This window comes from Chlorocebus sabaeus, chromosome 25, assembly GCF_047675955.1.
Source record: "Chlorocebus sabaeus isolate Y175 chromosome 25, mChlSab1.0.hap1, whole genome shotgun sequence".
Classification (NCBI taxonomy): domain Eukaryota; kingdom Metazoa; phylum Chordata; class Mammalia; order Primates; family Cercopithecidae; genus Chlorocebus; species Chlorocebus sabaeus.
Window position 1 is genome coordinate 70,835,105 of NC_132928.1, and position 576,716 is coordinate 71,411,820.

The following is a 576,716-nucleotide window of genomic DNA, read 5'->3' on the forward strand; positions in this document are numbered from 1 at the left end:
AATTTAACATTCTGTACAGCATTCAGTGATGAAGGACACACTATGATTGTTTTGAAGCATTGCCAAAATTCTTTTTAAACAAATCTTAGCTTTTAAAATTGAAGCTCAGAATTTTGCTCAGCCCGTTTTGTTTCCTAGGTCCCAGATATTGGGCATCTACACACTCAAAATTGAGAAAGTTAGGCATACAGAGACAGCATATTTCTAGTTTATAAATAAAAGCAAGTTTTGTTCAACCCAATGAGAGCACTCCTAAAAAAATTAGTAAAGGAAATAAATAAAAATGTAAAATAAATTATTCAATAAAACCAAATCTAATGCACCCAAAGAGTTCACCGTCTAAATTCCTGGAGGGAAGAGTTGGGTAGCTGGGCTATAAATCTCAAATAATTTCATTTCTTCCAATCCCTGTATTCATCTGTGCTTTGCCAAATTTTCCTTTCGTGCTTCTTAATGAACTTTCAGCCCCCCTTTATAAATGGTCTGGCTGAACATTTTGATCTTATCACCAACTTACTGCTCCAACCCAGAATGGAAGCCAATCTCTCCCTTTTTCTGACACCAGTAGTCTCTGTAGGTAACTTTTCTAGAATAGAGGTCAGAAAATGTTTTTTGTAAAGGAACGGTTAGTAAACATTTTCAGCTTTGTGAGCCATATGGTCTCTGTTTTGACTATTCAACTTTGAAGTTGGGGTGAGAAAGCAGCCACAGACAACATGAAAATGAATGGGCATGGCTGTGTTCCAATAAAACTTTATTTACAAAAATAGATGGTGGGCTGGATTTGACCCACAGGCTGATGTGAAAGTTGTCAGAATCAAAATAGAGTCACTTGTGACAACTGGAACTGGGAAAGGCTGTAATGGGAGGGTTCTCATGCTTGTATGCCTGATAACAAGAACTATCACAAACAAACTGCAAAAAAGCACAACCTTGCACAAAGGCCACAAAACCTTACACAGAAAATACTTTTGCAAGGACATCTGTCCAGCAACTGCTTGTCCAACCTTAGACTGACACCACCCTTGTTATTGATCATAAAGCCAAGGATAATTGATTCAAAACAACTTATGTAATTCTCTTCATTTTGCCTTCAAAAACTGTCCCTTGCCTCAACCTTCCTGATGATCTGCATAGTTTACTCTGGCACATGTATTTCAATTGCAAACCCATTCCCAAGTACGTATCGTTTTCTTTTAGAGTCTCCTTCTCAGTCTGTTGTGAAGGTTTGACACTGCATGTCCTACTGCATGTCCTACAGCATGTCCCCATTTGGTTTGACATAGGAGCCGGAGAAGAGAGAGGTGAGGAGAGAGAGAAAGCCCAGCTGTCTTCGCAAAGCCATGGATGCTTCTCCTCTCTCTCCCATTATCCTCCTCCTCATCCCACTCTGAGTTTTTTGCTCATGTTGATTGTGGAGGAGCACGGTAGAATGGAGGTTCAGTGAGGGGAGCAGAATTGATTGAAATATCTCTTGGAGAGCCCTCCTGTAGATGACACCATCCCTACTGTTTGCAATTCTTTGGGAATGCAGGGAATTGGAGGCTCCTTTCTGTCAGTTTTAGACCCAAGTCTTGAGCAGAAAAAGAGCCCTGCTCTACCTTCTGTGACACTCTTTACCACCATGTTTTATTCTGTGGGTCAGTGATTGTAAGGATAGATATAGTTCAGGAATATAGAAACACACTAGTAGTTCATCAGTGACAGCTGTTCTTTGACATTGTCCCAATCTCGGTCTGTCACGTTCTTGACGAAATTCCAGGACTTTCCACACATTCTAGTGTTGCCTAAAATACGAAGTGTTTAAAAATGTAGTTCATTTCTTTTGCTTCACTGAGATAGAGGATTTTTGGTTATTGTTGTTCTTTTGTTTGTTTTTTTAATTTTTATATGTTTTCAGTTAACTTTAGCTTTCTAGGCTGGAGTGCAGTGGCACAATCATAGCTCACTGCAGCTTTGACCTCCCAGGCTCAAATGATCCTCCTGTCTTAGCCTCCCTAGTAGCTGCGACTATGCTACCATGCCTGGCTAAGTTTTTTGAGATGAGGTCTCACTGTGTTGCCCAGGCTGGTCTCACACTCCTGGGCTCAAGCAATCCTCCCATCTCTGAAAGCTCTGAGATTAAAGTGTGAGCCACTGCACCCAGCTGGCTTGACATTTTTGAGTCTCCTCTATCCCTTCTGACCCTTAATGAGCATTCTTCTCTTCCTTAATCCTGTTTTATTTCGAATAGTTTCTTTTTATGGCCTCCATAATAACACCTATTAGACTACTTTTGTGATTGTACTTTCTCTAAAGGCGTATTTTCCTATCGGCCTAAGAATAACTTCCTTTAGAAATGATTCTTTCCCTTCTCCTGTCTCACTTGGATGTACTCCGTGGCCTCACCTGCTGACCCTGGCTGCCCTGCTCTCCTCCTTGACTTAAATGAATTTTCAGCTCCTGCTATAAGCCACACTGTTCCAAATCCTGGAGCTACAGAGATGTAGCTCCTGCCTTCAAGGAGCTCTCAGTGCAGAAAAGTGAGAAGACAAACATAAAAACAAGGCCAATGACACCAGGGGCAATTCACTCTCTTTGGTGGACTGTAGACACCTATGTCGGTAAACAGGGCACACTCTTAGTCATATGGGAAAAGTTCAGGCTGTGGTACATTATTGCACTCCAAGACAAGGACAGAGTGGCATCTCTTAAACATGGAGGCTGAGCCAAGGTACTGTTAACTTGTGGCTCATGGTTCAAACCATTCATACCATGGTCATGAAATGTACTTACCCTCCCACCCCACCAAAAGGACAAAACTCTCTTGCTATGGGGCTATGCTGCCCCTGTTGGGCCCACTGCAATGGAAAATTTAAATGGAAAATGATCAGGGTCATGTTGTTCTAACAGATTCCAGATTCTTCTGATTACCCTATACTAGATCTTATGGGGGAAAAACCCAAAGACCCTGCCTTCAAATTGCATATGGTCTGTTTAGTAGAAGGGATAGTCAGGAGACACAGAGAAGAAACAACCAAATGATTTTTATAGAACAACATATTAGCCAGCACAAATTAGTCTAGCAGAGTGCCCACTGAGAGAGCACAGAGGATGAGAGAATAAACAAAGATGGTCATGGTTGCCTTCCAAAGGAGGAGAGTTTTGAGAATTTAATTTGTTTCCAATCTTTGTTAATATAAGGTATATATTATGAAGAACCTGTTGATTCATAAATCTCTTACTATATTTTGGATAATTTCTCAGGACAAATGCCCCCAAATAGAATTACTAAGTTAAACGGATATCAAGGAAATACACATTTTTAAGAGATTTTGATATATTGCCAGATAGATTACAATTGTTGTCTAGAAAGATTATATAAATGTATGCTTCTTACACCCAGCAGTGTATAAGGGTATCCATCTCACAAAAACTTGGAAGCATCAATAATTATGATTTTTTAAAATCTCTAATATAACAAGTGAAAATATCTAATTTTTTTCTTCGCATTTCCTTTGTGCTAGTGGTGTTGAACATTTTTTCATATGTTTGTGACTCATTGTTATATCCTCTTTTGCCAGCTAACTATCTTCTTTGTCTTTTGCTCCATGGGTCCTCTGTAGATGAGTTATATAATAGCAGTAGAACAGCGTCCAATCAATATACTAGGTTATTTTGTAACTTTAGACTGATAAGGCATTCAGAGTTGAAAGGTGTGGTTCTTAATACAGCTCAAGGAAGTTATGTCCAGATAAACACTCTCAGGTCAGGAAATAATTCTGTAAGGAGTAGAGTTCTACTAGAAACACAGCGAGGGTTACAAGTATCAGCTACTGCCTGAGGTATGTCTACATGTTATCCCCAAATTTGATCAAAACATTTGACGAATAAAGGGGAACAACAATGAGATGCCATCTCACATCAGTTGGAATGGCTAATATGAAAAAGTCAAAAATAACAGGTGTGCGAGGTTGCAGAGAAAAGGGATTGCTTACACACTGTTGGTGGGAATGAAAATTAGTTCAGTGCCCTGTGGAAAACAGCTTGGAGATTTCTCAAAGAACTAAACACAGAATCACCATTCCACCCAGCAATTCATCATTACTAGGTATAGCCCCAAAGGAAAATAAATTGTTCTACCCAAAAGATAACTGCACTTGTTGGCCAGGCACGGTGGCTCACGCCTGTAATCCCAGCACTTTGGGAGGCCGAGACAGGCGGATCATGACGTCAGGAGCTTGAGACCAGCCCGGCCAAGATGGTTAAACCCTGTTTCTATTAAAAATACAAAAATTAGCTGGGCGTGGTGGCATGCACCTGTATGTAGTCCCAGCTACTTGGGAGGCTGAGGCAGAAGAATCGCTTGAACCCGGGAGGCGGAGGTTGCAGTGAGCCAAGAAAGCGCCACTGCACTCCAGCCTGGGCAACAGAGTGAGACTCTGTCCCGCACGCAAAAAAAAATACCTACACTTGTATGTTCACTACAGCACTATTCACAATAGCAAAGAAATGGACTCAACCTAGATGCCCATCAGTGGTGTACTGGATAAAGAAAATGTGGTACATATGCAATATGGAATACTATGCAGCCATAAAAAAGAATGAAATCATATTATTTACAGCAACATGGATGCAGCTGGAGGCCATAATCCTAGGTGAATTATAGCAAAAACAGAAAACCAAATACTCCAACATGTTCTCACTTATAAGTGGGAGCTGAACATTGGGTACACACAGACACAAAGATGGGAACAATAAACACTGGGGATTCCAAAAGAGTGGGAGGAGGTGGGGGCAAGGGTCGAAAACTATCTATTGGGTACTGTGTTCACTTGGACATTAGAAGCCCAAACCTCAGCATCACATAATATACCCAAGTAACAAGCCTGCACATGTACTCCCTGAATCTAAAATTAAAGAAGTAAAAACAAACAAACAAACAAAAAACTAGTAGAATCATCAAAGTGCATTCTAGTATAAAGTGATACAGGTCTGTATGCAATTGTGGTTGCACTCATCTTGCAATCTCAATTTGGAGAAAAAAAAGGAAGAATTTGGAATTGATTTCTTAGCCTCATAACATGTTAAAACTGGGTACATTTTTACAAACCTAGCTTCCTGCCAAATCTTGAAATACGCCTACATTAATAATTTAGTTAGTTTTCTAGATATTTAGATTTTCCCTTTGGAGATATACAGATGTGCTAAATATTTATTTTTTATTTTGTAGAACAAAAGAAGAAAAATGTATTTGGATTACCAGATCCCTGACTCTCTGTGTTTGCTTTTGTTGATTATTAAGGCATTTTCATATAGGCTTAGATTCTTTAAATATCACAGCTATATGCATAAGTATCAGTCATAGTTCTGCTTTTTCCTTACTAATAATTTTTAGTAAAAAGAAATACAGAATTTAGCATGAAAAAACAAAACGATGTAGAGTCTAGGCAGAAAATATCTCTAAGGGTCATGACATGCGACATGGTAGGAGCAAATCTAGCACACACAAAGACGAGTATGTGGAAATGAGTTTTAGAATATAGCATATGATTCAGGTTCTTCTTCTGACTTTGTCTGATGGGGTGACATCAAAAGGTGATCGTTTTAATATTTCGTCATCTCTGCGTTTATTTTGTTTTGTATATTTTAACAAGTGCTTTCAGGCTGCAGGTATCTCTTGGAAACATTTAACTCTCTTCCAGCTAAATGAATAAATAATGATGCTATGCCCTTTGCATTCAAATGCAAAGGTTATAAACCACTCTGAGTAAGGTCTGGCTTTGAGTCATTTGGCCAAGGAAAATGACAGGTTCTAATGTGGAACACTTCATACTGTCTTTGAAAAACCCACGAATGCCAAGAAAGTGGCTCAGTATTTGCTGTGGGGGAGGACTGGGTGTGGTGCAGGAAAGGTCATGAGAAAGGACGAAGAGATTAGGGCTCGTGGTCATCTGTATTGGCTCCATTTCCGATGTGTTCTAATATTGGAATCCTGTGCAAAGTTTGTTTGAAAATAGAGATATGATTTTGCAAAAAAAAAAAAAAAAAAATTTGGGCCAGGCGCTGTGGCTCACGCCTGTAATCCCAGCACTTTGGGAGGCCAAGGCAAGCAGATCACCAGAGATCGGGTGCTCGGAACAGGCCCCAAAATCTGGCCATAAACAGGCCCCAAAACTGGCCATAAACAAAATCTCTGCAGCACTGTGACATGCTTGTGATGGCTATAATGCCTATGCTGAAGGTTGTTGGTTTACCTGAATGAGGGCAAGAAACACCTGGCCCACCCTGGGCGGAAAACCGCTTAAGGCAGTCCGGAACCACACACAATAGCATGAGCGATTTGTGCCTTAAGGACATGTTCCTGCTGCAGATAACTAGCCAGAGCCCATCCCTTTGTTTCCCATTTTAGTTAACCTGTAATCTATAGAAACAATGCTTATCACTGGTTTGCTGTTAATAAATATGTGCGTAAAACTCTATTCATGGCTCTCAGCTCTGAAGGCTGTCAGCTCCCTGAATCCCACTTCGCACTCTATATTTCTGTGTGTGTGTCTTTAATTCCTCCAGCACTGCTGGATTAGGGTCTCCACGACTGAGCTGGTCTCCGCAATCAGGAGTTCCAGGACAACCTATCCAACGTGGTGAAACCCCACATCTAGTAAAAATACAAAAGAAAAACAAAAAAATTAGCTGGGCATGGTGGTGTGCGCCTGTAATCCCAGCTATTTGGGAGTCTGAGGCAAGAGAATTGCTTCAACCCAGGAGGTGGAGGTTGCAGTGAGCCAAGATCCTGCCACTGCACTCCATCCTGGGTGACAGAGCAAGACTTCATCTCAAAAACAAATTTTTTTTTTTTTTTTTTTGCAAACTACACTTCTTATTCCATAAGCTGCATTCCACTGTATAGACATACCATCGTTTATCCAGTCTCCTGTTTATGTACATTTGGGCTGCTTCCAGCTTTTCAGTATTATAAATATATCTTCTTTGAACTTTCTTGTTTAAGTCATGTTGTGGACTTACATTTTCATTTCTGTTAAGTCAGACCTGATGGGTCAAAAAGGGAGTCTATGTTTAAGTTTATAAGACATTATCAAAATATTTTCCAAATTGGTTGTACCATTTTAGAGTCTCATTTGCAATGCATTAGAGTTCCAGTTGCTCCACAATCTTACAGTATTCGATGTTTTGTGGTAGCTCATCGGCAGGTTTTGATTTGCATTTCCCTGAGGCTTAATGATGTTAATTATATTTTCATGAGTTTATCACCTATGTGTTTATCTTCTTTTGTGAAGTATGAAGTCTGCTCAAGTCCTATGCCCCTATTTTTATGGGCTGTATTTTTACTTACTGTGTTGTAGGAATTCTATATGTATTCTACATATGGGTCCTTTGGCAGATAAACGTGTTAATAATTTCCCCACTCTGGCTAGTCTTTCGTTTTCTCAGTGGCATCTTTTACCATTAAAATTCTTATTTCTAGCTCGTTCTCTGTAAGAAGTTTAAAAAGTTTTGATAAGGTTGTATTTATCAAATGTTTGTCTTCTTTTATGAATAGTGCTTTTGTGGTTTAGTTCAGAAATATTGGAATAATAGTGATGAGAGAGGACATCATTGCCTTGTCCTTGATTATGTCTTGTTCCTAGTCATTAACAGCAGACATTTGCTGTTAGAGAGGAAATTAGTTGTAGGTTTTTCATAGATGTTCTTTGTTAAGTTTAGGAAGTTTCCTTCTATACATTTACTGTATCTACTGAGATAATCCTATGTTTTCTTCTTACTCTGGGATTCTGTTATTATTTACCATAATATTGTATTAATTGATTTTATAATTACATTGAGTAACTTTATAACATTAAAAACCTTGCATTTCTGGGATAAAACTCAAGGTTGTAGAATGTATTACCATTTTTATTTTGTATTAGTCCATTCTCACATTGCTATAAGAAAATAACTGAGACTGGGTAATTTATAAAGAAAAGAGGTCTAATTGGCTCAAGGTTCTGCAGGCTGTACAGGAAACATGATGCTGGCATCTGCTCAGCTTCTGGGGAAGCCTCAGGAAACTTACATTTCTGGCAAAAGGTGAAGCAGGAGTAGGCATTGCTTACATGGCAGGAGCAGGAGCAAAGGGGCGGGGGGAGTGCTACACACTTTTAAACAACCAGATCTTTTGATAACTCACACTCACTATCACAAGAACAGCACCAAGGGGATGGTGCTAAACCACTCGTGAAGAACAACCCCCATGATACAATCACCTCCCACCAGGCCCCACCTCCAACCTTGGGGGTTACAATCCGACATGAGACTTGGACATGCCCCACTGTTAAAAACTCCCACTGATGTGCAGTTTGTTTCAGGATGAGTGTAAACTCTTTAGCATGTATTAAATCCTTCACAGATATTCAAGGTCATTTCTGATCATTCCTAGTTACGTATCATAGGTTCCAGCCTCCCTGTCTTTTCACTATTCTCTGGACACCCATCATCCTTCAAGCCTCTCTACATTTGCACATGTTGCCACTTGTTTAAAATAGTCTTCCTTCTCTTTCTATCTGAGAAATTTCTGCTCATCTCTGTTAGAACCAAAGCTGAAGTTTCCCATCATAGCAAGCCATTTCTTTTACTCCATTTAAAGTCATATGATCCTGTGCTATAATTATCTGCTGACAATTTTATTTCTCCACTGACAGTGAGCAGCTTGAAGGTCTTACCCTCCTTTTTTTTTTTAAAACAACAACAACAAAAAAAGCCAGGGCTTTGTTGCCCTGGCTGGAGAGCAGTGGTATGATCACAGTTCACTCTAATCTTGAATTCCTGGGCTCAAGCTATCCTCCCACTTCAGCCTCACAAGTAGCTAGGATTTCAGGGATACATCACCATGCCCAGCGAATTTTTATTTTTTACTTTTGTAGAAGCAGGGTCTTGCTATGATACCCAGGCTGGTCTGGAACTCTGGACCTCAAGGAATCCTCCTGCGGTGTCTCCCAAAGTGTTTGGATTACAGGCATGAGCCACCTTGCCTGGTCCTGATCTTGCCTTTGATCCTCAGCACCTAATAAAGGGCCTGGGGTGAGTAGAAACTGAATAAATGTGACCAAATTAACAAAGGAAACAGATGGAGGATGGCATACAAAAGAAAACATGCCATACCTGCACATCTTTAAATGTTTTCCCTAAATGTTTTTATTTCCTTTCATGATAAAGTCAGAAGGAAATAAAATAGGGCCGGGTCACCAAAGATTATACAGCTTATTTTCATTCCTGGGTTTTTCCAGCGAGAGCAAGATTATGGTTCTCCTATTGGGCTGCAGCTGCGTTTAGTTTGAGTTGTCCTGTTTTCAGCAATACATATGATGATTAACTGCTAGAATTCAATAATGGGCAGTAAGATTAAGTGATGATTGAAGATTAATTTAAATACAGTCTGAGGTTAAGTGAGGAAAAGCAAGTATTTTATTTTTGTCAAAATTTGAAGTATTATTAATGCTGGGATCAGTGGTATAACTAGAAATAATAGATTAAAATTAAGAAAGGAAAATTTTTAGAGAAAGATAAAAAGTCTCTAGACAGTGAGACCTACTAGACTGTGAAATAGGTTTTCAAGTAAAGTGATGGAACACAATCCCTGGAGACATTCTAAATAAAGGGACAATGGACTAGAAAGTGTTTTGCAGAGAAGAATTCTGCATTGATGACTGGAGTGAGAAGGGGGCAGGGAAATGGGAGGATGGCCAGATGTGGCCCATGGCAAGGCTGTGCACTGTGAAGGGAGGAGGAGGGTCTGAGATCCGGGAGCCCTGCAGAGAGTTTGCTGAAGAGTGAAGAAAGGATGGTGTTAGGGGAGTCCGAATGAACAAAGCACACAGAGAGACATTCAGGCTGGTAGAAAAGGCTGGCTAGATCCAGCCACTGACAAAGAAAAAGAAGATTGGATGGAGAGAGTAGATCTCGCTCAAAGAGGATCTTGATAGATTAGAAGCATTCAATCTTGGCATAATGGGTAGCAGGAATAAAGTGCAGACTCTTGAACTTGGAATATGCCCTGTGCAGTCACTTATAGTCTCTCTCCTTATGGAAGGCAGGTGTAAGGTGGGGATGGGGCAAGGTGCTATTTGTTTCTGCAAACCCTGCATCTGACAGAGAATGGATATTTGCTGAATATTTGTTGAATGAAGGAAAGAATGACTGGATAAAAATTACATAATCAAAGTAGAATTGTAAAAAACATTAGTTTTACAGTCAGGTGCAGGGCAGATTAGAAGAGAGAGAAGCTAGAGATAGCACAACCATAGAGAAGCCTCTTGGAGCATGATATAGAGTACTGGCTTTCAAACTTCCTGTCCAAGTAAGAAATATATGACGGGGCATCATATCTTTCTCACATCTGTAATCCCAGCACTTTGAGAGGCTGAAGTGGGAGTATCACTTGAGGCCAGGAGTTTGAGACCAGCCCTGGCAACCTAGTAAGACCCTGTCTTTACAAAAAAATAAAATTTAAAAAAGCCAGGAATGGTGGCTTGTGCCTGTGGTCCTAGCTACTCATGAGGCTGAGGTGGGAGGACTGCTTGAGCCCAGGAGGTCAAGGCTGCAGTGAGCTTTGATTGCACCACTGCACTCTAGCCTGGGTAACAGAGACCTTGTCTCAAAAAAATTTTTTTAATTAAAAAAAGTTATATTGTGACTTAGTGTACACATACACACACCCACATACATAAGTATATCACAAAACAATACATTCACTATCAAGTAAGGAATGATATGAATTTTTTTGTATTCTATTTTATTTTTTAATGCTGGCTGGGACATACTAAATTGACTTTATAACTGGCTAATGTAAATGCAATTTGAAAAGCCCTGCTCTGAAAATAAATAACCAATTACTATAATCAAATGAGACACAATAAAAAAAAACACAAAAAATAAATTGAAGACATACTGAAGTCCAACTTTTCTTTTCTGTTTGTTTGGGTTTTTGTTTTGTTCTGAGATGGAGTCTGTCTCACTGCAAGGCCCAGACTGGAGTGCAATGGCATAATCTTTGCTCACTGCAGCCTCTGCTTCCCGGGTTCAGACTATTCTCCTGTCTCAGCCTCCCGAGTAGCTGGGATTACAAGCATGCACCACCATGCCTGGCTAATTTTTGTATTTTTAGTAGAGACTGGGTTTCACCGTATAGGCTAGGCTGGTCTTGAACTCCTGACCTCAAGTGATCCACCTACTTTGGCCTCCCAAAGTGCTGGGATTACTTAACGTGGGAAATTCTCAGCAGCTGACCAGTCTTTCAGACCAGGGAGATGTGGTTAGTCAGACAGAGGAAAGGTGCAGTGACCTCAGATACACTGTGAAAATTCTCCTTTCGAACTTGCCAGAGCCTTTGTTATGCTCATATATCCCTCAACACACAGAACTCAGAGCACTTTTAGGAAACTTACTGGGGATTCTAGGTGTGGGAATCAATTAAATACCCAATGAGTTGTTTTGATAATTCAGATTAATGCCAGCATATGACAGAAAGCTCAAAAGAAAGTTATTATTATTATTATTATTATTTTGGTAGAAAATATGTAATGGACCTTCTAATCTAGGACAGAATTGAATTGAATTTTAAGGTTAAATATTAATCCCACCAAGCTTTTCATCTTCCCAGTTTTTTTTCTCAATGACACAGATTCGCCTTACTTTTACAATTCCTTCCAGTCCAAATCTCTTGGATAAAGATGTTTGTAAGTTGTTCTAATTTCTGTTGCTCTTCCCACTGGCAGACAGAAAACTGTTTTTCTGCCTGAGCTTCCCAATAGGCCTGTTGATCTAATTCTCCCTTCATTTCTTAATAGGTTTTGAATGATCCTCTCTGGTATTCATTTCTCTCCTGACACGCCAGTAAAAGGCCATCTTACTTCCCTTGACTCTGGCTGACAGTAATATATTCTTTTCTTTTCTTGGCCTTAATTGACATTGTTTATACTCACAGGGATCTCTTATCCCTTTTCCTTCCTGGTGGTTTTAAAAACCCACCTATATTCAGGCCTCGTTTGTCTGAGAGCATTCCCTCGAGAAGCTTTGTTGGCAGTTACTTGGTCCTTTGGAAGTTCTTTTTAAATCTTGGCCTCCCCTCTGGGTCTTAATTATGTGTTTCTGAAAATTCTTCAGCTTTCTCAAAGACTTGTGGAGAGCAATGCAATGGGGTTTCACTTATTAGATCCTCTAGGAAAGAAGACCTTTATAATCCACTGTGTTTGTATTTTTAAAAAGGCAAGACAAAATAATCCTTATAAACTGGTACGCGGTGTTAGTTTGCTATCTAGGCTCAAGGGAGATAGATTGCCCTTTGCCACTGTTCTTGAAAAAGTGGAGAGAGAAGATGGATCCTTGTGAGGTGGGGCTAAAGACACCTGAGTTTGGAGGTGGACACATCTAGGTTTTAGTACTGGGTCTGCCACTAATTTGCTTTGTGACTTTGGGCTGGGTATTTAGTCCCTCTGAACCTTAGTTTCTCCATCAGTAAAATAAGTGTAAGACTATTTACTTCAGTAAAATAACGGATTAGATAGGAGGATGTATATTAAGTGCCTAGCACAGTGGTTCTCAACTTTGATGTGTATCATAATCACATACAAATTAATAAGGAATACAGAGGCCCACTTGCACTGAGGTCAGCTAAGCTTCTTTGTATTTGTACCAAGATCCCCATGTGATTCTGCTATCCACTGAAGTTGGAAAACCTAGTCTAGCATCCTATAGACATTCAATATATATTAGCCCATTGCCCCATTTTAACACTCAAAGCAGTCAAAAAGCAACTTCAACAATTTAAAGGAAATTAATTTTGACCTAACCTTGAGTTTCAAAGGCCAGAGAACTGGAGAGAAAAGGAGTTGTGTTGAAGATAAATCTATTTTATGTCTCCCAATCTGTAGCCCTAGAGGCCAGAACTTTCAGCCCAATATTGCAGCTTCCAGCTGGTAATTGTCATCTTTTGCATATTGATAGGAAAGCATACTCTAGAAATATGTAGGTTTATACACTTTTAAATCAAAAAGTAAAATTCATCTTATTTTTTAAAAGTTTTTTTCATAGTTTGTAATTTTTACTACCTTGCAGTTCCTATTTAATATTTTTAGAGAAAGGCCTCCATTTTGTTACTTTTTAACCAAGATTATCCTATATTATTTGTATCTTTGATAGCAGTGTTGTTCTATTTTGTTTATCTCTTTATTTATTTTGTATCATGTTTTATTCCAAAAGCATTTGAGGAAGCTTACAGAAACGTGTCATGAACCTCTGCTTTCTGGTGAGGGTGTAAAAACCTGGAAAGAGAGCCTCTCTTTTTCTAAGAACAAGAAAGAGTTAGATAACCTCCCAAATCATAATTTTCTTGAATTTATCAGAGATCTGAGGTCACAGGGCAACCAAATACCTGAAATCTAAGGAAAAACAAGCACTTCTAGGGAGTCATCATAACCCTGGCTTACTTGTGAGAGAGGAAGGAGACACTATCCCTGACACAGTTTAGAAGGCTTTAGCCAAAAGTTTTAATAAATTGCTAAAGGTTAAGTATAAGCTCACATGAGAGTATAGAATCCTTGGGAGTCTCAGATACAAGGGGAGCTGGCACTCACTCACAGATTCTTCTCCATGAACCTCACCATGTGCTCACAAGAAAGATTCAGGGCAGACCCAGAAACCCAAGAAGGTTTCCCTCAGTTGTGCACACTTGGAAGACGGGGGGTGGCCACCATTGTTGGAAGGCATCAAGTGCCGCTGTCCCCAGACTCGTTTTCTCCATCTCTCCTTAAGCTATTGGGGGAAAGATGACAAACAATCTTGTTCCCAGGACAGAGAGGAAGACACATCTCAGCTGGGGCAAACCAAGGGACAAAAGCCCTTGACAATTGAGGGAGAGGGAACAACAATCTGTTGTAGCTTCAGATCATTAGAAATCTCCTACCGTGGAGGATGGTGCAGGAAACTCACATAAAATATGTCAAAAATACAAGATAGAGTTTGGCTGCTGTAGGAAATAGGCCAGCATCATTTGATCGTTCCACCACTGGGACCCAATGACACAGGGCTTGCCTAAGACTGTGGATGAATCAAAACAACAGAAAACTTCCCCCCACTCCATGGCTAGCAAATGTCAAGTAACAACTAGCAGCAAATCTACCAAAACCCTCTCTGGAACAAAACCCTCTCTGAGGTTCAGTTACACAGGTAAAGCCTAAAGATGACAGTGAAATGAGAATGTAGAGAATAATTCTTAAACATGAAATACTACTAGAAAATAATACCTGTGATTCATTGGCAGTAATCATAGCAATAAAACTCACATCCAGCTCAACAATTGACTAGATCGTCTCAACCTTCACTCTAAAGACGTAGCAGAAACAGGTATGTGGCCAGGTCCAGTAGCTCATGCCTGTAATCCCAGCACTTTGGGAGGCTGAGGTGGTGGACAGATTGCTTGAGACCAGGAATTCAAGATCAGCCTGGCCAACAATTTACCAACAAGAGGCAAATTGATTAACAGAAACAGACTTAGAAATGAACATGATATTGAAACTATCAGACGGAATTGAAAATAACAATGATCAATATAGTAATTAATAACATAGGACATCATGCACAAAGACATGGGGAATTTTAGTAGAGCAACGGAAATTATAAGAAAGCAGAAAATGAAAATTTTAGAAATAAAAATAGAGTAACAGAGATGAAGAATGTCTTTAATGGGCAATTCATAAACTTGACACAGACAAGGAAATAATTTGTATATTTAAAGATAGGCCATTAGAAATAATGTGAACTAAGAAAAAAAGAATAAAACAATGACACATCCAAGAGCTATAGGATAATATTGAATAGTCTAATATTCATGTAATTGGAATCCCAGGGGGGAAAAACAGAGAAGAAGATAGAAGATGTATTTGAAGAGTAATGAAGAGATAATGGCTGATAATTTTCCAAATCATTGAAAGATATTAAATCCCAAATCTAAGAAACATACAGAAAATCAAGCAATATAAATACGACACATACACACACACATACACACACACACTCTTAGATGTGTTGTATTCAAATTGCTGACAATAAAAAATAAAGAGGAAAAATGTGAAGATAGCCAAGGAAAATAAATACATATTATGTACATACAGAGGAAATATTTTTCCTCATTTTGAGGGTGGCTCTTCACTTTCTTGCTATACTTTGAAACACAAAAGTTTTTCATATTGATAAGTATGACGTATCCAGCTTTTTCATAACTTCTACATTTGGTGTCATATCTAGGAAAATGTTACCCAGTCCAGTTTCTCAAAGATTTGGTTCTGTTTTCTTCTAAGGGTTTTATAGGCTTAGCTCTTACATTTAGGGTTAGGATTCATTTTGAGTTATTTTTTGTGTATGCTGTAAGAAAGGAGTCCAGCTTCATACTTTTTGCATGTGGCTATCCAGTTGTCCCAGCACTATTTGTTGAAAAGTCTATTCTTTCCCCCATTGAACTTCCTTGGCATCATTGTCTAAAATCAACTGAACATAAATGTAAGTTTTTCTCTACAACCTCTCAATTCAATTTCATTTAACTATTTATCTATCTTTATGTCATTAACACACTATCTTGTTATCATAACTTTGTAGTAAGTTTGAAATCAGAAAATGTAAGTCTTCCTGCTTTGTTCTTTTTCAATAGTGCTTTAGTTATTATTGGTTCCTTCTGTTTTCACATAAAATTTAGGATCGTCTTGTCAATTTCTGCAAAGAATGCAGCTGGGATTTTTTAGGAATTGCTTTGAATTTATAGTTGGATTCGAAGAGCATTGCCATCTTAACCATGTCAAATCTTCCAATGCATGAACATAAAAATGTCTTTCCATTTATTTAGATCTTTAATTTATTTCAAAGATGTTTTGAAGTTTTCAGTGTACAAGTTTTGCATCTCATTTAAAAGATTTATCCCAAAACATTGTAGTCTCCTTGAGGGTATTATAAAATAAAATGGTTTATTTAATTTCATTTTTGGATTGTTCATTGCTGATATATAGAAATACAATAGATTTTTATGTATTGATTCTATATCTGCCTCCTTACTGAACTTATTTATTAGTTCAAATAGTTTGGGTTTTTAAAAGTTCCTTAGAATTTGGTGTGTGTGTGTGTGTGTGTGTATATATATATGTGTATATATATAAAATTAGTTGTATATATGTGTGTGTATACATGTGTGTATATATGTGTGTATGTATACATGAAATATTTTATTATTAAGTAAAGATAATGAATCATGATGTATTTTATTGCCAATTGTCCTGGATAGAACCTCCAGTATAATGTTTGAATAGAAGTGGCAAGAGCAGGCATCCTTGCCTTCTTGATAATCACGGGAGGAAAGCATTCAGTGTTTTACCACTTAGTATGATGTTAGCTATGTTTTTCATAGATGCCTTCTGTCAGGTTGGGGAAGTTCTCTTTTATGCCTAGTTTTTGGATATTTTTATTATTACAAGCCACTGTATTTTGTCAAAAAATATTTCTGTTTCTATGGAGATGATTATGTAGTTATTATCTTATTATATTAATGTGGTGCATTATATTAACTGATCTTTGTATATCAAACGAGCCTTGCCTGCCTTGGATAAATTGTATTTAGTTAGGGTGTGTAATTATTTGTATAATCTTCATATGTTGTTAGCTTTGGTTTACTTACATTTTGTGGCTAAGTTTTGCCTCTGTATTCATAAAAGGTATTGGTTTGTAGTTTTCTTGTGATGGCTTTATTAGCTTTGTTATCAGGATACTTCTTGCTTCAGAGAATGACTCAGAAAGCACTCCTTGCTTTTGCAAATTTTGGAAGAGTTTATGAAGGATTGTTGTTATGTTTATTCTAAACATTTTTAAAATTTACCAGTGAAGCCATCTGAAATTGGGCTTTTCTTTTTTTATGAAGTCTTTTTTGCTGATAACTCACTATCTTTACTTGTTCTAGATCTATTTAGATTTCCTATTTCTTCTTGAGATAGAAGCCCATCGTTCCCTCTCCAGCGGCCACTGGTCTTCTGGTTTTCATGAATATCTTGATTGACCATTTGTTGGTTTTTGTGGATAGAGGGCTGGGAAGAGGGTTCTGAGAAATGAGCAAGTTACACCACCCCAAAGGTTGTTGTTTTTACTAAGATGTAACTGTTTTTCTTGAATAAATGCTCCTCAGATTGTTGCAAGCCTTTGATTAATTTCCAAAGTTCTGAAAAAAATTATTTGATTATTTTCCTACAGTCCTTATTTCTTTGATAGAGGAACAGATTTTCAGATGTTCTTATATGGCCATTCCTACTTGCATCACTCCCAAAGATTTATTTATATGTGTCATAACTAGCAGCAACCTTACAATTTAAACCAGGTCAAGTCTCTAATTTCATAGGTAAATAGCAGAAGAACAGACCATGTAATCTTTCTTTTCTGAACTTAGGAGGTTGTAGGAGTGTCTAAACTTTGAAACTCTTAAAAGCAGGGATTTTTTCTTTCTCACTGTTTATCCATAAGAGCCTAGTACTGTTCGGCACGTGCCAAGTGTACAAAAAAAAAAAAAGTTGCTCTCTTTGTTTGTCTGTATATTTGAATAGTATCCCCACGCCATCACATGCCCTGCAGTTTATAAATCAACTGGAAGAGTTAAGATCCCTAGGGCCAAGAGTGGGGTGTGCTGCCTGGGGTTAAATTCGGTATCTCTCTCATATAGCAATACCAGACAAACTGTCAATTATATGCAGAAGTCTTATAGACTCTGTAGTCTGGAAGTTTAATGTTAATGCCTCAGCCTATACCTGGATTAGTATTGATTTAGCTCAATTTTCTAAATCTCTGATTTGTACATTTACAATAATAATCATTTTAATAGTGGGATAGAAATGCCTGAAAACCTTGAAGAACATTCCAAAAGATGTAAGAACACTAATGAAAGAAAACGATTTCTTTCAAGATACCTTTATTGTGTTACAAGTTTTTGACAACAGCTAAATTATTCACTCATTTCTTATGCTAAGCGCTGGGGTTATAATGGTGACTAAGACAAGCATGGTTTCATTCCCTCTTAGAAAGTAAATGGTAACTCCAATCCAAGCAGAAAATGAGAATGGAATCACCAGAGTGCCTCATTCACAGCCATTCTGGATAAACAGATATATACTGAAATAACACCGCTAGAACATCTGGCATACTGCAAGCTCATGAGGGGTCGAAACCATTTTCAACTAATTTCCCTGTATTCTTTTCCTTTTCCTTCGTCACATGGTATCTTACTTCTCCAAGAGTTCTGGTGTGGACTTTCCACACCTTCTGTGGTCTCTTCAATTCCCCCATCTTTTCCATTTATTTTCTTCTTCATCCCCTCAAAGAAAAGCCTGATGGCATGTTTCCTTATTTAAATAGTTTGTTCTTTAAATATAGAATGCAGGGTAAGATGTAGGAATATGTAAAGGAAGTCACCAAGGGGATGGTAGAATTTCAGAGACTTCAGGACTTCTCTTCTCCATCATTGCTTGGTACTGCGTAATTAGAATCTTGTTTCATTTCAGAAAGCTGTGGGATCTGCCTAAAATGCAAATACCCCTGGGGAAATTGTTGTTTTGAGTCTTATAAGTCATTTCTATATTGAAGTGAATGAGTTTATTTAAACCTTTTCTGAGAACAGATTTTGAGTGGGAAAGATAGAAAAATTGTGAGCAGTAGGTAACTGAAATTATTGAGGGAGGAGGTGGAAAAGGGAGGTTGAGGATACCACCATTATGAAGGAGAAGCAAGTCAGCTTTTCACAATAGACTGAATTTCCTGTACTTTCAAACTATACTGCTAAGTTCCTTTAAAATGCTCTCCGAAATTACTTTAACAATTAAAATTATCTTAATGATAAGTACTCAAGTTGCACTGAATATGACACTTGGGATGGAATGACCCTGGGTTATATGAAAGGATTTGGAATTCTTCCCTATGTGTTCAGTGCCTCTGATGTATTTCTTTAACGCAAACCCCTTCCCACCCCAATTTTAAGGGTGATAATTCTTGGCTTTCTGAGTACAAAGTACTGAATACTAAGTCAGTGGATTCAAAATTCAGATTAAAGAAGAACATAAATGAGATTTTTAGAATGATCAAAGAAGCACTGAAATTTAGAGACAGAACAGAAACTAAGTGCTTATTTTATAGATGAGGATACAGGCTGAGGTTTGGTTAGATCATTTGTTAAAATATGGCATATTCCTTATCTTCTGCCATGCTTATATGTCAATTTCTGCCTTATATACACAAATCTAGATGTTTCTGTACAAATATTTTCACTCTCTTCGGGAATGCAGTTCAGATCGTAATCATTAATTATTCTTTTAGTTTCAGGAGGACTGTTTTAATCATTTTTTCAATTTTAACTAATTAATTTTAATGATATATTTTATAGTAATATTAAACAATAAGGTTTTTAATATGAAAGAAATGTCTTAAATGAACCCAGCATTTAAATGAATAGCAGTTGTGTGAAATTGTGTGTGATACCATCCAATATAAAATATGTGGACATAACAATTACAGACCATCTGTTAAACTGGCATCTTGTTGTACAGGAATGAAATTTCAATTAAATTTTATTATCAGGAAGTGTAAATGACAGATCCCATATGAAAGTCCACAGCCAGTAAACTGTCTAAATAAAGAGTGGGATGTCATACAGTTAATGAGTTGGATTGGGTTTCCTGATTACATACTTTGTAAATAATGTGCTTGTTCACCAGCTTTTGGAAACAAGTACTGCTTGGAAGGATGGTGGTTGTTTTTAAAACGATGCCCATATGGAAGGTAAATTGGAATGGTCGTGCGACACAGTCCAGTCATCTGGTTAATGTATGATTCACCACTTTAGCTGGAGAGACTGAAATTAAACCATGCATGAGATAAAAGAATGACTTGAAAGTGAAGAAACAAAAATCAGATCTCAACCATCTCTAATGAATTTTGATTTACTGGAAGCCATGTATCCATGGCTCATAGACCAGTTCACAACTGCAAGGAACTGACGTCATCATCCAACAGTGGGTTCAGCTGTGGGTTTGAATCACCAGGGAGGGAGAAAGTCTAATAGTATCAGCAAGTTTCAGGACAAGGGTCTACATTATTAATGGGACAACACATGAGCTTATAGTTTTTAGCAGTGAAATGTGTCTCATAACTCATTGAGCAAGTTCCTCATTTTCTGCTGTCACTGTTATTAATATCTATCATTTGTTGGGGTAGTCAAGAAAAAAAGAAATCATACCCAAAATCTAATTGCTTCAGTGGCAACATGGAGTGTTGTCAGAAAGAAGCTTAATTCTCATTCCATAAAACAAGATAAGAAGAATCTCAAGCCATTTCTCTTTACTATACTTCTGAAAAACATAATTAAGTAACGCTCTAATGGATCATAAAATGCATAATCCACAGCTATGGACCTTTGAAAAGTTATTCAAACTCTTCCAGGACTTATGCTGAGTAATATCTGTGTGATTTAGCAGGCAGGATACAACACAGGACAGGATTCGCTGGAGGCATCTTCAGCCGGGTAACCCGTCCACTCTGGGCCCTGATACTTCCACATTTCAAGGTTACTGAAAGGATACCATATCCCAGAAAGGGAATTCCTCAGTGGACTTTTACTGTTATGTTAGCTCTTCTAGCTTTTAATGGAGAGTGAATATTTTTTTTCTTCTTTATATTGGCTTTTACTTGGATTAAGGCTACGTAAGTCTACATTTTTTGGAGGTAGGGTAGAAAAAGTAATATGCTATGGAGTACCTGGCACTAAGGCCAAGGCTAGCGTTGGGGTGACACCAGAATAGCAGGCAAGTGTCAAGATTGCAGATCAGATATTACTTAATTTTTAAGAATTTTGTTATAGGATATAATTTACAAACAGTGAAAGGCACAGATCTTAAGTCTATCATTCAATCATTTTTGACAAATGATATACCCATGTAATTCACATCCCTTTCGATATATAGAATACTTCCATGACACCAGAAAGTCTTCTTGTGCCTCTTCCCAGTCAATTCCCCTACTCCTGACTCTCAGGCAACCACTGATCTGATTTTTATCACCACAGATTCATTTTGCCTATTGTAGAATATCATGTAAGTGAAATCAAACAGTATGTATGCTTTTGTGTAGGGCTTCTTTCACTTGGCATGATGTCTTAGAGATTAATCCATGTTGCATGTTGCATGTATCGGTAATTTGTTTTTATTGATAAGGAGTATATTCTCTCATATAAATACAGCAACAGAGAGCTTGTCTGTTTTTCAGTCAATGAACTCTTGTACTGTTTCTAGTTTGGAGCTATTATAAATAAAGCTGCAATGAACATTCTTGGATAATATTTTTGGGAACATTTTATTTTTCTTGAATAAATATCTAGGAGTGGAATTTCTGGGTTATAGGGTAGGTATATATTTAACTTCCTAAGAAGATTTCTGTGTTGAGAGTCATCGTACCATTTTATGCACCCATTGGTTAATCCACATCCTCACCAACATTTGATGTTGTTGTTATTTTCTTATTTCAGTCTATCTCGTAGGAAGGTAAAGGCTGAGTTACTTTTAAGGCATTAAAATACAATAACTGGCCAGGCACGGTGGCTCATGCCTGTAATCCCAGCACTCTGGAAGGTCGAGGCCGGCAGATCACAAGGTCAGGAGTTTGAGACCAGCCTGGCCAACATGGTGAAACCCGTCTCTACTAAAAATACAAAAATTAGCCAGGTGTGGTGGCATGTACCTGTAATCCCAGCTACTCGGGAGGTTGAGGCAGGAGAATCGTTTGAACCTGGAGGTGGAGGTTGCGGTGAGCTGAGATTGCACCACCACATCCAGCCTGGGTGACAGAGTGAGACTCTGTCTCAAAACAAAAAACAAAAACAAACCACCCCAGACCTCTAAGGTCTAGAGGCTGGAAATAGAGGACCTAGATTTGAAGCTGGTTCCAACTGTTTGGGGGTGAGGGCCTGGAAGGCCATGGCTGGGGTGCAGGATGATTTGATTCATGAGAATTCTGAAGTCTTTATCCATATCTAAGGCAGATCTCTCACACTTCCTTTTCCTCACTGTCACTCCCTGCATCTATCTGGGCACCAAATCCCATCCACACTCCCTCCCCACTGCTCCTTTTGCAGTTTCTGCTCATCACTTCCCAGCTTTTGAGCTTCGTTGTGGTCCTTCATTATTTTTCCTCTGCACCACTGCAAGTTTCCTAATCGCTTGACCTGCCCCAGAGAGGGATCATTCTAAAATGTGGATCTCCTCATAACACCATCTGGTTTAAACTCCTTCAGTGGCTCCTCATTTCCTGTAAGATTTAAACAAATAACGGCCGACGTGTATTAAGGGTTCAGGCTGTGCCAGGCACTGTATTAAGCACTTGATTCTGCTACTGGATATCTCTTTGAAATAACTATTCGTATTAGCACCATTTATATAGGATGAACCAAGGCTTAGAGAGTAAAAATGACTCCCCAGAGTCACACATCTACTCAGTGGCCAAGTTTAGAATCAAACCCAGATGCATTAGATCCCAAACCTGTGACCTTCACAGATACAGGATAAGCCCTTAATCAAGCTTCTTAGGAAACGTCTCAACAGGAAGATGTACTTCCCAGATGACAGCGTTAAGGAGCAACTTGGGCCCACTCCCCAGTGAAAAAAAAGCAAAATTATTGAAACGAAAAAAAAAACAAACAACTATGTAAAATCTCTGAAAATTTTCCTAATGGTATAAACAACAAATGATGAATAATTATCCCAGAAAGTCTACTAAAACTCAGGAAGAACAGTGTGTTTGTGGTATCTGAGCCACAACCACCTGCTCCCTCCCTCTCCCTTCACCTCCTCTCAGTTTGGTGGGTTTGACAGAAGCTGCACTCCAGGCAGGATGGGATCAAGAAGGCAGGGCCTCCTATACTCTCAGCTCCAGTCAAGCATCACTATATCTCACTGGAAGGGGCAGGCTGCCATCATTTCTCATTCTCTCCAACCTCAAGTTGAAGAGGCTACATTTAATCCTCATTCCCCTGAGAGGTCAGGGTCTACCTTCCTCTATCTAGTCAATTCTCAGGAAATGGAGGCTCTCCCCAAATCAGGGAAGGCTGAAAATACTGGGGTCCTTTTATCCTCATCTCAACTTGATCATAAAGCAGAGATTCAACATCAGGAGAGGAAAGCTGAGAAGACCAGAGGCTATCTCCCAGCCAGCACACAGAGTAGTGGCTGAGACATTTTGCTAGGAGGAGAGACAGTCAATAAGAAGAGTGCTCCAGAGCATTCCAAAGGAACTATTTGAAACAGTGTATGGAAGTTCAAATCTAAGGGAGCTGTCAAAAACAATAGCTCCTCTTTAATTAAGAGCAACAGGACCAGGCGCAGTGGCAATGCCTGTAATCCTAGCACTCTGGGAGGCCAAGGTGGGTGGATCACTTGAGGTCAGGAGTTCAAGAGCAGCCTGGCCAATATGGTGAAACCCCATCTCTACTAAAAATACAAAAATTAGCCAGGTATGGTGGCATGTGCCTATAATTCCAGCTACTTGGGAGGCTGAGGCAGGAGAATCGCTTGAACCCAGCAGGCGGAGGTTGCAGTGAACCAAGATCGCACCACTGCACTCTAGCCTGGGCAACAGAGCAAGACTGTCTCAAAATAAATAAATAAATAAATAATTAAGAACAACAGGTTAGATGATGGACCAGCTAGCTCACCAGAGCTAGCATAAAATAAACTTTGCTTCAAGATCTTGGGATGGGATGCAGGGGTGGGAGTGGGCAGAATAACTGGATGACTTTACCCCTTTCCAATTCTAAACTCTCAGGAAAATACATCATCTCTTGCACTTGGGTGGAAAAGAGCAGAAGTCCTTGGTTAACAGGATTACATGCAATGGCGCAGAAAGCATTCTCTAAAGAAAAATCAGAGAGGAAGAAACACTGCGTGGAGAATCCAACAAACACTCTAAGAATTTAAGTTAAAATGTCAGAGGTAAGAAAGTGACAATCCTTGGAGGAATGTTTTTGAGCATTAAGCAGGTGAATTAGAAGAAACAGCAGTGACAAGATACAATTAGTCTTTCTTCTTTTCTTCAGAAACTCTGAGTATCTATTATGTGTCATATATTGACCTGTAAATGAGGGTGTATAATGAAAGTCATTTCTGGTTTGAATTCACACTTGTATGGCAAAGACTGTGTGAGGTGTGTAAGCATTTTAACTTTGCTGAATTTATCTGAAGACCCATTACTTTACCTAGTGAGATGAACGAAGGTTTTTAACCTTTCAACTATGGGACATAGATAGTTCTATTTATCTCAATGAAAATACTTTTCTGGAGAATGCTGAAATTCTAGGACAATCGAAATGTAAGAAATCATTAAAAACTGAATTTTATTTTACTGCATATTACTTATTTTCAGGTTTTGCTAAGTGAGCTTTTCTTTCCTTCTTTTCTTCTTTCTTTCTCCCTCCCTTCCTTTCTCCATCCCTTCCTTCCTCTCCCTTTCTTTCTTTCTCTCTCTCTTTTCTTTCTCTTTTCTCTTTCTTTCTTTCTTTCTTTCTTTCTGTCTTTCTTTCTGTCTTTCTTTCTTTCTTGTCTTTCTCTCTCTCTTTCTTTCTGTCTTTCTTTCTTTCTTGTCTTTCTCTCTCTCTTTCTTTCTTTTTTTCTTTCTTTCTCCTTCCTTCCTTCCTTCCTTCCTTCCTTCCTTCCTTCCTTCCTTCCTTCCTTCCTGCCCGCCTGCCTGCCTCCCTTCCTCTACAACTATCTACCCAATATTTGCTATAGAAGAGCAAGATTATACAGAAGCCAACTACCCAGGAATCCTTCAGCCTCAGAGACAGAAGGGGTGGTGATATGTACAGTGAAGAAGACTGGACCCTTTTCAACTGGAAAAAAAAAAAAAAAAAAAGCAGATAGGGAGAAAGAGAATGATTTTAAATCATAGTTAGCAAATAGACACAAGAGAACAGTTGGGGTAGGAGCAGGTTATCACTCCAGAAACTTTCTTTCAAACCATTTTGAAGGGAAATGTTTGAAAATGGCAGAAAGAGAGCATCAAAGTGAGGGAGGGAGGGCAAAATAGAAGATAAGTACAATCGGGGACTGTGAATGGAGCTATGAAGATTTTATCTTCACATGTAATTGAATATAGTTGAGAATAAAATGATTACTATACAATTATGTATTTCATTTCGTGTTCTGTACTGAATATGCAAGCTCAGTTTTAATTGGGGATGGAGATATGGATTGTTTAGCTCATACAAAAAATTCGAACAATTGTACCCAAATTACAATGAGATTTACAGAAAAAAATCCCAAAGGACTGTAATTTTATAATTTTCTGCTTTTGTTCTGTTGGGAAGGATTTGAGTACATTTGACAGTATTGTAGGAAATCACTTGCAATGGCACTGGGGAAGGATAATAATGTTCTGGGGTGAATGTGGCCCCTGAATACACCAAGTCAGCCTGCTGCCCCCACACCTGGACTGCAGCTGCACCAGGGAGTCCTCAGTCCTGAAGGAAAGTCCTAAAGCAGGGGCCAGATTCCACTGAATGGTAATAGAATCACCTGGTGAACCTTTGCAGCTATCAATGCCTGCGGCTACTCTACACCAATTAAATAGCATCTTTGGGGATACGGACCAGGCACAGCTATTTTCTCAAACCTCCCCAGGTAATTGCAATTTCCAAAAGAGTTGAGAATTAGAAAGACTTGGGAGAAGTAGAATCACAAATACAATTGCCTGTGGGACCGACTAGGGCGAAACAGAGATGAGGCTGTGGAAAAGGGGCCAGAGAAGATTAAACACAAGAGAAAAGGGCAAGGGAGGTTTCAGCCTGAGTGACTGAGGAATGGTCACATTCTGGCCAAAGTGAGAAAGAGAGCTAAGCACTGCTTTTCCCAACACACTGAAGCCCAGACAGGCAGCACAGGAGATGATACTGTTAGAATTCCTTGAGCAGAGGGAATCCTTAAGAAATTTGGAAATACAGTGGACAGTGGTTCCTCCAGACAAAGAACTTCAGTCTTACCAACTTCAAAGAACTCCACATACCCAATAGCAAGAAAAGCTTTGAAGAGCAAGATTTCTCCACAGCATAGAGGTGGCTGCTGGCCAGAGTCAACTGTGTTCTTCCTGGAGGAGGCGTGAGCAACGTGGTGGAGTGAATGGCCCCAAGCATTAAGCTTTTAGTAATAAAACAGACCCCAGAGGCTGCAATCTTCAAAAGGCATCTGTGAACTGAACATGGCATTTCAAATAGAGCTGCCGAGTCAATCACAGGACACCTGGGTAAATTTGTATTTCACATAAACAATGAAGAGCTTTTTATAATTGTATGGGATATACTTATACTAAAACCTTATTCATTGTTTATCTGAAATTCAAATTTAACTGGGCATCCTGTACTTTTATTTACTAAACCTGGCAACTCTTACTCCCAGTGAGTTCCTAGTAATTTCTAAAATATTTCTGGAAAGGGGAAATGGCCAAGACCCACCTGAGCACCCAGATGAGAGGGTGCTGTGAAACGGTGGTACGATGAGAAAGCAAAGTGTCCAGTCAATACAGACATCCATGCTCAGTGTGAGCCAAAGGTTCAAAATGGCAACAGAAAGACATATAAATGTCTTCCAATAAGAAGTTCTCACAAAGAGCGGGTGCTCCAGAGTGTGCAGTACACAGTCTTTTTGAATGATAGTCAGTATAGCAGACATCTGTCCATAGGCTGCAGGGCTCTTGTCCCAGAAAGGGGACAGAGATGATATAAGTAGAAACCCAGAATCAGCAGTGTGCTGGGATCCTAGACCGGAACCTACAAGCGAGGCCCAGGAGTGAAGCTTCGTTAGAGAAATGGGGTTCCCACATCAGGTCAAAGTAGCAGCAACAGCAACAACATACGTATGTGTGTGTATGGGTGTGTCATGTATGTGTGTGTGTGTACATATATGTGTGTATATGTGTATATCCTTTGAATATCACCTTAGGAACTGGCCTAATGCCTCCTGCCTCAAACCAAAATTGATTCCAGGGACAGAGCACATTGCTGAGCCTGCAGTGAGAATTACCTGGTTCCAGCCAGTGGGGAGAGAACAATCTGAAGGCAGGTTGGAGACCAGCGGCCCAAGCTGGCTGGCAGAATCTCTATAGGGTTTGTGGGCATCTTCACAAACAGGCTGGGTACAATGTCATGATTCTTATTTGGCAGTTTATACAGTGGCAAATTGATGTTTTGCTCCTCTTGGCTATCCACTGAAAATGCCCAGGGATGCTCAAGGATAACAGAAAAATGTGTGAAATCTCCAACTCCTAAGCCTTGCTCTAATGGTGATTGGTGACCGCTGGGCAGAGTTGGTGTCGGTGCAGAATGGCGCAAGGTCGATTTTACTTAAACAAGCCAGGGAATATACCTAGATGGCCAATCAAGGAATTTTCTATGTAAGAATGTTATTCTTCCAAAAAGGCCGAATCTCTGCTTAATTTATAATTGTTTAATGTTTAAGATTTCCAGTAGCACAAGAATTCTGTTCTCTCCACGTTGAATGCAGATCCTTTTCATTGACCACACCTGCCGAAGTGTCAGAGGTTCAACTCTCAGAAATAGGGAGAGTTGGATTTTAACAACACTGCATGGTCTTTTAAACTTTCGCTTGCAAATATTTAAGCAACAATCTCCTTCTTGGCGCTCTGTGAAGCTGGAATAGAGCTGAGAGTTCCTGCTTTGCTAAGTTGTATATAAAATGTAGTAAGGTCACAATTGTTTAGGAAGCCACCCTGGGGCCTCCAAAAACTACTAGGCCATGTGTAGTGGCTCACCCCTGTAATTCCAGCACTCCGGGAGGCTGAGATGGGCGGATTGCATGAGTCCAGGAGTTTGAGACCACCTGGGCAACATAGATAAACCCCCACTCTACTAAAAATAAAAAAAATTAACCAAGCGTGGTAGTGTACGCCTGTAATCACAGCTACTCAAGGGGTTGGGGTGGGATAATCACCTGAGCCCAGGCGGTTGAGGCTACAGTGGGCCAAGATTGTGCCACTGCACTCCAGCCTGGGCAACAGAACAAGGCTCTGTCTCCAAAAAAAAAAAAAAGAAAAAAAATTTGTTTTAAAATTACCTAGGCATAGTGACGCAAGCCTGTAGTCCCAGCTACTCAGGAGGCTGAGGTGGGAGGATTGGTCATGCCCAGGAGGTCGAGGCTGTGGTGTGCTGTGATTGTGCCACTGCACTCAGCCTGGGTGACAGAGTGAAACCCTGTCTCAAAAACAAAACAAAATGAAACCAACCAACCAACACCACCACCACCAACACAACTCTACTATTTGTGAAGGCTTTTAAGCTGTGTTTGCATCACCCTCCTAAACAGCTCATTCCAATATAAATGATCACTTGGAAGGATCAGTCAAGTTAAATTAACAGCTTGATTTAAATGTAGAACAATCAATGAACTGATTTGAAGTTGTCTGCTCAGTGAAACATCTTGAACAGGGCTTTGACTTCCATCAAAGTTTGGCTTTGTAATGGAATAGAATGGTATTGAACATGTTAGATCTTATTAGCAACTTTTGATATCTTTGACAAACTATATAGTTAGGTAGTTAAACATTAGAAATCTGTCTGAATTAAGTTCTAAACATGGATAAATTTTGTTCTAAAGCAGTTTCTGTCTTTAAGAAGATACAGAATGACATGGGTCTGTTCTTATAATTAATAAGAATTAAATGATCGACTGGTTTCCGAAGTTGGATTCTGGATATATCACAATCTCCTTGAGTATGAGCTAGCAGAACGGCTAGGTAGCAAAGGGCCGATAAAAGGGGTGCTGGTAATCCAGGCAAGGGTGGCCTAAGAATTAAGAAAATCTTTGAGTTCCCTTATCTTTTCTCTCACCTTTATAGTATATACCCAAAGACAAATGTACAGATTATTTTTACTCCTTTTATAATTGAAATACAAAAAAGAGAAAATTCTGGCAACTTCAGAAACCACCTTGTTAGTTTATTGTGGGTATCCATCATTGTACAAACCAATTTAATAGGGTGCTATGGTTGCCAAAGAGTCTGATCTCCAGATTTTCTCAGCACTTCCCATCTGCTCACACAATAGCCAGAGACGTTTGCTTTCCTGGAGATAGCATAATGCTTTAAAACTGCCTGAAGAAATCTACTCACCCAAGCTGTTTTAATAAGGTTAAGTATATAAAATATTCATCCCACAGGATATATGCCCATATGCCGTCTTATCATTAGTCACAAAAAACGGACACTTAATTATTCTGATCTCTAAGGTCCATCTTTGTGGTTAGGCTCCGAGGGACTCTATGAACCAGGCGGTCTTATTTATCAATGACAGTGTCTCTATCCAGACTTACTCCATGTTGTCATGGTATTTTATTTGTCTATCCGTCTTGTAAATGCTTATTCCTTGCTGTCAACCATCTCAACATGCTTGGAGGCAGATGGGCCCCTGGCACTCTCCATGGTATTCTTCACATCTCTTGGGCTGTCATATGCACTCAAACACGCGTAGGGAACACTGAAATTTTGCTCTTTCTTCTAGAGAGTCTAGAGAGCCAGGAAGGAAGTTGTTGCTTACAGACCTGCAAGAAGAAGGCCATAAACTGTGCCGGGCGTGGTGGTTCACGCCTGTAATCCCAGCACTTTGGGAGGCCAAGGCAGGCAGATCACGAGGTCAGGAGTTCAAGACCAGCCTGGCCAACATGGTGAAACCCCACCTCTACTAAAAATACACAAATTAGCCAGGTGTGGTGGCTGGCACCTGTAATCCCTCCTACTTGGGAGGTGGAGGCAGGAGAATGGTTTGAACCTGGGAGGTGGAGATTGTGGTGAGCTGAGATCACGCTGTTGCACTCCAACCTGGGTGACAGGCTGAAACTCCGTCTCAAAAAAAAAAAAAAAAAAAAGAAGAAGACCACAAACTGTTGCTTGAAATCCTACTTCCTCGGGCCTCTGAAAGACCATAGGGTGATATTTCCCTTATGTCCTTATTCACAGTCATCACCCACATTAGGCACTGAATGGAGACAGAATAGGTGCATGTATCATTAAGATTACATTTTCCCAGAGGCAAAGTTGTCTGCACTTTCTTTTTGCAGTAATTTTAAATCAGCACGCATTCCAAATAGCACAAGTATATTACTACAGCAGACATCTTTATATACCTAGTTAGGTATAATATAGCTATTAGATACCTATTTATATCTTAAATAAAATATATTTATCATTATGTATCTATTTAAAATACCTATCAGATACTTTAATATACTATTTATCTATTTTGATCTACTGAAGACATTATTATATACCTATTTAAATACCTAGATACCTATTTAAGTGTCTACATTTCTATCTATATATATAGATCTCAAATGATGTCTACCTAAACATTAAAAGCAGTTCTCTCTAGGTGATATAATTATAGACGGATTTCATTTCCTCCTATCAGCTTTTTGGTAGTTTAAAATTTTTCAACCAAAAATATGCTTTACTTGTGTAACGATGGAAAAAAAAATGTAAAACAACCCTTTCTAAACTAAAAACAGGATCTTTATGTGAGTGTAAATGATGTATGACTACCCCAATTATAAAAGCCATGGAAATCCAAAGATAGCCTCACGTCTGTCTCTCCCACAGAATGTACATCAGCAATGCACGCATGTGTTCTTTCTGCACCGCATCACTGCTTCCCTGAAGAAGCCTGGCTCTCTCAAGGACAACAAGAAGCACGCAGGAAAGAGTAGATTGGGGTCAGACAGAGCAATTGCAATCTTTCACTTTGATTTCCTGAGAAAATAGTGGTGGGCAGAAACGCACTATCAAAAAAGAGAGTAGGAAGAAACTAATGTTAGTAAGTGCCTATTTATGGCCTAGGAATTGAATGTGTTTGTTGTATCCTTTTTCCTTTGTAATCTAGCATCACTCCTGTTTTGCAGATAAGGAAACTGAGGCTTGGAGAGGTAGACAACTTACTCATTGTATCTCACTAACCTATTGCAGAGCCAGCACTTGAACTGATCCTAAAAATTGCCACTCTTCCCACTCTACCTCATTGTGTTATGTTTTCCAGCTTCTAGAGAAGATAAGGCAGATCCATGTGACACAGACACATGTCAGCCACCCGTAACCACACTGTTTCTCTAGTGCTTTCCTATTGTGGGAGATAAACACCCCCCAGACTCTTTCTAAGGCTATGTTTTCATGAGCCTTTTGGTGGCAAACTCCCCCAATTAACAAAATTCTTTTGGACTTTTGATAATAAAACCCATGCATGTAAGATTGAGGTTTTGCCATCCACCATCGTACAGTATGTGCTAACTAGGTCACCATCAGTAAAAATTGCCATTCAAAGTGTCACAAAATCTTGCCATGAAATCACTGATGAATCCTTCTAATTCTCCTTTCTTGACCCTGATTGACTACAAGCGGAATGAGTAAGTATGGGAGGAATCTTTGATCCATTTTCCAATTGGCCAACTAATTTTGACTTGTACCCTGAATGTGACACTTGACTTGGAAGGAGCCCTAGAAGCAGGCTAGACCGACCTCCCAGGCTACAGCCCGGAGGAAGACTGTTAGGGTAACTGAGGCACATGGTAGGACCTCTCCATGGGTTTGGGAATCCTCTCTTTTTTCCACCTGCAACCTACTTTCCAGCAGCCACTGCTCAATATTGACAGAGGACAGACTCTAATACTGTCTCTTCTCATGTTTGAAGCTCAAATTATCACCACTTCTCCAAGCAAAACTTGTAGTTACTTGAAGCCTATATAAGATTGAGTGTTTATTATGTGTTTTCTTTGTATTCTTTCTCTCCATTCTCACACATCTTATGGAGAAGGCACCATGGCTTTCAGGCCCCTCTCTATCCTAGTCAGCCTTGTTTAACCATGTTATAATTTGACAAAAGTATCTTAATACATGGGGCCTATCATCTAAAGTTAACCAAGTCAAAGGTTATTAATCTCACCTGTTTCCCCTTCAATTTCATCCTTTCCCAATGGAATGTGTACAAATCTCCCTCTGTTCCTTTCCCTCCCTCCCTCTCTCTCTCTTTTTCTGCCTCTTTTGCCCAAAGCATAATGTATTCCACATGCACAATATGGAAGTGTTCTTTTTTCATTAAATATATATCATGGATATTCCTCTTGGTTAATGTATGCAGATCTATTTTCAGAAGCTGCACAACAGCCATTATTTGGATGTAACATAATCAACTCAACCATTTTCTTCTTGAGGAATATTCCAGTTGTTTCTTTTTCTTTTTCTTTCCTTGTGTGTGTGTATGTACATTTTACCTTCCCTCCTTTTTCTTATTCCTTCTGTCAACTAAAAAATCACACAATTTATATATTTAGAAAGGGGATTTTATTTCTTATAAAGGCTTAGAGCCTGTAGGGTGGCCATCCTGACAGGCTGGGAAGTGTAGCCTCCGGCAGAGGCCATGAGCAAGCCCTGTGAAGGAGGAAAGGTGAGACAGGAAGGTATGCCACAGAGAGTTCATTCTGTAAGTCCTATGATCTCTATTTTAACATTAATGCTGGTCAGTTGTGGCTAAACTGCTAAAAGAAAGGTACTTAATGAGGTGTGTCTGACCTCCCACCCCATCATGTTTTTAAGGTTTTTCTAGGGTCCCCTTGGCCAATAGAGGGTCTGTCCTGTTGGTTGGGGGGCTTAAGATTGTATCTGTAGTTCTCACTTTCTTCCCTGTCTCCCTACTCCCTCTTTCTTTCCTGAAACTCAATATATAAAGTTGCAATAAGCATCTAGCTATTTTCCTTTTGTCTTTTGGCACTCTTATTTCTGTAACATACACAAATACTGCCAAGGAGCCAAAGTTTGTACCTCCTTCACTAATGTAAGCAGGTACTAATTTTTCCACAGCCTTAACAGTGACAGACATTATTACAAATTTTAAATTTTACCTAGTAGTTTTTTAAAGTTTGCCCATTTTTTATTGCATTATTTGTCCTTTTTGCATCAATATTTAGAAGGCTTTGACTATGAAGAATATTAACTCTTTGGTTGCCATATGTGTGTTCAATAATGTTTCCTACTATTTGATTTTTGACTTTATGATATCTTTCATTATACAGATATTTTAAATTCATATAGTTATATATGTCCTATATTTTCTTTATAAATCTCGAATTTCCTGTCATGTGTAAGAATGTTTTATTCATCCCAGGGTTATACAAATATTTGCCTACATTTTCTGATTCTTTCATTGGTTGATTGCTGCATTTAGATCTTTCATTTATCTTAGGTTTGTTTTTGCACACGCAGTGAAATTGAAATCTACTATATTTTATTCCTGACAGATAAACAATTAAACACCTTTTTTCTCACTGAAAATAATGTCACATTGATTATATATTCTTGGTATTCTTCCTTGTCTTTCTGTTCTAGTTTATTGATCTAATCATCCATTTCTTTGTCAACCCCTTACTATTTTGATTAGGGTTATTATAGTTTTATCTGGTAAAGTATGTTCCCCACCCCTCCAATCTAGTTCCAGAAAACACCAAATGCATTGGCATTCTAATTGAGATTACGTTGAAAATACAAATTCACTAAGGGAGATTGTTTTTTAATGATAAGTTCTCCCATTGGGCACAAGGTAAATCTCCCTGTTCATTTTGGCTCTGGTTTTGTGTTTTTCAATGAGATTTTATAGCTTGCTTCCATGGGTCCTGCCCCCCTTGCTAAATTTTAAAACTATATATAAAATTAAAACAGCTTTTCCAGATTCTGTTCAAGATTCTAAATCTCTTCCTTACACTAGTGCCTCTTAAAACCACCTTCATTGGAATCACATTGTAAAATACTCACAAAAATGTATATTCTGGCTGGACGCAGAGGCTCACGCCTGTAATCCCAGCACTTTGGGAGGCCAAGGCAGGTGGATCCTGAGGTCAAGAGATCGAGACCATCCTGGACAACATGGAGAAACCCCCTCTCTACTAAAAATGCAAAAAATAGCTGGCGCACGCCTGTAGTCCCAGCTACTTGGGAGACCGAGGAGGGAGAATCACTTGAACCCGGGAGGTGGAGGTTGGCAATAGAGTGAGACTCCGCCTCAAAAAAAAGAAGTATATTCCTATGTCCCCCAAAACTTAAGTCAAAATCTCTGGGTGTGCCCCAGAAACCTGCATTTAAATGAATTCCTACAGGTGGCACCAGTGTACACTGAAGGCCGAGGGCATTGCTTTTGCGTACTTTACCCAAATAGGGCCAAACATGCACCTTCTCCACACCTCCCTGTTTAACTGAGTTGGAACAGATCAGTTTCCAACACCTTCTCCCACTGGAACTCTTTAACAAGCCCATCCCACTGCTTTGGGGCCATGAGAATTGATGTGTGCTTCTCAGGAGGAGCATACCAGCATCTCTCAGGATACATTTTTTAAATGAGCTGATAATGCCTAAGACCGTCATTGTTGATTCTGGCAAGGCTGAAAATAGCAGCAACCAGCAAATATTTCGCCCTTCCTGTAGCTTTTGGCAGTGTTGCAGCTGTTGCCTCATCTAGTGAATGTGCCAGGCCTAAGGACAAACAGACACTTAATTAGGTTAGAGTGAGCTGCAAAAACTCGAGAGTAGGCAGAGCAGTAATGCCCACCACACTTTCTCACTAAGAATACTCAATGCATGCAAAGAAATAATAATCCCAAGAAGCCATGGTTTCTTTCCCCTACCCCTCACTTTCTTTGGCTGTTTTATTTGAGATCCATGACCTGATAGAGTTACTCATTCAAAGAATGCAGTGGTGTTCAATCATGCAATAGGAGCCATGCACTATGAAATACCTGAAAGTCAGTGTTGGTCTTTAGATGTGAGTTTCAGCATGAGCTGAGTTTCAACAACCCTTGGTATCAACAGCAGAGCCCTATTAATAGAAGAAAAACAGTCCAACCCTGGCCTGACAGAAAAATCAAGGTGAACATGGTCTTTTTCTTTTCTTTTTTTTTTTTTGAGATGGAGTCTCACTCTGTTGCCCAAGCTGGAGTGCAGTGGCGTGATCTCGGCTCACTGTAAGCTGCACCTCCTGGGTTCACGCCATTCTCCTGCCTCAGCCTCCCGAGTAGCTGGGAATACAGGTGCCTGCCACCACACCTGGCTAATTTTTTTGTATTTTTTTTTAGTAGAGACGGGGTGTTTTTTTTATTTTTATTTTTTATTTTTGAGACAGAGTCTCTGTTGCCCAGGCTGGAGTGCTGTGGCGCGATCTCAGCTTACTGCAATCTCTGCCTCCCGGGTTCAACTAATTCTCTGCCTCAGCCTCCCGAGTAGCTGGGATTACAGGCGCCTGCCACCACATCAGGCTAATTTTTGTATCTTTAGTAGAGACGGGGTTTCACTATCTTGGCCAGGCGGGTCTTGAACTCCTGACCTCATGATCCACCTGCCTCGGCCTCCCAAAGTGCTGGGATTATGGGCGTGAGCCACTGCCCTTGGCCCAAAGTGAACATGCTCTAATCAAAAAGAGACTCAGTTTTCTTGAAAATTCATGCTTGGTTGGTCAGACCATGCCCAGTGGGGCCACTGGGGACATTTTCAATATAGTTGATTATATATTTTATTGATTGTTGTTGTACAAAATGACAACCATCTGCTACCTATAAGCAAGGATCTCATATGGTCAAGCTGGAATTCAGGGGGCATCTTTTGTCTTTTGAGACTGGCCAGAACAGCAGTACTTCTTTCTGTCCTTCTTCTCAGTCATAGACTGAGGGGACCACTGGTCCATCAAGGGCCAGAGGAAACTAGATCACAAATGCACATGTGTGCACATACATATTCATCTATTCTAGGCTCCATTTATTTGGTTGTCCCATTGCTTGTGCTATTTCTTGTTTCATTGTATGTGGGGGGTGTGTGTGTGTGTTGGGGTGTGTGTGTGTGTGTGTGTGTGTGTTATGCTGTTATGATGGCTTTGTGGTTTGTCAATTCAGCTAAGCTAATTCCCCAGAATTCCCCAGTATGTGGGAGGGGTGGGCTATACCAGATACTCTCTCATAAAAGTTGGAAGGGAAGCCGCAGGTATTCTGCAGCATGCGCACACTTTCTCCTAGGTGTTTCTGTGAAGGGACTTTGCAGATATAAATAAAGTCCTTAATCAGTTGACTTTAAGTTAGGGAGATTATCTTGGGTGGGCTTTAACCAATTGAAATGCCTTAAAAGAGGACATATGCCTTTCCTGGAAAGACAGCAAGCAGTTCCTCCCTGTGGACAGCAGTTTTAGTCCATGCATGTGGTGTGTGTGCTTGTTTTTGTTTGTGTGTATGGTGGGTGTGTTGCGTTTGTATGTGATGTATGTGTTGTATGGTATGAGTATGCTGTTTGTGTATATGTGTCATGTCTGGGGGTGTGTGTGTGGTGTATATACACATGCACACTTGAGCCTGCATACTAGACCAGAAATAAAGCCAAGTTCATTTTCAAGACCTATTCCAGATTAAAGCAGAGCCCAAGGCCTTCCTGGTTCATTCTCGAACTGGGTTGTCATGAGGGAAACCAACATAAAATTGGGGTTGCTTGACCCAATACATTGTTTTTCATCTGATGTCCAATTTATCAGTTGCTCAATTTTCCAGTCATTGTGGCATAAAATGCAAAACTATTCATGCAGAAACATTCACTGAATTCAATAGATCTTGGAATATTTGATCCCCTCAGGCCATCACCTGTCACAGATATGACAGATACATTAGGCTGTTTGCAAGTGAGAGAATTATATAGCATTTAAAAAATACCAAGAGAGGATCAAGTTTGTCAGGAATGAATTTTGTGTAATAACTTCTATGGAGAGAAGCTGATATGTTCAATGGGATTGACGAAGGAAGCCTAAATTGAAGGGGACACCTGACAAAATGATGGGCAGTCACCCAGTCTACTCTCGGGAATAAGCAGGCCACACTGCTCCTAGAATGGCAGCCTGCAGGACTGAGTGGACTGTGAACCTCCAAGAAGATACCTGGGCTGCTCTTTGTGCCTGCCAGAGCTTGCCACTGGAATGAGTCTCTGTGCTTTGTCTCTCTAGATACGTAAGGGAAGGGCTCTGTCTTCCAAGACAGCTGACCACACAACAGGGTCATCTTTTCCAGACCACTAAGATAATGTTGGCAGAAGGTTTTAGCCTCTTAAGAACAAAAGTGATGTGCAGATATAGGAATGGATTAACAACCACAGGGAGCGGATCCCTGCTTCTCACATCTAACTCATTAAATATCATGATGTAACTATTGGCTCCCACTAATAAAACACAGATCCCAGTCAACACAGCCTAATAAGATAATCCTTTCTATTATGATAATATCTTTGAAATGAGTTTTTAATTATTATTTTTACAAAGCATCTGCAGGTGTTTAGCCTATCACGTTGGCCCATTAGTTGAGCAATCCCAAACTGAGATTTTATTATTATTATTACTACTATTTTTGCTAGAGGACATAGTGCCTTCTTCATTAACTGTAGATCATTTCAACAAGGAATTCTTTTGACTGTATTTAAGTGCAGAGTTTTCTTTTCACCCCCTTCATCTTTTCCTAGCTTAAGCCAAAATTTTTAAATATGCAAATAAGACTGCCTCCCCACCCTACATTAATAGCTGTGTCCTCAAATAGTGTCTCTGCTCATGCCTGTTGAGGCAGCTCTCTGGGCCATTACCCCAGAAGCATGCTGCCACCTGTTCAGTAAGAGAAGGATGGGCCGGGCGCGGTGGCTCAAGCCTGTAATCCCAGCACTTTGGGAGGCCGAGATGGGTGGATCACGAGGTCAGGAGATCGAGACCATCCTGGCTAACACGGTGAAACCCCATCTCTACTAAAAATACAAAAAAAATTAGCCGGGCGTGGTGGCGGGCGCCTGTAGTCCCAGCTACTCGGGAGGCTGAGGCAGGAGAATGGCGTGAACCCAGGAGGCGGAGCTTGCAGTGAGCCGAGATAGTGCCACTGCACTCCAGCCTGGGCGACAGAGCAAGACTCTGCCTCAAAAAAAAAAAAAAAAAAAAAAAAAAGAGAAGGATGGTTCTCATCTCAAGTAGGCTGGGCCCCACTCCGTGGCATGGCTCTTGAGAATCATTAGGAGACGGTGAGATGGGATGGTTAGTGACAGCATCTCCCGCCTGACAAGGTGGTTGGCTCATTGCTCATTCTTTTGTTCCTTTGACAGCTGTTGAAGGACTGGAGGGATGAAAGGGGAGGCTTGCTCCAGGGATATAGGGATGAGCCGGACCATGCCTGGCAGAAGCAGCAATGTGGGGAGAGCCCGAGGTAGCATGAGGGCTACAGCTTTGCCTCCTCAGGATTGCCGTGGGGACCCTTTCTGAAAACCAGCAGGTGTCTGTAGACAGGACTTAAAATGTCAAGATGTCAGTATCACAATTTAGGGATTGGGGAGAGAGGAAAATTTTAATAATTGCTGTGGAGTTTAATCCACATGATACAAACGGGCAGCCTGTGACCTAAGTATGACCCATGGACATTTTTTGGTTTTCCCCCACAGAGTTGAGCCACATTGTATATTTTTAAATATATATATATATATTCAATTGTGCGTTACCACATAAAGCAGATTTCACATAACATTTTCAAATTCCACCTGACCTCAAAGAATCAGCAAATCTGGTCACCCTGGGTGCGTGCTCCTACATGCAACAATGGCTGGCACTGGGCTGCAGGAACTCCTTTCCACAGAATGGAATTCTCTGCTGGGGTAGTTCCTACTCATCTCTGCCATCTCCCCAACGCGGAGCTCATGCGTCCACTCTGTGTCCCTGCATGTGCACTGTTTATTGCACTGAAGATGAGGAAGACATCACCTTGTAGGAAGTGACAAGCAGTCATACAAGCTTAAAATGCAAACAGAGAATGTCGAAAGAACACAATGTAAGGTGCTTTTATGAAATAACTTTGACCACTCTACCCATTTATATTATTATGACTTCCTCAGCCTTGTTGGTATTAGGGTTTTTGAACCATATTTTTATTGGATTTGGGGGCATCTTTTTTAAATGGCATAGAAGACAGGTGTGTTTTGATAGAGGTGGGCTTTGTAGAAATGTCCAGGGCAAAAGCCCTGCCAGGCAGGGGCCCCAAGACCCCTGGGGAGGGTTTCTGAGCTCACAGAAGGAGGCTTCTGGAATTCAGGAGGAGGTAGGGTGGCCAACTGTCCTGGTTTTTCTGGATCTGAGGGGTTCCTGGAATGCAGAACTTTCAGTGCTAAAAACACGAAAGTCCCTGCTATATAGGGGTGGTTGGTCAGGCTAGGAGGAGCAAAGTGGTCAAGAGATCACTAGAATGAGCCCTGCCTTCTTCACAACTTTGTCCAGAGACAAACTCAGTGGTTGCTCCTCTCACTCTCTTGGACCTAGACGTGGCTGGTTCCCCAGGACCCTGGAGTCTCACTTGTCACTAAGGACTGTACATACATAATGCTGGTGTGCCTAATTCCCTTAGTGTTCTGTGGCCTGGGTTTAGGCTTGGAGTTCCTTTGAGAAACTCAAATGGCTAGTCAATTTGGTTTGCTTCTAGCTCATAAGATCCCTAGAGTCTCTCACTGAGCTGGAGAAAGAGGCGCTGGAAGCCATTGATAGGCATGTTGGGTGCTAAAGAGGACAAGCATGACGCTAAAATAAAGTTGCTTGGCCTGAAATGTTGTTATTCATCTGGTTTCTAGTTTACCAATCACTCTACCTGAAGATTCCCTGAAGAGTCATTTTTAAGGGAAAACGATTAGTTACCCTTGGCAGAGGAGGATTTGTAGCATCACCTCTTTTCAGGGTCATTTTCTCCATGTCAAATGGCTTTTCCCCAAGCCTCCCCCTGCCAATCCCCATCCTTCCCTATTTGGACACAGCTCAGCATTTGCCTCCCCAGTGATTCCTTCCTAGCCCAGCTCCACCTGGCTCAGTCACCGCCATCAACCTCCTGGGCCCCTGGGCTCCCCTGCATCCTGATGACTGAGCACCACGTTCGTATGTAATTCAGATTTCACTACATTGGAATACCTGATAAGTCAATCTGGGCTCAGCTGAGTTTTATTGTGGCTTATATTTTATGAAAAAAGGCTTTCACAAAACAAATCAATACTGACAACAAAATTACATGCACGTTTGGTTTAATAAAGAGGACAATCTGCCAAAACGCTCTTCATGCTTTGGGGCCTACTTCAAATCCCTTGACATCTGTAATAAGTGTCTGGCACACAATGCAGGCTGGACACCTTCTCTTTCCTCTCCTGGAAACCTTCCCTCATCATTATCCAGGCCTAATTGACCTCTCCCTCCTCTGATCTTCATGGCAGTTTGGGGCCTGGAACTTCTTTGAGTGTGAACTTGCTCTTTCTGTAGTCAATTCTTTCCCAGTGTGTACCACACACCTTTCCCATGTCACTTCGGATGCCTTGGTTTCACCTACCTCTGGTGTCTTGTACCTGCAGAACTGTGAGTCAAACAAACCTCTTTTCTTTATAAGTTACCCAGCCTTAGATATTCCTTCATAGCCATGCAAAGGTACTAAGACCGCTTCTGCCTAAGATTTCACTGGGGAAAAGTAACTTGGTTGCTAAATTGTGTCTTTGGCTTCTTTCTGGACAGTCACCATGTGGTGACCAGCTCTGCACAGGCTGTGACCAACTCCAGTCAGCACAGTCCCACGGTGGCTCACTCGTGCCTGGAGCCTATGCCCTGTGTCTCCTTCCCAGTTGATGCTGAGACATGAGATGTTGCATGACCCACAAGGCGACCGCACATGCTCAACCTAAAGTGTAGGGGATGCTCTGCAGAACAATTTATGACCAACAGGAAACAAGAGCCAAAGGATGAATTGTTCCCCCCTTTCCGTCTTCTGGACCCATTGCTCTGAGACATATTTAGTCTTATAGCCTCTGAAAAATGGCCCTGCGTGACCAAGCAGTCAGTAGCGGTTGGTTGGTAGGGCATCCTGCTAGTGGCTCCCCATCTGTCCCTTTGCTCTTTCCTGCATCCTGGTAGGAGGATGCCTAATAAGACAGTTGCATGTTAAGCGTGCTCTCAGGTAGTGTTTTTCCGGCAACTCAAGCATATATTTTTCATACACCCCCCACTTCAGTCACTTTCTTCCTACCTATTTTGAAAGTGTCTTGAAGCCAAGTTAAGATGACAATATGGAGGTTAATCCCAGGGATCAGTAAATGGGCAACTTGTTAAGTCTGGGTATGGCTCGGTTCAGGAGGAGGAGGCACAAAGGCAGGATACAGAGAACAAACGGATGAACTGTGGTGTTCACAGGTCTCTTCACACACGGTACTTAGAGTTTTCTCTGTTTCTGTTTTCAACCAGGCTATTCTGGAAGCCTTAGAGGAGGCTGGTCTTCTTCAGCAAAAAGATGATTGCCTGGGATGTTGGTTTCAGTTTTGAAAATGTCACCAGAAGGAAAACCTCAAGAAATACTGTGGCTGTTTCTCCGGCGTATTTTTCACCAGCTCTTAATTATAGAATTTTGCCTTATTCTATGATGGGAAAATATACATGCCATAGAATTGACCACATTCATTATTTTCTTCGTGTACAGTTCAGTGGCATTAAGTACATTCACATTGTGGTGCGACCATCAGCACCATCCATCTCCAGAACTCATCCATCATCCCAAACAGAAACTCACACCCATTTAACACCAACTCCCCATGCCCCTCCCACAGACCACCATTTTACTTTCTGTCTCTATGAACCTGACTACTCTAGACCTCATACTAGTATTATCATACAGGATTTGCCTTTTTATGACTGGCTTATTTCACTTCACATAATGTCCTCAAGGTTCATCCATGGTATGACATGTGTCAGAATTTCCTTTCTGTTTAAGGATGAATAAATCATAGGATTTTATTTTATTTTTTATTTATTTTTATTTATTTATTATTATTATTATACTTTAAGTTCTAGGGTACATGTGCATAACGTGCAGGTTTGTTACATATGTATACTTGTGCCATGTTGGTGTGCTGCACCCATCAACTCGTCAGCACCCATCAACTCGTCATTTACATCAGGTATAACTCCCAATGCAATCCCTCCCCCCTCCCCCCCTCCGCATGATAGGCCCCGGTGTGTGATGTTCCCCTTCCTGAGTCCAAGTGATCTCGTTGTTCAGTTCCCACCTATGAGTGAGAACATGTGGTGTTTGGTTTTCTGTTCTTGCGATAGTTTGCTAAGAATGATGGTTTCCAGCTGCTTCCATGTCCCTACAAAGGACACAAACTCATCCTTTTTTCTGGCTGCATAGTATTCCATGGTGTATATGTGCCACATTTTCTTAATCCAGTCTGTCACTGATGGACATTTGGGTTGATTCCAAGTCTTTGCTATTGTGAATAGTGCCGCAATAAACATACGTGTGCATGTGTCTTTATAGCAGCATGATTTATAATCCTTTGGGTATATGCCCAGTAATGGTATGGCTGGGTCATATGGTACATCTAGTTCTAGATCTTTGAGGAATCGCCATACTGTTTTCCATAATGGTTGAACTAGTTTACAATCCCACCAACAGTGTAAAAGTGTTCCTATTTCTCCACATCCTCTCCAGCACCTGTTGTTTCCTGACTTTTTAATGATTGCCATTCTAACTGGTGTGAGATGGTATCTCATGCTTAGTGAAATAAAAGAGGACACAAACAAATGGAAGAACATACCATGCTCATGGATAGGAAGAATCAATATCGTGAAAATGGCCATACTGCCCAAGGTTATTTATAGATTCAATGCCATCCCCATCAAGCTACCAATGAGTTTCTTCACAGAATTGGAAAAAACTGCTTTAAAGTTCATATGGAACCAAAAAAGAGCCCGCCTCTCCAAGATAATCCTAAGTCAAAAGAACAAAGCTGGGGGCATCACGCTACCTGACTTCAAACTATACTACAAGGCTACAGTAACCAAAACAGCATGGTACTGGTACCAAAACAGAGATATAGACCAATGGAACAGAACAGAGTCCTCAGAAATAATACCACACATCTACAGCCATCTGATCTTTGACAAACCTGAGAGAAACAAGAAATGGGGAAAGGATTCCCTATGTAATAAATGGTGCTGGGAAAATTGGCTAGCCATAAGTAGAAAGCTGAAACTGGATCCTTTCCTTACTCCTTATACAAAAATTAACTCAAGATGGATTAAAAACTTAAATGAAAAACCTAAAACCATAAAAACCCTAGAAGAAAACCTAGGTAATACCATTCAGGACATAGGCATGGGCAAAGACTTCATGTCTAAAACACCAAAAGCAACGGCAGCAAAAGCCAAAATTGACAAATGGGCTCTAATTAAACTAAAGAGCTTCTGCACAGCAAAAGAAACTACCATCAGAGTGAACAGGCAACCTACAGAATGGGAGAAAATTTTTGCAATCTACTCATCTGACAAAGGGCTAATATCTAGAACCTACAAAGAACTCAAACAAATTTACAAGAAAAAAACAAACAACCCCATCAAAAAGTGGGCAAAGGATATGAACAGACATTTCTCAAAAGAAGACATTCATACAGCCAACAGACACATGAAAAAATGCTCATCATCACTGGCCATCAGAGAAATTATAGGATTTTAAAGCTTAAAATTCTAAAAGTTTTCCTCTGTTCACTAAGGGGAAAATTAGTGGGGTATTGACAATGCTATGGGTGGACTGAGACCCTTCTGAGGCTGCTGCCTGAGTGACAGTAGGGGTTTACTGGGCTAGGGGAGGAGGCAGAGCTACTGTCTTCATCCACCCAGTACTGGGTTCCTAATATAGTCTGGATGCTTGTCTCCTCCAAGGATCATGTTGAAATTTGATCCCCCATGTTGGAAGTGGGGCCTGGTGGGAAATGTTTGGGTCCACAGGGGCAGATCTCTCCTGAATGACTTGGTACCATCCCCAAGGTCATGAGTGAGTTCTCGCTCTATTAGTTCCCATGAGAGCTGCTTGTTAAAAAGAGCCTGGCACCCTCCCCCTACTTCTCTCTCACTTCCTCTCTCTGTCATCATGTGATCTCTGCACGTGCCACCTCCCCTTTGCTTTCCACCATGAGTGGAAGCAGCCTGAAGCCCTCCCCGGAAGTGGATGCTGGCACCATGCTACCTGTACAGCATGCAGAACCACAAGCCAAACAAACCTCTTTTCTTTATAAATTACCCAGCCTCAGGTATTCCTTCATAGCAATGCAGATGTACTAAGAGAGCTTCTGCCTAAGATTTCACTGGAGAAAAAGAGTTCTGCTGCTAAAAATAGCCTGAAAACCTTTAGAGTCACCTACTTCTTCTCCATTTGCCTTTCCTTACATTTCTACATTCTCTGCCATTTCTCTCCCTGTCTAATGATAGTTCCTGAGTATATGTCATCCTGGCTCTGAAAAAAAGCCAAGAACCTACTGCCATTCAGACCTCACCATGGATAAAAAGAGGGATCCCACTCTGCCCTGGTTCAGAATGGGTGTGGATATGGCACCAAAGGTGATTTAGGTCAGTTCCAAGCACACCGCACTACTGAAAAAACCTCACTGTTGTGAGATCTGTTCAGTGGACCTGAAAATTAACTTCACAGCTGAAACTGAAGCAACTCAACACTTTTTCTCCCAGTGCCTACCTGGACTCCTCTCACACCAGGAAGAAAATCAGAGAGTGTAATAATTACAAATAGATATGCCACATGGTCCAAGGTGTTGGAATCAAATCCAGACTTACATCCTCCTTCATAGACCTAGTGGGCTACATAACTATACTCCCTGCCTTTCTTCCAAACACACCCTAAACTTTCCCACTTTTTTTTTTTTTTTTTTTTTTCTGGACAAACATGTTTTCTCCATCTGGGAAGGGCTCCGTCTGCAGCATCCAACTATCACAGCCTGGACTGAGGACCTGAAATGATGTTTTCACCTGGAGGTGCAGCTCCATGTGTCCTAAAGCCTGAGAGTCAAAGCCTGGTCGGTCATTAGAAGCCCTTCCTGACCAGCCATGTGGGAGCCCCTGGAAATAGTCATCCTCCCTTGTCCCCAGAGTCCAGGGAGCTCCAGGGAAGGATCTGGCACCTTGGGTTCCCAAATGGCAATGCAGTTTGTCAGTTCTACACAATCTGGGGGCAGCTTGTCTCCAAACTGGCATTTTGGTGCAGAATCCCAGCAATTAGAATCTCTCTCCAGCCTTAATAGGGATGTATGTTATGCCTGATCAGGAACTGAAGACTAGGGGAATGTAGAAGGGTTTGGCCCTAATGCCTAGTTTCTGCTAGTAACTTTCCTTTATACTCTACTTCTGACAGAACTCACTGTTACATCCTGGGATGTAACTGCCATAAACTTTAATGAATGCTCTGCCTATTACAAGATCATTGTGCAAACTTAATTCCAAAGAGTGCCTTAACAAAGATGGCTCATTTTGTCTGTGATTGTTGAATGAATGAATGAGTAGGAGGGGACTCAGCCACAGTTAGTTTAACAGCGCTCTCCATCAGAGAATTCTCGTGTCTCCTGGACTTCCAACTGACATCACCCAGTACTTTTGTGTCCAGTGTCTGACTGCCCAAAATGAATGGACTAAGTGAACATTCAGTAGCAAGGTGTTGTACCACCTACCTGAGTGATAATTTGATTTCAGCTTCTGTCAACCCACATTTCACTTCAAACTCTCTTGTCTCCAGTGATTATCTTTGGCTCTGTTTGGTTCTTCCCCTGGTCACCTGGTAATTGCAGCTGATACTTGTATGCTTGAGCTCCAGGATGCTTGGGCAGATTTGCAGGGTATCTTGTTAGGTGCTTTAAATAGGCAAATGGCAGGCTCCAGAGGACTTTCCTATTCCCTCCCTAAGAAACCAACTGCACCTTTCCCTTAATGTCCTATGTCCCTGTTAACCTCATTTCCTGCCCAAAGTCCAAGCCTCCAGGGTCTTCCACCAATACTTAGACTTTTGTCTCCATATGGCTTCTTTGCACATCCCTTAATCTGACCCAAGTTCCCAGCCCTCTTCAATCCTCTAAACCTCTGCGCTGAGCTCTATAAAAGCATTGGTTTGTTATCAGTTTAAATCCTCTCTATCCTTTTATTTATTTATTTATTTATTTTGAGATGGAGTCTCTCTCTGTTGCCCAGGCTGGAGTGCAGTGGTGAAATCTTGGCTCACTGCAAGCTCCACCTCCCGAATTCACGCCATTCTCCCCAGTAGCTGGGACTACATATGCCTACCACCAGGCCCAGCCAAACTTTTTTTCCTATATTTTTAGTAGAGACAGGGTTTCACTGTGTTAGCCAGGATGGTCTCGATCTCCTGACCTCATGATCTGCCCGCCTCAGCCTCCCAAAGTGCTGGGAATACAAGCGTGAGCCACTGCGCCTGGCCTAAATCCTCTATATTCTTAACTGCTTCAATAAAAGCTCTCTCCCGTTGCTTTCTCCTATTTTAGGCTTTATGTTGTTTTTAATTGGCACATAATAATTATACTATGGGGTATAGTGCCATTTTCCATACATGTATAAATTGTGTAATGATCACATCAGAGTATTCAGCATATTCATCACCTTAAACATGTATCATTTTCTTATGATGAGAACATTAAAAGGAAGGATGGGGAGGGATTTGTTAATGGGTACAAAGTTCCAGTTAGATAAGAGGAACAAGTTCTGGTGTTCTGTTGCCCCAGCGGGGCATCTATAGTTAACAATACTGCATCGCATCTCTCTCCTGTTTCTTGCTGCAACTGAAACACAGCGCCCCCAGAGGACTCTGCTTTCCCTGCAGCCCTCTTTTTTTTTTTTTTTTTTTTTTTTTTGTTGAGACGGAGTCTCGCTCTGTCGCCCAGGCTGGATGGAGTGCAGTGGCGCGATCTGCACTCACTGCAAGCTCTGCCTCCCGGGTTCACGCCATTCTCCTGCCTCAGCCTCCCGTGTAGCTGGGACTACAGGCACCCGCCACCGCGCCCGGCTAATTTTTGTATTTTTTTTCACCGTGTTTCACCGTGTTAGCCAGGATGGTCTCGATCTCCTGACCTCGTGATCCACCCGTCTTGGCCTCCCAAAGTGTTGGGATTACAGGCGTGAGCCACCGCGCCCGGCCCCCCCTGCAGCCCTCTTAAGCTGTGGCTTGCTTTGTTTCTCCTATACTCCATGCACTTGGACCTGGAGTGGCGCAAGTGCCTTCTTTGCTCCTCATTGTTCCTTGCAGACCACTTCTTCTCTCCACCAGAAAACAAAAGCAAACAAAACAAAACAGGAAACAGCCCAGATCCTGGAAGAAAATGCCATCTGATTATGCTGTCTGCCACTACTCCTCCTCTTTTCAGTCTTTCAACTTGCAGTCATGCACCCTAATGCGTTAATGATCTTATACCTATCCCACTGCCTTCTCTCTCCCTCAATTCCTGCCTGCTTCTTGGCAACATCAACGTTCACATCGACAAGCATGCCGAACCCCGAGCCCCTCAGATCCTTCCCCTCCTTAATTCTGCCCCCATCCCAGCCTCCCATCTCATGGTCATAGTCTGTCTTGTCATTATTCAAACCAGATCAGCTCCAAAACCTTGATGTCCAACATTTCATTCTCTAACCAGAGCCTCTCTTACTTTTGGGCTCACCTGCCCTAGGTTCTCACTCCAAAAATTCTTTGCTCTGCTGGGACCTCTGATCCTTTGGTCCTTCAGACCACTGTCTGTCCAGACCTCTCCTAATATCCTCACTTCCCTCCCATCTAGTTTAGATTTCATGGCCCATTATTATAATTTCTCTTCCCCTGTCACCCTCACTAGTCAAAACCCCAAATGTAGTTAATTCTGCCTCTCCACTTCCCCAACCCCTGCATCTGAGCAGCTGACTATAGTTGCAAAAAAACACAAAGATGTGCTGATGGATCTTGCTTTAACATTAGGAAAACAGAGCCCCAGGAGGTCCTCATCATGCTTCGAGATCCTACTACACTCTCCTTTCCTTGCCACCCCTCCTCTCCGTGGTGATCTCGCTTTAACATTAGGAAAGTAAAAGCTCACGGGAGAAAATGTTCTCATCCACTCATCACCAAATCCACGTGTATCCTGTGGTTCCATAGGATACGTGTCTTCCCTTCATTGTATTGTTACAATGGATGACAATAAGAAGAAAAAGAGCTAACATTTATTGATTGCTTCCTAGTCCACATACAGTTGTAAGTGTTTTATATGCATGAATACACTTAATCCTCATCACAATCGTGTGTAATAGATACAATGATCATTTCTACTTCTCAGGTAAGGAAACTGAGGCACGAGGAGGTTAAGTTGCTTGAGTGAATGGTGTTAAATGCTTTTATCTAAAAAGACAACTCCTCCATTTGTTCCCTAAGTTTCTCTTCTTGTTTCTTGGTCATTGCTTCTTCTCTGATAGATTATTCCTATTATGCAAATTTCCTGAAATATCTTCCCTCTTAAGTAAAATTGTGTCCATACTCCAGCTATTGGCTCATTTCTCTGCTCTCTCTGATAGTTAAAGTTCACTTTTCCCCTGAACCCACTCAAGCCAGACTTCCACACCCATCACTTCAATGAAACCCTTGTATCAAAATTGCCAATGACCTCCACGTTTCCCAATCCTGTTTTTCTCTGAGTCTGAACACAGCAACCACCCACTTCTCTCAACTTTAGTCCGGGGAGGCTGCTTGATCTTGGTTCTCCTCCCACCTCACTGGTAGCTACTTCTCAGACCCTTTGCAGATTCCTTCTCATCTTCCTGACCTGGGAATATCACAGTCTTAGGTCTGTTTCTCTTTTCTTTCTACACTCTAAATCGTTTTTCTTCATCATAGCTGTAAATACCATCTATTCACGCAGGAATGTCAAAGTTATTTCTCTGGCAAAGACCTTTCTAGAGTTCCAGAATCTTACATCTAAGCATGTAGCTGGGACTACAGGTGCCCGCCATCACACCCGGCTAATTTTTTGTATTTTTAGTAGAGACAGGGTTTCACCGTGTTAGCCAGGATGGTCTCAATCTCCTGACCTCATGATCCGCCCGCCTCGGCCTCCCAAAGTGCTGGGATTACAGGCGTGAGCTACTGCGCCCGGTCCTACATGTCATCTTCTTGCCCACTCCACACCGTCCACTCTGGCCTCTTTGCTATGCTTCAAGGACACCCAAAGTCATGCTGTCCTGAGGGCCTTTGCATTACTGTTTCTTACTTCCTCACCCCTCAGATTTGTAGGGCTGACTCTCTCTCTGCTCAAATGTCAGCACTCTGGAAAAGCCTTTTGTCCAACCTCAAATACTTCCTTGTTACCCTCTACCTGTTTACCCTCCTCCATTTGTCTCTACAGCACATTTACTATCTGACATTACATTAGATGCTTGATTGAAAGTTTATTATCTGCCTTTCCCACAGAATGTAAGGTCTATGGGAGGAAGAGAATGCATCTTCTTTTTGCCACTGTATGCTCAGAGCCTAGAACAGTCCCCAGCATATAGTGGGCTTCCAATAATACATGCTGATTGATTGAAATGAATGAATGGGGACCACACCCAGCTCTTCTTATATCATGGGTTTCCCTATAGATCCTTAAGCAGTATAATTAATGCCTGTTTGAAAGATGGACAATTTAGCATCTTTCTGCCTTGAGTTCCCTCAATGTTGAGGGGTCACTCCACACTTTTCTACTTCTCCCTAAGCTGCACCCACTGGCACCTGGAACATTGCCCAGTGGCAGCTGCACCAGCACAGCAATGGTCAAAAGGAAGCGGCAACTTGAGTCCGAGCAGCTTTACGCTCCACAGATGTCCTGGTCAATGCTGAGCTCACATTGCCTCACTAGGGGTGTGCATCTTGACTGACTCTCCTGTCAGCCTCATCAAGTTTCCTTAAAACTATCCCTAAATTCTGGTGTTAACACCCTGCCTTGGGCTTTGCTCCCACTTTAAAACTGCTACTTCTGGTTTGATGTCCAGGAAATGGCCCATTTGTAGCTGCAGATCTTGATCTTTGAGGCTTGTGCTGGTCATTTTATCTGCCCCTTTAGATGGGCCAGGGACTTAGGTAATACTCCATCTGAGCCCTCCATCTTTCCCTATTTTTGTCTGTTCTCCGTTGCCTGGCACCTCTGCTGGGAGTTGGCATGCAGTTTCTAGAGTCATGCTTTGCACAAAGTAAACACTCAAAAAATAGTAACTGAATTGAATTAATTCAATTCAATTGAATTAGAAGAGTGCTTCAGTAATCTATAGTTTCAGAAAAACAACAAAAAAAAGACCCACCCTAAAACAACCACTTACATTTCTCATGACTGTACGAGTTGACCAGACAGTTCTGTCCCATGTGATATCCACTAGGGTACTAGGAGAGAGACGCACGGCCCCGGCACAGTATGAGCCAGCAGCCCCCGACTGGGAGCTGAGGTGGGGCCATGGCCAAAGGCTTGGGTGTTTCTCCACGCAGGCTTCTTGACATGACGATCCAGGCTTCCTTACAGCAGAATAGGTGAACTCAAGGCTTGGCTTTTCATACGCTTCCTGACGCCCATCGGCCAAAGCTAGTGACCGTCTGAGTGGGAGGAAGCTCTGTAGAGACAAGGTTATTGGAATGTGGGCTCACTGGAATCCCTGAAGTAGCAGTCTACCACAATGACACCCTCTAACCCCTGAGGAGGCTTCCTCTCTTCATCCAACGTACACTGCATTCCAGGTCTCTCTGCAAAATGGTTATGAAATCAGATCTGATTCATCTATGAGCACACACATTGGCCCAGCCACTGCCCTACTGCTGTGTCACTAATAACATTACATGAGTGGAGTGCATGCTCTTCACGCCTGTTTTAGCTTAATAACCATAATTCGTTACATTTACATTGCCTTCTAAGGATCCCCTAAATCTCCATCTACTCACCCTCATGAGTTCTGATGTTGTGAAAGATGGAAAGGAGGCAGTTCTCTGCTCTATTTTACAAATGGAACCTAAGACCTCTTACCTGGGGTGATCGCTATAATACCGTTGGGCAAAGAATAATTTTAATTTTTTCTGGGCAATCTTAGTATACAGACTGTAGACTAGCAACAGACTGTTGTTAATCACAGCAGCAGAAGAAGCTAGATTAAAAAAATTAAAAACTCATCAACTGGGAAGAATATTATGGAATTAAAAACATATCATCTCTTATGAGCCCAGAGCCACTCAGCCAGGATGGCAAATAGATAGAAAATCATTTCAGCTAATGCACTCTCTCGGAGTGGAAGCCAGTTCTGGGAATGAGTCAAGTGCTTCTTAGCCCAATAATGCTGGGGTCTTTGTTTCACAAGGGGCAAGGTCCCATCTACAAGAATTACAGAAGCAGTCTTTCCCCACTGTGAAATTAGATTGTGCTGTCTTCCAGAGAGAATTAATGCAGGCCTTGGCGGCATGTGCTTGCTTCTTAGACTGGTAAGAAAATCAGCCTCCAGACTTGCTGGTCAGGAGGCAGATGTAGAATTGGTACCTTTGCTCCAACTCCTGAGACTAGAGCCCTTCTTCCTCCCCTTCTCCCTCTCCTAGTACAGAGTGCCTGAAATGGGAGAGAATTATGTGCATCAAGCCTGGGGTTCGGGGACTTTGGAGTGAGCTTCAGAATCCCCCCCGCCCCGCTCTTTTAGGAAAGAGTGGAATTTGCTGAGGGAGGAGCTGAAGCCACCAGCCTCAGGGACTTGAAGGAAAGGGTTGTAGAAAAAAGGATGTAGTTGCCTGGGCTCGGTGGTTCATGCCTGTAATCTTAGGGCTTTAGGAGGTTGAGATGGAAGGACTGCTTCAGACCAGAAGTTTGAGACCAGTCTGGGCAACATAGCGAGACCTCTGTCTCTACCAAAAATTAAAAAATTAGCCAGGCATGGTGGTGCGCTGTAATCCAAGCTACTCAGGAGGCTGATACAGGAGGATCGCTTGAGCCCAGGAGTTCAAGGCTGCGATGAGCCTTGATTGTGCCATTGCACTCCAGCCTGGGTGACACAGTGAGACTGTCTATAAAAAAGAAAAGAAAAGAAAAAGAATCTAACATGGAAAAGCGAAAGAGAGGCAGATTTAAGGAGTGCCCTCCATTCTGAACTCAGTCTGTGGTGGGTTCCTGCTGTCATGTGGCATAAGGGAACAACTACATTTGTCCAAGTTACAACCTCTGCTTGGAGGTTGACCACTTTGAATTACCTCCATTGTAGTCACCTGGGTATTTGTGATCCTGAGGGTGTAATGGGAGGTCAGAGCCATGCCAGGGAGACTGATAAAGGCAGAAGCACCCAGGAAGAGGATAAGCACTCACAGTCATCTTTACTCTAGAGAACCTTGACTGGGGTTAGGGGCAAAAAACATATTCCTCTCCCAAAAAAGCATTATGCAGTGGTCAAGGCTGCCCTTATTCCAGGGCCTCCACTAACTCACATAATGCCATTGTGCAAACTGAGGAAATGATGCCCCTCTGGGAAGATGACAAACTCTGGGAGAGAGGTGGGTTGGCTGGATTTCAGCCCCATTTTCACTCAATGAATCAATGTGTAACTTGCACAACCCTCTACCTCTGATAGTTTCCCATAGACTACTAAATTACATGCATGGAGATGGAAAACGAAGGGCTCTGTCTTAGCTGGGTTATGTAACAGTCATAATCATAATCCCCTTTGTTCAGAGTTTCCTAGAAGCCAGGGACTAAGCTAAGGGCTTTACTTTCATGACCTCACTCAATCTTCCCAATAAGCAGGTTGTCAGCCTCATCAGCTTGTTGGCAAGTGAGGAATCTGAGGCTTTGCAAGTTAAGCAACTTGTCCCAGGACAAACAGCTTGAAACCACAGAGCGTCTGCTTACCAGCTTCTCTCTCTCTCTCTCTGTATGCTCTTTCTCCTCGAAATCATTCTTATGTTTGGAAGCCTGGCTCCTCTGACCAAAGGATGCCAACAGCCTGCAGATTCTATCAGGTGCTACGAAATAGTAGATCCAAAAGGTAGACATGGGCTGGCCTCCCAAGCCTGGGATCACTCTACAGGTGTCACTCTCTTCCCTCTAGCACGTTGGTTTGTCTTGTACCAGCCTAACTTTGGTGACTATAGCAAAGGCTACCTATCCTGTGTGACTGAGGGGGCAAAGCGCAGTGAAGCCATGCCGTCCCCACTCCCCTGGCTGTGGTCTAGCCTGGTTCCCCCCTGTGGAGGTTGTGCTGCTCTTTCTTCTGCACAGCCTCCTTCTCTGCCTCCTAACACTTCTCTTGTTAGTAGTTCACTCGGGGGGATTGACTCCACGGGCATCTCAGATGGGCTCCATCTACTTTTCTGATTCTCTCCAGGCTGACTCGGGACTTGCTATGATAGAGCTCAAGGATAACTGCTTTTCCTGCATCACCATTTGCAAAGACATCATCACTAAACCATTTCGTTTAACGTTCTCTAATTTTTATTGTCAAGAATTCCCTACATGTCTGTGACTGTAACTCTGTGGACATCATCCACACCCGAGTGTCCCTCTGTGGGGTGCTGTGTGGCCTCCCCAAGTTGTTATCATCTCTTTGTCTATTGAAAGATCCATCTCCAAAGCAAGTCATACAGATGTATATATGTCTGTGGGTATGCAGGTGTGCATGTGCGTGTAGTTCTTGATTCATAAATATTACCATATTATTGACTGTTTCAATCTTGTTACTTTTAATGAGTAGGTTATGTAGACATTAAGTTGGCAAAAAGCAATGAAATGTCTCAATAATTCCTTCCCTCTAAGACAGCAAAGTGATGAGCCTGGTTGTCTTGCGGACTCTGGCCCAGCCCTCCAGACGGGAGTTAAGAGCATGGGGGCCTCTGAGTATGATACTCTCTCCTCTCATTTTGAGGTTGTGCAACTACGGGTGCTTTGGGCTGTGTGGAAACCATCCTCAGAGGCTGCTGCAAGGTAGAGCAGAGAGCTGCTAGGCACCTCCAAGTGGAAAGACACCAGAAAAGAGATGCTCTATATTTCTTTACAGGCCCAAATACCTTTATTTGTGTGTTCCAATTCAGATTATGGGGGCAGAAAAAAAAAGCATGGCATTAAAAAGAAGTCCAGCCATGATGATTTATGTGTATCATTATGCAATTTAATGAGATGCAACTTCTGTACAAATGCTAATTTTAAAAGGCAGGAAATTCTGCAGGAAAAGCAGGGTGGTAGAAAGGAGAGGTTCTTTCCGCAGACTGGAAGAAACTTTGCCAGGGTTGCAGAGCCTCAAGGATGTGGGGAGTCCCTTCAGAATCTGAGGGATGGTTGCTGATCACCCAACAATTCCAGATGAGAATCTCAAGGGCGATCCTGACTGCAGCTGCATGAAGTGCAAAACCATGAAAGCAGAGCTGCCAGACAGCAAGTCAAAATACAGGATGCCCAGTGCAGTTTGACTTTCCAATAAACAGCAGAGGCTGGGCACAGTGGCTCACGCCTGTAATCCCAGCACTTTGGGAGGCCATGGCGGGTGGATCACCTGAGGCCAGGAGTTCAATACCAGCCTGACCAACATGGTGAAACCCTGTCTCTACTAAGAGTACAAAAAATTAGCAGGGAATGGTCACATGTGCCTGTAATCCCAGCTACTTGGGAGGCTGAGGCAGGAGAATCGTTTGAACCCAGGAGGCAGAGTGAGCCAAGATCACGCCACTGCACTTCAGCCTGGTGACATAGCAAGACTCTGTCTCAAAAAAAAAAAAAAAAAAAAAAAAAAAACCCAGCAGATACTTTTTTAGTATAAATATGCCCCATGTAATAATTGGGGCCAACTTATATTGAAAAAGTATTTGTTTTTGATCACAAATTCAAATTGAACTCAGTGTCTTATATTTTATCTGGCAACTTTACTTGCATGGCCTTCTGGCCATACCCCAACACATAATAATCAAGAGCACAGGATAAGAAGGGAGGTGAGTAAGGAAGGCATGCAGGGAAAATCAGTGCTTTCTTTTTGGATAGCTGCAGGTAAGTAGTGAACAAGGCTTTGGTACTAAAGCTACTTAAAATGACTTTAAACAGTGATTAGAAATGGTTAAATTTAGGGAGGTAATTCCCATTTCCTTAGTTCTTCCCTCCTTCCCTCTATTCCTTTCTCCCTCCCTTTATCCTTCCCTCCCTTTTCCTTCCTTCTTCTTTATTTTCTTTGTTTTCTCTTGCTCTCCTTTCTAATTTTCTTTCATTGAATAAACATTTACTGGTGATCGACTTTGCGCAAAGGAAATCTTCAAAATGTGATTTCACTCTTATCCAAGTGTATCTTTCTTTAAGAGTTCTTAAACAATTATAATCATATAGATAATCTAAAATTTCAGTAGAAACATATCCTCAAAAAAGATGATTACTTCATTGTAAAATATATCTCGTTGGACCTGAGAAAGAAGAAGCTAGGAATAAAAAGGCCAATTTGGTTGATTCATGACAACCTTGGGCAAGCTATAAGCTCCTAGAACAATCTAATGGCATTGTTAACTCAAAAAGAAAAGATGCAATTATTTTCAATGGAAACTCTAAAATATGCTAAGCTGCTTCTAAACCTCCTTTTGGAAACACTTCAGTAAAAATGAAAAAGGATAACTTGGGTCATAGAAGAGGCAAATGTCCAGAATCAAGAAAATATAGGTTGTTTCTATACTTAATTCTTAGGCTAATATTCCCTTCAGAAATAGTTTCTAATCAACTCTCCATCCTTGGTTGCCATAAGAGATATAGAATGAGCTGGGCGCGGTGGCTCACGCCTGTAATCCCAGCACTTTGGGAGGCCGAGGCAGGTGAATCACGAGGTCAGGAGATCAAGACCATCCTGCTTACACAGTGAAATCCCGTCTCTACTAAAAATACAAAAAAATTTAGCTGGGCGTTGTGGTGGGCGCCTGTAGTCTCAGCTATTCGGGAGGCTGAGGCAGGAGAATGGCGTGAACCCAGGAGGCGGGTTCTATATATATACAGAATGAAATGTAGAAGGAAAATTATACAAGCTGCTTTGTTTCCCTATTTTCCACTTGACCTTAGGCAAAAGTCCGAGAAGCAATGTTTCCCTATTTTCCAAATTTTTTGTCCAGATATTTCTTTCCTTTCTTCTTCTTCTTCTTTTTTTTTTTTTTTTGAGATGGAGTCTTGGTCTGTCACCCAGGCTGGAGTGGAGTGGTGCCATCTCGGCTCACTGCAACTTCTGCCCCCTGGTTCAAGTGATTCTTGTGTTGTGCCTCAGCCTCCTGAGTAGCTGGGATTACAGGCCCCCGCCACCATGCCCAGTTAGTAGACACTGGGTTTCACCATGTTGGCCAGGCTGATCTTGAACTCCTGACCTCAAGTGATCTGCTCACCTCGGCCTCCCAAAATGGTGGGATTACAGGCTTAAGCCACCATGCCCAGCTGGGCAGGTAATTTCTGATTCCAGGGCCTCCTGATGGTACACTAAGAGACAACACAACTGGCTTGACTCAATAAACAGGGACTATTTGCCAGCTAACGTTTATTGTGCATCTCTCTCAACTAAGCGCCCTGCATTCTCGAACTGTTGAAATCCCACATGTGTGACAACCTCTTCTGTATTTGTGTATATCAGGCATGGACTCTTATTTTCCATGGAGTTTGAGTTTGCTGACTCTCCCATTAGTACTTACACAAAGAAATGTCAGTCACCCTCTTCCTGGCCCTTCTCATCCTCTCAGGGAGCTGTCACCATAGGCAGCCTCAAATTCACAGCCTGTCTCTCGTAGCTGTTTCTGGGATTGATCCTCCTAAGCTTTGTACTTGAGTCCATCACTCTGCATAAGAGGATGTTCTTGACTACATTGCCACCTTTTGTTCCTTTCGTCAAATGGAAATTAGCTTTGTTATGAAATCGTTGGTTGACATATAATTTACTCTTGCTGTGATCTGGTAGAAAACTGTACATTGAAAGAAAGTCTCAAATACAACAGCACCCAAGTTGAAAATGTCCTATTATTTCCCAAAGAGAAGGACAAAAAGCAAAAGGTATCAGAAAATATTGTGAACAAATGGAAGATTTTCATTAGTGTTGGATGACTAACTCAGCACTGATGGCATTCCAGTGGCTATAATTTAGCTCCACACTCAGTTGATAGTATTAAATGCTTCCCTTTGGTGCACTTTTGTGGCTGAAGCAATGGCCTCCTATGAGTTCTGTGTGCAATTTCTCTTCAAATCAGCTGCCTACCATTTTGTTCCAGTTCACAGTGCCTTTTGGCCCCAGGATACAGTGCAAGTTCAAAGGAGGCACTAAAAGTGATGTGGTTGAATGACAGCAAAGTCATTTGCAAGGTCCTCAGCTCCAGCTATGAGGTCAGCACTAGACGGGTCAACTTTTCATTCTTGGCCTATGACTTTGAGGTTTCCCACATAGCTAGCATTTTCAATTTGTTAAATTCCTATTTATTTCATGGGTTAGTCATACATACCAACAGTGAGGGTTCTTCTTAGCACAACAGAAAGTCTTTGCTGGAGGAAACATTGTGGCTCATCTAATCTAGTTGTTATTTTTTAGATTAGGACATTAAAGCCCAGGAAAAAAAAAAGAAAGAAAGAAAGAAAAAAAAAAACTGCTCAAGATCATATGCCTCCTTTTTTATTTTTCTTTAATTGAGAATTCTTGTCACAATGTCCCAACTGCCTCACATGGCAGGTATGTTTTGCACTGTTTGTATTCCTCACAGACGCCAGCTTGTAAGATGGTCCTACTCTGTTGGGTGCACATAGATACTTGCAGGATAAATAATCATGACTGTTTATTAAACATGAACTATTAGAAGTGTTTTTAAAACAGTGTCTATAGTCCTCAGAACAACCCTACAATGTATGTACAAAACACATGTTACAGATGAAGAAACTGAGGTTGAAAAGGCTTAAATAACTGGAAAAAGATTGCACAAATAATGAATCATAGAGATAGGATTTCAACTCAGATCTGTTAGCCCCAAAAGTGCATGCTTCTTTCACAATAACAGCCTCACTTGCAAACACTATAGATTTTAAGATACAGTTAATACCTATCATGAAATTAAGAAAAAAAAACATTAAAACAAAGTTTTTTTAAAAAAAAAATGCAGTTAGACTTCTTAGGATTTCAATAGAAGCAACATGATTAAATTTGTGTCTTTCTATGGACAGTTATGTGATCTGAATCCCAATACTAACTCAAGAGGGCTGAAGACTCACAGCTTGTACATAGCTTGCAACAGTCTCAACAAACAAAAATAAGCTTTACAAGTCCCAGGGCTGAAGGGTTATGAATGTTGGAGGAAGATATGAGTTCATCTATACTTACTTGTATGGGTTGTAATTCTCTTTCATTTACCTTAGAATATGAAAGTCAGAATTACAGAGCTAAATAATTCAGGGGTCTTGAAGGCTCAGTCGTATCTCCCTCAGAGTACTTTTGACAAAAAGGAATAGCTCTCCAACATTACAATTCCAGGCTTCAGTGCACATGAGGAAGAAGCGGTTCTTAGAACAAGGACATGGTTTATTCAGAGTGATAGGCAGAATACTGGTCCGCAAAGATGTCCCCATCCTGGAATCAGTGAATCTGTTAGGTGATATGGCAAAGGAGAATGAAGGCTGCAGGTGGAGCTAAAATTATGAATCTGATGATGCTGAAAAGGGGGGATTATTCTGTACTATGTGAGTGGGTCTAATGTAGTCACAAGAGTCTGTATAAATGGAAGAAGGAGGCAAAAGAGGAGGGTCAGAGAGACCTGTGATGATGGGAGTAAGGTTGGAGTGATGTGATGAGAGTACCCAACCTGGCGTTGTTGGCTTTACCAATGGGAGAAGGGGCCATGAGCCAAGGAATGTGTGCAGTCTCTGCACGCTGGAAAAGGCAAGGGAACAGATTCTTCCCCTAAAGTCCCAGGAGAAACGTAGCTCTGTCAATGCTTTGATTTTAGGACTTCTGCCCTCCAGAGTTGAAAGATAATGAATGTGAGTTGTTTTAAGCCACTAAGGTAGGGTAAATTGTTACAGCAGCAATAGGAAGCTAATGCATCTAGCTTCCCTACTTACTCAAAAAACTGACATTAGTTATAAGAGCAGTACTATGTTAGGATATTGGTTTGACTGATAAAGATGAAAGTAACAGTGGCTTAAATAAGATAAGAGATTTACTTCTTTCATGTAAAAGTCCAAACTGACAGGTGGTGCAAAGCTCCACTTTGTTCTGTGAGGTTCCACAGGGACCCAAGCTCCTCTTATCTTCTTCTTCTACCATTTTTCAAGGTAATAGCCCTCATCAGCATGGGTGAAGGTAGTTCACTATTAGACCCTGGACTAGAATAAGTGAAGGGGGCAGAAAGGAATTTGTCCTTTTTCATAAGGGCATGAAGGGGATAGAGATTAAGTAGGGAAATAGTAACCAGCCCCATTTCTGGAAGTTGGGGATCAGAGGTCAAATCCTGGCATTCTTAAAATTCTCCCTGCTCGGTGGGGCGCGGTGGCTCACGCCTGTAATCCCAGCACATTGGGAGGCCAAGGCGGGCAAATCACGAGGTCAGGAGATCAAGACCATCCTGGCTAACATGGAGAAACCCCATCTGCACTAAAAATACAAAAAATTAGCCGGGTGTGGTGGCATGTGCCTGTAATTCCAGCTACTTAGAAGGCTGAGACAGGAGAATTGCTTGAACCCAGAGGCGGAAGTTGCAGTCAGCTGAGATCGCACTCCAGTCTGGGCGACAGAGCGAGACTCTGTCTCAATAAATAAATAAATAAATAAATTAATTAATTAATAAATAACTGGGTGACAGAGCGAGACTCTGTCTCAATAAATAAATAAATAAATAAATAATCCCTGCTCAATATCTCTGGATCAGGCTGACACAGTCACCAATTAAGTGGAAGATTCTAAATTGCTGCCACTACCCTGAAAAATGTAGCCATCCACAGGAACCTAAATTGTCCCCATTAAAATGTAAGATATAGAGCTATCAGATGGCATCACATAATGCTAAATTGCGGCCAGGACTGGAAGGAATTTACATTGTACAGCCCTGTCACTCGGAATCTCAGCCAGCTCTCTGCACATGCTCACCCCTGTCATTTCATTAACTTTGCAAAAACGTGGGCCTGTATTTCACATCACTGAATTTTTTATTCAGTGATGTGAAATAGCTAGCTTTTTCTGTTTTATCTCCTTTAATCATCACAACAATGCTACAAGGGAGATACATTATTATTCCTATTTAACAAATGAGGAAAGGCAGACACAGAGACATGAATAACTTGCCCAAGTTTACATAGGTAATAAGTAATGAAATGAGATTTGAATCACCAGACAGTCTGGCTGCAGTCTTTGCAAGGGAAGAACGGATACTGGAGGAAAATTAGCAGTCTCCGCCATAAGTTCTTGTACTAATGTGAGCTAAAGAAGACTGTAGTCATATGTAATTTTGCACCAAAGAAAATGTAAACACAGCCCAAAAGACCATATACGCTTGTTCAGAACTGAAAGCCAATATGAAAACTCTTCTAAGTCATTGTGCTATCAGATAAGCCCCTGAATGACAAGGGCTTATCTGGCTATCCTTTAGCATGGGGTTAAGAAATTCATGCCGGAATTTTCCTCTCCATGCACGAGGCCAGATATCTTAAATCAGTTAATTTTTTCTACATAACGAACTATGCCAAAACTTAGTAGTTTAAACAATAGCCATCTATTAGCTCATAACGTTGTGGATTACCAGTTTGGGTTGGGCTCAGCTGGCTGGTTGTTCGCTGACCTTAGCTGGGCTCACTTCACATGTCTGTGGTCTGCTACCATTCAGCTTGTAGGCTGTGTTTCTGCAAATAGGTTGCCACAGGCCAGCAACAGGAATGAAGGGACTACATTCATGACATCACTCATCCAGTAGGCCAGTTTGGGCTGAGTCACGTGGTGCAGGAAGGTTCCAAGTACAACAATAGGACAAGTTCCAGTGGACATGTGCTTCCCCAGTTTCTGCTTACATCCCATTTTCTACTGTTCCATTGGCCAAAGAAGGTCACACAGACAACCCAGACATAGGGATGGAGGAAGACTTCACCTATGGATGGGAGGAGCTACAAAGCTATGTGCAAGGGTGTGGATAACAGGGAGGAGAATACTTGATGACCATTTGCACAATCCACCGTAATATTAAAAGTAAAAATAACTTTGGCCCAAGAAAAAGGAGTGTTTCTCAGCAATATTTCATCTTGAAGGTGAGTTTTATCAATCTGAAATACATATTGCCTCTTAAAATACAATTAAAAGCATTTGTCCCTAAATAACCACCACATGGAAGAAAAAAAGCAGAGAGAATGCCTGCAATATCATTATAGTGAGAAGAACTGGGTTCCCATTAACAATGGAAAGTTGAGATACTCTTGAAATAATGAATAATGATAACTGGATCAAGATCTCTATTCTTTGTTTTTCCCCATTTAACATATAGATCCACTATTAAAATCTCAGGGTCACAACCATACATTCTGAAAATGCACTTCAATGGCAGGGCTACCTGGCAAGGGTGGTGATGCTGCTGGCCTCTTCCAGGTTCAGACTGCAGCAATCCTGTCTGGTACAACTTGCCAGCTCCATTCTAATGGCCTCGCCCCAGTGGCTGGAGTCACCTGGTGTCAGAAAGGCACCCCACTGATAAAAGAAAAAACACTTACCTGGGAACCCTGATTGCCAAACTCTGAATGTTTCAGTTAGATTGAATGAGAAAAATAATTGCCCGTCAAAACAGTTAATTACATTTGAGAAACCTTGTGTCCATCCTTCTTTTTGCCAGGAGGCCTCATATGTCTTCTTCTAGGAGGACTCTCAGCTGATGTTGGTTTTTTTTAGTCTGCATAAGCGATGGACAAGCTGTCACTACCCTTTAGATTTTGGGTGGTCCGGGGAGACCATCCCAAGTTCGAGGAAAGTTGGCAATGGAAAAAGAAGCATCTGATAGGAGCAGTCAGTGAAGTTCTTGTGTGAGTGAAGTTTTATTTATTTACGTACCATTCTCCTCCCCATGAAAAGGAGATTTCAGGTGGCCTCCAAAAATATACATATAACAAAATTTTACAAATAAATTAGAATCAATGGAAAATAGGGCAGAAAGAATTGCTAAAGCAAAATACTAATTGGGTACCAGGTTTTTTTTTTGTTTTTTTGTTTTGTTTTGGTTTTTTTTTTTTTTTTTTAAGGCAGGTCACATCAGGAATACATAATGTCAGGGAAGAAAGATTTCTTTTCCTCTTCCATTGTTAGGTTCATGGCTATAACAAAAGACAGATTAACAATAGAAAAGCATACAAATGTATTGAAGTTTTTCATGACATTGAAACCTTCAGAAATGAAGATCCAAAGAAACAGGTGAACTTGTCTATTTTTATATTTATTTTGAAAAAGAATGAACAGTTGTGAAGGAGTATAATTGGACAAAGGAGATGACCTAATGATGATAACTGGGGACAACTTAGCAAGGCCTCTTTGTTCCGACTCATCTCTGGCCCTGTGTCTTCACAAATAATGATGTTCCTTTTCTCTGGGTATAGGAAGGCACTTCTCAAATGAGGGTTTTCTGACCTGCTTCAGAAGAGAAGGGCAGAAGAAAGTCGAAGAGTGACCTTCCTGGGTTTTATGACATCCATCAGGGAAGAAGGGCTGAGGGACAGTGAGAGAGATTTTCCTGCTTCCGCTATTTCCTTAAATGCCAAGGTGCCATATTCTGGGGTAGCATGTCCACCCCATCAATAACCTACTTCATGAGTCCCAGTGTTCATGAGATAAAATTTAGCCGATTTCTCTGGAGAAGAGCATTTCCTCTTACTACTAGGCTTTGAGATATTCTCCAGGTAGTCCACATAGTGAAGATACCTGTAATACTGTGAACTGGAGTCTCACCAACCTCCTGTTGTAAAAACTGGGTGACCAGCTTCATAGGTTAGGAAGCCCCAAGGGTTGGGTTTCCTCAGCCCAGTCACCTAGTGAGGTCCAGAAAGACAAGGCCCTGTGGGTCTGGATATGCCAGCCCATTTCTTTCATTGCCAGCATAGAAAGATCATCAGTAAGGGTTCAGCTGCCCTCTGGATTCCTGAAGGGTTTTTAGAAACATGCTAAGAATTCTTTTAAGGGAACCTAAAACTGGATTCTCCTTTAGAAAAGAGACATTTACATGAAGGCCATACCCAAGCGTATGCCACAGGGCTGGTAAAGACACCTGGGAGGCGGCCCCATCTAGGCCTAGCTGGGACTGGGGCATGTGCCTTCCCAGGCTCACACAGACAGGGAGGTATGCCCAGCCAACCCTGATGAAATCTGGACCAGATTTCTGAAAGCTGAACTCACAGGACTACTTGGGAAACAGAGAGAGAATAGGTGAAGTGACTGCAGAAGCGTTCTGAGCCCCTGATACCTCCAGATTTCTAGTTCTTACGGAGGCAGAGAGCATGCTGTTCAGGCGCAGATGCTGGAGTTGGACACACCCAGATGTCAGTGTGAAAGGAAAATAAAATTCCAGCACCCCAAACTCAATACACCAAAGGAAAAAGGAAAGTTTGGAAGCTGAGTCACACAAAAAAACTGTCTTTTGTTCCTAAATAGACAGCTACAAGATAAAACAACACATGTCTGTCCAGGTGGCCTCCCTCACCTTGACAGTGTGAATTAACAGCTTATCTCCACGGGCATGGGACAAGAGGAGACTGGAAATCATCTCCCACACCACCCCCTCCAAGACAAATTCGTATTTAACTTCTGCTTCTGCTCTGTTTACTTTATCCTATGTAAAGTACAGATTTACTGAGCACGAGACAAATGCATAATTGACTATTTCTCTACCCTCTCCTTTTCACATGCAACACGCAGATTCAGTGAGCACTAATAGAAATCTCACAAGAATGTGACCATCCTCTCCCTCTTTTTCGTCTTTCCTCCTTTCATCTCCTGCCAGCTTTTTACCCCTTAAATATGAAAGCCCTGAAACTCCTCTTTGGAAAAAATGCAAGGTGTGTGTGGCCTGTGTCTGCATTTCCTGGGCGCATTCTCAACCTTGGCAAAATGAACCTCTAAATTGATTGAGACTCACCTAAGTCATTTTCCTCAGGGTACTCCAGCATTACCACTGGTGGGCTGAGTGGCACCGAACAAGTGACATAACCTATCTGACATAACCTATGTTGCCCTAGACTCCTTATGATGGCAGGGGTGGCCCATCTGGGGTGGCTGCTGTGAAGACGCTGGTTGCAATCGGGGAGGCACGGCTAGAGCTGTGTACTCCGTGGAGCCGTCCAGAGCCAGCAACAGGCAGGAGCCACGCCCTCTTCTGAATTGAAGGGGTGGGAGCCCCACCCTCCTGGGCATAGCTGCAGTCTTCCATGCTGCGGCTGTGGCCCTGGGCATCCTTGTGCTCTGGGGGGCCCAGGAAGGCCCCCTGCTCCCACAGGCTTGGAAGTGCCTGCTCTTACAGCCTGACCTCTCCCTGCTCCTGGCACCCACTCCAATTTTGGAGCAAAGTTGTGGCTGAGCCTGGGTGCTGTCACCACTGACCAGGTGTGTGTGCACTTGAGGTAGTGCTGACACACCAGCCCCCGGCTGCCTCGGCTCCCTCTGGACTTGGGCACTGAGGAGCACAGAAGGGAGGCCGAGGGGGTGCTGAGGGTGGTTTGGTGTGGGCCTGCAGACACTCCTCAGCATGAACAGCCTGGGCACCATGGGTGGTATGTAGATGGTGGCAGGAGGCAGACAGGTTTCTGGGCAGAAAAGGGCGGGTCTGTGGCGAAGCCCACCTTCAACCAGGGAGGGTCTGAAGCCTGGAGGCTGGGTTGCCAGTTCCACGTGGAGTCCACAGCCAGGAATGAAACCTCTGGTGCTTTTTCTGGGCCACCTGTAGACCAATCAGCATGACTTTCTCCCTTCTGAACCCATAAAAACCATTGGACTCAGCTGGACTCAGTCAGACTCAGGGAGATGTCAGGACAACCTGCTGCAGATAGGAGCTACCCACTGTGGGTCTCCTCTCTGCTGATCTGCTGAGGGCTGCACACTCATCAGGACGACTTGCCTAAGCACAGGAGCTACCTACGCCAGCTCTCCTCTGCTGAGGGCTGCATACTTGTTGGGATGAGCTGCCTGTCGATAGAAGTTACCCACTTTGGGTCACCTGAGAGCTGTACTGTCACTTAATAAAGCATCTCTTCACCTTGCTCATACTACAGTTGTCTGCACACCTCATTCTTCCTGGATGTCAAACAAGAACTCATGACCCACTGAATGGCGGGACTGAGAGAGCTGTAACGCAACAACACAACAGGGCTGAAACACATCCCCTGCTCATCTTGTTGTGGGCAGAAAGGAGAGAAGGAGAGAAGAGCTGTAGCCCTTTGGGGAACCCAGACCTAGGAGCTCCCCGAGCCAGGGCTGTAATACCCTCTTTGAGGCTCAGCAGTTCCCGGCATCTCCAAGCTTGTGGGCACCACTTTGTTTCCCAGTGCCTGCAGTGGAGATTGCTTGTGGTACACCTGGTCCAGCTGCAGCCTCTCAGGAAGTTGGTCCCCATGCGGGCACCTGCACCTGGAGCTGCCTTCCCTGCCACAGCCAGCGTGCCTGGCTGTGCACAGTGGCCAGACCCTGTGATCACTCACTCACGCACCCCTCACAGCAACGCACCGCCTGGCTCACCCTTGGCAGGCATGGGATCTGGGCTGGTAGCATGAGCCAGGTGCGGCCTGCCAGACTAAGTGGGCAGAACAAGTCCAGTGGGCCCTAGCAAAACTTGGGGAAAGGCATCACCAGCCACAGAGGTTTCTGGTTGGAAAGGCAACACCCAAAGGATCCTATGGCACTTACATGATAAAGAGCTATGCAATTGCTAAGTATATGGTTACAAGTTACAGAGCATTCAACTAACCCAAGCTTAACTAAAAAGGAAGATATTCATCTCACACAACTAGGCCTCTGGGGGTCTAAAGCCCAGGGCAGGTAGAATGGCTCAGCAGAAGGCTCAAGGACTCAGGTTCTTTCTAAATTCCTTTTCTAAAGAACTTTCATTCTCATGCTGCTCCTCTGGGCTTTGTGTCTGAGTTCCAGGCAGGAAGAAGGCAAACGAGACCAAGCCTTCTGAATAAGGCTTTGTTGTTTTCTCCAGAGGAGAAGAAACTTCAGCTTCTATCTCATTGGTCAGAGTCTGTCACATGGTCATCCACAGTTGCAAGGAAGGATGGGAAGGCTGCTTTCCTTGCTCCTCCATTATGGTAGAGGAAGGCAAGGGAATGGGCCATGGCATGTGAGTAGCCATTCCGCACGGCATATTCCAAGCCAGGAACAGCATTTCTGTCAAAGCCCTTTTGAGGAGTGTCTTTGAAGCATTTAACTCAGTACCTGGAACATAGAAAGTACAAAAATGTTGCTGTTATTCATGCCACAGGGTAGACCACCCAAAAACACGGTTTTGGCTAGCTGGACCTAGGGATTTGTCTACTAAATGTACCAGATTTTCAAGGTCAGTCACAATTTAAGTCATTCATTGTCTGAATATGCATTAGATAATGAGCCGTGATTTAGGGTTCAGAAAATCTGATCAACATACCAAGAAATAGTTCTGGTGGCAAGAGTTGAAGTAAAAGTTGTTTGATATGGTTTTCAGGGAATCAACATATAAGCCTGGGAAATGGAAGAAATAGATCCATGAGGTATTTCTATACAGAAATGTAGCAACATAATAACTGTGCTCTGAAAAATAAAACAGAATTTAAATCTCTTGGGGAAACCTAGGCTTTATGGAATGACTAGGGTGTTTTTTTTTTTGTTTTTGTTTTTGTTTTTTTTTTTTTCCCCAGTAAAAATTATAGAGAGGAAAAAGGATTTTCTTACAGAACTTAATATTAATTTACAGGAGCTAGGATTCGGAGCTCTGCCCTTCCCCACCCCCTCCAGACTGTAGGAGACTGAATCTATTACCCAGGGCACACATAGTAGGAGCCACTTACAATGCAGCCCCTGAGGGATTAGGGTGCTGACCACAGTTATTTCTGGAAACCCAGCCAGGGGTGAAATTCCTGGAGCTGCCTCCCTGAGATCTAGCCCACCCCATTTAGTGGTTGGAAAGCAAGAAGGAAGCAGGGCTAGGTAATGTTTCTATCACCCATCTACAAATAGTGTGAGCTGCCAGCCTTACTGTGCATAGTACATGAACTTCAAAGGAGAGGACACAAGCCACAGAAACTGGCACCGAGGCTTGGCGTTCTGGGAATCTCTGTGTGAAGGCGAAGTCGCTGCTAAACTTAGAAATTTGATCTATTTCCTTATTTGTGACAGTGTCCTTTTTAGTTCCCTGTGGAATTCCAGGTCTGCCCTGCTAATTCTAGAAAGCTAAGGGAGGGCTAGGAGGAGGTCATATAATTGATACATAATGCACAGGTACTAATTAAAGATCAAACTCACAGGATGGTAAGGGATATCTCATTGTATGGGTCAGCCAAGTGTCACAGTCCAAGGCTTCAGCAAAGTGGGAGAGCCCTTTTCAAGTGCTCTGACCTAGAATCTGCTCTCTTTCTGTCAAATGCCAGAGCAGGCCATGTCATTTTCTCAACTGTTAAAACTATGCAAAGAGAAAGAATGCACAGAAAGAAAGCAGGAAGCCAAGTCCTGGTAATAAGCACCTGCAGCTTTCACTTTAGGGAGATGCGCCGAGAAAGGCAAATCCTCTTAAATGCCAAGATTGCACTGACTTTACACTGCTAATTTAGGAATAGAAGTCACCAGCATCTGCCCTTCCTAGGGTCCTTCAAGCCTGCTTAGCCCATTCAGGCATTATAATCTGCAGGCCTCTAACGGTGAAGTAGGGGCTGCAACATGTCACTTAAAAACACCACAGCCCCCACACCCCTCTCTGGAAAATATAGGAAAATATCATTTCAGTGCCTACTTGCACAGACAGGTTTATCCCAGAGAACACAGAGGAGATTCGCTGGGACACACACCTGGGATGAGGAGAAACAGAATCTTGAAAGGACTGGACTGGACTTTCTCACATCTTGCTTGAGGTCTCGGTGATTCCTTAGTAAGAGGGGAAGGCTGAACTTGCTAGCTGTCCTTGTCTATTTTAGCCTGGCCTATATGGCTACCCATGTAACTGCCCAATAGGGCCTGCTGCCTAGACAGAGTCAATTTAATAAGACAGAGTAACTGCAATAGAGACAGAGTAATTCACACAGAACTGGCTGTATGGGAGATGGGAGTTTTATTATTACTCAAATCAGTCTCCCTGAGCATTCGGGGATTGGCGGTTTTGAGAATAACTTGGTGAGTAGGGAGCAGCCAGTGAGTAAGGAGTGCTGATTGGTCAGGTCAGAGATGAAATCATAGGTAGTCGAAGCTGTCTTACACTGAATCAGTTCCTGGGAGGGGCCCACAAAATCAGATGAACCCGTTTATTGACCTGGGTGGTGCCAGCTGAGCCACCAAGTGCAGGGTCTGCAAAGTATCTCAAGCACTGATCTGAGGCGTTACAATAGTGATGTTATCCCCAGGAACAATTTGAGAAGGATCAGAATCTTGTAGCCTCCAGCTGCATAAGTCCTAAACCATAATCTTTTGGCTAATTTGTCAGTCCTACAAAGGCAGTTGAGTCCCCAGCCAAGAAGGGAGTTTGTTTTGGGAAAAGGCTGTTATCTTCTTTGTTTTACACTATAAACTATAAACTAAGTTCCTCCCGAAGTTAGTTGAGTCTACACCCAGGAATGAATAAGGACAGCTTGGAAGTTAGAAGCAAGATGGAGTTGGTTAGGTCAGATCTCTTTCACTGTCTCAGATGTAATTTTGCAATGGTGGTTTCACCCAGAGTAAAGACTTCATTTTCTCCTGTCCCATACAGTGTAGTGTGGTTATGTGATTGGATTTTAGCCAATGGGCTATAACAAGAGTAGTGGGAAACTTCTGGAAAGGGTCCTTAAAATGCTGGGGTACCAGTGTAAAGAGTCCAGCTTTGTAAAATACTTGAAGAGATTTATTCTGAGCCACATGTGAGGACCATGACCCATGACACAGCCCCAGGAGGTCGTGAGAACATGCACCCAAGGTGGTTGGTTTACAGCTTGATTGTACCATTTAAGGGAACAGAAGTTACAGGCAAACATCAATCGATACATGTAAGGTGTACATTGGCTCGAAATGGGAAGGGGGTTGATGGGGTGGGGGAAACTTCCTGGTCATAGATGGATTTAAAGATTTTCTGATTGGCAATTGGTTGGAAGAGTTAAGTTATTATCTAAAGATCTGGAAGCAATAGAAAGGAGTGTCTGGATTAAGATAAGAGGGTGTGGAGATCAAGGTTCTTTTTTTTTTTCTTTTTCTTTTTTTTTTTTTTGGAGACAGAGTCTTGCTCTGTCACCCCGGCTGGAGTGCAGTGGCACAATCTCGGCTCACTGCAACCTCTGCCTCCCAGGTTCACGCCATTCTCCCGCCTCAGTCTCCTGAGTAGCTGGGACTACAGGCACCCACTACCATGCCCAGCTAATTTTTTATGTTTTTAGTAGAGACAGGGTTTCACCGTGTTAGCCAGGATGGTCTCGATCTCCTGACCTTGTGATCCACCTCAGCATCCCTGAGTGCTGAGGTTATAGGCGTGAGCCACCGTGCCCGACCGATCAAGGTTCTTATGATGCAGCCTCCAGGTAGCAGGCTTCAGTGCTCTTATCAGATCTAAAAGGTGCCAGACTCTTGGTTAATTCTCTCCTGGATCGGGGAAGAGGCCTGGAAAGGGAAGGAGATTCTCTACAGAATGTACATTTTCTTCACAAGAGACAGCTTTGCAGGGCGATTGCAAAATATGTCAAAGAAATACATTTGGGGGTAAAATACTCTGATTTCTTGCAGGGCCTGTTCTATCTGTCATATGATGTTATACTAGAGTTAGGTTGGAATTTGCTATCTTATTGCCACAAAGAGTCTGTTTTGTCAGTCTTATATCTTTTAATGATAATGCTGGTCAGTTCTGCCTTAATTCCAAAGGGAGGAGAGTACAATGATGCATGTCTGACTCCCACTGCCCATCATGGCCTGAACTACTTTTTCAGGTTTACTTTGGAATGCCCTTAGCTGAGAGGGGGATCCATCAGTTGGTTGGTGGGCTTAGAATGTTACTTTTGGTTTACAGGGGCATTACCTTATTCTCCTTTCCTTGCTCTTGCTGTCTGAAATGAGCTGGTCATGTGATGACTGGAGCTGGAGCAGCCACATTGGACCATGCAGTGGCTTTGGGATCAAGGCCCAGAGTTGATAAAGTGGCAAAATAGAACAAGTCTGGGCCCCTGAGGATTTTAGGAAGTAGAGGAAATATGCCAGATCTGGACTGTCTATTTTCAGGTTTAAGTGAGAGAGAGGAAAAAAAAATTTCTGACTTATTTAAGTTATTTTTATTTGGAGTTTTGCTGTACTTGTCCTTACTACTATAGAAGGAGGCAGGCTTTATTTTAAAATCATGTTGTGATTTATTGTGTGTGCCCAGACATCTACATAGAAGTATTTAAGTAATAGCTTGAGAGCTTCGGTAATTAAACCTCTAAAACCATAATAAAATGAATGACTGAACTCCCTATACATAGTCCTAAACACATATATATGCATGCTGATATTAATATATTATACTAGAGTAAGCTACATATATTTTAGTCCATGATGAGATATCCTACATTCCTGGCCATTTTGCTTTTTTTTAATAGAATATCAAGGTATCAAGCTCCTTCAGAAGTTGATAAGAAGTAGGGTGTGACCTGGACGTAGCCACTGTGGAAAGGATCCCACTGCCCCGCCTTGGGGACAGTGGCAGGACTGTACTCTGTCTCTCTGGGCACTGCCCCGCTGGGAGACCATGCTTCCTCAGCTACATGGGAGATCACTTGGATGTCAGTGTGCCCCAGGTGCTTGATGGCACTTATGACTAGCTGCACCAGCTTTGAATGTCCTCCTACATTTATGGGGTAAGTAAAATTAGGACTATCTATCTGTATTCAAAGTTCTGGTGTCAGACTTTTTGATACTTGCTTGACTGATAACCCATTATTGACTGATAAATCTCTTCTAGTAGAATCCCATTTTATTGAGGCTAATGACTTCTCACTGGGCATAAGTTTCCCTGAAAACCCAGGCCCATTAGTGCCTCTGTTTCAGCCCCAGCACCTGTACAGTATCTGCACAGACCAGCTCTTGTATGTTGTGTGCTGAGTGAGTTCATATTGCAGTTAGCAGTGGCAGTGAGGAGAGCTGAGTCATTCCACCACATCATTCTGTTAGCATACAAAGCCCATGAGTGAGCATGGACCCAGGCAGCAGACTTGAGCCCTTCTCATGCAATCCAGCAGGCTAGCTTCAAAACACATTCTAAAACTTCCTTCTTCTTCTTTTTCTCCTTTCTCCCTAGTCTCAAGACGAAACCTTGAAGCAAATTACAGAAAGCTTTTTTCCCTTAGTTTTAAAACATAGCCTTGACATTTACTTTGGAATTCCCCTCTCTTCCCTTTCCCACCATACACTCTATTACCCCATGCACATTTATCTAACTGTATGCTTGTTAAACTCATACCATGCACATTTATCTAACTATATGCTTGTTAAGAAATTCCAGGGGCAAATTTGAAACAAATCAGGTATAAAAGCCCCATTGTGGAATTCTCCCCCACTTGAAGATTAGACACGCTAAAGGCTGTCCATTGTTGAGATGGTGCCAGCCTATGCTCCAGGTGGACCGTAACTCAAGATAGACATTGAAACAAGACATACATCCCCTACACGCCCACACAACTCCTGCATGCCTCCCATACCAAAGTTCCCTTTTTAAACCCCTGCACTCAATCCAGGCTTTTGAAGTGGTTCCTTTAGAGCATGAGCCTTGGCCATTTCCCTACTCCCAGTGCTAGCTTTGGAACTAAAGTCACCTTCCTTTCACTGCACTTCATCCTTGTTACTGGCTTTGGAAACAGCGAGCAGCCAAGCCTGTGCTCAGTTACACTCAGACCTGCTGAGTCAGCATCTTCTGTCATGAGTCTTCCATTGAATCAGAGGAAGCTGAATTTGGCAACCACTGATCTCAATGACAGAATGGATATTCCTATTTCCAAGTCAAATGGTCTTAATTTGCCTGTTAGAAGATACTACTGGTTGCAAACAGAACACAAATTTTCTCTTCCTTCCTTGCAGTCAGAGCCTCAATTGTGCTCAGGTATCTACCCATTCCCTGCTCAGCCTCCTGCCTCAGGAGGTGCGGATTCCACCACTAGCTCCAAAGAAGAGCCAGTTGGGTGTGAGGACAATGATGTCGTTTCCTGTTGCCAGGGTTGATTCAGGAGTGGACATGTGACCCAGCCTCAACAATAAGAAATGAGATAAAGATATCCAGGGGTTTCTGCCTCCTAAGAAAGCACTTCCAGCGGAGCCCGTAGCTCTTTTTCACCAGCTCTTGGGTCTAGATATGATGTCTGGAATAGCTGCAGCCATATAGCTACTGGCTCAAGGGCCACAGAGAGGAGACAGGGATATACTTTTGATATAATTGGGCTGCTAAATCAAGTAATCTGTGAAGTAAAAATAAAATTTGAAGCCCCCCAAATGACCAAATGGACTATCTCCTAGCCAAGAGATCTCCAGAGTAACCTTGAAAACTGAGTTCTCTGCCATGGTGGATGGAGGCTCAGACACACCTTGTTATACCCACTCCCTTACTAACCACAGTTAGGCTTTCTTCTCCAAGGGCTGGACAGAAACAAGCCCTTTCCAAAGACTCCACCACTGATACTGACAAACTGCCAGATGCTACCTCTCCTTTTTTGACTGATAAGAGACCACTGGCCAGGGAATGGCTCTGGCTAGTCTATGAAGAATGCACCACAGTACATGTTTTTGTGCTCTCTGCTTCACTTTTTGACATCAGAGGGCCACCTCCTCCCTCGGGTCATGTTAGTGCTGCTGTCTTTTGTATCTGGGACCCATGAAGGGGCACGAAGCTCAACTGCTCACGCGCATGTTTCTCCTTTCATAGATATTCATGACACTTCCTAGAGCTTATGAAATACATATATTTGGGCACCCCACTCAGCATCAATTTCTGTTCCCTTTGTCCCTTCCTCACAGTGTCAGGCTGGACTGCGCTGGCCTGGCCGGAGGCTCCGCTTCCCAGCCTGTCAGGGTGGCCACCTGCAGGCTGCAGCTATTTATGAGAAATACTTTTCCTAATTTATGAACATCATCATTTTTCAGTTGACAGGTCCTTAAGCACCCTTCCCGCACATACACACCTGCTCAGGATTAGAAAATACAGTTATCACAGAAGGGCTACTTTTCCGTCTTGAGCACCTGTGCTTGTCAAAGACCCTCTAACTTCTCAAAGCTCTTTTCACATTGTGCCTCCTCCACCAGTGGAGCCCATCACAATCTCTCTCTCCCTCATAGAGCTCTCTTTTCCCTTAAAATGTGTGTCCCTGCTTATGGTCATTTGCACACACATGGATCTTCCCTTCTTCACTGTGAAATGCTGGGAATTAGGGACTTGTCAATCACCTACACATTTCCGCCCAACATCTGTCCCAGGCGTGGCAGATTCTTGCAGATTCTTGCAGAGGCGATGAAAACTCAGTGCAGAATGGCACAAGGTGTGTGTGAGGGAACTGCATACCGCCTGTGCTTGTTGACAGGGTTTTGCTTTGCCGTGTTAAAGTCCCAAGTTAACATCCAACCAATTCTCACTAAAGCAGCCACGGAGAGGTATGATGGAGTTGTTCTATTCAGTGTTATTACACCTCCCATACCCCGCACTCCTGAGTAAAGACAATTTCACTAGGGAATTTCAGGGCCAGGGTCTCTTCTTCTTTGTTAATGTCACATTATTTGCATTTCAGGATTCTGCGTTTGAATGGATAAAATCCACAATTTAATTTGGAACAAACCTGGATGGAAGAAACATACTAAGGAAAAAAAATGAACAAGAAGTAAGGGGTGAGAAAAGAATCATCCTGTGGAAAATTTAGTCACAAATTGGATTTTCTTTTCTCTGGTACTTTAATTTGCTCCTTCCATGCTTTCGTTATTTGACTTAAAAAAAAGCAAAAACCTTTAACTGGTAATAATAGTGCCTACAAGTTAAGTATTTCCTTTTAACAGTATCAATCATAATGGCAGCTACACTGTAGCTATTTTTTTGGCAAATTAAGTAATTTCCAATCAATCAAAATGAATTTCTTTTCCAACAGCTATTTTATTATCTTCGTATGTTTTCTTTGCAGAGCTTCTAAAAAGTTTTTGCCCCTAATCAAAGAGATTAACGTGTATTTTCTCCTTTCTCTTCCTTTCTCTCCCTCCCACTTGCTCTATTACTGAAAAGAAACATTCTCAAGCGCCTTAACCTTTGGGTCTCAATAATGAATAAAAGGATATATTATATATTATCAAGAATAGCCTTTTCTAAAAATGTAATTTGGACACTGTTTCATGTTTTCTGGATGGTAGCCAGCAGTGGTAAGTAGGTTCCGACATGGATCACATCTCTATAGTCTATTTTTTTAAATGGTGCTTTTTAAGTCTCTGACTAAATTTGTCACAGAGGTTTTAATGTAGGAAGCAGTTAAAGTTTTATTTTTCTTTAAAATATAAAGGGAAGCCTTCTACCCTGCAAAATAACCAACCAGGAGCAAAATGGGGAGAAGTCATCCAACTTTATTTTTCTTTCCCTCCTTTTTTTTTTTTTTTGGCATCAAAGGCACTGGCCCTCCAAGCACAATGACGGGCTACCTTGACTGTTCCTGACACCCAGGTGACCTCGGCATGCGTTGGTTGAGCGGTAAAGTGCAGGAGAGAATATCAGTGATAGTTGCTTCTCCCAGGGACATTTACTTGTGCTGCATAAAAAATGTGATGGTGCTGGGTGGGGCCACCTGCTGTTAGCTAAGACTCTGGGCTAGAAGTATGGGGCCCATGGCACTACGTGAAAACTTGCCAACTTGGGTTATTGAGTTGAATGAAGTCTTCCTCTAAAGATATGCCTTGACAGCACGGGACAGAAGGAAAGAAATCTGCCACATCAAGCAGAAATCCTGTTAATTCATAAAGTAAACAGCAGCAATTTGCAAATGGCATTAGCAAGAAGGGAACTTTCTGGAAATTACCAAGTGGTAAAGACTCAACTCACACAGACTTGACTTTCAGGAAAGGGAGAAGCAAAGAAACAGTCCTGAAGGAGGGGGGGCTGAGGCAATTTTAGGCTTCCCAGGGCTGGCAGAGTAGGGTAGGCCTCGTGGGACACACAGAGAGACCCTTCCCTTCCTCACTCTTAGCTCTTGTCCTTATTCTGTATTTCCCTGAGAAAAAAAGAAGCATCAGAAGAAGTCCCGCAAATCCCACTATGAAATCCCCCACTTCGCCTGCCTCTCTGTTTCCAGGACAACATCCTTCAATCTTTCCTGTCATTGGCTTCTCCCTCCCTAGAGAATAAATGGGTGGCAAGAGCTCTCTTCCTAACAGCTATGACAGTACAACGATAATAGCAAAACCCTCCCGATCCTGCCACCTCTTCCCACTGCTGTGTCTTTTCTTTGCTTCCCTCACCTACATTTCTGAGGTGGTAGTTATGACTGACAGCTGCCCATTCCACTGCATCTCTTCCCATCATTCCATAAACCCGCCCTGACTAGGCCTTCATTCTCCCTGTCTTCTCAGTCTGCTCTTGTCCAGATACCCAGATCCGTGCATTGCTAAATCTAGGGGTCAGTGTCCCAGTCTTAATGACTGCTACCTCATCAAAAGACTTTCTTCTCTGGGCCTCTAGGACACCTGCTGTTTTGGTCTCTGTGCCATTGTGAAGTGTATATTTGGTCTTTGGCCTACTTCTTGGCATATGAATCCTAAAATCCCTGGAGTCTCCAAAGCGATATCTTTTTGTATGCTCATGAGTTGACTAATGGCTGGCGGCCCCTCGGTAGCTTCAGGTTGGGTGCTGGTCACCTGAAAGACCACAGCAGGATTAGATGGGTGACTCAGCCACACCCCAACCTGGGCTTTCCATAGGCATTGGAAATGGGGGGCAGGCTTGTGGACAGATCCCTCAACCCGTGGGATCTGATGCTACCTCCAGGTATACATCGTCAGAATGGAGTTGGATTGGAGGACAATGTGCAGATAACTGCTGTGAATTGATTGCTCGCTTGCTGGTAGGAAGAAATCCTCACATATTGGGTCACAGAAGTCTTCTGTGTTGATTATTTTTGAGTAAGAGAATAGACAAAACACTTCAAGTGTGTTTTCTCACGCTCGGCATCTCTATAATACTTGATGGGCTACTCCTTCTCAGTCTCAGTCTCATTTGCAGGTTTCTCTTCCTCTTTCTAGTTTCCAAACAGTAGCGTCTTAGGAGGTCTTTGTTCTTTCCATGTTCACCCCCATCCCACGGCTTTAAAGACATCTACAGGAGGAAGACTTCCATACTAATGTCTAGACCTGCCTTCTGAAATGCATGCTCACACACTTAACGTCTCCTCTGACATTCTATAGACTCTCAAATTTTGCATGTCCAGAGCCGAACTCTCCATTTTTACCACAGACATGTTCTCTGTCTGCACAGTTCTTCACATCTCAGTTCTCGTATCAACTTCATTCTTTCTAGTTGCTCATGTAAAAAATGAAAATATTCTAGAGTCCATATTCCACATCCCAACCATCAACAAATCCTTTCCACTCTGCTTCAAAATCTACCCAGAATCCGGTCACTGCCACTCCCTCTGGCCTGCATTGCTTCAGTGGACTTTCAACCAGTCTCCCTGAGTCCATCCTTGTCCCTACCCCCTCCACTCCCGAGAGTGGTTCTTGTTCTCAGCCAATGCTCTAGAGGGACTGTCCCTCCAGGTTAACTAATTCCTAAAGATGGCAAACAACTCGCCTGTGAGCACACCCTTCCTATGTACATCAACCAATACAAAGCCCACACTCGGGCCACTATCCATCCACCGCCCATTACCCCAGGGCAAGACATCAGACACTGAGGACATTTCCTATGCCCTAGAGCCTGCTGAAATTTTTCAAGCTAGTAAAGCCTAAGCCTTTTTGTTCTGCCTCACCCATTCCTTCCTGCAGAAATAATAATAAAAGCTCTGACCCACAGTTCCCCCGTCTCCCTCGTCCTCCTGATCCACCTTGGTGCTTCCCCATGGTGTGTGGTGTGTCCCTCCTCCCGGGAACTGTGAATAACGAACTGTCTTTTCAATGGCAAAATCTTACCCTAATCTGTTGGCATCACTATACTTCGAACTTTGTCTCAATACACTATATTTTAAAGCAAACACATCCACACAAAATATATTTAAAAACTGAAAAGTAAAATATAAGCAATATAGAGAATCCTAGAAGATAAGAGAGTAGATGTTAGAAATAATAATTGGAAGAAAGTTTAGACAGTAGTGTCAGTTTGAGCACCAGAGAAAAATTGTTTAAGAGGTCAATATTTAATCGTAGCTGGGAGAAGAATTTGAATTTCAAGAATAAACTCAAAATTATGTAGATGTTCAGACAGGAATGCCTACAGAAATATAGAGAATAAAAACGTTACCTACCAAAGAATGAACAGACTTCTCTTCAGCACCCTGTTCCAAAACAGTGAACCGACAATGGAATACCGTATCCAGCCAAAGTGTCACTTATGTGTGATGTTAACTGAAAGACATTCTCAAACTATGCAAGGTCCCAGAAAGTACATCACCTTCAAGTTCTCCTTAAAACAGTCATCTCTTTCTATACATTGGCCAATTGATGAGTAAATTTAAATGACCTAAAAAGAGAGAGAGAACTATGTTAAACATAACATGGGTTGGGGGCATCCCTTACCCTAGATGCTAGTCTTTTGGACTTTGGATTTTTTTTTCAGATTTTGGAATGTTTGCATTATGCTTACTGGTTGAGCATCTTTAATCTGAAAATCTGAAATCTGAAATGCTACAATAGCTTTTCCTTTGGGCATCATGTTGGTACTCAAAAAGTTTCAGATTTGGGAGCATTTTGGATTTCGGACTTTCAGATTAAGGAGATTAAACCTATGCTACTGAAAGTGAATTATTAAACCCAATAAATTCCATTTATTGTGTTATAATTGATGCAAGCATCAAATAATCATTGAAAGAGATGTTGCTAAGCAGCCTAAAATTTTATATAATTTTGATTGATTGTATTATATTCGTCAGATTAAATTCAGATAAATAGAGTGAAACACAGGGCAGGGAATGCGGCTAAACCCAGAAAAAGACTATCCATATCCAAGTAGCTCTGCCCAGAAAGCAAGGTCATGTAGTAAACGGCTGCAGTGGCCCCGTTCCTGGGTGCATGGTAGCAGGGGTGGGAGGACAGTAGTTACCAGTTTAGGGAAGAGAGATATCTCAAAAATAACAACTGCATGAACCGAGATCGCACCACTGCACTCCAGCCTGGACAACAGAGCAAGACCCCATCTCACACACACATACACACACACACACACACACACACAACAAAAACAAAAAAAACTGCAGAAGAGATAGAAAATGTTTCATTGCAGATGTTGAAAAGAGGAAAAAGCTAGTTTCTGATATACTTCTTGAGTGTCACCACTAGTAGAATAAGAGTAGAATGAATAGTTTCTAAATTTCTAGGCATAAAAATGCTGAGTTGTTTCTCAGGAACCTTTTGTTGACTTCAGAATTACCGAATTTAGGAACCTTTCCGAGTATTGTTAAATGACCGCCTGACCCATGAGGCCACTTTGGGACTGTCGTGATTCCAGTATCCAGAATGGACAAAACCAGGTAAGCAGCACCCCTTGCAAAGTATTGTTTTAACAAGATTTATTCCTATCGGGGTCTGCTACAGATGATTGGGCCCAGGACTAATACAAGTACATGGGCTTTTTCTGATCCTGTGTGGCAGACATTTCCCAGCTTTCTGGAAATTACAACATCCTGTTGTTTATTTGATTCCCTAACTTCCTCTCCAGTTCCCTCCACCCAAATTAAATATGGTTTATTTATTTAGTTTGTAATGGATGGGAATTTAAATTGTTATTGTTCTGGAAATTTTTAGAGACTTTTACAATATCCTCTTACATAATGTGAGCTATTACTGGGTGCTGAGAATCATAGCTTTAAGGCAATGTTCAAAAGAAAGAATGGATGCAGAGCCAGGAGGGGAAAAAAAATAAATCAACAGTGAAGGAGTGTGACATGGAATCAGGAAGGGTAGAAATCAACAGATAACTTAATTAGTAAAAGACAATGGAACTCCCAAATGTCCCCCAACAGAACCTAGGTGGGGGTGGATTTTTATATTCACATAATTGCCAGGGGGATTGACTTTGCTCAGTTCCTTAATTCAAAATAGAAATACTTTTGAACACACACTTGCAATGGTGTAGGCAATTTGGTAGGTATCAAAGAAAAAATAAAGATCAATAAAATAATGTTGATTCCCTTGAGGAACTTTCTTATAGATTGTATGAGGGAAAATGAATGGGAAATTGAATCAGAGAATAATGAACAACTATGTTCATGAAGACAGGACCAGAACCCAGGCCCCAGTCATGCCTATAGACTCTTTTGACCACATTAGGCTCCTTCTCCATCGATGTTATTGGGTGTCAGAAGAACAGCTGCCCTGTTAATTACCCTTGTTTTGCCAAACAGCTTGGGAATCTCATGAAAAAGAATCTCTCAAGGGATGAGCACAGAATGCCCAAGGGAGGCCCTGTTGATGTATCCACATTTATTTAGAAAAGAACTTGATTAAAAAGTGTTGATGTTTATAAATTGATATGATAGTTATATATTAAATTACATTATATATTAATTTTTTATTTATTAATTTATATTTTAAATGTATATATTAAATTATTTTATTTTATTTTAAATTTAAAATTATATTTTATATTTCTATATAAATATAAAATATTATATGGTTATGTTAGAAATGCTTGTTACTCGGTGCCATAAAGAAGTAGCAGTTGAACATAAATTTAATTTCCTCAGCAAGGCCATTTTTACTTTCCGCAGAAAAAGTACACTCGCCAGCAGTTTTGCCACTTTGTTCGAGAGGACACGGAACAAAGGAGACAGGGTCATTTATAACTTGATGCATTCCCCTTACTGCTGTGTCCGGTTTTCATTGACCGGAACGGGACCTCACACTCTGTATTTGTCCCGACTGGCTGGCAACTTAGAACTTTTTAAAGGAGGCAAAGGCAGAGGAGAACAAGAGAAGGAGGAAGTAACTTGTGGAATGCTGAGAAAGGTAGAAACACCTTCAAATTAGGAAGAGGAACAGGCTATGACCTAATGCTTGCTTGGACCAGTAAAAGCCTCCAGGGCAAATATTTAGGCTAAACTGTGGGAGCTAAGAACATAAAGTACGTTGATTTCTTTATCATGGTAGCAGATATCTAAGAATGTTAGCACAAGTCTTTGAATAGATTTTGCTTCTAAGAGAAGGTGCTGTTTATTCCTAATTAGATGGGGAGGAAAGTCTTTGAAGAAGAACATCTGCTTTACTTTTTTACAGTTATATATTATATATTACATAGTTATAATATTGACAGTTTATGAATGTCTTGTTTGTGAAAGTGACTATAACCTGAACTTTTTTTTTTTTTAAAGAGGATGTGAAAGTTGTATGGATTTTTTTGTTATCTTCACTTTATTGCATAGGAAACAATCTTCCTCATCATTTAAAATGACATGGGTGTCGGTGTTGTAGACCTTTGGGTTTTTTCTTCAGGTTTAATTTCAGTTAACAAAATTTAAAACATGACATTCCCTTGCAGACATTGTTGTACACCAATATGTATGGTTTCTTCTCTTTTTAAAATGTTTTTGACCATCACGTCGCCGTCATCAGCGAGTTTATAATACTGACAATGTGCTGCATATCTTTGCTCAATAAGTTTTAAGCAACATTTAAAAATATTAAAGCATGTTACTTGACCTAATTTTTTAACTTTTGAGTTGTTCCATTAAATGAAGCATCTCATACATTTTAAGTATTTTATACTTACAGTTGTTAAGAGTTAAAAGGTAGTTGGATTTGTCGCAGACAATGAGTTAAGGCATCCTTTCACGTTTTTCCCAACTTTAAAATTAAGGATTCTCAGGGTCCCATGTAGAGCAATGAAAATAAGACCTCATGTGTGTATCTGTGTGTGTGTATGTGTGTGTGTGTGTGTGTGAGCACGTGTTTATGTGTGCCTGGAGGAGAATGGATGTTCCACTTGGGTGAGAGGATTGGCTGTGAGCTTCAGACCAGGAAATGTGTCATCTTGCCAAGCACCTGGCTGAGTGTCCTGGAGTGAAGATCTTGAACAGAAACTTCTTTTTATATTCACTACAAAGCTAAAATGGCCAAATACATACTGTGAAAATTGGTTTCTTTTAACAAAAGATCAGATCCCTCCTTCAGCTGTACACATTTTTAAATAAAATCATATTGAACTAAACAAAAATGTGTTGATATTGAGCATACAGCTATGGCAGGTAAAGGAAAAGTAAATATTTAGGAAGGTGAAAGTAAAGGGAAGTATGAATTCTCACCATCTCATAGCTCATAGCCTTACATCCTATAAGAAGATGACACTGGCAGGGTGGGAAGGGGAGGGAAGTTTAGAGCTGGGTTTCAAGGCTGCTCTTACATTTCCTTTAGCAGGGGCACAGCACTCAGCACGATGCCTGCTCAATATCCGAGGCTCAAAAATGTTGCATGACTGGATGGCGGCCTGGATGGACGGGCATGATGGCCTTCTGCTAGTTATTTCAGATGTAGGTTAGTAAGTAGATAGCCACCTTCCCAGGAAGAATTCTGTAGCCTGAGTTCTCCAGTCAGCCATTTGCCAAATAAAATAAAAGGCTCCCTTAAGGAAAAGACCGTATCGCAGGCTCTCTTATGTAGATTCTTACCTGAGTCTTAGGCTACTTCAAGTTCACTTTCTATGCCAATGATTCCTTCTGGTAGAAAGGATCACTTTTGTGATCAAGGGCTCAAGCTTCTTGATCAATGGACAGAGCCCTTCCAGACTTCCTCCCAACTTGCTGTATCTCTGCCTGCATTTGCCACTCTTTCTTGCTATAGCTACTGCCTAAGACTACAACGAAGTAAACTTTCCCAGTAATCTCTCCAATCTAGCACAACCAAGATCACTTTTGTGTATCTCTTCCATAGGCATATGCCTTAAATAATTATACTAGTAGTGCTTGTACCTGCTTGTACCTAGCATTTATATTTTTCAAAGTTATAACTGCTCCTAGTTTAAAATATCAAATGATTCTAGAAAGAAAAATAGCAGTCTCCTGCCATGCTCCTCCCCCTCACAATTCTCACTTCTGACTGGCAACATTCTTAACTTTAGCTGTTCCTTACACTGCTGTTTCTTGATAGTTTTAATAGTTTAGAAATCATTGCCATTTACTATTTTAAAAATGGTTTCACACTCTTACTTCCCATATCTCTCAACATGTTTTTCTTTCCACACTCATATTCCCTTCTACCAAATTAGATTGTACAGTAATCTTTACATTTAATGTTTATATTATGACCCTATAAATATTTGTGGCTGAGCTATTTATTGAACCCCGATTATATTTTCTTTCTTGGACAAACTGCATTTTTCTGGATGTAATATGTGTCTCTGCTGGAGGCATACCTCTCTCTCAATACTTTAGCAGAGAAAACCTACCAGCTTCTTTCTTATCCACGGAGACCTCCCTCCTGCACCCTTCTGCCACCTTGTCCTGTATGGAGAGGTTGCCCTCTGGGCCTGTTGTACAACAACCATCTTCTGAGCTCTCTTACATCATCCTGGAGATGGCTTCACTCTCTCTCTTGTTGGAGCCCCTCGTATATAAGTTAATGCCTTTCTAGTTTTGCTCCTATGTTTTCAAAGAGTACAAACAATAGCTTCTTGAGAAAGCATGTGTGGGAGAGTTTTTCTTTTTGTTTTTCAGTATCATGAATATCTAAAAAACTCTTTACTGCAGAGGCCAGACCATGAGGCCACTTCCATCAAGCCCGCCCTGGGCCAGCAGGAAGATGAGCAAGACTGAGAGGAGCTTTGATTCAAGCTGGAAGAGACCTGGGAGGTGCAGGACTTGAGGAAGAAACTAGACATGTGAGAGCTGTGGCCCTGCAGATGGGAGAGGGGGTACAAGTGGAGTAATTTTCTAGTGGGTAATTTTCTTCAGATTAAGACAGGTAGTATGTATGTGGGTCAGGAGGAGAAGGGCATGGATGGGATCAGTAAAGAGGAAGACCTCCAGCCAAGGATGTCATTTTCTGAAGAAATCAACCCAAGGTAGGAGGGTATGAGCATGATGAAGTACATGTAGACAAAGACAAAGCAGAGGAAAGGGCTCCTGGACCACAGGAACAGAAAAGCAAATGGAAGAGTGCAGAGGACTGTCTCTATGAACTTTCAGAAAACACACGTTTGCTCTTCAAAGAAGGCCAAGGAGATGCTTCCTGCCTGATGCTGGGTGCATCCCAAGGTGGATATCTGCCCTGGTGCTAAAATAGAATGCATTGCCACCGAGGAAGCTAAAGCCTGGTTGCTAGCAGGGTATCAGAATAAGAAGAAAGACACTGAGACATCCTTTGTGCACCAACATGGTTGTGATTATATGTGATACCACCTATTTGATCCCAAGGGCTCGATGCCCTCATAGGGAGAAACAAAGAAGAGTCCAAGGCCTGGCCCTAGAGTAGATGACACCAAGAAGCCTAAGCAGCCCTTTCCAAATCACCAGTGTCCTGCTAAAGAGAAGGCCACCGATGCTCATCACCATGAAGAGTTCAAGAAAAAGGAACAGCCCTGAGAGCTGCTGAAGGGAAGATATGCAGGATAGGATGTAAATAGCACCCCGCCCCTAATAAAAGACTTCCTAGATTAAGGCCTAAGGCCTACTGATTGGGAGTAGCAGACAGTCCCCCAAATCCGCTCCATTAGTCCTGCTGCTCACCTGCCTGATTTCTCAAGCACTGGATATGTAACCTTCTGAAACAAAACGAAATTAAGTTTTCCTACTTGGAAGCAACTTCATTCTTAGGAGCATTAACGTATATTTTGTATATGTATTACATACTGTGTTCTTATAATGAAGCAAGCCAGAGGAAAGAAAGTGTTATTAAGAAAATCACAAGGAAAAGAAGATATATTTACTATTGATTAAGTGGAAATGGATCATTACAAAGTTCTTCATCCTTGTTGTCTTCACATTGAATAGGCTGAGGAGGAGGAAGAAGATAAAGAGTTGGTCTTGCTGTCTTAGGAGTAGCAGAGGAGGAAGAGGTGAGGGAGGTGGAAAGGGAGGCAGGAGAGGCAGGCATACTCATAACTTTTATTTTTAAAAATCCACATTTAAGGGCCAGGCGTGGTGGCTCATGTCTGTAATCCTAGCACTTTGGGAGGCCAAGGTGGGCAGATCATGAGGTCAGGAGTTCAAGACCAGCCTGGCCAACATAGTGAAACCGTATCTCTACTAAAAATACAAAAATTAGCTGGGTGTGGTGGTGCATGCCTGTAATCCTAGCTACTTGGGAGGCTGAGGCAGGAGAGTCGCTAGAACCCAGCAGGCAGAGGTTGCAGTGAGCCAAGATCATGCCACTGCACTCCAGCCTGGGCAACAGAGTGAGACTCCATCTCAAAAAAAAAAAAAAAAAAATCCACATTTAAATAGGCTTGTGCAGTTCATACCCATGTTGTTCAAGGGTCAACTGTATGTGTATGTTTGTGTGTGTGTACACACATGGTACCACTCTCTTTTAACTTACTGTAGTCTATAATAATTTATGATAACCAGCAGTGAAAATCATCCCACTTTGTTCTTCTCTAAGATTTCCTTGACTATTATTTGCCATTTGCAGTTTCATACAAATTTTACAATCACCTTGCAAAACTTCACAAAATTCTACTGGAATGTTGACCAGAATTGCACTGAATCTAGAGATTAATTTGAAAAGAAAGTTCACATATTTACAAAACTGGGTCTTCTACTTCTTGAACTTGGCTTATTTCTGCAATTATTTATATTATAATTAACTTCTCTTAATGTGTATGCTATGATTTGAATATAGTTTATTTGGCCTCACCAAGTCTCATGTTGAAATTTGATCCCCAGTGTTGGAGGTGGGGCCTAGGTGACAGGTGTTTGGGTCATTGGGGTGGATCCTTCATGAATGACTTGGTGCCACTATAGCAGGAGTGAGTGAGTTCTCACTCAGTTGCTGTGACAACTGATTATTAAAAAGAACCTGGCATCTCTTTTCTCCTTCTCTTCTTCCCTGTCTCTCCAAGTAATGGGTGGCTCCCCTTCACATTGCTCCAAGAGTGGCAGCTCCCTGAGGCCCTCATCAGAAGCAGATGCTGACATCATGCTTCTTGTACAGACTGCAGAACAGTGAGCCAAATAAACCTCTTTTATTTGTAAATTACTCAGTCTCAAGTATTCCTTTGTAGCAACACAAATGAACTAAGACAATATTTTTTTCCTTGATAAAAGTTATGTAAATCTATCATTAAATTTATTCCTTTGTATGCGATGCTTTGATACTGTTATAAATGATATCTTTTTAAGGTTTTTCTTTTCAGTTTAATTGTTTACTTCAGTTATATAGAACTACAATTGATTTGTGTGTGTGTGTGTGTGTGTGTGTGTGTGTTATTTGTTTTCGATGAAAGTTATTTAAGGTCTTTCAGGTGCATCTCCATTACTCTGGGTATGTGCAATTGATTTTATATCCAGTGGCCTTGCTAAATTCTCTTTCAATTCTAATATTTTAGTGAAAATTATCTTTGGATTTCCTACATGCATTATCATGTTCCTTGTGAGCAATGACATATTTGTTTCTTCCCAATCTCTAAACCTTTATTTACTTTATCCTTATTCTTTTGCACTGCCTAGGACATCCAGTGCCCTGCTGGCACCTTTTTCCACCCCATCACAGTCCTGTCGATCAACTAAAGGCAAACATTAGGAAGAGCATTTCCAGGAAAGGAGTGGGAAAGGGTTTCTTTCTAAGACTGAGAGCAGAGCTGGCCTAACCTACACAGTTCAGGCTTTCTGTGGATAATATCTCTAAAGAAAAGATCTAGGGAAAGATTTGAGTTTTCAGATAGCACTTACCTCTGGAAAATCAAAACCATAAGGAAATTATTTCCAACAAAGAGTCTGAAGAGACAACAGAGAGCTCCCCTTTGCCCCAGCTAGACCATGTGTGGAGCTTTAACTCTTTTCCTTGTTCTATCTCCTTACTTATTGAATGTACCTTAGGGACAATGGTACAACGCAATTTTTACGGACTGAATGGTGTCTCCTTTTAAAATTTATATGTTGGAGTCCTAACCCTCAGGGCCTTAAAATGTGAGCTTATCAGAAAATGGGGTTGTTGTAGACATCATTAGTTCAGAGGAGGTCATTAGGGTGGGCCCTAATCCAGTATAACTGGTGTCCCTATAAAAAGGTGGAAATTTGGACACAGAGATACACACACAGGTACAAAGAGAAGACCATGTGAAGATGAGGACAGAGATCAGAGTGATGCATCTACAAGCCAAAAGATGACAAAAATTGCCAGAAAACCAGCAGAAGCCAGGAGAGAAACATGGAACAAATTCTTCCCCACAGCCCTCAGAAGGGCTGCCAACACATTGATTTTGGACTTCCAGCCTCCTACATGCCCAAGGCAGCTGCCACAAATGGGTCTCTTTCCCTCTGCACCTTATGGGAGTGGTCCAAGCAGCCACAATAATTTCATCAGAGAGTGGGTTTGAGTTGAAATCTCCTTGTCATCTCTTCCTTAATGAGTATATAAAACTTTTTTTAGCAGAGGATTTGAATAAATTTCATAGCTCATCTTTAAAAAGAATCATTAAAGCCCTGTGAACTAAGATGTGCTTTTCACTAATAGATTAAGATTGAGGCTCCAAAAAATGGGTAGCTGTTTTTGTTTGTACAAAAGCCTTGCAGCCTCTAGCAGTTTTCCCAGCAGATAGTAGGTATCAAAATTATTGAAAGAATAAATGAGCAGAATTAGTCTTACCAAATAGAGCTAATGATGACAATAATCAATGATAGGTCCAGCCTTACTCATGGATAGCGTAGATGGTCATGGGCATGATGTATGTGTGAGTTCTCCAGAGTTCCAATGAAACAACATTTCTTGTATATTGGGAAGAAAAAAATATGTCATTACTCCAAAGGGACATGATAATACATGTAGCAAATCCAAAGATAATGTGTGTGTGTGTATATATATATATCGTATATATATCTCTATATATCATATATGTACATAAATATATATACCCAGAGAGAGAGAGAGAGAGAGAGAGAGAGAGAGATTTATTTTAAGGAATTGCTGCACTGACAGATGTGCCTGTTTTTGCCATCTTGGGATTTCTTTCTGTTATTTTAAGAAAAACTCAATGAGCTTGATTTTGAAAGCTGCTGCCTTGGCCATGTTAGTGTTTGAGGCTCAAAGTGTTGAAACTTCCTATAAATAGTATCCTCAGCAATGGGTCATCGCCATGAGTATTGCTCCAACATTATCTTGGCATACATTTGAGTGAAAGATTGATATTGTTGACTACAGTTGCTTGTATGATTTGTGTTTGTAGTTGGCCTCCTTTTATATTTTTTTGTGAATGGTTGGGACCACAAGAAATGTTGTTTCATTGGAAGAGAAAAAGAAAGGAGAAAATACTCATTACCAGACTCAATATAATGACTCATGTTCGCATTCCCTAATGGGCTGCCTAACATGAGAAAGGGGAAAAGGAGATATGTTTCTTGTCACAAGGTTTCTATTTCATGATTGAAGCTATTTATCTTTTGAGGGAAAAAAGAAAGATTTACAATGTTTCCAATAAAGTTGCCTGTATTAATCTATTTGAGCTTCCGTAATAAAATGTCATAGATTGAGTGCCTTAAACAGCAGACATTTATTTTGCATAGTTCTGGAGGCTGAAAATCTATGATCAAAATCCAGCATTGTTTGGTTTCTGGTGAGGGCTCTCTTCCTGGCTTCTAGATTGCCACCTTCTCATGGTGTCCTTAGATGGTCTTTCCTTTGAGTGTACTTGGAGAGAGAGATCTTTCTCTTCCTCTTATAAGGCCACCGATCTTGTGTGATTAGAGACCTACCCTTGTGACCTCATTTAACCTTAATTACCTCCTAAAGGCCCTATCTCAAACTACAATCACATTAGGGTGAAGGTTTCAATATTTTGGGGGGATATAATTCAGTCCATGGCAGTGTCAATTACATTATAAAATAATACTGTTTTTCAAAGGCATAAGAAACTAGCAAGGGAGAATTATTACGTATTCACAGAGTTGAAGGAAAAGAGGGGTGATGTGGTAAAAATCGACAATTACTTGCCATTTACCTCTCTCTCTCTCTCTTGTTTTTTAGAGACAGGGTCTTACCCTGTCACCCAGGATAGAGGGAAGTGGCACCAACATATTTCACTCGAGCCTCAACCTCCTGCTTCAGCCTCCCAAGTAGCTGGGAGTACATATGTGTGCACCACCATGACTTACTAATTTTTTTTTAAGAAATTTTTGTAGAGACAGGGTCTCACTATGTTGCCTAAGCTAGTCACAAACTTCTAGACTCAAGCAATCCTCCTGGCTTAGTCAGCCTCCCAAAGTGCTGCAATTACAGTCATGAGCCACTGCATCTGGCCTACTTTTCCTGCAATAAAATCCAGGCACAGTTTTAGGGGTTTTTTCTGGGTATAAAATATTGTGATAAAATCTTTAGATTAATGACTTAATTTTTCAGGAAGTAAGAAGCATTTTAAGACAATGTACCACACATTTCACACTATGCTACGTGAGTGTTAAAAATGCAGCAAAAAATATGGACCCTTACTTTAAGAATTTAGAATTTTACTGGCAATATTGAGGTATGAGTTTGCTAATTCTCAAAGGAATCTTATATGTGTCTATTCAGGAACAATAATTTGATTATTTTGAATAAATATGCCTGATGACAGTGCATTAGTCAATTTTCATGCTGCTGATAAAGACATACCAAGACTGGGAAGAAAAAGAGGTTTAATTGGACTTATAGTTCCACATGGTTGGGGAGGCCTCAGAATCATGGTGGGAGGTGAAAGGCACTTCTTACATGGTGGTGGCAAGAGAAAATGAGGAAGAAGCAAAAGCAGAAAGCCCTGATAAACCCATCAGATCTTGTGAAACTTATTCACTATCATGAGAATAGCATGGGAAAGACCGGCCCCCATAATTCAGTTTTCTCCCTCTGGGTACCACCCAACAACACATGGGAATTCTGGGAGATACAATTCCAGTTGAGATTTGGGTGTGGACACAGCAAAACTATATCACTTAGTAAAGTAAACAGTTTGATTTTCAAAAATTTCTTGTTTTGATTGGTTACAGGCTCCACTGACCAAATGAATTCATCTTTTGGCACAATGATGGCAAAATCTGTCAGTCCAGTGATTGGCCACACATTCTATTTGCACTGTATGCAAGCATATTAGCTATTGTTTCTTGAAAAATCAGTGTCTTCCTTGGCAATAAGAGGATGATGGGGGAACTTTTATTTCGAATAATGCCATGTTTAAGCACTCGACAAATCTTGGGTCAGATTCATTCTCCCCGCCTGGAAGGCTGAACGAGGAAGTAGAGCCCAGCAATGTTGAATACTCATTAACTCTTCCAGATCACTCTTCTGGTCCCATTCAGTTACTTGCTACTTCAGATCCTTGGCTTCTGGAGAGATCCTGACTCACTGTCACTCAGCTTTAATCATCCTCTGAAAGTGGACTGTGGGTCGGGAGCAAGGGTGAGTAAGGACATGTCAGTGCTCCTCTCAACCCAAGTGATACTAGGTGCAGCTGAGTTGGTAGCTCACATCCCTGCTGTGGCTGTAAAGGGAGGGAAGATGGCATTTTATTGTGAACTTGCAGTAGAGGTGAAGGACTGCTCTTCCAAAAGAGGGGCAGCTGCTAATGACGAGATCAGATTCTGTGACACTGTTGTCACTTTGCTAAGTCAGGAACAGATATAGTTTTATGCATCGATGTGGTTAGTGTTTGCCAGAAACCAACCCAAGGGTGTGCTATCTTGCTTTCTTTTTCTTTGTCTTTTGGGCTAAGTTACATCTACTGTTTCAGTCTCTGGAAGCTGGCGGTCTTAAGCAAAGCCGTGTTTACTTCCTAAACTGTTCAACAAATCAAAACCCTGTTCAGAAAGGCAGGAGGAGCCAGGTGCTGTGTGGCGAACTCTTCCTTCACTGCCTGGCCAGACTCAGAAGCCCTACAGTGCTCTGCAGCAAAGAAGACTTTGATCTCAAAGTCATTTTCATCTTGATCTCATCTATAGGCCCTGAAGACTCTTCCTGGGTGTCTGTCAATGCAAGGCGTGGGCCTTGGCATTTGTTGTAACGAACTGAAAACTGACCACAGATCACCATCTTCCATGTTGATGGGGACTATTTGTTTAATGGCATTGCTTAGGCCATTAAAAGACCCCTCTGGAATCAGGAAGGGGTGAAGATTTGAAACATTTTCATCCTTGGTTCAAGACAATAGATGGAGATGCCTTTACCCCAGTGATGTGGATATCAAGAGTATCCAGGGTGAGAGGTCACAGAGTTATCTGCCTGACTGAGTCTGCACGAGCAAGAATAGAGAGGATGAGACTGAAAATTCTTCTGCTTCATTCATTTCTGTATTTCTGGGCCATGCCCTGCAACAATTGCAAAGATGAACTGCAGTGAATTGGAACGACCTAACATTTCTGTGACATCTGATTATGTTGTACCTGAACGTCCCAGAGACCACACCACTCAAGGGAAATGTATATTTGGAAAATATCTTGGGAAGGTCTTTAAGCCAGAAAATAAAAATGGACTTTTCGGAGCTAGCAAAGATCCACTTTCGAGCCTGATGAAGCCTCTCTGGTGATTTATAATGCATTGACAGTATTCCCCAGATAATTATTAGAGCCCTCCATTACCACCCAATGAATAGAGGCCATCTCACGGGGATGTCAGGGAGGGTGAAATTTGCTAAGAATTTACTAGCCCAGAGAAATGCATGAGAGAGAAGTGCCAGATGAGACATCTGGAAGAGACCACTGCTGATTCTACAGATGCAAAATCACATGCAGTCAGGGTAGCGACTTACCTGGGACCACACAGCTAACCGTGGCAATGCAGGACTAGCATTCATGTCTCTGAACACCCAGCTTTGTGTTTAAAGACTGCACTGACCACTAGGAAAAACAGGTCTGGTTAATGCACCATTGGCCATTCTGACAATGCTTTACTAACTACCTGAGATAGACCAAGACTTCCTTCAGCAGTCAGGAAGTCAGAAGAGCAAGGAAGCAATTTGGCTCTACAGGGTGGAGACAAAATGCCTTATTTTCAATAGGTTGCTACATTCTCCATTTAACAAGAGCCAAAGAAAAAGTTCATAACAAAAGCACCTTATAAACAAACTTCATCCTTTATACAGACATCTGCACTTCTTCAGTGGGGGCTGCGGGCCATTAGGGCCATGTGCTTGTCACTACGCTTGCAGCAGATGTTTGTTGCTACTTTAAGATCTCCCTGTGATGTGGTTATTGTTTAATTATCCTGTAAGGAGAGTTTTGCTCAAATTAAACAGGAAGGCTTAAATGTGAACCAGGGTGCAATGTCCTCCTGTGCATTTGTTACAGTGGCACATCAAAGCTCTAAGAAAGGGGCTTGGGGTTTCTTCAAGCTCACCAGAGGCCCCCAAAGCACTATGCCATGGTGCGTGAGAGAAGCTGTGTCTCATTTTCGTATGCATTTATGTTCAACTACATTGCAGGGTTGTTCTGTTAGCCCTATTGTGCCTTTTGTTCAAAAGCCAGACTGCTTTGAAGTGAGCTGGCGGGGCATGATGACCAAGGGCCACTCGGGCAGGGCCCGTGGCCAGAGCCTGGAAAGGCAGTAGGAAAAGCTGTATTCTTCATGCCTGACCAGGTCTCCGCACTTCACATGAGCAAATGGACTCACTTTAAGAAAGGATTATTAGAAAGTCAAATGTGAGATGAAAAGCGACTGTCCTATTGTGACACGTGTGCTGAGACTGAGAGAGGAATCAATGGTGAGATCAACAAATATTTTATTAAGCACCTCCTTTGGTCAAGAAGCAAAAGACTGGGCAATGTTTGCTCTCCTGGGGGGATTATAATTATAAATCCACTCTCTTATCACCTAGGAGCTAGACAGAACATAAACATATTAGGAATTAAAGCATGAAGGTTGAAAAAATATTTCAAGAAGAGAACAGAAGAGGGAGAGTGATTCACTAAATGAACAGTCTGTATTTGCCATGGGTCCAGGGAGAAAGAGTCTGGTCTGGCTGGGTAAAGCTTTGCTGAAGAGGAGAAGCTTCTCTAGTGGGAAGCAGTTGGTTTGGACTTTACTGGATGGTATTAGTTTCTGTGTCACATCCTTGTCTGTGAAAAAGTAAGGCCTTATTACTCTTCTTAAGGAGTTAAGAGCCACCTGACTGCCACAGACATTAATTCCTTTGTGATGGGATCCAGTGCAAATGAAAACAACATGATTAATGATGGGATGGTCTTATTCTTAGGTGGCAGCAAGGCTCACAATTTTTCACATTCACATACGTGACTGCATGGATTTTCTAACTAATAACCTGCTGCCCACAGCAACACCTAGACAATGGATCTCCACTCACTCTTCCTTGTCACTCAGAAAAAAATCCACATGATTTTCAGGTTTAAATCTCATCAAGGTTATGATTCAGGTTCTCTTGGCTCCAGGCCTGATCCTCCTCTTCCTCTTCCAAATAATTTTCCAGGTTCACAAAAATGGACATTTATGGAGCTTTTGCCTTTTTCTCTCTTGGGAGAACCAGCAAGAACCTACCCTTTCCCAAACTTACATTCACTCATTTATTTATTTCTTTATTGAACACTAACTATGTGTCAAGCACTGTCCTAGGTGCAGGAGATTCAGTGATAAAAACATTGGAATGCATAGTGAAGTGAAGGGATAGAGGAAAGCAAAGAGGTTATGATGATACTGTCTGTGATGTGCAGTGATAAAAGGAAGGACACAGGAGGGGGCTCTGGTTCCTGAGTTGGGGTGTAAAGAAGGTATCTGTATTAGTCTGTTTTCATGCTGCTGATAAAGACATACCGGAGACGGGGCAATTTACAAAAGAAAGCAGTTTAATTGGACTTACAATTCCACGTGGCTGGGGAAGCCTCACAATTGTGGTGGAAGGCAAGGAGGAGCAAGTCACGTCTTGGATGGCAGCAGGCAAAGAGAGAGAGCATGTGCAGGGGAACTCCTCTTTTTAAAACCATGAGATCTCATGAGACTTATTCACTCTCACGAGAACAGCAGGGGAAAGACTTGCCCTCATGATTCAATTACTTCCCACTAGGTCCCTCCCACAACACATGGGAATTCAAGATGAGATTTGGGTGGGGGCACAGTCAAACCATATCAGTATCCCAGGAGGTGATATCAAAGCTGAACCTGAGTGAGCAGAGCAGGAGGTGGTCAGGCAAGGGTGGACAGAGCAGAGGGCGTTCTGACCACACGGGCTTGCATAGGAAACACCTAGAGGCTTGGCGGTCCTGTTGTAAAAGTCCAAATGCTGTTTCAGAGGATGGAGCCAAAAATGACACCATGGAGAAGAGCAGAGGTCAGTTGCTGAAGGCCGTATGAGAACATCAAGAGTTCTGGCTCTCACGAGGGGACTGGGGCGCTAACAGAGAGTTATAAGTGCCTCGTTGCAACAAGCTCAGAGTGACTTGCCATTTAACACTCACTGGGCACATTCGTCTCTCTCAGCATTTTAAAGAAATGACTGCATCCCGGTAAAGCCTTTGCAGACTCACAGAGGAGCAAAGGTTTTCTCATTTTACAGGTGAGGAAACTCGAGATACATGGAGGTGACAAGGCTCAAGGAGTTCATACAGGAACCAAGAGTAAAAGGTGAACAATCAGCAAAGTTTGTGACAGGAGAGGGGAAATGTGATAAGGGCACAATTAATGTACCGTCCAAACTGAACTAAGCTAATGTGCAGCATAAATTCTTTAAATGATTTTTTTAAACCAAACTCTTTGCTTGAAACTTAATCGGGAATTTACTGTGGGACATTGAAGGTCAAGGTTTTAGAGTGCCACTACAAATAGCTCTTATCCTGAGTCCTAGTGATACAGCCAGACTAGGCAGTGTGTCAAAACCAAGAGCTCCCTTTGCTATGTAGAAATGCAGGAGGGAGAGCCCAGGATCAATGACTTGAAACCGGTAGCAGATAGACAGTGGTCTCTCCCCTTGAGTGTACAGAGAGGTAATAACAGGACCCACCGCCTCACATGAGGACATGTGAGTTAATACATGTTGTAGTGTATTGAGCAGAACCTGGCATATGATAAGTGCTTGATTTGTTAGCTGTCCTTTCCTGTGTGTTCCCTTAAAGATATAGGTATCCAGTTTGAGAAACATGGTGGTACAAGAGTCTTCTAACAGCACACAGCTTTTCTGTCATCTAGCAGTGCTATAATTGTGCCATTAGGCAAATGGAATCAAGCTTGACAAGGAAGACGCTGTACCAAGTGTCCCTGCAATACCCAGCACTTCTTCATCCCAGCAGCGGTCACCATGCACCTTCCAAACATTCACTGGTGTTAATGTGGAAGCGCAGAGAACTGGCTTCTGGTGTGGATCCTCAGAAACAGGCTGCCAAATAAAAATGGACAGAATCTATCCCATGTGAAGACGGAGTAAGCTGAAAGTGTGGTGTCTGGTAATTATTGTAATTTTTATTGCATTTGTAATTTCATCTTATATGTGATTTAATTAAATATACAACATTTAATAAAAGTCCCTGGGAATCCAGATATCTGAGTTACACATAAAAAGGAAGAAGAAAATGTATTTTTTTACTTAAAAAGTCACCCTTTTCAGTCACCCTTTTCAGACAAGCCATTCTACTTTTACCTTTTACCTCAGATGATTATTATTATTATTATTACTGAGACAGAATCTCGCTCTGTCGCCCAGGCTGGAGTGCAGTGGTGCAATCTCGGTTCACTGTAACTTCCGCCTCCCAGGTCCAAGTGATTCTTGTGCCTCAGCCTCTTGAGTAGCTGGGATTATAGGCGCATGTACATGCCTGGCTAATTTTTATATTTTTAGTAGAGACAGGGTTTCACCATGTTGGCCAGGCTGGTCTCGAACCCCTGACCTCAAGTGATCCACCCACCTCAGCCTCCCAAAGTGCTGCGATTACAGGTGTGAGCCTCTGTGCCTGACGAACTTATGTCAGTTTAACAGATCCATGCTGTCTGCTCTGCATTTTCTGACTGATCCTTTGTAGCAATCTCTGAACCATCAATTCAACGAGGAATTAAGAGATAGGAGACTTCACCATTCTGTAGAAGCCTTTGGCATTTAGATGGGCTCTCCAGGCTGTAACTCACACAAAAACAACACAGATTAATAAGAAAGATGTTATAATGGAAACAAACAAACATACACACAAGTGTATACCACATGACATTCCCGAATAGGCAAAATGAAACTATTTTGATAAAAATCAGAACAGGGGCTGTTCGGGGTGTGTGTGACGAGGGATTGTCTAAGAAGGGATACAAGGAAACATTCCTGGGTGATAAAAATGCTGTATCAATATGCATTTGTCAAAACTAATGGAAGGGTAGGTATCTTTCTTTTAAAAAGTGGCCATCTCAGTAGCATTGCTATGTGGATCAACTGAGATAATGCCTGTAACGCATTAAGCATACAGCCCAATGCATAATAAACGCATTTTCCCAAGCAATGTTAGAAGCATCTGGTTCCAAAACAGAAACCATAATAAGCTAAAGAGAAACAGGTATTGTAAAAGTTGCCTATCTGTTTAAAACTTCTCCCCAAATCCCAAAGACTAGAGTTATTATGAAAGCAACTGGGCAGAGAAAAAAGAGCTTCAAAGGAAATGAATTAAGGGGAGCAGGAAGAAGGAAAATAGCCTCTCTCAAAGAGATAGGAAGAAAAGAAAGATTAATTTGCTTTCTAACTTAAAATTGTGTCTTTGTTTGTATAATTAAACTACCGCTTATTTGTAAAACCTAGTAGATAGGCAAAATGTGCCTGTTCTGAGTTTGCAATTTAACAAAACATGTTTTAAATAAAGCAAGAAAAGCATTAATTATAAGTCATTGTTTTTTAATTACAGGAGAAGACTGTGAGGTAATTTAGTAAAGTGTTTCAGTTTCCTAGAAAGGGCTCAAGGCTTAAAGTTCATCGGTAGCTTAAAAGTAATTTATAGCCATATAAACCTACACAGATGCCTAGATACTCTTGAACCCAGAGACCACTGGAACGATTCAAACCTTCTGACACAGAGGAGAACTAAGTTACCCTTTATAATGTGGAAAGGAAACTTGAGAATGTTTACCTCACCCAAAAAGAACTGAGATTAGGGCAAAAGGGAAAATTTCTGCCATATTCCTTGGTGTAAAAGTGGTTTTGAAAAGTAATTTGAAATAAACTCATGGAGCTCTTTATTTCTAAACCCCGTACAGCATCTGCCTATGTCCCTTCTTCCTACTTTTGTTTTCTTTCATTTTTGTAGGGAGGTTTACACAAATGGGCTCCCCAAGGTGTACCCAAGACTAGTCCTGGCTCTGAACCAACAATGGGTTGGTATTAATTTATTGTCTTACCAACTAGTCCTGAGACAAAGGGTGTCATCACAGGCACATAAGGTGTTCCCTAACCCAGCCAGGCATGGATTGCATGTATAGGCAGAGCCTCTGCAAAGCAGAGTGACAGTAGCAGGCAGCAGGCAGAACAATCACACACAGCGCCATCAATTGTAAATGAGACGGTGCTCTTTGTGTCAAATATTTGTAGGGTACACAGCTGAGCTGTAAACTTGACTTGTTCTACAAGTGGGAACTCTGTGACAAAGACAAGCCATTCTACTTACACAAAATATAATGGTTTGTAGACCCTGTGTCTGTCTTTCCTGGCCTGTCCTGGTAGTGGACTTGCTAAAATGACTATTTCTTGACCCTTGATGGTTAGACACAGAGGAGGTGGTGGTGAAATGTTCTTTAGGCCAGAATGACAGTGGGAACTGTTGTGATAGAACTGGATTCCCTGAATTCACTGAGGATGATGGGATCCTGGTGGACCGGGGAGTCAAACTGAAGCTCTGAATCTCAGACGAGGATGTGTGGTAATGGGGAGCAGGGCCCAAGCAGTCACCAGAGTAGTCTGACCTGCAGTGTCTTTGGTGTTGGTTGTGGTGTCCTTGAAACTGAAGTAGTTGAGCAGCTTACGGAAGTCTTCATCTGTATAGGCAAGAAAGCTTTACATCTGGGGAATAGAAGTCTAAATTGGGTCACCACAATAGACTGTTGCAGCTTCTCGTCTAACTGTCAGACTCCAGTCAATTTCGGGCCTGGACTAGAGTGAGGCAAGAAGGCACCTGGGGTGCAAAACTTCAGAAGGCACCCACTCCCAGGGTCATGTAGGTGCCCACAGGCAGGGTCATGCACTTGCATGACCCAACAGTATCATCTCCTTAAGTTGGGTGCAAGAGTCCCTCTCTTACCTTACCCTAGTCCCAGGCCAAACACAACCCCTTGAATGAAAGAGAGGCCTCTGGAGGAAGTTCTGCTTTATGGCAGAAGTTTATACTAAATCTCCCTCCTAGCCTCCTCTGAAAGAACCTAGGGCCATTTACAAGAGTGACTATGTGTTGAGGAAGGGTAAATAATCAAACCTTTCAGGCATTACTGAACACGGGCTCTAAATGGAAATTAATTTCTAGAGCAAAAACACCACTCGTAGGAAGAGGGGCTTGTGAAGGTCAGGTGGTCAATTACAATTTTATGTAAGTCCATTTCATCATAGACTTGATCAGACCCATCCTTTGGTGATTTCCCCAGTTCGGACTGCAAAATTGGGATATGCATACTCTGCAACTGGCAAAACCCCGACATGGGTTTCCTGACCTGTGAAGTGGAGATGCTATGGTAGGAAAGACCAAGAGACGGCCACTAAAGTTGCCTCTACATAGCAAGTAGTCAACTGACAGCAGCTACATTCCTGGAGGAATTTTAACGATTCGTGCCACCTAATCAAGGACTTGAAAGGAAAGGTGGAAGATAGTGATTCCGACCATGTTCCATTCCACTCACCTATTTGGCCTGTACAGAAAACAGATGAATCTGTGAGAACGACAGTGATTATTGCAAATCTCATTATACCATGACTTCAACTGCAGGTATTATTCCAAGTGTATTTTTCTTGCCATATCAAATCAAGACTTCCCTGGCAAGTGTATACAGCCATTGATCTGACAAATCTGTTATCAAGGACCATACAAAGCCATTTTCTTTCAACTAGCAAGGTCAGAAACATGGCTTCACTATCCTGTCTCAGAGCTATGTCCACTCTCCAGTCCTGTCATATTTTAGTCCTCGGGGAACTTTATCAACTTTCCATTGCACAGGACATCACGCTGGCCCATTACATTGGTAATATCAGGCTGGTTTTTCCCTGGTGAACAGAAAGCAACAACTGTTGGGAAATAACTTGGTTTTTTTTTTTCATATTTCTACAGGCCTTGCAAGTAGAGGAACTGACTGCCTTTGTTCTGAACTATCTTTTCAAGGAAGTTTGTATAGTGACTAGGCTTGGAGGAAAGACACAGTGTCTCCCTCCAGAGCAACAGTTAGGCATGCGTACTGCACAGTATAATAACAATGATGCCTGCTTCTGGAGCAAGGGGCAGAAATGCTTACTGCCCGTTATAAAAGACTCAGGTTCCCAAAGCTCAGGGTTCTGTTCCTGTAATGGAATCCAATGTGTGTACATGTGTCACATGATCCTCTTTGTGCTGCCCTGTAGGAAGTGGGGTCACTGTTTCTCTCTCTCTCTCCCCCAGTCCTATCAGTTCTGCTTCTCAGGAGAACTTTGACTAATGCACTCATGGTAAGCTCCCGAGTAGCTGGGATTACAGGCGTGTGCCACCACACCCAGACACCCAGCTAATTTTTGTGTTTTTAGTAGAGATGGATAAAAGGACTTTTTATCTTTCTGGAGGAGGAGGGTTAGCAAGTTTGTTTCCTTTGTACAAGGAACTGTTGCATCATTCTGGGCAGAAGAATGATGTCACTATCATCGTTACTTGGAGATTCAGTTTCGTTAAGTGCAGTGTATGCGGAAGCCACCTAGACGCTGGGCAGGCTATGATGACTTTGGACTGTCTCAACCTAATGAAGGTGGAGTTACATTTTCCAGAATTCCTTCCGTTGTACTTCTGGGTTAGCTTTGGCCACAGGAAGCATCTTGTGTAAGACTTAAAGGCAGCAGTAGAAGAGCAGCTGTGTGTTTTGCCCTTGGAGAGCCAGTTCAATCCAGGGGCCTGGGGCAGCTCTGCATGTCTTTGCTGATCAACCAACCAGCTCTCTTGTTGCTGTGGGGACACCTGGACTCTTGGCTCCTCCTTCAGCTCCTCCAGGCCCCGGACCTATGTGTGCAGCTTTGAGGCAAAGGTGCCAGCATCTCCCAAAGGCCACCCCCATCACTGAGGAGATGGTGTGAAACAGGCTCCAGTCTGTCCTTGTCCCCATTGTCTCTAACAGTTTCGCTTCCTAGCTGCAGTTTGACAGACCTTTTAGGGACAGCAGGCTCCACACTGGACACAAGAAGCAAGCTGGCCCCACCAGCTCCCATAACTGTGTAAGGGTGAACCTTATGATAAAAGCCTGACTCTCTCACCCAGAGAGGCTCAGTTTCTCTGATCGAACTATATCCCGCACAGAAGGCAAGACTATTAATGGAGTCGTCTTTAAATAGAGAGAATTTCTTAAGAGAGGAAATGGACTTGAAGGAACCTGTGTGGCAGTGAGAGGTTTTTCAAGGCCACAGAGGCAGAGCACTGGCTAAGCTCCTTCACCTGGGCAGGCCCCTCAGCGAGAGTGAGTGAGAGTGTCTGTCCATGGACGTGTGAGTGAGTGAAGGGCCCTTTACACAAGAAAGCAGAAAGGCCATCTGGTTCTGACCTCAAATGCTCTCCCGACACACAATCACAGCAATCACACAATGACAGGAACTGAAGATGAAGACAGATATCATACAACTTAAACTCAGAACAAGCTACTTGAAATCGGTACCAGATCACATCACGCATGGTGATAGTTAATTGTATGTGTCAACTTGGCTGGGCCAAGGTGCTCAGATATTTAGCCAAACGTTTTCCTAAATGCTTTGGTGTGGGTGTTTTTGGATGAGATTGACATTTAAATTGGTGGACTTTGAGTAAAACAGACTGCCCTTCATAACGTGGGTGGGCCTCATTCAATCAATTGAAAGCCTGAATAGAATGAAGACTTATCTCCTCGTTCAAGAATAAATTATCTAGTCTAATGGTCTACTCTGCAGATTTTGTGCGAGCCAATTTCTTAAAGCAAATCTCTCTCTTTCTCTCTCCCCATCCTATCAGTTCTGCTTCTCAGGAGAACCCTGACTAATGCACCCAAGTAAGCTATAAATTAAATTTTGAATAATTGTTGCAATCATTTTGTGAAAAGCATAGTTATATGGGATTGCATTTCTGTTTTAAATTTTAATTTGGGGTTGTGCGCGGTGGCTCATGCCTGTAATTCCAACACTTTGGGAGGTGAGGTGGGTGGATCACTTGAGGTCAGGAGTTCGAGAGAGGCCTGGCCAACATGGTGAAACCCCACCACTATTAAAAATACAAAAATCAATCAGGCATGGAGGCAGGCACCTATAATCCCAGCTACTCAGGAGGCCGAGGCCAGAGAATTGCTTGAACCTGGGAGGCAGAGGTTGCAGTGAACTGAGACGGCGCCATGGCACTCCAGCCTGGGCAACAGAGCAAGAATCCATCTATAAATAAATAAATAAATAAATAAATAAATAAATAAATAAAATTTTAATCTGCTAAAGGTAATTTTTCTAAAAGTACAGAATATTTTATAATCCTCTTCTACTACCCTCCCTTTAGCTCACTCTGATCCAACTATACTAGCCTCCTTCCCATTCCTTAAATATACCTCAAAGACCTTGCATTTGCTATTCCTTCTACTGGGAATACTGTTCCCTCAGATTACTGCATGACTTGCTCCCCTGCTTTCTTCAGAACTTTAGTCAACTGTATTTGCAGTGAAGCTTTCCTTCCCTCGACTTATCTTAAGCAGAGCTGTGAGTGTGGTGCAGTCTGCGCATGCATATCTGTGCATGACAGAAGGCCTCCTCTCAGCTCACCCAGCATCTCCTGTGCCACATGCAGACTTTCAGCTGCTTTCCCAATTCAGTGCACAGAGCCCATGTAAAGGGTTATGGCTATGCCTTTTCTTTAGTGACAGCCATTTTCAGGGCAATTACTGAGCCACAGTGGTAATGGATCTAAAGATGCCTCAATACATTTGAATTTCAGCAAAGCACTCGGTAGTCACATAGGGAAATGAAATCAAATCAAGTTATGCATTAGAACAGGCCAGAAGATGTCCTTCCTTTACCCGATACAATGCACGTGTAGGGCATGAGTGTCCTTATTCCTGGCCATGCCTGAATCCCACAACATCATGTCTTTTTGTGTATGTGTGCGTGGGAGTGGGGGTGTATATATGCATATTTTCAAAAGCGTTATTTATAATTTGGAAGACGCTACATACAGAAAAGTACTATGATGAAATTTAACTCATTTTCCCACAGTTCACCCACATGACCATTACTCTTTCTAATAACTTTCTTCTGATTATATGCAACTGTTTTAAATTTATTTTTATACACTTGTAATTACATTGCACATGTAATATCCTATGCTGTTTCGTGTACTCCACATTACTTCATAAGCATCTTTCCATCCTATCAGTTAGACTTTTTTTCTGATTGCCAAGGACTCTAACAATACCAAGACTTTATAATTTCATACGCCCTGAGGCAGGGCTGGCTTTGGGTGAGAGTAATTCGTGGCTCAAACAATTACAAGGAATTTGGCTCCCTTTGTCGCTCTGCTCTGGCTGGAAATGTGCTATCTGGCACAGAAAGAAGCAAACTCTGCCTCCTATTCATAAGGTGGGCAATTCCCCAAACATAGGAAAGGGTTTAGACGCTTGGCAGCCAAAATGAATGTTAAATTTGTACTATGATATTTCGTAAGACTATTGTGAAATGTCGAATGAGATAATACGTGTACATGCTCAGCACAGTGTGTGGCATGTAGGATAGTGAGCCTGATAAACTTTCAGTTTTTTTGATAAAGATGATAAGAGAAGGAGAAGCTGCTACTTGAGGATGATTAAACTCTACAAGCCTCGCTTGTATCTCAACACATCAGGGAGAGTCAACCAGCGCTCTTAGGCTCAGAAGCAGGTCACTGGATCAGTTTAGAAGAAATACAGAAACAGAGGGACAAACTAAACAATGCCATGGTGATATGAACACCAAAAACTATGTGTTTGTATCTGCTGTGAAAACTGTACAAGACAAACCACTGATTTCTTTAACAAAGAAATTGTAAGGGAAAAAAATGAGATGAAGGAGGTGTTTTACATTAAAGGGATGCAAAATGTATCAACCACTTGCAATGTATGAACCTTAAGCAGATCTAACTCAGTGCACAAGGGTCCTAATTGCTCCAAATCCTCATCAACACTTGTTATTCTCTGGGTTTTGTTTGTTTGTTTTGATAGTAACCATCCTAGTGGGTGTGAGGTATCCATAGTATTGATTTTTATATAGGTTTTACTTGTATCATTAACTAATTGTGTTATGTGCATTGACAAGTTTTTGAAATTAGATTATAAATATTTTTAGGACAAAGATGTCATATACATCTTTTATTACCTAAAAATGCCCAATAAGCACTCTGTACTTAGTAGAGGTGATCAGTATGATTGCTGACACTGCAATTATATCTGTTCAAAATTCTAGTATGTGCAGTAGACTGCTACTCTACATTTGTAATTTTTCCCCCAAAGACCTTTAACACAAAGGAGGAGTTTAAAAAATGTTCCACTGAAAAATAAACTACTGAGTTTAGAAATTCATCTAATTAGCAAGCATTAATTGAACACCTAGATGCTAGGAATTGAGTGGTGAATAAACCTGATTTAGTTCCTCTCTCGTGAAGCTTTTTCATTTTAGCAGAAGTGGAAGTCATTAAATACATTTGAACAACCCATCATTCAATTACAATCATGATAAGGTAAATGAACTAGAAGTTCAGGAGGCTACAGGAAGCTTGGTGTGGAGGCAGGAGCAGCTCCATCTTGGATGTTCATCCGTCTGCCATGCCAGCTTCTGATTAACACTCGTTCCAGAAATACCTCTAAGATTTCTACTTCCACCTACTTACTGTGAATGATACTCTCAGGTCAAGACAACTTTGATGTTACTGTAAACACATATTTACCATAAATCCTGTCCTTAGGCCAATTCCTTATGCTAGGCTGGGGGTAACACGCAGGGATCCACCATCACATCTTGCAGCCACCTGAGACATGGTTTCTGTTCCTAAGTCCCTATTAAATGCTTCTTGATGGGAAACTGGATTTGTCAGCCTCTTTCTTTGGCTTTTCAGCTTCCTTGGCCTTTAGGGGTAGGTTTGCACAGACCTGTTCACTAGGAAACACTTGGTGTGTTCTGGGGGGTCAGGAATGATAAATATATGTTAGCTAGGGGAAGATGATATGGGAGAGAGCCTTTGAAGTGGCAGAAACAGCACGTGCAAAGGTCCTGTGACAGAGAGGAGTGTGGTCCCCTTGGGCATATGAGAATAGTCTGCATCTCCCCCATATGGAGCAGGAGCTCTAGGAAAGTCAAAGATTGGCCTCGTGCTCCCATACAACAATCACCTCTACTCTCCTGCACTAACGTTGTATGGAGACATTCTTAGCACCCTGCTAGGCTGCTTCCAAGCACGGCACCCAGGAGCCAACTACCCTTAGATCTTCAAATGTAAGGGTTCGTGGGGCAGTGAACAGCGTGAGGCACCAGTTCTCTTCTCTTCCCAGCAACGCTTTATGCTGCTCTTGCCTCAGCTTGGACTCTGCTTATGAAGTAAGGTGAGGGGTTAGGAGGTTGGGATCTCACAATGGGACAAGTTATTATATAAGCGACAGACACTTGATTTCTCTCTATCTGTCCACACTGGGTGATAGAAATGAAAAATCTAGAATCCCTGTTTCACTAGCAGTGCGAGGTTGTTCATGGGGGAGAACAACAGAACCTGCCCTAAAATACCACAAGTTATTTATTAGTTAGATGCAAATTAACGCTTCACATATCCACACCACAGGTTTTGAGCCCACACATGGTGTTAAGAGAGGATGAAGAAATTCGACCCAGGAGAAGAGTCAGTGCACATTGCCCTCTCTGGGAAGACTGATGATATACAATAAAAGGAAAAAGAAAGGATTCCTAAAGTTCTCCCTTAATTTTCAGTCACAAAACATTTACCCACTTGTTGGACAGATGGAGCTGAAACCATTCTCTTAGCCAGGAATACACGAGAGGGCAAGTGAGGCCGTGTGGGGTGCCAATGTTGCTGTGGGGATACACACAGCTCATTTAAACCACAGCCCACTTTGCCCGCAATGCACTGTGCAAACAATGCTGGGGATGATGCGGTCTGACCAAGTTAAAAAGCAATTAGTTTCCCCTGCAGAGGATTTATAGGCCAAGACAACACACCTTGAATAAATAGCATTGAGTTTACACCTACATCTGAAGACAGACACTTCATGATGTAGCCGATTCAGCTTCAGCTCAAGGACAATAACAGGGTCCCTCCAAAGACCTGCAGCCTCACACCCAAAGTGACTTGCGGGTGAGATGGTGAGCCTGCTTGGCCCACTCGATCACAGATTGACCCAGGATTCTCCAAGTTGGCTTTCGTATGAGGACATATGTGATAGTAATTATTATTCTGGAAAGTCCTGGGGAGAATGAGATTAAATCAGGCAGAGAGGGTCCTCCATTATTTCTGTTCTCATAGCTATTATAAGAACTATTTTAGAACTCTTATCACACCATGATATCATTCTTGTTTTCCTAGAAGAAGGAAGAGCAACCAGTGGACCATGTCTGCAGTCTTCGTGTGACCCTTCTTGTTTTGTGATATTGCACTCAATCAGTTTTCTGGACAAAAGTTAAAAAGCTGCAACCTTGAACAGAAGTACAGTGCAGAGGATGAGAGAAAAGATTCTGGTGCCCAAATGCCTGGGTTTGAAGCAAATATCAAACACACACACACACACACACACACACACACACACCCACACACACGTACTGCATAATGACATTTTGGCCAATGACAGACTATATATACGAGGTGATTGGGCGTGGTGGCTCATGCCTGTAACCCCAGCACTTTGGGAGGCTGAGATGGGAGGATCGCTTGAGCCCAGGAGTTCAAGACCAGCCTAGGCAACATGGTGAGACCCTGTCTCTTTTTTTTTTTTTTTTTTTTTTTAAAGATCACCATACTGTGGTTTTAGCATATCTTTTTGTATTTAAATATGTTTAGATATACAAATACTTAACATTGTGCTATAATTGCCTATAGTATTCAGTACAGTAACGTGCTGTGCACGTTTGTAGCCCAGGAGCAATAGGCTATCACACCTAGGTTTGTATAAATAGACTCTACCATGTTTGCACAGCAACAAAATCACCAAAGGACACATTTTTCAGAATGCATCCCTGTTGTGAAGCAATGCTTCGTGATGGTGTATGTAAATGCTTGTGCATGGATGGATGGGTGAGTGAATGGATACAGCCTGGATGGCTGTGAATGGATACATGGACAAGTCCTTTTATTTCCCTGTACCCTGGTCTCTCCACATAGAAAATGAAGTGTTGTGATGATTAAATAAGTCAATAGAAGTTATAATGCTTTTAGAACAGAGCCTGGCAGTTAGTAATCTCAATGTAAATGTTAGTTATTATCATTTGTTAAATACTTAAAAGTATTAAAAGGTGGGTGGTTAAAATGCAACACCAACTCTCTTGCTAATTCTAAAAGGGTGGGAAAACAACTCTTTCCCATGGAGCTCAACTAAAGGTATTCTCTTTTTGAATAATAAAAAAAAATGGCAGCTCTTGGACATTTACATTTTATTTCAAAAATGGACCTCAGGTATAAAAGGCAGTGTTGTTTTGTTTGTTTGTTTTTACTGTCTTAGCCTTCTCATTACAGAAGCTTTGATCTCTACTATTTACCACAGTATCCAGAGCAAAATAGGAGAAGGAAAGAAGGAAGGGAAGGAGGAAGGGAGGAAGGGAGGAAGGAAGGAAAGAAGAAAAGAAGAAAGGAAGGGAGGGAGGGAAGGAGAAAGGAAGGAATAAAAGGATGGAAAGAAAGGAGAGAGGGAAGGAGGCAGGAACAAAAGGAGAGAGGGAGGAAAGGAGATAGGTATATTCAATATCCAGCTCTCTTTAGATCAACTATTGAATATTCATTAGATGCAGTGATTTTTTTTGTATCTCTACTCATCAGAGGCAGATTCAAACCAGAACAAGTGCCATGTTATTTTGCAAACAATAGAGTCTCCACTGATGGGATCCAAGTGGAACAAATGAATATGAACCTGAACAAAATGTAGCTGCAGTGTCAGGATTCCTCATGACTATAAAGCCAGACAGAAGCTCTGCCAACAGGCCTCCTTTTCTCCTGTACCTCTCGGCTTGTCCTTCACAGCTCACCCTTATCTTTGTTTCCTGCCATTATTTGTTATGAGGTTAATGAGACTGTCCTTCATTTTGGCTGGTTCACCAGACACTTGCAGTGACGTGGATCGACTGGCATCTGCATAGGTTTTCTGCATCTGCTCTGATAATGGGCCTGCTTTTTAAAAAGTACACACAACACAGCCAGAGAAGTGAGCTCAGAGTGTGGTCCAGGGCAAGGGACACTGACCATAGTCAGAAAGGTGCCTTTTGTTTTCACTTATCTTCCAGGTCTTTACTATGAGCCAAAGCTTCCACAAAACTCCATTTTCCCCATCCCTGTACCACAATACAGTGTGTGTGAGTGTGGAGCAACTGGTCAAATAAAGTGGGATGTATAAAAATATTTCCCAAACTTGTAAACCTCCATGCGTGTGCTTGCATGCGCACACACACATCCACACAATTACTACTCCTGTTACCTTGGAAGGCACCACATCTAATAGTAGATGCTAAGCGCGAGTTAGCATCTACTATTAGATGCTAAGGGTGAATTCAGGTCTCACCCTTAACAGCTAATAGTTCTCTGGCATTTTTGGGCAGGATACTCAGTTTCTCCAAGGCTTCACTTTATTTATTTATTATTTGTTTGTTTATTTATTTACTTATTTATTTATTTAATTTATAGAGAGGAGTTTAGGGGGCATTTCCCCTGCAAGGTTTATAAGAATTCAGCAGGTTGAAATACATACAGTGCTTCCTTCATGGGAGGTCTATTTCAAGGTGTAGTAGTTTTAAAACATGTTCATAAATTCTTTGATAGTCATCAAGTGCCAGAGCCTGGGGCTGTGCTTGGCTTGGAAAGGTCTCCAGTGGGGGCACAGCTGTGCAGGTGGGATATTCGGTTCTTATTGTTGCATCACCAACGTGAAATAAAGCTGTAAATAAGACCCGAAGCTCTCCAGATGACGCGGGCTTCCTGTGGCTGATAGAGACACCCACATTTACAAAACAGAACCAAATGGCCATAACAGGGTGAGAGAAGACAGGTCACACACTCCTGTGTTCTTGGAAAGGCAGCTCTTGAAAAACATCCCACTTTCCACCCCTGAGGCAGAACAGTCCCTGTAACCAAAGCAAGATAATCTGTGGCCCAAATGTCCCCTCCCCCAAGTCACCCAACCCTAATGTTTAGAAGAAACATCTGTCAGAGACTTCTGGTTTCAGGCTTGAAAACCACCCAATCAGGCCTCAACTATTTCCAGTAATTGGAACTGAGCACATCTGAATCCTTCATTTGCATAAACAGACTTGATTGAGAACTGAGGCAGGAAGTTTTTCTGATGAAGTTGGACCCTTCCTTTGTTCTTGGAAGGGCACACTTTCACTTGAATTAAAGGCTGTGTCTCCCCCAACCTGCACATTTTTTTAATTATTATTTTTATGGAAAATGAAGCTCTCCCTTTTTCCTCTGAAGATCTCATGATCTTTTGTTAACACAAGTTACTACTAACGTAACAACTTAAAACTCCATCCCTTTATCAGGTCATAGTTCTCTGAAGGTCAGAAGCACAGGTATGTGTGGCTGGGTTTTCTGCTCAGAATGGATGAGTGTTCTCATCTGGGGGATCTAGGGGAAAATTCAGTTTCAAGCTCACCCTCATTCTCTGCTGAATTCAGGTGTCTGTGGTTGACGGACTGATGTCCTCATTTCCTTGCTGACATCAGCTGGCTCTCAGCCCAAAGGTCCATCTGCACCCTTGCCACATAGCTCTCTCTCCTTTAAGTTCGCAAAAACGTGTTGAATCTTCAGGCTTCAAATCTCTGATTTCCTCTGCTGGCACCAGCCAGAGAAAATGCCCAGATTTTATGGTAAGGTCAGGCCCACCTGGATTATCTATCTTAAAGTCAACTTAAGGTCACATAACATAACCTAATCGCAAAAGTAGAAATCTTCCATTACATTCACAGCCTTGGGAATTATGCATGGCACGTACAGATCGAAAGGCAGGAAATGTAGAATGCCATTCTAGAAGTTTGCCCAAAACAGGTAGGGCTGCTGCTTCTCCCATCAGCACCCCTGGGGATGCCTTAGAGCAATTCTTTCAGCTGGTCCTCTCTCCCCTAGTCTAGCTCTCTAACTTTAGGTGACCTTTGTAAAGAGAGGTTGATGGGACAGTGTCTGTGTGCTTGATGTGGCACCACAGAATTGTGACCAGAGACTTCCCAGTGGGGCTCAGCTGCTCCAATACTTAGTATGTTGCACCAACTAATACACAGTTGTTCCTTTTTTTTTTTTTTTTCCAAGATGGAGTCTCACGCTAACCCCAGGCTGGAGTACAGTGGCATGATCTTGGCTCACTGCAACCTCTGCCTCCTGGGTTAAAGTGATTCTCCTGCCTCAGCCTCCTGAGTAGCCAGGATTACAGGTGTGTGCCACCACGTCAGCTAATTTTTGTGTTTTTAGTAGAGACTTGGTTTCACCATGTTGGCCAGGATGGTCTCAATCTCTTGACCTTGTGATCCACCTGCCTTGGCCTCCCAGAGCACTGGGATTACAGGTGTGAGCCACCGTGCCTGGCCCAGTTATTCTTATTAGAAGGGGAACACCTGGTAGATGAGTGACCTGCCCAACTTGCTTGGTCAAGCAGTCTTATGCCTATCCCATGGGGACATCACCCGAGGATGACTATCGGATGGTTACCTCAATGTACCACCTATCCTTTAAAGATGGGAAAGCCTGTAGGACTTTCCTGCTGCTCTGCCCCTGCTCTTTGTCTTCCCTGACAGTCTGATGCTGTCTATGGGGATACCATTCATTTACTCATTCATGTGCAAAAGAAAATATCAGTTGAGCACCTACGATAAGCATGTGTCAGCAAATGCACAAACATTATTTCTGTAGCAGCTGGATTATTACAGTAGCATTCAGACTGGTCTTCCTGCTTCTACCCTTGCCTTTCTGTAGTCTATTTCCTGCACATGTGCCTGATGATCCTTTTAAAAAATTTACATAATGCCATTCTTCTGGTCAAAACCCTCTAATGGCTTTCTAGCTCTGTTACAGTAAAAGCTAGAGTCCTCACCATGGTCTATAAGGCTGAACTATCTGGCCCCCTGCAGCTCCTCTGACCTCATCTCCTATGCGTCTCTCTCTCCTACTCTGCTCCAGCCACACTGGATTGCTTGGTTCCTCCTCAGGCCATGTATTCCTATGTCATGACCTCTGCATATGCCAATCTAGACCGCAATCCCCATGACACTGGCAGGACTTGCTTCTTCAGCTCTCTGCTCAGTTGCTGTATTCTCAGTAATATCTTCCCCGACCACCTTCTATGGAGTAGCACATCCACTTCCCTTTTCATTTCCCATCCTTCTATTTTTCCTGCATGGCCTTACCACTCTGTGACATTTTATTTATGTACTTGTCTATCTGTTTGTGTCTCCCACCAGAATATAAGCTATACCAGCACAGAGACTGTCTCTTCTTTGCTGCTGTATCTCCAGAATGTACAACATTTCCTGGCAGAGTGATGGATGAATGAGCTATAAGTACCATGCTATATTCTGGGTATAGATGAATAGCACAAAATTCTTTAGATTTTTTTTTTTTTTTTTTTTGAGGTGGAGTCTCCACTCTGTTCCCCAGGCTGGAGTGCAATGGTGCGATTTTGGCTCACTGCAACTTCCGCCTCCTGGGTTCAAATGATTCTTCTGCCTCAGCCTCTCAAGTAGCTGGGATTACAGGTGGCCACCACCACACCTGGCTAATTTTTGTATTTTTAGTAGAGAAGGGGTTTCACCTTGTTGGCCAGGCCAGTCTGGAACTCCCGACCTCAAGCGATCTGCCCGCCTTGGCCTCCCAAAGTGCTGGGATTATAGGTGTAAGCTACTGCACCCAGCCTAGATTCTTGCTTTTGGAGGAATTCATAACTGGGTGGCAGAAGAGGTAGATGCCAGCAATCAGGGGGGTGCTGTAAGGGAAGGCCAAGGAAGCAGGGGCTGGGCCTGGAGAATCACAAAAGCCTTGGGAAGCAGTAACAGTTGAGCCCATCCTGGAGCATGAGTAAGGGGTGACTGGGGAGAGAGGGAGGGGAGGCCTCTTACACTCCCTCTCACTTCCCCTTGTCCCTCTGCTTCAGTCATGGTGGCTGGTGGCTGTCTTTGATCCCCACTGGCTAGGGGTGGATGTGTTGCCCGGATCATGTGCTTCTTCAGAGTCAATTACTGTGGCTGGGAAGACAGAATGATCTCATTGACCAGGCTTGGGTCATGTATTCCCCTTGGAGAATGAGAAGAGGAGGGAGGTTCACTCCTATCAATCACAGAGCCTGGGAGAAAAGGGGTTACTAAAAGGATAATTTAGCTGCTATTTCCATCCAGTGAAATGAACAGTGGGCTGGCCAAACAACACAATAGTCTCTCTTCCCACTTCGTTATTTTCACATCCATACTTTTTATTTGTTCTGTTTTCAGTTTTCCTATACTTAGGAAACTGTATCCTAAATATGCCAGAACTCTGTGTCCAGCCAGGAAGATGCCACCGGATGCCAGTAGCCGTTGGGCGTGGGGGACATCCAGGCATGCGGTGCAGGAAGGGGTGGGGTGAGGGTGTAGAGTCAACTCTGCTTCTGTCCTACTGGGTTACTGGCAGGATAGAACATTGTTCTGCACAGGGATTAGAACTCAGGGTATGAATGGCTCAGACTTTAGGTACAGACTGCATTAAACACTCATTCTATAACCACAGCTGACAAGACAACCAGCTTACAATAAAGTATTATTAGCCTTTGACTTGTCTGTAAGAAGGAAATACCTTGTTTAACCACATGAAACCTTTTGCATTACTTCCCAAGTGTTACTTTAACAGTTTGATGACCATTCATCCTGGTTTGCTTGGGATTAAGGGGCTTTCTAAGACACAGAATTTGCAGTTTAAAAATTAGGACAGTTCTGAAAAAAGGGTAGATATGAAAACAAAATAAACAGTGTTTTTTGGACTTTAGGGTATTTTATAACCATAGAGACTGTAATAAAGAACTGTACTGCATCCTGTCAAAAGTGAGGCTGCACCCAGGTGTTGCAGGAAGAAATCACTGGAATCACCTGTTTCTTAGGTAATTCTACCTTGTGTGTTAGCTCAGGCTACTATAACAGAGTACCACAGATGGGTGGCTTAAACAAACAAACAAAAACAAAAACAAAAAAACATTTACTTCTTGCAACTCTGGAGGCTGAAGTTTAAGATCAGGGTGCCAACATGATTGGGTTCTTAGGGAAGGCCCTCATCTTGGTTGACAGAGAGCAGTCTTCTCGTATCTTCACATGGCAGAGAGCAGAGAGAAAGCAAGTTTCTCCTTTTTGTAAGGGCACTAATCACATTCATGAGGGCTCCACCCTCACGACCTGATTACCTAATTGCTTCCCTAAGGCCCCACACTTTAATACCTTCACCTTGTGGGTTAGGATTTCAACAAAAAGAATTTGGGGGAGACACAAACATCTGTCCATTGGATGCTGATAAGAAGCAAAAGTTGGATTCAGTATGGTACAGTACGTTAAGATCCCATTTATTTTAAAATTTGTTTCCATTTATGTCCTCTTCTTTTGTTGTTAATCTCTAAGGGATATAAGCTATTTAATTTGTTGTTACTGTTGCCCAATAATGCATACAGGAAACTGTAGAAATTAAGCATCAAATCGATGAATTTTCTAACATGAAGATATCCATGTAACCAACATCCAAATAATTCATTTTCCATGGATAAAGAACACTCATCTATGAAGTCTTTTTTTTTTTTTTTTTTTTTTTTCTGAGGCAGAGTCTCGCTCTGTCGCCCAGGCTGGAGTGCAGTGGCCGGATCTCAGCTCACTGCAAGCTCCGCCTCCCGGGTTTATGCCATTCTCCTGCCTCAGCCTCCCGAGTAGCTAGGACTACAGGCGCCCGCCACCTCGCCCGGCTAGTTTTTTGTATTTTTTAGTAGAGACGGGGTTTCACCGAGTTAGCCAGGATGGTCTTGATCTCCTGATCTCGTGATCCGCCCGTCTCGGCCTCCCAAAGTGCTGGGATTACAGGCTTGAGCCACCGCGCCCGCCCAGAAGTCTTTTTTTCTGTTTTGTGAGACATCAATTCACTACGTCTGGATTCCATGTATCTTTGAGCTATTTAAACTGATGCCAGAATTCCAGGCACAGCATCAAAACAAAATAACCCAACTTAAGGTGAGCCTTGCAAATCCAAAATGCTTTTCAGTGATGGAAAATGCCACATGATTAACACTTAAAATTAATATTTTTGATACAAGAGATAAATACTTTTTTCCTTTTTTTTTTTTGGAAGCTCCTCCTATGGATTTACCTTACTATATCAGCTTTTCATTGTATTCAATATGCATGGAGTGAAAAATAAATCAAGGTGGAAAACCCTACATTACCAGCTGGGATAATAAATAGTACACTGTTACAATAATATAGCATTACAAGTGTTGCAGAAATGGTGATGACAGCTGTATTTTACAAATCCGACTTTTTTTTTTTAGATAATCATTGGACTGGTATAAGTCTCAGGCTAAAGGGAAACCAGGAGGTCCACGTGTGGGCAGAAATCAATTAAGTTGAACACTCACTGAATTGCTTTCCCAGCCAGGATGGGGAATGACTGACCACAAATTAAGCTGTACACATGTTAGACTGAAAGAGTTTACAGGTAAATGTGGCCCAAGGCCACTGCCACGTCATTCGTTGGCTGGAACACTTGCAGTGGTAAAGACAGAGGAGCTATTTAATTCTTTGTAAGAGACCTTTATACACTTTGGTGTGAAGGTAAAGAGGGAAAACTAGGCTTCCTATGCATGGCTGAGGACGAGAAGTCTGCCTACACCAGTGGTTCTCAACCCTAGCGCACTTCAGGAACTTTCTGGAGTTTAGAAAGAAGAAAAAGAATACAGATGCTCAGGACTCGCCCAAGACCAATTACTCATGTTAAACAAGATATATGGGAGGTCATTGTTTTGGACTAACCTCCTATACTAGGCCCTAGCAGACTAGACCAAACCAGAATCGAGTCACTTGTGCCAAGTGCCATGTAACCAAACTGAACTTTGAAACAGGCCAGTTTTCCCAAAAACCAGGAGATTCTAATCAACCTGAGTCAGTACAATAACGAAGTCCAATCTGTTTTAACCCTATAAGGAAAGTAACTTTGAAATACCCACTCGTTGTTTTTTATTTCAGCCTCTTTTTGCCCATAAAGCCTGCCTCCTCTGCGCAGCTTACTGGAACACTCTATTTGCTTTAATGGAATGATCTATTTCCGATTCTAGATCCTAAATATAAGCCAATCAGATCTTTAAACTAAACTTGTTGTAATTTTGTCAGAAGACATTCCTTGTTACTGCAGGTGAAACCCAGGCATCAGACAAGTTTAAAACTCCCCAGCTGATTCTACTCTGTAGGAATGGCTGAGAACAAAGTTGGAGTCATTAACATGGCATCCCCCTTTGAGGAATGCTTCCAGGTCACAAACCTTCTACAAAAGGGCTGTCCCCGCAGCCTTGGGCAATTTCAGCTCCTAGGTCCGGAGTCAAGGGGCAGAACCTGGGTGATGGCGCTCACTTGAAGCAGCAACAGTTTAATAACTGACGTTCTCAAGCACTTATCTCTGCAAATACCCCACAAAAGCCCGGAACCCAGGATGAAACTTAGAGACCGCACAACCCGCTCTGCTTTTAGGCACTGCCGCCGCAGAGGCAGAAATGCTGAGGGTTGAGTACGCAGGCGCGGATCGAGGACGCGGGAGAAGGCGCATGCGTGGTCTTGAGGGCGGTGCTTCCGGTCGAAGCACCGCTTGGGGGCGTGGCCTGCGACACGCGGTGGGCGGGTCATGACTCGCGACCCTAGTCCGGACCTGAGCTGAATAGCGACCCCAACCCGGACTGCTACCCTGACCGCAACCCCTACCCCCGCCCACCCGCATGGCCCGGCACGTGTTCCTAACGGGGCCCCCAGGTAACCCTGCGGGGATCCCCACCTCCGAGAGGCCGAGGGGGTGGGGGCGCGCGGGCTGGCGGCGACCCTGTGCTGTCGGGGAGGGTCCCCGGCTCCAGGGCTCCGGCCTCTGAAGTTCCCAATTTAAATGGCGGGCTTGGTAGTCTGAAGAGTTTGTACTCCTTCCTGGAAAACGTGATTTAAAAGACGTAGGGCCTAAAGGATTAGAACACACTTGTGAGGGGTCCTAGGCCGGCTTCTTGATGAAGGGCTGAAACCACAGGGGCCAGCGGCAGCGGTAACTCCTTACTTCAGTGTTGACGTTGTGGTCTGCACAAATGGTATTTCAAGAGATCTGCAGCAACCGCGATGTAAAGTGGAGATGTCTGATTTCTATTGGTAGTCACAGGTACTTCCTTACTGTGGGTCTTCGCTACATTCATCGTGCAAAAACATGGTAAATTTTAGTTGGAGGAGAGCAAAGCTGAAGTTGTAACCTTTCTTTCCCATCTAAGTTCATCCCCCCACCCCCATCCCCATCTCCATCCCCACGAATTCCCACCACAGCTGAGGCCGCAGGTGGAGAAGCTTTGGTACCTACAGGAGCCCTTCTTAGACACTCTTGCTTGTTCCTGTCGCTGTCCCCTCCTGATGTCTGTCAGATCCCTCAACCCTGTGGCCTGTGGAGTTCTCATCTGAGAAGTGGGATAGCGTTGAGGTCAGATGAGAGGTGTAGGAGGAGATGCTTTTAAATCAAGGCGCTACCCATTTATCAAGCATTACTAAAAAGGACAGGTAGGATGGTGGTGGTCGCATCAGATAGGCTAAAAAAAAGAAAGACGTGTTAAGAGTGGAGAGAGTGATTTCAGCGGCTTTTTAAGGCAAATCTAATTTTGAAGTTTATTGTGGGTTCAGGTATCAAAGGCCGTAACCCTGGATCTAGAATTCTCTTTCACTTTATTTTAATGATTATGTTTAGCCGTAAGTAGCAAAGACTACAGCTAATATTGCAGACTTTGGAATTTTATCAGGCATTGGATGGGGGAGATGGGCAGCAGAGGGTGAGGAGGAGGAGGAAGGTGGTTTGAGAAATGCCTGCTATCTGAAGTCACTACTTAGTACTGCAAAGAAATGTTTTCTGAAAGTTGGTTTGTCGGTCCTTTATTTGAAACTTGGAATGCAGTTTGATACTCAGCAGGTTGACCTCAAGGCATCTGTGTGTTTTATAATGAAGGTGGCCTCTTACCGTGATTGTATTGGTGGTGGTTCTTGTTTCTGCTTTCTTTATCAAAGACTTATCTACACGTAGTTGAAAGACTCAGATTCTACAGTGTAGCGCTCTTAAACCTGTCCTCAAATTCACACACCTTTGTCTTTTCTCCTCCTCTTCTTAATGTAGTTACAACGTAACTTATATTAGTCAATGTTTATAGTATTATGGCCATGTAAAGATAATCACAACAGAGCCACATAATAATCTCTTGTTTATTTTCCATTTATTTATTTATTTTAGAGACAGGATCTTGCTCTATCACTCAGGCTGGAGTGCAGTGAAATAATTATAGCTCACTGCATTCTCAAACTCCCTAGGCTTAAGTGATTGATCCTCGCGCTTCAACCTCCTGAATAGCTGGGACTAGAAGCGCATGTCACCACACCCAGGTAATTTTTGGTTTTTTGTAGAGACCTGTCTCTTGTTATGTTGCCCAGGCTGATCTCCAACTCCTAGCCTCAAATGATCCTCCCACCTGGGACTCCCAAAATACTGGGATTATAAGTGTGAGCCACCTTACCCATCCTTGTTTTCCTTCTTCTTATTGAGACAGGGTCTCTCTCTGTTGCCCAGGTTGGAGTGCAGTGACACAATCTTGGCTCCCTGCAGCCTCCACCTCCCAGACTCAAACCATCTTCCCGCCTCAGCCTCCCTAGTAGCTAGTACTACAGGCATGCACCACCATGCCCTCTAATTTTTCTTTTTTTTTTTTCCTTTTACACACAACATTTTTTTCCCATTAGGAGTTATTGTCTGGTATTTTTATTTGCCTAGTTTCTTTCTGCCTTCTCAACATGTTCAGGTAAAGTCTCCTCGCAAAGAGGTCACTTTTTGTTGCATATCCTCTTAGTGTCCCTGGCACTTAGCATTTTTTCCGATTTCCAACTGTCTGTACCTGTGACTCATCCTGGAGGGCTTTCTCTGGTCCCTGGAACCCACTTGGCCTGCACACAGAGCAGGCCAGAAGAGCCAGGGAATTCCTGTGCCCTGGGATTAGCCTTCAACCGGTGATTGGTGAAAGTTAGTTGATAAATTCCCTACTTCCTCACTCCTCAGACAGGATAACTGAGCCGCTTGCCCTGACTTGTCCCTTAGGATTCCCCAGTGGGATGAAGCTCCAGCTGCCCCCAGTGGAACTTGCTTGATAGTGCACCTCATGCTGGTGTCCTTCCCTTCCCTTTCTGAATTTCTTCCCTACCAATTCATCATATTGTCACTGCCCAGGTTAAACTACCTGCACTTGAATCTTTATCTGAGGATTTGCTTAGGGGAGAACCAGAACCAAAATAATTCCAGAGCTCTCAGATCTGTTTGTGCCTGGTATACAGCTACCATCTCGAGGTCTCCTGAAGCAGAGATCATTTCTTATCCAGACAACACTGGGGTAGCAGCTTAACTAATGAAGAAAAAATTAACTGAAAGAAGATTCCTAGAGCTGAAGAAGCCGAAAGAGACTTTGCCCTAATGCTTCCTATTTATTGGTGTACTATGTTCTACACAACATACAGTCCCCAGAGTATACCCTTTGTGAACAGGAATAGTTACCATTGCTCCATTTTACCTTTTTCAAAATATAAACAGCGTTTTTTGTTAGGGTAAGAGTAAGAACCATTCAGTATAAGAATTTAAAAAAAAAACAAAGTTTTAAGGAAGAAAGTGACAATCACAGGGAATTTCAACATACAGAAATGAACATTGTAAATCTTTGTTCTGTATTCTTGACTTTTTTTTTTCTGTAGACACATATGTACTTGACCATTTTTTAAAAAAACATAATGGAATGGTTTCTGCTATCAACCTGCTTTTTTCGTATATTATTTTCATACACTGTGGTCTATTTTCCATGCTAATAAATACACATAAGCAGTATATTTTTTAATGGCTGCATGGTATTCCTGTGTATTTATGTGCTATTGTATGCATGGTGCCATGAGTTAACATTCTCTTACTAATCAACATTTAGGTTGTTTTCAGTGTTATGCTATTACAAAGAACGTTGCAGTGAATGTCCTGTTTCACACATTTTGTACTGTTGATGTTGTTTCCTGAGGATGAATTCCTGGTCATGAACTGCAGGGTGCTGTGGTAGGCACATTGAAATTGCCCTTCAGAAAAGGAGTACCAGCTTACACATTCAGCAGTGCCATTACTTGCGTGAAACAGATTCTTCAGTGACTCTCCTAAAGCAGTTGCTACTGAAGGCCAGGGCTGGATTAGAATTTCATCATTTTATGTTCTACACATTTCTACCAGCCTCACGCTCACTGTGGCTCACTGTAGCCAGAATCCTCTTGGGTTGCTGTTCACGTTCCAGAAAGCCAGGTGCCATTATTTTAATGTGAAGTGTAAATATAGATAAATAAGAATAATGGATCATATTTTATGTCAAGGAGGTTTAAAAGAGTGGGTAGTCTTAGAAATAGCATGATTTGCAACTCTGTAGTATCTCAAAATAGCTCACTTGCAGACATGCTAGGAGTTTTCTCTCTCTTTCCGTTGTAGGGTAGTCATGATGCCATTTACTTAAATCCATATTGGGAGCAAGACTCATATTTTAAAAAGTCATGGTGACAGGTGAAGGCCCATGTTGAAAGGTATGGTCCTTATGAGGGGTATAGCCTTGGGTAAAATACCTAACCACTGTGTGCCTCAGTTTCTTCATCTGTAAAGTATGCATAAACATGGTAATTGCCTCCGAGGATGGTTGCGAGGACTTAACCAAGAAAATGCTTCAGAAGTGTGCTAGAACAGTGTCTGGCTCCATAATGTCAGTGATTAGTATTACTGTATTCAGTAGCACCTGTTGGTGCTTATAAACCCATGAGTTCATCAGAGTAGTCAGCTGGCCAGGGTGGATGGAAAGGAAGGATCAAAGTGGGGAGGATAAGGGGGCGGACGTGCATAGGTTCAAATTGGGGAAGGTGTGGGGGATAAAGGTGAAGAAATGCTTACAGACCCTGGAGAAGATGATGTTGGAAGGAGTTGCCAACCTGATAGGCTTGCTGTTATGAAAAAGTTTGAAAGTGACCATTAACAGGGATGCTAATGGTATTTAAGAGACACATTTTCAGGAGTTACAGTAATGTAAGTCCAAGGAGGAACAAATTGATTTTTCCACTGTTAAGTGTAGGTCCATTTGTAATCTCTTGAAAGCTGAAATCTTAAATTCCCAGCCCCTGACTCAAGTGTGACCAGTGTTACTTCCTGGGCAGAAAAATGGAAACTGTAAACCATTTCACAGGATGCAAATGGCATGTGAGAATATCATCAGGAACCACTCAGTTGATTCTGGGATTGTGTATGTGACAAAATTAACAGTGTTTCACAATTTAAAAATAAACCTCAAGATATCATCCTTGTTTTTATTATGCTTGTTTCTACTTGAAATTAAGCATTTTTAACACCTGGAGCAATCAAAATTAAATTGAAGTTCATATTCATAAATCCACTTACAGCCCGTTTCTCTACCCACCGTAATTGCTGTCTCAGAGTCCGCAAGGGCTGTGTGTGCTCTAGTAAGGGAATGTTTCCTAATGGGCTTTTCTTCTTCTTTTTTTTTTTATTTTAGGGGTTGGAAAAACAACATTGATCCAGAAAGCCAGTGAGGTTTTAAAATCATCTGGTGTGCCTGTCGATGGATTTTATACAGAAGAAGTCAGACAGGGAGGGAGAAGAATAGGATTCGATGTCGTCACGCTGTCCGGCACCCGGGGGCCTTTATCGAGAGTTGGGTACTGATTTTTCATTTCTGTGGTGTTTTATTATCTAACCTCCCCTTTCCATCTGTGCTTTGGGAGCTTTTCAACAAGAGCTAAATTCACCGAAAGCAGATACTCTGTTGGGTCCTTGGATGCCTATCTGCTTTCCCTTTAGACTGAGAGTTTCTCCCTGGGCACAGGGTTGAGCCCAATGATATCATCTATCCTCAAGAATCTTGGGCCTTTAGGGATTTCTCAGAGACAGAAAACAGAATGAAACCATCACATGAAAAAAGTATAAGAAAGTGATATTTTACTTAAAACTTATTCACCAAGTCATAAACTCCTTTCACTTTATAATTCTTAGTCCTGTTTCTGGTGCCACTTTTCAAAGACTGTTGATGTAGTAGCTGCTTGGACCTTAAGAGATAGCCCTGCTGTAACTGCAAGGCCCATTGTTGGAGGTGTGGACACTTAGGGTAGCTCTGTTCAAAGCAGAGAAAACCTGATCAGCTTTGCAGACTGTTGGGAACAGGCCCCCCCAAATCTGGCCATAAACTGGCCCCAAAACTGGCCATAAACCAAATCTCTGCAGCACTGTGACATGTTCATGATGGCCATGACGCCCACGCTGGAAGGTTGTGGGTTTACCAGAATGAGGGCAAGGAACACCTGGTCCATCCAGAGCGGAAAACCCCTTAAAGGCATTCTTAAACCCCAAACAATAGCAAGAGCGATCTGTGTCTTAAGGACATGCACCTGCTGCAGATAACTAGCCAGAGCCCATCCCTTTATTTCGGCCCATCCCTTTATTTCCCATAGGGAATACTTTTAGTTAATCTATAATCTATAGAAACAATGCTTATCACTGACTTGCTGTTAATAAATATGTGGGTAAATCTCTGTTCGAGGCTCTCAGCTCTGAAGGCTGTGAGACCCCTGATTTCCCACTCCCCACCTCTATATTTCTGTGTGTGTTTAATTCCTCTAGCACCACTGGGTTAGGGTCTCCCTGACCGAGCTGGTCTCGGCAGCAGACCACCGCATTTTGTATTTTTCATTTTTAAGGATGATTTAGCGTATGTGGAATGCCAGAGGCTCAGTGGAGCAGCTAAAAACCAGAAATCAATACAGGAGTTTTTCAACAAAGAACACAATGTCTTTTCCTTCAGGTTAGAGCCTCCACCTGGAAAACGTGAATGCCGAGTTGGGCAGTATGTGGTTGACATGACATCTTTTGAGCAGTTGGCACTCCCCGTCTTGAGGAATGTGAGTACGTGGTTTCTGCTTTTTGAACCCATCTGCTCCTAGTGCATTGTGGGAGTTGCTGGCCATGGAAACAGAATGCCCTTTGCTCTTAAAGGTCCCGGTTTTGCATTTTACAGTTGCAAAGTCATCAGGTGATTGAGTCTTAATAAGGTTAAACAACATAATTTGCTATCACTCTGAGCTACAAGTAAATTCCTATAAGTGCAGTACATATAAATATTTTATTTTGGAAAAGCTCTTAATGCCCAGGTACCAATTCCCAAAGATAGGTCTTTCCTCTGTCTTCTCACAGGCATATCTTAACCTGGTTTCATAGCACAACAAACATTTAGGAAGAGAAAATGCCATTATATGAACATAATAGCCAGTTGTTATTGAATGCCTGCCAAGTACTGTAAGCAGTTAACACATTATATTATTATATTACCTTTTTCAAAAAAGAAAAACACTATTGACATCTTATGGCTTCTTTCTTCCTACTTGGAATGCCTTTTATTTCATTCGCTTGCCTAATTACCCTGGCTAGAACCTCCAGTCCAACACTGAATAAAAGTGGTGAGAGTAGACATCCTTGTCCTACTCCTAATCTTAGAAAGTATTTAGTCTTTCACCATTATGTATGATGTTAACTATGTCTTATTTGTATAGAGTTTACTCAGGCATATATTGTTGAGGATTTCTGCATCTTTATTCACAAAAGTTGTGGTCTGTAGCTTTCTTTTCTTGGGATATTGTTGGTTAGTTTTGGTATCAGGTTTATACTGGTCTCATAGTGTTTCCTTCTCTTCTAATTTTTGGAAGAGTTTGTGGATGATTCGTATTGATTTTTCTTTGAATGATTGATAGAATTCACTAGAGAAGCCATGTGGGCTAGGTTTTTCTTGGTGAGAAGCTTTTAAATTACTAATTCAATCTCTTCTTATAGGTCTGTTGATTTTGTATTTTTTGTTGAATCAGTTGTGGTAATTTTTACCTTTTAGTAATTTGTCCATTTCATCTGAAGTATCTAAGTTGTTGACATACAGTTGTTCATAGATTCACCCATGCTTTTTATTTTGTAAGATTGGTGTTATTGTCACTTCTTTCATTCTTTATTTTAGTTATTTAAATCTTCTATTTTTTTTCTTGGTCAGTCTATAAGTTTGTCAATTTAGATGATCTTTTCAAATAACCAACTTTTGTTTTATTATGTATTGTTTTATGTATCTATTTATCAGACATTTATCAAGTACTCCATATACAGTCATGAATAAAACAGACATGTTTTCTACTCTCTCAAAACTGTTAGTCTAGTGGGAAAGGCACTCAGTAAATTTATACTTGTCATTGTCATTAATGCTGTGAAAGAAAGAACAGGGTGCTTTGGGAGGGACAGGAAGAACTGACTTTAGACCAAGGAACCAGAAAAGAGTTCTGAGAAGATGACATTTAAACAGAAAGGAACAGGTGAGAGGGCACTGGAGAGAGTTAGTGTCGGGGTATTCGTATGTGTCAGGGTGGGGCGGTCTAGGGAGAATATTCTGAATGGCAGGAACAGATACATTAAGACCTCAGAGCCCTGGAGCAGGAGCAGGTGAAGAAGGTAAGTTTGGTGAGGTGGGGGCCATGAGATGCAGGGCTCTGTGGTCCATGTTAAGGAATGTAAGTGTCATTTAATCTATTATAGACTTAATACTTTGATTTGTGAAAATTAGCTGATACAGACCTGTCTCAAAAACCAATTATAAACCATCCAGAGGTTTCCATGGCAGCAAGAATAAAGTCCAAGGTCCTTCCAATGGCCTAGAAGGCCCTGTAGCCCTGTGATATCTGGCCTTACTAACCTCTGACCTCATCTTGCCATTCTTCAGCCACACGGGTTCACTCAGACTTCCCACACATGCCAGCTGAGGCCCTTGGCACTTGCCATTTTTTTTGATGAGCACACTATCTTCCCAGTTCTTTGCCTCTCTGCTCCTTGACATTCAGAGCTCAGCTGAAGTATGTAGCGGTGGTTGCCCAAAGGCTGCTGAAGATTTTAGCTATAGCCTCTGAGGATATCCTCTAATCTCAGAGGGCTGGTGGTATCTTATGGTCTGTTTCAGCAGGGGGTTGTGTTTCTTGGAATCCACCAAGTTCTCCTTTTCTTCCTATACCCTGTTTCCTCCTCCCACTTCCTTCTTCCCTAATTCCTTCCTCTTGGAACTTTCCCTCAGTTCCTGTGCTGGTGACTCTTGTGGCTGCTGTGTTGTGTGGGAGCAGAGAACATGATACTTTTCTTTTTAGTTGTTTTCCCGTCACATACATTCCTCTTTACTTAAATGTTCATAAGGCAAGTGAAATACTTCAAATGAAATTCCAAGTGAAGAGTCTGCTTTTAGGAGCTGACTGGGTCAGTACAAAGAATTTTTTACTTACCCTGCTCAGACAGAGTAGACCAAATCCTGGGAGAAGAGTTTGCACAGGTGTTTAGTGTCTATCTGCAAGATTATATAAGAGATCATATGCTGACCAGATCAGAGGATGGATCTGTTTTTTAATTAAAAAATAAAGAAATGCAGACTTCTCCTAACTTTTTATATTCTGATTGCCAAATGCAGATGTGTACATTCCATGTACAAAAAGTTCCTGGCAGGGGATTTGATATGGTCTGGCTCTGAGTCCCCACCCAGATCTCATCTTGAATTGTAATCTCCATATGTGGAGGGAGGGACCTGGTGGGAGGTGATTGGATCATGGGGGTGATTTCCCCCGTGCTGTTCTCCTGATAGTGAGGGAGTTCTCATGAGATCCAATGGTTTTAAAAGTGGCAGTTTCCCCTGCACTCACTCTCCTGCCGCCATGTGAAGAATATCCTTGCTTCCCTTCCACCTTCCACCATGATTGTAAGTTTCCTGAGGCCTCCCCAACCATGCGGAACTGTGAGTCAATTACACCTCTTTTGTTTATAAATTATCCAGTCTCAGGTAGTTATGTGAAAATGGACTAATACAGGATTCTTACCCAGTCAGGGTCATGGATTTCTTTTCTGGAGCAGAAATTTTTCTCCCATCATACATATTTTATGGGAATGAAGAAAGGAGAAGGAATTAGTGTTTTGTCTTTATACTAAAGAAAAAAATGAAAAGAATATCAGTTAAAATAATTAGGCAACAAAACTGGGGAGTATAAACAGACCATTTTTGATACTGGCAATGAAAGCAACCAAGTAAACTGGAAGTGTTAGAAACCCTTTATAAAGGGACACAGTGTTAGTTCATAGTGCTGGGATCTATGAAAATGCAAATTCCAATAATAAGAAATATCCATTGTGTGTAAGAAATTTCACTATGTATGAGTGAAAGATAGTTTGAGGGGTGTGTGTGTGTGTGTGTGTGTGTGTGTGTGTTTTAATACTACAAAAAAATAAGAAAAAAGTACTTCTCTAATTAGGTCAAGCAGGGCTATGCCTATTTGCAGATGGGGAAGTAAGGATGTGGCTAGGACTGGTTGCAGCGGCTCATGCCTGTAATCCCAGCTCTTTGGGAGTCTGAGGCAAGCAGATCACTTCAGGCTGGGAGTTTGAGACCAGCCTGGCCAATATGGTAAAACCCAGTATCTACTAAAAACAAAAACAAAAACAGAAATCAGCTGGGTATGGTGGTACACGCCTGTAGTCCCAGCTACTCAGGAGGTTGAGGCAGGAGAATCGCTTGAACCCCGGAGGCAGAGGTTGCAGTGAGCTAAGATGGTGCCATTGCATTCCAGCCTGGGTGACAGAATAAGACTCTACCTCAAAAAACAAAAAACAAAACAAAAAAAAACCCAAATGTGGCCAGGAGCTGAAGAGCAACTCCAGGCGAGGGATAGGCTCGGGAGGCCCAGGTACAACCCAAGTCCACCTTGCAAAGCTGCTCTGTTGTGTTTCTTTTTCCTTTTTCTTTCTTTCTTTTTTTTTTTTTTTTTGAGACAGTCTTGCTCTGTTGCTCAGGCTAGAGTGCAGTGGTGCCATCTCAGCTCACTGCAACCTCCACCTCCCGGGTTCAAGCAATTCTTGTGCCTCAGCTTCCTGAGTAGCTGGGATTACAGGCACCTGCCACTGCACCCGGCTCAATTTTGTATTTTTAGTAGAGACAGGGTTTCACCATCTTGGCCAGGCTGGTCTTGAACTCCTGCCCTTGTGATTCACCCACCTTGACCTCCCAAAGTGCTGAGATTACAGGTGTGAGCCACTGCGCCCAGCCTGGTTATGTTTCTTTAGACAGGAATGGAGCCCGAGCATCATGGTCACTCGTGAGAAATAAAGAAAAATAGAGTGTGTGTGGTAAGCGTTCTGGACTCAGGAAGGTTTTAGAAAGCCTTTAGTAGGGTTGACTGTTAATTTTTTTCATTCCATGAGTTAATTCTTTCCTTATTTGTCAACATTTGTTATTTTCCTGAGTTTTCAAGTTCTAGATATTCATGGTTAAAAAAATTATAAAAAATGTAAAATAAAAATAAAAATACAATGTGAATAACTCATAATCTTATCACTAAGTTAGCCAATATTAGCTTATTTTGTTTCTGCCCCTTTTGTACACCTGGTTTACTTATTCAGTCATTCAAGATCAGGGAAAATGTTATATATAGTTTCATAGGCTTGGTGTGTTTCCCTTAATATGATTGAGGGACATGGGAATGGTCTCACGACACGCTAATCTTTAAAGCTGGGAGATTTTAGTGGTTTCATCCTATTTCATGATATGAGTTTTCATCTTTGATTTAACAATTACTCCCTCAGTGTTAGGCATTCAGGCTCTGGATCACCATTGTAAGTAACCTTGCAACAAAGCACCCTTTATACATGAGTCCTTTTCTCTAGCCATGATTGTTTCCCTGGGGAGGGTCTAAAAGTGAAGTCTGAGCTGGTGGGGTGTGAACCTTCAAGGTCTTGCTGGTGCTGCGTTGACTTTGTGTCCCACTGTCAGGGTGTGAGTGTGCTTGTCTTGCTGCACTTTGCCAGTCCTGAGCACTCTGCTTATTTTCAACACACCTCTTTGTTTTGATTTGCATTTTTCAGTTACTAATGGGGTTAAATGTTTTTCAGTTGTTCATTAAGTTTTCCTTAATTTAAATTGTTCATCCATTGCTCTTCCCATTTATTTTCTTTGGGCTTAAATAGATCTTTTATGAAGCAGATAGCCTTTTTATATTATTGATTCTATTTTTCTCAGGTTAGCACTTCACTTTGGTGATTGTTTTCCCTTCAACGTAGAGAAAAGTCTGTCCCTATTCCAAATTTATATAAAATTTTACCTATATATTTCTTTTTCTGCATGCTTTTTTTAAACATTTATGTTTTCAATCCATTTGGATTTATCTTGAGTGTAATATGCTATGAGGTTCTCAACTGATTTTCTTCCAGATATTTAGCCAGTTTACTAAAACTGTTAAATAACCCGTTTCTAATTAGTTTTTATGCTTAATTATATTAAAACTATTTATGTGTGCATGTTTATGTGTAGTGTTTCAGAGTTATCTGTTCTCTTCCAAATTGATCTGTTTGATCCTTGCATGAGTACCATAGTATTTTAATTACCATGGTAATCGTTTTTATTTTTCTTCTTCAAAAAATGGCCTTATTCAGGAACTGTAATAATGGTGGCACTAGTAGTAGTAAACTATTATTGAGTGCAAACTACATGCCAGGCGTGAACTCATTTAATCCTCAGAACACTATCATTATATTCCTATTTTACAGATGAGGAAACTGAGGCATAGAATGGAAAGTTACTTGCCCAGGGACACACTGATTGCATAAGTGGTAGAGCTGGAGCAAACTATAGAATCAAGACTTTGTTATCCATCAAAAAAAAAAGTGTCATATGGAGTGATTGGAACTATAGCTATTTTGACATAAAGGGTATCTTAATTTTTCAGATAATCTTAATTCTCCACAGCCAAAACTATGTTTCTCTTTCTCCATTTATTTCTTTAAAATTTTTATTGATGAGGTTATTCATAGGGCCTTCCTATTTTTTAGTGCTACTGGAATTAGGATTGTTTTTTTCTGTTTTCTAATGATAAAGGCTGATAAGATAATACTGGCCTTTTTCATAATGGCCTTTTTGACAGCTACCCTGAATGCTTTATTAAAATTTGATGCAATGTAAGATGTACCATTTTATTGATTTTCAACATATCTCCTACTCACACAAAATGGAGACAATAGATTATAATGTTTTAAAGAACAAAGGACATCTACTCAAAGCCCTGTTTTCCAGGCGAACAGTGTCATCTTTTACAAAGATCTGTGAAAGGAAGAGTAAGCTAAAATCAGAACATCCAGGGAAAACCAACATAGTTTGAGCCTTGTATTTTCCTGTTTTGATTAAAATAAGGCTTTAAGGTATATTGTTTTTGAGAGCAGGATCTACTTTTGATTCTGAAATAGACTTTGCTTTGGAAAATCTTAGAAACTTCCTTTGAAGGTGAGAGGACTCCAGTCTAGGGAAAAGTATTTTGTGTTTGTTTTTGTTTTTTTAGACTCTTGACCTGGAAGTGTTCCATAGTGTTTCAGGCCACTTGGCTTTAGAAAGAATGCAGAAAAACCAAGTTCTAGTCAGGATCTATTCTTGAAAGATTGACAAGCGCCTCAGCATTGCTAGAATTTCCGTCATTGCTGTTAGCAAATGTGGCATTTGATTCTTTGTTCTCCCTCAGCTTCTGTTTCTCTACCTCATGTATTACAAGTCCATAATGCAGGATCAGCCAGGGAAATTAAAAGCTATCTGATGCAAACAGAAAATCAGTTTTTAAATTGTCAGTAAGGACATTCCTACAGTGAATCAGCTTAGGAAAATGAAGTGAAAATTCAGTATGAGGTTGACTCTGCAGTTCATTTTGCAAGATTCGTCATGGCAGATCTTCATAATTTCTATTGAGCAGAGACTGAGACTTTATTATTTCTGATTGTTGGTGAGATTCTGTGGATTTAGACGCTAAGCAGGCTTTTGCCCTGGGTTATGACACCTTCATGTCTTTCTTCTTGCAGCCTACTCTCAAGAAATACAGAAAAGTTGCATGCTCCTTAAGTCGCATGTCCCTTAAGCTGGACTGGGGTTGAGTTTGTGTCAACTGTTGCCGTTTTCCCTTTTCCTCACTCACTTTGTCCCATTTCCAGCACTTCCTTCTCTCTCGCCTCCCATGCATATCAGTCTAAAACCACACTCCATTAGGAGGAAGTTCATACGGGGTGAGTTGGTTGTTTTCTTGAATCTGGTACTGAGAAAGTACATATGTGTGTGTTTTCTTTTTTTGTACTGATAATTTTTTTAAGTTCATTTGGATAAAATTTTACTCTTAGAGAAAGTTGTAAGAGTAAGAATAGTGCAAGAACACCTGTCTACTCTCATTATCCAGAGTCACCTATGTTTATCATTTGCCTTGTTTGCTTATTCTCTCTCTCTCTCTCTGTGTGTGTGTGTGTGTGTGTGTGAGTGTGTGTGTGTGTGTGTGTGTTTAAATACATAAGCTGGAAGGGGGCGACTGTTTGAGAATATGTTGCAATCATCAAGGTACTTTACTCCTAAATGTTCAGTATATTTTTCCTAAAAATAAGGATATGCTTTTACATAATCAATACAGTTATCAACCTCTGTAAATCTTACATTGAAAAAATACTTTAATCTATCATAAGTGTTTTATTTTCGTCAGTTGACTTAATATTCTTTGTAACATTTCTTTTCCTCCAGTTCAATGTCCAGTCTAGTGTCAGATGTTACACTTAGTTGTCACATCTCCATAACCTCTGTTAATCTGGAACCTTTCCACAGTCATTCTTTGTCTTCTAGGACACTGACATTTGTAAAGAATGTAGTTCCAATTTAATAGAACATTTCTCTTTTGGAGTTTTTCTGATGTTCCCTCGTGACCAGATTCAGCTGGAATACTCCATAAGTGGTGACGCGTCCTTCTCGAGTAGCTCATCTGGAGGCATGTGATGTTTAGTGATATTAATTTTGATTACCTGATCAAGGAATTGTCCTATTTCTCCACTGTATAGTTACTATTTTTTTCTTTGACACTAATGAGCAGTGAGTGGGGAGATAGTGTGAGACCATGCACATCCTCCTCATCAGATTGCCCCTAGCCAATTCTAATTTTATCTAAACTTTATTAGATCATCTTAAGATAAAAATAATTTTTCTCTTGAGGCCTTAATTGGCAAGCAAATTTAACTACTCTCTTTTGAAATACTTTCTCCAGCAAGGTGAGCAGTAATTAACAAACATAAAATTACTATACATTGAAGCTGAACTAAAAAAAAGCCATAATGGCTGAGCATTTTTCCACTCTAAGCTGTACTTCTCTCTATTTGTATCTGGTTACCTCCCCATTAGAAAAGCCATCACCATTTTATTATAACAAAAACAATCAGTTCTTTCTCTTCTAGGCAGTTTCTAATGAAAAGGATATCAGGTATCAGAGATACCAAACATTTACCAAAAGCTTACATATTGATGAAAATTTTTACTAAGCAAGTGAATTTTTTTTTTTTAATTTGGTTTTTGTAAACACTGTCAGGTGATAAAGAAATGGCAGGAAGGTGGACATATCAGGATACCTGGTCATAGCTCTTCCACCGTCTGCACGGGGATGTGCTCCTGGTAGAGGAGAGAAATCCTTTTACTTTCTATCATATCTGCCTACTGCAGTGGGCCATTCGCTATCCATACTTGATGAAATGATTTTGGTGATATTATTCTCAAGCCCAAAATATGAGTTCTTTTTGAGTAATTTTGAGCAATATGACTACTCCATAAATTGAGGTTTTGTGCGTGTGCCTCTGTAGATCCCTGAACACCAGAGTGCTATTCCTTCTTATTGGAGAGGAAAGCAGTTTCTTCATGGTTAGGTCAATTTCCTAGATGCTATTCTTTATTTCAGAATGAAAGTGTGGCAGCGTATTGCACACAGGGTGTGGAAGAGAGCTTTGAATTCAGGTGATCTCTGGTTTGACTCCAGCTCTGTCACTGTGCTCTCAGTGATTTTTGAGTAAATCCCTTAATGCCTAATTTCATTTCCTCATCTGTGAAACAGATGCTATTACCTGCTATGTGAAGTTGCTGAGAGGATGAATGTAATACTTGTAAAGTGCCTTGGCCCCTGGCTTCTAGGAGGTGCTCAACAGAGCAATAGCTGTGATTGTCTTCTTGAGGAGTTAATTGAGGTGATGGATGGCAGTACCTTGAGAGGAGCCTCCCATCACAATTGGGTTTGTGTTTGCCAGGGAGCTGGAGGCCAGAGTGGTGTCATAATCTGTCATGGAGTCCCAGGAGCCCAAATGTCTGGGCCAGCCCCAAGTGCTCAGAGCATGAGGAGGACAAGGAGTACTGGGCTCTCCATCTCACTGGACTGACTGTCAGCCAGTAGGTGTCATTTCAGTCCCAAATAGCTTGGAAAACCCCACGGGCACTATTCAAGCACTCTTTGGTCAGGTGACCATGTGGGTGAGCCCGTTTGAGTCCCGAGAGGCCATTTAGGACATCCAGGAAGAGCCTCAGAGCTAGTCTGTCTGTGCGCCGAGGTGAGGATCTCTGGCATGTCTGGGGGAGCAGCTTCTGCCCAGAGTATGCCTGACTGGGGAAGGGCCAGGCTACCAGGCACCATTGGGCAGTCTAGACAGCTTGTCCTGGCTGTGCCCTGGAGACTCACAGTCCATATGCCACCAGACAGCAAAGGGATTATGAAACTTGAAGGCTTGGAATAAACACACATAAAATATGATCAGAGCCCTGCACTTTTTGCTAATGACTTCAGTGGGTGAGGAATTGTGGGCTGACTGAGAGATGGCTGCAGTTACCACCATTTGCCTTTCTGCTTCCCCACAACTTGCTGCTGTTTGGGGGAAGGGCTGCAGTTTTGCTGCCTAACTTCTGACAGACACTTCTTATTCACTTTCATGACTTTCAGTACTTGCCGTCCCAGATGGGTGAGCTCAGGAGCTAGTCTGTGTGTCTGATATTAAAATAAAACAATTCAAACAGTCCTCCTAAAATTAACATTACTACTACTAGAAATATCTATTATGCAAATAATTCAGAATAAGGCAAAGACCACTTTGATTAGCTTGCTCTCAGTTTGGCATTTTGGTTAAATGAAATTATTTTATATTTATATGTTCTTTGTATTTTTAAAAGTATATATAAAAATAAACAAAGGACTCAAAAAAATCACACTCTTTTCAGGTCTCTGATATAACTGGTACGAAGATACTTGTTGCTCTAATCTTTCTGGAAAGCAAACTAGCTGAGTGTAACCAAAGTTATAAAATTATTCGTAGCTTCTCTGATCCCTGGCTGGTCAATTTTAGGACTCTGGAAATAGCTTCTCTCCCGGAACAGGAGAATTAAAAGTGCGCTTCGTGACTGAACATTTATAATCAGCTGAAGTGGAAGCCTGTGAGGGGTGCAGCCAGGAAGGCTAGTGTGTTACATAGGACTGAGGTGTGGTCCTAGGAAGCAATGCTGCCTGGGTTGCCCTCTGAGGAGAGGCTGTGAGGGGAGGAAAGGGTGCTCCCCAGATGGTGTGTACACCCCAGATGGTGTGTACATCGTGATGATGACCACGTGGCTGAGAGCCACCCACAGTTTTTACACACTCCTTACTCCAGCAGCTGCAGGTGGAGTTTCTCTGGGAGCTCATTAGGACTCTCCCCACACCGGGGGTTGGGGAGGGGTTCCTGACCATCTTCGAACCTGGGCCCCTATTGTTCTAAGTCTGCGGCTCTATCAATTTAGAACAATGGAAAGGGGGTGAATGTTTACTTACTTATTTCTTTGTTTCCCTTTAAAGTTGCTTGAATTTATATAGAAATAAAACCATGTTAAACACTATGGTGGTTCTTTTTTTAAGACCTTGAGTGTGTGATCTTGTACTATTTAGAAAAGCAAGCTGAGTGTCTACGTGCTTCAGAGTAGCCCAGCATCTGACATCTTTCTCTCAATTGAATATAAATAGCTTGCATTTTTAATTGAAAATCACAGATTTATTTTTGAGATTCCTGAAGTTCCTGGATTATAAAACTCCCTAATTCTGGAGAGATTGAGGATTTTATGTAGGCTAAGGTTTTCAAATGACAATGTCCAGTTGGTAGAAAGTCATGTATGCATGTGAGTCCAAATACTTTTGTGCTGAAACTTAAATAAATGTCAGTGAGCTTTCACTAGTGAATGTTCTAGAGAATTGCAGGAAGGCTGGTTGTTGAAAAGCCACGCGCTTTCTACCTGTACGTGTGTATTTACACATGGCCACATGCATTTTACTACCCTCATGTATATAGTCAAATAAATACATGTGCATGTATACACACATTCTTTCATATCACTTCTTGTCTGATTTGGCACCTTCCAAAACTCATTTTGAGGTGCCAGAATAAGTTTTATTTTGGCTTTTAGATGATAGCCTCCAGAGGAATGACGTCCACAATTACTCATCATCTCTGGGGGCAACAAAACGTCCACAGTACTTGGGAACAGTCAGGTCAGTTGGAGTCGCATGCGTCCAGGAAGACAGAAACCTTCCTGTACAGTTGTCTGTTTTTATTATCATAGACGGGTGGTTGATCGCTGTTTTATTTCTCACAAATATGGCTTTCGTTTTTGGAGGAAAAACTTGGAATAAGTAGTGACTTACTTCATAGATGTTCTGCCCTTCTCCCCGACCCCGCCAGTGGAGGCTGACATTGCCCCTTCCGCTCCCCACTTCTCAGCTCTGGGACATCGGTGAGTTCCCCAGGAAGGATGCAGATGAGGACAACCATGTACCTGCCCTAAGTGGGGAGACCAGGCATGTGTACAGATAAACTTAATAGAGAGGCAGAAATGAAGCGTGTCAGAAACACGGAAGTGTGGAGATTGTTCAGACCTGTCTTGGGTGATTACAGTGGACTCCTTCTTGATCTTTTAGCTAATAAAATGAGTGGAAAAATATTTCATAAGCGTACAATATGCAGTAGGAAAATAGAGTACTGCTTACTTAAAAGTCTGAAAAACACCGCTGTACTGCTTGTGTGCAATCACAACTGGGGTTTAGACACCCACTATCTTATACTGTGTATTCCAAAAGGAGTCTAACATGTGTTTCTGACTCCACAGCCAGCAGTCTTTCTAGCACAACTTGTGATCCTCCCTGGCTTAGACTCTTTCGGCTGTGGGAGAAGATTCCCACCTCTGTGTGTGCCATCGAAGGCTTTTAGGATCTGGGCCCGCAGCCCCGTCTGTCACTGGCTGTCCCTGGTTGCCACTGATCCCTACCACCAGCCACACTGTACCATACGCTCCTTAGGCTTTTGGAATTTGAACAAAATCTAGCTTAACTCAGACATGCCCTCTGGGACTGTATTGCTGTCGTAGTTTAAGGAATCAGAACTGTAGTGAAGAGTACTTTGTAAATCAGCTTTACATACAGTTTTCAAAATAATCATGCATACAAACATATATAAGGTGTATTTGTCATTCACCATTCATTGAAGTGTTTATTATGTTTATTATGTCCTGTTGTGTCCCTCCCAGGGAAGAATCAACCAAAGTCCTATCAGCTTTCTCTAGGAAGGCTTTCTATAGAGGACATGTGTATTAGTTATATGTTGCTATAGAACAAGTTATCTCAAAATTTAGCAGCTTAAAACAACAAGCACATTATTGTACACAGTATCTGAGGATCAGGAATCCGTGTACAGCTTAGCTGGGGTTCTGAGGTTGCAGGCAAGCTGTTGGCTGGGGCTGTGGTCATCTGAGGCTTGACTAGGAGGGCCCTGCCTCTAAACTTGCTCATGTGGTTGCTGGCAGGTTCATTTCCTCTTGGCTGTTGGTCTGAGGCCTCAGTGCCTCACCACATGGACCTCACCGTCAGCTGCCTGAGTGTCCTCACAGCATAACACGTCTCTTCCCCCAGAGTGAGTGATTCGGGAGAAGGGATCCAAGACAGAGACCAAACTTTATGTACAACCAGAAAATAAGTGGCACCCAAATACCTCGATTTAAAAGAAATGAGACAGCAAGCATGGGAGCCTTTCTTGATAATAATGGCCTCTTTTTTCCATTGTGAGCCATATGAGATTCCCTACATGCTGGGGGGTTGATAACTGCTCTAGGCAGATGCTTGTGTATTTCATGATCTGGTCCATAAGCATTGTTGGAAAAAAGTGAAAATTAAAAGGAAATGAGTCTTGGCTAAAGGGGAAAAAAAGGTAAGTACAATTGCATCCTTTAGATCTCAGATTCGCTTTCTCATGACTTTATTCCAATTTATGTCCATTACTTCCTTGAACATCCCACTGGTAGCAGGCGTGGCTGCCAGCTGCCAAGAGTCCTAATGATTCCCAGCTCCTGGGACTCCCCCTTGTGCAGTCTCCTCCTGCACAGTACCAGGGTGGTCTGTGGGATGCTATGTCACTTTTTGAAATCCAGTAAAAAGGTTTCTGTCTTTTTTACCTCGTTGGTGAGTGACTGGAGAGTGGGACCCTTGGGCCCTTTGGTTAATGTGGCTCTGGTGTCCCAGTGAAAGTCTTTTGTCATTCTCAGGCCGACTGCAGCAGTGGTCCAGGGCAAAGAGTGTGTGTCATCGATGAGATTGGGAAGATGGAGCTCTTCAGTCAGCCTTTCATTCAAGCTGTGCGTCAGACGCTGTCTACCCCAGGGACTATAATCCTTGGCACAATCCCAGTTCCTAAAGGAAAGCCACTGGCTCTTGTAGAAGAAATCCGAAACAGAAAGGATGTGAAGGTGTTTAATGTGAGTACAGCCAGTCCTCCATAACCTGTGGAAATGGAGCAGATGATCTAAAATAGCAGATGGCTCTAAAATATATCTTTGGTTTTGAGTTACATTTTTACCCTTCCATGCAGAAATATAGGTGAGTCTAATTTTCTAGAAATGTATAGAACTTAAATTATACCTCTACTTGATAAAAAACCGGACTCGCTTATGGGAGAGCCTCCTGATGGTCGCAGTTATTCTGGTTGCTTTTTTCTTCCATCTCCCCCACCAGACACGAGGACCTCTCTGGCATCAGAACTGCCTGAGCTAAGGTACTTGTTCTAAGCGTATTTCTTCTCAGATTAAAAGGCCAGGTTGGGATACAGAGGCAAATTTTTTTGTTTTGTTTTAAAGTTTTCCCTTTTAAAGCTGACCCACTTCTGCTTGTGGGGAGAAGAGGCTGTGGATGCGTTTGGAGGCACAGCTTCCAGGTGCTGAAGAGCAGCACCGTCCAGTTGAACTTCCGTAGTGAGGGAAATGTACTCTCTACATTGCTCAGAACAGTAGCGACTAGCCACATCTGGCTATTTAAATTTAATCACATTTAAATTGAATTATTTAATCATTTAATAATCAAATTTAAATTGAATTAAACATTCGGTTTCTCAGTCACTCTGACCACATGTAAGGTGCTCTGTGGCCTCATGTGGCTGCTGCATTCACCAGTGCAGCTGTAGGGTCTGCTAGTCAATGTGAGGCTTGCAGAATGGCAGCACAGGCATCACCAGGGAGTGGGCCTTACCCTGGTCCAAGGAGTCACACTCCGGGGGATGGCCCCATGATCTCTCTTGGCAAGTTCTCCTGTGGTTTTTAGGTCTCCTGCACTTTGAGAAGCACTGCTATAGACCACATGTGAGAGATGAGGGGCTAGGGCTTGTTAACCAGTGGTAGTGTCTGGGCCAGTTGTAAGGGACTCATGGCATTGCTGGCACTTTATGTAAATTCTTGCCTTTGCTTCCCTGTTTTCTCTCTGTTTTCCTCTCAGTCAGATACTGCCTCTCCCCAACCCCTGCCCTTAGTTTATTTGAGTCAGTGATAGCTGTGCTCTTGGCTGAGCTCTGCTCACACGCCTCACTCCCCACCCCTAGTTGAAAAGCTCCCTGGCCCTGCAAGTGCCAAGTGAACAAGTCAGGCAAGCAGGGCCACTCCTATCAGGGGGAGTGGAGAGTGAGTACCTGGGAGCACCTTCCATCATGATCATTTTCATCACTGAGTAAAGCGTCACCTTGGCCCACTGGCCCAAGTGGCGGTATCCACATGTTGCCACCAAAGAATCCTGGAGTGTGGCGGTAAACAGCCATTAAGGTTAGACCAGCCAGACTTGGAAAAATATGTGTACTTCTTCATTGATTTATTTATTCATTCATTTGGTCAATAGCGATAGAGCACCTACTGTGTGCTAGGTGTCATTCTAAGTCTTGGGATACTGTGGTGAACGAGACTGACCAGGTTCCTCCTCTCATGGAGCTTACATTCGAGTGGAGGAGCTGGATACCAAAAATGTGAACAGACAAGTTAAGCAATTTCAGATACTATTGATAAAGGCAAAAATAAAGAAACCAGGCAATGTGGTAGTTGGGGGCAGGAGTAGCAAGGGCAATCAGGGAAGTTCTCTTCAAGGAGGTGGCATTTGAGAGCCCTGAAAAGTCTGTGGGGTTCTTCAGAGTTTCATGTCGTCTTCTCTTACTTTACATTTTTGGTTGTGATTATAGAGTTTCCGTGGAAATCGAGGCAATGAATAGTGAAAGATCATGAAAGAAAATTAGTTTTCAGGTCAGATAGCTTCTAGGCTGGAAGACCGGGAAATTGCTAGTGTTAGACTCCAGGGACTGGCTAGCTCTACAAACTAATTTCATCTAACAGTCCTAAGGAGGGATTGAAGGGAGCTGAATGTGATGCCCAGAAATAAACTTTGTGTCTTAGGATCATACCACATTTCTTCCTCTCTCTGAGACTCAAAATTATTCTCCAGGCAAGATAATCATTGCCTCTAATGATCTGTAAATAAAACAATTAGCTTTGAGTTAATTAAGTAAGAGATAGGGGCTGACATACCCTGTTATTTTTTTGTTGCTTTGGGGTTTGTGTGGTCCTTCTGTTCCAGTTTTATTTATTTATTTTTATTTAGCTTATTTTTTTAAGGGAGAGGGACAGAGTCTTGCTCTGTTGTCCAGAGTAATCTGTGCTGGGATTACATACTGTGCCTGGCCTTTTCCAGTTTTATAAATCAAGAACCTCATTTTCTTTTTTTCTGAGACATGGTTAGTCTCTGTCACCCGTGCTGGAGTGCAGTGGCATGCTCTTGGCTCACTGCATCCTCTGCCTCCTAGGCTGAAGCCATCCTCCACCTCATCCTCCCAAAAAGCTGGGACTACAGGCATGTGCCACCACACCTGGCTCATTTTTGCATTTTTTGTAGAGATGGGGTTTCACCATGTGGCCCAGGGTGATCTCAAATTCATGAGCTGAAACAATCCGTCTGCCTCAGCCTCCAAAGTGTTGGGATTACAGGCATGAGCCACTGTGCCTGGCCAAGAACCTCATTTTCTTTATCTGCAAACTTAGGCGTTGGATTAGATATATTTTTGGGTTCTTTCCATTGCTCACATATGTGCTATAAAGTATCCGAATCCATTTTTGAGAGTGGCCTTCACATTCAGTACTTAGTCCATGGTTTAGGCACATGTAAGGCATGATCTCTGCCCTCAAGAAAAACAGACCATGGGGCAATCAAAATCCAGGGACAGGGAAAGGAGAGATCTGTGTGAGCATTGGTGGTGGGGAGAGGTGTCCAAAGGAAGGGGTTCTTGAGTGGGCTCTTGAAGGAGGAAATGGGAAAAAGAAGGGAGAACATTCCAGGTAAGAAAATGAGCTATGAAAAGGGGTCAGAGGCAGCCTCTCCTTGCCACCAGCTGAACATGCATAGTGTGAAGATAAGACTGAGCTCAGGGGGAAATATACCATACAAATTAGTAATATTATCTAGACTTATTCTTCATAACGTTGGGTGAACAGAGTACTTTCCAAAAACACCTGAAAACTCTTCCAGTGTTAGACAAGATGGAGTAGACACACTTGTGTTTATTTTTCCTGCTAATTGCAGCCAGAACCCTTGGGATGTTATTTATAATACAAGCATAAGAAGACCTGAAAGGTGACGAGAAAAAGTCTGACTGACTAGCAACCTAAGGACCTAAGAAACAACACAACAGACACACCTGAAAATCATTTGTCATGCCAAGAATCAGGAATACCTAAACCTGAGTGAGAAAAGGGCATCAGCAGATCTCAACAGCAAGGTGACTCAGATAGTGGCATTATAGGGCAAGGATTTGAAAACAGCCATCATAAAAATGCTTCATAAAATTACAGATACATACAGATACACATGAAACAAATGAAAAATAGTCTCAGCAAAGAACTGGAAAGTTTCAGCAAAAACCTAGAAGATAGAAGAATTAAGTGAAAATTTTAGAACTATAAAATACAATGGCCAAATAAAAAAGTCACTGATTGGGCTCATCAGCAGAATAGAGATGGCAGAAGAAAGAATCAGTGAACTTGAAGGTAGAACAATAGAAATTACCTGACAAAGAGCAGACTTAAAAGAAAAAGAAATGAACAAAATTAACAGTTTCTGGGACCTGTAAGACTATAACAAAAGGCGTGACATTCACGTCATTGTAGCACCAGGAGAGGAGTGTAGGGCTGAAAAAGTGTTTGAAGAAGTAATGGCTGCATTTTTGTCATATTTGGCAAAAGACATAAACCTACATTTTCAGTGAACCCCAAGAGGATAAACTCAAATTCATGCCAAGACATACCATAGTCAAACTTCTGAAAATTAAAGTCTTGAAAGCAGTGAAAAGAAAGCAGTACCTTACCTATAGGGTAAAAACAATATGAGTGACAGCAGATTTCTCAGGAGAAACCACGAAGGCCAGAAGGAGGTGGTACAATATTTTCCAAGTGTTGAAGCAACTGTCGACTCGTAATTCTGTAAGACATTCACAGATGAAGGAAAACTAAGGGAATTTGTTGTAATAGAACCGCTCTAAAAGAATGGCCAAAGGAAATTATCTTATCAGAAAGGAAATGGTAAAAGGAGACCTGGAACATCAGGAAGGAAGAAAGAACAATGGGAAGAGTAAAACTGTGAGTGAGTGTAGTGGGCTTTTCTTCCTCTGTTGAGTTTTCAAGAATTATGTTTGACAATTGAGGCAAAATGATGACATTCTCTCATGTGTTAAAAAAAAAAAAATAGCTGAAAAAAAAGAAAAGAAAGAACAGTACCTAAGAAGGAAAATAAAATCTCACTGATACAATCTTTGGCACCTCCTATTACCTAGTAAAGCATCAGTAGAAGAAATTGGTGATGGAGTATTTTTATTCATCTATTCGGTAAATATTGAGCACCCACTGTATGTCAGGTACTGTTCTATCCACTGGAGTTTTAGCAGTGAACAAAAGAGAGGGAGAACCAGACAGCGTTTTATCAGTAACCCAGTCCTGCCATAACTCCCTCCCTCCCACTGTAATGGCATTAATCCATTCATGAGGGATTGCCTCATTCCTGAGGGAATGCCCCCAGGACCTAATCACCCTTTAAAGGCCCCACCTCTATTTGCATGGGGGTTAAGTTTCCAACACATGAAATTTGGGGGACACAGTCAAATCATAGCAGGTGACTTACGGGTGCTTCAATAATTTGTTTTTCAGAACTCTAAGAGGTTATTACCATTGTATCCCATTGAGTTTTATCCCATTGTATCCCAATGAGTGTGTCGTTGATTGATTTTGCTGCCTTCTAGTTAATGTCATAACATTGACAATGTTATCAACAACTTTAGATCTTTTTCAAGCTGGCAGCTTCATAGTATGACTAAGCCTTTTGTTTAGACCATGGGGTGCACATGTTCTTGGCAGCAGTGAGTGGATATTATCTGGTCTTCCAGGCTGCTTGCGTGCTACCTCACTGCCTTCTAACTTGTATGATATGATCAGTGTCTGTATGCCCTGCTCAGTCTCCCCTTCCCGCTTCTTGGTTGTTGAAGAAGTTGAGGTGGTGATATCACAAGTTTGGCTTCCCATCTGGTTGGCCTAGGTACTGCTAGAGATAGTACTTGACTAATCTGCTGGGCACAGATGCAATACCAGGCACTGGGTCCTGCTTGTGTTCTGACTTTAACAACCCCAAACCTGAAAACATGGATGAAACAGGCCGGGGAAGAAATACCTCTTAGTATATAACTACGTGCAAGAAAGCAAAACAAAACCACAGGCATTTCCTTGAAACTGTGGGAAGGGCCCCCAACATTCCTAATAAGCAAGGGATTGGATCTGGAGGTCACAGGATGAATGAGATGTGGCCTCTGACGCCATGGAGCTCACAGTCTTATCTTGACTGTGCCCAGTATAAATTCTTGCCAAGGGCCCTCCTACAGCCACTGGGCAGGTGCAGGGGTTCAGGTTCATTCAGCTTCCTTTCTTTCTCTTAAGGCTCCAGTGCAGAAAAAAAGAATGGTTGGGATTACCTTTTTCTTTCTGCAGTGTTCTTTATTTCCTTTTCCTATTCCCAGCTCCCAGTTCCCTCTTCTAATTAGCCTCTCAGGAAAGACTTTCTACAACCAAAATTCTGGCTGTTGAATAAAAAGTAGACTCGAATTTCAGATAAGGCAAAGACTCCTGAGGTTGGCAGATGCTGTGATCCTTGTTCTTGCGTTTGGGAGTGTGCCTTCCTCGTACAGGGAATATCATAACTTAATACTGTGGAGAGTTTCACATCAACATCTTACTGCATAATTTTCAGAAGTAATCTTAGGGAAATCAAAGGGAGTATCAAAATATTAATATTGGAGTGTTTGTATTCTGCTCATTAATTTTCAAATTAATTTTTAATTTGTAATTGATATAATTGTACATATTTATGGGGTACAGTGTGATGTTTCAATGCATACATACACTGTATAATGATCAAATCAGGGTAATTTCCATATCTGTCACTTTAAATTACCATTTTTTATGGTGATGACATTCAAAATCTTTTCTTGTATCTATCTTGAAATATACACGACCTTGTTATTTGCTCTGTAGTCACCGTACTGTGTAATGGAAGACCAGAGCAAATTCTCCAACTGTGTATCACTGTCCACTCTCACAGAGCCTGGCTGGTCAGAAGCTACTGCAATCACTGCCGAACTCAGAGTGAACGAAAAGGGCCCCCGTGGTGCCCACCTCTGTGTTGCCTCCTTTCTACCTCAGGTGGATTCCTTGGTTGCAAACAACAGGAATGAACTTTGGCTAATGTAAGTGAAAACAGCATCAAAAAGCCTTACAGGCTTTGGAGTTGTCCCGTGAAGCCGAAGGAAAAGCTGACTGTCCTCATTTCAAGTGGAGCCAGAGCTGCCCGGGATTGGCGCAGCCAGGACCAGTAGAAATGGGATCGGCTTCCGGCTGCGTGAGCTCACTCTTGGGGTGCAGATCTCAGAGAAGTCGCCAGGGCCTGGCTTGCCCTCTCGTTGGCTGGGGGCAAGTTTCCTAGACCAGGCAGTCTCCAAAAGACAATCAGAGCACTCTTCCAAGAAGGGTGAGCAGACACCAGGAAGCAGAATTGACGAGGTCCGCTCTGCATCTCCTCCTCGGACATGAATTGGCACCTACTGTATGCCAGGCCCCCTCTTCAGATACAACCACCCTGAACCTCAGAAGGCTTCCAGATGCACTCCCCACTCTTACCAGGAACCTTGGCTCAGCTCCTTCTCCGTGGCTCACCTGTTGAAATTACGTTCAGGCATACGCACCCCTGGAAGACTTTCCTGCCCCTGACCCCCACACACGCCCCCATTCCTGCCTGCCCCCCTCAGACTCCTTCATTGTCCTCATTCATGCCTGTCCTGTCCTGGTCTGCGAGCTCCATGAGGTCAGGGTCCTTACCTGTGGTACTTCTCTATTCGCATCTCTGTGCCTGGCTCCTGCTTGCCCTTCCACCCAATTAGCGTGTGTGGAGTGGATGGATATTATATGGGCCAAGCAGGAAGGCACCACAATGGGAGCAGAGATGGCCCTTCCTTCACCCTGGGGCACTCGGGATGGTGTGGTAGTGAAAGAAAAATAAACAGATCACCGGGTAAAGCTCCGGCGAACTCTTTGTTGCTTTTGTTTGTTTTTGTAATGGTGTAAGTGATGGAGAACACACTGTAGTCAGGAGGCCTGAGTCACAGTCTCTACAGAGGCACCCTCACTTCTCTGGCTCTCCCACTTCTCCATCTTTCAAATGAGCACTTGAAGTTTGTGGAGAGGCGAGTAGATGGCTGGGCATCCCAGAATTCTGGGTGCTTCGCTGCTGCTCTGCTGGCTGCTCTCCCGGGCCCCGCTGGCTCCCAGGCTCTCCTCCTCGCTTCACTCTGACAGTTCAGTCCCTTCCATTCAGGACAGGCCATGCTCAGGCGTCCTGCCCGGTCCTGCGTGCCCGTCATCCATCCCGGTATGCCTCGTAGGGCTTACTTCACAGCTCTCCCCATGGTTGACTGAAATCGGTCTGGGATCCAAACCCACTTTGTTTTCGAGCTGTCACTTGGCAGAAGCTGATGCTGGGACTCAGTGATACCTGTCCTGTTTCTGAGTGCTCCTGGGGAGCTGGGCCTCCTCCCTGGGTGACAAAACATACCTCACCCTCTCCCAGCCTTCCAGGCTTTTCTTTAAGATTGAAGAAGAGGAAAGGAGCTCTGAAGCCTGCCCTCTCACTTCTTCCCACAGGTCACCAAGGAAAACAGAAACCACCTTCTGCCAGATATCGTGACGTGTGTGCAGAGCAGCAGGAAGTGAAGACACGTGCGTTCCTGCCTCCCTTGAAAGAGTGCCCAGTTCAAGAGGAGCCCAATGGAGCCCTCCTGTCGAGGCTGTATGCCTATGGGGTTATGGAACCTTGTGGGCTTTTCTAGAGAAAACTCAACAGCTGTTTTCCATAAAGTGTTTAAAAGATTAAATTAGCCTTAATGCTGGATTGTCTGTACAAGATGAACAATCCATTGTGGCTTATTTATGCTTAAAGATTTCTTGTTTATTTCCTCTTGCAGTCATGCACATGATTTGGGTAAATTATGAGATGAGAAATGGTTTTCAGAGTATTAGATGGAATTCGCCCCTGTTGAAGTTTATAAATGTGTTCAGGGGAAGGGGGAGGAAAGAGTTCACTGCCTAATCAGTTTTGCATGTCATGAAAATTAAATTCCTCTCCAGGTGTAGCTTCAGTCTCATGCAACTTAAAGTGATAACAGTTAATTTGATTTTTAAAAAAATATTATTCCAAAAGAAAACCATTTTAGGTCATCTCTGCCAGCTCTTACTATTCGTTTCCTTACTGCTTAATAAATATAAAAATAAATCTGATGGTTACAGACAGGAAGCATTGTGTGGGAGGAATACACAACCTTTAGAAGTGTTGATAGCATCTGATATTCAGCCGACCAAATGACAAGAGCTCAGGCCCACGGGTTTGCACAAGAGCACTGCTTTGCCTTAGTTTACTCGGGAGCAATTTTGAATCTTTCTATGCCTAGTTTCCCTTCCAGAAAAGCAGGGAGTGACTGTCATCTCAGGAGAGTGATGTCACAGCCACGGAAGGAAACTGTCAACCACTCCACACAACTCGGAGAGTGCCTAGTGCCAGGGGCTGGGCTTTTCAGGAGTAATGGTGTAGAAATGTGGAGCTCAGCCCACAACAGGGGTACTATAAAAATAAAGTAGACAAGTAGAAAAGACCACTGAAACCCCAGAATTGATAGAAGATAAAAACTTCCCTCCACGTGGTGGATGGTACTGGAGTGATAAACAGTTCAGTATTTTTAGGTCATTTTTGGTGAAGATCTATGAATTTCCAGGATTTTTTAAAACAAATTAGCATTGGCTACAAACCCACTGGCATAAGCGGCAGTGTGCTTTCTCTCTAACTGTGGACAAGTCGGGCATGTGGGGGGTGAGGTGTCCTGGGCTGGGCACTGGGGCACAGTGAATGGGGCAGAGGCACTCGCATGGAAACCAAAATGGCGCGCAGCCCAGGACTGGCTCCTCCATCAGTGTCTCTTTCCTCAGCGCTTTTCTTCCAAGGTAGCTTTGTGAAGCTTGACCTGGACTTGCCTAGCCTTGGAGGGACCACAACAGGAAGGCCTAATAGATTATGAACTAATCCCTCAAAAAGGGCTACTTGCCCAGGAGGAGAAAATGGGCATCTCTTTCCACAGTCCCTGCCTGGTGGGGCTGTTCAGGGAGAATGAGTTCTGAGCTCAGGAAGTCTGGCAGGCTGGCTGTGACTTCTAGCCACCATCACCAGGACAGGAGGGTTACTGAACTCTGGTGTGGGCTGCATGCCTCAGTGGGCCAGGAGGGGCAAGGTCTCTGAGATGGGTAGAGGCTTCCCACAGAGGCCTGGGAACCTGATCCTGGCCATAAATCTGAAAGCACCACAGCCCTCAGGAGAACCGAGAGAGAGAGAGGCAGGCTGGGGAAGTGTCATCAGTGTGCACCCAGGCCTGGTAGAGCTGGTCTGCCCCAGCTGGAGTGAGACTCCATCAAGACGGAGCCTTTCCTGGCACGCTCGGGAGGCCGTTCTGCATTTCCACCCTTCATGCCTCTGAAATACCAGGGGCCATGTTCCTTCTAGTGCTTGTCGTTTTGAGCTCGGGGCCATGTTCCTGGTGCTTGTCCTTTTGAGCTCGGTGTTTCAGTCATGTCTGTTTTGTAGACTTTGATTTTGTCTTAAATGAGAAAGCAAGCTGGTGAAGGTTATTTCCAAGTTAAATAGCTAGTCTGAGGGGCTTATCACTGCAGCCAGTTGTGCTTATGTGGGGGTAGGAGTGTCACTGCCTACTTGAAAGTATCCACTTGTGTGGAACAGATTCAGGGTGGCCCCTAGCACTTGGGGCTGCGGGATCTTCTGCACACTTAACCTTTAATGGTAAAGACACAAGCTTGGAGTGTTCAAGTGGTTTGTTCAAGAGCATGGTGATAGTGGTGACAAAGGGGATTCGAACCCACGTCTACGTGGCTCCAGAGTTCACTCTTTCATTGCTCCCAGCTGCATCCTTCTTGAGGCTTTAGCGTTTTTAGTGCATTTTGTGCCCCCAGACTCAGAGTTGACATTTAGCAGATAAATTGCTGTGAATCCAAGGAACGTTTAGTGTCTCTTGTGGCGAGGTCCTGAAATGATTATTATATTAGTCAAACAGAATGATCATGGAGCATGGATGGAGATGTCAGATGCAATCCCTGTATCGTAAGGCAATGAAATTTAATGAAGGATAAGATGAATTCACAAATAACTACAACTCAGGGCCAAACGCGCACAGCCTGTAGCAACAGTGTCATGCTAAGATTTAAAGGAAGAAGAGGTGCCGTGGCAGAACTCCACGTGTGACCGTCCCCTCCCTGCACATAGCCAGGATGAGAGGAGCAGAGCTGAGCGCCACCTCCCTGTCAGTGCCACGGCTGAGGTGAGGAGCTCTTGCTGGATGGTGGGGTGGGGGCGTCAGGGCAGACTGAAGTCAGGGATTCTATTATACCTGGGTTTGGAATGCCTCCTATTCAAACAAAGAAAAATATCTAACAGATGGTTGGATGTGAGTCTCAAGGAAGAATTCACTCTGAAAAGCACAGAATTCACGTGTATTGCTTGTGTGAAGAATCTCAGCTAGAATAACGAGGTCGGATGGGGGTACTCAGGACTGATTGGAAGAGTGGTTTACTAAATCATTCTTTCCTTTTCCTCCTTAGCAGATCATACCACCAGCTGCTTAACACACAATAGTTTAAAAAATTGTTTCTTCTTACCTCTGAGTGAAGGTAAGCACATTCAGGGAGATGGGCGAGTCTTTTCAGTGGATAGAGTGTCATCTCTGATGATCAGCCCCTACAGGGAGTGATCCTAGTAAAGCTGCTAGTTCAGGCACCCAGTTCCCAGCCCTCCAGTTATCACGGGGGTGGGAAGGCTGGTGGGCTGGAAAACGTGGAACAAACTTGCTCCTCTTCTTTTCCTGCCAGTTTCCGTATTTGTAGAAAGTTGTGTCTGTGTATCGCACCTGTGTGTGTGCTGATGGCGGATGCTCGTGTAGCATAGTGACTTGGAACAAAACAGCATGGCTGATGAGGCTGAAGGCGGGTGGGCTAAGTAAACAGGCATTGCACTGCACATTTTGTGGGCAAAGAAGTTGAAGCGTCGCATGATTTTAACAAATTACTTGCCAGATGATTTCAACACATAGTGCAGAATTTAGAATCAATAATGCCAAATTGGCCACGTGATTTATATAAAACCAAGTGCTATGGTTTTTATATTATCTTTAGAGGAGAAACCATTTTGATCTGTGTCCAAATAACTTATTTTTTATTTTTTGAGACGGAGTCTCACTCTGTCGCTTGAGCTGGAGTGCAGTGGTGCGATCTCGGCTCACTGCAACCTCTGCCTCCTGGGTTCAAGTGATTCTCCTGCCTCAACCTCCAGAGTAGCTCGGATTACAGGCACCCGCCACTACGCCAGCTAATTTTTTTGTATTTTTAGTAGAGACAGGATTTCACCATGTTGGCTAAGCTGGTCTCGAGCTCCTGACCTCATGATTTGCCCGCCACGGCCTCCAAAAGTGCTGGGATTATAGGCGTGAGCTACCGCGCCCGGCCCCCAAGTAACTCTTGAGATAGAAAATAACTCATTAGCTATATACTGGCAGAACATTTGAACAACTCTAGCAAGAACTGTCAGTTTAGGGATGCCGCCTCTAAATGGGGGCTTACAATATAACATTTTGCAGGAAGTCCTTTCTGATTGATACACAGCTGCCCAGATGAAGGACCAGTTAACAATTTCATGAGTTGTAAATATAAAAGTTGTGTACCACAATAAAAAAGAAAAAGAAGTATGGCTGCATTGTTGATGGCCGGCAAACAGCCCCCAAGAATCCTAGGGTGACTCCAACACTGCCACCTTTCCTCTGTGGGTGCAGTCGCCTGCGGATGCGAGTGTCTGTGCATCTGCGCCTTGGTATGCATACTGGAGATGCCCGCTCTCATAGACCGTGCAGAGCGTCACTGCAATCCTACCTGATTCATGTGGCCTTAGTGTTGTAGATACACTCTGTCACTTTCATCCTCCCTCCTCCCCAAAAAAGATGCCACAGAGAACCGTGAACTGGGATAAGCAATGAACAGATAACAGTTGAAGAAGCACCTCACGAACCTCCCCAGAGAAACGGGATGGAGGAGCGCCCAGGGTACTCTTGCCCTCTTGCCCTCTTGCCTGCGCTGCCATTTCCTTCCAGCCCGGGTTTCTAGCTCTTTTTGTGGAATGCTTTCTGTGTTTCCTATTTCTGGATGCCTAAGGAGTGGCCAGTCATACTCCTGGCTGACCACTGCCAGGCACTCTGGTTTTCCTCACTGAACTCAAGGAGTCCCCCTCCGTGGGGAGGCCACACTCAGCTCCAGGCCTGCCGTTTAGCCTTTGGGGCTTGGCTGTAAAGTTGCCCAAGAGGATTACAGGAGCTGCCAGCCAAGTTTAATTTGGCCACCTTAGAGAACTGCAGCAAGGCCCTACCAGCTTCCCATTAGACAAACAACTGCATTTAAATTAAATACAGTTTGCACCTCTAGGGAGTACTGGCCTGAAAATAATAGCATTCTGTCTCTGATTATAGAGTACACTTACTTTTATTAATTGCTGATTCTTAGTTTACCAAAAAAAAAAATTATAAAAGCATTACCATTTACTTTCCAAGGGGTAAGAGATTCTCTACAATACCCTCCCCCAACCCTCTCCTCAAATTTCCAAATCCTAAATACTTTGAAGAAATTTGTGTGACTGTTTAAAATTGAGTATTTCCTTCTAACTATTGTCTTTTGAAAACGGATGGTTCACCAGGCCAGTGATACTCTGTGGACTGCATTTTGGGACCTCTACCCCAGCAAGCATACAGGCTCCTGGGGGTCTTCAAGATGGGAAAAGTTGTCTGAGAATTTACCCAAATGTCGTTCTCACCATAAAAGATATACTTGTAGAAATGAGAAGCTTCAATATAACTCAAAACACTGGACACAGCAATAACTATAAACATTTTAATTTCAAAAACAAAGGTGTGTGCGAGTGTTGTGTGACACAGTAAGGGTTGCGGGGCTTGGAGAACAAGCACGCGTCCCTGGGAAGCCCGCAGGGTGCTGGCAGCCCGCAAATCGCTTGGACTACAGTGAGGGGCATTGTGTGACTCCGAGGGGGCTTTCCATGCACCGAATGGACTCAGTTTCTAAACTCACATCCTAATGTATCCTGGCTCTTCACAGAATACTGGAGACATGACTGCATGCACAATCACGGTTCTTGTTGTGAAGCTGCCACCATGTTACGCTTAACAGCTGCATAAATATTATAAAGAAATAGGGTTTTCCTGACACTTAGATTTAACCTTAATGCATCTAACCAGCTGATGGTATCAGACGTGCTGCTGCTCATTTATTTTTCATGGTAACAGTAACGTATAAAGTGCCAATGATGTAACATGCAGTTGTCTTATTTTCATCAGGGCATTTGTTTCATGGCTCTGTTTAGTTGTTTTAAAATAGTAAATGGCTTTTGTTTGCGATTTCAGGTTCTGGAACATGTGTGGTGCTGTCTGTGGTGCGCCGTTCTGGGCGGCGCCGTGCCTGGCGGGGAAGGTGTGCTGTGGCTTCTTTGTTGTTTTTTTGTTTCCCCATCATGTGAGGTTTCTTTTTTTTGTTGTTGTTGTTTGTTTGTTTGTTTCAAAAACCTGAGATAAGTTCTGTGTTCTGGAACAGCTCTCCTTTTCCACAGGAGGAGCCCCACATGGATCGCAGTATTGGTTGGTTGTGATTTGGGGAGCACGAAGGAGAGCAATGCAGGTGGGAGCGGTGGGGACCCGGCCTCCCCGCCTGGCCGCACGCCCGTCACTGCTCGTCGGACACACTTTGCTGCGAGGCCGTGTCGTCCAGGCCCATGTCCTCCTGGCTTGCTCTCCTGCAGACAACCCCGAGAGTCTCCGCCACAGCCTCAGCCGGACGTCGGTCACGAAGCTGCCCCTGCTCGGTGGCATCGGTGGGCTCACATGGCTCGGAGAGGTGCTTCCAAAGAGAAGAGAGAAGCAGTGAACAGCTCAGCAAATATGCACTACCCACTTGTAACTGGCCTCACCCCACCCGTGCTGTGGGAGCTAAAGGCTAGTGCTGCCATATCCTTGAGGTCAGGTTCTAAAGTCAGGTCAAATGATGGAGGGCCAGCACGGTGGCCTCTGAGGACAGGACGGGCAACATCTGAGACACAGGGGTTCTGCGCGTGGGCCTCTGGATGACTGCACTGGAAAGAGCGGCCTTGGGGGGAAAGGGCATTTGTGCGCCTGGCTTTCCAGCTGTGGTTCGTGTCACTTCGTGCACACTTAGCCTGTCATGAATGCTGAGTTCTAGCAGGCTTGACCCCAGGAGAACACGGAGGCCATTCTATTCTGGGGGCATGTGGTCTCAAGACAATTGTCTGTTTTGGAGAGCCGGAAGGAGAATTTGACGGAATCGCAGAACTACACCCACAGACTGTGACTTTAACACAGATTGGGGCAGGGAGAAGGGTGATACTCTGTGCATTTTTATTGAGGAAATAAAGAAAAGGGAGGGGAAATGTATTCTTTTAGTTATCTAACTAAGGTCAAACTCCTGAAGTAACCAGCTCTTTCCTCTTCGCCAGGACAGCCTGGGGGTTCCAGGAGAGCCCATAAATCTCCCCCTCCGTGAAAAATGGCACCCACGGCTGCAATCCTGTGGCTCCTTGTGGGGCGGCTGGCCCAGCCTCGGCTTCCCCTGGCAGGAAGGTACTTGCCTGGAGAGCTGTTTCCCATGAAGGAGAGGGAGGGTGACACTAGGAATGTTCAGGTGCGGCCCCCTCTCTCCACCTGCAAATAACCTCACCCAGAACCAGAGCAAGGCGCGGTGTGGCCCCTTCTCTCCACCTGCAAATAACCTCACCCAGAACCAGAGGCCAAGCCGCGGTGCGGCCCCTTCTCTCCACCTGCAAATAACCTCACCCAGAACCAGAGGCCAAGCTGTGGTGTGACCGCTTCTCTCCACCTTTAAATAACCTCACCCAGAACCAGAGGCCAAGCTGCTGCAACTCTGGTGCTTGATGGAAAGTATGAGCCATGGTCAGGAAAACCTGAACACTCAAAAGGAGTGGGGCAACTCTCCAAATCTGACCCATTTTTGCCTTGACACCATCGATTTTTCTGTCTACCAGGTTACGAAGGAGAAATGCCGGGTATTTATTTACTTTTTTCTCACTGATGAAGCTCAAGTATTCATTTCATCTCAGCTGGCTCAGGATTCTGGACAAGCAAGAGCTTATTTGGGTGAAGTCCTTAAAACACCCCTTGTCTAGTATTTAAATACCTAAAAGCAGTGGGCCGTCTCAGCAGCTTTAAAGCTAAATCTATTGGCTGAGAAGCAATGATACTCTAACTTCATTGGATAAGAAGCAATGATGCTCTAACTCCAGCACTGACAGGTGCCCTTTCCTCTCCCTCAGGCCAGCACCATGTGAGAAGAGTCCCACTGTGTGAATGGGTGGAGGGCATTCTCCCTCATGCCCCAGTGTAGGGTAGATGGCCCCAGTTCTGCAGAACCCCTGTGTCCGGTGACTCCTTTTGGTGTCTGCCTGGGCATTATCATTTACAGGACATGTGCTCTGTATCTTGTCTGCTTCCAAGAGCAGCTAAGCCACTTCGTGTCGAATCACTGTCCTTTGTCACTCTGGGAACCCCGTAGAGGAGGGGAGGGGGTTCTGCAGGCAGAAAGGTGGGAATGCAAGGCAGGTACCATGCTCAGGCCAGGAGCCCACGCCACCACCCCAGCCCGTCCCGGTGAGCCCTGCCCAGCCCCGTACCCGAGTGGCCTGGCTGGCAGCCCTGGCCGAGGGGCCCATCACGATGTTGACGCTGCTGGATGACTGGGTGTCACTGGTATTGCCCCCCTCCGCAGCAGAGAGTCCGGAAATGACGAGCGCGCTGGAAAAGCTCCTCTTGCCGAAGAGGAAGCTCAGGGTGGAGCTGGTGGAAGAGCCCAGGCTGGACCTGATGAGTGCCTCGGCCCGCTCGCGGACGCTCAGGTGGCCCGTGGTGGTGACAGGCGGGGGCTGAGAGTGCAGGGACGTGGCCGAGGTGTGCAAGGAGAGCCGGCTTTCCGAGAGCCTCTGGGCCAGCTCGTGCACTGAGGTGGACGTCTGCAGGAATGTTTGGCGGCTCTCTAAGATGGGGCCAGATGAGCTCAGCATGGGCGGCCTTTGGCTTAGTGCCGAGTGTGCCTGCACGGACTGGCTCCTGCCTTTCCTCCTGCCTTTAAAAGAAAGCAGAACACAGAGTTGCAGCGGGTGGTCATGAACATCGATACCTGTGTGGTGAAGCAGGTGGCCTGCTCTGCCTGGGCCCAATGACCCCGCCTCAGTGCACCACCTGCAAGGCTGGGACAAGAGCTGGAAGCCTGACCACTGCCTCACCCACTCCCTCCCGCCAAGTCCAGGTCCTGAGAACTGAAGGGCCAACCGAAGGGCACCCAAGGGTGGGGGCTGGGGTTGGGGTTGGGGGTACAGTGTGAGAAGCTGCAGCCAGGGTGACAGATCTGCCCAGTTTGCCAGGACATTCCTGGTTCTAGCACTGAAAAGTCCCACATTCCTGGAAGCTGCTCGGTTCAGGCAAACCAGGACGACACCAGGAGCGGAACTTGGGCTCATAAAGTAAACCCAAATGTGATCCTGGCTCAGGATCTTGGTTCCTATGCTCATCTGATCGGCAGCGATAAAGGAAAACATGCAGGGTTCTGTCATTTTTATTTGCCATGGAGAAGAAGAAAGGGGAGGAGAGCTGAAAGCCCACGCCGTGGCCTCCTTTCCAGAACAGCTTTCCTTACAGGCTCGCACACTACTGGCCAGGCCCGGGCCTTGGTCCCATGCTCTTATCACCCACCCCTTTGCCCACCGCCTCGCCCCTCAGGGGCCCTGCCACTCCAGCCTTTGCTGAGACTTGTCTAGACAAGGCCATTTTTGACAAAAGGGACTGGACTGCCCCCAAAGACGTAGTTGTGTCCAAGCTTCTGGAAGCAGGATAACGTCATGGGATCTTCTGTGCATGATGGACCTGTGTAGTCTGTGGTTCTGCTTTGCAGTCTAAGCAGTCTGAGGAAATGGGTGCTGGCTAGAACACCGGGGTGCTTAACTTGAGCATCCATGATCACCAGGGGTTAACTGCAAAATATCATTTTGATGGGAGCAGCCAGTGACGTGACAGTTCTATGAACGGCCTCATGGGCATGTCTCCTGCAGCGGCTACAGTTAGGCATTAAATCAAAACAAACAGAGGCGGCGGAGGCATGACTATCAGAAAGGCCGTCCTATGCATTGCCTTGTGTTCTACCTCACCCCAAATGCCCATTATTCATTGTGCATCTGGTGATTCTGAAGCGGGTGTGGCTGCCCCTAGGAGAACCCAAGAACTGACACGTCACGTGAGAGGCAATTCCTTGGGGATACACGTTACGAAGGGGATTCCAGGGATCCTTCCAGCCCCGCCCCACCCCACCGTGGCCTAGGCTGAAGGAGCCTTTCTGCCTCATGTTGACCACAGTGCCAGTTTGGATGCTATGATGGTCGAGTGCCCATTTGCAGGGGGCACTGGTGCTCCCATCTCACTTTCTCCTGCCCGTGTGGTGACGGCATGGAGTGCTCACCCCACAGTGCTGTGGGCTTCCGCATGACGGGGCTGCCCTCCCCGGGATGAGTGTGCTCAGGCCCTAGCATGGGGCCCACCCGCCTCTGCCGCAGGAGGGATGCATCCGGGCCAGCCTGAAAGGTCCCAGCTGAGTAGTTGAATATGTTCCTCTTACAGAGAAAAAGGAGAGGAGGAAAGGGACCCTGATGAATCAGAATGAAAAACAAGGGGGGCAATTTGTTAGTTTATTCAGCGTCTGGCAAGGCCGGACGTCTGTTTGTGATTTCTACTGTAAAGCTGATCACTATCCAAAAATACTCCACATTCATCCACAAGTCAGTGATCGTGATGCTCAAAAGACGACCACCCACACTTGGTGGGGAACTTCCCAGAGAATTCCAGGAACAAGGGGACAAATAACCCACTGTGTGTCAAAGGGCAGTGGCCTGCTGTAGTCTGTGCAACACAAGGACTCCCCCACCACCTGATTTCATTGCTTCAGATTTTCTCATTGCTCCTTTTTTTTTTTCAAAATTAATTTTGCAAATGGAGCAGCACTAAGGAAGCAAACTATGCTAAATACATTTGTGCTACTCAGGATCATTATTTTACAATTTAACTTATTTTGCAAATTACTGTATTACCAAGTTATGAATGTTTCTAGGGGAAACCTTTTTACAACCTGAATGGAAATACCTCATATGTAAATCACCCTCCTTGGTTTATTACCGTGGCACTTAATTCCTTTGTCTTTGATGTTATCTGAAAAGTGGTTGGTGTTGCTCCTTAGTGATATGAGAACACAGCCTCCCTCTCCAATCTGGGATTTGGATTAGTTACGAATTCCTAACTGCTCACCAGTAAGTAGGTCACCAGCCTCCACTGCTAGGCCAACTCCCCTTCCAGCTGTGACATATACTTTTTACCCCAGCAAGCCGATTGCAGGTTGTCAGGCCCTAGATGAGGCTGGCATAGTGAGTGCCTGGCAGCTGGGTGCAAAGTGCTGTGTGCACCAGCAGCAGCCGATGCACAGCGTGGCTGGCCTGGGGAGAGGAGTTCTGCTCGTGGGGTCTCAGGCAGGAGGGACCCCAGTCCGCTCAGCTTCTAGCAAGGGCTTGGGATTGGGATACCTGGCCAGAACTGAGGCAGGGACCAAGAAGGCTGGGGGCAGTTGGGTCCCCAGTTATGCGAGTTGAGTCTTGGCGACTTGGTGAGTAAAATAAGACCCTTGTTAGAATTTGGTTCAAATTCGCCCTTCAAAACTGCTCCCTCTTTGCTACTTGGCTAAGTGTCTCTGTCATGCCCTTCCCAGAGAGGCAGGTCCTCCCGTCTGAGAGGCCCCCGACCACCTCTCGAATGGCACTCGGCACACTGTGTTGTCACTGTCTGATGCACAGTCCTCTCCACTATATGCCCTTTCTGCAGCAAAGGAGCCCTGTATCACCGCTCTGAGCTCAGCACCCAGCACACTAACATGTAAGTAAAGGATACATGGGACAAACCTGCAAAACAGATCAGATGCCAAAACCCTGATTAGAAATCCAGTGGGTCTCAGAAAGTTCGGGGTGGGTACAGTGTTTCTTAAACTTGGCCATTAGAAGCATTTCAAAAAATTAATCAGTATCTTGACTAGAGGCTGAGACCCAAGGAGCTGCCACTGCAGACTGGAGGGCAAGCTAAAGGTTAGGAAAATAGGAAGGTGATTCCTCCATTGTTCCAGGGTCAAGTACAAAGATCCGGGATCAGGAATGTCCTCCCCATAGCTGGAGACTGGCCTCTAACCCCCCTGCACTGGCCAAGCAGGTCTCCGGCTTCCTTTCTGGGAGCTGTGTGTCTCAACTCGGACGGGCATGGTTGTTTTACTTAACTGGGAGGAGGGTGAGAAGGAGGCCAGAGAGTGAAATCAAATCCAGTTATGTTCACATCCCTGAAGGGAATGATGGCTTGCTGGGAATGGCGGGCAGGTGGCTTCTGCGAAGTGTCCCGGGCAGGGCCAGGCAGAGCCACCCCTCCCACTGTGGTAGCCTCCTTCTTGGGCTTGCTCTTCTTGGAACCCCAGGGGCTACCTGCACATTGGGTCTCAGGTGCAGTGTCTTGAGATGAATGAAAGCTTTGCGCTCCCGGTCCCAGTCAGGGCTACAGACCCACATGCGCACACCATCTGCATCCATGAAGGAGGAGGTCAGAATCAGGGGCATGGCCAGGTGCAGGAGGTAAGAGCCTGTGGGTGCAACTTCTCTCTTACTGACACCACGGGCATCTTCTAACATCTGCTGTGAATCGAGTGCCGAGGGTGCCATGCTGTGGGTTTGGGAGCCCTCAGGAAGTTCACACCTACTCGTACTCTCCTTTTCCAAGGCCAAGGGCTCCAACATGAGGCCCAGGAGTGTATGTGTTGGGGGAGCTGCTAACTGCTGAGATAAGACAATGGCTCTTGACCTTCTACCACCCATGGGGAGGGAGCAAGTGTAGTGAACCACAGTGGAAGGTGGCCCATGCCCCACTGTGGCTGTAACCACAGTGGGACTAGAAAGAAGGTGACGTTTAATTTTTCCAGGGGACAAGAAGGAGAGATGTCCATGTCTTGAGTGTGGGGTCGGCAAGTTATCCCTTTCCTGTGCCTATTTTGGGCCGCTCTGGATTTCTTCCAGGAGACCTGCTGTGCCCGTGGTGTCTCCAGAATTCCCTGCTGCCTGGAGGCTTCCTGGGGGCCCCGGATGCTGGTTTGAAGCAAACATGCATATACATTCCAGCCTCTTGAATTTGAGTTTGGCCTCCAGCCCTGTTCTTACTGGCATCCCCAGAGTGGGCATTTTGCTGATGTCGCTGGCCAGCCTCGGGGCCCAGTCATGAGCTTTAAAGGAGTTGCCCCAGGAGGCCCCACTGAAGGCAGCTGCCATAGCGGAGGCTGAGTGCAGAGATGCCCGGGCAGCTGAGGCAGGGCTGCAGCATGGCAGGGTGGATGGCAGGGCTGTCCCCGATACCCTCCCCACTGGGCCTCATGCCCCGCACCTTCCTGTAGCTCACTGGGCCCCCTCCGGGACTCCAGTCCAAATGGTCTGGGTAGGTGGCTGCCCTCAGTGCTTGAGTTCCTCATAGGGACCGCTTGAGGATCTCAGCTGCATCTGGAGGCAGCCTGGCTGCTCTCGGGCTGGGGAAGTACCCTGAAGGGGACCATGGGTGCAGTCCTCCCCTCAGCCTATCAGCTGTCTTTAGGGCCCCTCTTTTCAGAGCCCTTTCACTAAGTATCACCAGGAGCCTTCAGTCTTGGGTCTCCTGGAGAGCCTTCTGGACAGCTGAGTCACATCCTGGAGGGATTCTGGCAGGGGGATTGGGGCACCAAGGACGTGATGGTACATTTCAGGACAGCCAACAAGATTGGCAGCTCTTGGCTCCACTGCTCTTGGCTGTGATAGAACCTGGCTACAGCTGCAAGTCTGAGACCCGAGGGCCTTACACCCTCGCCCTCTAGGGAAGCTGTAGTGTAAGTGGCTGAGGCCAGGAGGGGCAACCATCCACTCATTCATTCAACCTTTGTCTGCTGAGCCCAGACCATGCTTACTACCCAGCTCAGCACCTCAGAGGTTTCCCTTGGTGGCCCCTGCAGCCATCTCTGTCCCCACAGGGCCAGGAAGCTGTGGAGCGGGAGCATGTCAACCAGCTCCCACCCACTCCTGCTTGGCCATGTGCTGGGTTCCCAGGACTCCAGAATTCGCTGCCCCAAACTGGGGCCTGCACAGGCCTCTTCCCCAGGGTCCCCTCCCAGGGCGGACCTTGGGCCTACTTGCAGGCGTGTGCACCCCCAGACGGGCATGTGAATGGGATGGCTCCAGTGTATGCAGGCAGCCCCTCACCTGGCAGGATGTGGGGAGAGCAGGGAGGAGGGTGGCGTGGTCTTCACGTGTGCTCCTGTCACAGGCTCTGCAGAAGTTACGGATGCCCAACTGAGCATCCAGTGTGGGCTGCACTGTCCTAGGTGCCGGGCAGTGAGCAGCTCATGGGGAATTCCAACCACGGACGAGGGACATGCATTAGGCAGGGATTGGAGGGGAAGAGACAGTGGGGCAGGGGGATGGCAGTGCTGTATGGAAGGCTGGCCGGGGTCTCTTGGATAAGCTGGGATTTGATGGGAGGCTGCGTGAGTGAATGAAGGAGCTGCAAGCCTGGGAGAGGCACGTTCGACACAGAGGAGGCAGCAGCTGAGGGGGTCCTGAGGAGGAGAATGCTTGACACTGATGAGGGACAGCAAGAGGCCGTGTGCTGGGGATATGGGCTTGTAGGAGAGGGCTGAGAGAAGGCATCAGAGACAGCAGGTCAGATGGGGGTCTGCAGGGGAGGGGTGCGCATGGGAAGTGCGTGGGTGTTCCGGGCTGAATCGTGTTCCCTCCCCAGATTCCTCTGTTGAAGCCCTAACCCCCAGGACCTCAGGGTGGGGCCTTACTTTGATACAGGGTCGTTGCAAATGTAGTTCATTAAGATCATACTGGAGTAGGATGGGCCCTGAGTCCAAGATGACCAGTGTCCTTATAAAAAGGGGACGTGTGGACACAGACAAGCGCACAGGGAGAACACGATGTGAAGACGAAGCCAGAGCTCAGTGGTGCTTCTCGAGGCCCAGAGATGCCAAAGATGCCAAAGAACCACCGCAAGCTAGGGAAGGCCCTGGACCCCACTCCCCTCCAGCCCTCAGGGGCAACCAAGCCTGCCCCACACCTGGATCTCAGACTTGCAGCCTCCAGAACTGGCAGAAAGTAGGTTCATGCTGTTTAAGCCACCCGAGCCGTAGTACTTTGTTATGGCAGCCCAAGCAGACTCACAAATTCTGAGCTGAAGCCATCATTCAACAGAAGAACAATATGAACTGATTTAAGTTTAAATAAAATCACTCTGACTTGCTTTGTGGGGATTTACGATTTTGTGAGTTTCTGAGCTGCATGAAAGACCAGAGACAAAAAGCAGGAGAGACGATAGCAGGAGAGGTTTTTCTTTCTTTTCAGTAGGAAAGGGGTGGCCCCTTGTTCAATCTCCCCTATCCCCTTCTAGTTCTCTGACCCTCTGCTGGGGATAAAAGCCTTGGCATAGCTTCCTAGGCTGCAGTGCCTTCTTTCCTCAGCATGTCAGCTCCTTGAGCTAGAAAGACCCTTGAGACAGTCCCTTGCTCTGCTCCTGTCCCTCCCTGACCACAGTGAGAAAGTAAAGGAGCCCCTGCTGGCTGCTTCAGAAAGAACTGGGTGTCAGCTTTGCCTGCTCGTGAGGCCAGAAGGAAGATCACTTATAAGTGGAACCCTTGCCAGCCAGGGGACAGGACAAAGTCATGCTGGGCAGGGACATGCCAGCTGCACAGATGGAGGGCAGGAAGCAAGGGCGGCACACTCAGTGTTCAGTAATGCTTGCTTCCATCAGCTCATTCCCAGGGCTGGGGACAAGGACACTTGAAGCAGCATCCCTGGGGCCAGGACAATGGGATGGTGCAAGGTGGTTGGGATCACAAGTTCTGCAGCCAGCTCGCCTAGGCATGACTCTCAGACTGGCCACTGCCTGGCTGGGTGACACTGGGCAGTGACTTAAGTTTTCTAGGCCTCTGGTCTCCACCCAAATTTCATCTTGAATTGTAATCCCCATGTTTTGAGGGACAGACCTGCTGGGAAGTGAATGGATCATGGGGGTGGTTTCCCCAGGCCGTTCTCGTGATAGTGGGTGAGTTCTCATGACAGCTGATAGTTTTAAAGTGTGGCACTACCTTGGTCTCACTCTCTTCTGCTGCCATGTAAGACACACCTTGCTTCCCCTTCACCTTCTGCCATGATTGTAAGTTTCCTGAGGCCTCCCCAGCCATGTGGACCTGTGAGTCATTTACACCTTTTTTTAAATAAATTACCCAGTTGCAGGTTGTATCTTTATAGCAGTGTGAAAATGGACTTATATGGAGAATTGGTACCAGCACAGTGGGGTATTGCTATAAAGATACCTGAAAATGTGGAAGCAACTTTGGAACTGGGTGATAGGCAGAGATTGGAATAGTTTGGGGGGGCTAGAAGAAGACAGGCAGATGAGTGAAAGTTTGGAACTTCCTAGAGACTTGCTCAGTGGTTATGACCAAAATGTTGATAGTGATATGGACAATGAAGTCCAGGCTGAGGTGGTCTCAGATGGAGATGAGAAACTTTTTGGGAACTAGAACAAAGATCACTCTTGCTGTGCTTTAGCAAAGAGACTGGTGGCATTTTACCCCTGTGCTAGAGATCTGTGGAACTTTGAACTTGAGAGAGATGATTTAGGGTATCTGGTGGAAGAAATGTCTAAGCAGCAAAGGATTCATGAGGTGATCTGGCTTATTCTGAAAGCTTTCAGTCATATTTGTTCATGAAGAGATGGTTTGGAAGTAGAACTTACATTTAAAAAGGAAGCAGAATATAAAGGTTTGGAAAATTTGCAGCCTGGTGATGGAGTAGAAAAGAAAAGCCCATTTTCTGGGGAGGAATTCAAGCCCACTGCAGAAATTTGCATAAGTTACAAGGAGCAGAATGTTAATAGCCAAGACAATGGGGAAAATGTCTCCAGGGCATTTCAGAGATCTTCACAGAAGCCCCTCCCATCACAAGCCTGGAGGCCTAGGAGGGAAAAATGGTTTCATGGGTTGGGCCATAGACACCACTATTCTGTGCAGCCTCTGGATTTGGTGCCCTGCATCCCAACCACTCCAACTCCAATGTGGCTAAAAGGGGCCAAGGTACAGCTTGGGTCATTGCTTCAGAGGGTGCAAACTCCAAGCCTTTGCTGCTTTCATGTGGTGTTGGGCCTGAGGGTGTGCAGAAGACAAGAGTGGAACTTTGGGAACCTCTGCTTAGATTTCAAAGGAGGTATAGAAATGCCTGGTATCCAGGCAAAAGTCTGCTGCAGGGGTGGAGCTCTCATGGAGAACCTCTGCTAGGGCAGTGTGGAAGGGAAATATGTGGTTGGAGCCCCCAGAGTCCCACTGGGTTACTGCCTAGTGGAGCTGTGAGAAGAGGGCCACCATCCTCCAGATCCCAGAAAGGTAGATACACCAACAGCTTGCACCGTGCACCTGGAAAAGCTGCAAACACTCAACCCCAGCCCATGAAAGCAGCTGCAGGGCCTGTACCCATGCAGAGCTGCCCAAGGCATTGGAAGCCCACCTCTTGGGCCAGTGTGACCTGGATGTGAGACATGGCATTGAAGGAGATTTTGGAGCTTTAAGAAACTGCCCAGCTGGGTTTTGGACTTGCATGGGACCTGTGGCCCCTTTGTTTTGGCCAATTCCTTCCATTTGGAAGGGGAACATTTACCCAATGCTTGTTCCCCCATTGTATCTTTGAAGTAACTAACTTGTTTTTGATTTTACAGGCTCATAGGTAGAAGGGACTTGTCTTGTCTCATGAGATTTTGGATTTGGACTTTTGAGTTAATGTTGGAATGAGTTAAGACTTTGGGGGATGGCTGGGAAGGCATGATTGGTTTTGAAATGTGAAAGGGCACGAGATTTAGGAGGGACTAGAGACAGAATAATATGGTTTAGCTTTGTATCCCCACCCAAAAAAAAATCCCCATGTGTCGAGGGAGGGACCTGGTGGGAGGTGATTGAATCATGGGGGTGGTTTCCCCCAGGCTGTTTTTGTCATAGTGAGTGAGTTCTCGTGAGAGCTGGTGGTTTTAAAGTGTGACACTTCCTCACTCTTGCTCTCTCCTGCCACCATGTAAGATGTGCCTTGCTTCCCCTTCGCCTTCCACCATAATTGTAAGTTTCTTGAGGTCTCCTCAGCCATGCAGAACTGAGAGTCAATTAAACCTCCTTCCTTTGTAAATTACCCAGTCTCAGGTAGTATCTTTATAGCAGTGTGAAAATGGACTAATACACTCAGTTTCTTTATCTGTAAGATGAGGAGGGTGAAACCGCCTGCATCTCTAAGAGCCATGGTGAGGATCTAGTGAATTTGCACATGAAAGTACTCAGGATGGTGTTGGTAGAGTAGCACCTGAGAACTGTTACTGTTACCAAATTTTATCTCCTGCAGCAAGGATGCCGTGAAGAGCCATGGGAGCAAAGAAAGAGCAGAGTGGCAGCAAGGTGGGTGAGTTCAAAGCAGCTGATGCTTGGTCCAGGGCTTCATAAATCTCCCCAACCCTCCATCCCCTTAGCAGGACAACAACGGGTCTCAGAGCCTGGGACAAAATCAGGCTGCAGGTGTGGCCAAGGCATGTGGGGTGTGGGATATTTTGCCAGGCATGCACCTTTACTTGTAAAATGTAGAAAGTCAGCGGTGGCCTTGGCAGGAGCAGTTTTAAGAAGCATTCATGAGAAATTTAATAGCTGGTCTGGGCTTTAGTAGATCCTGCTCCAGAGTAAGCGTGTCATTTAAATATGTGGAGGTAGATGCCCAAAAAATACAAAGCAGCTGCAAGAGTTGGAAGCAGCTAACCTCTGGGAATTAGGAATGTTCCTGGGGGGTTAAGCGGGGAAACCCATGACTTTTGTTTTAATCCAGGCAGTTCTGTTTGAGTTTTAAACTATGCTGATTGTATAGTTTGATTATTAAATTTTAAGTTAAAAATCCAACTAAAAAAAAAAAAGATCCTGCTCTGACATCTTCCACAAACGGGAAGCTGTGATTGCTCCTGTAAATGTGAGGAATGCTCACTGCCTATGGTGTCTGGACTCCAGGGAGTGGAAGGAACACCAGCTCTTCCAGGCAAGGCCAGTTGCAGGCACTGTTTTACTAGGAAGAAAGAGAAGAAGGTGTTTCCAATTTTTTTTTTCCCTGCCCAGGCTGGAGCGCTGTGGCGTGATCTTGGCTCACTGCAACCTCTGCCTCCTGGGTTCAAGGGATTCTCCTGCCTCAGCCTCCCAAGTAGCTGGGATTACAAGCACCCACCACCACACCTGGCTAAATGTTTTTTGTATTTTTAGTAGAGACGGGGTTTCACCATGTTGGCCAGGCTGGTCTGGAACTCCTGACCTCAAGTGATCTTCCCACCTCAGCCTCCCAAAGTGCTGGGATTATAGGCGTGCACCACAGCACCCAGCCTCCAATTTCTTTTCTGCCAAGCCTCAAGAAACCAGGTCTGAAGCGCTTCTGGAACCCCCACCTCTGACTCCTGTCTCAGACCCTGCCCACCCCGTAGCCAGACCCCCCTGACTCCAGACTTTCTCTGGTCCACACAAGTCACCTGGACGTACTGGCAAATGACAGATGCTTAGGCATTTCACCATTTGGAAGCTACTCTGCATTTCCCCATCTGGAAAGTCACTCCCGTGATCCTGAAACACATTTTTCATGTGATAAGAAATGTTAACTAAACAATGAGATATTGGAGGTCTGGGAGCTGCACAGGAGGCCTCCAGCAGGCTCCTGCAGAGCCTCAGAGTAAACAGCATGGGGTGGGTGGGGCAGGGGGAGATCTTTTTTCCTTTCTTTTGAGCAGCTGATACTACCTATTTTGTCTATTTACCTATCTACCTACCTACCTACCTTTCTTTCTGTCCTCTATCAATCAGTCCTTATCTACCTATCTAGCATCTGTGAAAGGACAATAAAATCTCCCCAAACTCATATGCCAAAGCAAAAAGTCAAGCCTGGGGACTGAGACATGCAAAACTGCCTCCCTTCTAATTTGCTTGCAGAGAAATTCCTTGTGGGCCCCAAGATCTTTACTCTAAAACAGTTCTGTTAAATTTCACCCTGACAATGTAAATGAACAGCTTATCTTTACAAATGCGGGACAAAGACAGGACTAGGAGTCCTCCATCTGCTCACCTGAGACAAAGGCACTCATGACTCCTTCTTCAACTCTATGTTTACTGTATGTAAAAATGCAGGTCTGCAGAGCTGGAGATGAATGTACAATTGACTATTTCTCTACCCACTCTTTTTACATGTAAAATGTGGATTCAGCGAAGGTTGATCAAAAGCCTCAAAGGCTGGTTGCAGTGGTTGCAAAATGCCCCTTTCCCCTGCCTTTTTCCCCTATTGCCCATTCTTTCCCCTTTAAATAATGAAGTCCCCAAACCCTCTTTGGAAAAAGTAGCCACAGTTGGGTCTGTCACTCGTGTCCCTTTTTCCTGAGCACATCTTTAACTTTGGCAAAATAAACCTCTAAATTAATTGAAAGCTGTCTCAGATACTTTTTGGTTTACACATCTATCCTCTCTCTCTCTCTCTCTCTCTCTCTCTCTCTCTCTCTCTCTCTCTCTCTCTTCTCTCTCATGTCTTGCCCATGTTTGCGTACATCCTACTGTCTCTGTTCCATCCTCTGCCTTGCTCTGGGCACTCCCAGGAGGCAGGGACTATAACTCCTGGCTCGTTTGGTGCAGAGCTGGCAGGAGAAGCATGCACAGAGGCACTTATTAAACGCTTCTGGATGGTGAGGAAGAACTGAGGCCAAAAGGTAAAACCACTAACATGCTTCAGAGGGTAAAGCCAAGGGGGCCAGCAGGAACCAGGGCAGAGCATCCATCTCTCTCATGTTCCCAGGACACTCATCCTCTGCCAACTCTCAGGACCTCCTTTTCTAGTCCAGCCACCTCCTCCCCAGCACAGACCACCAGTGGAGTTTTGGAACTTCATCCATCTGGTGGAGCATAACTATTTGGGTGTTAGTTTAAACATGATTTTAAACTTTAGATTCAGCCAGGCTTGGCTGCAGCTACCTCCTAGGTTCCTATCTGTGGGCACCCTTCCTCTCCTCTTTTCTTCTGCTCTGAAATGTCAAGTCTAAGTGGAGGAAGGTGAGAATCAGTGAGAAGCAGGAGAGGGAAGGCAGGAGGCCTGTTTGTGTACCCCACAAACACTTGCAGAAGAGGAAGACTTCTGGGTCAGTAGCTACAACACGGCCAGATGCAGAAGGCACACCATCACACGGTCATGGAGTGAGAGATGGAATGGAATGGAGCGACCCCTGGACAGGTGGACAGACAGATGAATGGCTGGCCAAGGTCATGGACAGATAGATAAATGGTAAAAGCTGAATCTAACAGATGGAGAGTTGGTTTTCTGAGCAGAAATTACAAGAGTTTGCAAATTTCCGGCATCTATTGTCCCAATGCAAGAAAGTGCTCTCAGAGGTCAAAACAACATCATAACTCAGGGCATTGCTCACTGGGACCAAATAGGACTTCATCAGTAGTTCGGAGGCCCCCACTGCACCCACCTGTTCTCTGTGTCCCTTCACAAGATGACACCCCGTGCTGAGCACCACCTTTTCTGGGCTGTTCTGTGCTGCTCTCCTGGCTGCCACCACTCGGGGCATTGTTGCCACCTGTCGCCGGGGTCCCTCCTCCGTCCATGTCTTCAATGTTGCCGCCACTCTGCTGGCGGGCATTGCAGTCCTTCCTCATCCTGTGGGAGGGAGAAATCCTTTGAGGACTCTCACCAACACATTTCTAATCCCCCTAAACGCTCCACCATGGCCTTGCCTAAATCGGGATCGAAGACCATGCTCTCCAGGTGAGCAGCCACCTGGCATGCTGGTGGGAAGAGGGGCTGTTGTCGCAAACCTCGGCATCTAATCAATGAACAGACTGCACCAGGATGAATAGGCTTCAGTCTCAACCTTCCATAGGAACCCTTAGTGCCGAGGCTCGATGGGGAGCTCTGCATCCTCGGGCAAAACTTCTTAGAATTCATCCCAACTGATTACTATGTCCAGGTAAGAAGACTTATTGGATGAGAACTGTGTGCTGGGATGTTCTTCCAGTTCTTGCTAACAGATGTGGAACAGTTACTGCTAAAGACTCATGACCTTGGCCGGGCGCGGTGGCTCAAGCCTGTAATCCCAGCACTTTGGGAGGCCGAGGTGGGTGGATCACGAGGTCAGGAGATCGAGACCATCCTGGCTAACACGGTGAAACCCCATCTCTACTAAAAATACAAAAAAAAAAAAAAAAAAAAAAAATTAGCCGGGCATGGTGGCAGGCGCCTGTAGTCCCAGCTACTCGGGAGGCTGAGGCAGGAGAATGGCGTGAACCCAGGAGGTGGAGCTTGCAGTGAGCTGAGATAGTGCCACTGCACTCCAGCCTGGGCGACAGAGCAAGACTCCGCCTCAAAAAAAAAAAAAAAAAAAAAGACTCATGACCTTGGCAGCTCTGCAAGAACTCAAGCCGATTCTCAGCCTGTGCAAATGTGGGGGAAAGAGATTCTCATCTGTATGAGATTTCCCATGGATTCATAATCTGAGACTGCTCACTGAAACAAATGATCTGTTCAATGCCACTTGGGGGTAGCAGTTTTAATCATATGAGAAAATGGTGGCTGACACTGAAATCTGAACCAGGAGTACACAGCTCCCTGCATCCCCCATGCCTTCCCCCAACATCTGGATAGAGGCATTTGTTGTAAAAACTTACCTTACCCACTTGGTCCAGAACCAGGTCCTAATTCTGTCCAAAGTGATGGGTCCACCCCAGACGTTCTTCAGCTGCTTGTGGGTCCCTAGGTAGGATGTGGTTAGTGGGGAGACATACATGGGGTACCCCAGGGGCTGATCGCAGGAGGAGTTAATCAAGTTCCGCAGGACCTGCTTATTGTTCTGGATGCTGCCACGCTCTGGATTGCGGTTGCGAAGAAATATGAGCTCCTGCTGCTGTCCAGCCCAAAGTCCTCGGACGCATTCTTTGTTAACCTGCAGGTCAGAGAGGGAATGGGAAGAAAGGCAGATGGCCTGCATTTTCCAGTCTTTTGGTTTCTTTTCTTTTCTTTTCTTTTCTTTTCTTTTCTTTTTTTTCAGATGGAGTTTCACTCTTGTTGCCCAGGCTGGAGTGCAATGGCGCAATCCTGGCTCACCGCAACCTCCACCTCCTGGATTCAAGCAATTCTCCTGCCTCAGCCTCCGGAGTAGATGGGCTTACAGGCATGCACCAACACACTTGGCTAATTTTGTATTTTTTAGTAGAGACAGGGTTTCTCCATGTTGGTCAGGCTGGTCTCGAACTCCTGACCTCAGGTGATCCGCCCGCCTTGGCCGATCTAGTGGTTTTTAACTACAATGAGAGAGCAGGACTCTGGGACTGAATATTTGTGACTACAAAACTTTGGTGTAAAGCTCTTTTCACAGTCAAGCCAGAAGAGCCATCCTGCAAGACGGATATGATGCCATCTTCATGGGGAAACTGAGAGAGAATGCAAAGAAAATAGTTTTCGTTTTCACTTAGTGATTTGAAGCTATATGAAAAGAGCCATTGGGAATAAGGCCTATTGGATTCAGGAACGGGTTATGAGAGACAGGTGTGGGTTCTAGAGAATTAAAAAGTCTCTACAAATAAGCTATATCCTGACTCTCACCTACATGTGTGTCTACTGGGTCTTCTTGGCAAAGTCTGTGCCTGTGTGCTGGCTCTGTGAGGTGGAGGGTGATCCTACCAGGGGAACGCAGCACCCAGCCCGATGCCATGCCCTGCCCCACTTGCCGACCAGCGCTCCTTCCAGAACATTCCTCTGAACAGAGGATGCTGGCACAGGGACTCCTGTGTCAGTGGCCCCCTGCCCACCACCATTCTATTTCTTCTCAGATAGAGAGATGTGAGCCAACAGGGAACCCAGAAAGCGTGGCTGCCATACCTTGATCACCTTGAAGCTCAGGAAGCTTCTGTGGAGCATGATGACCTTGTACTCGTCGGCGCCCTCGTCCACCACGTGCCGCAGGGTGAGCAGCTCTTCCTTATTGGACAGCACTGCGCCCCGCCAGGCCGGGTCACCCTCGTGGCAGATGACCACCTTCTTCTCAAAGGACTGGATGGCCTCGTAGAGGACTGCTGGGTCTTCATACTCGTCAGGGCAAGTGAACTGGTCCTGGTGGAAAGAAGTGTGGATGGGGGCTGGGCAAGGATCAGAGGAACTCACCCCCGGGAAGCACGTAGGTGGCAACTGTCCAGTGACCTCCAAAGCTAAGCCCTTTCCTTATCTTCCTCTCTCCTGTTCTTTTTCCAAATCCTGAGCTCGGCACAGAAGATACCTCTTAACTCATTGCACTAACCAATGGAATATGCCTAGAAAAGAGCTTCATGGCTTAGGTTCCTCTGACTTTTGGATATAGTTTTAGATATAGGTTGGGCACTTTTGCTAAGTCATTGTCTCTGCACAATACCCGTCTTTCTCCCAGTGGAGTATCACCACGTCCTAGCTGCTCTTAAGGGCAAATCACCATTGGCTAAAGTCAAGAATATCTGGACGGCTTCAATGCTTAGTTACCTAAGTAATAAACTCACTTACAGTGCTGTGCAGAGAAAAGAGACCATATTTTTCAAAGGCCATTTTTTCCCCTAAAGTTTCAGGCTGATCCTTTTTTTTTTTTTTCCCCAAGAGACAGGGTCTTGCTCTGTCACCCAGGCTGGAGTGCAGTGGTGCAGTCATAGCTTACTGCAGCCTGAAACTCCTGGGCTCAAGCAATCCTTCCATCTTAACCTCCTGAGTAGCTGAGTGATACTTTAAAAAAAAAAATAGGTTTGGCCAGGCACAGTGGCTTACGCCTATAATCCCAGCACTTTGGGAGGCCAAGGCGGGCAGATCACCTAAGGTCAGGAGTTCGAGATCAGCCTGACCAACATGGAGAAACCCCACCTCTATTAAAAACACAAAATTAGCTGGGCATGGTGGCACATGCCTGTAATCCCAGCTACTTGGGAGGCTGAGGTAGGACAATCGCTTGAACCTGGGAGGTGGAGGTTGTGGTGAGCCGAGATCATGCCATTGCACCCCAGCCTGGGCAACAAGAGCAAAACTCCATCTCAAAAATTAAATAAATACATACATACATACATACATACATACATACATAAATAGGTTTTTACCTGATGAAGTTTCAGGGACATCCTGATAGCTGGAGCTACAACTTTATGCAGTAGGTCCATGTCAGCAAATACCCACTCGTCACGTGCTGTTATTCTGAAGTCACCTTTGAAGAGGGCATGGAGGCCATATAGGAAAGAATCCAGGCTGCAAAACAAAGTCCTAACTACTGTTAATTCGCATGGAATGAATGTGCAGAATCCTGTCATTGTGAGCAAGGTTTGAGACTCCCATTTGTCCAGAATTATCTTAACATTTAGGCTGATACAGAAAGAAAAGGAAGGTAACAGGACTCACCCCAATGCACCAAGTGCCTACCCCTATAGCCCATGTTTGGGCCCTCATAAGTGCTAGTGTCATGGTGTGGGCATTGTCTTCAGTCATTCTAGGAGCCACCAAAGTACTTGATTGCTGAATGTGACACTAGGATTTCAGGTCAGAACTGGCCTCACATGTCCACTCAAAGTTAGAGTGCTAAAACACAGGTTCTTCTACCCCAATAATCCTCTAGAGACTACCAGCTCCCCAGAGAAAATGATGCTAACTGCAGAATAATGCAGGAGCCTTTATTCTTCTTCTTTGCATTTCTGTATATCATTTTGGGGTTATGTTATTGGATTCAACCACAATATGGAGAGAGGAAATAAAACTAAACAAAACGTCAAATGGATCCTTTAGGTTCTCAGAGAACATGCATTTCCCAATCCCACCATTTTTTTATGATGAGAGGAAGAGGCAAAAGAGTGAAGCTTAAAACAAAAGATTAAGCAACTTCAGCAAAGTCTCAGGATACAAAATCAACATGCAAAAATCACAAGCATTCATATACACCAATAATAGACAAACAGAGAGCCAAATAATGAGTGAACTTCCATTCACAGTTGCTACAAAGAGAATAAAATACCTAGGAATACAACTTACAAGAGATGTGAAGGACCTCATCAAGGAGAACTACAAACCACTGCTTAAGGAAATAAGAGAGGACACAAATGGAAAAACATTCCATGCTCATGGATAGGAGAATCAATATCATGAAAATGGCCATACTGCCCAAAGTAATTTATAGATTCAATGCTATCCCCATGAAGCTTCCAATGACTTTCTTCATTGAATTAGAAAAAAAATATTTTAATTTCATATGGAACCAGAAAAGAGCCTGTATAGCCAATACAATCCTAAGCAAAAAGAACAAAGCTGGAGGCATCACGCTACCTGACTTCAAACTATACTACAAGGCCACAGTAACCAAAACAGCATGGTACTGGTACAAAAACAGATACATAGACCAATGGAACAGAACAGAGGCCTCAGAAATAATGCCACACATTTACAACCATCTGATCTTTGACAAACCCGACAAAAACAAGCAATGGGGAAAGGACTCCCTATTTAATAAATGGTATTGGGAAAACTGGCTAGCCATATGCAGAAAACTGAAACTGGACTCCTTCCTTACACCTTATACAAAATTAACTCAAGATGGACTAAAGACTTAAATGTTAGACCTAAAACCATAAAAACCTTAGAAGAAAACCTAGGCAATACCATTCAGGACATAGGCATGGGCAAAGACTTCATGACTAAAGCACAAAAAGCAATGGCAACAAAAGCCAAAATTGACAAATGGGATCTAATTAAACTAAAGAGCTTCTGCTCAGCAAAAGAAACTATCAGAGTGAACAGGCAACCTACAGAATGGGAGAAAATTTTTGCAATCTATCCATCTGACAAAGGGCTACAATCCAGAATCTACAATGAACTTAAACAAATTTACAAGAAAATACCCCATCGAAAAGTGGGCAAAGGATATGAACAGACACTTCTCAAAAGAAGACATTTATGCGGCCAACAAACATATGAAAAACAGCTCATCATCACTGGTCATCAGAGAAATGCAAATCAAAACCACAATTAGATACCATCTCATGCCAGTTAGAATGGCAATCATTAAAAAGTCAGGAAACAGCAGATGCTGGAGAGGATATGGAGAAATAAGGATGCTTTTACACTGTTGGTGGGAGTGTAAATTAGTTCAACCATTGTGGAAGACAGTATGGCGATTCCTCGAGGATCTAGAACCAGAAATACCATTGACCCAGTGATCCCATTACTGGGTATATACCCAAAGGATGATAAATCATTCTACTATAAAGACACATGCACACATATGTTTACTGCAGCACTATTCACAATAGCAAAGACTTGGAACCAACCCAAATGCCCATCAATGATAGACTGGATAAAGAAAATGTGGCACATATATACCATGGAATACTATGCAGCCATAAAAAAGAATGAGTTCATGTCCTTTGCAGGGACCTAGATAAAGCTGGAAACCATCATTCTCAACAAACTAACACAGGAACAGAAAACCAAACACTGCATGTTCTCACTCGTAAGTGGGAGTAGAACAATGAGAACACAGGGACCCAGGGAGGGGAACATCACACACCGGGGCCTGTTGGAGGGTAGGGTGCTAGGGGAGGGATAGCATTAGGAGAAATACCTAATGTAGATGACAGGTTGATGGGTGCAGCAAACCACCACAGCATGTGTATCCTATGTAACAGACCTGCACGTTCTGCACATGTATGCCAGAACTTAAAGTATAATAATAATAAAAAAAGAATCCAATTCAATTGTCTTTCGTATTTGGCCAACACTCAATTATATAAAAATTATAGCTCCACACACTTACATATTTTTTTAAAAAGAGGGATCTTTCAAGATTATTCGGGTGTTCCGGTTCCTAGGATTTTCCTGCCTCGCTTCCACTTCCCACACATGACTCAGAGTTGCCAGGATGAAGAACAGGGATATCACCCAAGGGAAATCTCTCAGAGCCTGGGGCCTTTAAATTTTGGATGAACCTGGGGAGTAGGTTTGGGAAAGCAACTCATCCTACATTCCTAGGAGAGGAAGAAGAGTTTCTCCTTTTTTTCCTGTGTTTTCTTTCTATAAGTATTTTCTACGGCAGCGGCCTCTTACAACCCTGGCCTCTCACATCCCCAAGAGGTAGTTACGAGGCAAGTACAAGAAACAGCGTCCCTGACAGGGCCGGCCTGGGACAGGATGAGCAGGGCATGTGTGTGAAGGCAGTCTCTGAGGACGGCTCCTCCTAAGGATTTAATGAGTTTGCTCACTGAGCAAGGCTTCTGATTCAACACAGCGCATTAGACCTGCACATCAGGGAAATAGTTCCACTGATTGCTATTTTAGCATTTCAATGTGATGTACCACTATCATTAATATCTAGGACTCCCTTGAGAAAGAGGCTGCCAAGGCTTCACGGCTTCAGAGCAGACTGTGGGAAACGGGAACAGCCAGGGGCTGGTCAGGTGGGGTTCGGGGTGCTGTGGCCTAGAGGAGCCTGGAATCTTCCAGAAAAAGATCCAAGAAGCTATCAAAAGCTTCCTGGGGTCGTGAGCTTTAGCAACTGCCTAAGAGGCACCAAGAAGACTGTTTTACAACAGCAGAGTCAGGCTGCAGGTAGGCTGATGCCGAGAATGGAGGCTTCTAAACATGAATAATGACCACTACCTGCTCTCAACAGAAAACATTTGGAAATGCTCCCAGCCTCAGATAGGAGCTGCGTGCTAAAATGAGAGAGCTAACTCCTGAAAAATGGGTGGGATTTTTTCAGGAAAGGATTCGGAGGGGCATGATACTTGCGCAGAATGGCCTTGCATACGCATAAGAGAAAAAGCTTTCTCCAGATGTAGAGATGGGGATAGTGGAAAAGGAAGATGAACACCCAGACACCCAGAGCAACATCCACAGACAAAAGAGAAGAGCCAGGAATTGCAGGCATCAGCCTAGTGTTTGCCCAGCTGCATGTGCCCAGCAGCCATCAACTGCTCACTCACCAGCCTTTCTAAGAGGCTTGAGTTCCATCGAAGGCCACCAACAATGGATATTTTCCTTGTCATTTCCATTTTCAGAGAAAATGAGACATTGGGGTGCTTCCTGCTGTTCCATTACTGAAATGATTCTCAATGTAGAAAACAAAGTCTGAGTTAGAATTCCACTAGATTGGGGATATTATCCCCAGCACCTGAGAGATCAAGGCATCCTAAAAGGAAGGTGTTTCATTACCTGGGTTTTTTCCCCCGAGAGAATGAAGAGGGGGAAGGTGGTGAGCTGTGACAAGCCAAGCGGGGGTGGGCAGCAGCAGAGGTCTGCGGGACACCTGCAGCACATTTCTGTTGGAGCTTCACAGGGCTATGTCTTTTCAAAGCTCTATTGAGAAATGACAGGCTCCCACCCTCAGGCCAACAGCTGGAGCTGGGCTTTTATTACTGGGAAATAGTGTTGCATCTGAGTCATTCAAGGTTGGCCTTCCTGGGGACTAAAACAGCCCCCACTCCCAGCCCTGTGGAGGATGTCAGTGAAGCAGGTCATCTTATCATAGTCGGTCAGCTGGGAAGTCAGTGGTGTGGGATTACACAGGGGCAGAGAGGGCAGGCAGGGCCCTGAAAAAACCTGGCACATGTGTAATCGTGTGTTAGGGGAGCATGTTCACACATAGAAGACCAAAGACTATGGCACTGAGATAAGCTGGCACTAGCTTCCATGGCACCATGGAAGTGCTAAATACTGTCATAAATAAAAACAGCACTAGAAAAATGTCATGCTTTCAGATGATGATGAGGAGCTAACACTTGAGTACATTTCCTTTTCAACTGGAAAAAGCTGGACTATATTGCGTAGGCTGTAACACTGCGCTACTCATTGCAGAATGAATCCATCACTTGCTGTTCTTCTGCTTCCTCACCCACTTTCGGTGACATAGCTGGTGGTTATGTGTGTAGAGGGGAGGCTGGAGCCTCCGTGCAAAGCACAGTTGTTTACAACTTTCCTGGAAATGGTTGTTCTCTGGCTGGAGGCTGGCGCCATTTCCACGATGCCCAGGACAGCCCCCACTGCAAATAACCCTATAGCTCAAAATGTCCGTAGTGCTGCTGCTGAGAAACCCTGCTTCTTCAGAAAGACAGAGCAGCAGTGGAGGAGAAGTCTCCAAGTATTGGACAATGGGGTCCTTATCTTAAGTCTTAATGAACTTTGGGATGAGGAAAGAAACAGCTCTAATGTGGGGATAGTTTCTGCAGGACTCACAGGGGGATCTCCAGCACAATGACTGATTTGTTCATTTTAGTTAATTGCCAAACAGGCCTGTACATACTATGTTATTTACAGATTAGCATTGTGAAGCGCCTTCTGCTGCCGCGCACTGCCATAAACGGAACGCTTGTAGAACATATGTAAACAATTAAGTGTGATTTACTGGCTGGGTGTCCCAAGTTTACGGATTAGTAACAGAAATACTCTGAGAGTGTGTGTGCCCGTCTACCTAAGTCACTGTCCCAGGCTCAGATAGCATCTCTACCTTGGGGACTGCAGCAAGGTCTCTTCATGTGTGCCTTCTTCCTCTCTGTGGAATCCAGCAACCACACACCGGTTTCACAGTCAATCCCATGCTCCTGACCACACTCTCCTGCTGTAGTTCCCCAAACAAAAACAACGATCCAAAGGCGTGTACAGTGGCACATGCCTGTAGTTTCAGCGACGTGGAAGGCTGATGTGGGGAGTTCAAAGATGTAGTGCATTCTGATGGCACCTGTTAGTAGCCATTGTACTCCAGCTTGGGCAACATAGAGATGTCCTGTCTCTTAAAACACACACACACACAAAACAGCACAGTGTTCTAGATGACTAGCACCATCTCTGAGTAACTAAAAGTGAAACAGAAGGAAACACTCTCCATTTGTATGGTGACTTGTGGGTTACTAAGTGCTTTCCAGTCCATAGGCTCCTCTCATTCTCACAGATGCATGATGTAATTATTACAGCCCTGCCATATGAGAAGAAACAGGCCAGAAAAAGTTGAGAAAGAGAGTAAGATGGGTTGGAACAAATACTCAGTATTTTATGCCACACTGAAGAAGCACAGAAGAAAACCCACAGCTGCTTCCAGGCTACCTACCTCTCTAGCAAACATGGAGTTGCTTTTATAATGTGTAACCAGAGTCATCTTCTTTATAATTTATTTTTTTGAGATGGAGTCTCTCTCTGTTGCCCAGGCTGGAGTGCCGTGGCGTGATCTCAGCTCACTGCAACCTCCACCTCCTAGGTTCAAGTGATTCTCGCACCTCAGCCTCCCAAGTAGCTGGGATTACAGGCACCTGCCACCATGCCTGGCTATATTTTTTTGTATTTTTAGTAGAGATGGGGTTTCACCATGTTGGCCAGGCTAGTCTCGAACTCCTGACCTCAAGAGATCCACTCGCTTCAGCCTCCCAAAGTGCTGAGATTACAGGTGTGAGCCACCACGTCTGGCCCTGAGTCATCTTCTTAAAGGCCTGCTCAGAGCTGTGTGAGAATGAACTAATCCCTTTAAAGGCTTCAGTTGAGCCACAACACTGAAAGCGCTGTGAGTATAGTTCTTGAACTCATCCCCATCTCACCCTCCTAATTGGTGTGTATACTCTGCACAGACCCTGAATTGAGAGTGTATTAATACTGCTTTCATAAACTCTTTATCCAGGAAGTTACTCCATTGGCTCTAAAATCAGGACCACCCCTGGCTGGGATCCCAGCTCTCTCCTACCTGGTAAAGAACATTCAGAAAGAACACTCAGTAAAGAACACGTGATGTCCCCCAAATAGCTCCAAGGTGCTTCACTTCCTCTAGAGTTCAGGTGCTGCACCGAGAGGCAGCATATGGGCCTACAGGGTTGGAGGGACGGGAGCCAGGAGCTCCAAACTGAAGCTTAAATCTTGGCTCTGATACTTGTCTCTTGCCCTCATTATCATCAATTTCTTTCTGTGTTCACTCATATGATCAATTACTGCCAGGCATATTTAGAGACTTGGTGAGGGTCTTGCTAGGAATTTCTTTCCATGGGTGACCCAGTGCACAAGTGGGGTCTGCGGACAATGGGTGCCTGTTGGTGAGGGGGTGGGACAATTCCAAATACACCCCAGTGTCCAGCATTCACCTTGTCCTATGGGATCAAAGCCTGTGTCCTCAATGACTCAGTAGATGTGTCCAAGTGAGCTGGGTATCAAGGGTGCACAGTGGCAGCACCTCCTATGGGAAAGGCACTGGCCTGGCAGGAAAGGGCAAGATGCCATCCCAGAGGGGAAGCATCCCTGAGCTCGGGCCACACTGAGCATCAGAGCCATGACTCCTGCAGCAGGCGCCGTCAGCAGCTCTCAGCATCACAACCCAGCACAGGACAGGCCCACAAGGAAGTGTGCATAGGTGAGAAGGTGGATGCCCTGGAGCAGCTGGGCCACCCCAGGGAAGTGTCCATGCAGAGCTGGGGGGAGTGTGGTGCGTTCCTGCAGAGCAGATGGAGATTAACTGCTGGGAGATGTTGTGGACAGCGGGACAGCGTGGCCAGTAGGAGCGAGGACACTGGAGTCTGGGCATGACTCTGTGGTGAGACCCGCACAAATCACTTCTCTGTGCTTCAGATATCCCAGCTGTGAAATCGAGCCATTAATACCTGTCTCATCCTCTCTCATGCTTTCAGAGAAGACGAAATGCATTAACTCTCCTCACTCGCATTAGCACTCTGTCCAGTACCTAGTGGGCACCGCTATAAGTGTTCACTGATACTGTTATTGTTATTTTCACACCTGAACTCGTATATTTCAGCAGTCAATATCCAGGCCACCGTGGCTTCAAACTAAGCACGTTTGAGTTGCAGAATCTCATATAATCACTGGAAATAAATTATGTTGGCTAAAGGATTTCAGTGATATTGGTGATATTGCTTCAAATAAATCATAAGTGTGAAATAATACTTAACAAAAGAGAGATAACAGAAATGCAAATTTTAATTAAAAATATATTTTTAAAGTATGTTTCACCTCATGATGTTTTAGCAGCAATAGTTCTCTGCTCGGAGGCTCCACGTCAAGCAGATCAACTACTATTGTCTGGTGCAAAATCCTTCATAAGCCCGGCCTGAGGACCAGGGCTGGGTGGGCTATAGAAGAATCAATCACTCGGCAACTTGTTCAAAATCACAGATTTCCAAATCCAAGATCTAGAGAGTCCATGTCACTGGTTTGCGATGGAGTTTGGGGTCTGTATTCTGATCAAGCTCCCTCGGTGATTCTGAGGTTTGGAGTTACGGGACCAGAGAACCTGCGGTCTCCTAAAGATGCCAAGACATTTCAGAGAAGCAGGGAGCTGGAACCTGGAGGAAAGCCCACACGCCAGGCTGGGGTGGGAGGGGCCTTGCCACACTGCATTAGAATTTAAGGTTCCAGAAACTTCTGCTCCTTTATAGGCTATCATTTTTTCCCCCTATGCTTTAAACTTAGATATTTTTCTCATGTTCCAAGATTGTGATTTTAGCTGATAACATGATTTTAATCTCCTAGGTCAGATCTTGCATCCTGTTTACTTTATCAGATTCTGATTTCTGAGTTTCCTTAGTCTAGCAAATGGACCTTAATTTCCTTTACAAGATGATCCACTGTGACATGACAGCTGGCCCCAGTGTGAGGCCTCATCTCCAGTGGAAGTTCAGGAGGAGAAGTTGAGATGATGTCCTAGATTTCTGAAGAGAATATTTCCTCAACACGCTGTGGGTGGGAGGAGTGTGTAGATGGTAGATGGAGTGACCTCAGACCACAACAGTGACCTCCTGCCACAAGGCAGCATGCCAGGGCTTGGCAGAGCACACTTCGGTTTGGCTTGTTTCCCTATCACTTTTCAAGATCAAATGTGCCTTAAATTTTCTATCCTCTTAGAAGCTTACTCTACTCTGAGTCAGTAAATTTTCTTTTACAAACAAACCTGTTGCTTCTGTAAAATGCAGCCATCTTCTCCTAACCTCTATAGATGGAGCATCAGCTAGAATCCGCCTCATCGCCTTTCATGTATTTGAAGACAATAATCCAACCAGCTCATAGCCTCTGTAGTCACTGAAACTATTTTGACTTCCTACTAAAACATCTCATTATATCTGGATGGCTTTCTTCAGTGGGAGACACAGTTTTCCAAGAAGGTATGTCTCAAACCTTAAATCTAAAAAAATAAGTGTTTTCTTGTCACATCCATATGAACCCATTCCATCTCCATAACATATCAACATTTTATTTAAAGACAATTTAGACAAAGGTAGTTTGTTGCTCACTTGTATTTGGCATCTCGTTTAAGATGATTTTGAATTTACTCATCTTCCCTAATTTTGCATGCATATATTTTTCTTTCTTCAGGACTACCCATCAAATCTATGTCACTTTTGTAAAGTCAAGACATTTCCCCCAACAAAGCGGTCAAGTGAAGCGTATCTTTAAGACCTACCTGGGAAGCCAGCATTCACCATCACCTGATGTCCTTTAGCACTAACTATGTAAGAATGACTTGTTGCGTCTCCTACAGTACACCTAAGGACATACTCCCCATATAAAAATTATACAACCATAGAGCACTATGCAAACATACACAATTATGAGCCATTCTTACTTTGCACTTGAATATAATCATACTAAGTAAAAGATTAGCACATTGAGGCTGGGTGCGGTGGCTCACACCTGTAATCCCAGCACTTTTGGAGGCCGAGACAGGCGGATCACCAGGTCAGGAGTTCGAGACCATCCTGGCTAACACGGTGAAACCCTGTCTCTGCTAAAAATACAAAAATTAGTTGGGCGCGGTGGTGGGCGCCTGTATTCCCAGCTACATAGGAGGCTGAGGCAGGAGAATGGCGTGAACCCGGCGGAGCTTGCAGTGAGTGGAGATCGCGCCACTGCACTCCAACCTGGGCAACAGAGAGAGACTCCGTCTCAAAAAAAAAAAAAAAAAAAAAAAAAGATTAGCACATTGAATCCATCATTATATAAAAACAGTAATATGACCAAGTAGAGTTTATCTGGGAATTGTAAGGGTATTTCAACATGAGGAAATCTACTAATGTAACACAACATTAATAGATTAAAGGAGAAGAATAATATCATCTGAATTATGGCCCCCAGTTCTATACAAATTCAACATTCTTTTTTTTTTTTTTTTTTTTTTTTTGAGACAGAGTCTCACTCTGTCACCCAGGCTGGGGTGCAGTGGTGCGATCTTGGCTCACTGCAACCTCCACCTCCCAGGTTCAAGCAATTTTCCTGCCTCAGCCTCCCATGTAGCTGGGACTACAGGCGCCGGCCACCAGGCACAGCTATTGTTTGTATTTTTAGTAGAGACAGGGTTTCACCATGTTGGTCAGGCTGGTCTTGAACTCCCGACCTCAGGTGATCCGCCCGCCTCAGTCTCCCAAAGTGCTGGGATTACAGGCATGAGCCACCGCGCTCAGCTTCAACATCCTTTCTTGATAAAGCTTTAGCAAGCTAGGAAAAGAAACTCCCTGCTTTCATAACAGTGGTTTCATAGAAACCTAAACCAAACCCCATTTTAAAAATTAATTTTAATTTTAAGTTCCATTGTATATGTGCAGGATGTGCAGGTTTGTTACACAGGTAAATGTGTGCAATGGTGCCTAACCCCATTTTCAATTCTCAAATATTAGGCTCATTCCCATTAATGTCTGGATTAGGCCAAGGATGCTATGATAGGCAGAATAATGGCCCCCAAGGATGCCCATGTCCTAATCCCTGAAACCTGTGAGTAGGTTACCTTACAAGGCAAAAGAAATTCTGTAGATGTGATTAAATTGAGGATCTTAAAATGAGGAGAGTATCTGGGTGGGTCCAATGTAATCATAAAGATGTGAACAAGGAAGGCAGGACCCTGTGTTCAAGTCAGAGAGATTTCAGGATGCAACACTGCTGGCTTTGAAGATGAAAGAGGCCACAGGGATGCAAGCAGCCTCTAGAAAGGGAACGGATTTTCCCCTCAGAGCCTCCTTCTGGAGGGGATGCAAGCTCCACAGTCTTGAAGACACCATGACTGTAGTCTGCTGAAATCTATTTACGACCCCTGACCTCTGAGACTGAAATATACTGAATGCATACTGCTTTAAGTCACCAAGTGTGTTGTAACTTGTTATAGCAGCAGTGCAGCATCAGATGCCGAACTGCAAAGTGGTGCTGGGGGCCTCAGCCAGTCCACTAAGAAAAAGAATGGAGTTATAAACCTTGAAAAGAAAAAGAGTCAAACTGTCACCATTTTTAGATATGTTTTTCTTTCCACCAGAAAATCAGATAATTAATTGAAATATTATTATGTTAACAACAGAGTTCAGTAGACGTGCTCAGAATGGGATAAATCTTTAAAAATAACTTCCTGGACACTAGAAGTAACCAATTGGAAAATGTGAGAGAAGAAATGGTTCTGTTCACAATCACAACAAAACTGTAAAATACTTAGAAATAACCTCATTAAGAAATTACAAATCTCCAAAAATGATAAAATTTTACCAAAGGAGTTTTAAAACTGAGCAATCAGAAAGATACACCACATTATTAAATAATGCTCATTTTGTTTTCTCAAATTAATCTGTATATTAAATATAATCTCCATCAAAATTCCAATGGAAATTCTAAAACTTTACCTTGAAGAGAAAATGAGCAAGACTAGCATGCCAACAGAAAACTATAAAAGACAAGAAGAAAGTAAAGACAGGAGGACTTGGCTTATCAGATGTCAAAACAACGTATCACTCCAGTAAACAAAACAGTATGGCATCGTAAGAACAGACAAATTGAGCACTTTAACAGAAGCAAACCCAGAGGTACTCCATTTATGTACGGGGATGTAGTATCTAGCAAAAGTGGTACTTCAAGTCAGTGATAATTTTTACTAATTAATTAATGATGAGATACCAAATATAAATGACCAATAAACATGAGGAAAGATTCTTATTCCTTACTGTTAATAGAAATGTAAGTTCAAATAAGAACAAGATATCATTTCTTATCCCTACTCACAGGTTTCAGGGATTAGGACATGGGCATCCTTGGAGGCCATTATTCTGCCTATCGCAGCACAATCTGGACATGAATGGGAATGAGTCTAATATTTTAGCATTGAAAATGGGGTTTGGCACCATTGCACACATTTACCTAGAGACGAGAAAAATCCAAAGCAATGGAATGCCCAGCATTAGTGAGCACATGGCAAAACACTATTGTTAAAAGTGCACGTTGGAACAGCTTTTTTGGAAAGCAAAGCAATTTGAGTGTATCTATGATATTATGATTTTACATATATATAATGATTTTATTTTAATATTAAATATATTAAATTTTTATTATTTGATTATTATTTATGATATTATGATTTGATAGATAGATAGATAGGTTTTCATCCACAGTTCCAGGCTTATAACTCCCACAACTCTTGTTATAGTCCTTTGTTATAATGCGGGGGCACTTCCAGCCTTAGAAGCAGGCCTCATGAAACAGAATCTCTCTCTGTGATCTCTTGTTCTCCTTTTACCTGGCCAAGGCAAGACTCGAATCTGACAGTGGGTCATAAGACCCTCATTCCAGAAAGGGCCCTGTCCCATATTCTGGAGAAAAGAATGATGCACAGAGAGGCCAAGAAGAATCTGAGCAGACCGGCCTTACTGGGTTTAGGTAAAGCCCTTTGTGCCCAATCATATTTCTGCACAGCTGTCCAAGTTTCAGTCATGGACAACCAATGACGCTCCATAACAGGCCCAAAGAACACACAGTTCCAGGAGCTTCTAGAGAGTGAACATGTGCAGGTAGACAGGAAGGTGAAGAAGAATTCATCCACCTGCCTGGAGAGTGGCACACCCCAACTTCACAGGGATGGAAGCTCCTGTGCTCAAGACCCTCCAGACCTGGCCCTATGCATCTCTTCATCTGGCTGTTTATTTGTATCCTTTAAAATATCCTTCATAATAAACCAGTAAATGTGTTTCCCTGGATTCTGTGAACTGCTCTAGCAAACTAATTGACCCCAAAGAGGGAATTGTGGGACCCCTCATGTAGAAGCCAGTCGGTCAGAAGTTCGGGCGGCCCAGACTTGTGGGCCTCAACCTTCAACCTGTGGGATCTGACACCAGCTGTGGTCAGTGTCAGAAGTGAACTGGAGGACAGCCAGCTAGTGTGCAGAGCTGCTTGCTTGCAGGGAGAAATCCCATATATTTTGGGGCCACAGAAGTCTTCTGTGTTGATGAGTGTTGTTGTTTTTGTGTGAGAAGAGAGGAAAAACATGGTTTGAGAGTTTTTCCCTAAACAGTATCTATAAAAATTACGCGTAAAATTTGTTTGAGCTCTGGAGACTATTTTTTTCAAGTCAAACTATTTATGGCACCCTAGCAGATTAAATAGAAATCCCAGCTGTCGGTTGAAGAGCGGTGGGGCCCTGCCAGGCTCCAACCTCCCCTCCCACTGCATCCTCCACCCCGATCCCCAGGCACATCCAACCAGGTCAGAACTTCATGACTGCAGACCATGGGCTTAGGGTGGGATGTAAAAGAAGTTGTCTTTTGTAAGCAAAAAAAAATGGAAAGGAAAGTGTCTTGGAGGATCTTTCTATGTGAAAGTGAACCAGTGAAGTGAACCAGACCCAAATAACCAAGTGTTTCCCTAGAATACTGAGAGGATTCTCCCCAGAGTTACCTCATCACCATGTCTGCAGCAAGTAGAGTTGATATCGAGTATGAGAAACTATCTGAAACAAAGGAAGTCCCATCAAAACAAAGTTTAAAAAAGCAGCTGGTAAGCATGGCGTTTAATTAAAGAAAAAGAAATAAAGCGGACCAAACAAGAAACACCTGGATCAGGAATATCTGAACAAATTACACAAAGAACAAGACTAAAAAAGCCTTTGAAAATGTCTTAGATATGAAATAATATTTGCAACTTGAAGTTTATAAGACATTTCAAATTGATCCAACAAAAGAGCTTTTTAAAATCATCTTCCCAGGTGCTACGAATATCTCAAGAGTCATTTTGTGATTTTAAGTGCAAGATCCTATGAAGCCCTTCTCAAACACTGTTCTCTGCTTACAATTTAATAAGGAGCCTGATCTTGGGGGCTACATCATCATGTTTTATGAAGCCCACAGAGGAGTCGTCTGCTAGACCCGCAGCAATCATCAAGCTTAGTCCCAGATGGCCACAAAGAGAATGCCCTGAGTCCAGTGTGGGACTGAGTCAGGTAAGAGGACAGGGAGAGACTGGAGGCCAGCCAGCTCCTCCCCAGGAGATTGGCCTAAAATAGGCATTAACATGCGACTTTAAGGGTCAGACTTTTGGCATTTCTCACCTGTAAAAAGGATCATGAAATTCTGAGACGTGGGAGATGAAAGAGTAGTTGATATCGGAAATTCTAACTACGCCCTTACCTGTCTCTCTTGGTGACTCCAGGCTACTGCCTCCAGAGGGAAATGGAAAGCACTGCCAGCCACAACACTTTACCCTTTATCAACTCACAATTCTTACTTGATGATACCTCCCAACACCTTGCCACCAGTGTAGATTCATAGCTGCCCCTTTCAAGAAGGCCATTCGGAAACACCGTCAACAAGTCTCCCTGGGCTTGGTTACCTGACAACCCAGAACTGTGAAGGTTGCTAAACAAATAGACAGGTGGGTTTTGCCCTTAACAAGCTTATAATCCCACCTAACGACACAAAACTCACTCAAGTCAATATCAAAAGAACCCCTTTTGCAGAGCACCATCAACAATATAATATAGACACAATGAAGCAAGTCCAAGTAGAAAACATCCCGGGGATGGGGCAGAAGCTACGTAGAGGCACCCTTTCTTCTCTAAGCTCCCTAGGTTTGTGTTCTCAAGCTTGGCTGCCCATTGACATCACCTGGGAGCTTTTGAAACTTGGAATTTGTGGTCCCACCCACAGTCGTGTTGATAGAATTGACTAAATATCCTGGGAATCAGGATATTTAAAAGCCTGACAGGAAATTTTAATATGCACGTGGGGTTGAGAACCACTCATCAAGGTGATTCCACCTTGTGGGCAGGCAGAGTTCAGCACCACGGCCCATAGTGCTAAAATAGGGGACATCTGTGCAGTGGCCGCTGATTTGGGTGATTTGAAGCTGATGGATGAAATTTTAAGAGCAGTTTGGCATGAGTACTGTTTCTTTAGTGGACAACACCACCTGAGTGACACAGGGTGCCAGAGAGCCAGCAGAGTTTGATTTTGTTTTTGTTCTTTAAAAAGACAGACATGAGCTATTTGCCCACTGAGGGGAGAGACCCAACAGAGAAAGGGTTTGAAAAACAGAAGGAGCATCCAATTCAACAGCGCCCCAAGGAGACGGGGTGAAGCAGGGTCTGGACTAGAGCGCACATGTGAGGATTTTCTTTTATGAAGACAATTAGGGGAAGGGAACTAACACTGATTGAGCACCAACTCTGTTAGGTACCGGGCTAGGCACTTCATAGGCATGATTTCATTGAATCTTCCCATCAAATCTACAAGGACCTCTGTAACAAAGAAGGTCCTATACCCAGAATCCCTGGGTCTTGACTCTTCCATGTGAATGATATTTCCAAATCAAATACTCCAAAAGAGCAGTGATCAAAAAAATGTTCTTGCAGGCCCAACATAATTTATTATGAAAAGAACTATCTGAAAATAGTATAATAAGTCCAGCTTCAAAATAAAGAAAATGATTGACAAAATCTGTCAAACATGTAAAAGTTGGTGCCTGTACCTAAGAGATTCCAACTTCTTCCCACAGGTACCTGATGGCCATATTGTGAGCGGCCGTTCCCAGAGCTCTCCTCCCCAGGGTGCACAGGGCGAAGGACAGGGTCACCAAGGGAGAGTCCTCGTCACTGTCCAGGGTCTTTGAAGGCTGAAAGAGCAAGAAGTTAACTCAGCTTTCACACAGGTTCCAATATGTACCAACACAGACTCATAAATGTAGAGTGACAGTGGCTTTGTAAGTCAGCCACGTGGTCATCCAGTCCCCTCTAAGATGACCTCACAGACAGGGAACGCTCAGCTTCCTGAAGCAGTTTCTGCTGTGGTTGGACATGAAATAAATAAATAAATAAATAAAAGTGGAAAAGTTATTTTAGGAGAGAAAAGGGCCTACAACATGGGCTGATGACCTGCTTTTCTGGGATTTGAAATATGGCACTTCAGGTCATAAAGATGGGCAGTGATTACAGTCAAATGGGTGCCCACCTTAACACTCTCCAATGCAAAGGAGAGGCATGGTCAAGCAGGGAGAGAAGAAGAACTTGGATCCAGTGTGAAGGAGAGTCCTCTGTTCTCTAACAAGGAGCCCTGTGGGTTGACTGCTTGACTGTAGGTCCACAATCAACAACCAAATTAAAGGCATCTTTCAGCTTGGGCATGGTGGCTCATACCTGCAATCCCAGCAATTTGGGAAGCCAAGGTGGGAGGATCACTTGAGCCCAGGAGTTCAAGACCATCTTGGGCAACATAGCAACACCCCATCTCCATAAAACATTTTTTAAACATTAGCCAGGCGGCCAGGTGCAGTGGCTCATGCCTGTAATCCCAGCACTTTGGGAGGCCAAGGTGGGCAGATCACCTGAGGTCAGGAGTTCGAGACCAGCCTGGCCAACATAACCAAACCCTGCCTCTACTACAAATACAAAAATTAGCCAGGCATGGTGGTGTGCACCTGTAATCCCAGCTACCCAGGAGGCTGAGGCAGGAGAGTTGCTGGAACACGGTGGGGCAGAGGCTGCAGTGAGCCGAGATTGCGCCACTGCACTCTAGCCTGAGCAACAGAGCAAGACTCCGTCTTGAAAAATAAATACATAAAAATAATAAATTAGCCAGGCATGGTGGCATGTGTTTCTAGTCCCAGCTACTAGGGAGGTTAACACAAGAGGATCACTTGATCCCAGGAGTCTGAGGCTGCAATAAGGTATGATCGTTCTGCCGCATTCCAGCCTAGGGAGAGTGAGACTGTCTTTTAAAAAAAATTGTCCAAAGTCAGCTTAAAAAAGAAAAAAAGGGAGAGTGGGGAGATGCAGGGGAAATTTAAAGTCAAAATATCTTTTGCAAGGAAAATAAAATAATTTCACGAACCATCTGAGGAATGGACAGAGCCATCATGGAGCTATAGCCGATAACATCAATCAATTCTTTGAATATCTCAACTGCTTAAAGAGGCCTGGCATGAGTTAAGATTATTATCACACCTTCTTCGTGGTTCTGCCACCTGCTTCTTCTCCCACCTGTTTTTAATCACCCATAAGAAATTCACAGAACTTGGCTAATGTCGTAGTTTGGTTTACTCTCTCTAGCACATGCCACATACTGCATCAGCTGCTGAGGAAGTTGTTTCTAACTTGTATCCCCATTTTCCAACAACAACCCGTGGACTCAGCTTTTCAAATCCTAAGAAGCAAAGTAAACCTGCTCCCTGCATTTGCTCCCTCCCCCTTCTCCTCCTCCCCTGTCCCCTTCTCCTCTTTTTGTAAACTGTCATAATTCTTGATTAGATTTCTAAAAGGCAGGATTCACTTCCAGAAGTGTTCTCAGCACATAAGCAATAACAGCACAGACACACAAAATAATGATGACAGAAGTTAAGTTGGACCATCTGATTGCTAAATAGAATTTTCATGTCCATGATTCAATATGTTCAGTAAATCCCCCTGATTTCAGCACAGATAGACTTGGTAGGGAAATCCCAAAATGTAATTTTAAACAAAGAAGCTTCAAATGTTTAAAAGTTATAATAGAGGCTTAAAACTTCGCTGGCCCTGCGCACTGCATAAAGGGATCTATACCTTCAAGTGTTCTTCATTGGAGACATGGTATATTGATTCTCCTATTTAATTTTGCTTACCTTCAATAAACATCTATCCAAATAGTGCTTTTTTTCTATCCTCTATGTTAAAAGTCTACCATAGAATACAACAAAGAATGGACATTACACTGTTCTTTATTTATTAAACTTACAGTCCATGCCTCAGTCCCCACCTCCCTGACCTACCTCTTGTGTTTTCCGTGCGCAGTGTTGAATCCATTCTAGATAAACATTGCAGAAGCTAGCTCGTGTGATCCCCTGGAGACACGGGACGTAGTCATCATCAATGTTAATGTTGAACATTGCAAGGTCACGCTCAATGTAATGCCACTTGGCAAAGGGTTGCAGGGACTTCAGAAGTGACTCATTTTTGATCCAGGAGAGGAGTTTGGGAGACGTTACCATATAGTAAATTATACTCTGCAGAGAAAAAGCAAGGTTTTGAGCCCTTCGAGCTATTCTAAAGCCAAGAAGATTTTATTTGTTAATTTAATCTTAGAAAGTAAATCAACCTCAGGAAAGTAAGAGACATGAAATCCCTACATGTGGTATCATTTGTATTTTCCGCTGGGTGTAATGCACAGAACTCATCTGAGACATTTCTAAAATGTCCTCTCTTAAGGGTTATCTTAGGGAAGAGGAAAGTGAGAAGAATGTAATGCTAACAGAACGTAACGGAACAGAATTTCTGTGATGAGGAAGAATGACAGTCAGCCCCATCCCTTCTGAGAGAAGCACACAGAAGCATCCTTTGCTGGGGTTGCTGTAGGCTTCGGTGGGTCCTAGACTAGGCTGATGCAGCTTAAAGAGATTGGGGTAGACCTTCCTCCAGAGCCCTAACCAAAGAGTATTTAATGAACTAAAACAACAGGGTTTTCAGTTTGTTTGTGTGTTTTTTGAGATAGCAGTGTCTCTCTCTGATGTCCAGGCTGAAGTGCAGTGGCACAGTCATGGCTCATTGAAGCCTTGAACTCCTGGGCTCAAGCGATCCTCCTGCCTCAGCCTCTAGAGTAACTAGGGCTACAGGTGCAAGCCACCATGTCCGGCTAATATTTTAGTTTTTATTTTTGTAGAGACAGGGTCTTGTTGCCCAGTCTGGTCTTGAACCCCTGCCTCAGCCTCCCAAAGTGCGAGGATTACAGGTGTGATCCACTGTGCCCAGTCAAAACACAGTTCTTATGGAAAGTATTGACGATGTAAAATTGTTGTCACCTTCACACACTTAATCCTGAGCACCCAGACAGTGGACATCTGTGATATGTTCACAAGTAACCCATGTTTCCTTCTTAATCAGACACTGTACTTATGAGTCCCACTTGGGGAAAATGCCTCCCTTGGGCTTGATTATTCTGAGTAACAGGTTTGTGGAAAGTCATTTTGTAGTTTTTGAATAAATTCCTCCATCAAAAAGGCTAGCACCTGGCCTCAAGAAATAGAAATGGGACAGAGGAAATGAAAATCCAAGCCTGATAGCTTGGATCAGGGTGTGCTGCTGCGGAGTCCCTGCCAGCACTCACTGTCGTTCCATTATAACAGAAAAATGCACGTGGTGCTTGGGGCTATTGAGGCTGAGAGGCACCCCTGGAACGAGGCTGCACATCTCATCGTGAAATCATGAGGGGCTGGAGGGCTCACGGTGTTTGATGCAAGGAGGCAGGGATGTGTGCTCCTGTTAGAAACAAACGCTTAATTGATGCTCTTCTCTGTTTATAAAAATATATTCTTTTTAAATGAGAAAGCAGAAAACGAATATTGGGTGGATGGAAACAAAGTCTTTAGTGACTGGCGCCTGTAAGTGGAGTGGGCCGAGAAAACCTTTTCTAGGGGAGCCCCCACCCTCCCTCTCTGGCTCTTCCCTCCGTCTGGCTGGGAAATAAAACCCAGAGCTCAAGGCTTCAGGTTACTTGGGTATCTGGTTTCAAGGTTTTTTTTAGGACTTCAGCAGGTGAAGAGACAGTCTTTGATTTCCACTAAACAACTGCAAACGCATGACTGAGGCTCTCTGCTGTGAGGACTAAGGACAGCCCGGACTTTGGGGAGGTTCATCTGTGGTTCATGGCTTATGCTCTTCCTTCTTTTGGGCACATGTTCTATTACACTCCACAGTCTACCTGTTCCAAAAATGAGGAAGTGGAAAAATGAAATCTGCAGACAATAACTAGAATTCAGTGGCGTGCCTGTTCTCCCATCCTCTGTAACACCCCGCGATAACCATCCCGGCCTCAGGGAGGCCTTCGACATAAGGAGGAAGGAAGAGAGGGAGTGATGGAGGAAGAGGTCAAGGAAGCTGAAGGCAGAGGTGGGAAAGAAAGACATGCTAATGATGCCCACGTTGCATGGCTGTTCTGAGGTTCAGAATGAGATAATGTATATGAGGAACTTAGCACATGGCCTGGCCCGTTGATATGTGTATAGGTGGAAAAACAGTCATGTCTTTGACATCTGTGACTTACCTACCCAGCAAGCAGGATGAGCGTGGGACTCAGAGGGGAGGCAGGCAGTGGCAGCAGTAGCAGTAGCCCAGGAGAGGTTGAGGCAGAGGGGCGAGGGAACGGGGATGGCATTAGGGGACAGGAGACCCGTTGTGTCTGTGGTGGTCACCAGAGTGCACATCTGATATTCACAAATAGAAACTTTGAATCTGGAGGGTTTTCTCTTGTCTCCTTGCTGGCTGGATCATTTAAAGACAGTTTAAGTCGTCGGCCCAAAGTTGCAAGCAAAAGAGAGTAACGATGCCCATGTCCACGAGCACCGCTTCTCAGCTGAGCGTTACAAAGGGAAGAAAGAAATTTGGTTTCTCTAAATATCTAGCTCTAGTGAACATCTGGTCTAGTTTTTCCCCAATATGGCCTAATCACATACCAGATAGGAATAACAAACAAAGACTGAAAGACAAAAGTGTATGTTTTCATTCATTGCTAGGGAGGAATTAACCCCACAACCGATGAAGTCAGAATAGTTAATGAGGACTTTGAATTCCGGAGGTTAACACTTCCTCCTCTCTGTCTGGCAAAATCCTGCAGTCCTGACTTCAGAACAGAACCCAGCTTGATGCTCAGCTTTCTAAATCACTGCATTGACACTTCTCACCGGGAGAAAACAGAACCACCCCAAATGCTTGCAAGTCATACCCTATCTCCATTTAATTTAGGCAGAACTTCTGTCATGGAGACATAGTCAATGAACACTGTAAAATCTTTCAGAATCTGTCAGGAGGAAGTGAATACAACACTAAGTAAAACTGATAACTTGGGGCAGTGACAATGAATTGATGCGGTAAACCTAGACTGTGCTGAAAGCAGGGCCCCTCCTGAATAAATTCACGGTATCTGGCTCCTCCAGCAGGGATTCTCCTGGTTCCTCATTTTAATTGTAGATCGGCATATTCTTTCAGACAACTCATTCTAGAAAGGGGGGCCTGGCAGGCAAACCAACCTGTCAGGCTGTTCGCGCCTCATTCTGCAAGGCCAGTGATAAGCAGGTCTCCTTTCTAAAAGAGCTGCCTGGAAACAATGGCAGCAGGAGAGCCAGGCCCACACAGAAAGCGGCAGATTCCTTGACTGCTAAGAGGGTTTTAAACACTAATAAACTGAAGAGAGATGGAGGAGGCACGAGGGAAAACCTCAAGTCGCCAGGAAGGAAATGATTTCAAATATATTCATAGAGGGTGGGGGAACTGACCCAGTTTATTAGGATATTTTTAAAAAATCCTTTTGTAGTAAAGGAATTATTTCAAATTTTTCTTCCTTTAATTTGCCTTTCCAGTAAGAAAATAATAAAGGAATGAAATCAAACTCTTGAAACTTTAAGTAATTCAGAGCTACAAAGGCAACTTTGTTCACCTAGCAACCATACCAAAGAAGAAAATAATTTTTTTTAACCCCAAAATGCTGTTTCTTCTGTTCTAATACACAGTTAGCCCTCCTGAAATTTCCCTTAACTAGCTACAGCGGGGAATGAGTGCAGGTTCCGAGCCACCCCTTGCTGAATGGCAGGAAAGCACTGAGTCCTGTATTTAGAGGCAACCTCGCAGGATAGGCCCGGCAGTACCAAAGTGAATTAAACATGAGGGCACCGTGAGGCCCCATCTGCCCAAAAATCTCAGCCCCATCCTGAGTACTGATTTGGGAGTTAAGAAAATTCTTGTTTCTGTGGGGCACAATGATGTCTGTAGTAGCTCCAAAGCCTAGTTGTATATCAAATCACTTAGGAAACTTATTAAACAATATAAGTCCTTGTGTCCCAGGAAGTGGAGGTTGCAGTGAGCCAAGATCACGCCATTGCACTCCAGTCTGGGCAATAGAGTGAGGCTCCGTTTCAAAAAAAAAAAAAGGTCCTTGGGTCCCAGCCCAGGCCCATGACATTTGAATGTGTGGGTAGGACAGGGGGATGTGTAATTATCTAGCTCACGAGGGAGGAGGGGAGTCTGTTCCAGGTTTGCCCTGGCTCTGGCTTGTGAGAGGCGCCATGATAGGTAGCACACCTGTGCACTGCCTGTCTCTCCTAGCCTACCTGCAACTCCCATTTTGCCTTCACTCTCCTTTCTTAAAAAACAGAGTGGAAGGCATTGTTTCCCCACAAGCCAGCTATTACCCAGCAGGTTCTGGGGGACCCTCCTGAGTCCCCTTCCATTTGCACATGATCCTGGATTTGTCCAATGGCAAATTGTCATCTTAGAAATCATCTAGGGGACTAGGAGGCACATTTCCAGCAGTTAGGAAAAAGAAAGGTGAGTATCAACTAGCCGTCCAAGGAAAGAAGGCATCAAAAAGCTGGTCCAGTCATGGAACCCCCAAGGCTTCTGTAAAAACCAACAGGGTTAGTCCAGGGAGGATGGACCCAGACAGGGCATCTCACTCTCACTACTCCTCCCTTCTCTCCCACTCACGGTGATCTGCTGCCCCATGGTGATGGGTTGGGCCTGTCCACATATCTGGCTCATGGAAAGGCAGGGATGTGGCTCAATATTGAACCCCGTTCCCACCACCTGTGCCTGTAGCAAGCCACCAGACTCTTGCCTGAATTAGGATCTCTTCTGTCCAGACTGTATGGCCCAGACTCCAAATCTATGTTCCCTGGAAACTTTGTTCATTTAGTACAAAAAAACAAATTGGGCCATGCAATATACAGGTCATCAAGCAGAGCTCTGAGGACCCAAAGAGGACTCAGGTGTGGCTTCTCTGTTTAGGGAATTACCATAAAGTGAAGCAGGAAAGGTTTGCAGAGGAAGGGGAGGTGAATGTTGGCCATGGCCCTAAAGGGCAGGAAAGCACTGGGCAGCCAGCTGGTGAGGAAGAGCTGTTGGAACTGAGGTTGGAGGAGAAGATGCGGGCATGTGGGAGGGAGAGGAGGGTCCCTACAGGAGGAGTGAGCAGTGTGCAAGCGTGTGGGGCAGGGAGCACAGGTAGTGTGCGCACAGTGTGTACACAAAACAGTGAGAGATGGGGGAAGAGGGGTGGGAAACACAGCCAGTAGCAACAGTGGAGTGCTCAGGGTAGCAGATGAAAGAGTCTAGTCTAATTCTTGAGGCAACAGGAAGATGTCAACTCTAGGGCTTATCTCCATGGCCTGTCCAGACCTACACTGTTAGTCCTTGCTGCTCCCTTCCAGCCACTTGCTTCACTGGCCTGTGAGTCCTCTTGTTTAGTCAGTCCCTGCATCTAGCTGTTCATGCAACCACCCCATCCTGCCTCCTGAAAACGAAAGGAAATACTCAAGCGACACTTTCCTTGTTGAGGGAGAAAACAGAGATGGCTAGTTACCATTTATCATCTGCTTTCTCCTTCTTCCATGAAGGCACAATTTCATTCTGGGCTCATGGTCGCCCAAAGTACACTTTCCAGACCCTCTTCCGGGCGGCATGTGACAATGTTCTGGCCGACGGGATAGAGTGGGGAGGATGCTGTGGCCGCTTCCTAGAACCTCTTTACCAGACAGCTGGTGCGTGCCCTTGGTCTTCATTTTCTGTGTCCTTTCCTCTATCCCTTTAAGCCTGTAACTTAAATTGTGGAACTCAAATTTTGGAAGATGGTTGATGGTCAACCATCATCAAAGTCCAAGAGAAATAAGCTTCTAACATGCATGCCACTCTTATTTCATGGCTCACTGCCCAACCTAACACAACTGGTATATTGAGTTTGCCTAGAGTTTAGAAATAGAAGATAGGCCATAACTCCCTGGTATGCTTCCCAAATCTTCCCCCATTTACACTAGGTTGGACAAAACAAGTGTAGTTTTGTATGAAATTTGAATATAATGATTTGCATCTCTAGCACACACAAAGATGGCAAGCACAAACGGCTAAATCTGTTGTAAATATGCTGCCACAGAAAAGGGTTTTGCAAACATTTTGTGTAGCAATCACCTAGGGGGATGAGATCTAAGAGTTATTTACCCCCTGACTATCTTCTGTTTCCACGTAGCTTCAGCAGCTATTGTGGATTTCGAGAATCCTCATTACCCAGGCTGGAGTGCAGGGGTGCAAGCACGGCCCACTGCAGCCTCAAACTCCTAGACTCAGGCAATTCTCCTGCCTCGGCCTCCTGAGAAGCTGGGACTACAGGTGTGCACCCCATATCTAGCTAATTTTTCTTTTTTTTTTTTTTTGTAGAGATGGGGTCTTGTTATGTTGCCTAGGCTGGTCTTGGACTCCTGGGCTCAAACAATCCTGCTGCTGCCTTGGCCTCCCAAAGCTCTGGGATTACAGGCGTGAGCTACCATGCCTGAATTTATTCCAAATTTCTCAATGCCCTTTGTTTGTTAGCTGGTTAAAACTTTAGGTGCCATGTTATCTTTTCATTCTGTGTTTCCTCATTTCTGCTGGACCACCTGTCTCAGCACGCTGGCAGGGGCCTCTGTGGTCTCCAATGGATGAGCTTCCTCTTTTTGAATAGCATTAAGATGTGACGCATACCTGTGGGTCATCCAGGACTTCCACCACACCAAGTCCCCCCAAACCTCCAGCACAGGACCCACAGCGAAGATCTCCTCCGCCACATGGCCCTCACCTGCCCCTTCCCCTTCAGAAAACACCTCAGCCCCGATGAACACTACACATCCTCAGGCAGGTCCCACACTTGTTTTCCAGGAGACTTACTCCAAACTGCCATGATTTCTGAGGTTGAATACAGATTGGGCAGAGGTAGGCACTGAGCAACTGAAAAAACATGTTATTATTCTCCATGTGAGTTAGGAGGAAAGGCTGTCACAGCCAATTCTGACTGGATGGTTTAGCTACTTTTTGAGTTCTCCTTACGAACTTAAAATATAATTCTGGTTCTAAAGTGGACACTGTGCAGAGCATCTAATCTGACCCTTATAACTCAAACATGGAGGCTTAGTAATAGTTCTAGGATATTAAATTTGTCCTCATCATCAGGACAAGCAAACCATGCTGTGGTAGAAGAGACAAAGAAAACCTAGATAAGAAAACGAACTGCCTATTGGTGCCTAAGCTTAGGATACGACCAGGGCACAAATCTCAGGTTAAGGCAAAGCCCTCTAGGACTTTTCCAAAAGTGACAGTTCCCCAGATGGCTGGACTTCCGATTCGGAAGCTGAGGATGAGAGGCTCAAAATTTAGTTTTCGACAGAGCTCTTTTGGAGCTTCCTGTGCCATCTTAGCATTTCTGCCTTAGACAGGTGTTTGGGAAACAGAGCAATACCTTGATGTAGTAGCGGATGAGGATCCTTCGGAGGTCAAACACCTGCAGCATGGTGGCTGCGTTGTTGTCCAGGATGCTGTAGCCCTCCAGGATGTACTGGGTCCGCGTGATTTCCCAGGTGAGCCAGCGGAGGTGAAAGGCAGCATTGCAGGACAGCAGGTGTGGCAAGTGGCCTGGTTTGCAGCAGCAGCAGCCTCTGTCCTCCTCATCGCCCTCCATGATGGCTTCCACCTCCCTCTGCTGGCAGTAGGTTCCTGGCCAAGCACAAACATGAAGGAAGTTTGATGAGAAGGCATGCTAGAATGTTCGCTTCAATGGATTTCCCCATGGCTTCATCAGAGGGGAAGAGGCTGAAGGGAGTCGAGGAATCAGGAAATTTGTTTATTCTCAAATAAGTCCCCCAAAGAAGTCATAATTCTCATAATCATGAACTCTCTTATTTACGCACATTCATTCTGAGTCTTTGTAGAAAATATATTTAAACCATTTAAAAATGTTTATGGAGCTATGAGCTAAATGTCAACACAGAAGAACATCATTTCAGTGGGAGGCAGTAGTCGACAAACAGGTTTTGAAAACGGCAGTACATACTAGCTACTTGACTTTAGTCCATTTATTTAACTGGTGCAAGCTTGTTTCCTCATCTGTAAAATAGGCTATTGTAAAGATGAAATCAAATGGCATATGCAAAGTGATTAGTCACCACAAAAAAATGGTAGTTGTTCCTATTATTTTTACTAGTGTGAGCTCCCTAAGGGCAATGCCTGGCAGGTAGAAATTCAGTAAACACACAAACAAATAAATTGATGAGCTAGTGAATAATTTATTCACCAAATATTGAGTGTACCCAATGCACTGTGAATACAGCAATGAAAACAATATATAAAATCCCTGTCCTTGTATAGCTTATCAGTTTAAGTTAAAGAAGACAGGCAAAAAAATAATAAAGCAAAAAAAGGACTGGAATGACAGGGTGGGAATAACTATTTTAAATAGGGGGTCAGAGAAGGCCTCCCTGGGATGTCTGAGTAGAGAGCTGAAGGAGGTCAGGGGGAACTCAGCGCAGATAACTGAGAGAAGGGTTTCACAGGCAGACAGAAGATCATATCCAAGGCCTTGGGGTGGGAACACACTTATTATATGTTCCAGAGTAGCAAGAAAGTCTATAGTAGAGGGCACAAGTGGGAAAGCAGTAAATGAAGCAGAGAGATAGCTAGGGGCAGATCCTACTTAGAATGAGTTAGAGGAATAGTTGGATGGCTTTAGCTTAAAAGAAATGTAGTCTGACTTATGTCTTAGGAGGACAACTCTGGCTTGCTGCCCAGAGAAAGGACTGTCAAGGGAACAAGAGTGGGAGCCAGGGCATCAGTTGTGAAGCTGTTAGTTAACCCAGATGGGAGAGAATGATGACTTGGTCCTGGGTGGTTGGAGGAAGTGGTGAGAAATGATTAGATTCTGGATATATCTGAAAGCAGTCTGATGAGATTTGTTGACGAATTTAGACATGGGATATTGAAAAGGTGAGAAAAGAATGATGCTCAGGTTTCTGTCCTGAGCAGGATAAAGAATGAAATTACTATTTACAGAGGAGAGGAAGATTGCAGGAGGACCAGCCTTTGGGTAGGAGTGAAGGGAAGATCAGGGATTTACGTTTACATATGTTAAGTTTTAAGTGCCTAATATATCAAAACAGAGATGTCAGGGAGGCAGCTGAATTAAGGAATCTGGAGCTCAGGGGACAAGTCCTGGCTAGAGATTTATAAAATCTAGGAGAATTATTAGCATGTAGGGGCTATTTCAAATCACCTATATGCTAGCAAGAAAGTGTACAGAGAGCATGGAGAAGAGGTCTGAGAAGTAAACTCTAAGCATTCCAACATTTAAAGGTTGGACAGGTGAAGAGATCCCAATAAAGTGATAGAACAGAAATGGCAAGTGAGTTAGAAAGAAAACCAGGAAGTCCCAAAAGACAAGTGAAAAAAGAGTTTAAAGGAAGAGGGAACATCAGTTCCATCAAATGTTGCTTACAGGTCAAATTACATGAAGAATTAACTGCTAGATTTGGCAGTATGGAGGTGTATGGTGATCTTTGCAAGACAGGTTGTGGGGGAATGGTGGGGGAGGGGTAGTCTCATGAGAGTGAATTCAAGAAATAATGGGAGGGAAAGAAGCAGAGACGGTGAATGTAGGCAACAATTTCTAGAAGTTTAAAAAAATCTTTTTGACTTTATTATCTTTCTTGGCACCTTATTGCACAGGCTACGATCTCCTGTATGCTGCTGAGTAGAAGTGGTGAAAGTTGGCATCCTTGATTTTTCCAAAGAAGCATCATTTAGTTTCATTAATTTTCCTCTATTGTTTCTCTATTTTCTAGAGAAACCATAGACATCCAACTCTTATCTTTAAAATTTTCTTCCTTTTACTTGCTTTGGATTTACCATCATCAGTTTTTTCTAGTACGAGGTGAAAACTTATGTCAGGGGTCACTAACTTTTTTCTGTAAAGGGCCAGAGAGTAAATATTTTAAGCTTTGTGGGCCACATATGGTCTCTGTTGCAGCTGCCTCTCTTCCTCCTCCTGCTTCTCTTTCTCTTCCCCTTCCCCTCTTCCTTTTAAGAATGTAAAAGCCATTGTAAGCTCATGAACGCTAGTTTGCCAAACTTTGGCTCACATCTTGATTTTAAACCTTTCTTCTTTGCTAATATAAACGTTTACAGCTGTACATTTCTCTCTATACATTGCTTCAGTTACATCCCACGCGTTTTTTATATGCTGTGTTTTGTTTTCATTCAATTCATTTATTTTGTGATTAACTTAGCTATTTCTTTTTTGACTCATGAGTTTAGAAGCGTGTTGCTTATTTTAAATATTGGGGATTTTTTATGATGCAAATTTTTGTAAGTTTCAAGTTTAATTCCAGTGTCACTGGAGAATGAACACTTATTATTTCCATCTCTTGAAATTTATTGAGTGTTATTTGATGGCTTAGCACATGGCCTATTTAGGTGAATGTTTCAAGTACTCTTGAAAATATCTGTATTCTGCTGTTGCTACGTGAAGTGTTCCATAAATGTCAATTAGTTTCAAATGATTGACAGTATCATTCAAACATTCTAGATGCTAATATTTTTGTGTGCATTTTCTATCATTTACTGAAGGTATAGTGTTGATGTGTTCAACGATAGTTGTAGATTTTTCTGTTTTTACTTTTAATTCAGTTAGTTTTTGCTTCTTGTAGTTCTATTACTAGGTATGTGCACATTTAGGACTGTTATGTCTTCTTGATGAATTAACTCTTCGATTATTATGAAATATCCCTCTTTAATGTGGTGATACACTTCATCTTGAAGTCTGATATTAATAAAGCTAATTCAGGTTTCCTATAGTTAGTGTTTGTAAGGAATATAATTTTCTATCTTTTTATTTTTAAATAGCACAAAGCAAAATAGGTGTGAGTGTTCCTAAGACTCTCCAGATCTTTATAGTTAAAACATCTCTTGTAAACAGCATGTAGTTAGGACTTGCTTTTTTATCTAGTCTGATGATCTCCAATTTTTAATTATAGCAATTAATCCATTTACATGTAATGTGGTTATTTATATGACTGAGTGAAAGTCTACTATTTTCTTTTTTTTTTTTAAAGGTACTCAAATGTCAACTTTATTGTTTCTATATAAACACCTTTTTGTACTGAAAACTGTAAAAATAAGTTTGCTGTGATTGCAATCCAAATTTTTGAAAGCCAGAAAATCTAGTTATTATGCTATAGCCAAACTACCTAATGCTTTCTTTATCCACAAGTAACTTTGCTTCAGTTTCTTGATGTTGGGTTTCATCTCACTGACTTTGGGCTTCTAAGACACATGGGAATACTTATATCGTCTTTGGGTCAAATCAAACAGTAGAGCTAAAGTTATTCAAATACATTTAAATTACACAGATCCCTTACAAATTACTAGTATCATAGTAGGAAGAAAAAGATACATGAAGAAAAACACATCCTAGAACTCATTAATATTATTCGTGTATAGTCTATACTAGCACAGCGTAGCTTTCACAGCCTGCTATATAAAATTACCAGCAAGAAGAAAAAGGTGCAAGAATAAGTTTTATGGCTGAAGTGGCTTGGTGTCATCATTCCCTATTCTAGCATTCTCAGAAGGATCCCATCCATTGGACACGCAGAAACTGCAGGGGCATTTGAATGGTCTTGATTCCTTCCTAACTCCCTTAAGCCCAGTGTTTGTCAGTATTCCTTCATGCATACGAACTCTGCCGAGTAACATGTATCTGAATCTTGCTATCCTTTCTTTCTGCACAGACAGCAATGTTCTTACTCCTCCCCTCCTGTAAAGCAAGTCATCTCTGGTTTCCCTGAGGATTGTTGCTCTTGCTCGATGGAGTGAATCTTCTGGTAGAGGGGAACGGGATTCGTTACTAGTGTTGATAGTCAAGTTACTAAGGTTCTGTATCAACATCTCGGAGCAGATTTCAGAGGCCCCTGAATCGTCCCGAGAATTTTCTTCAGTCAGCATTTGTGAAGACTCCGGGATGGAGGATGGATTAAACTGCTGTGATGGGTCCATCTGCGTCTTGAACAACACTAAGCTTCTCCTGGATCTTTGAAACCAAGCAGAAACTGATGACTGACCCTCAAATTGCTACAAGGTAGCCCGGAAAGAGGCTGAAAACCAGAGCTCCAATGAATGGTCAAAGAACCGACGTAAAATATAGGACCGGCTTCCTCTTAAAATACAGATAAGCCAGTCTTCCAGGATATTTGAATGTTAATGATCCAATGATTAGAGGATTAAGGGATTCAAATGATTAAAGGTTAACGGGCGTAGTTTAGACTAGTAGGGTAGTTCTTCATCTGCTTTGCATTAAAATAATATGTCCTATGTCATATCTGCTAGAAAAATTTATAAAACGCCTCTCTTTTGTTGTGAAAGTCTACTATTTTCCTATTTGTTTTTATTTTTCCAACTTTTAAAATTTGTATTCTTTCCAGTCTTTTTTTTTTTTTTTTTTTTTTGAGATGGAGTCTCGCTCTGTCACCCAGGCTGGAGTGCAATGGTGAGATCTCGGCTCACAGCAACCTCTGCTTCCCAGGTTCAAGCCATTCTCCTGCCTCAGCCTCCTGAGTAGCTGGGATTACAGGCGCCTACCACCAATCTGGCTAATTTTTCATATTTTTAGTAGAAATGGGGTTTCACCCTATTGGCCAGGCTGGTCTTGAACTCCTGACCTCATGATCCACCCGCCTTGGCCTCCCGAAGTGCTGGGATTACAGGTGTGAGCCACCGCACCTGGCCCGGTCATTATTTTTTAATTGAGCCACTTTGGGTATTTTATTTTTTATTCTCAGTCAGCTTTTTAGCCATACCTCTTTTATTTTTGCAGTTTCTCTAAGGGTTATAATGTGTGTTTTATCTTATCACAATCTACTATGAATCAATTTCATGAGTCCTCCAATGATGTAAGACATTACAATGGAATATTTATCCTCTCATGTTATTTGCATTATTGTTGTCAAACATTTTACTTCGACATGTAATTTAAACCCAATGATACATTCTTATCATTTTTTGCTTAATCAATTCTGAAAGATTTTAAAAAGAAAATTATCTTTGCTCACATATTTGCCATTTCTCACAATCTTCATTCTTTTGTGTAGAATCGATTCTTCATCTAATACTGTTTTTTAGCGTGAAGAACACCTTTTAATGTTTCTTATAGCGCATGTCAGTTGGTGATTATCTCAGCTTTTTAAAATCTGAAAATATTTTAATTTTGTCTTTATTCTTGAAGAATATTTTTCCTAGATGTAGAATTATGAGTTGATAGTTTTTGTTTTTGTTTTTTCTTTATGCACTTAAAAAAATTATTCCATTGTTTTCTGGCCTGCATTATTTCTTTTGATAAGTCAGAGAAAATTCACACTGTTGGTTCTCTCTATATAATGTAGAGTTTGTTTTTAAACTCTCTCATGCTCTTGGTAAGATGATGATTACAAATCTCACATGCGCTTATAATTTTTCTTTTTAAGTTTCAGAAATTTGATTATTACACATTTAGGTTTGGCTTTCTTTGTGTTTATCTTGCTTGAGATGTATTGAGATCCTGGGATCTATGGATTGATATTTTTCATCAAGTAAAAAAATTTGGATAATATGTCCTCAGTTGCTTTTCCACCCCTATTTCACACTTCTCCATTTAGGAATCGAATTACACATATGTTAGAATACTTGATATTGTTTCACAAGATATTGGGTCTCTATAGTTTTCTTTAGTCTTTTCATTATTTGCATCAGATTGGATAGTCTCTATAGCCTTGAGTTCATTGATCTTTTCTGTTGCTGTTGTTAAGCCCATTTACTGAATTTTTTATTTCAGACATTGTATTTTTTTCAGTTCTAGAATTTTAAGTTTTTGGTGTACTTTTCCTCTCTATTAATATTCTCCATATGTTCATTCATTATGATCATTTTTCCTTTGAAATCCTAAACATAGGATTACCTGGTGGAAACTTTTTTTTCTATTAACTCTAAAATCTTTGAGTGTGTTTCTATTTATAGTTTCATTTTCCTGGTTATGAGTCACTTTTTCCTGCTTCTCTGCATATCTAGAAACTCTTGTTATATGCTAGATATCACTGATGTTATAGTCCTGGCAGTGTGAACTTTTTGTCTTCCTTTTTAAGAGTCATGTTCTGTCAGGCAGTTAATTTATTTGCCCATCAGGTTATCAGCTTGATCCTTCTAAAGCTTATTTTAAATCTTTGGCTGGGAAGGTCCAGAGTAGTCTTTGTTCTAGGGTGATAATATCTCTACTCCTAAAGCCTGGTCTTTTGGGGGTCTCAACTGAATGCCCAAGATGTTCAACAAGGTGTCCTCACTGGCTATTTGGAGCCTCTACATTTCTCAGCACTGCATAGCCTACATAATCTTTGTTTATATCACATCATTCCAGTTACCATTCTCTGTCAGGCTATGCCTACACAAGAGCAGGTTAATATCCATCTAATCATGAAAGGGGGTCTCCATGCAGATTTCTGCAGCTCCTCTTTGCAATTCACTCCTGTCTGGTACTCTGACCTACAAAGTCCAGATACTTCAGTAGCCCAGGACTCAGATTCTATCCCCCTAGTTCAATAAGACCACAGTGCTTTGTCTGGGCTCCAGCTTCCTATACTGTGAACAAGAAAGCACCTCTAGAAAGAAAGTGGAGGCAGTTATGAAGCTCATTTTGTGTATTTCCTTTCTCTCAATGATAAGGGCCCTGAACTGCCTGTTGTCCAATATCTGCAAAGTATTGGTTAATGTAATTTTTCAGTTTTATAATTGTTTATGATAGTAAGAATATTTCAGTACTGGTTATTCAGTCATGGCCAAAAGAATGTCTTTGAATCTTTCTACATGTCTTTGGAGACTTAATTGAAACACAAAACATTTCGCTTCACCCACTCCCACCCCTATTCATTATTCACTTTTTCTGGGATCTCATATCATTATTCACAGTGTCTGGTAATTAGTAGGTGCTAACAAAGTTGTTGATGCAATGATTGAATGGACAAATAAAACAGTTCTTCTCCAGATCTCTGTCTGAAGAGGTACCAGTTGAGGAACTCCACAGCAGTATATTGTATTACCTTACATATGGTGGCAGAGAAAGAAAGGCTATGTTTAGACCAAGCCTCCATATAGAACGCAGGAGTAAGATGACCATAATATGCCAGAGATGGAAAACTACAACCTTCAAATCATAATGCACATTCAGAGCTATTAGGATAGCAGTCTATGAAATAGGAGTCCAGGTCAGGAAAGGGAAAAGCCAAGCAGGCTGCATACATAAAAAGGGAGACAGTTAAAGCCTGATCCCAAATCTTTGGACTCCATTTGTCTTTCTGCCAGACCTCCTCGCTTTGGCTCTTGGCTGAAAGCATTCTTTTTTTTTTTTTTTTTTTTTAAACATGTCAAGGGTCTCTTAACTCATTCTACGATATAAAACGTTTCTTCCCTCTGGTGAAGATGTATGGAGATGCGTACTGGACTGTAAACAGTGGGGCATCCAGAGAGTAATGACCACCATAACCTGACCGCTCTGCACACTGGGACTCTCCGACTGCAGTCCCTAGGCTCCGGGGGGGTGGGGTCTCAATCTGCCACAGTGACACACTAACACTGGCTTGTTGTACATTAATAACATAATTTAGGAAGAAATTCTCTTCCAATGGAGGAAATAAGACCGTTTTCTTTCTTTCTTTTCTTTTCTTTCTTTTTTTCTTTTTTTGAGATGGAGTTTCACTCTTGTTGCCCAGGCTGGAATGCAATGGCGCGATCTTGGCTCACTGCAACCTCCACCTCCCGGGTTCAAGCAATTCTGCCTCAGCCTCCCAAGTAGCTGGGATTACAGGCATGCGCCGCCACGCCTGGCTAATTTTGTATTTCTGGTAGAGACGGGGGTTTCTACTAAACCTCCGCATTGGTCAGGCTGGTCTTGAACCCCCAATCTCAGGTGATCCGCCCACCTTGGCCTCCCAAAGTGCTGGGATTACAGGCATGAGCCACCACGCCCAGCCGACAGTTTTCAGAAATATATTACACAAGGCAAAAGCATAAAGGAGGATTTTCACTTGAAGAAATTAGCAAAACTGGTTTAACAGCAGACCTCAAAAATGTGCATTCCAATTTTCCCCTTCCTTATTCTTCTATCCGGTTCTACCATTTATCACATTGAGCTGAAAGCCAGGGCTTTTTTTTTCCCTTTTCATTAAACTGGGAGGGCTGGTTGCATAAGTACGTGTGTGAGTCTGTGGTCTGTGTATGCATGCACATGTGTGTGTCTGTGTGTATGTGAGAAGATGGAGAATTCGAATTTCTAACCATCTGAGTGAAATAGCACAGTAGACTATGAGGAACATGTGGGTGTCTCTACATTGGTGAAAGGGCAGTTGAGGAAACAGTTTGCCATGAAGGGTGACTTAGACTTGACAGATACATCATCATAGCTGCCAACAGTTGAAAAGCTTAGTTCAGGTGAGTCTTGGATAATCTGCTCTTAGGAGTGAAAGAGTCACACTCAGGATCATATTAAAAAAAGAATATTAAAATAATAAAACCTGGTAATTTTGGAAAATGCACTAATTGTGTTGTCCAAATGTAAATCAAGGCCCATATTCTCAGGAAGACTCAGAAGGTTTGAAGCATATTCCCTCCAGAGGAAATGCTGAAGGTCAACCTGCCTACACAATGTGACCTTTTGCAGTCCTGGCAGAGATGAATATCAAGCTGGCAAGGCTGTCTCTGTCTGGTATTTCCATCGAAACTGACTCTTGGCACCTCTAATTGTGGCTGTGTTTGCACTGTCACACCTTTGTCACACCTACCAATGCCAAGCCCAGCCAGACTTATTTATTCCCACCTAATTTCAAGAAGGAATAAACTTAATCTAAAAGGTATACATAGTATGAGAGCAAGTGAAGAAATTTAAGTGCAAATCAGAGGTTAGACAAATACAAATACAGAAACAATGTCAAGGGTCCTAATTGCATTCTAGGATACCCAGTACATTTATTAATAGTGATCCACAGATTTCAATCCGGGCTTTCCAGAAGCCAATGTAGGAAGAAAACATAAATGGTTCATTGTGTCTTTAAGGCAAAAACAAACTAATTCCTTGGAAGGATCATAGCTATTTCTGGCAAAGACACCAGAGAGATGATATCCCCAGGATCCTCATAAAGAGGACATTGTGCAATATGGTGAACAACATCCTTAATAACATTGCACAATAAGTGTAAGCACAAGGTTTGCTGGGCTGTTTTAATATTTCACAGTGCAGGACGCTAGAATATGGTCGAAGTGCAATAAAGCAAAAGCCTTTCTATAGGTAGTCAAAACAAGTCAGCCTTACATATGGGGCTCTCCAGAGGCCTGGCATCATTCAAGAGTAGATTCTAGAAACTCTTGAGGACTGGGAGAACTGGATACCTTTCAGGAAATCCTTGAGATGCATAATTTCTGCAATGGACTGAATGTGTCTCACCCAAATTAATGTATTGAAACCCTATCCTCCAAGGTGATGGTATTAAAAGGTAGGGCCGGCTAGGCACAGTGGCTCACATCTGTAATCCCAGCACTTTGGGAGGCTGACGCAGGTGAATTATGAGGTCAAGAGATTGAGACCATCCTGGCCAACATGGTGAACTCCATCTTCACTAAAAATACAAAAATTAGCCGGGTGTGGTGGCGGGCACCTGTAGCATCAGCTTCTTGGGAGGCTGAGACAGGAGAATCGCTTGAACCTGGGAAGCGGAGGTTGCAACGAGCCGAGATCGTGCCACTGCCCTCCAGCCTGGCAACAGAGCGAGGATCTGTCCCAAAAACAAACAAACAAACAAGAAGTTGGGGCCTTTGGGAGGTGATTGGGTTATGAGGGTGGGGCCCTCATGAATAAGAGTAGTGCCCTCAAAAGAATAGACATGAGAGAACTTGCTCTCTCTCTGCTATGTGAGGATATTGCAGAAAGATGGCTGTCTGCAGACCAGGAAATGGGCCCTCACCAGACACTAGATCTGCTGGCACCCGATCTTGGAATTCTCAGCCTCCAGAACTGTGAGAAATAAATGTTTGTTGTCTAAGCCGCCCAGTCTATGGTATAGTTGATGCAGCAGGCTGAACTAAGACAATTTCTCTCCATCTAGTTTTGACAATTCTTATGTATCGAGTTGCAGTGAATTTTAACATATTCTCTCTGAGAGGCACAGGATTGTAGCTAACTTGTGTGGCTGGTAGACACACCTGCCAAGATGGAGGCAGGGTTGGCATTCTCTTGGGAAAGCTGGGAACCGAAGAATGGTTACCTGAACAGAAAGTCCAGCAGCCAAAAATCAAACCAAAATATTCCCTTCTCTTACATCCCAAAAGGCCTCATGAGAGGTACCTTCCTGGCTGGGAGGCCTGGGCCAGAGGACAGGATCCATAAAGAGTGGGAAAGTGGAAGGAAAGTTAGAGTTAGATCACACTGGAGACATTTGAACCTAATTCTGTAAGTAACAGGCAGGTAAAAGAGATTTTCAAGTCCCAAGGAAACATGAGGAAAGCTGTACTTAAGAAAATTCCCCTGAAGCCTCTGGGATTAAGGGGAACAGACCAGTGATGGGGAAACCAGCCACCCACAGTCTCATTTCAGGAACAAAGTGATAGGGACCAGAACTAAGGTGCAGGCTGTTTACCAAGAGATAAGAGGAAACATGTAGATAATGGGACTTCGAAGGGATGTTAAACATGGGCCCCTGCACCAGAAAAGCTGCTTTGAAAGAAAAGGTTGGGATGATTTACAACCTTCCAGTGAGAACATTGCGATTAAAGCCGAAATGCACAACACATTTTCAATATTGGGCTTCTCGGTCCTTCAATTTCCCTTCTTAACTGATATGAGTACTTTGAGAAACAAATATGACCTTTTGTTCCCAAAAATCAAATTGGATTCTACAAGAAGGAATCTAACTGGATTCATAAAAAATTCCAAAATTTCATCAATATGATTACATTGTAAATGTAATTTAAAACATTGTAAATGTTTAAACATATGCTGAATATTTATTTTAGCTGAGTTTTAAAAGGATCATTGCCTTCATTAGCCATTGCAGCATGCCCGGCACTGGGCTGGTGTTCTGCATATACCCAGTAGCGAGGTGACCACAGGGGATGTTAGACAAGGGACAAAGCTCAAACTACCCATAGAGCACAATCAGACCCTAACTCACAAAGTGGACATTCTTAGACATAGGTAGAGCTTAGCCCGTGCTTTTCAAACTACAGATGAGACTTACAGGCACAAACGTTGGGATACTTATGTTGGATTATTAGAAAATGTATTTCCTTTTGTGGTCACATAAGGTTATTCCTGAATTGATCAGGGCTACAAAAAGGAGGAGACCATCAGATATGGCCATTGCTGAGCTCTGAGCAGTTCACTTCCACAGCCCTGAGTGCACATTACAGGCTGGGAACACAAGATGTGTGAGACAGGGCTCAGTCCCAGCGAGGTTCCTTGATAGCCCCTTCTAATATCCTCCTGCATGTACAGTGGTAGAGATATTAACAGGACGAGGGCCCCCGTAACATTTTTCTTAAAGCTGGAATTCTAAATTTGTATTGCCTCTTGCTAGCTGGTTACATCAAGGGCTGCTTTGTGACCAAATGAAATAATGTCAAAAAAAGACTTTAAAACGTTTTTGAATGATTGTCATTTTTAAGAAGGTCACAGTGGGATTCCCACCGCCCTCCCTCCCTGCCCCACAAACTTCTCCTGCAGCTTCCATGTCATGGCAGGGAGGAACTTTCTCAGCTCCTCTTCTACCCACACTCATTTTCCAGGGACAGAAGCCTAGAACATAAGCTTGAAGGAACATTCAGGTCATCTATTCCCATCCACCTGCTCTTAGGGGACATCTCTGTATTTGTTAGACCTCACTATATTTAATTTGTGGAAAGAAAGAATTGTAAGAATTTTATATTTCAGGCTGGGCACGGTGACTCATGCCTGTAATCCCAGCACTTTGGAACGCCAAGGTGGGTGGATCACTTGAGGTCAGGATTTCAAGACCAGCCTGGCCAACATAGTGAAACTCCGTCTCTACTAAAAATACAAAAATTAGCCGGGCGTAGTGGTGCACACCTGTAGTCCCAGCTACTTGGGAGGCTGAGGCAGGAGAATCACTTGAACCCAGGAGGCAGAGGTTGCAGAGAGTCGAGATTGCACCACTGCACTCCAGCTTGGGCAACAGAGCAAGACTCCGTCTCAAAAAAAAAAAAAAAAAAAGAATTTTATATTTCAAGGAGCCTCCTTTTTCTTTAAGATCGCACAATGGAAATAAAATTCATGTAGAGATATTCTAGGTCTTAAAAGATTTATTTTTTTATCCATTGGATTATAGTTGCAAACTTAAAATTCCTCATTCCAGTTTTAAATACTAGAATTTCTAATAAATCAGCCCCTAGGGAGAGGTAAAAATGATTTTATTTACTCAACAAAGTAAATCAAGGGACAATCCTTCTCTTGATTGCTGTTTAATTCTGATTCTGACGAATAGGGCTTTCCCTGCCATAGCAAAGACTCACCTTCCGGAGGTTTCAGCTTCTCTGAAACCACCAGGGCCAGACACAGAAAGACTGAGTCTCTCTCTTTGGGAGACACTGTATGAGCCATGACTACTGCCATCATTACCATCACTAAGAAGATGTCCTGGACACTTCCTATTCCCTAAGTGTTACACATGCACTTGGTAATCAATTCTGTTTAGATTAATCCAATCTTAAAGACAGGGAAACAGAGTGCTAATAGTATAGTTACATGTCTAAGGCCACAGACAAGAACCAAAACAACGAATAGGATCAGCTTGTTGAGCCACTGAATGAGTTCAGTTCTTTATTACCTTAGTGGCAACTTCTCCCCTAGTTCCAGTTTCCAGTCCTTCAGCAACACTGGACCTGTGTGTCTTTTAAATTTTATTTTATATTTTGTAGAGACAGGGTCAGCCCCTGTCACCCAGGCTGGAGTGCACAGGTGCAATCATAGCTCACTGTAACCTTAAACTCCTGGGTTAAAGTCATTCTCCCACCTCAGCCTCTGGAGTAGCTGGGACCTCAGGCAGGCACAACCACAGCTACCTAATTAATTTTCTTTTTCTTTTCTTTCTTTTTTTTTACAGATGGGGTCTCACTATGTTGCCCTGGCTGGTCTCAAACACCTGGCCTCATATAATCCTCCTTGGATTACAGACATGCACCACCGTACCTGGCTTTCAGTGTCTTTTAAATGTGATACTGGGAACCTAGAAGTGTATTGGCCCAGTATGCAATAGAGAAAAAAGACAAAAGTAGGTTTGAATAATTTACAACTTGTTTGATTTTGTGAGCCTACCACAGATTTTACATTGTAACAATTTTACATCCCAAGGAACTTTATATTCTTTAAGATCTGCCCATAGGAATAAAATTTGTTCTGTGACCTGTCTGGCAAGCTAGATTTTAAATGTGTTATAATACCTTTAAATGAAACAGCACTGGTTTTTCACAGAATTTCTATTTCACAACACTATGTATTTATGTGACACTTATCAATTTAAAAAGGAATGCTTCAGAGTATCTTATCTGATGTACACATCAACCTGGCTATGCAGACGTAATTTCCAGGGCACTGATTCTCAAAAGAGACTTGTCTTGTGGAAGGGTCTGCTCTTTTGAATTTAAAATCAGTATTCTTCTTTTATCACACACTGTCTAAAGGCGCTTGACAAATTACAAGCCAAGGTTTCCTGAATTTATTTATTTTCAACCAGCTCATGGGAGAAAATGAAATTAACCAAATCACTAAGTACACATTGTAACTCACATTGGGCAGTTTAGAAGCATAAGAACAAGAAACTTTGAAATAGAGGATAGTTATCTCTGTGAGTGATATGATTTCCCACTACTCCTGCCCCGTTTAAAGATGTGAAAACTAATGCATCCAACTCTACTCAGAAGAGTCCTTAGAATAAATATTCCAATTAAAGAATATTTAATTCAAAGTTGTATTATCTTCTTTTTCTCCCATGAATTTATTTTCGAGTGCTGAATGTTAAGATATGCAGACCCTGTTCACGTTCAGCAAGAAACCCTCTTTCTTCCCAGATTCGCTATCTAGACAAACATGACTTCGTCTCTCCTATTAACAGGTCACACAATTTGCAATGAAGAAAAATACGTGGTCAGGGATTCTGAACGGATAACTCATTATTGTATGGGCAAGTTTGGAACCAAGGGATTTGACAGATTACTCAATCTATACAGACCTAAGAACTAAGCATTTGCTAATGACCTGAATGTTGTCATAGAGCAGAGAAAATTCTAGATAACTCCAAGATTAGTGGGAAAGCTATCCCTCTGTATGGATTAGCCAGCTAAGATAAAGGGTTGGGTTGGATTTGCTTTAGATAAGATTCAGTTACACAGATATTTTTAAATGTCCCCACAGGCCAGTGATTATGGGGTGTTAGCCAAACTACGAGATGGCTGATAACATTTCACGTAGACAGAAACATAAATCCTATTTTTTGATATTTTCCAGACGTGGTGGTAATGTGTAGCTACATCCTGATAATTGTGCCTTTTGCTTTCAATGTTCATTCTACAAGAGCCATCTAGGTTTCATGACTTTAAGTCTTGCAGAATGAACACGGAAAGCAAAATTGCTAAGATAGCCAATAATTCAAACAGCTGAACTGTTAGAAGTGACTTACAAAGGTGCTACCACAATAGCCTTTAAGAATGAATTCTGGTAAAACCAACTTTTATTTGTTTAATTTCAACAACCAAAAATACTTTCTGAAATGGTTAATCATTTTTTTCTTTCATATTCTCTCCTTATTTAACCCACCTTCCTCCCTCTGTTCCTTCCCTCTCAAGCACAGGAGTCTACTGTACAGGCCGTGGACTTTGGGGTCAGTCACATCTAGGTGTTCATGCTCCTCTACCACTGGTGACTGTGTGGCCGTGGGCACCTTACTTAAATTCATTCACTCAGATTTCTCATGTCGACAGTTGGGTAATAGCACCTACTCACTTTATAGAGCTGTTATAAGGAATATTTTGATAATACAAATAAAGAACCTAATATGGTACCTGGCATGTACTTGGTGTTCAAGAAACTTGCAACCGTCTACCTTCTCATCCAACCAATATTTACTGGGCATCTTACCATGAGCCAGTCAATGCACTGGGGAGAGTTACGTGAAAAAGCCATGAAGCCCCAGCCTTTGAAGGGCTCACAGTCAAATGGAGTCTGACTTAGTTAATTTTTCATAGTCCGCAGGAATAGAAAAACCTCAATGCATAAACTTTGTAAGGCTATTGAAAACAAACTGGCTTTGGTTTTCAAATTATTATTTATTATGTTATTATCAAGAAAACATTTATTGATTGCCAACCATGTGGTCACATACCTGACACTAAGGACAAGGCCCTGACCTCAGAGATTCATGATCAACACAAACACTCAAACACAAATATAACTTTCATTACAACTTTATTTTAAATAAAAGAACAAAGTAATCTCTATTATTTTTTGTTTGAACTATTAGATGACCAAAAACTGTAAATATTTGATTGATGGAAATGTAGAAAATATATACAAATGCTGTATCACTCATCACAAGGAAATACTGAGAAATGAGTAAGTTGAGGAAATAAAGTTACACAAATAATTAAAAAGGCAAATGCCCATATAACACCATGCATTTATGGTATCATTGTTTTCTCCTGCTTTCCAAAAACTCATCTTATTAGATGACTCTTTTCTATTTCCTAAGACCTACCTCCTGTAAGACGATTTCTGGAAAACAGATCTCACCATGAGAAAAATGTAGCAGCCTTACACTAATGAGGATTGTGCACACATACCTCCATGCCTAGATCAACTTCGTTTCAGTCACCTCAAAGCCTTCCATGCAGATGACCCAGCCTTAGACTACAGGATCGTCTTCATCCTCCCATGAGAGAATGCTGCTTTACTGCATGCAGTTCACGTCATTTGCTATGGGAAGCCCAGGATTCCCTGCAGTCTAATTTCCTTGCCTCTCTATAGATCACATTTTCTGATCCCAACTTAACTGTTCCACCCATCCAAATCTCAAAATCCTTTCACACATGCCTCTCACCACTTGGTCAGCACTGGAAGACATCCTTGTGTTTCTCATTGATGCTCTCAGGCCATTCTGTCATCCTAATCCCATGCTCCAACTCATTGCCATCTCCTATGGCCTCTCTGGTCATTCCTACTCCTTCCATAAAGATTGTGTCTCCGGTTCAGTCACTCTCTCCACCATGCCTCCTGCCATTACTCCTGGGGATGTAAATATCCATAGAGATGCTCTTCCCAACATCCTGGTGCCCAGTCCAATCTCTACCCCTGCAAAGATCTCATCTTCCCCTCAACCTCAGCCAGTCATTCCCAGGGTGATAACAGTAGAGTTTGATTATAAAAATATTGCTTTCCCTCTAAAGATATCAGTTTGAAACATGCCATTTACCAGTAACCACCTCATTTTTCCAGCTCATTTCCTCTAATCTTTCAACTTCAACAATCTTTGCAGCCTTCCCAGATCCACGATTCATTGGTCTTGTTTCTTACCTCTTTCACACCCTCACTTCCCTTCATCCTCAGCTTACACTCCATGGCCAAGTATTATAATCATTGTCACAACCTTACATATTAAATACCTTCTCAGCTTCACGACACTCACTTGGTTCAACCCAGTCCTGGTTAGCTTTAACTCTGCCCTTCCACACCTACATCCACAATATTGAATGTGGCTTAGAGAAAACCACACAGTTATTAATCTTTACAGATCTCTCTTTAAAATAATGATCACTAACCTCAAGTGAGTGTTTCATGCTGTCCAGCATTTGTACTACAGGTTGAGCATTCCAAATTCAAAAATCCAAAATCTTAAATGCTCCAAAATCCAAAACCTTTTGAGCACTGACGTGATGCCACAAGTGAAAAATTCCACACCTGACCTCTTGTGATGGGAACAGTCAAAATGCGGGTGCACAGCCTACAGTTTCTTCAGTGTCCCCAAGGAGAAAAAGACCCTCTTGGCCATTTATAAAAGTCACACAGCAGAAGGCCTCCTCATCCCTAGAGGACCCACTTCTTGGTCTCTCAACTGCTTCTCATGTTTCTTCCAACCTAAATAAATAAAATGCAGTGTACATTAACCTTTTAATCAAAACCCAGCACCCTGGGTGGAGACCGGGAGCCTGCAGCTGTCTGCTGCTGCTCTTGCCTAGCAGTGGATCCAGGTATTCTGGTGATGTCACTGAGCTGCACAGGTACCCTGAACACAGCATTTATTCACGGTATTAATGGTGTGTCAATTTTTATTTACTGTTAAGTCCTTATGTGTGAACAATTATAAGAAAATAAATGCTTATCAGTAGCACATAAAATCAGAGTCAGGAATGATGGTGATTCCAAACAACCACAGATTGCCCAATGGGTGGCTGAGATGGTGACACCTTTGCTGTCTGATGCTTCATTGTACACAAGTTTTTTTTCCTGCACAGAATTATTAAAAATCTTGCATAAAATTGTCTTCATGCTATATATATAGGGTTTATAAGAAACACAAATGCATTTTGTGTTTAGACTTGGGTCCCATCCCCAAGATATTTCATTATGTATAGGCAAATATTCCAAATCAAAAAAATCCAAAATCCAAAACACTTCTGGTCCCAAGTATTTCAAATAAAGAATATTCAACTCGTATATTTCCCTATTCCCTTGATTCTTCCATTCCTATTCCATCTCTGTAACACCTGCCACTAGCTGCCTCTGTGCTGTATGTTCTCTCTTTTCTCCCACTTCTGTGGATGAATAACCATGGGTTTCAACCTCCCAGTCTCATCCCAGACCTTTGGATTCCCTCACCTGCCATTGTAGCAAGCCCTCCTCTTTCTTTTGCCTGAAATTCCTCCGTTCTGTTTCTTCTCTGCAGTGGTCCTTCTGAAGCCCAGTCCTGCCACCAGCCGATAGACTAATGCTAAGGCACACTGGCCTTTCTTGTTCTAGCAGGGATCCAATAGTTGCTCAACTTCTGTGACACCAGCCATGGCCTCCAGCCATGGTATATCTCCCAGACTGGGCGATATAACAATTATATCCAATCTCCTCCCTTGGAGGGAATTATCTTCACACTGCAACAGGGAGAAGTTCAACTTTCCCCTAAATATGTCCTGTGGTGGAATTATTTTTTATCTTGTGAACTGATGAACTGTCAAAGCTTGGAAGAAACTTAGAAATCACATCAAGGCTCTGAGGAAGAAATCAAGGTTCTGATAGGCCAAGTCACTTGCAATGCTCTGTATATCCTGATAGAAAGTGGGGATTTTTCCTAACTAAAAAAACATATGGAGTTTTCAAGGGTCTATGCAAGTGACAAAATGAATTATACACCAGTTTTTCGTGTTTAATGAACTAAACAAACACTATGATACAAATTCCAAACAAATACCCGAAAGCAGGAATGAGAGAAGAAGGTGAAATGGTGAGGTGGAAGGGGAAGTCCTGGTTAAGAGACAGCCATGTGGGTTTGACTAGCTCTACCTCTAACTTGCTGTAAGCCTCGGGAAAGCCTATTCATTTCTCTGGGTTTGCTTTTCCCATTAGTTAGGTGGGAGGAAGGGATGAGACTACCCCTTCGGAGGGTACTTGGCACCATCACACTCTCTGCATTCTCTCCTTAGCCCAGAGTTCACACGCGTCTCACAAGAAAACTCCCTCCAATGCCTTCTGCTTTCTGTTCGTATTCTTGATCCTTCACCTCTTCACACAGTATTTTCAAGTTGCCTGGCTCCTGCTGTTGGCAGCGTGGTGATTCCTCATTCATTTTTCTCCTGTTCTCATAGAAATAAGCTAACCCATCAGCCTAGGTCACTTGACTGACTAAAGAAGAGCAGAAACGGATCATCGACTCTCACTTTCCCATCTTTCTGTATCCACCTAAACAAAGGATGGTTAAATGGGATTTACGATTCAACAGATTCCATTTCTTTTGAAAACCCTTGAACTTGGTGCCCCCCATTGGCCTTCTAACATTCATTATCTATTAATTTGACTTAGATTTAAAGCCAATGATTAATCTGTCCACTCTAGAATGTTTTCCTGACAGGCTCCCTGTTTAGGTAGATGCAAGTAATACTCCTGAACTCAAGAGCAGTAGGGGCACCACAATCCTGTTTTCTTACATTAACAAGAAAATAATTTATTTCTATTCTGGAATATAGAAGCCAAAAGAATAGAATAGAAAAATGGGGCTTCCTCATTTGTTTCCTTCCTTCCTTCCTTCCTTCCTTCCTTCCTTCCTTCCTTCCTTCCTTCCTTCCTTCCTTCCTTTCTGAGATGGAGTTTCGCTCTTGGGGCTTCCTCTCCTTCCTTCCTCTCCTTCCTCTCCTTCCTCTCCTTCCTCTCCTTCCTCCCTTCCTTTCTTCCCTCCTTCCTTCCTTCCTTCCTTCCTTCCTTCCTTCCTTCCTTCCTTCCTTCCTTCCTTCCTTCCTTCCTTTCTTCCTTGAGATGGAGTTTCGCTCTTGTCACCCAGGCTGCAGTGCAATGGCGCAATCTCAGCTTGCTGCAACCTCCACTTCTTGGGTTCAAGTGATTCTCTTGCCTCAGCCTCCCAAGGAGCTGGGATTACAGGCGTGTGCCACCATGCCCAGCTAATTTTTGTATTTTTACTAGAGACGGGGTTTCACCATGTTGGCCAGGCTGGTCTCGGACTCCTGACCTCAGGTGATCCACCCGCCTCAGCCTCCCAAAGTGCTGGGATTACAGGCATGAGCCACTGTGCCCATCCTATTTGTATTCTTGATATAGAATTTGTATCAATCATTCATTATGGTACCAGACAACAGAAATAGGGTGTGCCATGAACCTTGATCATTCTTTTGGGCTATCTGAGATCTACGCCCCTATTCTAGGTTTGGGCAATTATGTACTGCACCAGAACTAGCTAATTGTTCGCCAAAGCCTTTTACTTCTTTTCCTGGGTACTCAGCTAGATAGCATTTCCTAGCCTCTTTTGTAGTCAAGTCAATTGTGGACAGTAGAATGTACAAGGAAATGATGTATCCCAGGTTTAGGCCAAGCTCATAACAATCTTCCATGCAATCTCCCACTTACTGCCAGCTTGGTACTGAAGTCCAAGGTGGACTTGAAAGCAATGTGCTAGGGAATAGGTGGAGCTTCTATTTGCCTGAATCCTTGGTAGTGCAGAATGAAACCATCCCCTTTCCTGACTACCTCCACTCACTGATTGGACTCTAGATGAATGTATAACAGACGTCTGTTGTATCAGCCACTGAAATTTGGGGCCTAATAGTTATAGCAGCTAGCATTACTTCAATTAATCTAGCCATTTTGCGACTCTCAGGGATAGGCAGTCACCACCTCCCATCAGAGAAACTGGAGAGTCAGACACTTTCTTTCCCAGGCTCCCTTCCATCTAGAGCACACACGTGAAATCTTGGCTTTGTGAATCTGTTAAACCCACATCAGACATTGACTAATGAGCTGGAGACACAAAGAAGCAAGGTTATGTGGAATGCATTCTGGAAGGGAGGTGTTCATCCAGTTTCTGGGGGCAGCTGCGGTGGCAGTAGCAGTGTCCAGTATCCAGGCTCATGGTATCAATGACATGATGCCAGTGTCTGGATTCACCCGCCAAGATGTGACTCCTTCACAGCTGTAGTGTGATTTTAGACTTGGCTCTTGTCCAATAGCTGCAAAGCCTGCTTTGCTAGCCTTTTCAGAAGTCTGTGCCCTTTGCAACATCTTCCAACAAATCCTTCTACTTAAGTTAGCTAGACTTGAGTTTTGTAGCTCATGACCAAGAACTCTTATTGACACAAATGCATCCCTTTCAGGGAGGGGAAGACAGGATACTTTCTTGGTCTACAGCCTTGGGGAGCTTGCCTCCCCTCTGGAGTGTATTTCTCATTTTCTGAAAAGAATCAGAGTCTATCCTGTGAACATTTCATGTTTCCACTAATGGCTTCAGTAGACTTCAGGAGGGAGAACAAGCCCATCTATATTTTGACTGCCTCAGGTTGGGGTGAAGTATATTAAATTTGACCAAAATAAAGCCAGTTATTTTGGAAAACAAGAAACTGAAAAGGAAAATGCTGAAAAGAAAACTCTAAAATGTCCAAGGAGGTAAAAGAAAACAGATCTTCCCTAGGAATACTGTACTATATGTTGCAAAGAGACATAAAACAGAACAGCCATTTTAGGTTAACTGGATTCTTCCCACAATAAAAGCATGATTTAGGTTTTGTCAAGCGATGTGCTCTTTTAAAGTCCCTGTGTCCAACTACAATTGAACTGGGTTTAAAAAAAAAATGTATTGTTTAAGAGTGAGTGGTATTGGGGCAGGCGAGCTGTCATTTTTTTCTCAAGACGTTGTTATGGAGCCAAAGTGACCCTTATCGCCAGGTTCTATTCCTACTCTGGCTGGCAGGAACAAGGGATATCAATGAGCAATAGCAGAGATCCTCCTGGGCAGTCTTGTCTCACGTAATCTCTGCCTCTGTCTTGGGGATGGCTACATCTGTCAGTTCTGAGCCTCCTTCTGTATTTCATCTGATGAAGTTCAAGGAGTCTGGTATGTTGTAATATTGACAAATAATGCCTCCCTGTAATCATACCATTGTGCAAATGTGGCAGAGTCACTTTTTCTACCCCCAGAATCTGAGCTGTCCTTGGGAATGGCTTTAACCACCAGAATGTGGCAGAAATGACATGGTGCCTGTCTGGGAAGCTGGGCCGTAAGAGTCCTTGAAGTGTTCAGATTTCCCCTTTTCAAACCCAAACACCACCTGGCTGTGAAGATGCCTAGTCTGGCCCCTGGGAGACTGAGTGGTCCCATGGAGGAGATCCAAGGCTCCAAGTTTGGCAGCTAGCCTCTAGACCTCCCAGCCTGGCTCATCTACCTGCTGAATGAAACTGCTCAAGTGGTCCAGGTGACAGCAGCAGCAGAACCACTGGCCAACCCATGCAACAGTGGGAAATAGCACAGCATTGCTATTCTAAACCATGAAGTTTTGTGGTGGCTAGTTATGCCTCAAGATATAATTGATCTAAGATGGGACCAGAACATTTATTGTGCTAGATTAAGAAGCACTGCTTGTGATGAGGAGCTGACAGACAGAAAAAGCACTGCAAAATTCTAAAATCTCATTAACTTGTACCCTTTAAATTCAACGATTGGTTAAGTTTGCTAAAGAAGCTAAAAATGGCACAGAACTTGTGATAGAAACTACAACTCACATTCAACTAGGTTAGCTCTAAAAGATTTTCCCTTGAATTCCAGCAAAAACTGAAAACCTTTCATCAAAAAGGGAGCAGGGGTCGCTATTCTTTTATCGGATAAAACAGACTTTAAACCAACAATGGTAAAACAGGACAAGGAAGGGTATTACATAATGATAAAGTGTTCAATTTAACAAGACTTAACTATCCTAAATATATATGCACCCAACATTGGAGCACCCGGATTCATAAAACAAGTACTTATAGAGCTACGAAAAGACTAAGACAGCCACACAATTACGGTGGAGGACTTCAACACCCCATTGGCAGCATTAGATGGATCATCGAGGCAGAAGACTAACAAAGAAATTCTGGGGCCGGGCGCGGTGGCTCAAGCCTATAATCCTAGCACTTTGGGAGGCCGAGACGGGCGGATCACGAGGTCAGGAGATCGAGACCATCCTAGCTAACATGGTGAAACCCCGTCTCTACTAAAAAATACAAAAAAACTAGCCGGGTGAGGTGGCGGGCACCTGTAGTCCCAGCTACTCGGGAGGCTGAAGCAGGAGAATGGCGTGAACCTGGGAGGTGGAGCTTGCAGTGAGCTGAGATCCGGCCACTGCACTCCAGCCTGGGTGACAGAGCGACTTCTGGGTAAACAATGAAATTAAGGCAAAAATGAAAAAAAAAATCCTTTTAAATGAATAAAAACAGGCTGGGCATGGTGGCTCACACCTGTAATCCCAGCACTTTGGAAGGCCAAGGCAAGCAGATCACCTGAGGTCAGGAGTTCGAGACCAGCCTGGCCAACATGGTGAAACCCTGTCTCTACCAAAAATATAAAAAATAGCTGAGTGTGGTGGCACACACCTGTAATCCCAGCTACTTGGGAGGCTGAGGCAGGAGAATCACTTGAACCTGGGAGGTAGATGTTGCAGTGAGCCAAGATTGTGCCACTGCACTCTAGCCTGGCTGACAGAGGGAGACTCTGTCTTATATATACATACATATGTACATACATACATACACACACACAATACACCAAAATCTCTGGGATGCAGCAAAAGCAATGTTAACAGAAAGGTTCATAGTGCTAAATGCCTACCTCTAAAAGTTAGAAATATCTCAATTCAATGATGTAACATCATACCTAAAGGAACTAGAAAAACAAGAACAATCTAACCCGAAAGCTAGTAGAAGGAAGGAAATAACTGAAATCAGAGCAGAACTGAACAAAATTGAGACCCCAAAATCCATACAAAGATTCAACGAAATCAAAAGTTGATTTGAAAAGATAAACAAGATTGATAGACCACTAACTAGAATAACAAAGAAAAAGAGAGATGATCCAAATAAGCACAATCAAAAATGACAAAGATGACATTACAATTGATCTTAAAAGAATACAAAAGATCTTCAGAGACTATTATGAATATCTCTATGCATACAGACGAGAACATCTAGATGAAATGGCTAAACTCCTGGAAACATACACTCTTCCAAGATTGAATCAGGAAGAAATTGAAATGCTAAACAGACCAATATTGATTTCTGAAATTGAATATGTAATAAAAAGCCTATAATCAAACAAAGTCCTGGACCAGAGGGATTCACAACTGAATTCTACCAGACATAAGACGAAGAGCTAATACCAATTCTACTGAAAGTATTCCAAAAAACTGAGGAGGAAGGACTACTCCCTAATGCATTCTATGAAGTTAGCATCACCCTGATGCCAAAACCTGGCAGAAATACAGCAAAAAAGAAAGTGACAGGCCAATATCACTGATGAATATAGATGCAAAAATCTTTAGCAAACTACTAGTAAACCAAATCAGGCAGCACATCAGAGTTAATTCACTATGATCAAGTCTGTTTCATTCCTAGGATGCAAGGTTGGTTCAACATACACAAGTCAATATATGTGATTCATCACATAAACAGAATTAAAAACAAAAACCATATGATCATATGAATAGACATGAAAAAAAACCTTTCCATAAAATTCAACATCCCTTCATGGTAAAGACCCTCAAGAAATGAAGGATAGAAGGAATACACCTCAAAATAGTAAGACTCATCTATGACAAACAAATCGCTGGAAGCATTCCCCTTGAAACTGGAACAAGACACGGATGCCCACTCTTATCACTCCTATTCAACATAGTACTGGAAGTCCTAGCCAGAGCAGCCAGTTCAGAGAAATAAATAAAAGACATCCAAATAGAAAAAGAAGTCAAAATATCTCTCTATTTACTGATCATATGATTGTATAGTCAGAGAACCCTTAAAGACTCTGCCAAAAGCCTCCTGGAATTGATAAAATAAGTTCAGTAAAGTTCCAGGATACAAAATCAATGTACAAAATGTAGTAGCATTTCTACACACTAGTAACATTCAAGCTGAGAGCCAAATCAAAAACACAATCTCATTTACAATAGACACACACACACACGCACACACACAAATACCTAAGAATACATCTAACCAAAAAGGTAAAAGATCTCTACAAGAAGAACTACAAAAACACTGCTGAAAAAAATTACAGATGATACAAACAAATGGGAAAACATTCCTTCCTCATGGATTGGAAGAATCCACATAGGAGTTGAACAATGAGAACACATGGACACAGGGAGGGGAACATCACACACGAGGGCCTGTTATGCGGTGCAGGGCTAGGGGAGGGATAGCATTAGGAGAAATACCTAATGTAGATGACGGGTTGATGGGTGCAGCAAACCACCATGGCACGTGTATACCTATGTAACAAACCTGTGTGTTCTGCACATGTATCCCGGAACTTAAAGTATAAAAAAAAAAAAAAAAAAAATGACCATACAGCTCAAAGCAGTCTATAGACTCTATTCCCATCAAACTACCAATGTCATTTTTCCCAGAGCTAGAAAAAAACTATTCTAAAATCCATATAGAACCGAAAAAAAGCCCAAGTAGCAAAAGGAATCCTAAACAAAAGGAACAAATGCAGACACATCAATTACCCTACTTCAAACTATACTCTAAGCCTATAGTAACCAAAACAGCATGGTACTGGTACAAAAACAGACACATAGACCAATGGAACAGAATAGAAAACCCAGAAATAAAAAGCCACACACCTATAGCCATCTGATTTTTGACAAAGTCAACAAAAATAAGCAATGGGGAAAGGGCTCCCTATTCAATAAATGGTGCTGGGATAGCTGGCTAGCCATATGCAGAAGAATGAAACTGGACCCCTACCTTTCAACATATACAAAAATTAACCCAAGATCAATTAAAGATTTAAATGTAAGACTTCAAACTATAGGAGGAAAACCTAGAAAACATTATTCTGGACATGGGCCTTAGGAAAGAATTTATGACTAAGTCTTCAAAAGCAATTGCAAAAAAACAAAAATTGGCAAATGAGACCCAATTAAACTAAAGAGCTTCTGCATAGCAAAAAACAAAACAAAACAAAAAAATAAAAACAAAAACAAAAACAAACTATCAATAGAATAAAAGACAACCTACAGATTGGGAGATAATATTCCCAAACTATGCGACTGACAAAGGTCTAATATCCGGAATCTATAAGGGAATTAAACAATCAAAGAAGCAAAAAATAAATAACCCCATTAAAAAATGGGTAAAAGATATGAACAGATACTCCTCAAAAGAAGACATACAAACAGCCAACTAACACACGAAAAAAAATGCTCAACATCACTAATCATCAGATAAATGAAATCAGAACCACAATGAGATACCATCTCACATTAATCAGAATAGCTATTATTTAAAAAAAAAAAAAAAAAGAAAGAAAAAAAAAAAAAAAAACAGATGCTGGCGAGGCCGCAGAGAAAAGGGAACATTTATACACTGTTGATGGGAATGTAAATTAGTCTAGCCACTGTGGAAAGCAGTTTGGAGATTTCTCAAAGCACTTTAAAACAGAACTACCTTTCAACTCAGCAATCCCATTACTGGGTATATATACTCAAATAAAATAAATTGTTATACCAAACAGACACATGCACTCATATGTTCACTGCAGCACTATTCACAATAGCAAAGACATGGAATCAACCTAGGTGCCCATCAACAGTAGACTGGATAAAGAAAATGGGGGTACATATACACCATGGAATACTATCTAGCCATTAAAAAAATGTCCTTTGCAGCAACGTGGATGCAGTTGGATGCCATTTTCCTAAGCAAATTAATGCAGGAATAGAAAACCAAATACCAGATGCTCTCACTTATAAATGGGAGCCAAACATTTGGTACTAATGGACATAAAGAAGGCAACAATAGACACTGGGGACTAGTAGACGTGGTAGGTACAAAAGGGGACAAAGGTTGAAAACCTGTTGAGTACTATGAGCAGTACCTCAGTGATGGGACAAATCATATGTCATATCTCAGCATCACACAATAGATCCATGTAACAAACCTACACACGTACCCTCTGAATCTGAAATCAAAGTTGAAATTATATTTAAAAAGGAATATACTAAAAAAAAAGAAAGAAAAGCTCTCAAAAGAGCTGAGATTCAGAAATTCAGAGAGCAGCACAGCTCTATTGTATTATTGCACTGGAGGCACTTATTTCCACCATCTCTCATGACATTTTCTGGCATCTGTGCTAAATGTAGGGGAAATATCCTTTCTGTGATCACTCTGTAGAGTTTTATCACTATTCCCCTGCTCAATAACCTTCTCCAAACTAAGCCCCCTAAATTAGATTCTTAAAATTCAGAAAAGTGCACAGAAGGCACACCTAAAACACGGAACCTACCACTCTAGAAAAAAACATTTTGTATACATTTATTTAGGAATGTGGAAAGGCACGGATATTCACAAAACTAATGCTAGAAATTCTCATCCAAAGAACCGAGATAACTGATCATCTTTAGACAATGGTGTTCAATTGTCCTTTTGTCACAGTGAGGGTTTGAACAGGTATGAACTGGCTCCTGCTCACCTTTCTAGCATTACCTATAACCACTTCCAAACTACCTGCTGGGAACTACATCTGATGACTTGGTGCTTTCTTGTCATCACATCTGCTGCCCCTCTTTCTCCTCCACTGAGCTGACCCAGACTCCAACCTGACACCAGTGCCTCTCCTCTGGTCCCTAATGTGGCCCTAGCAGGGCACTGTCATAATACTCAGTTCATGGGATACTCATTTCACATGAGCTCCTTCCATACCTGTCTTCTCTGTGAGGCTCCCAGCATCTTAAGGTGGGGGCTTAACTTCTGTATTCATGGTACCTACATTAATGCATGACAGGTAATCAGTCCTAAATTAATGTCTCCTGAATAACTGTCAGACTGTATGTACTAGCTACTTGGCACATTCACTTGAATGCTTCCACCACCAGACGAAAAGGTCCTATTCCTCTTTCAGGCTTCCCTGTTTTAGTAAACACACCTCTGCCCACACAGACACTCGATCTAGAAACCTGGGGGGCACACAGAGCCTCCCCTCTCACTCACCCCTAACAGCTAGCCCGTCTGATTCCACCTCCCAGTCTCTGGGCACTTCCGTGTCTCTGCCGTCATCTTCTGCTTGGGTGTCTACAATGCAGTCCTAAATGGTTTCCCTGCTTCTACTTTTGTCTTCCCCCAGTACATTCTCCACACAGCCACCAGACCAATCTCTTAAAGTGTAGAGAGGGTCAACCATTCCCTCATCCAGAGTCCCTACATAGTTCCCCGTAACATAGAGAATAACATATAGTCCCTGACACTGGCGGGGAGATCTCACATTACTGGGCTTCCTGCTGCCTCTTGTCAAGTTGCTGTGAGCACTGGTCAGCCCTAGTCACTTGAGTCCTCCCAGATGCCAGGAATGCTCTGAGATGCTGCCTGACTCATGCATTTAGCAGTTATCAGTTCCTGCACTGGGGACTTTCTTCCTCCTGCTCTCCTCTCGAGGCCTTCCTTGACCATCCCATTGAACGTGGCACCTCCTCACCCTCATCCTCTGCGGTGACTTTGGGTTTCAGAACCCTATTTACTTCCTTCATAGCACTTGCTCCAAGCTATAATAAGTTTGCTTGTTTGTTTACTTGTTTACTTTAGGCGTCTCTCACTGGGGGTAAGCTTCATCAAGACTCTTTCATGTCATGTGTCCATTGCATCTCTAGTATTAGAACACTGCCTGATACAGAGGAGATGTTCAGAAAACATGCAATGAGTAAAGGAATAAACAACGCAGGAGAAGGCAACAGGTACATCACTTATACCACTTTCTGCATCCCACATAACTCCAGCTCCTGATTCGCCAGAAGACTGGGGTTATACTTTCAAGATTCAGGCAGACTCAATAACTACAAAGCAATGAGGATTCATGAAGTGCCTTCTACATGATCTCATTCAAACCACACAGTAACATTATAAGGCACCCACTCTCATTATTATTATTTTGCAGATAGGAAAGAAAAGCTCTAAGACTTTAAATGATTTGCACACAGCAGATCCCAACACCTGTGGCCCACAGAACAAGGTCGGGCTGACCCCATTTGGAGCCCCGATGTTCCCCACAACCTCCTGTGGCTTCTAAGCTTTTCCCAATGGAAAAAGTGTTGGGATATTTATTCCCAAATCAACATCCTGATTTGCTAATAAACCAATGTCATGGTTTGCTAATCCACAAGTTTACATGCCATTCTATGTTTTTTGTTTTTATTCCTTCAGATGACTGTAGTTTATTTATATCAAGGTAGTGGCGGCAAGCTCTCTTTCAGTAGGAAGACATCACGTTTTCCCTGTTTAACAGTGACTTCTTCCTAAAGTTTTGCTTGATAATTAACTCAAGAAACCAACTGTCAACAGTTTCCGCAATGAAGAAATTCTTACCTCGGAATTCCAGTCCTCGAAGTTGAAAGGTGACAAGACCATTTCCAATTTCAATCAAGTGAACAAAGGCATTGAGGTCATCTGAAGCCAAAATAAAGCAATCGCCAGAGCTGTAGTTGCCCCAACGACCAAGAACTAAGTCTCCACAGAGGGACTCCTGGAGGGTCCTTGTCAAGTGTTCATAAAAAATTGAATTGAGGTTGTTGTCATCATTCCCTAAAGGTAGACAAGAAATATGATCAGTGAATGCCTACTTCGTGCTGTGTACCCAGACCTAGGAAACAGTGAGCTGTCATCTGATTAAGGGCAAAATCAGACTCTTTATATACATAAAAGAGGAAAGATCTGTTCTTCCCACATTTCAGTGGACTATATGGGACCCTCCTATTTTTTTCCCTTTATATTCTCTCTGTAAAATTTACAGGCAATAAGCAGCAACATTTTATATATATGTGCTATAATATATAACACAAACAATCATTGCTAGTATTATCTGTTACATACAAATATATATTTTACATATTATATAACATATAAGTTGTTATACTATATATAAATGGATACCAATTGTTCTTATATTATATATACATTAAAAATTCAGGTTTATTGAAGAATAATTTATGTAGGGTAAAATTCATCCATTTTAGTGTACTATTCTATGAGTCTTGAAAAATGCATATAGTCATATAGCCAGCGCTTAGAATAACGCATTCATCTGCTGTATATATGAGTGTGTTCTGTTTCACCTTTGAGCAGTATCCCTCTGTATGCATGTGCTACAGTTTGCTTATCCATTCATCTGCTGAAGGACACTTGGGTTGTTTCCAGTTTTGGTGATTATGGATAAAATCACTACCAAGAGTCATGAACAGGAGTTTGTGTGAATATGACTCTCCCCGTTTCTCTTGAGTAAATGCTTAGGAGCGGGACTGCTGTTCTCCAAAGCGGCTGTAACCTTTTTGCATTTCCCCAGCATTGATTGACAGCTCTAATTCTGCATCCTTGCCAGGACTTGGAATTGTCCATTGTTGCTTGTTTGTTTAACTTTGGCCATTTTAATTGGGTGGATAATGACATCCAAGGAAGGGTGAAGGAGGAAGCAGCAAAGGAGGTGGAATGATGGAATACCTTGCTTCCCAGTGGAAAGCCAGGGGTGCGTGTTGAGTGGGGGTGAAATTAGGAGTGCGTAGTGCATTTCCTATATCCTCCCTGTTGAGCCCTGACTCTTTTCCCTCCTTTCACGGGATCTCTCAAGATGAGGGATATAAGATTTTTTAAAGAGAAGACTGGATAACATGGGAAGTCTTCCTGGTCTGTTGTCCTGTAGGTGGAGTAAGCATTGGGAGAAGCCTAGGAAAAATGTTCACGTTCACGACTTTTATTTTAGGAGTAGCTTTTCTTTAGGAGAGGAAATTATGGCTCTGGAAAGCCACAGGCATAGTTGTCCCAAAGAGGAAATGCCTAAGGCAAAACTCAACACTCCCTTCTGGATTGTCTATTTGAGTGGAGACGGAGATTTGGGGAGGACACGGATGAAGACTGCAGATCTGACCGGAGCATCCCTGCTTTGTATCCAAGGGAACCGGGGCACAATCAGGGTGCGGAAGGCGGGGAGTGGTACAAGAAGGTGAATATGCCCCAAGTGCACTTACACAAGGAAGATCACCAATCCGCCTCTAAGAAATCTACAGAATAACACTATCAAACTGTGAATATCTTTGCTGGCCACTCATGACAGTTGAAAGCTGAATCAAAACTAGAGCATTTATAACCTAATTATGATTAATGGAAAGAAACTGTTCTGTGGGCTGAGTCATGCCATGTAGTCTAATAAAGTATCAGTATGCTTAATCTTCTATGCAGATGAAGCCTACTTGACCTGCACTATATTCGTTTTCTCTGATGAAGCAGCATGCATTCTGAGACACTAATTAAAGATTACTTTCAGTCTCTGGTACTTTGAAAGGAAAGGCCTGAATGAGAGAATTAGCCTTTGCTTAATTGTTCAAACTGTTCAATGTTTAAATAAAATAAAACAATTAAAATCACTAAAAGTAGAGATTCAACTCAGGGCATCTTCTTAGAACACATTGACCACACATCTGCATAATTAGATTAAAATGAGACAGCAATTATGATTCACTAACAGCACAATGTGCTTGGGAAACTGTCCCTCTGCCTCATATCAATAGGCTCGTAACATCACAGTCCCACAGCTGCACCTCAGAGATATCAGTACCTCTCCTCCCTCATTGTACTGATATGAAGTTCAACAAAAAATAAGCCTCTCTCTCCAGGTATCTCAAATTTCAAATTCTGATTTCAAATTAATCATGTATATGCAATTCAAATACAGATAATGAGCATGATACAATTGTTCCTAGGCAGATTTGGAGGCACAAAGAAGGGAGTGAGGAGGATAAAAATAGAGAACAGTTAAAATTTGCATTCTAATATGAGGAAGGAAGAAATAGAATGGTTAAAAAAGGAGATTGATTATGGAAAGAAAAAAGTTAAATAATCTTCTAGCAGGTAAATCCTTCCATAGCTTAATGCTGACCAAAGTTTTTGAAAGCTTCTAGATCCTGGATCATGGAATGGTTTGCCTTCAAGGACATTATCATGCTGATGTTTTTCCAAAGAACTTTTTTTTCCTAAAAGACGAATCTCAAGGTTTATAGTCTGTGTTTGAGGTTTACTACACACAAACTAAAATGTCTTGATTAACAGGGTTATCCAATACTGAGCAAGGTCCTAATCAATTCTAAACAGTGGAGCAATACACTGTCAAACCAAATCAGGATGCTTGATCAGTCTACCTACACAGTTTCATTCCACAGTCAGCGTATTAACTAAGATGTGCATTGTCTCCACAATGAGTACAGAGTGAGTATTTAATTCTTCCTTTTGAGAATCCATCCATACAGCAATAAATAGTTTAAAAAGAGAGAAGAGATCTTCTTACCTGGATCTCTTTCAATTTGGACTGCCAGTCTTGTGTTGGAATTATCCACACGCCTTGTACTAGAAGAGGCCACAAAAGGGTAGAAGGTCATGATTAGATCCCCCCAAGCAGAAGAGTTGCTTTACAGAACCAGCTGCATGAGTGGAAAATGCAAATACGATAGAGCTCACAGGTTAAGACGATTGCTGTAGTTTTACCACACTGCAGGAAGAGAGGAGTCTCATGATAAGAAATAGAGGGAACAGTACAAGAAACACATGGAGGGGAGAGATGAGTAGCTGTCTGATTGGGAGAGAATGGCCTTGTGTCTTCATCAATTTGGAGCCCCAGATCTGCAAAATCAAACCAAGTATTTAGGCCGAACATGGTGGCTCATGCCTGTAATTCCAACACTTTGGGAGGCTGAGGCAGGCGGATCATTTGAAGTCAGGAGGTTGGTACCAGCCTGGCAAACAGTGCAAAACCCCACCTCTACTAAAAATACAAAAAAGATTAGCCAGGTGTGGTGGTACACTCCTATAACCTCAGCTACTTGGGAGGCTGAGGGAGGAGAATCACTTGAACCCAGGAGGTCAAGGTCACAGTGAGCCGAGATTGCACCACTGCACTCCAGCCTGGGTGACAGAGAGAGAATCTGCCTAAAAAAAAAAAAAAAAAAAAAAAAAAAGCAAGTGTTTAAACTGCCAATATAATTCCACCCTCTTTCAGAACTTGAGAACAGTGTCCAAATAGGTATCTTTCTCTTTAAATTGATTTCAGGAAATGGTGGTGAGTAGTCAACATCTCCACCACCTGCTTTCAAGAGCTGGGTATACTCTTATAGACCTTTCTTAGGTTGAACCATGAGAATGAAAGCTCTCAGATCATCTGCAGCCATGGCAACAAGTGGCCACCAGAACCAGCTTTGAACCTATTCCATCATGAAAACACTCCTCAGTGCACAGCTTTTGTAAGGCAGCCAGTCCATGACAATCCTGGCTTCTGAGAGTTAGCTGACTCACTGCAGACTTCTGAGGGGCAACTGATGAACAACAGGCTTTTCAAGTAACCTCCTATACAGATGCCGTCAACCCGCGTATGCGTCCAAAACCTCACTAGTCCTTGAACTCCACACATCCCCAAAACCCTTTGTAAGTGCACCGATCTGCTCTGCTTGGAAAGGCTATGCCAGCCTACCTTTGTCCTTTTATTTCCAATATTGAGTGGCAGTCTTTAAAGAATGAAATATGAAATTGACATCAAGCCTATGAAATTGATGGCAGTCAACTGTTTATTATCACCTGCAAAATGGCAATTTCATATGGTTAAATCTGATATATTAGCCATTAAGAAAGGACTTCCACAAATACATCAGTATCACACATAGGGTTTACTTAAAGATCTGGGCATAATGAAGGTCCCACTGACAATTGTAGAAAGCCTGGTCTTGAACACATCTGGCTCCTGCTTTTTCTTTTTCTTTTCTTTTTTGAGACGGAGCCTCGCTGCGTTGCCAGGCTGGAGTGCAGTGGTGCAATCTCGGCTCACTGCAACCTCTGCCTCCTGGGTTCAAGCGATTCTCCTGCCTCAGCCTCCCGAGCAGCTGGGATTACAGACACGCGCCACACATCCAGCTAATTTTTGTATTTTTAGTAGAGGTGGGGTTTTACCATGTTGGCCAGGATGGTCTCGGTCCGCCTTGGCCTCCCAAAGTGCTGGGATAACAGTTGTGAGCCACCGCACCTGGCCAGTTCCTGCCTTTTCTATCACTCTGCTCTTTGCTTTCTTTCTTCCAACCCTGTTAGTTTTCCTTTTCTACCCCTTCAACATGCCCAGACCTCTTAGTCCTGTTGCTCTTTCCTCTCCAGTAGCCTTTGCAAATGTTCCCTCTATTTAGGGACCCCTTTCCATTCTCACTCATTTTTCCTCATTGATTCCTCTTATCTTTCAAGTCTCAGCTCAAGTATCACCTTCTCAGGGAAGCTGCCTTGACCCCTGCGCTGCGTGAGATTCCTTTGTCGTGTTCTCTTTCACGCATTGTACCTGTACCTCTCTTTTAGAGCACTTGCCAAGGCTAACGTCAATCATAACGGTGACAGCTAACATTTATGTAGCACTTGCTGGTATCATGTGCCTGTTCTAAGTACTTTATACGTATTAGCTTATTATTGCCTCAAAACTACCCTCTGAGGTAGTTTTATGCCCATTCTCACAGCGGATGAGGCAGAGGCACAGAGAAATTAAGTAGAGTGTTCAAGGTCACAGATCTAACAGGTGGTACAGCCAGAATATGACCTAGGGAGGCTGGCTCAGGAGCCTTTACTTTACACCACATCATACATCTCTTTGTGTAAGTATCTGATTATACCTGACTCTTACATCAGTCCCTAAGTACCATGAGAGTAAGTTTGTTGCTCACAACTGGCACATAGTAGTCACTCAATAAATATTTGCAGAATAACTTATTGAACGGTCAAAAATAAGGCTACTTCTGAAGTTTTTGTCCCTACAATATTTGCTAAGAAGAAAGACTAGCAGCCAGTCAACGCTGCATATGTGGCTTATGTTTAAACATGATCATTGACATACTCTGTATAATTTAACAAATGACAAGCAGTTGTCAGAAATGGTGCTTAAGAAGAAACCTAAGAACGCAGCCTTCTTTTGTGAACCTGTCTTTTGGGAATCAAAACAGATAAAAAGATATTTGGTTGGAACTATAATTTGAATAAATGAAAAGGCTTGTCTTCAGAAAAGAAAAAGTATTCTTTCTTTTCCTGTATGTCTTAGACATTTGAGAACCATCTAGGCAAGATCCTGTTGCGTTCTGTGATGCTACGGACGGGCTGGAAAGAAGAAACACCGTGTTACATTTCAGAAAGGCTGTGAACCCCAGCATGCTGTTCTATCACAGCTTCAGTTTTCCTCACAAATACTCCCACAGCAGCTTTGAAAAATAAAAGATCTCAGGGTAGCAGAAAACAGAGCAAACAACAAAATTCTTTCTAATGAAGGCTGAAATCCCATGTCTGCAGAGTTAGTCCCTAAATGGAATTTTAATTTCACCTTAAGACCTACCACAAATGGAATTCTCAAGCAGCAGAATAAACAATTTTTAAAGGAGGATTAAGACACAAGAAAGTCATTTGCTAAACTCCTTAGGGAACTAAAACATCTTCTAAAACTATGTTCACTGGAAAGCTATCTTTTCAGAAGCCTGTAGAACACAGTCTAAATTCTGATGAGCAATAACTAAGCTAAGCTGCCTGTGTACCCCTAGGACCTCTGGCTCTCCACATATTCTCTAAGAGGGTGGACTGTCAGCCATGCTGGGTAATTTGAGTTTTCTCCAGTGCTTTCCTCCTGTAAATTTGGTGCTTACCCCTCAAAGGTGCTAATTAGCTCAGTAATTGGATTTCTGCCTTAACTGTCCAATCAAATGAACATCAGCTCTGTAGCTCAAAGAGGAAACAGGGCTTATAGCTCACTTCCCAATCTCAGTGGGTACATGCAATCCTGGTACACATTAGGCATGTGTCTGCATGCATGCTCTTCCTAGCATTTGCCTGACAAAGTCACCGTGCATTGCTGGGTAAGGCTGTCCTGAGCACTACAGAACAAGAGTGGTGTAACAGGACTCTCCAGAGAAGTTGACTTACTGAGAAACACCCCTCTTTTATGTTAATACGAAATGCAGAGAGCAGAGCTGTCTTCTTCCCTTCAAACTTGGCCTTCCCACCCACTGGTCAGTCTCTCTAGGTCAAGCACCTTCTGTCTCAGTTTCATCTGAGCAACTTAAGTAATTTAAAAGTAATTTTCTTTACTGACAATGCTTCAAACTCCCCTTTGTCAGTACACACAGTCTATGGTAAAAGTTGTCTCATTTTTTTGGTGAGGAAATGTTGCTGGCCAGAGTGAGAAGTTTGGTGGGGGTCTGTTCATATAGCAAATTCAAGATGGAGCTAAAAATAGACTGTGATTCTATTCATAGGCAGGGCAATCTTAAAGAAATCTGGACAATGAGAAGGCAGCCAGAGTTTAAATACAGGGGCACTGTTTCCTTTAAAATTGATTATATGCACAAGGTACACCTGGGTTTGTTTTTCCGTCTTTCATTGCTGCTGCCACTAACAATCGTATTAGCTCTTGCAAAGTCAGTGGCACTCTGCTGTCACCATGCAGCATCAGAATGATTTGGCATGAGACATTTCCTGAGGACATACTGCCGTACACCCGTCAGGGTGGGCACTGCCTGGGGCCAGGCCCTTCAGGTGACCTCCAGTCTTACTGGGCCTGAGTTTTGACTTTTCATACATTTGCCCTACAAGACCACAAAGCATAGCTCAGTTTGGCTGTTTCTTTTTTGAGGTTTGGCAAACGATCTTGAATAAAAATGGCTATGAGCGTTGGGTACTTTCCTTCTACTGGATTTTGATCTGAATTTTCAGTACTTTGAAGATTTTGAGCAACCAACAACTTTGAGTTTTAAGAAAGTTTTGTTGGTTCTTTTCTTTATATTTCTTTGTTGTTGTTTTGTTTTTGTTTGTTTGTTTTTTGAGACAGTCTTACTCTGTCACCCAGGCTGGAGTGCAGTGGCGCAATCTTGGCTCACTGCAACCTCCGCCTCCTGGGTTCAAGTGATTCCCCTGCCTCAGCCTCCCGAGTAGCTGGGATCACAGGCACGCACTACCACTCCCACCTAATTTCTGTATTTTTAGTAGGGACAGGGTTTCACCATGTTGGCCAGGCTGGTCTCGAACTCCTGACCTCAGGTGATCCACCCACCTTGGCCTCCCAAAGTGCTGGGATTATAGTCATGAGCCACTGTGCCTGGCTTTTTTCTTCATATTTTACCCAGTTTTCTTTAGTTGCCCTCACTAGGGACAATTGGTTGTAAATACCCAGCATGTCATTACTAGAAATTGAACTACTATTGTAGTTTGTAAGAATTATGAAAGGGTGAGCTCCTTTTTAATTGTCTAATATATAATCAGTGTTTCTTCATATTCCATGGGCACCTGAAAAGGTTTTTTTTCTTTTTCTATATGTATGTGTGTCTGTGCATGTGTGTATACATGCATGTGTGTATATATTCTATAATATATATTGAAGTTACATTATTATGTTATTTATTTCTCCTGTATCCTTATCTAATTTTTGATCACTTGATGGGGCATGAACTAAGAAAAGTGAGTCACATTTTCTACCACTACTGTGTTTCTAGTTTTTAAATAAAATTTCCTTTTTTTCCTTATAAGTTGTACTATGTGACTTAATGCATTGATATCCATAGCTTATATTTTCATTGTGAATTTTAGTCTTTGACATTATAAAATGCTTTTAATCCTAATGGTTTTTGCCCCAAATACATCTGTGTTCAATATTAAGCCACAACAGTAGCTTTAATTTGTTTGCACTTGCCTAATGCTTTCACTTGTTCTTTGATTTTCAGCTTTTCCAAGTCACCATATTAAGGAATGTCTTTTTGCTGGGTGTCCAGGCAGATGTATTTGGTCATATTCCATCTTCATAGTTTATATTATTATGCTTTCTAATTTTATTGTTTCTTTGATTTTTAAACACATTACACTATAGTCTGATTATAAAATTATAAAGACAATACTACAGAATCAGAAATCATAAGACAATACTATGAACAACTTTGTGCCAATAAATTTGAAAACATAAATGAAATAGGTAAACTCCTATAAAGATGTAACATACTAAAAGTAACTCCAGAATAAAAACAAAAGAAGAGGCTGGGCATGGTGGCTCATGCCTGTAATCTCAGCAATTTGGGAGGATGAGGTGGGTGGATCATTTGAGGTCAGCAGTTTCGAGACCAGCCTGGCCAACATAGTGAAATGCCTGTCTCTACTAAAAATACGAAAATTAGCTGAACGTGGTGGCACACCCTTGTAATCCCAGCTATTCAGAAGGCGGAGGCAGGAGAATCACTTGAACCTGGGAGGCAGAGGCTGCAGTGAGCCAAGATTGTGCCACTGTACTCCAGCCTGGGAGACAAAGCAAGACTCTGCCTCAACAATAACAACAACAACAACAACAAAAAAAAAAAAAAAAAAAAAAAAAAGAAAAAAGAAAAAGAAAAGAAGAATAGCCCTGTAATTGTTAAACAAGTAGAATCAGTAAATAAATACCCAAACATACAAAAATACACATATGTGATGAGAATGATTTTTTTAAAAAAGGGAAAAAAGGTGAAGGAAGAGAGGCAGGGAGAGAGAATGAGAGTGGGGGAGAGAAAAGAGAGCTAATACAAGTTAACCACACTGAAAAATAGGAGTACAATGACATATTACTCCATTGCTGCTGTGTAGAATTCTTCTACTGGTCATACATACTGTTATTAATGAGTATGCATGCTTTCTGTTGCTTCTGCATGCTTTTAAGATCTTTTTTGATATTAGTGCTCTGAAACCTCACTATTTTGTGTAGAAATGTGAATTTATTTTAGTTTGTTCTGGTCATGACTTAGATTCCTGAATCTGAGGATTTATATCTTTCATCAATGTTAAAAATTTTCTATTATTGTGTTTCTCCCTGTTTGTTTTATGCCTTCTCCCAGGAACTTCTAGATTTCTAGTTGACATCTTTCATTTTGTCCTCTAAGTCTCTTAACTTCCCTGGAATATTTCCCATTCTTTATCTTTCTCTGCTGCATTCTGGCCAGTTTTCTTAGATTGAGTGCTTTCTAGTTTAGCTGTGTTTAATTTACTATTTAACTTGTCTATTACACTATACATTTTAATGACTATATGCACTGATTTTTATAAGCCATTTGTTCCAATTTGTCCTTTTTTCATAACATCTTGGCCTTTTAGTTTTATTTCTTCTTACACAACTTTTTATTCTAAATATATATATGATTATTTCTTTACTTATCTTTAGTTTTGGATAGTCAAAATCTGCTATTTATTTTACTTCCTGGTTCTTGTTCATGATGAATATTTTTCTTTTGTATTGTGTAGTACTGGATTGGGAGCTCCTTTCCAGTCAGTTTTTATTGTGGAATTAGTTGAAGACATGTCATGTCCTTTAAGAGTAATTTTACCTTGGCTTCATCAGCAACTCTAGGGGTATTACACACCAGTACCATTTTTGTGTTAACTTCTCAACGTGACAGTTTCCAAATATGGGTAGTATAGTTTTGAACTCCAAGCCCACATGTGACAAAAGATTAGTAATGTCCATTCACAATGGAGATTTGTTCCCACTCTTCCCTCTCTCTGACCAGTTGAGATTCCTTGTTCTTTCTCTGTGTTGGGTGTTTCACTTCTTCACTGATGGGGCAGACCTTCAGGGCTCCAGCTTTATGTGGAAGTCTTAGTTGAAACTTTTTTCTGCTTCTGTAGGACTAACGCTTCATCACCTAGCCTGGCATAGATTTAAAAATGTCAGCCCCTATGTTACTGAGACTCACAGCCCCGACCCACCACCCACCCCATTCTTCCCAGGCAGTGATACCGGGTTTTGCTGTTTACTGCTCCCTCTTTCTTTCTAGCCCTTAGAAATTTTCTAACTTTATTATTATGCTCAAACATGTATCTAAGAGGAATTTTACAACCTATCATTTTTTTGATACTTTTAGCAGGTGGAAAAGTTTTGAGATTATCTAGTCTGCTACATCTCTGGAACTGAAAACTTCTAAACCAGATTTTCATAAGGAAAAGATAATACAAGTTAGTCATACTGAAAAATAGAAGTACAACTACATATTACTCCACTGTTGCTGTGTAGAAGTCTTCTACTGGTTTTTGTGAGTTTTAGTCTTAGTTATACAACTTTTTAGTTTTAGTCTTAGTTACACAACTTTTCAAAGTAATTATTAAGTTAAAAAACTATTTTTTTTTTCATTTTATGTTTATAAAGCTTGCTGAGTTTTATACCACTCTCTCCACAAGGATCTTATCATGACAGAGTCTGAATCAACATTTGTTTCTCTCTGTTTACATTCCCTTAATGCTTCTCTGGTCTCCTCTACTCTCCTATAGATAAAATACGCTCAGCAACCACACTGTGTTCAGCCTACCTCAAGGTGAAGTTTCTAAGATTCTGTGTAAACATACATGCATGCTCACAGGCAGCCATATGGGCATGAAGCAATTCTCTTACCTCCTAACGTTATTGTAAAAGTCTATTTCCTGAAAGTCTATTTGAGGCCTGCAATGAAAGAACCCCTATACAGAATACTGATATCCAAAATATTATGTTTCCATCATACCATATGAATCTGCAGTAGAGAAAGCTAAGCATGAATAAGAACAATGAATACATGCAGATTGGCTCTATTCTTCTGGAAAGATGGAGTTGGTGTATTATTTTTCCTTATTCCTCTACTTGGGTACAGGAAAACCCTGGATTTTACATATAGTAAAAACACCTTCTGAAAGGTAAAAGGAAAAAGCAGACCATCTGGGCATCATGGGATCCAAGGAAAAACAATGTGGTGAGTTTCTCTGTTTTTCTTTTTGTCTCATATAGCCCAGAAACACCTACAGAAGCAAAAGGGAAAAAAAAAAAAAAAAAAAAAAGCATCAACAAATCCCTGATCTATCTAGCCTGAGAGTCAGGAAAGGCGCAGCCTAACAAGACAGAAAACTGTAGGTCATAACCTCTCTGTAACAGCCAAATACCACAGATAAAACCATAGCCCTATGCCTACCTGTACCAGTGACAGCAGCAGGAGGGAGACAAATTCCTAGGCAGATAGGGGTGGGTCCCTGGTGAAACCCAACCTTCAAACCAAAGACAAATTAAAAGCCTGAAAACCAAGCTGCCAGTTCTGGGTAAAGTCCCCAACTTTAGTAAGAACGTCCTCCATGCCTTTCAGCCAACTGAATGGTGCTTTTTGACCAATCAGCATGCATTCCCCCATTCCGAGTCCATAAAAACCCTGGACTCAGCCACACTTTGGGACTACCCAGCTTTGGGTAGGGGGTACCCACTTAGGGTCCCCTCTCTGCTGACAGCTGTTCCATCACTCAGTAAAACTCTTCTCTGCCTTGTTCAGTCTCTGATTGTCTACATAACCTCATTCTTCTCGGACACAGGACAAAATCCTGGGACCCACCAAATGATGGGTGTGAAAAGCACTGTCACGCATCCCTGACCAGCTCGCTGAGCTGTGGGCAGTGACATGCTCTTGTTCACTGGACCATGGGAAAAAAGAGCTGTGATCCTTCTGGGGACCCAGACCTCCAGGCTTCCTGAGCCAGAGCGGTGGCAAAGCTATAACACTCTCCTGGGGCTTTTTCTGGTTGCTGGCATCTCTGAGTTTTTGGGTGCTACCATAATCCCCTCACCCAGCGAGGGCACTTAAGGCAGAAGCTACTTGTGGTATGCCTGGTCCAGCTGCAGCCTCACATGAAGGAGGCATCTGTGCTGGCATCTGGAGCTGCCTGCCCGGCCCCACTGCAGCAGCCTGTGTGCCTGGCTGTGCACTGTGGTCAGATCTCACACCCACTTGCCCACACACCCCTCACCATTCTACCCAGGATGTGGGAACCAGGCCAGTAGTGCAAACCGAGCATAGCCTGCTGGGCTGAATGGGCAGAGCCTGGTGAAGTGGCCCCCACAAAGAATCCTGTGTCACCAGCAAAGACTGAGTGAGGAACCTAGACTTCCTCCCTTGCCAGGCAATAATAAGGTGCCCCTTCCCTTCCTGCTGAGATGGTGTCAAAAGAGACTGAGTTCAGACTTTCATAATTTTCCTGGGTAAGAAGGCCACATGGGGAGCAGTAATGAAGTGCCGCTATCCCTCCCATTCAGGAAAGTATCAATAAAGGCTTAGTGGGGAATCTGAACTCCCACCCCTTATCAAGCAATAACAAGAAACTTTCCACCCTCTCCCATCTCAGGAGTCAATAGAGGCTGAGTAGGGAACCTGGACTTCTAACCCCATCTGAAAGTAACAAAGCAGCAGTCCCTTTTCTCCTGCCAGAATGGTGTCAGTAACAGCTAGCTGAAACAAAGGTGTAAATATTATCCAGAGGCTCATAATACATAATAGCACCCAAAATGTCCAGAGTTCAATAGAAAACTACTTATAATCAGAAACAAACAGGAAGATCTCGAAATGAATTTAAAAAGACAAAAATGCCAAAATTGAGATGAAATTATCTGACAAATATTTTAAATTAGCCATCATAAAAATGTTTCAATGAACAATTAAGATCACTTGAAATATGAAAAAATAGAGCTTCAGCAAAAAAAGGAAAGCCTTGGCAAAGAAATAGAAGAAATAAGGAAGAATCAAATAGAAATTGTACAACTGAAAAATACAATAACTAATTTTTTTTTTTTTTTTTTTTGAGACAGAGTCTTGCTCTGTCATCCAGGCTGAAGTGCAGTGGCACCATCTCAGTTCATTGTAACCTTCACCTCCAGGGTTCAAGTGATTCTCCCACCTCAACCTCCCAAGTAATTGGGACTACAGGTGTGTGCCACTACACCCGGCTAATTTTTGTATTTTAATAGAGATGAGGTTTCATCATGTTGGCCACGCTGGTCTGGAACTCCTGACCTCAAGTGATCCATTCTTTTATAGTGCCCACAGAGAGTGCACCAAGATAGACCATTTTTCTGGGACATAAAATGATCTCCACAAATTCTTAAAAAATGAAATTATATATAGAGTTTGTTTTCCAACCAGAATGGACTTAAACTAGAAATACATAACACAAAGAAAACAGGAAAATATCCAAACATTTGGAAACTGAACAGCACATTTGTTTTGAATTAGCAAGTAGATTAAAAACTATGACCTATGCTGCCTACAAGAAATACATTTCGAATATAGTAACATAGCCCAACTGAAAATACAAAATGAAATACATGTACTATGCAAACATTAATCAAAGAAAAGCAGAAATGGCTATGCTAATATCAGATAAAGTAGACTCCATAACAAAGAAGTTTACCAAAGACAGAAATGAACATTGTATGATAAGAGGGTTAATCCAGCAAGAAAACGCATCAGTCCTAAATATGTATAAGTCAAACAACTCAATTGCAACATATGTGAACTCAAAACTGATAGAACAGAAAAAGCAGACAAATCCACAATTATACATAGAGACTTAAACACCCATGTCTTAACAACTGATAAAAAGGCCAGACAGAAAATCAACGATAATATAGGAGAACTCAGTAACACTATCAACCAACATTACCTATTCAACATTTATTGCACACTCCACCCAACAATGGTAGACGACACATTCTTTTATAGTGCCCACAGACAGTGCACCAAGATAGACCCTTTTTCTGGGACATAAAATGATCTCCACAAATTCTTAAAAAATAAAATCATACAGAGTTTGTTCTCCAACCAGAAAGGACTTAAACTCGAAATACATAACACAAAGAAAATAGGAAAATATCCAAACATTTGGAAACTGAACAGCACAATTCTAAATAAACCATGGGTCAAAGATAAAGTTTCAATAGAAATGGAAATACACACACAAAAAAAAAAAAAGAAAAAGAAAAAAAAGAAATAGAAATACATTGAACTGAAAGAAAATGGAAATAAAGGTATCAAGATTTGTCAAACACAGCTAAAGCAGTATTGGAAGAGAAATTTATAGCACTAAACATACACATTAAAAAAGTATCAAACTCATAGTCTATGGTCCCACCCCAAGAATCTAGAAAAAGAAGAGCAAAGAAAACCTGAAGCAAGCATAATAAATGAAATAAAGAGCAAAAACCAATGAAACTGAAAAATAGATGAGAAAATCAAAGAGCAAAGACCTGGTTCTTTGAAAATATCAATCAATAACATTGAAAAATCTCCAGCCAGACTGACAAAGAAAAGGGGAGAGAAAACACAAATTACAAATAACTGTATACACTGCAGACACTGCAGGTATCAAAAAGATAATAGGGAATATTACAAATAATTTTACGTGCATGAATTTTAAAACCTAGATGAAATGGAGTAATTCCTCAAAAAAACTCAGTAATTACCATAACTTGCTCATTATGAAATACATAATTTTCAAAGCCTGTAACTATTAATGCCATTTAATTAGTAGCTTAAAAACTCCCCCCAAAATGAATCTCTAAGCTCTGAAGGCTTCATTGAAGAATTCTATCACATGTTTAAAAAAGAACTAACAATAATTATACTTAACCTCTTTCAGAAATTATAGAAGAGACACTTTCCTATTTATTCCATGAAGCTAGTATTACCCTGATACAAACACCTGACAAAAACAGCATGAAAAAATTAAAATTAAAGATCAATATCTTCCATGAATATAAAGCCCAAAATCCTTAAAAATATATTGCAAATAAAATTCAGCAATATATAAAAATAATTATACACCATGACAAAGTAGGTTTATTTCAGGGAGGCAAGACTGGTTCAATGCACAGAAATCAGTCAATATAATCTGCTATACTCACATGGTAAAGAGGAAAAATCACATATTCGTGTAGATAAATACAGAAAAAGCAATTGACAAGACCAAATACTATTCATAATTTTTTTAAAAAAAAGCTCAGAAAAATAGAATTATATGGGAATTTCCTCACTTGATAAAGATCATCTAAAAAAACCTACAGCAACACTGTACTTAATGGTGAAAAACTGAATTACTTCCCACAAGATTGGGAAAATTGCAAGGATGTCCACTTTAGCTACTCTTAATCTCTTTATTTATTTTTTAACTTTTAAGTTCAGGGGTACATGTACAGAGTTGTCAGATAGGTAAACTTGTATCATGAGGGTTTGTTGTATAGATTATATCATCACCCAGGTGTTAAGCCTAGTACCCATTAGCCATTTTTCCTGATCCTCTCCCTCTTCTTACCCTCCACCCTCTGATAGGTCCCAGTGTGTGTTCTCCCCATGTCCATGTGTTCTCACCATTTACCTCCCACTTACAAGTGAGAACATGAGGTATTTGGTTTTCTGTTTCTGTGTTAGTTTGCTGAGGATAATGGTTTCCAGCTCCATCCATGTTTCTGCAAAGGATATGATCTCATTCTTTTTATGGCTTCATAGTATTCCATGGTGTGTAAGTACCACATTTTCTTTATCCAGCCCAACACTGATGGTATTTAAGTTGATTCTATGTCTTTGCTACTGTGAATAGTGCTGCAATGAACATACACATGCATGTGTCTTTATGACAGAGTGATTTACATTCCTTTGGGTATATACTCAGCAATGGAATTGCTGGGTCCAGTGGTATTTCTGTTTTTAGGTCTATGATGAATCGCCACACTACTTTCCACATGGTTGAACTAATTTACACTTCCACCAACAGTGTATAAGCATTCCTTTTTCTCTGTAACTTCCCAGCATCTGTTATTCTTTTGACTGTTTAGCAATAGCCATTCTGACTAGTGTGAGATGGCACCTCACTGTGGTTTTGATTTGCTTTCTCTAATGATTACTGATGCTGAGCGTTTCTTTTTTCATATGGTTGGCCGCATGTAAGTCTTCTTTTGAAAAGTATCTGTTCATGTCCTTTGCCTGCTTTTTAATGGGGTTGTTTTTCTCTTGTAAATTTGTTTCAGTTCCTTATAGATGCTGGATATTAGACCTTTTGTCAGATGCATAGTTTGCAAAAAATTTCTTCCATTCTGTAAGTTGTCTGTTTACTCTAGGGATAGTTTCTTTTGCTGTGCAGAAGCTCTTCAGTTTAGTTAGATTCCATTTGTCAATTTTTACTTTTGTTGCAATTGCTTTTAATGCCTTCATCATGAAATATTTGTCTGTTCCTATCTCAAGAATGGTATTGCCTAGGTTGTCTTCCAGGGTTTTATAGTTTTGTGTTTAAGTCTTTAATCCAACTTCAGTTGATATTTGTATATGGTGTAAGGAAGGGGTCCAGTTTCAATTTTCTGCATATGGCTAGCCAGTTATCCCAGCACCATTTATTGAATAGGGAATCTGTCCCTCATTGCTTGTTTTTGTCAGGTTGTAGGTGTGTGGCCTTATTTCTGGGTTTTCTGTTCTGTTCCATTGGTCTATGTGTCTGTTTTTGTACCTGTACTATACTGTTTTAGTTACTGTAGTCTATCACTGATGGCATTTAGGCTTATCAGATTGAGGACATTCTTTTATCCTAGTTTGTTTAATGTTTTTATCACAACATAGTGTTGTATTTTACAAAATGATTTTTCTGCATCAATTGAAATGGCCAAGTGGGCTTTATGTTAATGTGTTGAACCACCCCAGCATTCTCATTTGGTCACAGTGTATAACCCTAACAGGCTGTTGAATTCGGTTGGGTAGTATTTTTTGAGGATTTCTGCATCTATATTCATAAGAGATATTGATCCAAGGTTTTCTTTTCTCATGATGACACTGTCTGGCTTTGGTGTCAGGATGATACTGGCCCCACAGAATGAGTTAGGAATTGTTCCTTTTGAAAGATTTGAGAATAATTGGTGTTAATTCTTCTTTCAACATTTTATACAATTCATCAATGAAGTCAACTGGTCCTGGGCTTTTTCTTTGTAGGGAGTTTTTTAAACATTACTGATTTGGCTGAGTGTGGTGGCTCATGCCTGTAATCCCAGCACTTTGGGAGGCCAAGGCTGGCGGATCATGAGGTCAGGAGATCGAGACCATCCTGGCTAACACGGTGAAACCCCATCTCTACTAAAAACACAAAAAATTAGCCAGACATGGTGCAGGCGCCTGTAGTCCCAGCTACTTGGGAGGCTGAGGCAAGAATGGCATGAACCCGGGAGGCGGAGTTTGTAGTAAGCTGAGATCACACCACTGCACTCCAGCCTGGGGGACAGAGCAAGACTCTGTCTCTTAAAAAAAAAAAAAAAAAAAAAAAAAAAAAATTACTGATTATTTTTATTATACTTGTTAAAGTCTATTTAGATTTTCTGTTTATTCTTCAGTCAGCTTTGGTAATTTGTATGTCTTTAGGAATTTCTCCATTTCATCTAGGTTACCTAATTTGTTGAAATACATGGGGTCGTAGAATTCTCTTATATTTCCTTTTAATTATACAAGGCTAGTAATAATGTCCTCACTTTTATTAGCAATTACAGTATGTTGAGTCTTGTTTTTAACTTGGCCATTCTAGCTAAATATTTGTCAATTTTATGTTTTCAAAAAACAAATTTTTGATTTTATTTATTCTGTCATTTTGTTACTCTTCATTTTCATTTATCCCTGACCTAATCATTCTGTCTGCTTGCTTTTGGTTTTTTACACTCTTCTTTTTCTAGTTCTTTAAGGTGGAAAGATAGGTGATTTATTTGAGATCTTTAAGCAAATATTTTTTGAGATGAGGTCTCACTATGTTGCCCAGGCTGGTCTTGAATCCCTGACCTCAAGCAATCCTCCTGCCTCAGCCTCTGAGTAGCTAGGATTACAGGCACAGGCCACCATACCTGGTAATATCTTTTTTCTTATTATTATTTTTATAATAATATTTTTAAATATTTAATAATTAAATTAATATTAAATATTTAATAATATTTTATAATAATAGGGTCTTGCCCCTGTCACCCAGGCTAGAGTGCAGTGGCATGATCATAGCTCAATGAAGTCTCTAACTTCTAGGCTCAAGCAATCCTCCAACCTCAGCCTTTACAGTAGCTAAAACTACAGGTGTGTACCCCCATATCCAACTAATTTTTTAAAAAAATTTTGAAGAGACTCATCGTCACTATGTTGCCCAGGCTGGTGGTATTAAACTTTTGACCTTGAGCGATCATTCTGTCTTGGCCTCCCAAAGTGCTGCAGTTACAGGCGTGAATACCATCATGTCTGGCCTTATTTTTAAAATCTAGGCATTTACAGCTATGAATTTTCCTCTGAGAACTGCTTTTCCTAACTTTCATAAGTTTTAATAAATTATATTTTATTTTCATTAATCTCAAAGTAGTTTTTCATTTTCTTTGTGATTTCTTCTTAGAACTATTGGTTGTTTCTGTGTTTTAATTTATACATATTTGGAAAATTTCCAAATTTGCTCTTGCTATTAATTTTCTATTTTATTCTATTGTGGCTGGAGAACAATCTTTGTATAATTTCAGTTTTTAAAAATTTATTGAGGATTGTTCTATGGTCTAGTAGATGGTCCATTGTGGAGAATAGTCTATGTACACTTGAAAAGAATGTGTACCTAAAAATCTTTTGCTTTGCAAAACAATTTGTTAAGAGGACGAAAAGACAAGCTACAGACTGGAATGAAATATTTGCAAAACATATATCCAAGAGAGTACAACTATCTGAAATAGGTAAGAAACTCTCAAAATTCAATAGTAGAAAAAGTAAAACAGTAGAAAAAGAAAACTAAAAAAAATACTACATTATGAGACAGCAATAGCATTCTTGGAAATTATCTCAGAGAAGTGAAGACTTATGTTCACATAAAAACCTACAAACAAATGTCCAAAGAAGCTTTATTCATAATAGCTCCAAACTGGAAATAACCCAGAAGTCCTTCAATGGATGACTTATTAGACCCTGACACATTCATACCATGGAACTACTCGGCAATATAATAACATAAACTACTGACACATACAACTTGGATGAATCTCCACTGAACTATGTTGTGTCAAAATAGGCAACCCCAAAAGGTTAAACAGTTTAGGATTCCGTTTATATAACATTCTTGGAATGACAAAATTATAAAGATGGAGAACAGATTAGAGGTGGACAGGAGTTAAGAAGGGGTGGGGGAAGGAAGGAAGTATGTGTGCTCTCCAACAGGAGAGGTCTCTGTGGTGATGGAAATCTTCTGGTTTTTTTGTTTGTTTGTTTGTTATGTGACTACCATGCATTCATGTACAATTTGTATCTCTGATTCTAACGTGCTTACACCTTAAATTAGTATTATTTCTTCCGTTTCAGCAAGAAAAATCCAAGACTACTTACTATTTTAAATACAGAATATAAAATTCAACCATTCAGTGGAAAGTCATAAATATTTAGGGGGTGAAAAGTGTTTCTTCTCTTTCTGCAAATGCAACTAATAAAAATAGTAATAAAAAAAAAATCCAAGTTGTTTGCTGTCGGGCAAAGAGTCAGCCAAATGGGAAATTGAATAAATGAAGAGGCAGACAATTTTAAGTGATTCACAAAGATCAAATTATCAGGGTACTGCTGGGTTTTTTCCCAAGTTTAATTTGACTGATTTAAGGTTTTGACTTCTGGCTGTTACATTCTTCTGGTAAAAAGAGGTTCAGTGCAATTTATATGAGTGTTTTATTTAGAGTTATGAGTGAAACTTCTCCTGGGGATGAAGACATGTTTATTTCATTCATAAGTTACCTGTGGTGTATACGGAATTTGGATCAAGATGAACCAGGCTTTTGCTATGCATTTCCCCATACAGTAAAAAGAAGCTATAATCTTTGGCAATGGAACTGCAGTAATTTGCGCAGTGACACACTCAGTTGTGATGAGTTAACTCAGGTCCTTCAGTTTTTGTAGCCACTTGTCTCAGGAGAGGCAGCAACTTGAGAAGACACATTCTCTGAACACAATGCCCATTATACCACGTGCAGTTTTCTAGTTGAGGGATTTGGCGTTAATAAAATCACACCGCACCTTTCTTGCTCAGACGGATTTCGCTTTTCCTTTGTTATCTCCTTCACTCCCAAAGCATAACACTGTACTTCACTCACTTCAAATCTTAAAATCTGTTCCAAAATCAAATCCAACTAAAATTACACTCCTTATTCTACAATCATCTTGAGACACTTTGTTAAATCACTTACACCTTGGCTAAACTTATAAATGAAGAAATTTATTATATGCAAGTTTGACATCTCATGTTTGCATTTTTATGATGTGATACTCCATGTAAAATAATTTGGATTGGAAACATTGCTCTAATGATAAGGTAAGGGGAAGGGGAGTACCCAAGAACAGGTCTGCAGCTGTAAGTCAACAAACATGATTTCTGGTTTCTCATTTGATTTATGATTTATTAAATTATTTGAGGGGTATAAAGGAGAGAATCACCTCATTCTTCTGACCCCCAGTTTTCTGAATGTCTAAAATAGCAAAGAAACATAGCATAGGGCTTTCGGTAGGAAATTAAAACACAGAGCTGCATCTACGACTGCCTACTGCAAAACTAAACAGGTAGTCACTTTAGCCTTGTAGCAGACCAGTCACCCAAGTGAAGGAGAAGTGACAAAGAATGAATAGGAAATAGTTTTTATGTCACTGCATCAGTACATTTGGGTATAGATTTTATTTTAAGGAGTGGGGGGAGGAATAGTATTTTTTATTCTGACAGTATTTGACATTTGTTTTTAAATTAGATTTTTCAAATACTAAAATAGGTTGTGTCAAATCTTGACTCTAGGAGTGCAGGGACAAAATTCGACAGAAAATGAGTTCACTCATCTCTCCTCAACCCTCACCGGTGTTTTCCTAAAACAGGCTCTTGGAAAACAGTGAAAAACACCCGCAGAAACCTTCCCCAGTGGCTCCTGTTTATCAGTGATAACGTTAACCATCAAGTGAGTGCTCTATTATTCTGCACTACTCCTAAAATTAGGGTTTTTGAAACTTTTCCTACCCAAACAATTTTCTTTAACATCTACTAAGAACTCTCTTTCCTTCCTTTCTCCCAAATCTGTCCCATGCCTCTCTCACAAAGTCTTCCCTGACTACAGGCAAATAAGCTCCAACTACGCAACCTGTAGAACCAATAATCAATTTAGAAAGCACCCTAAGACATTACAACATATAAAAAGAAATATATTAAATTGCCCTTATTTTTATTGGGTAATTTTTTTCTAATTCTCGTGTATATAATTATTTTGACATTACCAGTCACTTTTCATTTAAAAAATCATGAAAGGGAGCATCTATTTAGTTGAGTTTACAGGGAGAGCCAACACAGCAATCCACACATGAAAGAGCATTGTAAGCCCTATGGAGTGGAGATGATGACAGAATGCTTCCAAAGTGACAAGAAAAATAAGAGAATGGTTTTGTACATTCACATTATATATTAATTCCACTCATGAATCAAGAGCACTGTGTACCAAGAAGCAGCAACTCTATGTAAGGCCTGGGCAAGGTCTTTGCTTTCAATAAAGTAGGATTAGAGTCAGTCTTAGAAACATGCTCAGAGTAACAAGATTAAACAAGCACATGATTATCAGAATCCTACAGAATGAGTCTCACAGAGCCTCAAATGCAAAAGCCTCCCAGTACCTACAGTGGTCTGCTGTTATAACACAGAATGAGAACATACCGTGGAGTGGCCTCTGACAGTCACTTGGCGTATTGGCCGATCTCAGGGAAGACGTTTTAATTAGAAGTGCTCAGGATTCTTGGCCTTGGGGAGTAAACCCTCACTGTCCAGATGCTTCAAATCTGCCTAAGAAATCTCCCGCATCACATTTATTTGAGGCACGTAGTAAAAGAGTTTAAGACAATGTAAATTTAAAAGCCACATATGTCCTGCCTTCCTTTGTTTAGAATAAATCAGTCCCATCTCTAACACTTTCCTAAAAGCTGGACGAGCTAAGGATCCTCCTCTCACTTGCTATAGTGATTCAGAACAGGGCTCTGCCCTCCTGCTGTACAAGGCTTACACTCCTTGCAACCATCCATCAACCTGAATCGCTCACAAAGCCTCGCTCCTGGGTGACCTTGAAGCGTCAGCAGCACCAGACAGCTGGGAAGCAGCTGGGCATGTTCGACGCCTCCCTGCAGTCGTATGGTCTGCTACACTATTCTGCACTTTTCAAATACTTTAACTGCTCAGCAAAAACAGGACCCTGAGTAAAATTATGCACCACAGTACAATGTGTAATAAGCTCAAAGCAATGCTGTTTGAGAAATTCAACATACTGGAATTCCTCAAAAGCATCAGCTTTCTGGAATATATGTGTATAATAGCTCATTTCCATACCTGAAGTGTCAAACCTTACATGTAAGCGTTTTCCCATCCGTCAGCAAAACAGTGGGATGGAGTCAAGTTCATAATTTGGCTTCTCAGAAGTAAGAGCATTCAGACACAAATTCCAGGGGAGGAAATCCGAGGCAGAGAAGGGAAGTGGAAGGACCAGCCTAAGTTACAGGGCACGTTGGTGATTGAGTTTGGGGAGCTTAAAGTTCTTTTGTGTGCCACTCAACCCTGGAGGTACAATAGGGGATGGATGCCAGCACCTTCTCTGGCATTCTAGGCTACTTAGTGACACAGAATTATGGCAATAAAGGTATGCTTTTGTGCCATCACTCCCTAAAAGTAAAAGGTGGCCAGGCGTGGTGGCTTACACCTGTAATCTCAGCACTTTGGGAGACCGAGGCGAGTGGATCACGAGGTCAGGAGTTCGAGACCAGCCTGGCCAACAGAGTGAACCCCCCCCCCGGCTCTCTACTAAAAATACAAAAAATTAGCTGGGTGTGGTGACGGGCACCTGTAATCCCAGCGACTCAGGAGGCTGAGGCTGAGGCAGGAGTATTGCTTGAAGCCAGGAGGAGGAGGTTGCAATGAGCCGAGATCATGCCATTACACTCCAATCCAGGTGACAGAGATTCCATCTCAAAAAAAAAAAAAAAAAAAGTAAAAGGTAAGAGAGAAGGATTCCTTTGATAAAAGCCACCACTTGCTTTTATTAGGAGTCTTTTGATTTCAAGTGACAGAAAACTCAACTCAAAATGGCTTAAGCCAAATACAGAATTCAGTGGCTCATGAAGCTCAAAGGTCCTTTTAGGCCTTGGTGGACTTAGGAGATAGGGGAGTGTCATCATCCTCTGTGTCCCTCGGCCCAGCCTTCCTTTGTGTTTGCTGTGTCCTCAGGACAGTTCTTGCTTTGTGGTGCCAAAGGACTGCTAACGGCAATAGGCTTGCACCTCATGTCACCAAGTCCGGTGGGAAGGAAGGGACACCTTAGGATACTTTAGGACACCCTAAAGTCCCAGAACTCACTCTGGCTAGACAACAACAACAGACCTCTGGGACGCCAGGCTTCACACCTTTTCTTTCTCTGGCTTTGGCCCTCTTGGCCATAATCTCACGTACTTGTTTGTTTCCCACTTGCCTGTGCCCTAGTGTAAGTCTTCCCGGAGTGAAATGAAATAGGAGGCAGGCGCTACCCTGCTGTCAGTTCCCAGGTTTGGCCCATATGTCCCCAGTCAGTTGGGTGAGATTTACTGACTTTAAACTTTGATCTCTTTTCCAGTACCTCAGTCCGTCTTGACATTTCTATGTTATCATACACAACTATGATTTTTTTTTGGCTGGTTTCTCCTTATTTCTATTTCTTTTGGAAAGTTCAAGAGTTGGTCCATATTCCTACTTGGGCCGTAACCTGCCAATCCCAGTACCTGCCATCTCCCCAAACATTGTCCTGTAGTAGCTAAACCATGTTAATGCTGAAACAAGTCATTTTCATCCACACACACACACACACACACACACACACACACACACACACATCTCATCTTAGTCACTTCAGGCTGCTATTTAAAAAATACCATAAACCAGGTGGCTTATAAACAACAGAAATATGTTGCTCACGGTTCTGGAGGCTGAAAGTCCGAGACGAGAGTGTCAGCATGCTCAGGTTCTACTAAGGGCCTCTTCCAGGTTGCAGAATGCCAAATTCTCACAGTATCCTCCCATGGAGGAAAAAGGGGTTAGAGAGCTCTCTGAGGTCCCTTTTATGAGGGCACTAATTCCATGCATAAGGGCTCCACTCTTATGACCTAATCACCTCCTGAAGGCCCCACCTCCTAATACCATCGCATTGTGGGTTAGCATTTCAAAGTGGGGGAGAAGGGACGCAAACATTCGGTCCACTGCAATCCTCTAAGTGACTCTCATGCATGTTTATATTTCCCAGAACTTTCATTTCTGTATCCATCTGGACAACTCTGAGTTCTGCCCGGGGAGGAAGATTCCTGAAGACTCCCTGTTAGCTCCCGGTTAAAATGAGAGCATTTGAAAATTCCTTTCCCAGATGTGTGAAGTTATTTAACACCCTAGAAAATCAACGGCAGGTTGTAGCCTCAAATAGGGATTTCTCAAATCACCCATTTAAAAAGCCACCTCATCTGGGCCAGGTGTGGTGGATCATGCCTGTAATTCCAGCACTTTGGGAGGCCAAGGCGGGTGGATCACGAGGTTAGGAGTTCAAGACCAGCCTGGTCAAGATGATGAAACCCCGTCTCTGTTAAAAATACAAAAATTAGCCGGGCGTGGTGGCAGGTGCCTATAATCCCAGCTATTTGGGAGGCTAAGGCAGAGAATTGCTTGAACCTGGAAAGTGGAGGTTGTAGTGAGCCGAGATCACGCCACTGCACTCCAGCCTGGGTGATAGAGCGAGACTCCATTTCAAAAATAAAATAAATAAATAAATAAAAAGTTGCATCTGTATTAATTAGCTCGACCCCTTTCTGGGCCTGAGACTGTATTCAGAATCTCAGATGGTCACTTGTCATCCATGAGGGTCACTGAGGCTTCATTCCTGTTCTTACGCATCCCTGCGTAGCATCTGGAGCTGCTAAGAAACAAGCCGGGGCCATGCAGAAGCATCAGGAAGCCTCTCTTCAGGAAAAGGAAAAGACAAACCTGCAAGCTGATGACTTGCAAAGTGGCCACTCACCACGCTTTCTTGCAGCCTGAAGACGGGCACTCCATTCTCTTGAGCTATGAATGTTTTGTGGTCCAGTGATGAGTATGAAAGCTCAAAGCTCAGCCTAATGATTCTAAGGGTGGTCTTGGCGAGCTGCATTGCTTCTGACCTGCAGTGGTTCTGACCTGTCCTGCCACTCTGAGCAAATGCCTCGGGGCTCAGAGCTGCAGCTGCTTTCCTTTCCAGAAAGGCCTTTCTGGCCACACAGGGCTCTTGTGATGGTGCCTTCCTTTTAAGGCTCTCATGGGCAAATGCATCAACTGGCATTCTGTGTGTGTTTGTGTGTGTGCGTGTGTGTGTGTGTCCTCTGAGAGGCTTCAGGATATAATGGAAAGCGTGTTCTGGGCTTGAAATAAGATCAGCCCTGGGTTAATATCCTGGCTCAGCTGCTCACTTATTCTGTGACCTTGGGCAAGTTTTTTAACTTCCTTGAGTTTCTTTTTTTTCTGATCTGTCAAATGAGAAAAATGAAACTCTGCTTCCAGAGTGAATGTTAGGACTGGAATGAATATACTAGAGAAGACGAACAGATGTTCAATAAATACAAGAAGATGAGGATCGCCATTGTTACTGCTACTACTGCTGTTCTGCTCCTACTACTGTTATTATTACCATTAAGAATAATAGATGCAGGGCCCAACTTACTCCGAAGTATGGGTCTGAAAGCTCTAATAGACTTCGGATTCCTGATAAAGGAGAGTCACGACATTTATCTCAGCAGTAACTAAAACAAGGGCATCGGACAAATAAAAACGTGTTGCGTTCCTTGTCATGGTGCATGCAGGCACCTTGTAAATGTATCCAAATAAATTATGGGGTAACTTAACTGCAAGTAGATATATGTAAATCCCTCTCTGGCATAACTTTAAAGGAAGAACAGCTTTTAATGACAGGGTTGCATTGTACTATTAACCCATAAGCCAGAAGAGCCGCCTGCTTGGCACTTAAGAAAAGAAATTGCCTTTTGAGAAGCTCAATGCTTTGCAAAGATCTTACAAGTCACCTTTAAAACAGCTTAGTGGGTAGAAAGCAGTCAGCAATATTCATTTGGAAAAAGTTAAAAAATAAACTGTGAAGTTGAGAATTTCTTTCTTTGATTGCCTGATCAAGCCAGGCATCCCTGGCTCCATCCTGTGCACCATCATTAGCAAATCATGAATGAAGCTCCAGATAGTGACAGATAATCCCATCTGCTGCCAAACTGAGGGGGCTGGAGGGGTGAAAGATGACATGAATGAAACTGACCTCTATGGGCTGGAATGGTGAGTTAAAACCAGTAAGATGAGAGTTGATAGCGAAAACGTAAACTTCCTGTTTTCAGTAAACCACACTCACGCATAAGATCAAGATGATGAAGGTTCAGCTCAGCAAATGCTTTGTGAAATAATGAGACATTTTAGATTTTAAGAGGCACAAATGAGAGCGGGACACCTGGGTTGCCGAAGTAACAGGTCCTTCTTCTGAGAACCAATTAATGACCTCTGGAGCAAGGTGAAGGTGGGGAGGGTTGGGGGCAATTCAGTGAACATCTAGAGGAGGCTGACTAGGATTTCCAAGGTCTAGACCACTTCACACAAGGAACAGTTTGTACCATTTAGCCTGAAAAAGAGGGTGGCAAAGGAAGGAGAGCTGCCTCCAAACCGGTAAAGAGCAGCAGGTGTAGGAATCAGCATCTTGATGCTGCGTCAGCAAGGGTATCCAGGTGCTATCACAAGGAGCAGATTCAACTCAATGAAGAGCCCACAGCTGTAACAGCACTCACAAGGGCTGCCTAGCAAGGCACAAGATCTGCTCCACCAGCACTGAGAAGAGGCAGAATGGTCCAGAGCACAGAGGCGATACCGTAATTCCTAAGGGTCCGTGCTACACTCATGTCTATATTACAAACCAACAAGGGGCTGGAAAACAACACAGTGAGATTCACGAGAGCTCACCAAAGACTAGTTAAAATATTTTTATCATTTATTTTGTTGTTAGATAACACACAAAACCGTGGGACTTAGAGAGCCTATTATTCCATAAAGGCGGCTGTGAGGCTCGAAGAACAGAACTGGGGCTCAGTGGCTGGCCGAGGTATCAAAATAAACCTGGTGCCTGAAGGGAAAAATAATATTTATTGGGTCTCTCACAGCAGGCTGGCTGTGGATGTGATGGTACACCATCTATATGATGTGTCGATTCCCCTGTTGATTTCATTGCGTTCTGCCATTTCAGAAAGGACTGAGGTAGATTGCAGGGATGCATAATATATGTCTAGTTACAACTAGATTAAAAGCTGAATGAGAAAAGATAGAAATTTAGGCAAGGAAAATGAAATGGGGTCAGGAATAAGGATAGGTATGTTGTACACAGAAATGACTTACACATTTACCAAAGCGAACCATGTCTCATTTGGTGTGTATGACGTCTGAGGAGTAATCATTTCATTTTACAGATGAGTTAACTGCGGCTCACAGACAAAGTAACATCCCAAACACCTAACCAAGCATAGGCACTGGGATTTTAATTGTGGTTGAACTGACCACAAAGCTCATGCTTTCTGATGTTCTACCGCTGCCTCAGTTAAGAGCTGAGGATTAAGTAGAACCAATTATCTTCTTGCTGAGAAAGGCAAGTCCAAGGATACAGATGCAGAGTTGATACTTTTGCAGCCCAGTCACAGAGCGATTCCTGCTAGGTAAAGCCTAGCACAGTACACTCGCATAGATGATGCTTAATACACATTTGCCGTAAAGGATAACACCCAGAACAATGCAACATTTTAAAACCAATCTGGATAGAATTCTAGAAATGTAACCAACAGGAAAGCTTTATTTCCCTTTCATCTAGCATTGTAGATCTAATGTATTTTACATTTTATAGACGGTTTTTGACATATCAAAACAAAATCCCTGTTAATGGGAGTTTTCATTATTTTAGAAAGCTGAAAATAGTCAACTCCTTTAGAACAAAGATGTTTGCTGAGGTAACCGGGCACATGTGTCATGTAATTTCTGGCCTAAACATTTGTTTCATGTTAACGACAAAGTTTGGTTATTTAGTGACTGTTTATATAAAAGAGCAGGATGATAAATCATAATATCAGAATGTGTTTCTAAAGCTTTCTAGAATCCTCTGACATTAGGGGCATGTATAAACACAAAGCACTATTACATACTGCATTTGCTATTGTTGCCTGGAATTAAAATAAAGACACCAGGCAGAGCTCATCAAGACAGATTTTGAAGACCTTGTTAGTCAAGACCACCTCAGTCTAGCAGTGAGTGTTCTCGCCTCAGCAAATGTGAAGCCAGATTAGGATTTCTATTTCCTCTGACATAATATTGTTGGACTTAATTCACTTAAATATTTACAGGCCAGGCACGGTGGCTCACGCCTGTAATCTCAGCACTTTCGGAGGCCGAAGATGGTGGATCACAAGATCAGGAGTTCAAGACTAGCCTGAACAACAGAGTGAAACCCCATCTCTACTAAAAATACAAAAATTAGCCAGGCATGGTGGCAGGCCCCTGTAATTCCAGCTACTCAGGAGGCTGAGGTAGAAGAATCACTTGAACCCGGGAGGCGGAGGTTGCAGTGAGCCGAGATCGCACCACTGTAATGCAGCCTGGGGGACAGAGTGAGACACCGTCTCAAAAAAAAGAAAAATGTACAGAACACCTACTTTTTGCAGGGCCCCATTAGGCATACAAAAATGAAAACTAAACAAGTTCAGAATTGAAGGTATATATAGACTACACCAATCTTGGGTAGAATTTACTGATGGCCATAGTAGCAAATTTATTTTTCCAAACATGACTGCTACAGTACCTCTCCATCCTGCAAACCACTCTTGAACCTTACCATATATCCACCAAGAGGCAGAACATAATTCCCCTTTCTTTGAATCTGGGTGGATGAGTGACTGACTTGTAGAAAATAGAATGGGAGAGAATCGATTAGGCCAGAAAAATCAATGTAACTTTTATTAATACCTTATTCACTAGAAAACTTTTGCTGAAGCCCTGAGGCCACCATGCTCTCAGGAAGCCAAACCTCTCACTCACCTAGAGATAACACGGAGAGGTTCTGAGACTACACGAAAAGAGAGAAAGATGTCCAGTTAGTCCCTAGCAGTTCCAATTCCCTATTTCAGTCCCAGTCACCACCTTCATAAGGGTCCCCAAACCACAACCACTCAGCCCAGCTCTTCCCAAATTCCTGACCCATAGAAGCCATGAGATATGACAAATTGTTTCCTGTTGTTTTAAGACAAAAACGAAGGTTTACAGAGATTTGTTATTGAGTAATAGATAACAAGAACATAAAGGCAAACTGTTAGAGGAATTTAGGAAAGGAAAGACAATTTTTAATTGGGGTGATCAGGGCAACTTCATGGCAGAGTTGCCATTTAAGTTGGGTTTTGCCAACTAGGTGTGAACAGGAGATGAAGAGGTTGAGGGAGGGAAGGTCATTCTATATGAAGGGTATGATCCAAGGAGAGATTCGGAGTGGAAGTTCACAGTATGTGATGTGTGGGAAAGTGTTGTGGGAGATGGGCTGGAAAGTTCGAGAAAGAAGGGTCTATATCTGTGCTTTCCAATATGGTAGCCTCTCATCACAGGTGGCTATTTAAATTTAAGTGAGTTAAAAGTAAATGGAATTTAAAATTCAGTTGTGGCTGGGTGCGGTGGCTCACGCCTGTAATCCCAGCACTTTGGGAGGCCGAGCTGGGTGAATCACAAGGTCAGGAGATCGAGACCATCCTGGCTAACACAGTGAAATCCCGTCTCTACTAAAAATACAATAAATAAATAAATAAACAAACAAATAAATAAATAAATAAATAAATTAGTAGGGTGTGGTGGCAGGCACCTGTAGTCCCAGCTACTCAAGAGGCTGAGGCAGGAGAACGGCGTGAACCTGGGAGGTGGAGCTTGCAGTGAGCGGAGACCATGCCACTGCACTCCAGCCTGGGCAACAGAACGAGACTCCGTCTCAAAATAATAATAATAATAATAATAATAATAATAATAATAATAAAATAAAATTCCGTTCCTCCGTCAGACTAGCCCCATTTCAAGTGCTTGGTAACCCTATGTGGCTGGCACCTGCCATATTGGAGAGCACAGACATAGAACATGTCCATCATCCAGAACTTCCTATTGGACGGCGCTGGTCTCCATGGCATTTCTCCTTGTCCCTCAGGCACAATGAGCAACTGCAGGCTTTTGAGGAGAAGAGTGACATGCTGAGAGCTGTGTTTTAGGACAGCTATCCTAGAGCTGTGTGTGGGCAGAGAGTAGCAAGCAGGTTAGTTAGGAGGCTAGGGTAACAAGGCAGCCAGGGGACACATTTGTCAAACACCCTGGCGAGGCACAGCATCAGGGCACAGGAGGTCTGCAGGTTTCAGGACAGGCCAGTTCGGGGAGAAAAGGGACTAGCTGTGATTATCAGGTCACTGGTGATTTATTTTCCACTTCCTTGAAGTATTAAAATGGTTTTGGTACACTGCAGCTCTCATTAGAGACCTGCACAAACACAAGTCAGCTCGAAAAGATCTGTGCCAAGCGACCGGAAAGTGAGGGAGCAAGGGTGAAAAGAAAGAGGAAGCCAGGAGAGGGGACTGCTAGGTGGCCTCCAGCACACACACCCAGGCTGGTGGCGGCAGTTCGTGGTGGTAAATGTGCTCACTAAAGCTCCAGATGAGAATATCTTTTCAGGCATCCCTTTTAAAGTGATGGAACAACTAGTACAACATTAAACAGGATAAATGACATTACCTGACTGGTCCTTTGTATCAGACTCAAAAGATGGTAATTAGAATGGCCACACAGAAACTCTCCAGTCAGAGCACTAAAACTCATTGATTAGGATTTGAAACTAAAAAAAACGTTTTAAATAGATAGAATGAGATTTCCAGAGTGTTTGTAAGGATCCAGAAGAGATTTCCTGTCACTTCCTTTCCTGGTACCTACCGCTCTATTGTCGTGATTTCCCTCCACTGATCTCTTCAGCAGATGGGCCAGAGGATGCTGCGTTCTGATGCCTTCACAAAAGGCAACAATAGACCTTCAGCAGACTGGGTTTGGCACCAAGAACTCCCTCCTGCAGTGGAATTGAAAATTTCCTTCCACTTGGCTCTTTCGGAAAGACCTAGGCAAGTGCAGGTATCCTTGTACATCCCCTTAGACCCTGAAGCCCTCTTCCAACCCATGAGAAGGGCATCCAGAGGCAGACACCCCCCACACATATACAGGGAGCCTAGTGCTCATATCTGTGTTATTTACTGATGAAAAGAATAAACGCGACAGAAACAGTTCTTGGTGGGACTGAATAAACATAAATCTTGCTCTAGAAGCCCATACATTTGAGTAACCCACATAAACTGACAATTCAGACCCAAACATCTCACTCAAAAAGGACGAGTTGATGGGTGCAGCACACCAACATGGCACAAGTATACATATGTAGCAAACCTGCACGTTGTGCACATGTACCCTACAACTTGAAGTTTAATAATAATAAATAAATTTAAAATAAATAAATAAATAAATAAAAATAAAAAATAAATAAATAAAATTAAAAAAAAAAAAAAAAAAAGGATGGCTGAATTTGGGAAGTGAGGAGACTAAATAACAAAACACCTAACTCCTTTTGCGCAGGTATTAGAATGCCTCCCTCCAAGGTCATCTTTGCACAAAGATTCCTCTTTCCACTTAATATCCTTTCCGACTCAACTGAGAGGTGTTTTACTTCTATTGAATCTTCCCATGCCAGAAAGACTGGTTCCCTATCTGAGAATAGGAGGCAAAAAGAAACCTTTTGTACTGAACACCAAGTTTTAAATACGTTGACCAGGTTTTAAATATGTTGTATTTTCCTTCCCTGTTTAGGTGAAAGCATGAGAAAATGCCCCTCCTCTTATTTACAAGTATTTGCACTTTCCAGAAGCGTGACTTTCAGAAGGCCTAAAAGGTCCCCCAAATTGTTTTCTCCTAAAAAAGCTTAAAGAGAAGCCAACTGTGGTAGTTTTCTTTTACTCTTTGGCTCTGTAAATATGCATGTTTCTTTAGACAAATGCAAATGAGCAGCCTTGTTATGTGTGAATTTCAAGACAACTTTACTTTTATTGCAAAATCTATGTCTCTTAGAAGAAATCTGCCAGAAATCTGAGGGACCTCCCTCCACTCCTCACGGGCCAGAAGTAGGGCTCACTGGTTTGATTAGTTTTCACCAGGGCACCCCTAAACGTGACACTGTCCGAAGGAGATCCCCCCGAGTCATGGTAAACACCTACTAGCATGGGTCAAGCTGGGACAGGAACTTCCCCGCGGAGCAGTCAGAATAATCATCCTAGCCCAGGCTCACGTGGTGCTTACTTTGTGGCAGCTCCTGTTCTTGGTGTTTTATGTATGTTAATTCATTTTCTTTTCACAAGTCTATGAAGTAGGTCCTATGATTTCACTTCCATTTTACAGATGAGGAAAAGGAGGCCTGAAATGATCAATGTTAAGTGGGAGGGATGAGGTGTGAACTCAGGCAGGCTGTGTTCTAATCCCTAAGTCACACACCTGTGCCAGAAGGATGCACATTTTATAAACCATCTCTCGGGAGAAGCGTGAAACCACGGGTCTAACTTAATGATGGCTTCTGTGAGACATAAAAGACACATTGTAAAATGCTAGCACTCTGCAAAATGTGAATAAATTATGGAAAAAGGATTAGGGTTTAAAAGTAATAAATAGCACAAGTATGGTTAATAAATTAGGGCAGAGGAGATTGAAATGGAAGACGTGCTGTAACACATGGAGCAATCCAGAGTTCTCTGTCCCAGCTGCAGACTGCCGGGCACACACGCTTTCCTTCCCTGCTAGCTGTTCTCAAGACCTCCCCCCACAAATCATGAAGAGGTCTTTAGGATTACTTGGTGAATCATTAATTCTCTCTTCAAACCTTCCCGTAAGAATAACACTCCTACTTCGTCAATCACCAATTGCTCAAGGAAATTTATGACAAGTCCAAATTGTGGCCACAAATTTTATGGCACCCAGAAAAACTGGTGATCTCTTTTCCATACAGCCGTGATGGCTGCCCACTTGTACAAGACTGTCTATTTAGAATGCTCATAGAAGGGATGCTACAGACAGGGAAAAAAATGCTACCCAGGGACCATCTTGGGATATCAGAGGACATTACCAATGGCTTGTTAAACAACTTTCCCCTAGGTCACCTACGAAAATTTGGCAGTGATAACTCTTTTCCTTCACAACTGGTGAAACCCAGACTAGCATTCGTTGGCTAATTTGAAATCAGTCATATTCTTTCCAGATCCCTGAGACCCAAGAGCTGAGTCACTGAACTGAGGAAGTCATCAAGAGAGACAGGTTTGGCCTGGCCCCACAGCCGGGGGAAGCCTGGGGCCAGGGACCCTCTAACAGAGGAAGGCAGAGGAGCCTTCTGAAGCGCACACTGGAGAAAAGGAATTGAGCACTGATTTTAGGATCTTACTTGTAGTTTTTCTCCCAGAATTTCACTGGCCTGACATATGATGTGATGAAAATGACACTCCCAAGAAATGGGCTCAATGGGGTAGAAAAGATTGACGTGGCAATCGTCTGAAAGAAAAGCACGGCAGAATCTGAGAATGTTGAGTTAAGGCAAAAAAAATTATTATTCCTATATTTTTAAAATATTATTTCAAATTTTGATGAGTTTTCACTAAAGCCATTTTTTCCACCAAAGAAAGAACAAAGGACACACACTTAATCTCTCTATGTATAGATTTATAAATATAAAACTTTCAGTAGTACCCTGCTACGTCTCATTTTACCACCATGTAAACCAAATGATTCTCATAAAAATCTCAGTGGTCTTAGTCTGATTCATGGCAAAGATTTAATATCTAAGGATTGAAAAGAACAGTTTCTCTTTACTAAGATTATTAGCTGAACAAAACACACTAGGGTACATTTACTAAAGTATCAAGTAGCTTTGTAAATAATTAATATTAGACGATACTTTTTGAAAAATAAATAATAGAATTGTTTGGGAAGGTAGCATCTGTTTCTTGAAGAATGTTTTCCCACTGTTCGAAATATCTATCCATCTATCTATCTAGCTAGATGGATACACAGATAAACAGATACTGTATATTGAACACCATTGGTTCAATTCAAGTCATATCTAGTTTTTAAGCAAAGAACACCACATGCACACGAAGTAAGTGTTTTGTGGGCCAAGTTGCTTCTATAGGCATTCTTACATGAGTTTCTCACGTACTGGCATGCGTTAATTTCACACACCTTGCTTGATCAAAGAGGTAACTGCTCAACATTAAACTTAGCATGTCTGTTGCTTTTGGCTTAAGCCCAACGGATCTTTGGTGATTAGTGGCGAGGAGCCAGAAACAACAGTTCTCTGAGCAAGCTGGTTCCTTCAGGTCTCACTCCATCATTGGAGACTCCCAGCTGCCAATCACTCACCATCATTGTGGTGCAGAGGTTCTGTGGGGCCTGTGGTTGGAAGCGCAAGAGAGAACTGCTGGCCAGAATCCATGGGGGTGGCAGAAGTCAGTGGAGAGTCAGACTGCCCAGGTCCTGTAATATGGACATCCTTCCTGGTCCTAGGGTGTTAGGACTTGGATCATTCTACTACAGATCTGATCTGACCTCCTACAAGGCTGGTCTTCCTGCTGGGAAGTTGTTGACAGCTGTATCTCTCTCACTGCTGAACTAAGGGGGTCTTATTTCTGTAACCCATGTTCAAAAAGTTCTGGCACAGAGTAAAAACGAAATGCTTGGCACAGACAGGAAGACTCTGCATTTCATTATCAAGAATATAGAAGTAACTCGGACTTCTAAGTGGTTTAACATAATGTTAAACAAATTATGTGATAAAGGGGTGGGGATGGAAGTAGGGATTCCCTAATAGCCCCATTTATATGTAAGATATAAAACAGGAGTGAGTCTTGTGCTGTCCACACTTTCACATACATTTTAGTAGATTTAAAATCAGATTTAAAAAAAAATTATCCAGGCATTGTGGTGCGCACCTGTAGTTCCAGCCACACAGGGGGTTGAGGTGAGAGGATCTCTTGAGCCCAGGAGTTTGAGGCTGCAGTGAGCTAGAATTGCACCACTGCACTCCAGCCTGGGCAACAGAGTGAGACCCTGTCTCAAAAAAATCATGATTTTTTTTTTTTTCAAGAGTGACTTTTTTTTTTTTTAAACTTTCTATTTACTCCCAAGCATTTTCAGGAGTAAAATGTCACATCCTCCACTAATAATACATTCCAATGTTGAATTGTTTAGGTATCAAAAAGATCTCTATTGTGCTGCAATTTAAATCCAATTCTTTTTATTTTGACCTAGGTTCAAATAGAGAACTACAGAACAATATGCTACTGTAGTATCTATTATCACACATCAGTTTCCTCTTCTGAAAGCTGAAAATACCTAAATACTTCTGCCACAAAACACAACATATTAGCTATTATGCTCCTTGTCATTGGAAGAAAAGGGAATTGCACGGAAGATATCATTGAGTGAAGGTATTGAAAAAAATATTAGAAAGCAGAGTGAGGTCAGAGGTGGAGTTTTCTGAGGGGCTGTGTTGAGAAGAAAGGAAGAGGGAGAAGTCCCCACATCAGGCGACAGAGGGTGTGATGAGGCTTGCAGAGGAACCAGGACAAAACCAAGTGGAGCCAGGGCTGGGCAGATGTGCTAATATGTGATTATCTGGCTAAGTCTGTCTAATTTTTAGAAGACAGTGGTCCTGCATGGTCTCTACACATATTAAAAGGGGGGCCGATGTGGCTCTTGTTTTTGATTCTAAAATTTCCCCAGAGATTACATTGTACATTTTTTAAATGCCAGAAACAATTATCCAAAATTTAAGAAGTGAGGAAACTGTGCTAGTCTAAAAATAAAGTTCAATGTGGTAGGAAAGGAAATGACGTTTAACAGGTTAGAGGGAGGGTGGCAGTGAATAAAGAGGACCTTTTTTTCAGGAAAGATCAGTAAAGAATTATAGCACACTCTGGGCAAATAGGAAAGGCTGTCACTACTACTGGCGAGACAGTGCCAAGAAAGAAGAGCTACTAAGAGGAGCAGGCGCATAAAGCCCACTTTATTTCTTTCTAAGAGAAACAGCTGAGAGATTAACCTAAGGGGTAGATGATCACTCCTTCAAAAGCACACTTAAAATGAAAACATCTATTATTTGTTTTCTTTGTTTTTTGTTTTTGTTTTTTTTTTTGAGACTAAGTCTCACTCTGTCGCCCAGGCTGGAGTGTAGTGGCACCATCTCGGCACACTGCAACCTCTGCCTCCCAGGTTCAAGTGATTCTTCTGCCTCAGCCTCCCGAGTAGCTGGGACTACAGGCGCCTGTCACCACGTCCTGCTAATTTTTTTGTATTTTTAGTAGAGACAGGGTTTCACCGTGTTAGCCAGGATGGTCTCAATCTCCTGACCTCATGATCTGCCCTCCCCGGCCTCCCAAAGTGCTGGGATTACAGGCGTGAGCCACTGTGCCCAGCCAGAAAGCATCAATTATGAAAAGATTTTAAAAAATAATTAGAAGTGCAAAAGGATGCACCAAGTAGAAAGCAGCCCTCCTAATCTCTGGGTTTACTATAGAGAATCTGGCTAAGTCTATCTAATTATTAGAAGACGTCTTGCATGGTCTCTACACATATTAAAAGGGTGAATATTCTCATCTTTCCCTGGAGGTTACAAGCTCAGAAGCTAACAGAGGCTATGGAGGGAGAAAACATGCTAGTACTAGAAAAAGCAATTTACCAAACAGTGCCCTGCTGGCCTGAAAGCTAATTCAATTCCAAAACAGAGCAAATTAGTCCCTTTTCAATGCTGATATGGAGCCCACAGCTTCTTAATAGAGTGATAAAATAATTAACATTTCAAAATTAGCCAAGATCCAGGGCTGACACTTAATAACTTAATAGATTTGTCTGGGTGGCATGTATACCCAGTTTTTCAACTATTTATCTGATTATAGTTTGAACAGCATGATGTTGGACTCCAAGGAACAAATATCCACCTTTACAACTGAGGAAGGATGGGACGGTGCCCATGGGTACGGGGGAGAGGGTAAAGATACTGTCAGTGACCAGACTCCAGGGAGGTCAATTTGAAGGCTCTGTATCTTAGCAGAAGGGGTGGAAGTGGGTGTCACTAACAGGGCCAGGCTTAGGAACAAAACAAGGGGGTCCACTGAGTGTTCTAAAACGGAACCACCAAATGCCCAATAAAATGTGCATCTCGAATGTTTCCATGTTGTAAGGCAATTAGTCTATACATCGCGAAGGTATTTAAATTTAATGCTCACTGTGCACAAGCTGAGATAAATCCTAATGCTGTCTTTATTCTTATAGGACTTATTAAGTGCCAAATACCATGTGCTCATGTGTGAACCCTCAACACGAATATAGGGCAAGTATTTGAAAATTATGGTTCCCAGAACAGTCTTAATTCAGTCGTGGAACTTCAAGGAATAATAAGTAATATTGAACTCACCTAACAAGGCATAAACATCAACAAGAAATGCTACAGACAGATGCAAGTCCAAAGTTATGACATCAGGAATTATAACTTCAAGTTTTAAATTCTTGGTGCAACTCCTCAACAACAAATTTGCGTTAATCTAATCATTTTCATTGAATAAACATGCTTTAAATTCTAAAAAGGAAACTTTAGAAATATGTCAGAAAGAGATTAAAAATCAACTCAATATTTCACCTGTTTTTGTTTTAAAGGACTCTATTTGGAAAACTGAAATTACTGGCTTTATAGAAAGTGATTGCAGCTAAAGGGAAAGGGTGGAGCACAAGCTCAGGCTTTGCAAATATATATATAATTTTTCCTTAGCTTGTTCTGCCAAATGACCTTGAAACACTTTAGAAATATTAATGCACATCTAAGAATAGGAACATGGAACAATGTGTATTGTGAGATCCACTCTTCGTATGCTTAACTTTTTTTTAAAAAAAAGTTATGGGCCTGGAAGAAATCATTTTTCAAAATATAAAATATATTACTCAAGGATTATCCTAAGTATGTTTCCATTCCTGTACACCAAGTTAAGGTCCTAGAGATTCCTTAAGAATTGTCTTAATGAGCCTTATGCAAATTTCACATGGAAGACAGCTCTGAGTGGTCATTCAAGTTGGCTAACAGCAGCCCTGATGGATTGCCAGAGTTTAGAACTGTGGTTCACACACACTGATGGCAAAAGAATCACCAAGAAAGCTTGTGAAAAGACAGACTCCAGGATCCCTGCCCGTGAAATTTGATTTAAAAAGTATGAGCTGGGCCCAGGAATCTACTTAGTTTAATTAGTTCCTCCAGGGATTCTGATGCAAGTGGTCCCTGTTTCCTGGGAAACACACAGGTTTAAAAACTCTAAATTCAGTGAGGAGGATAACTTTTGAGGACGTATTTTAGGTCTGAGTCAAATTTTAATTAATCTCTTTCTTTGAGAGTATTTTTAAAGCAATTTCTCTCTCCGCTTCTCCTTACCCACATGTGCACGTATATAAAACTTAGCTATCAATGTCAAAGTGAAATTTAGAAGGAGCGTCTCAAAATGTGTTATGAAGTAAATTAAAATTATTATGTAAACTCTGTAAACACACATGGAAACCAAGGCTTCTTGCCTAATAGCCACTAAAAGACCATAATTTAAGTTGTTAGTCTTCCAAATGCTGTTTGTGCCTCATCTTGGGTTTCTGAATATCACTGAAGTACAATATGATAACCATACTATAACATAATATACACTTGATAAAAATGTATTGAATGCATCAACCCTATCCACAGTGTTTAATAACAGCAAATGTATCTGCACTATTTTGCACAAGGTGACTCAATCATGTAAGCAGTAACTTTCCATTTAAAAGACAGGGTATTTTAATGCAGATCTGGGCATGGGAAATGGAAGGACCAGAAAAAAAATAAAAGTAAGTCCTGAATATGCATTAGGAAGCAAGAAGAGTTCAAAATTAAGAAGTATCTTTTAAGGCTAAGTGGCCTAAAGGGATCCAAAGTGACTCTTCATGTCCCCATTAAAATGTAATCTTAAAGACTTTACAATCTTTTTATTGCCAGGGGTCAATGAAAAGCTTGCTTCCGTAAAATGTGAATCTCAGCTGGAGGGTGAAAATAGAAGCAGAAAGGATACGAGGAATGGCAAAGAGCTGAGCAAACACGTGAAACGAAGAACCCCAAGCCATCTGCCAAGGAGCCACATATGTTAGGACGAACTGTAACTTGTGAAGCAGGTCCCCGAGCTGAAAGTAAAAGAAAAAACAATTCATCAGAGAGGACAATGACAACAGTGGTAACTGCATCAAGGTCATTCAAAGGACATTTGTTGAGGTTAGGAAGGGGCAGTGGGGCAGTGAAACTACTGTCTTCTCACGCTTATCTTCCTGCATCTCTTATGCCATGCAGCCATTTATTGATGTTTTAAAACAGCCACAGGCTGATCAGAAGAAACCTTGCATGGTTAATCTCAACAGATTTATTATTTGAACCTACATATATGGTGTATCTCTTTGCCGTTCTCAGAAAAACAATCGCAGCTTGGTCTTTCCTCCTTCATATTGGATCTTTTGGAGGGAGTACATACAGAAACCTGTCATCGTTTGACATTGGTAAGGTTTTTGTTAATTTCATTTTACCTCTTCAGCTGCTCCTACTGGAGAAAATAGCTCCATACCATTGAATTGCAAGTTACAAAGTACTTTAGAAAGCTAAGACAGGATATGAAGCTATTGCACTGGCCAGACAAGCCAGCACAAGGTAAAACCGAGTTTTGGGAAGATATCGAAAATACACAAGAGAGACCTCACACAGGGTGAACTGTTCAGTGGTTTGATTGGAGATGGAGATGATGAATGTGCAGGGAAGGATAGAGAAGGATGGACTACTCTGGCTTTAGATCTCTGCATTGTGGTAAGAAGTGGCTGATGAATCCCAGATGCAAAATTCTGCTGCTGTCACTTCTAGATCCGGTCAGTCAGTATCCCACCAGGATTTCTTTCCCCAAAATCCACATCGGACCTTCTTCCATAATGAAAACTTCAAATAGCATGCCATGTTTGTTCCTAGACTGGCTAGCATTTGAGACAATAAAATACATTCACCAAGGCCATGATGTGAAATGAGAAGAAAAAATACAATCTTTAATTAGGCTCAATAGCCATTATATAAAACAGAAGGTCATAATGAAAAGAGGGCAAGGATTGGGCAATGGGGCCATTAAGAAAGCATTCAAGGAACCAAGATAACTGAGCCTTTCTGTGAAAAGCCAACCTGGTGATTTTGGAACCAAAAGATGAGGTGACCCTGATTTGTTCCATGAAAATGTAATAAGGCAAAGGGAGGTTAATTAGAATCCTCTCCAAATCTTTGCCTCAATTTCTGGTCTCTACTGATTCTCATAAATATTCTGGTTTGGGAGAAAAACTTTAAAGTAGAATAAAACATTATTGGATAGGCCATAGTATATGAACCAAGAATAAAAGGTCTCTCAAAGGCACAGCAAACATAGAGAATCCTTAAGAAGTCACAGGCATCTGGTTATGTATAGAAACCCTGACCTAGAAACATGTCCACCAGAGACTCTAGTTACAAACCTAGCACTGAGTTTTAGGTGAAAGCTGAAGAATTTTAGATAGAAGAGAATGGAAGAATGATAGGGAGGGTGGCAGATGGTGAGAGGGAAATAAAAAAAATACGGGAAACAGGGAAGACAAAGGGAGGATAAAAAAAGCAAAGAAAAGAAAAATGAAAGAGAAAAACTAGACGATGTGATCAGGCTTGTGGAACTATAAGGAAATAGGAATTCCAGGAAAGGAAAAGAGGAGTTTGTTTTTTGCTCATAACTTTTCACTTTCTTTGCTCTCACTCACTTGCATCAACCATAGAGGATTGATCTCGATTGGTTTCCAGGATATTTCAGAAAGGCCACTTTGGTTTTAATCCTGGGGTTGATTTCAGCCTCCTGAATCCATTCTAGATGGGACTCCACAGCCCCCAGTGCCTTTGAGAGTTTGTCAATTGAAAGAGCAGCCTTTCACTCTGTCAACCTGAGGTCCAATCTCACAAGTTTACATAAAATACAGTCGTTTCCCAACCACCTTACTTTTTACCATCATTAGGTGACTTCTACAGATCAAGAAACGGATAGTTCTAACACAACTTCAAACTCTTGACTCACTTCTGTGAAGAGATAACGATTTGCATTAAAAGCCAATGTCATTTTCTTTTATCTCCACCATTAACCCAACCAGAAGGGGAACGCGTCAAGGGCCCAAGAGAAGATATGACTTCTGGGTTACCAACCAGCGCAAAAGTGGTGGTGGGCTCTCTTGCTCATATATACCTAACCAAACTCTATCAGAAAAAATACCTCTGGATTTGAAATCTTCTAGTCACCCCACTATTAAGAATTCTTAGTTGAGTTATTAAGAATTAATCTTGTGACTCATGTCTAGGTGAAAACTGCAAGCATGAACAAGATTACCTCATAAGATACATGGCCCCCAAATGCCCTAAAAATGAATCATGAGTTATGGAAAGTTACTCCTGTTAGGTTTTCTGTGTATTCCTGTATCCTGGGAGGCATTTAAGCCACCTTTTGAAAAAGCTGATAAGTAGGTCAGTTACAGCAACTACAATCAGACTGGCTGCCCCAGGGAAAGCTTCATCTGCAAGTTTGAAGCTCTAACAAGTTAAACTTTGCTGCGTTATGATTAAATGAATCTATTACAATTATTTTCTGCTTAGCACAGCAACTTCTATTTACACATAAGCAAAACCAGTAATCAGACATCTAAGGATTCCAGATACAAGCACTCTTCTGCTCTAATTGCAGCCGAACCCCCAGGTGTCCTTGTTCTTTTCCTTTGACTCTCTATGCCTTTTTTTTTTTTCATGAACTTTGTGAAGAATAAAATACGTGCTTTGTAAAGCTTTTCAATATGAAGCTCACAAAACAGACTCCACCGTTCTCAATCATTGAAGAAGCCAGATCTCCTGAATGTCATTTCTTTCTGTAGTAATGATTCCTCCACAACACAGTAATTGTGATGCTCCTCTATGAAGCCCACCAGAAAAACGATGTGTTCTAGATGAGTCAGATGCTAACGCATGCCAATATTTAAAAGCATGGGCTTGAGGGCACGCTGCCTGAATTGGAATCCCAGCTCTATCTCTGGTCATACATTTCTGGATCTATAAACTGGAGATGACAATAGTACCCTCCTCAAAGTGTCATCTGAGGATGAAACGGCTTCATCTTTGTTAAAGACTTAGAACAGTGCCTGGCAAACATAAGTGTTACAAAAGAATTTGATAAATGTTAGGACAAGTGGATATCTTATGCACAACCTAGTAATTTTAGAGCCCTCTTATTCCGCAAACTGAAACTTACCAAGTCCAGGTCCTCTCATTTTTCAGAGAAAGAAACCAGGCTCAGAGGGGTTAAGTGGATTGCTTAGATCAGACAGCAAGTTCCTGGCCCATCTGAAACCAGAGATCGAAGTTCCTGATTCTCCATCCAGTGATATTTCTTTCACCCAACTTTACCATGCCTCCTAGAGGCCATGGGCCTTCTGTGAACCACAGCAATGGGAAGAACCTGCCTGACATGCAGCAGCTACAGAAAGGTCCCCTTTATCCAAGATTTCCTGCTGACAGCAGAGGGGCAGGATCACAAGCATGAACATCACACACTATAGCTGCAGCCACGATTCAGACAAATGATGGCTGCAGCCACGTTCTTTCATATACACAATAAAAAAGGACCTGATCTGCCATGGAACATCCTTTTCAGTGTAAATGTCTAATTAATAAAATATGATACTACCCAAAAAGCCTGATGACCCTCGAGGGATCTCAAAACGGCAGACTGCTGGCTTACTTGTGCTTCTTGAATGTACAACTCCAAAAAGATTGATTTCGCTCATGTATTTTATTCTTACAGTGTGGAGAGACATGATCCAGGTTTAAAAAGACTCAACTTCATATTTTCCCTTTATACTTTATCCTTCTCTTTAAGGGTAAAATCAGGTAAAATAATTTAAAATGAGTATGTATCAAAACAGCAATTTCTAAGCACAAAAGAAAATCTAAATATTGATCATCAATGAGAAAAGTATATGAAGAGGGACCTCCTGCACCACATTGGCCATTGTGTATAAAATAATGAAACATTTAAGATAAGACTTAATGGAAACAGCCACACCAACACCTTTCCAGTAAGCATGGCCACAAGCATTATAATATTGTATTGAAGTACTTTAAATAGAAATCTCATTTAGATTAGCTATGAACTTGCATCTCCTTAGACAGTTTGAGGTCTTTGTTTTTATGAAGCTTATCTCACTCCTAACATTCTACTTCCAAGATCTTAAATCTCAGCCCTATTAAAATGCATAATAAACTTTATGAGTTACTGGAATATTAGAGAAAACAAAATCATTTGGGTTTTTTCCACTTAAAACACTAGGAAAAGAGTAAAGAAAATCACAATGAGGGCCTGGCACTGTGGCTCACGCCTGTAATCCCAGCACTTTGGGAGGCCTAGGCAGGTGGATCACCAGAGGTCGGGAGTTCCAGAACAGCCTGGCCAACATGGCGAAACCCCGTCTCTACTAAAAACACAAAAATTAGCCAGGTGTGGTGGCACACACCTGTAATCGCATCCCAGCTACTTAGGAGGCTGAGGCAGGAGAATCACTTGAACCTGGGAAGCAGAGGTTTCAGTGAGCTGAGATCATGCCACTGCACTCCGGCCTAGGCGACAAAAAAGAAACAAAAGAAAAGAAAATCACAATGGAATGGCTGTTTCCCAAAGAAAGCCACCATAAATACTCTCATTTCAAACGACCTATTTTGGAAATATCTTTTCAATTAGACCTAGACGTGCTGTTATATCTCTGCTATAGATAGTAAATACACAAACCAGCTTGAGAGAAATGTCTCCAAATAAAGGTGACCCCAAAACTTTTCCTTGCAAATACATCTGCAATAAGGCATATGCTATCTCCACTCTGGAGATACCCCCCTCCACACACACATTGTCCTTCCTTTAATGAAATAACTGGCTACTTACAGAATTTTCTTATATTTGGGTGTTGTTTTAGGAAGCTATACATCCATTTGATCAAAGTGCAATTTTCTCTCCAAATCCCACTTATCACCTTTTAGCCTATTGCTCCATCCTTACTAATCTCCCAGATTCATTCTATCATTTGCCATTTTTTTGCATTTTGTTTTATTCAGTTAGTTCCTTCTCAGCTTCAGTTAACTTCACCCCAAATTTGGAATTACCAATATTTGAACTTGAAGGGGTATACAAGGCTGAAAGGCATTGCAGAAACTGGCTGCTGAGTTAAAGATGCATGGAGTTCAAAGTGACAGAACAGTGAAGAAACTGAGGCTCTTGAGTGCTTGTAAAGGAGCAGACGAGATGAGAAGAAATCTGGAGATTCATGGGGAACCACATTAATGAATTCAGGTGGGAGCCCAGCTGAGGGATTAAAAGCTGGGAACAAAGGAATTGTGGAAAACCGTCAGACGTTTTGAGACACAGGTGGTGATATGGGGAGTAGAAAAATGTTCAAGAAGGAATAGAGAAAGTAAAGCTAGTGACATCTCAAATGTAGGACACCATTTCTGGGGGAGGGGAAGCACCACTCCTACAGAATAACAAGTTGCTAACAGAAAATATGATCATTCAATTTGGGGATATTAAATATTTCCAAATAGTAGCTGACAATACAAGACAGAATTTTGTAAAGTAAAAAACTTACTCAGACAATGGTTATAACTCATTACAAGAGTGACTTTCAGGCCAGAAGCAGATTCTACCTCAGTAGACAATGTGTTGGGAGCCCATTAAATAGCATCCATCAGACTTTGCAAAATATTGATGGGCTTCATGGAGCATGGTAATGCATAAAGGATACCATCCATTATAAAAATAATATAAATAATCAAAGAAGTTGTAAGAAAAAAAAATTAATAGTTAACTCAAAAAAGGGGGCACCCCCCACCACCACCCCTGCAACAGTCAGAAGCAAACAGGTAACTTGAAATAAGAATGGTTAAGTCTGAACTGACACCATGCCGACCCAAAGGGAACATAGACATGGATGTAGGTCTTAGGAGCTGAGGAATTGTGTTTTAGCATATTTGAATGGGTTCCATGTCCATAAAGAGCAAATTATAAAAAACTTCATTTACCAGTGTTGGGAAAAAGCAAAGAGAGTTTGCCTTCTGCCTGTTGTAGAGTAGATAAAAATCTGTCATCCATGATACACCAAAACCTCAAGTCCTCATAATATAGGGCAGTGGGATTTAAATTTAAACTATTCCAGTAGGGTAAAAATTTAAAAACAAGAAACTAACATAAAAGGTAGTGGAGAATGATAAAACTTCCTTACAGGAGTAAATGCATGAGATCCATTTTTTTTTTTTTGGCTCCCACGAGTGACAACATACAACATTTGTCTTTCTGAGCCTGGTTTATCTCACTTAACATAATGTCCTCCAGTTCCAATCGTGTTGTTGCAAACTGACAGGATTTTATTCTGTTTTATGGTTGAATAAATTTCATTGTGTATATATACACAGTTTCTTTATCCATTCCTCTGCTGATGGGGACTGAGGTTGATTCCATATTTTGGCTGCTGTGAATAGTGCTATCATAAACATGGGAGCACAGATATCTTTTTAATATGGCGATTTCTTCTCTTTTGGATACATAGCCAGCCTTGGCATGGCCAGACCACATTTCAGTTCTAGTTTTAGCTTTTTGAGGACCCTGCATACTGTTTTCCATAGTGACTGTATTCATTTGCATTCCCACCAACAGAGTATAAGTGTTTCCCTTTCTCCCCATACTTGCTAGACTTTGTAACTTTCAGATAACAGTCATTTTAACTGGGGTGAGATGATATCTCATTGTGGATTTGAGTTTCACTTCTCTGATGATTAGTGATATTGAGCACTTCTTCATATACTTGTCGCCCATTTGTACGTCTTCTTTTGAGAAATGTCTATTCAGAACTTTTGCCCATTTAAAAATTATTATTAATTTTTTTTTGCTATTTAGTTGTTTGAGTTCCTTATATATTTTGGTTATTAATCCCTTGTCAGTTGAATATTTTGTAAATATTTATCTCCCATTTTGGGGGTTGTCTCTTCACTTTGTTTATTCTTTCCTTTGCTGTGCAGAAGCTTTTCAGCTTGATATAATCCCATTTCCCAATTTTGGCCTTTGTTATCTGTGCTTTTGAGGCCTTACTCAATAAATCTTTGTCCAGACCAATGTCCTGAAGCATTTCCCCAGTGTTTTCTTCTAGTATTAATTGTTTCATAGTTTCAGGTCTTATATTTAAGTCATTAATCTACTTTGATTTGAGTTTTGTGTATGGTGAGAGATAGGATGAAACTAGATGTTTCATCCCTCTGAATACACATATCCAGTTTTTCCAGCATCATTTATTATGTTTTTAAGTTTTTAATTTTTGTGAGTGCATGGTAGGTGTACATATTTATGGGATACACGAGATATTTTGGTATAGGCATGCAATACGTAATAATCACATCATGGAAAATTGGGTATTTCCTCAATACCCAGGAGGGTATTTCCTCAATACCTCAAGCATGTATCCTTTGTGTTATAAATAATCCAGTTATATTCTTTTAGTTACTTTTAAATGTACAATTAATTTATTATTGACTACAGTCTCCTTGTTATGCTATCAAACTCTAGGTATTATTCACTTTTTCTATTTTTTTTTATAACCATTAACCATCACCACCTCCTCCCAATGTGCCCTTACTACTCCCAACCCAGCCTCTGGTAACCGTCCTTCTATTCTCTGTCTCTAAGAGTTCAATTGTTTTGATTTTTACATCTCACAAAGAGATGAGAATAGATGATGTTTGTCTTTCTGTGCCCAGCTTTTTTTACTTAAAATAATGACCTCCAGTTCCATCCATGTTGTTGCAAATGATAGAATTATTTTTTATGGCTGAATAGTACTCCATTGTGTATAAGTACCACATTTAAAAAAATCCATTTACCTATTGATGGACACCTCGGTTGCTTCCAAATCTTGGCTATTGTGAATAGTGCTGCAACAAACATAGGAGTGCAGATATTTCTTCAATATACTGATTTCCCTTCTTTGGGGGCATATAGCCAGCAGTGGGATTGCTGGATCATATGGAAACTCTATTTTTTAGTTTTTTGAAGAACTTCCAAACTGTTGTCCACAGTGGTTTACTAATTAACATTCCCACCAATAATGCACAAGGGTTCTCATTTCTCCATATCCTCACCAGCATTTGTTATCACCTGACTTTTGGATAAAAGCCAGGAGATGCTGATGCTGCCAATCTGGGGACCACATATTGCAAATCATTGCACTAAAGGGCTAGAAGCACGGTATTCAATTTTCAAAGCACTAGAGGAAAAAAAAGGATCAAAAAAGTTCATTTTGTTCAATAGATGGTAAGAAAGAAAAGGTGGAGAGCCGAAGTAAAAGCATCATGAACATAAAGCCAACAAAAAATAACATGGTAGAAAAAAGTCCAAACATATCAGTAATCTCAGCAAATGTAAATAGATAAAATTTGCCTATCAAAATACAGACTCTCAGTCTGCCTTAAAAATTAAAATCTTGTTAGATTTAGAAGAAATATTAAAGTCACCTAAAAATTTTAGGTGGTAAAATAATGTTAAAAAATATTAATATAGGCCGGGCGCGGTGGCTCAAGCCTGTAATCCCAGCACTTTGGGAGGCCGAGACGGGCGGATCACGAGGTCAGGAGATCGAGACCATCCTGGCTAACACGGTGAAACCCCGTCTCTACTAAAAATACAAAAAACTAGCCGGGCGAGGTGGCGGGCGCCTGTAGTCCCAGCTACTCCGGAGGCTGAGGCAGGAGAATGGCGTAAACCCGGGAGGCGGAGCTTGCAGTGAGCTGAGATCCAGCCACTGCACTCCAGCCTGGGCGACAGAGCCAGACTCCGTCTCAAAAAAAAAAAAAAAAAAAAAAAAAAAATTAATATATTTTTACCAAAATAAAATTTCCTTATCTCTTTTAATAGTAAGCAAAATATTGAGGCTTTTACTCAAAATAGAATAAATAGCAGTACATAATGATGAAAGGAGAGTGTCACCAGGAAGATAAAATAATTGAAATATATACACTTGGCCATGTAGTCTCAAAAATATCTGAAGTAAAAATGGGTAGAATTACAAGGAAAGATTAATAAATCTATAATCATAGGGGAAGATTTTAAGATACCTAGCTCAGAAAATGATAGTTCAATTAGACAATAAATAAGCATATGAAACATTTGACCAACAGAATTAACAAGCTTCATCTAAGAGATATGAGTATTAGAATCTTAAAACCAACCAAAAAAATACAATTTTCAAACATAGGTACATTTACAACAATTGATGCCTTACTAAAGTACAAAAGCAGTCTGATCCACACCAAAAATTAATATCATGCACACTGTTTTGCAATTAAGTTAGAAGTCAATAATAAAAAGGTGACAAAATAATAATTGTAATAATCACAATCCTTTGGATTTGCATGTAATAAAAACAATGGAAATAACAGTTAAGAATAAATTATAATGAAAAGTAGAACATATTTTAAAATGAATGACAATGAAAAGCAGTAGTACCAATTAGAACTTTTAGAACCTAGGTAAAGCAATCTGTAGAGGAGAAGATATTGCCTTAAAATGTGCATCTTAGAAAAACTTCACAGTCCATGTTGGCAGGCTATTTTCTAATGTAAAAATTTGACAAGGATATTATGAGAAAGAAAATATATTCTTATCTATGAATATAAACGAAAAAAACTCTGAATGAAATATGTACAAAATGAATCAATAAATGTATAAAAACACATCATCATCAAATTTGGTCCACTTTATAATGCTATAGTATTAGGAAAAAATGTTAATGTAATTCACAAAATTGAGAAAGTAAAAAAGAAAAACTGTATGTTGCTCAATTGGTGCAGAAAGGATGTAAAAAATGAATTCAACACCCATTCATAAACATCCCTTACAAACTAGTCCTAAAATAGTTATTTTTAAACCTCATAGAGGATACCAGAGCTATATGGCAATAAACACCGTACTTAGCAATAGAATCTCAGGATTATTCAGACAAGAGGCATCAAGCAAGATGAATCTGATTAACCTAAAATAGAAGAGTGAAAAGAAAATTACTAAGGGAGACTAAAATATAAGCAGAGAGGAAGGAACCTGGGGTAATAGTTTATCATCTGTGAAGTACAGCTTGGGAAATTTTAACTAAGAAGAAAAACAGAAACAATGCAGGGATGACATTATCCAGCAGGAGTAGGCTACTTAAGCAAGTAAATGTGGCATTAATAAAGGAAATGCAACAAACCCTGATTCTTTGATTAGCCGACCTTATGCAGCCAGACACATTCAGACCCTTAAGAGAACGCAATAGACAGAAAATACTATTTTAAGGTCATATTTCATGACTGCTAATTAGCATATCCATAAATGCAAATGAAGTAGACATTGCGCATTGAAATTTTACAATCTACCAAGATGTAGGAATGCACAAAACTCAAAGGTCTCCTCTGGACCCCTGAGAATTCGGAACTAAATGTAATTCTGGGTCTGTGTGTTCCTGTATGTGTTGGGATATGGAGCTTTAGGTTAAGGATGTATGGGGAGGTGGGCCATTGAGGAAGGAAGCAAGGGTGGACTTCAATAAGGAAGAAACAAGAGATAATGAAAGTGACTGATGAGGGAGAGATGCTTTTGTTCTTTAAGTATCCTGCTAATTTCACCTTGGAGTGAAGTGGTAGAAATGACACAGTTTATGCACACATTCTGTCTTCCTTTTCAATTTCCTGCTTCTTTAATTCCATGTTAGTCTTCCTGTAACTATTCCATATATGAAACAGCTTCTCCATCTTTGAACTGTATTCTATTTAGCTCTCTCTTCCTTGTGGAGAAGCAGCTTCCTGGATTCTGCTTTTGGGAGCTTCCTCTCCTCCTTTTTTATTTGAGATGGAGTCTCGCCCAGTCTGAAGTGCAGTGATGCAATCTTGGCTCACTGCAACCTCTGCCTCCCAGGTTCAAGCGATTCTCCTGCCTCAGCCTCCTTAATAGCCGGGACTGCAGGCATGTGCCACCACACCCAGCTAACTTTTTGTGTTTTTAGTAGAGACGGGGTTTCACTGTATTAGTCAGGATGGTCTTGATCTCCTGACCTCGTGATCCGCCTGCCTCGGTTTCCCAAAGTGCTGGGATTACAGCCTTCCTCCCTCTTAAAGGTCTGTTATAATCTTGTGTGTAGCGAATCCTGCCCTTGGGAAACGGGTATGACAGCCAAGTTCATTCACCTCCTATCAGGATACATGCTGCTTGCTTTTACCCACATGGTATTTCAGCAAGATAAACAATGTTAATGTATGAGCTATAAGGCAACGTTTTGTAATGCCCTCCTGTCCCTCGAATCTCCTGCATACCTCTCTGGATATCTAACTTGTACATTGTCCTGAGGTTTTTCTATTTGTAATAACATTTCATCAATCTAGTATATACAGGAATGAGATGGTTCATGTAGTGATTTTTCCATGTAACTGAATCTTTCCTTTATAAACACTAAAACTTTCCACATTTATGCTTTTTAAATCAAAATAATACGAGTTCACTTTTAAAAAAGTACAGAATTACACAAAGTGTACAGTGAAAGTTTCTGTTACCTGCTTTACTCTGACCTAACTTCCAGTACCAATCACAGTTAATGACTATTTGAGCAGTTATCCTTCCTGCATTTTCTGCATGTGAACAGGTACTACATACACACAGACACAAACACGCACAGCCTTTTTTTTTTTTTTTTTTTTTTTGAGACAGAGTCTTGCTCTGTCACCCAGGCTGGAGTGCAGTGGCTGGATCTCAGCTCACTTCAAGCTCCGCCTCCCGGGTTCACGCCATTCTCCTGCCTCAGCCTCCCGAGTAGCTGGGACTACAGGCTCCCGCCACCTCGCCTGGCTAGTTTTTTGTATTTTTTAGTAGAGACGGGGTTTCACCGTGTTAGCCAGGATGGTCTCGATCTCCTGAACTCGTGATCCGCCTGTCTCGGCCTCCCAAAGTGCTGGAATTACAGGCTTGAGCCACCGCGCCCGGCCTACACAGCCTTTTTATTTAACTTGAATTAACAAAGTTGGGTGCAGTTTGTAGTCCCAGCTACTCAGAAGACTGAGGAGGAATCACTTGAGCCCTGGAGATCCAGGCTGCAGTGAGCTGTGATCAAGTCACTCCATTCCAGCCTGGGTGACAGAGACCTTGACTCACAAAAACAAAGAGCCCTGCTAACATTGTTTGTCCCGGGTAAGGCTATGTCTCCATCACGATCCACACTTGGACATTCCAGCTATATGAAGCAGTGTAGTTTCAATTTTGAGTTGTATTTTTGACATTTGACAACAGAAACCTCTAATATACCAAATTTCATGTAAAATTAAAATACTTCAAAAGGCTTCTGGTTTCTTCTCTGGGATATACAAAGCTGTAAAGCATGTTTCTTCCATCCTTACAATGAAAAAAAAAAAAAAACCCACAAACTTCAAATACGTGACTTTTCTAAAACTCTCATTATAGAACTGAGTTGTAGAGCAGACAGCTCTTAGAGGCACGTGAACCAGAACAACTGCATCTTGAATAGGGGTTGGGTAAAATGAGGCTGAAACCTACTGGGCTGCATTCCCAGACACTTAAGGCACTCTAAGTCACAGGATGAGACGGGAAGTTGGCACAAATTACAGGTCATAAAGACTTTGCTGATAAAACAGGTTGAGGTAAAGAAGTCGGCCAAAACCCACGAAAACCAAGACAGGGATGAGCGTGACCTCCGTAGTCCTCACTACTACACTCGCACCAGCGCCACGACAGTTTACAAATGCCATGGCAACGTCAGCAAGTTACCCTACATGGTCTAAAAAGGGGAGGCATGAATACTCCTTTTTTAGCACATACTCAAGAAATAACCATAGAAATGGGCCACTAGCAGCCTTCTGGGCTGCGCTGTCTGTGGGGTAGCCATTCTTTTATTCCTTTACTTTCTTAATAAACTTGCTTTCACTGTCTATTGCAGACTCACCCTAAATTCTTTCTTGTGCGAGATCCAAGAATCCTCTTTTGGGGTCTGGATTGGGAATCCTTTCCTGTACCACAGCTAGTCCAAAATCTACGGAGAGAAAGATACCTTCAAGGGGAAAAGAGACAACAAGCGCTCACTCACCTGGGGCAGATGCAACCAAAGCTGGGGGGAAGATTGTGGCCGGTGGAGTTGATGAGTTGGTGAACATAGCTATGTGTGGACTGGTGGGACAGTGTAAAGCCTCAGGGAGCCATAGAAATTGCTGGCTCTTTCTCTCAGAATTCTACAGGGTGTTCACAGAAAAGACTGATGGGCACCCTAAGAACATGTCTGATGTGGCACAGACCTGAAGGGAGAAATGGCAGACATGCACAGGAGTGCGCGGCTCTGCCAGGCCCTTCCCCCATATCTGCGATGGAACAAAAATTGTCATCTCTGGAGGAAAGGTCAATAAATGCTGTTGTCTTTAGGGCACTGATGAAAACTCACTGCAGCTGGGGGAAGGGGTTGTTTAAAAACAAGAAACCCTCCTTCTGAGGAAGGGGCAGGAACACCTGCTGGGCCCAGGATTGCAGATGAGGGAGAAGGAGGAAAGCTGAGGACACATTCCTGAGACCAAGGGGTTTCATTAGAAAATTAATCAGAATGTCCTCCGTGTCCCACCCCCTGCCACCAAGGTAACACGTTGCAAGTTAAGAGTAAAACATATACCAATGGGAGAGGGACAGGGAAAGGTATAAGAGCATGCAGCCACTCTGAGGTGCAGCCTGAAAGCTGGGGACCCAGCAGATTTCATTCTGGCAACCCCGCCTCACTCTCCAACCCGAACACGAGTTATCCCTCCAGGAATCCAGGGTCCACGATGCCCTGAGGATAACCACAGCAACAACGAAGCTCAACACTGTCCCACTCCCCAGTGAGATTCATTCAACTCCTCCCCCCATATTAGAAGTCTAGCGAAGGAAATGTATGTTCATTTTCAGGCATAAAAACTATTTACCTCAGCCTCTACGGGCCTCCACAAAACATTCAGCTGTCAACCAAAAATTATGAGGCACACAAAAGGGCAAGAAAAAAATTTCACTCCTAGAAGATAAAGCCATAATCAAAGTAAGACTCAGAGATGACACATACAGTGGAACTATCTGATAGGGAATTTAAAAGAACTGTGATTACTATGTTAAGGGCTGTACTGGAAAACAATGCAGGATGAAAGATTGAATGGGTAATCTCTGCAGAGAGATGGAAACTATAAAACAAAAAGTCAAGTGCAAATGATAGAAGTGAAAAACATAGTCACAGATATAGAAGGCTTTCTTTCCACAGGTTCATCACACTGGACACAGTCGAGGAAATAATCAGTGAACATGAAGACGGGTCAGCAGCAGTGGCCCACACAAAAACACAAAACACAACTGAGTTCAAAACTGAAACATTACTGAGTATCCAAAACCCTCAGAGCAATACCAAATTGTCTAACATAGGCATGCTTTGAACCTCAGAAAGAGAAGAGGAAGAGGGAAGAATAAAAGAAATATTGAATAAATAATAGCCAAGAAATTTCCAAAATGACAGACAGCAAACCACAGATTCAGAAGATCAGGCAGGGAGCAGTGGCTCACGCCTGTAATCCCAGATCTTTGTGAGGCCCAGGTGGGCAGATCACCTGAGGTTGGGAGAAACCCCATCTCTACTAAAAATATAAAATTTTGCCGGGCGGCGGTGGCACATGCCTGTAATCCCAACTACTCAGGAGACTGAGGCAGGAGAATCACTTGAACCCAGGTGGCAGAGGTTACAGTGAGCTGAGATGGTGCCACTGTACTCCAGCCTGAAGACAGAGGGAGACCCTGTCTCACAGAAAAAAAAAAAAAGGAAGATCAGATAGTACCAAGGAGCATAAATATACAAATGAACAAATGAATAAATAAACAACAAAACCACATGCAACAACTGCTGAAAACAAAAGACATACATTCAAACTGCTGACAACAAACAACAAAAAGAAAATCTTGAAGGCAGCCAGAAAAAAGACACATTCCACAGAGAAGAACAAAGGTGAGCCCTGCAAAAGACTCCTCAGAAAACATGCAAACCAGCAGGTCATAGAGGGACATCCATAAAGTGCTAAGATGGTTGGGAGAACCGCCATCTTGTGGAACTATCAACATAGAATTCCATCCCCAGCGAAAATATATTTCAAAAATGTAAGAGAACTACTTTCTCATGCAAACAAAACTGACAGAATGCCTTGCCAACAGACCTACACTCAAGAGCTGTTCGAGAAAGTTCTTCAGGCAGAAGAAAAATAATGTAGGTCAGAAACTTGGATCTACACAAAGATATAGAACATTGGGAATGAAATAAATAAAATCATGTTTAGAAATTTTTAACTGCTCTGAAAGAGCAATTTTGCTCTAAAGCAAGAATAGTAAACAATGGATTGTGTGTTCTTAGCATATGTAAAAATAAGTATATGACAATAATAGCACAAAGGATGGGAAAGAGAAATGTTAAAGTTCCTTACACTACATATAAAGTGGTATAATATTATTTAAATTTAATATTATTGAAATTTAATATTATTGAAATTTAATATATATTTAAATTTATATTATTTAAATAGTATACCACTTTCTGTGTAGTGTAATGATACCACACATATACCTTTAAAGGCAGATACTGATGAATTAACGTTTATATTCCTAATATAAGAGAATGACTTTTAAACGGCACAAATAATATGTCAGTAGAAGAAATGAAATGGAATAAAGAAGTAGTTCAAAGTGACATCCCCTCAAAGTTTATCCTGTTATCCTTCTTTCCACTGCCCTAATCACGTCTCCTTCTAGAGACTCTTAAAATATTTGGTATATAATTTTTTATCACACGGAAAGTTGTACAGAATCTTGGCAGCAAGAACGGGCGTTGGAGTCAGACAGACCCAGGTTCTGATGTTAGGTCTGCCTCTTACTAGTTGCGAGACGGGTTTCAGTCCACTGAGCCTCAGTTTTCTCATCTGCACAGCAGACTGGTAATGCTACCTACCTCAGAAATTTATTGTGAAGATTGAATGAGATCATCCATGTACATTTTTAGCTCAAGAACGAGAACACTATAAGTACATTCAGGTTGTTTTACTGGTGGCATTTATGAGATTGTTTCGAAATTATTTATTTATTTTTCATTTTTTAATTTTTTGAGACAGAATCTTGCCCTGTTGTCCAGGCTGGAGTGAAGTGGCATAATCATGGTTCACTGCAGCCTCAACCTCCCAGGCTCAAGCGATCATCCCACCTCAGCCTCCCAAGTAGCTCTCCAAGAAGCACCACCACACTTAGCTAATTTTTGAATTTTTTGTAGAGATGGGGTCTCCTTATGTCGTCTAGCCTAGTCTCGAATGGCTGAGCTCAAGTGATCCACCCACCTCGGCCACCCAAAGTGCTGGGGTCACAGGCATGAGCCACCACACCCAACCCCAAATTATCTTTTATATGTCTATCTCTCCGGCATCCCCCGTTAGAATGCACTGTCATTGGCAGCAGACACTGGTATTACTTACAGTTTTACTTTTATCTTCTAGAAGATTTGTAGGCTCATAGTAGGTATTTCAGTAAATGCTTTTCAGAAGGTGAAACAAGTGACTGAAGGCCTCAGGTGTTGTCCCAGTTCATCAAGCTAACGGGCTATAGGAGCTTGGGTTCAATGGAATTTTTCCTATTGCTTCATGATTCTCATTTACATGTCAGATCTTCGTAATTGCCACTGTTTTTTCAGGTAAGACAGGTATTTATCCTCTCTTCCTCCCTGGATGTTTCAAATTTGTATAGTAACTATCTCAGTCTCATTCATAGCCTTTCTTCACCTAAGGTAGAAACACCATGGTTTGGACCATTCAAAGTACTTCCAAAACTGCTAGTTCAAGGAAAGAAAGAATGGGAAAATCTGTGACCTTGAAGATCTTGTCCTAAATATGAGCACCTGGTACAGAATTGAAATCTGCAGGTTCTAAATGTACATCCTATAAAACAATACGCCTACAGCCAGCACAGGAAGGTAGATGCCAGTGGTCAGCCTTGCAAGGAAAAGGCTTCCTTGGCTCTTCACCAGATTGAGTTCTCTATTCTGGAAGCATTTTAAGAAGGGCCTTTCAGAGGGCACTCCCAGGTGCTGAATGAGGAAGGTTTTCAAAATTCTTTCAGCAAGTGAGTCTAGAGTTGTCACCTGTCTTGAATTCCCTGAAGCCACTCAAGCAGCCTTTGCGCCTTAAGCACATCTTACTTCCCTGCTCCTTAGAAGATTCACCAGCTCTGGCTCTTCAGTTCTCTCTATTAATGAAGGCACATCACTGCCCGGAGGGACTGCAGCATTTAACCAGTGAGCAGGCTCCTTCAGCAGAGAATGATGCAAACTTTTTAAAACGATGGGCGTTCGTAAACACTTCTTTGATGTATTAGCAGGGATAAATGTGCCTGTGTACATCTTTGAACAATATAACTAACTTCACATATTTATTATAGTATATTTTGGCATGAGAATTAAGCAAAAATGAAGAAAAAAATCTTCAGTCTTGCATGCTAGGCTTGATGTCCCAAATAGGGAGAAAAAGTTGACTCTTACTTTGAAGTAAGAGGAGTTGCTAGCATGTATTTCAGCCCCTCCCATGAGATGAACGGCAGTAACTTACAGGGGCTGAGTTAAGGGAAATCATCCTCTTTCTGTGTGGGTGTTGTCCTAGGGAGCAGAAGACAAAAAAGTGGATGCGTTAGGCTGTAAATCTTTAACTAAGGGATGTGTAGGGTCTGTACAGGCACTTTCCTGCAATTACACAACACAACACTAAGAATGCAGCCACAGTCTGTTGTCACAATGCAGTGAGCTGGCCAGTTGGGTGACATCAGCTTGTCATCCCCAGGGTAGATTTACAGCTAGAAGCAGATTGTGGTTTATTCTTCTTGGTTTTGCAAGAGGGACTCTGATGACTAGACAGCACAGAGGAACAAACTCACAGTGCAGCCGCCAGCTCTACTGGCCCTGTGCTAACTCCCCACTGTGAACAGGACAGCAGGCAGCAGCTAGACAGCTGAACAAGATTTATAAGAAGCCAAGAAAATCAAAACATACACCTTGAGAAGCCAGAGAAGGAACTCTAAGTAATCCATATGCTTAGTCTAAAAGCCTTTCTTCTCCCCTTACTCCCTTCCCCCATCACTGTGAGTCAGCATGTCTCTAGAATAATAAAACGCCACCCAACCACTGCATCCAAGCTAAGAGTTTATTTCTCAAAAAAGAGTTTTCCATCTCAGAAGCTCTCAAATGAATTCAATCAATATGTGCTGAGGAATTATTATGAACCTGCAACATTGTTAGATGTTGCATAAGGTAAGAAAGAAAGAAATACACCAGTGGTCTCATCACTGAGGCATTTCCGGTCTTCCTGGGAACACACATGCACTAGAGGTGCGTTCTTTGTTTTCAGGCATAGTGCAAAGTTTGTGAAATTCTTTCCCTGAACCATCCTGGGTGGCAGCTGACAGTGAAAATGTATCCCTGAAAGCCCAGAAAATGTGTTTTGCCTATGCAGTGGTTGCATGGAACTTCTGGCAAACCAGTCTTTACTCCTGAGCCTGTGCAGACTCGAATAGCACTGAATTCAAGTCAGCCGCTGTAAGTGACTTAGGATATGTTAGTGAACAGTCACTGTAAAAGACCAATATTCAACATTCCAGAGTTTTATTTCATATCTACTCTGTGCCTGACTGTGTTCTGCAAATTGGGGTTCTATCAGCAACCAAAAGAGACAAAGATCTTTTGCTTCATGGAACTTAACATCATAGTGGGAGAGACAATAATATAACAATTATAAAGGATGTTGTAAGATGAAGATGGCTATGACAAAAAGGTAAAAAGTAATGTAAGTACATAAAAGGGTGAAAGGATTGGAAAGCTGGGGTGGACGGTGAAGTAGGGTAAAATTACAATATGAAACTGAGTGGGCAAGGCAAACCTGACTGAAAAGGTGAGATCTGAGCAAAGGCTCGAGAGAGGATCGAGTCTAGTGGATATCAAGGGAGGAGCATTTAAAGACAAAGGAAACAGAGCATGGAGTCTCCAGTGGCAGCACGTCTGGCATAGTGGAGGAACTGCCAGTCTACCTGGGTTGGGCATGAGGAAGAACAGAAGAGGAGGTCAGAGTAGGAACAGAGACCAGTTGGTGCTGGGCCAGCGTCACAGGTTAGACTTTTACTCTGTATGAAGTCATGAGTCATGACAGGGTTTTGGACAGAGAAGGTACAAAATCTGGCTTGTGATTTGAAAGAAAGACTTGAGAGACGTTTGGTTTTGGCTGTGGCATGTAAAGAGCTTGGAAGTTATTTTTACAAGAAGCAGCAGCTGGATAAACAGAAAACTGATGGCTCGTCTCGACCCATCAGATCACTGATATTGCAGCAGTCACTGCCACTCTGGACTATGGAGCGACAGGAGCATCCAGAAAGTCACAACGGAGATTAGCTTCTGTGGGGCAAAAGCTGCTGTGGCCATAAACTCCTAGGAACATTTAAATGATAATTTTCATGAAGTGCTGCAGGCTGAGGGTGGCCTAGCATGAGATTAAGAAACTCACGGGCACCATGGCCTTAGGGAAGGGCCTATACTTTCAAGGGTTTTACTTCCAGAAACCCCACTGGGTTCTCATGGTGAAGATCAAGAAACATCGCCTCACAGCTCTAGTAGGAGGTGGGAAAGATTAAACAACGCAAAACACACAGGCTCATCCTCCAAAGCACAGCACTGTGCAGGAGCCAATCCCACATGGGAGAAAGAACTTCCTTCCACACCAGTTTACTCCAGTTGATCTCACTGGAAAGAGGAAGGGAGGAAGAAACATAGTCATTGGGAGTCAGGGCTTCAAGGAAATACATTGAGACTACTACAACCAGGGAAGGAAGTAGAGGGCATTTAAAAAAAAAAAAGTTTGCCACTTTGGAAACATTTGTGAAGGTCACAGCCTGGAGACACAGGCCCAATTAAAAATAGATTTAATTGGAAGATAATAGAATGCTCCCCCTACCCCACACCTTACCAGCACACCAACAGGAACTCAATATAATAACACTAGATCACAGATAACAGCTACAAGACATAAACTGTTGCTGAGGAGAAGCTTTAAGGGAAACCAAAAGTCAAGATGAGACAAAAATAAGGACACTAGAAAAATCGGAAGCCTCTGAGACCCACAGCTAAAGCAACACTAAACATGGCCTAACTCTTAGAGTAACATAAATTCTCACACCAAATGCTTTCTTACCTCAGTTTTTGTTACCTGATACAACAGGTTCAACTTTCAACAAAAGATTAAGGGCATAGCAAAAGGCAAGAAAAACCATAGTTTAAAGAATTAAAGAGCCAGCAAGCCTCAGAACCACAGTCAAACATAATATAGATGTTAGAATTATCATACAGGAGATATAAGATAACTATGATTAGTATCTTGAGAGTTCTTGTGGAAAATGTAGTTCAAATAATCCATGGAAACAAGAAAGAAGATAAAGAAAAAACAAAGTGAAAACAGCAACAACAAAAAAGGCAAACATAAACACTACCACATCAATAATTATATTAAATGAAATGGTCTAAATATACTAAAGACAAATATTGGCAGAATGGAATAACAACCATAACTCAATTATATGCTGCCTATGTAATGATATGAACAGTTTGAAAGCAAAAGGATGAGAAAATATGTATTATGTGAATATCAACCAAAAACAGGATCAGTGACATCATTAGCAAATAAACCTCCGAGAAAGCAAAGAAATGACCAGAAAAGACATTATGTAATGATAAAAGGATCAATCCCCCAAGACCTACCAATCCTAAATGTGTATATAGCAAACAACAGAAATGCAAAATATGTGAAGCAGAAACTGATAGAACTGAAAGAAAAAACAGACAAATCACAACTATGATTGGAAATTTTAACACATCACTCTCAACAATTAATAGAATAATTAGACAGAAGAAAATAACAATACAGCAGAACTCAACAACATTATAATGCAACAGGATATGATCAACTTTTACTGAATAGTCCACCCAAGAACAGGAGAACGCAGAGTCTTTTTAAGTGTTCATGGACAGATACAAAGATAGACCATATACTAGGCTACACACACGCAAACACATAGACACCAAAATAAACAAAAAAACTCAACAAAATGAAAAGAAATGAAATCATACAGTGTACTCAGACCATAAAGAAATCAACCTAGAAATGAATAATATAAAGATAACACATATCCAAACCCTCGGAAAATGACACACTTCTAAATAATTCATGGATCAAAGAAGAAGTCTTAAGGGAAACAAGAAAAATACATTGAATTGAATGAAAATGAATGTATAACACTTCAAAATCTGTGGAGCACAGCTAAAGCAGTGCACAGAAGGAAATTTATAGCACTAAATGCATACATTAGAAAAGAAGAAAAGTCTCAAATTGATAACAATATCCCACCTCAAGAGCCTCCCCAAAAAAGAAGAGCAAAATAAATCCCAAGCAAGAGAAGAAAATAATAAAAAAAGCAGAAATCTATGAAATTATAAATAAGACAAAAATAAAATCAATGAAACAAAGAGTTAGCTCTTTGAAAAGATCAATAAAATTAAGAAATCCCTAGAAAGACTGACAAAGAAAAACACAAATTAATAATATCAGGAGTGAAATAGGAGGTATCGCTAAGGAATATGCAGATGTAGAAAGGGCAATAAGGGGATACTATGAACAACAACACATAGTACAACAGAACAATAGTAAATTTGTCAATTTAGAAGAAACAGATCATTTCCAAAACACGGCTATCAGAAAACCCAATATGGAATAGGTAATTTGAATATCCCTACAAGTATTACGGAAATTTAACTTATAAATTTAAAAACTCCCTCAAAATATTCTCCAGACCAGATGGCTTAATTGGAGAATTCTAACAAATGTTTAAAGAATTAATGCTAATTCCACAAAATCTCTCCAGAAAATAGGAGAGGAAGGGATACTACAATTCATTTTATGAAGTCAGTATTACCCTGATACCAAAACCAGACAAAGACAATACACACAAAAGAACACAACCCCCGGTCGGGAGCGATGGCTCACGCCTGTAATCCCAGCACTTTGGGAGGCTGAGGCGGGCAGATCACGAGGTCAGGAGATCCAGACCATCCTGGCTAACACGGTGAAACTCCGTCTGTACTAACAATACAAAAAATTAGCCGTACTCAGGAGACTGAGGCAGGAGAATGGCATGAACCCGGGAGGCGGAGCTTGCAGTGAGCCAAGATGGTGCCACTGGACTCCAGCCTGGGCGACAGAGCGAGACACTGTCCAAAAAAAAAAAAAAAAAAAAAAGACTACAACCCCATACACAAAAATATAGGTCAATATCTCTCCTGATATAGACCAAAATTTTTAACAAGATACTAACAAATAGCATTCATAAACATTTAAGAAGAATTATGGACCATAACCAAATGGGTTTTGTTTCAGGGATGCAAGGTTGGTTTAATTTTCAAAAATCAATCAATGTAATCCACGCTATTAACAGGATAAATAATAAAAATCACAGAGTTACATCATCCAATATAGGAAAAGCATTTGACAAAACGGAACTTTTGTTTATGTAAAACTGCTTAGAAAAATAGGAAGAGAAGGGGAACTTTCTCGACTGGATAAAGACCTACAAAAAAACTACAACTTACTCATACTTAACGGTGAAAGTTGTATGCCTTCTTTCTAATGTCCGGAAGAAGGTAGGGATCTACTCTCACCACTCTTATTTGACATAGTGCTGGAGGTGTTAGCTAGTGCAATTAAGACTGGAAAAGGAAGTAAAATGTAAACAGATCAGAAAGGAAGAAATAAAATGATCCTTACCTACAGATGGTATGGTTACCTACAGAGAAAATCCCAAGGCACGTACAAAAACAAAAAACAAACAAACAAACAAACAAAAACAACAACAAAAAAAACCCTCCCAAAACTAGTAAGTAAATTCAGGCTTACAAAAATCTATTGTATCTCTATATGCCAGCAATGAAAGCATACATTCTGAAATTGAACATACAATTCAATTCATAGCCACTCAAAAAAAGGATTATATAAGTTGTAAATCTAACAAAACTTGTGCAGAATTTATAAGCTAAAAGTTAAGAAACTCTAATGAAAGAAATCAAAAGATAAATAAATGGCTACTGTAGTTACAGATTGGAAGACTCAATGTAGAAAAGATGTCAATTCTCTCTAAACTGATATAGAAGTTTAAAGCAATTCCTATTAAAATCTCAGCAAGTATGTTTTTTTATAGATGCAGTAAAAATTAACCTAAAATTTATAGGAAAGGCAAAGGTAACTAGAACAGCAAAAACCATGTTGGGAAAAAATAAAGTGGGAAGAATCCATCTACCCAATTTCAACTCTTTCAGTACAACTAAAGTAATCAAGACTTCTTGGTATTGGTGGAGGAATAAATGGATGGGTCAATATAATAAAATATAGCTCTCAGAAATATACTCACACAAACATGAGCAACTGATTTTGACCAAGGTGCAAAAGCAATTAGAGAAAGGAAAGACAGTCATTTCAACAAATAGTGCTGGAATAATTAGATATAAATAGGCAAAAAAGTTAAAAGCAAACAACCCTTTACCTAAGTATCATAACTTACACTAGCTCAATAAAGATCACAGACTTAAGTATAAAATGAAAAGTATAAAACTTTTAGGAAAAAAAGGCCGGGCGTGGTGGCTCACACCTGTAATTTTGGGAGGGCAAGGCAGGCGGATCACAAAGTCAGGAGATCAAGACCATCCTGGCTAACATGGTGAAATCCCGTCTCTACTAAAAATTAAAAAAAAAAAAAATATATTAGCCTGGCGTGGTGGCAGGCACCTGTAGTCCCAGCTACTCGGGAGGCTGAGGCAGGAGAATGGCGTGAACTCGGGAGGCGGAGCTTGTAGTGAGCAGAGATCCTGCCACTGCACTCCAGCCTGGGTGACAGAGTGAGACTCTTGTCTCAAAAAACAAAAAACAAAAAAAATGGTTTAGGAAAAAAAATAAAAATAAAAACAGGAGAAAATCTTGGGGTCTAGAACCAGGCAAAGAGATTTTTGTACTTCACACAAAATTATGATGAATAAAAGAAATTATTGATAAATTAGACTTCACTGAAATTAAAACTTTTTGTGCTGTGAAAGACCCTATAAAGAAAAGGAAAAGACAAGCTACAGAGTGGGAGAAAATATTTGCAGATGACATATCCAACAAGGGAATCAAATCTAGAGTATATAGGGCTGGGCACAGTGGCTCATGCCTGTAATCCCAGCACTTTGGGAGGCTGAGGCAGGCAGATCACCTGAGGTCAGGAGTTTGAGACCAGCCTGGCCAACATAGTAAAACCCTGTCTCTACTAAAACTACAAAAATTAGCCAGGCATGGTGGCATGCGCCTGTAGTCCCAGTTACTCAGGAGGCTGAGGCAGGAGAATCTCTTGAACCCAGGAAGCAGAGGTTGCAGTGAGCCAAGATCATTGCCACTGCACTCCAGCCTGGGAGACAGAGTGAGACTCCATTTCAAAAAAAAAAAAAAAAAAAAAGAAAGAAAGAAAGAAAAAGAAAAAAGAAAAAAAATAGAGTATATAAAGAATTCTCAAGATTAAACAGTAAAAACCCAAACAATCCAATCTAGATCATAAAAAAACTCTATGAAGTCAGTTTACAGAAGAATATATACAAATGGAGAATAAGCACCTAAACAATATTCCATATCACTAACCTTTATGAAAATGTAAATTAAAACCACAATGAGATATAACTATACATCCATCAGAGTGGTTAAAATAAAATAGTGAGAATATAAAATGTTGACAAGGATGCAGAGAAAATGAATCACTCATGCATTCCTGGTGGAAATATAAAATGGTATAGCCACTCTGGCATTTTCCTTAAAAATTTAGCATGGAACTACCTACGACAATGAAAAGTAATGAATTACTGATTTCCACAACAACCTCGATGAATAATATTGTGTGAAAAAATCTTAGAAAAGTGAGTGAAAAAGACAATCCCCAAAAGTTATATATTGTATGATTCCACTTACGTAACATTCTTGAAACATCAAAAGTATAGCTACAAACATGACAGATATTAATTTAACTATATCAACAACCAATTTAAATGTGAACGGTCTAAATACACAAATTAAGAAACAAAGTGTTAGAGTAGATTTAAAAACAACAACAACAAAATTTTTTTTAAAAAAGAGCCAACTACTAACTATAAGTTTGGTACAAAGAAACTAAACAAAAAGATTCAGACCAAAGTGTCTGGGAACTAATAAGTCAGCATAGAAAGGCTGCCCTATACGAAGTCAATAAACAAAAGTCAACTGCTTTCTTATATGCTAGCAAGGAACAACTGGAGTTTAAAATTTAAAAAGAAATACACCCTCCACAATAGCACCAAATAAGACAAAATATGTGTGTGTAAATATAATAAAATACGTGCAGTATCTATATACAAAAACCTACAGAAATCTGAAGAAAGAAACCAAAGACTATCTAAATAAATGGAATAATATTTCATGTTCACAGACTGGAAGATTGAATATTGTTAAAACGTTGATTCTTTACAACTTGATCTACAGATCCAGCATAAACCCATTCAAAATCCTAACAAGATATTTTGCAGATCTAGAGAACTGATTCTAAAATTTGTATGAAAGGCAAAATAACAATAAACAAACATAGAATAGCCAACACAATACTGAAGAAGAAAAACAAAGTTGAAAAAATCACACTATTTCAAAGCTCACTATAAAATGATAGTTATCAAGACAACATGGTACTAGCAAAATAGAAACACATATTAATTGAGCAAAACAACTCAAGAAATAGACCCATTCAAATATGGTCAAGTAATTGTTGTTAAAGGCATAAAAGAAAGGCAATTCTATGGAGCAGAAGGTTCTAGAACCAATCCCCCACAGATACCAACGGGTGACTGTACATGCGTATTGGAATTGAACAATTAACAAAACAAATGACAAATGGTAGAAGCTAAGTTTCTCACTATTGGAATGGAAAGTTACAGTAAACAAGGGGAAAAGGCTAGAATGATCCATGTAGTAATGGATTAGATTTGAAAACATCAATTTGAACTCATGTTTAGTTTAATGCCGATATAGGTGGTTACAGACATACAAACATATTTCTAGACATGTGTATATACGGATATATTTCCTTGCTCTTTCAGCTGAGAATGCCTAGATGCAATGACACCCCAGTATCAATAAGTACATCTAGTACTCAGATCAATACTGTTCTCCAATAAAATAGAACAGGGCTTCCTGGAGAAATGGCTTATTCTAGGACTGGGACGGGAAGTATGTGAGGATGAACCTAGATCATCCTGTAGTGACAGAAAGTTAGAAAGTACACAAAATACACACACACACACACACACACAGAGAGGGAGGGAGGGAGGGAAGGAGGGAGAAAGAGAGAGAGAGAGAGAGAGAGAGAGAAGTAGGATTATATCACAGAAGCTGCCAACTGAAGAGCTCCAAGTAGCCAAAGTTTAAAAAATTTGGGAGACAAGATAAATATTAGATTATAACCCAAGTATAAAATAAATATCTGAGCCCATACTGATATGAATGAATGAATTTGTCTCTTTAGACAAATCTCCCGTGCAGAAGAATTCAAATAATTTAGGTACTTTCCCCCAAAGGAAGTGAAATATAACTTCCCATTCCTTCAATGTGGGCTGTGCATAGTGGCTTTCTTCCAAAGAATATAGGATGGAAAAGAGGACAAAAGGGTAAATTGCAGTGGAAAACGTTTATGAACAATACTTAAGCCAGTTAATCATGCTTAACATTAATGGTAATATGATGATTCATGTTAATATTATAAATTTGTTTTGCTTTTTTGAGACGTAGTTTCGCTTTTGTTGCCCAGGCTGGAGTACAATGGCACCATCTTGGCTCACTGCAACCTCTGCCTCCTGGGTTCAGGTGATTCTCCTGCCTCTGCTTCCCAAGTAGCTGGGATTACAGGAGGCTGCCACCATGCCTGGCTAATTTTTTGTATTTAGTAGAGACGGGTTTTACCATGTTGGTCAGACCGGTCTCGAACTCCTGACCTCAGGTGATCCACCCACCTCAGCCTCCCAAAGTGCTGGGATTACAGGCATGCACTACTGTGCCTGGCCATAAATCTTTGATATAATGTGATGAGAATGATACTTGAGCTACATAGTTTTCCTCCCCAAAACACATAACCCTAATATAAATATGAGGAAAGGATCAGACAAATCCCAGTCGAGGGACAGTCTATAAAATACCTGATCAGTACTCCTCAAAACTGTCAAGTCATCACAAACATAGAAAACATGAGAAACTATCACAGCCAAGAGGAGCCTAAGGAAGCAGGATAACTCAATGTATTCTGAATGGGACCCTCCAACATGGAAAGGACATGAGACAAAACTCAGGATGTCTGAATAAAGTATGAACTTTAATGGTAACACACTATTTGGGCTCATTAATTGTGACAGATGTACCATACAAATATAAGATATCAGTAACAGGGAAACAGGGTGTGGGGTGTATGGGAATTCTCCATACTATCTTCATGTCTTTTCTGTAAATCTAGAATTAGTCCTATATATATACATATATATATTTTTTAAATGAAAGGCCTCACATATTTATTACTGAACCCAGTCAACCAACGCATTCATAATAGATTCAGAGAGGAAAACACGTCGAACTCTCCAGATAGTGGTGACATTTTCAGTGTGATACGGTAATGTGATCGGGACCTTCAGACAGCACAAATATATGTGCCATCTCATGTGCAATTCCTTATAGACCCAGCTTGGTTCTTCTCCAATGTCTCCTTTTGGAGTTGTGCCTGATTTTATCTCCAGTTTTCATCTGAATCCACTGGGGAATGGGACGATTTTGCTTTTGTTTCTTGGCCAGGAATTGCTTAATCTTGAAAGTCTTGTGAGAAGACATGGCGAGAAGCGGAGGCAAGAACACACCACGATGGCGGAGAAAGGAAAAGAGGGGCCAAAATATATTAAAAAAAAAAATATCTGACCGGGCACGGTGGCTCATGCCTGTAATCCCAACACTTTTGGAGGCCGAGGTGGGCGGATCACAAAGTCAGGAGTTCAAGACGAGCCCAGCTACCATGGTGAAACCCCCATCTCTACTAAAAAAAATACAAAAATTAGCTGGGCGTAGTGGTGGGTGCCTGTAATCCCAACTACTCGAGAGGCTGAGGCAGGAGAATCACTTGAAGCCGGGAGGCAGAGGTTGCAGTGAGCCAAGATTGTGCCATTGCACTCCAGCCTGGGTGACACGAGCAAGACTCTGTCTCAAAAAAAAAAAATCTTCTTGTAATATGAATGCAAATGAAAGACAGTTGTGTCTATCACAACTAAGTGGAATGCTTAATGCTTAATGATGAAGGTAAGTCTCTAGAGACAATGCTGTGGACCTAGATATGAATGAGAAGAGATTTGGGAAGAAAGAAAATGTGGACTACTTTCAGACTGTTTCACAAAAAACCTTTAACATCTCAATTCAAGTAGAATAAAAAACAGAAATGGAAATTGAACACCCTAGAAAATGTATCATGGGCATAGTTCACTGAAAAAGACCATATAGTCATTTTGTAGATTCCCACTCAAAGGGAAGTCCTCACCCTCCATCAGAATACTGGTCATGGAAGTTAATGTGTAAGTTTTTAAGTTATTATAATAAAGACAAATATAGAGGTATCATTTATTATTTCTTGCTTAATTTTTTTCAATTAACCAACCAACCACCTGCCAGGTTTAGTTGAATATAAAGTTTCTACTGTACTGGTCCTTCTTCTCTTCATTCTCATTCTCGTTTTCTCTCTCATTATTTCTTTGTTATCCATACTTTCAAATGACAACCAAGCGGCTGGTATGTAATCCAGACAAATTTTCCATAGAAAGCTGTAGACAATTTAAGTTTTATCAGAGTAAATGTACTTTCTTAAGGATAGTATGCCATAGGGTATGAAGAACACTAGGCCTTATGGATTGAAGTTATTATGAGGGTTAGTCTTATCCAACAGAGAGCAAACTGTGAAATGACCTTACTGAAAATTCCAGGATTATGAAAAAGATCAATAAATCTGACAAGTCCATTCTTCAGCACAGCGAGGGAAAGCGAGCTAAAAATAAACTGAAAATGGAGCATGAATCAAAACTATCTCACCAAAAACATAATGTAGGGATGCTATGACCACCATCTTATTTCAGGATAATGAGAATTAGTCCACATACTGACCCTGTGAAGGAGATGGGTACAGATGTTATCATCCAGAAACTTGGAGGAAGCAGAGGGAAACACACTAAGATTAATGGCACCAGAGGAAATAACATTTGTTGTTCACGGTTTTCCTGGCTAGGAATGCCTAAGGACTCAGTTTTGGTACTAAAAGTGTTAATGCTTGCATTTTAAATGTAGAGATGGCGTCATTACGTCATTAAGTGCACATTGCAGACTAGTCTTTGCATCACACATATTTAGCATGCTTATTCCTGCAAGGGCAATGGACTAAATCCTTCACAGGTAACAAAAACATCATGTTTAACACCATTCACCTCTTCTGGACCAATAAAGAATCAACAGCCCTAAAGTGGTTGTGACTATCGAGTTTTCCGTGAAAGACAGACTCACTGAACAACATATAACAAAGTTCCCAAACACCCACATTTAAATACACTGACCTGTGATCAATGAACATACTTGGTCATTTACAAATAGGTATTGAGACCTTGCCCTACTAAGGGCACTAAAGAAAGCACAGAGGATACAAAGAAGGAAGAACGGAGTACCTGACCTTGAAGAACTCACTCTAACAGGACTACTGTGCTGTCAACCTTACCAGTGGCTTCTCTGTTGCTAAATCTAGTAGTGGCATTTCAGTGTTGAGCTTTGATTTCTGAAGGCTCTGGCATTGCTGAACTATTCCTTCTTTCTTAAAACTGTTTTCTTTCTTGCTTTCTATTATACTGTACTTAATTTTGTCTCATGGGTCATTTCTCAATCTTTTGTTACATCCTTTTTTCTCTACCTGTTTCTTAAATGCTGGTCATCCCTGTTGGTAGCAATATGTGTTTTGGAACGATTCTCTACTGAGACCCTTTCAAGAGCTTGACCCAGCAAGTCCAATCCCAGCAGTCTATGCTTCTAAAACACTCACAGGCACCAGTATGTTAAACATGACCTTCTGTGGAGTCCAATGCAGTGGCCACCTGCCACTTCCATCTGCTTCCCTTGACTTCCAGTCCCTGTGGTTTGGTTGAAATTCCAGGGGTGGGCAGGCAGTCCAGGACTCATCAGCTAGGGAACCCATAACCCTCCTGCCATTGTACCTAGTTCAAGAATGAACATGTGACACAAAATGTCGATGAGACTTCTCCCCCACTCCAAGACTTTGGCTGAAACTACCAAGAAAGATACTCTTTCTTTTGGGTGAGGATTATTAGTCATAAGAATGCTATAAATGTAGAACTGCTAGTGACCATAATTACCACCACGCAGAGACAGCAAGTCTAACTATAAAGTCAACAGATGGGAGAGAAGGAGAAATAAAAACAGAACTTCAATGCCATCATTAATGCCTTTGGGTCATTCAATAAGTTATGTAAACTGTTAAATTCTCTTTTGTCGGCTGGGCACAGTGGCTCACGCCTGTAATCCCAGCACTTTGGGAGGCTGAGATAGGCAGATCACCTGAGGTCAGGAGTTCAAGACCAGCCTGGCCAACACGGTGAAACCCTGTCTGTACTAAAAATACAAAAATTAGCCAGGTGTGGTGGCAGGCACCTGTAATCCCAGCTACCCAGGAGGCTGACACAGGAGAATCGCTGGAAGTTGGAAGGCAGAGGTTGTAGTGAGCCAAGATCACGCCACTGCACTCTAGCTTGGGTGACAGAGCAAGACTCCATCTTAAAAAAAAATCCTTTTCCCAAAAATGTCTTTCTCTTTTTATTATTCCCTAATCTAGTTAATGACACCCCCTTTCATCTAGTCACTGAAGTATGCTGAGAGCTCTCCCAGAGGCGGCTTTCACCCGCAGTGCACTCTCTCCCGAATCTATCTGGTCACTAAACACAATCAACTCTCTCTCAAATGCTTCCTGAATTTGTTCCCTTCTTCCCCTCACTTCTGCCACCTCAGTTCAAGTCCTCATGAGTTGCTTGGATGACTGCAATAATTTCCTATTCAGTTCCAAGACTCCATGCCTTCTCATCATTTATTCAATTCCACAAAGGGATATTTCCAAAATGCAATTCTGATCTGTTTTTCCTCTGCTTAACAGCCATCAGCCGAAGTAGGAATGAAGTCCACACTCTGTAGCATGGCATGCTGGGTCCTTCGAGATCCATCTCACAGACACCTCTGGGTTCATCTCTTACTTTCCCAACCATCCACTCCCCTTTCCAGGTTTTCACACTTCCCAAATATCTCGTGGTTTCTGGAATGTGCCAACTCCTCTCTTGCTTCTGTGCCTTTACACATGCAACTTCCTCTGCGTAACTCACTCCTCCCTGCCTTCTTTGCCTGACTTACTGATTCTTCCTCAAAGCTTAAGGTGAGCATTGTTTTTGGTTCTCTCAGAGTGGGCACTGGCGCTCATGAAACTCTACCGCTATCACCTCCCTTATCATCCTTTCTTGTAATTATCTCTTTACTTGTCTGCCTCTTTTTTCAAACTCTCCAAGCAGGGAAGGCAGTATCACAAAATACAGATTCAAAGCCAGACTGCCTGGCTTTGAATCCTGCCCTACCATTGTATAGCTAGGAGACTTTCTGGCAATTCACTTAATTTCTGTGCCTCAGTTTTCTCACCTGTCAAATGAGGCGTATCCACCCACAAAGCTGTTGTGAAGATTACATATGTTATTATGCACAAAGTGTCCAGAACAGTTCCTGGCCCACAGAAAATACCAAACAAAGATTTGGCATCATTTGTATTACTAATAATCTTTGTATAATACCTAGTGCAGTGCCTGACAGGCACCCAGTAAGTGCTCAATGAATGAACAATTGCTTTTTTGAATTAAGTATTTTGAACAAGTACTTCTGTATAAGTATGTACTTTTTTAAAAAAAGTGGCTCAATTTTAATCCAAGACTTCCTACCTGTACTCACAAAATAAGGAAAATGCCATTTAGAAACTTCAATTTCAAATAACTTGAACCCCCAGTGTGGCTGTCCATGAGAAAGCCACACATCACGGTTCTGGTGTGATCATTCATACAGCTTTATCATAAATACAACCTCATGCATTCATTTTGATCTCCTAAGTGGCAAAAGTGTTATGTCCCACGTTGAACTAATGGCCTGTAGAATTTTATGTTTAACGTATTCTGGAAATGCTGGCAGAATGATCCTATGGCAGGATTTTCTCAAGTGCTGCTTCTACATCCTGTAACAACCCAAAGTTTCCACAATTTTAAAAACAATGTTTTTGTTTGTTTGTTTGTTTGTGTTTGAGATGGAGCTGTGCTCTGTTGCCCAGGCTGGAGTGCAATGGGACTATCTCGGCTCATTGCAACCTCCTCCTCTGGGGTGCAAGTGATTCTCCTGCCTTAGCCTCCCAAGTAGCTGGATTACAGGCATGTGACACCACGCCCACCTAATTTTTGGATTTTCAGTAGAGACAGGGTTTCACCATGTTGATCAGTCTGGTCTCAAACTCCTGACCTCAGGTAATCCACCCACCTCGGCCTCCCAAAGTGCTGGGATTACAGGCGTGAGCCACTGCGCCCAGCCAACAACGGTTTTTAAGAACTTTTTCAGGGCCAGTGGGAGGTCATGAAAGAGTATTTGTCATCTTTGCTCCTGTAACAATCAATATTCCTTGCAACCAAATATCCTCATCTGCACGTTTTACTGTACCCTAAAGACCAAGACAACCAGAAATGTCACCAATGAATAACAAAAGTTCTTAAAAGAAAGGAATGACTGAAGAAGTAAGATAAAGAGAGGGACTGGATGGAGGAAATGAAGGAGCGAGGAAGAAGGATGTGTGGTTGGAGGGTCACACATCTCAGGAAGGGTATGCTGGGATCCTTCTTTCTCACTGCCCTCCTACCCTCCCCAACTGCCCCCTGCCCCCAACACACACCCACCCACCCACATATCCACACACATGCAAGCCCAGAGCGCCATTCAGTAGGAAGTGTCCCACCCACCATCTCAATACACAGGCTGCACTTAACTTATCTGGTGGGTTCCGGCCTTGGAACTCAATATTTCCACCCCCAAACGTTTTTTTTTTTTTTTTGTAAGATGGAATCTTGCCTTGTCGCCCAGGCTGGAGTGCAGTGGTGCGATCTTGGCTCTCTGCAAGCTCCGCCTCCCGGGTTCCTGCTATTCTCCTGCCTCAGCCTCCCGAGTAGCTGGGACTACAGGCACCCGCCACCATGCTCAGCTAATTTTTTGTATTTTTAGTAGAGACAGGATTTCACCGTGTTAGCCAGGATAGTCTCGATCTCCTGATATCGTGATCTGTCCATCTTGGCCTCCCAAAGTGCTGGGATTACAGGAGGGAGCCACTGCGCCCGGCCCTGCCACCCCCCACCCCCTTTTTTTTTTTTTTTTTTTTTTTAACCAGGTCTGGCAGACTTAAAGAGACTAGGCAATAGTCATTCTCCAGACCTCAGGAGGATTGGGGGATTTGGGGGCTTAGGGAGGTAGAGAATATCATGCGGGCAGGGCCTGGGCCCTTTGGAAGCCATCTGTTTCCTTCCTTGGCCTCCTGGCGCTTTGATCTCAACCTCTCACTAATCACTTCTCTCCTCCCTTTCTACCCATAAAGCCCGAAGGATTAGAGGCAACCAACTCAAAATAATACTGTGTCCTATATTTGGGCAGCTCCTTTCTTCTGAGGAAACTGAGTGCCCATCCAAATGTGTCTTCAAGAACCTCACAGCCCTTCTGTGAGGGGGGCTGCAGGCTAATAATAATTCTCTATTTAGTGAAGCAGGAGCAAGGCTGAGGGGAGGGCTGGGGGACATCTGCAGTGGTCAGATGACAGGACCTGTCATAAGCAGGACTTCCATGAGTCTAGTGGACAAGCAACATTTCACATTTTGCAAGTAATCGTCCCAGAGAGCAGTATTGCCTGTAAGCACAACAGTGGAGGCTTCTAGAAAGCCCCTAGGAAATACATTCAAAGAGACTTTTTTTTTTTTTTGAAAAAAATATATTAAAATGAACAGAACGAAAAGGAGCTATCAATTAGGACCTTCAGGCAGAATCTTTATAGGGGACCTTAACTGTGAACTTCTTGATATAATCATCTTCTGTCACTAATATCCACTGGTTTTTTTCCAGGAAAAGCACAAACACTCTCTTTCTTTCACTATCTTCTTTTTCATCGGAGAATAAGATCTTGCTTCTCATTCCAGAAAACTCATTGCCACCAGCTCTCTGAAGATGAAGAGTGATCAGGCATTAGCGGGAGGTGAGATTGGCCAGGACTCAGAATCCCCAACTTTCTGACTTGCCGCCTACTTTCCTAGCTTTTGTCTCACTAATTTTTCTTTTCTTTCTTTGACACTTAGCCATTATCCCAGTCTAAGGGTAGACTATTCAAATACTATGTGCTAATGCTCCCTCAATTAGAGAAAATAAGAAAGCTGCAACTCTGGTTCTATCTGAAATTATTCATATGCTAACTGGTGCTTCAAAAAGATGATGGCCAAGTGAGTCAAACGCCTGCACAACTAAGTTTTCGTGCATTTCGCTTTAGATCATGTTTTTTGTTTGTTTGTTTGTTTTGAGACAGAGTCTCACTCTGTTGCCCAGGCTGGAGTGCAGTGGTGGGATCTCAGCTCACTGCAACACCTCAGCCTCCCGAGTAGCTGGGATTACAGGCACCCGCCACCACATCCAGCTGAATTTTTTTTCTATTTTTAGTAGAGATGAGGTTTCACCATGTTGGTCAGGCTGGTCTTGAACTCTGGACCTCAGGTAATCCACCCTCCTCGGCCTCCCAAAGTACTGGGATTACAGGCATGAGCCACCGTGCCCAGCCTAGATCATGTCCTTATCAGGTTCCACCCTCCCCATTCTGCACAGGATGTCACTAAGTGTCTGCACTGACTAGAAGGATGACTGACAGCCATGCTCACTCCCTTTCTTTGTCCCTTGAAAGCCGCTTTGGGTGAGATACCCACTTCAAGCCACATATTTTGTCAGTGGACTGCTGTCGGTGCAGAATGCTGTCAGGATGGGGAAAGATGGCCTGTGCTCCCATAAAGGAAAGCCACTCTTCTTACTACAGACATGGAATTATTTAGAAGCCAGGCTCTAGGACTCTTACAGAAAGAAACCTCACTCCTCTTCTGTTCACCTGGAGCCACTCAGGAATACAAGATGATATGAAACTGACAGTTTAGTGTGGGAAAGGGGCCACGTTCCTTCACACACACAGTGTGTCACTTCTCTTTTTCTACTTACGTACAGCTTTAAAAACACAACCTTCTATTGGAGAGTATGTTCTACTTAACTTTTTTCAGTTATATTGATAAATCCTCCTATTTATATTGATAAATAGCTCCTTTCATTCTGTTCATTTTAATATATACATTTTTAAAAAGGCATTATTTTCCATTTTACAGGAAACTGAGGTTCAGAAAGGAATATAAACATCATTGTGTCAAAATGTAAATAATGCCTGAGTCAGGATTGAACTCCTTCTGGCACATTTTACATCTTTTTTTGTTGTTGTTGTTTTTTGTTTTTTTGAGACAGGGTTTCATTCCTGTCACCCAGGCTGGAGTGCAGTGGTGCGATCTTGGCTCACTGCAACCTCCACCTCCTGGGTTCAAGCCATTCCCCTGCCTCAGCCTCCTGAGTAGCTGAGACAACAGGCACATGCCACCACTCTTGGCTAATTTTTGTACTTTTGGTAGAGACTGGGTTTCGCCATGTTGCCCAGGCTGCTCTTGAACTCCTGAGCTCAAGCAATCTGCCCATCTCAGCCTCCCAAAGTGCTGGAATTACAGGCGTGAGCCATTGCGCCAGGCCACATTTTACATCTGATGATAAACTCTTACTCCTGCAAGCAGTGAAATAATTTCTAGTAACTTCACAAATAGTTTAAAGATTATAGGATATAATGCTACATTTATTATGTGAGATAACAGAATTTGATACATAAGGAAGGAAAATCGCTTATGGAAGTCTGTGATTTGAAGAGTAAGAAAAATGGGATAAGTTAATCAGAACAAAACAGAACTCAGCAAACAGGAAACAAATGTTTGACCAAGGCCAGGGTCTACAATAAAATACAGAAATTGGGGCAGGCTGCAGAAGTAATAGTGAGAAACCAACGGAAGATGACACAAGAGGGATGTAGGTGACTGAAAATTAGTGCCCAGTTGGAGTTATAAGAGGAAATTGGGGGCCAGGTGCAGTGGCTCCTGCTTGTAATCCCAACACTTTGGGAGGCCGAGGTAGGAGAATCACTTGAGGCCAGGGGTTGGAGACAAGTTTAGGCAACATAGTAAGACCCTATCTTTACAAAAAGTCTTTAAAACAATTAGCCAGGCGTGGTGGTGCATGCCTGTGGTCCTAATTACTCAGGAGGATGGGGCAGGAGGATCACTTGAGCCCAGAAGTTGGAGGCTGCAGTGAGCAACAATTGTACCACTGCACTCCAGCCTGTGAGTGGCACTGTGTTTGTGAAGGAGTGAGACTCTTTCTCTAAATAAAAAACGAAGAAATTCACGTGAATGATGGGGTGGTGGCAATTACTTATGAGGCATCTTTAGTATGATACAAGAGTTTTTTATTTTTGTTACCTAAGAGAATCCAAGAGAAAGGCAGTAGAAGGAAAAGGTAAGTAATAGAAATAAAATAAAGATGAACAGAACTGATTGAGGTGAAAAAATTTTAAAAATTTAAAATTTAGAAAACCTTACAATTAAAAAGATTATTAACTAAAAGGGGAAAGGTGTTGCTGAAGTCAGTCTCCACAAGAAACCCCATGGCTGCTGTATTCACCTGGGGTTGTGAGTGTGAACACCACGCGAAAGAGGTTGTATCATCACTGAGTTTATTTACCAAGAGTTGTTCCAAACTTATTTCTGTTTCTGCTTACAAACCTAGGTTTCGTTACAGTGATCAGGCTAGATATGGTCAGGGAGAACCCCCAAGTATCCAGAGGATTTTATTTCTCTCCCATTAACTAAACATTACATATGAGTCCCATATATTTGCCTGAATTATAAGTAGGATTCCTCATTGCCCATGTATAAATTTGCTCAGAAGATGAAATCTTGACTTCAGACAAGCTAAGCATGTTGGAAATACTCCAAGAGACCCTGCTCTTGTGTACCAGTTCTTTAAATTTACTTCAAGAGGCAAAAAGAAAAGAGAAGAGAAAAGGAAGGAAAGCAGGAAGGCAGGAAGGTGAGAAGGCAGGCAGGCAGGAAGGAAGGAAGGAAAGAAAGGAGGGAGAAAGGAAGGGAGGGAGGGAGAGACCAGAGAACTTGGTTGCTAATCTTTCATTCATAGCATTTTAAGATCTAGGGAAGTTTTATAATGAGATTGTTAACAGAGAAGAAGGTAATAAAATTTCGAGTCACACTAATGGCTAATTCATTTTAATTAGTGATTTTTAGCAAATAACGTGGCATACTTACATTCCATGGGCAATTTTCCCCAAATGGCAGCCAGAGTTTAACATACATGTATAATTCAATTTCATATCCTCCCATAATTTTTTAATAAAGAATAAGTTTTAAACTCTTAAATCATTTGATGAGAACAGCTCCCCCTAAAATGCTAAAATGAAGAAAACGGCTAATTCACTTGCCTTGCTAAATAAAATGGACACCATGAAGAAATCCAGTAAGAAGCTCTCTGAAATATCTTTGTAGTCAAAGTGGAAAAAGATGACAGTGAAGCTCAAGTTAATAAACTGGTAAACTGGGTTGCAAAATGAAGTCCGCAACAGTTTCATGCCAGCAATGATCATCAGAAAAATGTCCCAGCTGTTGGAAACAAAAGAAAAGATGCAATCAATGACAGCATGCACACTGCTAGGTGAGTTTCGTTCGCTCACGTTTCTCCAGAATTGATGGTGCATTACGCACTTTACAGGCACAAAAAGTCAATCTAGGGGGCTCCGTTATTGTCTGCATTTGATAAACTGAGCATCAAGGAATTTGAGAAACTTGTCTAAGGTCTCAAAGGGGCAGAACATAAACAGAAATTCAGTCCTGAGTGACTCTCAAGCACATTGTCTGCCATTACAACAGACGTTTTCTTTCCATCACATGCTTTTCAAAGTCCCTCATGTTCTTCAGCAAGGGCACAGAGCTCCTGCTGAGCTTGTCTGAATTCACTACTGCAGTGATGATGGACATTTCCCAGAAAGCCTCGTGCCAAATGAGAAAACAGGCAACATGCTGCCCCTGCTAGAGTCAGCTCAGTGTATGCCTCTTCATGAGAAAAGAATCCAACTGGAACAGTGACATAACAACAGATAGGAAATTCCGAATAGAGAAAATAATCCAGTATCTTCATAAAGTCTTTTCTATTTCTACATATTAACTTCTAATGTTTCTCAGAATATTTGTCATCCTAGTGAACATAAGGTTTCTGTTCTCCCTTTTTGTTGTTTAAAATTATATTATCAATGTTTTCTTCCCCCATGGATTGGGCCTTTTCAGTTAAGGAGCTCAGCAAAACAGTTAGGTGAAGAAATACCCTCCTAGGACTTTGCTTTGAGGACTGAAGTCCTGAGTGCTCTTGCCTAAGGGGTTAGATTGTTATTATCTACCCACGTAGAGAGTCTGTGTCATGTGTACAATTCTCCAGATGATAAGGTCAACAATGAACAATGCATCTTGAGATTGGAGGGCAAATGATCACATCACAAAGTAGCCCCAGAGAGCAGGCAAGTGCCTTCTTGAAGGGCCTGGCTTTCTGAAGAAAGGCACTGCACATTTTCACCAGATTCCCTCCAATTCTAATGTGCTAGGATATTTGGCAACTGCAAGACAGAGGTGGGAAAATTTCTAGAAGATGGTTGCACTTGTAAGAGACAGGCTTTCTTTCCCTGGCTCAGTATAGAAAACTGGAGCCATGCCTCCATTTCCCTAAACCTAGAAGAATCTTGGACTCAGGACCCTTAGCAGCATTATGAATATCTTATCTCAGAATGAGGTTATTTAAGAAGTACAAAACTGTCATTTTTGTCATAAAAAAATGTTGGAAATTCCATACGCCTCAATCTGCTGTTTTTTGTGCCTTCGGACCTAGGACTGCATCTGTTTCCACCTTGCTCCAGCATGTGTGAGGTGAGGTTTGCCCAAGGCCTTGTACGGCAGGCTTGGATTTGGCATCTGAGAAAAACTAGCAATTGATTCCAATGCATACTTCAGATGGGGAAGTTTGTCTTTAGCCTCAACCCAGAGCCCTCAGTGTTCCTGCAGCAAGGCTGAACACTGCTCCATAACTGGCCTTCCTTTTCCAGTGCACAACTAATGCCCAGGATGAAAATACAGTAGGAAAAAATGACTTCAGGTATATTTGCCTTTGACAACAGCCCAAGGTACAAAAACCCCTGTGGGATAGCCAAAGCCCTGTGGAGAAACCCCAGTGATAATGTATCTGAAGACTTAGGGATATTTTGGTTTCCAGGGGAGACTGCTGATTTTCTGGATGATTTGGGCAAAATCCAGATGAGAAGCAAATCTAACTTTCTGTTTCTGTGACCAACGTTCCATGACCTGCATCCATTTGATGTTTAGTAGGGATGATTGGTTCAAGCTGAGGGAGATTTTAAGGACTCATGTGCATGACTTTGATAACATTGCAATAGGAACGGCCACCATTAAAGGCTCATAGATCATTGTATACAGCAGGTCCTCAAATAACGTTGCTTCATTCAATGTTGTTTCAGTATAACATCGATGGGAAAAAACAATGGATTCCTGGCCAGGACCCCACTGTCGGTATGGAGTTTGTACATTGTCCTCATGTCTGTGTGGGTTTTTCTCTGAGTTCTCCAGTTTCCTCACACATCCCAAAAGTGTAAACAGTAGGTGCTCTGATGTGCTGATATGGTCCAGTGTGAGTGTGAGTGTGGGTGCAAGTGTGTTCTGCAATAGGAGACGTCCTGTCCAGCATGGGTTCCCACTGGGCACCCTGAGCTGCCAGGACAGGCTCCAGCCACTGGATACACTGAATTGGAATATTTGGGTAAATAATTATCTTACTTGTTCGTATTCATCTTTCCTAAATGTATGTATCATTCACATTTATTTCAATGTTTAACATTAGAAGTGTTTTGGTCTTTATTTAGAAGTTTGGTGATGTTTTTGGTGACCAGAAATATGCTATGGAACTTAACTCTTGTTTCTATCAATTAGCCTATAGTAAAATTTGTTTTATTTCATTTTGTATTGGTTTTGATTAAAGTCACAGTTTTCAAGAACTTATCCAGGATGTTACATGAAGATACACCACACTTAGTTGAAGGTTTTAGAAAGGCTGAGGTAACAGTTGGTGAGCAACGCCCTGGAACAGATGGAGAGAATCCTCTTAGATTCTCTAAGAAACAGAAACACCTAACAAACACCTAACAAGATACCCCAGTTCACCAACTCATTAATTTACCAAACCCCTACTTGGTTGTTCATGCATTCATCCTTCTAACACTTACTAGTGGTTTGCTATTGAATAGTTGAATAAGAAACAGTGCCTGCTGTTGAAAAGTTCACTCTGTGACTATTTAGTACAATGGTTCTCAAAAATCACAGGGAGGGGCTAGTTTAGAAAAGGTCTCAAGGTGATACTGATACAGGGTTTCCTGCTGTCCTGTTTGAGAACGGTTGGTCTAGTAGGGTGCCTGAAACCTTAAAAAATGTTTCGTTTTTAATTCTACAGATGCATCAGGAATAGAAAGGGATTTCCAGTTCTGGGTTCTGAGTGAAACAATTGCTGATGTTATCATCTGGGCATTGAGGATATTCAGAGCTATATAGGTAAGGTGCACCTTTCTGACTTTAGTGTCTAGAAAAAAATTACAGGGGATGGAGAATAATATTACTTCCAAATGGACCCTCCCTGAACTGTTTATTTGACTCTGCTGGAGTCTTAGCCCTTGCATCTGCCTTCTCTAACAACTTGGCTTCAACCCCACAGGCTTAGCTCAAGGTCCTTGTCCTGAAGTTGAATAGAGAAAACTTGAAATCCTTTAGCTGGATTTCCCAGAGTGGCACTGATACCTTCTTTGCTACTCTGGCTTTGAATGTGTGTCCCCATTCAAGAAACTGAGGCTCTGCCTTGTTCTCGGGGGGAGTCACAGGGTCAACTAGGACTGTATCACACTGGGAATTCCTGCCCTAGAGAAGCTCACGATGTTCTAATTCTGACCATCTCCTAGATCGGGTCCCACCTAAACTGTATAAGGGGTCTTCAGTCCAGCTATCTGCCTTCTTAAATCCAGTGACAGTAATTCTCATCCCTGGATTTGAAGTCTAGAATTTTAAGTATCAAAGGACATAGAATTCTTGCCCTGATCTAACAGAAACAGGTCTGGACTAGAAGGAAGGCAGAGTCCAATCAGGACAGGTTATGGGATCATTTCATTTAGTGTCTGCTTTGTGTGACTATGAATCTACTCAAAGTCCAACAGAGTATTAAAATGCCTTTTATCTTAGCCTGCTCAATCTTTGGAGAATATTAATTAATTTGTCCTCATGACATCCTGAAAGGAAGAGCAGGTTTGAATTAGTATGTTTGCGATTATGCATTAGGGTTGACTTGGATACATAGTGTTTAAGCAACGTGACTAATGGGCAAATCTGGGAAAGAATCTCTTTTATATCCTTCTACTCTAACAACTTCTTTGACCAGCAACTTTCACCTTTCATCAGAATGACAAATCTACAGACTATCAAGGAGATTTCCATGTTGTAAATTAAGAATTAATTTTAATATATGAAACCAGTAACTCGACTGTACATTGTTAATGCTTTGAAAGACATGGGCATCTTGACAGTATGAAGTCTCTGTGCTAGTGTTTAAATTACGAGGCTTCTCTTGATAAATTCAGAGACAGCAGTGACAGTGATTAATTTCCCCCTCCCACAAGCACAAAATGATAGAGTATTTGCTAAATGAAATGACATGAGGCAGTTCATAAAGCTCTAAGCATGATGTTAAGAACTCCGGGAATCCTGGACTCACACTGTGCTTCCGTCTTCTTATTAAGGCTCACTGACTAAGCTTCTGCAGGATGATTTTCAAATCTACTGACACTTATTCACAACATCATTTCAAGCAGATCTAACTTCATTTGCACCCCAGTCACTCTACAATAACTGTCTAGCTCCAGTGGGTTTTGAGTAAAAGACCACCATGGCTTATTTTTACATGGCCAATAACAGTCGGTAAAGGTTGGCTTCTTCTGCAAACTGTTTACAGAAAATTCACTCAATATTGAAAATGTGACCCAAATCATTATGAGGATAAACCATTAACCACTTACTGGGTACCAAGTCTCCGGTGATTGCTTATTAAAAATGCATCAATAGTGAGGGCATTCAAAATTAGCGCTGGGTACAAGATGTATTTTTCAAAACACTGAAGCCAAACATAGAGTCTTTCAAACCACATTAAATGGGCAACATCTGAAAGAAATATAAAAACCACTTAGAACAACCACTGATCAAAGTATTTTTCTTTAAGTAGAGGTAATAATAACTAATATCCCCCTCTTTAATTCAAAAGCTGCTAATTAAGAACTCATGATACTTGACATGATATACCATACCATTTTTTTCCAGGCAGCAACTGTTAGCTTTACTTCTACACAGTTCATAAATAATAATACACATATAGTAATATAGGCCAGCATCCCAATTTTTCAAGTCAATTGATTTCTTCATACATAATTTACTGAGACCAATGAATGGGCTGTCACATAGCATCAAGTCATCTTAGAGTAGTAAGTGTGGAAGGTGAAGGATGAAGAGTTGGAAAAAATCCCATATGTCTATCTCCTTTTAAGCTAGGGTTCACTTCTGTGGCTGAAGCTAGTTTCTGGGCTTTCTTCTCTCTTTTTAATCTTTAAACCACAAACAAATCCCTGGGCAATGTATGCAAATAAAACACAGCTGACTCCCAAACCCCAGCCACTATGAATCTATTACCTTCTTCTGAGTGCTTACAACAAAGGAAGTACCATAGAGATTGAAGTCTATTCCCATTAAGGGCTAAGGTTTTAAGTTAGACCAACCTGGATTTGCATTCAGTCTCTACCAACCACTAGTGAATGACCTTGAATTATTAGCTTCATCTTTTTGAGCCTTAGTTTTCTGTGTCCTGCCCATCCTCTGAGTCTGCTGAGGGGGAGGAGGTCCCTTCCGCCTCCTACTCCTCATGGCACGAGATGGGGTAATGAGGAATGCATGCTTGCCCATCTGGGAACCCGTGCTTTTCTCTCTGGGGAGGAGGAGCAGCTGGTCTGAGTGGTCAGAGCACAAACTTCCTTAGGTCACATTCAGGGGTGGGGAAATGCTTCATCCCTGCCTCTCGGATCTGGAACAAGAGCCAGGACTCTTCTCTGCTTCCCACCTTGAGGACGGCACAGCAGGTTCAGGCCCAGGGCCCTCGAGTAGGCCCCTCTCATTCCCTGCCCCCTCCTCTCTGTCTGTCAGTAACTGGGAGGCTGCAGTGGGCCCCCATCCACCAGCAAATGAACCATCTCTGCTGTGGGCTTCATGCTCTCCACGGCAAGCCTCAAAGCCTAAATCTGCAAGGTGGAAGGCAACTCCATTACACTTCTGGAATCACATTCTTCAACAATTTATAGTGAAAAAACAAACAAACAAAAAACTATACCCTACGATGACCTAGAGTTAAAAAGAGTTACACAGGTTTTACATTGGGTTGCACAAGAACAACTCACAAAAGAGAAAAAGTTCAAGCTGGCAAAACAGCCTGTTCCTTCGGGTCTCTTACCCAGGATTAGCAGACAAATTGTTTCCAGTCAGCTTCACTGGGGCTGTACATGACGGATCGCAAGAAGTACCATGACACACACACACAAATAGAAACTATTTTACTTTCTACTAGATATGGCTCATATTTCTGTGTAAGAATATATCATCTTTGTAACTCAAAAACATAACTACTTTCATTTGATTAAAAATATGAAGACAGACCGGGTGCGGTGGCTCACGCCTGTAATCCCAACGCTTTGGGAGGCCAAGGTGGACAGATCAATTGAGGTCAGGAGTTCGAGACCAGCCTGGACAACATGGCAAAATCCCGACTCTACTAAAAATACAAAAGTTAGCCGGGCATGGTGGCGCGTGCCTGTAATCCCAGCTATTCCGGAGGCTGAGGCAGGAGATTCACTTGGACCCAGGAGGCAGAAGTTGCAGTGAGCTGAGATTGTGCCGCTATACTCCAGCCTGGGTGGCAGAGCGAGACTCCATCTCAGAAAAAAGAACATATATATATGTGTGTGTGTGTGTGTGTGTGTGTTTATATATGAAGAGAGATTTGTCATTCAGAAATCTTACTTGAAAAGAATTCATTCAAATGGGCTAGGAATGGTGAGAACAGATAGAGTGAAAGTCCTTCAAGATATTGGAAATAAAGTATTACGAGAACAAACACTCCAACAATCAGCTTAATAAATAGAAGAGACACTGAGAAATCATCCAGGTAAAAATAAAAAGAAATTTTAGTGACAGCTGAAACAGGGAGGAAGAGTGGGAGGAGAATAAAATTCAAAGAGCAAGGATATTGGGTAGGAATTCAATGTTGAATATTCTTAATGGACAAAGTATAATTTTTCCTGGAGTGGATTTGGAAGTGTGTTATTTCACAATGAATGTTTTATACACAATAAAGTCTAGGTATATTAGACATTTTACATATAGATTAAAGGATTTTAATCTGTTGTGAAAGTATATGAAAATTTTTAAAAATTCTTCAAGACCCCTCCCAGCAAATGACTTTGACCTCTACTTTCTAGAGAAAATAAAGTCTATGAGGTATAAACTCCCTCCAACTACGAATTCATTTCTACTCATATCTACTTCTGGCTCCTCCTGAAGCCAAGCTCCACCAATGTCCTGTATCCTGTGCTCCTGCCATCTTGGTTCAGTAGCCACTTCCTGCCTTATCACTAGCTCCTTCCCAAGGCAAATGGCAAGATCCCAGTCTTCTCTGTGTGGAAAACTCACCTTCCACCCTGAACCTCCTTCTAGAGCTCACTCTGGCCTTTTCTGTACTTCTCAGCTTCTTGGAAAGCTTGCCAATATCTGATGTTTCCACTTCTGTGTCTCCCACTTACTGGGGACACCTCTGCCCCTGGGTATTTGTGGCTACCTTTGCCCTAACCTGCATGTGGCAGGGCCTCCTGTGATCTCCAGATGGTCAAATAACTGATACTTCTCAGTCTCTCTTACTGGACTTTCCTGAGGCATAAAACATCATTAAATCCTTTCGTCTTTTGAAAACTCGCTCTGCCCTTAGCTTCCTCATCCCACCATCCCTGACTTTTGCTCAAACCTTTTGCCCTACTCTTCTCCCATTTCCTCTGTCATCTCCTCTTCCCCTATCCCTGGTCATCGGCTTTTCCCCTGTTATTTTTCTTATCCTCTTGAGCTAACGTCTTCAACACCCGTAACTTTAATTATTACTTCCATGCTGATGACACTCAAATCTGTAACTCACTATCGCATCTTTCTCCTGGACTTCAGATCTAAATAATCAACTTCATCTGATGTCCCAAAGGAACTTTCAAATACAACATGTCAAAAACAGAACGATGTCGACCTGTACACAACTTCTCTTCCTCATACATTCTTGCATTCTCTTAGCCATGCAGACAATAACCCAGAGTCATCCTAAACCAGCTCTTCTCACTTCTTATAGCTGTACGTTGAAATCACTTCAGGGCAAAGCTGAAAAACACTGTCCTAAATGGTGATTCTCAAACATCAACATGTAAATAAGTCCCTTGTTAAGATGCAGAGTCTGATGCAGTAGGTCTAGAATGGAGCCAGACATACTATATTTCTAATAAACTTCTAGGTGATGTGAATACTCCTGAGCCTCAGGGAATACTTTGAGGAACAGCAGAGCCAGCAGTACCAGCATCCCCTAGGAATGTGTTACAAATGCAAATTCTCAGATTTAATCCTAGACCCACTGAGTCCGAAATTCTGTGGATTGGGCCCTGGGCAAGGCAATCTGTGTTTTGACAAGTCCTACAAATGATTCTGATACATGCTCAAGTTTGAGAACCATTTTCTGGAAGGTCTTCCTCTATACATGGAGACTAAAGGACTGAAGGACTGTGTTGATTCCATGTGCTCACTCTGCATATCTATTCCTTCTTTTCTGTCTTCCATGCTCTTAATCACTTTTGTCTAAAAAATTATAATTATCTTTTATGCAGATAAACTGTTTTCTAACCCAGCCAGATGTGTACACTGTATTCCAATCCTTCTTATCTGTCTACTTGAGGACTTGTCTCTCGCAATGATCCCCCATTCTCCTGTATTACTTGGGTTTTTTTCTCTTTAGTGAATCATTCTCATCAGAAAAAAAAAAAAAAATTGCTCTAATATCTTCCATTAAAAATATGCCCCAAGCCTAGGCAATATAAGGAGACCGTGTTTCTAAAAAAAGTTTAAAAATAAGCTGGGCGTGGTGGTGCTTGCTTGTAGTCCCAGTTACTCGGGAGGCTGAAGTGGCAGGATTGCTTGAGCCCGGGAGGTTGAGGCTGCAATAAGCCGTGATTACACCACTGCACCCCAGCCTGGACAACAGAGCATAGACCCTGTCTCAGAAACATTAGAAAAAATACCCTCTTTTGGTCCTATATTTTCTTTCAGATGCTGGTTATTTTCCAGGTAGTACCTGGAAAATATTTTCATTTTTTAAAAATGTAGCTACACTCATTGTCTCAACATTATCTTTCTTTTCTTTTTAAGTTTACTCCAGTCAGGTTCTCATCAAAACATAGTTATGGAGTACATAATTAGGTGTAGAATTGATAGGTTATCAGGTGTGCATATAGCAAGCTTCAGTAGATAATGACAAAGAATTGTCCAAAGGTATTGTGCCAATTTACACCCCCGCAGATGGTACAAGAGAGCTCCTTTTTGTTCCACATCTTTGCCAAAATGTTTTCTCTCTTCTTAATTTTTGCCATGCTGGTGCGTGTAGAGTGGTATCATATTATGGTTTGATTTTACATTTCTTTAATGACTCATGTAGACAAGTATGTTTTTACATGTTTACTGGCCATTTGGATGCACACTTTTGTGAAGTCGTTCTTCATTCTGTTGCTTGGTTCTTTTTCCTATTGGATTATATGTCTTTTCCTTATTGATTTTTGGGAGCTCTTTATACATCCTAGGTATGAGTTTTTAGCCAGTATATGTATGAAGAAAATCTACTCCCATTTTACAGTTAGATTTTCATTCTCTTAATAGTATCTTTTACAAAAAAGAAATACATAATTTTAACATGTTCCAATTCCTTCATGCCATCACTGTACCCTGTGAATTCTATAATTTTAGTAAGTGTCACATCATAGAGTATTCATTTAAATACAAATCTTCCCACTAGATTCTGAATTTGTTAAGGGTAGGTACTATGTACCTACTAGAATGTCTGCCAGAGAGTTGGGGTTTGGTAAATGTTTATTACCTTATCATTTTTACTGGCTGAGGGAATTCTGGATAATTACATTTAACACAGGGTCTAGGGGAAAAAAACAGTCTTTTTGAAGTACTTTTCTGATTACAAAATAAAAAAATGTAACTATAACATATTAAATGACATTTCCTATTTTAATCTCTCATAAAGTACAATCAGTTACAGCTAAGTTTCTTTCTGTACAAAATTACTTGTTCTGATTTCTCAATTTATAAAAGATCAACAGTGTCAGATTAAGGCCATCACATCAAATGCAATTCAGCCTGCTTATAAAAATACATTTACAGAGTTCTATCAACATTTGTCACCAATTCAGAGAGACATGACAACCTTAGCTAGATTCCTGCCAAAAAAAATGTAAATGAAGAGAAATATAAGCCATCTCTTCCCAGTGCTATTAGAAAAACATATGAATTAAAGGAAACATTTGAGTGGCTGGGTCATCACTGTAGAACAGCCTGGGCACCATTTGGATGGGGGAGTAAGAACTAGATTTTCAAAAGCTTGTCACATTTACTTTTAGAAAATGACATTTTCCAGTGAGTGGAGATAGATTGATTTGAGTGGAGGGACATAATCCCATTACAGTCCATGAGGATTTACCACAGGTCATGGTAACAAAAGTAGGTTTTTCATAAGAATTTCAGTTTACTCATCTCAGAAACATATAAAGCAATGAATTTCAAATAAAAGAGACAGCACTGATAAGCTCTGAATTCACTATCCATGTCTTTCCAAATATTTGAGAGTGAAATACTTATTCAGTGAGTTTCTAGCCGTCTGAACTATGGGGGTGGTGTGTGTGTGAGCATGTGAAACTATGGTCGACCCTTGAACAATGGGGATGTTAGAGATACCAACGCTTGCACAGTCAAAAGTGCAAATTTAACTTTGAGTCCCCAAAAACTTAACTACCAGTAGTCTAAGGTTGATCAGAAGTCTCACTGGTAACATAAACAGATGATTAACACATATTCAATCTGTTATATGTATTATATACTGTATTCTTACAATAAAGCATACTAGAGAAAAAACATTATTAAGAAAATCATAAGAGAAAATCTATTTCCTGTTCATGAAGTGGAAGTGGATCACCATAAAGGTCTTCATCCTCACCATCTTCTCCTTGAGTAGGCTGAGGAGGAGGAGGAGGAAGAGGAGGGGTTAGTCCCGCTGGCCCAGGGGTGGCAGAGGTGAAAAGGTGGAGGAAGCGGAAGGGAAGGCAGGAGAGGCAGGAGCACTAGGTATAACCTACTGAAAAAAAAATCTATGTGTTAAGAGGACCACACAGTTCAGACTCATTCGTGTTGTTCAGGGTCAACTGTGTATCATAGACACAACTTTAAGGCAAGTGATTAAAACATGTAATCTTTAGGAAGACTTGGACTGTAAGTACCATTCTGCTGTCTGACATTAGAACAGTATTTTGTTGGCAGGCCCTGCATTCTATATGGCCACAATAACACATATGGAGATGGGCTGACGCCAGGGATCTTTACGAGGTGATAATTGAGTCTCTACTTAGAAGCAAAGCAGCTATAAAGGAGCTCTACATTGGACTTTCGAAGGTAAAACAATCTTTTAGGGAACTGGACACCAGTTAATTCATAAGTTACAAGACCTTTACTATTATTTTTATAGGAACAGGAGAGTCACAAAAAAAGACTGAGTTAGAAACCAGGTTGAATTGCTAATTCAGCTCTAGTTTACTGCCCACGGTACTTCAAAGGAATGAAAGTGATGGCTGCTGACATCTAAATGTCATATAAAAATTACCACATGCTTTCCATGGATTAATTCTGCATCTCTAGATAAGAGGACAGCATATGTGTTTACACTATGAACATACACCGGCAAGCAGAAATGAAAAAAAATTTCAGGTAAAGGTTCATCCCAAGGCATGGTTTTCCTGGTGAGTGTTGAGTACAACATCTAGCCAAAGCAGAGATGAGAAAAGGTGAGGAAACAAGTTAAAATAAATATCAAGAAATGACAGAGTAGAGAACAAATTCCAGAGATCACCAAGCCCCAACTTTTTACTTCAGGTTCCGTTAATGCGGCATATTGACAGGATGTTAATTTCACTTTTTTTTCTTTTCTTTCTTTTCTTTTCTTTTCTTTTTTTTTTGAGATGGAGTCTCACTCTGTTGCCCAGGCTGGAGTGCAGTGGCAGGATCTTGGCTCACTGCAACCTCTGTCTCCCAAGTAGCTGGGATTACAGGAGCGTGCCACTACGCCAGGCTAATTTTTTGTATTTTTAGTAGAGATGGTGTTTCACCAGGTTGGCCAGGCTGGCCTTGAACTCCTGACCTCAAGTGATCCACCCACCTCAGCCTCCCAAAGTGCTGGGATTACAGGTGTGAGCTACCATGCCCGGCCTTAATTTCACTTTAATTCTTATTTATCTTAGAATCCTCCTACAAATCTCAGCAATTTATTCTAATGACACGCTTCAATCTCTAGATGAGGAAAACATTTAACAGACAAACGGAACTCATACTGAATGTTTATAGCTGGAAGTAAAAAGGGACACAGTGAAAGATGAATCATAATGTAAGAAGAAGTTTAAACAAAAGTGTAAGTCCAGAATTCTGATTCCTCAAAGATTAAACTTACTCCTTTCATATACAACAACCATGAAAAGCTAGAAAAAACATGGTAAATGTGCTCCCTGCATCCCCAGATTGTGTCAGGGTTCACACAAAACAAAGTTAAAAAGAAAATCTTCGCAATGATATTTTGTAACTGCCTTTCTGTAATGTCCCAAATATGCAAAGAGACCATTAAAAAAAATCCTTTAGCATGATAATTTCTCTTTTCTCTGGAATATTAGGCTCTTGAGAAAAAGAATGAAAACTAATTATACCATTTACAAGTTTATGTATAACTCATTACAATTAAAAGCTTTAAATTTTCTTAAAGGGTTTTCGGGATTGTGTTTTGTTTAGACTATGCTACTAAAGTAAGTTCGTCTCCATAATTAAAAGTTAGTAAAAATCCTCAGGATGTTTTCAGCTTTAGAAAGACAATCTTCACCAATTCAAACCTTGAATTAGGATTTAAGTTGCAAGGATACAGGGCTTCCTGCTGTATACGGGCCAGATGCATTTCAATGGGGGTGCAGCTTGAATCAACTATCCCTGGTGTCACCCCTGAGGCATCTAAGGCAGAGAGACTCTGCAAAGTGGAATGAACACATCTGTGCTGTTACCATCCCCTTATTATAGACAATTGCTTTTTTCTGTAAGCTTTTCTCACTCTCATCTGTCTTCCTGGGTCAAATCTCAGCTGTTGTCAAGTTCTTAGCACTAACATGTACACATGTTGTTTATTCTCTAGAAATAGGCTTCACTTACAAAACCAGTAGCACGAATGGAGGGTAAAGGAAGTCACATCATCCTTGCTGCTCAAAGCCCTTGATCTCTGTTTAGGATGAACCCATGGTCCATCATTTTTTCTTTTTTAAGTAAAGCGAATTCAGGGCTGCCCATGGCCCAGTCCCATGCCCACAATCCTCTTCTGCCGCTTATCCTTAGACCTCAATTTATATATTTTTATATATGTGTGTGTGTGTGTGTGTGTATATATATGTATATATATTTTTAACTCCATTTCCTTTACTTAGTTGCAGTGCTATTCTGGTTTCTTTCTTCTTTCTTCATTTTTAAAAACATTTTAAATCTTTAATACATCTGCAAATTCATTTGATACAAAGTCTAACTCCAATTTTTTTAATGTTCATTTCCCCAAAACCATTGATTTTTTTTCGTTAGTTCGGTGGGAATAAAAATGTATCCTTCACATTTCCTCAAAAAGCGGGAGAAACTTGGCAGAATCAGTGTGGAACGTGCCTTCTCTTCTTGACAGAAAGGTCCTCAATTAACACCAAAGCATAATAATAATATTTAAAACTGAAAAAGCAAATGGAACCACTTGTACATTTTTTACATGAAAAAGGTCAGATCAACACTTTTACATGAAGAGGACTAGGAGAGAATTCCAAATGCTCTCACAGTGGCCACAGGGTAGACAGAGCCTCTCCATAGAACAACCGTCTTGCCAAGAGCAAGGACAACGTGCTTACTTTTGCATCCTCAACACCCAGAACAGTGTCTAGGACATAGCAGGTGCCCAATAAATGTCCAATTCAGAAGAAATCCTCCCTCAAGGAAAGTGTAATTTGTATGTTATTTAAATTACAAGGTTACTTAAAAACACCAATTCTATTTTCTCCATGGCATATCCATATCCTATCACAGAGAGTTATGAAGGTTAAGCTCCTTCTGATAAGATTCCAGCAGACCTACTTTAGGGAGACTGAGTCAGGGCTCACCACAGTGGCCACACCAACTGCAGCTGAGAACTAATATCATTCTTCAGAATGGTCTCTTTAGCCCTTCCCATGTTTGTTGTGCTAATAACCCAGTCACTGTGGGACCATCGTGCGTACATTGCATGCTATATATTAAAACTTCCTGATTTTTAGTGTTAGTTTTTTAAGTATCCCTCCCACTACTGACCATTCATTGTAGCTCTGTATTGCATTAGGTTTATCAGTAGTTTAACAGAATCCTAATGGGTCTTGGATAAACACCCTGTGGCTTGCTGAAGAGCTAGAATCTGAGGCTGGCGGCTAACCATTGAGCTCTGTCCCCAAGTCCTCTTTCTTTTTTATCTTTTTTTTAATTTTTTTTTTTTGAGACAAAGTCTCACTCTTGTTGTCCAGGCTGGAGTGCAATGGCTCAATCTCTGCTCACTGTGACCTCCGCCCCCCGGGTTCAAGCAATTCTCCTGTCTCAGCTTCCTGAGTAGCTGGAATTACAGGCACCTGCCAACATGCCTGGCTAATTTTTGTATTTTTAGTAGAGATGGGGTACAGGCGTGAGCCACTGCGCCTGGCCTAGTCCTGTCTTTCTTAATGCTAGCCCAGTTTGGCCTGAGCTTCTCCAGACCTCCCTCTGCCTCCCTCTGCTGCAAGCAGAGGTAACTGAATTCCACTTTTCTTTTTCCTCCCGCTGCAGTGTAACTTGGCTTCACTGCCAAACCCCTGCGGCCACCTCCAGCCTTGTGGAGACTGACACAGGAAGGTAAGTTTCCCAGTGGACTAGAGATCAGCCAGAGTGTGAGAGTGCCTGGCAGGGAGGAAGGGAAAATGAGGGGAAGAGAAGGTACAGGAAAATAATAGCAACAGAGAGAATAATTAATAAAGCAGGCTTCCCACTGACAGGCTGATTTCTAAAAACTCAGCTCAAAGTCATTTACTTGGCATTTGAAATGCACTTTCCCATACTAGTATCACAGCACACGATGACTATGTTACTCTCCTAGTACTAGTTCAGTTTATGCTTCAAATTATTTTCGTCATTTTGAATTAAAAACACTTTGGAGAGTTTTCCAAGTCTCTAACTGCTTCCTGAAGCTAGCATCTTTTTTATGTGGGGAAAAGGGGGAGGTAAGGAATACATCCTTCCTCCTCTAGCTATGGCAAAAAAAGCCTCTTTCCAAAGACCCCCACATAGCCTTTGTGTTCCAAAATCAGACAGTACCTCTCATGCCATATTCCTTTAACTAGCACTAGATACGTTTGAAAGGATTTTTACATATATTGAGTTCCACTTAATTACTGTGCAAATTCTGTGAAATAAGGCATTCAGATAGTACTGTGACTTATTGGTGAAAATTTCAAAACTGTATGCATGACATGTACATCCAGATTATAAAGGGCCACCAACTGCCTAGCACAACGGGTGAAACAAGGTACAAAGTCAGGTGAAAAATGACGAGACTTCAGAACCCTGGGAAGAGCAGTAGGATGCACTTAGGGAGAGCTTTCTGTCTGCCAAGGACCATGCTAAAGGTGCTGTATTTCTTCTTGGATTGATTTTATATTTAATGTAGGAACTCCCAATTATAGATGACAAAACTGAATCACAATGGCTAAGCACACTTCATATGTGACAGAACCAGGGTTTGAGCCCACCCAGTCTTGTCCAAGGCTGGGCCATAACATTATAATTCTCTCCTAAACTTCCCAAAAGCTTTCTGCAGAGAAAAACCTAGTCACATACAAAGGACGAAGAGTCAAAAAACCTCAGACTTTTTAGCAGCAGCAGTGGATGCTGGAAGATGATGGAATAATGCTTACACCCTGGCAGGCGACACACTACAAACCATCTGAAGTATGAAGCAGAATAAAACACTTGGAGCAGAGGAGGTCTCAAAAGTGTCTTCTCATGTGCCTCTTCTCAGGAGCGAGTGAGGACGAGCTTCACTCCAAAAAAGGGAATAAACAACAAACAGAAACTTGCAGCAGGTTCCAGGAGGGAGGACAGAGCTAATAGATGATCTGACAGACTCGTCTGTGTGAAAAGTTGGAATGAGAAATATACTACAAAGCTATTGGAAAGACGAGCAAATGCAAAAGCAAACATTTGAATAAGAAATATAATCAAGGTCTATACTACTGGACTCAGAGGTGAATAACGTTTAGACTTAAGAGTTAAAAAAGAGCCTGAGTAGAAGTTCAACAAAAATATTAAAACTATATTAGGAGAAGGAGGAAAGTGAAAAATGTTAATGCATAAGAGAAGATAAGAGAGATGAATTCTTATCTTTTATAATGGAAAGTCAGTAAATAAATCTAAAATACCAAGAAGCAGCAGAACACGCACATGATCGTTAGTTAGAAGAATACCAGAAGAGATACCTAAAGAGCAGAAAGTATTTTTTTTCTGTACAGGGAAAATCAGAAACGGGGCAGGAGGGTGGAGTTGACAGGAGTCTGCTGCTTTTCATTGCAACTTGTTCTATTTGATTTTTAATACTATGTGTTATTTTGATATAAGTGAAAAATACATTATAAAAAGCAAGAGCTCTCAGAATCATGTGTATCACATAGAAACTAGTCTATCTGTAAATTGATAGACAAGATTTGCTAAAATGCAAAGTAAATATCATTTAAGAATTGCAAATTTGGTACCCATTAGTGAATGTTTTGTAATAGTGGATTTTTAAAAATTACAATTTAAATAGATGTTTAATTGATGTGTGTGTGTGTGTGTGTGTGTGTGTGTGTGTGTGTGTTTCGAGAGAGAGTCTTGTTCCATTACCCAGGCTGGAATGCAGTGGTGCGAACTCGACTCACTGCAACCTCTGCTTCCCGGGTTCAAGTCATTCTCCTGTCTCAGCCTCCTGAGTAGCTGGGACTACAGGCAGCTTTTAGCAGAGACAGGGTTTCACCATGTTAGCCAGGATGGTCTCGATCTCCTGACCTCATGATCCACCCACCTCGGTCTCCCAAAGTGCTGGGATTACAGGCGTGGGCCACCGTGCCCAGCCTATTTGTTTTATAATGTATATTATCTTTATTAATTTAATCTAATGCATACAAAAAGTATAGCTTAAACTTTTCAGTACTGTACAGAGGTACAAGTGAATCCTTCAAACTACATGTTACTTCAAGAGGCTTTTTATGCCCTCATCAGCCTATAGAAAACCTTCCTTTGGTGAATTTACAAAGGATTAATCATTCATTTTCTCCTCCAGTGTTTACTGAATATCTGCCATGCACCAGATATCAATGTAACATTTAATTATATAATTCCACAGGTTTTCCATTTTATATGCATATTAATAAGTTGGAAAGGCTTAAACAATGATACATGAAATTAATTGTAAGCTCCTCACTTAGGATATATATCAGCCTTCTACTTCTTTCTTTTTCTTTGTTTTTTAAGAGAAAGAATCTCAGCTGGGCGCAGTGGCTCACGCCTGTAATCCCCAACACTTTGGGAGGCCGAGGCGGGCAGATCACTTGAGACCAGGAGTTCGAGACCAGCCTGGCCAACATAGTGAAACCCCATCTCTACTAGAAGAACACAAATTAGCCGGGCACACCTGTAATTCCAGCTAGTACAGCACCAGCTAGTAGGGCAGCTGAGGCACAAGAATTGCTTGAACACAGGGGGCAGAAGTTGCAGTGAGCCAAGATCGAGCCACTGCATTCCAGCCTGGGCAAGAGAGTGAGACTCCGCCTCAAAAAAAAAAAAAGAAAAGAAAAGAGAGAGAAAGAATCTCGTTATGTGGCTTTAGCTACAGTGTGGGAGTGCAGTGGCTATTCAATAGACGCTATCATAGTGCACTACAGCCTCTAACTCCTGGGCTCAAGCGATCTTCCTGCCTCAGCCTCCCAAGTAGCTGGAACTACAGGCACATACCATCATGCCCAGCTACTGTTTCTCTGTCTTTCCTGCAGGGCAGAACCTAGTGTCACGGCCCACATTACTGTATGTGTGTAGCAGTCACAGTTCTTCTATGGTGACACAGCCATAGGCTTATTTACCAGATCATAAGCTTTTTGATGACAGAAACTACATCTTAGTCATTCCTATGTCACTGGCTCACAGGGCTTGGCATCTTGTAGGAACTCAATAATTATTTTCTGAATGAGTGAATAGTATATCCATAAGCATTTTCTACGTTAACAAATAAGTAAGTAAATGAATATCAATACTGTACTTACTCCTTGCCTCAATCTCTTTTAACTCCATTATAACTCATTTTTATGGTTAGAGTATAGTCATCAAATCAGGTCACTCTTTTTAATTCTTAAAAGCCAAGAACTATAATATGATGGAAATATTACCTTGGAGGACCAAGTGAAATGTGACTCAACCCCAATATTTGCTTTTTGAAATAATATAATTCCTTTGGAAAGTTTTAAGATAAAACAAACTTTCAATAAGGTCCAACTTTGTACTTCTATATGACAGGGATCAATCAATAAAGTCATTTGTCTGGAATCATTATCATAATTCAGGAAAATGGATTTGCTTTATTTTCTAAAAATAGGAGTGCTCCTTTAACATTTAGTCTCAAAAACTCCCAGCTAGAATAATATGCTGTTGCCTGTAGTGCTATCTTCTGTCATATTCAGCATGATTAACTTAGGTCGGTGGGAAATATGGCAATTTTTAAAAAGAGCAACTTCACACATACACATTAACATAACTCAGTTGTGTCCACATGACCATCATGATTCATCTGATGCTGAACTCTACTATAAGTGATAGAATTTTATTCTCCTAATTCAAATACTGGTGAAACAGCATCTCAAGGTTGGGAGGAGATAATATTTACTTTCAAAAAATGAGTCTCAAAGGTAAAGAACTAAATTGACTAAAAAAGCTGTGCTTCAATGTGTAGTCTTCAACTTCAGTTATAATATCTATTTCCACTCATCACAGTCTGAATTTTATACCAAAATTAATTTGGTATCTCTACATTTTAACCAAGTAGAAGTACATATTCGAAGTATGCAGAAAGGAAAGTAAGCCAAAAGGAAGTACATGCACCAAGTTTAAAGTTTGTTCCAGTGGCCACAGAGTGATGATGGTTAAATTAAATGCAGTTCAGCATTTGTGGGGCTCCTTCTCTACACCAAGCACTGCCGTGAGAACTGGAGGAGGAGTACGCACTAGCAGACATGGAGCTCAGTCTACCTTAAGCACCAGTGGTTACAAGTGGTTCTGGAAGGGAGGCTCAGGGAGCAGTGGGGAATCTAGTAAGGTTTAGGTGGTCAGGGCAAGACTTCTCTGGAGGGGCTGATTTTAAACAGACCTGGGCTGGGCACGGTGGCTCATGCTTGTCATCCCAGAACTTTGGGAGGCTGAGGAAGGTGGATCACTTGAGGTCAGGAGTTCAAGACCAGCCTGGTCAACATGGTGAAACCCCATCTCTACTAAAAATGCAAAAATTAGCCGGGTGTGGTGGCGCATGCCTGTAATCCCAGCTACTCAGGAGGCTGAGGCAGGAGAATCACTTGAACCCAGGAGGCGGAGGTTGCAGTGAGCCAAGATTGTGCCACTGCACTCCAGCCTGGGTGATAAAGTGAGACTCAGTCTCAACAAACAAACAAACAAACAAACAAAACAAAAAAACCCAGAGACTTGAAGCATGAGCAACCTGGTGTTAGTCTAGTGAAGCTGGAGAAATGGCATCCCTAGTCAAGGAAGAAGTAAGGAGAGCAGAGGGAGAGAGTGTGTTGTGTTTGAGAAGCCACAAGAATGCCTAGAATCAGTTGTGGCAAGTCTGTATCAAATCAGGGAAGAAAGCCTAGTAATGTCAGCATGAGAAGACAGCATGTCAGACTTTACAGGACCTACTGTGACTGCAGCCACGTGGCTCTTCTGGGTAGTGGTGATTGTGAAAACAGCCGGAAAGCCACATTCAGGCTATACATGACTGCCCACTCAGAATGACAGCAACACGGGTAGTGAAATGACCTGGGCTCTAGTCACTCACTGGCCACAAAATCAGTGGGACCCAAGTTATGTTTCTGTCCATAGGCTTCAGTTTCCATCTATGTAAAATGGTGGGATAGGATTATATAATAAACTCTAAGACAGGGGCAGCACATATGCCTTATCTTACTGTTTCAGCTGATTAGAAATGTCTGCCGCCAGCCCAGTTCTAGGACTCTGTTCTCAGTTAGTGATGTCTGCCCTGGAACCACCGTGTCCCAGCAGCGTGCCACACACTAGCGAGTCCTGCTCTGTCCTGACTTCTTTCCCAGTGACAATATTCTGTGCTCCTATGAGAAAGAAGATGGGAGCATCACTTTCACATGAAAAGCTGTGTGCCTGGCCTGAGTTTCCTGTACATGTTTTGTTGCTGGTGGAAAAAAATGAAGAGTCAAAACCTAACAGGCAGAAGTCCAGGAAGAAGAGGCAAGGAGATTCAGGACACAGATGGCACCAGAATGGGTAACTGGGCCTAAATCGTTTTTAAATTTTGTGTCTATAGGTTTTCCTTCTAATACACCTAATTTTGAAATGGAATCTGTTTTTCGTCATGTGCCTAATTTGTCCAACCTGTGACTCCCGGCTCGATTTCAGGCTGCTTATAAATAGAGAATGTAGGCAAGTTAGAACCTTCCACAGAGCCTCTGTCTGACACCGTGTAAGCAAGTGTTGACCCCTCCCAGCCTACGTCTATGGGATACACAGGGACTCAGTGCCACCCACTCACTCACCCTCCGAGAGAGGAAGTCAGATACACAAACACGCTCATTTTACGTGTTCTTGAATCTTGTACTAAAAAAGCCATGTAGGCTTGAAATAGCTAAATGATTTTAATTTAAACAGGCTGTCTTAGATACAGGGGAGAAAACAAACAAACAAAAAACAGAAAAAAAAAAACAAAAAAAAACCCGAGTTGTTAATGGCCCACTCCTGTTTTTCACTGTTGAATTCTAAACTCTGAACTGCCACAGTAAGGGAAGCCCAAGTCTAATCTGTCTCATTTTCCTTTCCTTCAGCTTCACAGGTTCTCTTTGCTCACCCCAAGGTATGTAAATATGTACATATAAACACGGCCATGGGCATAGGCAGAGTTTAAGAATAGGTATAGGAAAAGGTACAGGTACAGGTGCAGGTAAAGGTAAAAGTATAGGTATAGTCATTGGTACAGGGAAGTTATAGATACAAATAAAGGTACAGGTATAGATACAGGTACAGGTAAAGATAAAGATATATAGAGAAGTAAAGGTAAAGGTATAGAAGTGAGTATTGGTACGGGTATAGGCAAATGTGTAGGTTACAAACAGGTATAGGTATAGATATAGACAAAAGTAAAAGTATAAGGAAATGTATAGGTAAAGGTGTTGGTACAGGTACAGGTATAGATATAAATATAGATATAGATACGCAGTTAAGGTTTCTTACTTCAAATCTCCATCAACTAACTTACCAATGATGTCAAAATAACCCCAAAATACTCCACTAATTTCACCAACACTTAGTCTTTCTGGAGGTTTTTGAATGAAAGGGAACTATAACCTGAAGACCTGAAGGCTGCAGAAGTTCTATGGAAACTGGTCTTTTTCATCAGGGTCCTCTATGTATGCACAAGCAGTCACCTGTTGGGGTAGGGACGTTCCTCTACAAGTGGACTAAAATATACAAACCATCATAGATGGAACTTTCTCTGAGTCTATCTTCTCTCAGTTTTTCTAATACTGATAATAATTTGCATTTAAGTAGCACATGAAATTGTACAGAACATTTAAAACTATGCAGCTCCATCCTTACGCTAGCTCCTGATTCTGTAGGTGGGAAGAGTAAGTCTCCAAAGGGAGAGAAGTCTGAGTTACCCTCCCTGCACTTCTAAATCTCATCAGCCCGATGAGGCCATCTTTCTCCACTGAACAAGCCAGTTTTTCTACTTGGGCTGTTTCTAACTAAGGCGGCTCCTTTTGCCCACCCAGAGATGCTCCTTATGCAAGCACTCTCTGTTCTGGACAGCATCTTCAGTGACTCTTGCATATTTATTTTAAAAATTATTCTCCCCCTTTTCCTTTTGTCGCACCAGTCTACGGAAGTTGCTGGTGACAAATTTGGCTGAGTTCAGTACTTTAAGTCCACAAACCTTGGTGCCCCTCACTTATCTTTATGCCTGGATATATAGACAAATAGATAACTCGCTAACAACTGAGAAGTTACAACAGGCTAAACAGCTCTGTGCAGAATCAGCAGCATTAGACTGCAGTTATAACCTGTGAGCAATAACTTTGATGGGTCTAAAACTGTGGATAAATCAGTCTTCTTCCATCCATTCAAGCACAGAACAGGGAATTACAGAGCAAGGAAAGACCTAGCAGAAAAATTTCTAGAAGACTTCTTATCTAGAAGAAATCTATTTCTTCTCCAAGGCTCTGAAACGGTTGTGATTACCAGGCTATTACATGATCATGGCCAGAGACACCCATGGAAACTGCTAAGTCAACCAAGTGTAGATATAGGTGTAGGCCTAGATGAACAAAGCAAGCGAAAGAAAATGCAAGGGTGCAGGAGTGCTTAAGGTTATTGGTCAGGCCCTGCTCCATCCCCACCAATTCATGAAGGATGGGAGCATAGTCAAGGGATACTCTGCTTAGGCCCCAGTTAGTTTTGGTGGGACCAGCATAATCTTCAAGTGTGAATGGTACAGTTTTTCCACAATACCAATAGCCAATTAATATTTTTATAAAACATCCTTCTGATTCACCTGGCTTTAACTTTCTTCTTATGGTTGGCTAGAATATCTGGGAACAAATACCATATACTCCAAGGTACACATTCTCCTTTTTTCTTTTTTATTGTGGTAAAATACACATAATGTACCATCTACCATTTTCAAGTCTACAGTTCTGTGGCATTAAGTACATTTGGACCGTTGCACATGGCTTAAAGTATACCTACCCCTCTTTTTTTGTCTTTTTTTTTTTTTTACATGAGGGATATATTACTAACCTCTCACTTCCCGTTGATGATACTCTTTGTTTTTGAGAATGGGGTGTGAAATCCACATCCAGGGATGATGCTTGCGGAGCTGAGGGAGCAGGTAATGTGTTACAAACCCCACGGCACCAGCCAAGGCAAATAGCACGATGCTGAGAAATGGCTGCGATAAAAATGGGCAGAATCTCATTACTTAGCCTAGAGGATGGGGAGAGGGATGTCCGTGAATAATACATAACATCATTGTTCTTCCACTTTTTCCTCTTAACGGATAGCCAGACTCTTAACGGATAGCCAGTTCTTGTTTCAGGCCTCTGAAAATGTCTTCTTCTCTATACCACGAAATTGGTTCATGTGTTGGAAACCACTACGAGAGTGAGGGAGAACTAGCCTGTGGGAGTACAGAGGCCAAGAGAATTATGCCCCTTCGAATACATTTTTAAAATTTTCTAATGAGGAGGTGAAGAATAACCCATGTAGCTCATAGACATTTCCTCGTGAAAAGGGGGGTTTGTGGATGGACAATATTTTTGTATAGAGAAAGCAACTGTCTGTAAGAACCACAGCCAGGAATCCCATCTGGAGATCCCCACTTTGTTTTTCTAACTGAAAATCCTTGTCCCATAGTCCTTTTGGCTCTGTGACCTCTGCCTCACCCCTGATATGGTGACTCCTCTCTGCTCATAGTAGAACACTGTCAGACCACCCTATCACTATTAACTGTCCTCACAGTGGATTCCACAAGACGTGCCATCACTCTTGCAAACAAAACAGCTCCCCTGATGCAGGAAAGGGCAAGGATAAAGCAATCAAACCCAATCTGTGATGCGGATCAAGTCACATCTTGGACGTAACTGCTCACAGCAAATGGATACATTCCCTAAGCCTCTCAACAGGCACTTCGTTTCCTTCTCTAGCTCACGTGTCTTGTCAATACCCTGTAGCTCCATGACAGCTTTGCTATTAAGGAGAATAAGGGGGCAGGAAGAGTACAAAGTTGGTGGATACATACTCGCAATGACAGGAATACAGTGCTGGCGCTGACTGCAAATGAGAGGACGGCAACCACTGCGCAGACGATGAGATCCCATTTTAAGACATCCGTCTGGAAAGAGAAAACCAGCGGTAAAGGCTGCTCTTCATTTCTCTCAGCAACTCTGTGTGACCAGGTAAATCAAGCGACAGGACATTGACCCAAGCTAAACTGTTTTTCCAGCCCATCACTTACCTGACACACTCACTGGCACACACTGGATGGGTTGTTCACTAGCTCCTGCTTAGGGAATTTCAGGGAGACTAAGGTGGGCTGGGGGAGAGTGGCAGGGGAGAGGAATAATGCACTGCAAAATTAGTATATGTGTGCTAACCATAGAAAGAATAAAGCTTCTCTACACAAGTAAGAGGCATAAGGTTCTTATAAGGTTCTCGTATCTGATCTGTGTTTCCACAAACATAGATCTGATACAAGATTCCCAGAGAGCTCCCCAAAGGGACTTACATTATTAAGGTCTGATAAAGGAGGTCAAAGTACTAATCATCTTTACTTGGCTTTAGGGTGTCTTGGATTTTAACATTCCAAAAACCTGGCTAAAACACACAGAAGCCTCTTAAACATTTCTTATTGCTTTGGACTAGATCAGATTTTGCATTTTAATTTACCAGTCAGATCACTGGTGAATTAAAGAAAAACACTTCCAAATTATTTATATATATGTGTGTGTGTATATATATACATATATATGTATGTATATATACATATATATATATATGCAAGAGGTACACCCATTACATGCAGATAATGTTCAGTAACTCACTAATACCTTCACACGCAAAATTGTAGTGTAAGCTGGGGCTAGGGAAAACAAAGCAAAGTTCAACCTAAGAATGCCGTGAATGCAGATAGATGGAGAATGGTCTGTTAGCTCCAACGGAGCACAATACCACTGGCTGAACAATCTAAAGCAAACAGGAGGAACCATCACTTCTTTTCTCTCTGTAGAGGCGGATTAGTTAGAGTACACAATTTTTGATCATTTGAAGATATCATACTGCTACCTGAAAATTCTGAAACCATCAATACATTTATACCTTCCTTTCTCATACTGAAGGGAATTATGCCTCTTAAATAATTGTTTTTTAAATTAAAATGTGGGGTTTTTTGCAAGTCATGCTCCTTCCTGGCTTGCTGACCATATTATCAACCAAAGTGATAAAAAGAAACAGTGAAAAAGTCGGGATCCTAGATTTATTCATAGTAATTAATGGTTAATCTGATTTTTGGGCAGGGATAACCATAGGACCTTAATTTCGAATCTATGAAATGTTTATGATCAGAGAAATTCACCAAAAATTTACTTTAGTTACAGGCCATATATTGCTTCTTATCACTCCAAATGCTTCAAAAAGACCAGACCTTTCTAGAGGAATGGTCTATAATTCACTGCATCTTTAGGCTGTGGGGAGATGTTAATTTTTTTCTTCTATTTTTCATTAACATGGTTTTATGTCATTTAAAAATTACTGAATGTTTATCTGAAAGAAGATAAACATTTTCCTGAATATTCTAATTTAAAATCATGTGTCATGTTTAACTGACTAATCATCTTTGTGTAAAGGGAAAACAGTTGGCCACCAGCATGACTGCTGGAGTAGGGAGGAGGGAAGGCTGCGTTTCTAAGTTTCTTAAAGCAGAAGCAGGAATGAGCTTGAATTATTGTTACTCTTCTTTCACAGTTGGATGACATATGGGAATTCCACTGTGATTTCTATCAGTGTCATGAGTATCCCGTATAAATATAGACCATTACACAGCCTTTCTCTATTTATTAAAATGTTCTCTCCACCCATTTCTTTTCTATATTAATTTCTAAATAGCTTATTGAGATAAAATTGACATACCAAAAAGCCACATATATTTAAAGTGCACAACTTAGGCTGGGCGCTATGGCTCACGCCTATAATCCCAGCACTTTGGGAGGCCAAGACAGGTGGATCACTTGAGGTCAGGAGTTCAAGACCAACCTGACCAACATGATGAAACCCCTGCTCTACTAAAATACAAAAACTAGCCGATTGTGGTGGCTCACACCTGTGGTCCCAGCTACTTGGGAGGCTGAAGCAGGAGCATTGCAGAACCCAGGAAGCCAAGATTGCAGTGAGCCAAGATCACACCACTGCACTCCAGCCTGGGTGACAGAGTGAGACTCTGTATCAAAAATATATATATATATATAAAACTCAACAAGTTTATATTTTACATTTATAAATTATATAATATATATTATATATAATTCTGGTTATGGTTTTATGGGGATATATATATAAATCATGGGAATATGTATATCCCCATAAAACCATAACCAGAATTAAGATAATTAGCACATCCATTACACTCCAGTATTTCCTCTTTTGCTTCTTGCTAATCTATCCCTTTCCTCACCATAGACTTGATTTTCTGTTTTAAGGGATCCTCCTGCATTGGCCTCTTGTTTTCATTTTCTAGAATGTTTTATAAATAAATTCATAAAATATGTACTCTTTTGGTCTGGCTTCTCTCGCTCAGTGTACTTATTCTGAGATTCATCCATGATGTCGTCTGTGTCAATAGTGCATTCCTTTTCATTGCTGAGTAGTGTTCCTCTGTATGGATATACCACAATGTGTTTATCTATTCACCTGTGGGTAGATGTTTGAATTTGTCCCCAGTTTTTGGCTATCAGCAGCTAAATAAAGCTGCAACAAATATTCATGAATATTTCTCTGGACATGTTATTTCTTTTCTCTTGTGTAAACACCTAGAAAAATGGCTGGCTTATGTGGTAGGTTTAGTCTTAACTAAACCTTAAGAAACTGCCATAATCCAATTAAAAATTGGGTAAAGCAAAAAAATTAGCTGGGCATGGTGGCAGGCGCCTGTAGTCCCAGCTACTCGGGAGACTGAGGCAGGAGAATGGCATGAACCCGGGAGGCAGAGCTTGCAGTGAGCCTAGACTGCGCCACTGCACTCCAGCCTGGGCAACAGAGCGAGACTCGTTCTCAAAAAAAAAAAAAAAAAAAATATTGGGCAAAGGACTTGAATAGACATTTCTCAAAAGAAGACACACAAATGGCCAAAAAATATTTTAAAATATTCAATGTCACTAATCATCAGGAAAATGCAAATCAAAACCACAATGATATACCATCTCATCCCAATTAGAATGGTTATCATCAGCAAATGCTGGTATGGATGTGAAAGAAAAGTAACCTTATACACTGTTGGTGGAAATGTATATTGGTACAGGCATTATAGAAAGCAGTATGGGGAGTTTCCTCAAAAAATTGAAAATAGAACTACCATATGATCCAGCAATTCCACTACTGTGTATTATTCGAAGTAAATAAAGTCAGTATGTTGAAGAGCTATCTACACTCCCAGGCTTAATGCAGCATTATTCACAATAGCCAAGATATGAAATCAACCTAAGTGGCCATAAACCTATAAATATATAATATATATTATCACATCTTATATATGATACCACATTTTTTACATGATATATATGAAATACATATCATATATAGAAAATGTGATATACACAAACACAACCCCATGGAATACTATTCAGCCATAAAAAAGAATGTAATCCTGTCATTTTGCAGCAGCAACATGGATGAACCTGGAGCAGGAACATTGTTAAGTGAACATTGTTAAGTGAAATAAGATAGGCACAGAAAGACAAATACCACTGAGTTCACTTATTTGTAGAATCTAAAAAAGCCAATCTCATAGAAGTACAGAGTGGAATAGTGGTTTGTAGAGGCTGGGGAGGGGAGAAGGAAGGGGGAGGAGAGATTGTTCAATGAGTATAAAATTCTAGTTAGAAAGAATAAATTCTGTTGTTCTATAGGATAGTAGGAAGACAATAGTAACAATATCATAATGTATATTTCAAAATAACTAGAAGAGAGGATTCTCAATATTCTTACCACAAAGAAATGATAAATAAGTGAGGTGATACTTTAAATACCATAATTTCATCATTGCACAATGCATACATGTATGAAAACATCACAGCATACCCCCATAAATGTGTACAATTTTTGTCAATTAAAAGCAAATTTTAAAAAAGAAACTGCCAAGCTGTTTTCAAAGTAGGTGTAACTCTTTTACATTCTCAACAGCAGCGTGTGTGAGTTCCAGTTGCTCCCTAGTCTTGTCAATAGTTTTTTAAATTTTAACCATACTAGTGAATGTATGCCTCCTAGGGCACATTTTGCAATATCTGGAGACATTTTGGTTTTTACAATTTGAGGAAGGGAAGAGATAATACTGCCATTTGGTGGCTGCAGGCCAGGGATGCAGCCAAACACCCTACAATGCACAAGACAGCCCCCCCACAACCCCCACCTCCCTGTAACCAGGGAAATATTCTGAGGCTCAAAATGTCAACAGTGCTGAGGTTGACAAACCTTAATGGAGTGGTATCTAATTGTGGTTTTAATTTGCCTTTTCCAATGACTAATGATGAACATCTTTTCACATACTTAATTTAAAGTACTATTTATAATAGCACTAAAAGTATACTTAGGGATAAATTTGAGAAAAAAATGTGCAAGACAGAAACCACCTAACATCAGGAAAGAAATGAGAGAGACTAAACACAGAAACTAGACAAATAAATGGGGAGACATCCTGCATTCCTGGATTTGAAGATTCAGTATTGTTAATAAGTCAATTCTCACAAAACTGATTGGTAAATTCAATGCAATTGTAATGAAAATTCCAGCAGAAATTTTTTTTAGAAATGGACATGCTAATTTAAAAATGTATATGGAAATGCAGTAAACCCTAGAATAGCTAAAACGACTTTGAAAAAGAAAAAGTTGGAGGACATACAATACCTGGTTTCAAGGTTTATTACAAAGCTACAGTAACTATGGCATTGATGGTATTGGTACAAATACACATCTAGATCAATGGAAAAGAATAAAGTGTCCAGAAATAGGCCACAACAGATATATGATCAACTGATTTTCAACAAAAGTGCAATGGTGAGATGACAAATCCCCAAATGAGGAAAAGGAACATCTTTTCTACGAAAGGTGCTGGAACAATGGAATAGCCATCTACAAAATAAATAAATAAATAAATAAATAAATAAATAAATAAAATTAAATAAAACAACCAAAACACCTTGACACTGACTTTGCTGCACTTACAGAAATTACTCAACATCATGAACCTAACAAACCATCACACTGCTCAGAGCAACCATAAGAGGAAATCCTAATGATCCTGGATTTGGCAAAGATTTCTTAAATGGAGCACTAAAAGTTTGAACTGTAAAAGAAAAAATTAAATAAATTGGACATCACAAAAATGTAAAACTTTTGCTCTTTGAAAGACACTTACAAAAAGGCAAGCCAAAGACTAGGGGAAAAAATTACCACTCATAAAACCCACATTCAACCAAGGACATTTACCTATAAACAAACAACACCCTCCTACATCTCCAGCTGCACATGGTTCTGAACAGACGCTTCATGGAAGGAGATATACAGATGGCAAATGGTAATTACTGAGCTTTTTACTCTTGATGCTAGTTAATGAAACTAGACTGCTCTCCTATATTGTTGAAAATAACATCAGCAAAATCAAAAGGAAACAGTTGTTTTTCCCCAAAGCCACAAAAAGCAGATATTATTCTGCTCCAAAAATTTTATCCTGGAAAATAATATATATATATATATTTTTTGGTGGGAATGTAGATAGGTGCAACCCATTATGAAAACAATATGGAGGTTCTAAAGAAATTTAAAAATAGGCCAGGTGTGTCGGTTCGCGCCTGTAATTCCAGCACTTTGGGAGGCCGAGATGGGAAGACTGCTTAAGGTTGCGAGTTCAAGACCAGCCTGGGCAACATAATCGGAACCCATCTCTATATTTAAAAAAAAAAGGTATTAAAAACAGAACTACCATGTGCCCCAGCAATCCCTCTTCTAGGCATATACCCAAAGGAAATGAAATCACCATGCCATAAAGATATCTGTGCTACCACATGTATTGCAGCACTGTTCACAATAGCCAAGAGGTGGAAACAACCTGAGTGTCTGTCAACAGATACATGATGGATAAAGAAATTCTAATATAAACGTAAATGGAATATTCTTCAGCCTTTATAAAACGAGACATCCTGCCATTTGCCACAACATGGATGAACCTGGAGCACATTTTGCTAAGTGAAATAACCCAGACACAGAAAGACAAATACTGCATGATTTCACTTTTATGTAGAGTCTAAAGAAAGAGAGAGAGAGAGAGAGTCAAATATTCAGAGACAGAGAATAAAACAGTAGTTAACATGGGCGAGGGGTAGGTAGAGATGGGGACATGTATGTTAGGAGTTATAAAGTAGCAGATATGTAGGATAAAAAACTCCAGCAATCTAATGTACATGAGAACTATAGTTAATAAAACTGTACTATATTTGGGATTCCTGCAAAATAAGTAGATTTTAGCTGCCTTTGCCACAAAAACATAAAAATGGGTAACTATGTGAGATGATGGATATTTTAACTTACTTCATTATAGTAACCATTTTACTGTCTATATGTACCTCATGACATTGTGTTATATACCTTAAATATACACAATAAAATCTCTTTTTAGCAAAATAAAAATAATATCTTTAAAAGGAATCTTTTAACACACCTGAACTTCAGAGTCTGCTACTCTCTCCTGTGAAAGGAGCCTTTAATGCTCTAAAAAGTTTGCAATTTTGGTTGGTTTTCTTCTTAAATAATTTTATGCTCATTTAAATGTATATTATACCTTTCCACCTTCTATAAGACATAAATATGTGTGGGTTTTTTGAAGTAGGTATATTTTATTTTAATCTTAGTTTTATAATATAAAAAGAGAATTTACTGGTACTGCCCTCTTCCTTCACATGCTTGAAGGTTAAAAAAAAAATCTGTGACTGTTAAATTACTTATCTAAAAAACAAGAGTTTAAGAATCTGTTTCCTTTCAATAAATGTCCTATGTCTTAACAGTGAATTGTACTGTGTTAGATCTTCCAAAAATGAGTGTGAAAGGGAATATACTGCAAGATGGAAGCAAAATGCAAATTTAGGTCTTTGTAATTTTTATTATTAATTAAGTTTCCCATTATAGAATAACATAATAATATTGCAGCACCCTAGAACATAGAGAAGAGAAGGGAAAATCATTTACAATCATTATAGCCTGACATTAACGGTATTAGCATTTTTGTGTTTTCCAAGCCAGTATTTTTCCTGTGGATGTTAAACCAGGCTCTAGCTATAATCATTATGTATATGAATATTTCTATGCATATTTTATAAGTATCTAATCTTAGTGTGCAAATAATTTTCTACCTTTTCTACAGTACTTTTTTCGTAAGCAATATATATGTATACACATATATAATTGTATAGCCTCACTAATATCATTTAATGGCTAATTTACCATCTTGTGATGTCATACATGTACAATGCCATTATGATCACTCAAAACATTAATTTAGTGAATGAAATTGAATGACTCATAGTGCAAACATCCCTTGATTGCTACTATCAGGTTGCCTTCCATTGTTTACCATGATGAATTATGCTGAAATCATTATCTTTACGTCCCTGAATTTTTTTTATATTTTGAATTAATTTTCTAGAAAAACTCTAGTAAATAGATTTACCCTATTGTAGGTTATAAGCATTTTACAATCCTTGATAAATTATGCTTTTCCAGATGATTGTAATAATTTACATAAACACAAATGATATCGAAGAGATTCCCTCTTGACACAGTTGTACATCACTAATTTTTCCAGTGCTAATGGTGTGTACAAAAATGCCATCTCATTTTAATTTGCACTTTTAAATTCATAACAGTAATTATTTCATACATTTACTTAATTCATTCCTAAGTTTTATACAAAATTTCAAATGGCTTCATTTTGGAGCTCAGATATATACATATTTGTATACAACTATATACAAATGATACACATATAATTTGCCTATAGGGTTTTAAAAATCAAATTATAAGGGTTGTTGGTATTAGAAAGATATTTAACTTTGCTAACTTTGCTACAAGTACTGTACCAACTTATTTAAATTTTGCCACCTTTTTTTACATACAGAAGTTTAAAATTTTTATGTTCTTAAATCTAACTCGGGGTAATTGTGTGTGTGTTATTTCTTTTATGGATCCTATGTCTGAAAAATCATTTTCTCTGTATATTTTGGATAAAAGTTTAACTTTATTTAACATCTTTTTGAAAATTTATTTTAATCTTTTAAAATATGACACGGGTAACCATAAAGTGCATATAATAAGTACGTACAATTTAATAATTACAAAGTGAACACCTCTATGACCACCAACTAGTTCAATAAGTCTAACATTTCCAGCATCCTAGAAGCTTCTTGTATGTGGCTATCTGATCAGAAATCCTTCTCTTGCCTTCTGGAGGTTCTCATCAACAATCCTGACTGATGAAAATCATTTTCTTGCTTAAAAAAAAAAATGATTTCACTACTTACGACTTAGGTATGCAACTGTAAGCTGTTTCATTTTGCCCATTTTCACTCAGTATATTGTACCATACTATATGCATTATTTTGTGTCTTGCTTCCTTTGCTCAACATGATGTGGTTAAGATTCACTCATGCATTGCATTTAGCTGTAATAAGTTCATTTCCTTTGCTATAGACTGCTCAATTGGCACTTTCATAAACAGATGCTATCATGAACAATTTTATATGCGTGTTTTGGTGCAAATGGGCAAGATTTGCTCCAGAATAAGTGCCTAGGAGTAGAATTGCTGGCTGCAGTCTATTCATGTCTTAAACTTTATGTTACCAAACTTTTATCCAAAATGTGTATACTAATTCACACTCCCACCAGCAATACATGAGAATTCCCTTGCTCTACACTTGTCAACACTTAATATTGTGAGAAGTTTACATTTTCTGTTTGGTAGTTTTGAAATAGTAAGTCAGTGTGATTTTAATTTGGAGTTTTCTGATTATTAATGAGGTCGCCCATATATTCATGATTTTTGGCCATTTATATTTCCTTATTTGTAAAGTGTATGTACAAGTCTTCTGCCTATTTTCAGTGGAGATATTTGGTTTTCTTATTGATTTAGAGGAGTTTTATATTCATCTAGACACTAGTCTCTTTTCTGTATAATTTAAAATAATAAGTCAAAGGTCATAATTTTAATTAATTTGAATCTTTTTGTGTTGTTTTAAAAAATTATTTCCTACACTGCTAGCATAAAAGTAGTTTCCATTATTATGACTCTAAGTGCTTTCAGGTTTTATTTTCTTATATTTAGGCTTATAATTTACCTGGAATGGAATTGACTTTTAAGTATAGCATGACATAGTAGTCCAATTTCCTTTTGTTATTTGTGAATAACTTCTATTTTTTAGTTTTCCATTTTTCCCTCTGTTTGGAATTGGAAGCTACATGCTTTGTTTCTCTTCCTTTAGTAGTTACACAAAACATTCTAACATGCGTAGCTAATATATCACAGACCAAAGTTAACGGTACGGGCTGAGCAGCCCGCATCCGAAAATCCGAAATGCAAAACACTACCTTCCTTTGAGTGTCACATTGGTGCTCAAAATATTTTGGATTTTGAAGCATTTCAGGTTTTGGATTTTTGGATTAGGGACATTCACTCTGTATCTTTATTCTTCTCTTGGACATTACTAAGACCTCTGACGACTCGAAGTTCATTTCTCCTCTCGTTCAAACTTGTGTGTTATTATAGTCGTGTATTTTCATTCTACCTTACATTTTTAAAGCCAACTATATAGCCTTATCATGGTTTTATGCAGTTACTATTTATTCAGATTTGCCAATGTGCCTGCCACTTTCTTTTCTTTTTGTTCACTTGCAATTCAGATCTTCCATCCAAGATCACTTTCTTTTTATATATTTTTTCTTTTCTCCTCAAATTACTTTTAACACAAGATCACTTTCTACTGAAAAATACCTTCAGAATTAGATGTAATGAGGGCCTCTGAGCTTTTATTTTTCTAAAATTTATTTTGCCTTTATCCTTAAAAAATATTTTCACTAGGATTAAAGTTCTAGCTTGGTAGTTACTTTCTTTACACATCATTAAGTATATCCAACAACTGTCTTCTGGCTTCCATGAGGGCTCTTGATAAAGGACCTTGCAGCCTGTCATTCATTTGCATGTAATCTGTTCATTCTGTTTACCTGCTTTGAGTTGGTCTGTGTGCTTGGCATGCTGCATTGTCACTATGGCTTGTCTGGTGTGGATTCTTTCTTCTGAATTTATCCTACTTGCGATTCACAGAAATTCCTGAATCTCAAGATAAGTGTCTTTCATCAATTCTGGTAAACTTTCAGATATTATCTCATCAAATATTGATTATGCTTCAGTCTCTCTCTCTTTTTCTAGGAATTCTGATTGGATATATTTTAGATTTTCTCACTCTATCCTTCAAGTCATTTCTCTTTCATATTTCTTGATTTTTTTTCTTTTGTCAATTAGTGTTACGTTCTGGGTACTTTCTTTTCTCTTTATCTTTCAGTTCACTAATTCTCTCTTCAAAGGTATCTAATCTCCCATATGGGAGGTCGGCTCACTGCAACCTCCACCTCTCAGGTTCAAGTGATTCTCCTGCCTCAGCCTCCCAAGTAGCTGAGACTATAGGCATGTGCCACCACAGCTGGCTAATTTTGTATTTTTAGTGGAGATGGGGTCTCACCATGTTGGCCAGGCTGGTTTCAAACTCCTGACCTCAGGTGATCCACCCACCTCAGCCTCCAAAAGTGCTGGCATTACAGGTGTGAGCCACTGTGCCCAGCCCAGTCTTCACTCTTAAATCTAAACGTGCTAAGTTTCTTTTTCTTACACTTCTTTCTCAAGGTTTTAAAAACTATGAACTGCTATTCTTCTAAAGGAACTTTAGAATCATTTCTCAATGTTGGGAATATAATGTCTTTGGAACTGTTTTGAATTATATGAAACCTACAAATTCATTAGAAAGAACTGGCATTTTATAAATCTCAGCCTTCCTATCCAAAATCAGGTTATGTCTATCTCTACTTATTCAGAACATCATTTACACTTTAATAAACTGCTGTAGTTTACTTTATTTGTGACACTACTTGTTAAAATCATTTCCATTATCAATTCAGATATTTTGTTGGTACTGTGAGTTGGATCACATTTTCATAGGTTATTTCTGGTATGTTAGAAAGTTCTTGCTTTTCTAAATTTTATTTTCTCTGGTTGTATTTATGAATCCTTTTATTAATCATAGTTGATTATATAGTATGCATAGAAAAGTTTTATATACACATATAAATCAGCATTTTTTCTCTTTCTCTTTGCTCTTTACTATTTTGCTTTTTATTTTACATATCTAAGATATAAATTAAATATATATTTATAATTATATAATATTATTTTGTATCTTTATCTTAGATATAAATATCTTTACATTTATCTTATATAAAATATCTTTATAAAGATATAGATATAAATATATATTTATATTTAATTTATCTTATATATAAAATTATATATATATTTATATTTAATATATATTTTATATATTATAAATTATATATTATATGTAATATATAATTTATGTTTTATATATATAAAGTAGAGAGCAAACTATTAATATTATTGAATATTGTTTTAGAAGTTCTGGCCTGTGTAAGGCTGCAAAGAGAAAAAAATGTAAAACTTATATATAAATTTTTGGATTTATGGTAAATAAACTTATGGTAAATCCATGCAGGTTTAACTAAGAAATATATTAGTTCTTCATATACTGAACATTTTAAACTCACTGTGCCATTTTATATAGTACTTCATGCTCCAACTCTCAAAGGAAGCTTAAGAACCTCTGGTCCAACATTCCACATCTAGCAGCATGGGACCAGAAAAATCTAGATATTATAACCAATGATTTGGGAAAAAACTATCTGAATTTTACACATAAGAATTAAATAGGCTTTTTTTTTTTTTTTTTTTTGCTTCTAGGAACTGAAGAAAATTGATACAGTGAAAGGAACAAATCTAAGCATAGTAAAAAGGGTATGGACAATGACGAAGATGTGAAAGTTAAAAGCTTAGAGTCTGTGCTAATAAGACACATAGAAAAAGACTAACCAGGCAAACCACTAGCAGAAAGTTATATCTTTATTAAGTAATGAATTTTGGTGATAAACTTTGTGTGCATAACTTATCTCGCTCATATTCAAATGTATAGGCCCATTGGTGTATCTCTGTTTCTAGATCAATGTTTCTTGAAGTACAACCTGTGGATCGCCTAAACAGAACCACCTGGGTGAATATTCCTGTTAAAATGAAGATCCTCAGACCCTTTCACAGGCCAGATGAATCAGAATGTTGGGGGAGGGCTAGAAAACTGAAATCTAATGAGGCTCCTTGAGGGGTTCTCACACAAACTAAAATTTAAGAAAAGAGAGCGAGACAGAGAAAATAAAAGGTGGAGAGAGGTACAGAGAAAGAAAATCAGAGACAATGAGGAGGGGGATTTTACGCCTGTACGGTGTCACAGAAGGCATTATATATCAAACTCTAAAAGCTGAATGTGATATTCCCATTAAAATATTATAATTAGGCCAGAGACTTTTCAGAGAAATGAACACAAACATCTTACTAAATCACCTAACAAGTTATTGCTCCACACTGTACAAAGCATTTCAAACGGTATGAAAACCAAGGTAGGCAACACCCAGCCCATCACATCTAATTATACCAATGAAATACTATCAACCTCTGCTGGGCCAATTTCTGGTCAAATTTCTTTGTAATTCCTACATTATTTTTAACTGCAATAAATCAGAAAGTAGAAATGCACCTTCATTAGTCATGAAATCAAGGAAGACTGAAGGGCATAGTTTTTCTCAGATATCCACAGGGAGAGTTTTGGGTAGACTCTGGGCCACCCTACGGCTTTTACAGAAAATGCTGTAGGAATGTCCGTTTGACCTTCTCCCGGTAAGTCTCCCGGTATAAATATTAGAGGTCAGGTTGTGGATGCTAGGATTACGTCAAACACTTTTTTTTAAGCTGCCATCTCATCAGGCCCAGCTGCTTCAACTTTTAACCTGCTTTTAAATGTATCTCTGCTCCTAAAATTCATGAACTATGCCCTTACTCATATTAAGTGATTTGTCCTTTTATTCCCTTGTGGTGGAAAAAAAAAGCCTTAATACATTAGCTTGAATTGTGACCACACTCAAAGGCACAAAAGCTGAGTATGAATTTTTTTAAAGGCTATCCTGTTGGCTGTGAGTCCCATACATTGTCTTGAAATGGCAGGCTGCAATTAAATTCAACTAAATTCCATGAACTCTACTGAGCACCCACTGTAACAACAGGCACTGGCTCTGTGGATATCAAGACAAATGAGACACAGTCCTGGCTGGATCAACAGACTATTCCCTTTTCCTTTTATCTGTCATTCCTAAGAAAACCAGGAAAAGTGTGAGTCAAGGACATTAGATGGCTCCAAGCTCAATACTCAGATGTATAAGAGCTTACACAATTAATGAGCATTGCTTTTCAAAGTATGAATGTTTGTAAGTTGATACCAAAGAAACTATATCTGCTAAAAGAATTTTTGAAGCTGCCCAGAGCCCTTTTCCTGGTGAACAAGGAAATGGCATCATTATTTTATAGCTGTAGGATTCTCTTGTTCCTTCCTTCCTCTCCTTCTTCCTTTTCTTCTCCTGTGCTCAACCCAGTGTGGTTACCCCCTTCTCTGTGACCCAGCCATAAGTCTAAAGCTCAAGGGCCCCAAGCAATGGCTGTGCAGACATCAACTTTGAAAGAGTGCTCTGAACTAAGCATGGTGCTTAGGGGAGATGTGGAGAACAGCTGTGTGTGGACCACATCAGGAGGGCAGGTTGGCTAAATGTTTATCGACAAGCTTTCATTTGTGCAGAGCCCACCTGCTATTTGGTGCCAGCAATACGCAAAACTGACTGAATGTGATTCATGTGACTATCCTGGCAAACTGCAGCCACCTGAGGGCCACCTAAGCGCCCGCACCATGTGTGCATAACAACCGCCATCAAGATGCTCTAAAGGGCTTGTAAAAAATAAAGATTCCTCTTCAAAGACTTTCCTCCCCATTTAATTAGGAATAAATAGTAACTTCTCTTAGAAGCAAAATGTATTCAAAGACCTATGCTAACATTCTTAAATATCTGCTAGCCATGATAAAGAAATCAATGTACTTTATGTTCTTAGCTCCCACAGTTTAGCCTAAATATTTGCCCTGGAGGCTTATACTGGTCCAAGCAAGCATTAGGTTATAGCCTGTTCTTCTTCCTTATTTGAAGGTGTTTTTACCTTTCTCAGCATTCCACAAGTTACTACCACCTTCCTTTATTCTCCTCTACTTTTGCCTCTTTTAAAAAGTTCTAAGTTGCTAGCCAGTCGGGACAAATACAGAATGTGAGGTCCTGTTCCAGCCAATGGAAACCAGACACAGCAGTAGGGTGGACACTTTGGGTTATAAATGATCCTGTCTCCTTTGTTTGGTGTACTCTCGTGGCAAAACTGCTGGTGAGTGTACCCTTTCTGCAGAAACTATAAAAATGGCCTTGCTGAGTAAATTAAATTTATGTTCAAGTGCTATTTCTTTACGGCACCGGAGAACAAGCATTTCAAACTGGGCTGCACCTGGCAGGCAGCTCAACAGCCCAGTGTGCCAGTTACCAAGCAAGGTGTCTCTTTCTGTCCTAGTCCTTCTCCTGTCCACCTGCCTAGAGCTCCACTGATCTCTGCAGAAAGGTGAGGCCCTCCAATACTACATGACACAATGCAAATGTCTCACCACTGAATCTTTCATCTTCTTGGGGAGAGGGTCAGCAGCTGACTCTTCCAGATTTTGATGTAAAAATTTAGGCAACAGTCTGCATTGGATGAAGGACCTGAAAGTGGAAACACACATGGGTTTTACTTTATCAAAGATGTTCCTGGGACAGTGTTTTTGGTAAATAACTTCACCTTAGATCTCACACCCACACATGATAAAAACAAGTGCTCTCTTCATTAAAAAATTTATAATAAAAAGAGGGACATGTTCAAGTGATCATAAAGATAGCGTTTTGATTTGTAAATTTTATCCTAATGACAGCAGTCAAGTACCTTAGCAGTATCATTGCCCTCTGCTGTCAGCAGTGGGACACGGGGAAGGTCCTCCATCTCTGCCAGCCCACTAGGCCCTCATCTTCACAATTAGCAGCAGAAAGTGAACACTGCACTAATACAATTGACACTAAAAATTGTGTGAACCATGTTTAACTTTTCTTTCCCCATTTTTCATGCCTTTCATACTGCTGAACCTAATAGCCTAAAATTATGGTGTCCATGGTCCTCAAAGAGTTATGGTTATCTTAAGTTAAAATCTTTCATAAATTTAAACAAATTACATAAGATACTACTATCAATATCTGAAACCCACTGTGGCATCACATGAAAGATATCCAGTGCCAGAGTACACGTTACCAAAGACTTAAAGATAACGATTAAAGGGAAGATTGTAATGTATACTTTCACATTACTAAGGATTACATTAAATACATGTTAACACTTTGGTGCAAATCTCACTTTAAATCCAGAAAGCATTGGCCACATTGAGAAAAACAACAACAACAAAACAATAATATCAAACAAAATCTTTCCTTTCAGAGGTGCTGGTTTAGTCTCCCCAGGGTAACTGTCTAGACTAAAGGCAGGGATGCAGCTTCATGGATCTAGAGAGGGTATTGTTGAGGTGGTAGCTTCTCATCCAACTCACCCAAGGGAGTCACAACAGGGCTTGGGTGTTATCGGCCTTCTGTTCCCGCCACTGTGCATTTTACTCCAAAATCAAAAGAGCAAAGCTAAAATGTTTGCTAGATGTTCACTTTTAATTATTATTAGTTTCTGGCTAGTCCTGTATTTCTCCTCCCCTCCTCTAGTGAGTGACCAGCTAGTTTAATAATGAGAATCAAATCACAATGGGTAGTGAATTGCTGTCTCCCCACCTCAGTCACAGAGCAAAGCTGCAAGAACCATGCCCCCAGCTCAGTGATGAGAGAGTGCAGGCATAGACCACTCACATGAGTACAGATGGGTCACTGCTCTGCCGGCTCAGATGGTAGGAAAGGGCGACCAAGAGGCCACAGAAGGCTGAAAACAGGGCCGGGATGTGTTGCATGCTCCACGGTTCCTAAAGAAAAGATGTCAGTTAGCCAAGTCCCTCCACGGCTGCATGGATAGCAGGATCTCTCTCAAACATTTAGAAACATCCCCAAGTTCCAGCTGGATGGACGAGTTATTCCTGTGACCATTCCTGCCCGTGGGCATATAAGCATCCGGTGGGCACACAAAAAAACTCGCCTGGTGGTTTATAAACATTGAGTTTGATAAGGGACTTTTTGACTAATAGTACATACTTATATGAATAAAACTGAATCCTTCCTGAAATTAAGCTTATAATTTTTTATAGAATGTAATATTAAACATGTGTCACTCCTCTGAATTCAATATAATTAATAACAATTATAATAATTGCATTTCTCAGTGTTTATGAATTGATGGTCTAAATGGCATAAGAAGTGTAAAAATGACATAAGAGATTAAATAGACTAACGAACTGAAAACTTGATAAAGATTGTAGAAAGTAGAAAAGTTCCTCTTTAAAGCTCATCTTGGTTTAAAAATAAAATAATACACACTAGGAATAATAGCTTCTTACTCTAAAGCCTCCTATCAACTATCAGTTTGTACACTTTAGCCCAGTTAGTTGCTTTGGCTTACTCAGGCACGTCTGGACAGGCCCAGGCAAGACTTAGCTCATAGCTTATGCCGCTTCCCTGTTTGGAAATGTTATTGCTTCCTTAAACCTTTTGTGAGCAACTTCCTCTTCTTCTTTGTTCTCCCTTGCACTTACCTATTTAGGAAAATGTTAAGCTATTAGCAAATAGGGTATCAGTTTAAGACTGTGAGGTCCAACTCCAGCCAATGGATGCTGGACACAGCAGTAAGGACGACCCAAATGCATAAGGGATAAATATGTCTGCTTTTCCTTTGTTCAAGTGTGCTCTTGCCATTGTTCCGTCTGTGTGGGGCACCCTTTCTGCAGAAAGCAAAAATGGCCTTGCTGAGATAATTAAATTTACATTTGAGTGCTATTTCTTTGTGGCACCAGGGAACAAGCATTTCTAACAAAGATTAAAGATAGTCACCTGAGGAAAGAGCAAAGTTATTTGAAATGAAAAGAGACAGGCACTTCAGGTTTAATTTGATGGAAGCATAGATGTCAGTTATCAACACACTGTACTCAGCCTGGCAGAGCAGAACATGGGAAATACATGTTACCACTCCAAGCAGTGTGGTGGCCTGGGACTCCGGCTCTCCTTCCACACACACCTGCTGCTCCCACCAACACACACGTCTCTCACACACCAAGAAGAAAACATCTACACATTTAACCTTCTCAGTCACCATTAGCGGAATCACTGATGCCTTCCGAAAGCTGAATTTAGTCAAGAACTGAAATACTTTTCTCTCAAGATTTTTTTTTAAGGATGGGTTAATTGTGCTTACAATGAAATCTACAAATGAATGAGTCAAGTGTGCTTAGCAGTTATCCTCTGTAACTGCTAAAATAGGCTGGAAAAGCAAATGATACAGTGGATAGAGCAAGTGATTTTATTTTTGCATGCTTCATTTTCCTAGAAATTAAAATGTATTTATTTTATCTTCCCCATTGTGGAAGTCTAAACACCCTAAAGCAGTACCTGGAAAGCAAATTGCAGGGAGCTGACTCTCGCTGAGGGTGCTGAGCCGCAGGGCTACAAAGTCAGGAAGTAAGACTCACTGCCTCCAGACGCACTCCCCACACAGCACCCCACACCGGGATGCCCTGCATGCCTTTCAGATCAGCTTCCCAGAGGGTCGGGTGCAGTGCCTTTTCCAGCGCCCTAAGGTACCATGTCTGCATTCATTATTTCCCACCAATGTTGCTGAAAAGCTCAAACCCAGTGATGAGGCATTCTGCATGGACCTCTTCTTTCTTTGGAGTTTTCATCAGCAACGCCTTCCCTTCCAGTGTCCAAGGGAGAGGTGTACTTCCTCCTTCCTGAGCCCAACCCTCCCCTCACGCTAGGATGTCCTACTCTCTTTTCATTGGTCCCCTCTGCCCTACCTATAAAAATGCTTAAGTTGTTGACATCTTTTTTTTTTTTTTTTTTGAGACGGAATCACTCTCTATCACCCAGGCTAGAGTGCAGTCATGCAATCTCGGCTGACTGCAACCTCTACCTGCCGGGTTCAAGCACCTCAGCTTCCCTAGTAGCTGGGATTACAGGCGCACACCACCACACCCAGCTAATTTTTTATTATAGTAAAGATGGGGTTTCACCATGTTGGTCAGGCTGGTCTCGAACTCCTGACCTCAGGTGTTCTGCCTGCCTCTGCCTCACAAAGTGTTGGGATTACAGGTGTGAGCCACCACACCCAGCCAGTTGCTGACATCTTTAACAAATAAAAAAAGTCCTTCTTCCCCTTGATCCAGTTGCCCTTGAAAGCTACTGCACTCTCTTAGTCTGATTGGGCTGATATAACAAAATATCATAGACTAGGTGGCTTATAAACCACAGAAATGTACTTCTCACAGTTCTGGGGGCTGAAAGCCCAAGGTGCAGGAAGGAGAAGGTTTGTTGTCTGGGGAGGCCCTGCTTCCTGATTCCTAGATGATGCCTTTTTGTTGTGTTCTCACATGGTACAAGATACAGGAGAGCACTCTAGGGCCTCTTTTACAAGGACACTAATCTGATTCATGAAGATTCCTCCCTCAATACCTGTAATTACCTCACAAAGCCCTCACCTCCGATACCATTACATTGGGGATTAAGTTTCAACACGAATTTTGAGGGACACATTCAGTCTATGGCATACACTATCCCTCATTTTTCTTTCAGTGCCATCCCAGCTTTTTGAAGGTCTGAGCTCCACAATTCACTCCTGGTCATCAGTGAATGACTCAGTAGTCTCTGTCAAGCTGGGTACCTCCCATGAGTGGAGGTCCTGCCATGAGCTGTGTGACCTTGGCTAAGTTACTAGACATCTCTGACCACTGGGTTCCTCTTCTTTAACAAGGAAAAACAATACCTACTCAATGGTTGTTGTGAGGGTGCGTTTCTGTAACGCAGGTGATTTGTTTTAAGTTTTTGACATGGGAGGGGTCAATGCACCCCCACCTGATGAAGGACACCTGAGAGCTGTTTCTTTCCCATCGTCTTCACAGTCTCCTGATCCTTATGTGCCATCAATACACCTTTTCAGTGCCACTCTAATCTGCTTCTTCTTTCCATTGCATCCTGTCTGGTTAAGGCCTCCACTGTCTTGTTCCAGGACTACCGTTAATGCTTCCTAATGGGGACTCACCCTTCAGTGTCCACACTCAACCCCACCCCACAGATCCCACGCTCTATCCTTTGTATAGTGACAGAGTGGTTCCCCTCCCCCAAACCCTAATCGGATCATGTCTGTGCCCTTTACTCAGTACCTTTAATGATTCCTCATTACCTACCAAATGAAATCTACTCCATAGGCAGCTGCATAAGCCCACCTTTTCAGCATCCTTCCTCACATTTAGATATACACAGCAGCAAACCCGAAAGATAAATTGTTCCCTGCCCTCCTGCCTTTGCCCACATGGTTCCATCTGCACAGAGGGCTCTTCTGCCCTGACTCCGTTCCGTTCTGTTCCATTCCATTCCATTCCATTCCATTCCATTCCATTCCATTCCATTCCATTCCATTCCATTCCCCTCTACCTGGTGAACTCCTACCCATGCTTCAGTGCCCAGTATAAGAAGTTCCACCTGCTCAGTGCTGCCTCCTCTGACTTCCCAGGCAGAACGGAATCTTCCTCCTCTGTGCATCAAAATCACCTTTAAACATCCCTAGGGTAGCATTTAAGATATCTCCTTTGTTTTTCAGGGGCATAGCTGGGCTCTGCCCCTCATCAGAGAGCACCTGCTCACAGGAGTTGTGCATACACATCTGCTAAGTCACAAGGACAGAGCAGATCTTCAGCATGTTTCACTGAACTAATAATGCAAACACTTTTACTATGTTCTTTTATTATGTTTGGTATGAAGACGACCTGCAATAAGACTTGTTAGCTCAAACTCAAAGGCAGCTGGCAACTTTATCCATGTTAGAAAAGACATTCTGGTGCAACCTGATGGCACAATCCCCTTCAAGATGCTACTGGCATCACCATCCCTGAAGCAGCATCTCATATGTGTGGCTGTCCCCCCGATACCTTAGGCACCTCTCACTGAGTCCCACTGTTTACTTGTCTGCCTCCCCATTAGACACTGGACCTCCCAACAAAGGGCAGCCTTGCATGTTTCTTTCCCCGGTACCTGGCACAAATATTAGCACACTGACATATCCTTGTGAGGATGACTACAAGGTTTAGGCTTTCATAATGACTCACATGGACAAGAATTTTCAGCAAGAAAAGAAGATGAAGGAATTGAGTAGCTTACATCAAATGTGGATCAGGCAGTGAAATGCTGTGGAAGTGACGTGATTATCAGAGAAAAGGCAATCTCTTGACAACGTGCTTCTCATTATTCCTTCAAACAGTATCCCCAGCAACAGGAAAGTTATTCTGAAACTTGAGTTTTATGCTTTCAAAAGAGTCCACGCACCAAACATTCATTCATTCCTACAATGTGCCGGGTACCCAGAAGCATAACCGTGAACAGGACAGAGAGAGTCTTGGAAAGGAAAGACACATGGGCAACTGCAGTCAAGTATGACAGATGAGGGGACAATGAGCTGCTCACAGAGCACACGAGGGGCCACAGAGCAGGAAGCAGAGGCTCACATGAGTCAAGGGAATGGCATTTAAGTGGATCCCTGCACACAAGAAATGCAGAACATGGTCCTTCCACTGCAGGGGCTTCTGGAAGCGCCAAGCAGGGCGGATAGGGCTGGCTCTTCCATCCTCACATCGACTCCACCCTACTCTGTCCATCCACGTAGGGCTTCTCTTATTTCATTTCATACTTGACCATTACACAAAACGTGTTCCAAAGGAGAAGAACCTGCTAACTTCTATTTCTGGTCATTGATTCATCTACAGTAACCAGCGCTGTGTATTTAATTCATGATTTTGTGAAGGTGCAACCTTTTCTCTCACATGTAGCCCATACGTATGCATACCCTGGAAGAAATTCTTATGAGGAATGAGTAACTACGACCCTATAAATAATTCTCATGACATGGATCAGAGAAAAGGTCAAGGGAACAAGTGTTGGCAGAAGTTGGTTCCAGGCTCACTCATTGTTGAAATGAATTGTTCTGTGGAAGGCATTTAACTTCTGGGTGGTTCAGCTTCCTATCTGTAAAAAGGGGATGACAACACCTTTCTTAATGAGATTTAAAACAGTCTTAACCCCAGAAAAGTTGAATGTCAGTGTTAGGTTTTTATTAATTGGAAAAGAAAGGGTACCCATGATGGATGTTCTTTGCTGACAATAAATTAAGTCCAGGTTCTAAATATATTTTGATAATTGAGTTTGTCTACTTTTATTCCCTCAATACTCCTTGCCTAAATCTCCTCTCATTTTCTCTCTACTTTAATATTTAATCAAACATTTTCAACAAAAACACCAAGGACAGCTGTTACAGTCTTTCTGGTTTCTGTCCTGTATCAGTAGAAGTCTGTATTCATTCTTCCATTACATATAATTTCTTTTAAGGATAACCAATAGCTTTGGGGTAAATTGTTGAACAGGAGTAAATGGCAATGTGGCCACAGGGGCAGGAAGAAAGAAGTTTATGTCCTTCAACAATAAAAAGCAAAGTGATGCCAGCGGGGCACACTTATTCTTCCAAGAAAAGGGTGAGATAAAAGGTGTTAAGGAGTCCATATTCCAGGTGCCAATTTTCATGTTTTCTTGCCCAACCTCAAACTTCCACATAACTTTTTCTCAGAAAAAAAACTGACCTTCCCTGAGTTTCGACATATGGTAACAAAGCGAACCACCTGGATCTTCTGAGGGTCTCTCCTGGAAACACCCTCATTCTCCAAGTTAACTGTTTACTTTTTCAACCGATGCAGATGTATACATACATAAATACACACACACACACACACACACACACACACACCCCCTCAGATTGGAGGTTGATTTCTCAAGGAAACAAGGACAAGAGAGATTACTTGATTATCAACATCACGGGTTATCCCTTCATGTGCAGAGTTATCCCTTCATGTGCCATTTTTCGAAACCCACCATCTTCAAGAAAGATTACTTTAGAGTTGGAAGGAACCTCATAACTGAGATGGTCTCACTTCAAGTTATTGATCAAGCAAGGAGACAGGAAGAAAGAGACTTGCCCAAGGTGGTAAGACTAGTACCAGCCTCCATAGCTCTGAATTCAGTGCTCCATGTACCCTACCACCTTAAATGTGTATATAGCTAACTGTAAAAAATATGTAGACATCCCACCACTTTTCATTAAAAAAAAAAGGTTAGGATGTTTTAATAATCACTGTAACTTACAAGTTTCCAGCATTATACACTGTTTGATCCATTTATGCATCCATCCACACAACAGTATTTGGAAATCTATTGAGCTACCTGCCTATTTCAGTGCTTGTTGAAACACACGTAGAGCAATGGCTCAGAGGAAGAAGGGATCAATTGTATAAAGATTTAAAATTTACAAATGTATATCTAAAGATATAAAGATTTTGGAAAGAGATAAAGTTTTAAATGGTCTATTGCCTACAGATAATGAAGCATTTATCATGTAACAGTTTGCTTCAAAATTAACATCTCTAATTGCTCTGAGACGCATCTCATGGGTCTCAAAATTGGGAATGATAAGGACTGATGAGTGCTGGTTTCGTAAAACTCCCACAGGGTTTGAAATATTTTTATGAGGTAGTAATAAAACTGTCTAATAGTCCTACAATTCTGTGGCAGATGTCACATGCATTTGGGAATTATCTGATGAGAATGCATAGGGCAGTTCAGCTTTGCACAAAAGCACACTGTGAACACAGTCTGAATTCTAGCATTTTTTTCCTTAGAAATTTTAGACACCTCTTATGTTGGAATTTATGGGACAGACTAACTAAGGGTTTGGTTATAAAGTGAATATCAACAGGCCAAATTCTCACTTTGCTATGCCTTTCATATCAGGCCTAAATACTTTCTTTTTAAAGAAACTGATTTTTTTTATCGCATTAAACATAAGGGCATTTTTGAGATTGAGGATTTTATACATCCTAAAATAAGAACGAGATTGTACCATTTTGACTCTGTATAAGTTCTATTTCTAGGTCTATTTTTGACATGAATCCCATCTTTAAGTAAAAGGAGCGCTGGGCCCATAAAGTTCCCGAAATTTAGTAGTGAAAGATGTGTCACCCAGTCCTTGAACTGTGCTCATTCTTCTAACTTCACACATGGCCTGCGGAGTGTCATGTGGCCAGCACGTGTGAGTGTGCAATGGACACCTTCTAGGCTCTGGCATCCCCCAACCCCTAGAGTGTCCCCCTGTAGCAGCTCTTCTCCATATTCCTTGTGGACCTTGAGCACCCCGGGAGGGGCTCCCCGCTGCCTCGCACTGACCCTAAATTATAGGTCAATATGTGTCCCATAAATAAATGAACAATTATGTGAACACATATGGCAAGTCAGACTTCACTATCTGCTACGAGTAGATTCTTCTTATTTCATACTGTTTTTTCACTTTGGTGAAAAACATGGTATGTTTATGAATCAAGACAGTATTTCACTTTTAGAGATAAGTACTGAAGAAAAATGAGATTGTCACCCAGCAAGACAGAATAACGGGTCCCATGTATCCAAGTCCATCTATATCTACATGGATAAATATATAGAGATGCACACACACGCACACACACACACAGAAATATGTGTACTTCAGGGAAAACATTAACATTTACTTTCCTTCTCATTGCCCTTTTGCAAGGTATCTGTAATTATTCAATCCAAGATTTTTTATAGCATACCTTTTATGTGACACACTAATAGGACATAAAAAGAAGCATATATAAACCAGAGTCTGTGACTTCAAGGAGCAATGAAAAGTGTGCACAAGTAAGAAGAACCACCACAACAGCTCCCATGCATTTGGCAGTGAAAACCTGACTTGCTGCTTAACGTTCACGACCACACGCAGTTTTTAAAACACCCTGAAGGTAAAAGTATTGCCCATTTTACACATGAGGAAACAGAGGCTTTTACTTTACTAGTTATTGTGGTACATATCTGTATTTTTCACACAGAATTAATTACATACAGAAAAAAACAAGGATTGGATGAACATCAATAGGACAATGCTGTCCTCTGGATTCTGGAAGAGAGAAGATAAACTTTGGCTGGTGTCACTGAAACAAGTTTTGTCTTCCATCATTACTAGGGTCACGACAGCTCAAACTCTGGGCCTAGAATGCTGTTTTCCACTTACCCTCTCCTCTCTGTATCCCTCACTCACCAACAGTCACTACATTTCCTGGATTTGACCCTGGCATGCTCTCGGGGATTACTACCAAAACCCCCAAGTCCAAATTTTACTTCACTCAACAATTGCAATTCTATTCTGAGCCATCAATATTCTTCCTAATTTTTCCCCAAATCAGTGTCAGCTGACACCGTCAAGTTTGAGGGTCATAATAATCCAGCAGTAACTGGGTTTGAGGGTCAATTCTACTTTTTCGCTGACCAGGAGGAACGGAAGCATGGCAGAAAGCACAAGCTGGCTGGCTGAGATCGGTTTCCCCTTCATCCTCAGCGGTAGATGCTTCCTCGCAATTTGTGCAGACAGCCAAAAGACTTATTACTCCCGGTCTCTTGCAGCTAGAAATGATACAATTCTAGCCATAAAGTAAAATGTGAAGTCTGATATAAGTAAAAGTGAGTTAAAACTTAGGTTTTACTTACAAATTTACTACTATTAGCATTATTAGCACTGTGGTTACAGTCATCATAACCACCAACTATTTATGCTAATAATAGTTATCGTTGGTATTAGCTTTCTATTGCCATGTAACAAATTACCACAAACTTAGCAGTTTAAAATAACACAAATGTATGATACAGTTTCCTAGGTCAGGTGCTTGAGCAGAGTGTGGCTGGGTCCTCTGCCCAGGGTCTTCCAGACTGAAATGTCAGTGTTGGCTGGACCTCTGATCTTATCTCCACTCAGGGTCCTCTTCCACACTCATTGGTGGTGGGCAGAGCTCAGTTCCCTCTGGCTGTCGCATTGCAGTCCCCGTTTCCTGGACGGCTGTCTACTGGGACCTGTTCTAGCTCCTAGAGGCTGCCCCCAGGTCTTTGCCATGTTGCTACCTCCATGAGCAGTTAATAACCTGGCTGTTTACTTCTTCCAGGCCAGTAAGGGACGGTCTCTACTGCTTTTTCTGTCCCTGCCCTCTGGAGTCCCTTTTAAAGGCTCTTCCGATTAGGTCAGTCCCATTTTTTTGAGACAGAGTCTTGCTCTGTTGCCCAGGCTGGAGTGCAGTGGTATGATCTTGGCTCACTGCAACCTCTCTGCCTCCCAGGTTCAAGTGATTCTCCTGCCTCAGCCTCCCAAGTAGCTGGGATTACAGGTGCACGCCACCATGCCCGGCTAATTTTTATATTTTTAGTAGAGACGGGGTTTCACCACGTTGGTCAGGCTGGTCTCGAACTCCTGACCTCATGATCCACCCGCCTCAGCCTCCCAAAGTGCTGGGATTACAGGCGTGAGCAACTGTGCCCGGCAATCACCCTTTTAAGTTAAATTTTAATTTAAGTTAAAGTTACATGATTAGGGACCATAACTACATCTGCAAAATCTCAAGTTTGCCAGATAATGTAACCTAATCACAGGACTGACATCCCATCCCCTTCACAGGTCTGCCCACACTCAAGGGGAGGAAATTGTACAAGGCATGTATGCCAGGGGATAGGAGTCTTGGGGCCATCTTAGAATTCAGCCTCCCACACCACTTAACTGGAACCTTTAGCCAGGCACTTTATAGACATTATTGATTTGATTTGCTTTGCTTGTTACAACATCCACAGGCAGTAGGTACTACTAATCCATTTTACAATGGAAAAAACAATGTGAATTAGTCATGTACCCTTAGGCAAATGAGTATTGTGTGTTTCAGGTTCACCACTGGAAAATACGAATGTTGATATCTTCCTTATGGATTACATGGAGATATAGTAAGGGGTAAATGAGAAGACGCTTGGGAAATTATTTTGTAGATTAAAGAACCATCGATCTGTAACGATCTTATATGCTGTGACTTGTTCTTTCAACTAGACAAACATATTTACACTTCAAGTGTGGTAGTGAGGATGCCACAAAAGGAAGACTGAAAAGATACAGATCTGGGATCTGGGGTGTATGATGTGGAGTAAATTACTTAAAACTCTCTTTGGCTGTTCATTTTCTCATTTTAAATAATCAAATGAAGGAACTGGACTAGGAGGCATCTCAGGTCCACTTCAGCATTAAATAATATCTAGAACTGTGAGTCTGTTTTACATTTACAATTAGATTTTAAATCCTGAGTGCCTGTAAAGTAGCACGATGTTAGGCTGCAATTCTGTAGGACCCAGAAGAAATATGGGAAAAACTCTCCCGCAAGCAGTTGTTAAGGATACGTGGGAAACATTAAATTATAATAATGTGCTTCCACCTCTGGATCCCCTTGCCATCAATAAAAAAGAATCTCTTTGTAAAGGATAATAAAAAATAGAAATCATAGTTTATCCAGACACAGAAACCCCAGTTAATTAACTACTGAACTATTTCTCCAAGGAGCAAATATTCTGGTTGTTTCTGTATATCACTGTTGAATACTATTTAAGTCAATGAGGGAGTCCATTTATATGTTACTTGGTACCATCTTGGACAAGTCAAAGAGAATATGAAATTAAAAGAGGAATCAAATTATCTTTTCCTAATTAATATTCCAGAGGACAAAATTAACTCATGATCTCTGAATCTGCTTCTACCAAGTGATAATAATAAAAATTAAAGAAATAAACATATATAGCATGACCCATGTGGAAAACTATATCTCTAGTAAGGCAGCTGACATGCTGAAATGGTTCACAAGGATCCATCAATCCATCACGACACACTAGAGATGAAAGGAAAAAAAAAAATCAATTCCAGCAATGCAAAGAGTAAGCATAAAAGGTATAAACAAAAGCATCGTTAAACAAGTAGAATCACAGCTTTGGGTAAGTGGGAGTTAGATTGAAGATGGGTGAGCTTTTCTTGTTTCCTGAGGACCCTCTTGACAATTTGCTAACCACATTCATTCAATTCACAGCATTTAATAGGTGCTGCATCTTAAAGCAGAGAGTCAGTCTGAGACCATTAGAAAACTCAGGACTTACAAATGAGAAGGGAGAAATTCAAATTGCTCTATTTTTACCAAAAGGTGTTTCAAAACATGGTTAGAACATTAAGGTTTTTTTTTTTTTTTTATTACAACAGACTATACTATTTATTGCAAGTGATCTTTGTTCTATGCTGAGCAAGGGAAGTCAATACCTCCCTGAGATGAAATAAACCTTCCCAAAGTACCCCAGTTTCAATTGGTCAAAAGCCTGTTTCAACACCTAAGTAAACCCCAGAATCCTTGAAGTGTTTCTTTCCATCACAGAGTTAACAACGTGCTTTTAAAATGGAATCTGTTTACTCTGATTCAACAATTACTTACACCTATAACAAGCCATAAACTGAATAGAAAACAGAAATAAAAGTCTCAGCCCAGGATAGAGAATAGAGTTTATCTCTTGGGCTGGCTCTGATCAGTTGGCACTGGCTGACTGTAATATTTCCTGGGCAGCCCGAGGTACTACAGACCTCAGTTAGAAAAAAATGCTGTGATCAATTAGCAATGTCGGATATGAAAATGGAGCCACATTTGGGGAGGTAAGGGAATAACTGTATCTGTCCAGCAACTAGGTAAAAACGCAAGATACTCTATTTTTTGAATACCAGATTCTTCAGTAGTTTCTAAAAGCCTTTAAGAATTTTGCAAGAAAAAGTTGTGTAACAATCCATGAATGCACGTTACTTTTGAGAGTATCTGAACTGATGATAATTGTGGGTGTTCAGCATTTGTCAAATGCATGTTAAGTTCCTGAGAAAGGACTGTCTTTTCCTCCTCCCGTATCTCTACAGTACCCGGCAGAGCCATTGCTGAACAATAAATATGTGTTGACTATCACAGAATACGAACTTTTCAGCTTCTGCATCAGTTACAGAGAGCTTGCATGTTTCCACTTCCATTATATCACTTCCACTGATATAATGATATTTACATCAGATGCTGTTTGCTATTCAGGGTTGCCAAGAAGGGTAAAGTGTGGTGGGGTCCCAGTCCAAATGGTATCAAGAACACCAGGAACTAGATCTCCCTCTTCCTAGAGCTCATTAAGTGTCCAATAAAATATTCAAAAAGAGAAAAGCCTGAACCCACATTGGGAACCAGAGCAAGTTACTTGTGCACAAGTCATAGACCCTGAGGAATTTATGCCAGACCTTGTATTACAGATGGGTCTAGAATGAAAGAAGATTGTAAGGTCTGACTCCAACTCCTCTCTCCATTTGAAAGGCAGCAGTGTACTGAGGAAGTAAATAGGAAAAGACCTCTGCTAACATCACCTAAATGAGAGGCGGAAGGGCTGGCAGTGAGTATAGACCAAGGGGTTAACAGACATTTTATCACTTGGCCTTGCACGTCTGTGGATGGGCAGTCTGCAGCAACTCCTGCTGTTGCAGAGGCAGCAGGATTTATTCAATCAGGTCATGGATGCAGAAATTAGGGCCAGGAGAGTAAAACAGAGATAACTACTGTCCCAGGCATTTCATTCATATCTATTGCCTGTGATGAGCTTCCTGATATAACTGCCCAAAACTCCATCAATAAGACATTTTCCATGGGAAAATCATCTCTGAACTAGCAGTGTATTACTGAAACATGCTTTGTTTCATTTTCCTCTCTTCCTGTGTTTCAGATATGAGGTACTTCTGAAAAAGATCTAGCCAAGGAGTCTTACAATTCCCTAACAGAAACTAGTTCAATTCTTTCTTGACTATAAGACAGAAGTCATGAAGTCTAACATCAATGTGGGCAGCCAAGTGACATGTGGGTCAGGCCTAAAAGAATATAGGACATGATGAGACCCGTGAGCTTGTGGTAGCTATGAGTTACTATTCAGTGTCAGCAGGTTGTTACCAAATGGGAAGGTCAGCCCAGTGTTGCCAGATCTTCACATTGTTTAAGAGAAGTAGGAGAATCGTATTTTTACACTGACTGTCCTAATATTAAATATTGGCTGGAAAAAAAATTTAAACATTCTATAGGCCGAACACAAAACAGGTCTGTGAACTAACAAAGACGATACTAGGTGACCAAAGACACACTCTCACTGCGAAATGAGAAAAAAACACATGACAGAAAGCATTCTGAAAATGAGATAATCTCTTTAAAGGGACCACTTACAGAAGCTTTCTAAAGCATATTTACATCAAAAAGAAGAAATGTTTAGAAAATATCTGATTTCAAGTCTCAACTTTAAAGCTAAGCAACCAATTATGAAGGTCGAATAATATGAATGCCAAATTTCAAACTGCAATTTAGTAGTAGACCAAATAGCAAACAATGCAGAAAATAAAATTTATCATTGTAAAATTAGGATAACAATAGTACTTGTCTCACAATTATGCTATGTGAAGCAAATTATATAAAATATATATAATAGTGCAAAAAAAATTCTGGAGATCTGCTATACAACATTATGCCTGTAGATAACAATACTGAATTGCACACAAAAAGTTAAAAGGATAGATTTCATGTTAAGAGTTCTTACTGTAACAATAAATACATTTTAATCTGTATTTATTATTTATACTTATATATTATATATAATTATATATTATTTTAACACATTTCAATAATATATAACATTTATGTTATTTATGTTACTATAATTTATTATCAAACTATTTTAAATGATAATTTATATTTTATAAATCATATTTTACAACTAGTATATACATAAACTAGTAGAATTCCTAGTACACAATAACTTCTCAATAAATATTTGTTAGTTTCATCATTCTTGAAATGAGAAACTCTAGAACTGTACCAGAACTCAAAGGAAAAATATAAGGAGAGGAAAATGATGAAAAAGAAATGAGAGACACGAAAAACAGCCAAAAGTTAAAGTCTGTGAAAAATTAAATCATATTATGTGAATAGAATCGACAATGTCATTAATCAAAACATAAGAGGGAAACTTTTCTTCTAGATAGAGTCTTCAATGTGAAAAGTGAAAATGGGCATGGTGCTCCAGAAAACTTAAGAGAACCACACCTAATCATAGTCCACTAACTTCTTTTAAATTTCAGACTATAGGAAAGAATTCTACAAACATTCAAGAAAGAAATTTTAGTCCTATCGTTTTTCTCTTCAAAACTAAACACTGACAAGTGATGCCTCCAATTCAGATGTAGAAATCCACAGTGTCCTGCTCACAGCCTGACAACAAGAAAAAGCCAGATAATTTACAAAAATCTCAACTTTAAAATGACTGTGATTAATATGTTAAAGAATCTAGTGACAGAGATGGACATCATTCATGCGCAGATGGGTAATTTCAAAAGAAAAATGGAAACTATCTACAGACATCAAATAGAAATGTTGGTTCTTTGGTGAGTTTATCATCAGACTAGACACAGCAGGAGAAAGAATTGGTGAACTTCAAGACAGGTCAGTAAAATTATTAAAACTAAAACGCAAAGAAGGAAAAAAGAGTGGAAAAAAGACTATAGCATACAAATGATGTGGGGTAATATTAAACAATCTAACATGTATGTAATTGAAGGCCCAAGAAGAAAAGAAAAATAGAATAAGGCAGAAGACATATTTGAAATGAGAATGGCTAAAGATTTTCCAAAACAACTCACAAATCAAAACAGTTCAGAGAATCCTAAGTAAAATAAAAAATAAACGCCATACACTTAGTAACAGCATTATCAAATGGCTGAAAACAAAGACAAAGAGAAAATCTTAAAGGCAGTCAGAGAAAAAAGAAACATTACTAACAGAGAAACAAATACTGGAATAACAGCAGATTTTTTTTTATCAGAAATTATACAAGACAAAAGAAAACAGAACATGTTGAAAGTACTAGGGGAAAAAAGCTTTTAAGTAGAATTCTGTAACAGTGAAGATATCCTTCAAAAGTGAAGGCAAAATGAGATATGTTTCAGCCAAAGGCTGAAAGTTTTATTACTAGCAGACCTGCACCATGAGATTTCTTAAAGTTCTTCAGACAGAAGAAATATGATGGCAAGCAGAAAGATGAATCTACACAAAGAAATGTACATTGCAGAAATTATTTTTTAAAATAATGTAAATGAAATATAATTTTAAAGATTTTTAAATATCTTTATGAGATAACTGACTGCTTAATGAAAGTATAAAAGAACACATATTCCATCTAAGAGATCAACAAAACCAAATATTATGATATAAAAAAGTTCAGTAAGAACATGAGCTATTTTATATGAGCTCTTTTAGAATATAAAAGGAAACACTTTCCAATTCATTTTATCAAGACATTACATAATATCAAAATAAGACAAAGCATTACAAGAAAAGAAAAATTAGGCCAGGGCCGGTGGCTCATGCCTGTAATCCCAGCACTTTGGGAGGCCGAGGTGGGTGGATCACGAGGTCAGGAGCTTGAAATCATCCTGGCTAACATGGTGACATCCCATTTCTACTAAAAAATACAAAAAATTAGCCAGGTGTGGTGGTGGGGCGCCTGTAATCCCACCTACTCGGAAGGCTGAGGCATGCACCCAGGAGGCAGAGCTTGCAGTGAGTCAAGATCACGCCACTGCACTCCAGCCTGGGTGACAGAGTGAGATTCCATCTCAAAAAAAAGAAGAAAAAAAGAAAAATTAGAGAACTAGAAACTTCATAGACATCAAATTTCTCAACAAAATATTGGTAAATAAACTTGAGCAACAGATTTAAAAAGACAATATGGCATGACCAAATGGGTCCCATCCTTTAAATGGAATGTTGGTTCTACACTGAACAGTCAATTTATGTAATCCTTCCTATCAATCACTTTAAAAAAAATCACTATTGTCTTCTCAATAGAAGAAAAAAACAGTGACAAAATTTAACATCATTTATGATGATAACTCTCAGCAAATTAGAAATCTAAGGGAAATGACTCAGCCCAATAAAGGGCATCTGGAAAATTTCCATAGCTAACTTCATACTTAATGGTGAAAGACTTTTCCCCTCAACTTGGGAGCAAGGCAAAGATGTCTGATTTCAGCACTTTTAGTCAACATTGCTGTGGAGGTCCTAGCCACCACAATAAAGCAAGAAAAAAAAATCAAAGGCATACAGGCTGTAAAGGAAAACAAAACTGTGTTTATTGACAGACATGACAATCTATGGTAGACAATCTCAAAGAAATTACTAAAAAGCTACCAGAATTAATATGTCTGCTAAGCAAGCTTGCAAGATACAAGCTGAAATACTACAAAATAAATTGTATTTAGTATTACTTAAAAATTGAAAATTTAAATTATAAAACACAATGCCATTTAAAATAACATATAATGCACAAAAAGGTGCAATAGTTGTAGGTTGAAAGGTACAAAATATTCCTGATCTGAGAGGAAGTAACAAAGACAAAGATTGTGGTATATGAAACAATATACTATGTCCATGGATCAAAAAGTTATTGTTAAGATGTCAGTTCTCCCCAAATTGATCTACAAATCCATCATAACCCCAATGAAAATGTTTGCAAATTTTGGTAGGAATTGGCAAACATAGTCTAAAACTTACTTTTAAAGAAATATGACCTTTAATAGCAAAAACAATTTTGAAAAAGAAGAATAAAGTTGGGAGACACACCATCTGATTTCAAAGCATATTATATAGCTACAGTAATCAAAACCGTGTAATACTAACATAAAGAAAGGCATACAGAACAATGAAATGATTAATTTTTGGTTCCAAAGTTTCCATGGTAATTCAATGGAGAAAGGGTACTAGTAAATCTCAACCTTCACTTCATATCATACACAAAAATCACCTCAAAAGAGATTTCAAATCTAAATATAAGAGCTACAACTACAAAACTTCTAGTACAAAAATATTTGTGACTTAGTGTTAGGTAAATGTTTTCTAGGTAAGATATAAAAAAATATAAACCATAAAATAAATATTAGATAAATTGGACTTCATTGTAACTAAAAACTTCTGCTTTTCAAAATATGCTCTTAAAAAAATGAGAAGACAAGCCACAGCCTGAAAAAAAAATGTGTGCAGCATATATCTGATAAAGGACTTGTATCTAGATTATGTAAAGAACTTTTATGTCTTAATAATATGACATATACATAATTTTTAAATGGACAAAAGACGAGCAAATTTTTCATCAATGAAGTTATACAAATGTCAAACATACAAAAAGATGTTGAACACTATTCATTATTAGAGAAATGCAAATTAAAACTACCATTAGATACTGGTTCACACGAGAATGGATTTAAAAAAAAACTGACAGTACTAAGTCTTAGCAAGAACCTGGAACACTTGGAAATCAAAGATCATGTGAGGGTAGGGAAACGAAAAATGGTACAGAAACTGGACAACAGTTTGGCAATTTCTTATAAAGTTAAATAAAAACTTACCATGTGATCTAGCAATCTCACTCAGGTATTCACTCAGGATAAATAAAAGCATTGTGTGGGGAGGGGATTGACTGCAAGTGAACACGAAAAAATATTTCTGAATGGCGGAATGTTTTGTATCATGATCGTGATGGTGGTAACTTGTCTATACACAGTTGTCAAAATACATCTAACTGTACACTTGAAATTAGTGGATTTTATTGTATATACACCATGCCCTGACAGATTTGATTCCAAAGAAGCTTCAAAGACAGAATATCTGATGAATGGTGGCCAGAGGTTGGAGGTAGGGGAAGAGACTGACTACAAGGAGTTCGAGAAAATTTTTTGAGTTGGTGAAAATGGTCTCATAACTTGATTGTAGGATTCTTTATTTATTTATTTATTAAAACTAACCAAACTGGACATTTTTTAAAGCTGAGTTTTAAACCTGACTTTTAAAAATTAATGAACAAGCAAATAATTCTAGAAGACAACAGAGCAATATACTAAGGTGCCTGCAGAAAAATACTTGTGACCCTAGAGTTGTATAGGCAGCCATTTCACCAAAAGACAGTGGAAAGATGTTCTCAGAAGCACAAGGACTCAGAAAATACCCATCCAAGTACTTTTCCTAAATGAAGTATACCTGGGATCCTATGATTGAATAAAGGAACATAAGTCAAAAGAAAGAACACCAGAAACACTGATTAGATAATTGTTGGTCTACATGATAGGATAAATGTGGTAACAAACAGGGCCACTACAAGCACATAAATTACCTTTGTATATTAGATAGAGAAACCTTCCTCCCAGGCCCTTCCCCTTTTTTCTGAAAGAAAATATCTATATGGTAGGAATAGAAGGAGCAAGATAAATAATTACTCCATTGATTACTGTGCAATGTTGAAAGAGAAAAATGTTGAATTCGTTCTTTCACAAAGGGAAATAAACAATTACCTTTCTGCCACTGACACTGATCAGTTTAATAAGTTTTAAGTTAATCTTTTAAAAATGTGAGTTAAGAAATGTCATGTGATTTAGATTAAAAACACTTTGGAACATCGATTATTTTTATTTACTCCTTTACATTTAATTTTTGTTTTATAAAGGAGTACCTGTGGTTTAAACTATTAAACCATAAGTCCAGAAATATGTATAATATTAATTTATTTGTTACTGATTGAAGATGCCCCTGAGGACATTATGTATGCTATTATTTTTAGACTTAATGGCCACTCCACAGCTCTACAACACTGAAAACAAACAGTAGTGGTCCCCGCCTACAAAAACCCCTGCCCTAATTCCTGCTTCCTGAAGGCAATGGTTCTGCTGTTTCTTCTCCATATTTACCTCCATATTTTCAAATAAAATAATTTTTGTGCTATTTCTTGATTTGTTTTTTTCAATTTAGATGTTATTTTCTGACTTTCTAATATGGAAGATAGGATTTGGAGCTCCTCCACCACACTTCACCTCCCCCATTCTTCCATTAGTGATATAACATGATGATTACTCAGATTACTACATAAATATGGTTCACAGCCGAGCTAGGTACCTACAATAGATACGTTTCTTGCCTGACGCAACTTTGCGTCTTCCTGAAGTTAGTGTTTATCTTGCTTTCTCATCATCTTAGCCTTCCCTTGCAGCCAGGCTAGGTTTGCATTTTCCCCTTCTGGTTAAGTCTATAGTCTGTCTGTTTTCTAGATTCTAACATTTTGTGGCTGTCATATCCTCTTCTGTCCTCTTGTCCATATAGCTTTAAGCAGTTGTATCCCTTTATTGCCCTTTGAGCGGTATTTCAGGAAGTGAAGGCAGACACATGGGTTCCATTGACCACCATGTTTAGCAGCAGCCCCTCCCAATGCCACTAACCGATCCTGGCAGAGAGACGTCTGCAGAGGGGAGGCCAGGCCAGGAGGTGGGGGGGCCTTTCATATTTGGGCAAACTAGGCATCCTGACCTGTCTTCTAACACTACCAAAGCCTCGCTCAGCCACACAGTCACTCCCTGATTTGCACAGATCCTATTTCTCTTGTAATTTTGGAGAAAACATTTATTTGTTTAAAAAAATAAGTTAATTCAACGAGTCAAGGAGAAGGATGAGGGTCCATGGTCCTCACGCCTACCTTCACTGCACTGAAGCAGACCGCGTGGAGCAGGGCGGCAGCCAAGCAGCTCCGGGCCACGCTGTAAACAGCCGAAGTTATCCCAGACACAGCTGGAACACAAACATCAACAGTTCTTTTCTTGACTGGCCATTCTTAAAATCAACACATGTAAAACAGCGAAGAGATGGTTGCACATTCACATATAAGATGTTGCTGAAGGGGTAAAGAATACATCTATGGGATCCATCAGAAGGCACTGGGTGACTCATAGGTGCAAGAAAGAGACTACCATTTAACTAAAAATTCAAGAGGAAAGTATTCAGAAAGAATGCTTTACAATGTTCTTAAAAGACTATGTGAATGTGTCAGAATGAAGGTAGGGAGACCTCATGGCTTACAGTTGAAAGCTGCTATTCAAGGAAAAGGTCCTGGATAGCAATTTCAATAGAATAAATGGGAAGAAGAAGGAAGGAGGGAGAAGGCAGGAGGAGAGAGGAGACGGGAAAGGGAACAAGCAAGTGTCCCCACGTAGTGCGTGTGTGTGTGTGTGTGTACGTGTATGTGTTATGGGGGTGGTAACAGTGATTGCATTATGCACATGATTTCATTTACTCTTTATAGCAACCCTATGAGGTCATCGTGTTTATTTCCATTTAGAGAATAGATGAGTAGGCTGAAAAGTTAAGCAATTTATGTCATGTCGTGAGATTATACCCACCTTGGCCTGAATCTAAAGTATGACATTTAAAAGGTCACAGTGATGGTTTAGGGACACAGGTCACCTGTCTCTGTAGGTACACACACAGTACACAGCACAATGTCAACCCACAGGCTCACACTGATGCACCCCAGACTTGAGCATGTATGTGCTCAAATACACACACACACACACACATACACTTTTACATCCACTCACACATGCTCACACACATTCACACACATGGAGTGTTTTTCTAGGGAATAGTTTGAAGGGCCTCAAACCTATTCCAAATCATAGAGAATTCTACCCTTCCTTGTCTCTGTGCTTATGCTCAAACAAGCTAAGTGGACCTCTTCCAATTTGGCTACAGGAAATCTGGACAGACCTATCATCACCCAGACTGATCCAAACTGAAGTCATTTAAATGCGCTGGACAAAGAAAACCTAACTATCTAGCCTCTCCTCTCCTGCCTAAGGCTATTTAGTCCTTATCTGAACTCTAGATTCCTTTACAGGAAGAATAGAATGTAAACAACTTACCAGAACCACCAAAAAACAGCATGTCAATTTGCTCCAAAAGATAAATGCAGAAAGTGTTGATTTGCGGGAAGAGTCCAAGGAGGGAAATAGCAGGGAAGCAATATAAAAATACTGAAAACGAACAAACAAAATTGATGATAAGCTTGTGGGAACTGTGTTGCCAAAGCTCCTGCTGCAGTGCTGTCTCTCTCCCCTTTCACACCATCCCACCCAGGAATACTGGAGGCAATCTTCTTTTTGAAATGAAGTCGCCCTCTGTCACCCAAGCTGGAGTGCAGTGGCGTGATCTCGGCTCACTGCAACGTCCACAGAGGCAATCTCAGACTCCTCTCACCCGGAGGAAACTGGAGACTGAGATGGAAATGTGCCTGTGGATGCAACAAGGAGCTGATCCTGAGAAAGAGGTACTGATGAAAGGAACGCACACAGCCCAGGACTGAGCAAAGACTTCAGGGGTGGTGAGTGACAGTACAATCATCTTCAGTTTGAAAGAGTAGACTTGGACATGGGGGAGATGAGGGTAAGAGAAAGGAAACTGGGAAAACTACAGGAACATAAAAAAACACAGGACAGGCCAGGCGTGGTGGCTCACACCAGTAATCCCAGCACTTTGGGAGGCCGAGATGGGTGGATCACCTGAGGTCAGAAGTTTGAGACCAGCCTGGCCAACATGGCGAAACCCCATCTCTACTGAAAAAAAAAAAAAAAAAAAAAAATTAGCCGGGCGTGGTGGCACGTGCCTGTAATCACAGCTACTCGGGAGACTGAGACAGGAGAATCACTTGAACCCAGGAGACTGAGGTTGCAGTGAGCCGAGATCATGCCACTGTCCTCCAGCCTGGGCGACAGAGCAAGACTCTGCCTCTCAGACAAAAAAAATCACAGGATAGTAATTATGGAAATCTCTTCCTGCATGCAAGAGGAGAGCAAAAATTGGGGCCAAGGAGTGTCCTTGCTTTGCGCTTCTGTACCCTCAAGCACTTGAGTAACTCGGAGTCTTTTACATCCTAAATACCAATTGGAAACTCAGAGTTAAGTCAGAGCTCAAGGCTGTCAAGTGGGAACCTGACTCAGCACTGGGTGATAATGTGACACGGATTCTAGGGTAGATGGATCACGTGGTAGACGAAGGTGCTCTTGGCTGAGGAGAGGGAGCTTATGCTACCTCCCATCAGAATGATGCCATTGCAGAACTGGAGAAAACATGTGTAGGTTATAATTCAATGTTTCAGAGAACTATTTTGTTAGAGGAGGAAAACTACAGTAGAGCTGCATTTTACAGCAACTTTCCTACTGTTGCCTCTTGCTGAATTCTACTGAAGCTGGGTTTCAGAGAAACACAGAAACTCCCATTAGCAGTGCCATAAGACATCTGTCTTCCTTTCTGTCCCTGATCATTGGGTTGTATGTCAATGAAGTTAGGTACTGGTAAACCTTAATAAAACTAAGGAAACTAGACGTTGGAACTATGTCCGAAAATATGCACAAACCACAGTGAATTGCCTCCTCCTCACAGAGGAGGATGGCAAGTGAGGCTGTTTCAGCTATTTCTGAAAACTGGGAAATGTTAACTTCCCATAGTGGCATTGTAGGGATGAGAGCATTTGCACAACCCATTCTCTGAATATTTGATTAAAATAGTTGGTTCATATTATTGGGTTATTTAAAATGGGCACAATAGCACCTTTGGCCATAAGATGGTAAATAATATTGCATGGACTTAGTTCTTGCTTCTCTCTTGTCCTTTTTCTGAAATGCTCCTTGTTTCGGGTTGAATTCTGTTCCCACAAAAGATGTTGAAGTTCTCTTTTTAGAAGCTGGTATACCTATGTAACGAACCTGCAGGTTCTGCACATGTATCCCAGAACTTAAAGTATATTTAAAAAAAAAAAAAAAGGTTGGTTAAAATTCACTATAGAACAAAGTACTGAGGAACTGTTCCAACTCTTTGTGAAAGAAAAATGTTATGTCATGAACATGGCTATCTACGATAGTAGGGGCTGTGGTTGGTGTTGGTGCCATGTTTTGATATAGGTGGTGATTTTGTTGTGATCATTTTTGTGGCAAGATTTCAACTATATTGTAAAAAAGTAGAGCACCCGAAAGCAGTTTATTTTTCAATCAATGCAGACAAAAAGGCACAAATACTGATATGCTAGACATAACTATATAAGACATAATTTCTTTTTCAGTTTCCATAGATACAAGAAATAAACAGAAATTTGATTACAGAACATATAGTCATGAACATAGAAATTTTAATCCACAAAATTCCATGAAATTTCAAACAAACTGAGAAGAGCTTCTCTTTACTTTGGGGTCAAAACCCAGCAATGACAATTTTGTGCTATGCTATATCTGCCAATTCCAGATCGGGGCAGATGGAAGGTCCAATGAGATCTATTATTTACCTTTCAAAATGCTGTATGCCTGTGTGACAAAAACTACTCTGAGAATGAAGAACTACAGGGAAAAGTCTAGGTTGGAATCACATGAAAGACAAAGCCAAATATTGGGAGCTATTTGGTAAATCAAGGATAAAGAGGTATTCTGTATAAGAAATACATTAGCCAATGCAACAAAACCCAAAGAAGTGAGAAGAATTAGAGGACAGTGAAAAATGGCACGAGGAAGATAAAGTGGTAAGAAATATCAGAAAGTCATCCCTGGAGATACTCCGGCTGTGGGTGTAGAATTGGAACTTAATGAAACAACACAGGAAGAACAGCAGTCAACAGAGAGGCCCATGCACTAGATCCTCTCCAAAACATACTGGAGGAGGAAAGCTCTAGTCTTTAAAATAAATGTCGTGGAGGTGGAATGGGAGGAAGAGGGAGTCCATGTGTCTCATCTGTCAGGTTGCACTGAACGTGAAGGAAAAAGCAGCCAAATGCTTGTTATGTTACCAGGACTTTAGGAAAATGACACTTGAAATTTGCTGAAATTATTTTGTTCTTTTTTTTTCCCAGAAGTGAAAAATTAAAGTCTTTGTGGCTGTTCATAATTTTTCCTGTGAACAAACATTTTCTGTGAGCACACTGAGTGGGTCTATAATTTTCTCTCACTTCCTTCTCACTTTTTATTTTCCTTAATAATTATAGTCAAGGCAGAAACTTCTGGCACAGTTCCATTTCTTTTTAAGCAAAATTCATAAATAAAAATATAGTAGCTTAAGCTACTTTTTATCAAATGTGATTTGATTTATCACATTTTTATCAAATGTGAGTGATATAAATTACCATATTTGCAGGTTTGAGGGGCAAGCAGGCAGAATTAAAATGGCACAGAGATAAAACTAAAGCCTCTGAAGTCAATGTGAATGTATATATTGTGTGTCTTCAATATGCTCTATCTGTGTATTAACTAATTGACCTCATACGGACTGAGGCCAAGAAATGAACCTTTAAACAAGACACAGAAATGGGACGTCTGGGTGTTTAGGGAAAGGTGAGTACAATCCAGTAATTGGTTCTAAAACCTCATTTATCTCCAAAGTTACCATCTCCATTATTGAAGATGCATGATTGTTGTCAGGGATTTATAAACCTAAGGACCAAAAATACAACATAAAACTCTCAGGTCTGAGAAAAACAAAAACAAAAAACACAGAGCAGTGGCCATTTGATAAAGAACCCACCCAGTGCTTGGACGCAGGCTACAACTGATGGACATTTCATCTTGCCTGAAGTTTTTCCATGCCAGAGAACTCATTTCACTAAGCAACACCTACTCTACTGTGGGGCAGCTCTAACCCAAACTGTTTCACTGGCTTCTCTGTACTGAGCTGTAATCCACCTTCTATCTGCTGGAACTAGTTGTTACGGCTACAAAAGAGAATAAAATCCCTCCCCTTCAACCCGGCAGCATTGTAAGGATCTGAAGCTGTTGTGTGTACCTCTAGCACTCAAGTGTTTCTTCCCTGGGTTGGACATTCCCAGTTCCATTACCCAGTTTCCAGACCCCATATAGACCATGTGGCTACACACTCCTCCAGGCACGCTCTAGTTTTGTTACTGCTCCTTTTGAAACATGGTACTAAGAATCAGAGACCTTTTTGACTTTCTCACCCATAGGATAATTGCAAAGCCAGTCTCACTCAGAGGCTTTTGCTGAAGCTTCCCAAACGGAAAGTAATGTAAATTCCAGCCAGAGGTCACCAGTCTCTGACTGAACACAGGAAATGACTGCGGACGAATAACTTTCACCTTATTCCTGGGAATAAAAATAAAGAGCATTTTTTCTTATAATGAAAAGAAAAGTGCACAGAGTAATATTCTGAACATATATGAGGGATCATAAAAGAAAAAGAAATTACGTAGGAATATTATTCTGTACTTCTACCTCCTTAATTCACCTGAATTTCTCCTCCTTCAATCATCTGACGTTTCCTTCTTCTTTGAGATGCTTCTCTCCTTGCATTATACATGACAAGGAGTTTCTCCATCCTTCCCACCTGCCCCATGTCCACCTGACTCCTCTCATACCACTGGCTCAGGCATTTGATCTCTTCTGCACAAAGAGGCAGAAGGAGCTGCTGATACTGGACTGGCCTTGCTCCTTGTCTATCCCTCTCCTCTGCCCCTCCTCCCGCTCTGACAGGGTGATGGTTTAATTGCAGAAACCAGGAGTGGCAGTGGGTAACCAAAACATCACCAACAAGACACTGCTCTAGGAAATACTCCATGTTCCCTAGCACCTGCCAGAGGAGGACCACTTGCACCCAACACAGCATGAGAAGCACGATAAATCCATGGGAAACGATGTCACATGGACGTAATTCTTCCTTCTGCCTTGTCCTTTTTCTTAAACGCTCCTCGTTATGGGCTGAATTACGTTCCCATAAAAGGTGTGGAAGTTCTAACCCCAGTAACTCTAAATGTGACCTTGTTTGGAAATAGGGTCTTTGCAGATTATTGCGTTAAGCTGAGGCCCTTAGTGTCCACCTGGGCCCTAATTCAATATGACTGGTGTCCTTATGAAAAGGAGAAATCTGGACATAGAGGCACACACGCATACAGGGGAGACCATATAAACACACAGGAGAAGAATGCCATCTACAAGCCAAGGAGAGAGGCCCGGAACAGGTCCTTCTTTAGCGCTTTCACAGGGAGCATGGCCTGGACAACACCTTGAGTTTGGACTTCTGGCTTCCAGCACTGCAAGACAATTAACTTCTGTTGTTCCAAGCCACCCAGTGGGGAGTACTTTGTTACAGCGGCTCTAGGAAGTATTACACTTCCTAGAGCTGTACACTTCTTTTTCCTCCTAATAACCCTTTGTTTTCTCCTAATGTTTTTCTTCTCTCCTTGCTAGTTCCTCCATATAGCAGTGGCAGCAGCTTTAGACTGCTCACATCCCTTGCTAGTGGAGGGAGTAGAGAGAATAAGGTGCACAAAGAAGAAATGACTTTAAGTTGCCCTTGTGTTCCCTCATAAAGTCAGAAAAATAGTGTAAGCCTCTACCTCTTTCCTTTGTCTCCCATTTGTTCTAAATTTGTTTCGCAACCTTTTCCTGCTCAGTGCAAATTTGTATGTTTAACACATTCATTCCATAGGGATTGCTATTGTTCTATTTTTCTATTTATCTTTACCCCAGAAGTTATTTAATCAGCTTGCTGGATTTTTTATCGCCATTTTTACTTGTCACTGTTGACAAGCAAACAAAAATATGTATTAGGGAGAAGCTTTAATGAGGGAAAGGGAATTCCAGTGAAAAAGATAAGAATGTTCCCTCTCCAATCCCTAATGAAATTGATATAAAAACTAAAATAAAATAAGAATATGCATACCTAGTAGGATATTCTAGAACAAGGGTTACTGCTAAAAGTAAAATCTTAGACTTTTACCAATTATTTAAGACATTAAGGTCTTACTTTTTGAGCTTTAATAACATCTCACATTCCAATGCCATTGTAAGTTTACCACACCAAGACAACTACACTTATTCCAAAGTTGACTTTTTTACAGTAGTAAATAAAAATTTTAAAAACCAGGAATGAGGGAGAGACCAATGTACATAAAAGCAATTTGTAAATGGAAGACACATCATGCTTTTCGTGCCCCCAAACTTCTTTCTACAGATTATTGGCAAAGGCACTTATTAAGTCCCTACTTATTCTAAGAGCTGAGTTAAACGGTCCAAACGGACTGTAGCCTTCTCTGACTTACGAATGGGAAGTATTCCGAAAGTTATTGCACATTAATCTCCTTAGTACTTAAAGCAGACTTTCGGCCAAGCATAGTGGCTCACGTCTGTAATCCCAGCACTTTGAGAGGCCGAGGCGGGTGGATCACCTGAGGTCAGGAGTTCGGAACTAGCCTGGCCAACATGGCAAAACCCCATCTCTACTAAAAACACAAAAATTAGCTAGGTATGATGGCACGCGCCTGTAATCCCAGCTACTTGGGAGGCTGAGGCAGGAGAATCGCTTGAACCCAGGAGGCAGAGATTGCAGTGAGCCTAGATTGGGCCACTGAACTCTACTGGGCAATAGAGATGGACCCCGTCTCAAAAAAACAAAAACAAAACAAAACAAAAACACAGACTTTTATATTTATTAGTTCATCCTTTCAACAGATGTTTATTTAGTGCCTCTAAATGCCAGACACTGCTAAGGATTCAGTGGTAAGAAAGTAGGCAGGGTCTCTGCCTTGCCTTTTCCGAGCAAATAAGCTAGTGAGAGAGACAGGCATCGTTTCAGTATTAACAATGCGAGCAGATTGCTAGAAAATGGACTAAGGACTATGAAAGCGTGGGTAGTGAGAGGACAGACAATAGGGTCAAACTTACGGAAATAAGGTGTTATAAGCCAGCATAATGAAGGGCAGGGGAGGCCGCAAAACAGCTTCCAAATAGAAGGAACACACTGTGTGAGACAGAGATGAGAAGGGACCACACAATGTGTGATAAGGAGGTGAGAAGGGGTCACAGTAGTTACGTCTCCAGCTCAAGCCACAGATCCCTGTGACCTGTAAGAGGTGGCACTCTATCAACACTAACCCACATTCAAGATCCCAGGAAAAGATGGCTGGGGGTGCCCAAGATGGAGTGTGGAGTGCAGAGAGAGAAAAGGCAGCATTTTGACATAGACAACTCTGTTTCTTGGACATCTTCCAAAATTATTTTATACATTCTCCTTCTCTAATCTCCAGGTCCTTGTGTGCCCTTGAGCTGTGGACTCCAACACTGCTGTTTGCAAAAAGATGGCAGGAAAGGATGGCCCTGCAAAGTGTGCGATCATGAGTGAGCATCTCTGTCTACTCAAACTGTGATTTCTTCATTGCAGCCGACTTAGTGAGGAATATGGGCTCGCTAAGTTATAAAATAATAAGAATGACAGAAGGCCTTTCTTGTGTATGTGTTTGCTCCAACCAATAGGACTGAAAAAAAAGTAAACTAAAAAAATCAGGAAGGATAGAAGCAAATATTCTTGGGCAGGAGGGCACTGACTGGGAGATCAAATTATGGATCTGTTATTTTTTTCCCAACATGTTTCTGTTTCCTAATTGAACTCAGAGGTTCTCCAAAGCATGGTGCGTAACCCTTTGGCATTAAGAAGCTACTCTGGCCAGGCACGATGGCTCACGCCTGTAATCCCAGCACTTTGGGAGGCTGAGGTGGGCGGATTACTTGAGGTCAGGAGTTCAAGACCAGCTTGGCCAACATGGGGAAACCCCATGTCTACTAAAAATACAAAAATTAGCCAGGTATGGTGGCACATGCCTGTAATTCCAGCTACTTGGGAGGCTGAGGCTGGAGAATCGCTTGAATCCAGGAGGTGGTGGTTGCTGTAAGTCAAGATCGTGTCACTGTACTCCAGCTTGGGAGACAGAGTGAGACACTGCCTCAAAAAAAAAGAAAAAAAAAGAAGTAGCTACTCTGCTTCTCACATGATGTAATAGGAAAAGATGTGTTGAGGATGTATAGAAAGGTGGGCTTGTGGTGGGTTGGGCATGGGGGGAGTAAAGAGTGAAGAGTTCAGTACCAATGCAGCAGGAAGAAGAACAGGAAGCCGGAGGGTGGAGTGCCTACCAGGGTTTTCACCTATAGGGAGCACAAACAAAGCTTACACCATACCTGGGCACTCTCCCTAGTTCCACTAGAGAGATTCGGGAGGGCTGTCACGGAGGTTGGGAAAGGATGATGTGGGACCAGAGGCTTTGACAGTCTCTTGAGTAAGATTTCTAGCTGGCAAGCGAGAGATCCAGCTAGTTATGTTGGTAGAAGTTACCCTTTATCAACTCAGTTGGTCAATGTGATCACAGACAATAACAAATTGGCAGGTGTGCAAACCCCTGGATGTCTCTGCAAGAATTCTCAGAGCATATGCAGTCAGGTCAATATCGGAGCAACCACTTTGCATAATAGGGACAACAACAGCTGATGCTTGGTGCCCAGCACTGTTCTCTATGTCAAAGTATACCAACTCATTGAAAACTTTCAGTAATTTCTGAGGTGGCCAATATTTTTGCCTTTATATCACAGTTAAGTTTTACCCAAAGTCATGTACTTAGTAGAGTGGCAAAGCTGGAATTCAAACCATCAGCAGTTTGGCTCCAGAGTCAGGACTCAAAACCAGATAGTAGGCACGTGACTCGTTTAAACAGAGCATTTTATATCAAATACTGCCTCAACCTTAAGTCAAGCAAAGGGATTGGTGGAAGACTGGGTGATCTGAGTATCCAGGTCTCCGCTTGGACTGAGAACCATGCCCATTCATGCTGCTACCCCGATGGCAAAACCATCCCCAGCAGGCACCATAACAACTATTCTGCAGATGGGCATTTTTTTTTATTTGTTTATTTATTTTTGAGAAACAGTTTCACTCGTCGCCCAGGCTGGAGTGCAATGGCGTGATCTCGGCTCACCGCAACCTCCGCCTCCCAGGTTCAAGCGATTTTCCTGCCTCAGCCTCCTGAGTAGCTGTGATTACCAGCATGTGCCACCATGTCCTGCTAATTTTTTTGTATCTTTTTAGTAGAGACGGGGTTTCACCATGTTGGCCAGGCTGGTCTTGAAATCCTGACCTCAGGTGATCCACCGGCCTCAGCCTCCCAAAGTGCTGGGATTATAGGCGTGAGCCACCGTGCCCAGCCCAGATGGGCATTATTAAAGTGGGTATTATTATAATGGACATTATAGTGCTGCAACTTCTTGGTCATAAATATCAAAATCCTTTAAAAATAATTCCACAGTTGGATGCCTTGAGGCTTGGGCTCCCAGTCAGTCTTCGGTAGATACGTGAGCCGAGAGGAAAATACACATCTCTTCACCCAATAATCAAGTAAGGAAGCTTAGAAATTCAGAAGACAAGAGGGAGACATACCCCCACCCACCATATTCTTCCCCACAAGCCCGTAATTAACTCACCTATTAGGTAGTCCCTAGCTGATTGGAGAAACACTGGAGAGAAGAGCTTCAGGCCATACACAATGTAACTGGGAGGGTGCCTGGCTTTGGCCCCTGTATCAAGAAGCAAAATAAGGCCACACAGCACACAAAAATAGATTGGTCTGCTATACGTTATGATTTGGTTGTGTCCCTAGAAAACAAACACAATTTCTGAATGGTACCTTTTATTTTGATTAAATGACAAAAGCCTCATAATTAGTAATTTACACTATATCTTATAACTTATACCATATAACACATTTTCCCCCAACCACCACAATTCACAATTCACACACACACACACACACACACACACACACACACACACAAAACAAAAAAAAAAAAACAGGAACAAAAGAAAAGAAAAAAGTCTGATTCTTATTCTGTCAAACCAGAATAAGACTATCAAAAAAAAGTTATGCCTATCAATCTCAACAAGATTTACCTGAAAATTTAATTACCATCCTGAGAGAAAATCTAGATCTAATTCAATGCTTTCCCTAACAGTGAAACTTCCATTCATCTTGTTCATTTCGAGTGCAAAACTAATTTAAACCACTGTTTGCTCTACACTTGGGTGCCACTATTAATAAGAAATAGAATTATAATTTGTGGGCTTTAATTTCCTAGTATCTTAGAAAGCAAGACCATAGGGGTACAAAGTTATACCTGCAGAGATTACATAAAATGTCTCAGTGTAGCACAGTGGAGTCATTCAGCTTTAAAAATGTCTTATTTATACTGCGTACAAAGCATTTCCCTGTGAGGGGTACCAAATATTTAGCAGACCTGATCTTATCCCTATACCTATTGTTATGAGGCAAAGTTTACTTTTTATTCTTCTTGAATGGATAGAAAAATTAAGGAAAAGATACAACATCAACTTTCCAGGGCAAAAGCCAACAAAAAATTTACATCTCCTAAATCAATGCACAATTTATAAGATTCGGGGGGAAAACACAATGAAAATGAATTGGGAAAAATGTCTTTTGCAATTCATGAACTGCCTCGAGTGTAAAAAGGAAGGATTAAAGTGATATGGTTTCAGATGTGAATTTTTAAAGTCACTGCCTTGAACATGTTATATTTAGAAATGCAATTTAAATTGCCACTGCTTCTATAATAGAAATCGTCCTATTCTGAGACCATCTTTTAAGAGGAAGGAAAACACAGTCTGTCCATGGAGGCTGGCTATGTTTGGCCCAGAGTCCAGGCTCAGTCTTAAGAATACTTCTACTCTTATGAAATTTCCTTTTGAATCCAACTAGGTCATAGATTAATGGGTATGGGAATACTTTTGTTGCATTTTTTAAAACTGAAACTAAAGCCCATGTTCCATCTAAATGCATTTCTCATCAAGTGAATAGCAAAATAAATTTGTTGGTATAAATAATGATGCAGTATACAAATACACATGCAAATGAGACATTTCCTCAAACTGGCATGGTTTAGGAAATATAATTAAATAGCTACTTTCCACTTGCTCTGAGTTTTTTCTTGTATTAAAAGGTTAAAAATATATTATTCTAAAAACTAAAAGTCTTTGACCTTTAACAAGTCTGAGATACTATTTTGAATCTTCCAAGTCAAACTTTACTGGGCATGGGGAGGTTTTCTTTGTATCTGTAATTTATGAAACACAACTTACAGCACTGTTACAGAGAGCCTGCCCTCATCACCGTGTTCCTGCTTTACCACATTTTCCCATCCTATGTTTTGGGTCCCCAAACCATACTAAGCATTTTGCTAATGCAAGGCACATAAACCACTTTTTTTTGAGACCCAGTCTCACTCTGTCGCCCAAGGCTAGAGTACAGTGTTATGATCTTGGCTCACTGCAACCTCCATCTCCCGGGTTCAGGTCTTTCTCCTGCCTCAGCCTCCTGAGTAGCTGGGACTACAGGCACCTGCCACCATGCCTGGCTAATTTTTTGTATTTTTACTACAGATGGGGTCTCACTATGTTGGCCAGCCTGGTCTCAAACTCCCGACCTCAGGTGATCCGCTCGACTCGGCCTCCCAAAGTGCTGGGATAACAGACCTGAGCCACTGTGCCTGGTCACTACTTCTGTTTGCCTCAGTTTCTGAGAACACCTGCTAATAAAATGTCCCTGCTCTTCAATTCCTACTTCCACATATGAATCAATCATCAAATCTCCTAAGGACTGATTTTTTAATTTTTTCAATAGAAAAATTCCAGTAGCTCCACCAGCTGAAGTCTGATCATAATCTCTTAAAAACTCACTTGACACCACCAGTCCCCATCTGCTTTTAACCTTAAAATACACTGTGGGGAGCACCAATGGAATTCAGCTGTGGAGCACCTTGCAAGGCTATTGCACAAAAGCAGATCTCCGTGCACATTTGCATTTTCCATCAGCCCTACCTCCATAAGCCATCTCATGACCCAAGTGCTAGTCTCAGTGCAGAGAAGGAGCAAGGTTCAAGACTCAAACAAAAACTCCAGGAGTCCTGCCTGTGGCAAGCAGCAGTGAGTGTGGCTAAGTGATGAGGCCATCCTAATTATCCTCTTAGAGACAGTGGAAGGGTCAGCTGCTTCGAATGTTCTGTTGTTGTGAAGGGGGGGAAAAAGGTTTTTGTTATAAGGGAGCTGGGGTGTCTGGGAAAATTGTAGAGGCGCACGGCTTAGCCTCAAGGGGAATCACCTGAGGTCTGTGCACAGCCTGGCCAGGCTGCCTCCATCCTCTCTCTCAGCTCTGCTGCATGTGCCAGCTCCAGGCTTCATTCCCCGGAACAGCAGACAGCCCCTGACACCTGCTGAGTTGACAGATGTTCCTGTCTCTCCCACATTCAGCATTTTTTTATTTGAAAAAAGAAAAAATCTTGCTTTGTCACCCAGGCTGGAGTGCAGTGGCATGATCATAGCTCACTGCTGCCTCCCTCTCCTGACCAGCTACTCTTTTTGACAACTGATGTAAAACAACAACAGCCACAACAGCTAATGTTTGTCTGGCCTTTCCTGCATCCCAGGCACTGAGTGTCCTACGCACTTCAAGCGTATTCATGTAGCAAACCCTCAGAACACCCTGAGAAGCACATACTATTCTCCTTTTGATAAGACTAAACTGAGACATAAGGATGAAGAAACTGTCCCAGGCCTCACCCACAGAAAACGGCATGGCAGAGTAAGGACTGGAGCCCCATTTGCCTGGCTTCCTCCACTGACCATGGGGAGGCATGCATGTGGCACTGGATTCTCCAGACCCAAGGACTCAGCCTGACATCACAACATTTCATTCATAATCGTCACTCTTTAAACACAGAATGTGAACGTTACTCATGCGAAGCAAATTCAGAGAATGAGGAAAGCATCTGTGATAGTCTTAGGGCGTCAGTTTTTCCAAAGGACTCTGGGCAGAGAACAGGGCTCTTTACCTGCAGAAGGTGTAGAAAACCCAGACATTCCCTGCCCGTTTCTCTGCTGTTGCCCTGTGACATTATGGTCACGTACGTTGAAGTCTCATCACTGCCACAAGGGTTTGCTGTGTTTTGTGGTTTCTCACAATGGTGTCGGTTAGTTTAATTAAACATTATTTTTTGGTGGTTGTCGATGATTTCATTTTTACTTTAGCTTTAGCAGTTCACTTGTGCATTCAGAGCCATCCTAAACATTCGTAATGCTCTTTGGTTCCCGTTGTATGTGGAGCAAACAAGAACAGCTGGGGGTGGGCACCCATCACCCCACTGCGACCCTAAGCAGCAACTATTTTATGATCCACACTTTGTATATACAAGAGAATTCGAAATATTTTAAAGAATTCTCTTCGTATGGAAGAGAAGCAGCAGGCAAAGGGTTAAATAATTCTCAACTGGTTACTATTGAGATATTAAGATGCAATGTCAATTTAAATATAGCAGAAATGTGATAGGCTACTTTAAAAATTGAAAAGAAATAGGCAAATATGATTGTTTAAGCTTAGTTTATCGTTGAATTCTGCAGAACAATTTATGTTAGGTCCAACTTCGTAACTTTCAGATCTGTGAACCATGACAAAATGGCAGATGCAGTTGTCCAGGCAAGACGGCAATGAAATGGGCATCAAAGTGTTCATCAAGTGCTTCCAGGGCACTCCATTCTGCTACCTCCTAGTTCACGTATTTTCCTCCTGTCTCAGCACTGCCCTCAAAGGCAGTGAAAGAGAGCAGAAAGAGTGGTGATCTACATTCTGCCTTTAATCAATGGTAGAGGTTAAGTATCATTTGCAATGGTTTCTGTTTTAAATAGTACCATTTTGAGCAAAGACACAATTGAATATTATTTGAGAGCTTTTCATCAAGATCCACTAAAACCAAGTTGACCTTCTTATTTCTTAGGATTGAGTATTGGGAAATTATTTCATGTCATTCAAAATCATTCCTCTGATAAACCCTACGTTAGCCAGGTAATCAAGGTCAACAACAGCAGAGACAAATCATATTGATAACTTGTCCCGTTGATGTGATGTGATCCATATAACATATTACCTCTGTGGTTTTCCTCCTGAAATCCATAATCCCATTCTTATCATGAGATAAACATCAGAAAAATCCCAACTGAGAAATGTGTATAAACTACCTGACGAGTCCTCAAAACTGTCAAGGTCATCAAAAGCTATTAGTATATTGCCAGTCTATGTTCCTCGGATTTCTTCCAGTATCCACCTCACCCTATATATATTTTTAAGTTGCCCAGAAACTGTTTCCTTTTAGAATCAGACTAATTTTTTTTCAGGCTTAAGGAAAATCTGAGAAATTATCACAGCCAAAAGGAGCCTACAGAGACCTGGTAGCTATTATAATGTAATTTGGTGCCCTGGATGGGAACCTCAAGCAGAAAAAGGATACTAGGTAAAAACCAAGGAAATCTGAATAAAATGTGGACTTTATTTTTTATTTTTATTTTTGAGACGGAGTCTTGCTCTGTAGCCCGGGCTGGACTGCAGTGGCCGGATCTCAGCTCACTGCAAGCTCCGCCTCCCGGGTTTACGCCATTCTCCTGCCTCAGCCTCCCGAGTAGCTGGGACTACAGGCGCCCACCACCTCGCCCGGCTAGTTTTTTGTATTTTTAGTAGAGACGGGGTTTCACCATGTTAGCCAGGATGGTCTCGATCTCCTGACCTCGTGATCCGCCCGTCTCGGCCTCCCAAAGTGCTGGGATTACAGGCTTGAGCCACCGCGCCCGGCCATAAAATGTGGACTTTAATAATAATGTATCAATATTGGTCCATTAATTGCAACAAATGTATAATGTTGTGACTAATGCACGAGGTTAATACAGTGAAACTGGGAACAGGGTATACAGACATTCTCAGTACCACTTTCCCAATTTTTCTGTAGATTTAAAACTATTCTAAAATAAAAGGTTTACTTACAAAAAATAATTCCTAATACTTTTCTATATAACTTGAAGTAGATACCAAATGTCTTCACTGAATAGCAGCAACAGTTAATTGAATAGAATGCATAACAAGCTGTAGCCCTCACTCTTTGCAGTTTGTACTGTAAGGAATCAAGACACATATGTAAAGAGGAAGGAAACATTTACAGAGGACTTAGTATACTTAGTATACTCTAGTATACGCTAAAGCCTGTACTGGGCATACTACATACATTGCCCAGTGCACTCTTCTTTTTTTTTTTTTTTTTTTTTTAGACAGAGTCTCACTCTGTCACCCAGGCTGGAGTGTAGTGACGTGATCTCAGCTCACTGCAACCTCTGCTACCCAGGTTCAAGCGATTCTTCTGCCTCAGCCTCCCGAGTAGCTGGGATTACAGGCACCTGCCACTGCGCCCGGCTAATTTTTGTATTTTCAGTAGAGACGGGGTTTCACCATCTGGGCAAGCCTGGTCTTGAACTCCTGACCCTGTGATCCACCCACCTCAGCCTCCCAAAGTGCTGGGATTACAGGCGTGAGCCACTGTGCCCAGCCGCCCAGTGCATTCTTTTATTAAATCCAACTGATATTATTCTGATTATCCATATTTTGCACAAACATAAAAATACTGCTAACAATTGCTAAGTGCTTCAGGGCCAGATACTGTGCTAAACACTCAGGGATGCTACATTGTTTCCTTCTCTTGCAATCCTGTTTTATTATTTATTCCTCTTTTGCAGATGAAAAGCCTATGATTGAGAGAAGTAAGTTTCCCAGGCTCTCACAGCTTACACATGGTAAGGCTGGATTCAAATATGAACCCTGTATGCTTTTGGTTACTCCAATATTTCTCAACGTGTGATCTGTGTTTGCCTCCACCATAATGACCCGGGAGTGTGTAAAAATGCAGATTACCAGGTGCTGTCCCAGCCAGTAGAGGGGAGGTGGGAAATGGAGCTCTGCCTCTGCCTTGCCCAGGTGATCCCGGGCACACAGCTCTAGTTTTTCACTGCCTCTTGGATATTCTACTGAACTTTGCTTTCTGGGTTATTATTAGTGGTTACTGTCAGTTAGTCCTAGATGGACACCTGTGTAAGCAAATTAATATCTTCATTCCCCATTAACATATTGCCATCTCTGATCCTCAAATTGCAAAGTTTCAGTTAGACAGTATCCAACTCCTAATCTTTCTAAGCTCTCCTAGACCTATTTTCTTTTAGAATCAAACTAATTTCTTTTGACCCCAGGGGCTACTGTATCATACCTGTTGTCATGCCATTATTATTAATTCTGCATTTAAAACTGAAATACACAGTGTTATGCAAAAATTTTATTTTCATTTCACTATCTTCTGATTTTAACAACTTGCTCAAAATATGCCACCTGTGCTCTTAGAAGCAAGCAAAAAAGAAAGGTCTGTCAATCACTCTAAGAGCAAAAATTGGCTGAATTTATTAATAGCTACCCTCCACAAATGTGCAAAGTAGTGCAGTCTGAAAAGCAGTTTGGTTCCTTTCACAGCCCATTATGAATAAAAATTAGCAGCAAGCTTGAGAACCATCTCTGTGTCCCAAACCTGGGTTCCCGCTCCTGACCATCTCCTTTCTAAAGCTTTCCATCTACGAATGGGAGATAATAAATCTGTCTTCTAAATACCCACATGGTTCAGTCAGATTGCAACAGGAAATATTTTATAGCTACCATATTTTGTTTCTTCATTAGAAGTACTGGAGAAATGTCAACCCAAATCAGAGACTAATCTACTTAGAAATCTGTGTAAGCAAATTAATTACTGCAATAAACATAGTTAAATGTCTGACTATGTCTTACAAAAGCGATTTCTTACTGTCTCACTATATGACATGCTTGCTCAGATAAAGGAATAGCAGCTTGATTGATTCCTCTAGGAACTAAATACTATAACTCCAACCTAGAGCAGTGGCATAGGGGCCATAGTAACAGACATTACAAATCCACAAGGATGGCGCAGCTGTACTTGCCATCCACCTTTACTGGCATGTCCTGCATTATTTCTGAAAGGATATGCAGGAAAGGAATGTTTAACAGCGTAGAACACCCCCCCCAGAGTCATGCAGAAAGACAGCGACACTGAAGTGCAGTTAGGAGTGAGGAGAGTTGACTAAGGCAGGAGAAAGGTTATGTGGCATCTAGGGTGGGCTTGAACAAAAAAGCTTCAAAGCTGTACATCTCTCTCACACCACCTAACCCAGATTTCTGATGATAATCACAACAATACATCTCAATACCCTAATTATGCTGCTTCTACTTATCTTGACATTCAGACTCTAGGATAAAAGAAGATGTATTACATGTAAACCAATTATGGGGAACAGAGGAATTTAACAAGATAGCAATGCATGCCATGTGATCGTCCAATTATAAGCTTTTCGTAATTACTGTGAGCTAAACAGGAGCTATCACAGATTGAAAAATGGGTCCTAAATCCTGGATATAATTTTTTTAAAAGCACAACAGAGGGAAAATCAAGCTTTCTTTCATTGGGAGGGTTGAAACAAAGGAGACAGTTGCTTAGCGAGCTGGGGAGTCTACCTGGCAGTGAACTCGGTACAGACGCACATGGCCTAGATGCCTGCAAGGGGCACTGCCTGTCCCATAGCACCCACACCCATAGGCCACTGTGGATGAGCAAAGGGGCAGAAGGCTCAGAGGAAAGCACATGTGTGTGTTTCAGAGTTCACAAAATAATGCCAGGGCACCAACAGATCAGCATAGGTGAGCTCAGAGTCTTTGTTATGAATTAGTTCCAAGTTACAGAGATGAAAAGTTAACAATATACGTGAAAATGTGGAATAAATAGATTAGCTTCATGTAAAAAGAATGAATGATTCAGGGAAATGCAAGTTAAAACCACAATGAGCTATCACCTCATGCCTGTTATGATGGCTTTAATCAAAAAGACAAAAGATAACAAGTGTTGGCAAGGATTTGGAGAAAAGGAAACCCTTCTATACTGCTAGTGGATATGGAAATCAGTACAGCCATTATGCAAAACAGTATGATTTCTCAAAAAAAATAATAAAAATAGAATTTTTAATTCTATTTTTGAATATGATCCAGCAACCACTTCTGAAGATATATCCAAAGGAAATAAAATCAATATGTCCAAGAGATATCTGCATCACCATGTTCACTGCAACACTCTTCACAACAGCCAAGACATGATATCAACCCTAAATGTCTATCAACAGATGAATGGATAAAGATGTGGTATACACATATAATAGGAATATCATTTAGCCTAAAAAAAAGAAGATCGTCCTGTCATTTGCAACAACACTGATGAATCTAGAGGATATTATTAGGTTAAGTGAATTAAGTCAGGCACAAAAAGGAATATACTGCAGGATGTCACTTACATGTGGCATCTAAAAAAGTTGAATCCAAAGAAAAAGAGAATAGAATGGTGGTTACCAGGAGGCAGTGGGATGGGGAATGAGGAAGGATTGGCTAAAGGGTACAAAGTTTCAGCTGGACAGGAAGAAGGAGTTCTGAAGATCTTCTGTATAGTATGGTGACCACAGTTAATAATAATACGCTGTTATACTCAAAAATTGCTAAGAGAGTAGATTTTAAATGTTCTCACCAGGAAAAAATAACTATATGTGGTTACAGATATGTCAAACAGCTTGATTTAATAATTCTACAATGTATACATACACCAAAACATCACCCTGTACCCCATAAGTATATACAATAAATTTTAAAAATAAGAATAATGATTCATGCCCATATAATTATATCACTACAAAGAGCTAGCATTTATTGAGCAATCTCTATGTGTCAGGCACTGTTATGGCACATTACATGGATTACTTAATCCATGTAGGCATTTCCATTAGACTTATTTACACATAGGGAAACTGAGGCATGAAGAGGCCCAGTAGGTTGTTCAATGTCAAACATTCAAGTGGAGGAATCAGGACACAAAGACAGGCAGTCTGATGGCAATGTCTGTGGGATCTTCCCCCCAGACGGCTCAGTCTCTGCTGACCTGAATCCAGTGGGATAGGGAAAACGCTGCACGCACTCTCCACCCCCTGCCCCACACCTTCGCCCCTACCACCCACACCATGCTCTCAGGTCTAGTTGGAAGCTGGCCACCATGCACTTATATATATAGTTGATATTTCTATTTTATATTCAATATAGAGAGCTAGGTAAAGACTTGGCCCTTTGACTAGATTTTGGCTTTTTCCTTGTCTTCAACACAGACAGACAAGAAAAACTACTTGCCTTTATTGGAAACTTACGTGTATTGGTGAGGCGGGGTCAGGCTGAACACTCTAAAACACAAATCAGAAGTGTCTGTGTCATCATCTCATGATTTCAAGGCTACATTAGTGACAGCACACGCTACTGGTAAGAATTAGATGTGGTCTTGCCTTTAGCAGGGAGTACTGGCAGCTGGCCATGACGAGGCAGAAGAGGAGCACCCACATATCTTTGCAAAAGCCTCGGCTCAAGGTCAGAAATCCAAGGAGGGAAACCAGGACAATGAGTAAAATCGCCAGTACATTCTCCTTGATGTCTTCAGTTCTGTGCAAAATATATACATAAAAGCAAAAAAAACCAAAAAAAAAAACAAAAAAACAAAAAAACAAAAAAGTAAGTTTTGCCTTTTTAAAAAAATTTTTTTTATTATTTTTTGAGACAGAATCTCACTCTATCCACCAGGCTGGAGTGCAGTGGCGTGATCTTGGCTCACTGCAAGCTCTGCCTCCCAAGTTCAAGCGATTCTCCTGCCTCAGTCTCCGGAGTAGCTGGGACTACAGGCACACACCAACACACCTGGCTAATTTTTTGTATTTTTTTAAATAGAGACAGGGTTTCACCATGTTAGCCAGGATGGTCTCGATCTCCTGACCTCGTGATCTGCCTGCCTTGGCCTCCCAAAGTGATGGGATTACAGGTGTGAGCCACCATGCCCAGCCAGTTTTGCCATTTTTAAACAGAATGCCTTCATGTTTCCAAAAAAAATGAACCATGACAACACAGTAGTTACCTTAAGCAAGACTTTATTCCCCTATGAGATTTTAAGGTCTCTTTCTTTACTTATTCCTCATGCTATATAAACAAAATCCAACTTAACACCAGATTTTTGTTATCGAAGGGAATAAAATCTCATCCCATTGGATCTCCTTGGCCACTAAACTGGGTTTACTGTCAAAATGTAGTTAATGATTCCATCCATGACCATGAAATGTGTTTCAGATAAAGAGCTTCACTGGTTCCTTTCAAGGGAAGGGGGTGTAAGGGGGATGCGTTCACACCTGGCCTAAGCAGACAATCATTTCCAGATAAAACTTTTAGTGTCCGAGTTTACTGTCAAATTTCAGGAGCCAGGAGAGCTCCAGCAGGAGAGTTAAGGGTGAACTGCAACTTCCTCACAGTGCAGAGGGCCAGCCCTGGGGTGTGTTGGGTCCACACTGTCTCACTGGGTGACTCTTGTATGGACTCTCCATACAAAGTGTAGGGTCGAGAGGTGGGGTCATCCAGAGGTGGAGTGTTATCAGGTGGGTATGCAAAGGACAACGTAAGGCTGTTTTAGGATAGAGATAGGAAGGGGCTACAGGGCTGGATCAGGTAGCCTAGGTAGAATATGGAGAAAACTGAAGATGGCGAGGGCTGCAAGGTAAGAGACATATGGTGGGGCAAATTGCTGGAGAGGACGGAGGAACATTTGAGGAAGTCGGAGAGAGATACAAAGGATGAGCAGAGACAGGATTATAATGTCAGAGGTGGAAGACTTCTGTGAGAGGATAAGATGCAGGGTGAGGCCATGGAAGGGAGTGGCAGAAATGGAGTCACAGGGGATGGCACGGACCACAGGGTCAGAGAACAAGGGGCCTGGGTGTTTGGGTCGGTCATTTACAAGGATTCTGAGTATACATCTCACCTTTCCAGTTTTTGCTTATATATCTGTTTTTCTACCCCACTAAGCTGATATCTTTTTTAGACAGGAATAATTGACTACTTTGTGCCTAGCAGGTAGGCAACTGTGAACATTTAAAAAAAATTAACAGGCTATATTTTTGAGAGACATTTGTGATTCACAGCACAACTGAGGGGAAAGTATGGAGTTCCCACACAGCCCCTCCCCACAGACACATACACACAGCCTCCCCCACCATCAGCCTCAACTGATGAACCAACATTCACACGTCATTATCCATCAGTATCACCCAAAGGCCATAGTTTACATTTGAGTTCACTCTCGGTGTTGTACGTTGGGTTTTGGCAAATATATAATGACATGTCTCCACCAAATGGGAACTCCAGTGAAAGTTCCACTGCCCTAAAAATCTTCTGTGCCCCACCTATTCATCGCTCCCCCACCCTAAGCCCTGGCAACAATTAATCTTTTTATCGTCTCCATAGTTCTGCCTTTTCCAGAGGGCCATATAGTTGGAACCGTACGGTATGTAGCCTTTGCATATTGGCTCCTTTCTTTAAGTACTATGCATGTAATGCTCCTCCATGGCTCTGTGGCCTAGTGCCTCACTTATTTTTATCTCTTATAGCATCTCGCTGTATGAAGATACCACAGTTTGTTTACCCATTTGCCTTTTGACAGATATCTTGATTGCTTCTGAGTTTTGGCAATTATAAATAAAGTTGTCATAAACATTCATATGCAGTGTTTTGCGTGGACGTAAGTTTTCAACCCATTTGGGTAAACACCAAGGAGCATGATTGTTAGATCGTGTGATAACAACATGCTTAGTTTTATAAGAAACCACCAAATTGTCTTCTAAAGTAGCTGTACCATTTTGCATTCCCACCAGCAAAGAATGAGAGTTCCTGTTGCTCCACATCTTCATCAGCATTTGGTGTTGTCAGTGTTTTGGATTTTGGCCATTCTAACAGGTATGTCTGGTATCTCATTGTTGCTTTAATTTGCAATTCCCTAAGGACTATTGATGTTGAGGGTCTTTTCATATGCTTATTTGTCATCTGTATATCTTCTTTGTTGGGGTGTTTATTTGGGACTTAAGCCCATTTTCAAGTTGTTCTTTTTTCTTACTGTTGAGTTTTAAGTGTTCTTTGTATACCGGATAACAATCCTTTGTCTTTTAAAATATTTTCTTCCATTCTGTGGAACATTTTTTAACGAATGAAAAAATGAGTGAAAAAGAACCCATATCTAACGCTGACACTTGATGCTTCAATAGCTAACAAAAATGTGAGAAACAGTAAAGAGAAAACTTTTGAAGAAATGAACAAATGCATGAATCATTTGATAGGGACTTTTCATATATAATTTCAGACAGATAGCTATAGAGATGATTGATTGATAGATATGTATACAGATTTTACAGATTCAAAGACATAGAAAAATAAATAACTATAGTAAAATAAGTCTGGAGCTGAGGCTGCCAAGAGGCATAGCCTTGGTTCTCCTACACAAGGAAGGACAGGAAACTCTTGAGGACAACAGCCAGGAGAAGGAAAACAATGGGTGATTTGGTTGACTGAACTGTAGCTGATATATTACAGAATAATAGAAGTAGGTTAGAAAGATAACATACAAATATATAGAAACGCTGAGTATTCAGATAACCATGAGGCTCAAGCTGAATTTTTTTTTTTTTTTTTTTTTTTTGAGACGGAGTCTCCCTCTGTCGCCCAGGCTGGAGTGCAGTGGCTGGATCTCGGCTCACTGCAAGCTCCGCCTCCCAGGTTCATGCCATTCTCCTGCCTCAGCCTCCCAAGTAGCTGGGACTACAGGCGCCCGCCACCTCCCCCGGCTAGTTTTTTGTATTTTTAGTAGAGACGGGGTTTCACCGTGCTAGCCAGGATGGTCTCAATCTCCTGACCTCGTGATCCACCCATCTCGGCCTCCCAAAGCGCTGGGATTACAGGCTTGAGCCACCACGCTCGGCCTGAATTTTTTTTTTAAATCTGGGGAAACCAAAATATATTTGGCAAAAAGGAAATTGTGGGTGTCTTTTATTTTCCACTATGCACTTTTAATAGTGCTCAATATATTTGGTGTGTTCAGGTCCGTAAAATTCATGGTGCTCATAACATTTTGATGGATACCTAAAAATATCCAAAGGTCTTGGAAATAAAATTTCAAAGAAAAAACAAACAAACAAACAAACTTTTTTCTCTTTGGGGAGGGGAAAGAATAAGGTTCCTAAAAGGTATTTTTCCTCCAAATTCTTCTCTGCCAGGATTCAATTCCTCTGCCCCCAGGCTCCCACTCCTCCCTTCCTCAGTTTCTTGTTTATCTATCTTTAAAGATTGGGTTAAAAAATTTACTTGCCATGACTAAGGCTGTACTTTTGAAAGATTTATCATGCAGAGGTGTACAAGGTGCACTGGATGGGGAAGAGACCAGAGCAAGGATAAACAAAACTCCCAGGAGAGGTAATGAGGGCCTGGGAAACTCACATGGCTGGGGAATAGGAAGGGACCCCTGACTCAGGGACACAATTCAGAGTGAGGCTGAGAGAACTCCAAATGGATTATGGACAATGATGGACTGATTGAAAGAATAAAGATTACTCCAAGATTTCAACCTGAGAAGAAAAGGATCATGACAGAATCCATGGCAGAAATTAGGAAGGGGAGCTGATTTGCAAAGGAAGATTGGTGTCTTCCTTTATGCAGCAGAAGTGCTCCGTACTGCTCTAGCTGCTTTGACATCAGTGAACAAAAGGGATGGGAGCTTCCTTTCTCATGAGTGGTGCCATAAGTAAGTACGAATAAAAAAAGTTCAGTAAAATATACAATATGTAAACACAGATGCAACAGAAAAAAGAAGAGAACAAGGCAAGAGAAAAGGTGAGGGAGTTGGCACTGCAAATGTCTGGGACACAAATGCTCCATGCTGCAGGAACTGCCAGTACAAAGGTTTTAAGCTGGAGGACTGCCTGGCATGCTTGAAAGACAAAAGGAAGGCCAGTATGGATGCAGAAAAGCCCACAGGGATAGTGGGAGATCAGGCCAGAAAGCAAATTAATGGCTACAGCATGGGGTACTTGTGGGCATTGGGAGCACTTTGATTTTCATTCTGAGCGAAATGGGGAGCCGTTGCTGGGCAGTCAGCAAAGCAGTGACGTTGAAAAGCCTTATTGTGTTGTGTTAAGAATACTGTACAGGGGCTGAGCATGACGGGCACCTGTGATCCCAGTTACTTGGGAGGCTGGGGCAGGAGGATTGCTTGAGCCCAGGATTTTATGACCAGCCTAGGCAACAGTCTAGGCAAACGAGTCAGTAATATGAGAAGTTAAAAAAATAAATAAATAAAAAATAAAAAAATAAAAAAGCTATACACAGAGAATGAATGGTTATAAGCAGGGAAGATGCTATTGCAGTAACCAGATGAGAGATGAAATGGCTCAGACCAGGTGGTCATATTAGCACTGAAAAGATGTAATAGATACACTTGGAAGGAACAATGAAAGTAACTTCCTATAAGAGACTGAGTGTAGGTGTGAAAGGAAAGAAGACTCAAGGATAACTCCAAGATATTTAAGCAGAGAAACCAGAAGGATGGAGTTGTCATCACCTGAGATGGGGAAGACCACAAGTGGAGCAGGCTTGGGTGAGGGTGAGATGAAGAGCTCAGTCTTGGATGTGAGATGTCATCCTGATATCATGAGATGTCAATTTGGTAGTTAGATATACAAGTCTGGAATTCAGGACATGAGTCCAAGTTGGTGATACAAATCTGAGTGTCGTTGGCATATTAAAAGCCATGAGACTGAATGCCATCACCAAAGAAAAGAGGGCAGATACAGAAAGAATGAAGACTAAGAGCTTTGCAGCCACTGGGGACTTCACCATTATAGGGTCAGGAGGCAGAAAAACCTGTAAATCTTCCCTTCCTACGTAGCAGTGACCAGCAAGGCAGAAGGAAAACCAAGAGAATGCTGAGTCCTGGAAACCAAGAGAACCTCTACCAGGCAGGAGGAGAAATTAACTCTGTCAAATACTCCAAATGAGTCTAGTAATGTGAGAAGTAAAAGATGGAGTCAATGGTGACCCTGACAAGGGCAGGTTCAATGGAGTTTTGGGGTTGGGGGAGCCTGAATGGGATAGGATTATTAGAGAATGAAAGAAGAGCAAGTGGAAACAAACACAGGCAACCCTTCAAGGAGTTCTGCTGCAAAGAGGAGCACAGAAACAGGACAGTGGCTGGTAAGAAAGTGGGGTAAGACAGGATTTTTAAAAAAATACTTTAAGTTCTGGGATACATGTGCAGAATGTGCAGGTTTTTTACATAGGTATATATGTGCCATGGTGGTTTGCTGCACCCATCAACCTGTCATCTAGGTTTTAAGCCCTGCATGCATTAGCTATTTGTCCTAATGCTCTCCCTCCCCTTGTCCCCCACCCTCTGACAGGCCCTGGTGTGTGATGTTTACCTCCCTGTGTCCGTGTGTTCTCATTGTTCCACTCCCACTTATGAGTGAGAACATGCAGTGTTTGGTTTTCTGTTCCTGTATTAGTTTGCTAAGAATGACGGTTTTAAGGAGGATTTTTAAGGATGAGAGCTGTAAGTGTGTGTTCTCACGATAACAATGATGACAATTAGTTTAGTTTGAGAAGCATGAATGATTCCCTCTTTACTTGTCATATAGCCAGCTACCTCTCATATTTTACATCTGTTTGTGTGTTTCCTCCTCAGAAAAGCCTTTGCCAACTACCAGTTTGAACATCAGTGCCTTTCCCTCTCAGGTCTCTCTATCTCAGGCCTTTATGTGTATCCTTCATGGCACCTATTACAGTTTTCTCTCCTCTCCCAGAAGAAAGTAAGTTCCCTGAGGGCAGAGACAATAGCTGTTTTATTCATCACTCCATACCCAGTGCCCGGTACAGATCTGAGCATGGAACAGGTGCTTTGGTTAATATTTGTTGAATGAATGAAATGTTGAAATGATGCACAGAAGGGCAACTTCTTATTTCAGATGTTAACCTGATCAACTAGATAAATAAAAATAAACCCTCAGTGTTTTTCAGGAAAGTGTAATGGCAAGATATGAAATAAGAGAATATAAATAAGGAGAATAGGACAAGTCCAGAAACATCTGAGTAGAACAGGTGGAGAACGGCAGGCAAATAGCTGGGACTGCAATGACAGGAACCATGAAACTACTGCCCAAAGACTAAGAAAACATTTTTAAGGAAGAACAGCCTGACTTTAAGAGTTAAGTTGAAGAATGTCAGGCAGAATGCCTTAATCTATGGGAGTTTATTGCAATGATTAGTGCCATTTTAGTGCTTGTTACCCACCGATTTCTTCCGCTTCCTGCCTAGCCCTTAGAGTTTGTTTTTATTATGCATATTATGCATTTTTACCCAGCTTCCCAGATGATTCTGACCCACAGCCCTGTTTGAGGATTATGCTCTCCTTGCAAAGGTCCCAAACAGCTCGGTTTTTCTAGGTCAGTATTTTGGGTTTCTTCCTCCTTCCTTGCTGTGAGTTGTGAGTTCATGTAGTCCCTGTCTTTATTTTAATTGACTCTGAACTGTAAAACCAGATCACCAATCCTGCTAACAGATGACTTTAGGTAGGCTTATATGGCTCTGAATAAAAAGTGATATTGCCTCATTCTCAGCAAACTAACACAGGAACAGAAAACCAAACACCACATGTTCTCACTCATAAGTGGGAGTTGAACAATGAGAACACATGGACACAGGGAGGGGAACATCACACACCGGGGACTGTCAGGCGGTGGCGGGCAAGGGGAGGGAGAGCATTAGGACAAATACCTAATGCATGTGGGGCTTAAAACCTAGATGACGAGTTGATAGGTGCAGCAAGCCAGCGTGGCACATGTATACCTGTGTAACAAACCTGCACGTTCTGCACATGTGTCCCAGAACTTAAAGTTAAAAAAAAAAAAAAGTGATTTTGCCTATGAACTAACAGTCTAAATTTTAGTATCTGGATTTGACAACATCTACTTTGGCTATCCTAATTTTATTTATTTTTAATTTTTCTTCTTTCTGGGAGCTGGGCCACATTCCAAATAATAATAATAATAGTAACTAGTATTTAAAGAACTCGTTCAATGACTAAATTGATTTAATCTTTACAACCTCCCTGTGGTATAGGTTATACCCATTTAACAAACGGGAAACTGACGCACTGAAAGATTTCATAGCCATCTGAAGATCACAGCACTAATAAGTAGTAGGGACCGGGTTTAATTCCCAAGGCTGACTCAAGTCCAGGGATTCCCCATACCAGCTGAAGGATCTATGGATAAGGAAATGGTGCTATTTCTAGGTCATCCCTAAGCACAACATTAAAAAACCCATTGCGACTTGCCAGAAAGGTGATTAAAATAATAAAAACATAAGCTTTTAAAAAGTGTGATCATTCTTTTTTTTTTTTTTTTTTTTTTTTTTTTTTTTGAGATGGAGTCTTGCTCTGTAGCCCGGGCTGGACTGCAGTGGCCGGATCTCAGCTCACTGCAAGCTCCGCCTCCCGGGTTTACGCCATTCTCCTGCCTCAGCCTCCGGAGTAGCTGGGACTACAGGCGCCCGCCACCTCGCCCGGCTAGTTTTTTGTATTTTTAGTAGAGACGGGGTTTCACCGTGTTAGCCAGGATGGTCTCGATCTCCTAACCTCGTGATCCGCCCGTCTCGGCCTCCCAAAGTGCTGGGATTACAGGCTTGAGCCACCGCACCCGGCCTAAAAAGTGTGATCATTCTTATCATCCTTCTTAGACCTTCAATGGATTTCCATTGAATTTTTGTCACCAAGTAGATTTTAAAATAACAAACAAATCTATAGATATATTTTTGTTTTGATATGCAGGGTTAATGCAAGCTAGTCCAACTTTCAATAATTTCTTTTTAACAGAAAGTAATTAATATTTCAAAAATGCCTCATTTATCAGAGTATACTATCTTGGATTATTAGTTAAGTATTAAATGTTCCTTCTAAGTGTGTGCCCCTTGGGTAACATAGTGTTGTTAGGAAAACCATTATAACTCCATTCCCTGACTTGTGGGTCCTGAAATTTACTGTTGTAATTTTGCATGATACAGTTTTTTTCATATGTGATCACACTATTTAAGACATTACTATAACAACCAGTCACTGGGGGACCAATGACAATAAGACAGGCAATCGGTTTTTCCACTGCCCCCAAGGGCTGGCATTAAACCGTGAAACTCAGCAATTGCTTATGGCAGCATTAGTAATAGCATCTGAAATTTTCAAGCCAACCACGTAGTCAGTGCTACTCAGCCCTTGAACGTCATAAACTGTTATGTGCAAATTCTGAGGTAGGCAAAGATACAAATGAGAAGCTCCCACTCCTTAGGCCCATCTCCATCATGTTTTTTTTGGGGGGGGAGGGTCGGGGGGAGACTAAGTTTTGCTCTCGTTGTGCAGGCTGGAGTGCAGTGGTACAATCTCGGCTCACTGCAGCCTCTGCCTCCTGGGTTCAAGCAATTCTCTAGCCTCAGCCTCCTGAGTAGCGGGGACTACAGGCGTGCACCACCACATCAAGCTAATTTTTTACTTTTAATAGAGATGGGATTTCACCATGTTGGTCAGGCTGGTCTTGAACTCCTGACCTCGGGTGATCCACCGGCCTCAGCCTCCCAAAGTGCTGGGATTACAGGCATGAGCCACCACGCTCAGCCTCCATCACGTTTTAACTAACCTTAACTTCTCCTCTTTCTCCCTACCCCAGTAACCACAGCTGCAACCCCACAATATTTTGCTATATGGAATAGTGGTAGGAGGAGGTGAGAAAGAGAAAAGGAAATTAAAGGAAAAATTAACATTCAAACGAGTGTGCATCAGACACAAGTGAGCAATTAGAATCCAAGGTGTCCGGGAAAGAGGCAGAAATCACCCTATTTCATCTTCCCTCCTCTCCCCATGCCCACACCCAGTCAGGCCAGGCCCTGTGCTACAGATGGGCCTCAACCTTTCCCACAAAACTGGGGCAAGACATGAGTATATCAAAGCATGCTACTCTGCCCAAACGAACCTGAAATACAAACCATTTCTTATTTCTTATTGTAACTTACTGTTTCTCATTATTTCTTATTATTAATTAATACATTAATTTATTATTAATAAGACAGTTACTTATTGTAACTCTCTTCTCATTGTAACTGCTAAACTACAATTTGTTAAGTTGTCAGGATCTTATTGCTTTGACTTTGGGTTGTCAGCAAAGGAAGTGCACAATCTGAAAATGTGCGAGTGACAATTTTCTCTTTGAAAGCATGCAGTGGGCACTGTCGCGTCCCCGGTGTGCCTTCCGACAGCACATGTGCACGCTCAGTGGCTTACCGAGCAAAACAGTGCGTGCGCATGCTCAGTGGCTTACCGAGCAAGACAGCGCGTGCGCATGCTCAGTGGCTTACCGATCAAGATAGCACATGCGCATGCTCAGTGGCTTACCGATCAAGCAATGCCAGCAAGGTCAGTCGATCGTACCAGACTTTAATCCACTTGCCAGGGAAAATGATAAATTTGTAAAACTGCTCTCGGTTAAATTTTCCTTGTGTTGAAGAACATGACGAGGCTTCCAGATCCTGACTCACATGCTTTTAGATACCAAAAGAAACAACAGAAAAAAGTGTTTCATGTTGTCATGCCGTGGCCACAAATATATATATACACCATAATTTAAAAATACAAAAAGCAGATGTTCAAATTCCGAAATATAAACCAACATATTTCAGTTAAAATAAATAAGAAAAGGATAATGATCAACAAAAAGGGTTTTTCTTACCTACACACTTGAATTCCTTTACAATGTACCATTAAAATTATGCTATTCATCACATCAAAATGCTGCTGCTCATTAAGGCCAAGAAACTGCTATAAAAATAGTTCTTACGAAAAGTAGGAATTCAATAAGCGATCTTAAATGACTTCATTTCTGAAAAGTGTGTTAATGTTGAGATACATATTCAAATTTTACTAAGAGTAAAAAGATTTTCATTGGGACTATCTAGGTTATTGGTGAAGCCCGCTATAAGAAAAACTGAACTATTTATTGAAAAAATCTAAATCATTAAAACTAAAATGTGGGGAAATTTAGACCCAGATATTAAAAGTTTTAACCCCTAATTCATCTTTGATTAGCTCTAATTCAGTGGAAAAGAATTCAGTTTTGAAAAAAAAAAATTAGTCTTCATTGATTTGTCTATCAAATACTTACTGAGGGACTCTTAGGAGCCTGGAACAAGGTTGGGAATAGGCAGTTTTCCATGCAGTCCCTCTAGTGAAGATGTTGGTAATAGAATGTGCTTAGTTAATCCTAACAGTGAGGTCCCAGATGAAGTGGGGAGCCTCCTATTGGACATCCCACCTGTGTTTTGTCTCCTGTTCTTGTGTACAGAAACTGTTAAAACCAAAGCTCCCATGCGGCTCCTCCTGTTTGACCATTTGCTTGTCACTTCTTGCTACCATCCTTAAGCCTTCTCTAGACACCCCAGCCCCCTTCAGAGCTTCTATTTCTAACCTCTATATATCTTTAACTGTGGTTGAAAAACAAATATCATAAAAGTTACCACCATAACCGTTTTAAGTTTAAAGTTCAATAGCGCTAACAATATTCACATTGTTGTGCAACAGATCTCTGGAATCTTTTCATCCTGCAAAACTGAAACCCTGTATCTGTTTAGCAACTCCCCATTTACCCTCCCCCCAGCCTCTGGTAACCACTCTTCTCCTTTCTGTCCCTATGAATGTGACTACTTTAGGTGCCTCATGTAAATGAGATCATGTAAGTAGTTGAACCTTTTTGTGACTGGCTTATTTCACTCGGCATAGTGTCCTCAAGCTTCATCCACATTGTAGCATGTGTCCGATTCCCTTTCTTTTTAAGGCTGAATAATACTCCTTGTATGTATGTATCATGTTTTGTTTGTCCACTAATCTGTCAATGGATATTGAAGTTGCTTCCACCCTTTGGCTATTGTGAATAGTGCTGCTAGGAGCACAAGTGTGCAAATATCTCTTCAAGTTCCTGCTTTCAATTCTTTTGGATATACACTCAGAAACAGAATTGCTGGATTATTCTAATCTGTATTTTTGTTTGGTTTTGCCTTGCATTTTTCCAACATGGATTTAAGGTTCTGATTTCCCGTAGGCCGACAAACATAAGACACAGGAGATTAAAAAGGGCAAAGACAAGAAAGGGATGAGTATGGGACAAAGAGCAGCGGCAGCGGCGCAGGTGACATCGGCTTTTAAAGGACTCCTACATTTCCCTTTGGCTTACAAAGCACAAGGTTATACATGGGCAGACTGCACAAGTTTTCTCCTAATTTAGGGGAAGTCACTGATGTCAAAGTGCCTGGCATGCATGGAGGCAGTGCAGCTGCTTCATTAGAGGCCACTGCAGAACTCTCCAAGAAAGCAAATTTTACCATCTCTCCATTTCCAGATGCTAATCTGCTTACTCAGCCTATGGAAAATGGAGTTATTCCGGATATCAAATATTAATGCAAAAGGCATCTACAGGGAAAGTTGATCCATCATGAAGGCAATATGCAGGATGAGTTGGACTGAATGATAACAGGAAAGTTGAGATTGTAAGTGCTGCTTGTGCCTGGAATTCTATTTCAACACAGAAGAGAGCTTTGTGGAAACTGCCTGGTGTCATCTCAGCAGGAACAGCTTCTTTGCATGATGATGAACTTGTGGTTTATAGTAAACCTCCCCCCACAAAGGAGTCCTTTTCCTTGAAGCCACATGGACAAAGAGTGTAAATAAGAATTAGGTGCACAGGAGCCCACAGTTTACTGTCCTTGTTATGTAAGAATCCATGTATGATGCATAAACAGGTCAAGGGTAAGCAACAGCTAAGATGAGAGCATTCCTTCCAATAGGAAGAAAAATGCCTTCTTAAAGTGGGGTTTCATTTGATATGCTTAGCTGTTAGGAAAGGTCAGTATGTAAAAAATTACATGAAGACTATGCCTGCATCTTTTTTAAAACTTATTAAAGATTCCAGCATACTGTACTGTTTATTGCTGCTTAAACGAAAATCCTTGCTTAAAAAAAAAATCCTCAAAAATTAATGAAAAAAAAGATTTGATTTCTTTTATGGGAAAAAAAGATTCATAAAATTTTATTTTTTGCCTTCGATATCCAAGAAGCCCAGAGCTACATGTTTTGGTGAATAACAGCAATTGTTCTTGGACTGTTTTCTGGTACCAAATTCAAATTCAAATTCAATTATTTCTCATCATTTTAATATCATTCATGTTTTCACTCATCGAACAAAATAGTTACTGTGTAGATTATATAAACCAAATACTAAAAAAAAAAATAAAATAAAAATAAACCAAATACTATATGTAATGTATGTTGAAAATTGAAAACATAACAAGAGAGAGTTTCCACCTTACAGGGGTTTGGAAATTTCTGGGAATAGGCGAGCAAACCAGTCATGATAACATCATCACATATGCATAAACGTATCTACATCTGTATCTATCTCTGGAGAGAGAAGTGAGTCACCAGAGAGTGTAGGACTGACATCCCAGAAGAGGGCATGGAGTAAAGGGGTCTTGGGCATTCCCTGGAGTGCATCAACAATTAAGGGGCTTGCATAATTGCGGACCCTCAGTGGAGTCTGAGAAGGAGCTTCATATTCATCACTTTTATCTTTCACTGTAACTGATCTAAATAATGAAAAAAAAAAAAGAATGCATGGACAAACTGACAAAAAAAGACGTTTATGTCTCTGATTCATTAAACCTTGCTAAAGAATAATTATGTTGCATTGCCCAGTAAGTTGGGCCTGCAAGTTTAATTCTACGATTCTGAGAAATAGTTTAGGAAAGGGGAGGACAAAGGAAAGGATAAAAGTTGAACTTAGGTTCTTTTTAAAAAACAAGACAATTGCATTTACATACACTCCTCATATGGATTAGTGTTTATATCATAATATCCAATGTTCATTTAATGAATTTGAATTATCAAGAACAACTTACATTATTGTCAGTATATTCTTCTTAAGAAGGTAGGGAAGGACAGTGTACCTTTTAGAAATATTTTGGGCGGAATTTTTGAAATCTAAGTATAAAAGACTATGCCTTCTGAGATACCTGAGAAATTCTACTGCTCAAATAATGCTACTTTCAAGAGTTCCAGATAACAAATAAGATTTTTTGATGATATTAGTAACTGCCACCAACTAGTAAAGTCATAATTTTGCCATATATTATCTCTAATCCTTAAAAGATCACAATAGTTCAGTTTCCTAAAAGAAACTGAGGCTCTGAGAGATTAGGCCACTGGTCCAAGGTCCCAGATTAGGAAGAGATTTGCTGGAAGCCAAAGTCTGGGCTCTTTCTACAATCGTGCTTAAGGGGGCCCAGGTGAATCGACACATCAAGCAGTGCTCATCAGTAAAGAGAAAGCCACCTTCACAGCAAAACAAATAGAGTTCAAGAGACAATACATATAGTCTAATTGTGAAAGAACAAGTTAACACAAATTTGAAAATGGAAACTGGCAAAAATAAGATGAGGAATAATGGATTACAAATAACATGTTATTTAAAACAAACTTAAAGTCAGGTTTGTGATTTTGAGAATGAACCATATGTAATAAAAACTAAAATAGATATTATGCCCTGTTATGTGAAAGAGAGTAAGTGATCAGCTCTACAGAACCTCCCCAAAGTCTGAACAGGCACAAATGGATTTAAATCATTGGCCTCTTTTTTGTGGGGGGATATTGAAACTTAAATTAGAGGTTCTCCAGTTCTCAGAAGGTATCTGTAGATTTTACCTGAAAGGGCAGGGAAAAGGGAGAAGGAGTAGAGGAGTGAACAGTAGACAGAAGAAAAGTGGTCCTTTGGGAAACTATGTGTAACTCCTAACAGCTATCAAGCTCAGCACTGGGAAGGAAGGGTTGGTAGGGACTGTTTGGTGTCAGAAGTGGGATTGTGAGAAATCACAGCAGTGGCTGCCAAGGGGGATGTGAGCACTGGAGGCCCTAATAGTGACAAAAGGGAAACTAGGAAGGAACACTGGATGAGGATCCCTTCGATGCCCCAAGTTCCAGTACTCTCTGCACTGCAGTTTCCTTAGATATTCAACCCCCAGATGAAATAATGCCTACCCTGAAGACTTCTCTTAAAGATAAAATGACATCAAATATGACAGCACCTAGCCCAGTACCATACACATAACTCGTGTTCAAAACATACAAGTGGAATGTGAATTATATCTGGATGTGAACAAAACTTTGAGGGATGAAACATATTTTTTTGAAAGTAGAATGATACTATTATAACAGTGGCCATGTTTAGCAGCCAGAATTCATAACAAGTCATGTAGATTCTAAACCTATTACAGATAGCCTCTGACTTACAATGATTCAACTTATGATTTTTGAACTTTACAATGCTGTGAAAGGGATAAGCATTCAGTAGAACATCAGTAAGTGATATGAGATAGTCAATACTTTATTACAAAATAGGCTTTGTATTTGATGATTTTGCCCAACTGTTGGCTAATGTAAGTGTTCTGAGCATGTTTAAGGCAGGCCAGGGTAACCTATGATATTCAGTAGGTTAGATGTATTAAATGTATTTTCAACTTATGATATTTTCAATTTATAATGGATTTATAGGGACCTAAATCCATTCTAAGTTGAGGAGCATCTGTATTTAAATGAACTTCTGAACACGATAAATGAAAAAGATGCAAATGTTACTTTTTCTTTTTAAAGTATTAATATACTTTCAAATAAATGAATATATGATGAAAAATAAATGTTATGATATTATAATTGATGTCTCATCTCTTTCATCTCTATAATTATTTCAACTGTTTCATCTTTTAGTAAATGCCAATATTCTTATAAGTTCTTGTTAATGTTTTAATGATAGTAAATTGTGATGTATATGCTGCCTTTATATTTACCTAGAATAACAGTCAGCCAGGCCTAGTACTGTGCTCATCTTTGCAATTCTTACCAGTTCTCATCAGTTAGGACCAATGAAATGCTTGACCTTCACATATCCATAAGATAATGATAATAATGCCACTATCATAGACTTGCACAGAGCTTTAGAGTTTACAAAACACTTTTACATACAATACTATCTCATTTTTTAATGTAAGACAAGCTGAATGAGTTGGAGACTATATCCAGTTAAAAGTAAATGGAAGCGGAAAATGCTGTATTCCTACAGATCCTGTGCTGCCCTTGGGTAGACTGCACCTGCCTCTCAACCAGCAGTGTAATAAACAAAATGTTTCCAGGTGATTACTCAGGTACTGCCCCATAACATATTGGGACAATGTAAGATTTTTAAAACCATGGTAATGAGTCTACAGAATATACTCTGTGGGGTTAGAAGCACATGATGAAAAAACTTAGTGACAGAGAAGTACAAGTTTATAATATGGATTCATGCAACATTTTTAATTGGTAATATTCAAAACCCCTGAATGCCAATCTTGAGTTCAAACAACAGGTTTTCACCAATTCCAACCATATATATACACATATATATATATGGTTGGAATACACACACACACACACACACACACATATATATATATAAAGTGACCAGCCCTTCATAAAAGTGACAGCCCTTCCTGGGAGCTCCCCTTTCAGGGACACTTCATTCTCCACACACATACTGTATTTGTACCAGGGAGGAATTTTAGAAAAGTCTTTCTCTGACCTTGGCTCACTTCCTGACCACCCGCCCATCAGAGCCTGCAGAATTCCATCCTCTGCTAGAAAGAGCTTGCGGAAAGTTGCAGGGGAAGCACTCTCAGAGCTCATGTGCTGCACTTGAAGGAGAGGGGCAGGGAGGATGGGGGAAGGAAGGGATTAAAGTCTTGTCTTCAGAGCCTTATCTCCTGCTTACTTTTGCTAGTCTCCTTCTGAGAAATAGCTGCCCTGTGCCTCCAGGCTCCAGGAACACTGAGCACACCTGCTTTCAGCCTCACCTCCAGGTCCCTTTGGCCAGGTCGTTTCTCTGTCTAGATACTCTTATCTCCTTTTATTTGGTTAACTTCAACTCATCCTCCACATTTCAGCGGAAGTGTCACCTTGCTGAGGAAGCCTCTCTGATCCCGTTTCCTGGCCTGGAGCTTCTCCTGTGTCCCACACCACTAGAGCCTATTCTAATCAGAATTCCTGTTGTATAGAGTTGAATTGGTTGACTGGCTGTCAAACTTATTGTAGGCAGGGACTGAGATTTTTTCACCATTGTATACCAAGCTTCTAGCACAGGACTGCAGGCATAGCCAGCCTACAGCAAATATTTGTTGGATAATGAGTAGAAAACCTATTTAATTTTTATTTCGTGTCTGAAACCTAATTTAATTTCCTGGTGATATCAGTTATATTTAGAAATCAAATAGTAGAACTACATTTTTTTCCCAGTATGAGACTTTGTAAATATTTTCTTAGGGTCTAAACATGAGCTTGGTTAGCAATCTTCATTTTTCCTCTTCCATACCCATATACAATAGAATATAGAACTTTAAAAATTTTTACTTAAAGTAAGTTTAAATTGTTGAAGCAATGAATTTGGTTAAGTGTCTAACAATAAAACACTACAGATGAGTTGAGTTTTTATGCATCATCATGCCATTTATAGGATTACAAATGTAAAATAAGGAATGGCAGGACTGTTTCTGATTTATTCTTTCAGTATTTACTTATTTTCAAGTTTCTGCTCTAACTGGGATATTTTTGAGATACTAAATCAATAGATGTATACCTTTGATAATCTAAAGTTTCTAGTTTCCTCTAGTTCTGCTACTCATGAAATCAATGGCATTCACATCTTTCCAAGCTCTCCTGATACTTTCATGGAACCTTCTTGAAGGTTCAACACTAATGTTCTGGAGGGTAGTAGGGAGTGAGCGCTTCCCCGGGCCTATCACGGGGAAAATGCAAGTTTCTCAGGAAAGCCTGCGTTCCACAGGCCCCACATACTAGGGCTGGGGTGAGAACTATATTCTGGCAGCTGGGGGTGGGGCTGGGCAGAGCTCACAGACCTCATACAGGCTGACAGTGTGTGCAGAACACGGCTAGGGCAAATGGCAGGGTCTCCGGTGGTCAGTGAGTGGCAGATCCAACACCTCACCCAAACCAGGCAGGTACAACACACAGTACACCCGGTGACTGGGCTGAGGGGATGCTCCCCTCCCCGGAAGGGCCCCTCCCAGGTCCACTTCCAACCACAGGTTTAGGAATCCTATCTCTTACACACAGAGGCCCTGGAAAGAAGGAAGAGAGCCTGAATACATGAAAGGGAAGAGAATAAACAGTCCCAAAAGGCTGCTTCTTTGAATAAATTAAACACTTGTTCACACAGAAACTCCAAGCCTGAAAGGGCTGAGTTACCCTAATTAGCACTTTTTTTGTTTGAGAGAGGATCTCACTCTGCCACCCAGGCTAGAGTGCAGTGGTGCAGTCATAGCTCACTGCAGCCTTGAACTCCTGGGCTCAAACCATCCCCCCACTTCAGCCTCCCAAAGTGTTGGGATTACAGGCGTGAGCCACTGTGTCTGGCAATTAGCACTTTTAAGTTAAGTCATCCCTACACTCCCCACATCAACAGGAATAAGAACTCAGGGCAATATGTGGTCAGCTAAAAGGTAACTCAACATTTTCTTTGCACAGCTGAGTAATGGTGTATAAATTTCAACCCACTGTATTTTGTGCGTGTGTGTTTGTTGGAGACAGAGTCTCGCTCTGTTGCCCAGGTTGGAATGCAGTGGCACGACCTTGGCTGATTGCAACCTCTGCCTCCGGGGTTCAAGCGATTCTTGCGCTTCAGCCTCCCAAATAGCTGGGACTACAGGCATGTGCCACCATGCCAGGCTAATGTTTGTATTTTTAGTAGAGATGGGGTTTTGCCATGTTGGCCAGGCTGGTCTTGAACTCCTGACCTCAAGTGATCCATCCACCTTGGCCTCCCAAAGTGCTGGGATTACAGGCGTGAGTCACTGCAGCCAGCCACATTGTATTGTTGAGCATCCTTTGGAAAAATGTGGCTAAGCAATCAAAAACGTATACACATATATATATTTATATATATATAAACATATATATTTATATATATAAACATAATTATATATATATAAAATTATTATTTTTTCAAAGATGAGCTTTTCCAGAATGAACTGAAACATTTCCAGGAAAAAGGTAAACAGAAATAAAGAAAGTTGACACTCACATGACATCATCCCATCTACAATCCTCTTCTCTCAATAAGTACCAATGGAAACCAATCTTTCTTCGAGGTCTAACCCAAGTATTTCTTCTTCTAAGAAGCCGTCCCCATTCCCCCTCCTCCAAAATGCCCAAAATTGAATCTGCAGCTCTAACTTCATGTCTGGGTGTTTCACTAATCTCCCATGTTATCTCTGGCTTTTAATCCTTGGCTCTGCCTCCTAAGAGTCTTATTAAAGGTTGACGGGATAAATGAATGAACATTAATAAGTTATCTCTTAGTAAAATAATGAAAGGCTTCACATTTTTAGACCTCTTGAGAATAATGTCACTTGCCCCAAGAATAAAGTCTCCCTTTAAGTCAAATATTTAAGAATCTTTGAATATTTAATATACAAGGCAATAATACATTATTTTTTTTAAAAAAAACAGACACTTTGCAAACCATGGGCGAAAAAGGCAACCTAATCCAGTGAGCTCTTGAGAGACTTATGCATCCCGGCAACCAAAGATCAATGTGCATGAATTTCTAATGCATTTGAAAAGCAACTGAGGCAGTGGCAATCCTCTTAATATCAACCCAAGGTTAGCTGCTATCTCTCTGATTTCTTTTCACATTCAGTCAGTAGACTGCCTTGCAGTGATATATCAACAACCCAGTGATGCAAAATTCAGGGAAAGAGCTGACTAATCCTGTCAGGTAATCCAACCTGGAAAAAGGTTTTAAGATCCCCTGTTTCTAGAACATCCACAAACAGCAATTCTGGAATGTACGTACCCGTGGGGTTTCTGACTGGGTCCTGCGAGCCACCATCAGTAACAGCTGTTGCTGAAGGGCACTGACAGCAGGGTCCCCAGAAGACGGATCTTGACTCTCAGAAGTTGTGGTACTGGAGGAGCTGACCTGCATCTCTCTGAGGGTGGGCAAAACAAAAGCTTTGGTTACCTGGCGATACCACAAGTCATCTATTTATTATACACAAACACAAGAACAATAGGAATGCCCAAAGCAGGTATTGGATGAGTCTTTACAACCTTACATAAAGAGTTAAGAGTTTAAAATTATGCATACAAGGCTACCTTCAGGGAGAAGGTCAATTACCCTGCATACATTGAAATTACTCAGGCTGCCCAGGGTTGCAGTGTGTCATAGGGCAGGTGGGTAGATGCCTGGTATTCTACAGATGACAACCTTAATTTTTTTACATATTTAATGGGTGGGGAGGCCTTAGTAACAAGTTCTAGCCTCACATTTTGTAAAAACAAATAGTGGGCTTGATAATTCTCCAAACACCAACCAGGAAGAAACAGAGACTAACACCTCTACTACCTGACTGCATCTCCTCTCCACCACAGCCCAAAGCACGGTAAGTACATATTAGACAAAAGAAATGTCTTGGGTAATTGATCAAGAGGACATTATGGAATTAGTTGTGATCTGTATATAAAATAGTTTTATCTTTAATCACCCACAGATTGGCAAGACTTAAATTAACAGTAAGCAGTCTCAATCCTGGCATTTTTTTCCTTTGGCTCAGAAAGCAAAAACTAGGACATACTTCTCTATCTGATTTCCTAGCAGGCTACCTATAACTTTTAGGAGACAACGTTGCCGCCTACTCAACAGGCATTTCTCATAGAATGTCTGCTAACATAACTCTATCTTATTAAGTCATCCAAGACTGTGTGCTTTGGAAGAGACATGAGGTCCTTCCCCAGCCCCAGGGAAAAATCCTGGTCTCTAAGCCGTTCATTCTGGCCAGAGCTTGGCTTTGGAATGAGAAAGAAACACAATTCTAAGAGGTCACTGAGGAGCAAAGAAGAGTTGGCTGGGAATAAGAGAGCTCTTGGACAAAATTTTCTATAGTTCTTAAGTAGTAACAAAAGTAAAAGACAGTCTTTCTCCAGGCCTTTGCATGATTCATGAATAATAAATACTGCCATCGTGAAGGAAAAACTTGAGGACTGGAGAGCTGAGTGATGGAAGGGAACTAGTTTTTTGATGACAGCATTAAACCTCCGAATTCACCAACCTTGAACAGACCATATCTTTGGGCTTCTTGTGTTCTGACATAATATATCTCATTGTGCAGCCCATTTTGTTACATAAGGTTACTTGTAGCCCAAATCACACTGTCTAATACAGGCTCCTTAAGAATGCAGATGCTACAGTAACATAATTCCCTTCTGATTTATGATCTACACCTTTCATGATAAAGTTTCTGCAATCTTTTGGATCTTTCTTTTTCTTAACTCCTTCCTATCATACTCATAAGCATACCAATAGTTATTCTGTGTGAATGGTGTTCAAAATACTGTCATACAGCTGGGTGCAGTGGCTCATTCCTGTAATCCCAACATTTTGAGAGGCTGAGGTGGGAGGATTGCTTGAGCCCAGGAGTTCAAGACCAGCCCTGGCAACATAGTGAGACCTAATCTCCACAAAAATAGAAAAAAATTAGCTGGGCATGGTTGCACATGCCTATAGTCCCAGCTACTTGGGAGGCTGAGGTTGGAGACCACTTGAGCCTGGGGGATCTAGGCTGCAGTGAGCCATGATCACACCACTGCACTCCAGCCTGTGTGAACAGAGTAAGATCTTATCTCAAAAAAAAAAAAAAAGCAACTTTCATATACACACGTAAATAAACAAAAACTTCAATACATTCAATAAAGTTTTCCTATAAAGAACCACTTAGGAAACATAACATGATAAGGTTAGGGTTTAGGAAATGAACCAGGTAGAGTAAGTACATGGAGTTTGAAAACTTAAAAATCCTATGTTTCCATTATTTAATGCTTGCTCCTAAAATAGTGCTTTTCCTTCTCGTCTATGTTAGTGGCATAATCTCCGTCACTAACAGAGAAAAAGATTAGTTAGATTTATAAAAACAATGTTAATTCAAACTCTTCTGTGTTGTACAGAAGCCGCTGAGTAACGTAACTCTGTCATTTCACATCGAAATACAATAGAACTGAAATTGCATTGTTGACACAAATTCAGAGATATCTTAAACGGAGCACATGCCAGAACTTCACTAAAACCAAAAGATTAAGCTAACTACATTGTAGGTAAGGTAGGTAATGATCGTAAATAGGCAAGAGTGGGAAAAGAAATGTATGCTTCTGTGCAAAAATGTAGAAGGTGTACAGCACCCTCTATTGCCAACTGAAATAAACTAAGAATTGACTACGACATCACGTGTAACGAATGGCTGTTTTAGAGCAGTCTTCCTCCTACTAAGGCATCCTGCTAGGATACATGATACAAAAGGAAGTGTCAATCAATAGACATCAGCTTAATTCTTCCATATTTCTTAGTACATTTCTGATTGTAAAATAATAATAATAAACATCATTTTCCTATGTAAGCCATTTAAATATCCTTTAAAAAATCTATGGGTTGATTTTCCATTTAAAATCTTTTGGGTCAGTTCTAGAATTAAACAGAACTAGGTTAAAGTATTTCTCTACTACTTACTATCTGTGACTATAAGCATGTTGTCTTCCTACCTTGAATCCTCCCTATAAAATCAGGAAGATATTTTCCTCGTAGGGATCATTGTGAAAACTAAACCAGACTATGTACATAAAGCAGTGAACATTGCCTTTCATATATTAGGCACTTCATAACCATCCCTGACCCTTGACTTTGCTTATTCTTATATTAAATAGTAACATAACTCCTATGCTTTTACACTAATAGTATATTAATTTCAGGTGTCTCTGTTAGCAGGCATGGGGGAAGAGTATTTTGCCCTCAACTCACACCTAATTCTCCTTATTTTATAAAGACAGTCTCAAACAGCATATTAACTTCCCTCTTAATTAACCTCTTTTATAAGGTTTGAGTATTCTAGACAAGGCATGAGCATATTTAGAAAGATTCTCTTCTGAGCTTAATGACTGGTATACATCTGCATCAGAAACCTGTATTGTCATCTGTATTGTCATGTGTATGTGGGCTCCCCATTTGGCCAGGAGGAAATGGTTACATGCTTACAGTAAGCATTGCTCAAATGACGATGTTTCCCTATGTGATATAATTCTCTGATGTCCTGATAGTGTAATTATAATCCATGTGCACCAGCCTGCCCACCCAAGCACCAAAGAGACGACGATGTCCACAAAAATCACTGACATGGACAGGTGGACAGGAGTGCAATCTTTGAATAATTACAAAGTCTATGTTCTTTGCTTGTGTCTCTTCTCCGAGTATTTACTGGTTATTCTCTCGCATCTTTTGAAGTTAGAGACTGTAAGCATCATTATCGTCTACAAACACAACGTCTTAGTAACTTAAAGCCAAAGCTTTTCCCACATTAATACATATAAAGTGAAAGCGTTAAGTTTCAAGAGGCATTTTCTCTTCCTCCAAAACAATAATGGCAATGGAAATATCCCAAGCCTGTAGTAACTATTCTGTGAACTGCAATACACGATACTTAGCACATCTGGTCTCAATTATCCCGTTCTCTGGTGAATCTTTGGTAAACTAGTTTGGTTCAGGGCTATAGCAGAGATAAGTTTATTTAAGTTAGATTGAGCTCCAAGCAATAGCAGAAATAGTGACTAATGGTGGAAACTTTTAAAAGTGCTGCCACTAGAAAGTAATAAAGACAGGCCTGGGGCTAGAATCTAGCCTGGGCCAGAAGAGCGCACTCCTATATGGAAAGAGTTGGGCCTCAAATTGACCATGACGATATTCCACCATACTGGACTCCCCAGGTTTTCACCATCTGAGTTTCTACAAGTAACAGACAGTCAAAATACATGTGCTTCTTCTACACTGTCTCACTGATGTTGGAAAAACATTTCCTGAAATTCTTCATCTTCCCCAGAGTTTAAAGACGACAGTCTACCACTCTCAGGGAGGGGGCCTCCCGTTTTCTGCCTCTTTCCTTGTTTTTCAGGCTTCCTCCGGGGACATGGGCACGAAGCCCACAGAGGCACACAGAGATGAAAGTCGCAGCAACATGTTCAATATGCAGGATGTTTAACTAAAGCAGCACTGTTCTGAAAACCATAACCTGTTATTTTGAATTTTAACAGCGATTCTTGTTTCTTGTTTTACAGTCGGCAAACAACTCTTACGTGACGGCAAAATTCGTGTGAGTATCAGAGAAAAAGGCAGCGACACCGTGGAAGTGAGGCAAGGCCGGGAGCATGGGACCTGACTGCCATCATGTGGCGGCAGTGGCTGTGGCCACCCAAAGAGATCCACACTGAGTGGCAGGGCCAATTTTCAGGCTTTCAGAGAAGATGCCCCAGAGAACAAAATCTTTCTAGAATCAACCTCACAAACCTTTTGTCCTTATGACTCTATGCCTGGGTGAAAGTACAATCTCTTTCTAACATGTCTAAGAAAATAAGATAAGAATGACAGCGAAAGGAGCAGAGAGTAAAGAGTGAACACCAAAAAGAGAGGACATGGAAATTTGGGAGGGCAGACACTATTCCAAGGCAGACCCAGGTGATCATCTACCTCTTGCCAATCTTTTTCACCTCCGTGTGATCAAAGGCACCAAGAAACCGCAAAAGTTTTTCAAATTTGAAGCAGCAAATATCTATCTCTCTACTATCCAAATTAAGTGAGTGAGGCAGCTATATGCATACCTCAAATATTTGTAATAAAAGATGAAATTTCCAAACTATCATTGAATGGCACATGGTACTGGGTATATCTAATATTGAGAGAAGTTACAACGTTTTACTCTTCATTTTGAATATCTAGTTGACTTGTTTCGTTGCCCCACATTCCTGCTCAGCTATTCCAAACCAGAGTGTCACTATTATTTATTCTGACTAAAGTTAAAAACCCAGTCTAAACAGACATGATTACTTCTTGCTGCTTTCTGCCTGCTTATCTTCTCTGGGAACCAGGTAGATAATTAAACATTGTGGCTTTAGAGGACTTTCCTGAAAGTTAATCCCAATAAGTAAGAGGTCTTTTTGAGATAAGGGTCAGAGAAGCTGATAATGTCAACAAAAGAGTAAGAACTCTGAGGAGGTAGTAAAGATTAAGTACAGGGCTTCAGTCCACCTTTGGAGTATGGTACACAGTGGGATTAGAGATTTAGGGCAGCTTTCAAACATAAGCCTAATTTATAAACTGAAAATATCTGCTTCAATCTTTGCTACAATAATTCAAAAACAAAAGCCATGAATAAGTGAATTCACATAAATATTTATATTACCATCCTACTCTATTTTTTAAATAAAAACAAGTTGAAGTTCCATCCTTGATAAAAAAATTCCCCAAAAAAGTCCTGCAAATGAATTTGCTACAGAATGACTCTTCCATTCAGAAGAGTACCATGCCTACTTTATGAGTTATAGATCCTCAAAATGAATGTAAATATCATGTCTTTCCAATCAGATTTCACTGGGGAGCAGATGATATGCATTTTGCATGCATTTCCATTAGATTGTTTATGACACTGGAAAAGCCAGATTCATACGGAAACATGGTTATAGATTGTTCATAGAAGAAAGTTCTGCTATATTACTTGGATTAATTTATACACAAAGAAATATAAATATTTGCTGAACAAAAAAAAGAAACCGTCAAGCTTTAATTACAAGATCTACTGAGTAGTAATAAAAATTCACTCTGCAACAAACCCTTTGCACTCAAAAACACATTTCAACTTTCTAAGCAGCTTCACCTCCAACTTCCTAGGCAGATTGCCTACTTCCACTTCGGTTTTCTAGGCAGATTAGCAATTCCAACTTTCCAGGCAAATTAGTTCATTTTGGCTCTGAACTATTGAATCAATCTTGTGTTCTGGGTAATAAAATACTCAAGTGGATTTATCCTCTGGCACTTTTTCCTACTAGCAATTCTAAAGGCTGCAATTCAAGTTGTAGTTTCCTCATTCCAGTTTCTGGGGAGAGCAGAACTGTGTTAGCTAATGTTACCAAAGGTACCTGCTCTATGGGCAGCTATTGTATAAGCGGAAAATGCTGCTGTTTTTCTGCAGCAGTCCACAAGAACTGCACTGGTTCCCACAGCGACAGTGAGGCCGAGGAGAGAAGTTTGTTTCCTCTCCCGGTTTCCTTCAGGAATCCCCAAAGAGACATGAAGTTACATTACTAACAATTCCCTATTCATACTTGGGAGTCAGGGATATAAAACTGTCACATGGTAACAAGGCTGAACAATAGCTAAGAGGAATGGCTTTTTTGCCAATAAGAAGAATCAGTCGTTTAATGGCCCAGTTGGAGACAATCCCAGCCACTGAAGTCACCTCATAGGGAAAAGCCTGCTTTTCCAATATATCTTCCATGGCTGAATGACTTACAGCCCCAAGTAGGCATCCTTCCAAGTTCAAAATCAAAGTTTATGTTTACTGTAATAGAAGAACTTAAAATCTAATTGCATTAAAAGCCAAGGACATCATATTAAAGGACCTGCTCTAAAATTATACATGCCAAGATGTTGGAACACAACAGGTTAATAAGGAGAATGCCTTCAAATCACATAAACCAACTCATAAAGGACTAGAGGAAAGGCTTCCACCTGGCCCAAAGTATTTTTGTTATATAAAATCGGGTATTTTATTATAAAAACTCAAGAAACAAAAGTCAGCATCTTTTGGTATATCAAGTCACAATGCACTTCACCTGAAGTCCTTCTGCTTCTATCCAAAGATAGTAACAACAGCCAACATTGACTGAGGGCCCTCTATGGCAGGCACTGTCCTAAACACTGCATGTGTACTATCACATTTAATTATTATTATTTTTTTTTTTTGAGACGTGGTCTTGCTCTCTTGCCCTTGCTGGAGTGCAGTGGTGTGATCTCGGCTCACTGCAACCTCTGCCTCCCGGGTTCAAGTGATTCTCCTGCCTCAGCCTCCCAAGTACCTGGGATTACAGGTGCGTGCCACCACACCCAGCTAATTTTTGTATTTTTATTAGAGACAGGGTTTCACTACGTTGATTCAGCTGGTCTTGAACTCCTGACCTTGTGATCCGCCTGCCATGGCCTCCCAAAGTGCTGGGATTACAGGCGTGAGCCACCATGCCTGGCCCACATTTAATTTTTAAAGCAAACCAGTGAATTAGTTACAGAGGTATTATCTGCAGTTTTTTGTTAGAAAATGGATACTTCAGATGGTTAAGCAAGCTGCACAATGTCAAACAAAAAGTAAATATCAGTGCTGGAATTTGAACCCAGATAAGTCCGAGACAAAATTTGTGTTCACATAGCTAGACACTAAACCTCTGATTTCAAGGAAGTAAAATTCTCAATGTCAGATTTTCCTCTGATTTTAGCTTTCATACAGACAGAGAAAATTGTTTCCTTATGAACTAATAAAACACAGGGCTGGACTGGGCGCGGTGGCTCATGCCTATAATCCTAGAACTTTGGGAGGGTGAGGAGGGCAAATCACTTTGAGTCCAGGAGTTCGAGACCAGCCTCACCAACATGACAAAACCCTATCTCTAGTAAAAATACAAAAAAATCAGCCAGGTGTGGTGGTGTGTGCCTATAATCCCAGCTACTTGAGAGGCTGAGGCAGGAGAATTGCTTGAACCCAGGAGGCAGAAGTTGCAATGAGCCAAGATCATGTCAGTGCACTCCAGCCTAGGCCACAGAGCAAGACCCTGTCCCAAAAAAATCAAAAATAAAAATAACAAAAACTCAGGGCTGGAAAATTTAATTTGAGTCTCTACCTCTGATTTCTATGTAGATTGGTTTAAAACGGGTCATTTTACAGGTTTCATTTTACTGTACTTCCCACTTATAAAAGGAGGAGATCACATTCTGTGTTCAAATGCGTTGATCTGGCAAACTGCTAGTGCTTTGGCTCTCCCTCCAACCGTCCCATCAAAGATGAGGGATTTATTTGTTGAGGTTGTTTTGATAATCCCACATTCATCAGGGTTGTTTTGCTCTGCACATAGATTCCCATCACTCCTGCTGCATAGAGAACAAACCACACTCCTCCACCAGTTTCATGTGCCCCAGGGCCCTACTCGGCCCCTCCTGTTTAGCTTCTCCTGCTGTCTTCATCCCAGAACTCCAACTGGGCCATCTTTGTCACATCCAGTGATTCATTTGATTTAATCCCACATTTATTGAGCACCTACCTATAAAGGGCTAAGTGAAGGCTCGTTTTAGATGTATGCAATCTAGAAAAAGAGATGGGAACTCTCTACAAGTAAATGAGATACCAAGGAGAATGTGATCAGCATCCTACTGGCAGCAACTTGAAGAGATGAATTTATTTTCACAGGGAGGACTGAGAAGGAAAAGAAGTATAACAGAGGCAGATTGTAACTTGAGCTTTCAAAGACGAGAGTTTCAAAAGGGAGCAATGAGTGGAGACCTTGGCAAGGTGGTTTGGAGGCGCCTGCAGAGTGGGAACCACCAACGGTGTCTGGATGCTGCACATGTGCGCAAGAAGAGCTGAGGGCAAGCGCTTTCCCACTGGAGAGGCAGGGCAGAGGCTGACCACAGGTAGTTCACAGGCCACAGTCAACCACGCACAACCTGTGATCTGTGGTGGTGTTTTAAAAAAAAAAAATTAAAATCGGCTGGGCACGGTGACTCACGCCTGTAATCCAGCACTTTGGGAGGCCAAGGCAGGCGGATCACGAGGTGAGGAGATTGAGACCATCCTGGCTAACATGGTGAATCCCTGTCTCTACTAAAAATACAAAAACATTAGCCGAGGCTGGGTGGCACGCGCCTGTAATCCCAGCTACTCAGGAGGCGGAGGCAGGAGAATCACTTGAACCCAGGAGGCGGAGGTTGCAGTAAGCCGAGATTGCGCCACTGCACTCTAGACTGGGTGACAGAGGGAGACTCCGTCTCAAAAAAAAAAAATAAAATAAAATAAAATCAACAACATGAAACAAAATACACTTTTAGATACAAATATGCATTTCTAGCTCCTTGTGGAAAAAACTGGAAAATCCTGTCACCTGGGGCTTATGAGCCATCATAAGTAGACTAACATAGCAACAGCCCTTCAGATGGGATAAATGCCCTCCGATTTACTGCAGCCATCACCACTCCTCTCTACCATTCCACACTTGGCCTCCTTTACCTATTTATCACACCTGCCTAGGCTCTGAGGAACCCTGAGCCTGTGACGCCTCTGTGGGGGATGGGAGCAGGGAGGGAGACTCACCTGTCCACCGGCCACTTACTATCTACATGAAGCTGAGCACTTCTGACAATCAGTCTTAGTTTCCTTATCTGTAAAATAGAGCTAGTATCACCAACCTCAGTTTGTCGTGCAGATAAAATTAGGTAATTTAACATTCAGCTTAGTGTATAAGTGTTTAACAAATGGTGGCTGTTACTACCAGAACTATTGCAGGCAAGTGCCTCGTTCAGGGCCACGAACTGCCGTAATAGTGCACATGGGAACAAGGGGTAAGGTACAAGCCACTCAGTCCTTCCATGTGGCAAAATCCTGACCTACGGCATTTCACTGGCTCTGCTCTGGTTCCATTCTTTACCTCTACCATAAGAGACGGAGATACAGCGATGACATCCCCAGGTGCACATGAGCTCAGATGAGTGCACACATGCACTAGTATGTTAATTCAGAAATTCAAAGATCTAGATTGAGCCAGATGGCTGGTTCTTATTCTGCTTTCTGAGAATTTTTCTCTCAGATAGCCAACTCAAAGATTCCCAAATCATCATTACATCATGGGCTTCTGCAAAAGACAAAGCTTATAACAAATCCAAAGAAATTAGCCCCCCGTGAATGGGTAGCACAGCTTTCCATGTGTCAGAGTCTGGGGAAAAGTTTGAGACAATTGGAATATCCACCCTAAGCCTGTCAGACAGCAGTTTAAATCCAGAAGATCATCTGACTGACATAGGACTGACTCGTTTTTCTTGAGCACGAATTAAACAGATGGTAGCGCCTTAACTGCTTTTCCAGAACTACCTAGGGAACAGCTTCAATGCTGCAATTTTGCTAAGTGAAGTGACTGGAGTTTTGTGCTTATGCATCTGACAGGAAGCACTGTATATCTCCTGTGCCCAAATGGGCCGCTTAATGCCACACCACCACATAACAAAGTCCCCTCTATTATCTATCTTAAGGACTAACTATACATATAATAGCAAACCATGTGTATTATTTTACTTTATCTTTGAAGCATAAGAAAGAGAAGTTACACATGGCAATGTGTCCTTCTTTTCTAGAACTCCTCTTGTTTGTTGGTGTTTTTGCTACATTTTGTTTTGTTTCTTGTAGAGATGGAGTCTTGCCATGTTGCCCAGGCTGGTCTCAGACTCCTGGGCTCAAGTGATCTTCCCACCTCAGCCTTCAAAAGTGCTGAGATTGCCAGGCGTGGTGGCTCACGCCTGTAATCCCAACAGTTTGGGAGGCCAAGGCTGGCAGATCACGAGGTCAGGAGTTTTGAGACGAGCCTGGTCAACATGGTGAAACCCTGTCTCTACTAAAAATATAAAAATTAGCCAGGCATGGTGGCAGGCACCTGTAATCCCAGCTACTGGGGAGGATAAGGCAGGAGAATCACTTGAACCTGGAAGGCAGAAGTTGCAGTGAGCCGAGATTGCATCACTGGACTCTAGCCTGGGTGAAAGAGCAAAACTCCGTCTCAAAAAAAAAAAAAAAAGGTGTTGAGATTACAGGTGTGAACCACCATGCTCAGCCCTTTTCTAGAACTCTTAAGACCAACACCCTGTCACATAATGCTGGAAAAAGAGCAGATAGTCAAAGACCCAAAACTTGCTATCTGAGACTGGTGGACCAAGGCCTTGCCCATTGGAGCATTCACACACGAGAAAAGCTAGGGGTGACTAGGGACATTCAATAAAGATTTTCTTCAAGGGGCAAGTCGCTTGCAAAAAACTTGAACATTTTTCTCTTTACAGGAGCTCAGTAATTAATTCAGTTGCCATTTCACTAGAAACAGAGTCCTCAGGGGTCACTTGTTGATTTTGCTGCCTGGCTTTTGTCCACAGAACTCTAAATATCCCTCAGAGAGCCGGCCCCATCCAGTCTCAGGGGGAACCTCGAATCCAGTTCTGTGCGTGTAAGTAAGCCCAGACCAAGAGCTTGCTTGGTCTTAGTGATTGGGCTCAGGGAATATGGCTCAGTCAGAACCAATCAGACACAATGAGACCTTCCATGGGGTCTACGGGAAAGAAGCATACTGTTCTTGCTGGACTTAGATGAGAAAAGACACAAGATCTAGGGTAATGACAGCTGTCTTTTGACCGCTAGGGTGAGGTGTTTGAGAATGGTGTCAAAACAGAGGAACAGGAGAGCGATGGAAATGGCAAAACTAGGCCCCAATGACTCAATCTGAACCTCTTTATCTAGACACTCCTGAAGACAGATGGACTCAAGACTGTTCTGTTACATCACCACAAAATCCCCACTTTGAGTAAACCTGTCTGAGATGGGTTTCCCTCCTGTGTAACAGAAAGGGGTTTGACTGTTCTATGGACTTGAAAAGGCACATAGGAAAGGGCCAGGTATTCTGAGACTCTCCACTAAGCCACACGCCTCACAAGAAAGTTCAGCATCAACACTGCTCAGTTGCCTCTCAGTCCAACACCCTCGCAGCACCCCAACACAACCTCACCAAAAGCCATTTCACCCAGGCTGAATGCACTGTGGCAAACCTACGTCCAGGCAGCTCTGGAAACGGAAGGCAGGTTAAATATAAAAGAGCTGCAATCTGGAAAGGAAATGCAGAGGAAATGAAAGAAAGTAGAGGCTGGAGGAAGTTTAATACAGACAGATAAATTTAAGGGGAGAAAGCAAGTTAGCAGGTCGTGCTAGAAGAGGCAGAGCCTAAGGAACTGAGGCTTAATGAAAACACTATAGGTCCTCTCTCTCATTTTTATTTGGATACTGTAAATTTTCAGTTTTTTAAGGCTCTGGATATATGGCCTTATTCTAACTATCATTACTGACAAATGCAGTTCAAGTATTTAACCTAGAGGAAAAACGACATATATTTATCCTAGGGGGGAAAATTAAAACCAAAAATCTTATAACTTTACTTTGGGATAAAACAAGAATTTGTTCTAAATTCAGCTTAGAAAAACTTCAACTTTTACCTGGGAATTGCAGAATAATATGGCAGTTTTCAAAGCTGTGTTCTCATGCAATTACATATTTTGTCTGAGAAAGCTGTCATCTTAGATGACTAAACTCATCAAACCATCATAACGTCTAGAATGTTCTGGAGGTTAGAGTAAAGATGTGGACAGCAAACCTCCCTCTCCTCTTGGGTGTCCATTTGCATGGGGACTCTGCATGCTTGTTGGATGGAGAAGAAGAAATTTGTGCCATCTGGATTGCTGCATGGTACCTGAGGGAAAAGGAGAAAGAGTGGACGGCAAGTGGGGGATGAACAATATTTCTGTTTCCCCACACGAGTGACTTTGGGCACATGCAGGCTGCTTTAGTGCAAAGCTCAGAAGGGACTGCATGGCGAGAGAGAGCCGTCACCTACAGTTCCCATCAGACCTACCTGAATGGCAGGCACTAGCATTCCTAAGCAGGTAAGAAACAGTAGTGGCATTAAAGAGAGAATGCCCTAAGAAGCTGGCACACGACAGCATTCCACCTGGAGGCCAGAACGCAAGGACAAAGACAGCCTTTATTCTAAGCACACAGAACCCTCCCCATGAATTTCCCATACACCCTCGGGAAGACTTTAAACTTGGAAAGACACACGGGGTCACAGGCTCTGAAATTAAGGTTTAGATGTGAAGCGCAAGACTTTCCAGTTACACCGTGAAAATCTCCCATAAGCCCTCAAATATACGTATAATTCTAAAGGATACATGAACAATTTACTTCCACACTTAGAGCAACCAACTGAGACATGGCCATATGGATTATCCACAAAGAATCTTGAAGCCCAGGATGAAGGATGAATTCTGTCTGCCACTGACAAGATGTACAGCTTGCCCAACACACTATTAATCATCATATGTCCCAGATATGCAAACTAACTTAATATCAACTTCACCTAATTTAATATCAGCACAATTAAGAAAGTTATTCAAAGCATTCTGAAGTACAATAGAAAAGATGTGTATCTATCTGTAAAACAGTTTGCCTTCATTACTGTAAATGAGAATAAATGAGAACTAACCACATTTCTAGTCCACTCCTTGGGACAAATTTAATAATGTATTTGAGATCTGCATCACCATCTTTCTTGAAGGGAACATTATTACGTTTATACAGGGTTCCTGTCTATTTATATTACCTACATGTTATCTTCGTTTTTGGAAGCAGCAACGATTAAAATGATTTCATTTATTTTTCATTATTTCAGAATGTCAGATTTTCTTTTTCTTTCACACAAAACTACATGCCTTAACAACTACGAAGGGATTAACACATTTCTTCTAAACCAGAATCCTCACTTTATCTTCATCGCTGTGTCTCCCAGCAATGCAACAGCTCTCAAGCCTGGAAACAAAGCTCCACTCACCGAGCCTGAGAGAGACAGTCACAGTTTGATGGTAGAGGCTGTAAAGGACCTTCTTTCTGATTTCCGGATTTTAAATAACAGGATCTAATTTCCCCTGTAAAATCAGAAAATTTCAGCAAAGAATATGACATAATTATTCATATAGAATTGTTTCAACTTATATAATTTTCAAGTTAAAAGGAAACTTTTTTTGGTCTGTTGTAATAACTGTTGACAATCTGGATCTATTCTTTGTATTTCTCCACAGAATATATATCATGAGAAGTTGAAGGATGTCTGAAAGAAACGTGACTAAGAAAATTTTCTTTGACCTGCTTCCCTGCTAATATACTTAGACAAGTTTTGACTTGGTTACTTATGATTTAATTGCTTTTGATAGACTTATTTGTGTCATCTCTTAATTCACTTTACATACATTCTCTTCATGTGTCAGCATGATCTGTGCTAGCATATAACTGGATTTTTTTGTATACGAATACCTCGGTGTCATGTGCAAAAAGCAGCTTATTAAGAGTACAGTTTTGACTGGTGGACCACATGAGACCATCTCTGCCTCCAAATGTGCAGACGAGCCAGTGCCACAGTACACTGACTGATGTGTCAGCCTGTTAATGAGGAAAAGCTAGAGGTGGAATTAATCTGCAGAGTTCAATTAGCTCCACTAAAGCAGTTCAGGATATTGAGGTATGAAAATCGTTCCCTTTCTAATGATGTAAACGGTTTCTGCCCAGAAGAGCTCCTACTAGTGCCTTCTTCAGTTGACACAGGAAGCGTAATTAACCTCGTCTGTTGTGAGCAGCTGGAAGGTGGCCCTCAACTCAAAGGTGTTTTCCACCAAGAGAAACTGTAACAACCACAGCCCCTGTGGAGGCTTTCATGTAAGTGCTAATGTTGTTCTCTATGATGTAAAAGTCCCTTATATTTCTGCACATGCAAAAGCATTTAAAACTATAAACTACCGAACTCCAGATAAAGTAACCATATAATTTATTCTCCAAACCAGGATCCTTTTGAGAGTAAAATAACAAGCACTACTGGAGCTATATGATACATAAGCCAAGATCCATCCCAGAAAAACTAGGACCTATATCCCTTATCCTTTGAACTTTGAACTTGCCACTTTATAATTCTCTATGTATACTATTTTATTTTATTTTTTATTTTTTTTTATTTTTTTGAGAAGGAGTCTCGCTCTATCTCCCAGGCTGGAGTGCAGTGGCCGGATCTCAGCTCACTGCAAGCTCCGCCTCCCGGGTTCCCGCAATTCTCCTGCCTCAGCCCCCCAAGTAGCTGAAAAACCAAGTTTTTTTTTTTTTTTGTATTTTTTAGTAGATACGGGGTTTCACCATGTTAGCCAGGATGGTCTCGATCTCCTGACCTCGTGATCCGCCCATCTCGGCCTCCCAAAGTGCTGGGATTACAGGCTTGAGCCACCGCGCCCGGCGCTATTTTAAATCCTTTTTATAACAAGGTGATGAAAAAATATATCAAGGTCAGGTGTGCAACACAGGTCCAACAAATATTTACTGACTACTGGGCATTGCCTTCTTGAAGTTGATAACTGTGAGGGGGAAATGCCATTAATCAAATTATTATGCAAGCTGTAACATTATCAAAGAAGGAAAGAGACGGGGTGTTAAGAGAACAACAAAAACTGACAAACCTGATTAAGTCTGGGGAGTTCAGGAAAGGTGTCCCTGAAAAACTTACCTTAGGACCAAGATCTGAAGGATCAATGGAACACACGGGCACAGCATGTGTAAAGACCCTGAGATGGGAGGCAGCACACTCCGTTCAAAGAACAGTGTGTGGGCAACTATGGCGTTAAGTCTTCCAGTTCTCAAGTCTAGTGCTCAGGCTAAGATATCATGATGAATCCTGAGAAAGCTGACAGTTTTCCCTGCTTGTTCGTTAGTAAAGGGCACCAAAGACTCACCATGTTCATCAATGAAGACATGCATAGCATCCACAGATATCTCTTCTTGTACAGATGTTTCAGGCCCACTGATGACTTGCAAGACAGAACTATCTTGTTGGGAAGTTACCCTGTAGATTATCTGTCTTTGTCTATTGCCCTGGAAACTTAACACATATAAAAGTTTCAAAAAAAAAAAAATGATTAGAAGTTCCTCCTTATCCTTGATAAAGCATTAAAAGCAGAAGCTAGTAAATGAGGCTGTCTCATGGTTTATGACTAAGTGAAACTAAATAAGTAACTTATCCTTACAAGGCCGTAGTCTTGGCAGGCTGAGCGCACGCGGGGCTGGTGCTAGTATGGTCTTGACTTTGTAAGTCTGGTTTTCCTTGCTTAGAACTGTGTCCACTGGGCTTTTCATTTTCCAGGATTTCCTCCTTTTTTTCCTGGGAAGTGTTATCTGAAAAACATTGCTTTACCTGTTAATATAATATAAAATAAATCAACGTGAAAGCTCTGGGAAATAAGTTACCAAAACTGAAACAAGAATAGAAAGAAAATCTAAGCAGCTCCTCTGCATGCAAAAGACTTTTAAATAATTTTTCATTTTCCTAATTATGGAAGTACCTACATATATTTGAAAAACAGAAGCATGTATAAGTCTGAGATGTGTTATTTAGGCGTCTACAAACACCTACTATTTTATATACAGGTTGAGGGACTCGCTTGAAATAGGGAGTTGGTGACCACACATGTGCCCAGCTGAAAATCACCCATTTAGGTTACACAGGTCTGAAAGGTTCATGTCTCATAAATGAATAACCTCAGATTCTAAAACATTACAAAAACAAATCTGGCTATTTCAGAGCAAGGTCCCCTTTACCATTGATAAACCTTAACAGTCTTTCTTCTCACTCACTCTCTAAAACTGAATTTTCAAGCTAAAGCTAGAATTGGACCCTTCATAAAGCAAATACTTATAAGTATAACTGGGGGTGGGGGTTGTTTTTGTTTGTTTGTTTGTTTGTTTGTTTGAGACAGGGTCTGGCCGTTGCCAAGGCTGGAGGCTGGAGTGCAACGGTGGAATCACAGCACACTGCAGCTTCAACCTCTTGGGTGCAAGTGATTCTCCTACCTCTGCCTCCCAAGTAGCTGGGATGACAGGCACATGCTACTACATCTAGCTCATTTTTAAAACTTTATGTAAGTATAGGGGCACGTTATGTTGTTCAGGCTGGTCTTGCCCTCCTGGCCTCAAGTGATCCTCCCACCTCAGCCTCCTGAAGCACTGGGATTACAGGCATGAGCCACCACACCCGGCCAAGTATAGCTGGTATAGCTGATTTTGAACAATATGCTTATTGTACTGTGTAGGACACAGTGAGCTACAACACCTATTCCTTGCCCTGAGAACATTTTAAGGTGAATGAGAATTCCAAGATCAGTAGGTACAGAATGTTTTTATTTTATTTTTTGCATTTTTTGAAGACTCTTTAAACAATGAACCACTAAGGGTCTCAGGTTATACCATTATGCAAAATGGACTACATATGACCCTGAGGATCAGCCCTTCCTTTTCTGCGGACACATTCCAACAGTCACTTTTAAGATCAAAAGGACCATTGTACTCCCATGACTTACTCTGAGTAAATGATTGGCTCTTAAACTCAACAGCCTGCGCCTGAGAGAACAGAATTGAGCCTGAACCTACAAGTCCTTTCAAGACACACCATTAGAAAAGTCTATCAAGACCTGCCTAAGCCCTCAGAAAGCAAAACTGTGTTAGTGTCTGTGGGATATAAATCACATCCTTGCATCTAGAACAATGTTATTCATCCTGAAACTTCAAGTAATTAGAGGAGCAATGCTGGCTTCTCTGTGAGTCCTGAAGATAAACATTTTCAGCACATCTGTGAAACTACCATAAGAATTTCCTTGGTATGAAAATGTTTGCATTTCATTTGACAGCCTGTCAAGATAGAAGTTTTCACAGTTTTCAAGAAACACATTTATAAGAAAGTGCTATCATAACAAATAGCTTTAGCCAGTAATCATGCCTCATAAAAAATCGCAGAAAGGCACATTGACACAGCTCTCCTGTTTCACACTAAGAGTCTTTGAATTCATTTGTTCACATCTCTTCATCATATCTTAGACTCCTTTTCTCTTAAATGGGTACATTACGTAAATCAACATATGGGTGATTTTTTTCCTTTTTTCCTTAAAAAATACATTTATATAAATGTTTCTGTTTATAAAAATACTATACATTCATTGTATGTAATTTAAAACTACACAAAAGAAAAAACTTTGAATCACTCCTAATCCTGCCATCATATTACCACTGGAGCCAATTTGATATATATCATACCAATCTCTTTTTCCTAGATCTATGCACTTTTTTTTTTTTTTTACAAAAATGAAGTCATAATACAGGTATGGTTTTATACCTATCATATTTATCTTAAACTACTATAAACATTTAATGTTATTGGATATTCATCTACATCATCTAAAAGTAGTAGTTATACAATATTATACTGATAATGGTATAATTTAAATAGACCCTAACTATAAATTTACATTGTTTCCATTTTCCATATTATAGACAATTTTTCAATGATCATTTCTATATACATTCATGATTCTTTTCTTAGAAATTCTTAGAAGTTAGGAGACTGAATATACGAATGGACAATGGCCAGAAATTATTCGTAACGTAGAACTCTGACCAATAATCTGCAGCAACCAGATGAGAAAATCAACCCATTATCCAGGGTAAGCAGCCCAGGAAGACAACATCCTATGCACAGGTCAGACTCGCAGGAAGTCAGACCACTGTTTCTGGCAAACAATCCAGGAAGCCACACAATAACCCCCATAATAATTAGCCCGAAATGGCTAGGACTTGATTCACAGCTCACAGCTTCCCTAATGTGTGTCCCTGCTTCCAACTTAGGACCACCCACAGAAAACCAAACAGAGTCCCCTAATGAAGCACATAGGATGCCTCACTCCTAGTCTAGCCACCTCCAGCTTCATAATGCCCAGAACCTCCAGTCAGGGCACATCCGAAGCCTTCCCTTTTTTCCACTATAAAGCTTTGTCATTCTAGTTGCCTTTAAGTCACTGCTGAACCCAAGTGATGACGGCTGACTCCCTCGCCACAAGTAAGCTCTGAATAAATAGACTTTGCTTGCTCTCATATGGGCAGTCCTCATTTATTTCCACAAAGTAAAATAAAGTTGTGTCAAACAAAAAAGCAAACAAACATGCTTTAAAGGTTTTTCAAAAGTGTGTGGTTTTCCATAGCCTTGAATTCTAGGATATTGCTGAGACTTGAGAATAATCCTCTGAAGAGAACCTGGGCTGGAAATAAGAGTACATTAGAGAGAACTAGAAAATCCTGTATCTTTTTCTAGTGAAGTCCAAGTTCAAGCACTGTCCCACTGATGAGCAGGAAAGAGATTAGAGAACATTTCCTAAGCTGCTAATATCATTAAACACCATCACGTTGTTTTATAAACAAACTCAGAAACTGGGTTTTCAGATTACAATAACAAATACTTTAGTGAAAGAAGAATAAGAGGATATTACCAATCTCAAAGACACACGACACCACTGAAAAACTATCTAAATTGCCACCTTTAATATGTTGATGGCCTTCTAAGAGCTAAAAGATTCATTGTAGTCTGTCCTTCCTTCCTTCAATTAAAATCCTCTGTCCTTTCCTAAAAGCAGCATGTAATTCATTCCAACGCCTCCCTTCCTGCTGTACCTTCAAGTTCTTGGTACCTAAGCCTATCTCTTCCCATAGAATACCTCATATCTCCCTGCACACAACCTCAATGTCCAATTTAACCCTTCTGACTGAATGTGGCTGGCTGAAAAAATGAAGAAGAGCAAAAACTCAAGCAGGCAAACCAAGTAAACTTTACATATGGCCTGAGGGGAAAACAAAAATGAGAGACTAAAATTGATCAAATAGCAAAACTTTCCACATATTTTCCTAATTGAATCCTCACAATAATCTGTAACATATTATGACTCCTGCTTTGTAGAAGAAACTCCAACACAGATGGATTTGATCAATTGTCCAAGCTCAACCAGCCAGTGTTACTGAACCAAATCTGGCCTTGTGCTATCTGGTTCCAAAGTCAGTGCTCTATCCACTGGACACATCGCTTCTGGAAAGGCCTTCATGTGCTCTGGGTTAGCACTGTCTAATATAGCATCCAATAGCCACGTGGCTACTTAAATGAATTAAAATGTAATAAAATTTAAAATGCCACTTCTCACCTGCACAGCTCCCTTTTAAAGTATTAAACAGTTACATGTGGCCATTGGCTACCATATTGGACTGCACATACAGAATATTTCTATCACTACAGAAAATTTTATTGGACAGTGCTAGCCTAGAGGTATGAATCTCTATATTGGATAGATGATAAACACCCATATCTTTTATTAGAAACATTTTTGTCTCAAGTTACTCCTGGTTTATATACCGCCCTGTCTGTTAAAAAGTTTAAGTAATCAGAGAAAATTTATCAGAGCCAACAGTATGGAGCCAGAGGAGCCCCTGGCTGTCCAGAGAGCAGAGGAAAAATCCCAGCACTAAGAAACGTTACCACCTACAGCACAGAAAATGAGCTACCATATGCAAACACAACTTTCAGTAAGCATTCCTACCATACAGATGCTATCTCAACACAGATCTATGTAGAAATGATATGCTCAGAAATCACAGCATTAACAGAATTTAAAGCTGAAAGACCTCATAAAAGCTCTAGTCCAGTAACATCATTTTAGCCATGAGGAAACTGAGGCCCAGAGACATTAAGTAACCTGAAAATAAACGTACCTTATCTTCATATAGGAAATATCATTTAATTTTTATGCAAGGACTCTGGAACAAGACTGCCTGGAATCGCCGAGTGCGGTGGCTCACGCCTGTAATCCCAGCACTTTGGGAGGCCGAGGCGGGTGGATCACGAGGTCAGGAGATCGAGACCATCCTGGCTAATACGGTGAAACCCCATCTCTACTAAAAATACAAAAAATTAGCCGGGCGTGGTGGCGGGCGCCTGTAGTCCCAGCTACTCGGGGGGCTGAGGCAGGAGAATGGCGTGAACCCAGGAAGTGGAGCTTGCAGTGAGCCGAGATGGTGCCACTGCACTCCAGCCTGGGTGACAAAGTGAGACTCCATCTCAAAAACAAAAAAACAAAAAAACAAAAAAAAGACTGCCTGGAATCAAATCTCAGTTCTAGCACCTCCTGAACTCACTAGACACTTGGGAAGGCAAGTGAAAATTTCTGAGCCTCATTCGAAGAACAGGAAGGATAATGGTATATCCATAACATAGTTATATAAAGAGTAAGTGAGTTAATACGACAGCAGTTGTATAATTTATCATCTAAACTGGGGACTCTTTTGAGAGAGAAAGTCAGTGCTCTTAATAATTATGTTGGCAAAACGTGTGTAAATGAGGACCCTTCCAGGCAAACCATAAGGTACAGTCACCCTCGTTAACATATGCAAAGTGCTTAGAACACTGCCTGGCATAAATTAAGAGCTGCAGAAGAGTTTGTTATTATTATGGGTACAACATGGGATAATTAGTGAATTCTGTATTTTATAATAGAACTCAGCAGGAAAAGTAGATTCACTTCATAGAAATTTGTCTTAGAATCAACTTTCCCAGAAGGCATCTATTTCATAAAGGAAGAAACATCTATTGCGAGTACTTGCCACAGTAGTAAAATATAATTGCTTATTTCCCTGGAAGTAAATAGTCTTGCCTTCTAGAATAGGGAAGCAAAAATATCATGATAATGCCTTAAGTGTCCTGGTAGAGTAGGACAATATATGTACACATGTTCATCACAGAGCTTAGTCTCGGTAATTCAGCAAATACTGATGACAAAGCCAAGCAACAAACGAGTGCCCAAGAGTTGTCCCACTATTTGCAAAATCAAATCACAGAAGGCAAATGGCAAAGAGGCATATTGCCTTCTATGTCATGATCAGAACGGAACTGATGTGGAATCGCACCTTGGAGAAGCCCACTTTCTTCATTCTGCTCTGCTGAGCCATTCAATTGATTGGATGCGGCCATCTTGGAAGTATTAATGGATTCTAACAGGGAGACAAATTCCAGGAAGTTGGACTCATTTGGTATTTGTCCTTCCTTAGCCTCTAGGTCAGATTTGGAAGTTGGCATTGTTTTCTCTGTATCAACAATTTCTGCGGAACTTTTACTCAAGAAGACATCTGTCCCACTGTCCACACTGAGCACCCGGGCATGCCTCTTTTCATGGCTGGACTTACAAGACAATGGGTCAAGGTTAGTCAGGCCTTCCTTCCCCACCTTAGACTCAGAGGCTGTATCAGGTGTAAGCCGGGACGCTGATTCCCAGGGTTCCCGTGAGGAAGAACTGTGATCCTTGGTGGCACTACCCCCCTCCCCAGATCCATAGCCAGAACACTGATTGGTGGATACCCTTGCCTTCAGTCTCTCTGGAGTCCTTTCACTTCCATTGCCTTCAGGACAGGGAACACCTCCTCCCCTACCCTCAGGCAGGTCCAGGGTGATCACGGGAATTGAGATCTGCTCGGCATTGGGAGAACTGGCCGCCCCTGGGTTAGTTGGCTCAGCATCAGACTTTACACCGGTCTTCTCTATGCCAACCACCTTCAGGTGGAGGGAGCTTTCCAAATCTGTCATGGAGTTTGGGGTACTGCTCATCGTGATAACAATTTTTATGGGTTCATGTAGACTCAGTGGGTCTCCGGGTTGAGAAGTATCGATGAGAGTAACAGCTACCTCACTATCTGAGGAGTCCACTTCCTGGTTCAAGGGCAGGTCCACCTGGCAGGAGGTATCCACCTGACAGGATGTGTCTGCTGGCTCCTCCACAGGCTTGGCCACGATGGTGTCACACTGAGGGCAGCTGCTGCTCAGGCTGTCTTGGGGTGACTTGCTTTGTACCCGTTCCCTTATGGAACCCTGGGGACAACTGACAGGTTCTGGAATCAGGACTGAATTCTCACTCCCCCATGGCTGGAAAGAAATGTCTGTTTCTAGTAAGTCATACTGAGACAAAGACAGGTGGGGCAACTTCTTCAAGGGTCCCTTATCCACTAAGCCACCCTCGGATCTGTGGCGCAAAGGAGGCTGCCCCTTGCCTCCTCTTTCCTTTCCTTTACCATTGATGAGAGTTTCTGTGGCAATTGGTTTTACAGGTATTGCTGACTTGGGCATGGTTTCCAGCATGTGTGCTTGACAAGCAGGTAAACTTTCCATTTTGATACCAGGTGAGGTAGATGACACTGGTGCTATGGGATGGTCTTCTGATAGAATGACACCTGAAATGAACGACACATGGCAACTTTATTAGCATTGGAAATGAATGAGTGATGCCCAAGAGCCAGACCTAATGAATAATAACAAAACTAAAATAGCACCAGCAACTAATGGAATTGGATACTTTTTTTTTTAACTTTAAGTTCTGGGATACATGTGCAGAACAGGTATAGATGTGCCATGGTTGTTTGCTGCACCTATCAACCCATCATCTAGGTTTTCAGCCCTGTATGCATTAGGTATTTCTCCTAATGCTCTCCCTCCCCTTGGCCCCCAACCTCCGACAGGCCCTGGTGTGTGATGTTCCCCTCCCTGTGTCCATGCGTTCTCATTGTTCAACTCCCATTTATGAGTGAGAATATGCAGTGTTTGGTTTTCTGTTCCTGTGTTAGTGTGCTGAGGATGATGGTTTCCAACTTCATCCATGCCCTACAAAGAACATGAACTCATTCTTTTTTATGGCTGCATGGACACTTATTTTTTAAAATAACATTCCCACTGTGAAATTATTCTTGAAATACAACAATAAAAATAAAACAAATGAAAAGCAATACAGTATAGCAACTATATATATAGCGTTTACATTGTATTAGGTATTGTAAGTAATTTAGAGATGATTTAAAGTATACAAGAGGATGTGTGTAGGTTACATGCAAATACTATGCTATTTTATATAAGAGACGTGAGCAACATCCACAGATTTTGGTATCCACGGGGGTCCTGGAACCAAATCCCTTAAAATACTGTAGAACACCACCAACTAAGAGAGTGTCTTTTATAAGATTTGACTAAGGGAAAAACAAAATTCTTTGCTTTACTATAGTGTTGCTAAGAAACACTGGATTTATTCGCCAGGTATGGGTTTAAATGCTACCTGTACAGTTTACATACTATGACTCAGAATGAAATAATGTACGTAAAACTTCTACTACAATTCCTAGTACAAGTAAAAAATGGGAAATTATTGTTTTAATAGGAATGGTGAAATTAAAAGGTCAGACCAGATATTCAAAGTACATAAGATGATGAGCTATAGCACACCTAATCTAGAAGAATATGTTTAATATGAAGGAAAAGGTATGTGCTTGTATATATGTGTATAAAACAGACATAAAGTAACTGTTATGAAGTTGTATGTGCAACCAAAATGTTAGAAATCTAACTAATGTGAATTTATTTTAGTAGTAATAACACAGAAAAAAATCTGGACAATCCTTTACATATGGTTATAATGGGATACAGCTGAATGATGAAAAAAGAAACTTCGTTTTAGGGGTTCAGGGCTATGGTGCTAATTTCAGCTGTTTTCTAGAACAAATTAAATTTTACACCATTTTCAAAACTGAAATAGTGCATAAAATTTGTCTTTGTAGTAGTAGAAAAGAAAATAGAATTGCAGAGAAACAAAGGAATTAATTCAGGCCTCCAAAAGATCTTTTCTAAGCCTTCTGCAGGTAGTCAAAAGATTAAAAAAAAAAAAAAACTTAGTAAAAACGTAAAACAAAAATTGTTTAAGTTAAAGGAAAGATCCCCCAAAACAAAATTTGTAACTTGAAAGAAAGGTAGATACGCAGAATGCTATACAATTTATCCTGTCATTTTTTGATGTATGTACTATAATACAAATTTTTATATGGATGATAATTTATCATCCATAAAAAAACTTACATGTCTGCTCTTTATAAGTCATATGAAATGAGGCATAGACTGGAGAAATGACAATGAATTATGATCAACAAAATATCACAATTTGAATTAAGACTTGATATACAAATACTGATGAGAAAAAATTAAAATTAAGAGTTAAAGAAACAAAGTCAAAATATAACTATGCAGTCTTAGGTATAGTTCTTATTTTCAGTTAATCCACTGGCATTCTGTTTTATAAAAATATTTTTCACTTCACTGAGGATAATGCTGTGATAAAATATAAATGATGACACTTTACCTTTGAGATCTTCTACGGTTTCCTGTGCTGACAACTCCTAACAAATGAAAGAAACAAAAATCAATGGATGACTCAGCTGGTCGTCCATTTCCAGACAGTCGGCAATAACTGACCAGTAGTCACTGGTTTTCTAAATGGCATGTAGGGAAGAGACAATAGTGTTCACTCTCCTTAAGCTTCTATAAAATGGGGACCAGAATGGATACAAACGTATGTAAGTGTGGACATTCAACCAAGACAACTGTACTGTGACAAAGGGAGATCTGCTACTAAGAAAGTAAACAGAGAAGGAATAAGCCACTACCGACACTATAGCGAATGGAGCTCGATAAAGTTAATATAGAAAAAAGGTAATTTATTGACTTCCCAGAAAGACAAGTGTGATTTAAAATGGAAAGCAGAAGTGATATCCATTTCAGGTGGAAGGCATTGCAGATATGATGACTTCAATGAATGACAACAGAAAGAAGCAAAGGCCTGCAAATTGGTTCTCTGCCCAGTGTGGTTGACCCAGCAGTGGGGGTGGATGGCAGAGGAGGCCAGAGAGTGTGCTTTGAACACATGACTGGGCATTTATCGTATGGTCCCAAGGGCACCCTTCAGGCCATTTCCAGACCCTGGGATGTGATATTCACTGTACGGGCCAGTGATTACAGCATGCAAGCTACAATCACTGCTGCTGAACACTCCCATTCTAGGTGAGATCAACACCAAAACCACATGAAGAGGGTGAAACAGGAAACAAGACCACTAACCAATGGCCCAGAAGAGTGATGAGAGGTTATGCTTTGCCCTCTGGAGCTGCAGCGGAGGGGAGGCGTGGAGAGGTTTCGACTGGCCTCTTCCTTTTTGCCATTGTGAATCTGCCTATTATTGCTAACCCAACATGAGAAACACAAGAGCAGTGAGTGATATTATCAAACAGAAGCATGACTCTTTTAGTACTAGTCTAAAAACTTATTTTTCCTACAGTCCATTTTGTTATATTCCTTATATATAAATCTTTGTTTGTTGTTTTTAAGAGACAGGGTTTCACTCTCTCCGGGTAGGCTGAAACGCAGTGGCACGATCATGGCTCACTGCAGCCTCAACCTCCTGGACTCAAGTGATCCTCCCACATCAGCCTCCCAAAATGCAAGTTTACAGGCATGAGCCACCATGTGCAGCAGATAAACCTTATAATAAACATCACTTTTAAATTAGAGGACATGCTATCTTAAGGAGCTGTAAGAAATAATACAAGAATAGTGAAAAGAATGCTAACTCAAAAATTACTCTTAATATTTCAGTTCTATGTAATGTATCACTTTTATATCAACAAACACAAATGCTATTCTTTAAAATACTCTGGCATGCTCTAAGCATTTAAATAACAACATAAAAACAGTGAAGTGAAATTTTTTGCAGTGCTAAGCCTAAGACAAATGAATTCTAGATCATGTGAGAAGGTCATATTGATAGCCAGTTAAACCATCCCGATTATGAATATCAATGTTATGCTTAAGTATATGCTGAAATATAAAAAAAATGCACATATTTCTATCTGCCTGTACTAGTGATATCAAAAACAACTGATAAAAAACTTAAGAGCAAAACATTTAAATTTTGAAATGTCACATTAATTGGAAATATTACCTTGGATGTTTGGGATTAGTTATGTGTTCACCTTTGGCCTCCTTGTCTTTACTTGGCTTTTCTTCCTTTCTGGAGGGCTTCTGCTGAATTACTTCTCCTTTGTCAAACATGAGGTGTAGGCGATAACTGACTAGTTTGATTATTGTGAAGAATACAGTCACTGCAGTGCAGTAGAAAAATACAATGATCGCATTTGGAGGAAAAGCCTGAAGAAGGGAAAAGAGAGAGAAAAATCATTTGTTTTTAAGATTTTCTTTCTGTTTTAAATCTGGAAGCATTTTTAGACTATATACTGAATATAAATTAGGCAAGACTTCAGATTTCACTAATTTTGTAAGTTTTCCTGGTTAAAATACTTGAGGAGAAAGATCGGCTTTTTATTTTTTGAAGTCTTTTTTGTTTCTCAGGTTCTGTAGTAGTTGCACTGATAATCAACATTTGATTTGCAGGCAGGAACCCCACAGAACAAAAGACATATTCAAGGAAACCTCTCCTTTTTTTTTTTTTTTTTTTTTTTTTGAGACGGAGTCTCACTCTATCACTCACGCTTGAGTGCAATGGCGTGATCTCGGCTCACTGCAACCTCCGCCTCCCAGGCTCAGACAATTATCCTGCCTCAGCCTCCTGAGTAGCTGGGATTACAGGCATTCGTCACCACGCCTGGCTAATTTTTATATTTTTAATAGAGACGGGATTTCATCATGTTGGCCAGGCTGGTCTCGAACTCCTGACCTCAGGTGATCCGCACACCTCGACCTCCCAAAGTGCTGAGATTACAGGTGTGAGCCACTGTACCCGGCCTCCATGTTTGATAAGCTCTTATCTAAGGCCTAATCCAATGCATCTTCCTATGCAGCTCATCTTAAAGGCCAGAGATGTATTTGTTTTCATCAACAAAACACAAAAAGCCTTGTGGAGAACAGAAGGAAAAAGAAGGGAGAAAGGTTAGGGTAACCACTCCGCCATTCCCCTCCTTAACCTCCCATTGCGATAACACCCGCAGGCCATGGATTTCCCTAGGGTTGTAATGCACACAGGGGACTACAAAAGAGTACTACTTCCAAAAGGAAGAGGGATATTTCCAGCAGAGACAAATGATATGAACATGGCGACTATAGTGAGGTTCAGCTCAATTCTATGCAATCCCCTCAAGAAACAAAACAAAAAGAATCACTGGGACCCATGGAGTTGTCCTACTCTGTAGCATCTCCCATATACCTTCCTAATTCTCTCCAGGACCATGGACTATCACACGTTCTCTAGGCCTTCCTAAACTATATTCCAATTCTTTGGGATGGAAAGAGATCCCCAAGTGTCCCAAGGTGATATCCAGGACAGCCTTAATGACTCACGAGACCATTTTATCAATGGACTGTCCTAAAGAATATCGGAAATCCAGTGATTTGTGTAGCCGGTGCTGCAACCTAAACATAGCTAGGCTTGCAGACAGTAGGGCCCATATCTGCGCCTAAGCAGACCCTGTACAGTTTGCCATGGTCCCATGCAAGAGTCTATCTTCTAGGCTGGACTGTCCCTAAAATGCAATAGCCAAACAAAGAGCACAAAAAAGAAAGAGGAAGACGATCAACAAGTAAAAGATAAAGTCAGAGATTTTCACCATCACTTACTCACTCTTATTACGTCATAGGGTGAAAAGTCCACAGATAAATATAAAGCAATAAATAAGTGACAGAATAACTATATAAGACACTATGAGATAGATAATATCTGCTGTCCACTACCTGGCAGCAGATAAGGTTTATATTTACAAAAGGTGTATCTGTAAATATAAACCTTATATTTACATACTAAACACTACTAATAAATTAAAATACTACTAATTTAAATACTGCTCAAATACTACAATACTACTAATAGTATTTAGTAGTATTTAGTAATCTTGTTTATATTTACATACTAAATACTACTAATACTACTAATTGCACACTAAATACTACTAACAGCCCCTATCGCTTTTTCTTAACTATTATGGGTTTTAAAAATTTAAGCTAAATTTAGAGAGTTAGTTTGAACAAAAGTGATAAAAGAAGGGAAAAGAAAACCTGCAGATGTCCATGAGAACAGACTATTGTTATATAAAAATGATATTCAGCCAGGCATAGTGGCTCATGCCTGTAAATCTCAGCATTTTGGGAGGCCAAGGCAGAAGGATTGCTTGAGCCCAAGAGTTCAAGAGCAGCCTGGGCAACATAGTGAGACTTGCCCTTCCCCATCTCTACAAAATTTTAAAAATTAGCCAGGTGTGGTGGTGTGCACCTATAGTCCTTGCTACTGGGGAGGCTGAGGTGGGAGGATCTCTTGAGCCTAGGAGTTCAAGGTTACAGTGAGCTATAATCACACCACTATACTCCTGCCTGTGCTACAAAGTGAGACCCTCTCTAAAAAAAAATGAATTATATTCAAGAGTTTGTTGAATTTTCATGTAACTATGGCTTCATAGTACTCTAGTCAGCAAGGGTAGCAAAGAGAGTTAGTGCTCACTAAATACTCCATCCTCTCCTCTTCATTTCCTAGCTTCTCTTGCAGCCAGGCTGAGGCCATATGACTAATTTTGACCAATGGACAATGAACACAAGCACTGGCTTAGACAATTATGAGCTAGGTGCCTCCTGCATCCCACTCTTTTCCCCTTTACTTGGTGACCTCAGGAGACACGTTTTCCAGATGATAGGTCTATCAGATGATGCAGTTTCTTTCAGACTGGGCACCTGAGTAACTCTGCAGAGCAAGGCCCCTATAAACCCAAGATAAGCCTATAACAGGAATAAGAAGTAAACTTTTGAGCCATTAAACCACTGAGATTTGGAGTTGTGGCTGCTGTGGAAGCTAGCATTACTTAATTAACAACAGGGGGGTCCCATTTTCATGAGGAATCTTCCATTCAAATTAGATTAGAGATAAATTGAGAAAACCCTAAGGCATTGAGAAAAGAATGGAAGGGAAGAAGAGTGAGAGACAAAAAATTGTACAGGGCTCTTGGGAAAATTCACTTAGGAAAAAACTGGCATGCCCCAATATTCAGAGAGATATTACTTTTCAGTTTATCCTCATAAATTTAGGCTACAGTGTAAGCTTGGTTAATACTGAAATTAAATGAGGGCAAGAAGTTAGAATTTGAAGTTACCATGAGCACTAGCACCTAATTGGCAACCCAGGTGAGAACCGGCCCTTGCCTCATCCTCTATGAAGGACCACTTGGCACTTTGTCATATCTGCAGCCCATGGACCTGACCACACCATAGTGGGAGACAGAGATTTTACTGAAAATTTTCTGGAAGAAATGTTTTACAGCATGCTATGCATGGTACGTTGTTTCTCCCCAAACTCCCTGATCTAATAATTCCTTTGAAAACCTCTCCCTAGCCAAGTGCAGTGGCATGTGCCTGTAATCCCAACTTCTCAAACGGCTGAGGCAGGAGGATCTCTTGAGCCCAGGAGTTCAAGACCAGCCTAGACAACATAGAGAGACTCTGTCTCATTAATAATTAATTAATTAATTAATTGATACCGCTCCCTTCAGTAGACCCTCCAAATTGAATCCAGCATCTTTCCAAACACTCCTTTTTTACGTCATGGAATTATGCTCTTCCCAGGCTCCTCCAATTCCACATGCCCAGGGACATCCCTGAAAATCACCTGCAAGACCATTTGACTGCAGACATCATTATAGTCAGGCAACAGAAGACCTCCAGCTTCTAGTATTTGCTCTCCTTAGAGGTGTGAATGCAGGCAGAGAAAGAGGGTTTAGGAAGGGATTCACCACAGATGAGCAGTTATGAATTGTTCCTAAATCTTCACCTTGATGTAAGGTATACTCATGTTTTTGAACAGCAGTTTTCTTGTTCTAAGGGAAATTAAAAGTTCTTATTTCTATGAACTTTTCATTTTAACACATTCTAGTTAACAGTGTGAGGCAACATTTTTCAACATCATACCCTTGGCCAAAGAAAAGTTTTATGTTGTTTTCCGACCCACTATTAGTATAATTAGTATTATAATGACTCATTTGACCAAGGTTTTATGACAAAATTTCATGTAAAACAACATGCTGTTACCAACTAAGCAGTTACAGTTCTTCCCATTGGACCCACCTCTGCCTGTTCCTTCAGGTTCATAGCTCTGGTCTCCTCACAGTCACTGCTCTGTTTTTTTGTTTTTGTTTTTTCTCTCTTTTTTAAAAACTTTTGTGGCTAGGCATGGTAACTCACGCCTGTAATCCCAGCACTTTGGGAGGCCAAGGCGGGCGGATCACCTGAGTTCGCTACCAGCCTGGTCAACGTGGTGAAACCCAGTCTACTAAAAATACAAAAATTAGCCAGGCGTGGTGGTGCTTGCTTGAAATCCCAGTTACTCAGGAGGCTGAGGCAGGAGAATCACTTGAACATGGGAAGCAGAGGTTGCAGTGAGCCAAGATTGCACCATTGCACTGTAGCCTGGGCGACAAGAGTGAAACCCCGCCTCAAAAAGCAAAACAAAACAAAACAAAAACAGAAAAACAAAAAAACAAAAAACAAAAAAAACACAACTTTTGCTTTACTGTGGTAAAATATACATAACATAAAATTTACCATCATAACCATTTTAAAATGTAGAGCTCAGGAGTGATAATTACACTTGCCCATGTGCTACTGTCACCACCATCCATCTCCAGAATTTTCATCTTCCCAAACTGAAACTGTACCCATTAAACACCAACTCCCCACTCTCCCCAACCCCGATCCCCTGGAAACCACTGTTCTACTTTCTGTCTCTATGATTCTGACCACTCTAGACACATCATATAATTAGAATCATATAGTACATGACCTTTTGTGTCTGGTTTACTTCACTTATCATAATGTGTTCAAGGCTCATCCACGTTGTAGCCTGTGTCAGAATTTCCTTCTTTTTTAAGGCTGAGTAATATTGCATTGTACAGCTAGACCACATTTTGTTTATTCTTTCATCCACTGGTGGACATTTGAGTTGCATCTACCTTTCGGCTACTGTGAATAACACTGTTCTCAACATGGGTGTACACATATCTGAAGCCCTGCTTTCAGTTCTTTTGAGTATATACCCCAAAAGAGGAATATCTGGATCACAAGATAATTCTATGTTTAATTTTTTTTTTTTTCCCAAGACAGTATTGCTCTGTTGCTCAAGCTGGAGTGCAGTGGCACAATCTTGGCTCACTGCAACCTCTGCATCCCGAGTTGAAGCGATTCTCCTGCCTCCGCCTCGTGAGTAGCTGGGACTACAGGAGTGCATCACCAAGCCCAGCTAATTTTTGTATTTTTACTAGAGATGGGATTTCACCATGTTGGCCAGGCTGGTAGCGAACTCCTGACCTCAGGTGATCCGCTCGCCTTGGCCTCCTAAAGTGCTGGGGTTACAGGCTTGCGTCACCGTGCCCGGCTTATGTTTAATTTTTGGAGGAACTGCCTCATCATTTTCCACAGCAGTTGCGCTGTGTTACATCACTCTGGTTTTTAACTACAGGCCAATAGGTTATTGCCTCCCATCTCTTGAATGACCTGGAGAGATAAAAAAATCTGCCTGAGTGAGGATTAGCTATAAGCAATGCCCATGCCCAGTGAGAATCAACCGCTGCTAAGGGTTTCTGTTTGCAGACATAAAGAAGGACACTCTTAGGGGCTCACCCTTTACTGATGTGTACCTCATAAGAGTACTTATCGTTTGGTTTTCACAAGCTAATTTTGAAGAAGTCTTCTGGAAATGAATAGATTCATTCTGCACATGAAGAAGCTGGGTATAAAGCGGGTCACGCTGCAGCGCTGATGAGCTCACAGAACTCCTCCTTTCTGGAAGTTACCTACCTAGCAACTTCAATGACCTGACTGAGAACCAGAGACTCAGGAGAAAGTAATAAAATTGTGGCCTTCCTGGGCAGTCAGAACACACCACTGTTAGAGGGAGACAATTCCTCCCCATTTCTTGGCTTCAAAAGAGGGGATGATTCTCTCTACATAGCCAGCCTCTCCAACCCCATGACTTGCTCCTCCCTTAGTGACTTCTGATGAGTGATGTGGGGAGCCGGAACTGGGCATGTCTTTCTCACGCCCTCCCCTTCTTCTCTCTCGGGAGCTGGTTGGGCCAAGAAGGTGTGTCTGGGTGGCTCCTCTACTGCAAGGCCTCCAGTGTCAGGCCCCAAGTAAAGAGGCCCAAGGCTGTGCATGGTGCCCCTGACCAAATGGGTAAATCTCTATCACTCTGGGGACAGTGAGGAAGTCCACTTGCCTGTAGATATTAACATCAGTCACATTCCCAAATGTCAGTTCACACTAAAGGTGATCTTCTGAACTCCACATGTTTGACTCTTTGGTCTCCCTTAAGTGCCTCAGAAAAGGATGTGTTATCTATGGGGTCACCAAGTCTATGAATAAAGTTCTTGAATTTAACTGGAAAGGGAGTCGCTCAGAGCTTCACTGGATGTTCTGTGCTCTTGGTCTAGGCATAATTCATTTATACGGCACATAATAAGCCTAATAAACTCAGTTTCCCAGCCCACAGCAGAAACTAAAAGGGAAAACGAGGAATGAACAGAAGGAGGCACAGTCATGTAACAAGACCTAATAAATGACGGCTGAAGTCATGGGAGAAGTAAAACTAGAAAACGCACCCATAAAAAAGCAAAGGCACTTCTACGATTATTTTCTGAGACACAAACACACCTCAGTTATGTCTGAGGCTATCATTACAATAGCATAATATCTAGGATTACAAAGAAAATGGTCTGTGATACTCAATACACTGTTAGAGAAGGCAGGGACATTTAAAACTATCCCATCAATGTGGTTAAAGTAAATTGAGTTTTCCTGCCTGAAGGTTAAGTTTCAAGTAATTTGGAAAATGATTTTACTCAGAATATGTGGCCTAATAAATGAGGCATTAATCTGCCAAACATAACACTCACACTCAAGCTTGACATTTATATGCCCACCCGAGAGTGCTGGGATGATTGTGCTGTATGCCAGAGCATTTCCTCTGGCTGTGGGGAACTGCTTAGTCTGGTTATTTATGCCATCCGTGGGCTTCAGAACCTCCTACTCAAGCTGCTGGAAGCCCAACAAGTTCTACGACTATTTGAAAACCACAGGTTCATCCAAAAAGATAGAATTCAGACTGAGCAATATGAGTTGTCTTATCTGCTTCAGAGATAATAGAGATTCTTTTCTGTTCATCCATTTTGTCAAATTAAGAGAGAGCACCTTTGTCCATCTGGTCATTCATCCCCATTCATTCATTCATTAATTCCTTTCACAGGTAAATGTTAGTACCTTGTCTGTGCCATTCAAGTATGACTCTTGGGTCCTATTTAAGTAAGTTACAATTCCTTGAGGGGTTGGGGACAGGTGTGTATACCAAAAAAATTACATGACAGAGAAGTGCTATCATTTCTTTGCATTTATATATGTGAAGGGAGTTACAAGTTTTCAGATTCAAAATCATATTTCTTACATATTTCATGCATTTCCTTTATGAAAAAATAAACTAAACAAATTTATCATTCTCTCAGAAAATCTGGAACTTGTGATTATATGTTGAAAACTAGAACAAGCCCAGCAGAAGTTCAAATCCCAGGAATATAGGCCAAGAACCCCTGGACGTAGATGTGTACAGAATGCATCCTGACTTACATGAACCTGCCCCCAACAGGTTATGGACAGGGGGTATCCATGCAGCTCCCCTTAGATATAGGCCCCACCTTGCAAATACCTGTTTAAAAATGATGAGGTAGACGGAATCAAGACATTTGACAGTTTCTCAAAATTTAGCTCTATGTGAATGTGTATCCTGAAAAGTAAGATGAACAAAAAAGTAGAATAGAACACTTTCTCTTAGGCCTGCTATTTGACTTTTGTTGGGTCTGCTGTCTGTGTCTTATGAAATCTGCTCTGATTTTGTTGAGCTCCTGGACCTCATTCTTAGTGTGCAGCTTTGATAAGAGAAACTGATGATAGAGAGGTGGTAGGTGAGTGTCTGGACCATTAGGATGGTGCTACAGGGAATGGTAAGATGGAAAAAACAGCCAAAGGGTAGAAAGTTAGATTTGACCATATCAGTAGAGTCATTAAAATGAGAATCACTGTAGACTTACTCCCTTTGAAAATCATTTAAAAAGCTGCACCTATGATTATCCAACCCTTTCTCTCTTCTCTTCTGATACAGAATATTGAATGCATAACTTTGTAAACGAATGTTATTTTAGTCAAGAAATTTGAACTCACGTTGTTGTTTTCATTTTAAATGGCCATGGTAAGAGTTAACATAATACTTCTATTTTTAATGTACACTGAGCTAAATAGAATGAATCAATAAGTTTATACAAGATAATGTTATGTCAACCTCAATTCAATGACAAAATCAATCATAAATTTGTACTGAGGTTGTGTTGGAAATCCATGTCACATGTCTCCTAATAGAAATGTGCTACTTAGAATTAAAAATGAAAATTAAATATTATGAAGGTTTATAAAATATAACCATACATGATCAATACCATATTTTATATATAATCTAAATCAAGACCGAATACTTATTTTTCATAAGGAATTTTGGAAATAGTTTTGGCGTGACAAAGTCAACAACTTACTACTAAAATGTCTGAGTGCATTACCACCAAGTTCCTTGACTCTGTTTATTAAGTGCCCTCAAACCCAAATGATACAGATAATGACAAGTGTCATGAACTTTCAAACCTGTATCAGTTAATGTTCAAATTTAATGAAGTATATTACATTTAATTTTAAGCAATATTCTTCAAATTCAATTTTGTTAAAATATTAAAACCAGGTCTTAGATTTAAGTCTTTGATCCATCTTGAGTCGATTTTTGTATAAGGTGAGAAATGAGGATTCAGTTTCATTCTTCCATATGTGGCTTGCCAATTATCCCAGCACCACTTGTTGAATAGGGCGTCCTTTCCCTACTTTACGTTTTTGTTTGCTTTGTTGAAGATCAGTTGGCTGTAAGTACTTGGCTTCATTTTTGGGTTCTCTATTCTATTCCACTGGTTTATGTGCCTATTTTTATATCAGTAGCATGCTGTTTTGGTGACTATGGCCTTATAGTATAGTTTGAAATCAGGTAATGTGATGCCTCCAGATTTGTTTGCTTAGTCTTGCTTTGGCTATGAGGGCTCTTTGGTGGTTCCATATGAATTTTAGGATTGTCTCGTCTAGTTCTGTGAAAAAATGAAGACCTGAAATCATAAAAATCCTTGAAGAAAACATTGGAGAAACCCTTTTGGACATTGGCTTATGCAAAGACTTCATGACCAAGAACCCAAAAGCAAATGTAACAAAAGCAATTGTGAATAAGTAGGACTTAATTAAACTAAAAAAGTTTTTGCACAGAAAAAGAAACAACAGCAGAGTAAACAGACAACCTACAGAATGGGAAAGAATCTTCACAATCTATACATCCAAAAAGGACTAACATCCAGAATCTATAGGGAACTCAAACAATTAACAAGAAAAAAAAAAACCGTCAAAAAATGGGCTAAGAACATGAATAGACAATTCTCAAAAGAAGATATACAAATGGCCAACAAACATATGAAAAAATGCTCAACATTGCTAATGATCAGAGAGATGCAAATCAAAAACACAATGCAATACCACCTTACTCCTGCAAGAATGGCCATAATCAAAAAATCAAAAAATAATAGGTGTTGTCAGGGATGCAGTGAACAGGGAACACTTCTACACTGCTAGTGGGAATGTAAACTAGTACAACCACTATGGAAAACAGTGTGGAGATTCCTTAAAGAACTAAAAGTAGAACTACCATTTGATCCAGTAATCCCACTACTGGGTATCTAACCAGAGGAAAAGAAATCATTATACAAAAAAGATACTTGCACATGCATGTTTATAGCAGCACAATTCGCAATTGCAAAAATACGGAATCAGCCCAAATGTCCATCAATCAATGAGTGGATAAAGAAATTGCGGTGTATATATTTACCATGGAATACTATTCAGCCACAAAAAGGAATGAAATAATTGCATTCACAGCAATCTGGATGAAATTGGAGACCATTATTCTAAGTGAAGTAACTTAGGAATGGAAAACCAAATATCATATGATCTCATTCATAAGTGGGAGCTAAGCTATAAGGATGCAAAGGCATAAGAATGATATAATAGACTTTTGGGATTTGGGGGAAATGGTGGGAGGAGGGTGAGGGATAAAAGACAACAAATTGGGTATGGTGTATACTACTTAGATGACAGGTGCACAAAGTCTCACAAATCACCACTGAAGAATTTGCTTATTTAACCAAACACCACCTGTTCTCCAAAAACCTATGGAAATTAATCATTAAAAAGACTAGAGAGAATATTAAAAAAATAATTTAAAAATAAAGTATTAAAATCAGTTAGTAATAATCATTTTTAAAGGAACAGTGAGATGAAAATGAGTTGCATTAATTAGTTTTTCCTTACACATTCTGCTTAACAAACAAGAGGAGCAGTAGCCACAGCTCAAAGTGGGAGAGTCCTTAGAGGCTGGGCTAGAAGGGATCCCTGTTGAAGCCCCATGCCCACCTGCAGATTCTGCATTCCTTCTCTTGCCCAGTCTGCTAGTCAGCATCCTAGTAAGAAGTTAGATGTTGGTATGTCTCAGAATCCTTCTTTCCTGCTACCCGACTGCAAAAGTATTTAGTTTGATTCTTGCAAAGGCCATACCTACCAAAGATTGTCCAGTAGGTTTCTGCTCAATCCCATTCAGTGGTTTTCAATAAAATAGAAGTTCTTTTGGTATTTTTTTTTTTTTTTTTTGGTAGAATCTTACTCTGTTGCCAGGGCTGCAGTGCAGTGGCACCATCTCGGCTCACTGCAACCTCCGCCTCCTGGGTTCAAGCGATTCTCCTGCCTCAGCCTCCTGAGTAGCTGGGATTACAGGTGTCCGCCACTACGCCCAGCTAATTATTTTTATTTTTAGTAGAGATGGGGTTGCACCATGTTGGCCAGGCTGGTCTCAAACTCCTGACCCCGTGATTCGCCTGCCTTGCCCTCCCAAAGTGCTAGGATTATAGGCGTGAGTTACCACGCCTGGCCTCTTTTGGCATTTTGAACCTAATAACTTCTCATTGTGTAAGATGTTTAGCTTTTCTGGCTCCCACTGTTTTAATGCTACTAGGACATTTAATTTAAATTACATTGTGATAAAGTCATTGAGATAAACCCAAAAATGCTCCCAACAAAATTTGTCCATGTCCCTTGGGGGAAGTTGTTGTTTCCAATCTAGAATCAGTGTGCCTACTTAAATATAATATTTACCAGTGGGCATTAACATGCTGCAGCAAAGGTCACTAAAATCATGGACCTTGTCCATTAATATTATAGAACAGTCACCCTCCTTTAGCCCAGGGCTTCTCAATCTTGACATTAATGACATCTTGGGCCAGAAAGTTTTTTGCTGTGAGGGGCTTCGTAGGTAATATGCACTGTAGGACATTCAATAGCATCCTTAGTTTCTATATACTAGGTGCAGTAGCAATCCCTCCAGTGGTGACAACCAAAAATATCTCTAGATAGTCCCAGATGCAAGTCCCAGATGCAAGAGGGTGCAAAATCAACCCTCTCCACAGTTGAAAATCACTGCTTGGCTCAAAAATGTATTAAAGTGTACGAAGCATAGAGACAAAAGAAACATAGTTCCTATACACACCAAGTTCAAAGTCAAGCATGAGAGTAGATGTAGAGAGTAGAATTCCAAAGTAGAGTTGCAAGTGCTGTCGTTCAAGTAAATCAGGTGTGCCTAAATCAGACTGAGGAATGGGGATTGCAGACCAAGAAAACTAGTTCAGAGAAGTCACACATCTGAAAACTATAAAGTATCCTGAGAAAAGCCAGGCAGAGGAAACAGCATGAGAAAAGCAAAGGGCCTTCCAGGAAGAGCAAAGAGTTTGGAATCACAGACATGGGGTATTTGAAGTCGGAAGCAAGTGGTAAGAAATGAAAGATCTTGACATTAGGCTTAGGACTTTGATCTTCATGATGAAGAGCACAGAAGGCTAGCAAGACATAGAAGCAAAAAGTTGGTATCTACATTTTACAAACTCATCCATGTAGATGGACAGATGGAGGCAGAAGTAGGACCAGCAATAAGCAGACGAGGAAGGGGCAATCTGTTTCATGGAATTGTCGCAGCGTTTGATGAAATTACATTTGTGAATGCACACTGTGAAACATGAACTGATTTTTCCATCAAATCATTTCAAAAACAGTAAAGTGTGATATAAATGCAGACAGAAACTATTCCCACTGCTATCCTATGCTAGTGTTAGAATTTCAAAAACATTTCTAAAAGGAAAGTCTGAGACCACTAGGATTAATGGCAAGATTGTTGAAATAAATGAATACTCTCTCTTTGACGGAGTCTCGCCCTGTCACCCAGGTTGGAGTGTGTGGCGAGATCTCAGCTCACTGCAACCTCTGCCTCCTGGGTTCAAGCGATTCTCCTGCCTCAGTCTCCTGAGTAGTTAGGATTACAGCTGCATGCCACCATGCCCAGATAATTTTCGTGCTTTTAGTAGAGACAGGGTTTCACCACGTTGGCCAGGCTGGTCTCGAACTCCTGACCTCAAGTGATCTGCCCACCTCGGCCTCCCAAAGTGCTAGGATTACAGGCCTGAGCCACCACACCCAGGTGGAATAAATGAATACTCTTACGAGGTGATATTGAAAGGAGGTAACACATGTTAAGTTGCTATATTTTTATTTTAAAAAGTATTTACATAAAACAGTGTGGAAGTTCTTCAAAAAATTAATAGAATTAATATAGGATCTGGCAATTCCACTTTTGGGTATACATGCAAAAGAAATGAAAGCAGGGTCTCAAAAAGATACTCGTACCCCCATGTACATAGCAGGATTATTTATAATAGACAAGGGGTGAGGTTGGGCTCGGTGGCTCACGCCTGCAATCCCAGCACTTTGTGAGGCCGAGGTGGGCAGATCACGAGGTCAGGAGATCGAGACCATTCTGGCCAACATGGTGAAACCCCATCTCTACTAAAAAATACAAAATTTATCTGGGCTTGGTGGCATGTGCCTGTAATCCCAGCTGATTGGAAGGCTGAGGCAGGAGAATCTCTTGAACCAGGGAGGCAAAGGTTGCAGTGAACTGAGGTCGCGTCACTGCACTCCAGCCTGACGACTGAGCGGGACTCTGTCTCAAAAAAAGAAAAAAAAAAGACAAGGGGTGGAAACAGATCTAATGTCCTTCAACAAATATTTGAATAAACAAAATGTGGTTTATACATACTACGGAATATTATTCAGCCTTAAAAAGGAGGGAAATTCTGATACATGCTATAACATGAATGAACCTTGAGGATGTTGTATTAAGTGAAATAAGGCAATCACAAACAAGCAAATACTACATGGTTCCACTTAAATGAGGTACTTAGAGTATTCAAACTCATAGAGACAAAAAGTAGGATGGTGGTTGCCAGGGACTTGGGGAAGAGAGAAATGGGGGGTTATTGTCTAATGGGAATGGAATTTCAGTTTGGGAAGATAAAAATGTTCTGGACATGAAAGGTAGTGATGGTTGCACAACAATGTGGATGTACTTACTGTTGCTGAACTGTACCCTTAAAGGTGGTTATGATGGAACATTTTATGTTATATACATCTTATCACAATTGTTAAAGTAATTATATTTTATAACACTTTGGATTATACATGACATTTTTCAACTGAGAAATACGAACAACCAAGTCACCACATTGGATCCTGCTGTTTGAATATGGAGGTTAAGAAGTAAGCAGAACCAGTTCCTCAGAAAGTTCAGGATTTCCCTTCTAGAATATCTCTCAGGTTCAGATTTCACCCACGCAACATGTTCACTGCCCAGAGTAAGCTACGAGCAGAAGTCCCACATTGTTAGCTGGATCATAAAGATGATCAAGCTCCATGTTCATTCAGCCTTTCAGGTGCTCAGCAAGTACTGTTCCATATTCTGTGCCAGGCACTGTGCATGGCACTTTGGGGTAGAGCTGTGACTGCAACAGACAAACATCTGTCTTCAAGGAGTTTCCACTATAGCACACACTAGTGACAACTAATTTTAAAAGTAATGTATTTGTGCCCACCAAGGGAACCTAACCTATACTAGAGTGTCAGGGAATAATCCTTCAAGGAACTAGTATTGAACTTGAGCAGTGAAGGTAAACTGGAGTTAACGCAGAAAGGTGAGCAGGTAGATTCCAGACAATGGGTCGAAGTGTGCAAAAGATACAAATCAGCATTAGAGATACAAAGAAAGCCTGTGCAGCTGACTGCCTGGGTGGCAGGGCAGAAAAGAAGAAAGGAGTGGGATGAGTCTGGGAAGGTGGGACGGTCAGATGACACACCGCTGAGCCCCTGAGGTCCTCCTTCAATCCCTGCTGGGAGGCCTGGAGTGGCCTGCTAGCCAGTCTCCTCTCCTCTGCTCTACAGTTTTCAGGATAGTGTCTCTCAAGCACCATTTTAATCACATCGCTGCCCTACGCAAATACCTACAATTAATTTTCTCCAGCACTTCTTATGCTAGTTTCAAAGCTTTTCATGGCCAAGACCCCTTGAGCTTCCAGGGTTTTTGGTCATTGCATCACAGGAGTGTGCTTTGCTGTCCTCTACCACGGGCAGAGCCACAGACCAACAAGGCCTCAGGGAGTGAACACCTAAATGGGGAGATGAGACTAACATCGGTAAAGTAGTATTTAAACACTACAGAGAAGCACACAACTGAAGGGCTCACTCAGGTAAGCTTCGTGTCAGGCAGTCCATTCAGAGGACAGCTTTGCTGTCCTCTACCACGGGCAGAGCCACAGACCAACAAGGCCTCAGGGAGTAAACACCTAAATGGGGAGATGAGACTAACATCGGTAAAGTAGTATTTAAACACTACAGAGAGGCACACAACTGAAGGGCTCACTCAGGTAATCTTCGTGTCAAGGCAGTCCACTCAGAGCAGGTGGAGAAAACCAGAGAACAGGGGCTGTTGTTGAAGGCTCCAGAGGTCCCTGGCTTCAACTGTGGTGCAGAAGTTGGATACGACATGGAGGGGAATGTGGAGGAGGGCACCTATCATGAGCACACATGCAACAGGCGAAGCCAACACGGTGCCTGGACTCTCCACAGGAGAAAGGAGATCATGAAATACAGAGACAGACTTGAAGAGAAGACCCATATTTAAGGGCAAAGGGGAAATGGAACCAAGCAAAGAACACCACGAAGCAAGGAATGACTAGTGAAAGATGAGGAAAGCCTGCAACTTATTTTCAACATTACTGATTACGCTTGTCATTCTTTATTGATTAATTAATTAGTAAAGGGTTCAGTGTAAACTATGTGTTAAGCATTCTGATATCCAAATCAGCTATTATCTGCACCACTCATAGACAGTTACCACACTTTTACAGATTCTATTTCAAGCAATGATAAACTCCCCGAGTCTACTCTTTCTATCTACTCTTTGTGTGTGCCCAGTGCCTGACATGCAGCCAACACCGGGCCCTTTCTTGGCTGCAGCAAGCATGTTAAGCCCTGACCTCCCACTTACCTAGTTTCAAGTTCCACAAACAGTGGCAAGGGCAAACTGTGCCTGCCTCAGGAGCCAACAGAGCCAAGAGGAGGGCTAGTCTGTAGAGAAGATGCTGACTCACGGCAAGGCATCAGGGCCCCCAACTGGGCTGCTGCTTGCTAAGCCTGTCTGGGGACTCTTGAGATGACAAACGCTGGAGGAGAGAGAGGATCCTGCAGCAGTGACATCACGTCAACGGGACAAGCGCCTCCCAAGGTGCTTTATCACCATGTTGGAAAGGGGGTCACAAGCCCTGATCTCATGAGTCAGAGGAATGAAATGTCTTGAGAATTGTGCCTGCTGATGGGAAAGGGCATTTCTGTATAGGGGAATGGAGATTTCTAGAAAGATTTTCTGATGAGCAAGGGACAGGAGTCGGATTGTATGTCTCTTCCCCAGTGTCAGCTCTGGTTCTCCAGTTCTTTCCTCATAGCTGGAGACACTGGCACTCCACTCAGTCCCATGTCAGAGCCCACCACAATCTGGTTGGAGACCTGTGAGCAAGTCTTGTTGCTAACATACCAACTACTCTGGGTGGCAGAGATGAGCCCTCTGGCATCCAGTGTAGCTTCCCCTTTACAGTATCATTTCTCCCCTTTCTGTAGGATGCACCCCACTCCTAAATGCATATCATTGTATGATGATCTCACTGGGGCTCAAATTGAACATACCTGGCCAGCATCTATAAGCTTACTCTCCCATCTTTTTAACATGACCCTAGTATTCTTCAATAATTCTTCTTTACTTAAAGACTCCTCTTGTTCATTTTCTTGCCCAGACCTGGAATAAACCATTTTTTCCAAAGAGCTCTAGTTTCTTTTAAAAGAAAACGGAATTCAGAGACTAAAATCTGAGTTCTAGATCTGTCCATTCTCATTGGGTTATCACTGATTCTAGGTTTTTCAGTAGAGCTCAAAAATATATATATTTTTAAAATAAATAAGTCATGATTTCAGAATGACACTGCTACCTTTTTTTTTTTTTTTTTTTTTTTGAGACAAGGTCTCACTCTGTTGCCCAGGTTGGAGCGCAGTGGCATCATCATAGCTCACTGCAGCCTCGTCCTCCCAGGCTCAAGTGATTCACCTCAGCCTCTCAGGTAGCTGGGACTACAGGCATGTGCCACCATACACAGCTAATTTGTGTGTGTGTATGTGTGTGTGTGTGTGTATATATATTTATATATTTTATTGTACAGATAGAGTTTCACCATGTTGCTCAGGCTGGATTTGAACTCCTGGGCTCAAGCAATCTGCCTGCCTCAGCCTCCCAAAATGCTGGGATTACAGGTGTGAGTCACCACCCCAGGTTGATATTTATAATTTTAAAGATTACAAGGTTCTATGTAAGTCCTTTGATTTTATATGTGTCTGTTTTCTTTTATTGCTGAAATCCTTACTCCTAAGTATTATAACATGATTTCTCATTTTCTTTACCCTCTACTACATATATAATAATTTCAAAATATGTATAAAATCTTATTAATAAGCTTATTGAATGCAATTTAAGATGTCTTTGTGGCTCTTTTGCCTTTATGTTGTATCAGGAGGCCCAGAAAGTCATTAAAGTCATTTGAAAGATATTTTGTTTGGTTATGCCATCAATCTACTAAGGTTCATTCCTCATGTCTAGTCCTACTGCCTTCACCTGTTCTTTACCTCCTTCTATAGGTAACTATGTTCTTGTTAATGTTTTATCTGTTCAACCTGTCTTTCTGAAACATAAGTAACGCAAGTACGCTTCATGTTTCCCTCCCCCTTTTTAGTCTATATGTATCTTCTGCTTTTTTTCCTCAACAATATTACCTGGAGATCCCTCTACACCAGTCTATTTTCTCATTCCTTTTTTATAGCTGCATAGTACTCCACTGTAAAATGTACCATAATTCATTAAGCCAATTCCCTCTCAATGGACACCTGTTTCTAGTCATCTGCTATAATAAATAGTGCTTCAGTAACTCACTTGGAACATACATCCCTTGGAATTCTTGAGAATGGTTATTTATTTAAACCACATTCCATATATATATATTTTTTCAGATGAAGTCTCACTCTGTCACCCAGGCTGGAGTGCAGTGGTGTCATCTAGGCTCACTGCAACCTCTGCCTCCTGGGTTCAAGTGATTCTCATGCCTTAATCTCCCGAGTAGCTGGGATTATAGGCATGCACCATCATGCCCTTTTAATTTTTGTTTTTTTTTAGTAGAGACAAGGTTTCACCATGTTGGCCAGGCTGGTCTCAAACTCCTGACCTCAGGTGATCCACCCACCTCAGTCTCCCAAAGTGCTGGGATTACAGGCATGAGCCACCGTGCCTGGCCCGTATTACCTTTGAAATCTTTGCCATGTAGACATGAAAATTAATGTTATTTTAATATATATTTATTTGATTATTTAAAACATTTCACGTTTATTGGCTATATACATTTCTTTGACAGTTGTCTATTTTACGCCACTTTCAAGATGTTTATATTTTCCTACTGATTTTTGTTTTGTTTTGTTTTTTTGAGACAGAGTCTCGCTGTGTCACCCCAGGCTGGAGTACAGTGGTGCAATCTCATCTCGTTGCAACCTCCACCTCCTGGGTTCAAGCTATTCTCCTGCCTCAGCCTCCCAAGTAGCTGGGACTACAGGTGCCCGCAACCACACCCGGGTAATTTTTGTATTTTTAGTAGAGATGGGGTTTCACTATGTTGGCCAGGCTGGTCTTGAACTCCTGACCTCGTGATCCACCTGCCTCGGCCTCCCAAAGTGCTGGGATTGCAGATGTGAGCCACTGTGCCTGCCCCAATTTTTTTTTCTTGGAAATAGGGTCTTACTCTGTCACCCAGGCTGGAGTGCAGTGGTGTGATCTCTGCAACCTCTGCCTCCCAGGTTCAAGCAATTCTTGTGCCTCAGCCTCCGGAGTAGCTGGAATTACAGGTGCTCACCACCATGGCTGGCGAATTTTATTTTTGTATTTTAGCAGAGACAGGGTTTCACCATGTTGGCCAGGCTGGTCTCGAACTCCTGACCTCAAGTAATCCACCTGCCTCGGCCTCCCAAAATGCTGGGATTACAGGCATAAGCCACCGCGCCCGGCCCTCTCTCACCCATTCTTATTTATTCCTAGAGCCATGTAAAAATGGTAAGTCTTATAAGGATGGGGCCAGGTCTGTCTTATTCTCCATTACACCCTCAGCACCCAGCTTGGTATCCAGCAAACAGCTGGTCAAAAATATTGGTCAATAAATAAATATTTATGATAGTAATTTTATATTACATCTTTTTTTCTCAATTTAGCAAATTGTACAACCTTTGGAAGTTATTTAGCCTTTGTAAATCTGTTTCTTCTGTGAAATGAGAAAAATAATTCTTAATAATATTTTTATAAAGATGAAGCATAAGTATAAGATAATTAATACACTGTCTGGCACATAAAACGCACTTAAATGTTCATGTCTTTCATGATCATCACCATCATGATCATCATCATCATCTATTCATCATTCATCAACACCATGAAATAATAAATTCAGATATGCTGTTGTAAGAAGGAGCAAAGTGCAACAGAGCAACACAGCAAGTGTTTTATTGCCTGTGAACACAGTCATAGGGGTTGATATATAATAAGAAAAAGTATTTCTGAAACAAGCCAGGCAACTGTTTTCTGAGTGAAATATTTGTGTCAGGGGTTACTCAGGGACATTTCCTATATTGAGGAATTTTTCTTCTTCCCTGATTATTAAGTATCTAGTTGTAGTCCTGAAAGCAGAAATAACAAAAGACAAGGCTAGTCTAGAAACAGGTGTCTACTGACAGGGAACTATATCCCAGTGGGCTACTAGTTATCTGGCATTTCTTTTGAGATGGTAAAGATTTGGGGGAAAGAACTGAAATACACACTAAATCCAATCTAAATGTTCATACCAGAGACTAAAAGATAAGAATAAGAAATGCGTAAGGTCCTTCACAGTCCAAAGCTTCTACACTTCCCTTCTATACTTAATATCAATCAATAACAAGAAATGAGGTAAAATTTATTTTTGCCTGCTTCAATGGTCTATAATTTTTTAAAGTACAAGTTTCCCATGATAGAAAAAAAATTAGATTATTATATAAGAACCACAAGGAAATACATAATTGCTACATAAATAATAAAGGTTATCTGGAAAGTAATGGCAAATTGAACTTTAAGGCAAGCCAAATCCAAGAGTCATGTCTCTGTTTTTCAGGTCCATTTTTAAAGATCTGGATTCTGGCCACAGCCTTGTGGTGAGTCTACTGAAATGGGTCTGACCACAGTCCGTAATATGCACTACCAAAACTGTGCCTTCCCTTATGGAGTCAGATTCCATTAATGCAGGGTGATTAGATTATCCACTGTGTATGAAGCACCACTCCAAGGACCAATGGGGATTCAAATCACAGCCCTACCTTCAAGGACCTTCTGACCTTGAGGGAGGAATAAACCCCCTTGACTCCAAGCCTCTCTCCAGACAGCGTGCCCTTTTTCTGCTCCCTGCTTGAAAGAACTGTCTTCACCTCCCATGACCTCTTAAACCCACAGTAGTGTGGCTTCTACTCCCCAAGACACACTGAAAGTTCCTTGTCAATGTCTCTAAAAACAAAAAATAACCACAATTTCCTGTCTTCTCAGCTGCAAGCAACACAGGTGCTCACAGTGGAAAAGCTCTCCTGGCTCTTCCCTTGTCTCCTGACGCCTCCTCTTTGCCCTGCCTCTGAGTGTAGCGCTCCTGGGGCCTCACTGTTAGCACTCTTTTCCCTCTTTACACATTCCATTTAGGAAGTCTTACCCAGTCCCTTGGCGGTAAATGTCATCTCTATGCTGATGATTTTCAAACCCGTACCCCTAGCTTAGATTGTTCCTTTGAACTCCCCACACCTATATCCACCTATCTACTCAACATCTCCACTTCGATATCTAAAAGGAAACTCCAAGCTACTATGTGTAAAATTAGGTGTTTGGTTTCCCTACCAACTATCCTCTTTCATCCTTCATCTCAGTCAATGGCACCCCATACACCTCTGGCTCAAACCAGATCATCAGGCATCTCCCTTGATTCCTCCCCCATCTTTACTCCCCTACCATAAAAATGAACTGATCATTAAATCCTACTAAAATCTATCCACAATTCTCCATCTTTACTGCCACCACCATCCCTTGACTGGGTGACTGAAATAGACACCGAACCTCTCATTTCTATTTTTGTCCTTTCGTTGATCTACTTTTCCATCCAACAGTCAGAGAAACCTTTTGATAAAGTAATTCAGCATATCTTTTTATATGTTTTGTGAACTATGTTAATGTTTTATACTGCCTGTTGGTATAAATTATTAAATCAGCAAGGATGGAGGAAAAGCTAAAATTATATACCTACAAGTGAACCTAACTATGTATCAAAAGATAGCATAACCACAAAGATGAACCAAAAAATAATTAGAAAAGAATTCATCAAAGTAACTTTTGAGCATGCTACTCTGGCAGTATGTTACTGGTGATGCGTATTCTAAAAACAATAATAATAACTTCTAAACAGTCTTGAACTTTTCCTTAAAGATATGTCTTTGGTGGTGTCATGGGAGTAGGAATTCGTGTGTATATTTTAGGACTGGGCAAATGATATTGTTGTGAGCTAGAGCTCTCACTGTAGGAGAAGGGAGATAGAAATATGAAATAATGGAAGCAGAGGAAGAGTCCTTTGATATGGACTGGTTTGATGGTCTCAGAATAAACTTCAATTGATTATTCAATCATTCAACTTATAAATTGATCAATCTTCTAGTTGTATCTACTGAAAGGGTCTAGAGGCAAAGACAACTAGTAGCAACAAATGCAACCACTGCAGCCCTAGATTTTGGTTTCCAAATGTAATTCCCCACCACAAGGATCATGGCTCCTTGGTAAAATGGCTGATTCTTCCAGGGCTGGGGCAGGGAAAGTACAAGCTAAGCCAGGAATATCTTTTTGGGCAGAAAGCAATAACGTGCTCACAAACTGATGAGAGTATATCCAAGAAAACTCAGGATGTGCATGAAGAAGGTCTCGCTTGCCAAAGTTTTCATCATTTGAACATCAAAAAGAATGATGACAGGCATAGATTATACTCCCATTGAATTAAAAAATGAATCTATGAGACCACACTAAAAAGTGCAACAAAACTATGAGGATGGGAAAAAAAAAATCTTCTTTACAGAAGAGTACCAATTAATAAAGGTGGGAAGAAAATTAGAATATTACCATTTTGCAACCGCCATTGTCATAACTATTTTAGTCAAGAATCATCAATTTATGCTGTAAATATTGGGGAAAGACTTTTGGAAATACAATATATACAGTCTCCAGGTTTCACTCCACAGATTACTCACTAAACACAAAGGGGAAAACTGGTAATTTTATAATAGAGACATCTGGCTGACACCACCTTAACCAACGATGCGGGCTGGGGAGAGGTGGGAGAATTCTGTCCCTCTGATGTGATGCATGACAAGGACACAACACTGACCCAGAGGCTTAGAGAACTCATTTTAGAATAAGAACAATCAAGAGATGTGGCAACTAAAAGGCATGTTTGATCCTTGTTTGAATCTTGGATACAGAAAAACAAAACCAAAACCCCAGCTCTCTAAGACATTACTGACTGGCATAACTGGAAATTTGAATAGGAACTACATATTAGACAACACTATCATATCAATAACTTCTCTGGGTGTGATAATTATGTGGGAGAATGTTCTTTTCCTTAAGAGACACCTGTTGAAGTTTTTAGGGGTCATGTGCCTTGATGTCTCTCACATATTCTTAAAGGGTACAGCAAAATGGCCAGACTCTCATACACCTTAGGGCTTTAATACATGCTGTTCCCCTTGCTTGAAATGCTGTTCCTCCTCTACTCATCTTTGCTTGGCTAACTCCTACTCATTCATCAGATTTCAGATGAGAAATTACTTCCTCCTCTGGGAAGCCTTCCTTAAGTACTCATGCCAAGATTCCACCTTCCCACCTTTACTGTACAGCACCTGTACTTTCCCTACAGTAACAATTATCACTGTGTTATTCATGCCTGTTTATCTGCTAACTGCATGGGGAGAAGACATCAATCCACCTTGTTCTCCTGACATCTCCACAATATCCAGCAGAACATCTGGCACTCAGTCTGTTGTCATAGACCTAAGTGCTCTCCAACAAACATGTCCAGTTAGTCCCTCAGGCACAGGGTAGAACTGCACTCTCCTTTCCCTTTGAAGTGAGGTGTGGCCATGCAACATTCCTTGACAAAGAAGTCTGAGGGCAAGAGGTATTTGCCATTTCCAGGCAGGAGCCTCCAGAGCCAGACCATGACACCTACTCAGTGTCCCTCAACCATAGTGACTGATATAATCATCCAGGGTCATGGGGGAGATGATAGCAAGTAATGTGCCCAGTCACCCCAAAATGAAGACTCAAACAGCCCGTGTTCCTAAATACCTATAATGAGCAGGACCCCCTGCTAACTATACCCCTGACACCGCAATGGAACATGTTGGACATGTAGTATAAATAAAAAATAGGGCCGGGGGCAGTGGTTCACGCCTGTAATCCCAACGCTTCGGGAGGCCAAACTGGGAGGATTGCTTGAGTTTGACACCAGCCTGGGTAGTACAGAAAGATCTCATTTCTACAAAAAATAAGAAATTAGCCAGATGTGGTGGTGCACGCCTGCAGTCCTAGCTCCTCAAGAGGCTGAGGTGGGAGGACACACGAGCCCAAATGTTTGAGGTTGCAGTGAGTTACAATTACACCACTATTCTCCAGCCTGAGTGACAATGAGTCCTATCTGTAAAAAGAAATAATAATAAAATTAAAAATTAAAAATAAACTTGGTGGGCAGGCTTGGTGGCTCACACCTGTTATCCCAGCACTTTGGGAGGCCAAGGCAGACAGATCACAAGATCAGGAGTTTGAGACCAGCCTGGCCAATACGGTGAAACTCCGTCTCTACTAAAAATACAAAAAATTAGCCAGGCGTGGTGGTGCATGCCTGTCATCCCAGCTACTCCGAAGGCTGAGGTAGGAGAATTGGTTGAATCTGGGAGGCAGAGGTTGCAGTGACCTGAGATCGTGCCACTGCACTCCAGTCTGGGCAACAGAGAGAGACTCCATCTCAAAAAAAATAACAAAAAATAACTTGGTAAAGCCAAACACATGTTTAGGTTGGTTATTGCTTCAGCATAAGCTAGCACATCTTGACTGATCCATATCCAACTAATGGCATTAGGTTAAAAATCATCTGAAAACTTAATTATTCTTCAGTAATGACTAGTCAAATAAGTTGCCCTTTATAGAAATAGTGGAATACTATGCAGACATGAATAACGAGGAGGCTCTTTGTGTCATGATCTCCAAGATGTTCTGTCAAGAGGGACAACAAGGTTATGTATGCATAAATGATTACACATTTGTATAACATCTTTAATGGAAGTGTTGACCAAGGAACCAAGGTAGGATGGATAAGGGATTCCAGTGCAAATTTCTGGGACAAACAACAGACATTTCTAGATAGATTATAAGGATGAGTTACATGATCTTAAATTTCTTACTCAAAATGATGTAACAGAATTTAGAAAAAGAGGGCATATGAAGATTTTTGGAAAGGTCTGCTGGTGAACAGCTAATCCCCTTCCTCAGTCAGGAGAGAAGGCCTTCAGTGGGACCACTTAGAAACCTATGAGTCCCCTACCATTTGGGTGGGGGTAGAAGGCACAGTGGACCGCTGTCTGATTCCCTCCTAGAAAAGATGAAAGATCAGAGACTGGCTGGCTAGCTGCTCTGACGGCAGTATGAGCTTAGCCTGTCCTCCTAGAATGTGGTGGGGAAAAGAATATGTGGACACTGACATGGACTCTGTATGTGAGAATCTGTACAGATCACTTTAGACAATGTGTGAACGGGCTATGGAGCAGAGGATACTGGAGCAGAAGAAAGCTGGAGGTGGACAGAGTAAGAAACCAGACAGGGCAAAGACACAGCAGCCCTCATCAAGAGAAGCGCCAGAGAGACAAGGCTGGCAAGGAGAACGGGGTCTCTGAGGGTGTGTGAAGGCAGCTCTCCAGAGAGTCAACTAGGGAACATGTGCCATGCTCTGAGAGCCCAAGGCCAGCTTACCACCGTGACAGTCAACAAAGAATCGTACTGCTCTCCAAAGCCAAGGACATCAGAAACATCAGTCAATGCATGAGGGAAGAGGAGAGCAGGAAAGACTGTGCCATCATCATGTCCCTTTCTACCTGGAAATGACTGGATGATGGAAGCTTTGGTTATGCCATGGAACCGCACATTCTGCAATCTAAATCAAGTCTGTATTTTGTTGCTTAAAGCCATCATAAAACGTGTATAAACTGTGATCTGAAGTCATGGGGCTTACCCATGTTTTTATCTGGGATATGGAAAAAAAACTCCTGTCCAGGGCAAATTGAAAGGAACAGTGGAAGACAAATAAGATTGCTTTATGATTACACTCAGGACCCCTTACAATCAAACTTCCATTCACACATGTATGAAATACCAGTGCAAGAAAACACAAGAGGCTGTGTATAGTGGTTCCATCTCAAGTGGGAAACTAGAAATAAGTGTGAGAGGGAAGTTATATTTTTGTTATGCATCCTTTTGTACATTTTTAGTGTTCGTATGTCTTCATGCAAATGCGCAAGGAATATATATCAATTGGTATGGTTTGGCTGTGTCCCCACCCAAATCTCATCTTAAATACCTATACCCCACCCAAAGCTCCCTTAATTCCTACATGTCATGGGAGGGACCCAATGGGAGGTAATTGAGCCATGAGGCAGGTCTTTCCTATTCTGTTCTCATGATAATGTAGGGTCACACGAGATCTGATGGTTTTATAAAGGGGAGCTCTCCTGCACAAGCTCTCTTGTCTACCACCATGTAAGACCTGACTTTGCTCCTCACTTGCCTTGTGCCATGACTGTGAGGCCTCCCTAGCCGTGTGGAACTGTGAGACCATTAAACCTCTTTCCTTTATAAACTACTCAGTCTTGGGTATTTCTTCATAGCAGTATGAAAAAGGACTAAAATGTCCACATTGTAAAATGACCTGTTAGAAGTGATATGGCTAAGTGGGTAAGAACTCCAATGCTTGGGCTTCAATCCTAGTCAGGCCGTGACAGTCATGTATTTGTAAGCATATTTACCTACCTCTTTTTGCTAGTTTCATTGACTGTAAAATGGGAATAATGATGGTGCCTCACTGGGGCACTGGGGAAGGTGAGATGATTTCTTTCTTGCAAAGCTCTTACGAAAGTGTCTGCCTCATATGTGTTCAGAAGTGTTGGCTGTGATTCTTACCTATTCCAATAATAGTAACATAATACAATTGTAAATGCTAAAAGAAGAAAATGCACCAGACGAAAAGTATGGAAAAATCTGAATACCATTAAAAGTGAGTCCATTTTCTTCTTGCAGAGAGCATAGAAAGGACAGTTAGAGAACATGAAATAGCAATAAGATACTTAATGTTTAAAATTTACCATTTAGGAGACCAAATGATTAAAGCCAGAAAATAACAATCACCTAGTAAGTATTCTATACAAAAGAAGTAACACCAAGTGAATCAGATTGTTCAATTAAAACAAAAATAATAGGGTATTAAAGTATTAGACATTACCCTGGGGAAAAATGCCAGGTATCTGAGGAGTGAACCATTCAAAATACAACTAGTCACTAATGGGGGGAAATCTCAAGAAGCCCTAAGAAAGCTGGGAATAGGGCAGGAGACATAAGTCTAACTGCTAGAAAATTTGTTATGAACTTGTAATACCAGAATGGAAAGAAAAAACAAACACAGAAACACAACCTGGGGACATAGATCCTGCCCGCAGACATGCATGTGTCTAATGGCAGACGATGAAGATAAATGCGAGGAGTTGTGCAGAAAGAGAGCAACTGTGACTCAATAAAAGAACTGTCAATTTGAAAAGACTGGAGACGGCTGCCCCAGCAACAAATGAAGGGACTCCAGGAAAGCAGAGTCCTCCACACAGGCAGGTCCTCTGCACACACCATCCACAGAGCCACCTGGAGAAGCAAAAATTGAGAGACAACTGCATGGTTTGGCATTCAGCCCAAATCTGGAGGGACTAAGTCTGTAGTTCTTTTGGAGGCCCAGGACCCAGGAAGCACGCCTTTTAAGCAACTCCATGCTCAGGCTCTTCACCTCAAATACAACTCTGCTTCAGGCAGGTGAGGGCAGGAGGCAGGAAGCCAGACATTCAGGTAAATTATGGAGATAGTGCAAAGGATCAGGCATCTCAATGCAAGAATAAATAAAGCCCCTAGAAGTGGAAGGACCATATATCAAGGTTCTGGGAGTCAAAGGAAAGAAAGCACGGACTATGTGATTCATTAACAGAGAAAGCCTTTCTTTTGAGGAAATGGGATATAAACGCTAGGACTGACTAGAACAGAGGTAACCTTCTGGGAACGGCGACATGCCAAGCAGTTCAACAGAATAACAATAACCAAGTGGAATGGGCCAAGCCTGCTATGCAAGGCTGTGCAGGTTGCATCCTGCACAAAGATCTCCTGCTGGCAGGATTAAATGGGCCAGGAAAGGCTGCCTCTTTGCAGAGCCTGCCCTTCCATAATTTACACAAAGTCATCTTATATGTTAAAAGTAGGAGAGGAAGTCTAGGTGAAGCATGGAGGGGGGCAGAGGGAAAGAAGGAAGGAAGGAAGGAAGCGTGGTCAAAGAAATGCAAAACCTTAAATTCTATTCTCAAACCTCAACATTCAATTGTGCCTTCATTTCTTAGGCCTCAGGAAGTCTTGTTATGGGGGTTAGGGGTGTGAAGGAGTAGAATAATCCAAGATGCCTAGTGCATGGGGCCCACAACCAGAGCTCCATGGTAACTTCCTTTAAAATGCAGTATATTTAAATTTCCATCAAACTGTCATTTATTATGCAAGGTGAAGTATTTAGGAAGAAATAGACTGATGTGTGCAGTTTACTTTGAAATGCATCAAGAAAATAAAGTAGAATAAGGGATCAATAGAAGGATGGACAAATGGACAGATAGGTGATAAAGCAAGTATAGTAAAATGTTCATGGAGTAAAATCAAAGTGCTGTGTATATGGCTGCATGCAGTAAAATTATTTCAGCTTTGTTGTATGTTTTAAACTTTTTATAGTAAAATCTTGGGAAAATATTGATTGAAAAAAGAGGAATGCAAGATCTAAGAAAAAATAATGACATACCAGAATGGGAAATGACTGTGGACTCTCATAGAAATGTCACCAATTAGCTGTAATAGCAATTACAGTGTGTTGGGTGCTTACTATTTGCCTAGTACTATGCTAGCGCTTGACAGATAATCCTATTAATTATAATTACGGCAATTAGAAATGATGTAGGTCTTATCAAAGAAGGTCTCTAAGATTAAATTTTAAAAAGCAGAACTGGGAACAGAACAAGTCTGGCTAAAGTTAAAGGAAAGGAAACAGAAAGCTCCAGCCATAAAACAAAAGACAGGCTTTCTGTCCACAAGCGCGGAAAGGGCTGCCCATCCAAACACATATGCCAGGCCTGGAAAATCAAGTCTAATATTGCCGTGCATGGGGTCTGGAAGGATGTGAACGTTCCACCTCATTCTTCCCATCACTCAACTCTTCCTCTCCAGTGGAGCTGACCACAATGCCACTGACATAATCATAATGCCGCTGTAGGTGGCTCCACTGTTTCACAGACTTCAAAGTGTTCTTATATGTACTATGTCAGGCAGCATAATGTGCTGGAAGGGCCAAAGACTTGGATGCTACAGAACCTCAGCTAAATGCAGAATTTTACCACTGACTATCTAGATGACTGTGGGCAAACAGCTGACTCTCCCTGGACCTCAGTTGCTAAACTTATAAAATGAAAGTGTTATCCGCATTCTACAGATGATAAAACTGAGGTCTGGAGAAGTAAGGTGACTTGCACAAAGTCACACAATTGATAAGAGGAAGAACGGGAACTGTGTCTTTTGACATGAGGCTTATGCTCTCAGAACTGACACAAGGCCAGAATCGTGCCCATATGCCCCTACTGTAAAGAAAACTCAGCTCTGAATCTCCATTAATTATCATCTCAAAAGAATAAAGACAAAACACATGTAATAGTGACAATTTAAATGTCTCTCAAGACAAATCATCTTTCCGTGCGTCCAAAAGAAAAGGAGGTTGATAATCAACCAAAGTAAAACTCTTTCCAAGTTATCCAAATTGACTTACTGTTTTCAGTTGTACATTTCCAAACATTTCTCACAAATATATACATAGTTTACAAATGCTAATAAATCACTATTTTCCACATTATCACCCAGATCTAAGTACATTCTAGGGATTAGAAATTTGCCTCAATAATTAATAATAAAAATATTTAAAATACTCGAAGTATCTGTTACATTAAAAAGTGGATCTTTTCAATAGTGAAATTTTCTTTCTTTCTTCTTTTATTTTTTTTTTTTATTGAGACAGAGTCTTGCTCTGTCACCCAGTCTGGAGTGCAGTGGCGTGATTTTGGCTCACTGCAACCTCTGCCTCCAGGGTTCAAGCGATTCTCCTGCCCCAGCCTCCTGAGTCACTGGGATTGCAGGCATGCACCACCACGCCCAGCTAATTTTTTGTATTTTTAGTAAAGACAGGGTTTCACTATGTTGGCCAAGCTGGTCTTGTACTCCTAATCTCAAGGGATCCACCCACTTTGGCCTGCCAAAGTGCTGGGATTACAGGCATGAGCCACCATGCCCGACCAAAACTTTCTTAAACATGTTTAAACCAAAATTGTAAAAAAAAAAAAAGTTCACGGAACTTTGACTAAGCCCCTGTTGTCAGTAACTAGTCAAGTATCTTCTTGGAACAAATGACTGTAAATGAACAAATTGAAAAAGACATTAACAATCACAGACAACACTGAAGTGCAGAGAAATACGTTTAAGCACCAAGATCTGAAGAACAAAGCCTCCAATGGGGAAAAGGGCCTTTTATTTCAAGGGCACTTTCAGAAACCAGAAGACCAAAGCAAGAAAAAAATAACCTGTTGCGTTTTTAATAAGACAGGTTATATATTAAAAAGTAGCTGCACCCACATACAATTATTCTATAATAGTTAAAGGCATCCTGGCATAGAGATATAAAAATTTGGGCACATCTGTTTTACTTTTTAAAGCCTAATATAAAAGTAAAATTATTTAAGTCTCAGATTTTACTTTCTAACATTTTGAGATTTAGCTGAAAATTACATTTAAATATCATCGAAAAGCAAGTTAACGAAGGACAATTTCCTACTCACAAACGCAAGATCTAAATCAAGCTACTCAATAAAGCATAGTTAGGTAGAAATCAAGGGTTCTGACCATACGTAGACATCAAATCTTAAGTAGAGTTTTACAAAAATGAGCCCATATGCATAGAAAAAAACATCTGCAGGAACACAACATTAAATTCTAATGTGGTTGTTTCTGAGGAGTGGGATTATAAGCGGAATATATATTGCTTTCATTATTAGGAAATATTCAAAAAGCATAGTGAGGTAGACTATTTAATGCTAGTTGGAAAAGAAAGAGACACACAAGTTAATTATATAGGAGATCAGTGTTACCAAATGCAGAGCACTCTGCTATGTACAAGGAAAAACCAAGATGAATTAACAACATAAAAACCCATGCCCTCAAAAAAGCTTATGATCTAGACATAGAAGTGAAATACATGTTTCTACAACTAAGTACCAGACAGAATTCGAAAAGTACTATTAGTGCTGATAGTCCAACTACAGAATGCTGTAAAACTACTAGTAAATACAGAATGGTATAAGGGTAAGGAAGAAGAGAAATTAATTCTAGCTAAATGGAATCAGGAAACATAAGGACAGAGAGATTTTAGAAGCTGGGGAAGGAAAAAAAGGGCATCTCTTACTGAGCACTGTGTGTGTGGCAGGTACTAAGAGTACTTCCATCTATTAATTCACTCAGTTCTCATATTCACCCTATAAGGGAGGTACTATAATTATCCCTGCTTTACAAACAAGGAAGGCGAAGCTTGCTCAAGCGCATACTAGGTCTAGTAAGCAGGAGAACCAGGATTTCACCCTGATGAGGGCTGCGTTCCTCATGACTTTGCTATGCTGTCCCTCTAGGAAAACGGAAAACACTGGGACCCATAGGCTAAAGAAAAATGGGTTAAGAAAAATGGTGCACAAAATCAGAAAGAATAAGGAAACTTGCATTTATTGAAGGGTTTCCAAGTAGTTTCCGTATTTAATGCTTTTTATATACAATTTTGGTTATTTTTTCTGTGAAGTGGTGATTATGATGATCACATCTATTTTAATGATATGAACACTAAGTTTTAGAAAAGTTCAGTATCAGACCAAACAGCTAATAAGTAGCAGAACAGAATTTCAAACCCAGGTCTGAGCCTAATCTCAGCTCAAGTCAGACCTGTGGCTTTATATGTACTATCTCATTTAATCCCTAAAACAATCTGTAAATCTGGTACTCTTACCTTTTCTCATTTTACAGATAAGAAAATGAAAAATGAGATGGTAAATAACCTTCCCAAGGTCACAGAACTGGTAACCAGTAGACCCAAAATTTAACCCAGGCATCATGACTTCACACCCAGAGTTCTGACCCTTTGGATACACTGCCGGAAAAAGAGTAAAGAAGAACCCAATCACGAATGTCAAACTCGGAATCCATCAGTCATGCAAACTCATTGACAATTTTTGCTGTAAAAAACCCATGATCAAATAATGTGTTAGGAATAAAGTCCTCCAACAGACAAACCAAAATTAGATTCTTGGCATGTAAAGCTTAATAAGACGTGGAACACCTTACCTGTACAGCTTTTCAAAGAAGGTAAACCATTGTTTTAATTACGTATAATCTACCTAAGAAGGTCATCTATGTAGTTTTTCAGCAAGCACTCACTTACCACAACCCCACTAAAATGTCAAACCCCAACTAAACGTTGTAATACTTTGTCTAGCAGAAAGTACGTTGGATTTATCCATTATTATATCTTCCTACAGAATTCTATACATAGTGGTGTAGAAATTACAATGTGAGTAATTGATAATTGAACTTGCCTTCCCAAAGCAAAACAAGAAAGAAGGTGAGAGGGGAAAAAGGGGGCCAATAACTGAAATGAGTTTGCTTTTTACATTTCGTTCTGCCTCTTGGCTACAATCTACAGTATTTCACACCAAACATTATCCCAAGCTACCCAGCTCTGAGGCCTAGAGTTACCCACCTACAAAACAAGCTGCACGCTCCCTGCCACAAGGAGAGTGACTCATCCTAACATCCGGCATCAATTCTTAATGAGTCCCCGAGCCCCCGCAGTCCTGTCTACTTCTTTTCTTTTCCAGTGAATCCTCACAGCCCCCTTTCCCTGCACGTTCTCTGTCCCAAATTTCTGAAGCCCTTCCCCTTCCGTCTCTTAAGAATCTCTACGAACCTGAAACCCCGTGAGGCTGATGGCACGTCTGTGGTTCCTTTCTCCTCCTTCCCTCCATCCCCACAGCTCCCCGGGACCTGACCCTCCCCACTCACCAGGTGCAGGGCCAGGGGCAGCAGCAGCAGGAACAGCCACAGGTAGAGGTGGCAGCTGTTGGTGAACTTGCTCTGCTCCGGGTCGTGGTACCAGCCCCCGGTGAGCGCGGCCCACACGCCCTGCCGGAGCAGCTGCAGCACCTGGGACACCATGCCGGCTGCGCCCCGGGGCTGGTGCGCGCCCCGTTGCACCCTGCGCGCCCCGGCCGGCTCCCCGGGCTCCCTCAGGTCTAACACCCGGGACCGCGGGCCGCGCCTCCGCCGTCGCCGCCGCCGTCGCCGCCGCCGCCGCCGCCGCCGCCGCCTCCTTCCACCCCACGGCTGAAGCTGGAGCTGCTCTTCCGCCCGGACCCGCGAACCGCGGCGCCGGAGCCGGCTGCTGCCGCCGGGCAGGTGAGCGCCATGTCCGAGGGAGGAAGGATTTTCCCAGCGTGCTCAGAGGCGGCTGCTCAGAGGATGCTTCCGAGGCTCCTCCCAGCGCCCGCCCAGTCCCTCCTTAGCCTTCGCTGGGGGCCAGAAGGATTTCTGAGTCCCTCCAGCCTTTTCTTTCTCTCTTTCTTTTTTTCTCTCTTTCTTTCTCTCTCTCTTTTTCCTTCCTCCCCTCCCTCTCTTTTTTCTCTCTCCTTCCTTCCTTCCGTCCTTCCTTCCTTCCTTTCTCTCTCTCTGTTTCTTTCTCGTTTTTTGTTTTTTTTGTTTTTTTGTTTTTTTGTGTTTTTTTTTTGCCTCTCCCCCCTTCCCTTCCCCTTCTCTCCAATCCTCCTATTAGGGGACATGCAAAGGTGTTCTCATGCAGAAGGCACAGACAAGGACCTTGTCCTTGTCCTTTTTTGCACCCAAATATTTACCTCATACAAGGTCCTGTCACTCAGCACTCAAAGTAATTTCTTCTCCTGAGCACTTCCTGCACGCCTTCGTTCTCCTTAATTAAGGGCTGACCCCAGATGTTCTATTAATCTAAGCTCTACGTGGTCCTCTGGCACTGATCTTCTGTCCTCCCTGACTTCCTCCTCCACTCCCTGTTGTCCAACTTGGTGGAGAAAGAAGATAACCACCTTCCTGATAAAATTTCAGGAGCTTCAGTTAGGCTCTTTAGTTTTTTATCTCTTTCCTAGAACATAATCCCAGATATTTAACTGGCTATTTAGAACATTAATCTCAATCTCTCTATGCTGTTTAGATGGGAAGACCCACTGGACAAAAAATTAATAATTTTTAAGCTATTATATATTTTATCGTTTACAGTGGATACAGTTCAGATTCTCTTTTGAGAGTGGGTTTTGGAAAGGGAAGAGATAAAAGGGAGCTTGTCTTCCTTTGGGATGAGGAGCGGAAGCCCTGTGTGGGTGAGCTTGGGCCTTAGGGAGAGACAAAGATTAGAGGGTTCCATGATTCCCAACATGCCTTCCCTGCATCATCCTTACCTGGTCTGTCCCAACACATCACATTCCTCTGACTCGTGTGCCTGCCTGTGTCCTGGCCGTGTTCTGGCCTGCAGCAGCACTTGCTTGTGGACGCCCTAGTCAGGCCCAGTAAAGGCACACCAGCCTTCCCAAGCTGAAACAAGGTAAGGACAGGCCCATCATGAGGAGAGGGCCCAGGACATGAAAGGCCACTGAGTTACAGCAAAAGCCTCACTATGGTGTGTCTGCTGTCAGCCATAACCACTCTTCCTTCTACTTTACATTCATCAGTAGGAATGAATCATCAAAATGGAATATGGCTTCTTTCTGTACTGGAAGAGTAATTTTCCTAAAGACACAGCTTGTAAACAAATGGGCTTTTTTGCATATCTGCTCAAAATATTTGTAACCTACCAGGTGCTGTATACAGGTTTAATGGATTAATCAACCAATAAATTCCACACTAAAGGAGCGCTGTCATGTGCATGAATACAGGAGGAAAGTTCATGCAACAGTCTGTTTCTACACGGAGGTTGTGCCCTTTTGTTCACTTGTCCTGATTCATCAAATATTTACTGAACACCTTCTGGGTGCCAAGCATTTTGCAGAAGACTAAGAAAGCAAATGTAAGTCAAATATAGTCCCTACCATGAAGGAGTTAACAAACTACAAGAGGAGGAAGGAAAATAAAAGACTTCCAATAAAATGTGCTGCCTGTTATCATATTGTACAAATGGACACATTTCCAGATATATGGAAGCACTGGGGCACTGTGCAGTGCAGAAGACATGTACAAGTCTGTGAAGGAGAGGTGGTGTCAATGAGCACCAGGGAACTGGGTTTTAAAGCTAAATACTAGCTCTCTCCACAGGGAGTGGAGGAGGAAAAGTCAGGGAGGATAGAAGATCAGTGCCAGAGGACCAGGTAGAGCTTAGATTAATAGAACGTCTGGGGTCAGCACTTAAGGAGAATGAAGGCGTGCAGGAAGTGCTCAGGAGAAGAAATTAGTAAGTGTAAATAGTTCTCTAGGAACATGTATGTGTGGAAAGAGGAGCATGGCAATTTGGGGAAAATGTCAGGATAGTCTAATACATCTGGAAGGTAGGGCTGGGAATGGGAGAAATGGAACAGTAGGAAACTTAATGAGATAAGCAAAGGTCAGTCTCCTGAGCCATACAAAGTTCTTCATATCTTATCCTAGGCAATGGACAAGAACTGGAAGGCTAAAGCATGCATGTGACATGATCAATAGTACAGGGGCAAATGCTGAACACCTGAACCAGCAGGAAGGGACAAAATGTTGAGGGATCATATATGATCTTTAGGCTTAGAGATCAATTCAATGTGGAGATAAAGGGATAAGGAATGTTAGGATTTTCCATTTTGGGTTGAGATGACTATACTGTAAAATTAATCCATTTATAAGATATAGGAAGCTTAGCAGCAAAAGATGACTGCACTGAATTTGAGTTGCTTAGGGACTTTGCAAGCCATCAGGGAGAGAATGTTTCTGAAGCTTAGGAGAGGTTTTTGAAATAGGGATTTATACTTGAGAGAGATCAGCAGATAATCCCATAAAAGGGGATGATAATGTCCCAGAAGAGAATGTAGCCAAGAGGGCTGTGAATTACAGGGATTAAACACACAGGCAGGACAAAAAGAGGGAGGAAAGGAGGAGAATAAGGTGAATCTGATATTATCTAATAAATGGGGAAAGAACAATTCAAGAAGGAAGTGATTAATAGTGTCAAGTGCCATAGAAGAGGCCAAGTACAAAGGTTGTTATTAGGACACAGCCATTAGGAGTAACCTAATGTGACATAGCCTCAGCTATTCTGAGGATTGAAGATGATAAAGTGGGCAGGTGCCTAACTGTGTTGTATTACAAAAGATTGAATACGTAGTGAATGCAAAAGTAGAGGGAGGCAAAATCAGCTACTCCTTAGAGGAGCCTGGCCATGGAGGTGAGTGTGATCTAAATGCAGGTGCAATGGTCAATAAAGTGTTTGTTTTGACTGATTGGCTTTTAATATTAAAACCTAAGTATGCTGGCCAGTCGTGGTGGCTCATGCCTGTAATCCCAGCACTTTGAGAGGCCAAGGTGAGTGGATCACCTGAGGTCAGGAGTTCGAGACCAGCCTGGTCAATATGATGAAACACCATCTCTACTAAAAATACGAAAATGAGCCGGGGCATGGTGGTGGGTGCCTGTAGTCCCAGCTACTAGGGAGGCTGAGAATCGCTTGAACCTGGGAGGTGGAGGTTGCAGTGAGCCAGGATCATGCCACTGTACTCCAGCCTGGGTGACAGAGCGAGACTCCACCTCAAAAAAAAAAAAAAAAAAAAAGAAACAACAAACAAAACTAAGTATGCTTCTTCTTGACTACTCTGCTTTCCTGGCATTATTATAGCTTTCACTATAATGCATATGTTGGAGACTCTAAAGTCTTTATATTCAGCCCTAACCTTTTCCTGAATTTCAGATTTAAATCCAGTTGGGTGCCCTTCTACCCATAGACCCTCAACATATTCAAATGTGAACTCACTGGCCTCTCCCTTACTGCGATTCCTCCCATTGTGCCTTTTGTATTTTGATCTCAGCTGATGAAACCATAATCCACCTGGTCACTTAGAACCAGGAGGAAACCTAAATTCCTCCTCTTCTCATCCTCCTCTCTCTCACTACCATATCCAGTCAGTGACCAGGTCTTATCAATTTTATTTCCAAATGATGATTAACTACATATGTTTGCCCTATCCCTGTTGCCACAACTTCAAGTCAAATCCTCAGAATTTCTCCCTTGAACTATCAAAGTGGCTTCCTAACTAATTTTTGTATCTCCAACTAAACCTTCTATATCAATGAAGGGAAGAAAGGAGCAACTCTCTAGCTTTCAAAGCATACATAAGTTTACACGGAAATGAGAAAGCTAAAAAAGCAAACAAGGGATCATACAAAGCAGAATATGCACCTACCACTCCTAGGACTGGAAGAACAGTGGGAACAAGTAGTATTGTTAGAAGCCACAAGCCAGAGGTTGGTGGCAAGAGATAGATCCATGGCAGGGCAGTCTGGAAAGAACTGGAGCCTCGAGGACTTGCAGCAGCCACAGAAAGGGAATGGTTTTGAGTGGGGAATATGCAGAAGGGAGGAGCAAACATGAATACTCTGGTTTCTTCTCTGTTTGAGTCTTCCAATCAGCTGCCTGTCTCTTCCATTGGCTAAACCCACCTGGAAGTTATAATACAGGGAAGCCTGGAAAATGTAGTTACCTATAATACAGATCACAGCATGTGAAAGGGAGGTCAGAGTGCTCTATATAAAATGAAAATCCAACCTGATTATTCCTTCTTAAATTCTTCCTGTCACATTCAGAAAACAACAACACAGTCCAAGTGCCCTCTACAGCCCTGCCCTCACCTAATCCCTTTAAACTCATCTCTGAACTCATCTCTGAAAACCCAAAGTGCTTGTACTTCTTTGCATACTCCATGTTTCTTCATGAGTCTGCACCTTGGCTGATGCTATTCCCTCAGTATGTCAACATATCTACACACATGCATATAATCTGGTGGGATTAACATTGAGATTGTATTGACTTTACCAATAAATTTTGAGAGAACTGACATCTTTTCAATATTGAGCCTTTCCATAATGAACAAGATATATCCTTCCTTTTTTAAGATCACTCAGTAACATTTCATAGTGTTCTGTGTAGAATTTTTGCACATCATTTTATAGTACACAATGTTAACCATGATCGAATTAGCTAGGGATGAGAGAAACAATGTAAAAGTTGAAATATTATGCTATTGAAAATAATTGGGATTGAAATGCTGAAATAATATGGGAACTAGAACAGCACTGCTTCATGTCCAGAGACATATCCAGGTTTCTCTTGATAGGAGTTGCTTGCTAAGCAAAGTGTGTTTGCTCTAGCAGCCCTTAGGGTGGGCATTCTGCCTGGAGAGAGAAAGGCAATGACTCAGCTATGTTCAAGACACCACAACATAAACAGTGGGGTTGGGGTAGAGCGAGGTAGCTTTGCAGAGCAGTAAAATTCCCTAATGTGCCACAACATAAACAGTGGGGTTGGGGTAGAGTAAGGTAGCTTTGCAGAGCAGTACAATCCCCTAATGTGCTTGATGTCCTAAGGTCTCCCTCTGTACATACCTTTGTCAATTACAACTCCAAGTATACACAGACCTTATGATCACACTAGCAGAGGATTGATAGATGGCTATGCCAAAGAGCAGACCCTCATGAGCATGTGAAGCAGTCTAGAGTCCTGGACAAGGACTAGCTGACTAAACTATCTACCCTAGCCTCTGTCTTAGTGTGCCCTGCCCTGAGACTAGTGAAGAGGTGATCTTACACCACGTAGCTCAAGAGAAAGTCCTCATCTGCCAGTTTGTTTTTAGTCCATGGGCCCCCATGAACAGCTGGACTGCAAGCCATTCTTGTTCACTAACTTTATTGTGGATGAAAGGCTCTTTTGTAGCCCCCCAGAGGGCTCTGAGTATAAGCAAGTAGGAGAAGTCATACTTGCTAGAGAAGTGAAATAGAGATTTATAAAATGTGTCACAGAGGTAATGCTAGCTGCTAATCCTCATATATCTAGAGACCCTTATTTACAAATATTATACAAGCAAAATATCAAACTTGAAAAATGTTAAAATAACTAAAAGTTCAAAGCTAAGTACTCTAAAAGAATGGCTACCACTAAAATAGAAAACATAAAGAAAACAAGAAAGATCCTTTAAAATTATAATTAATATTCTTCAAGAGATTTCAGGGAAGAATGCATTGAGTAAAATAACAGGCCATTATTACAGGGAAGCAATTGGAAAGTAAAAGAGAATGGAGGCCATTAACAGAGCTTGTGACTATTATATGCAAATGCTTTCAGAAAATAAAGGGAAAATGCTTGCCAACTCACTATATAAGGCAAGTATTTCCCTGATATCAAAGCAGATAAAGACATGACAGGAAATGAAAACTTGACCATGTATTATCCTGCCTTAACAAAAGCAAAAATTCTTAAAAACATATTAGCAATCTGAGTCTTGCAACATATAAAAAGGATTACATTCTATGACCAAGTAGAATTCATCCCAGGAATTCAAGGTTGGCTTAACATCCAAAAATCAATCATATATGTGAGGGTAGCCCTAATCTGTGTGTTGGAGGGCACCACAAATATCTGCTACATTCTTGTACACCCTTTCTCAGAGCTACTGGAAAATATGCTTCATTAAAAGGAATGAATATACTAAGAAAGATAAAGCATGGGACCAAGGGAACAAGCTTTTTTTTTTTCTCTTTTTTACAGAGTCTTGCTCCATCGCCCAAGCCAGAATGCAGAATGCAGAATGCAGAATGCAGTGGTGCAATCTCAGCTCACTGCAACCTCTGTCTCCTGGGTTCAAGTGATTCTCATGCCTCAGCCTTCTGAGTAGCTGGGATTACAGGCATGCACCACCACCCCTGGCTAATTTTTATATATATATTTTTTCTGGTAGAGATGAAGTTTCACCATGTTGACCAGTCTGGTCTCAAACTCCTGACCTCACGTGATGCCCCGCTTTGGCCTCCCAAAGTGTTGGGATTATAGTGAACCACTGCGCCCAGCCAAGAACAAGCAACTGAAAAGAGAGAGAGAAAATTAAAAAACAATCTCTAGGACAACAGTTCACAAAACAGCAGGCCTAGAGAATAACCAAATCAGATGAAGCACTGAGATAAATTTTGAATGTAATATCTTTAATAATTTTAGGTCTAATTGATTTTTTTACTTGTTTTATCTTTTTGATAAATTTTTTTTCTAGGAATTTGTTCATTTGATCTAAGTATTCTACTTTATTGGTATAAAGTTTGTCATACTCTCCTCTTATGATTTAATAAAAATGTTTGTCAGATCTGCAGTGGTTTGTGCCCTTTCATTCTTAAAATCAGTTATTTGTGCCATCTCATTCTTTCATGATTATTCACTAGGAATCTCTCATTTTATTTAGTCTTCTCAAAGAAACAATTTCAACTTTTTCATCTTCTTTATCAAATGATTTTTTTAATTTTGTCAATTTATGTTCTTTATGTTTCTCTTGTATCAACTTTTTCATCTTCTTTATCAAATGATTTTTTTTATTTTGTCAATTTATGTTCTTTATGTTTCTTTCTCTTGTACTGTGTCTCAGCCTTATTTGTTCTAATTTTTCTACCTTCTTGAGATGGATGCTTCACATGCGTTTTTTTTTTTTGCTTCTTTCTCATATATATATATACACACAGTTAAATCTATACATTTTCCTCTAAGTATGACATTCTACAAATTTCAACATATTTTACTACATTCAGTTTAGAATATTTTCTAATTTCCATTAGGATTCCTTTGACCTATAGATTACTTGGAAATATATTGCTTCTAAGTATGTATAGACATATATGAGCACTTCCTAATAATCTATATCCTCATTTAATTCCAGAGAACATACTCTTAATAACTGTCAGACTTGATTTATGGCAAAGTATATGATTAGTTTTATAAATGTGTGTGTCAGCTTAAAAAGAATGATTTTTCTGCATGCTAAAAGTCCAGTATTCTATAAATGTCCACTGGTTAAATCTGCTAATAATTTGCTCAAATATTCTTCATCCTTACAGACTTTTTGTCTGCTTTTCTATCAGTTAGTGACAGAGGTGTCATTCTTTTTAAGATTTGCCAAATACAAATGCACACACAAATTATTTAGAGTTCAGAGTATTTCCTACAGAACTAAGTAAGAAATCAAAGATCATTATAAAATCATATGTAGTCCCAGCAGATCATTTGAGCTCAGGAGTTTGAGACTAGCCTGGGCAACATGGAGAAGTCCTGTCTCTACAAAAAAATACAAAAATTAGCTGGGTGTGGTGGCACGTGACTGTAGTCCCACCTGCTTGCGGGGGCTGAGGTAGGAAAATCCTTTGAGCAGAAGAGGTCAAGGCTTCAGTGAGCCGTGTTCACGCCACTGTACTCCAGCTTGGGTGACAAAGTGGGATCCTGTCTCAAAAAATCATATATGTACATATATATCTGTAAAACCATATATACATATTATATACACACTATGTTAAATTAAAGTTTTATATCTTTCTGAAGAAATGAACCTTTTCTAATCATGCAGAATATCTCCAGGGATTTTTATAATTTAAATTCTATTCTGTCTGATATTAATGCAGTCACCCCAGGGTTCTTCTGGTTAGTGTCTATATGGTTATATCTTTTTGTATCATTTTACTTTTAACTTTTCTGTATCTTTATGTTCTATCTTGATGTTTGTTTCCTATAAGCAGCATATCGTTGAGATATGGTTTTTATTTGATCTGATAATCGTTGACTTTAATTAGAATATTTAGTCTGTTACATTTCATGCAGTTGTAATAGTACTGGATTTAATCATATCATGATTTTTCAGTTTGTCTTTTTTCAGTTTTTCTTTGCTTTCTCTTGGCTTCTTTTGAATGATCTATTTTTTATTATTCATTTTTACTTATATCAGCTTAAAAGTCATAAACTTTTAAAACTTGTTTAAAGGGGTTAGAAATATAAAGTGATGCATTTCCAATGGAGGTGGAATTATACAGTGGACAGGATGGTGTCAGCACATGGGGGACACATGTGAAGAAGTGACACAGAGGAGCATGAGCATGGGGTAGTATTATTTTGTGTAGGAGTTAGAGGTAAAGCAAAGATTATTTATAATATAATGATGTGAGGATCTCACAGAACAGAACTGAAAGAAGGTGGGGGGGGGGCAGAGAAAAGGTAGGCTAATCCTCATTCAGTTAGCACAAAGAAGGGAAATACAGACAACAAAAAGACTATGTTAATGAAGAAATGCCTAATAGGTAGAATACTAAACCTTTACTCCAGGATAATTTGATATTTTCCCAAATGTGTTTAACTCTACCCAGGAGTAAGCATAAAAAATGAAGTACATCTTTTGGCTCTTTTAAGCACATATTATAATTCAGACAGTGAAATGTGAAATAGAAAATGCCAGTTATTACGAGATGAATAAAGGGAGGGAAAGGAAGGAAAGGTGGGCAGAGGAGAAAGGATGAAAAAGAAAAAACAGAGTGGCTTTTACTCATTTGCAGCACTAGGCGGCACCAGAACACTGCTCAGAATGTAGTAAAATAAAATACATTATTGGTATGGCAAAGCAAGGAAGGACTTTAAACAGGGTAAATTCAATATCGCAAAAAGCTTCTTCACCCAAATGACAGCTCTACTTTTCACCTAATTACATTTTGTGAAGATCACCTTCATATCTTGTATGGTCAGTGTATATTGTATGTGTGTTTTGTGTGTGACTGTTATTTTTTTTTAGGTTATTTTCCCTTAATCTTCTACACAAATTAGTGTTCCTGAATAACAGAATAGAAATAATGGAATCTAAGGAATATTATGAGTTATAATTGAAGAACTTTTTCAGAAACAAAAGAGGTCTTTAACTTACCTAAACATTAAACAGATGTATCATTCCCCATCCCCAAAATGACAAAAACGATAATAATAACATGAAGAAAGGTTCTAGGGCAATTGACTTCTGTATAGTAGAAGAAGTTTCTTTATGGTATAAACATATTTTGTATATAGCTCCTTTATTCTCATATCTGTTTTAAAAGACAAATCATAAAGCAAGAATTACAAAACTATGTTGAAGGACTTATAATATATAAAGATACAATTTGTATAAAAAGAATAGCACAAAGGAAATGAGATAAAATAGAGTTATATTGTTAGTTTTTATGTAATATTGAAATGAAGCTAATATTAATCTGAATTAAATTGTTTTAATATGCTAATTGTAATCTCTAGGGCAATCACTAAAATATTAAATTTCATTTTATTTTTATTTTATTTTTCTTTTGAGACAGAGTCTCACTCCATCACCCAGGCTGGAATGAAGTGGTACAATTACAGCTCATGCAGCCTTGACCTCCCCGGCTGTAGTGATCCTTCCCCACTCAGCCTCCCAAGTAGCTGAGACTACAGGCATGTACTCCCACACCCAGTTAATTTTTAAAATTTTTATATTTTTTGTAGAGACAAGATCCCACTATGTTGCACAGACTGGTTTGAATCCCCTGGGCTCAAATGATCCACCCACCTTGGCCTCACAAAGTATGGGGATTATGGGCACGAGCCATTATTACGCCCAGCCTAGAAATTAAATTTTAAAATACAGTAAAGGAAACACAAAAGGAATGAACTAGAAAATATCCACTTAACAACAGAAGAGGCAGTGATGGAGGAAGAGAAAAAGAGAAACACACATGACATAGAAACAAGTATCCAAATGAGATATAAATTCACCTCATCAGCAATTATACTAAATGAAAATGGGTTAAACACTAAAATCAAAAGGTAAAATTTGCCAAGATGAATTTAAAAACATGATCAAATGATATAATCAAATGCTAGAAAAGACACACTTTAGATTCAAGGATATAAACAGGTGGAAAGCAAAAGGGTAGAAGAAGCAAACCAAGAGAGTTAGAGTGTTTTGTGGGTGACTATTATTATTTATTTGTACTAATATCTGACAAAGTAGACTTTGAAACAAAAGTTTTTACTAAGAAAAAGAAAAGCATTTTATAATGCTTAAAGGGTCAATTCATTAAGAAGATAAAATAGTTATAAACCTACATGTGCCCAACAACAGAACCTCAAAATGTAAAGAACAAAAACTGACAGAATTAAAGGGAGAAGTTAATAATCCAACAACAATAGTTGGAGACTTTAATATCCTGACTTTCAATAATGGATCAAACAACTAGGCAGAAGATTAACAAGGAAATAGAAATCTTGGGCAACAACAAATAGATATCCTGTACTGGTAGCGTGGAGCACCATCTAAAATTTGGTTTGGATGTCAACACTGGTGACATCACACAAACAACACAAGGTTCTAAAAACGCGTATTACTTACTTAATGCATCTATCTGGGGAAAGCAGGGCACGTCTTTAAGCAAGTCTGAAAAGGCTTGACAGAGCACAGAAATATTTTTATTGGGTTGGGAAATATACATGTTAAGTGGCTGAATTGTATGGCATGTGAATTATACCTCAATAAAGCTGTATTCAAAAAACAAATAAACCAAAATATGTGCTTGAAGGTATCTGACTCCTTCACATGATAGTGAAGAATTATTCAATTTAGATTTTAAGATTTGATTTTCCCTTGTGTGTTTACCAGTTCTGAAGGGGCAATTTATTCTGAGAATGTTGTGATTAGGAAGGACACTCGGAGGGCTTCTGGAATATGAAAATATTCTGTATGTTTACCCGGCTCATGATTACAAGAGTATTTGCTTTATAAAAATTTATTAAGCTGTGTATATATGTTTTATGCATTTTTCTCCGCAAGTACTCTACCTTAAAATAAAATAGTGATTTTAAAAAAAGATATATATTCTGGTAAAGTTACCAAAATTTGAAGATAAGGAATCTGTTGGGTAATCCGATAAAAAAATAGGTAAATAAATAAAGTTACCTATAAAAGGAAAGTGGTAGCTTGACCTCAGAATTTTCTTCAGATTTATATAATGTGAGAAGTTGATGAAATTATGGTTACAAAACCCTCTGTGAAAGATCAATGTACATTTTTGCTACTTGATATACTTTGGATATTTGTTCCTTCCAAATTTCATGTTGAAATCTGATCCCCATCTGTGCAGGTGGGCGTGGTGGGAGGTGTTTGGGTCCTGAAGGCAGATCCCTCATGAATGGCTTGGTGCCATTCTCAGAGAGAGGGAGTTCTCACTCTTAGTTCCTGGGAGAACTGATTGTTGAAAATAACCCGGCACCTCCCTCCTCTCTCTCGTGCTCTCTCTCGCCATGTGACACACCAGCTCCCGTTTGCTTTCTGTCGTGAGTGGAAGCAGCCTGAAGCCCTCCCCAGAAGCAGATGCTAGTGCCATGCTTCTTGTACAGCCAGCAGAACTGTGAGCCAAATAAACCACTTTTCTTTACAAATTACCCAGCCTCAGGTATTCCTTTACAGCAATACAAAAAGACTAAGGCACTGTTATTATGGTGGATCTAAAAATTTTTGTAAGAGATAGTGGTAGCTTCCATTGAATAATCTCTCTGTGCCTGGCACTATTATTAGCATTCCACATCTATTCACTCTTAGTCCACAACACCACTTTTTGAGGAAGGTGCTATAATCATTCCCATTTTACAAGCAAGAAAACAAGCACAGAGAGGTTAAGTAAATTGTCTGTGTGCTAAGGGATCGCGGCCAGTTTCAAACCTCAGCACAGTGAGTTCCAAGCCCACGCTCCACAGCTGCATCTGAACCACTGCATTACCTCTAAGCAAAACAGTCATTTAAGCATGAAGGCCATGTAACGTGTAAGAACTCAGAAGACAACATTCGCACGAGTCTTCTTGGAAGGGGTTACCAAAGGATGAACTTCTGTTAACCAAGTAATGAACTGAGAAACTGACAAAAAGCCAGATGTGAGCATTGAGTCCATTTAGTATAAATAAGACTAAAACAAAGGTACTGCTTATGATATAGAGCAAGACACAAATGATACCAAATCCGTACATGAAGAAATGATACAACTAACTAAAGCTATCAAAAGAAATGGGAGAAGAAGCTGGGCGTAATGGCTCATGCCTGTAATCCCAGCACTTTGGGAGGCCAAGAGGGGTGGATCATTTGAGGTCAGGAGTTCGAAACCAGCCTGGCCAACATGACAAAACCCTGTCTCTTCTAAAAATACAAAAAAAATTAGCCAGGGCATAGTGGTGGATGCCTGCAATCCCAGCTACTTGGAAGGCTGAGTCAGGACAATTGCTTGAACCCAGGAGACGGAGGTTGCAGTGAGCCGAGATGGTGCCACTGCACTCCAGCCTAGGCGACAGAGCAAGACTCTGTTTCAAAAGAAAGAAAGAAAGAAAAAGAAATAGGAGAAGAGAGAAGGTAAGAAGCCCGAAGACATTTAATTCTGACACACCAAATATAGATGTATAAAGATATTTAATGGTATAGGAGTAAATCCTAAGAAACATAAACTTACCAGATAAAGCTGAGTGGTAGAGGAGCAGAAGAAAAGAAAAAGAAGTAAAAATAAACTATTTTTAACCCTGTTTATAGTAAGAAATCAATAGAGAACATCTAAAAAAGATTAAATTAACATGTTAAATTTAAAAAGATACCTCTAAAGTCAAAAGCTATAATTCTTCCAAATTTTCAGAAGCTGCACAAAACAAAATAGTAAAAGAACACAAACTACATAGTGAAATATTGTTTTTAAAGTAAAAGAAACAAATGAAACACAAAATGTGATTTTAAAAAACGGCACAAAATATGTTGGTAATATCGATAAGTGTAAATGGCTTTAACTTACCTATTAAAGGACAAAAGGAATCCAAATGAATCTTAGAGAAAATCCAAGAATTGGTTGTTTATAGGAGATACACCTATGAAAGAGTGTCTCAGAAAAACTGAAAGTAATAAAAATAGGCAAAAGCTCCTCAGACAAACGGGGAACAAATGGTAGGTGGGTGTGTGATAAGGGAAGCTCAAAATCTTATCAAATAAAATTAATGAAATCAAATTATTAAATGAGACAATCTTCATAAAGAAAGAAATTCACAATACAAAATTTGAAGTTATGTATATCCATGATCAAAAGAAAATAGCACCAACATTTATCAGTTAAAATATTTGGAATATGTCCAGGTGCAGTGGCTCATGCCTATAATCCCATCGCTTTGGGAGGCCAAGGCAGGTGGATCATTTGAGGTCAGGAGTTCAAGACCAGCCTGATCAACATGGTGAAACCCCATCTATGCTAAGATACAAAAATTAGCCAGGTGTGGTGGGAGGCTTCTATAATCTCAGCTACTCTGGAGGCTAAGGCAGGAGAATTCCTTGAACCCAGGAGGCAAAGGATGCAGTGAGCCAAGATCATGCCACTGTACTCCAGCCTGGGCAACAGAGTGAGACTCCTTCAAAATAATAATAATAATAATAAAATTTAAAAATATATATATAACTTAATTTGGCTGAGCGCAGTGGCTCACACCTGTAATCCTGGCACTTTGGGAGGCTGAGGTGGGTGGATCCCCTGAGGTCAGGAGTTCAAGACCAGCCTGGCCAACATGATGAAATCCCATTTCTATTAAAAATACAAAAAGTAGCCAGGCATGGTGGAGGGCACCTGTAGTCCCAGCTACTCAGGAGGCTGAGGTGTGAGAATCGCTTGGGCCTGGGAGGCAGCGGTTGCAGTGAGCTGAGATTGCACCACTGTACTCCAGCCTAGGTGACAGACTGAGACTCCATCTCAAAATTTTTAAAAGAGTAAAAATAATAAGCATTTTTGGAATAAATAAGAAACAACCTAAAGAAGGATTCAATTCTCCTTTTACTGCCCATTACACATCAAATAAATAATAAAGTTACTAATAATTCCTGAATAACATAATTGATATGTGTATGTCAACTATGAACTCCATTTATATAGAATGTAGCATCATTTCAAACATTCTCAGAGCACTCACAGAATCTGATTCTATATTCATAAAAGGAAATCTCAACGAACTCACAAGAGGAAAAACAATACAAATAGTATTTTCTGATCATAATTTAATAAAATTAGAGGCTAATAGCCAACTAGGAAATGAATCAGTATCTATCATCCAGAATTTTAAAAAATTTTTGCTCAAAACCTGTTGGTTCAAAAAATAAGTAAAGATCAAAATAATGAAATATCTAATGTATCTTATTGAAAACTGATAGTATATCAGTACCAATAGGATCCAAAAAGGGAAAAAATATTAGCTCTCAAAGGAAAATACACAGACCTAAATAATTATGCTATCAAAAATATGTAGAGGAGACCACTGGCTGTCTACCAGAAACCACTGTCCCCTTCTTGAAGAATAATGCACACCACATTTCCCAGAACATCTTTTGGGGAGCTGCGGCCATGCAACTGAGTTCTGGAACAGTAGTGGGAGAGACGTCTGTATCCCGTCAGGCCCAGCACATTCAGCTTCCCAGATGTTCTTCCAGGTCCTTCTGCTGGCTGGGTGCTCATGACAGTAAAGTTGCTATGAGGTGTCTCTGTCCATGTGTATTGCTGTAAAGGAATACCTGAGACTGGGTCGTTTATAAAGAAAAGAGGTTTATTCGGCTCACGATTCTGCAGGCTGAACAAGAAGCATGGCATCCGTATTTGCTTCTGGTGAGGGCCTCAGGCAGCTTCCACTCATGGTGGAAGGCAAAAGGGAGCTGGTGTGTGCAGGTCACATGGCAGGAGAGAAGGCAAAAGAGAGAGGAGGGAGATCCGCAGCTCTTTTTAACAACCAGCTCTCCTAGAAACTAATACAGTGAGAACTCACTCATTACCACAAGGAGGGCACCAGGCTGTTCACCAGGGATCTGCCCTTATGACCCAAATACCTCTGACATTGGGATCAACTTTCTTGTTTTTTGTTTTTTTTTTTTGAGACGGAGTCTCGCCCTGTCGCACAGGCTGGAGTGCAGTGGCGCCATCTCGGCTCACTGCAAGCTCCGCCTCCCGGGTTCACGCCATTCTCCTGCCTCAGCCTCCGGTGTAGCTGGGACTACAGGCACCGGCCACCACGTCCGGCTAATTTTTTGTATTTTCAGTAGAGACGGCGTTTCACCGTGTTAGCCAGGATGGTCTGGATCTCCTGACCTCGTAATCTGCCCGCCTCGGCCTCCCAAAATGCTGGGATTACAGGCGTGAACCATCGCGCCCGGCGGGATCAACTTTCAAAATGAGACTTGGTGAAGCCAAACACACATATCCAAACCATAGCAGGAAGCCACAAGTTATGTTCAGCCTGGGTCTCTGACTATGATGAGAACATCCACATGGCTGAACTGAGTTCCTGCCCAGGTGTTCTAATAAGCCAGATAACATTTTTTATTGTGTTAAGCAACTAAATTGTAGGGATTTGCTTGTTACCATAGTATTACCATAATGAACACAGAAGCTATTACCTGGAAATAGTGTACTAATATAAAAAAACCTAAAAGAGCCAACATTGCCTAAGCAGTTGTTTAACAACTGAGGAACAAGGAGGCATGGCAGCCTGCCTGGAAAGATGGAGACCCAAGTTATGAGGTGATCAAAGACTTTGCAGAACTTACCTTCAGGAATTTGGAGGACTTACCAACAACGAGCAAGCCCGTGGCTCCAGAGGTGGGGAAAAAAAAAATGTTTGTTTATATGTGTTGCCGGTTCTTGGCTCCATTTTGCAAATTATAAGAAGAAGAAAGAACTCAAGTTTCAAAGCAGAACACCAAAGCCTTGAATAACTTCAGTATAGAAAAACTGAGTAATAGGCACAAATATCTGCTTCTTACATGGAAATAAATTGCAATACAAATAAATTAATTTTAACTGCATTAAGTCACCAAAATTTGGGGGATCCATTTGTTACTGCAGCTTAGCCTATCCTAATTAATACAAGAAACAATAAAAATAAACAAATTAGACATTGAAATCAAGAATTAAGAAAAATAATAACAATTAACCCAGGGAAGGCAGATGGAATGTACTGATAACTATAATTGCAATAGAAAATACAAAAATAAATAGAACTTAAAAATAATTACAGCCGGGTGTGGTGGCTCATGCCTGTAATCCCAGCACTTTGGGAGGCTGAAGTAGGTGGATCACCTGAGGTCAGGACTTCAAGGCCAGCCTGGCCAACATGGCAAAACCCCATCTCTACTACATATACAAAAATTAGCCAGGTGTGGTGGTGGGCACCTGTAGTCCCAGCTACTTGGGAGGCTGAGGTAGGGAGAATTGCTTGAACCTAGGAGGTGGAGGTTGCAGTGAGCTGAGACTGCACCACTGTACTCTAGCCTGGGCTACAGAGCAAGACTCTGTCTCAAAATAATAATAATAGTAATAATAACAATAATAATTACAAAGCTGGTGGGGGGTGGGCACAGGAAACAATAACATAGATAAATTAATAGCCAACCTAAGCAGAAACAAAGGGTAAAGGACAAATAGGCACAAAGGAAATGAAAAGGAGAAAACAAATAGAAAAAGAAGAAATTTAAAAATCTTAAGATAATAGTTTGCTCTTGAGTAGTCAAATAAATGTAGAACCTAGGTATAAATTGGATAATCATCTAGAAAAATATAAATTGTGAAATCATGCCCCAGAAGATACTGAAAATCTTTATGTATTGAAATAAGAGAAAAATGATCTGTAGAAGAAATAGAGAATATTATTACAAAACTATAATTTCAAGAAGCACCAGGCCCAAGTTATTTCACAGCAGATTTTTATATCAACTTTATGAAATAGGTAATTTCAATGTAACTTAAGCTATTTCAGAACACTAAACAAGAGGAAAAATCCTTCTAAATTCTCTGTATGAAGGTAGCATAATACATTCCAAAAATTCAATAAAAATCCATAAATACACTCAATCACAATTATGAATGATGTAAAAATCCAAATTAGGTATTAGAAACAAATGTAGCAACACATAAAAACCCGAACAGGGTTCATCCCTGGAGTACAAGGATGGTCAAAACATAAAGGATGCCTAGTAAAATAGGGAAATTTTGGGTGTCCATTAGGAAGACTACTATTTATATTGTTCTGGGCCATCGGTCAATGGATTAGAAAAAAAATTCCTGTGAAGAAAACCTTAAAATGTAACTGAAAGAAACAAAAAAGACTAAGCAAATGGAAAGGCATAGACACTGTGTACCCAGAAGATTCAGTGTCATAAATATACTAATTCTTGCTAAACTGACGTATAACTCTAACATTATCTCGATTTTGAAAACCCACAGGAAGAAACTAAAATTACACATCACAACACAGATGGATCTTAGAAATAAAATGTTGATCTCAATAAGCTCAAAGGAGTATATGATTCCATTTATATGAAATTAGAAAACAGGCAAACCTAATTTGCTATGACAGGCCAGCAATTAGAAGGAAACACAGGGAGTTTCTGGGCTTCTGGCAATGCTCTGCTCCTTGATCTGTGAACTGCTCACAGGCATGAGTGTAGTTTGTATTCAGTATGAATGATTAAGCAAAGAAGAATTGTCAGGAAAATTCTAGAAAAAAATGTTAGTGACGATTAGTCCTAGCAGACACTATAATGTTGTGGCACGGAGGGATGGGTAGAAAGACTTGTCAGTGAGATGGGACAGAGAACCAGGAAGTGGTATGGAATAGAAGAAAACCTATGAAAAATAATTTTCAGTAAGTGGGAAAGACTATTTGTACTATGACTTAGAAACCATAAAGGAACAGATTCAACAACAGATTCAACTATGTAGAAGTAAAAGCAAGAAAACAAGCAAGCAAGACAGAAAGAGAGAAAGTGTGGAGGGAATGAAGAAAGAAAGAGAGAGGAAAGAAAGAAAAAGAAAAAATCTAGACAAATCAGGAAAAATATGTGAACCTCATGACCAAGACATATAAAGTTATTTAGTATACACAGACCTCCTAAGCATCAATAAGAAAAGACCAACCAAAAATGGACAAAAAGAAATAACAGCTAGTTCACAGTAAGGGTAATTAAATGACCCAAACATAGGAAAAAATGTGCAATCTCACATATATATAAATATATATATATACACACACACACACACATAGAGAGAGAGAGATGCATACATCTATCTCTGGATGTATTGTGTACATCTATTTCTGGAAAGATACAAATTAAATTCTTAAGAAAGAAAATGGATGGCTGGGGAGTAAAGAGTATGGGGGAGAATTTTAACTTTTCAAATTATCCTTTTGTGTATATGACCTTTTCAAAATGTGTATTTTATTCCATTTTATTTAAAGATATGTGTATAAAAATAATTAGAGAACACACATCCAAGTTTTTCTAGGTTACTTCTACATGGAAAACATTTAAAAAGATGGAGGCAACTAATCAAGAGAATAATTAACAGCTAAGAGAATATTAACTTTGCTTTCAGAAGTAGGGTTAGAATCCATCTAAGTAGGAAAAATAAAGTTTTCAGTACCAAAGTTAATATGAAGGAGAATCAATATTGTGTATAAATGGAAGCTGTGGCTCAAAACCATAATTTGTCAATATTTTTCGAGATGTTTAATTTGAAATCTTTGCGTTAGGCTGGGGGCATTTTTTTTTAAAAATATATTCTTACATTATTACAGAAAACCAGTTTGTCCAAGAGAATTGTCAGGTAAGGAAATACCCCTGAAAGAGATACTTACTGGAAACTTTCACTCACTGAACCCTCAACTTTGTCAAGTGACATCGTAAAAGATTAGGAAGACTTCAAATGACCCTGTTATTAAGTAGCAACCACAGATAATACTTCACATTTATACGACACATTATAGTTTTCAAAGAACTTCACGTTCACCAGTGCCTTCAGGATAACAAAGACCACCCTATAGGGTAAAAACAACATCCCGAAAATTCAGGAAGGCCACATCCTAACGCAGATTCTATGTCTTTGGGCACTGAAAATTCTTACAGAGAATAAGTGATAACCGGGAGGTTAGATAAAGCAGCAATGGGAATGGATTCAAACAGAGCAGTCATAACTGGTATGTTCTGCATTCACATATAAGAGAAGAAAAGGTTAGATAAGTTAATTTAAGAGTGCTTTGGAAATGTCAGAAAATATTTTAAAATACTGCGGAAAAAACAGAGATTATTTCATGAAAGGAACTGGAACTACATAGATTGTGCTAAGTTAGCGTACGCTTCATGCAGTAACTGGAAATAAATGATTGGATTTATTTAGTCTTTCTTTTCTGAGAATTTCAAAAGAGCTGTTCAATTTTATTATCTCATTACTTCTCATTACAGTCATTATATAATATTCTTAAAGGGGTATGTTAATACTAGTCTAATTTTATATGTGGATGAAAAATTTGGAGAACTGAACAAAATCTCAAGGTCTCTAAAATGGTCAGTGGTGTAAGTTCAGCTTTTAATGAATGTCACATTCCACTTTAAGGAAGTTACACCTCCCAAAACTAGACCTGATATCCAGAAAACCATCATTTCCATAGAACAAATAAGATATAAGGCACTACAGAGTAAATTTGTGCAGGGAAGGAAAGGTAACTCACAAAAACAGGTAGTATGACCAACTTTTGGCATTTAAAAAACAAACACGGCAAGTATAAACCAATTTCTCTATGATTTATTCTCTGTGACCTTAGAAGGATGACTAGCCTTTAAAAAAAAAATAATCTTTGTCCTCTGTGTCCTTTGTTTAATATTTCTAGCAGGTTGTGAAGAATTACTCATTATGTTTGAAAAGAGTCCAGTGAATTGTAAATACAATAAAACCAATTTTCATCAGACAAATGTACAAAAATGGCAACTCAGGGTAGAATGGCAGCCTTCCTATCTCGGGTTCAAGGTCAGGAGCCTGATAGTTTACTTCAGAAAGGATATCTTCAAGGGTTTACAAAAGACCTGGGCTTTCTGGAACCACTCAGGTTTTTACATTGTTGCATTATTGAATGAAGTAGCTCATTGTCCATTTCAGCAGCGCTTGCTATAATCTGTAACTCTAAGCATGAACAGGCAGGGCTCCAGTCCTGTCCACTGATTAAAGTTACAGAAATTCTAAAAATCACAATTACTCTGTTTAAATAGCTGAAAGGCAGCTGAAGCTGTGAGAATAAAGAGTAACCTAACATAGGCTGAATTCAAAGCTTTGACACTAGCAACAGATGCCAATAAATGTTAACTTATTACTGTTCCTGTATCATCAGCACCATCAGCATTGTTGTCATTATTCTTACTTAACTGTACATCTTTTTTTTTTTTTTTACTTGTTTGTTTGTTTTAACTTGTCACTAAACTGAAGCTCAAGACCCACATCTTTAAATGCATGAAAATGAACCAGAGAACCAGACTCAAGGGAAAAAAGCTAATTTACAAGCTCACAAGACCTTCAAAAAGAACTTCATGCTACTTTTTACTAACACCTCCTTCATTTATAATTACTCAACTGTAATACTGATGTAATGAACTGGGCCTTCAGAGAATGTGAAAGTCGAGACACTCCCTTGTAGTATTTGTTCACTTAAACTTTCTCCAGATAATTGCTTGCCAAACCCCTCCTGTCCCTCAAGTCTTCGCTCAAATCTTATCTTCTCAATGAGGCTACCCTGTCCTCCCTACTGAATACCAGGCCACCTCCCGTCCCCATTCCTGGCCCATCTTACCCATCTTTTTTTACACTCCTTTTACTTTTTATACAGAAGTTATCAAATTCTGACATACTACGTAATTTACTTATTTATCCTGTCTATTTTTCACTTAATCCTGCTAAAATATAAGGTCTATGGTAACAGGCAACTTTGTTTTATTCACCATTGTATTCCAAATAACTAGATTAACGCTTGACATTCACAAAAATAGGTATCAAATGATGAATCTATTCTTTCTGTATATTTTGTCCAATCTGTTTTACAGACCAAGTGAATATATTTATTACTTGGATTTATTGCAGCATTGTTCATGATGAGTAAGTCAGAATACTGATGACAACAGGGCTGGGCACAAAGGCTCAAACTTGTAATCCCAGCATTTGGGAGGCTGAGGCAGGCGAATCACCTGAGGTCAGGAGTTCAAGACCAGCCTGGCCAACATGGTGAAATCCTGTCTCTACTAAAAATGCAAAAATTAGCTGGGCGAGGTGGTGGGTGCCTGTAATCCCAGCTACTCTGGAGGCTGAGGCAGGAGAATTGCTTGAACCTGGGAGGCAAAGGTTGCAGTGAACTGAGATCGCGCAACTGCACACCAGCCTGGGCAACGGAGTGAGATTCCATCTCAAAAACAAACAAATAAACAAAAATGATGACAACAGGATAAAGGTTACAATTAATCTCTTATATGTATAATTTGGTTTGCTCAAAAAGCATTATGTTTTTAGATGTGATATACTCAAGAGTCTTGGAAGTTACTAGTCCAACTTTTAACTCTGATTATCCTAAGGAAATTGTTTAAATTTTTTTGGCACAGTGAAATTGATCTTTGGCATAGGAAAACATACCAAATGTGCGGTAGGGGGAGAAGGAATAAATATGCCTTCTATTGAATTTTCTGTTTTAATAAGTCCTTCATAAACAATATCTAATATTAAAATAACAGCTAACATGTATTAGCACTAGTTAAATGCTACGCTTTAATGCATTAGCTCAATGAATCCTCAAAACACCACCACAGGGCAGATCCTATTGTTCCACCATTTTACGAAGGGGAATAAAGAGGAGGTTTCAAGTAACAAAGGCAAAGCCAGGGTTGGAATCTATATCTTCCTGCATATGCTTGCTGTTAATCGCAGTGTTATATTCCCTTGTATTGCTCAGCAATTGATGGTGGGCTATACCAGATTATACCACCCAGGTAAAACACACATACATACACACATGCCCTATCTCCCAAATGTAATCCACCGTAAGCATGACAGCTGGCATTTCCAAAGTTTCAGGATACCAATCCAGATGCTTTTTGTCTCAAGATGTTTGGCACGGGACCCGATACGGGCAATCCTATTGAGCTATTAATAATCTCTAAAATTGTGCGTTTTACATCTAGAAATGGAAAGGTTCGGGGGAAAATAACTAAAAGTTGGGGAAAACATTTTATATCCCAAAAAGTTTTCCCTTTTTTAAAGCATTCACATACAGTTTTTGAGGGAGTGTTTTTCCTCACCCCTGCCTCTAACCGCTGCAGTTTTTCATCTCTCCTCATATCCAGATATCTCAGTCCATTTTTAAGTCCTTTCTAATCTGACTTCCTTTCTCAGCTCCTTCCAAGAAAATATCCTTTTCTCTAGTTGAGTGACCTCAATGGCTGGTGAACCCATAATCGTTGTTCTGTGTCTCTATGAATACTTTCTTCTCCCATCTCCTCATGATCCCATCACTCTCCTGCCACCTCTTTTTTTTTTTTTTTTTTTTTTGAGACAGAGTCTCACTCTGTTGCCCAGGCTAGAGTGCAGTAATGCGATCTCAGCTCACTGCAACTTCCACCCCACCCAGGTTCAAGCGATTCTCTTGCTTCAGCCTCCTGAGCATCTGAGATTACAGGTGCCTGCCATCATGCCTGGTTAAGTTTTGTATTTTTAGTAGAGACAGGGTTTCACCATATTGGCCAGGCTGGTCTCAAACTCCCGACCTCAAGTGACGATCTGCCCACCTCAGCCTCCCAAAGTGCTGGGATTACAGGTGTTAGCCACTGTGCTCAGCCAATCTCATCCCTTTTCACTTACCTACTCCCACCTACCCAGAAAGTCCCCACTTACGTTTCATCTGCAAGACTTTCTCATACTGAGGGTGACCAGCCATCCCAAGACTTCAGGACTGAATGTCCTGTGACCAGGAATCCAGGACATTTGGTCACCTCACACAACCCTCCTCACTGATACCCACCATCTTTCAGTTGCTCCACAACTCCATCCATTCCACAAAGCCTGTGCCTCTCTCAGGTTGCTATCTCCTTATACTGGTTTATCTTGACTCTGTAAGACCCTCAATGGAAAGGACAGCTCTGGATTAATGTCCACCATCTCCACTTCCTCATCCCTCATTGTTTCACTGTAAACCACACCCCCCATTTTGTACTACCGAAGCTGAATTTTTACATGTCAGAGGTTTCCTCACCACCAATTCCCGTGGCAACTTTTTCCTCTTCTTCCTCTCTAGGGTCATGACTGCTCCTGCAGGTAGATTAGATCTCCTATGAAAGGGATGATCTTTTCTGGTATTAGCTACTGAGGCGCCTTTCAGACGGGAAACTGAAGTCAAAGCAGGTGCAGCAGGAGAGGAAAAGCATAATCACGCTCTGAGCTTATGGTCCTCAGGTCTAAGTGGAACCCAAGAGAGAAAGCCAGGTGTTCTGGGTTAATGTGAGGGCTGAATTCCATGTTGTAGTCTCATTTGCCTTTAGTAATATCTTGCTTAAATGCCCCAGCTTTGTCTGTACTGCCCTTGTTATCACAAGGTATTGAACAAAGGTCTTATGCCCTCACTTGAACAAATGCTTTATCGGCAGAGTTTATTTCCCTTTGTGGACAATTCTCAAATTTTTTTGATCTCAGGACCTCTTAACATGCTTAAAAAATTATGAAAAACCTCAAAGAGTTTTTGTGTATGTGCTTCATCACTATCAATCATTTCTATATTGGAAATTAAAAGAGACATGCGTAAAATATTTATTTATAGCTTTATTTTAAAGATAACATCAATAAATCCATTACATGGTAACATTAAATACATTTTTAGAAATAATTCATTTTCCCCAAACTAAAACATATAGGTAAGTTGACTGGTATTGTTTCATATGTTTATAAATTTCTTTTATGTTTATAAATTTATTTTATGTTAATAGAAGATAGCTGCATTGTCTTATATGTTTCTGCATTCAACATGTTGCAATATATTGTCCTGGCTGAAGTATATGGAGAAATTCTGGCCTCACACAGATATGTATTTGCAAAAGGCAAAGCATTTTTTTAACTTTTTGCTTGGATGGAACTGTAGATTTACACACAATTTTAAGAAATAATACAAAGGAATCCTAAAACCCTTCACCTGATTTTCGCCAATGGAATTATGCATAATTATTATGCAATAATTATGCAATAATCATGCATAATTACTGTACAATATCACAACTAAGAAGTCAATATTGATAAAATCCAATGACTTTATTCAGATTCCACTAATCCTACATACATTAACTTGTGTGTATGTGTGTGTGTGTATATTTACTTCTGTGTGATTTTATCACATATGCAGATTTATGTGACCATCATCACAGTCAAGACACAGTACAGTTCCATCCCACAGGTCTCTCATGCTACTGTTTTTATACCTGTTCCCTTTCCTCCCTTTCTCCTTCCCCACCTTTCTAACTCCTGATAACCACTAATCTTTTCTAAGGCAGATGTATCTTTAATAGCCTTTTCGGTAACCATGGATATTCTTTGATACCATACCAAAGCTAAAAAAAGTAGTAGTCACTTAAAGATTAGTTGCAATGTGGAATGTGAAACCATTGTCAATGAACTTTTCTTTAATACACTTTGAATGGATCTTTTTGCACACTTTGGAGATATCAAAATGACATTGGTCTTTTGAAACATATTGGTTCTCTGAGTTATTTAGATTTTCCAAATGTTGCCACATCTCATTATCCAATATCAAAAATCTCATTAATTGATATCACTACCAATCTTATCAAGAAAGTCTTTTAAGTATTTGAAAAGTTGTTGAGCTCACATTAGCAGCTAAAAGCTTTTTAAAATCCTGGTTGTTGCTTGGAAGCTCAAATTTTAACACTGGCAACAAATACTGCCAGTGGTTTTCCATGGAATAAGAGATTTACTTTGTTCATTTTCAAGAAAATATCTTCTTAGTATCCAAGTCTGAAAAATTATAATTAGTCTATCAATCATTCTTTCAAGTAAGAATGGTGTTCCATTAAAAAAAAGGGGGGGAGATCAATATACAACTCAAAGAATCAGCCAAGCGCTCTTTCCTTCCCTTCCCTTTCCTTGCTTCTTTCCTTCTTTTCCTTCTTTCCTTCCTTCCTTCCCCCCTTCCTTCCTTCCTTCCTTCCTTCCTTCCTTCCTTCCTTCCTTCCTTCCTTCCTTCCTTCCTTCCTTCCTTCCTCCCTGCCTCCCTCCCTTCCTCCCTCCCTTCCTTCTTTCTTTCTTTCTTTCTTGTTTTTCTTTTTTTTTTTTTTTGAGACGGCGTCTCTCTTTCACCCAGGCTGGAGTGCAGTGACGCAATCTCAGCCCACTGCAACCTCTGCCTCCCAGGTTCAAGTGATTCTCCTGCTTCAGTCTCCCGAGCAGCTGGGATTACAGGCTGGAGCCACCATACCTGACTAATTTTTGTATTTTTAGTAGAGATGGGGTTTCACCATGTTGTCCAGGCTGGTCTCAAACTCCTGACCTCAAGTGATCCGCCCACCCCAGCCTCCCAAAGTGCTGGGATTGCCGGCCTGAGCCACCACACCCAGTCAAGTGCTTTTTCTTTAAAATGTCATCATACTTGGGTGTGCAGAATTGCTTTATATGCATTTTTCATTTGTCATATAGAATATTAATCACCTGTACTGAAGATTTGAGAGTAAATAAAATTGGTATTTTTTACCACTTTGTCAAGGACATTTTAAAGTGAACCTGGCATTTTTCTTATACTGCATGTGCGTGACACTGAAGAATACTACAGTTTGAAGCCACTGCCTTGGTTTGTGCAACTCATCCTTGCTTTTTGCGTCATCAGTACAAATGTCAACAGAGTGAATAAAAGCAAATAACATTTTCCTAGAATTATGAAAACAATTTTGACCTTGTAGACCCCCTGAAAAGATCTCAGGGGTCTCTCAGGGGCCTCTGACCACACTGAGAACTGCTGAGCTAAGATAATAAGTGCAGTAGTAATTAAAGATTCTCAAAGAGAAGGTGATTCTTAAGGGTTGATTCTCCTTTCAAGACCAGCATTGGAGAATTCCAATACATGTATAAAGAGAGCAACCCTGTACAGCCATTCCTTCTTTCCTGAACACTAACCTTTTGTCCTCTTTGTCTGATCTTTTAAACTATTTCCTTGGTTCTCATTCTTGCTACCATCTGTTTAAATACACATTTGCCACCCAATTTCTGTCTTAGCTCTCTGTTCTTGTGTTGCAATAGACGTCCTTGATGCTGGGCTCGAAAGAGCAGATGTGGTTACAGTACATGCCTATGAGTAGGGCACGACACCAGTGCTTTTCTCCAAATGTCAGATTTGGGGGGTTACATAATGGCACTGAAGCAACAAATGATACATTTTAGGATAATTAAGCCCAAGACAGACTCTCATCTGGGACAGTTTCCTGCTCAGAGGTACCAGATCGGGAACAGGTCCCAGAGAATCACACTGGTCTCTGATCAAGGAGGAGGGGTCTGAGTCGTGGTGTGGAGGGTTATAGACACTTGGCACTCCTCCTAGTACCAGGTGTGCGACTCAAGAGAGGGGTGAAGTCTACATAAGCTAGAAGATTCTGCAGACTGGATTCCTCTGGAACTTGATGAGCTTTGTTTTGGCAGGCAGCAGAAGGGCAGAGCACAAAGAGTCAGCCAGCATGAATGGAACTGATATAGTTTTAGATGGATGTTCTAAGTCAAAGGCACCCCCACCCTGCCCCAGCACTCCCCACCGCCTTGATCTCTGCATGACTCAAGAGCGCAGTTTGCTTCAGTACCTGACATGCTGCTTAGGACACTTCTTCCAAGTGTGATTGCCTCTACCCTTCCTCACCTTTCTGAGTTCCTGGTTCTCTCCCGTTCCATCTTTATAATCAGTTGCCTCAGAGCAACACATCAATAAATTACCTTTTCCCAAAAACAATATTCTAGGTCATTTCATATTATTACTATCCACCTAGTTGCCTAGGCTAAAAACCTGGAAGGAATTATCTTGAACACTTCCCATAAACATCCACAATTCTAAAATCCAAGAAGCTCTGAAAATAAAACTTGCTTTTGGAAGGTGGCATCAAAACTCATTTGGCATCAAAACTTGACTTGAAATGACATAAGGCTGTTTGTGGTGTTTATTTATTCCGCTTGCTGAAACTATTCTTACATTTCAGGGCAGAAATATTAATGTGTTTGACTATAGGGTGCTGCCTCATACCCCACTGGGGAAAGTATTAATGTTTACTTGCGTACTATCATACTAAAATCCCCCAAATTCTAAAATCTTCAGATGCTCAAGTCCTATATGTAAACTGGTGTAGTATTTGCCTATAACCTATGCACATCCTCCTGTACACAGGCATGCTTCAAATTATCGTGGTTTGCAGACACTGCATTTTTTACAAATCGAGGGTGTGTGGTAACACTCCAATGAGCAAGTGTCTTGGTGCCATCTTTTCCAACAGCATTTGCTCACTTCGTGTCTCTCTATCACATTTTGGCAATTATAATATTTCAAACAATTTCGTTATTATTATATGTGTTATGGTGATCTGTGATCACAGATCTTTGATGTTACTAATTGTCGTTGTTTTGGAGCACCACAAACCACAGCTATGTCAGACAGTGGACTTAATAAATGTGATAAATGGCTGACTCCACTGACTGGCTATTCCCTGTCCCTTTTCCTTCTCCTCAGGCCTCCCTATTCTGAGACAGGACAATATTGAAATTAGGCCAATTAATAACTCTACAATGACCTCTAAGTGTTCAAGTGAAAGGAAAAGTCACACCTATCTCACTTTAAAGCAAAAGCTAGAAATTATTAAGCTTAGTGAGGAAGGCATGTGAAAAGCCAAGATAGGCTGAAAGCTAAGCCTCTTACGCCAGTTAGCCAAGTCATGAATGCAAAAGTTCTTGAAGAAAAGTAAAAGTGCTACTCCAATAAACACATGAATAAGAAAGTCAAACAAGCTTATTGCTGATATGAAGAAAATTTTACCAGTCTGGAGAGAAGATCAAACCAGCTACAACATTCCCTTAAGCCAAAGCCTAATCCAAAGCAAGGCCTTAACTCTCTTCAATTCTAGAAAGGCTGAGAGAGGTGAGAAAGTTGGAAAGCTAGTAGAGGTTGGATTATGAGGTTTAAGAAGTCATCTCAACGTAAAAGTGCATGGCAAAGCAGCAAGTGCTAATGTAGAAGCTACAACTAGTTATCCGGAACATCTAGCTAAGATAATTGATGAAGGTGGATACACTAAACAATGGATTTTCAATGTAGACAAAACAGTCTTCTATTGGAAGAAGATGCCATCTAGGACTTTCATAACTAGAGAGAAGTCCAGACCTGGCTTTAAAGGACAGGCTGACTCTCTTGTTAAGGACTAATGCAGCCAGTAACTAAGTTGAAACCAATGTTTGTTTACCATTCTGAAAATCCTAGGGCCCTTAAGAATTATGCTGAATCTACTCTGCTTGTGCCATATCAGTGGCACAACAAAGCCTGGATGACAATGACAGCACATCTGTTTACAGGATGGTTTACTGAATTTTTGTTTTGTTTTGTTTTGTTTTTTTGAGACGGAGTCTTGCTCTGTCGCCCATGCTAGAGTGCAGTGGCGCAATCTCGGCTCACTGCAACCTCCACCTCCCGGGTTCAAGTGATTCTCCTGACTCAGCCTCCTGTGTAGCTGGGATTACAGGCGTGCACCACCACACCTGGCCAATTTTTGTATTTTTAGTAGAGATTGTTGGCCAGGCTGGTCTCAAACTCCTGACCTCAGGTGATCTGCCCACCTCGGCCTCCCAAAGGGCTGGGATTACAGGTGTGAGCTACCACGCCCAGCCAGTTTATTGAATATTTTAAGCCCACTGCTAAGACCTATTGCTCAGAAAAAAATGATTCTTTTCAAAATATTACTACTCATTGACAATGCACCTGGTCACCCAAGAGCTCTGATAGAGATGTACAAGGAGATAAATGTTGTTTCTATGCCTGCTAACACAACACCCATTCAGTAACCCATGGATTACAAAGTCACTTTGACTTCTAAGTCTTATTATTTAAGAAATACATTTTGGCCGGGCACGGTGGCTCAAGCCTGTAATCCCAGCACTTTGGGAGGCCGAGGTGGGTGGATCATGAGGTCAGGAGATCGAGACCATCCTGGCTAACACGGTGAGACCCCGTCTTTGCTAAAAATACAAAAAATTAGCTGGGCGTGTTGGCGGGCGCCTGTATTTCCAGCTACTTGGGAGGCTGAGGCAGGAGAATGGTGTGAACCCAGGAGGCAGAGCTTGCAGTGAGCTGAGATGGCGCCACTGCACTCCAGCCTGGGCGACAGAGAGAGAGACTCCATTTCAAAAAAAAAAAAAAAAAAAAAAAAAAACACATTTTGTAAGGCCAAAGATAGCAATTCCTCTGCTATGGGGTATGGGCAAGGAAAATAGGATTCACCATTCTAGATGCCATTAAAAACACTCGTAATTCACAAGAGGAGGTCAAAATATCAACGTTAACAGGAGTTTGGAAGAAGTTGATTCTAACCCTCATGAATGACTGAGAAGTTCACGACTTCAGTGGAGAAAGGAACTGCAGATGTGGTCAAAATAGCAAGAGAACTGGAATTAGAAGTGGAGACTGAAAATGTGACTGAATTGCTACAATCTCATGATCAAACTTGAACAGATGACGAGTAGAGTTGCTTCTTATGGATAGGCAAAAAAAAAAAAAAAAAAAAAAGTTTCTTGAGATGGAATCTACTCCCAGAGGAGATGCTATGAACACTGTGAAATGACAAAAAGGATTTTGAATATCACAAACTTGGCTGGTAAAATAGCAGCAGGGTTTGAGAAGGATCACTCCAAGTTCGAAAGAAGTTCTATTGTTGTTAAAATGGTATCAAACAGCTTCCCATGCTACAGAGAAGTCTTTTGAGAAAGGTAAAGTCAATTCATGTGACAAATTTCATTGTTGCCTTAAGAATTTGCCACAGCCACTCCAACTTTTATGCAACCACTGCCTTGATCAGTCAGCAGCTATGAACATAGAGGCAAGACCCTCCGCCAGCTAAAAGATTATGACTTGCTGAAGGTTCAGATGATCATTAGCACACTTTACCTATAAAGTACTTAAAGTTAAGGTATAAGCATTCTTTAGACACAATGCTATTGCACACTTATAATTCAGTATACTGGAAACATAACTTTTATATGCACTGGGAAATCAAAAAATTCATGTCACTTGCTTTATTGCAGCGATCTGGAACCAAGCTTGCAATATCTCCAAAGCATGCCCATACTTTAAATACTTAGATTACTTAATATACCTAACATAATAGAAAATAATAATACCTACTATAATGCAAATGCTATGTAAATAGTTGTTATGCTGCATTTTATTTGTATTATTTGTATTGTATTGCTATTTTTTGGTTTTTTAAAAAACATTTTTGACTAGCTGTTGGTTGATTCTGCCGATGCAGAAGACCAACTGTAAAACTATTAATTCATTTAGTCTTCCTAAAAACCCTATAAAGTAGGTACTATTTTTTATTATGCTCATTTTATAGATGAGAAAACTGAGTCACAGAGAAATAAAGAAACTTGCTCAAGGTCACACAGCCAATAAATAGTTTGATCTGAGAGACTGAAAGAAAACTGAAAAGGCAATAAATCTCTCTTTATGTAACTCAGAATGTTACTGTATGTCCTATCCTCGTAATATCTAAAATTGTCCCTCCTGTTATTGAAAGTACAAGATCCACAAGTTAGGAAATTCTGGCCTACTACAGGATAATCTAATATCTTAGAATTTTAATAATAAAACGCTTCTTTTTAACCTCATCACCTGCCACAGTAACCTGTCAACCTCTGGCACCCAATCATTGCCAATGCCTCCTAAACCCGAAACTGTGGGTTTCCAGGGAGACTGGGGCATTTTCCATCTGAGTAGACAGTACAGATAAGCAAGGGATTGACCATCATGGAGCTTCTGGGACTATACTGACCACGGGTCACTCTGCGCTGCAATCTGTAACCTAGTCAGTTCTGAGATGCACGGTGGCTCAAACGCGCTTAGCTTGGTGACTTGCCACACGCACTGGCCCAGATCTGGCACTGCGCTACAATTTCTTCTGCAGCCCGTTCTGAGATTCCCTGTCATTCTCCCAGAACTGCAACTCTCCCTCTCCCCGCCACACCCTAAAGCCCCACATCTTCTCGATCCTCTCCCACCGCTTCTTGGAGAAGCGTCCACTCCCTCAGTCTTACTTTGGCTTAATTTAAACTCTCCCGAAAATGTATAGCGGATGACGGCCGACCCCGCCTCCCAGGCCACGTGGGCGCGGCTCACCACTGCTCCCGGGCACCTGCGGCGGGGGCGGGGCGGGACCAGCCAGGCAGGCCCAGGGGGCGGGACCCGCCCAAGGTGGTGGGGGACGGGCCCGGACGCCAGGGGCGGGACGAGGCTCTGGAGACTGGCACAGAAAAGGGAAGTGAACCTGGCGAGGGCGGGGCGGGCTGGTGCAGTTGGTGGGGAAAGGTGGGGCGAACCCAGGAAGGCGGGCCCACAGGGCGGGCACAGACTGGGCGCCCGGGACGGGTCAAGGAGGGCGGAATGAACCTGGAGAGGGCGGGGAGGCTGGGGGAGGGGCGGGAAGGCCCTGGGGACAGGCCTAGGGGGCGGGCCCGGGAGGGGGGCAGCGCGGAATGGACCCGGAGGGGGCGGGGCGGCCCTGGCGCGGCTAGGGTAGGGTGGGGCGTCCCGGGATCTGGCTAAGGAGCGCGCGGCGGGCGGGCCGCAGGCCCTGGGCACGACCATGGTGGGACATCGCCCGCGGCTGCGAGGACCTCTGCGGAAGGAGAGGCGGCTGGGCAGGAACGCGGGCCGAGGCCGGGCCCTTTGGGCAGCAAGCCCGTGATCGCTGCCGTCACCGATCGCGATTCCTTCTTCCTCGCCTTCCCCCGGCGCCGACTGCCACCCCGCCGGACGATGCGCGCCCGGGGCCGCCCGGGAGGCTGAGCCCAGCCTCCCGCTCCGCCTTCCCCTCACGGCTACTCCCATGGCTTTGCCGGGCGCCGAGTGCGCGGCCGACACCCCGGTGTCCTCGGCCCGGGGAGCCCCAGGCGGCTCAGCGTCCTCGTCGTCCACCTCCTCGGGAGGCTCGGCCTCGGCTGGCGCGGGGCTGTGGGCCGCTCTCTATGACTACGACGCTCGCGGCGAGGACGAGCTGAGCCTGCGGCGGGGCCAGCTGGTGGAGGTGCTGTCGCAGGACGCCGCCGTGTCGGGCGACGAGGGCTGGTGGGCAGGCCAGGTGCAGCGGCGCCTCGGCATCTTCCCCGCCAACTACGTGGCTCCCTGCCGCCCGGCAGCCAGCCCCGCGCCGCCGCCTGCGCCGCCGCCCCCGCGGCCCAGCTCCCCGGTGCACGTCGCCTTCGAGCGGCTGGAGTTGAAGGAGCTCATCGGCGCGGGGGGCTTCGGGCAGGTGTACCGCGCCACCTGGCAGGGCCAGGAGGTGGCGGTGAAGGCGGCGCGCCGGGACCCGGAGCAGGACGCTGCGGCGGCAGCCGAGAGCGTGCGGCGCGAGGCTCGGCTCTTCGCCATGCTGCGGCACCCAAACATCATCGAGCTGCGCGGCGTGTGCCTGCAGCAGCCGCACCTCTGCCTAGTGCTGGAGTTCGCCCGCGGCGGAGCGCTCAACCGTGCCCTGGCCGCTGCCAACGCCGCCCCGGACCCACGCGCGTCCGGCCTCCGCCGCGCGCGCCGCATCCCTCCGCACGTGCTGGTCAACTGGGCCGTGCAGATAGCGCGGGGCATGCTCTACCTGCATGAAGAGGCCTTCGTGCCCATCCTGCACCGGGACCTCAAGTCCAGCAACAGTAAGTGGGGCCAGGGGGCGGTGGGGGAAGACTACCTTCGTGCCAGCCTAGGGCGGGCTCCACAGGACATAGTACCAGATGGAAAGAGGCGGGAGTCAGCCTTAGGGCGCCAGCAGCAGCTCATGTCCAGGCCTTCAGGGCTTGGAGGTCCAGCTAGTCCTTGGTTACTTGCTTTGGGGCTGGTGACTCGCTTAACCTTGACTTGCCTTTGGGTGCTTTTTAAAGAAGCTCAGACCAGACTTGCTTGTAGATGAAACATTTGTAAAATACCTGGATCTCCTAGAAACCTCAGGGGACAGTCAGGCCTTTCAATACCAGAGGTGATTCATCTGGGTAGGACTTTGCAAACCGAGGCCTTCTGCAGATTATATGGAACCCATGACGGTCCTCGCCCAGTGGCCTTCATCAAAGTCCTCGAATGCACTCGGGGACGTCAACTTTACAAGTGCTGTATTGAGGTTGCTGTTTGCCTATCCAGAATATGACTTTATGTCTCTTACCTTTTCCAAAGACTTTTTTCATTCAAATGTCTCTCTATGGACCGGGCGCGTGGCTCATACCTGTAATCCCAGCACTTTGGGAGGCCAAGGCGGGCGGATCGCCTGAGGTCAGGAGTTTGAGACCAGCCTGGCCAACATGGCGAAACCCTTTCTCTACTAAAAGTACAAAAATTAGCCCAGCGTAGTGGCAGTCGCCTGTAATCCCAGCTACTTGGGAGGCTGAGGCATGAGAATCACTTGAACCCGGGAGGTGGAAGTGGCAGTGAGCCAAGATTGCACCATTGCACTCCAGCCTAGGAGATAGAGTGAGACTCTGTCTCAAAAAAAAAAAAAAAAAAAAAAGGGTCTCTATGTGAAATATGATTTTGTTATTGGTTCAATGGCTTCTTTTCTCCAGACAAGAGGCATGGTGTGCACCGTAATACACTTTTGGGTTAATAACAAGTGCATTGTCCTTGCACAGGTACTTGAAACCCTGAAGACCTGGCCAGTGTCATTGATTTTATTTATAAATCAGGGTGGATTTTCCAGATGTCAGTAAAGAACTGACAAATGACTTAAATGCAAATCCTATGAAACTTTGCTGTATAAAAGAGCCTATAGAATTGCTGTTTGATGTTGGTTCTTTAATATTGAAGATCACGTCATATTCTTAGAATGAGATGAAATCCCATGAAAGGTTAAAGGATGCAGCCAGAACTGGCATTGGCCTACAACAGCTGGAGTCTTTCAATCCTGTGAAACCTGCTAGGACAGGAGCTAGCTCAAGTGAAAACATTGTCCCTAAAGAAGAGTGACAAGAAGAAATGTACTTGAAAATTACTAATGTAGCATTTTCACTGGGAATTGTAAATAATTGGAATATTGTAGCTAAGCATAAGCATTAGGCATTATTTCATGATCCTCCTTCCCCCCAAGTCTCTCTATAACTTAGATTGCATCTGCTTAGGCGATGAGAGCAAAGTCTAACAAAATATGTTATTAGTGGTAGTGGTAGTGGTAGTGGTAGTGGTAGTGGTAGTGGTAGTGGTAGTGGTGTATTCTTAGTACTTTGACAGACCACGTGAAGGACTATAGCATTGCTTGCTTTTGAACTATGTTATAGTAAAAACAGAGTGCAATTTCCTAAAATACACTTTTCTTTCAATAATGTAATTTTTTTCAATAAAAGAAATGTCTGACCAGGTGCTGCCATAGAATGGGTGACTTGTCCATGTGTCCCATATGCCCTCTTTCCAGTGGTGTCCTGAAAGCCTGTGTCTGCTGGGAGTTCTCTGCAGAACCAGGTATTTTAAGGACATCAACAGCACCATTCATTCCTTCCCCTGCCTCTTGGTAGTTGCAGCAACTCTGTGACAACGCAGAACCCAACATTCTACAAATGTATCCAAATCATCAACACAAGCAGACACTTGGGTGGAACTGGTCCTTAGGCTAAAAAGTTAAAGGGCCTGTGCCCTTTGTACTTAGTTTTGTTTGGTTGCAGTACTTTTCAAAGTTCACACAACACAGGGTAGAGAATGTTTGCTAGTGTTTTTAAAGCATGTTTTAAAAAATGTTGATCCATTCCTATGGATTAACAATCCGTAGGATTTATGGATCAAACAACAATCCATAGCAATTAATGCAAATAGTAAATTTTTATAAAGTTCTATAAAAGATAAATGTTTAAAGAACTCCTAATATTGTTAAATGGTAAAAAGAACTAACATGACCCTGGAACAGTAACTATGGCCAAACGGTCTTTACTGACACCAGAAAAACTTGTGTAGTGGAATATAGACTACTGTATATTCAGTAGATATTACATAATTTGAAGGTGATTACATGCTGCTACTTAGTTTTTGAAAGACTTTTCAGTCTCAGAATAAATTGCCAAACTTCGGGGAGTGTTTTAATTTCTGTAATTGTCAGGCAAGATTCCCTTTGCTTTAAATTGTTGCACTCTTATGAAAGACTTAATTAGCTAGTCACTAGCCTGGCCAAGTATTTGTTACAATATGACCATTATCATAGTTATTCAATTACTATAAAGTGAAAAGTGTGACTGGGGTCTAGAATGTGCAAACCATGGTACCTCACACATGGTCTTTATCCTGAATGTCTGATTTTATTTGTTCAATGAATAAATGCAGATTTGACATTCTCTGCTGTATATGAAGCTCTAACTTCTTGTTTAGACTTTTGAGTATAACAGATACTCAATTGCAGTATGTGTTGTTTGACTTTATTGGATATTTGCTAATGGTGGTAGTGAGTTAGTGATAACGTAAACAAGGTTTTAAAAATCAATATTGAATTTTATTTTCACTCCGAAGTGTACTTATGTACCAAAGAGCTAATAGAAGACTACTTGGAGCCAAATTCAGTGGAAATCCTTTTTTTTTTTTTTTTTTTTTTTAGACGGAGTCTTGCTCTGTCACCCAGGCTGGAGTATAGTGGCACAATCTCTGCTCACTGCAAGCTCTGCCTCCCAGGTTCACGCCATTCTCCTGCCTCAGCCTCCCGAGTAGCTAGGACTACAGGCACCCACCACCACGCCTGGCTAATTTTTTTGTATTTTTAGGAGAGACGGGGTTTCACCGTGTTAGCCAGGATGATCTCGATCTCCTGACCTTGTGATCCGCCCGCCTCGGCCTCCCAAAGTGCTGGGATTACAGGCGTGAGCCACCGCGCCCGGCCGGAAATCACTGTTTTAAACAAATGTTTAAATTTGTCTGGAGAATATATTATTCTTGACAGATGTTCTTTTATCTTTTCTAGTAGATCTTCTTAAGTTCTGTCATATCTTGTGGGGGAATATCTATGTCTAGATAATAGCTGATATGTTGTGAATGATATAAAAAACTTTGTCCTTTTTCTAACAGGTAGCAACAGATTGAAAGTTGTGCCAAGTTAGCAAGCTTTAAGTATCATTTATGTTTTAAATAAATACTAGGCCCTGTAACTCCCTCCTGGATGCAAAATAAGTGGAAAATACTTTATATAAGTCTACCTATATGCATCCCCCAGAGAACAATAGAAAGCAACTTCAGGTTACTGTGAAAATCATCGGTGTTATATGCATTTGCGGAAGAGAAAAACATTGTGGAGAGCTGGAACTCATTTAACACTTTTGGAATGCCCACCCTGTGCCAGTCACTTCTGGGCCTCAGGGACACATGGCAAGCCAGACATCAATGACAACAAATCTGCCATCATAGAGCTTAGTCTAACGGGGCAGATAGATGGCAGTCACGTAATCACAAATAGATTAGTAAGTGCCGTCAAGAAAATTAGGCATGGTAAGGGGTGGAGAGTGGTAGCGTGGAGGATGGGGGTGCTGTTTCACACAGTGGCTCTCCAGGGAAGGCACTCCGAGGAGGGGCCATGAATTAGTAAAGCAAAGACCCAGGCAAAGGAAAAAGGAAGCAAAAATGAGCCTTCCATATTGGAGGTGTGAGGAGAAGGCTGGTGAGGAAAGGCACACATGGGGCGGGCCTGGCAGGCCTCCCTCTGCTGTGCACATGGAGGTTTCACTCTGAGTGACGGTACTGGCCTCTGTGGAGAAGGGACTGCAGCGGGCTCAACTGATGGCTTTCAAGGTTGTCTGTATGAGAGGGGGCACCGACTCTGCCCAGAGTGGTAGCAATGGAAGTATTTTGCAGAGAGGTTCCCAGGGGGCAGTGAAGATAAAATCTGCAATATAAGAATTACTAAGGATGGTTTGAAATATTAGAATTTCATTTAAGAGTTTTAAACGAAAACTACAGAAGTGCAGGATTGAAATAGGATTGTGTGGCATCATTCACGAGCCGAGGCAGGTGGATCATGAGGTCAGGAGTTCAAGACCAGCCTGGCCAAGATGGTGAAACCCCGTCTCTACCAAAAATACAAAAAGGTAGCCGGTTGTGGTGGCGGGTGCCTGTAATCCCAGCTACTTGGGAGGCTGAGGCAGAGAATTGCTTGAACCCAGGAGGCGGAGGTTGCAGTGAGCTGAGACCACACCACTGCACGCCAGCCTGGGTGACAGAGTGAGACTCTGTCTCAAAAAAAAAAAAAAAAAAAAAAAAAAAAAAGGGTTATGTGGCATCATTTATGGTTTCCTTTTTCTTTTTGTGATATTGCTTATTGTGTTCTTTTTTTTTTTTTTTTTTTTTCTTGAGAGGAAATAAGCTTTCCATGGGGAACTGAGCCACAAATTATGGTAGCTACTTATTTTTATACTTTTTATTTCAATGATTAAACATTTATTATCTCAATGTTTTTAGTCTTTCGGGAATAATTATTATCTATCTACAGTATTATTTACAACTACAACTACATCTACAATAGTTGTATTTATTATGAAATGCCATTTGGAGCTCTTACTACGACAAACTGCAAAAGGAATATAAATTTAGCTTTAGCTTTTTTCATTAGTACTGTGTAAATAAAAGAACTATCTGAGAAAATTATGGAAAATGTAATCTCCAAGTAAGATGTTTAAATAGCTCATCAGGGTGATTTGGGGAAGCTATTAATTTCACTATTATCAGTTATAAGACATAATCCCCTTCTCTCTTCTGTTGTTATACTCAGGACACGTAGCTTCATGCTATAGCTGCTTCCTGTTCCAGGAGGCACAGAGAAGTCAGTCCAGATGTCCCAATCGTAACTGAGATCTACATCTGCTTTTGAAACAAAGTTAGCAAAAGGTTAGACTTTCAGAAGAATAGCAATCACAAAAGAGTCACCACATCTTCCCCCATCATTTTCATGCTTGCATATTAAAAAGTAAGTAGCTGGCCAGGTGTGGTGGCTCATACCTATCTATAATCCTGGCGCTTTGGGAGGCTGAGGAGGAAGGATGATGGCTTGAGCCCAGGAGTTCGAGACCAGTTTGGGGAACATAGTGACACCATGGACTACAAATTTTAAAATGTTTTAAAATATAGGCAATGCCTTATTTTTTGTAGTTGTGAGGGATATAGCTAGTTAGTTCTGAATTATGCAAACTATCCATATTTGATCAGTTTTGTAATCATTGTCAAGTATATCAAAGCAGGGTAAAGGAGACAGAGGAAAGTATTTTATCTACTCTGTCCATTTAAGAAGGTCATTTGTAAGCCCTGCTTTCTCATACTAGCATTTAAGTGCCAAACTTACCAGAATAGTGCAGCTAAGGGAAAGAGCATTGGCTTTTTTTTTTGTAATACAAAGTCTTGCTATGTAGCCCAGGCTGGTCTCAAACTCCTGGACTCAAGCCATCATCCTTCCTCCTTAGCCTCCCAAAGTGCTGGGATTACATGTAAGAGCCACCACCTCTGGCTCTATCTAGCATTGCCTTTAAAATCAGTCAGATCTGGATTTGAATATCAGTATCCTCATTTACTAGCTGTGTGACCTTGAGCAAGTTATTTAACTTCATGGAGCCTGATTGTCTTGATTTCTGATACTGTATTCGTTTCTTGGGAGATTTGTCAGAAGTCCTGTAGGAAAAATCTGTTTAATGTTTCCTAACCCATTAGAGGCAATTAGGTAAATACTGGTATGAAAACATATGGCTTTTTCAGGGAACAATGAGTAGTTAAGTGTAACTAGAATGAAAAGTGGAGAAAGGGTTTTTTGTGGGGGAAGGAAACAGGCATTTAGCATGTGGTCAGGCAGTGAGTGTCATGGATGCCATGCTAAGATGTATGGACTATTTCAGAGACAAGGGAGAGCTATTGATGGTTATTGAGGAGTAGTGTAGTATGGTCTGCTGCGAGAAGACACATCTGCAGACGGAGAAACATAAGCTTGGCGTCATTTGCTTTATGACTGTACTATCATAGATTGTCAGAATGGCGATAATAAAAACTAAAATAATTTACTTAGACATTGGTTTGACCACATTGTTTATCATTTACAATCCAAGCCTACTTTTTAGCATCGCAGTTTGTTCACTGAATTAATTTAGACCACATTTTCTCTCTGATTTCTAACTCCCTCCAAAATTAGAAAATATTCTCTAGCTTTACCATGTCAGGCTGATGATCTGAACTCCAAATGTTAATGACTGTCCCCAAACTCTCTGAGGTAATCCAGGGTTCCCAAAAAGTAAAAGCACCCCAATGAAGGAATTTTAACAGGCAGCAGGTTTTGTGGGGGACCTGGGAGAGCTGTGATGGCTTTATTTTGGAGCCTGAAACTTAAATTTGTACAGTTGACCGCTAGGCAGTGTAAATTTAGTTTTTAAAATTCATCTTCTCCAAATATTGCTTCATGTTGAGTGCTTTTAACTAAATGATAGTATTAATCATTGCAAAAACCACAATTACCTGTGCACCAGCCTAATAGTAACAAGATTAGTTGTCAACATTTATTTAGGGCATACTAGATGCTGAGCACTACTCACCATTTATCCTCATTTATTTGTCACTACAACCTTTTGAGGTGACACTCTAATTATCCCGAACTTACAGGTTAAAAAAAAAAAACCTGAACTCAATGATTAATTGACTTGATCAAAGTCGTTCAGCCCATCAAAGGGTAGAACTAAGAATTGAATCTGGGACCTCTGATCCTGGAACTTGTGTTTTATTGTCTCTGTATATTGCCTGGATTAACAGTTCTCATATATTTGCTTTCAGGACTCCCAAAGAGCTTTGCTTTATAGCAATTGATATTTATCATATTAGAAATTTAAAATGATAAATTTTAAAAATGTTTAATAATATGAATATAACATAGACTCCATTACATCTTAACATGGCATTTGTAATGGGAAAACTCCCATATTTTCCAAAACAAATTTAATGAGGATGGTGGCATTTCTTTGCACTTGTGGAGTTCACTTTCATGCCAGACTGTGAGAGAAGACAGATGGATGTTCATATCTGCTTCTGCATTCACACTGTTGCCATTTTAGGGAACCCTGGGGATCCCTAGACCATACTTTGAGAACCTGTAGGCTAAATGATTAGTTCTGTTGATATAGACTGACACTCTTTAGCAGTAGTTCCCACACCTATTGTGGCATCAGAATCTCCCTGAGAACTTTTCAAAAATCACATGTTCTGTCTCATTTTGGGATATTCTGCTTCAGTGAACCTCAGGAATAAGCAATGCATTTTTTCCCTAATATTTTATTTTTAAAATCTTGGAATATATAGAACTGAAATCATTTTAAGTGAAAATTAAAATTTTACTTAAGGCTGGGTACAGTGGTTCACACTGTAATTCCAGTACTTCGGGAGGCTGAGGTGGGTGGATCACTTGAGGTCAGGAGTTCGAGACCAGCCTGGCCAACATGGTGAAACCCTGTCTCTACTAAAAATACAGAAGTTAGCCAGACGTGGTGGTGGATGCCTGTAATCTCAGCTACTTGGGAGGCTGAGCAGGAGAATTGCTTGAACTGAGGAGGTGGAGGTTGCAGTGAGCTGAAATCGTGCCATTGTACTCCAGCCTGGGTGATAGAGTCAGATGCTGTCAATAAATAAATAAATAATTCCCTTAAAATTATTCACTTACAAAAATTATTTCACTTATAATCCCACTGCCTAGATTCTACCATTAACATTTTACTAATTTGCTTTAACATAGATTTAACCCTTAGGCATCCATTAATCTATGTTACTTTCTGATGAGACAATAATTTTTCTTTGACGATTCCAGATGATTCAGATATAGAGTAAAGTTTGAAAGCTGCCGTTCTGAGGACCAGATTTGTGGATTCCTTCTTATATGTTATCTGAGTTGATATAGAAATTCTTCCATTGGCTATAGACTACATCCAAATCAAGTAACTGTCTGCTGATAAGTGTATGGTGAGTCGTAGCAGGAGCCAGGTGACAGTATGCCTGATATATTCTGCTGTTATGACTCTGGGAAAAGGAACATCTCAGAGCATTTGTTCTTTTCACATTTGAGGACAAATAGTGTTGTTGTGGTAGAAGGTTTGAGCTCTGTCTGACTCCACTAGCTTTCTGAATAGGGTGACGTGAGGATTAAGTGAGATAGTGTATGTCTGGGGTCGGCAAATTTCTCCTGTGTAGGGCCAGATAGTAAATCTTTTTGATTTTGCAGCCCATATGGTCTCTGTTTGCAACTATGTAATTCTGCTGTTGTAGCCAAAAACATCCTTGACAATATGTAAACAAATGAGTGTGGCAGTGTTCCAATAAAACTTTATTTACAAAAGAGGCATTGTGCTGGATTTAGCCTGTGGGCTCTAGTTTGCCAATTCCTCATAAATGTCACAGAATTTGGTAAACTGTAAGACAAAATGTAAATACAAGCTGTCGACTATATTCATTTTAATATTGTACTTAGAAACACTTCAAAGGGTTTTACATTTAAAATATTTATGCTTTAAATATTTCCTAATGTGTGTGTGTGAACTCATTGATACCTAAACATTTTCTACAACTCTTTGCAGCCTAATAACATATTATTTTTATTCATTCTGCAAAATCAGCTGTCACTTAATCAGGTATTTGTTCATTTTAGTTGGAGATGAGAGTCTTTTTAATTTGGCTAACTTGGGTGATTCCAGGCAGCCTGCAGTATGAGGAAACAGTTCTGAGCCTTGTTCCCTGCAGGTGCGCTGAGATCTGTACACTTTGGCAGGCCTGCTTGTGACTTGGGTTGATAAGTTGGGTCAAGGTGGAGGCATAAAGTATTAAATGTGCTCTTGTAACTGTTTCACTACCAGGGGTTCATTACTGGTTTGTACATTTTTTAAGCTATTGGAAAAAGAGCAAATCATATTCCATTTTGGAAAGTATCTTGATGGCATATAGGATGTTTGAATTATTACTTCTGAAGATTTGGCTTCACGTGATTTTAAGTGGTTTATTTTGTTTCAGGTTTTCTGTAAATAATGCATCGGTTGTATTAAATATGTTACGTTCTTACTAATATATGAATGTAGAACATTATGGAAGATTTCTGCCTCAGTTTGCTTTATTATGTACCTTGACTATTAAAATGCTAACATGATAGAAATTTAGAGCTCGACTTTACATACAATGAAATGTAAGTGATTTTCTCATTAAAACTGTGTATACTATGTGTCCATTAAAAGGCTTATCCCATGAAAGATGGATTTTATTTCAGTATACGAGCAATGTGAAGTTCTGTTTTAGCTTACCACATCTGTTTTTTCTTTACAGAAGCCTTTCTTCTTGTATTTAGTATGCTAGCTCATTCATTTATACAATAGTTACCTGTTGATCATATACTATGTGCAGAACTCTCCTAGGCGCTTGGTATTGAGTAGTGAACAAAGCAGACACAAATTCCTCCCTTAAGGATCTTGCGTTCTAGTGATTGAGACAGACATTAAGCAAAATAAATAATAAAATGTGTGGTATCTTGCAGAGTGGTAGGTGCTCAGTATAAAAATTAAAGTTGCAAAGAAGGATGGAAATGTTGAGTTAAGCAGTCAAAGATTGTGTGTCTAAGCCAAGTCTTGCAGAAAAGATGGATTTTCAGTAGAATCTAAGTAAGTGAGGAAGTGGGTCATCTGGGAAAGAACATGCTTGTTACAGGGAACAGAAATTGCAAGATTTCTAAAACAGGAGGCCAGTGTGCTGGGAGAAAAGTGAAGGTGGGCAGAACAGCAGGACATGAGGGAGAAGCAGGGATCCCTCAGACTATGCAGTCTTCGGAGCCTACAGGGTCTTTGACTTTTACTATGACACAAGAGAGTTTTGAACAGAGGAGAGCTGTGGTCTGATTTACATATTAACAGGACTATACTGGCAGCAGTTTTGAAATTAGATGAAGGGGAACCAGGTTAGAAATATGAATGTGAGAGTCATCAGCATGAGAAGGTGTGTGAAGCCCTGAGATTGACTGAGCTTATCTAGGGAGTGAGTGTAAATAAGAAAAAACTAGACAGAGGTCCAAGGACTGAGTCCTAGTAGTCTCCAGTCTTTAGAGGTCAGGGAGATAGGGAGGACCCAGGAATAGCTAGAAGTAAAGGGGAAAATCAGGAGTGTGGAGACCAGTGAAGAAAGTGTATCAGGGAAGAATGATCAGCTATGTCAAATGCCACTGATAGATCAATATTCAAATAACTGTTTTGCTATAATTATTTTTAAAACAATCTTCATTTCTCCTCCTCCTCCTCCTCCTCCTCCTCCTCCTCCTCCTCCTCCTCCTCCTCCTCCTCCTCCTCCTCCTTCTTCTTCTTCTTCTTCTTCTTCTTCTTCTTCTTCTTCTTCTTCTTCTTCTTCTTCTTCTTCTTCTTCTTCTTCTTCTTCTTCTTCTTCTCCTCCTCCTCCTCCTCCTCCTCCTCCTTCTCCTTCTCCTTCTCCTTCTCCTTCTCCTTCTCCTCCTTCTTCCTTCTTCCTTCTTTCTTCTTTCTTCTTCTTTTTTTTGAGACAGGGTCTTGCTCTGTTGCCCAGGCTGGAGTGCAGCAGTGCTATCACAGTCCAGGACAGCCTTAACCTCCTGGGCTCAAGTCATACTCCTACCTCAACCACCCAAATAGCTGAGACTATACAGGCGAGCGCCATGATGCCCAGCCAATTTTTAAATTCTTTTGTAGGAGTTCTCACTGTATTGCCCAGATTGGTCTTGAACTCCTGGGCTCAAGTGATCTTCCCACCTTAGCCTCCCAAAGTGCTGGAATTACAGGCCTGAGCCACCGCATCTGGCCAACAGTCTTCATTTCTTAATGTCCAGGATCCTAATACTTCTTTAGGAGGTTAGAGGTGAATCGATTTTTTGTAATTAGCAGCTGACTTAGCACGAAAGAAAAAGCTTATAATAATTTGTCTTCTTCATATTCATTCTTCCCCTAAGAGTATTCATTATTAATTTCCTCATTCATTCAACAAACACTTGAGCTTGTTAAAATGCCAGTTGCTGTGCAGTATTAAAAGAAGATTAATTAGGTACAAGTTCTATCCTCAAGCTGCTTACAATTTAATAAGATGAGATTGTAACAAGGAAGACAAGACAGGATTTAAGTGTAATGGGCAAGGTACAGTCTAAATGTATTAGAATGCAGAGAAGTAGCTGAGGTTAGGCAAAAGGCAATGGGAAGATGTTGCTTAAAGACTCATCTAATATTGGAGCAGGAAGTGTTGTGATTCCAAAGGCCAATGGACTTGTAAGTGGCTTCACAGTTAATGCCATGGAGGCCTGGACTAAGAGCTCAGTGCTGGTGCCCTGATTGAGTGGAAGGTCCAGTAGGAAGTGTGAGTTTTATAGAGGGCAGAAGAGGAAGGCATTCCATTCTGTAAGGAGGCACAGGGAGGTGAGGAGACAGAAAAAGGCAATGCTGTAGTTTTGGGAAATGGCACACGGAATTGTTAGAATATCGGGTTCATTTGGGAGAGTACAAAAGAGAGCTGGAAAAATTACTTGGGGTCCGGGGTGTGAATCAGGAGGCAAGGAAGTGTTTTGAAGCCTATTTTCATCAGTCCTTTCCCATGTCTGCCTGTCTGGAGGTTTGTAAGAATGGGGAGATAATGTGTATAAAAGTGCTTTGAGAAACAAAGTTTTATAGAATGAGATTGAGAAGGGACAGAAGCCAAAATGAAAGTGTGGGCTTTATTCCATAGGCTGGATAGTGAGTGGGGGGTATGTGTCTGGGGTAGAAGTCGGGGGAAGGGGGGAGGCAGATGGTCTTGGGGTGAAGGGGAACTGGTGCCGCTGGGGAATGGGTGGAAAGAAATATGAGAAATATTCTATGCTATATGTCAATTTAGAAAATTATCATTCATTCCATATAAATTGTGGATTGTCCTCAAAGTTGAAATTTATAAAGTTTGGTAAAGTTTTTTGCTAATATATTCTTTCACATTATTGCTTTTCTCAACTTGTTTTCTTGCTTATGACATTTTTTTGGATAATACATTTCCAGTTAAAGATTAATCGAAACTCATTTGACTCATTAAATGGAATTTGGACACAGTGATCCCATCAATGTTGAGAACATGGTGTACATAGTAATTGCTTTTTAAAAAAATATACGTTATATACTATAATTCTGAAAATACCAATGTGAAACTTCAAAGGAGCTGAAAAAAATTCAGTGCCTCATGGTTGAATAAGTAGGCTAAGTACAAGGTTGTAAAGGCCAGTTGTTAAAGAATGGGGCTAACGAGGGTCAAAAATCTTGACTGAAGTCGCAGGAAAGGGTGCTCAAACAGTTGTTGCTAGGATACTCACAAGAATTTACCATTTCTGTGGCCAAAATGTTGGTTTGCCTGGTTTGTACATTAAAATCAGTGGTGACCAGCTAGTGTACCGTGGTTCTGCCCGCGTGAATGACAGGAAGCGGAAGTTGGCTGCCAACCACGTGTCTTTAGGCTGAAACCTGGCAGTGTGCCCCATTATGTTACCTGTTGTGGGACGGGCTATTTTTGGTTTCAGTCACATTGCCCAAAAGATATGGCATTCCAGGAATTCTGCTGAACACCTCTGAAATGGAATCCAGAACAATGGGCCTTTCATGGAACCCTAAAGGGTTGACATTTGGAGTGTGATTTGAACTTGTTTTCTGTGAACCCACAGTGTGGAGGTGCCTGGCTCCTGTGGAAACTTTGGACCAAGGAATGGGGGCTGCTGTTCTGAAACTGTCAGAACCAAGTCTGCTAATATCATATGCTGCCATCACATTTATTTGGGAATGAAGTTTGTTAGTGTTTGGTTTTTAATTCTCACTTTTGACGCTGTTTTCATTATTTAGAGCAGACTTTCTTTGACCTTTGCATCACAAGGGCTGCCAGCCCTTACTTGGGGTCTGGGGTGTGGATCAGGAGGCAAGGAAGTGTTTTGAAGCCTATTTTCATCAGTCCTTTCTCATGTCTGCCTGTCTGGAGGTTTGTAAGAATGGGGAGATAATGTGTATAAAAGTGCTTTGACAAAGTTTTATAGAACTGCAAGCCATTTTGATTGTTAATTTGGGGTCTTTTGGTGGCAGGAACAATTATTGTTTAAAGGTGAAATTAATGGTATTTCTAGAAGGAAAAGATAATGCAGCTGATGAAAAAAAAGCTAATTAATTCCCCCGTATTCTTTTGTTATTGTTTCAGCTTCTTTCTGTGGTTTAAGTACATGGGTTTAAAGGATTGGGGACCTAAATCTCTTTTTCTGTAGGTATTTTTTTTTTTCTTTATACTCATAGGGAATAAGGACCGAGAAACAAATATGCCTTTAGCTGATGTGGATGGAACATTCAAAAATTAATCTCACAAAATGAGATTTCTGGTTGCTTTGCCCTCTTCTTATAACCAATAGCTTCTGAGCAGCGCAGAAGAGGGCTGGGGATGAACTCCAGCGCTGTGTTTTAGCTCTTTGATCTTGGATAACATTTCTAGGCTCTGAACTGGAGATTATATTCCTGCCTCAGAGACTAGTGTCACGATCAAGTGAAATATTAAATGTGTGGAAACAACTCTGCATAGCCAAGAGTTGGTAAATGGTGGGCAATATTCGTATTATTTGAATCGGTGATAATTATCATTAACAAAAGATATTCCATTGAACATTGTGATGTACAAGGCACTATGTTAGGCGATATGGAGGATTCACAGAATGCTATAAAATACAGTTCCTGAGATTAAGTAGCTTGTACATAACAGGTAGAGAAGTCTTAGGTAAAAAGATAACTGACAAAATAATGTCATATGTGAGTAACAAATGATAGGAAAGATAAAATCATTCACAATTTTGTGCGATGTTTAGGGGGTTTTTCTAAGGAAGCTGGTCCTTGAAAATCAGGACAGTATAGATGGATAGGAAGAATGAAAGGCTATTTCAAATGGAAGTGGGTCTCTGATTTCTCTCCTCCCTGCCTCTCTCACCCTCCTTTTCTCCATCTCTCCCTATGTAGTACAGCATTAAGAGTAGGAATGGTAGCGTGTTGACCTTACTGTTTAACCACTGTATAACCATGGGCATATAGCCATCCTAACTCGGATTCTTCATATCTATAATGGAAATAAGAATAGAACAGATGGTTCTTGCTCTCTAAATTTCAGTTACAAGATGACATGGAGAAAAAAGTTATAACATAACAGTGTTTATTCAGTATTGATTGTTTATCTAATAAGCCCCTACTCAAATAACCCTCCACATTTAAACCTAGTGTTGGTTTCCGCCAATTGGGTTCCCTCCAATTACATTAGCTCCTATGACTGCCTGATATTGTAAATGTTCGACAATCCAATCCAATCAAAATGCACATCCACTGTGAAATCTCAAGCCTTGAAAAAGAGGCAGGATTTCCTGAAGTTCATGAAATTGATTTTGAAGACTTGCTAAAAACACTTTCAAACCCATTCATGAAAGAGTGTGTGTGTGTGAAATTCTTACAGATTGCTTACTGTGTCTCAGCCACTGTTCTGAGCACTTTACATATATTCATTTACTCATCCCTACAATCTTATGATATAGGTACTATCGTAATTCACAAGACAGGCAAGGAAGCAGAAGCACATGGGATCCAAGCAGGTGGCCCTAGAGGGCTTGCAGTTCATTGCCACTCTACACCGCCTCTGTTTAGATCAGTTAATAATTGACCAATGACAGGAAATCAAAAGGGAGGAGAATGGGCACCTGAGTAGAGAGAGATTTCCAAAGGATAAAGAAAGATCTTGTGAAAAATTAGTAAAAGCTATCAACTAAATGTGTACACAGTGGTTAGGACCATAGGCTCTGGAGTCAGACTACTTGAACTTCACTGCTCCTTAGCTCTGTGACCCTGGACAGATTACTTAACATCTCTGTTCCTCGGTGTCTTTATGTATACAGTGGAGATAATAGTATCGACCTATAGCACTGTCATATGGGTTATGTAATTAAAATACCTATAACCTCACCTGGCAAGTAGAATATACTCAGAAGTGTTAGTTTTTACTAAAACTAACATTTGAAAAAAAAAATGAGCCTCTTTATGATTATGTTCTACAAATCAGATACCCTCTCCTGTCTCTATAGAAGGGATTAGCTAGAGGAGAGAGTGGCAGCCTCCAGCTACATTAGAGCCTCGTGGAAAACCTAGGGAACATTTCTGCGTGGGTCTAGGTAGAGGCAGATCAGCAAAAGGGAGAGAAGCTGAAGGTGCTGGGAAGGGCCAGGGAGGAGGGTGCAGGTGAGGTGAGAATAAAATGCTCATGGATACAAAGAATCAATATCATGAAAATGGCCATACTGCCCAAAGTAATTTATAGATTCAATGCCATCCCCATCAAGCTACCAATGACTTTCTTCACAGAATTGGAAAAAACTACTTTAAAGTTCATATGGAACCACAAAAGAGCCCACATTGCCAAGACAATCCTAAGCAAAAAGAACAAAGCTAGAGGCATCACACTACCTGACTTCAAAACTATACTACAAGCCTACAGTAACCAAAACAGCATGGTACTGGAAACAGGCAACCTACAGAATGGGAGAAAATTTTTGCAATCTACCCATGTGACAAAGGGCTAATATCCAGAATCTACAAAGAAATTAAACAAATTTACAAGAAAAAATCAAACAACCCCATCAAAAAGTGGGCAAAGGATGTGAACAGACACTTCCCAAAAGAAGACATTTTTGCAGCCAACAGACACATGAAAAAATGCTCATCATCACTGGTCATCAGAGAAATGCAAATCAAAACCACAATGAGATACCATCTCACACCAGTTAGAATGATGACCATTAAAAAGTCAGGAAGCAACAGATGCTGGAGAGGATGTGGAGAAATTGGAACACCTCATTACTGGGTATATACCCAAAGGATTATAAATCATGCTGCTATAAAGACACATGCACACGTATGTTTATTGCAGCACTATTCACAATCACAAAAACTTGGAACCAACCCAAATGTCCATCAACGATAGACTGGATTAAGAAAACGTGGCACATATACAACATGGAATACTATACAGCCATAAAAAAGGATGAGTTCATGTCCTTTGCAGGGACATGGATGAAGCTGGAAACCATCATTCTGAGCAAACTATTACAAGGACAGAAAACCAAACGCTGCATGTTCTCACTCATAGGTGAGAATTGAACAATGAGAAGAATTGGACATAGGGTGGGGAACATCACAAACAGGGGCCTGTCATGGGGTGGGGGGCAGGGGGAGGGATAGCATTAGGAGAAATACCTAATGTAAATGACGAGTTAATGGGTACAGCAAACCAACATGGTTCATGTGTACCTATGTATCAAACCTGCATGTTGTGCACATGTACCCTAGAACTTAAAGTATAATAATAAAAAAAAGAAAAAAAAGAAAGCACATTTATTGTAGCTGCAGAGCTACACAAGAGCTCAGGGACAGATGCTGGCATCAGCTTCACTCCCGGGAGTTGCCCTTGTGCATTGTCTACATTGGCAGGAGGCTGGCACTGGGAAAACCAGCAACTGGATGACTGCTGTATTTACTTTTTGCTATATTTTGAGCTCCAGTAAAGCAATTATATCTCCTATATTATCTTTATCAGTTAAAGAATCTGTAAGCACTTTCCAAATTTAATGTATGATAATGTTTGATAATAATGAGCTATGGTAATATATCATCTAATTTCAGTATTCTCCATTTCTGTAGAAAAGATTCTGTACTTAGGTCAGAAAATAATATATTTTTTTCATATCAGGTAAATTTTTACAGACTGCTGATCCTACTTGTGATATCTCAGGAAATGTTTCTTGCTCTTAGAAATCATTCACTTTCTCAGAAAGAGAACTACTCATAAAGAGCATTAAATTGTATCATAAAATAACTTGTAACTTCAGACACAAATAACCCACTAAAGACTATAATAGGTGTGCTGTAAGTAAAATGGTAAAATACCAGTTTATTCTCGTTTATTCTGCCAACTGCAGTGAAGATTGTGTTTTACATGCCATAGAAAAATTGTGACAGAAAAATTAAAAGAATATGCAAATGTCTCTCACTTTTGATTTTTCTTTAGTTTTGCTACTTGAGAAGATAGAGCATGATGACATCTGCAATAAAACATTGAAGATTACAGATTTTGGGTTGGCGAGGGAATGGCACAGGACGACCAAAATGAGCGCAGCAGGCACCTATGCCTGGATGGCCCCCGAAGTGATCAAGTCTTCCTTGTTTTCTAAGGGAAGTGACATCTGGAGGTGAGCTTTTCCTTTTGCAAACATCTGCAGAAACTGCTTGCTATGCTTTATTTCAGTGAGTCCCAAAGTATTCAGTAATTCTCAGCATAAATAGTCTAGGCATTTTTGAATACATTTTTATGGTTTTGATCAAAATAATTGTAATGACAATGGAACAGATAATTTGATGTTTGTATTGTCATATGACTGCATTTCAGAGGAGAACTTTCTTGTTAAATCGCAAGTTTAGTTGAAACTGGTTATAATTTGAATTAACACCAAATGCCCAAGATTTTGTAGGATGTGCCAGTAAATTAAAGTGAGTTTTCTGTGATGCAATCATGGCTCATTGTAGCCTCAACCTCCCAGGCTCAAGTGATCTTCCCGCCTCAGCTTCCTGCGTAGTTAGGACCACAGGTGTGCACTACCATGCCTGGCTAATTTGTGTGTGTGTATGTGTGTGTGTGTTGTATTGTTATTTCTTATTGTTGGATTTTTTCTGAATATTTTTCATATGTGGTTGCCTGAATCTGTGGATGTGGAGAGTTGACTGTATTATGAAAAAAACTGAGAAACTACCCATTCTTGGAGCTGCTTAGTTGTAGGGTCAAACATCCTTGCATATCTCCATTCATGTACAAAAGCACATTGTAGGACATCAGGATGGGCAAGAGCAGGGCAGGTCATCTCTTTGAATTATAGATACCATTGCTTGGAAGTCTCTTTTGATGATATTTCCATAAAAAAAGTTTCATTCAAAAAGCATGGCTTTACCTATGCAATGCTAGGGATTGGTGATTTGATATTACTTGATTTTCTTCTCCCTTCCTTCTAACAGTTACTGTACTACAGAGTAACTGTCTTACGCACTTAGAGATTGTTATCTAAGTTTTACAGCTCTTATTATCTTGGTTTGGCAGGTTAAGTAGCCGAGGCACAGGAAAGTTAAGAAATTTGCTTAGAGTTGTAAAACTAAGAAGCAGATTTTAGGTCCAGGACTGAGATCCCTGACTCCCGACACCACAGCCCTGAGTCATTACACTTCTTGAATTCTCAGGAGAGGGCTTCATTATACTGTATTCTACCCAGTTTAAGAGAACAGAAAAATGTGTACTATACTTTAGAAGTAGTTCTATTGAAATAGTTACTTTTTTTTCACATTGGTTTTTCATGGGATAAGCCCTTCTCTCTCTGGAAAAATGATCCATCCTAGATTATCCATTTCCTGAAACTTCCAAGAAGCAAAGTTATATTGCTATGTTTTTAGTTTTGTTATTTTTTTAATAGGAATTTCTTTGAATTTAGATAATTTTAGTTATTCTATGTAAGATTTTTTTTGTTTTTGTTGAATGATCTATGAGTTAAGTTTACTTATTTTTGAAATTATGAAGGTGTCTCCTATAATGAACTATAATATAGATAATTTTTAAGAAAATTATCAAAAGGAAACACATAAGCTTTGGAAAATAATGATTTTAACTTTAACAGTTATAGCATTGTATAATTTACAAGTAGTACATTATATATATTATATATTTCCTTTTTGGAATAAAACTGTATTTTGAGATGGTAGAGTGGATCTCAGTATTATTTGATAGAAGAGTTCACTGAAGATCAGCTTTAAGGGCCTTGTGAGTGGAGAAATAGCTAGTGAGCAGTAATACCAGCACTTTTGGAGGCCGAGGTGAGTGGATCACAAGATCAGGAGTTCCAGACCAGTCTGGCCAATATGTTGAAACCCCATCTCTAATAAAAATACAAAGATTAGTTGGGCATGGTGGCGGACGCCTGTAGTCCCAGCTACTCGGGATGCTGAGGCAAGAGAATCACTTGAACCTAGGAGGTGGTGGAGGTTACAGTGAGCCGAGATTGTGCCACTGCACTGCAGCCTGGGCGACAGAGTGAGACTCCATCTAAAAAAAAAAAAAAAAGATTATATATAACCAACACATATGAAATAATTCAGTGAATTCAGTGGCCTCTAAATTTCACATTTTTTAAAAAGTTAAACCTAATGAGGTTTTAAAAGATTAGGAAAGTGAATAGAGCTTCACTAGTTCTATTAGTAGAATTTAAAAGGAAACCAAATATGACTGTTCCTTTTAATTAATTTTTATTTTATTTATTGAGTTTTGAAACAGGGTCTTGCTCTGCCGCCCATGCTAGAGTACAGTGGTGCCATCACAGCTCACTGAGCCTCATCCACCTAGGCCCAAGTGATTTTCCCACCTCAGCCTTCTAAGTAGCTGGGACTATACGCACCTGCCACTATGCCCAGCTAATTTTTGTATTTTTTTAGAGATGAGTTTTACCATGTTGCCCAGGCTGGTCTTGAACTCCTGGGCTCAAGCATTCTGCCTGCCTCACCCTCCCCAAATGCTAGAATTACAGATGTGAACCGCCATGCCCAGCTATTTTTATTTTTCAAATGACATAATCATACATATTCATGGGGTACATAGTGATGTTCCAATGCATACAATGTATGGTGATCAGATCAGGGTAATTAGCATATCCTTCATCTCAAACATTTATCATTTGTTTGTGTTAGGAACATCCTCTTTTCTAGCTATCTGAAACTATATATTATTGCTAACTGTAGGCATTCTAAAGTGCATTAAAACAGGGGTACTTAGGTACTTATTCCTATTATCTGGCTGTAATTTTGTGTCTTTTCTTTTACTTTTTTTTTTTTTTTTTTTTTTTTGAGTCTTGCTCTATCATCCAGGCTGGAGTGCAATGGCGTGATCTCGGCTCACTGCAACCTCTGCCTCTGAGGTTCAAGTGATTCTCCCGCCTCAGCCTTCTGAGTCGTTGGGACTACAGGCACACGCCACCATGCCTGGCTCATTTTTGTATTTTTAGTAGAGACAGGGTTTCACCATGCTGGCCAAGCTGGTCTTGTACTCCTGACCTCTGGTGATTCACCTGCCTTGGCCTCCCAAAGTGCTGGGATTACAGGTGTGAGCCACCATGCCCGGCAATTTTGTGTCTTTTGCAAGACAGTGTTACTTATATGCTTATGTGTTTCAATTTGAAGTCAAGTGCATCATATGGAGTGACTCTCATTCTTTAAATTTACTTAACAAAAGATATCTGTGTGTACTTTATGTTTTGAGGAAGAATAAGAGAAAACCAAGGTTTTCTTATCAAGTGACTTGGATAGCAGAAGAGAATAAATATATACAATGCAGAAGGCTCGTGCCTATGTCCCTGTGTACTAAATTGAATTTGGGGTATCTCAGTCTGTGGTATGGAAATGTAGTGAAATTCAACCCTTCATGATAAACATTCATTTAGGAATCCTCTTCTGTGCCTTTGCTTGTTCTTGTTTGTGGCTGCGTCTGCATCCCATGTGATGATGCTTTGGAGAACTCAGGGACTGCAGTTGTGCCTTGCTTTTTATTTCCATTTCACCCTGGCTTCCTCTATTACGAAAAAGAGACGTATGTCCTGCCAGCAGGTGCAAGGCGGCCCACACTGATGTCTTTCTGTTCTTTACTGTTCAGCAATATGATAGAAACATTAGTGACACACCTAAATATAAAGAGAGAGGCAGGAAGATAAACAGTTTCAAAAAACTATTTAAAAATAGTTAATCAACATGATTCCGTGTCAGCCCTGTGGCTTGCACCATGAGATCTCTGTGGGGCTGTGCTCTTCGGTGTCCTAATAATCCTCAAGAGGTTTTATTTAAGTGTGGGAAAAATGAGATAGAAAGAGAAACAGCAAAATAGCCACCTTACTCCTAAAGTGTGACCTGGTTCTGGACCCTGTTTAATTCAATTGTGTACTACTGTTACGCTTTCCTATTCACTACGTAGTTTAAATTCCTAGAATGAATGCATACTTGATTTCTGGGATGGAATGTATTTGCATGTGTTTGAATTGTTGACGGGAAGAATCCACCTCCCACCTTGGGATGTCAGCCACTTAGAGGCTTTTCTGGAAAAGAGTGTCCTATTAGGAGTGGATGAAAGTACTGAAGTGTTTATCTCACTAAGTGTGTCATAAGGAAAAGACACCATGTAGCCCATTGAACATATGAAATTCTTGCTTTCTAGCTATGGAGTGCTGCTGTGGGAACTGCTCACGGGAGAAGTGCCCTATCGGGGCATTGATGGCCTCGCCGTGGCTTATGGGGTAGCAGTCAATAAACTCACTCTGCCCATTCCATCCACCTGCCCTGAGCCGTTTGCCAAGCTCATGAAAGGTATTTTGTGTGTGTGTGTCTTTGTGGGGGCAAGAATTTCTCATTGGAATATCTTAAAAAAAAAAAAAAAACAAGGCTGGGCGCAGTGGCTCATGCTTGTAATCCCAGCACTTTGGGAGGCCGAGGCGGGCGGATCATGAGGTCAGGAGATGGAGACCATCCTGGCTAACACGGTGAAACACCGTCTCTGCTAAAAATACAAAAAAAAAAGAAAAAAAAAATTAGCCCAGTGTGGTGGTGGGCGCCTGTAGTCCCAGCTACTCCGGATGCTGAGGCAGGAGAATGGCCTGAACCCGGGAGGTGGAGCTTGCAGTGAGCCGAGATCGCGCCACTGCACTCCAGCCTGGGCGACAGAGCGAGACTCCTTCTAAAAAATAAATAAATAAATAAATAAATAAATAAATAAATAAATAAATAATAAATAATAAAAATGAAAGTAAAAAAAGCAATTTCTGTGACTCTAATTTTTGAATTAGAGGCCTGGCACAGTGGCTTATGCCTGTAATCCCAGCACTGTGGGAGGCCGAGGTGGGCGGATCACCTGAGGTCAGGAGTTCGAGACCAGCCTGGCCAACATGGCGAAACCCCGTCTCTACTAAAAATACAAAAATTAGCCAGGCATGGTGGCGTACACCTGTAATCCTAGCTACTTGGGACGCTGAGGCAGGAGAATCGCTTGAACCTGGGAGGTGGAGGTTGCTGTGAGCCAAGATCATGCCACTGCGCTCCAGCCTGAGTGACAAGAGTGAAACTCTGTCCAAAAAAAAAAAAGAAAAAAAAAAAAAAGAATTAGAAACCTAGTCTTTGATCTAGAATGTCTGGTAAAGTTTTACTGAACTAAGTAGCTTAAATACAATCCAGTTTTATCAGTGACTTATTTAATGTATAAAACCCAACTGAATAGTAAAAATGTTTTCACTAAGTACATGAGTAGAATTCAAAAACAGTATTGAATTGGCCCCAAATCTGCTATTTTAAATTTGACTTAGTGAACAGAAATGCCTTATGGTCTTAACAGGCATGATTTTGCCAGGACCATATCTATTTGATCCTTATCTTTTAGAAATTGTTAACTAACTCTTTTTGTAAGCCTCAAGTTGCCTTCCTTCATTGTTAGGCTGTTTTTTAGAACTTCTCATGTGGATATAACATTTTGGAGACTTTGTTTGAGTTACTTGACTCCATATCAGTAAATTACCTGGTTGTGGTGGCTTAACCCCCTGAAACATGGTATCCGTAGTAAAGCATGGGAAGCACACATCCATTTATTAAATGTGGTATCATATAGACAGCAACAGCCTCCTCTAATAGTCATTATTATGCATGCCTGTGACATGAACACTGTGTAAAATAAACTATTCAAACTTTTACCAATGGATTCTTAATATCTCCAGGAGCAGGTACTATAAATGGAGGCTTCCAGTTTGGAATGACAAATTGTTAAGTTGAAATACACTTCCATGTAAAACATTTCTTAGCGACTCTGATGTCTTGGGAATAATCTGAACTGTGTTGAGAGATGGAATTAATGTGATTCTTGTTTATTTTAGAATGCTGGGAACAAGACCCTCATATTCGTCCATCGTTTGCCTTAATTCTTGAACAGCTGACTGCTATTGAAGGGGCAGTGATGACTGAAATGCCTCAAGAATCTTTTCATTCCATGCAAGACGACTGGAAACTAGAAATTCAGCAAATGTTTGATGAGTTGAGAACGAAGGAAAAGGTGAGAGAAATTTTTAAATAGCATAATGTACTCGAATTTATGAAAATTATGGAAAATATGAGGCGAGAAGCACTGTTAGCGTTATCTAAAATATTTTTAGATGTCAATATTTGTTGATTCTCACCTTCTTTCAGGTTAAAAATAAAACACAAACAAAATAGAAGTGTACTCAATATGTATAATTGGAGAAAATACCCTTTTATTAGAGGAATTTTCAAAGTAAAAAAGAGAGAGCGAATAGCATAAGAGACACTTTGTAGGCATTAATCATTATTTTATCATTTTATTTGTCTCCCTTCCCCATTATCTCTCAGCATGCTGGCATAGAAATTAATACCAGGTGTGTCATAGGCATTCCCTGAAATGCAGAATGTTTTCTTAAAAATGCGATTTCAGAACCTGTCTGTGGGAGATTGTTTTGAGTTTCAGTGTTAGGCTGTCTTTCTTACTACAAGCTAGAACAGTGCCACAGTCCTAGGACTCGGAGATGGATATGGCGTTTGTACCCTTGAATGATCCTTTGAATGCCAGGCTAGTGATTTGGACCTTGTTGACAAGTTTTCAAAAGGGGCTCCATGTAATCTCTTGAAGCCAGACATTGAAGCAGAAGCTCCCCCCACTCCCCCATGCCTTCTCTCCTTCTTTCCCTTATTTGTGATAATGGGATCACTATTCTGCCAGGTACCCAGTCTCAAGGGTCTTTTTACAATGTTCCCGTGGTCTTCTGTGTGACAAAGACCCTCAGGGGCAATTTTCTGCCCTAATCCCTGCCAACCCCACTCATCACCAGCACGGCCACTGGAGCATCCTTACTGGGCACTCTCTGTCCAGCCTTGCTTCCCTCATCTGTCGCCTTCTCCTTCTAAAATGCAAATCTGATCAGCCTTGCTTCCACTGCCCACTTCTTTTGCCATGTCCACTCCCTTCCTCCTTACATATTTTGCCTTAAATTTCCACTGCCTCTGTCCCCAGCCATACTGAATTTCTTCCAGTCCCCATGATGTCTTGCTCCTGACCTGTAACCTTGGCACATGTTCTTTCCTCTGCTGAAGATCCTGTTTCCTCCCTAGCTTCTGTGCCCACTTCATGAGTGGTGGCCCCTCCGTTCTCAGTCCCTGATAGTTCCCTCCCCTACTCTACTCCACTGGGTAAACTGCGGGTGATCAGAATGTCTTGTGCTTCACGTATCATGGCATAAGTCATACTGTATTAATACTTGCTGATGTAATTGTTCTTGGTCTGTCCTTTCTGCTAGATAATAAGATAATAAATTCATGAACTATGCTTTTACATTCTTGTTCATTTGCATACACAGCATTGAACATAGGACTCAGCACATGGCAGGCATTAAATGAACCTAAGTACAATTTGTTAATATACTCCTGATATCTATTTTAACCATTGAGATAGTGGCAATTATTATTATTACTGTTTTAATGAGCAATTATTATTATTATTGTTGTTGTTGTTGAAAGTGAGCAATGAATTTTAAAGTGTATACATATTCCTGTTATGAATCTTATGCTGTAATAGAGGCGTGTGACTCAGCTGTTCCACTTCCGCTTATAGACTCTTCAGAAACTCACACATGTGCACAAGGAAACATGCTTAAAGTTGTTCACTTGGGCATCATTTGTAATACTGCAAAGCTTAAAACAACCTGAATATCCATTAACAGGGGAATAGATGCCTAAACTATTGTATTCTTATGCAATGGGAAAATGTATAGTTCAGTAAGTCCTCATTCAATGTTGTGGATAGGCTCTTGGAAACTGTGACTAAAAATGAAATGATGTATAATGAAACCAATTTTACCATAGGCTGATTGATAGAAAAGAGTTAAGTTCCCACAGCATATTTCTGAAACACATCTCCAAACTTTGAAATAAAGAACAAAGCCCTTCTAATATTAAACATTGAAACAAATGTGAGCTATACATAACATTTCAGAAAGACTAATGGCCGGGCGTGGTGGCTCACGCCTGTAATCACAGTGCCTTGGGAGGTCGAGGCAGATGGATCACCTGAGGTCAGGAGTTTGAGACCAGCCTTCTTCTAATCAACTTCTTTTAAAGTCATTTTTAAAGTAGACATACAGATAATTCACTCTGTCCCTTAGATTTTTCAGTATTTGGTTACACTGAAAAATGCACAACAGGTAAATGCAACCCAAGACCATGACACCACTAATAAGTACTTAGAGTTCATCAAGGAGAAACACCAGTCCCATCTGCCCTGTTCTGCTCAGATCGATAGAGTTGCGTCTGACTGTGAGCATCAAGTCTTAAGGAGCCTCTTGGCATGGCACGGGAGAGGATGGGGAAGCCTGGGAGTCTAAGCACAGGAAGGACACGCAGCACACAAGGGGGTGGGGGCCGCTGGGGCTGCCCATGCGTGGGGAGGACTTTCAAGTAGGGAAAGAAGACACCAGTTGCATGTTACGCCAGAGGTGCGCAGTAGGATTCTGGGTGAATGCTGCAGGGATGGCAAGCTGGTCTCCAAGTCAACGACTTGCTAGCCCTCGGAGCTGGCTGGTGGAGAAATAGACTGCTTGGATGACCGCCTGTTTCCCTTCTCCAGGACGAGACTGAATGGGAAGTCTCTATGGGATTCCGAAAAATATGATAGGCCCCCTCACCCCCTGCCAGCCACCGTCAACCCTTTTTAAAAATATTAAGTCTTTTGCGAATGACAGAATAGCAGCCTAGTGTAGTGGTAAAGACCAGGAACTCTGAGCCAGACAGCCCTGTTGGCATTCGGGCTCTTGTGCCTGATGGTTTTGAGGCCTCTGACTTTGTTACTCTGTACCTCCTCATCACTGGAGCCATCACTGCAGCCCTGTGTCCTTCAGGGCTGGCGTGGGGCTTAAGTGAGTCCTGTATGCAAAAGCGCCAGAGCCCTGCCTCTTAGTAAGTGCTAAATAAGTGTCAGTCTCAGAAAACAAAAAAGAAAGTGGTGACGTTTCACAGAAGCTGAGTTTCCCTAGCCTAGGCGTTCTTGGAAAACTGGCTGGAACACCTGCAGTTCTTTGAAATATTACTACCAATGATATCATTGACATGTTTCTTGGAAACTTTTATGTATTTTGTTGCCTTAAAATGATACAGGAAAGACTCTATTTTTTTTTTTTTTTAACACTTTCCCAAATTGTTTTCAGGAATTCTAAAATTAGGTGTTTAATTACAAAAATGAAAAAGGTTTTGAAGAGCAGGAGAAGACTTTGAGAAAGAAATAAAGCTTCAAATCCTAGAATCTGAAATTTGGAAGTGACATTACTCACAGTTAGTTACTGGCTAGGTGTGATGGCTTGCAGCTAGTCCCAGCACTTTGTTTAGGGCCGAGGTGAGAGGACTGCTTGAACCTGGTAAGTTGAGGCTGCAGTGAGCTATGACTACACTGCTGCACTCCAGCCTGGGCGACAGAGCAAGACCCTGTCTCAAAAAAAAAATTATTATTATTGTTATTATCTGGAGACAGAGTCTCACTCTGTCACCCAGGCTGCAGTGCAGTGGTGCGGTCTTGGCTCACTGCAACTTCCACTTCCCGAGTTCAAGTGATTCTCCTGCCTCAGCCTCCCAAGTGGCTGGGATTACAGGCACCCACCACCACAACCAGGTATTTTTTTTTTTGTATTTTTAGTAGAGAAGGGGTTTCACCATGTTGGCCAGGCTGGTCTCAAACTCCAGATCTCAGGTGATCCTCCCACATTGGCCTCCCAAAGTGCTGGGATTACAGGCATGAGCCATCAGGCCCGGCCTTATTTTAACCTATTTTAATTATTGACAACTGTTTATAAAACTGGAAGATATAGGCATCTTCAGTGAGTTCTTAATTATATGTTGTATTAAAATAAAAGCATGCTTCCGGGGTGGATGTCAACTCTTTCTCTACTTTGGGATTTATAGTAATTTATTTTTTGGTTGATTTTTGAGCTATCATGTAGTAGTGTCTGTTTTTACTTTGTATTTTATCTTTGTGCATTGCTCCTTGAAATACAGCATTTATGGTATCCTGTAAGCCTTTGGATTTACAATTAAAGAATATATAATACTTTTTTTTTGGCTTAAAAGTTTCCAGCTGCATCTTTTTTGATGAAGTAAAAAGCATAGTGTACGTGCCCTATCTGCCTTTCTTGTCCGCGGATTGCTTAAGGTAGGAGGCATGAGACTTGGAATTAATGGTCGGTAACTTGGCTGTGGTCTGTGTTATTCAGTAAGCCGTAGCCTCCGTAGATACTGGGCCCTCCCTAAACTCCTGGCTCCTTATCTCTGTGTGTCTGTATTTGTGCATTTTGTGCATGCACCTGTCTGTGACCCCCCCACACGGAGGCATGCCACCGTTAATGATTAACAGCCACTGCCAGGGACCTGGATTTGCCATTACCAGAGTGGCCTGTGCCAAGCAATTCAACAAATATCACTGCTAGTAATCTCATCAACCGAAAGAACGTTTTTGTGCTTCATACTTTCGAAGTAGTCCAAGGGTTCTCATACCCCAGTTTTAAAATTTACTTTTGAATGTGTTAAAATGTATTCAGAAAGAAGAGTACTTTTGCTGCTTTCTCTTCAATCTTATTTTTTTCTCTTCTGAAGTCTTAGGCAAGTGATTTCTTGTTTATTATTTACAAAGTTGTTCACAGGGATTCATGATTTCACTTAGTACCTGGAATTAAAATTGGTTTTTTATTCAATTACTATCATAGCAACACACAGCCTAATTGGATTTGCTGTTCTGATTGCTTTCTCTTGCCATCTCATTGAACAATAGCTAATTGGAATGGTATCAACACCAATGAAAAGTAATATCTTAACAAAAAGTTTTAATGAGTTAGAAATTGAAAAGTGACTGGAAATTATCCTCTGCCTCCAGATACACTATAGTAAAATGTCCAGTTTGGACAAACTAGTTGAACAGAAGTCACTAGTTAAAAAATGGATTGCAGATTTTTTAACATATAGCATTTTCCCCTTTTTTTCAAGTAGTAAATAATAATTTATATCTGACACAGCGTAATGAAGAAATATTCATCTGCTGTATAAATAAAAACCAACTGATACATATTAGCTGAAGTGATTTAAACACCATTTGGTCTAAAATAAATCATTTATCCTGCAGTTTTGCTTGCGAAATTTGTTTGAAAAAATAAATTTAAAGAAAGTTTCAGGACTGAATTTCAGTCCACTTTGGTAGAATTACCCCAAATTCATAATCAGTTTGATCTGAATAAATACATTTCTTTATTATTAGCACTCCCTAGTCTCTTTGTGATATTGTCTCATTTATTTGTGGGAGGATGGTCTTCCATGTTTATTTTCTTTATGATAATTGTACTGATAGGCTCAGATTACTCCTTGAGTCCGTCTGTAAAAAGTCCAAATCATTAGTAGATTTGAGTTGCATTCTAGTCCCTTGGTTTGGGTCTAGTTTCTTCCAGGAGCCCCAATCCTACTGTGTTTTTCATGGATCAGCATTGTTGAGGTGGGCCTATTTAAAGTGTGGCCTGTTTATGTAAAGTAGGAAATGTTTGCTCAGTACTCATAGCTCTTAAAGCTCACAGCCCAAAGCTCCACCTGAGAAGGCATCTGCAGTTTCTAACAAAGATTGTGGTATTAGGGTATTCTCAGATTAAATTTGTCTGGAGCAGTGGAAATAAAAGCTTGCAGATGCTTTGATTTTTATGTGAGTGCTTGATTTCTTAGTAGAGTAATTTAGAATAGAAAGTAGGTCAGCACTACAAAGAATATTTATGTCTCTGGTAAAGAACAGAACACTTTATAGAAATGAAATAAAAATGGGGATATGATTTTAAAACTTTGTAGAGTTCTCAGTTTTACTGTGTAATAATTTTTCCTAATAGGAATAAAAGTATTTTTAGTTCTTAGATTTTCTCTTTCTCAGAAGTTCAATACTTCAAAAACCAAAACCAAGAGGAGGTCTAACTTTAATCGGTATCATAAGAGAGGAACTTTTATTAGCTAACTCCTGAGATCTGTAATAAAGTGATAATTTCCATGTATCAGTGGGATCTGAAAAGTTCTTTGTATACAGAATATATTTTCCTTTGACTTGCAATTTTAGAGGTAGCTTCATTTTGATTTTCAACAGGCCTTCAACAGACTCCTAACACCTTAGCTTGATTTCTCCACCAAGATGTTTTATTCCCTAAGCAAAGTTGTAAATACCCTGAGGAAGTTCTAAGTCGTCTGAACTGCAGTCTTGTGTAACTAAAATAATTATGCTTTCGTTAATTGAGCTTGAACTTTTGGCTTTATTTTGAAATGGGTCATTCACATCTGCACTTTGTTGCCCTTTGTTAATGTCTATTGTATGTGTCAGGTGAGAGATGGAGAGGGAGAAATGTTAAAAACCAAGTGTAGAAAATTTATGATGCCTCTTTTAGGATCATAAAACTAACAGAGGAGGATGGCGTTTGCGCAGAGGCTTGGGCTTTCATTTAAGTGAATAATCCGCTGAAAAGGTTTCGGCTGGGATTGTCCTGACTGCAAAGACCTTCCTCCCATGAGGACCTGAGTGACAAGGGCTTGAGCAGAGGAAGAGGGAATTTCAGCTTCTCCTTGTGCACAGGGGTGCCCGTGGCCGAGGGGTTGCCGGTGTAGTGTCATAGACGGAATTCCATTCTTCCTACTGGGAATGAGTCCGATGGGTGTGAATCTTTGTCGCAGGAGCTGCGATCCCGGGAAGAGGAGCTGACTCGGGCGGCTCTGCAGCAGAAGTCTCAGGAGGAGCTGCTAAAGCGGCGTGAGCAGCAGCTGGCAGAACGCGAGATCGACGTGCTGGAGCGGGAACTTAACATTCTGATATTCCAGCTGAACCAGGAGAAGCCCAAGGTGAAGAAGAGGAAGGGGAAGTTTAAGAGAAGTCGTTTAAAGCTCAAAGATGGACATCGAATCAGTTTACCTTCAGGTATGATCTTGTTTTCATGTTTTTGAAAGATTTTTGTGTGTCCTATTATTATTATTATTATTATTATTATTATACTTTAAGTTCTAGGGTACACGTGCACAACGTGCAGGTTTGTTACATATGTATACATGTGCCCTGTTGGTGTGCTGCACCCATTAACTCGTCATTTACATTAGGTATTTCTCCTAATGCTATCCCTCCCCCTTCCCCCTTCCCCCTACCCTACCACCGGCCCTGGTGCGTGATGTGCCCCACCCTGTGTCCAAGTGTTCTCATATTTCAATTCCCACCTATGAGTGAGAACATGCGGTGTTTGGTTTTCTGTGCTTTGGCAATAGTTTGCTCAGAATGATGGTTTGTTAATCAGTTTTCTTTGTTTATCAGAACCGGGAAAGAGATGGGGAAGTAACTTTGTAAAACAGTGAATGAATGAGTATCTTCAGTTGTGGGCTTAGATTCATGGTTCTAATGTAATGGCCTAATGACAGTCCATGTAGAAAACAGCGTTAAGAGCACATCGTAGTCACAGCACACAAGGATCTAACTCTCAGCGTACTTTATTGATGGATTAACTGATTGACTCCTTTTGAAATTGAGGCAGAGTCATATTTTAGCTGAGCGTCCTGAACCAACATCACGTGGCATTGTGAAGATCCAAAACAACAAAACTGTTAATATTTCATCGTTAAGTTCATTGCTTCCACAAGGATCTATGATGTCATCCGCTATCTGGGACACTGATATTGTTGTCAGCACTTTCAACAAAATGTATCAAGTCCCCTGAGGTACTTTCCCATGAAGGTTTAAAATCCTTCAGGCACAAAAATCACCCAGTAAATCTAGGGAAGCTTTTTAAAACCTTGTGATAACAACATACAAGGATTACTAAATCATTTTAGTAATGTGTTAGGAGAAACTAAAGGGAATAGAAAATCAATCAATATGTCAATCAATCAATACATATAGATATTGACTGATAATCAAAATATATCAATCAATAATAGCAGACATACATTGATTCACTAAAGTAAGTTCTTTAATATTATGTAGTCTACTTGTTGTAAGGAAAAAACAAATACCTCCACGGTATTTAGTGATTCTTTCTAGTGCCAGAGCGGTATGATGACCGAGCAATGCAGATTTCACTTTTATAGAATCTGTATGAAATATCTCTATGTCAATGTCTATACTTGTCTATGTCTATGGGTATATGTATTATGTATTAGAGTGCTCGGATGGATTCTAGTGTTTTCCTCAGATGTTTGTTAATGGCATGGTAATTTGATTTAAAGTGAAACAGTGACAGTTTTCTGTCGAGTGTGTATAAATTGTCTTATAAAATGTGTGTTATGAAACACTGGAAACCTTGCAGCATCCTGTGACTCATTTAGGTTATTGCAGGTGTCCTCAGTTGATCAGAAAATTGCTAGTATGACGGCTGGGTGCAGTGGCTCACGCCTGTAATCCCGGGACTTTGGGGGGGCCGAGGTGGGTGGATCACCTGAGGTCAGGAGTTCAAGACTAGCCTGGCCAACATGGTGAAGCCCCCTCCATTTCTACTAAAAATACAAAAATTAGTTGGGCATGGTGGTGGGTGCCTGTAGTCCCAGCTACTCGGGAGGCTGAGGTGGGAGAATCGCTTGAACCTGGGAGACGGAAGTTGCAGTGAGCCGAGATCACGCCATTGCACTCCAGCCTGGGTGATGAGAGCGAAACTCTGTCTCAAAAAAAAAAAAAAAAAGAAGGCGTGGTGGCTCACACCTGTAATCCTAACACTTTGGGAGGCCTAAAGGAGTGGGTTGCCTGAGCTCTGGAGTTCGAAACCAAACTGGGCAACATGGTAAAACCCTGTCTCTACTAAAATACAAAAAAAAAAAAAAAAGTTAGCTGGGTGTGGGGGCGGGTGCCTGTAATCCCAGCTACTTGGGAGGTGAGGCAGGGGAATCTCCTGAACCTGAGAGCTGGAAGTTGCGGTAAGCCAAAATTGTGCCATTGCACTCCAGTCTGGGCAACAGAGTGAGACTCTGTCTCAAAAAAAAAAAGAAAAAAAGAAAGAAAAAAAATGCTAGTATGAGTTGATCATGATGAGAATCCAGTATATGTTATTGATTATTTGGTTTGATGAGGTGAGAATAGACTGTGGATGCTTATCACTTTTACCTTCAACCTCTCTGGGGTTAGGGGTTGGGGGAAGGTCCTTTTTCAGGCTGTCTTCTGATATTTTCTCTTAGCTGGAGGGTTGCTGGCAGGGTCACTGACTGGTCTGTCTTATGTGTCAGTCAGCCATAATTAGAGAATACACTATTTATTTATAATGAGGCTTCTGCCTTCACATATAGATGAAAGAAAAATCCAGAGGTGCACTAGATGTGAGTTTTCTTCTCCATTTTTCAGCTATGTCAGTTTTCTTCTAGCTGTGATTTGATTATGTTATCAAAATTAATATTTATTGTTTCCCTTGGGAAACTTTGGGGGAGGTGGAAAGGATTAAGAATCTGGTGGAAAGGGAAGTAAATTTGGAAGAAAAAATGAAAATCATTCCAGTGATTCTTTACTCTTCAGTGGTAAAATGATTAAATCAAAATCTTAGCATTTCTGAGGTCAGATTTTCACTCTTGCTTTTCTTCTCAAATGTTCCTTGGCTAATACCCTGAGTTTATTCAAAGCAGACTGAATATTATATGACTATTTTTACTAGATTTTTAAAAAATCTAGTAAAATCTAGCTTTAAAATCTAGCTTTTCTTTTTCTGAGAAGAGAGGGGAAACTTTAGTTACACATTTATTTACTTTTTGGCATTTAATGAAAGATTCCCAGTTAAATCATAACCAAGAAATCTGCTATAATTCTGACCCAACACCAAGGAATGAAATTTGGTTTCTGGAATTTTTAGCATGTCAGTTACCTCTTCTGCCCACAAGATGGCACTAGATTTCATCTTAAAAATAATACTGGTACCAATATGGAAACTTTCCTTAGAATGCTCCAACCCTAAACACACACACATGCACACATATTTACCTGTACAATATCTTAGAATGGGACAGACATCAAAAAAGGGAAATGATAACTATAAAAATAATTATTTTTTTTTGTTGAAGAATTCCCCTTAGTATAGAAGAGAAAGCAAGCATATGTAACTTAAAATCAAGGGAGTTAGTTGCATTCAATATTATCTGCTAGAAAATTCTTTAAGTTAGTCTTGTTTAATAGGGGAAACAATTCAGGACATGGGCCTAGGCAAAAATTTTATGACTAAGACTTCAAAAGCTCAGGCAACAAAAAACAAAAATAGACAATTGGGACTATATTAAACCCAAAAGCTTCTGCACAGCAAAGGAAACAATCAACAGAGTGAAGAGACGACCTGTAGAATGGGAGAAGATATTAGCAAATTATTCATCTGACAAGGGACTAGCGCGGAATATACAAAGAACTCGAATAACTCAATGGCAAAAACACAAATAATTTGATTTAAAATTGGGCAAAGGAACTGAATAGACATTTCTCAAAAGAAGACATAAAAATGGTCAGCAAGCATATGAAAAAATGCTTAGCATCACTAATCTTCAGGGAAATGCTAATGAAAATCACAATGAGCTATTTCACCTTAGTTAGAATGGCTATTATCAAAAAGATGAAAAATAGTTAATTGTTCGTGAGGATGTGGAGAAAAGGGAACTCCTATACCCATTCTCTTGTAATTTTTTCCTTGAGAGTTATTACTCATCATTTTAAATCTTATGGCTATTTATAGCTATTGGAAGTGTAAATTAGTACAGCCATTGTGGAAAACAGCATGGAGGTCTCAAAAAAACCCTAAAAATAGAACTACTCTGTGATTAAGGAATGCCACTACCAGGTATTTCCTCAAAGGAGAGGAAATCTGTATATCAAAGGGATATCTGCAATCCCATGTTTATGGCAACACTGTTCACAAAGGCGAAGACCAGGAATCAACCTAGGTGTCCATCAGTGGATGAACGAATTAAGAAAATGTGGTGTGTTTACCTGATGGAACACTATTCAGCCACAAAAAAGAATCAAATTCTATCTTTTGTGGCAACATGGATGAGCCTGGATGACATTATGTTAAGTGAAGTAAGTCAGCACAAGAAAATAAATACTGCATGTTCTCACATATATGTGGGAGTGAAAAAAAAATGGAGCCCATGGAAATAGACAGTAGAATTGTGGTTGTTAGGGGTGGGAAAGGCTTGAGGGGAGGGGAGGTTGGAGAGAGGTTAGTTAATGGATACCAAATTACAGCTAGGTAGGAGGAATGAGTTCTGGTATTCTGCAACTTTCTAGGGTGAATATAGTTGACTATAATTTATTGTATATTTTCAAAAAGCCGGAAGAGAGGATATTGAATGTTCACACCACAAAGAAATGATCAATACCCAAAGTGATACATATGCTAATTACCCTGACTTGATCATTATATGTTGTAAACAAGTACCAAAGTATCACTCTGTACCCCATAAATACGTATAATTTTTATGGGTCAACAAAAAGACGGAGAGAAACAAATTCTAATACTGTTAAATGGCACACTGTTCAGGGAGAAACATCTGATAAGTGGTAAATGGAACAGCGATGCTGTCCTTTCATGGAGTTACCAACTTCTTGAACCCCTTTTGCAGGATTTTTCCCTTTGCATAACAAGCTTAGAGAATTTCTCCGAAACATATTCAAGAGTCCTCCAAGCTGACCTTTAATATTTGTGCCTGCAGCTCTTTCACAAATTTGGTATTAAATATGAATAATTACGTTCTCTTGTAACCTTGTCCTTGAGAATTACTGCTGATTATTTTTAATCTTATGGGTATTTATAGCTATGGTGACTTAGTGATGGAAACCTCAAATTTGATTTTTTTTCCTGCTGGAATTTCTTCATGGCTGGCTACCAAATAAGAAGGATTAATACTTAAAAAGTAAGACAGTAATAATCTAGGATAATAATTTTAAAACAATACTTTGTGATTGTGTAGTATTTTTCTTGGAATTTGCAAGAGAAAAAAGCATGGTCGCAGTGGGTCTTTTTATTTTGTCAGTACTCTATATTGATTGCTTCTTCTGTTGATGTTTATTTTTAACTGAAGTTGTGTTTTTTGGACACGTTAATACAAGACAAAAGCTTTAAAGACTCCAAAAGTTGGTATGTCGCTAAAGCAGTGGCATTCTAACTTTGCTTCAGAAGTGCCCAAAGCCTGCGAAAACCATCCACCTCACAGGTATGCAGTGAGTAGAAGGGTGGATGGGAGCGAGCATATAACCTCACCTGGATTCTTTAGAGAATACACTGCTTTTCATCTGCAAATGGAGGCCTCCCACTGAGGCAGTATTAGCTTTGTTAGTGAAATGTTCATATTGCCAGCAAAAATACTAGGATAGGTTTTACTCAAACCTGTGATTGAACTATAGCTGCTATGACCAGGCATTTTTAGAACCATTATTCTAGTGAGTACAAAGAAAATCCGAGCATGGGCCACAGGCATTTTAACAATTCAGCTGTAGTTTTCCTAAATGTTTAGCTGGCACAGACTCAACCTTTCCCTGCTTCAAAGGGACAAGGATGTTTATGATAAAGAATGTTGACTGGGCGTGGTGGCTCACACCGGTAATCCCAGCACTTTGGGAGGCCAAGGCAGGCAGATCACCCGAGGTTAGGAGTTCGAGACCAGCCTGGCCAACATGGGGAAACCCCATCTCTATTAAAAGTACAAAAAGTAGCCAGGCATGGTGGTGGGCACCTGTAATCCCAGCTACTCAGGAGGCTGAGGCAGAAGAATTGCTTGAACCCAGGAGGGGAGGTTGCAGTGAGCTGAGATCTCGCAACTGCACTCCAGCCTGGGGGAGAAGAGCAAGACTCTGTCTCAACAACAACAACAACAACAAAGAATATTTTCTTTTTGGTTACAACATAAAGCGTGCTTTTTAAGTGGAAGTATTCAGGTGTTTTTGGAAACTCGGAAGCACTCTGAATGTTAGGCGTTGTTAAAATGCAGCCTTTTATCTTTACGGCTCACTTGTGGCTTTCCACGTGTTCCATGTTGATTTCCCGATCTGTACTTAGCATTTATTGTCCCATCATTTGTTCCAGATAACTTGTCAATCAAATCTTGTGGCTTGGTTCTTGGCTTTTCTTCTGCTATGGACAGGAGGGCTCCTCTTGCTGTAAAAGTTCTCAGCATTTGTTTCTATCGTGTTATAGCAATCAGGTGGCTAGATGAACATTTATAAATGACTTTAGTCTAAACTGTTTCCTTTCTATGGTTAAGAATATTTTTTTCTTTGTCCACCTCTTTCCCCTAACTACCACCACCTAGTCTAGTCAATTCTTTACCTCAACTGCTTTGCCCTGGTCAAGTCTTTCAAAAGGAATGACTCGGGGCCAGGTGCAGTGACTCACGCCTGTCAATCCCCAGCACTTTGGGAGGCCAAGGCGAGTGGATTGCTTGAGCCCAGGCGTTCAAGACCAGCCTGGGCAACAAGGTGAAACCCCATTTGTACAAAAATATACCAAAATTAGCTGGGAATGGTGGTGCATGCCTGTAGGACCAGCTACTCAGAAGGCTGAGGCAGGGAAATTGCTTGATCCAGGGGAGGTCAAGGCTGCGGTGGACTGAGATTGCACCACTGCCCTCCAGCCTGGACAATAGAGTGAAATCTTGTCTTAAAAAAAACAAGTATGGCTCAGCAGATGGAGGAGCCTTCCATTTGGTCTTTCCTTTCTGTTTGGTTTGTCTTCCAAATCTCCCCTATCCTGCTGTGTATTCCTCAGCAACTCACTCCAAGCACCAGCCTGATCCTGCAGATGAACCCTGCGTAACTTTCTCCGTCAACAAACGCTTGAGGATCTGCTGTGTCCCCAATACTAGGGGTGATGATAAAGTATATATGCAGTCTCTGCACTCATGTCTCCCACAGAGAAAGTATTCATTCAGCAAAGTTTTCTAAGTACCTGTAATGTGCAAGGCACCGTGCCAGTCTGAAGTCACGGAGACTGTCATGGTCTCTGCCCATAGAGCACTTACCTTATATTGAGGGAGGGGGCAGAACTTAAGCTAATAATTAAATACTTGTTTGCTTTCTATAATATTAGCTGCTGTCAGGGAAAAGTCACATGACAGTGATTAGTGCAGATGTAACCTGGTCTAAGGTGATCACAGAAGGCTTCCTAACGGAGTTGAAAACCAGCCTGGGCAACACAGTGAAACCCTGTCTCTAGTAAAATACAAAAAAAAAAAAAAAAAAAAAAATTAACCAGATGTGGCAGTATGCGCCTGTAATCTCAGCTACTCAGGAGGTTGAGGCAGGAGGATTGCTTGAACCCGAGAGGTGGAGGTTGCAGTGTGCCTAGACTGTGCCATTGCACTCCAGCCTGGACGACAGAGCAAGACTCCGTCTCTAAAAGAAGTAACATTTAAATTGAGACTTGATACGGGAATTTACCAAATACAGAACATGAAGAAAGAATAGGCTGAGAGCACATGTGAAAGAAACTTGGTTTCTTCCAGGAATTGAAAAAAGTTCAGTGTGGTTTGAACAGGGCTCAGCACACTGCCCTATGGACCCAATCCCGCCTCTACCTGCTTTGTACAGCCATGAGCTCAGAATGGGTTTTACACTTTTAGATGCTTGAAAAAAATCAAAGAGGAAGAAGAATACATCATTGTACCTGACATGATATGAAACTGATACGAAATTTCAATATCCATAAAGATCGTTTTACTGGGACACATTCATCTTTGTGTTGACTGTGCCTGCTTTCCCTCACGTCGGCGGAGTCAGGCAGTTGTTACAGAGACTGTGCAGCTCACAGAGCCTAAAATGGGGCATTTTGCAGAAGGATTGTGCTGACCCCTCTTCTAGGCGATGACGAGTGAGAGGAGAATAGGGCAAGATGAGGCTGGAGCAGAAAGAAGAACTCAGACGCAGGTTTGCAGGGACTTACAGAATGTGTTACAATTTTAATCTGTAACTTAAGAATCATGAGATGCCTTCGAAGGATTTTAAGCAGGGGAATGACAGTTAGGCATATTAAAAAGGCATCTGGCTGCTGTGAGGTGGACTTAGGGGGCCAAATGTGGATGCAGGAAGATGGACACTAGGCATTGTAGCAGGCTAGGCATGACATGGTGATGGCCGTGCAGATGAAGAGAAAAAAAAGAAAAAAAAAAACAACCACCATTTATTTAGCATTTATTATGTCCCAAGCCCTGTGGTAAGTACTTTTTATACTTCTTTGCACTGAATTTTTCATACCAGTCCTGTGAAATAGTGATAATTGGTTCTTTTCCATTTTTGTCAGTAAAGATACTGAGACTTCAAGACCTTCAGTTACTTCCTCAAAATTCGCATGGCTGTGGTAGAAATGGGATTCAGATCCAAGTTTGCTAACTCCATAACCTGGAATATAAATTTCTCTACTACAAGAAAAATATATAGCACAGAATTTACCTGATATTTTGTGCTTGGTGGATATGTGGGGTAACGGAAAAGACAATATCAAGAAAAGTATTCAGATTTCTAGTATGAATAACTGGATAGCTGTCTTTGCCTACCCACTTCCGAATCCTCTTTGTCTCAAATAGCAGTTCGTTCATTAAAGTTCTTTAAAGTATAACTTCCAAAAAGGTAAGTTATAGGTCTCTTGCAAATATGCAGTGGGCATATGTCAAAGATTTTTATTAAACTCATTAATCGTTGAGGAACCAGGTAAAACCAATTCAATGAGAATTTGAGGAGTGAGCTATTTATGGGCAAATTAATGGAGGAATGCAGGATTCGATTGCTGGGTTAAAAGCAAACCTGGTTGAGGTCTAATTTGGCAATAAACCATTTGGGATTGTCTTTTTCTCCAGACAGAAGTTATTTGCATCATCACCAGACAAAATCTACAAGTTAACCTCTGCTCTCACCTAGTTATAAAAATAACTCAGTCAATAGAAAAACTATCAATCAAAGGTTAAGCTCAGCTCTGCACTGAAAGAATATCCAGTAATGTCGTTTACCTCCTTCCAAGTTGTTAATGATTTTCCTGATAGTTTATAAAGTTTTCCCTGACACACCCCTCTTTCCTCTGGCAATATTGCTTTCTCTTCCATATGAACCTATAGATCTTGTATATCTCTACCGTATTGCAGCTAGATAATAAGAGTCAGCATTTGTAGAATGCCTAGAGTACAAAATGCTTTTAATTTACATTTTCTGTTTTATTCACCACCACCACAACCATGTGAAATATCGTTGCTCACTTTAGCAGGTGAAGAAACAGGCTCAGGGTAGTTCCTTACTGGTTTGAGGTCCATAGCTTGTTATATTATGAGAACCAGGACTCATTTAAATCCAGGGCCATTTCAATTTAATTTAATTAATTTATTTATGTATTTATTTGAGACAGAGTCTCGCTCTGTTGCCCAGGCTGGAGTGCAGTGGTGCGATCTCAGCTCACTGCAATGTCCATCTCCCAGGTTCAAGTGATTCTCCTGTCTGAGCCTCCCGAGTAGCTGGGATTACAGGTGTGTGCCACCATGCCTGGCTAATTTTTGTGTTTTTAGTAGAGATGGGGTTTTGCCATGTTGAACAGGCTGGTCTCAAACTCCTAGCCTCAAGTGGTCTGCCCACCTCAGCCTCCCAAAGTGTTGGGATTTCAGGTGTGAGCCACCACGCTCAGCCTTAATTTTATTTTTAACTATCTCAGACTGAATGCAGATAACTCTTTTTTCCCAGGTTATACATTCTTCCATGATTCGTGACTTTCATATTTTCCTGTGTTTGTGTGTGTGTGTGTGACTATACCCAACATGTAAGTTCTGAATCATTATTTATTACTTAAATCCCGAGAAGTAAGAAACCAAAATAAGAAATCGATTCTGCAATATATTTTGCAGTTAGGGTCTGACCATTTTTGTTTTGATTGCTGTGCGCTAAAGACATGGCTATGAAGATAATGGAAAACCATGAAATATCAGTTTTCCCTTTTTGCATCCAACAGATTTCCAGCACAAGATAACCGTGCAGGCCTCTCCCAACTTGGACAAACGGCGGAGCCTGAACAGCAGCAGTTCCAGTCCCCCGAGCAGTCCTACAATGATGCCCCGGCTCCGAGCCATACAGTGTGAGCTTTCTGCACTGCCACGGGGGCTCCGGTGTTGATTTCTCTCCTTTGACTTGACTTGGATTCAAATTGAGCAGATGTGTTTTCATAGCAGGTTGTAAATGAGCGTGGGACATTTCATAGGTGCCATGACTATTAGAGAAACAAAGTTTGAGCATAGGTTCCTTAGTCTAATTTCTACTCACAACAAATGAATTTTAGATGCTAGGCAGTTGGTGACGCGACCTGGCCCTGGAGTAGAAAGTGAAACACCACATCTCGAGACATTTTGTTAAATACTTGCATGCAGCGTGAGCATAGCCTGATTATATCACCAGCCGTTTGTGTCAGGATACTTTGAAAAATGAAATCAGGACTTCAAGAGTACTTCCATTTCTTTCTTTGTTTTGTGAGGGGAAAAAATTGTTGCTTTTCAGGATTTAACTTTAATTCACTTTAGGTTTGACCAACCTAATACTTAAAAATTCCTGGTAGTATTTTGGTTTTAGAACAGGCATTCATCCTGGAGGGGACAGTACAGACAGCTGATGTGCCTGGCACCTTTGCATTGTGAGAGTTTCAGTGAGGCTATGAATCAGAGTTTAGTGGATGAAATAAAATTACTAATTTTTTTCAAAGGTGAGTCCAAATAAACCCCTGAAAGTAGGCTAAGCAAAAGAAGAATGTGATTAATGCGTATGTCTGTACGTAATGTGGTAATTAGCCTAAGTCTGTGTTAAACCATGCATTTAGATCCTCTCTTTTCTCCACCAGACTTAATTCCCTGCTGTTTACCCATCCTTATTTGGAGAAAAAAAATCCAAAAGAAAATTTTGTCTAATGAGGCTTGCGTGGAATCTCATTTTTTTTTTTTTTTTCCTCTTTTGATAATGAAAACCTTGGCACTGGCAGAGATTTCTTTTGCAAGTTCCTGGACACCAGGATCCCCACAGAGAAACAGGATCTAAATGAGGCTGTAGTTTTAGAACTTAAAGGACTGTCATTTATTATAACTGATTTGTTTCTCTGAGAATGCATTCTGCATAAAGCCATACCTCAAAGCAAAGGCCTAATTAACGGAGGCAGAAAGGGCTCCCAGGCTGGTCTCCCAGCTCCACAAAGGGACGAGCAGATGGGACACCGTGCCAACCCCGCTTTTCCTGGCCACTCCTCTGCCCTCTTTCCTGTGTCTTCACCTGCTCTGGGGGAAACCACCTCACAGAAGCCAGGAAGTGGTACTGGGCACGCCAGGCTGGGCCCAAGATGTATACCAGTTAAAGCAAATAATTTGGGATTTCAAATGAATTCCAACCCTCTAAAGTTGAAATGCAGCCAGCTTAGGGAGGTGCATCCTTGGTGCTCCTTCTCAGAAGTCACATGGTGGAAAGCTTCTAATCCAGACTTCCACACAGGACCAGCTTTGTGTGTGGCAGCCGTTGGCTCAAGTTCTCCACCCCGGATGCTGCTCATCTTCACTGGGACTGTCTTTGTGTCTGTGCACACCCCCATTCAATTCTGACAACCTCATCGAGTGGACCCTTTTATGATCCCCAAATGAGGGACAGAGAAGTTATCATTCAACTGACCCAAGTTGGTAGCTACTAAGTGGTGAAGCTGGATTCAGACACATCTTCTGAGTGTAGAGTTCACCACCCATTTCCGGCCTCTTAGTACAGGAAAAGTTCAATCAATATGGAAACAAAAGAGAAACAAGAGGAGCAAATCAAGAGGGGAAGGAAAATAGGAAGTGGGAGGAAGGTGAGGAGGCTAAAGCTGAGAGTGTAGATAGCTCTGGGAGTATAGATCGGTCAGTCAGTCGTATAGCTGAGATGAGCTCCGGTCTAATAACCCCCAGCTGAAAGCTTTTCCGGTTCTGCTGCCTTCACTTAAATGAAAACTGCTCATCTGTTTATCGCTCATTCTACTGTAAAACTATTTTAATAAAAAGAATGAACAACTGATTCAAGATTGTTACACATACACATGTACATTTAGGCATGCATCCACGTTATTTTTTTTCTTTGAGATGGAGTCTCACTCTGTCACCCAGGCTGGAGTGGTGCCATCTCGGCTCACTGCAACCTCTGCCTCCCAGGTTCAAGCAATTCTCCTGCCTCAGCCTCCTGAGTAGCTGGGATTACAGGTGCCTGCCACCACACGCAGCTAATTTTTGTACTTTTAGTAGAGACAGGGTTTCACCACCTTGGCCAGGCTGGTCTCGAACTCCTGACCTAGTGATCCACCTGCCTCGGCCTCCTGAAGTGCTGGGATTACAGGCATGAGCCACCGTGCCTGGCCTAAGCACATTTATATGCACAGACACTTGTATATACACACATATATGTATATTTTAAAATTTGGAAAATACAGAAACACACATAAGTAACCAAACATCATCCACAATGTGTCCAATTTTACAAAGTGATATAAAGGAGCTAAATTTCCCTCTACATAGCAATCCTCTCCATTAAATTTAAACACTTTAGTAAGTTTGGTATCTGTGTTTAGTAATTTCTCCTCTGTGTATGTATGTGTATATATACAGGCATCCATAAACATAATTTTTAATGAAAATGGATTATAGGTAATATTAAATATAATATAAACATTATATATCATTATCTGTACCTCATTTTTATTATAGTCACAGAGTATTCCACTGTATATCAAAATATTTCAAACTGTTTTAGAACATCTAGTATGTTTCAGATATTTTTCCCCTAAGTGTGTGGTAATAACAGCAATTTTCCCCAGTGATTTCCAAATCACTTTTTTTTTTTTTTTTGAAACGGAGCCTGGCACTGCCCCTGGGCTGGAGTGCAATGGCGTGATCTTGGCTCACTGCAACCTCCGCCACCCGGGTTCAAGCAATTCTCCTGCCTCAGCCTCCTGAGTAGCTGGGATTACAGGCGCCCACCACCGCGCCCAGCTAATTTTTTGTTTTTGTAGTAGAGACGGGGTCTCACCATGTTGGCCAGGCTGGTCTTGAAGTCCTGACCTTGTGATTCGCCCGCCTCAGCCTCCCAAACTGCTGGGATTACAAGCATGAGCCACGGTGCCCGACTGCAAATCGCTTTCAAGTGCACTTAAATTAGAGGGGTGGTATGTAAGTGTTTAGTAAAATGTGGATATTGAAAATGAATATACATCATCCTGTGAGGTAGTGAAAAAAGCAAGACATGGAAAACTTAAATATTTTCAAGTTTTAAAAGACAACTGTAACCAAAGTGTTGTCATGACTGAGTGGAATTGTGAAGACCAAAAAATAAATAAATAAACTGTGACGACCAATGAAAAATTAGTTGAAATTACAATTTAAAAATATATGATGTTTGTGTCTCTAGTTCCAAACTTTAACTGATTTGGTTAAAAAATTAGAGTACTAAGTTCATTTTAAGTTACATGTTTAGTTTGGTGTCCCCTCCCCCAATTACAATGAAAGCCTAATTGTTGCAAAATGCTAAATAGATTAAAAAGTAATCAAATCTTTGCTGCTAATTTATCTTGAATTTGTATCTTTTCTGTTAACTTACTCCACTTTTCTTGATGTTTTTATGATCAGAGAAAGAAACTTACCAGAGATTGCGTGAAATAAATAGTTTTCTCATTGTTTTCGTGTTTTGAGTAAGGCAGTTTCACAACTGATATGATTAATTTAGCTTTTTTAACAAAGCCAATATTGGTTAATATGATAGTTGTGGTTAATATTGTTAATAATATTCTCTTTAGTGACTTCAGATGAAAGCAATAAAACTTGGGGAAGGAACACAGTCTTTCGACAAGAAGAATTTGAGGACGTAAAAAGGAATTTTAAGAAAAAAGGTTGTACCTGGGGACCAAATTCCATTCAAATGAAAGAAAGAGCAGATTGCAAAGAAAGGTGGGTGTGGGGTATCTGGTGGTATTCATTGTATAATGTGACAAATCCATTCCTGTGTTAATATCACATCAGCCAGCCTTTCAAAAAGCAAGTAAATTAATACAGAGATTTATAAATATCAACTTAATTTTCTAGGATGAATTTATCATGCCACATTAACTAGTATTTAGTTAAGCAGTTAGAATATTTCTGAGATTTTTTTCCTGTCTCACTTTCAGGTATTATTTGTACTTTGTCAGCCCTTCAAAACTGAGTGCAAATGTGTTCTCTTTGCTACCTTAAAAATATTGTTGGCCTGTATCCACCAAAACCTAATTGGTGTGCTGTGTGCTTCTGTCTTATGAAAAGAAACATTTTTCTCTTGTAGGATAAGACCTCTCTCCGATGGCAACAGTCCTTGGTCAACTATCTTAATAAAAAATCAGAAACCCATGCCCTTGGCTTCATTGTTTGTGGACCAGCCAGGTAAATGTGTTTCAGGAGGTAGGATTTGCTTGAGCCGTCCTTGGCATCTGATTGCGCTGAAGCTTTGCTTTTATAGTCTTATGTGGTCATTAAAGTAGCAGAGGGGAGATTACCAAGTAATGGCATTTCTTACAGCTTTACTTAAATTCAGAAGTTATTTTCCATCAAGTCTTTATGGCAGGAAGTAATTGGGCTTCACGTGGTTTTGGGAATTTGTAACTCCTCTTCCTTACCAGAAACGTTATTATCATAATTAATTATGTAAAACCGAATTAATTTAGTATAGGAAATATTAGATGTAAAAATACAGACCCCCTCTGAAAGTTCTGCTGAGATTAAGGGGTATCCCTCCTTGCTATAGTGCCACCTGTTGACATGAGGAAATTCAATGAAGCAGATTAACTATGAAAAACTCACAAAAACTAGCCGGCTTGATGGTGCTTGCTTGTAATCCCAGCTACTCAGGAGGCTGAGGCAGGAGAATCATTTGCACCTGTGAGCCAGAGGTGGCAGTGAGCCTAAATTGCACCACTGCACACCAGCCTGGGCGACAGAGTGAATGAGATTCCATCTCTAAATAAATAAATAAATAAATAAGAAAAACAACTGCTTGGAGAGTTTTACATTGGAATTTCTATTTAATTTAAATGAATCATAATGATTTACTTTAGATATTCAATATTTGTGTTCAATATTCAGGTTTAAAAGATTGAAGAGATGGAAATCATTGAAAAACTTAAGCACGATTACTAACACAGAAAATAAAATCGATCTTTATACTTGATCATTTAGGAAGACTCTTTAGTACTTCGATCAAAGTAAGGATGCTTTAGCAAGACACAATGTAAATTTCTTGAATTCGTTATTGGTACTGTGCTCAATTTCACAAGCACCTTTGCACTCACTGCCTAGGTTCAGCTTCTCCTTCTGAAGGTTCTCCTTTATGAAGGAAAAGGGAGCTTGGGTCAGCACCGTCAGGGAGTGGAAGGAGTAGGAATGGAGGAAAAAGAGGGCCCCCCAAACAAAAGCTACCACAGGGAAGAGCACAGGGTTCTTTGGAGAAAGAAAGCTGGCATCTCAAATTGTTTAGATCAGCAGTCCCCAGCCTTTATGGCACCAGAGACCAGTTTCGTGGAAGACAGTTTTCCCATGGACCAGTGGGGTGGGGATGGTTTCAGGATGATTCAAGCACATTACATTTATTGTGTACTGTATTTCTATTATTATTACATTATAATTCATAATTAAATAATTCTACCACTCTCCATAATGTAGAATCAGTGGGAGGCCTGAGCTTGTTTTCCTGCAACTAGATGGTCCTATCTGGGAGTGATGGGAGATGGCGACAGATCATCAGACGCTAGATTCCCATAAGGAGCAACCTAGATCCCTCGTATGTGCCGTTCACAGTGGGGTTCATGCCCTGTGAGGCTCTAATGCCACTGCTGAACTGACATGGGGTGGAGCTCAGGTGGTCATGTGAGCAATAGGCATTGGCTGTAAATACAGAAGAAGCTTCACTCGCTCACCTGCAGCTCACTTCCTGCTGTGCAGTCTGGTTCCTAACAGGCCATGGTATCAGTCCATGGCCTGGGGTTCAGGGACCCCTGGTCTCATCAGGCACGTTTAGATATACTAGGATGTAATGTTGGAAAAAATTACAGATGTTATTTGGAAATCAGATTAATGAGTTTGTTGTTTAATTTTGCACTGTTAAGCACATATGTGATAAGAATGTTGGCTTCCTCTTAAGCGGGTATAATTTGTAACCTTTGGGATTGTGTAACCTCTTGGGAGAATCTTCTATTTTAATGGTCCCCAAACTTCAGTGAAGTCTTGCTGAAACACAGACCGCTGGACTCCACTCTCCAGAATTTCTGATTCCATAGTCTGGGGTGGGCCAATGAGTTACATTTCTACAAATTCCCAGGGGATGCAGATGCTGCCAGTCCAGGCCACACACTTTGAGAACCGCCAATCTGCTACAGAACCGTTAGTTTACACGCAGGAAAGCTGTAGATAATGGAGCCTGACGCATGTATTTAGGTGAAGTGAGGAAAAGAGCACATTTGGTGACATATTTAGTGATTATGTGCCTATGGTTGTACATTTTTGTGTTTTGATGACTGTTTCTACGATGGTGTCTAATATTAATAATGATGAAGAACAGCTTCCCGAAGCACAGGAAACAGGAGATGGCTAGCTTGCTGGTTCATCTGCAGGGAATCTTAAGTTATAGGGCCCTGGAGACTTGTTCCGTGGAGCCCTCCTAGATAAATCATTTTCAAAAATGAAAAGGGCTGCCTGTGTTTTGATTTAAAATACGTATTTATTATATTTTAGCTTTACTTTACAATCTTGTTTAAATGACTTTTACAGTAAAATGATACTACAGTGTGTGTACTTATACCTTAATTTAGGGTCCTGTGAAGAGCCAAAACTTTCCCCTGATGGATTAGAACACAGAAAACCAAAGCAAATAAAATTGCCCAGTCAGGCCTACATTGATCTACCTCTTGGGAAAGATGCTCAGAGAGAGAATCCGGCAGAAGCTGAAAGCTGGGAGGAGGCAGCCTCTGCGAATGCTGCCACAGTCTCCACTGAGGTGACTCCTATGAATAATCTGAGTAGATCCCCCCAGAGAAAGAAAATGGAGTCGGCTCTGTACGGGTGCACCGTCCTGCTGGCATCAGTAGCTCTGGGACTGGACCTCAGAGAGCTTCATAAAGCACAGGCTGCTGAAGAACCATTGCCCAAGGAAGAGAAGAAGAAACGAGAGGGAATCTTCCAGCGGGCTTCCAAGTCCCGCAGAAGCGCCAGTCCTCCCACAAGGCTGCCGCCCACTGGTAGGGAGGCCAGCAGCCCACTGTCCCTGCCACGGACAAGTGCCCTGGGCATCCTCTCCACGCCGTCTCTCTCCACAAAGTGCCTGCTGCAGATGGACAGTGAAGATCCCCTGGCGGGCGGTACACCTGTTACTTGTGACTCTGAGATGCTCACTCCGGATTTTTCTCCCACTGCTCCAGGAAGTGGTCGTGAGCCAGCCCTCATGCCAAGACTTGACACTGCTCGTAGTGTATCAGGAAACTTGCCCTCTTCCTTCCTAGAGCAGACATGTGGGAATGTACCTTACTGGGTTTCTTCAAAAGATAGACCATCACATCACAGACGGACCATGTCTGATGGGAATCCCACCCCAAGTAGGTTGCATGAATTACGTAAAAGCATAAAACACTGCTGTAGAGATTAGTATGTGAAACAGTATGGATTTATGATTTTATCTTTTCCTGGGGATGACATTTAATAATTTGTTTTTACTGTTCATGTAGATCTTAGAATCTTACCATTCTCTTATTTGATTTTAATTTAACTGTGATTTGGATTCTGGGAAAAGTGTAATTGAAGTTCAGTAACTGAAACCTATAATAGCATATCAAAGCAGAAAGAACACGTGGAGAATAAGCACCCAGTCCCCTTGCATTACGAAAAAGACAAGCCAGCTGCCCCAGTTAGAACCACGGGTGAGTGGGAGGGCTGGAACTGAAACTGGCCTCTCGCCTCCCACAGGCCTTGTCTGCTCCACTGCTGCACACATCATCGCTCAGTTTCTGTTGGAACTGCGTGTAGCAGGTGTATCAGCTTGCTAGGGCTGCCATAACAGAGTACCACAGCCTGGGAGGATGTTCAGCAGAAACTCATTGTCCAACAGTTCTGCAGGCTGGAAGTCATATCAAGGTGTCTGCAAGGTTGGTTCCTTCTGAGCTCAGCCTGGCTTCTTGATTTCTAGACAGCCATCTTCTCCCTGTGTTCTCACACAGTCTTCACTCTGAGTGCATCTGTGTCCTAATCTCTTCTTAGGGCATCAGTCACACTGGATCAAGGTCCACTCTAATGACCTCATTTTACCTTAATCACCTCTGTACAGACCCTATTCCACATACAGTCACATCTGAGGGACTAAGGGTTAGGGCTTCTGCTTAGGAATTTTGTGGGGACACAGTTCACCCCATGACAGCAAGTATTACCCTGTTGATGTATGTTACACCAGACAGTTCCATGAGGTGTATGTCCAGATATGGAAGCTCTGAAAGAAAAGAAAATCAAATTTTTAAATAGTTTTTTTAGTCCATTCAACAAGAGGGGCTTGGGCAGAAGGCAGCCAGTGGTATTTCCACAACACTTTATAGATGTTAAAGCCCTTGGACATAAATTGTCTCTTAGTTTTTATGGCAACTCTATTATATGCGAGAGAATTCAAACTTATGGAAAATTAATGTTATTCAAGATCACACAATTAGGAAGTAGTGGTGTCAGAATTTAAACCCGGGATCTTTCTGCTATATCATAGTGTCTCACTCCTCCTCAATGCACTGTTTTTTCCATTCCTAAAATTCAGTGAGTATTGACGTGACTGGATCATGCCATCGTGTGCTAGAACGTATTCAGCTTTGAGATTTCTGGGGTTAAGTGGCACTTAAATACGACATTTGAGGAGATAATATGGGTACTTTGGAAGAATGTGGGATTTTGAGTCATAGGACAAAAGTTCAAGTTCTAGTTGTACCATTTGGTAAGTTTGTGATGCTGGGAAAGTTATGTAGGCTGCTTTCTTGTTTGAATGTCTTAAAAAACATTGTAGTGCCATGGTTAATGGTATGGAAGCTATCTGGGCTCAGATCTCTGCTCTGTCACTTATATGCTGAGTGAATTTGGTCAAATCACTTAAACATTTTGTGCCTCAGTTTCTTCATTTATAAAATGGGGACAATAACAACAATGTATATATCTAATACTATACTTACCTAATCTCTACAATTGAGATTGTGGTAAAAGTCAAATGGCACACTAAGTGCTCTGTAGAGCTTGAGTATTATTTATTTTGTAGGTGAACATAATTACAATAACCTTATATACTTGTCATGAATATTAAGCGAGGTAATATATACAAAAAATGCTTTTTAAATTTTAAAATGCTATGCTAGCATTGGTTATAAAGCTATATTAAGACAAACTGCTTCCATTCTTTTTATTGTTCTCTTTAAATATTACATCTGGATATTATGTTTGCCATATTATTGTTCATCACCTTTAGATAAATTGGTTGATTATCTTTCTGTAGGTCGGTAAGTATTGGTAATTTATAATTGCACAAGGAAAAATTCTAGCACAGTAATCCCATATGAAAGCGTATTTTTCTCTAACTTATAAGCCAATAATTATTTGCTAAAGTGGTAATGACATTAGTCAGTTCTTCAGTACAAACAAGAAAAGAGGCAACATGTAAAAGTCCAACCACTTTTCCATTTTCATCAGTTTTGTCAAATCATAATCTACAGTGAAGTTTAATCATGTTGACGATCAAGTTTCTTTCTAACTGCATACTGTGTTGGCTTTCTCAACCAGCTGGTGCAGCTATTATCTCAATCACTGGAGCCTCTGCACTGCCACTGTGCCCCTCACCTTCTCCTCACAGTCACCTGCCAAGGGAGGTCTCACCCAAGAAGCACAGCACTGTCCATATCGTGCCTCAGCCTCGCCCTGCCTCCCTGAGAAGCCGCTCAGATCCGCCTCAGGCTCACCCACAGGCAGCAGTGTCTCAGCTGGCACAGGCTGCCTGTGTAGTGGGTCGCCCAGGACCACATCCCACCCAGTTCCTTGCTACCAAGGAGAGGACTAAATCCCATGTGCCTTCATTACTGGATGCTGACGTGGAAGGTCAGAGCAGGGACTACACTGTGCCTCTGTGCAGAATGAGGAGCAAAACCAGCCGGCCATCTATATATGAACTGGAGAAAGAATTCCTGTCTTAAATTAAGTGCCTTACTGTTGTGCAAGCATTTTTCTTAAGGTGAACAAATGAACACAGTGTATCTACCTTTGAACTGTTTCATGCTGCTGTGTTTTCAAAAGCTGTGGCCATGTTACTAAATTAGTAAGGTATATCCAACTTCTCAAAAAATGTATATGATTGCTGTTAGCCATGTCTATTGTTTTTCCTCTGGATTCTTTTCTTATAACTTGCAATACACAAAAGTGTAAGACAAGAGATGTGCACCAGTGAAAACTATGCTGGGTGGAATTACCTTCAGCACAATGTTAATGTTTTTGTTCTCATTTATGTCTTTGTCCATTTGTACACAACAGAAATTGTAATGAGCTTCACTATTGTTGTTTCTTTCCTTCCTTTTTTTCTTTTTTCCTTTCTTTCCTTTTTCTTGTCTTGTTTCTTGTTTTTTTTCTTTCTTTTAGTTTCTTTTCTTAATTATCATTTGTGCAACAAAAAGCCAAGAAAGAGCTTTAGTTTCTTGGTAAGAATAATGTGATATTAGTAAGTAAAGGTTTTTAAAAGTCTGATGACTGGAATAGGTATAGTGTCCTGTTTAAACTACCTAACCTTGGCTGTGGGCTGATAATGCATAAATATGTCCAGTTCTCACTTACATTATGCAATGATATTTCTCCCTGAGGAAATTATATGGAATGTAACTTATAAAAGCTTTACTGAATTTAAGTTATAAATGTTTTATTCATTAGAACTCCAAAATAGATGTTCAAAGTTCAATCCTTGCCATTTGGCTGAGACTACATGTTGTGCCCCTGAGCGAGGCTAATCTTTACATTTTTCCTATAGAAAACATTTTTCCTTCATCCGTAGCCATTTATTTGACATTCAGAAGTGGAAAGCTTTTTCATTCTCCAGTAGGACTTTTAAAAATTGTTACAGATACCTAGCTCTTCACAGATATCATGTATTGTAAACAATCGTGTGTTTTAATTTTGTTTTTCTCTATTTGAATGCATAATTATCCTAATAATCCCAAAGACACTGACAACTCAAGGAACAGCAGTACAGTACTGTTAGAAGTTAAATATGTTGTTGTTATTTCACATTTCATTTAATTGTGGATAAATGTTAGACATCTGTTGAAATAAGCTTATATGGTGGAAATGGCAACTATATTATGAATTATTTTCAGAAATGGATCTTTGAATAGCAGATCAGGATTTAAATAATAAAATTATTTATGAATCACTTTTATGGTCATACATATATGACACAAACCTGGAGTTATTGGTGCAGAAATGGCTACCCGAGAGCTCGGGAAATTTGCCTGAGTTTCTTACGTTAAATGTATTGTGCTTCCCTTCTGCCTCTAGAATATGGCTCTTTAGAAGACGGACAATCGATATTTAAGTTTTTCCAAACAATGAAAAACTAAATTAAAAACATCGCTTGATATTTCATTCAAAATTGCACCTTGCTAAGGGTTTACTGAATAACTGAAATGTCAGCAATTTAAAATAAATTCAATCATGTGTGATAAAATATCACCTATAATAGAAGAAAAGGAAAATCATATTATTTGGCAATTTTGAAGCATTGTGGTTGCCTAACAGGTATATCCAGCAGATGAGAAACAGTATGAAAGGATTGTATTAACATGGTGAGTTTTGCCCCTAGCAAAACTACGTAGCATTCTGGATTCTTGCAGTAAAGTCTCAGGTACTTAATACATTTTCTTATTTTATCATCCATTCTATGATTCGGCTTCACTTTGGGTGGTTATTGAATTATGTAACAGAGATTTGGTTTTCCCAACATGTTATCACGTTTGAAACTATGATTGCTTTGTATTCAGTCCTTTTGGAACACGTAGCTTCCAGCTTAAGGGTAGAGGAAATATATACCTAAAATGATCAATACATGAAAGAAAAAGGATAGAAACTATGTCCTCAGTTTTGCTTCTACCAAAACATCTCCTGTATGTGTGTGCATGTGTGTTTGGATGTGCGTACGTGTGTGTGCATATTAGTAAATGTGTATTTGCACGTGTGTGTTGGGGAGTGTATGTGATCTGGGTGTTTGTTTATCTCTGTTATTCCTCCTTAACTTTATTTTAGTCAACTCTACATTATGATGAATTTCAAAATGAAGCTGTATTAAAATAATTGCAGTATAACAATTCAATCTCTCATGTTACTGCAGATAGTTCACTTTTGCTGCAATCTATTGTACATTTGCAATTTTCTGTGTTAGTAAACTTAGCAGAATCTGGTTATTTATTTTTGCGTAGGCTTAATGTTCACTGAAAGATAAGCCAATTACTGTTAGTAAAAAATTAAGGTGCTCCTACTGCAGAGATTTAAGGCCTGGGCCTAATGTGCTGTATTATGAAGCCTTGTGACTGAAAAATATGTTTACATATGTTGTCTATTTTTTTAATAAACTTTTATAGCTGGTCTATTTGCTCAGTAGCTTTGATCATCTGATTATTGTGACTATAGTTTGCAATGGTTTATTTTGTATTCAATAAGAAAAATTATGTTAATAAAGATTATTGTTTAATAAGCCAGGTATTAACCTGCTAAATTTATTTAAATTGAAAATCACTAAATGAGTCATTCAATTAAATACATCAAAAAAGGTAGAATGAAACGTTTTATTTAAAATTTTTTTGGTTTACATATGCATTGAAAGGTTGTATTTCACGGTGAGCCTTTTGCAAGTCCAGCTTTTCAGAAGACACACTTTTGCACAGTGAAATTAGGATGTGAAAAAATTCTCAGTGATTCATGAGACATGCTGATTTTATTGTTTAATTTTATATTTAAATCAGAAGAATTTTGAACACCACCTAACGTAGAAATTCTTACTAAGTGATAAAAGCTTGAGTGAATGAGGAAAGCAGATCACAGGACTTCGTGCAGATCATAGCATTACCCTACCATATGGGAGGGAGCGAAACGTAACATGCATTGAATATCTGCTAAGTATGGGGAACCCTCCTAGATGGCTATAGAAGACACCTCCTGTAATTCTCTTTATTAAAAATTGTGAGATAAGGCCGGGCACATTGGCTCACGCCTGTAATCCCAGCACTTTGGGAGGCTGAGGTGGGTGGATCGAGAAGTCAAGAGATTGAGTCCATCCTGGCCAACATGGTGAAACCCCATCTCTCTTAAAAATGCAAAAAATTAGCCTGGCGTGATGGTGTGTGCCTGTAATCCCAGTTACTCAGGAGTCTGAGGCAGAAAAATCACTTGAACCTGGGAAGTGGCGGTTGCAGTGATCTGGGATCGCGCCACTGCACTCCAGCCTGGTGACAGAGCGAGACTTTGCCTCAAAACAAAAATGAAAACAAACAAGCAAGCAAAAATTATGAGATAAGTAATACTACTCCTATTTCATTAGATATGAAACAGACACAGAAAGGTTTGGTAAATTTCTAAAGACCCAGTCAAATGATCACCATCTACCTGTTCATACCTGTGGTTAATAGTTGTAAGCATGGTGTAGAAGATGAGGACATCTTGCGAATGAGCTTTGTAAATGTTATCTAAAGCTAAGGTAGTTTCTCTCTCATCAAAAAGTTAGGAAATCTAAAAATGTATGAGTACTGTTGAAGTCAAATAAGATGTAGAGGTAAATATTGAAATTTGAAATGTTTTATTTAGGAAGCAAGAATTGCAGTTCAGGGCATATGCAGAGACCAGGCAATCTTCAGTATGTCCAAAGAACAAAGAGACAGTTGGGAGTTTTATTAGAGAATTGTTACATATTGTTTTGAAACAAAGCTCATTGGCACTAAAGAAGCTTTTGGACTCTGGCAAGCTCTGGTTGGTGAGTGATGGCAGGAGTTAAAACAAGTCTTAGAGTCACAACTGGTTGCTTCAGCAGCTACTGGGTAAAACTGGCCCCGGGGTGACAGCAGGCCATTTCAGCTGCTGGGCTTGTAGAAAATAAATTCGTGGAGTAGGTGCTATGTCCCCCAAGTGTGTTTTCCTCCCTGGCCCCTCAACTCTGATTAATTGAGTATGTATGGCAAGAATTACCCAATTTGTATTATTAACTTTCACAGTACTTATTTAAAAATAAAACACTATATTAGCTAATAACAGTTTATACAATGGAAAACTTTCTAAGTAAGTGTAAAATGCAATAGAAAGGAGTAAAATATGCATATCTGATGGATCAACTCAGAGAAATGAGGTAATCTGTTCAATAGGTTCATAAATACTGTGGTCTGAATATGTCCCTCAAAATGCCTATGTTGAAATCCTAACCCTCAAAGTTTTGGAATTAAGAGGTGGGAGGTGATTAGACCATGAATTCTCATGAATGGGGTTAACGCTGTTTTAAAAGAGGCCTGAAAGAACCTGTTTTCCTCTTACACCATGTGAAGACACAGTGAGAAGTTGCTATGTGTACACTAGGAAACAGGCCCATAGCAGACACAGAGTCTGCCAGCACCTTCGTCTTGGACTTCCCAGCCTCCAGAACTGTGAGCAATAAATGTGTGTTGTTTAGAAGCCACCTACTTTATGTTATTTTGTTATAACAGCCCAGATGGACTAAGACAATAAATATGGTGAAATTATGTAAGAACTGCAATAGACACATAAAATAATTTAATTGGGCTTAAGCTGCCTCTATTCTTTACTTCTGGAAAGATCAACATGCTGAAACATAGTGAAAGATGAAGTATTTGTGAATGAAACAATGCGATCAGTACCATAGAGTAGAACAAAAACTAGCTATTGTTTTTACAACCAAGCAAAATATAGCAGGTCCACACATAACATTGTTTCCTTCAATGTCATTTTGTTATAATATTAATGAGGAAGAAAAATTGATTCCCAGCTGGGGCTGCTGTCTGTGGGGTGTGCACTTTCTCCCCATGTCTGTGTGGGTTTTCTCAGGGGACTCTGGTTTCCTCCCACAACCCAAAGACATTCACGCCAGGTTAACTGGTATGTCTCAATTGTGTGAGTGTGAGAGTGTGGGTGTGTGTGTGTGTGAGTGTGCCCTGCCATAGAATGGGGTTGATTCCACCTTGTGCTGGCATGGGCTCCGGCCACTTGCAACCCTGAACCAGAATCACTGGGTATATAATTACTTTAAATGGTTTTTGTTAATCTTAGCTGTATGTATAGATCACATTTATTTCAATGTTTAGTATTAGAAGTGTTTGCGGTCTTTAGAGATTTAGTGGTGTTTTCGTGACCAGAAATATACCCTAGGAACTTAACTGCTGTTTTTATTAATTTACCTACAGTGAAATTGGTTTTGTGTTACCTTGTTTTGCTTAAAGTCACAGTTTCCAAATACCTATATACAATGTTAAGTGAGGACTTACTGTAAGTAGTTTAGATTAAGGAGCTTCCATACACTGACAAACTCATTCAGTGGCTACTGTGTTAGGCACTATGAAAGAGACACCAGATGTAGCAGAGAGCAAGGAACATGAGGCTTGTCCCCTGCCTGGATGGTTTTAATGAGAAACTGTGCTCAGGGCAACTTCATGGACATCATGTGACTTGTCCAGTCACACACTGAGCTGAGCCTCACACTCAGCTAGTCCCTGAGCCTGACTTTAATGCTCTGAGAACATCATCTTGAAATTCTTAATTTTTAAAGAGGGAGCCCTCATTTTTATTTTGCACGGGCCCCCACATGTTATGCAGCCAATCCTGACAACAAGTGAAGGGAGTGTTATAAAAGGTGGAGCTTTGGATAGCATTAAAGGAGTTCATCTAATCTTGGTTGGTTGGGGATGTCAGGGAAGTGTCTGAGGAACCCAGGATGTCCACTGGATGAGGGATGCTCTGTACAGAGTTGCTAGCTTGTCAAAAGTCCTGGGTCATTTTTCTTGTGCTGCATTCCATATTTTCTCTTTGTTTTTGGCTCTTAGCATTTTTGCCATGACACATCTGGTTATGGATCTCTTTGCATATGTACTTCATGGAGTTTGTTGAATTTCTTGAAAGTGTAGATCCATGTTTTCAGCACATTTAAGAAGTTTTCAGCCATTATATCTTCAAATACTTTTTCATCTCTTTTTCCTCTCTTCTTCTGCTACTCCTGTTACACACGCTGGTGTACTTAGTGAATCTAGCATTTGTCTGTGGCTCTGCTTCTTTTCATTCATTATTTTTCTTTTTCCAGATCATATGATCTGTATTGATCTCTCTTCAAACTCTGATTCTTTAGTTCAAATTTAGTGTCAAAACATTAGTAAAGTTTTCATTTGGGCTATTATATTTTCACCTCCATGATTTCCATATGATTCTTTTTTATCTCTGTATTGATATTTCTCTATTGGATGAGACATTGTCATCAGACCTTCCTGTACTTCTTTAAACATGTTTTCCTCTAGTAAACTGAACAAATTGATAATGGCTGCTTGGAAGTCTTTGCTATTAAATCTGAAATCTGGGCCCTCTCACAGGCTATTTGTTTGCTTTTTCTCCTGGTGTACGGGTTATGCTTTCCTGTTTCTTTGTATGCCTCACATTTTTTGCTGAAAACTGAACACTTTAGGTAATTGTGATATTGTGAAATATATATTTGTTCCGCATCCCCGTCTCCCTGCATACAACTTTTAAAATCCTTGCAGTCTCCAAAATGTTAACTGCTTTTTTGTATGCTAATGAGTTGGCTAGTGGCTGTCAGCCCCTAGATGGCTTCAAGATGGGGGCTGGTCACTGGAAAGACTTTCAGCGAGGCTTTCAGCGTCACCACCCATCACTAGTGCTGAAGGTTAAGTTGGTTGCCAGTGGTCAATGATTTAATCAGTTATGTCTATGTAATGAAACCTCCATGCACTCCCAAAAGGACAGAGTTTGGGAGCTTCCAGAAGGCTGAACATGTGGAGGTTTCTGGAGGGTGACACACCCAGGGAGAGCATGGAAGCTCCACAAGCCTCTCCCCTGACCTCACCTTAAACACGTCTTCATATCTCTCTTTTGTAATATCCTTTACAGCAAACAAAAAGTGTTTTTCTAAGCTCTGTGAGCAGCTCCAGTAAATTAATTGAACCCAAGGAGGAGGTCCTGGGAACCCTGATTTACAGCTCCTAGGTCAGAAGCACAGGTGAAAAAACCCTGGAGCTTGCTGTTGGCACCAAAATTAGGGAGCAGTGTTGTGAGACTGAGCCCTCGACCTATAGGATCTGATGCTATTTCCAGGTAGATAGTGGCAGAATTGGGCTGAAATAGAGGAGACACATCTGGTGTCTGCAGCAGAAATGATTACTTGCTTGATGTGTGAGAAAAGCCCCCCAAGCTCCATCTGGTGTCAGAAGCATGTTGTGAGTGCACAGTAGAAAAAACTGAATTTGTTTCTTCCACTCGGTAACACAGTTGACCCTTGAACAACACAAGTTTGAACTGCGCAGGTCCACTTATGCTCAGATAGTTTTCAGTAAAGGTAATACCTAGTGCACCTGCCTCTTCTTCCTCTCCTTCCACCTCCTCCACCTGTTCTGCCTCTGCCACCTCTGACACAGCAAGACCAACACCTCTTCTTCCTCCTCCTTTTCAGCCTATTCAGTATGAAGACGATGAGGATGAAGACCTTTATGATGATCTACTTCCACGTAATGAACAGTAAAGACATTTTCTCTGCCTTATGATTTTCTTAACATTTTCCTCTAGCTTACTTTATTGTAAGAATATAGTATAAGATACATATAACACACACAATATGTGTTAATCAACTTTTTATGCTATCAACAAGGCTTTCAGTCAACAGTAGGCTATTAGTAGTTAAGTTTTTGAGGAGTCAAAAGTCTTGTGTGGATTTTCAACAGTGTTGGGTATTGGTGCTCCTAACCTTCATGTTATTAAAGGGCCAACTGTATAATGTAGCAGCTGTGGATACTAATACCCTTCGCCCTCTCTCCAGGTCTTGTTTTTGTTGCTGTTTGCTCATTTGTATGGTGATTTGCTAGACTATTTTAATGAAATATAGTTCCTTTACCAAGTGAAGCCTTTGAAGCCTTTGGTGTCATACCTTAGAAGGTTCAGGCTTGGCCTTGCACACAACCCCCTGGGATGACATGGTTTTAGCACAGCTCTCTTTAACTGTCTCTTTCCCTCATTTCTCTAATAAGCTGTCTGCTTCATTTCACATCACACCCAGTAATTGCTGGCTGATTGCTCTATTATTTTTGCTTATGCCCTGGGGCATACCTTGCTCCACAGTCTACTCCCATTAATTTCAGGCAGGGGTAGTTTGGGGACTGTCTTTAAGGCTTGTTCTGACCCAGGAGGGCTCTTGTTAGCTGTCTCTTTTCATAATTCTCTCTGATAAACTCCATGGCCTATGGTTTAGCTTGTTGCTCTTACTGAGCAGCATGGTTTTTGAGACTGTTCTGAGGCTTGAACTTCACCACACTTTAACATAAAATCAGTTGCTTTGGTGACATCTTTGGAACTCTCTGTTCCTGTGAAACATCTTTCTCTCTAGCCAAAATATTTGAGCCATACATTGAGTGTTGGGTGGGATGGCAACTTCTAATCTTCTTGGCTTGCCTCTCCCAGAGTGCAATCTCTGCTCTCCATGTGAGCTCATGTGAGGACAGTTGGGAACCCAGGATTCCTCCTGGGATAGAGCCTCCACACTGTGAGTAGAACCTGGGTGGAGGAAAGGAGACTTTGACCTCTTGGTCACACTCACCAGAAATTTAGCCTCTTAAATGTGGAGTTGGAAGAGATAAGAAATGCTGGTGTCCTATGTCACCCAGTGAAATACCATATCCCATGGTTGCAAGCTGAGGGAAGAGAAAGTCCTGTCTTTTTGTCCAAACCTGTCTGGAGTGGAGTTTCTGCCAAGCTGAGTTGGGATTGGGGGTGGGAATGTAGTGAGGAAGATTGCAAGGAGTTTAGCAGTTGTATGCAGGGACACAGGGAGTAGAACACAGCTCAAATGTCATGGACTCTTGCTGTTTTTACCAAGATTTAGTAGGTTTAAAAAATAAATAAATAAAAATGCCTTCTTTTGCTGTATGTCCTTAAGACAATTTCCATAGGCTTTAAATGTGTTCGTTTTTCCAAATAGTTTTTTTTTTTTTCTTAAGGAGTTATACTTGTTTCCCAGGAGAGTGGGTTCGGAGCTCCTCACACTGCCATCTTGTAAGTTGGTAATATTTCACAAAGCTGATCACAAATTTCTTTTTGAAGTTTTTTTTTCTGATTGGCCCGTGTTTTTTGAAGTTTTTTTTTCTGATTGGCCCGTGTTAACACCACACATCTAAATTCACGTTTTTTTATCCCATGGCTGCAAATACATTTTTTTCCCCAAATTTCTGTCTCTAGACCCATTCTATTCTTAGGACTCCACTTGTGTATATCCCGCTGCTTTGCTGTTGCCTCTTCTTGGATATCTAAGAGACATCTCAACCTGGACATGGCCCAGATGAAGTTCTGGATTCGCTCCCTCCAGTGAATTTTCTCTTCCTTCAATCTTCTTAGTAAAGAGCAACAGCATCTAGAAATTACAGGTCTCCCTTTACTAAGCCACTCTGAATTTGCAACATCATGAATGTATTCGTATCATTAAGAATTATTCAGTAAGTTTTTGTAGAATGATTGAATGAATTATTCCCATTTTATAGATGATGAAATGGAAGCTTAGGGAGATCAAAGAAATTGCTGGATTTGAATCCAGCCTGAACAGCAATTATTTTTTTATTTCTATTTTTTCACCAGAAACATGTATACTTTATTGAATGCCATTGTAGAAAAGTGTGTGAGGATAAAGGGCTGATACAGGACTCAGCTCTGGGGGCAGGACCAGGAATGGAAGGTGGAGCACGTGGGATACAGGTTATAGGCAGAGCTCCTGGCCTGAATGATGTCTCCTGATCTATCGATGGGCTTGGTAGATCAATACTGGGATGACAATGAGCAGAATGGTCATGAGGATGCCCAAAATCGGGGCCCAGAAGTTCAGGCACTTGGCGGTGGAGGCATAGGCCTGGGCCCCAGTCAGGTCGCCAACCATCTTCCTGTCCCTAGACTTCACGGAGTAGGCGAACGCTATGAAGCCCAGGCAGCAGGGGTTCATGAAGAGGGTGTTGAACAGGGACCAGACAACATGGTCGGGCACGGAGGTCTCGCTGTGGATGTGGATCAAGGTGGACGTCGGGGGAGCAGGGTTGTGGGGCGCCCCCAGCACAGCTACCTCGTGCTCTTCCTTGAGCATCTCATAGCTGGGGGGCTGGCCGCTGTTGACAGGAGAGAAGACGGTTTGGACTGTGTGGTTCATGGTGTCCTGCGAAGGCCAGTAGTGGTTGGGTTAGTGGGATGGTTCTCAGTGGGCCCTCCCTTTCCCTAGTAGTTTCGATTTAGCAATTATTATTATTATTATTTGTATTATTATTATTTTTCTTCTCCTCTTCCTCCTTCTTCTTCATTATTTTTCTTCTCCTCCTCCTCCTTCTTCCACTTCTTCTTCTTCTCCTCCTCCTCTTCCTCCTTGTTCTTCTACTTCTTCTTAACTTCCTCTTCTTCTCCTCCTCCTTCCCTTCCCCTTCTCCTTCCCCTCCCCATTCCCCTTTTCCTTCTCCTTCTCCTTCAGGAGTTCAAGACCACCCTGGCCAACATGGTGAAACCCTGTCTCTACTAATATATATATATACACACACACACACACACACACACACATACAAAAAAAAATTAGCCAGTGTGGTGGTGGGCACCTGTAATCCCAGCTACTCAGGAGGCTGAGGCAAAGAACTACTTGAACCTGGGAGGTGGAAGTTGCAGTGAGCCAAGATCATGCCACTGCACTCCAGCCTGGGTGACACAGCGAGACTCTGTCTCAAAAAGAAAGAACAAAAATAATGGAAGAAAGGAAGGAAGGAAGGAGGGAAAGAGAGAGAGAGAGAGAGAGAAAGAAAGAAAGAAAGAAAGAAAGAAAGAAAGAAAGAAAGAGAGAGAGAGAAAGAAAAGAAAGAAAGAAAGAAAGAAAGAAAGAAAGAAAGAAAGAAAGAAAGAAAGAAAGAAAGAAAGAAAAAAGGAAGGAAGGGAGGGAGGGAGGGAAGGAAGAAAGAGAGGGAGGGAGGGAAGGAAAGAAGGAAGGAAGGAAGAAAGAAAGAAAGACAGACAGAAAGAAAGACAGAAAGAAAGATAGGAAGAAAGAAAGAAAGAAAACAAAGGAGAGAAATTATCTCACATGCTTGTGGAGCCTGGCAAGTCTGAACTGTGCAGGGCAGGGCAGTAGGCTGCAGACCCACAGAAGAGTTGCTGTTGCAGATGGAGTCCAAAGGCAGTCTGGAGGTGAGAGATCCAAGATCAACCAGATCAAGGTGTCTGCAAAGCTGGTTTCTCCTGAGGCCTTTCTCCCCTGCCTTGTACTGTGTCCTCATATAGTCTCCCTTCTGTATGTGTCTGTGTCTACATTTCCTCCTATGAGGTAATTAAAGTAAAATGAAGTCATATCAGCCCACCCATAAGACCTCATTTTTCCTTATCACCTCTGTAAAGGCCCTATCTCCAAATACAGTCCTGTTCTGAGAGGCTGGGTGTTAGGACTTCAACATATAAATTTGAGGGGGACACAACTTAGTCCATAAAAAACAATGCAGCCCATAACAGAGTGCCATATTATTTAGTATGTCAAGTAGATCTGAGAAGGGAAAACTGGAGCCACTGAGGAGATATTTTTTAAAATCAGCTTTTCTAGCAAGAATAAAGAGGACGGGGATATGTGAGAGGAAGCGCTCAACCTCCAAACAGCACAACTGGCTGTGGAAAGCAAAGAACAAGAGGTTCATTAGGGCAGAATGCCGAGTCAGTTGGGAGACTGTGGGCCACCCAGAGGAAAGGACACATGAGGAGATTGGTGCTTGGTTTTGGACAGGCAACGTCTGCAGTTCTGAATGGTGGAAAAAGTGAGAGGTAGCCAACAAGTAGGTGGAGCTGGAATTTGAGACAGACATTGGAGTCGGACAGAGATTCTGGAGTCATCGGAATTTTGGTGATAGTTGAAGATGTTACATTCAGGGAAAGAATGTAAAGAGAAAAACACTGAGGAAAGCTCTTTTGGAAAGAGTAAAAAGAACCAGAGGAGATGCAAAGAGGAAGGGTAAGAAAGACTCAGAAAATAGAAAGCAGTGAAGATCACATCAAACTTCTCAAATACTTTTCTTAATTCATAACAAAACTTTTTGGACTAATATTATCTAAGAATTATGCCTCTCCCTGGAGCTATCAGCACTTACGTCCCCACTAAGTGGAAGTGGGAAGAGAAGCTGGGTGTGCGTCGGGTTTATTAAAAGCAGCAGCCCTGTGAAACTCCACCTGCCTACAAAATCCCAAGGGGACAATGTCAATCCAGAAATACATACCATGACTTAGACCACACCACCACTCCTTACTTTTCCTCCTTCCTGTTCTTTTCTCAAATGTACAGAAAGAGTGAGCACAGTGCACACACCATATTTAAAAGTTCCACATTCCCCAAAACTGTAGGCCAGAGAACCAATATTATATTTGATCATCATTTGACCTCAGACATAGTGATTAATTTTCCAGGCCTCAGTGGCCACCTTGCCCTATCTGCTGCCTACAGATGGCTGCAGGATCTCTGTCAGCAATGTCATGTCCCTCCTGGTGTTAGTCTAGCCTGGCACTGGTTACTTAGCAGCAAGAGATACTGCTACATCACATCTATAAAGGTAGCCAAAATCCAGACTACTGACAAGGATCCAGGAGGTACAATTTTGTCGCTCTAGATGTCAAAAAGTCAGAACATATTCTAATGTACCCTCTCCAAAAAGTTTTAATGTATTCTATTAAGAAATGTTTTCTACAGAAAATACAAACCTAAATGTATTGCATAAATCTATAGGAAAATGTTATTTGTTTGAAAAAAATATTCTGTCACAAGAACAAAAAGTTTTTTACTTATATTTGATCATGTGAGCCATAGTTGTGTAAAACTGGAAAAACGTTTATGTCTTATTGCTTAACAGGTATTGAATATTTCAAAGAGCCAAGTCTTTTTCTCTGAAACAGGTAGGTATTTATAGAAGGGCAAACATGATTTTGTGAATTTGGTAATAATTGTTCCTCCCACCTCTTTATTGCCCAAACTCAACATGTCTGTTTTCAAACATGGAAGACTCCTGTGGAACCCTTCCGGCTGGGTTTCTGCTGTCTTCTTTCTGATCACTAGATGGCACTCTATCCATATTACTTCACGGATAAGGAGGCCCAACACTGGATTATGCCGAAGTTATAGCCTTAGAAGAAAAGAGCATAATAATAGTGGATGTGATTTAGAAAGATACTGGAAAGATGAGGGGAGCAAAGGAAGTGGTTTTTCAGTAATAGTTACACAGAAACAACAAGGAGGTGTTTATACACGTATCTTTTCTGTACATCTGTTCCAAGGAAGGAAAGCGTTTCCTAGCTAGGTCAGATCTCCAAATTCAGCCTAGGTGGAATTGAACCAAAATGCTTGAAGTAGTAGGTGGCCCATCAACCTCAGACACAGGATGAAAGCGGACTTCCCTGCTGCACTCAACAACCCATCTAAAAACAGTACCTGCTTAAGAAATGTCCTCTAATAGTCATTTAATCAATGAAAACTGGTCACAGGCTGTGTCTTATACAGGACACTGGGAGCACACAATACACACTCACAACAAGCTATTTACTTAGTAGCAGCGTGTACGGAATTGGTCCGGTGAGTGTTACAGTTCTTAAAGATGGTGTGTCTGGAGCTTGTTCCTTCAGATGTTCAGATGTGTCTGGAGTTTCTTCCTTCTGGTGGGTTCGTGGTGGGTTCGTGGTCTCGCTGACTTCAGGAATGAAGACGCAGACCTTCACAGTGAGTGTTACAGCTCTTAAAGTTGGCGCGTCTGGAGTTGTTTGTTCCTCCCGGTGGGTTCCTGGTCTCCCTGACTTGAGGAGTGAAGTGGCAGACCTTCTCAGGGAGTGTTACAGCTCATAAAGGTAATGCGGACCCAAAGGGTGAGCAGCAGCAAGATATATTACGAAGAGTGAAAGATGAATCTTTAGAAAGATATGAAGAGCATCAAAGATAGTAAGTCCGTTGTAAATAACCCATATATTAAAAACATTTTTCCTATTCAAAAAAACTTTTGAAAGGTTATTTACTATTTACAGCAAAATAATAAAGTTTTGTTTTGTTTTAAAATGTTTTAGTTACACATTTCACTTCTACATGTTTTGTAAAGGTTTCACAAAACATATAGAAGTGAAATGTATAACAATGATAGTGCAAAGGATTACAAGAAGAAATGGAATTATAAAGTTATAAAGTGTTTAGATTAAATGTGAAGGGGTATAATATTGTTTAATTATAGACTGTGATAAATTAAACATGAATATAGCTAACCATGCAGTTATCATTATGAAAGTAAAACGAGGTAAAACTAATAAGACAATAGCCGCGATAAAGTCGAATACTAAATATCAATCAATTAATTCAAAAGAAGGCAGAAAAAGAAAAAAAAACATAAAAAGGAAGAGAATACAGATTTATTTTAACCATACTGATATTTGCAATAAATAGAAATATTCAAAGCATATTAAAAACAGAGAGTGTTAGTCTGGATTTTAAAAGGTAAGTCTTTCTGAAAGGAACCCAGTTGAATAAAGATCTGTCACACAAACATAAGGATGCTGGAGGGACTACAATAATACTGGCAAAGTAAACTTTAAAACAAGGGTTATGGCTGGGTGTGGTAGCTCACACCTGTAATCCTAGCACTTTGGGAGGCCGGGGGGGGGGGGGGTGGATCACTCGAGGTCAGGAGTTCGAGACCAGCCTAGACCACATAGTAAAACCCAGTCTCTACTAAAACAACAGCAACAACACAAAAATTAGCTGGGCATGGCAGTGGGCACCTGTAAGCCCAGCTACTCGGGAGGCTGAGATAGGAGAATAACTTGAACCTGGGAGGTGGCGATTGCAGTGACCCAAGATCGCACCACTGTACTCCAGCCTGAGTGACAAGAGTGAAACTCCATCTCAAAATAAATAAATAAATAAAATGAAACAAGGGATGTTACCAGGAATGAAGGGAGACATTCCATAATAATAAAGGAAACAGTTCATGAAAAAGACATAAACATCCTAATTACATATGTGTCTTTGATATTCTTTGAATATTTGTCCCCTCCAAAACTCACGTTGAAATTGGATCCCCATTGTTGGAGTTGGTGCCTGATGGGAGCTGTTTGGGTCATGGGGGTGGATCCCTGAGGAATAAGTTCGTGCCACCTTGTGGTAATGAGTGAGTTCCCACTCGATTCATTTCCACGAGAACAGGTTGTTGAAAAGAACCTGGCATCTCCCCCGTCTCTCTACCTCTCTCTCTCCATGTGATGCTTGCTCTCCTTCACTTTCCACCAGGAGTGGAAGCAGCCTGAAGCTCTCCCCAGAAGCAGATGCTGATGCCATGCTTCTTGTACAGCCTGCAGAACTGTGAGCCAAATACTTCTCTTTTCTTTATAAATTACCCAGCCTTACATACTTCTGTATAGCAACACAAACGAATTAAGACAATCTGGTAACAGAACTTCAAACTCATGAAGCAAAAATTGATAGAATTAAAAAAGAAATAGACAAATCCACAATTATAGTCAGAGATTTCAACCCTCTCTCAATCCTTGACAGAAAAAGTAGGCAGAAATTTTAATAAATATATAGAAGGCTTATCATTTGACTCGGCCTAACATTTATATAAAACTTGATTCCAAACCCAGAAACTACACATTCTTTACAATTGCATGTGAAACATTCATCAAGATAGACGATATTCTGTAACATGAAACAAGTCCCAAAATATTTAAAAGAATTGAAATTATATATTGATTTCTGACCACAACACAATTAAAAAAAAAAAATTGCAACAGAAAGACATTTAAACAATCCCCAGATATTTGGAAATGAAGCAACACATCCAAATAATCCATACCTAAATAAATAAGTATTATTTATCACAATAAATCACAAAAAGTGAAAAATAGTTTGAATGGAATGAACATGAAAATGGAATGAATATATGAAAATTTATGGGATGCAGCTAAAGGGAAATTTGTAGCCTTAAATACATATTATAGGACAAAAAATCTGAAATCAGTGACGACAGTTTCTACCACAGGAAGCTAGGATAGTAAGAGCCAAGGAAGAAAATAATAAAAAAGAGTGGAAATCAATCACCTAGAGAAGGTCAGAAAGTGGAAACCAAAGCCAGTTATTTGAAACAATAAATAAAATTGGTGAGCCTCTTTAGAATAAGAAAATTACCAATATCATGAATGAACTACAGGATGTGATTATATTTCTGACAGGTATTAAATGCATAATAAGAAAATATTATGAATGGCTTTATGCCAATGATAAGCTAGATGAAAGGGACAAATTTTTTGAAAGTCACAATTACCAAAATTGACTCAAGGAGAAATTGAAAACCTGCTCTACATAAATTAAGTAAATCAAATTCGTAGTTAAAACCTTACAACACATTAACTGCAGATTCAGACGGCTTTGCTGGTGAATTTTATCAAACATTCAAGAATGCGGCATTATCAATTCTACACAAATGTTTTAAAAAATAAAACGAAAGAATAAGAAACACTTTCCAATTCATTTTATATGACCAACATCTTCTCATACAATAGCCAAAGATAAGAAAAGCAAACTATGCACTGATATCCCTCACTAATATCAACACAAAAATCTTTTTTTTTTTTTTTTTTTTGAGACGGAGTCTCGCTCTGTCACCCGGGCTGGAGTGCAGTGGCCGGATTTCAGTTCACTGCAAACTCCGCCTCCCGGGTTCACGCCATTCTCCTGCCTCAGCCTCCCGAGTAGCTGGGACTACAGGCGCCCGCCACCTCGCCCGGCTAGTTTTCTGTATTTTTTAGTAGAGACGGGGTTTCACTGTGTTAGCCAGGATGGTCTCGATCTCCTGACCTCATGATCCGCCCGTCTCGGCCTCCCAAAGTGCTGGGATTACAGGCTTGAGCCACCGCGCCCGGCCCACAAAATTCTTTAACAAAGGATTAGCAAATCTGACCCAGCTAAATATCGATAGGATCAAACCTATCCAAGTGGGATCACTTGAATCATGTGGGATTTATCCTAGAATTCTAAGGTTAGCGTAACATTAAAAAATCAGTGACTGTAACTCACTGAATGGAAGATTTTTTAAACACACCTATATGATCACCCCAACAGATGCATAAAAAGCATTTGATGAAGTTTAGCACTTCTTAATAATCAAAACTCTAAGCAAGTTAGGAAAAGAAGAGAACTTTCTCAACCTGATAGTGGGAATCTATGCAAAATCTACAGCCCATATCACAGTTAATAGTGAAAGACTGAATCCATGAGTCTAAGATCAGTACTAAGAAGACAAAGATGTTCACTCTTGTCACTTACCTAAGAGGTCCAAATTGGGCAATTTGACAAAGAAAGGAAGCAGACTACACACCTACTGGGGAAAAGCAAAAAAACAAAAAACAAAAAACAAAACCTGTCTGCATTAACATAACATAAACTGAGAGAAAAAAGCCAGGCAGTATGTGCTGTATTTAGACCTCCAAGAAGACAGTTAGCAAGTCATTTGAATTGGCTGGGGCTGGAGGTGATACGAAGTTTGACTGGAAAGTGACAAAAGTGATAGACATGTTCCATTTTTATATTTTGGTGGGGGGTTATATAGGTGTACATATTTGCTAAAATCCATTGAGCTTCATGTTTAAAATATATGCATTTTATCGAACATAAATTGTATCTCAATCAATATTCTTTGTTCCAAAAGCACACATGTAGTTGAAAAAGTTAGGTTTATCGTTCATTGTAGCAAGGGAGAACCCACAGCATAGGGACTGTGGGGTGTCTCTGAAAGAGGCCGTTAGAAAGAGCATATAGGATTTGGGCTTGCATTAGGTGGTTTTGGGGAGGGTTTAAGGAAGCAGAGCTTTGCCCTGGAGAGTATAGTATCGGGCAGCTGGAGTAATTCTATTTTTGTGGCCTGAGCAGTGTGCATGCTTTGCATGTGTTCAAACATGATTATGAAATTGTCTGGTTTATGTCTTGATCCACCCCAGTCACAGAGTAGGCTTGTCTGATGTTGATGTCAGGCTTAACCAAGGCTTACCTTTGAGTGCATGTCTGCTCACAGCTACACTAAGACCTGAAGGCGAGTACCAGGCTGGCTCCCAGGATCAGAGGCTGCTTTTCTGCTTCTTATCTCAGTAAAGTGATTTTAAAACTTCATTTTGAAACAGGCAGAACCTTCAAAGCATCCTGAGAATGCAACCTAAAACCATATGCTAAACTCTTCATGCTTACTCTGTAGGCAAGATCCTGTGCTCCGGGCAGATGTACTCGCGGTATTTACTGCTCTAACATCAGATTCTGAATTCCTGCTGATATTTACCAGCTACTGGCTCAAGTTGCCTAGTAATGATGAATATTTCTCTTTCATTGGTGTACACATTGTGAAAAATTCATTCTTCGTCTAGCTTTTGTCTATCATAACTCTTGGTGGACTTTTAATACCAAAACATATTTAATTCAGTGACTCTGCGTCTTGAGGGGAAACATTGTTTTCTGGTATGCAATTTATATTCTCATCACAGAAGGAATCTTTAACACTTAATGTAGCCAGTGAGTTTCCTGCTGAATAACTAAATGTGTACCACAAGAGCCTATAGATATATGTGTGATGTCATTCTTTTGAAATTCTACAACATTGTGTTCTGAGTACTTTCATTCTGGCTAATTCAGATAATTCTCATTCTTTAGATGAAATATTTAAATGCTGCTTGTTGTCACTCATGTGGTGGAATGACACATTTTCTTTACAAGGAAATCAGGGTTTTGAACATTTTGTTCTCTTGATAATTGAAAATAAGTTTCAGAAATTTCCTACTGCTCCAAAAAACAAAGTGTTCAAAAGTCTATGTTGGGCAGGTGCAGTGGCTCACGCCTGTAATCCCAGCACTTTGGGAGGCCGAGGGGGTGGATGACCTGAGGTCAGGAGTTCAATGGCAAAACCCCATCTCTACTAAACATACAAAAATTAGCTGGGTGTGTTGGCACATGCGCCTGTAATCCTGGCTACTCGGGAGGCTGAGGCAGGAGAATCGTTTGAACTCGGGAGGTGGAAGTTTCAGTGAACCAAGATTGCACCTCTGCACTCCAGCCTGAGAGACAGAGCGAGACTCCACCTCAAAAAAACAAACAAACAAACAAAAGGATTTCAGAAATTAGCAGGTCTTGTTTTGTGCCCCTCCAATGTACCACCTAAGAATGAAGGGCCAGAGGAGAACTGGTATTTCCTGTCTTATCTACACCTCATCAAAATCATCTTGAATAAACATGCAATCTAAATAAATAGTGTTCTTGGCTTGACCTTAGCTGCCCTTGACCTTGGGACTTAATAGTGCCTAGGGATTGGGTAGTTATTTCTACTTTTCCCTACCTTGTCTGAAACTAAAACTCAGATACCCTTTGAGGTTGGAGAATTTAGAACTGTGAGTGACAAATGGTGGCTTCAGCAGGGACCACTGTGATGAGTTCCCTCTTGGGGAGGCCTGTGGTGTTTCCTGCCAACCCACTCACTTCTGCCAGGAACATCTCCAGCCTCTTCTAAGAGAAGGGTTGATTATTATAGGGAGGTCTATTGGTCCTGAAGGAAAATTTCCCTCCTTCTTTCCCAGTGATCAGCATATACTGAGAGGTATCAGCAAAGTAGTTTTGAAAGAGTTCAGATCCCAAAAGGCCTTTCTGCACATTATCCCTAGGGCAATGATGACTGATTTCCAACCAATAAATAAGAGGGATCACTTAAATGATTCATCTCAGTTATGTTTCCCACCTACACAGAGAAGCTGTGGTAACAATACTCATTGCTGAAAAACATTTTTAAAGGAAAATTATTTCTAAACAGACACCCAGCTATACTAATAGTCTTTTACCAATTATTGGGAGAAAAAGAAAATTTTTTAAAGCTTATAGATTTGTGTGTGGGCAATAGCCTATCTCAAGAATGTTAAAATTGTTGAGACTGCTGACCTTCGAAATGTTGTCTTGTATCTCCTCTTCCCAACACATCTGGTGCAGGTTTAAGTATGGGTAGAGGCCCAAGGATCTATGATTATTTAATTTTTGTGGGAATTCAGATCACTTGTAAAGGCACCAATCAAACATCCACAAACATTTTATTTTTATTAAAATGATAGTTCTTGAAGACACGTTCCCCTCCAAGTGAGCATAAAATGTCATTACATGCAGTGATAAACACATGAAATTTGAGAAATATAAAATAGTGCATTAAATTTTAAATTCCTTACGTATCTTCTGCCATGCTTCTGTTAATAAGTCAAATTTGACCAATATCACTGTTTTCCACTTATGATAATAATCTCTGTGCTAATGTGGTTAAAGAGAAACCACATTGCCTATAAGGTTTAAGTCAAACTATGATGGCTTCCTCTGTTTATGAAGTATTAATTTTCCCTTCTCTTATAATGATATGGCTAATTCTAAAACTACAAACTGTAATTATCCAGACATTGTGGTATGTTATAAAGATAAACATGTAGGTTGAGGGAATGTAATTGAAGTTCAGAAATAAATCCTTACATTGATGGTCAATTTTTTTTTACTAGAATTACAAAATGATTCAATAGGAAAAGAATAGCCTTTTCAACAGATGGCGCTGGAACAACTGACTATCCACACTGTTAAATTAAGTTGGGCCTAAAGCTGTTTGCTTACTTACTTTAAGTACAGCCTAAAGGTTTCTCCATACATAATGAGTTGTAATCCAACTTGATGTGTAAAGAGACTATAACCTATTCTTATAACAAGTAGCTGAGTCTCTTCTGTCAATCACATGCAGCCAACTCTTCAAACCAAGTTAAAATAAGGCAGACTCTGAGCTGTACCTCATTTCCATTTTCTGTAAGTCACTTTCCTTTTTCTGTCTATAAATAGCATCTGATCATGTGGCAGCTCTGAAGTTTCTCTGAACCTATTCTGGTTCTGGGGACTTCCCAATTCATGAATTGTTCTTTGCTCAATCAAACTGTGTTACATTTAATTTGTCAGAAGTTTTTCTTTTTAGCAATACCTAAATGAATATATTTAGACCCCTACCTCACACCACATACAAAAACTGACTCAAAATGAATGACAAACCTAAATGTGAGACTTAAGATAATAAAACTTAGAGACGCCTATGACCTTTGTGAACTTGGGTTAGAATATGGTTTCAGAAAAGCACAAAGAGGCTGGGCATGGTGGCTCATGCCAGTAATCCCAGCACTTTGGGAGGCAGAGGTAGGCGGATCACGAAGTCAGGAGATGGAGACCATCCTGACTAACATGGTGAAACCCCATCTCTACTAAAAATACCAAAAAAGTAGCTGGGCATGGTGGCAGGTGCTTCTAGTCCCAGCTACTTGGGAGGCTGAGGAAGGAGAATGGCATGAACCTGGGAGGCAGAGCTTGCAGTGAGCCAAGATTGTGCCGGTGCACTCCAGCCTGGGAGACAGAGTGAGACTTCATCTCAAAAAAAAGGAAAAAAAAATGCAAAGAATGTTTTCTTTCCTGCATGAATTAAAAACTTGATGTCTCAGGAATTAAGGAAGGAGATTATAAATAAATACTCAACTATGACAGCCAGGAGCAGCCTTCAAACCAAGTCATCTCCTCAGAAACATTTTACAATGTACAGGGGTTAAAAGTAACAATATGAAATTAAGGAAATCAGTACAGAAAAAAGGTAGCAAGATCTGTTTTTTATTTTATTTTCTAAGTATCTGTAGGTATTTGTTTTTCTTCTTCTGGCCAGAATTTTTTATTTATAGCACAAATCTTAGTAAAAACAACCCTGGCTTTTTCAATATATTACATTCCTTCACCACAATTTTTGTTACTATAGTTACTTTTTGCTTAGAGCATGATATGGTTTGCCTCTGTGTCCCCACACAAATCTCATCTAGAATTGTAATCCCCATGTGTCAATGAAGGGAGGTGATTTGATCATGGAGATGGTTTCCCCATGCTGTTCTCATAGTAGTGAGTGAATTCTCATGAAATCTGATGGTTTTATAAGGGGCTATTCCCACTTCGCTCTTTGCTCACTTTTGCCTGCAACCATGTAAGATGTGCCTCCTTTGTCTTTCACCATGATTGTAAGTTTCCTGAGGCCTTTCCAACCACGTGGAACTGTGAGTCAATTAAACCTTTTTCCTTTAAAAATTATCCAGTCTCTGGCATTTCTTTATAGTGGTGTGAAAATGGATTAATACTGAGTGCATCATTGAGAAGGCAAATACAGGCCGGGCGCGGTGGCTCAAGCCTGTAATCCCAGCACTTTGGGAGGCCAAGACGGGTGGATCACGAGGTAAGGAGATCAAGACCATTCTGGCTAACCCGGTGAAACTCCATCTCTACTAAAAAATACAAAACATTAGCCGGGCAAGGTGGTGGGCGCCTGTAGTCCCAGCTACTTGGGAGGCTGAGGCAGGAGAATGGCATAAACCCGGGAGGCAGAGCTTGCAGTGAGCTGAAATCCGGCCACTGCACTCCAGCCTGGGTGACAGAGTGAGACTCCGTCTCAAAAAAAAAAAAAAAAAAAAAAAAAAAAAAAAAAAAAAAAAAAAGAGAGAGAGAGAAGGCAAATACCAAAATATTTAAACTATGCCCCTACCCTGAAATAGTTTTGTTTCCTTTTTTATTTTCCTCTTTTTATCTTTAATGCCTTTGGTAGTTTTTTATTTTCCTCTTTTTATCTTTAATGCCTTTGGTAGTTTTTATTTTAAATATAGTGTGAATATAATCTGTGTCTTCCTTCTTTTAACATTTATGCTTCTGTCTCACATCCTTGATACATGCAGTCACTTGTGTAGTCATTGATCTTGCTGACAAAGCCCTCACTCTATGTGTGTTTCCTGTTTTGCTTTTAATTGTATAAACTTGTATACTCTCAACACGTAATTAAAAAAAAAAAACACTTGTAGAATGTAAGAATACTTTATTAACTACTCTTATTTTAATCCATTCACCTTTTTCTTCTAAAAATGGTCCCAATTCTATTGGTAGATTTGCTATTGAATACATAGCTGATTATTTTGAAATAATTCTTCTCAATTGTAAAGTAATTGGGTGAGTAGCTCTGAAAAATTTGGTAGCAGCAGCTAATTTTCTGCCGTTAATGCTGACTACCACCTCTTTAAAAATCATTTCCTGGTTCCTCTTCTCAATGTAGTCACACTCTCTGGTAGGAAAATCTACTTGTGCTGATTATAGGAGAAAAAAGTAAAAACAAATATTTGCCAGTTTTCTGCTAGCATTTTCTCATATTTTCCAAGAATGTGCCTGTTGTCAGCTTTTATATTTACTTCTGCTTGGTTTCTATTTTGGTTGTTTTTCTCTGGGTCCAGAGCTCTAGTTTTAGAATCTACCATAATGGTTTTATTTCTCATCTGAAACTTAATCTCACCCTTCCTACCTGATTGAAAACCCTGGAGTCCAGTCATGTGAACCTACCTACTCCCTGCTGCTTCAGAAATCGACCCCAGCCTGCCACCATGGAGACCGTCTTAATGTTCAGCATGAGTTTGGAAATCAGCATCATAGAGAGGTGGTGGAGGTGCAGATGAGATGACACTTTGTTGAAGCTGACTAAAATTTTACTACCCAAGGAAAAAATAACACAACCTCTTAACTAGGGAATTAGGATAGAATCTGTGGACACTGAGGGAGATCATGACAATATGAAAAATTATTTTAGAGAAAGAAGGATTAACAGACTCTCTTCTCTTTTAGTCAAAGTTTGCATTGGCACCAAGACAGACTTTATCAAAATGGTGAAGCTATTGATCCAGGCATAGCTGAAAATCAGAAAGAGTGGCTAAAAGGCACATTGGATGTTTGGTAGAAAACACCTTTTATTTCTAACTTCCACTGGAAAATTGTATAAGTGTAAGCTATTGTAGATGTTTGGAATGGTAAAACCAGAAGCTAAGTTTTGATGTCTTTAGTTTTATAGAAGTTTGTTGGAATGATGGTAATATTTGATATACTCTTATGCACTCAAATCAATACATTTGTATTTTCTCTTGCTTTCCCCTCCCCACTCACCCTAGTGTATATACAAGTGCACACACACACATATGCACAGTTTTTAATATTAATAAAGAATTAATATCTTTATTGGTGACTATAAGATGGCTAGAAAATCAGGGCTCCAGGTTTCCTTCCAACTCCTTCCAAACCCTGCATTTGACCACACATCTTAGTACCACTCTTGGACCCAGGAAACTTGCCTCCTATCCAGGTCTTGTGTCTGAGGACCACCCATCCCCAATGCATTGGAGTATCTTCCTTGAAGAAATACCCTCTCCAGTGCCTGGGACTTGGTCATGTGTGGGTCCTGGTTGCTGAAAGTGTCTTCCTAGAAATTTCCTAAGGCTGCATTCAGTGCCTACTCTGTATTCCTTTCCCTCCTGCCCCAAACACATAGTTCCTGTTGGCCAGCATGGTATTTCTTTTGTGGGATTGTGCAAAATTGGACTGTAAGAACAGTAGTTGGTTTGGGGTGAGTCACACTGGAAGTGAGGAGTGCAGGAATTTGGATTTCAACAGTCCACTGCCTACTTTTGCATATTGAGCCAAGTTTGGGCCAATCTGTTGACTTCCAACTGACCACAGGCCCTTCTCATCTATAGCCCCAAGGCACTGGGGAGGGGGTGTTGGTAGGTATCTTTTACCCTGTACTCCCACTCCCCCATGGCAGGGACCCAGGGCAGTCCCCTTCTGCCCTCTGCAGGCTCCATACCATATCAGGCAGTTTTCTGGGGATGGCCTTACCTATATTTTCTGCACCTTCTCAAGGCTTTCAACATCATTGTCCATAAGCTAACAGTCCCCTCCAACTGATGTCCTCTCTTGCCTCCAATTGATGTAGTGATAGCATGCTCTTCCCAGAAGTCTTAAGGCATTCCAAATGAAAGATGGACATTCCATGAGTAAATGATACTGGTCTTCTATACTTCCTTGCTGGTGTTGGTGGGTAGAAGGCAGGGTTTAATCCACACTAAAATAAGTCACATCCTAGGAATGCACCCTGCTTGGATGGCCTACAGAGTTGAAAATAAGACACAGTTGGAAGTTTTATTGTTCTATATGCTAAAAAATTCCAAACAATACATTTAACATGACCAAAAAAAAAAAAAAGAATTTTAATTCAGATTTTCCTGCAGGTAAGAATTGCATTTAGTAGTCATTATCATGGAGCATGACAGCAACCTTGGTGAGAACTACTGACACCAGTAATCATAAGTGACATGGTGGGCGGAGCAGTGTCGGGAATGATGATATATCCAGCGTTAAATACATGCTATTAGGGAACTGCAGAAGCAGGAAGGGTGATATCGCTTCAACACAACAACTTCCAAAGAGCCATGGCATTGTGAGCAATAACAGCATTGCTACTTCTTTCTTGTGATTGGAGCTATAAAATGAGCTAGGAATGACACATTTAACAACAAAGAACATAGTAATAAAATGATAGCTATTGACCTGTACAAGAAGAAATGATGGCCAAACACTACTAAGAATCTTCATGTTCATGAATAGAACAATAAACATCATTCTAAATCTTCATTAATAAATCAGTGTACCTCATATGAGCTCAAGAACTTTGCAATACATTTTTAAAAAATAAAATTGTGTTTATAAACAGGGGCCCCACTTCTATATGCTGAGTCTAAACATGCCAATATAGAGATGAGAGACCTGTCCAGCCCCTGTGGTTTTCATATTCTCTCTGAATTCATTAATCCTCTCAAAACAGTGTTTATTATCCACCCCTAGTCAATAGACAAATACATAAAAATCAAAAGGGAAATAAAGCATAGGCTTCTTTCTTAATTGGAAGAGAGCTGTGAGCAAGATGAATGATCTATGGAGAACTCCACTGCAAGTTATAGCAGAAGGCTTGCAATTACTTACAGAAAGAAATTGCATGTTTATAATAATTGAGTAGAAAGAAGCATCTCAGTGCTGTGCTCTCTCATATTCCATGTGGATAATTTGATAGGATTCTTTAAAGTAGTCTTGGTTATGAACTTTCTGTCTTGTATAAAAATGTTTCTAAGTCTTTCTACCAAAATAAAAAAAAGAACATTCACACTTTTGCAATCCTTGGTATTAACTTTTTCCGCGGCAGCGATAATCAGGGCACTGGAGTTGTGATTTGTGAATCCTGGATCTGCTTTAGGGATAAATTTTAATAGAAACTTCAGGCTTTAGTTTTAAATAATATTTAATTAACTAAATCATTAAATGCATGTCATGGTTAATACTGAGTGTCAACTTGATTGGATTGGAGGATGCAAAGTATTGTTCCTGAGTGTATCTGTGAGGTTGTTGTCAAAGGACATTAATATATGAGTCAGTGGACTGGGAGAGGCAGACTTACCCTTAATCTGGGTGGGTGCCATGTAATCAGTTGCCAGCACAACTGGAATTAAGCAAGCAGAAGAACGTGGAAGGACTAGACTGGCTAAGTCTTCCGACACTCCTCTTTCTCCCGTGCTGGAGGCTTCCTGCCCTCAAACATCAGACTCTTTAGCTTTTAGACTCTTGGATTTACACCAGTGATTTGCCAGGGGTTCTCAGGCCTTCAGCCACAGACTGAAGGCTGCAGTCTCAGCTTCTCTACTTCTAAGGATTTGGGACTCGGACTGGCTTCTTTGCTCTTCAGCTTGCAAACGGCCTATTGTGGGACTTAACCTTGTGATCGTGTGAGTCAATTCTCCTTAATAAACTCCCTTTCACACATACAGATATCCGATTAGTCCTATCCCTCTAGAGAACCCTGACTAATACAATGCATTTAATATAATTTAATAAAATTTGATTAAAATGAAAATGGCAATATAAGACACGGACTCAAGGAGACCAATAATTTGTTTACTCTTTAGGGTATTCAGACACAGAATAAAATTAAGAAATTTAACAGTTGATTTGTGATTTTGGTAGCCACTTTGCAAATGAATGTTCAAACACACACATTTCTTTTTCACTTAGAAGAATTGGATTTATGGGTTTCCATCCCTAAAAATACTAACTTTTTTATCTTGAAATATGAAACGTCATTTATTCCCTTGAATGTGCCATAGCTTCCCACCTCTGTGCTATAGTTATCTCTGTGAGTGGCTCCTGTCTTAATAATCTGTCTTAACCTGTTGATGCCCAGTTCTGTGATTTCCCTTCTTTGCCAAAACTTTGTGAGAAAGAACTGATCTTTCTCTCCTTATTCAGTGTATTTCTATCTATTGAGTCTGTAATGGTTAATTTCATGTTAACTGGGCCAGGGGTGCCCAGGCACTGGGCTGAACATCATTCTGGGTGTTTCTGTGCAGGTGTTTCTGGATGAGTAAAGCACATTGCCTCCCTGATGTGGAGGTCCGGGGGCCCAATCCAACCAACTGAGATCTGAATAGAACAAAAAGGCTGAGAAGAGGGAACTCTTCTTTCATGATGGCCTTCAAGCTGGGGCATTATTTTTATTCTTTCCCTTGAAACTCAAACTAAAACATCACTTTGGCCTGAGTCTCAAGCCTGCAGGCCTATGGACTGAACGTATGTCATCAGCTCTCCTGGGTTTCTAGCTTGCAACTCACCCTGAAAGTCTTGGGACTTAGCTTCCATAATCTCATGAGCTAATCCCTTATAATAAAACTCTTTTGATTTATCTAATACAGGGTCATTTTCTATATTGAAAAAAATAAAGAAAAGAAAAATGAGTGAGTCTTGTTGCTTCTTACCAAAAGAAAACAAAACAGAAAAACAGAAACAAATTTATAATTTTATTGGACCCCAGTGCCACCTCTCGTCATCATCTTCATTTTTTGATTCATTCTCTATCTTAGGTATCAGTGGTCTGTGGCCACAATCCCATTTCCTAAATGCTGGGTCTTGGATCCTTTACAAGTCTGACTTCTCCCCACTCCACGGAAATTGTAGTTATGAGAAAATCAGTGGCCTCTTGATTGCAAAGACCTTTGTTCCCTTTTCAGTTCTTATTCTTTTGGCCCCTTTTGTGTTAACATTGCTAGTAAAATATTCCTTTAAAATTACAAAAGGCCAGGTGTGGTGACTGTCTCATGTGTCCGTATGAAGAGACCCCCAAACAGGCTTTGTGTGAGCAACAAGGCTGTTTATTTCACCTGGGTGCAGGTGGGCTGAGTTTGAAAAAGGAGTCAGCAAGGGTGGTGGGATTATCATTAGTTCTTACAGGTTTTGGGATAGGCAGTAGAGTTAAGAGCAATATTTTCGGGGCAAGGGGTGGATCTCACAAAGTACATTCTTAAGGGTGGGGAGAATTACAAAGAAGGAAGGACGGGGGAGATCATAAAGAACCTTCTTAAGGGTAGGGGAGATTACAAAGTACATTGATCAGTTAGGGTGGGGCAGAAACAAATCACAATGGTGGAATGTCATCAGTTAAGGCTAATTTCACTTCTTTGGTGGATCTTCAGTTGCTTCAGGCCATCTGGATATATACGTGCAGGCCACTGGGGATATGATGGCTTAGCTTGGGCTCAGAGGCCTGACGTTCCTGTCTTCTTAGATTAATAAGAAAAATAAAACAAAATGGTGGTGACGTGTTGAGGTGGCAAAAAGTTTTGGGGGTGGTATGGAGAGATAATGGGTGATGTTTCTCAGGGCTGCTTCAAGCAGGATTGGGGCGACGTGGGAACCTACAGTGGGAGAGATTCAACGGAAGAAAGATTTTGGGTGAGGGGTGACATTGTGGGGTTGTTAGAAGGAATATTTGTCATATAGAATGATTGGTCATGGCCTGGATGTGGTTTTATATGAATTGAGAAACTAAACGAAAGACACAAGGTCCAAATAAGAGAAGGAGAAAAACAGGTATTAAAGGACCAAGAACTGGGAGTACCCAGGACATCCAATTACAGCGTGTCCAAGGGGGTTCAGTGTAATTACTTGCTTGGTTGGCACAAGTTTAGGCTCTATCCTTGTGTTTTTTTATGTTGTCACATACCATGCCAGATTGATTTAGGTAAAAATAGCACTCCTCATTGAAAAATATAGAGTCTCCCCTTCTTTTAGCAGTAAGTCGAGGCCTCTGAGATTTTGGAGGAAAGAGAAATGCAAAACAGCAACTGTTTGTTAAGGATTAGAAACAGGAGAGAGTGAGATTGATAGTGTGGTGGAGATAGCTGGGGAGAGGTAGAGGGTGGCATAAGAACGGGAACTGGAATAAGAGTAAGTATAAAAGTGAAGAATAGGACTTCATTAGGGTGAAAGTATTGGAGGGTGCCTTGCCACTGAAGATCTTCTATCCACTTCAAGAGAGACTTAAGGGTGGTGATTTGCGGTAAAACCAGGAGCCACTAAATACCAAGAGCCTGAGAAACTGCTTGGGTGTTTTGACTAATAAAGGCCAGTCCCTTGTCAGACTGTATAGAGGTGGGAAGGCCAAACTGAGGAATTATGTCTGACAGAAGGGAAGAAATGACCATGGTGGCCTTCTCAGACCCTGTAGGAAAGGCCTCTACCCATCCAGTTAAAGTGTCTACCCAGATCAAGAAATATTTTAGTTTCCTGACTCGAGGCATGTGAGTAAAGTCAATTTGGCAGTCCTGGGCAGGGACAAATCCCCTAGCTTTGTGTGTAGGGAAGGGAGGGGGCCTGAACACTCTCTGAGGAGTAGTAGAATAGCAAATGGAACACTGAGAAGTGATTTCCTTGAGGATAGATTTCCATGATGGAAAGGAAATGAGAGGTTCTAGGAGGCGGGCTAGCGGCTTGTAACGTACATGAAGAGGTTATGAAATGAAGAGAATAGAATAGAATGGGCCTATGAGACTGGAAGGAGATATTTTCCTTGGTCCAAGAACCATTTGCCTTGTGTGGGAAGAGATAGGTGGAAGTTTCAGTGAGGGAGTAAGTGGGAGTGGCCAGATGAGAAGGAGAAAAGCTGCCGAGAGGGATAGAAGTTGGAACACTAGCTGCTTTTTTAGCTACCTTATCAGCATAAGCCTTGCCCCTGAGCGATGGGATCTGATGCCTTTTGATGATGTTTGCAGTGAATGACTCCAGCTTCCTTTGGAAGTAAATGACTCCGGCTTTGAGAAGACTTTTTATTAGAGATGCATTAATTATGGAGGGCCCTTGCATAGTGAGGAAAACTTTCAGCCCATAAAACAGCACGGTGGTGCAGGATATGGGGTCATTATAAATATTGATGTGTAGTCCCTTTGCAAGAGTGAGGGCCTGAGTTAAGGCAATGAGTTCGGCTTGCTGAGAGGTAGTGGAGGGGAGCAGAGCAGTAGCCTCAATGGTAGATGTGGAAGATACTATAGCATAGTCTGCCTTTGCTGGTGAGTGGTGATTAGGCCTGGTGGAACTGCCATCAATAAATCAGGTGTGATCAGGGTGAGGAACAGGAAAGAAGGAAACGTGGGGAAATGGAGTGAATGTCAGGTGGATCAGAGAGATACAGTCATAGGGGTCAGCTGTGGTATCCGGAATAATGTGGGAGGCCGGATTGAAGTCTGGACCAGGAACAATGGTAACTGTGGGAGACTCCAAAAAGAGTGAGTACAGCTGAAGGAGCCAGGAGCAGAAAGTATATGTGTCAGGTGTGAGGAAGAAAACAGATTTTGGAAGTTATGAGAACTGTAGAGAGTGAGTTGAGCATAGTTTGTGATTTTGAGGGCCTCTAAAAGTATTAGGGCGGCAGCAGCCACTGCACACAGACATGAGGGCTAGGCTAAAACAGTAAGGTCAAGTTGTTTGGACAGAAAGGCTACAGGGCACAGTCCTGGCTTTTGTGTAAGAACCCCGACCGCACAGTCCTGCACTTTGGCTGTGTGTAATGAAAAGGGTTGGGACGAAGTTAGGGAGTTAGTGTGGGGGCTGTTTTTAAGGAACGGAAAGAGGAGTGGTGAAAGGATTTAGGATCTATGGGGTCAGTTAAGTTTGGTGTTGTGAGCTTACATGATGGTTTAGTCAGTATGGTAAAACTAGGTATCCAAAGGTGGAAGTAGCTAACCATGCCTAGGAAAGAAAGGAATTGTTTTGTAGAAGGGGTTCGGGTTTGGGAGATTGGCCAGACATGATCAGCAGGGAGAGCAGGTTTGTTTTCATGAAGAATTATGCCGAGATAGGTAACAGATGAGGAAGAAATCTGGGCTTCACTGAAGTAATGGGGGCTGTCCACGAAGCCTTGTGGCCATACAGCCCAGGTAATTTGTTGAACCTGATGGGTGTTAGGGTCAGTCCAAGTGAAAGCGAAGAGACGCTGGGGTGAAGGGTGCAAAGGAATAGTAAAGAAAGCACGTTTGAAATCCAGAACAAAATACTGGGTTGTGGAGATGTTGTGGAGGGAGGTATTGAGGATAAGAGAGTACATGGGTTTGGCACCACAGGGTGGATTGACAAGACAATTTGGTTGATAAGGTGCAGATCCTGAACTAACCTGTAAGACTTGTCCGGTTTTTGGACAGGTAAAACGGGGGAATTGTAAGGAGAGTTTACAGACTTTAAAAGGCCATGCTGTAACAGGTGAGTGATAACAGGCTTTAATCCTTTCAGAGCGTGCTGTGGGATGGGATATTGGCGTTGAGCGGGGTAAGGGTGATTAGGTTTTAATGGGATAGTAAGGGGTGCATGATCAGTCGCCAAGGAGGGAATAGAGGCAACAGACGCCTCTATTGGTTTAAGGTGGGGAGATACAAGGGGAGGATGTGAAGGAGGCTTTGAACTGGGGTAAAAGGCGGCAATGAGGTGTGCCTGTAGCCCAAGAATAGTCAGGAAAGCAGATAATTTAGTTAAAATGTCTCGACCTAATAAGGGAGCTGGGCAGGTGGGGATAACTAAAAAGGGGTACATAAAAGAATGTTGTCCAAGTTGGCACCAGAGTTGGGGAGTTTTAAGAGGTTTAGAAGCCTGGCCGTCAATACCCACAACAGTTATGGAGGCAAGGAAAATATGCCGCTGAAAAGAAGGTAATGTGGAGTGGGTAACCTGCATATTGATTAAGAAGGGGGTGGACTTACCCTCCACTGTAAGAGTTACCCAAAGCGTCTGTGATGCTCCAGGTGGCTTCTGAGGCAATGGGGCAGCGTCAGTCTTCAGCTGCTAAGTCGAGAAATCTGTGAAGGAGTCAGTCAGAGCCTTGGGCCTAGTTGGACAGTCCAATTTCCAGTGGGGTCCCTCACAGATGGGACACTGCTTAGGAGGAATCCCGGGCTGCGGACATTCCTTGGCCCAGTGGCCAGATTTCTGGCACTTGAAGCAAGATCCTGGGGGAGGCATGAGACATCAATCAAATACCTTTAAGAAATACATTGGTTTGGTCCACAAAGGCCAGACAACTCAAAGTGGAGATGGGTGGATGGGGGGGTGGTGGGCGGGGCTCCAGGTTATAGGTGAATTTAAACATTTTCTGATTGACAATTGGTTGAGTTTGTCTAAAGACTTGGGATTGATAGAGGCGAGTGTTCAGGTTAGTATAAAAATTGTGGAGACTGAAGTTCTTTTGAAGTCTTATAGTGGCTGCCATTAGAGACAGATGACAAATGCTTCCTATTCAGATCTTCATTAATCTCTTCAGGATTGGGAGGGTGTGAAAGAGAAAGATCTAGCTACATTAATAGAGATTCTTTACAGATGTAAATTTTCCCTCACAAAGAACAACTTTGCAGGGCCATTTCAAAATATGGCAAATAAACATGTTTTGGGGGTAAAATATTTGTATTTTCTTCCTTGTCTCATAATATTATGCCAGAGTCAGGTTGGAAAGTAAGTCATGATATATAGGGTTAAATAACACCCATCTGATGAGAATTTGTGATTTGTAGGGCATGACTCCCCAGACTCCTTATATAGGAATTTGGACAAGATAAAAAAATTCAGAGTTTAATCCTAGGTTTCTTACAGATTCTCTTGGGAGAAGAGCTGGCAAGGCCTGAATTGGACATTTTAAGCCCCTGGACTTCTCTATCATTCTGTCCTAAGGCGTGTCTAGCCCAAGGAGTATGAAAAACATACTTCTCAAAGCCAAATTAATCTAGCATTAAGATGTATTGGGGGTTAAATGACCAGAAGAGTGGGCTTGGCATTGGGAAAAATACCTTTTTCTCTCTTTGGTTTAGTCTTCTATTCAGGAACATTCTATCCTGGAATAAGGTGGGAGCTTTGACAAGTCCTGTGAAATGCTATTAGATAGAATGTTAGCATAGAAATAGATAGCTCTGGCCAGGCGCGGTGGCTCACGCCTGTAATCCCAGCACTTTGGAAGGCCGAGGTGGGTGGATCACGAGGTCAGGAGATCGAGACCATACTGGCTAACACGGTGAAACCCTGTCTCTACTAAAAATACAAAAAAAAAAATTAGCTGGGCGTGGTGGCAGGCACC

The 576,716-nt window shown here is 41.2% G+C and overlaps 4 protein-coding genes and 2 pseudogenes across 7 annotated transcripts; 2 read left to right on the forward strand and 4 right to left on the reverse strand.

Annotated features, from left to right (window-relative positions):
* The first annotated feature begins 114,562 nt into the window (after positions 1 to 114,562).
* On the forward strand, positions 114,563 to 142,935 carry NTPCR (nucleoside-triphosphatase, cancer-related). 2 transcript variants are annotated; one of them, XM_007989810.3, is made up of 5 exons: positions 114,563 to 114,716; positions 119,537 to 119,699; positions 120,839 to 120,935; positions 134,459 to 134,668; positions 142,448 to 142,935. In XM_007989810.3, exons 1-5 carry the CDS (start codon positions 114,683 to 114,685, stop codon positions 142,514 to 142,516), a joined length of 573 nt encoding a protein of 190 aa, XP_007988001.1. In that variant the 5' UTR covers positions 114,563 to 114,682; the 3' UTR covers positions 142,517 to 142,935. The 2 variants fall into 2 exon arrangements, with proteins under 2 accessions (XP_007988001.1, XP_007988002.1); XM_007989811.3 differs by lacking the exon at positions 114,563 to 114,716 and adding an exon at positions 118,476 to 118,562.
* Positions 142,936 to 146,497: 3,562 nt separating this feature from the next.
* PCNX2 (pecanex 2) lies at positions 146,498 to 459,488 on the reverse strand. 2 transcript variants are annotated; one of them, XM_007989814.3, is made up of 34 exons: positions 458,836 to 459,485; positions 426,637 to 426,842; positions 425,757 to 425,877; positions 425,002 to 425,038; positions 421,742 to 423,055; positions 415,999 to 416,146; positions 415,708 to 415,853; positions 413,772 to 413,865; positions 400,087 to 400,222; positions 390,537 to 390,682; positions 380,530 to 380,683; positions 380,398 to 380,430; positions 370,710 to 370,881; positions 361,341 to 361,451; positions 360,119 to 360,210; positions 340,316 to 340,425; positions 339,046 to 339,142; positions 324,180 to 324,272; positions 323,180 to 323,330; positions 304,693 to 304,834; positions 300,007 to 300,184; positions 262,048 to 262,156; positions 256,359 to 256,488; positions 225,270 to 225,328; positions 222,305 to 222,520; positions 192,599 to 192,852; positions 185,121 to 185,354; positions 182,881 to 182,993; positions 167,225 to 167,369; positions 165,996 to 166,226; positions 164,786 to 165,060; positions 163,591 to 163,778; positions 150,609 to 151,057; positions 146,498 to 148,804 (listed from the first exon to the last, which is right to left on the reverse strand). In XM_007989814.3, the coding sequence occupies exons 1-34, from the start codon at positions 458,986 to 458,988 to the stop codon at positions 148,631 to 148,633; spliced, it is 6,411 nt and encodes a 2,136-aa protein (XP_007988005.3). In that variant the 5' UTR covers positions 458,989 to 459,485; the 3' UTR covers positions 146,498 to 148,630. The 2 variants fall into 2 exon arrangements, with proteins under 2 accessions (XP_007988005.3, XP_072867952.1); XM_073011851.1 differs by lacking the exons at positions 146,498 to 148,804; positions 150,609 to 151,057; positions 163,591 to 163,778; ... (28 more) ...; positions 425,757 to 425,877; positions 426,637 to 426,842 and adding an exon at positions 457,488 to 458,009 and having other exon boundaries at positions 458,836 to 459,488.
* On the reverse strand, positions 196,684 to 197,599 carry LOC103230768 (developmental pluripotency-associated protein 3 pseudogene; annotated as a pseudogene).
* On the reverse strand, positions 289,660 to 290,728 carry LOC119619671 (putative ribosomal protein eL39-like 5). Its single transcript, XM_037986031.2, has one exon. It carries the CDS (start codon positions 290,241 to 290,243, stop codon positions 289,986 to 289,988), a length of 258 nt encoding a protein of 85 aa, XP_037841959.2. The 5' UTR covers positions 290,244 to 290,728; the 3' UTR covers positions 289,660 to 289,985.
* A 32,005-nt stretch (positions 459,489 to 491,493) lies between the features above and the next one.
* Positions 491,494 to 545,714, forward strand: MAP3K21 (mitogen-activated protein kinase kinase kinase 21). Of its 2 annotated transcripts, none has more exons than XM_007989816.3 (10): positions 491,494 to 492,618; positions 509,999 to 510,179; positions 514,223 to 514,371; positions 515,922 to 516,097; positions 522,781 to 523,021; positions 533,025 to 533,147; positions 536,856 to 537,006; positions 537,374 to 537,471; positions 539,892 to 540,689; positions 542,875 to 545,714. In XM_007989816.3, the coding sequence occupies exons 1-10, from the start codon at positions 491,802 to 491,804 to the stop codon at positions 543,279 to 543,281; spliced, it is 3,141 nt and encodes a 1,046-aa protein (XP_007988007.3). In that variant the 5' UTR covers positions 491,494 to 491,801; the 3' UTR covers positions 543,282 to 545,714. The 2 variants fall into 2 exon arrangements, with proteins under 2 accessions (XP_007988007.3, XP_007988008.3); XM_007989817.3 differs by having other exon boundaries at positions 539,892 to 540,671.
* A 7,338-nt stretch (positions 545,715 to 553,052) lies between these two features.
* On the reverse strand, positions 553,053 to 553,598 carry LOC103230771 (interferon-induced transmembrane protein 3 pseudogene; annotated as a pseudogene).
* Positions 553,599 to 576,716: the final 23,118 nt, after the last annotated feature.

Coding starts and splice junctions, on each gene's coding strand:
- NTPCR (XM_007989810.3), top strand. CDS start 114,683: ATGGCCCGGCACGTGTTCCTAACGGGGCCCCCAG. Junction 114,717..119,536: donor GTTCCTAACGGGGCCCCCAG/GTAACCCTGCGG, acceptor TTTTTATTTTAG/GGGTTGGAAAAACAACATTG. Junction 119,700..120,838: donor GGGCCTTTATCGAGAGTTGG/GTACTGATTTTT, acceptor CTTTTCCTTCAG/GTTAGAGCCTCCACCTGGAA.
- LOC119619671 (XM_037986031.2), bottom strand. CDS start 290,243: ATGAGCCACCGTGCCCGGTCAGATATTTTTTTTTTTAATATATTTTGG.
- PCNX2 (XM_007989814.3), bottom strand. CDS start 458,988: ATGGTGTCCCAGGTGCTGCAGCTGCTCCGGCAGGGCGTGTGGGCCGCG. Junction 400,223..413,771: donor GACTGTCTCTCTCAGGCTCG/GTGAGTGGAGCT, acceptor GCCCACCCTCAG/AGAGATGCAGGTCAGCTCCT. Junction 339,143..340,315: donor AGTGACCCATCTGTACTCAT/GTGAGTGGTCTA, acceptor TTCCACTTTCAG/GTCCTTCATCCAATGCAGAC.
- MAP3K21 (XM_007989816.3), top strand. CDS start 491,802: ATGGCTTTGCCGGGCGCCGAGTGCGCGGCCGACACCCCGGTGTCCTCG. Junction 516,098..522,780: donor AGTTGAGAACGAAGGAAAAG/GTGAGAGAAATT, acceptor TCTTTGTCGCAG/GAGCTGCGATCCCGGGAAGA. Junction 533,148..536,855: donor CCGGCTCCGAGCCATACAGT/GTGAGCTTTCTG, acceptor TATTCTCTTTAG/TGACTTCAGATGAAAGCAAT.